Source organism: Ursus americanus, chromosome 9 (assembly GCF_024610735.1).
Source record: "Ursus americanus isolate L20-20 chromosome 9, mUrsAme1.1.p, whole genome shotgun sequence".
Lineage (NCBI taxonomy): Eukaryota > Metazoa > Chordata > Mammalia > Carnivora > Ursidae > Ursus > Ursus americanus.
The window spans coordinates 8,691,877-9,224,836 of NC_142135.1; the positions used below are offsets into that span (position 1 = coordinate 8,691,877).

General features: G+C 48.1%; 6 protein-coding genes across 22 annotated transcripts; 3 read left to right on the forward strand and 3 right to left on the reverse strand.

The window, feature by feature from the left end:
* Nucleotides 1-611: 611 nt before the first annotated feature.
* NDRG1 (N-myc downstream regulated 1) lies at nt 612-55,813 on the forward strand. The gene is made up of 16 exons (XM_045812248.2): nt 612-768; nt 13,948-14,028; nt 16,828-16,863; nt 28,017-28,122; nt 30,061-30,181; nt 33,693-33,755; nt 34,516-34,576; nt 36,093-36,179; nt 38,366-38,422; nt 41,302-41,405; nt 42,843-42,899; nt 43,667-43,718; nt 44,805-44,852; nt 46,902-46,937; nt 50,627-50,678; nt 53,900-55,813. The coding sequence occupies exons 2-16, from the start codon at nt 13,966-13,968 to the stop codon at nt 54,109-54,111; spliced, it is 1,155 nt and encodes a 384-aa protein (XP_045668204.1). The 5' UTR covers nt 612-768; nt 13,948-13,965; the 3' UTR covers nt 54,112-55,813.
* A 5,223-nt stretch (nt 55,814-61,036) lies between these two features.
* Nucleotides 61,037-99,112, reverse strand: CCN4 (cellular communication network factor 4). 2 transcript variants are annotated; one of them, XM_045812210.2, is made up of 5 exons: nt 98,832-99,112; nt 77,693-77,949; nt 70,801-70,967; nt 66,869-67,053; nt 61,037-65,192 (listed from the first exon to the last, which is right to left on the reverse strand). In XM_045812210.2, exons 1-5 carry the CDS (start codon nt 98,898-98,900, stop codon nt 64,893-64,895), a joined length of 978 nt encoding a protein of 325 aa, XP_045668166.1. In that variant the 5' UTR covers nt 98,901-99,112; the 3' UTR covers nt 61,037-64,892. The 2 variants fall into 2 exon arrangements, with proteins under 2 accessions (XP_045668166.1, XP_045668165.1); XM_045812209.2 differs by having other exon boundaries at nt 70,707-70,967; nt 77,670-77,949.
* Nucleotides 99,113-150,429: 51,317 nt separating this feature from the next.
* On the reverse strand, nt 150,430-394,690 carry TG (thyroglobulin). 2 transcript variants are annotated; one of them, XM_045812195.2, is made up of 49 exons: nt 394,624-394,690; nt 393,587-393,695; nt 392,148-392,245; nt 390,902-391,105; nt 390,375-390,534; nt 382,653-382,759; nt 381,805-381,948; nt 381,417-381,602; nt 376,868-377,962; nt 375,847-376,434; nt 370,869-371,108; nt 367,772-367,909; nt 367,316-367,393; nt 366,603-366,715; nt 364,524-364,626; nt 363,294-363,494; nt 359,018-359,230; nt 357,353-357,507; nt 355,042-355,198; nt 353,358-353,582; nt 346,448-346,597; nt 341,413-341,583; nt 336,325-336,441; nt 335,553-335,668; nt 332,069-332,177; nt 327,155-327,346; nt 323,052-323,220; nt 322,343-322,350; nt 314,073-314,129; nt 312,126-312,206; nt 306,793-306,930; nt 305,673-305,849; nt 304,245-304,356; nt 302,070-302,149; nt 301,221-301,364; nt 294,519-294,581; nt 267,495-267,629; nt 265,475-265,639; nt 261,164-261,383; nt 259,325-259,418; nt 256,749-256,908; nt 249,171-249,373; nt 185,945-186,109; nt 184,768-184,935; nt 170,576-170,757; nt 168,682-168,789; nt 153,202-153,336; nt 151,458-151,665; nt 150,430-150,617 (listed from the first exon to the last, which is right to left on the reverse strand). In XM_045812195.2, exons 1-49 carry the CDS (start codon nt 394,688-394,690, stop codon nt 150,534-150,536), a joined length of 8,292 nt encoding a protein of 2,763 aa, XP_045668151.2. In that variant the 3' UTR covers nt 150,430-150,533. The 2 variants fall into 2 exon arrangements, with proteins under 2 accessions (XP_045668151.2, XP_087720726.1); XM_087864600.1 differs by lacking the exons at nt 322,343-322,350; nt 359,018-359,230 and adding an exon at nt 321,645-321,649 and having other exon boundaries at nt 150,430-150,634; nt 151,472-151,665.
* On the forward strand, nt 157,955-239,625 carry SLA (Src like adaptor). Of its 2 annotated transcripts, XM_045812197.2 has the most exons (9): nt 157,955-158,122; nt 205,554-205,819; nt 217,989-218,086; nt 226,311-226,410; nt 227,109-227,195; nt 230,613-230,716; nt 232,979-233,110; nt 236,788-236,920; nt 237,515-239,625. In XM_045812197.2, exons 3-9 carry the CDS (start codon nt 218,026-218,028, stop codon nt 237,726-237,728), a joined length of 831 nt encoding a protein of 276 aa, XP_045668153.1. In that variant the 5' UTR covers nt 157,955-158,122; nt 205,554-205,819; nt 217,989-218,025; the 3' UTR covers nt 237,729-239,625. The 2 variants fall into 2 exon arrangements, with proteins under 2 accessions (XP_045668153.1, XP_045668152.1); XM_045812196.2 differs by lacking the exons at nt 157,955-158,122; nt 205,554-205,819 and having other exon boundaries at nt 217,835-218,086.
* A 6,820-nt stretch (nt 394,691-401,510) lies between the features above and the next one.
* PHF20L1 (PHD finger protein 20 like 1) lies at nt 401,511-485,625 on the reverse strand. 11 transcript variants are annotated; one of them, XM_087864602.1, is made up of 21 exons: nt 485,350-485,625; nt 483,143-483,258; nt 465,121-465,292; nt 464,897-464,981; nt 461,352-461,440; nt 461,039-461,128; nt 456,240-456,453; nt 455,535-455,663; nt 450,084-450,166; nt 446,310-446,562; nt 444,017-444,205; nt 443,559-443,765; nt 437,776-437,832; nt 436,497-436,604; nt 421,158-421,322; nt 417,448-417,629; nt 416,370-416,469; nt 414,886-415,081; nt 411,083-411,449; nt 409,692-409,857; nt 401,511-408,343 (listed from the first exon to the last, which is right to left on the reverse strand). In XM_087864602.1, exons 2-21 carry the CDS (start codon nt 483,223-483,225, stop codon nt 408,201-408,203), a joined length of 3,078 nt encoding a protein of 1,025 aa, XP_087720728.1. In that variant the 5' UTR covers nt 483,226-483,258; nt 485,350-485,625; the 3' UTR covers nt 401,511-408,200. The 11 variants fall into 11 exon arrangements, with proteins under 11 accessions (XP_087720728.1, XP_045668199.1, XP_087720732.1 ...); XM_045812243.2 differs by having other exon boundaries at nt 409,692-409,854; nt 455,535-455,660; nt 461,039-461,116; nt 483,143-483,262; XM_087864606.1 differs by having other exon boundaries at nt 461,039-461,116; nt 483,143-483,262.
* Nucleotides 485,626-496,022: 10,397 nt separating this feature from the next.
* Nucleotides 496,023-525,967, forward strand: TMEM71 (transmembrane protein 71). Of its 4 annotated transcripts, none has more exons than XM_087864612.1 (10): nt 496,023-496,373; nt 497,721-497,796; nt 499,019-499,079; nt 500,849-501,061; nt 502,557-502,729; nt 515,526-515,699; nt 519,608-519,683; nt 522,623-522,684; nt 522,786-522,846; nt 525,812-525,967. In XM_087864612.1, the coding sequence occupies exons 2-10, from the start codon at nt 497,757-497,759 to the stop codon at nt 525,825-525,827; spliced, it is 876 nt and encodes a 291-aa protein (XP_087720738.1). In that variant the 5' UTR covers nt 496,023-496,373; nt 497,721-497,756; the 3' UTR covers nt 525,828-525,967. The 4 variants fall into 4 exon arrangements, with proteins under 4 accessions (XP_087720738.1, XP_045668186.1, XP_045668187.1 ...); XM_045812230.2 differs by having other exon boundaries at nt 496,024-496,373; nt 497,721-497,802; XM_045812231.2 differs by having other exon boundaries at nt 496,024-496,310; nt 497,721-497,802.
* The last annotated feature ends 6,993 nt before the right edge of the window (nt 525,968-532,960 follow it).

A 532,960-nucleotide genomic window follows, 5' to 3' on the forward strand; every position in this document is an offset into this window, starting at 1 on the left:
CAAGGATTTCAGCGGAGAGATGATGCAACAAGGAAGGGGCATGGGGTAAGAATGGCTGGTAGCTGCTCGCGGGGAAGCCAAGGACGCAGCCGCGGGAAGGCAGTTAAACGGGGCTCCGGAGCTAAGATCTTGAGACTTGGAGGAAGTAGGGAGTCGCCCACAAGGGATGTCAGGGCGTGGCGCGATGGGACTCCAGAAACTCTGAGACCGAGATGGGGCTCTTCGGTCACACAGAGACACACAGCACATGCACACACGCGAGCGCGCACATGCCCACGCGCGAGCACACAGACGCACCTCCAGGGCACACGCGCCCACCGCACACTAGGAGGCTTTGGCCTTGCGAGCGACGGAGGCGACAGCCCAGTCGAACCGCAGCGGGAGCCGGGAGGCCCCTCCCCGCCGCGCCCCTACAAAGGCTTGCGCAACAGGCGGCGGCTCCGGCGGGCGCCCGCCGCGCTCTGCTTCGGCCCGGCCCGGCCCGGCCCGGCGCACTGGCGGGAGCGGGAAGAGCGCCGGGGAGGAGGGAGCGGCAAGGGGTGTGTCCCCGCCGTGTGCGGGTTCCGGAAGGCCGGGGCGGGGCGAGCGCGGGGCGGGGCCGCGGCGTCTATAAAGTCGCCCGCCGCCCGGGCATAAACAAACCTCGCCTGGCTCCGAGCTCCGACTACGGAACGCACGCCCATCCTCGCCACTCTCCTCCGCGCCCGCTGGCAGCCGAGCCTCCAGCCAAGCTCCGGGGCTGCTTTTGCCTTTCTCTCTATAGCTTAGGTAAGCCCGACACCCTCCTCGTGCCGGGCAGGGAGGGATCGATCGCCCGTGGGTGCTGCTGCAGCTTCTGGACCGCCCTTTGTGGCCCCCGGAGCTGCAAGTGCGTGGCGACCCTGTGGCGCGGGCGCAAGGAGGGGCTTTGGGGCGCGGCCGCCGCTGGAATGGGGGGGGGGGGTTCGATTAGCGAAGAGGAGGAAAAAAGACAGGTCTCCGCTCACCTTTCCCCAGCTGGGAAAGTGGGATCTTGGGTTTCGGGCGGTGTGGCGAGCCGCAGGGGGAACACCTTCATCGCGCTTCCCAGCGCCACCCGGAGTCACAGCTGGGGCCGCAGGCCTGAGAGCGCACTGGAAGTGGGAGCAGGGGAAGGGCTTGGGAGAGAGAGAGAGGGAGAGAGAGCGCGAGCGAGCGCATGTACGTGTGTGTGTGTATGTATGTGTATGTGTGTGCGCGCGCGCGTTTGTGTTGGGGAGGGGTGTATCCTCGGAGTGGGGTGTCTGGGGAAGGAGGGTTTGCGCGCGCGTGTGTAGAAAGGAGGTGGGTAGGGGAGAGCGGCGAGCCGGGGCTGGAGAAAGGGGCGTGGGTGTGTCTGGTTTCCAGACTGAGCCCTGAGCCTATATGCATCTGAGGGGCGGGGGCCAATTCAGCCTCGAAGCCAGGGTGGGGTGTGTGTGTATGTGTGTGTGTTGGGGGGGAGGGTCCGAGTGTGTCACAGTGCGTGCCAAACGCGCGGGAGCGAGTGTCCGCCAGCGCCGCCGGGCAGGGTGCGTCCCCCGAGGTGGCCCGGGGTGGGCGCTGTGGCGGCTCCGAAGAGGTGGCCTAGTCCAGAGGGGTCTTGTGGGCAAGTGACGGCCCAGCGCTGGCCAGGGCTGCAGTGGCGTCATTTTCGCCTCCGCCCACCTCCCCGCTCCCCCGGTCTCCCGGAGGGACCCGCCTCTCTTGCCCTCCTGGGGGAAGAACAGCTGGAATTGCTCTGAGGTTCCTGGGAGATCCGAGGTCTCTGATTCAGCCTGGGGCAGGGAGGGCAGGGCATGTGGAGAGTGGTGGGCTTGGGGGAGGGGGGGAACGCGCTGTCACCACCTCTGTCACTTTAGTGGCTGAAGCTGGGATTTAGTGGATGTTTTCCGTCACCGCCCCAGCCCCCAGCCACCCTCTCCCGTCTGTTGCCTCTGCTGTCAGATGTCCCTGTGGGTCAGGGGCAGCACCCCTCTCTGGCTGGGAAGGGGGAGGTGCCTGGCAGCCAGTGGGGGAGGAAATCTGGTTGGGGAAGGTTCAGGCTCAGGTCTTCTTCACAGACGCCCTGGGCTCTTCAGTTCCTTTGCTTCCTTTAAATTACTGGGAAAAGATTGAAGATTCAGAGTTCAGCCCGTGGCCACACAGGAGAGCTTTATTCTCTTCATAATGTCCATCGGCCATACTTAATGTTCTCAGCCACCTCAAAGGAACCAAGTATCCAAATACAAACTGTGCTCTTGCTAGGAAAATGCAGTTTGAAGGCAAGCCCACCAGCCCCACCACCTGTACCGAAAGTTGAGTCTTCACTGACTTTCACAAATGTGAGTTGAAATAAGCAAGATACAGAGAGTGCGAACCCCTGCCCCTGCCTTCAAGGTGCTCACCCATTCAGGGGGAGAAATGCAGGTGAAGGGGGTAAGTGCTGGTGTGGCCCAGGGGTGGGGGTCAGAGGGTAGGGGGAGATAGAGGTGATCAGGAATTGATGGGCAGCTGTCAGAGGGACAGTACCCTGGTGTAAGCAGTGAGATCTGGTGTGTCCCCTGACCTGTGACCTCTTAGTTTTGTGGGACCTCGTTCCCCACAAGAGGGTGAGAAGGGAGGCTTTGCCTGCCTCACCCAGTAGCCTGGTACCTGGCCCAGGGCTGGCACTTGGGAGAAGTTCAATTACATGCGTTGAATGAATTGAATGGCTCCTTCCCTCCGCCCCGTTCCCCTATAATCTCTTGGGTGCAGTCCCGAGCAGGGAGTTGACCATTGGGGTGGCGGTGTTTGATTTGGCTTTCCAGGGAGATCTTCCAGCACCTATTGGGGTCTTCCATCCCCAGAGGGGATCTTCTGGAGCAACAAGCAAATCCAGGATCACTAACAGTTGGTTTGATAATTTGGGATGGAATTAAAAACTCACACACGTTCCTGATCTAGCGTCTTCCCATTTGACAGATGGAAACTGAGGCTCAGAGACAGGGTATGAGTGGCCAAGGCTGAGCCAGAGCTGGAACTTGGCCCTCCAGACCCCTCTGTTGGGACTGTGGCAAACGGGGTTCTTGGTCTTGATTGTTGGCCTTCTGCTACGAGAGGGGCAAACACACATTGGATCTTCACTGGGTTTCTTGGTAAGGAAACTTTCCAGGCGGAATGTGGTGATGATTTATTTAGTGTCAATCAGGTGTTCTTGAGAACTTAGCAGAATCAGCCCGGTCAGCAAGGGCTGAGGCCCTGCTGAGGGGTGGTGGACTGGATTCTGGCTGCCCCCTCCAGGTTGGACCTTAGATCCGAACAGAGCTGGGGGCTCCCCACCAGGCTCACCGAAACCTCCTGGCCTGAGCTTGCCTTGGCATGGATGGGGAAGAAAGATCGCCTTGTGGTTTTTTTTGGTGGCCTGAAGCTGCAGTTCTTCCATGGGACCCAACTCCAGAGAATCTCATCCAAGGCGTGACTCAAAGTCCCTGTGCCTCAGAAAGGAAGCCAGGATGATGAGTCAGCATCTAAGACTCTGGCGGGGAGGAGGCCTGACTCAGGCTGGGAGGGGGCAGGGAGGGGCAGGACACTCTCCCTCCTAGTCAGCTGCTGCTCCACCCCTCCTCCTGTCACGCTGGCCAGAGCTCTGCCTGAGCTGTATTGGCTCCATTGAGTAGATGGGAAAAATGAGGCTGAGAAAGTTTAAGAGACTTGCTCTTGGCCACATGGCTAAAGGTGGGAGAGCCAGGCTTTGAACCCAGAGAGCCAGACACCCAAGCCTTTGTTTCTTCTTACGACAGCATGTTGGGGTGACTGGAAAAAGCTAGAAGTCCAGAGATGTGATTAGGAGCTCCGTGCTTCAGTTTCCTCTCTGATAGAATGGGAATAACAGACATTATCCCATGGGGACATGCAAATATTAACTGAATTCATCCATTGAAAGGGCAGAGAACAGTGCCTGGCATGTGGGAACACTATGTCGGTGTTTGCTGTCAATGATTCCTATGAATTACATTTCTCGAGGCATTTCCTTGGTAATCAGTGTCAGGCACTTTTGTCCTAAGCTTACCCATGCCAGTCAAAGTGCCTGCAGGTGCTGAACTCGTGTTTTACTTCTTGAAGTTCTTCCAGAAAAGCTGAGCTTATGCAGAGTGCATAAAAATGTAATGAGAACCTTGTCTGAAATGCTGATTCCCAGGCCCAGTAAGTCTGGGAGGGGCCAGGAAGCTGCACCATTTCGAAGCTCCCTGGGCTGGATTAGGGGTAGGGTGTACCGAAGGCAGGCGGAGTTGAAGACCTCTGCTCCAGAATGATGGGGAGAGGGAAAGGAAAGGAGAGGCCAGAGTATCTCATAACTCCTGTTACCAGGCCCTGGTGCTCTGGAAGCAGCTCTTACCTGGCTAAGGTGCTATATAGTTTTCAGCGCATCACCTCATGCAATGAAGATGGGAGACATTCTTGCCATTTCTCAGGTCAGCAAACTGAGGCATGGACAGGTGACTTGCTTGTCTAGAATCAAGTGAGTGGGGTCCTGTTCTAGGTGGGCCACCCTGTATATTTCCCTCCAGTGTTGACCTTCAAGGCCCCCCAGATCCTTCTGGACCTGTCTTTGAAGCATGAATTTGGTTTCCTGGATTCATTTCATGCCACCCTTCCTACCTCCCTGATCCCAGTCTAGTCCCAGGCTTGCCTTTCTGCTGCTTCTTTCTCCTTCCATTTGGAGACGAGATGGACGGAAGGCAGCGTGTGCTGCGGAGGTGGAGGTGAGTTCTCTGATACCCTCTTGGCCTCTGCCGCGCCAGCTCACGCTTGTTGGAGGTGGGTGTCCTGAGAGATGAGATGCGCTCCCCTCCAGGAAATTCTGTGCAGGCTCTCCGTCTAGGCTTTTCCAGTCCAACGGTGTTCCTCCAACTGAGGTGGGAGGAGATGGGACTTGTTAGCATCTGGGAGCCTCGAATGGCCTGTTCAGGAGTTCATCTTTCATTTTATAGTTTTTCTTCTCTTAAATCCATGGAAACCTCAGTACAAGTGTGAAGTACAAGTGTGAATTTTACACCCATGTGCAGCTCTGCTCGAAGGGGTGGATGGGGACCAGAGCTCCATCCTGCTCCCTGTCTCAACCCCAGCTCCACTCCCTTGGCTTTGAGCAGATTCTGTGCTGCTCTCTGGGCACCACCCAGATGTGGGTATGAACTCCAGAGGTGTGCAATTCTGAGGACTCCCAGCTGGGAACCCTGGCCTCCTCTCCTCTCTCCTTTCCAAGCATTGAACTGGCTGCCTTTCTCCAGGAAGCCCTCCCTGGGTTTCCCCTCCGGGCTGGCATGCGGGGGTTTGTGCCCTCCTTGGATCATTCTGGGCTGAGTCTCTGTTTATCCTTTTCCTGTAGACCTGAGGGCCTGGCACTTAGTAGGCACTCAGTTAATGTTGGTCAGAAGAAACCTTCCGTTTATGAAGGAAATAACTTGGGCCATCTTGTGTAGGAAAGAGTGAAAGACCATTCAGAGTGTGGAAACAGCAAGACCATTTCGGTCAAGGATCCTGTCAGTGTGGCAGTCATCCCATCTTTGGGACAAAGGGTTTTGTAGGAAGACTCTATTTCCATATCCTATGCTAACACTGGCTCTGTTTGTGGGCTTTCAGCCAATTATCTCACAGACTATCCAGGGCAGCCCATGCTTGTCCTGCGGATTTGCAGAAAAATCCTTGAAACCCACCAATGTCCTCCTTTGGACTTCCCATTATTCTACTTGTCCCCTCAGACGGTCATCACTCTGCCAGACAAATGGATTGGGCTGCCAAGACTCCACTGAGAACCTTCAGGAAGATCCCCTGGTGGTGCTGCAGAGAAGGGATGGGCGGTGATGGATTGGGACTGGACCCCCTGGCTAGTTCTGTGCTCTCACTGAACACAGGCGGTCCCATTTCAGCTCTGGCCTTGTATCCAGGGAATGAGTATAGCTGGGGTTCGCCTTGTTTTGGAAGACTCGTTTTTCATTCTTTTGGCATCAAGCAATTGCTTGAATGCTGCTGACGTTCAGGCTCCATGCAAAGCAGGAAGGGGGCCCTCCAGAAATTTCTAGTCTGGTTGTCCCCTTTGCATGGCATTTGTACCATTTTATTGACTTGGAGAGCCTTGTTCTCGACTACTGTTCCCCTAAAGCAGGGAACTTTCTTGATGATCCAGTAGCTTCATCCATGTTGTTTAGTAGCTTGATTATGTAAGAAAAACATGAAGAGTTAAGACCACCACTCCTTCACTCTCCCCAGAGCCTTGAGTTTCAAAGGGTCTAGAACACAGCCAGAGAACCCATGAACTGCCTTGTAACTTGATGTCATGATCTCCTTGGCAAAAGAGGGAAAAGAGCATCTATCCACAGGAAGGCTGGGTTATCCAAGGCGTATCACAAGGCTGCTTTCCTTGAGGTTCATGCAAACATGAGGCTGTTCTGGAACCTTCGGGGATTGCAGTATCCGGGAAGGATGCTATGCCAAACAGCAGCAGCACGCATTGATTTCCACCCCCCGCCCTCCTCCCCTTTTCAATTCTATCTATAAAGAGCCCAGTGTGCTGGAAAGAACACCACTTTGATGTGGCTTTGAAACCGGGTGTGTTATGGAGGGGACAAAATGTGGGCCAGTTGCTGCTGACAGTCACGATCGATGCAGGCTCATCAGCAATGCCTCCTGGTGTCCCCATCCACCTCTTCCTCCTCCTGGTTGGGGGAGGCTGCCATCGGCCCACCCCTGCTCTCCACACTTGTACCACATCACAGGCCTGGGACTTGGCCTTTCGGAGGTCTAGTGGGCCTTTGCTTTTGAGCCTCAGGTTACCCATCTGTAAGCTGGGGTGATAATATCTCCCTTCTGCCAGGGATGTCCGTGAGGAACAAATGGAACAAGACAGTGAACACTTTTCAAAGTATCGAAACTGCTGTATCAGGAAGGCACCTTGGGGGGCGCCTGGGTGGCTCAGTTAAGTGTCTGACTCTTGATCTCAGCTCAGGTCTTGATCTCAGGGTGGTGAGTTCGAGGCCTGCACTGGGTGCTGTGCTGGGCTCAGAGCCTATTAAAAAAAAAAAGAAGAAAAGGAAGGTGCCTTGGGGGAGAGCTAAAAACGAGGCCTTTCTGGGCAGTATGAGGGAGAGTAGGAAAGTCTGGGATGTGGGCGCTGTCCAGAGCCTGGGCCTATTCCTGGGGGCTCTGTGGGACTGTGCGAGGTGGAGGAGAAGCACGTGACTCCCTCTGCTGACCCACACAGGAAAAGCCTCCTGGTCACAAGGGGCTCATCCTTAGAACGTCCTACCTGGACAAAGGGTGGGCACACAGTACGTGCTTATATGTAGACCGAGCTGATTTCACGGTCATCGTTCTCCTTTAAGGTTGCTTGAACCTGGGCTAGCTGCTGCTTCTTTTTTTTTTTTTTTTAAGGATTTTATTTATTTGACAGAGACACGGCGAGAGAGGGGACACAAGCAGGGGGAGTGGGAGAGGGAGAAGCAGGCTTTCCGCTGAGCAGGGAGCCCTATGCGGGGCTCGATCCCAGCACCCTGGGATCATGACCTGAGCCGAAGGCAGATGCTTAACGACTGAGCCACCCAGGCGCCCCCCTGGGCTAGCTTCTTGCTTGGTGACTTGGGGCACATTGCTTCACCCCTCGGTGCCTCAGTTTCCTTGTCTGTCACATGGTGAACACGATGGTGCCTACTCTGGGTCCCGAGATGCTCAGAGGAAGTATGGAATTCAGATTCCAGGAAACACTGAAGACATCATTCCTGTGCTATTGTCTGCCGTGTCTGTGGCCACTTGTGCTGGGCTGGGTGCATCCGGGTGCTCCCAGAATACATCGTGGATGTTTCAGTGCTGGACACCCACTCCGGCTGCCCCCCCTCGTGGGAGTTCTAGGGGCCCAGGAGAACTCGTTCACTAGCGTGTGTAGATGGGTCCCCCGGGCAGAGAGTCGGAGCTGGAGGGAGGCTCCCGGTCTTCCAGACAGGGAGAGGTCTGTGGCCGGGAGCACAGGGACTTTCAGGTTCCCCGGGAGGATCCAGGCAGGACTGAGATGGGCAGGACCCTTTCGTCTTTGGGTATAGCATGTTTCCACCTGGGCTCCCATCGGCCCCACATTTCTGATGGACCATGTGATGTCCGTAGGGCACCTGCAGCCTGTTGTACAGGTGGGGATGCCGAGACCCCCAGAGAGGGGTTGAATGACTTGGCTGGAGTCACGTGGCAGCGGAGCAGCAGGTGTTCCGTGCCCTGACTCCTGGGCCGGGGTTGCTCCTGCTCCATCAAGGCTTCTGAGAGTCACAGGCTCTGAGTGTCCCTTCCCTGTCCCTGTGACTGGTTAATAATTTTCTGGAGGCCTCACATTGCCCAGCATACCTCTGCCCACTGCCCTCCCAGATCCCCGGGGTCATGGTCTTCCCTTCTATGGGCAAATAACAGTCTTGGCTTCCCTTGGAACCCAGGAGGTCCAAGTAATTGCTGACTGTCTCCTGGGTCTACTGAACCAGAAAGGTATTTGCCCAGTGCCCCTTGGGCCCTCGTGACTCATTGACCGACGTTGCTAGTGGAAGGAAGACCCACATGGTGGTGCATTGGGTCTGATCGCTGGAAACCCACGTAGCACTTGCTGAACTTCTGTGAGCTCCCCCTGCTTGCTGGGCCGACTCTGGGGCTCCCAGTGTATAAGACACAGGCCGTGTCCTCACAGATGTCCCTGGGTCTCCGAGGCCACCAGGAAAGGAGAATGCAGTGATTGCTTAAGCAGCTACCCCGTTAGCCACGGTTTCTGCTCCCCGTGGTCAACCAAGGTCCAGAAGCAGATGACACTCCCTCTGACATGTCATCAGAAGGTCGACAGTAGCCTGCTGCCAGGACACGTGCGTGCACATTCCCCTCCATCTGGTCACGTGGGCACGTCACCTCACACCCTCCCAAGAAGGGAGAGCCCAGCACAGTAAAAATCTTTGAGAGCAAGGGAGACCACGGTCACGTAGCGTTTGTTACAGTATATTGTTAGAATTGCTCTGTTTTGTTATGAGTTATTGTTGTTCAACTCTTACTATGCCTTGATCGCAGGTATGTGTATATAGGAGAAAACAGTATATATAGTGTTCGGTACTATCTCAGTTCCAGGTGTCCACTGGGCATTTTAGGATGTGTCCTCGGTGGGTAAGGCAGGCGGACTATGCTATGTGCCAGATTCTGTGTTCCGGTCTTTCATTTAAGCCGTGCTGCTGCTTGCTGGGAGCAGGAGTTGAACCCGTTTCACCGATGAGCAAACCGAGGCTGTGAGACTGGAGGACTTGGTAGGGATTGCAGAGCTAGTAAATGATGGCGCCCAGTCCCCCCCAGCTCCTGGTGACCTTCCATATTTCGGCCATGGGTTTCCTCTGAATTCCTTCTCGGGAGAGCAGTTGGGAAAGAGGAAGTGGTGCTGTGAACCGGTCTGACAGCTGGTGTGGTGACCCGGAGCCCGGTTTTTGGCCCTGATTGGGGTCTTAGCCAGAGCCCTGTCCTGACCTAATTCCATGTCTGGAGGAACTTCCGTCTGTGCTTCTTGGAGACATGGTGGTCAGATATCGCACACCCATCGTCATGCTAGGTGGGCCAGAAGGTTGGGGGTCGGACACCTGGGCTCCCACCACTGTGCCCTGTGTGTCTTTGCCCAGTCACCCTGTCCACTAAAAGATCACCTTGGCCCTTTGCAATCTGATGTTCTGTGTTGGGACTTTCCAGGAGGTGGTGGAGAGGGACAGGGACTGATGTCTAGCGCTCAGCCTCAAGCCCAGGGAGAGGACCTGCCGAGCCAAGCAGGATCTCAGGTAGCCTGAGAGGAGTGCCCCACTGAGTGTGGGCCCCGAGAGGCCAGTGGTGCCTGGCACGGCGTGGTTGGGAGCAGGGGCACCAGGCCAAACCAGGTCACCCCCCACCCGCGCCTCCTTCCTGGCAAGGAAATCAGAGTTGCCTACAAAGCAGTGTGAGCTGCTGACCTGCTTCCCTGAGTGGACCGTACGGTCTTGCTGCTGGGGATTTGAAACCTGTAGGAAAAAAAAAAAATTTCTTTTTTTGCTTTTATTTATTGTCTTTATTTTCTGTATGTAAATTAAAAAATGTTTTAAGGAAAAGTGTGGTAAAGAAGTAATTGTGAGCATCAGAGGCTCCCCATCCTTGGCTGGCTCTGTGCCATTTCAGGCCAGTCCCCCCAGCTCTGGGGCTGCTGCTGCTTCCCCCTTAAAGTGATGGTGGTGGCAGTGGTGGGGGGGTGGTGCGTGGGACCCTGTGAGTCCAGGAGAGCGTGGCCTCGTGGGGAGACAGGGAAGCCATGACTGGGCCTACTGGGTGAGCAGGACCGCGAGCTTGGTGGGGCAGAGCTCCGTCTGTTCGTGACCGTGCCCTGGACTCGTCACATAGTAGGGCCTTGTCAGCGAAACTGTTAGAGGGACTGTCACACGTTGCTTGGTGCTGGGCACACGAGAACCTAGTATGGGAAGCAATCTCGGAATGAATTACTGTTTCAAACCCTGCTATCCTGGGACTCAGAAGGTGTTTGAGGGTTGGCATGGAGGCATGGGGCGGTAGGGGCCCGGGGTGTGGTGGGTTGGGGTGGGGGAGGCCAGGGGGAGTTGCTGCTGGTGGGTGTTGGGCCCATACCCTGGCATCCTCCAAAGCATGCCAGCGTTTTTTTGTGTTTTTTTTTGTAAACCTGTTTTCTATATTGAGCTTCCTTAATAAGATTTCTTGTAGACAAACAGGTTTTAAAATACAAGTTTGCAGGGTTTTCTGATTCAGGCAAAGGAGAACAGGGCGAGGGCTGGCTGGTCAGCAGAATTGGGTTGGAAGCAGTCAGCCGTCTTCCTGCCCCTGGCAGGCTGACCACCAGCGGTCGGTTCAGTGAGGGGTGCTCAAGGTGCAGAGAGCTCCTTGGCAGCCCAGGTTTGGGCAGCTTTGGTTAGTGCAGGGCAGTGATCCACGTGGAGGTCCTGGCGGAGCCCTCCCTGCTGGGAAGTTTGCATCTATTAACCACGGGCTGCCCTGGACCCACAGCACCCCCACTCTCCCTAGGGACAAATAGTACAGAAGCTTCTTCTGCTTTATCACATCTCCCTGCAGACCTCAGAGTCCCCAGGGTGCTTATGGATGCTTCTTGGTCTAGACCAGGGTGTCTCAGCCTCGATGCTATTAACAGCTGGGGCTGGATAATTGTGCTGCACCGGCCAGGCTGTGCGTGTAGGACGATGAGCAGTGGACCTGACCCCCACCCACAAGATACCAGCAGCACCTCCCAGTCATGACCATTAGAAACACTCCAGACATGGCTACGTGTCCTCTGGGGGACGGAAGCACCTGTCTGGAGAATCACTGTGATGGTTCTCGGTGGCCTCACTGAGCCTCCCCATGGCCCCCAAGGGCTCTAAAAAAAGCAGCAATTCTCAAGTATTTGATATTTAAGAGAGACTGGCCAGTTTTCGACCTGCTGCCTCATGTGGGTTGGGAAGCTGAGTTGTAGGAAGGAAAAGGAGGGATGGGGTAAAGAGGCGTCCCCGGGAGCACGTTTAGGAACCCATCAAGGCTGGGCTCAACCTCTTTTCTGTTCTGAAGACAGTGAGGGAGCCGGTGGAAGCTGAGATACTAATGTGATCCCGGCATCGGGAAGCCACGAGCCCCACCAGGCTGGACTCTGGCATGCTCTTGAGTGCATGTGCATGCAGACTTATTTCAAGTGCTTTCACTCTTGGGGCGTAGTGATGATTTAAAAGTGAATTTAAACACAAACATTGCTCCTAATTTGCATCAAACCTGTTCATGTATTCAGCACGCGAGTGTGGTCCAACTTTGGGAACAAGATAGGTGTTCCCAAAACGCGGGTGGGGCTGCCCCGCGTGTAGGAGCCCATGGAATGGGAAGCCCTTACACTCAGCATGAAGGGTGGCGTTGCCAGAGCCCTGGGCTTCTGGAAGGCTCCTTTGGCTGTGTAGGCGAGGTGTCCCACGGGCCAGGGTCTTGGGACCATGAACACGCTGAATTAGCAAGGCCGACAGACCTCTGCTTTTCATGCCTCCTGCCTCCGAGCTGGCCGCTGCCCAGGAATGCTCACAGATATAAAACCGACTTTGTTTTCAGAATGTTCTCGAGCATAGACTCCAAAGGCTGCATAAAGGCATTCTTGTGGGGCTGGTTATCTACTGGGGAAAATCGTGCTGGGGCCCCAGACCAGAGCATCCCAGGGCATCTGCCCACGGAATGCCACGTGTTGGTACAGGGTGGGTGCAGGGGTGGCCCCAGCTCTTTGCCGGCTGACCTCTGAGAGGTGCTTCATGGTGAGGATTCTCGAGGGTTCTAAGAGCTGGGTCTTCAGAGGAGCCCCAGAGCTGGCATTTTAATAGGCCTGCGCTATCTGGCCCTTGTATCTCCGGAGTGGTGGGCAGCTCGGGGCCAGGGTCCCACCCTGGAAAGTAGTGTGAGGAGTTCAGTCAGGCTGTTTTTCACCAAATTTCCTGATTCCAAAGGTCTGCATCTGTGACCTGGGGGTCCCGGGACTCCCCTCTGTCACTTACTCCTTGTCCCACCTTCTTCCACCCTCTCCCACCTCTGCCTGCAGCACTTAACCCCTATTCTGGTGTCACCGCCCCGAGCTTGCTCCCTAGGGAGCTGATGGTGTCCAGAACTCTGCTCCTGCCAGCTCTGCAGGCGTCACCCCCTGATCCTTCTGCCCCTGCCTCTGTTAGAGCCAAGCAGGACCTTCTCTGGCCCATTCTGCTCGCCCATTCCTGCTCCCCATCCTGCTTCCCACTTCCCTGTTCTCACCCTCCTTCCCCTGTGCCCCACCCTGCACCTGCTCTCCCAACCCCTGCTTCCCGTCCTGCTTCCCTGTCACTGCTCTCACCCTCATCCCCCTCACACCCCTGCTCCCCATCCTTGCTCTCACCCCCTCCCCCTTATCCCCTCACCCCACACCTGGTCTCCCCCACCTGCCCCCCATCCTGCTGCCCCATCCCCACTCTCACCTTCCATCCCCTCACCCTCTGCCTCCACGACCTTGCGCTCTCACACCCTCTTGCCCATCCCCTGCTGCCTTGAAAGCCCCTTTTCTTTCCAAATCCTCTGAATGTTGAGTCCTGTAGACCCCTTGGGCTTGAGGTATTGCCTGGCCTGGCCCCGTCCTCGCCAGCACGTAGCAGAGAGCCCTGCATCCCGGTGGGCGAGGTGGGGTCTGCGTGGTCCAGCCCCTGTTAGGGCCAGTCCGAGGATGAAGGGGGGTGAAGCTCGAGCCCAGCCCGCATACGGGGAGCCGTGTGTGACTCTCCGTCCCCTTTTGGTTGTCAGCCTGGGGCTGCCTGACTTCAGGATCAGTGATGTGGGTCTCCTAAAATGCGGCAAGATGTAGCCCTATTTGTTTTGCTTTTGTTGCCCTTGCCTGAGGAGACAGCCCAAAATATCGCTGAGACCAACATCAAAGAGCTTTACCGTCTACATTCTCGATAGCAACAGAGGCAGTAGAGTCAACCGTACTGTCCTCACGTCGTACGGTGGCGAGACCTGCCGTGGTGATCATTTCATAAGGTATAAAAATATCCGGTCACTCTCCTGAAATGAGTGTCAACTGAAATGAATGTCAAATTGCATGCCAATTATAATTTAATAATAATAATTAAAAAAAAAAACTTGTGAGAACCCTCCTGCGTGGGGCGGTTGGGCCTGGGGACTGCATGTGAGGACCTGGCTTCGAATGTCAATCCATCCGTGTCATCAGAAAGGTAGTTGTGGCCGTGAGCCTTGGTTTCCTGTGCCAGGACATCTCCCCCCTCGCCCCCAAGGCAGGAGTGGCATGGGGCGGGTGGGTTGGACAGTCTTGCCACTGTATTGTGCTGTGTGGGAGGTAAGAGCTGCAGGGCTGAGTGGGGCTCATTCCCTGGCCTCGGATTTGCGTCCTTGAGCCACATCTCTCAGCAGGAAGTGCTGACCCATGGCCTTTGTTCTTTGCAGGCAGGTGACAGCGGGGACATGTCTCGGGAACTGCAGGACGTGGACCTCGCCGAGGTGAAGCCTTTGGTGGAGAAAGGGGAGGTGAGTGGAGACACTCCTGGCTACCTCCCCTCACATGCACACTCGTCCATGGGCGTTGTGGGTGTATAATACAAACACACGTGTGTGCACGCGTGCACGCATGTATATGCACTTGCACATGTCCACTGCGTCCTAGTGTCCAAGACTGCAGACGGATGAGAGGTACCTTGTCCTTGTGGTCAAACATGTCATGTCAAGGAGGCCTCCCTGTTGGAAACAGAAGCCTGTGTCCTCCAGCTTGGGCTGGGATGGTCCATCCTGGGCTGGAAAAGCCTTTACGTCTGCACAGTTGGCGTTGCGTTCTAAACTACATTCCCCTCCCGGTTCTTACTGAGCTCTGTAACTGCCTGTGATGATACATCTTTTTAAAAATACAAGGCGCAGGCTCAGAAGTGAAGTTATGCTAAGGCCAATGAAAGGCCTTCAAAAATAATAATTAACATGCACGAAGCACGTCTTGCACGCCTGCCGCGGGGCTGTATTTCATGGCTGTTTCGGGCTAACCGACAGGATAAGACTGTGACTGGTTAGATGCTAGGTTCTATGATCATTCCCATTTTACAGAGGGGGAAAGGGGAGTCTCGGGAAGTTCATTTTTCCTCCGTCACATAGTTACTAAGCGTGAGGCATGGAGCCAAACCCAGGCCAACTGCCTTTGGTGAATGGCCTGTTCTCTTGGTTCTGCATGTGCCTGCTGTGTCTTAGGTCCATTATTTCGTGGACTTTTCATGACGAATGTGTGAGGCCATCTCCTCTCTCCCAATCATGCAGATGAAGACAGTGGCCTGTGATGGGAAGGGAATCACCCAAGATCATTCAGAACGAGGATTAGAAGCCAGGCCCAGGGGAAGCTGCAGACTGCTTGTTACCATTCTGCCCCGGGGGTCTGCAGATGTTTTCTGTAAAGAGCCAAACAGTAAATATCTCAGGCTTTGCATGCCATTCAGTCTGTTGCAACCACTCAGCTCTACCATTCTAGCATGAAAGCGGCCATAGACAGTATGTGAGCAAACGGGCTTGTTGTGTTCCAATAAAACTTTATTTATAAAAATAGGGGAGGGCCCTCATTTGCTGATCCCTACTGTTCACTGCACATGTCCCAAATCCATTTCCTCTTGCTTTTGGGGTTTGTGACAGAGTCTTATAAAGCAAACAAAGAAGCAAACCCTGGGTCATACAAATATATATCAACATGGTCTCATTTCTCCCTTTTAAAAAGCCATATGACAGGGCTCGTGGGTGGCTCAGTTGGTGAAGCGTCTGTCTTCGGCTCAGGTCATGATCTCAGGGTCCTCGGATCGAGTCCCGCATTGGACTCCTTGCTCAGCGGGGAGCCTGCTTCTCCCTCTGCCTGCCGCTCCCCCTGCTTGTGCGTGCACTCTATCAAATGAATAAATAAAATCTTTTAAAAAAAGCCATATGAAATCGTATAGCATGCTTTGCTTTACCCATGTAACGACCTATCTTGGAGACCTTTCCAGCGACAGTCCACAGAACGCTTTTTCCTTCCAGCTTCACAGCATCCCCCAGAGTTTATTTGACCAGTGGCTTGTCTGTGGACATGTGGGTCTTTCCAGCCCTTTGTTGTTCCCACAGTGCTGCGGGGTATTTGCATCATTTGGACCTTGGATGTCCGTCACTTGTATGTGTGCAGGTGCAGCGGCAGGACAGATTCTCAGGAGTGGCATCCCTGGGTCCAAGGCTAACTGCATTTTTAAACACAATATTTATACTTTTCAGGCAGCCTCCTGGTATCTTGGGAAAATTTTATTTTCGAAACCAACATCCAAGAGGTTATCAATGGCAGGTGGCGTATCTATCTCAAAGTGAATATTTGCATTTTCTTCCAAGGTTTCGATGGAAGTAAAACTTCCAGTTCCTTACACTGGCTCAGCAGAGTGTTTTTCATTAAACTCGTTTTGGGAAGTTCTTCCTGATGTCTCTTCTTGATCTGGATGGCCGTTGCACTCTTGTTGACACTTTGAAGACTGGGGTTGTAGGAATGGCTTTTCTGTTCCCTCCTCCTACCAACACACTTGTACACGGAGCGGGCGCCAGGCAGCTTTGCTTCTACCTGAATTTACCAAACTCCCGGATGTTCTTAACCCAGGCCAGGGTGTGTGAAGCCGTTTTAATCTCCAGCAGCAGGGCGTCTGTTACAATCTGGTCTTCCAGCCCTGGCTGTCCCAAGGGGTTTCCCTGTGTAGTTCCTTCCCTTTGTTTGATTTTGCTCTGCTGAGCTGTCTTCCTTCCTGGTGCTTGATGATGGGGTCTGGCTGGGGCTTCGTTTTCAGAGGGCTTTGGACTCCCATCTCTAGGCCAGAAAGAAAACATGCCAGCAACATCTCTTGGGAATGTTGCAGTCCCTTCTCAGAGCCACATTCTCACTGTTCCCCAGGGGACTGGGACCCCCGATGATGGGCAACCATGGAAGAAATTTAAGGACAGTGACATGGTCAAGTTTGAGTTTAAAAGTATAACACATGGGTGGAGGCAGGGTAACTAGTTCATAGGCAATTACATTCCTGTATCTCTCAAGCTTGTGGCCAGCTTAGACCTTCAGATCCTTTTTTCACTGGGGCTATTGTTAAAAAGGAATCTGGCTAATGTCTGCGTTTCTGCTGGGCTACTATTCTTTGAGATGAAAAGAAAAGTTTCTCTTTGTAAGAAATTGGAGAGACCCCACAGAGGAGGGAGGGTAGGTATAGACCCAGGGCTTGGAGAGACACGGGTGTCCCAACATTATTTTTTTTCCCCAGAAAACTGACAGAACTGACCATCTCTCTTGTCTCTCCACAGACCATCACCGGCCTCCTGCAAGAGTTTGATGTTCAGGCAAGTAGAGGGAGTGGCTCCCCTTCCCCCTTCCCTGCTCTGTCTTCTCTCTTTCCTTCTTCTTTCCATTGGTTGAAGATCCGTTGTTCGGACACTGGGGGCAAGTGGAGGGAAGGAAGTTGCGTCAGCTGCTTCTCCACACTCAGCTGCTTCTCCCCGGAAAGAAGCTGGTTTGAGTTCTGGCCAAGGAAGCAAGAGCCTGTCACTCCCTGTGAAGGCAGGAAGGAGATGCTGAGTTGTGGGGCATGTGCGGGAGGGAGATGGGGGAGAAGTTGGGTGGGCTTGGGACCCGGTGTTGGGAGGAAGCTGAGCAAAGGCTTGATGTTCTTGGCTCTGCTTGGAAAAGTGAACCCAGCCTTCTCTGTGGTTTCCTGGCTCCATCCCTGCTCAGGGTTGGCGAGGGCGAGGGGGGTGTGTCTGGAGCTTTGTCCAAGAACAAGTTTTCAGGAGAGCAGGCTGGCTGGTCTTGGCAGAGGGGAGGGTCAGAACCTCAGGAACTGTAAGCCCTGGACTCGTTATCTCAAAGCTGGCATGGGTCCCATGCTGGGGGGACCCTGATGTGATGTGTCCTAAGCAGTGTTGGGTCAATAGCACACCCTGTCTGCTAACTCTGTTGTGAGTTTTTTCCCCAATTTTTTTTTTTTGGGGGGGGTGGTGAAATACACATGAAATTGACCACACTAACCAATTTTAAGTGTAGCTTCAGTGGCACTAAGTACATTCAAATGTTGTGCAACCATCACCACTGTCCAGCTCCAGAGCTCTTCATCTTGCAAAACTGAAACTGTGCCCCCAGTAAACACACATTCCCCACTGTCTGCTCCCCACAGCCCCTGGCCACCAGCATTCTGCTTCCTGTCTCCGAATCTGACTACTCTCTGCAGCTCGTATAAGTGATATCCTGCAGCGTTTAGTCTTGTTGTCAATAGCTTATTTCACTTAACGCCATGTCCTCAGGGTTCATCTGTGCTTAGCGGGTGTCAGAAGTCCCTTTTCTTCTAAGGCTGACTACTATCCCATTGTAGGTATTATGGACCACATTTTGTTTATTCGTTCATCTGGCAGTGGGTGCTCGGGCTGTTTCCACATTTTGGCGATTGTGCGTAATGCTGCTGGGCGCATGGGCGTGCAAATACCTATTCAGGAGCCCTGCTTTCCATTCTTTGGGGTACACCCCCAGAAGGAGAATTGTTGGATCATATGGTTATTGTAGATTTTGAACACCTTGGTTATGGCTTTGGAGAAGCCTTGAAAGCGTCGTTTATCTGTTTCCTGTGAAGCTAATTCTTCGTGTTTGTATCACTCTTGGTAGTTTGCGAAGCCCTGTGAGGTGCTTCGATCCCCAGGCACCAGTAGCTGGTGGAGCAGAGAACTGGACGTCCGGTCCCACCTGCCAGCCCAGGCTACCACTTGGCCTTGAAGTTGCCTGGGCTGGGGTGGGCGGGGCGCTCCACCCTCAGGACATCAGCAAAGTGGTGGGCCCAGAGGAAAGCCCAGCGAGGGGCTGGGAGAGACAGGGTGAGGTTCCTGCACCAGGCCTGCTGGGCCCTCGTGCTTAATCCCAGAGCTATCCTGTGAGGTGGGAGTATTTTTCTGTTATGATACGTTAGTCATCATTAGTTTTTGATGTAGTGTTCCATGATTCATTGTTTGCGTATAACACCCAGTGCTCCATGCAATACGTGCCCTCCTTAATACCCATCACCGGGCTAGCCCATCCCCCCACCCCCTCCCCTCTGAAACCCTCATTTTTCTGATTGTGCATCCCTATATTGCTTTCACAAATGCCTGCTTTGTGCCTGGCATTGTCTCAGGTGCTGGGGACACAGTAGGGAGCGTGACACACGGTGATCCTTCTTTTCAGGAACTTAAATTCCAAACTGATAGCTCAGCACTATGGAGCCCTGAACACATGCCAGGCATTGCTGGGAGTGCGGTGCTGCTTTTTCTCGGGGCGTGCTCACCACAGTCCCTTCCTCCACAGGGCAGAGGGAGAGCCCAAACACTTGCCTGAAGTCTCAGGGCTAGAAAGGGGTAGGGTGGGGGTTTTAACTCAACCAGTGCCTTTCCAGAGCGCAGGCTCGAAACCACTGCTTCTGACCCACTAGAAGTGGGGGGAAACCAATCAAACATGCCAATGTCAGCTCCTGGAGGGGCTTTGAGGACCATAGCCCCCCCCCCCCCTCGTGGTGGGGCACTGTCTTAGGCTGAGGGGTTTGGGAAGGCTGTTGGAGGAGGTGACATTGAACTGAGACCTGAATGATAGATGGAGCTAGTCATGTGACCAGGAGAAGCTTAGGGACCCATCATCCCAGCACAGGTAAAACCACACGCAGGGGTCCCTCTGGCTTGGATTCCAAGCCTCCCGAGGGTGAGCTGAGATCTTCTGTAAGCAAATAGGCTCGATCTTAATCAGTGAATCACAATATTGGAGTTGAATTGAGTGCTGAATGATAACTCCGTCAAGGTTGTGGGAAAAAATATTTCTTTCTATAAAACCATATTAATTTGGATTTGGCTCCTAGACCTAGTTGACTCATGATGTTAATGAAGGTTTCCCCCCGATTTCCAGCAGTCTCCAAAATTGTGGGTGTGGGTTGCTGGACGATGTTCCTTCAGAAGCGGCGGTGTCCTGAAGCGTTCCCGAGCACAGGGCCGGAGGCAGAGGAGGACAGAGCCGTGGTTGATGGTGGCCCCAGTGCAGGGACTCGCCAGCACACCCTGACCTCAGAATTCACACAGGGCTCTGGCAGAGTGTCTCCTGCCTGCTGCGGGCTTCATCGTCCTCTGTCGAGCCAGGCCAGGGCCCAGGCCTTCCTGGGCGCTCTTGCTGATTCTTCTGGGACTTGTCCCATCATCCCTCCCTGGCAGATTAGGAAACTGAGGCTTTCCTCTGGCCAGCAGCTTTTGAAGGGGCCCCAGCGAACCTGGTCTGACCCCCACCATTTCTCTCTTCCGCAATGTGTGACAGCAGTGATGAACTTGGAAGGGCCAATCAGGACTAGATGGCAGCGTATCTTTGCAACTCTGATGGAGAAACAGTCTGGCCGGGCAAATAATCGGAACAGTACTTTGGTGGGCGACCGTTTAACCCCCTGTGGGTGAGTGGATGCAGGACTCAAGAGCGGGTGTGCCTTCGTGGCAAACTGCTTTCATCTATTCATTTAGTTGGTTCCTTGCTGCTCATTGAAACGGGGCCCCCAGCTGGGCAGTTCCTTGGGGGTCAAGTTTAAGGAGCCCGAGCAGCCTTGCTGTGTGTATCCCAAAGCGGCCGATGTTATTTCTTGAAAACTATTTGGTGCTTCAGCATTTCCACCAACTCAAGCAGACTCTTTGTTCTTTTCCCAAAGTAGTCACGAATTTTTCTCCCCCCTGAATCAAAACACACACCGTAGCCCAGAGCTCAGCGGTAGAAAGCTGCTGGAGGGTCTGCTGCCCGAGCTGCTGGGCAGCCTGCCTTAGGAGACAGGTCAGCTGCCAGAGCAGATAGCATCGTGGCCTTACCTCTTCCTGGCTGACATCACCTTGGTCTGGGCGGTTTGTTTTGGCCTGGGTGATGTTTTGGGGCAAATCGATTGGTACCCAGGCATGGGAGGTTCTGTGATGTGCTCTCGGGACCCTTCTTTGCATGCCTTTCCTGGAGACCCTCTGGGGCCCTCAGAGCACAGGGCTGGGTGGGCTGCTTGGCTGAGGTGTCTTGGCTTCAGGATGGGTGCAGTTTGATCTGACTCTGCAGAGAAGGTTCTGGCATCAGGAACTAGGCAGTTGTGTTTGCAAATTCGATGAGTAGGGTAGGTGGGAATATTTTGGGTTCCAGCTTATTTTCTTTGGCTAGAATCCTAGAATCCAAGAATATCAGAGCTGGCAGATGCTTTATAATCTAGCTCTTCCCTTTCTGCTCCAGGTGGGGAGGCTTCCTGGAAGGCCACTAAGGGGAGGGGAGGGGGGAAGGGAGTGAATGCAAATTTGCATGCCCACTTATCGTCTCAGGCCTTCCGTGCCAGGGTAAGAATGTTACCCTCTTTTGCAGATGAGAAATCAGTCTGGAGATGTTAAGAAATTCACCTAAGGGTGCTTTCAAGATAATAGCCCTCAATTTTGGCCCATGTGACCCTGAGATAGTAATAATCATGGGGGTCATGATAGCTGACGTCCTGAGCACTATCTGTACCCCAGAAACTGCTGGCCTCTTCCACGTTATGTCCTTAAATCCTTACATGAGCCCTTTAGGAGAGGGGTGAGTGCCACCCTTGTTTTGTAGTTGAGACAAGGCCCAGAGAAGGTTTCAGGGATTTGCCCTGTGTCGCTCAGTGATGAGATAGATGGCCAAGCCTGACCCAGTCCCCAGGTCTGCAGCCAAAGTCAGAGGCCCTATAACCAGTGGTTGTGGGGCTGGCAGAGTTGTGACCACTGCCCCTGACTCCGCCCCTGAGGTGGGACATTGCTGTGGCCCCAAATGGCCTCTCCTGCTGGATTTGCTATTTCTAATTCCTTCCACCTGGATCTTCAGTTACTCAGATGGTTTGATTTGATTTGGTTTCCATGGGAATCTGTGTCTGTGTGCTCACCAGGGCTCCCTGGGCACGGAGCTGATGTCACCCACTGGGCCTCTGGGTGCGGGTGGCAGGGGCTGGGGCACAGGAGGTGGTGGGCAGCGTCTCTTGGGTCTGGCTCCCACTCTGGAGCCCAGTCTGAGCCTGGTGGAGGCTGAGGGTATGGGGAGAGGTGATTTTTTCCCCTTTTCTTGGAAGCAGATCAGCTTCTAGGGAAAATGGAAACAGTGACCTTTTACTAATTTCTTTCTTTTCCCACAGTTGCTTCTTGTTTTCATGCTCCCTGACTGAAGGTGGGCAGAACTCAGAGGCTTGGAAATCCTCAACCCACCATTTCCCATCCCTGCCTTCCCCCAGCCCCACCTCCCAGCAAGGCCACTGGGGCTTAGAGCCAAGCCCGAGCGACAGATGGCAGAAGCACTCATCTGGGTCGCGGAGAAGTGAGGCTTGCCTCCTCTGCTCTCCTCTGTGGGTTTCCTGGGAGTGCCCTCCTGGGGGGGTGGTGGGAGAGGGGTGCCTCACCCACCCACTGTCCCCGTGGTCGGGCTCTGCTCTCCCTGGGTCTGTCCAGCCCAGGCTGTCAGGCTGACCGAGTGTAGACACTCATCTCCTGGTGTCAAAGGGCGGGTGCAGTGGACAGAAGCGGGTTCTGATCAGCCCTGTCTTTGCCAACTGTGTGTCCTTGGCCGGTGGCCTGACCTCCCAGGGGCTTAGTCTTCTGATCTGTAATCTGGGGGAGTGTCACCACCCCCAGGGGGTGTTGTGAACGTGACAAACACAGCATGGGACGCAGCACGCAAGCCTCCCTCTTCTGGTCCCTGGGTGGATGGATGGCCGGTGCTCCTCCTTCTCTTTTCTCCGATCCGACAAAGACTTCCCTCCTAATTCTTTCTTCCTTGGAGAATTGCGGTCTTTGGTGTGGGCTCCAACTTCACTCTGTATTCCCAGGCTGACGCCCGTCTGCCCACAACAGCTGGTTTCCTGACTCTCTAGCTTTTCTTTTCCCTGATGTGATGACAGCGTTAAAGAAACCGAAGGAATGGGAGGAGCCCCAGGTTCAGCTTTTCGCGGGGGCCCACTCGGCCGGCCGTCAGGACAAGGGGGGCCCAAGGGCTTGTTCTGAATTTTGCCTCTGTTATCTGCAGGTGTGTATGCTGGGGTGCCCAGATGCTGGCTTTTTCCATCTGTGAAATGGCTGCTACAGTGCTTGCTCAGTAAACAGACGACTGTCCTTACATGCAAATAATCTATGTTTCTTGCACACATGCACCCCTTCCCAGCATCCTTCCCTCTTTACGTGCTTCTTACTTAATAGAAAGGAGGTCCGTGGGCTAGCCAGGTCTACCCCTTTCCCGCTGTGGGTACCGGAGATGAACCAGGAGGATGGGGGGGGGGTGTTACTTACAAAAAGATGGTGGTGGGGCAATCCCTTGCCATTTCTTCCTGAGCCTCTGTTGTCATGACTTGACTTTTTTGCCTGCACGAGGCTTGACTTCATGCTGTGTCTTGACTAACCCAGATCGGTTTTCTTTGCCTGTTGTTCCATCGAGTGCCTTCCGCCCTTGGCTGTGCCTTGACCACGGCTTGTTAGACTGCGGGGAGGGGCAGCCCGGTGCACCAGCTGACTTAGCATCTGGCTAAGTGTGCCATCCCTTAGAGTCCAGATCATTCCGTGTCTCCCCAGGGCCTGCTGGGAAGGAGGGGGTTATGGAGGGAGGTGGCGGCAACTGGTCTCAGAGCTCCCCTGGATCTCTCAACCAGTTGACTTAAGCCATTGGGACCCCCTTGTGGCTTCACACTGATTATCTGTGGGATAGGCGTCCATAACAAGCAGGATGGAGCCAAGTGCTGCCATTTGCAAAACCCTTCCCAGTGCATCCCACGGTTTTTGTCTTGGGAGCAGCCCTATGAGCAGATGGACTTCTTACTGCCTTCAGTTGACAGCTGAAGGGATTCCCAGTCTAGTCTGGTAACTTGGCCAAGGGCACATGGTGCACGTATCATTAGAATTAATATCCCTCAACAGACGCTGCTCTAAATAAGGAAATGTTTGCTATTCTACTGAATTGGAAGACCTATGAGTGTCACCCAGTCTCAGACTCCTTCAGCTTCCTGCTCTGTCTTCTTGAGCATAGAGTTTTTTCCTCATGTTCATAAGATGGCTGCCACACCTCCAAGCATCTCATTCATATTCCAGGGAGGAAGCAGGCGGAAGGGTGAGAAGGGAAAAAAAAAATTAAAAGGCCAAGTTTGACCCTTAAAAAAAAAAAAAAAACCCTCTCCTCAAAACTCCAGCAAGTTCTGATGACATCTCATGAGCCAGAAAAATGAGTCTCTGGACCTCCCTTGACTACAAGGAAGATGGGGGAAGGGAGAATTTTATCAGGCACATGGCTGAGAATTCGGTCATAAAGGAGGGAATAACAAATATTTGAGAGGCCAGCCCACATAGTCAGCCATAGTTTGTAAAGCTCCGAAGCCAGGATTGGCCGCCAAAATGAAATCTTTAAGGAAGATTTAGTGATAAGTGCTGTTTTCACCACCTGCCATCTTGCAAGCCCTGTAGACAGTAGGAATAGGATAGGTACCATTTCGCCACTTACCAGATTACAGGTGGTGTGGACTCTGTGAATCTCAGTGCCCTTTTGGGGCCAGACTTTGTCTGTGGCAGAGCCAGCCTCTCCCTCTGGGAATTGGCCGGCAGGTGGGAGGTGGTGATCAGACAGCTATTTGCCCCATGGTGGATGCTACAGCTGAAAGAACTGGTACGCGGTGAAGGGGCCAGCCCGGCGCAGTGATGTTTGTGCTGAAGCCCTTCCAAGTTGGACACCTGTCAGCTGTACTGCAGTGGGAAGGCAGGTGCACGTCCTGGGAAGGATGGGAGGAGCCAGTATTACTCCTCTGTTCCACATCCAGAGTACCCTAGCACCTGTCTGTGGATGGCGCGTCCCCGGAGATGCTGGGGAGATAGCACGCCATCCACAGTCACATCAGTGGGGTGGCTGACTTAGGGTCACGGTGCACGTTCTGTGTTAAAGGTTTGGTTTCTTCATGTACCATCTGGCACAGAGAGTAAAACAGGTGTCAGAGAGCACACCAGGCTTTAGACTTGGACTGCCTTGGGTTCCGTTCCAGCTGTGTGACCTCGGGTAGATGACTTGCCCTCTCTTGGCCTGTCTCCTCTTCTGTAAGAGAGGTGGAGTTGTGTGCATTCAGAGAACGTTTGTAAATAAATGCTCAGGGCGGGGCCTGAGTCCAATAGGAAGACTGACTTGATGATTATTGCCACTATATTGCCATCTCCTCTGTAGCCTGAGAGAGTGGCTTTCGAGGCTTTTCCAGAGGAGGTGAGAGGAAAAGCTGGGTATTTCTCTGTGGTATGCCTCTGGCTGGATCGGACCCCTATGTGCAGGGACTTCTGAGATCTGCCTCTGAACTGGGGAAGGAGGATGGAGAGCTGGCTGGTGGAGGAACCATGTGTGTGTGTTTCCAGCCACCATCATAGCCAGAGAGACGACCCTTGGCAAGCCCCAGAGCAGGGGACGTCCTCTCTCAGACAAGGGAACATGAAGTGCACTGGGCACTGGGTTTCTTGGTGCCCTCTCTTTGGGAGGATGTGGGGAATGTGAGGTAGGTTCCCTCCCTACAGGATACTGCATAGTGATTCATCCCCATGGAGACAGAAGGACAGAATGTTCCTTTGGGTCTAAAGAGGACAAAGGCATGTGTTTGTGTTTTAATTCCTCCATCCAGTCTCAGGTGCAGTCTTGGTTTCAGCCAGGGAGGAGAGAGCACCAGGGCTGGCTTAGAATTGTGTGTGTGTGTGTGGGTGTGCATGTGCATGCACGCAAATGTGTGTGGATATGTGTGCACATGTGTGCTATGCATGTGTGTATGCGTGCACAGTGTGCATGAGTGTGCGTACATGCGTATGCATGCGTGCATATATACATTACGTGTGTGTGTATGCATGCACACTTCTGTGACTTACAGAATGGGACTCGCACAAGAAAGATCACATTCGCCTTTTCTCCTGCTCCTACCCGTGCAGGCTGCTGGGCACAGACATCAGAGAGGCCTGCTGGGGGCCAGCACCCACATGAGGGCCCAGAGGACTCGGGGTCTGAAACTGGTTCTGTTACTACAAGCTGTGCGACCTCAATGTCTCCATCTGTGAAATGGGATAGACAGGCTTGCCTGTGGCCCCGGACGTTGGGCGCCCTGCCTGACTCTTGGTGGGCGCTTAGCAAATCTTGTCTCTCACCTAAGGTCCCCCAGACCTGGGAGACAGTGCGGTGCCTGAGCCCCTTCATTGTGTCGCTTCCCCTTTCTGAGACCGGATGTCTTATCCATCCAAACAAGGCGAACCATGGCGAATGTGTCTTCTGGCTGCATGGAAGCCCGGGCTAGTGGTGAGGTGGCGGGCCACGGCCACCACACTTGCGTGGTTCCTCTCGAGGGGGAAGCGTTAGCACTCAGTGGGGCTCCTCCAGTCCTCGGAGGTTTTGCAGCAGTCCTGGGAGAGTTCTTGCCAATCCTAGAGTTCTGTGAGAGGGAGCTTTCCAAGAAGCTCTTAGCCAATTAAGGGGCAGAGGGGAGCCTGAACCCAGAATAGTTAGTGGACTTTCTAGAGAAAGATCATTTATTCTCAGGTCTTTATGCAACAGTTCCAGAGCACCTCCTGTGTGCGCGGACTAGGTGCCAGGCCTGGGGACAGAACGGCAAGCCCCGCCCTTCTCGGACACATAGGTCCGGTTCCAGGGCTGTATGATTTGAAGGCCTCCACAGAGATGAGTCAGCATCAGTCACGCATCCCCACCCCTGCGGGCTGCCAGGGACATCCTTGGTGCCGGCCAGGGCTGGGCGTCCCATATCTGCCACCAACGTGGTACCCAGGCTCCGCATTGAAACCCGTTGCTACTGTGTACCAAGGACCCCCTTTCCTCCCGGTGCTGTGTTTCAGACCATAAGGGGACCTCCTCTCCTGAGGATCCTGGGGGGAGGTGGCTCACTTCTGTCGTCCGGATAGGGACCCAGGGCTCAGAGGGTTTGGGGAAGGGTAGAGCTGGGATTTGAACCCTGATTACCCCAGGCTGGCAGGGATGCTGCCTGGCCTGGCCTATTTTTAGAGGGCGCCATATGGGTCAGCTGGGGAGACAATGGAGAATGTGACCCTCTCAATGGGCCGTTGTTCCCGGTTGGCTTCAGGGCCAGGGCTGGACCCAGCAGATGACCGTGGCCCCCACTGGGGGCCAGGCTGTTGCTCCATCGTCTGGATTTTTCCAGTGTTTGTATAGGCAAGAGCCAAGTGTCGGGCACCAAGGGGAGGAGAGACGGTGTTCAGGGGACTCCCTTTGTTGGGGTGATGAGGCAGGTGGCTCAGCAGGACCCTTGTGATGGGGAGTGGGCCTGGGACCGACAGGGAGCAGGGGTCCCCTCCATGCCGTGGCCTGTTGGGGCCCATCTGCGTCACCTGGTAAGCACTCACACACCCTATGAGGTTCCAGGGTTCTCCCCATTTCACAGGTATGGTGGAGCCTGGGAAGGCCCCCTCTGGTACCCAGCATCCCACTTGCTTGTTTCAGGGTTCTTCTGAGCGAGGGCTGGAAGCGCCCGCATTGCTTGCTTGGGATGGGGAGGGAAGCGGCTTCTTGCTATACACGCAGAGACTGGAATTGGGGTTTACTTCTTTATTTGTGAGCCTGTGAGTTTCTCACAGGCCTCGGATTGGGGGGCTGCAGGCGCAGTCCCTCCTGCTGTGTCCCACGGGCCTCCTGGCATCCCCAGAGCTGCCAGGTCCTAGGCCTGTTCTCGTGGTATGGACTGGGGGAAGGGGCAGCTTGCCCAGCTCCACAAGGCTCCCATCTGGGGGGTCCGGCCCGTTTCTTCTTCTTGCCCATGTGGGCTGGACACTGACGTTCTCTCTCCCACCACTTGTCAGTGACCGATGTTTCACTTTCAGGTTGGTTTTGGGAGCAGGTTAGGGGGCATCTGGAGTGTTCCCTCCTTGGGAAATAAATGTCAAGGGCCAACCGAAGGTGGCATCCTGCAGCGTGGATGTGGTTTGACTCTTCAAGCTGCTCAGAGTATGAGGGCGTAAGAAGCCTGTGGGGAACCCTGAGTCTGACTTGGGGTGGGTCCTGAGTGTGACTCTGGGCAGCTGCCTTGGTTTCCCGGCGCCTGAGTGTCACCGTCGGCCAGCTCAGGGATGGACTGACGTGGACGTGGGAGCAGGTGGTCTAGGAAGCTCAGGCTTTGATGACCTCAGTTTCCCAGATGGAGAAGACAAGGGCCTGTGCAGAGAGGGGTTGGGGCTGGTGCCTTCCCCAAGTTTTGGGTGGTTGATGGCACAGTCTGAGCCAGGACTTTTTCCTCTGGCTCCCAGCTGAGTTCCCCTTCCCTCCCTGTGCTTGGAGTGGTTTCTCTGGCCTAGAGAGATCTGCGGCCCAGAGGCCAGGGCTCTGCCGACCAAATGACAAACCTACTTGGAGCTTCCTCAAAACACAGTTGGAAACTGGGTGCCTGCAGGCAAGAGTCCCAGCCACGCCAGTGCTGTGAAGCCCACATCACAGACCCCCTCTGTCTCCTGTCTTTCCTCAGGAGCAGGACATCGACACGGTGCATGGCTCCATTCACGTCACGCTGTGCGGGACCCCCAAGGGAAACCGGCCTGTCATCCTCACGTACCACGACATTGGCATGAACCGTAAGTCCCCGGGGGCCTCAGGTCCCGCTGGGGGTGGAGGAAGAGGGCAGCTGGGAAGGGCTGGTGTTGGGGAGTCCAGCTGTTTGTCTTTTACTGGCACTTCCTGGAGCGGTTGCGGGAAGAGAACTTGCCACAGACTGGAAGAGCCTGGAATGCACTACGCAGGGCACAGAGCTGTCTTTGTGCCTGGGTGTGCTGGGAACTCGGGGCCCCCCACTGTCGCCGTGCGACAGTGACTTATTTTGATCAGTGTGTACAGTTGGTTTTCTTATTTTCACCAAGTTGTACAACCATCCGCATAATCCATTTCAGAACATTTTTATCACTCTGAAAAATCTGTACCCCCAATCTCCCTTACCCCACCCCCCCAGCCACTGGTCTACTTTCTGTCTCTAAGGACATTTGTTGTAAACGGGATGCTACCATATGTGGTCTTCTGTGACTGGCTTCTTTCATAATCGTTTGGTTCATCCCCGTAGTCGCCCGTGTTACGTACTGCCTTCCCTGGGGCTGAATGATATTTAACCGCGTGCATAGACCACATTTGGTTTTTCCATTCTTCAGTTGAGGAACACTTGGACGGCTCTTGCATTTTGGCTGCTCTGAGTGACGCTGCCGTGAATGTTGACGTCATATTCTTGAGGTCCCCAGGAAGTGTGACCACACGTGGGTTCCCCATTTTTCACAGATGGTAAAGGAATAAGATCGACTGAATGCTTCAGTTGCACAGGGTAGAAGTGAATCTTTCTGTGGTGATTGGGAAGGCACTGGCGGCGCTCAGGTCCAGTCACTCTGCGATCCCGAGTATCCCAAGCCGGACGGTTGTTTTGTGATTGTTCGACAGCCTGCCTGGCTTGCTTGTTTTTCCTACAGCTTTATTAGTACCTTGAGGCACTGATGGCAGTCACTGAAAACCATTTTCTCCTCCATCTTCCCTTCTCTTTTATCCCTCTTTCTCCTCTGTGTGCCCCCGCCCCCCGTATCCATTAGGTACCAGCTCCCGTGCTAGGTATTGGGTATTTGTTACCTTGTTTTACCAGATGCTGGCGAGGAATGGAGTTGGTCTGGTGCTGTTATGCCCCTGTGGTAGAGGCTCACTGTTCTAGTAAGCCAACTGCAGAAACAAAAGCCCCCAAGACCTCTGTGGCTATACACAATATACCTTTATCTCTCCCTCCTGTAATACCTCTGTACATTCTGTGGGACACCTTTCGCATGGTGATTCCAGGACCTAGGCATCCCCTGGAGCCTCAGAGCCTTCTGCATCTGGCAGAGGACAGCAGAGAGAGAAACGTAGAAGAGTGGGTGGCAGGTGTGCACAGGAAACTGTGAGCTTCACGTGCTATTGGCCAGAACCTGGTCACATGGCTGCCTCTCATTGCAAGGGAGTCTGGGAAATGTAGTCCTGCTGTGTGCCCAGGAAGAAAAGGGGGGGTGGGTTGGTGACCAGCTGGCCGTCTTTGCCTCATGCACTCAGCAGTTGGGAGACTCATTGAAGGCCACATAAGAAGGGAGAGGGTTCATGCTTTATCTCCTGTGCCCCTCCTTGGTTGAGAATCATGTGCCCTGGCCATTACTTCTAGTGTGGGGGTTTAGGAGACCCAGACAGAAAGAAGGCATGCGTGGGCCATCGCAGCCGTGGCTGATGGGGGAAGACGCGGGAGCCAGGAAGGGAGTCTCCTCCCAGCACCGGCTGCAGGTTTGAGCTTCACTGCCAGCATATACGGCGGAGCTTAAGGACCGTTTCCACCTTCATGCCCGCTTGCCTTTTATCACCAGAGGGAAGCGGGAGGAGGCGAGAAGGTCGGCATTCTTCTCGTATGTTCAGTCCTCCGCTGCCAGGGAGTGAAACCAACAAAATGCATCACGTGCCCCCGAGGACCCAGATGTATTCTCTCCTTACTCCTTCCTCTTCTCTCTCCCCTGCCTGTTCTCCAGACAAAACCTGCTACAACCCCCTCTTCAACTCCGAAGACATGCAGGAGATCACGCAACACTTTGCCGTGTGCCACGTGGATGCTCCTGGCCAGCAGGACGGCGCAGCCTCCTTCCCCGTGGGGTAAGACCCGGAGCCTCGTGCCTCGGGAGGCTTGAGCAGGTGGGGCGGGGGCTGGGTTTTTCTTTTATTGCAGTAAGATATATATAAGCCAAGATTTACCACTGTAACCGTCATTGAGTGTAGAGTTGAGCAGCGTTAAGTGGGTTCACACTGTTGTGCAAGCGTCCTCACCGTCCATCTCCAGGACTTTTTCACCATCATCCTAAACTGAAATGCTGTCCCTGCTAAACACGAGCTCCTCGCTCCCTGCTACCACCATCCCCACCCAGGGAGCTAGCTTTTTAATAGGTGTGCATGACCTGCACAGGACTGAGTGGGAGAGGACTTTCTCAAGAAAAAATAGAGAGTTCTAGAAAGGTGGGAAGAAAAAGAGGGAACAATAGGAAGTAATACTGATGAAGTACTTCCTGTGGTCCAGGCTTAGTGTTTTGTTTTGTTTTGTTTTTAAAGATTTATTTATTTGAGAGAGAGAGAGTGCTCAAGTGCAGGGGGAGGGGGTGAGGGAGAGACAGTCCCAAGTAGACTCCCAGCCCAGCACAGAGCCGGACATGGGCCTTGATCCCATGACCCTGAAATTATGACCTGAGCCGAAATCAAGAGTCAGATGCTTAACCTACTGAGCCACCCGGGTGCCACCCCCCGCAACTTAGTTTTAATTCACACGGGTCATTTGCACTTAGTCCTACAGCTAGTATCTGTGCCCACTGTTATAGCTCCATTTCCTGGATGAAGAAACTGAGGAGTGGAAGGGCTAAGTACCTTGCTCAAGGTCACACAGCTAGTTTAACTGGCAGGGTGGGAGAGGCTGCTGACTCTAAGGATCATGTTCTCTTTAGCACATCAGGGTCCCTTGTCCCAGCTGTTCAGCTGCCTGCTCCTCCCCAGCGTGCAGCCGGCGCGGCCTTCCAGTGTCCGCTGCGAGGCTGAGACAGGCTTCCTGAGCGCGTTGGACCGTGAGTGTCCCGTGGAAGGAGGCAGACCTCTTTGGGGCACCTCCCCCCGAGGCTGTCATGAAACCAGGGTGTGCAGCAGGCTCGTGGCTCAAGTCTCCCAGAAGGGGACTTCTTGACATTCACAAATAGATTTCGTGTTTTTTTATTATTCATGTTCAGAATTATCCTTCATAATTAACCTTTATCAGAGACAGGAGAGGACACCCAGCCACAGGGGCCAGGACCAAAAATTAAAAGCTTCCTAGGACAGTGGGACGCCGGTATCTGTTCACTAGCAGAGTAAGCCGGAGGTCTGTCAGTAAACCCGTCTTTGGAGCAGCTGTTTGAAAGACTTGAGGTAACGCAGTGGCTCTTAGCTCCCCATAGGAAGATTGGAAAAAACATCCTGAGGTTTCCACCCCGTGGAATTTTCATTAAGTTGACCTGGAGGCAAAGGTGCGGGTATTTGCTCTGAGTTAGCAGGTGATTTCAGTGTGTGGCTGGTGGCAGCCACAGCCTGAACGGGCCCTGCCTTGTTTCTGCCTCCTGTCGTTGGGGGTCTCCTGGGCTCTCTAGGGTGTACTCCCTCTGTCCCGAGACTGAGGCAGCAAAGCAGGGATGGGGACCCCGGCCCTGGAGTCAGCTTCCTACATAGAGGGGGGCTTCTGGTAGAATCCTATGGCCTCCTGGCTCTGCATCCAAGCCCAGGAACAGTGAGGAAAGTTGCCACGGGGGGTAAGTGGTTTCCCCAGAATCACCGTTTGGGGGCTGCTGACTGTAAACTGAGCCACGGCCATTTCAGAAGGCAACTGGCTCCATTTATGTGTAGACTTACCAGCTAGGGTCTTCCTGGCTCTTTCCAGAGCTTTGGCCCATGCTGGGTCCCCCACCTAGAATATGTTTCCTATACTCTGTACTCACCTAACCCCCATGCCTCCTTCAGTGTCACCTCTTCCAAGAAGCCCTCTGTAACCACCTGATCAGACAGAACCGGGCTCCTTATTTCAGTCTCCCTCCTGAACACCCACACCTCCCTCACCGTCACCTTTGTCGTAACACTCCCTTGTTTCACCTGGCCCCTATGCTAGACCCTGGGGGTGGGGAGTGGGGGGCTGCTGTACTCACATGGTCTCCCCGAGGCTTCACCAGGAGCCCGGTGTGCGTGAGCACAAATAACTCATTTGTGGAAGGAGCTTCTTCATGTGTATCCTGAGTGCTCGTCCCCGAGGCCAGCCTTGCGGGATGCCTCCTAGTCAGGGTCCTGCCTGCTCCCCCCAACACTGTGGCCCATCCGCCGGTCTTGTGAGGCATTTTGCGGGCTCCCGCAGGGACCTGTCAAGAACCATGGGATGTCTGGAGGAGCTTGCCCCTAACGCGCCGTGCCGTGTGTCCCTGCTTCTGATAAAAAGGGCCAGGCTCTCTGATGGCACCCGAGGCCTTGGTGAAGGGGATGATTCTTGGCGTTCTTCCAGGGAAGTCAGGAAAGAAAACGTGCAGGAACTCTGGCTGGGGTTGTTGGCTCCTGGCGGGGCAGAGCTCCCTGGCCTTTCTGCAGATCCCAGGGAGGTGGGCGCACACTGTGTGAGGAGGCACAGGGGGCAGCATGTGCGAGGGCCAGGAAGAGAGCAGGCCTAGAAATGCTCCATGAGACACGGGGGGCAGGGTTGTTCCTGGCCAAGAGGAAGGAACCGGCCTGGGACGTGGCTCCTTATTGTACCAGCGGTTGGCATCCAGTACGCCCCTTGGAAAGGTGTGCACGGTGGCAACAAGGAGCCCTGTGCGGGCCCCGCTAAGGACTTGGTGATGGGAGATGGTGGTTCCCTGTACTCTGGGAAGGGGAAGACTCCGCCCTAATGTGTAGGCTCAGGGCAGCCTGCGGACTCCAGAGTCACCCAGAAGCCATGGTCCCAGAAGATGTGTGCATTGAGGCATCCCAGTGCCTTAAAATCCCCCTGGGTTATCTGTCTCCCAAAGCCCACTGTGTCCAGCTCATCAGAGGGGCCTGCTTCTCTGTACTCTCTCCAGGCTCCTTCCAGAGCCTCTCCCGGGGATAGGGGTGAGAGGGGCGGGGCTTCCCTGTGGCCAGGAATGTTCTGTGGGAGAGCTGCCGGCAGGCCTCCTCCCAGGAGGTGAGTGAGAAATCCCAGAGCCCACATGAGATGCCGCTGTAAGTGCGGGCCTGGCCATGAAGCCAAGTGGCTTATCCCAGCTTCACTGGTGTTTATAATCTGTATACTGGGAGACATCATGGGAACCTCACAGAGTTGTTGTAAGGATTAGATGAGCTTCTGAGGCTCCTCCGACACTTGGTGTGGGACCTGGGGCGTAGGAAGCAATCCATCAAGGGTCAGTTTACAAACAGGGGGAGGACTGGGGTGGGGCGTGGCCTTGCTCAGTGGAGCCCGCTGGTGCGAGCGGCCCAGTGTCAGGAAGGAGGGCTGTGGGGGACTTGGCAAGGGGTCTGGGCACACGGGCCAGGTTGTGCATGGGCCCTGCCCTTCAAGCGTGTTCCTGTTTGAATGATTCATTTCCTCCGGGGTCTGGCCCTCACTAATGGCCTCTGCCTGGCTTCTCCCAAGGTACATGTACCCCTCCATGGACCAGCTGGCCGAAATGCTTCCTGGAGTCCTCCACCAGTTTGGGTAAGAGTGAGGGGTCTGCTGCCCCACCAGCCTGCAGAGAAAGGTGGCTTCTAGCCTCGGCTTTGGCCTTGATCTGGCCTGACCGCTGAAATGTACGGTGAACGGTCAGGGAAGAAATTAGCTGTCATACCTCGAGAACTGTTGTCACTCTCTGGTCTGCTCTCGCCAGCTGGGCTTTTCTCCTCCATGAGTGAACATATACCTGAAAACAGCCACCCCGCCCATCCTTTCCCTGCCCCCTCTTCTTTCATTACTCTTCCTTATCCATGAAACATTCTGGAAGAGGGTGGCCTGAGCCCTCCATGCCCTATTTCTCCAGCACTCATTTCCTTCTTTCTTGAGCCTCTTGTGTGAAGATCATACCTCAGAGTTCTTGCCCAATTTATTTTCATTCCCAGTTTTAGATAAGTGTAAAATAAAGCTTAAGAGCGGGAAGAAGGGGTGCCGTAATGGGCCTTCCCATAAATGTCAGACAGTCTCTGTGAGCTCGGGCTGCAGTCAGGAGAGAAGGAAGGAAAAAGGATGAGTCTGTCCAAGGTCACAGTCTCCTGTCAAGCTGTGAAGCGTGATGCATTTCAGGTCCTCGAGGCGGCGTGTTCCCACTCTGTCTAGCTTGCCAGCCACGCTCAGCGGCGAGCGGGCCAGATGCTGGGGGAGGCGGCGTTCCTTAGGGACCAGGAGTGGGGGAGGTTTTAAGAGGGTCAGTAGGGCTCCCGTTGCTCGTTCCTTCTGTGACATGAGTTTTTATTTCTGCTTCCAGGCTGAAAAGCGTTATCGGCATGGGAACCGGAGCAGGCGCCTATATCCTCACTCGCTTCGCTGTGAGTTCTTGGGCGTTTCTTTAAAAATTACGTTTTCAATAAAGTTAAGTTGAGATTAAGGAAGACAACTGGAAAAGCATCAAAAATCCCGAAACAAAGAGAGAAATGACCCATTATTTCATTTCCGAAGGAAGAACCACCGTTCACGTGCTGGTGTGTGGTCCAGAGTTCTGTGTGTGTGTGTGTGTGTGTGTGCGTGCGTGTGCGCGCGTGCGTGTCTGTGCGTGTGTGTGCGTGTGCGCGCGCATGTGTGTGTGCGTGCGTGTGTGTGTGTGTGTGCGCGCTCTCACATACGGCCTTTCCTTTCCTTCGGGCGACACACTCTTTTGTCATTGGTTTTGTTCCCTCCTCAGCTGACTGTGGGCGGGTCCTCATGTCATTCCACCGCCTGCTTCTTTGCGATAACCCCACGGCTTTTGGCTCCTGACTGATTCTGAGCTAGAATCAGAGACACACATGGGAACGTGACCGTGGGCCCAAGCCAGGTGCTGCTGGAGCCTTTGCGTCTGTACCAAGCTGTTTAAAAATGCAGCAATGCTCATTTGATGCATACAGTTGTATGTGTGCTTTTTTTTCAATTTTATCAATGTTTTATACTTATCTACTTACTTATGTCACCATACAGTACATCATTAGTTTTTGCTGTAGTGTTCCATGATTCATTCTTTGCGTATAACACCCAGTGCTCCATGCAACACGTGCCCTCCTTAATACCCATCACCAGTCTATCTCATTCCCCCGTCCCCTCCCCTCTGAAGCCCTCGGTTTGTTTCCCAGAGTCCACAGTCTCTCCTGGTTCATTCCCCCTTCTGTTTACCCCCCCTTCATTCTTCCCTTCCTTCTCCTACCGATCTCCCTGCTATTCCTTATGTTCCATAAATGAGTGAAACCATATGATAATTGTCTGTCTCTGCTTGACTTATTTCACTTAGCATAATCTCCTCCAGTTCTCTTTTATACTTTTTGGATACAGGTCTTCCACTTCCTTGGTTAAGTTTGTTCCTAGGTATGTATTCTGACTGCCCGTCATTTGCTGGACGTTGTCAGAACTTAGAAATGCTGGGATGAATAAAAAAAACTGCCTGACTGTCCAGTCTCTGAGCAGAGAAGGGAAGGTCCAAATTAGCTCTGAGACGGACACAGATGTATCTTCGCGGAGTAGTTGTTAAAGGGCATTGACGTGCCCTGCGTGACCTTGAAGCTGGTGGTCTGATATACCCGTTGGGCAGCTGGGGAAGAGGAGGTGCGGGGAGGGGAAGTGACTTGCCCAAGGCGGGTCCGCCAGGCATGCGGCTTTGGCTTCTCCTGCTTCCTCTCCCCACTCAGCGGCTCAGTCCTGCTGACCTGGAGCCCCCGTTTTGCCTGGGGGTGGGGTGAAGTCTCTAGAGGGCAGCGGCCTGCTCTGGTGGCGCACACAATCCTTTTCTGGTACTTTTCTCAATCTTCTGTTTGACCTTTGAGGGTCACAGTATCTGAGATTGCGGGATTGCTGCTCACCTTCTGTCTTGAATTACAGCTGGACAACCCTGAGATGGTGGAGGGACTCGTCCTCATCAATGTGAATCCTTGTGCAGAAGGCTGGATGGATTGGGCCGCGTCCAAGGTAAGGCTGGGGGTCAGGGTCAGGGGCCAGGGTCGGGACTGGGGTCAGGGTCAGGCGGGTGGAACAGGTGTGCTCACCCAAACCCCTCCTACCTTCCTACTCCCCACCCCTTCAGAGAAAGCAGTTTTCCTTTGCTTGGAATAGTAAACATGACCTCAGCCATTTGCCATTCAGAAGATTTCAGTAGGACACTGTGGTCTAAACCAGGCATCCCATGGGGACGTGGGTCCTCGAGCCAGCTTTGATAAGCATAGCTTGGGTTAAGAAGTGTTTGCTGAGGACCTAACATGTACTGGGCTTTGCTTGAGACACTGGAAATAAAAAGAGGAACATGACAAGGCCTCTAATTCAGGAGCCCACGTATTATTGATGCAAAAGAAGGGCGTGTCTAGGACCAACACTGCCACTTAGTTTGATGACAACAGTAGTTAGCTCAGCTGACCTGAGTATTTACTAGGAGCTGTTCATACTCTGTGACACCACTTTTAATCCTCACAGTGACTCCAGAGGGTAGGGATTATTAAAACCAGGTTCCAGAAGAGGAAACTGAGGCTCAGAGTGGTGAAGGAAGCTGTCCAAGGTCCCACAAAGCTAGGGAGTGGGAGAACTGGGGCTGAATGTGGATCCCGTGGCTCTGTGGTCCTTGGGCCCCACTTCCGGCCTCCCTCCCTGGTCTCATCCAGCAGCTGTGGAATGGCCCCTGACCCAAGCACTGCAGGTCTGGGAATACAGAGGGGGCAGGACACACGCCTGCCTGGAGGAGAGGGACCCATGCTGTCTCAGGAAGCTCTGCTCTGGCTGGTGTCCTAGCGTTCCTTGTTTATCTTTTAAAAATGATTATTGTGTTTTTTCATAAAGGCGCAAGTATTTTCCAAGGAAAGGGGATAGCTGTTCCAATTGAAACAGGACAGAACCTTTCAAGCTGGGGTGATCCTGGCTTTTCATTTTAAAAGTATGTTTTTGCCAAGTGTTGGGTGGCTGTTGCAGACTGAGGTTTGAAGGGGTTGTGCCCCTCCCTGCTACCTCCCACCCCTGTCTTGGGCACTCTGATCCTGCATTTCTTTCTGGAACCTTCTGCCAAAATGCAGGAGCCCATCCCTCCCATCTGCGTGATATTCAGGAGCAGAGCACACTCCCTGTTTTTTATTTTATTTTCCAGGAAAGGAAGTGATACTCCCATCAGCCAGTTTGGCTCCTGGGTAACTGTTCTGAGCCAGACGTGGAGGGCTGGGGACATTGACCATTGGCTAAAGTGGAGCCTGAGGAATGTCCGTGTGGCTTTAGTATCTGCACCATATCCTTCCTTTCCAACCCCAAGAGAAAAAGACTTATGTCAAGAGTAGTCTATTATGTGTCCGGCACTAGCGTCAGATCCTGTGACACGTGTGGTTACCTCATGTTGTCCTCACCTTGGCCTTGTGACTTTGAAGCTCCTGGCACGGCTGCTTATAGACAAGAGGCTTGAGCTTCAGAGGTTCTGCAGCCTGCCCACGACCATACAACAGGGGTGTGGCAGGACCCCCAATCTAGAGAACCCCCAGGTCTAGAGCTTCTCTATCCTGCCGGTCCTTGCCTGACACTGATGTTGGGCAGCACACATTCGTGGAGCTCCTGCTGTATGCCCAACATTTATGGAGTGCCTGTTGTATGCTGAGCATTTATGGAGCGCCTGCTGTATGCCGACCATTGTGCTGGGGAGAGGGAGAAAGGAGAAAGTAGGCAGGGTCTTCAGTAACCTCAATATCTTCCAAGAGAGAATACTGGCTGGAAGGGGGACATTCAGAGGATGATACAGGAAGGCTAGTTCAAGGTAAGCAGATCCTGGGGTATAGACTGGCAGATCTCAGTGTGTTTAGAAGAGATGGATGGGGGTCCTCCTTGTGAGAACCTAGCGTGTTATGGCACAGGGGAAGCTAGAAGCAGATTGGGTCTCTAGCACGTGTTTGCTGTGCACCTCCCACGCGTGGGTCTGTGAGAATAAGCGATTGATGGAGACTCAGGCCCTGCCTTCAGGGGAGGGCCCAGGTCCCTTAGGCAACAGGTAACCAAGTTCCCATGAAGGGGCTGTCTTCAGACCTAGGTACTGGGAGCCCAGCATTGCCAGTCTGCCCTTCCAGGCAGGGAGGCTTTGCTGACCCAGCCCCGCGAGCACCTGTTCTGATCACATCTGGTTTTGCCCTCCCCAGATCTCCGGGTGGACCCAAGCCCTTCCAGACATGGTGGTGTCCCACCTCTTTGGGAAGGTGAGTAGCATGGCCTGGCGTTCTGTCATTCACACCGAGTGGCTGCGTGCTGCTTGTGCGCCGGGCCCAGAGATGAGCCAGCACAAGCCAGCAGGGCCTCCTGCTGATGCCCACCTCGTCCCTAGCGCGACGTGACTGATTTCCAATCAGGTCCCTGCTCACTGTCTTTTTAACATAAAGCTTTTGAAACGAGCCTCATTGAAGTACGCCAAACTGCCCGTATTGGAAGTACGAAATTTAACAAATGTTGACACGTGCGTACAGCCGTAAAACCACACTGAAATTTGAGATAGTGACCATATCCATCACCCCCCAAAGCCCTCTGTGCCCCTTGCTAATCCTTCCCTCTCTGCTCTTCAGACAGCCTCTGATCTGCTTACTGTCACTAGAGATGAGTGTATTTCCTAGATTTTTATATAAATGGCATCATACAGTCTGTACCCTCGTCTCACTCGGCGCAGTTATTTTGAGATCCATCCCTGTCGTTGGGTTTATCAGCAGTTCGCTCCTTTCCAGTGCTGGCCAGTGTTGTGTGTTCTGTTTTTCCATTCACCTGTTGATGGGCATTTGGGTTCTTTCCAGTGTGGGACTATTACCGGTAGGACCTACAACAAACACACCCATGGCGTTTGCTATGTGCCCTGCTCGGTCCTAAGGATTTTACAAATACTAACCCGTGGACTCCGTTGAGAATGGTAGGAGCCATGTGAAAAGTACTCATTTTAGTCCCAGTGTATGGATGAGACCAGAGAGGTTGATTGACTCGTGTCGGGTTGCACAGCCAGGGCGAGGCAGGGCTGGAATTGGAAGCTGTGTGTCTGTTTCCGGAGCGTGTTCCCGCATCCAGAGCAGGACCCTGGCCATCTGTGCTTCTGCTATTTCTCAGTCACCCAGCCAGGCCCCTGTCGTCCTCTGGCTGGCCAGCATGGCCCCTGACTCTGGCCCACAGCCCACGGGGGGGATGTGCAGGGGACTGAGCAAGTCCAGATGCTGCCCGGCTCGAGACGATTTGCTCTGTGTACTGTGTAGCCTGCTCGAGAACGTGGCCATCTGAGAGGTGACCAGATGCTCCCCTTTGGGCTTGGCCAGGTGCGCCTGCTGCATTTGGTCCTCACCCTGTTTTCTCGGGGCTGCTGTAACGAGCACCCCATACTGGGCGGCTACGAACGACAGAAACGGGACTCTGTCTCGGTTCTGGAGGCCAGAACTCTGCAACGGAGTGTCGGTGGGGCCACACAATCTCCAGTGGCCCTGGACGGGGGGAGGGCGGATCCTTGTTTGCTTTTCCAGCTTCTGGTAGCTTCGGAATCCCCTGGCTTGTGGCTGAGCCTTCCAGACTCTGGCTCTGTCTTCAATGGCCTCTCCGTGTCTGTTTCAAGTCTCCCACTGGGGGTACCTCAGTTGAGCGTCTGGCTCTTGATTTCGGCTCAGGTCATGATCGCAGGGTTGTGAGATGGAGCCCGTGTCAGGCTCCACGCTCAGCATGGAGTCTGCTTGTCCCTCCCACTCTGCTCCTCCCCCCAACTCATTCATTCTCTCTCTCTCTCAAATAAATAAAATCTTAAAAAAAAAATTTCCTTCTGCCTTTCTCTTATAAGGACACTTGCCATTAGTTTTAGGACCTGCTGGGATAATCTAGAATGATCTCATCTCAGGATCCTTCACTTAATGACATCTGCAAAGACTTGTTTTCCGAATAAGTTAGCATTCATGGTGCCCGGGGTTTTGAGGTGGACACGGCCTTTGGGGCCAGCCTGCAGCCCACAGTGACCTTCTTCCCCTTCTCTGTGCTCCATTCAGTTTGTGATACGTTTTCTCCACCCCTGAGTTTATAATCTGAACCTGAGAGGAATACGGAACGAATTAAAGCCAGTTTCTGTATTTCCCTGCAGGAAGGGGTGCAAGTATAGGCTGAGAGTCTGGCCTGCTTGTACCCCACATTACTTGAGGGATCTGTTGGAGCCCCCAGATGGCTATAGTTTGTGTGTTTGTTGGTTTTTTGTTTGTTTTTTTGATCTGAAACCCCAGCACAATTAATTCCTCAGTTGGTGTTTTCCCTGATCTTCTGTCTAACAGCATGTTGGCCTCTTTGTTGCTTCAGTGATCGTGGGCTGTTTAGACAGTAGCTCGGGCTGGACGTGAGGCCCCCTTTGCTCCCTCCCTGTCCTGCTCTGGTCGCCACTGATCACATCAGGCCATTTTGTGGGACATACACGTCTGCTTTGTACAAATGAGAAACAGAGCAAGCTCGTAACTTGTTTGTTTGTCCCAAATCACATTCAGAAGGGAACCGGGGAGAGGGAAGGCTGAGGCTTCTGCACGCCTCTGGCTGGCCCCGCTGGGAATTGAGATGGGTTTCCAGAAACTTCCCGGGAGTTGCGTGAGTTGGTTTTGTGTTTCCAGCATGAAAAACTTCTCAATTCCCCCTTAAAAACAGCAGTTGCCAACAGCTGCCTCAATTTTTACGATGTGCAAAGGGCTTTTGTGTGCATAGCCTCAGTTAAATCCCACAGCCTGATGATGTAGGTAATAGTCACCCCCCTTTATTTTTGAGGGGACTAAGGCTCTGAGAGGTTAAGACACTTGCCCCCAAGAAAGGGCAAGCTCCAGATTCAGGAGGACTGACTTCAAATAGAAACTCCCGCAGAAGTCAGGAACCCAGAAGGGCATGCTTTGCCCTTTGGGGGTTTGCATTCCTTCCTGTTATCAGCTGATGGGGACAATCAGACTGCATTTCCCGTGGTTTGCTCAGGCCCCCTGGCAGTCAAGTGCCTCAGGCCTTATTATGTCTGTACCTCTATACCCTGACATGGGGGTACTTGGGAGTGGCCCAGGGCCGCGGTGCCAGCGAAGGGTATCTCGCCCCTGTCTGCATGCAGGAGGAAATGCAGAATAACGTGGAGGTGGTCCACACGTACCGCCAGCACATCGTGAATGACCTGAACCCCGGCAACCTGCACCTGTTCATCAACGCCTACAACAGGTACGGGGCCATCGATCGAGTTCCTTTGGTTGGTCTGGAACGTGGGGCGAGGCAGAGGGGGCTTAGGGAAGGAGTAGAAGATGCAGCCCCTGAATTTGAGCAGATAGATTGTGGGACAGGGAGTCAGGTCGTGGAGTTCTAGTGCTTTGCCAAGAGCTGAGCTGCCCTCTGGACCAGGGGCGCTCGAGCACGAGGGACACACAGTCACGCCCTCACAGGGTTTGGAGTAAATGCCTGTGTCCCCCCCCCCCCCCCCCGCCGACTGTCAGGAGAGGTCAGGTGTGAGGAGAGCGAAGAGAGCAGGCAGCGGAGCACTGGGGGGAGGAGGGGGAGGGAGGAGTCCAGAGAGGCTGCTGGGAGGTAAGTCCTGCCAAGGACGAGGAACACATCCCTCCGGCCTTTGGCAAGGGGGTACCCCTCTTCGTGATAACGAGGGGCTGGTCCGGACCTCAGGGGAGGGGACAGCTCGGGAACACTGGTGTCAGCCAGGGTTTCTGAAAACTCCAGTGAATGCATTCTGCCAGGCCAGCGCTGCCAGCCGCGCTCCCGCGAAGGGGACAGGAAGGAGCCTCATGGGCTGTCTCTCCTGTGCTCATTAGCTTACTTGATGAAGGGGATTAACGTCTGTCACAAAATTCCGTGCCTGTCTCCTCTTACCATCCTCCCAGCGTCCCGCCTCTCAGTGCAGGAGGGGAGAGGTCATGTCCCCAATTGGTAACTGGAGACGTGGGACTCAGCAGAACATTTCTCCAGCAAACACTTCCCAGGAGCTGGAGCAGTCAAGGCAGTGGGCACGCAGAGACCAGAGCAACCCCCCATCCCCACCCCCCAAGCCCCACACATTGCCTTGCCCTCATGATGCCCATAGGAATCAAGTGATTCCTCTTAGAAATCCTGGGATGCTGTTACCATCATCATTTCCTGCTGAGGAAGCATAGGCACAGAGAGGTTCAGCATTCTGCCCGAAGTCACACAGTGAGGAAGGGGAGGGGTGTGATTTGAATTCAGCCGGTCTGGCTCCAGGTCATATGCTGGGAGAAGGTGTCTGGTGGTAGCCGCCAGCAGGCGAAAGGCTGGGTGGAAGTCTGTGGGGTGAGCCATGGGGCTGGCCGGGCCCACGCTGGCCGTGACGCAGCCCAGTGGGAAACCGAGGGAGGGTTTGAAATGAGGGAGTGAAAGGGTCAGGTCTGAGATCTCAAAGAGATTGCCTAGAGGACTCGGGCTTGGGGACAGGGAGGTGGGCTCCACAGGAAATGTATGAGTCCCGCTGTCCCTGGCACCATTTATATGGACCCCAAGAGGCTGTGATGTGCCAAGAGCCATGTGGGCTGGGACACAAGAGTTTTGCCAGAACGGCCAATGGCAGGACCTCCCAGGATGGGCGAGATGGGAGGAGCTGCCCACGGAACGATGTAACTGTGTATTCATTGTCCGCAGCCGGCGGGACCTGGAGATTGAGCGGCCGATGCCCGGAGCCCACACAGTCACCCTGCAGTGAGTGACCTTTCTCCCCCTCACCGTCTGTGTCACATTGCTCAGCCACTGGCAGGGCCTTCTTTCTGTGTTTGGCAGGAGTGGTGCTCTGTGCCAGGACATCGTAATCAGCAAGCCCTGGGTCAGGCACGACCCAGCCCCGCTCTCCTACGCCTTGTGCAGGGAGGGGTTCAGTTCCTGGACGTGTCCCTGAGACCTGGGTGGGAGCCTTGAATCTCAGAGAAGCAGCCGAATATACGCTGGATAGAATTTATTAAGCACCTGCTCTGTGTTGAATACTGCATTAGGCTTTGCTTTCACAGAGCCTGGAGACCCTAAAGTGCCCTGTAAGGCTAGAAGGAAAAGACAGTCGTGGGTACAACTAACTGCATTCTACCAGTATTGTCTATCTTTTGTAGTTCTGTAAGTGAACCATATTATTTGACACCTGAACTTGGCCATTGCCAGGCCTGCCCTCTTGGTCTCTGGCTTGATTGCTGACAAAGCCCTACTCTTCCTTCCTTGAGGAGAGAATGCTTGAAACTAAAACCATCAGGGCCCAGAAATTTCTCTGGCTGAAATTCATACTAAGGTATAAATGACTACAGTCCCAGTGTATCCTAAGAACAAAGCAGAGGATGAAAGGAGAAGAAAGTAAAAAGAGCAAAGGGTACTGGGGAAACCAAAATAAATGTTTTTAGAACTCTGGTCCCAGCTTGGCAGGCCTGAGAGCATGCGAATCTTTAAATAAACTTCGTGTTAACTCCCCCTTCTCTCCCTGCCCCCAGGTGTCCTGCTTTGTTGGTGGTTGGGGACAGTTCTCCTGCTGTGGATGCTGTGGTACGTAGGAACCATCCACTTGTTTCTGTGCTTAATTCAACCGTCCAAATGTGGTTGGCCTTTGGGCAGATGGCCCAGACACGAGCCTCTCCCTGGTTACTGCCAGCTCTGTTTGCTTGGTACCAGGTCCTCTGTCTTTTCTCCCAGGCCCCAGCACCTGCCAGTCTACCTCCCATTGGTGTGTTTAGATGGGCATGTTTGCCTCTTGGCCTCCTGGCCAACAGACTCTCCTCTTATTTGGGAATCAGGAGTGTTCAGACCTGGTTGGTGCCTGATTGTCTGGCAAGGCAGAGAGGTCCCTGGGGAGAGGGGCTTAGACAAGGCTTTCTGGGTCATTTCATCCCTTAATTCCCACCTGTGATGTTGTGAAGGCAAAACACGGACTCGGCCCTTCCAACATCCCCGTAGCTGGAGACCCGGAAACTTAGGGGTTATCGAGCGGAGGCCTTGAGTGGTGACATGCCCTGTGCAGTGGGCTACAGAGTGGGATTTGCAAAGGAACTGTGAGTTCCCTGTGATCTAACTCCCTGGGCATAATCATAGGATGAATCAATAGAGATATATTGTTCACGTGAAGGGAGGTGATAGTTCTACTATAGGCACTTTGAACATCACGGGTTACATGTGGGTATTTTGCCCGATTTTGGATGCACTTCTAAGATGGTCATTGACAAAGCTTAGTGTATGTCATTTCGTCTGAAGATAGTTGCCAGGACTAGAGATGTTGAACTTGCAGAATCTCTGGCAACAGCTGATTAAATAAGTCCATTTAGCGGCTATTTCCTGGGGCATCTACTAGATTTTAACTCATCTTCGTAACAACCCTTTGAAAAAAGATTTTATCCCCGTTTTATGAATAAGGAAACTGGGGCTCAAAGAAATGAAGTAACTTGTCCCAGGTCAGTCAGCTGGTCCTGGCAGGGCTAGAATTTACAGCCACATTGCTTCGTCTGGAAGCCCGCATTCTTCCCTCCATGCTGGTGGGAACACTGGCGTTGCTGATGGTGGTGGCGGCGAAGGGGGGAGGCTGATGACTTTGGCTGCAGATGGAAAATTAGCGAATCTCTTCTCCCTTTCCTTGAACAGGTGGAGTGCAACTCGAAATTGGATCCAACAAAGACTACTCTCCTCAAGGTACGGGCAAAGTGATGCGAGTTTGCCTCTGCTCTTTCTCAGAAACCCCGAGTTCGCTGCAGAATGGAGTCGTGCCTGGTGGAGGCACAGCTGGAGGTCGGAGACCATAGAAGCGATGATTTAACGTGCGCGTTCACGAACGTCGGTCTGTTGGTGGGCCCCGGCCGGACACCCTAGGCTGCAGAGACGAAGGGAACCCTCTCTGGGACCCCGAGAGTCTCTGGGCTGCTGGCCGTCGTGCTTTGACGAGGGATGGCTCGGGAGTTGTGCAAGCAGGGGCTCTCCCAAGGGTGGGGCTGGACATTCCTCCGAGAGGGGCTCTGCCATGGGAGGGCAGGACTCTGTCCGGCAGGTTCATCTGGACATTCGAGGCGCTGGGTGTCCCTGGGCTGGGTTGAGGGTCTGTGCCCTCCCCGACTGCGCAGTTCAGCTGCCCTGGTGTGTTCGTGGCAGCCTTGCCCAAAGGTGCCACGCAAAGTGAGGACCCTCTCGGGTTGTACGCCTGGGAGGGCAGGTGACCCAGGAAGGGCCTGCGTGAAATGAGGGGGTAAGAAAAGCTGAGCGTCTGTGGGTCGCTGTGCCCTCAATGGCCCTTTGAATGGCACTGGGGGTGTCAGATACTGAGGAGGGGGCCCTGGTCCCTGGACCTAGCTCTTCACATGCATTTTCTATCAAGATTCCCTCACAAGGAAATTGCAAGGCTGGAAGATGCTGGGCTTTGGGCCCCAGGGGGCTGCTGATGGGCTAACCTGGGAGCCCTTTGTCTTAATTGTCCCAACACATCTGTGTCTGGACTCTGGCAGCATCCAGGCCTCTGTCCTAGGAGAAGGACGGACAGGCCACGGTTACTGCTGATAGGGAGAGGAGGAAGGAGCATTCGAAAGGGGGAGTTAGTGTCCTCGTCTCCATTACAAGCGCCCCAAGCTGGGGGCTGAAAGGCACAAGAGTCTCTGTTCTCTCACCGTCTAGAGGCTGTCAGTCCAAAGTCCAAAGCCTGGCAGGGCCAGGCTCCCTCTGAAGGCTCCAGAGAGGCGCCTTCCGTATTCTTCTGCTTCTGGCCGTTGCCAGCAGGCCTGAGTTCCCCTGAGGCTTGTGGCCGCATCCCTCCCGTCTCTGCCTCTAAGCCGCCCACCCTTCCCTCTGGGTGTCCCTGTGTCCAAATCTCCCTCTAGTTTTAAGGACTCCCCCAGTCATTGGATGTTGGGTCCACCCTAATCCAGTGTGACCTCACCTCAGCTCATTACATCTGCAGAGAGGAGGTGACGACCTACGATCAGTGGCCTGTTTGACGGTGATGTGTGGCCTGTGGAATGAATTCTGGCCTTCCATCACCGCATTGCCAGACCCAGGGTGCCCCAGTTAGCGTGGTCCTGAAGCGAGACTCTGGGCCTTGGCCTGGCCCGGCGCCAGCCACTGTCACTCCCCCACCGGCCGGTCCCATGTCTCCCTGTCCCACCCTGCTGCCCGGGTCTCTTGAGCCCTGGGTCTGGACCATAGTCCCACGTACCTGCAGCGGCCTTGATGAAAACATGGTGGCTTGAAGTTGGGTGACTCAGCAGGCACTTTGGAAGCTATTGTATTTATGCCAGTGGGGCCAGTGAAGAGACCCTGAGGCCTGAAGTCTCAGATCGAGCAGTTTCTGTCTGAGGGAATGTTTCAAGAGAGTGTGTGTTTACAGGGCCTCACGCGCTGAAGGCTCTGGGGCCACACGGACCCTGGAAGGACCTTGCAGGTTCTTCGAGCTCTCCCAGCCCAGCGTGAGCCTCCACAGGGGGACATGCGCACCTTCTGGTTCTCGAACTGAGGGAAATTCCTTCTGGGGCCTAGCAGAGCACCTAGCGACTCGGTTGTAAGAAGACACAGGTCAGGGCTGAGATGGATGGTAACAAGAGCAGCCCTGCTAGGTGGGGATGGGTGTTTCCCCACCCGTTAGGTGCCCAGTGCCCCCCGAACGAGGCCGAACGGGGGCAGGGCACGGCAGGTGGGCCCCCCGGGGGAGGGCCGCCTGTGCTGGTGGTGTTGGCACTAACTGGCTTCCCTCTCTCCCAGATGGCGGATTGTGGTGGCCTCCCGCAGATCTCCCAGGTGAGTCCCACCTGTCACCACTCCCCAGCTGGAGGGCGGGTGCCTCTGTGTCCTCTTAGCACCAATCCCCCCCCCCACTGTCTGCTTGTCCCCCGCCTCACTGTGACACCTGACGGCACTGCGGACACGTGACTGTTCACGAAAGGTGCTTGGACATCAGGACTTGATCGCCTAGGAGCCCCAGTGGGGTAGATGACATTGGGGTTCACAGGGATGAGGGGTTTGATGCATGGACACAGCCTGACGCCTGTGGACCCGAGCCTAGGTGTGTCTGGTGTATGATCTCAGAGACACATGCCCACCAGACTGTGGGAAAGGATGGAATGATGCCTTTTCTTTCTTCCGTTTCTCCCTCCCTTCCTGAAAGGGACTTCAGAGTTTCTGTAATCCAGTGCTTTCTTGATGAACGATTGAATCTGAGTCTTTTTCTAGGTATATGTACCCTTCTTCCCCCTGTGCCCCCACCCCCACCCCGAGCTCCCTGGGGAACCTCCCCTGTAGCAGTGAGCATGCATTTGGGGTCTGTCTCTCCTGCCAGGGTGTTGAGAGAGACCAGGGTGAGGGTACCAGGCACCAGAGGCTAAAGACCGTCTCCCCACTGGCTCTCCCCAGCAGGTGCATTCAGGCCCTGGGCTCAGGCGTGCCCTGGCTGAGGGGCTTCTTATCCATGAGCCTGTCATCTGGGCAATGACCCCAGGCTGGGGAGATCAGACAAACAAAATTTTGATTCTCAGAGGGGAGAACGGCTGTGTGCCCTCTTCAGTAATAGACCAGGACCTGAAATGTACAAGTTTGGGTTTTTTAAAAATCAGTGTTATTTATTACTTCTAATTTTCTAGTTACAAAGCAATACATGTTCATCAATAAAAATTTAAAAATGTAGATGAATAAAAGAATAAATACATCCATAGTGCCCTGACTACAGGTTACTATTGTTACAAACTTGAAAGTATTTACTTCTAGTCTCTTTTTCAATATAGTTCATACATTTTTTTTTGTTACTTTAAGGAAAATTAGGATTCTATTGCGTATATATTTTTCACCTGCCCCCATAACTTGACATCTCAGTGCTCTCTTTCTTTGATTAAGAAATGCTCTGTATCTTGTTTTTAATGGCAGGACAAAATGCCATCGCACAGATACACTGTAATTGGTGTTCCTGACGCCCCATTGCTGGCTGTTGATAGGTCGTTTCTGGTTTCTCAGTGTTCCATGCAGCGCTACAGAGAGTTGCTCGGTGTGGGAGGGACCAGTTCTGTGATTAATTTCGTGGCCCTGCCAGTTTCAAGGACTGTGTGATGGAAAAGGAAGAGTCTTGGCTCTGAGTCCTCCAGGGAGTGGGCGATGGCTGAGAGGTTCGTCTGGGTGCAGGATACAATTCGTAGCATCTGGAGCTGTCCCAAGAGAGAAGTGTCTTCTGTTTGGGGTAGTGAGGTATTTCACTGGGGCGTCTGGAGAAGAGACCCCCAAGAAGCACATTTCTGCACTGAGTGGATCCTGGACTTGGCTCATGGCCCTGGATCTCATCTTACTGCAGCTTCTCCCTCTGGAACTCTGTACAGAAGTGTCGGCACACGTGGCCATTGGTGGCTCTGCTGGCTTCTCTGTGGTGGCTCCCTCTGCTCCCACTAGAAGAGGACAAAATCCTTTCAGTGTTCGATCTGCTGCTGTGTTATGCCTGTTTGACAGCTGCGGGAAACCAGAGGAGGATGGGATGTCCCTGCCTCCAGAGGGAACAGATGGGCTCCCCGTAGAGCCCTGCTTAGACAGAAGCTGCGTTAATACCTGCCTGCGAGTGGGGGAGACTTTATCCATCCAGCTCGCTCCTGGTGGCTCCTGCTGAGACAGCACTACTCCAGGGCCCTCCTTAGACTGGCTGGGGAGAAGGGACGCCAGTGTTCCTTCCGTCTGCCCTCCCTCCCTCCCTCCCTCCCTCCTTTGCCTTCTTCCTTCTCTGTTTGGAAATGAGAACAGATCCAGCTCTGACCATAGTGAAAACACATTGCAGATGCATGGCGGTGGCTGAACCAGCCCAGGCTTCCAGGAGACCCGTCCAGGGAGGCCCGTTATGGTGTCAGTCCTCCTCCTCCTGCCCTCCTGAGTTGGGTGTCTGTTTACAGAGGGCGTTCCCATCCCTCATTCCATTTGCAAGGGCAGCAGTCTCTAGAGATGAGAAAAGTGTTTATCCAGTGTCACGGGAGGGGAAAGGAGGCTGAAGGATTGTTCTGCCACCATGCCGGGCCCAGATCCCTGTGGCTCTCCGCAGCCCTGAGGGCAACTCTTGTCACTTTCTTACTGTTGCCACACGAGCCCCGGGGGCAACTCGAGCACAGCCTCTCCTTTATTTATTTATTTTTATTATTTTTTATTTGAGAGAGAGTGAAAGCAAGAGAGATCACAGAGGCAGAGGGAGAAGCAGGGTCCCCACTGAGCAGGGAGCCCAATGCGGGGCTTGATCCCAGGACCCTGAGATCATGATCTGAGCTGAAGGCCAGTGATTCACCGACCAAGCCACCAGGCACCCCACAGCCTCTCCTTTAAATGCCATGTGGCTCTTTGTAGAATAGTGGCAGGAGTGGGTAGGGGTGGGAAGGAACCCTGCATCTCCTGGTGACTTCTCACCAGGGCAGAAAGAGTGTGAGGAGCAGAGACCCGGGGCATTGCTTTTGAGAGTTACAGTTAATGAAACTGTGGATATGGCCTTTACTTGGGAGCATTCACCTCCCAGATAAGACTGATTTAATTTGGGGGGAGTAATTGATGGCACTGGGTGTGTTCTCAGCATTCCCAACTCATTTCAGTTCACGTAGCCCCTTTGATGTGGTTAATTGGCTTATCCATCCATCCATCCATCCATCCATCCATCCATCCATCTATCCATCCATACATCTGTCCATCCATTCATCCATCCATCCATCCATCCATCCATCTATCCATCCATACATCTGTCCATCCATTCATCCATCTATCCTTCTTTTTCTGTTTCTTTCCATCCATCCTTTCTTTTCATACATCTGTCCATCCTCCTACTTCTATCCATCCATCTTTATCGATCCACCATCCCTTCTTCCATCCATCCATCCGTCCATCCATCCTTTCTGCTCTTGAGGCTGAGAGTGAACTGCCTTGAATACAGAGTTTGGAAAGCCCTGGATTCATCTGTAGGACCCCCCCGCCCCCCGTGAATTAACTGTATGACCGTGGATGGATTATTTACCTCTCCGTGACTCTTCAGCAATGGAATGTATGTGGAAATGGCGGCAACCTCACAAGGTTGTTGTCAGGAGAAAATGAGACAACGCTGCAAAGTTGTGGGCACGATGGGTGGCCTGGGATGTCGGTGCCGTTACATTCTAGATACTGAGTTGGACACATCACTCTGTCAGTGTGGTCCTCTTTACAGAAACCCTCAGATCTGAGTGTGGCTCTCTGTCCATGTTTCACAGGGGAGGTCATACAACTTGACCAAACTCCCGCAGTTGTGAAGTGATTTTGAAATTTCTCTCCCTAGCCAAAGTGCACTTCGCTCCCCGCGATTACCCCGTAGTCTTTCCTTTACTTTTGTGCATTGTCCAGGCAACATGTGGTGACCTTCTCTTCAGTGAAGGTGACCATGGGCACAGCTCCATGGGGACATTCAGGATCGGGACCTCCGGCCACTGACCATACTTCCCCTTTTGCTCTTGCAGCCAGCCAAGCTTGCCGAGGCCTTCAAGTACTTCGTGCAGGGCATGGGATACAGTAAGTGTGGGCTTCCCAGGCAGGGGTGGGGTGAGGGGCAGGCGTGCGAGTTGAAAACGCAGTGGCCTGAACCGGGCTTCAGTGAGTGTTCTGTATCACCTTGGCCAAGCTCAGCTTTTTGCAAACTAGGAAGGTCAGGGGAAGAAATATTTCAGTATGTGGAAGATGGGCGGCCATGCAGGGGTTCTAATACCTTCTTTATACCACGGGGGCTTCATCTCCCTCCACGGATGAACAGGCGTGGTTTCATAGCAGGGAATTTTCTTTAGATTTAGGTGAGGACTGACTCTTTAAGCACCAAAAAGAGAACCGTGAAACCGTGAAAATCTTTTACATTTTGGTTACATGCTTGCTTTCTTTTCTTTTTTTAAGTTCAACTTAATTAACGTATAGTGTCTTATTAGTTTCAGAGGTAAAATTTAGTGATTCATCAGTTGCACGTATATGATCACGTGCTTTCTAAAGAGACTTCCGGTTGTCGTGGTGATCATGGTGGTGGTGATGGTAGTGATGAAAGATGATTAGTAAATCCATTTTTTCTCATTTAACCATCACAGTGATCCTACATGATACTGTCTCTCTCTCTCTCTTTTTTTTTAGAGAGAGAGAGTACACGTGCACATGAGTGGGGCAAGGGGCAGGGGGAGGCGGGAGAGAATCTTAGGCAGGGTCCACACTTGGTGCGGAGCCCAGTGAGGGACTCAGTCTAACGACCCTGAGATCATGAGCTGAGCCAAAATCAAGAGTTGGACGCTAAAACCAACTGAGCCACACAGGCGCCCCATCCTGGGAGATCCTCTTACCCTCCCTCATCTTACAAATGGTGGAGCTGAGGTTTGGAGAGACAAAGCAAGGAGCGCAGTGGGGATCTCTGAAAGTTCTTTCAAAACCGTAAAGCTCTATGTAAGCGGGTGATAAAGTGGCTTATATTCAAGACAGTGCATCTCTTCCAAATCCTTGGATTTGGTAATTGAAGGGTAAATAGAAGCATAATTCAAGAACCTGCTGTTTCTTGCGTGACGGTTATAGTTGATTCATTAGACACGTCCAGCCCTTTTGCAGAAACGCAGTCCTGTGAGCAGGACAGAGAATGCCAAGTGTAAGCCCTCGGTTGGGTAGCGGCCACAGATGGTGCCACTGGAGGTGTGAGCCGTGACGTGGCTCTTTTGGCTCTTTCTGCCGACTGCTTAGAATTAGAATTTATGTGCCCATCTTAACAAGGAAGTCTGAATGTCTAATGTCTTCCGTTTTTTTCTCCCCCCCCCCCGAGACTTAAACTATTCGTTCATTTAAAATAGTAATGGTATATTTGGTAAGCTGACCGCAGTCTTAAGATTGGCCACCGCCGTGTTTGGTTTCTAGAGAGGCCAGGAGCCGGTGAGCCTGGTTTACATGCTGCGGGCCGAGTCCATGTCCCTGGGTGCCCTGTTCCAACAGAGAACATCTGTCTGCGGGTCTGCTGCCTTCCGCTGGGCGGACTCGATTTCCCTGGCAGGACGTACATCGTGACTCGTTTGCCTTGGACCTGCCCTGGGTTTGGATTTCTGCCTCGAAAGTGTATTCTGGGGGAAAGGAAGTGAAGGCAGGGCTTGTTCCCTCCAACACACACACACACACACACCAGCTTCTATTTTCAGAAAGCTGAAGCATCCGGCAGGTTACAGGGGAAGAGTGCAGGACGAGCTTTTGTCCCAGAGGCATGAACCACAGAGAAAGCCAGTAGTCATCTACGGGAGCGCCTGTTCAAGCTGGGCCAGGCATGACTCGCTCTTTGTATCCATGACACCCTTCTGTGGTCACCCTCGAGCCCTGCGAGGTCAGGAAGACTCAATTTAGGGGTTGAGAAATAGGGGCTCAGGAAACAATTCGTGAGCTACAGATGTGGGAGCGATCCCGAGCTCTCTGGATTTAAACACTAGCTCTTGGAGAAGGGAATTCAGCACAGCAAGGAGATTAGTTTGTTTGTGGGTATGTGTCCCAGCAAGCCAACCCTGTGCCCACTGAGTGACGGAACCCCTGCATGTGTGCGTATTTATCGGTTGCCTCTGATGGTGACGTCGGTTGTTCAATGCGGCCTTCACGGTGATGCTTTCTTTGGGAGGTGTACTGGTTTCCTGTCGCTGCTGGAACAAGTCTCCACAAACTGGATGGCTTAAAAAACTCAGAAATGTGTTCTTCCACAATACTACAGTTCTAGAAGCTGGAAGTCCAAAATCAAGATGTACGCAGGGTCAGCTCCTCTCGGAGGTTCTCGAGAGATCTTTCCTTGTCTCATCTCAACTACTGGAGGGAGCTGCCCGCCCTTGCTGTTCCTTGGCTTGTAGCCACATGACTCCCATCTCTGCTCTGTGTTCACGTGGCCTTCTTCCGTGTGCACACGTGTGTGTGTGTGTGTGTGTGTGTGTGTGTGTGTGTGTGTAGGGGTGTTCTGTCTCCTCTTATGAGCAGCCAGCCTAATCCAGTATGACCCCATCTTAACAAAATGTATTGGCAAGGACCGTATTTCCATTCTTAGATTCTGGTGGCTATGAATTTGGGGCTGGTGGCTCTGAGTTTGTCGGGGGGGGGGTGTGTGTCAAGAGCAGGATTCAGCTCAGTGCAGGTGGGGGGGATCGCTTTGTCTTCATTTCACTTTCTCAGCTATCTGCTCTGTGCAAGGGTATTTTAAGTCTTGAAGGATGGACGGTGTCATTGATAGTTCCTGGGAGCTCACAGGCTTCTCTGGAAGAGATGACAGTGACCGCTGGGCCGCAGATTTGCTGGGTGGCCTCGGTTTCCCCACCTGGGGCGTGGAGGGATTAGCCCAGCTGATGCCCTCCAGAGATTGTAGACAGGAGGGAGTTGTGGCATGCGGGCACACACAGAGGTGCCGATACTGGGTGATCGGTATTCCCATTTTACTGATGGGGATGGAGGGCTCAGAGAGGGACACTTCCAGAGTCACACAGCTGTAAGCAAGTGGCAGACTTGGCCTTCAGACCCTCCTCTAGGCTCAGGCCACCATGTGATTGCAAGTCCTTACCACCACCGGGCCCTTGCTCTTCGTCTCTGTGAGTGGATACAGAGAGGATGGGGAGCCCGGTGGCTGGATGGCCGCAGGGACAGACAGGTCAGGCAGGAGGAGGCCCCAAGGCAGGAGGAGGGCCCATTGCTGGCATGCGGGTGCCCCTGGCGTTCTCTAACTGGGTCCCTAACCGGGTGCCTCTTCTCTCTCTCCCCAGTGCCCTCGGCCAGTATGACTCGCCTGATGCGCTCCCGCACGGCCTCTGGCTCCAGCGTCACGTCCCTGGAGGGCGCCCGCAGCCGCTCCCACACCAGCGAGGGCGCCCGCAGCCGCTCCCACACCAGCGAGGGTGCTCGCCTGGACATCACCCCCAACTCCGGGGCCACAGGCAACAACGCCGGGCCCAAGTCCATGGAGGTGTCCTGCTAGGCGGCCTATAGCACGGCCACCCCTGGACTCTGGGCTCGCGCAGCTGCCCTTCCTACAGCCCTTCCCGCCCCCGCCTGCCACACCACACGTAACTCGTATTAACCCAAAGCTTATGGCGTAAGAGAGCTCTGGGGGGACACAGTTAGACTGGGCTTGTCAAGGGCGCCTTTCCCAGCAGCGGCAGGGTGGGCGGACCAAAGGGAAGAAGCATCTCCGTGTCCTGTGCTCATTGACGGGTGGCCTGGTGGCCACCCTCCTACGCTCCCTCAGAGACGCCAAACTGCCAAAAACAAGACACGCCGCCCTAAACACTTCCTCAGTCCAGGCCTAGGCTGACCCGGGCATCCTGGTCCTCAAGGGCATTTCGTCGGAAGCCCAGCCCCTCTATTTCCTGTTTCCTCTCCAACTAAAGACAAACTGACCCAGTTTCTGGAAACAGAACCCTGTTCTGATTTGGGGAGGGGGAGAGCAGCAGATTGTGGTTCGCTCTTTTTTAACTCAACAAAACAGGAAGCGGGGGAGAAGTGGAATTTACGTGGAGGCTAGAATGCTTAGAAAAACAAATTACGCAGTTGATGTGAAGACACAGATTTTTAAAGTTTGTGTGTATATCCACTTTTTAATGCTGAAACATACAAGCCTGTTCTTCTGGCATCCTTTCAATGGACAATGAAAGTGGGCAGCAAATTCTCTGGGCTTTCCAAAGAAATGGTCTTGGTAAACATTGGTATCATTGAATTCGGGCCTTTGGCTCTGCCCTCTGCCTCCTTCTCCATGGCCCCGACTTCCCACCCCAAATACGTGAGTGATGATTTCGTTCATGGGGAAGACGACTTAGGTTTGTGCTTGCTTTCTTTGCTATGGAGGGAAACATTCCAAACAGCTGTATTTGGCTGTGATGAGTCTCCATGCAGTGGGGGGAGGGGCGGGGGCATTGGGGTTCAGGGTGGGGGGCATTTGGGTTATTAGATGTATAAGGGATTTTCTGTGGTTGTGATGGGATCCATTGCAGTCATGATTTCAGTCGATCCCACCCTGGTTCCCAGGAATCTTGTGTGATTGAGTTAAATCCAGCTTCTGATCTCTGACAAACGGGGTTGAATCTGAACTTGACAGTGGAACGTTTCTGACCTGGGAACATCATTGGATCTCCGGGTAGAACCGTTCGCTCTTGCAGGGGGTGGGGATTCACACGGGGAATGTTGGCTGAGAAGATGAAAGGATTCTGGAATACTCCACGGGATTTCCTTCCCTCTCCTGCCTTCCCCTCTTCCCTGCCCCTCTAACCTTTTGCTGAATGGGGCGGCACCACTGACATTTCTGGGCAACGTCAGCGTCGCTGTCAAGTTCCTGTACTACTGGCTTTTGATTTTCATTTTGGCTAACCATGGATCTTCTTAGAGGAAGTTGGATCTGAGTGGGAGGAATCATCGTGCGAATCAGCCGCTGGGGCCTGGTGCTTTCCAGGACCCTAGAGTTGGTAGAAGGAAGTAGTCAAGGCTTCTAGGTAGCTGGAGGGGCAGGGACTCAGTTTCCTGCCCCTGCCACCCGGAGGCTTCCCTGGACCTGTGCAGAAAGGTTAGGGGTCAGGGCAGGAGTGGCTGACTCGAGACAGGAAACTGTTGTGTACAAGTCTTTCCAGAGGAGTTTCTTAATGAGATATTTGTATTTATTTCCAGACCAATAAATTTGTAACTTTGCAGTGGCTTGTGTCTTTTTCCTCTGAGAGATCGTGCGTGCTGCCCCACGGTCGCGAGAGGGTCCTTCCTTACCTGGCTCTCCTGACACCTGCCTTAGGGCATCACTGTCCCCTGAGAATATAATGTGAGCCACCGATGTAAGTTTACGTTTTCTAACAGCTGTATTTTAGATAGAAAGAAGCAAGTGAAATTAATTTTAATCCCGTATTTCCCTTAACCCAGCATATCCGATATATGACCATTTCAATATAGAATCAATATGACAGTGACGAAGCTGACGGACCTGCTTTAGGCTAAGAAAACCAGTGAGTATTCCACACCCCAGCACCTCTTAATTCAGACCAGCCCTGTTTCAGGGGCTCAGTAGCTCAGGCAGGACCGCAACAAAGGGTTAAAGCTTTTCAACCTATATTTAGAAGGAAACGTCTTTTTTTTTTACATTTTATTTTCATTACAGGAAAACATGTGATAAAACCACTCCTGTTCTCACACCCAGCGACAACGACTATAATGCTTGTTTCTGCTGTACTGAAAAAAAATGTAAACACAGGTTTTAGGATGATGTCCCATCTTTATTTAGGCTTCTTACGATTAGTTTAAAATTCACAGAGCAATTGCGAAGATGATGCAGAGTTCCTCTGTACCCCCACACCGAGTTTCCCTGTTGGTAATACCTCCCATCCGTATGGTGCACTGGTCACAACTAAGAAATCAACATTGACATATTACTAGTAACTAAGCTCCATACTTGATGGGAATGTCACGAGTTTGTCCCTGTTGTCCTTTTTCTGGCTCTGGATCCCACCCAGGATGTCACAGTATATGTGGTCCTCATGTTGCAAGTTCCTTCGGCCTGTAATGGTGTCTCTACTTTCCTTGCTTTTGATGACCTTGACAAGTTTTGAGAAGCACTAGTCAGGCATTTTGTAGAATGTCCCTCATTGAAGGTTTCTATCTATGGTAGCTGTTCTCGTGCCTCCACTGGGGTGATGGGTTTTTGGAAGAAAGACCACAGAGGTGAAGTGCCATACCAATGGCATGATGGGTCACCAGGAGTCCTCCCCCGCCTCCGCCATGCCGTTGACCTTGATCACCTGGCTGAGGCCATGTCAGCCAGGGTTCTCCACTACCCTGTTACTTTTTCCGCTTTCCCACACTTGTTGTTTGGAAGGAAGTCACTAAATCAGCCCCCACTCGAGTCCGCTTTCCCTTTTAAATAGCTATCCTGCTGTTATTTATACTGGATTTTCTTCCCTTACATGGAAGAGTTTCTTCGAATGTGTGATCGCTATAAAACTTGACGTCTGCATTATGGTACAGGGAGTGGATATGCTGTAGTTTCAGAAATAGATTTGGAGTGGCAAGGAGGAGTTAGGTAAGAAGGCATTCCTAGCCACGGGGCCCGTGTGGACTCCTGTGTGGAGGAGGGAAGATGTGTGCCCTTGTAAGGAGCTCATAGTGTAGTCCGGGGCAGGTGACAACGAGTGCTGGGCGCAGCAAGCAGTGAGGCAGGAAGTTTTATATGTGGAAAAATAGATATGATCACAAAAGAAACTACTTAAGAGTGACATGTGATTATCCCCATGTCACAACTAATAGCTTGTGCGTCTACTAAGTTAAATAGTAGCATCGAGGCCGATCTCAGCATAATTTCAAGGTAGTGATAAGCGGAAGATGTGGAGATAGCCGCCACAATGTGATTTCAGCTGGTGATATTGGGGTGTGCTGCCTCCGCTTACACAGGGTATGCTGAACAGCAATTAGAGACCAGTCAACCCAAAGACGCAGTTTACTGTCATCCCAGTCCACGCCCCCTGAATTCTAAATACTGACCGCTGGTTGGAGGACCCCAGGTTGGGGAGACTGACTTTAGACACAGGAGTAGGAGCTTTTCCCACACTCAATAGTAAGCACCTTTTCTGTGTTGGGTGCTGTGCAGAGTCAGAACAGAGAAAGGGTGGGGGATGGAAGACCTGGGAAGCAAGCACCGTAGCAGGGGGTGCCTATGCCAGCTGTGGGAGTCGGGCTGTGGTGCAGCGGCGGCTGGACCTGCCACGCTCAGTGGCTCGGGGCTCGGGCTTCCACCGAGGGAAGGAACTTACAGGTGTTTGCCTGCACTGGATGCTGTGAGAGCGTGTACTCAGAGGATTTTTGCCAGCTGGGAATCTATTTCTGTTCTAGCTGCTTGTTTTGGTTTCTGTGCCCTAACCCTTGGGTTTCAGTAGTAGCCAGGAGAGCAAGTGTGCACTGAGATGAGCCATGTGTGGAATCTGAAGGGACAGTGGGGGCCCTTCACCTGCCACCTTCTTCATTGTCCCTTCTCAGACACAACCTCACTGTTTGTCATTGGATTGGTCCCTTGATGTAGCCCCACTCCATCTGGTTACATACTTGTCTTGGGCTACTTAGGCTGCATGGAAATCCTTCGGTTGTGTCCCACGTGGAATCCAAGGGCAGAAGGCAAAACCTGGACATGTGAGGTTGGAGACCAGATGAGGGAGGGGACCTGGAGAGCAGCACATCAGCCTCGTTCTCTGTTTTCCCAAGTTCAGATTTCTTTGTATCTCCAAAGCATAAAACGCTAGTCCTAACCCAAAGGCTATCACCTTCAGGTTCTTGGAGATGGAACCAATCAGGTTGTTGTGTCTCCTCAGGGAAAGAAAATCATTGATTCAGCTTGACTTAGGTGTCCACTTGCTGGCCAATCAACTATTACTGGGTTCACCCCCCACACATAAATGCATTGGGATTCTAAGCAATTGATGTAGTTGTAACAGGTGAATTGTCGTGTTCTCTGCATGGTTAAATTCATTGACAGCCAAACTCACTGTTGGAAGACAGAGCCTTCCTCACCCCTGCTCTGGGAAGTGTTTTCTTAATGCCCTGCCCTCTGCAGGAAGCACCTGCCACGTGACTAGGGGGCCCTGCAGAGCAGGACCCAGTAACCCAGTAGTCCGTGTGCTATTTGTAATATGGATTACCTTAGGCATCCTTTTCTCCAACACCAGCATTTCTTTTGTATCTCCAGGGCCAGCAGAGATGCCCAGCACATAACAGGAGGTTTTTGTTAAATAGATAAACACTTCCTCTAATAAGAGTAATATTTAGCAAGTATTATTTTTCTGTATTATTTTTTTTTCTTTTTATTCTTTATCTGTGAGGATGAGTTATCCTTGTTTCACAGATAAGAAAGCCAAGGCTCAGGGAGATTAAATGGTTTGTCCAGTCATTTCTAAAATAGACCACGTCCCTCTCTGCCTTGTAAAACAGTCACTGAGCGCATGACAAACACAACCACCTACTGATGTCTTGGGATTGCAGAACCTCAGTTAGCTCCCCGGGCTGAAACTACAGATGCCCTGAAGGCTCTTATTGCTTGTGGAGATGTTTGTCTCTCTGTTAAATAGTCCCACCCAGGCTCGGGTGACCTGTGTCTTACCGTATCTTCTACCTGGTTCTTAATTCTCCCTGTCTCCTCTGCTGGCAGGCTGACATTTTCTCACTGCTATCAATAAGCCTGCTTTAAGCAGCTTCCTTTCCCTTTATATGGGATGGACTGAGAAATCCACTTTGTTAGTATTGTGTGAAAGACAAGAGCAGTCCGGTTTAGCATGGAAATCTGGAAACTTTTAGAATGTAATATATGAAAACATATGTGGGTACGATGCCAGCTTTCCATCTCCTTAGAAGTCATTTTTGCTCAGTTCTATGTTGGGAAAGAACCCAGATTTGCTGAAGCTTGAATTTCTTGATGTGTAGGATGCTTTAGCATTTTCATTTCATCAGGGAGGGGATCGAGAACACTGGCATCTCTGCCATATGCTTTTTTACCTTCACAATAAAATGCTCTGGCCATTTCCCCCAAATCCCATGTTCCCAAAACTTCACCCACCTGATAAACCATCAAGAATTTCTCCCCAAATCTGCACATTTACCTTAATCTGGGGCATTTATAGGACTCCATGATCTAACGTCCAATTTCGAGAAAGGTATGCTGCAGAATAGAAGTGTTCTTGGAAATAATTCATGCGGCAATTATCCTTGTATTGGAATTGATTCTCCCCCACCTTTATTATAATAGCATAAAGTGTTTTGGAGGTAGTGGAGGAGGGGGATTTGACCAGAAGGCATCAAACATGTCTTTCACCCCATGTACTCAGCCATGTATGCACATCTGTTCACACAGCAGAACACATGTCATGCGCAGCGCTGGGTTTGGGAGACAGACAAGTATGGCACCTTTCCTGCCTTAAAGGAGCAGGGTGTTTAATCAAATCATAGCATCTAATGAAGACATCAAATAAAAAAGTTAAGGGATCAAGAAGCATTTGACTAAAGTAAATAAGGCACTCCACTGAACATTGGTGACACTTTTTCTTTATATTGCTTCTGTGAAATAACGATCCAAAAAAGTAAAATACACAGACACATGCACTGACTCCAATTTTTAGTCTAGTTTTGCTGATTATCCCCCATTCACGAGGACAAGGAAAATCAGCCAATAATAGCTGGTTTAGTGAAGCGCTTACGGTGCGCCAAGCTGTGTTCTCAAACTGCCCACGCTGTTTGCATTTATCTCATCACGTCGTCACCACCACGAGGCAGGTGCTTTCACTTTCTGCATTTCACAGCTGAGGAAACCGAGGCTCAGGTGGGTTCAGTGAGGAATCCCAGTAAGGAATAAAGTATAAAAAGATCCACTTGACTCCCAAAGTCAGAGCCGTTTCCATATAATCCCGCAACCTCCCTTACAGTTCTCTCTACTCCCACCGGTTCCTAAGGCAGCTGGCAATAAATACCCACCCTATCCATCTCTCCATGCGTCCAACCCCTGCTTACCCAGTCCCTGACACGTGCCACGCACTGTGCTAGTCCCAGAGGATGCAAAGTCCCTGACCTCAAGGTACCCCCAGCCTAGTTGGAGATGCAGAAAGGCATTGAATAAATGAGTCAGTGAATGAACGAACAAACGCATGAATGCTTAAGTTTCCTTTTTATATTTACGGGAGGTGTCTTCCAGCCTGGACCCATTTGTAGTGCCGATCTTTTGTGAATTCCAGAACTCATCCTTCTGAGCCCATCTCCAAACTTGTACTATTTTTATTACCATACATAAAATATCTGGGACCTACTTTGCACCATCTGCACATTTACTGAACGTACTCAACACTCTGTCGTTGCGCATCGTAACTGAACGTACAAGAAAATCCACCAAATCCAGGAAGTGATTTTGCTGATGATTTATTGCTTTAAGAAGAAAAGCATAAACGGGGAATTTGAGCAATGAAAATCCTTCACATTGAACAAACACATGCTATGCTACACAAATCATGAGAAAAATGAGGAATGTTGTAAAACGTGACAGATTGCCCAAGTGCTGCTTGTCCTCTATTGGGAAATTCCAAGACATTCCTTCTCTTGTATTTTTTAGTCACTTGCAAAAATGGCGAAAGGATACTTAAATATGAAGTCACAGTCTGAAAATAGATATAGAGACACGCACGCGCGCACACACACACACACGTGTATGTGCAGAAATACACAGGTGACCATTCTGACCGTTCATGAGTCCCAGCTGTGCAGGCTTACGGCAGTTACTTCGGGTCAAGATAAGTCTTTAAAAAAGCAGTGACCTAATTCAATATAATAGTCAGGGGCTACATTGCTTCCCCATTATCTCTAACACAGTACAATGTTAATGAGATTCTATCAGATGGTTCATATCATTTGACTCTACTTCCTTTACTCTCTGAATCACTTTGAAATTAACATTGCAATTACTGTCCAGCTGTCAGTAAAGCCTCTCTTGTAGCATTTGAATTGGGGGGCAGGCTAACTGGGCTGAGTGTCAGGAAAGACGGCTCGGGTGTGAGACCGACTCTGGGTTGCAATCCTGGTCCGCAGTTCACTAGCTGGTAAGACACTGAACAAATAACAACCTCTAGGAGCCCCAGTGTCTTATCTCTAAAACGGAGAAATGATTATAATGCCATATCTCATAGGTTTGCTATGAGGATTAAATAAGGTATGCAGTGAAGCACCTAGCCCCGGCCTGGCACTCAGGGGTGCTCCCCAAGTGCCGAGGATAGAGGTTTAGCAAGAACCAGTGGTTTGGTGAATGTAGGTTTCCTCTCTCTCATCACCTAAGCACGCCTGAGAAATTCCCTCTAAGCACTAATGTGAATTTCTTCAAAGGTTAACAAATTCTTAGCGTATCCTCCCCTCGGCCCGGAACGTGGCGTCACAAAGGGCCGGAGAGACCATCTATCTCATCTCCTGGATACCCTGCCAATGACACACTCTGCCGGGGGTCATCAGGCTCCGCCTGGAGGCCCCCCAGAGCAAGGCCCGGTTGACTAAGCAGGGATTTGGGCTCCTACTTGTTTTGGCTGACTTCTCAGCCTCTTTGAGTCTCAAAATTTTCATGTATAAAACAGGGACAAGAGGCTTACTCACAACTGTCGAGATCATTAGTAAGATAATTTAAAAGCTAGCAAAGGGGGTGGCACCTCGTAAGCTTTCAATAAAGGGACATTTTTGCATTGTGATTATTATTCCTAACTGTTATGAAAGTAGGTAGCACCAAGGCAGAGTGATTGTGGTTGCTAGAAAGATCTTCCTTACTTTGGTCCCAAACCTCCTTCCCCGTGACTTTAAAACATGGAGCAGAGGCTTTCCCTGCATAGGACAGGTTCCTTTCTCAAAACAAATACCAACTGGGGCCACTCTGGCCCACTCAGTCCCAGGGTAATCCCAGATTCCTCCAACCTGTCTTCCTAGGATCTTGGAAGCTTTGCTCATTTTCCCAAATTGGGATGCAGACGCATTAAGAACATAGCTCTTGGGTTTCTGCTGAATTTCAAATGTGGTTAGCTGTCATCCGGTCCTCATAATTTATAGATTTCACTCCGAGAAAATCCAACATAGATCCACACATGGGCTTACAGGAGAACCTATTCGTAGGGTGAATGCTCTTTGCACAAGAATTACTTTTTTTCAATAAAAATATACATTTCTTTAAATATTAAATGTCTCTTTCCCTATGGCACTTAAAATAAGATTTGGCTGATGAAAATTAGATTGGCACGTACCTTTGGAAGAAGAGAGCCTCTGAGTAAAAGTAGGGAAACATACATAGTTTCTTTTATTCATCAAATACATGATAAGCCCCACTGTATGGCTCGGACTGGGCCAAGCTCGTGGAAGGTCACATTCAGGAGGGCACCTTCCCAGTCCTTTTGTCCTCCCCCAGAATCCCTCTGCACACCACCCAGAATTCCCTCATCCTCAGCATTGGGTACACAGAATCATCTTTTAAATGCACGATGAGAGCTGCTTCTGATTCGGAGGGGGGGGGGGATCGGTAGGGGATCGTGGGTTTTTGTCTAGCCCATACATTTTTGGTTGCTCAGGCACCTACATTATCTGAAAGTCAGATACTCTTCTCTTGGGAAAGGAGCCAGAGACACAGTAGAAAGAGTGAAAAATGAGAGCGTGAAGTCAGTGATGCCGACATATTTTCCTGCTCGACACCTTTGGAAGCTCTAAGCGTAGGGGCAACAATGTGGGTTAGAAAGTCAGCCGGACTTGGGTTAGAATTCCCGGCCCTCCACTCACCAGCTGGGTGACCTTGGTCAAGGCTCCATACCTCTCTGACCTTCCATTTCATATTTGTAAGAACGGAAATGATAATGGGACTTTTCCGCATGATTACAAAGCTTCTGCACAAGCTAATGTGGATATAGCCCTGAGAACTAGGTCTGGTACACAAAAGGTACTAAATGAAAGAACTGTGACAGTAAATATTTATATTCTACTAATAAGATAAATAATAGCCTCGTTCTTTTTAAGCTCCCACCCCCTTTTTGGCTTTTAATCCCTGTAAAATGTATTTCTGTTTCTGAACAACTGGTAAGCCTCTGTCTTCACACCAGAACTGGGTTGTTTGGGTCAACAGACCCGAAGTCTCTGGAAGGGGTTACTATGGCAGAAAGAGAGGTATCCTGCGCCCAGGATGTGACCCGGCCCTGCTGCCCCAGGCTGATGCCAAGTAGATTCACTTCCTGGTTTGACCCACATACAGACTGGAACCGTGCCAGTTATTTCAAGTGGGTCTGGCCCGGATGTCAGCTGGGTCTCCCAGGGCTCCGCAAGAGCAGAAGAATGTTCCAGGATGCCACTCTCAGGGGTCACAGGGGTCATCACAGGGGCTCCTCCAACTCCCATGAGCCCCCAAGCAGGGACGGGGTCTGGACGCGCAGTGGACCTGGCCAGCTGCCCTGTGTCCTGTGGGTCAGCACCACGTTCAAGCCAGGGTCCGTCACTTCTTCTGAAAACTGGCTGACCCTGCTCTGACCCTGCAGTATTGACTGGAGCCTTTGCCCATGAATAAGAATGAAAGTTATCAAATTGCATTTCTGACCGAAATGGACCCAATTTGTACCTTTTACAGGGCAGGGATGAAGAGGGACTTAACCTCCACAAAGCCTGGGTTAACGAACACAATTTTCCATTAAAGATCAAAACCATTCACCTCACTTGGCAAATATTTGGTGACCTTAGGGTGTCCAAATCTTTGGAATCAGAGAAACTTGGGTGTGCTACGGTCAGAACTGTCTATTAGTGTGCCCCTTGGCAGGGCCCAGATGATAGACTGTTCCAGTGCCCTAAATCCCATCTGTCCTTCTGAATGGACCCAAAGAGTCTTGTGGCTTGGCATCGAGAACGGGAATGAGTGGTATTAAATGCCTCGCTGACTCTGCTCCTCAGGACTCCGGCAAGATCCAGCAAGACTTCTGGTGACTTGGACAAGCTTGGGTTTGGTCCAGAATCGGTGGAGAAGGGCACTTTCTCTGGAGTGTAGGCAGCATGCTGCCAAGGAGAGGGACTCATCGTCTGAGCCCGAGCAGCACCCTAGTGGGTCATTCGGGTGGCTGGAGACAGGAGGGGGGGCCAAGGTTCTGGATCAGGATAGTTAGAAGTCAGTGGGAGGTGGACAAAGAAGGCTCAACTGTGGGCCTCAGAGGGCTGGCTGCTTTGCAAACATGGGACCAGGCCCCAAGCCCCATGTTTTGTGCCTGCCTAATTGGCAATTTCTGAGAAGTCAGGGTAGGATTCTAAGTCAGCGAAGATATCATTGGGGTTCCTACAACTCAGGTTGCAGAAGCAAGCATTAATCCATAGGACCTGGCGGGAGAAGCCAGGCCCATCGGGACACTGGAAGGAGACGTCGATGGTCTTGGACTTGTAGGGGTTGCAGCACCTGCTGTCCGTGCAGACCCCGCAGTACTTCGGCCGATAGGAGCGCGTGCTGATGCAGCCCGCGAGAGTGAAGTTCATGGGTGCCTCTGGCTGGTACACGGCCAAACACTTCTTCCCTTCCTGCAGGAAAAGGAGGCTTCGGTTGGGGTGCTCAGAGGACGAACAGCCACGTTCCTCCCTCCAAGCTCTCAGTTCTCCCTCCACACTCACCGTGAGGGACCGCCCCACCTGTCCTTCCTGTTGGCGGCCTCTTCAAGCTGGGAAGACCCTCCCCAAGCACAGCAAGACCCAGCCACATGACGCAGGACTAGCTGCGGACCTCACCGGTGGTTCTTTACACCCCGCAATGTCCTCTTGTCTACCTTGCCTACCTTTCTGCCTCGCCAATGCCCAGGACTCCGTCACAGTTTTACCAACACAGAATGCCCGTGTCACTTCTTCAGTTCACCCAGCGTCCCAGCTCGTGAGTAGCAGAGCCGTCACGGGGCTCCATGATTGGGGGATGCCCTTTCCCCTAAGCTGTTCCTCCTCCATCTGCCCCCTCAGCCTCTCACACACACCCTCCTCACATACCCTGTTCGACCAGAGTGTGTTCCCTAGAACTCACTCTGTCTCTCCACTGGGTTGTGGGCCAGTCAAGAACAGGGCCCTTTCTGGGACCCTACAGTCCAAGTCTGTGTCTGGTACACAGTAGGCACTCACTAAGCGCATTGCAGGAGTGGCTCTACTATGTACGGCACCTCCCGGAACTGGGGGTAGAGCAGAGCCAGGCTCCGTGGGGCCTGAGGCTTACACAGTTCGAGGAGCCCTCCGAGGTTCATAATTACAAAGCCAAAGTTGGGTGGGAAGCATGAGCCAACAGCAAGGACTTAAGGTGGCTTTGGGGTAGACCCCCTTCTACCTCGAGTGTCCCGGCCATTCACCCAGCTTAGGACCTTTGCTCCTGTTTCTCCTGCTGCTGGTAGCTTTTCCATCCATGCTCTCAGCGAAGCCACATCCGCTGAGTACCTACTGCGCGCCGAGCACCAAGAATACGAAGGCCGGCATGGCCGAGGCCATGGATCAGAGAGGTTGAAGGAGAGAGAAGGGAAGAAGGAGAAGGACGAGGTGGCAGGATCCAGCCGGCTGGCGCAGAGATCATCGAAGTAGGGGCAGGGGACAGCAGGCGAGGGCTCGTGGGAAGCTGAGCTGCCTTGTTCACCGGGCACCCCTCTCCTCGGCAACCCCAAGAAATCATCTGCTCCAAAAATGGAGTGAGTGATGAGTTTCTCTTTTCTTTTCTTTTTTCTTTTCTGCGCAAGGCAGAAGACCAGTCCGAAGACAGAAGCAGGGAGGCCTTGAGAGACACAAGTCAGACCCATGTCTAACTGCCATGACCTCCTCTATCCTGGATCCTTTGTTTTAATGATCCTAGACTGTCCAAGCTGGAGATGTCCGAGGCCAACCCCGTGTTTTACCGATGAGGGGCCTGGGGTGTGGACAGCAGCCGCCGTCATGTGCGGTGAGCAGTAAACGGGTACTTGACCCCCGCTGTCCTGAGCCCTGTTTTGAGCTCCCCAGCTTCCCTGCGTGGCGACTGTCATGCCCGTGCTGGTGGCTGAGGGCTGGGACAGAAGCAGAAGGGGAGCTGTGGTCAGCGAGGGTCCCTCAGCATCACCACAGGAGACCCCTTCTTCCCATTTCACAAATGGCCCCCACGAGGGGGTTCAGGGGCCAGGCTTGAAGCAGGCTTGTCTGTCTGTCTGTAAGTCCAACACGCCTACCCCCCCTCCCCCCTCCCCGGAAGGTGGCCTGACCTTGATGTGCGGATGGATGTCCACGTCACAGGGCCGCAGGTTGCAGAGACGGCTCTCTTGCTCGGGCCAGCAGCGGCTGTTGACGTTGGAGATGCGAGTAGAGACCCCCAGGCCACAGGTGGTGGAGCAGGGGCTCCAGGGGCTAGTGTAGACAAGGCAGTTCCTGTGCCAGGGCTCGGCCTCACCTGTAGCCATTGAGGACAGGGACCAAACCCCTGTGAGTTTCCAGCCGCTGTCAGCCACTTTCCCTCACCATCAGCACAGAGGCAGGGACCCTAAAGCTCCAAGGGGAGGAGGGCAGACTGTCTCCCCTCTACCCCAAAACGGGCAAGTCGGCTTCTTACCAGCATGAGTCCCCAGGGAGAGGAGGACCTGTCCTGAGTTCCTATACTTCTCTGAAGGAAAGACCATCTTTACAGACAGGGGGACCAGACTGCAAATCCTACTCGACCACCTATAAGCTGTATGGTTCCAGATAATTCCCTCTGAGCCTCAGTGTCCTCACTGGAACAAAATATCTGCCTTCCACAGCTGGTGTGACCATGACAGGATCCATTTATTGAGTATGTATCAGGCATCTGCAAGGTGCTGGGATTTGAAGAATGAAAGATATTATCCCTGCCCTGGCACAGAGATCATCGGAGTAGGGGCAGGGGACAGCAAGCAAGGATTTGTGGGAAGCTGAGCTGAGGTCAAGTTTCTTTGGAGAAAATCAGAGGGAGTGTCTATGACCTAGTCTCTGGTATCTAATCTGGGTGACACCGAGGGCATAGTGGGTAAGGACACACACAGACTTCAGAGCCACATTGCTTGGTTCAACTCTGAGCACAACCGCTTAGTAGCTGGGCAACTTCTGATAGCCCCCGCCTCCATGCCTCAGTCTCCCCACCTGCAAGGGGGAGTTAACAATAGCCTCTCCTTTCCAGGGCTGTGGACTGAAAAGATGGGTTCACACATATGAAAGCCAGAAGCCATCCCTGGCTCAGTAACCGTGAGCTTGTGTGGTTTCTTGACTCTCAACTAAACACCAAGTCTTGGATGGCTCTGTTAACGTCCGCGTCCCAGCATCTTGAATGCGGTAAGCCCTCCAGTGTTCTCTGAGTGATGGAAACATGGGTGGAGCCAGAGGCAGAGGCAGGTAAAAAGCCAGGAAGACCCAGGAGAGATCCCACAGAAAGATGGCGCAGGATACACAAGAGGAGGGCGTGAAGAGGACGCCAGCCCAGCCCTGACACACATACACGCCACACGCACACAGGCAGGCGCGCACACAGGCAGGCGGGCACTCCCGGGAAGCAGAGAAAGGGACAGACAGAGGGGGAGATGAGGAGAGCCAGATGGTAGGGCAGAGGAGAGGGGGAGGGAGGGGGAAAGAAGGGGAGAGAGCGTGGTTTGGGGGGGAGAATGGGAGGGGGGAAGGAAAGGAATAAAAGAATGTGGGAGGGGCAGAGAGGGGGAAAGAGCAAAGCAGGAAAGAAGAGACACCTAATAGGGTCAGAAGGAAGGAGGAAGGGGAAGGGGCAGTGCTGGATACCCAGCTCCTCCAAGTTCACAGGTGTGCAGGGGACAGAGCTGGATGAAAGCAGGAATGCCTGTGTGTGAGAGAGGGGAGCTTTGAGAGAGGGAAGAAAACAAGGAGAAGCGTCTGAGGACAGAGGAGAGTGGGGCTGGGATGAGCCAGGGTGTGAGCACGGAGGAGGGAGACAGGCGGAGGGAGGGATTTGCCTAGGAGGATAAAAGGGCTTTGGTTTCTGGGTCACCCAGGAGTGGCCAGGGGCCCTGCTTGTACTGGGTCAGAACGAGGTCACTGGGCCACATACAATGGGCAGACAGCCACTGCCCCACCCCCTGTGACCCTTGTGTGGCTCTGCCAGTTGGGGGCTGTGGTGGGCCTGCTAGGGACAGAGTCTCCCCTGCCACCTCCTCCATGGACATGGGATGGCTTCTTCATGAGGATGGCTCAGCCCCTGGGAGCTACCCCAAGACCCTCCGGAGAAGCTGTGCACCCCTGAACAGCGGGGAGGGGCAGGACTGCCCTCTTCCCTGGTCCAGCCAGAGCCACTGGGGGCACACAGCCTGGGGGCGGTTCTCCATTGCCTGGGCTGGTTCCCTTGCATCCCCAGCTTTCCAGTGTGTTCTCTGAAACACCTTTACTTGGCTTCTGCAAAACCTCTTTCTTCTGTTTCTGTCCCACCTCTTGAATTCGTCTTTCTCAGCTTTTTTTTCTCCCTCCCTTAAATGGTGGTATTTCCAGGACCACAGTTGTGGTTCTCCTCCGGATGATTGGGTCCCGCAGGGTACAAATGGCAATGTCTGGACGTATTTGGGGTTGTTGCTACTTGGGGGACAGCTGCTCCTGGCATCTAGCGGATAGAAGCCAGGTGCCGCTAAACATCCCACCACGCACTGGGCAGCCCTCCCCACAAAGTCTTCTCTGGTTCGAGATGTTGTCTGTACCAAGGCTGAGAAACCCTGCTCTGCAGAGTCTCCCTGAGCAGTCTCACGCACTTATGATATTTTTTTAAATTTCCAGTACCCTTAGAACTCCTCTGGGCATTGCCAGCCTCAAACTCAAGCTGTTTCAAACAGTGCAGATCTCCTTCATCTTCAGTGTGCTCCTCTCATTTTCTCTCCAGGTCATGATGAGCTCTGAGAGTCGCTGTCTACCCCGCTCTCTCCTTCAGTCCATGCAATGGATTGATGCCATGGCCTCAGTCTTACTCTTCACGCAGTGCCTCTCACATCTGTCCCTTCCTTGCCACCTCTACTTCCACTGCCCTAGATCAGATCCTCAGTGGCCCATCCATCCACCCACCCATCCATCTGCCCACCCATCCATCCATCCATCCATCACCCACCTATCTGTCCATCCATCCATCCATCCATCCATCCATCCATCCATCCATCCACGTATCCATCCATCCATCCATCCATCCATCCATCCATCCATTCACCTATCTGCCCATCCATCCATCCATTCATCCATCACCCACCTATCTGTCCATCCATCCATCCATCCATCCATCCATCCATCCATCCATCCATTCACCTATCTGCCCATCCATCCATCCATCCATCCATCCATCCATCCATCCATCCATTCACCTATCTGCCATCCATCCATCCATCCATCCATCCATCCATCCATCCATCCATCCATTCACCTATCTGCCCATCCATCCATACATCCATCCATCCATCCATCCATCCATCCATCCATCCATCCATCCACCTATCTGTCCATCCATCCATCCCTCCATCCCTCCATCCCTCCATCCATCCATCCACCTATCCGTCCACCCATCCATCCATATGACGAGCATCGAGTTGGTACCTGCTAGTGGCTGGCACTGGGCTATCCAGTAAGCAGTGGTAAAACAAATGGGCCTGTCCCTGTCCTCCCTTTCCAGGGCTTCCTCTGGCCCGGTTTACCTGCAGCCTCACCTGTCCACCTATTCTCCATAGTGAAGAGAAGCCACTACTTCCTCTCCCGCCCTTACACCTTGTCTCCCTCCTTCTCCTCCTCAGGTGCCTGCACACCCACCCTTCCTACACCTCCACTCCCCAGTCTAATCTCTTAAATAGGATAACAATGAATCCCATGGATCTGACTTTGCTCTTTATAAATCTCTTCCTCATTTTATGTTGGGAGGACCTCATAGAACAGTTGGGACAGATGGAGAAATAGGGTCCCAGAAGACAGGGGGCTTGGCCAAGGTCACACAGCTAGTGGGTGGTAGTCTCGGGACTGGGACTCATTGCACCTGAGTGCCGATCACAGGAGGTCAGGGCCCTGCCCTCCTCTCCCCCGCCTCATCCCCCCATGCCCCGCACCCACCTAGGGTGCCAGTGTGGCGCTGCGCTGTCTTGCGCGGCCTCCTGGCGTCATGGTCGCACACCCACTGCTGACAGCAGCGGCCGGGGACGCTCACCCTCCGGGGACGACGGCACCAGAGGCGCGGGGGGCGCACGCGCAGGCACAGGGGTGTGCAGCCCACGGCGCCGTCCACGCAGGTGCAGTTGTACTTGCAGTTGGGCTGGAAGGACTGGCCGTTGGTGTAGCGCACCCCGTCCAGGACGCAGCCCACGCCGACCACCTCTGCAAACACAGCGTGCTCGGGTCAGGCCGGCTGGGCACCACGCCCCTGCGGGGACACCGCCGCCCTCTGGACCTGGCCCCGCCCCCAGGGAGCGCCCCCCGTGGGGGCCGGCGGTCCCGTAGGACCAAGCAGGGGCCATCCAGGCCCCCAGGAGTGTGGGGAGACTTGAGCAGAGGCAGTGAGGGAGCGTGGGGTGCAGCTCAGCCACCAGCCATCAAGGGACCTCGAGGGGCCAGGCTGGCGGTGGTGAGAAGATAGAGCCTGGTCGGGGTTGGAACCTATGCCACCCGTCCGGTCCCACCCCTGGCACATGGCATGGAGCCGAGGACTCACAAACACCTCTAGGACCATGGTTCTGAGGGGCCAAGTGTAAAACCAATCAGAACGCTTTGGAACAAAGATTCCACTCATTCAATGCATGTATTTATGGAAGGTTCTAGGCACTGGAAATTAAGTGAGCAAAGAGGACAAAACCATGCCTTCATTGAGCTTCCGGTGCAGTGGGTGTGCTGTAGGAAAGACAAACAGATCAGACAGACTGTTGAAGGGGACCCGCGCCAGGGAGAACAGCGAAGAGGAGGGGCGGCTCTGGGGGGGGGGGCAGTTGCTGATTAAGGCGGGCTCCTCACCGGGGTGATGTTGCTTCAGCAAAGGTGGAAGGAGGTAAGGAAGTTAGGGGCACTGGTATGGAGGGGGAGCAGGCCTGGGAGGTTGGGGGACAGCCGGAGATGAGGTGAGAGAGGGTTTCCTCGGTGGCTCAGAGGAAGACACAAAAGGGCTAGCACCTAACACACGGTGTGTGCTCCGTAAGTTAACTGTTGACCCGTGCTTCGCAAGAGCACAGGGGGTGCTGCACAGAACAAGGAGTAAGGACAGAGTCAGAAGGCCACCCCTGTGATCCAGGCGAGAAGTGGCCGCGTTTGCACCCTGGAGGGGCCGGGAGCCCTGAGGGGCGCTCAGCCTCTGGGTGAGTTTGGAAGCAACAGCTGCCAGATGAGACGTAAGGAGCCGAGGAGAGGAGTCAGGAGTGGACTCCCAGTCCTATGACGTGAGCCCTGGCTGGGGAGAGATGGATGCTCTGTCTTCAGAGCAGCTGGCTTTGGAGTGAGTGGCCTCAAGAGGTCTTCATTAGACATGAGATGGGGTTAAAGAAGCCTGGAGGGTGGGAAGGATCTGGGGCTGCTGGGCCCGTCAGCGCTGCCCCCTGGATGCCATGTCTTGCGTTGAGGACAGTGTCTGGAAACACAGGCAGAGGGCTCCCAGGCAGCAAGGGTGCCCACCGGAGGAGGGCTGGTTTGGAATCCACAGTCTGTCCATTGCTCCTGCCGATCACCCGAATTTGCCTGGCAAGTGGGCATTGATACTAATAATCCCAGTATCTAACAGGAATGAAGGGTTCCTAAGCACGGTCTTTGTTCTTGGTCACCGGACCTGCTCTATGCCAGACTCCCATGCATTGCTGACTTCATCCTATAAGGAAACACTACCCCATTTTCACATACAGCAAAACTGAGTCTCAGTGAAGTTAAGTCACATGCCAAAGGCCACACAGCTGGGCGCAGAGTCTCAGCCTATGGGATTGCTGGCGTGCCTGCTGTTTTCCTGGGAGGGGATGGGGCAGGGAGGAGGCACAGAAAGGAAAGGCGCTCCCGCTCACTGGCCATCTGATCTTGTGCCCGGCACTTTCTGATGTGTTATCTCATTCGGTTCTCCCAGTGACTTCACGACCAGAGTTTTCTTTTCCTCATTTGGCAGACAGGGAGGTCGAGTGATTCATCAGCTCAAGGTCACCCAGCTGGTGAAGGACAGAGCTGCACCTCCGTCCCTGGGGATCTGATTCCTCAGCCCATTTCCTTCCACCAGACACCAGTAAAGGAGGGAAGTTAGAAAAAAACCAACCAAACCAAAACAAAGCCGAGGAAGCACTGGGTGAATTACTCATCCTTTTGTTCTGAGTCACCCCCCACCACCACGCCCTTGCTCTGGGAAGGTGTGAGCACACGTGTGTGCGCGTGTGTGTGCACGCTGGTTGAGAGGGAGGGAGTGTGCTGGAGCCTGGTCTCTGCCCCCATGTGGGAATGTTGGATGGACAAGCAGGACTGGATGCTTGGGAGCCCCCAGCACAGTGGTACCACCTGGGGTCTTTCAAAAACTCTGATGGCCACACCGTGCCCCAGAATATGGAGGTGGACCCAGGACTTGGTATTTTTGTTATTTTTTTGGACTTTGATATATTTTTTAAGATTTTATTTATTTATTTATTTATCAGAGAGAGAGAGAGAGAGCACAAGCAGGGGGAGTGGCAGGCAGAGAGAGAAGCAGGCTCTCCTCTGAACAGGGAGCCGGATACGGGATTTGATCCCTGGACCCTGGGATCATGACCCAAGGCGAAGGCAGACTCTTAACTGACTGAGCCACCCAGGTGTCCCTGGTCTTTAATATATTTTTTTAAAGATTTTATTTTTATTTATTTGACAGAGAGAGAGACAGGCAGCGAGAGAGGGAACACAGGCAGGGGGAGTGGGAGAGGAAGAAGCAGGCTCCCAGTGGAGGAGCCTGATGGGGGCTCGATCCCAGGACTGTGCGATCACGCCCTGAACCAAATGCAGACGCTTAACGACTGAGCCACCCAGGCACCCCTGGCCTTTGCTATTTTTTAAAGCTCCCCAGGTGAATCCACTTTACTACCAAGATCGGGAACCACTGCTTCCAAAAGCTGCTCCCAGTTTGCTGGGAATTTGGGGCAGGTGGGGGACAGTGGTGGTGCTAGTGGCCCTGAGCAACTGCCCACTATCGGCTAGAGCTAGAGTAGGGTGCATGATATGTATGGTGGCTGGGCCCACAGCAGGCTCTAATGCCCCCTCCCCATTCACTTTTGAACTAATGAAAGGACCGACTCCTGGTGAAGCTCACCACCTCCTATCTAATCTCAGGCTTGCAAGTACAGGCATGGAGTGGTGAGCCTTTCTCTTACTGAAGGACCTGTAGAAGCTCAAATCCCTGTCTCCACCATCCAGACTTTCACTTCCCTCACCCTCCCCTAATGGACTGTCAGCTGCATGGGAGCAAGGACAGCAGGTACGCCTTGTTGTAAGCCAACTGTTGCATTATCACCCACCTATTCATAACTGGGTGAATGAGTCAGTGGATGGAGGGATGGATGGATGGATGGATGGATGGATGGATGGATGGAAGGGAGGTGGGGTGAGCCCTCATCTATATTGGGCTCCTATCACGTGTCAGGTTCTTGACATCCCAACCACCCAACTAAGTAGGTATTATGTGTCACATTTGTTTGATGATAAAACTGACACTTAAAAAGTTAAGTAGTTTGCCCAAGGTCACCATATTAGTGATGGCACTGGGATTCGAACTTAGATTGTCTATCACTAAGGACCATGCGTGAGCTGTCTACTCCTTCACTCTTTACACTGGGGAGTCTGAGCCTGGAAGGAGACCTGCTTTCTCCTCTGAGATTGACCGTGGACAAAGCTGCAATAATTTCTACAAGGGAAAGTTAAAACAAAGCAAGTAAAACAATGACCCAGAACAGCGGGTCCCATTTGAGGCTGTAATGCAGTCCCTTGTTTATTCTCAACAACTGCGTGAGGTGGGTTTGATCAAGCTCCTTATGTGATGTGCCCAAGGTCACGTAGCCGGCAAATGGCAGAGCCAGAATTCAAAACCCAGGTCTGTCTGCCTGTAAATTGCATGATCCTTCCAGCAAACCACACTGCTCCCAGGCCTAGCCCAGCTGTATTCAACGCAGAGTAATGTTTGTACAACCAAAATAGCCAAAGAGTGTAATTCAGAGGTCAGTCTTTGCCCGTAGAAGTGTTTAGTTTGGCCCACAAAATGTTTTGAAAAAAAATTTTTTGGAATGTATTGCCAACATTTATAAACCATACACAAATCTGGACTTTTGGATTCTCTTGAAAACTGAGCAGAATGGACAAGACCAAGCTCACTTTTCTGCCTGGTCATGGGTGGCTGGTGGCCAGGAGAAGTGACTTCTGGTAGCCAAAGCTTGCGTTCACTATTTGCCATAATTCCACCTTTCTCTAAGTTACATGTGTCGCTGTTGTGACTGCTCATTCTTATGACCTGTCTTGTCTCGGCCTAGTTACATGCACATCTCCAAGGACAGGTTTAACCTGTCTTGAGGACCATCCAATGGTTGAATTGACCATTTGCCACAAGATTGTCCATGGGACTCTTTTTTCTCTTTCCCCTCCTGGCCCCAAGGTTCCTTCCTCTCTATGGCCATCAGACCCTGGCTGCTCCTCTTTCTTGCCGTAGGGTCTCCTGAACTCAGACACCATGGCAGCATTTCTAGGAAGATGTGTTGTGGAACACTAGCGAGTTGTGTGTTTGTGTGTATGTGTGCACGCACACGTGCATGCGGTGTATCTGTGAGTGTGCATGTGTGTGTTGGGGTGGGTGAGTGGTAAAAATCTACCTGGACAAAACAATTCCTTGTGCAAATAAGTTTCAAAACCAAGGGCTTCTTGTATCTCCCATTTCGGAATTTTACAGTGGACATGAACATTTAAAACCTCTCAGAAATTCCTTATATTTATCTAACTTTGTTTATTCTAGTGTCTGCAAACCTATATGACTGGCAAGTGTAATACCTATTAAAATCTGTGGACCAGTTTTCTTTCCAGATAAAAGGACAGGAAATACACAGGGGCTTATGGTGAGGGGAAGCTAAGAGGCTGTAGTGAGTGAAAGCGGGACCCGAGACAGAAGGAGCTACGGGGTGTGGATGGATTGGGAAGGTGGTTTTCTTGGCCTCTGGTGGGGGAGGGCAGGCAGGAGATGCAGTTTCAGGGCCTGCACAATCTCCGGGTCTGTGAGAGAATGTCTATAAAGACGTGGTGCCAGGCACATAATAAGATGTCAGAACAGCTTTAGAGGTTAGTATGATCACAGTGAAGTGAGTTACCTTTTTAATGACCTTGAAGAACAGCTGTAAAGAGGGAAAGAAATGGTGAGACAGTCTCTTATAACAAAGGGATTCTGGTGTAGGAAGGCTCAGCCAGATTTCTTCACCTGGGGATGAGGGGAGACTCTATGACTTTCTATATATATATGTAAGCAGTCAATCTTAAACTTGGGTGTCAATGAGAATCACCTGGGAACCCTCTTAAAGGTGTAGGTGCCCACCTTTACTTCTAGAGAATTGTACTTGGTAAGTCTGGGGTGGGGCTCAAGGATAAGCTTTTCCACCAACATGTCAGATGGTTCTATGCTGGGGCTGCTGCAGGTTCTCTGTGAGCACATTGCTTTGTGGGACTAATAATGAGTCTGAATAAAAGGAGAAGTGTAAAGGTTGGGAGACTCAAGGGTGGTTACTTGGAAAGCTAAAGACAGATGACTTTGTATGAAAGTTGAAGCATGAATCAATGATAAAAGAGCAGAAAGTGCCTATAATTAACTGTGAGGCACAGGTAGGATTGTCTGACTAGAATTATGGTCATAATCCTCATCAACCACCCACCTCAGCAGATATAATAGGTTAGCTGAGGATGAGAGATGATGCTATGTGTGAACAAGTAATTGGGTGCCTATGGAGTCATAGTTATGGAGAAGTCTTGATTCAGCACTAAGGGAAGAAAGGCGTTCTTGAGTTTATGAGGCTCTGTGTGCTATTTCAGAAGGTAGGCTACTGTGTCATGATGCCTAGTTACCTCTCTTTATCATGCTGGGTCATGTATTTTGGATAAATGCTTGGACAATTCAAGCTAAGTGACTACCATTCTATATAGAAGCATGAGAACAGAAAGTCCCTGAAAGGAGGCCTCTGGGAACAAAAAAGGACATGATAGAGCACTTGAAGAGAAAACAAACAACAGTAACGGTTGTCCCCCCAGCATGAGGCTATTATAAAGAGCAAGAGTAAAGAAAAAGCAAAGGCAATTAGAACCCCAGGAAAAACAAAAAGCTTCATGAGAAAGAAAATTCAAACAAATACAGTATCTCATGCATCAGCGACATTATTTACATATTCATAATATTATAAATACTGATTATTGAATAACCAAAAATTATGAAAATAATACTGCAAAATAGGCGATGCATCAGGTGGTATTGAGGAGTTAAGTCACCAGTTGTCATATAGGAACATTGATAGATTATCCAAAATTGATATTTCAAGCCAATCAAGTTATAATAGAAGACATATATTATATAGTCATAATGCCAGAAGAAAGGGCTAAAAAGTTAAAAGTGACTGTAGTAACTGAAGGGACGTGGTTGTGTAGGAAGGGATGATTGCAGCCTGCTCGATTTTATTCTTTCAAGGTTACTGGATTAAAAAAAAAAACGTATTATTTAAATTTATAATATTTTAAAATATCTGGAGCTCTGATGGGTTTTGGTGCCCCTGAAAGGCAGAGGCATCCGGCAAAGGATCTACAACTAAGAGAATGAAGCCATGCTTAGGTCTTTCCTGATGGCCCCCTTTTCCTCAGTCAGCCATGGATGTGCCTCCAGGAACGAGAACAGAGCAGGAAGCTAGGCTCTGGAGGCAAGAGAAATGCAGGCATCCCTCCGTCTTCAGGAAGGGCCCAGCTTCTGACCTCTAATCATAGACTGGGGTAGGAGGGGAGCAGGAGACTGGCCAGGGGAAGGGCTATGGGTGAGGGCTAGAGCTGGGTGCTGGGGGCTGGCCAGAAGGTAGGGAGGGTCTCACTTACGTGCACACACTCCTATTGCGTACCTCGGGCGGTCCCCACTGTAATCGCAGTAGAGGCCCCGGTGGGGGTCACAGATGGCTGCCTCTGTGCAGTTGTCCCCGAGCTGCTGAGCACACATCTTACAGCATTCACAGCCGTCTGTGATGAGGCTGACCCCCAGTGGGCAGCGGGGTGGGGACGGCGGGCACTCACATGGCCACTTGCAGAATTGGGGGCGTGAAGATGTATCCTCCAGTGGCACTGGGGTGAAGGCCATGGCCGTGGGGGCTGGAGAGGAGGCCTGTGGGGGAACAGCAGAGATAAAGGGCTGCCAGGCAGGGGTGTCAAAGCCCAAAGGGCGGCAATCACTTTCTCACCTTCCTGGTGTTAAAAGGTTTACATAAAATTATGTTTTTCTACCATGTTTCAATAGCCAGACATCTTCTTTCTCTTCAATAAAACAAGTAGGAGTGAGAAGCCAGGAGGTCAGAGAAGTGAAGCCCATTTCCCCAGTCCCCCTACTGGAGGTGATGGGGTCCAGATTCTGTCAGAACTCTGGCCACACTAAGCCTCATGTGTGTTTCCTTCTGTCCTCAAGCATCCCACAACCTGGGAGGGCGCTGAGTAGGTCTCATTTCACAGATGTGGGAGCTGAGGCTTGAGTAGCAAATGCTTTCCAGATGCCTTATGCTGCCAGGTGTGACCTGTATCTCATTGCCTTCCTCCGGGTCCAAAGAGCCACCCTCTTCACTCCCTATGGGTCCCTCGGAACTTGCTGAGCCAGGTGACTCATACTTGACAGCAGGTTTTAGCCAGATGACCTATTATTATTATAATTAGTTGCCCTCTGAGCCCCAGGAAAGGCTGCAGTGGGGTGGTGGCAGGTGACCCCTTCAGAGCCCACTGTGGCTGGCCCTCCCTGCCCCTGTAGAGGGGAGTTAGGCCCCTGCTGCTAGTGCCAGGCCTGCAGACAGGAGTCCCCCAGCCCACGCGCCTCCCATAGCCCCATTCCCATCCCCCAGACCACCCGTTCATCGTCATCCTGAAAATACGATGGACGCAACACTGAGAAGCTGGGAAGAGGGGAGATCGGGCCAAAGAGCTGTCCCTGCACTGAAGACCTGGTAGATAGATTGGGAGGCTGTTCTGGGGTGTCTCTGAGTGTGGGAGTTTCAAGCCGCCTCTATTTCAGGGAGCCAGTCATCCTCCCACCCCCTCTGGCTGCCACTCTGAACCCCTATCTGGACCCTCGTTCTCTACACTGGAGGAAGCAGTGGCCCTGGGAGAAAGGGAATTGTCTAAGGACAGAGAATGTGCAGCCCGCTCCTGGCCATCGTCCCATCCCCAGGCCAGCGGGTCCCTGCTGGGGAGCATCCCACCCAGGGCTTCTCAACTGTGACTCTGGAATTCCAAGGTCAGCAGAGCTGGGAATCTGCAAGTGGCCCATGGTGGAGTCACCCCCTCCCTCTTGACCCCGAGAAGCCCTGCTCAGTGGAGCTTAGAGATCCGCATTTCAACCTTGGAACGACACATGCTGACATATTTAGATTCTGCTTCCCTTTTCCCGAGGAGGAAACTGAGACCCAGACAGGCAGAGGGACATGTCCAGGATGACACAGTATGTGTCAGGACACAGACACAAACGACTCTTGTAAGTCTCATTTCTACACCCTTCACCTTTGCCCTCTGGGTTCTTGTAGTTGTGTAACAAACATTTGCTGAGCCAGCTCATAGCCTCTCGAGAGTTCTAGGCATTTGAAGATGATATCTTCCTGAAGGTAAAATTCTCGGATTTTGGCGAACCCACAGCTTTTGGGAGAGACAGACATTAGAGGTGATTTATTACAGGGCAAAGCCGTCTGCAGAGTGCCAGGAGTCCCAGTGGAGCCCTGGGAGCTCCCTGGAAGTCAGGGCAGGAATCGCTCTGCCCCAGGGAAGTGAAGTCCACCCTCGCACACTTGGCCGGGAGGACCAGCGGCCGGGAAGGATAATCCAGGTGGGGGGGTTGCTGGATGTGTTGGGCTCTTGGTCAGGGGCTTCGCACGTAATCCTTTTCCCTGTAAATATCGATTGAATAAATGAAAGGCTTTTAAAAATCAAACAGGCAAACCTTGATTTGAGGCTTCTGTCACCTCTGGGTTTGGTTTCGGGGCTCAGTCGTGGCCACTCCTTTCCTACCACAGGATCTCTGCCTTTGCAGTTCCCAGTGACCAAAATGTCCTTCCCGCCTCCCTTCACCTGGGCACTGCCACTCAGCCCCACCTTTAAGGTTCTCTCTTGGAGCGCATGCTCCTGACCGGCCAACCCGACAGCACCTGGTCTGTCCTGCGGGCGCTCTGTGCACTTGGCCGTCACACTTGTGTGGGGCGGGGCGGGACCTCCACACCGGGCCCGGCCCACAGCAAAGCACCGCAGGGAGGCCTGGGGCTGTCTGCCACCCATTCCTCTGGATGCCATGGAACCTCTCCCCTCCTTCCCGCCTCACTGGGGCCTTCTCTGCTAGGCTAGAGCCAGAGACCCAGGAGGGCCAGGAGAATCGTGCCTGAGGCCACTTCCATCGTCTGTGAGTGACATGGCTGGATAAGGCCCTGCTGGCTGGGATCCTAGAACTCTAGGAGGTCAGCAGTGCTGGTCCCTGTTCACCTGGGGGAGTCAGTTTCCCTGCTCCTGCTTGCTTTTCCTCACAAAGACAATGTGACACAACAAAACCCCAACAACCCTCAATCAATAAACTAGCCAGATGCGTACACGGGTGCACACGCGTGCACACACACACACACACACACACACACACCTCTTTCTAACTCTGTGGAGAGAATTTTCCTCATCATTCTGTGACACTAGAAGGCTCAGAGCTTCATAAGCACCTATGAACTATCTCTGACCAGTCCCGAGGACCTCAGGATATATATATACATATACACACTCTTGGCAGAGGAAATTTAAAAAAGCCCTTTCCTCCAGGAAGCCTTCCATGCCTTCCCCAGGTCATGTTAGAGGGGCTCCCTCCCCACTAGACTGTGAACTGTAAAGACCTTACTGCTGGCTGTTTGCCTGAAACATGGCCCACGGCCCATGGCAGGACTGTGTAAGTGTTGCCTAGTGGAATGGCCGCACTGGGGATCGTTGACCACAAGGGGGTTTGGTGTCCCTTGCTACTCAGGACTTCTAGTCCTGGAACCTCTCCTCTCAGCTCGGATTACATTTGAGTGTCAACAAAAGAACATAGGACCTGAGACAGCCAACATTGTGTTCCTTCTGTGTGGCCTTGGACAAGCTTCCTAACCTTTCTGGGCCTGGACATCCCCATCTGTGATACGGCCACAATAATGTCCCCCTCCGGGAGCTATGGGGAGGGGAAGGGCCTCATGTATGCAGAAGCACTAGCAGGGCCTGGCACACGACAGGCACTCGAAAGCATGACTTCTCCCTTGCATTTCTTTGTTGGGGGTCCTCCTGCATAGGGCTCAGCACGGGGCTTGTGCGGTTGGGCCCTTTGAGCTGAGCTGGGATGGGCTGTCATCTGGCAGGTACCTCTCTCCACACAGTCACCCTCTATCCCGAGGTCTCCAAGTTAAAGCTCCCCAGAAGGAAGCCTCCTTTCCAGTGCCTGCCAGGAGCCCCAGAGCTCCCAGCTCCTTAAGGGAAGCCAGTTAGGGGAGCTGGAGCTGCGATCCATGGGCTCTGCGTGGTCAGCATAGCTCAGCCCTTGCTGTTGGCGCCATCTTCTGGTGAGAAGCCTCCTAGCCCGCAGTCTAGGGGAGAAGGTAGCGGGACTGCATGGGGGGCCCTGAGAACTCCTGGGTTTGATGTGAGACCCTTGAATCCTTGCTGCCTTGCCCAGCATTGACACCACAAGGGATGTGACTGTGGATTCTTCCTGACGATGAATTCAGTGTTTGTGCACACAGGGAAGCAGGGGGGTGCCATGTGCTTCTTGCCCTCAAGCGTGGACAGTTTAGTCGGGGAAATGTGCAGCAACTCTTTCATGCATTCTATGGACAGATGCTTAGTGAACACCTACCATGTGCCTGGCTTTGTGCAAGGCTTGAAGGAAGCAAGGGAAGCATGAGACACAATCCCTCGGCTCACTAGCTGACCCCCCCCCCATGAGGCCAAGAGACATGAGCTTGGTAATTGTAATTCAGTGTGATCAATGCTATAATGATGGCATCACACATTCAGGCACCCCCCCCCATTCATTGGGTCACACATTCAGGCACCCTCCCCTCCATTTACTGGGTCACTCAACACACCTCTAGTCTGCTCTCCCTTTGTGCCAAGTGCTTCGCTAGGTGCTGGGCAGACAGTGGGGGTTACGACGGGGAAATAAAGCTGACCTGCCTGCAGGAGCACACAGGAGGGTCGGCATGTCCGCTGGGACTGGAGACGGCTTCTCAGAGGGGTGGTGTGGGAAGAATAGCAGGTGTGTGAAGGCAAGCAGGGATAGAGCAGTGCAGAAGGGCACCATAGCAGATACAAGGCCATGCGCAGTGCATGTGTCTGGGGCATGGGGAGAATTGCAGTGAGCTGGTGTGGGGTGTAGACAAGAGGGACAAGGAGATGGAGGCTGGAATCGATCACAGTGAGGTCATCGGCAAATAGATCAAGGAGGGCCCTGAATGCCTGGCTAAGGTCTCGGGGCTTTGGGCTGGAGTCTGCTGCCATCATTCATTGAAGGATTTTAGCAGAATGATCAGGACGGATTTGTGTTTTAGAAACATCACTGTGTCAAGTCTAGTCTTTGCAATGTACTGTGCAAGTGACTCTGGGAGTTCACTTTCTGAGCCTTGGTTTTCTCTGCTGTGAAATGATGTCCCTACTACTAGATACCCCCACCCACCAAGGTTCTGGCAGCAAGCACCAAATGAGGTCACAGCTATGGCTTCTAAGGGGTCCTAGCCCGTCCATACCATTGCAGGCCGTAGCTCCAGTGACCACTAGGGGCCAGTCTTGAGCTAGATTTCAGTTTCTGTGGCTGATCTATTGTCTTCCCTACAGCGGTTGGTATCATGAGCTCCATTTTACAGGTCAACAAAGTGACTTGTTCGTGGTCAACATGTAGTAAGTGACAGAATTTGGACTTAAACTCAGATCTGCTGGGTTCATGCTTTACCCACTACTGTATAAGAAGGAGAATTTTCTAATGGAAGGAATCAGTTGTAAAGTAGTGAGCACACCATCAGTGGAGGTAATCAAGAAGTAGCTAGATCGTCATCTGGGCTGGGGACTGTAGAGGAGTGTCAGGGCTCACAAAGCCTGTCACATAGTAGGTGTCAATAACCATTTGTCAATAGAATGAATGAGTCAATGTACATTTTCCCCACGATACTGTCCTCCCTCGAGGGCAGAAACCATGTACCATCCATTTCCCTGTGCACTCACACAGGCCCTTACATCATAGCTAATATCTACTGGTGTTGGTAATATATGGAGAGCTTTTTTAAAAATTTTTTTTATTTATTTTTGAAAGAGTGAGCAAGTGGGGGGAGAGGCAGAGGGAGATTCAGAAAGAATCTCAAGCAGGTTCCACGCTCAGCACAGAGCCCTATGTGAGGCTCGATCCCATGACGCTGAGGTCATGACCAAAGCTGAAATCAAGAGTCGGACACTTGGGGTGCCTGGGTGGCTCAGTCGGTTAAGCATCTGCCTTTGGCTCAGGTCATGATCCCAGGGTCCTGGAATGGAGCCCAGTGTCAAGCTCCCTGCTCAGTGGGGAGCCTGCTTCTCCTTCTCCCTCTGTAGCTCCCACTGCTTGTGCTTTCTCTCTCTGTCAAATAAATAAATAAAAGCTTAAAAAAAAAAAAAGAGTGGGATGCTTAACCCACTGTATATGTAGAGCTTTTGATGCCCTATCTCATACAGTTCCCCCAACAAATCACAAGGCAAGCCTACTAATTTTCCCCAGCGCAGATGAAACAGGCTCAGAGAGGTTGAATGAAGGTACAAGGCCACACAGCTAGTCGCAGTTGGGGGCTGAGGGGGCACAGACGGAAAGGAACAAAGGTCTGCCTTGCTGGAATATCTTGAGCCCCTAACTCTTCTGTCATCTGTGGTCACCCACCCAGGAAAGACTGAGCTCCTGTGGTCCTTGGGCCCACGCTCCCATCACAACCAACCAAAGCAAATATCTGGAGGCTGGGAGCTCCAGGGGAGGCTGTGGGGATCCTTGTGTGAAGTGTCTGTCCCCTCAGGATGGCCTTCCGTGACAAGTGGAGACCTCAGGCGTTCGTGGCATTGCCAAACCGTGGCCCTGGGCCCTGTTTCTAAGTCCTGCTTCTTCCAGAAAGTGCAGCCTGAGCCACAGTCCTGGGGTTGAGCGTGCTGGTGAGAACAGGAGCGGTACCTGGTGCCGAGCAGGGAGTAGGGAAGGGTTTACCACCGGCCTGGTTCTGACGGGTCCAGTGTTCCAGCTGGAGGCATCTTAGATGTCCTCTCTGATCAACCTGCCCATTTGAAGCAGAACCTTCTGAAGCCCACGGTTTCCTTTCTGAGGAATATTTACTGAGCACCAGCAGCTGGGCAGGCCCTGGATGGGGTTGGAGCGGCGGGCCCAAAAGATTCACTGTCCTCCCTCACTCTCACTGTGCCGCCTTTCTGGGCTCCGAATTCCAAGAATTTTGATTTCCTTTCCAGGAGGAAATTCACCCAGGCAGGTGAATTTGATGACGAATGCCATGGAATGTGCTAGATACAGTGCTAAGGGCATTACATGCATTCAGTTAGTGAACCCTCATACCAACCCTTGGGGGAATAACTACCCACCCACTTAACCAGTGGGGAAACTGAGGCTCAGGGAGTCTAGGCAGCTGCCCGGATGCCCAGGCAGTGACTGGCAGAAGGACTGAGTATGCAGGGTCTGACTCCCAGCTCTGTGCTCGAAGCCTCGGGTTTCCCTTTAAATCATCACCACAGCCGCAATCACCCTCCTGCTCCATTCAAAGCCACCGCCAGAGGTGCACGGTGCTGATGACATCTTCTGCTGTGGCCCCTCCCCAGCCAGGGGACACTTGATGACATCAGCTTCTCGTAAGGTGGCCTGTCTACGAAACCCCAGGCAGCAGGTGGGACGTGGGGGTGGTGATGGTGACTTCCTAGGGGGCCCGGTTAGTCTTGGAGGCTCCATTCCAGTGTGTCCCCTGCACCTGTGCCTATCCAAGTGCAGCCTCCCGTGCGCCCAAGGGTCTGAGCCAGCCCACCCGTGGGTGTCTCCCTGGGGTTCCTCTTGGGTGCACCAGCTCCCTGAGATGCCAGACAAGGCTGTGTCCGTCTGTCTGTCTCACATGCATTTTTTCTCTTTCACACACACACACACACACACACACACACACACACACACGGAGTATCAGCCCCCTTGAATGTCCCGATTAGCATGACACGTCCACCCGCCCTTTGCCATGATGCATGGATCGCTGTCATAAAGATACAGGTTCTCTTTTTCCATCCAAAACATGAATGGGGGAAGTGCCTCAGCCAGAGAACAGAGGTAAGAGCTTCCCCCAGACCTTCTCTTCACTGGCTTCCTTGGGAAGTCAACCAAGTCCCAGGGCCCGGCCGCCTCGCCCTTCCCGTGACCGGGGACGAGCCATCCGCCCTGTAGCACCGTCCTCACTGTGGGGGGCTCGGGGCGCAGCGGAAGCTGATACTTGTGCTGAGCTTGGACGGATGGGCAGAGTACTGGAACCAGGGAGCTTGGGCCGCTCTGTCATGTGGGGCCCTTGTCTACATGGACAATGACCACAGGACGTTTGTGACGCTCTGTTTTTTAAACTAAAACCTTGTCTTTCTGTTTTTCAGTCCATTCCAAGCAGTAGGTGCTCGTGCAAAACCCACAGGGCACAGAGAGTAATTCAAGCAACTGGCCAAAGAGGAGGTTTGGAGGAAGTTCTGTGTAGCCCAGAGCAATAGACTAGGAGGCCAGTGTGTCTGCCCAGAGATCTCTCCAGGATCTCCAGAAGGGGACTTTCCTTCTGGGGCCGAGGCTCTCCCTGGAACTCCAGGACACTTGCTTGGCTGGGCCCTTGGGATGCCCTGAGGCTCTTACCAGGCTCCCACCTTCTTTTCGGATTTGGAGCCTCCCCTTGCATTCCCCAGCACAGACAGGAGCCGGCCCCAAGCGCTGCCCCCTCCCCCAGACTGCTCTGCTGCTGTCCTCCTACCCACCTTGAGCTATCCGAGCCAGGGTGGCTGGGCCCATTCTACAGATGGGCAAATTGATCTTTGCAAACTCACTACCGTATGGGGCCCACATCAGGTTTTCTAACATCAGAAGCCAAGAGGGGAAAACAAAACAATCTTTGTTTACTTCCCCAGGTGGGTGTCCAGTGCTCACTTGGTCACAGCCTGCTCCTGGCCGGGTCCACCTGCTCAGCCCCACGAGCTGCGCCCCGCCCCAGCCCCCTCTCCTGACACCCAGGGAAGCCATTACAAATAGAATCACTTCCCACAGTGGTTCCCAAACTTTGCTGCCCATCGGAACCACCTGGAGGCTTTAATAAACACTGATGTGTGGCCACTGTCCCCAGATATCCTTACTTAAAGGCTCCAGGCAGGGGCGTGGGCACTGGAAATTTCTAGGTGGCTCTGAGTATGGAAGAGGTGGGGAACAGCTGTGGCCTACGGACCTGTTAGAATACAGACTCCTGACCCCCACATCGAATATTCGGCTTCAGTTCCTCTAGGCCTGACAGGGAATCTGTATTCTAGTCTGCACCTCTGGTGATTCTCGTGGGAACGGAAACCCTATCTTCCAGTGTGGGCAGAGGAAGGAAAGGTGTGGGGGCTCCAGGCTGTCTTCCTCTTTGTATGACCGCTGTCTTCCTCTTTGAACACGTAACTTCTGTATGACCATACCTCTGTGCATTACCTGCAGACACCCGACAGGTCATGAGGTGAGCCCTTGTGAGTGGGGTTAGTGCCCTTCTGAAGGAGACCCCAGAGAGCCCCCTCGCCCCTTCCTCCGTGTGAGGACACAGTGACAAGACACCAGCTATGACCCAGGAAGAGGGTCCTCATCAGAACATGACCACGCGGGCACCTTGATCTCCGTCTTCCAGAAGACCGAGAAACACACTTCTGTTGTTCATAAGCCCCCCGGTCCGTGGTGTTTTGTTACGGCTGCTGGATGAGTTAAGACAGTGCCAGACCCTTAGCCCTCTGGACAAGGAGGGCGATTGTGAGGCAGAGTAAAAGAAATGAACTGATCCCTTCAATGGAACTTACCGGACAAACTTAAGCAAATGGAAATTGGGGGGAAAAAATTAAAGCCCCTGCAGGAAATGCTGCACGTGAAGGGTGGTGATGCTGTGTAACGGTGAGCGGGAACTACGGACTTGACAGCGTTTGCCAGCCTCTGACAACGGACACGGGACAAGTGAGTCTACAGTTTGACTCGGATTATCAGGTTTCCAGGAACGCACGGCAGCAGGCAAGGGAGCGGAAAGCAGGAAGCTGGCCGGGGTGGGGTGGGGCACCCACGGAACTGAAATGTTCTGCTTGATGATAAAGAGGGACCCCATCCTCTTCTGAGCGTGTGTGCGGGTCATCGGGGACAGGGGCACTCGCGGGAGAGGAAAGGGCACAGCGTTAAGACCTCCCCTGCCCCCTCCCCCCCCCCGCCCCCCCCCCCCCCCCCCCGCCCCCGGCCGCCGGGGTGATGAGGATTGTAATGGGGCTGAGCCCGAGCCGCCAAGGATCCCAGGAGAGGAGATGGTAAGCTTTCGTGGGGGTTTTCAGGGAAGGGCTGTCTTTCCCCCCTCCTCAGTGCCCAGCACAGCCCCTGCCCCTGGGGGGCAAGGGCTCAGTGACTGGTGGGTATGGTCCTGGAAGCCTGGCTTGCCTGCATTTGGAAGGCCGCACCGAGACCCTCCACAAGAGGGCAGTCTTGAGATAGAAATGGTCTGAGCAGACCCCCAACTCTGCTTTGGGGGCTTCAGGAAAGGGCTGCCCTGCCAGGAAGCAGTTTCTGTTCACCCCTTTAGAGTGTGACCCCCTCAGGCTTGGGCTCAGAGCTGTGGGACCCCCATTGCCCACCTGCCTTCTCTACCACTTTGTTCTCACATCTGCTACAAGGGACGGGCAGTCACAGTGTAAGCAGGTGGACCCCTATTTCCCGAGCTCCTCGTAGGAAAGCACCCCTAGGGATCTGTACCCGTGTTCCTGGTGGGGGCTGGCTTTCGGTGGGCCCTGTCTCGGAAAGGTCTTAGTCCCCACCCCTAAAGTCACCAGGCCTGAGTGCGGGGAGGACCCAGCACTGCCCAGACCCTTCCATGACCGGCTCTGGCTCCCAGGGCAGGAACTGACGGCCCCGCAGCTGACGCAGGATTGGCCAGGCTGCAGGTCACGGGGTGTGTAGGTCACGGGGTGTGGAAGAGTTTTGGGGATTTTTCTGCTAATTGGTTTTATAAACAGGCAGTCTTGTGAGTTTCTGGCAGGGGTGAGGGACTCGACTTTATAGGACAGGGCCGAAGGCTCAGGAAGCCAGATTTCTTTCCAAAAAACGAGCCCTTGTGTGTCTGATCGTCCGTTCATTCATTCATTCATTCATTCATCCATCAAGCATATGAAGCATCTCCTAAGTTCTCAGTACAAAGCCTCAGGGAGCACCCCTCCTCCTGAGCAGACAGGACTATAAAAGGGGTAACTGCGTCTAGAACAGGAATTGGCCATTGCAGCCCATCAACCACACCTGGCCCATTGCATTCTGTAAGGGGAAAGAATGGATTTCCCATTTTTAAAAAGTTGCGATGAACAACAAAAACAAAGAAGAATATTCCACGGAGACCTTCTTGCCCACAACGCCTAGACTATTTACCATTCGATCTTTTATAGGCTGTTTATTCTTTGTTAGAGACAGGCGTGAACTTTCACCACAGTCGGGAGAGTAACACAGCCTCTCGCACTTTCCACCAGCTTCAGAGATTATCAGCCCCGTGTTGATCTTGCATGTCTGTTACCCGCCCACTCGCAGACGTTCCTTCCCTGAGGATTTCAAAGCGAATTCCAGAGACCACGTGATTTTACCTGAGATTCCTGAGGGTGCTCGAAAGTATGAGAAAGTTTTTAAAAATGTAACCCTGATACAATGATCACACCAATAAGATCAGTTACAATGTGGTGAGTTTCTCTCGTTAGTACCCAGGTCTTAGTCCTTATTCAAATTTCACGGATTGTCTCCAAGATTTTTTTTTTTTAATCGGATGGTTTCTCTGAATCTCGCAAGGTCTACGTGTGGTTCTGCCTTTTGTGCCTCTTTTACTCGTCTTCATTCTACACGAATCATGAAATCCTTGTGATAACCCTAAGAGGCATGCAGCTTTTACAATCATCTTTCCCAATGTACAGAGGGGTAAACTGACCCCCAGAAAAGTCAGGTAATTTGCCCAAGGCCACTAGCAAATGTCAGAGGTGGGATTTGAACCCAATGACCACACTGCACAGCATCTCAGCAGAATCTAAATAAGAGTTTTGAGAGCAAGATAAGAAGGCAAGGGGCAGGAGCATAGGAGCAGGGAGTGCTTCTTGGAGGAGGCGTCATGGGCACTGTGTCCTGAAGGATGACTGAGAATTGACCAGAAGGGCAGAAAGAGCATAGACACTGGGGAAAAGCAGGAACAGGGCATGCAGGCAGCAGCTAGGCACAGGAATGACCAGTGGTCCAGGTTGGGGCTTAGGGTTCAGGGATATGGAGATGGTAGGTAGGCTGGGGCCATGGTCAGAGGACCGTAAGGGCCACGCCTGGGATGCATTTTCCCCTGGGGGAAATAGGGGTCTTTTCTGACTTAGCCAATACACTGTGCCGGGTGATGATTAAACCTACCCTGTGAGGTCAGCCCTCATGGTCTCAATTTCACAGATGGGGAAACTGAGACCCACAGAGGCTACGCACTCTGCTCTTCTGCCTCTGGATCTCATAATCCCCCAGTGACCCCTAAGGGGCCCTTCTCTTGCCTAATTTCCAGTTCCTGCGATTTACCAAAAGGAATTGGGAACCTTCCATATCCCAGGCCTGGAGGTGGCGGTGGTCATGGGGTGACCAGGGACAGGGCCAGCCCTGGAGCAAGAGCCAATACAGACAAGGGTGGGAAAAACTGCCATCTGTTGAGCTTAGGCCTGTTCTTCATACAGGGGACGAGGGAACAGCCGCCTGATGGAGCCGAGAAAAGCATCTTTAGCATCTAGGCCCCTACCTGGAGGTGGGAGGCCCTGGGCGCCAGCCCCCAGGCTGAGACTCGTGGCCTCGGGCCAGCCACTTGCTTCCCCACAGGGCAGGCTGGGATGAAGCAATCCTCTGGCACCTTCCAACACGGCTGGCTGCCTGAGCTGGGCCTCTGATAAGGTGGTTCCTCCCTCCAGCGTCCGGAGCCCGACCTCAGTTCCCTTCCCCCCCATCCTGGATCAGGTCCCACTTAGGCTGGGAGGACAGACATGGGCAAAGCGCTGGCCCACGGGGACACCCCCGGGAGCAGGTCCCACCAGCCCTGCCTGGGGAACAAAGTAGAGATTTTGAAGCTTCGATGGCCTGGGGGATCAGAGTAAAACTCAGCCTCGGTTTCCTCCTCTGTGGGGTGGGGGTGATAACAGCTCCTGCCCACCGATCCCTCCTGCGGACTAAGTGAGGTGTGTGCGGCCCAGCTCACAGTGAGGGTCCGACAGGGGGTGATGCTTGCGGGGGTTGAAGAACAGAAGTCTGCCTGGGTCAGGACGCGGCTCCTTGGGGTACAGGACCCAAAGCTGCTGTTAGAGAAGTCAGGTGGTACGTGCATGTGCACGTGAGTGTGTCTGTGTGTATGTTCATACTCGTGTATGCCTGTGTCTGTGTGTGTATGCCTGTGCGTGTACATGCATGTGTATGTGTGTATGTGTGTGCATGTATGTCTGTGCCTCTGTGTGTGTGTGTGTGTGTGTGTGTGTGCACGCACATGTAGGAGGCGGGCTCAAAGGGCAGCGGCGATAAGGACAGATGGGCAGCCATAGCCCCCAGTCCATGCGGCCCCGTCCACCAGCTTTGCTGTTCCAGAACTCTCGCCAGGGCCTTGAAGACAACCCCCGCTAATGCCAGAGCACCTTGATACTCACGCCCCCGATTGCGGCTCCCCCAGCCTTCTGCTCCACACGTGCTCAGCACCTAGCTTGCCTTCTCTCTCCAGGTCACAGGGGCTCTGCGAGCCAGGCTTTTAAAGTCCATTTTACAGATGAAAGGCTGAGGCCCCGCTGGGAAGTGACAGAGCTAGCTCTCACCCCGGCCTGGGTGTTGCCACCTGCCCTCAACCAGCCCACCACCCAGCACAGGCAGCCCGGTTTCTGGTCTGCATCTCAGATGGAGAAACCGGGGCTCAGAGACTAACTCAGAGCCTGACTAGGACCGTGCCTTCGGGCCCCTGGTTCTGGGCTCAGCAAGTCAGTTCTTAAGTTCCCGCTCACCGTTCAGCCCTCCTAGCAATCAGGCCCAGGCGTTGTCAGATGCCCTGTTCCCTTCCCTAGCACAAAGCCTCTACTAGAAAGGTCAGTGTCATGCCTTCCCTCCCTCCCCGTCCCTTCTATACCCATCCTGCCCAGCCTTTCTGGTTTTGTTTATTCAATCATTCATTCATTCATTCATTCATGCATTTATTCATTCATTCTTTCATTCATTCAACCAACGAGTACGTGTTGGGCTCTAAACTGTGCAGCCACAGTGACAGCCACTGGAAAGTGTCAGGTCCGGAAGGGGAAAAGCATGAGCAAGGCCGGGGGTGCATCCTTGCAGGAGGTAGAAGTGTGAGGGACGGTGGTTCATGCATGGGCTGGGGTCAGCAGAGAGCTCCTGCACAGTGACACGTTCCCTTCTATCTGGGCAAGAACAAGGACCCGTGGGTGCCCACCGGCTGCTCCACCTGGGTGGAAGCCAAAGGAAGCTTCCTGGAGGGTACCAGTTCCAACAACATCAATTTCATCAACAGAGAAGAGGGGGAAAGGCATTTCAGGCAGAAGGAGGGAGGACAGGACAGGAGGGAGGACACTTGAGTATTTGGGACAAAGACCCTTGAAATAGGGAAGAATATGAACGAAGGCCATCCCAAAGGATGAGGGTGGAAGACAGGCTTGGCCAGACTCAGAGCAGGGAGTACAGCAATGTTCAGGGCATGCCCAACTGCCCTGGCCTCTGTGTTCTACACAGCTCATCCCCTGGCTCAGTGACATTCAGGAGTAGATCCCTGGGTCACAGGACACTGTGACTCAAAAAGGTTAAGTGAGGTGCTCAAAATGAGCCCTTTTCTAAACTCAAACTCCGTGATTTACTCCCTGTCATCTTGTTTGCAAAGTTCACATCACTCTCTTCCCTCCAAGCTCCATGTGTGGACTTGAGCCTCTAGGTCGGAGGAAACCCCTGGAGGCCTGGAAGGAAGGCCCAGCTGAAGGTCACAGTGCTCCCACTGGCAGCTGGGAGGAGTGAGGAGCTGGAGACAAGGGCGGATGATGGTCACAGGTTTCTGACAATGGCAGATGGAGCCATCCCACGGAGATGGGGAGGCAGTCAGGGACAGAAGTCCTCCAAGGGCACTGTTACCCTCCAGGGTGCTTCCCAAACTTGCAAAGCCTCAAGGTTCATCTGTGGTAAGAAGTGTTAAAACTCTGGAGTCCTGGATCCCTGCACAGGCTGACTCAGTAGGCCTTGGGGAGCCTAGGATTGCTCTTTGTAGGTAGTACTTGTAAGCCTGACTGGGGAACCCCTGACATGGGGGGACCCCATGGAGATTAAGCTGGGGGTGTGCTTTCCAGCTTTATGAGACCAGTGATCCACTCTGAGAGTTGAAAGAAGAGATGTAGGCAAACAGGAAATCATCTCTGGACACCTTAAGGGGAGGACGCATGTCTGGAGGGTCATCCCAGAACGTGGGACACCCCTTTTGGTGCCAAAGTCAGTGATGCCTGTCCAAGAGCAATAGCATGAGAAACACAGCCCATGAGCCCTGCTGCTGGTGCGATGGTGGGCCGCCCAGTGAATGAGTGAATGGACCCTAGGACTCTGGTGGCTTCAGCTGGAAGCAAGCTTAGGGGTCAAGTTCAACTTCCTCATTTTTAAAACCAGATAACAAGCACTGAGAAGGCAAGCATCGAGGCCAGCCCACCATCTGCCCCAAGGACAGGGTGACACATCCTTGCTCTCTCAGAATATTCCTCCAACCTTCACCCCCAGACACATCCTGCCCTGGGCAGGCTCATAGCACATGCCTCTTCTCTCACCTCCAACTCAATGCAGGACTCCTGGAAGGGCAGGGCTGGACCCCTCCCTTCCTCTTCTTTGGGCCCCGGACTCTCATTTCCTCTCACTCCTCCCACTCTCCCCTACCAGGACTTAGCAGATCCATAGTTGACGTCCCAAGCCTGGACTTGTCTCCAAAGTGAGGGCCTTGTGGGGGGAGGGCACAGATGATATCACAGCCCCTGGAATGTCCATTATTCATGTTTTGAGAGACACAGTTCTTCTCCTCTGATTCTGTCTCCCTTCCCCCCTCCGCCTCCCCCTTTCATAGAGAAGAACAGGAGGACAGTTGGCAGACGAGCAACATGTCAAGGCTGGAGGAGAGACAGGAGTGATTTTTGAATTTAGGTGTGTGTTAAGAATCACCAAGGTGCCAGGTAATGTGCACGTACCTGGTTGCTCTCCCCAGGAATTCAGGCTCAGAACCCTGAAATAGGTATTTTTCTCCTGAAGCCCTCAGAGCTTCCTTTTGGGTTCCTCCACGTGCTCCTCTCTGCTAGTGTAGAAATCTACCTCCAGCACATGAACCATTCTTGACAGTGGGACAGAGTTGAGCATTTATCACCGTATCTCTAGAAATAGGAAGGGGCTGGGTGCACAGCAAGGCTGTCAGCATCCATGGAACGAGTAAGTGGATAGGCTACGAAACTGTGCACAGCATCAAGGGACCCAGGGTGGTAAGACTCAACTATAAGCAACATCATCACCACCACTGTTGTCTTTACCACCTTCGCCACCACCACCACATCACCATCATCTCCATCTTCATCACCATTACCACCATCACCATCTTCATCACCGTCACCTCCACCATCAGCAGCGTCATCACCAGCACCATCATCCTCACCATCACCATCACCGTCACCACCATCAGCAGCAGCAGCATCACCATCATCACCACCATCACCATCACCACCACCATCATCCTCATCATCACCTCCACCATCATCCTCATCATCACCATCACCATCACCATCATTAGCAGCAACATCGTCACGATCATCAGCAGCATTGTCACCATCATCACCAACATCACCACCACAATCACCACTATCACCATCACCACTAGCACCATCGTTATCACCACCTTCATCATGATCACCTTCATCACAGCACCACCATCACTACCACCACCACCATCATCATCACCTTCGTCCTCACCACCATCCATCAGCACCATCATCGTCATCACAGCCACCATTAGTATTTCTCTCCTATATAATAATCCAAACATGTTCATAGACTCCCTCGAAATGCGCTGGGAAGCTGGCCAGGATGTAGAAAGCTTGGGAGCTTCCGGAGACAAACTCAGCCCTGAGCCCAGCACAGCCCATGGGTAAGTCTGCCCCTCCTCTCACCCACCTGGTGCTGAGTCTGGGGTCTTTATGAACCCCTGCTCATTTGTTCAGACCTGGCACTTGTCTGTGGCCAGTGCTTCCACTCGAGCTGGGATGCCCCCACCCCTGCTATTGGAGTGAAGTGAATCGTGTCCCCACCTCCCCTTGGGTGTGCTGGGGATTCATGGGCTTTATCTCTGTTTCATTTCTTAATCTTGTCAATAACCCAAGGTAGCAAGTGCTAATATTATGTCTTTTCACAGATGAAAAAAGTTGCTCAGTGAAGGAGCTGGGATTAGACCCCTCACTATCTTTCCCTCTCCACCTATTAAAATCCATCTGCGTACATTTGTGTCTTCCCAGGCCAACACTGTCTAATAAAACACAATGTGAGTCATATATGGAATTCTATATTTTCTAGCAGCCACACTGAAAACCAATAAGAAACCAGTGAAAGTTTGTTAAATATTCTATTTGTTTAACCCAATACATTAAAAATATTCTTGTTTCAACATGGTGTCAATAGAAAAATCACAGTGAGCAGGTGATGTTCTTGTGCACATACTGAATCTTTGAAATCTGGTGTGTGTTCAACATCTCACTTGGGATGAGCCACATTTCCGGCGCTTGGTGGCCTCATGCGGCAAGTGGCCACCTTGGACGGTGCCGGGATAAGGATGCTGCCTGTTTCATTGGTGTGGTTTTCAAGTGAGCCGATATACGCAGTGCTTAGGACACCGTGAGCACTTCAGCAGTGTTTGCTTTCACGATCGTCAGTGGTACTGAGACCTGGGGAGCTCCAGAGGTGTCGAAGGAATGTATGATGTGCCGAAGCCTTGCTCTTAGACATTCGCAGTATTCAGCAGTTCTTGCTCAAAACTTCCTTCCTTGCTTTGCTTCCCTGGCTGTGGTAGGCAAGCCTCCCAGCCCCTCCTGGGACCTCAGCCTGGACCATTGCTGTCTTACTTTCCTTGCTCCCATAGGGAACCCACAGTGTGTGTAACGGCCCCTCCCTGCTGCCCAGAGAGATGGCCAAGGTTCCTGGGAGGAAACCCAGGCACAAATCCTTGTACAAAGCCAAAGGCAGCCTCCTGGCATTTGGCTGCTTTGCTGGCATGGGGCAGGGGCCTTTTCTAAACCCTGGGGGAGGTGAGTCCACTGACGGGCCGGAGGTACTGCCCCGCCTGTGGTCAGGGTCTGGTTTTCCAAGGAGCACGGCTCCCATGGCCATTCCAGAGGGTGAGGCTTTGCCAAACGCTGTGCCAGGTGGAAAATGCCTGTCCGTGCCGCACTCACGCCAGCATCCTGGACAAGCGGTGAGTGGGAGGGGCCGCAGCTGTGAGCAGAGCCTCTAAGCTGCAGGAAGAGGCTCTGAGCAGGGGCCTGGGGTGGGGTTTGAAATGCTGGCTCGGATCCAAAGCTATGGACTGGGGATGTAAAGAAGGCGTATCATTTATGTTCTCACATTTTTAAAAGGGATATGCTGCGTCCTGGGCCACACTGCTCTGCGGTTGGTCCTAGGAGCAGAGAATGAACTTGTATTCCATACCCTACACGTGCATCCATGTGCATTCATAACACCATGGCGATTTGCACACTCAGACGAGCCACGATCTCAGGCACACATGCGCGCGCACACCTGTGCCCATCCTTACGTACATTTATACAGGAGAAGGGGCATGGGTCTCGCCTGCACACGGACTACCCAGACCTAATGTGTGCCCAGGAATTTGCTGGCACATGATTTGTTTACCCAGTCACAGGCTTCTGAGACGCTTCCCTGACGCAGCCCTGCGGTCACTCCCCAGCAGCATCAGGGAGCTGGGTAGGGCTGAGGCTGTGAGCCCTGATTAACGGGAGAAGACAGGGAGGCCCAGAGTAGTTAAGGGTCCTGCTGAAGCCGGCACTGTCAGCTCGTCCCAAGTGAGCTTGCACCCAGCCTCTCTCTCCTGGATGACTCCACCCCTGCCTCCTTGCTTCCCCATGCGCGGCCGGCTGTCACCCATCTCCAGCCCGTACGCTGTGTGGGGGCAGAAACTGTGTGCCTCTCATTTCTCTGCAAGTACACGGACCAGGGGGCAGCAGGCGGTATGGCCAAGCGCGGGAGCAAGGTTCAAAATCAACTCTGCTGATTACCAGCTGTGTGACCTTGGGCAAGTTACTGAACCTCTCCGACCTTTAGTTTCAGAGGGATCATCACACCTGCTTCAGAATATTGCAATGAGGATTTCAGGAGGTGCTCAATAAATACTAGTGAATGTCTGTTGGGTGATCCGAGGAAGGTCTTAGCCACATACGTATAGAGCACTTGGCATGGGACATGATAGCACCCACAAATGCAGTCCCTTTCTTCTGGCGCAGGGTGGGTTCTGTCCACTTAGAAGGGAGAAAAGAACAAAGAGATGGAAAAACCAGTCTTATCCGTAGTCACCTTTATCACAGATCACGTTCCCAAGTCGACTCGGCTGAGTTCCTGAGCTCACTGCCCTGTCCTCCTCAATTTATCTCCTCCTGCTTGGCATCTTGCTCTCCAATGACAGAACTTTTAGATAATATTTCGCTATCCAAGAGGGCAAGTCTTCCCTCAGAATGCTACTTCCTCAAAGTTTTCTTGGCAATTCTCACAAACCTTTTCTTCCATATGAACATCTATAATCATTTTTCCATTAAAATCCCACTGGGCCCCTGAAGGAACTTGCGTTCCTATTATACATTAGTGAGCAGAGGACGGCCATGTATGGAGTTTGGCTAGAAAGCAAAGCCCTGGCCGCCATCTGTCTCACAGCCCTCGCTGGGGGTGTCAGGATGCTGCGAGAGCTCTCCTGCTGGGCTTTGTCTGGGAGCGCCTGAATCTGGACACCAGTGTGGGCCGGGTCGTGTTGGGTGCCCAGAGAAGGTCCCCAGGCGGGGGGCTGCACAGAGGAGAGGTGCCCGACCTCCTCCCAGGAGCCTCCCCTCCAGCCTGCTGCCTGGGGCTGTCTGGACTCTTGGCTCCCGTGCTGCATGGCCCCGTGGCCAAGCCCGTGGATCTGGACCCCTTTATCCCCAGCACCACCTGCTCTGGGAGGTAATGGGCTCCAGTGCACTTGGCCCTGCCTGAGCTTCTTTCCTTCTCCTCACTCAGACTCCTGCTACCTTCCACCTCTTACCTCTCCTCCATCCACCCCTTGTCCTCCCAGCCATAGCAACCTCCAGGAAAGGCTGCTTGGGCTCCTCGTGGCTGCTCCAGTCTGTAGGGAAATGCTCCATTTCCCCTAAGCTAGGAAAGCTCTAGAAGAAAGAGCAGGATTTGGCAGGGGAAGATCTAAATTAGAGCCCTGGCCATTAACTCAAAGTGAGACCCTGGGCAAGTCCCTTGCTTGCCCTGAGCTACCGTTTCTTTGTTCTGTAAAATGACGTCAGTATCTCTTTTTGTACCACGGCATGGCACTCACTGTGGGCAGGCACCATGCAAGGTCCAAAGGATTTCACAACGAATCACACAGATATGCTCCTGCCCTCCTTAAACCCACTAGGGCGCTTAGAGGAACCTTCATCCCCCAGCTCCAGAGGCAGCTGGGCTGTGGTCGGCCGCCAGTTCTCAGCCTCAGGTCCGGTTGAATAAGAACCCGTGTCTTTAAGCCCGTGGGCGAGTCGTTTTACCCCCGAGCCTCAGCTCCCTCTTCCACAAATGGGGCGCATTGATCCCAAAGGAAGCTGTCATTGGGAGTGGGTAATGAAACCCTTCTTGCCGCCTTCCTTTACGTCTGGCAGCAGGCACTGGCCGGGGCTGTGGGGTCTTGAATTCAGTTCCTCCCAGCTGCCCACCTCCTGCCCACCTTGGGCTTGTCTCTATACCCACAGCCAGCAGGCTGGCTGTGTGCTGCCACACGTCTTGCTCCCCTGGCTTCTTGGAGGTGCAGTCCCTTCCCCCTTCCCTTTGGAGTGCCTTGGGATAGTGAGAGGAGGGAGAGAACCCTTGGGATCCCCTGAAACCGCAGGTGTCATGTGCAGGGTCCCAACGAGCGCGCTTCAGAAGCTGTAGAGGGCTGTGCCAGCCCAAAGCCTCAGCGGTTGGGGGCGGAAATCACCCCAAGCAATGTTTGCTCAAGAGAGGCGCTTTTGTTGAAAGCTGGCATTTTCCTTTCCAGCTTCTCTGGGTGTTTTTTGACTCCTCTCTGGGTAGTATCTCCAGCACTCGGAGACTCATGTTCCAAACCCAAGACTTTAGAAGTCTCCTGCCAACGTCTTTGCTTAGCACTGCTCGGGGAGGAGTGACTGGCCCAAAGTCACACAGCCAGCCTGGGCAGAGCTGGGACTGGAGCCCCGGCACCCGACTCCCCGCTCCAACAAGTGCCCCTTTCTGCTGAGTTTCAGGTGGGAAAATAGGTCATGGACCACCTGTTTGCTTCGTACTCTCCGGCGGCTGCCCCTTCCCCCCCACACCAGGATCAGCTGACCCCACAAGCCCCCCTCCTCCCCCTGGGCTTCGCCCTGGCCCCTATGTGGGCACCCACTTGCCCCCACACTTCCAGCCCCTCTTGATCTGCCCACCCATGTAGCGGAACGCGCTGGAGAAAGGGATCTGGGTCCCCTCGTTAAGCCCCTGCAAGCAGGACTCACCGTGGCCAGGGCGCCGCCCGCGGCGGCTGCTGTCACTGCTGCCAGCGTCCAGGGCAGGAACCACCTCATGCCTGGAAGTCAGGGGCAAAGGCATCGACCGAGCAGCCCAGAGGATCCAGTCGCCTCTCCGGGGAGCTGGGCCGAGAGACTGGCCTGGCCCATCAGGAGCAGCAGATATGCCTCTTCCCACAGCCCTGGGGGGGGGGTTTTATTAAAGCACGATCTGACGTCAGAGTTAAGGACAAACCCTGCATTTTCCTCTGAAAAAACTTTTCCTGCCTCTCTCCCTCTTTTTTTTTTTTTTTCCCTTTCTTCCCTCTGTCCCCACCTCCAGCCCAAGCTTGGCCAGCCTCTTCGGCTCTGACAGCTCTTAAAGGGAAAGTTACAGGGCTATGATTTCACACTGGGGCAGTAAATTCTCACAGAAGGAGCTGGGGTCATCCTGCGGAGGTATTTCACAAAGGTGGGGAGGGGGAAATCGAGGGAGGGCGCAAGGTGGAGGCGGGGATACAGTTACCCCAGGACGGGCGGGGGGGCTTTGAACATGCTCCCAGCGCAGGGAAATAAACTCCCTCCCATGTCTTCAAACTGCTCCTACTTCTGGTTTTCATTTGCCATCATTCACTCTTCTCTCCCTGGCTGTAAGCGAAGGAGGACGGCTTCGAGAGCGGCCATCTAGAAATGATAGGAATTTACAAATGAACTCAGCTCTGGGGCTCAGCTTCTCATCAGCCCTCCACGACAAATTAAAGCCATGGAGGCCAATTTACACACATTCCCTTTCCCTATCATCAGCCCGAGAGGCCCTTCTGGAGCTGCCGCTGTCTCCCCGCAGCTGGACGCTTGTTATCACTGGTGGGTTTGGGTGTCTCGCCTGGCCCCTGCTGGACACTGCCACACAGGTAAGGGGTCTCCTCTGGGGCCCCATCTACCTTTGTCCAGCCCCTTCTTCCCCGTGGGGATCTCAGCAACCGCCCTCTGACTGGGCCCCAGCCTCCCCTCCTGACACCCATCTGCTATGTCCTCTACGGCTTCCCAGGGCCAGTAGAGTGAACCTTGGAAAACTGAACCAATCTCTCCTGGCTTCAGCCTCCCCGAGCCCACCCACTGACTTATGTGCAATCCCCAGTCCTGGCGAGGCGTCCAAGACCTCCCCACACACTTCTCTGTCCACTCTCCCTCTGCTACACTTGACCAGGCTGGCCGCCTTGCTGTTCCTCTCACACCCCAGCAAGGTCCCATCCCTGTGGTTCCCATAGCAGTCAGTCCCTCTCTTCTCCTTTCCTGCAGCCTCTACAAGGGCTTGTGGAGCGTGCATGGCTTTTCGGTGTGGTGTAGGATTGTGACCATAGATGTGACCCCACAAGAGATGACTCTGACAGTCTCTCCATTTATTATTTTTTTTTAAGATTTTATTTATTTATTCGACAGAGATAGAGACATCCAGCGAGAGAGGGAACACAAGCAGGGGGAGTGGGAGAGGAAGAAGCAGGCTCATAGCGGAGGAGCCTGACGTGGGGCTCCATCCCATAACGCCAGGATCACGCCCTGAGCCGAAGGCAGACGCTTAACCGTGTGCCACCCAGGCGCCCCTCTCCATTTATTGACCTAGGGCTGGGCCTCTCACCTGATTCTGGCCAGTGAGACATAAAGAGAGATCTGCTGGAGACTCCTAGAAAAGACTGAATCCCTTGGAAGGAGACAATTCTCTACTCATTCTTTTTACTCTGTGTGCAGAATTGATGGCTGGAGCTTCAGCAGTCATGTTGGGTCCATGAGGCACAAGCTTGGGGATGAAAAGTCGTTGTGCTGAGGATGGTAGAGCAGCAAGAGGAAAAGAGCCTGGGGCTTTGGGGTTTTACGGTGTTACTGAACCAAACCTGGAAGAGCTACCTCCAGACTTTCTGTTTTATGAGCTAATTCAGTGACCTACTGTGTAAGCAGTGCTTAGGTATTTTATTCCTTGGCGCCAAATGCCTCCTAACTGCTATATGGGACTTTAAAAAAATCATGCATGTCAAGTGGCCAAGGAGGGGGGGGTGTATGGTACATGGAGACTGCTCCGTAAATGTGAATCCTTGCTTCCTTCTTATGCACTTACTTGCTGCTCTTCAAAGTTAAGTCCCACGAAGCCAGTACTATGAGCAGGTGTCATTAAAGGAGTCACGCAAGGTGTTAGGTGCTAATCCGGGTTCAGTGACCCTTTGATGAACACCAGGTACAGGCTGGTCCCGTGCTATGAAATATCTGATGACCATAAGGGACACAGAGTGGAAACTCAGAGTTGCTAGCTGATTTCAGGACATATGCTAAGTCAGAGGCAGACCTGGGGCTGGAACTCAAGACTCAGAACACTGACTGACAAAGGCAGAGTCAGGATCCGACACTTCCAAGCAAGTGAGCTTGACCTAGGAAAGCCTCTCAAGGGGTTCCTGGGGGGCTCAGCTGGGGCTCCTGGGTGGCTCAGTCGTTAAGCGTCTGCCTTTGGCTCAGGGCGTGATCCCAGTGTCCTGGGATCGAGCCCCGCATTGGGCTCCCTGCTCTGCTGGAAGCCTGCTTCGTCCTCTCCCACTCTCCCTGCTTGTGTTCCCTTTCTCGCTGGCTGTCTCTTTCTCTGTGTCAAATAAATAAATAAAATCTTAAAAAAAAAAAAAGCAAAAAAAAAAAAAAAAGGTCCTCGATATTTCTGATAGGAGCAAAGCAGAACCCAGAGAATGCCGGGTCGTCTTGGGAAATCTGATGGTGAGGAGCAACTGGAACAGATACCCCAAAGCACGATACAGGGCTGACCGCCTGCACCTGCTGGGGAAGCCTCTGACGACCCAGCTGCTCCCACTGGAGCCACCATCCTTCAGCACCAATGACACCTGGAGAGAGGTGACATGGTGACTCAGGCAGAGCGGTGCCACTTACTGGAGGGCCTTGGACAACCAACAGTCTCTCTGTACTTCAGTTTCCTTTGTGTAAAGAAACAGGATTTTGTTAGTGCACGAGACAGGTAAGGTGTGCCCCAGCATTTGTGAATGGTGGCGTTGGAACGGGTCAGTATGACCTGGTTGCCCTATGACCACCCTGGTTCGGGGGTTTGGCGTCTTGAAAGAGCTCATGGTGCAGGCTGCGTGTGTGGCTGGGGTCCGCCTTGGTGGGTGGGGGCCCAGGGCCAGGCACTTTCCACACACGAGCTGGACAATCTCTAAGCCACTGGCTGGCGGTGACTGGGACTCTAGCTGTCATTAATGGGCCATTCAGCACGTTCCAGCAACACTCGCTGTCCTACTGAATCCTCCTCTCAGTTCCCGCTCACAGCATGCCTCTCTCTGGCACCACCCCCACCCCCATCCCCACCCTGCAGCTGAGGGAGCCAGGCCTGGGGAGATCCGCTGGGGCGCTGCAGAGCCATGATCCGAACTTGGACCCCAGCGACTTCAAGACAAGACTTTCTTCCAGGAGACCAAGTGTGGAACAAATAAATGAGTAGATGCAGGAATGAATGAACACAGTAGATGGACAGACGGATGGGCAGATGGAGGAATGCGTGCGGGGATGGGTCCACTGTCTGGAATGTTCCAGTTCCCAGGCCTTCCCAGGCTGGGCTCCACATCTTTGTTTTCTGCATCCATGTCTCCTTTCCCTGACTGCTCTGCCAACACAGGCCCTGGTGGGTCTCACTGATGGGGAGGTGCAACGGTGAGACCAGCCCCACATCTTCCTCTTGGCGCCGAATCCCCCGTAGCCGCACAGAACCTGGCACAGCGCGTGCCCGAGACACACGGTGAGCGAGCGGCCAGGAGAATGACGGGAGCAGCCGAGGAGGTGCTGAGGGCATGTATGGACTATGAGGGAAGGAAGGGAAGCAGGAAGGAAGGAAGGAGGGAAGAGGGATGGAGGGAGGGAAGGAGGGAGAGAAGGAGGGAGAGAAGAAGGGAGAGAAGGTGGGAGAGAGGAAAGGAAGGAGGGAAGGGGGAAGGAGGGAGGGAAGGAAGGAGAGAAAGAGGGAAGGAAGGAAGGAGGGAAAGGGAAGGAGGGAAGGAGGGAGGGAAGACAGGAGAGAGGGAAGACAGGAGGGAAGGGGGAGGGAAGACGGAAGGGAAGGGGGAAGGGGGAGGGAAGGAAGGAAGGAGGGGCGGAGGGAGGGCCCCACAGGGCCCCATCTGCATGTAGCATTGTCTCCTCACTCTCACTTCCCCTGCTCTCCCCATGTCTCCCCACCCCCCACCCTCAACAGCAAGCTCCTGCATCCTTGAACTGCTGCCGTCAGGATGTATCTTTGTAAAATACTTAGGGAGGGTTTTGATTTAATAATCTCATATGAAGCATGAACTATGTGCTAAGCTCTGCTCTGAGTACCCCACAGGGAGGGAGGTACTGATTTCATCTCTCTATATATCTGGGGAGGTTGAGGCACAGAGAGCTGAAGGGTCAGCAAGTAAGTCACAATATAGAGTCAAGAGAAGAGCGTGGGCTCTGCATCTGGGGCACTTGTGAGCTCTCCCTGCAGATGAAGGAGGGACGCAGCCCCCTACAGCCTCCTTCCAGCTATGGTTTTCTGATCCCTTCACTCCTTCTTTCTGGTGTGTGGCTTCTGCCGTTCCTCAGTTTCCCCGGGGTGCAATCCTCAGGTTCCGCCCCATCCCATCACCCTCATGAGGGGCCATCACGTGACCTCCAGCTCCGGCCTAGCAGGCCCAGACACGTCCCCTTACAGGCCAGTGGGAGGGCTTTTGTGCGATTCGGGCCTCACCATTGGTTGTCACTGTAGCTGATGCCGTTCCTGTGTGGCTAACACACAGGCCTGGGTGGGATCCTGCCTCCTGCCATTCACCTGCTGTGTGTGACTTCTCTGGTTTGTGTGCGGGTTTCTTTGCCTCTAACACGGGGATGAGGGAGGTGCTGATGGCTCTGAACTGTTTCCGGCCCGGAGTCAGTGCTGCGTGAGCGTGTGTTCCACCAGCTGAGAACATCGTCAGGGCGCCACAGCACCCCTCGTCTGTCATGGATGTTACCACTTGGCCTCCGCTGGGAGCACAGAGCAGGGTCTGGACAAGGTCAGCGCTGTGACCTGCACCCAGCCCGGACCTGCAGCAGGCACTGCAGACGTGTGTGGCGAAGGACAGGGGAGGCGGCGCGGGGCAGCTTTTGGCTAGATAGAGCCTCATTACCAGAAGCCTCCGCTTCCGCCTCTCCCAGGGTCCCTGTCTCCAGCTGTCTCCCTCTCTTAGCCTGAACACAGCTTCTAGGAGCTTCCTCTAGCAGACCTCCCAGAGCTGTAAATAAATTCCAAAGAGGGGCTGGAGGAGGGGGTTCAAGAACAGAGGCCATTTGAGAGCATTCCTATGCCAAACAGTAAGGCCGCCTTGACCGGAACCAGATGCACAGAAGATTCTAGAGACGCTCAGGACCAGGCTCCCAGGAAGCCCCAGATCTGCTCACAGACTCTTTATCATTTGTTTGCCCCATGGATGAGCACCGAGCCCATGTTGTGCAGGCAGCACGAGGCCAGCTCCTGGGGCCCCTCAGACCCATGCAGCACACCCCGGCCTGGGAGACAGAGGCTAGTTCTCCTGAACCAAGCTGGCTGCTTCAGAAGGCAGACGGGGTGGAGGCGGGTCTGCTCCACCTCCCTGCCGTGCTTGCTCAGGGGCCCGGGGAGGAAGGGGGGCTCTGCTAGCCTCTTGGGCCCCAAGCGAGAATGGAAGAACCCCTGAAGGGTTGACACTGGACTCCAGGACTGCCTAGATTCTAAGGGGTCAAGGTAACGCTCCCTCGCACTCAGCCAGAACATCTAGGTCTGCTCCAGGAGGCCGGGGTCACAGGCAGCCCCTGGGTGGCTCCCCTGCTTCCTCCTTGGTTCTAGAGCAACGACTGACTTGGGCAGGAGAACGCCTCTAGTGTCAGCCTTGGCCATAGGTGGGGATCCCCAGGACCCCTTTTGTCTCACCTGGGAAGGTAGAGGGGAAAAGCAAGGGCGCTGGAGTCAGGTGGGTCTACACCAAACTCTCCTTTTGTTATGTATCAGATGGCAGATCCTGGGGAAGCCAATTCTAGTGCCTGAGCCTCAGTTTTCCTGTCTGTAAAATGGGGGTAAAGATCATATCTACCTCCTCGGGCCGTGACGGAGACTAAATCAGTGCCCAGTTTGTGGTGGATGCTGACTACACGGTTGTGACTAACATGCTTTTGCTCTTTATCACGGAGACTCTGCCTGTGTCCCTGCCTGGGTCACCCTGAGTGTCCCCTGAGTCTCCTCTCCTCAGCATGGCTGGGGGTTGGGACCCAGTATCCCCAGGTCTTCTCTGTCCCTGCCTCCTTCAGTAAAATCCCATAGTCCTCCCTGTCCTCAGGGCTTGGGAGTCTGCCGGACTCTTTGACGAAAATGAGCAGGGGTGGGGGCAGGTACAAATGCGGAAAGACAAACAGAAACAGCAGGACAGGGACAGCAGTGCCACCTAGGCTGACTGGCTCCTGACTCCCTGGCGGCATTTCAGGGCTTTCTCCTAAAGGGGTGGCAGGGTCCTCTCTGCTGAGACCCCTTGAACGCAAATGCAAATGTACCCTGAACTTGTCCACCCCGAGACCCCTTCCTGCCCCCTGCCACAGGGTCTCTGGGGGCCCTTGGCCCGGAGCATCAGGGCCGCTCCCACCTGGGGTTCCCAGCTGGCAGGGAGGCAGCTGCTGTGGGGGGCAGCAGGGACGCTCTCCCAGGACCACACCGCACCTTCCCATCTCTGCCCCTCTGAGCTGACCCTGCGCCTTGCAGCCAACAGTGACTCCAGAGATGGTGGTTATACAAACAGACCTCCTTCACCCTCTTCCAAAAGGACAGTGTTCTCTCCCTCATGGAATTCTAGTGAGTCTTACGTCAAAGCAAACGTGCGCCTCTCTGTGTCTCAGATCCCTGGGAGAGGCGGCAGCATGGGCTACTTCTCTGTGCTGGCGGCTCGCCGAAGCCCTCCCCGTGGTTTTTGTTTGTTTGTATTTTGGTTTTTTTGTTTTGTTTTGTTTTAAGGCTTTCGTTTCTTAGTTTAAGGTTTGAAATGAAGTTGAAAGGTACAGAGATTTCCCATAGGCTAACTGCCCACACAGACACAGCCTCCCCACTCTCCCCGTCACCCACCAAAATGGCACATTTTCTACCAGGTATGAACCAACACTGACTCACGATCATCGCCCGAAGTCCACAGGCACTTTAGGGCTCACTCTTGTTGTACACGCCATAGGTGTGGACAGACGTACAATGACATGCGTCCGTTAACATAGCCCAGAGCATTTTCCCCGCCCTAAAAATCCTCTGTGCTCCGTGCGTGCACCACCTCTCACGCCAACCCCCGGCAACCACCCATCTTCTTACTGTGTCCACAGTTTTGCCCTTTTTCAGAGAACGTTATAGAATTGGAATCATGCAGGATCTAGCCAGCCAGCCCTTCCAGATGGACTTCTTCCACGTGGAGATATGTTCTGAAAATGCCTGCGTGTCTCTTTGTGCCTTGATCGCTGTCTCTTTCGCGCTAAGAACATTCTATGTTCTGTATACACCACAGGCTACTTATCCATTCGCCTACTGAAGGGCGGCTTGGTTACTTCAAAGTGCGGCAGCTACGAGTCAAGCTGCAGTAAACATCTGCGTGTGGGTTTTTGTGTGGACGTCAGCTCTCAGCTCCTTTCGGTAAATAGCAAGGGGCGCAATTGTTGGCTTTGTAGTAAGAGTATGTTTCTTTTTGTAAGACACCACCGAAGGGTCTTCCAAAGTGGCCGCTCCATTCTGCATCCCCACCCTCAGTGAATGAGAGTTCCCATTGCTCCATATTCTCCCCTGCATTTGGTGTTGTCAGTGCTCTGTCTGGATCTGGCCCGTTCTAATCGCTGTGTAGCAGTTCCTCGCTGTTGTTTTACTCTTCCCATGTTTTATGAATTCATTACTTCAGAGCGACTGGAGGAAGCAGGTGCTGACATCATCCCCATTTTACCGAAGCAGAAACTGAGGCTCAAAGAGGTGCGTAAAGGGGTCAAAGTCACGAGACGGGTGGAGCTAGGGCTTGGACCCCAGACCCCAGGGCCCCTTACCCACGTGTATGCCTCTCTGAGCGAGGGCCATGCCAAGCTCCAGGGCTCATGCATGGTCGAGGAAGAAAGGAGAGTGGTCTGGAGCCCTGGGGGTGGAGCTTGGTGGAAAAGGTGGGTGCATATTCTGTGCTGGAGGCTACGCTGGGTGTGGGTGGCAGTCAGCAGGAAGAGTGCTGGGTTCCAGGCTCAGAAGCAGTGAGCAGCCTGGTTGTGGAAAGGGGCATAATGTCACTCTCATCCTTGGCACAGGCTTTTCAAAAGCCCCATGAAGGGAACTTCAGAGAAGCGGGTTCAAAGCCAGGCTGCAGGAGACATCCCGGCCTCTGTGCTGTGCGGGGCGCTAGGTTGGGCCAGTGATGGGCCTGTCTGGCTTCTTTCTTGAGCTCCTGGGCATCTGGCCAGCCTTAGATGCAGCCCAGTGTGGCCTGGACATTCTCAAAAGTAATTGTGCACGGAGTTCACTTTTAAAATGTACGAATTCCCAGGACTGCGACCCAGAAGTTCTGAGTCAGTGTGTCTGGGAAAGGCTGCAAATTTGCTTTTAAACAAACACTTCCTGGTAAGTCTGAGTGAGGGCTCTGAAAAACAGGGCAGAGTAAGCAAGCATGTGCTCTGTGGGTGCAGACAGGCCCGAATTGGCTTCAGTTCCTGCCAGCATTTCATCTTGGACGAGCTGTTTACATTCTCTGAACCTCTTATTTCTCATCCGTAAAATGGGCTGATGATGTGTTCTGTTGGGGGTTATGAAGTTGCCATGGAGCAATTGTGTTAGCGTGCTAGGGCTGCCCCCCAAATGACCGTAGCCTGGGTAGCTGAAATCAGCAGGCACTTATCCTCTCATAGTTCTGGAGGTCAGAAACCAGAAACCAAGGAGTTGGCCAGCCTGTGGTCCCCCTGGAGTTTCTAGTGGAGAATCCTCCCAGGCCTCTTCTGGCTTCTGGTGGTCCCAGGCATCCCTTGACTTGTGGCTGCATAGCCTCAATGTGTGCTTTGACACTCACATGGCTTCTCCTCTGTCCATGTGTCTGCCCTCTGTGTGTCTCTGTGGGGACACATGTCATTGGATTCAAGGCCTATCCAAAGAGTCCACGCTGATCTCATCTCAAGATCTTTCACTTATTTCCATTTGTAAAGACCCCTTTCCCAAATAGGGTTATATCCCCAGGCTCCGGAAGTTAGGACATGGACATAGCTTCTTGGTCATTCAACCTAGCACAGTGCACTTATGAAAACTAGGCGTGATGCCTGGGACATAACAGGGGCTCCAAAAGCATGGATCTCCTCCTCCCACTCTTTCTTGTCTCTCTCTTGATAAATCCTCTCATCTCCACCTTCCAGACATTGTGCAACCTGACTTCTCACCACCACCACAGCCACTGCGCAGGTTCTGTGACATGGGCTCACCAGGGGCAATGTCATCTTGGGAGAGCAGCCATCCTGAGAAGCGCTGACTTCTCAGGGCAGATACACAGGGCAGAGCAGAGGCCTTGTTGGAAGTCAGGGCCTCCCCAGCTACAGCGGTGGGGCGGGGGTGCCCTAGCTGGCCCTCAGGAACGCTGGGGCTTCCAGAGTCAACCCAGCTGCTCAACATTTCCTGCGGGGTGGTGGGCAGACCAACTCCCTATCCAGCCCCATCCAGGAGGCCTCCTGTCTGCAAGTTCAAGGCCCCATGGCTCTGTATCCAAACGCCCATCTCTGCTGTACAAGCTGTGTTTGTTCAGAGGGAAGGGAGATTATCAAGGCCCCAGTAGAAAGTGGGGTTTTCTAGCTGTGAAAGACCAATGTCCTTTACCTTGTGCCCAGGACTGCCCCTGACTACCGTCCAACCTCATCTCGCACCACACACCCTCCCCTTCCCTCAGCTTGGGTCAGGCTGGAAATAATGGGTTCCATTGATTGCACATGGGACTCTTTTAAATGGAATTTCAGGCATTAGAGCTTACATACAGGAGTACTGAATGGGGCCGTGCAGATTTGGGAGGAAGGAGGTAGCAGGTTTTTGAGCATTGTCCCTGCTACGTCCACCAGGTTTTGATTTTGCCCCTGATGCCCGTTATGACAACCATGCCACCTGAGGTATTCATCATCCTCGCTGCGTTCAGAGAGCCCGTTGGCTGGAGCTGCTTCCACTGTCAGCAGCGGCCTGCCAAAGATGTCCGCATCAGCGTCTTTCCCATCACCAGTGCATTTCCAAAGGCTTGGAGATGTGGACATGCCCGGGACCCTCCTGGGGGTATAACTCAGGGCATGTGAGCAGATGGACTAAAAAAAAAAAAAAAAATCCATCCCAGTAACCCAGTCTCCCTAAGTCCATTATGAAACACCAAGAAAGTGCTGGTATGCCAACTTCATTCCATATTGGCCATCTTTGGGTCTGGGTTTCAGTGTCTCCACCAAACGGACTGTGAGAACCACTCCCAGCCATTTGAACTGACATGCTGGACCCCGGTCTCTGGATCATGAGCTCATGTCAATAAATAAGGCTTGATCCAATATCATGTTTCTTTCACTCTGGTCCAACATCCTTATGAATCACATAAACGCACGTGATTCAAGTGCCTGTTGATATAAATTGGCAAAACTTGGTAGGTGACGACCGTATCCCCTAGGGCTGCTGGAAACTGCACACGGCTATCAACCTGGAGGCCATGAGAGGTGGTGGGAGTGGGTCTTGGGAAGGACCAGCCCTTCCTGACATGCAGGATATTTCCTAGTGGGCTCTCCAGAGCGGGAAGGATGATCCTCTTAGATGGGGAGGGAGCGTTGCTCCACCCGGAAAAGGAAGCTTTCAGAATCAGGGAGTCCATGGTCCTCAGCTTCACTGAAAACGCCCACCTGTCCCCATCTCAATATTGAGGGTACCACTCTCTCCATGCTTCCTTCCTTGTAAGGCTATGAATTCAGTTTGCATTATCACTCAGTCCCTCCAGGATTCGGTGTTGGGTTTGGCTTTCAGAAATCTCAACCTTTTGACTACGAAAGACAAGGATTTCTTTCAGAACCAGAATAGAAACACACGCACACACACACACACACACACACACTGGTTCACACATTCTGGCTGTTGGGAGAAAAACATTCTAGACGCACCGTATCCGCTATAGTCTCAGTCCTTCTAAGCTCCGGCTAGGTAAGGGGGTGTCTGCATGATGGTCTTGTCTGTCAGCTGCGGATGCTTGGGACCAAGGGCTGGGAGTCATTGCCTCCTGAAAGCACATCCACGCACTACCCCTGCTTCCTGAAGATGATCCACGGGAGAGGAAGCCTGCATGGCCACGCACCCCTCCCAGTGTAGACTGGGGCAGCTGTTCAGCAGAGCAATCTAACACTGCTTAATAAAACCACCTGAAACAATGTCCTATGGCCCAGCACTCCCTCTCCTGTGTATGCGCCTTGAGACATTTCACTGGGGACCACACATGGGACCTTTGGGAGGACACTCATCCAGGTTTTGCTTGTGGTGATAAGAAGCTGGAGGCAAACTTCCTCCCACCTTGGGGAAGTGGAGTAAACTGTTGACAATGCAGGCCAGAGGGTCCCGTGTGGCAGTTAGAGATGACAGATGACAGATACAGAGCCACAGGCAGAGAACTTACACCCCACGTTGGAGGAAGAACGTGAGATGGGAAGGAGGCCTCCAGCCAGCGCTACTGACGTGAACCCAAGTCAGAGGCAGGTGACCGCACTCCCTTCCTACAAGTGTACGTACGCGTTCAAGGCTCACGCTGGAGATGCTGCCCGTGGCTGTGAGGGCAAGGACGGCGGGTAGGGCTTCGAGAAAGGGGAAAGAAATGGACCAAGAGAGGAATCTTGAAAGCACTGATGATAGCGGGCCAAGGATGGGGCAAGGCAGCTGGCTTCCCCCGTCGGCACCCAGACAACCAAACACATTAAGAGAAATTGAAAAACCAAGGAGGAGGCAAACAGAAGGAGAAGGGAAAGAAGAGGGAGAGGAGGGAGAGAAAGAGACAGGGGCGGGAGGAGGGGGATGATGGGAGAGGAAGGAAAACGTATGTTTGCACAAAAGTCTGTGCAAGGGTTGCTCACAGAGCCTTTATTTGTAACAGCCCAAACTGGAAACGACCAAAATGCCCTTCCCCGGGTGAGTGTCTAGACTGACCAGGGTGACGGTACTGTGGAATGCTACTATGCAGTAAAAAAGAACAAAGGAAATTGGTCCCAGAAAGGACAGGGAGGGGAAGGAGGATCTGGGGGGAATCTCCCATGGTCCAGGCACTTCAAAGTTCAAGCCTCACTCTATTCTCATGGTAACCTTAGGACGCCAGGGAGAACACCCACTTCACAGCTGCGGGCAGGGGGGCTCGGGGGATCACAGAGTGTACTGGGCTGCCATTGAGAAGTACCACAGCCCAGGCGGCCTGAAGAACAGAAAGTTATTTTCTCATGTTTCTGGAGGCAGAAGTCGAGAATGGGGTGTGAGCAGGGCTGGTTTCTTTGAGGTCTGTCTCCTGGGCCCGAAGACAGCCAGCTTCTCCGTGTCTTCACATTGTTTTCCCTCTGGGCATGTCTGTGCCCCGATCTCCTCTTCTTATAAGGACACCAGTCATATTGGATTAGTGCCCACGCTAGGGACCTCCTTTTCCCCGAATCATCTCTTTCAAGACCCCATCTCCAAATGCAGCCACAGCCTGCAGTTCTGGGGGGAAGGACTTCAACATAGGGATTTTGGGTGAGACACCATTCAGTCCGTAATACGCTGCTGGTAATCAACAGAGGTGGACTTGAAGCCAGACCTTCAGGGTGGTTCAGCCCTTTCTCCACCCACAGAGGGCCCTGGTCGAAAGCACACACAGCAAGATGCTCTGCCTGGCCTCACAGCCTCGTAAATCTGTCTGTTTTGACCATGTCTGTGTGGTGGCCGGGCTGGGCCCCGGCTCCCTGCGTGTGCCCTGGCCAAAACTCTTGAATCAATCATCAGTACAAATTCTCCAGGGGAGGGCGAGTGGACTTGGTGAGAGGCAGGGCCCAGGCCACCACGCTGTGACTCAGCCGAGTAGACTGTGGGCCGAGGTTATGGGAAGCCAGCGGCTACTGGGTTTATTCTCCCTTCGCAGAGCATGGAGACGAACAGCTGGGGTGTGGAGGGAATGGGGCAGTCACTCTCTCCCCTGGGCACGACACTCATCTTACTTCAGCAGAAGCCCAACCAGTTGGAATATGACCCTATTCCCTGGAGTTCTGAACACTTGGGAGATTCTAGAAGTCAGACAGTATCCCCGGCTTAGCGCCTTTTCCTGCCAAGACCGTCTGGAACGTTTGGAGACGGCCGTGGTTTCTTGCCTCTGCAAAGTAATGTCACTCTCTGAGCGCTGTTGAGTGCTAGATGGTCTCAAAGTTCTTCCTGGTTCTGTGTCCAGCTTCCAAGTCACAGATGGAGACACAGTGATGTGATGGCCCCTTGCACTCTGCACCAGCCCAGCTGTTCCACCTGCTAGGACGATTCTTTCATTAGAGTCTTTGTAAAGTGAGTCAAGTGTCTGCAGACCCAACTGTGAGCCAGGCTTACACTCATGGGGGGTACTCCAAGGTGAGCAAGGGGACAAGCCGAGGTCCTGGCCACTGCAGGGCCATGAGGGGTCATGGCGGGTCTGCATGCAGCTTCCCCATGAGGCAGATTCCGGTCATCTGCACTAGGGACAAGGAGAGCAAACCTGGGAAAGGCACTGGGCAGGTCCTAAAGGGCACACTGAAGGTGTGGAGCAGTCTGGTCACTAGGTAGGAGGGTGGAGGAGGGACTCAAATTTCAGGTGGAGGAAGGAATGCACACCTTCACGATGCAATCTAACATTTACTGAGATCTCTGAGCCGTTTAGAGCACTTAACACATATCCACTCAGTAATCTTCACCACAAAACAAACAGCTGTCCTTCTTTCAGCTCTATTTTATATGTGAGTAAACAGAGGTGTGGGTACATTAAATCACATGCTCCAAATTTCATGGCTAGTAAGTGGCAGGAATGGGGTTGGAACCCAGAGCGTGGCTCTTGCTTAACACTGTTGCAGTCTTGCTGTCTATTGCACTGATCGTGGTTTTCCCAGTGCCAGACACTGGAAGGAGCTAGGGTTACGGCAGTCAACACAGCTGCGGCCCCAAACACAATATACAAGAAAATAGTTAAGTTCAATACCATGCAATAAGATCACAATGGAGGCAAACACAAGGAATTATGGAAATACCAAGGAGATGGGTCACTCAGCCTCTGAGGGTGTGGGATGTGGGGCCAGAGGTGGGTGGGAGGAAGCTGAGACGGGAAAGGTAGATTTCAATGAGGTGGAGCAAGGAAACATGGCTTTCGGGGCAGAAGGAAGAGCAGGTGGCCCAGGGGTGGGAAAGACCCTTGCATGTTTGTGGGTCTGTGAGCTCAGCCTGCAGGAGACTCTGGGGGCAAGTGGTTGGGAGACCTGCAGAGCGGCCAGATCCTTGTGGCCTACATGTCCTTTAAAGGGCTGTGGGAGCCACTTAAAAAAGTATTCTAGGACAGATGTGGTCAGATCTTCTAGAATGTTGCCTATGATTGCTATTAGGCAGGAGCATGGCAGAGAGAGTGTTGGAGGCAAGGAGTCCAGTTAGGAGCCTGTGGGGCTATTGTAGCAGAAGAAGCTGGGCTCAGGCTACATGAGGTAAAGACATAGAAGAGAGCTTGATGCTGAATGAAGAGCATGTCGAGATGGAAGTGACTTCACCCTCCAGGTAAAGGGAGCTCCCAGGGCTGCTGAGCAGGGCTGACATGAGGAGGAATGGGTGAATGGACAAAGGAAGAAAAGAAAAGCTGGAGGGGTGGGCAGTGGTGTGGAGAAAGGTGTGAGGCCTTTGCCACACCCACATTCCTGGGGCACTAGGGACCGACTCTAGAATCTTAGTTCCCAGCACACGCTGGCTCCATTTCTGGGAGAAAAACAGGTGTGAGTGGAGGGGACAGGAAAGGTGAATGGCTCATTCAACCATCCAGCAGCATGCTGGGCACTGGGCAGTTTGGGACAAGCCTGCTGTAGTTCATGTCCCTGCAGAGTGCACAGTATGTGAAGCAATGACAGAGGGCAAGGAGTCTACACTGGAATCAGAGACAGAGTTGCAGACCAGATGATGGCTCTTTAGCCACCATTCCTGCTGCTTGGAATGCTGTTAGGGCTTCCCACTTCAGATGTCCCCCCCTTGCAGATTTCCCTGCACCCTCAACCAGAGGTTTCAATCTCTCTCTTTTTCTCTCTCTCCCCCTCCCCTGCTCATTCTTGTAACATTTTGTTTCTCCCTGTACAGTTAAAATGACAGTTATCAATTTTACACATAAAATACACATGCCCTACATGTAGTATTATTTGGATATACTTTGAACTCTCTCAAGAGATTCTGAAATGTTTGGGGGGCAGAAGTGGGTCTTCATTTAGCTGTGTATGCCCTAGTATTTGAGCTGTGTTCAGTTAAGGGTTTACAAGAAGGAAGGGAGGAAGGGAAAGAGAAAGAGAGGGAGCAAAGAGAAAAAGAGGAAAAGGAAAAGAAAGCATAAAAAGTGAAAACAATAGACAAAAAGATGACTGAATTGGGAAAATGAATATATGGATGGATGGACAGATGGATGGATGGATGGATGGACAGAAGGATGAATGGGTGGAAGAGCAGAAGGATGAATGGAAATATGGAGGGAAGAATGGATGGAAGGATGGATGGATGCATGAAATGATGGATAGACAGGTGGATAGACGGGTGGATGGGTTAAAGAATGGATGGATGGATGGATGGATGGATGGATGGATGGATGGATGGACGGATGGAAGAATAGAAGAATGGTTGGAAAGGATGGATATATGGATGATGGATAGACATGAATGGATGGATTAAATGGATGATTAAATGAGTGAAGAAACAGGAATGCTGGAGGACTAAAGATCAATTTGATTTTTTGCAAACCATTGGGATAGCAGGGCCAGCCCTACAGCCTACAGCCTGAAGGTCTCAGAGAATGGAAGTCTCTGGGCTGGTTGTTGGAGGAACAGGGCCTAAAGACCTGACCCCCAGCTCTGAATTTAGGGATGTTTCTACTTATGAACCCGTGTGTGTATAAGCAGTAGGGGAGACCGCAACTATTCCTGCTTAGGTGATGTCAAGGCAAGTTGGTTAATCACTCGGCATTCAGTTTCCCCTTCTGTTAAGTGGGTATATGGTGCTTATCACTTTAGTGTGTGGACTCCATGCAGCAGTGAGATTGTGTACTTTGCCCACTGCTGCCCTGTGACTGGTGCAGAGTTAGCATACCTTCCCTTTGGGTCCAGGTGTGGGGCGTTGGCTTCTGCAGCACACTCAGGCACTACCTCACTGTAAGTCCCTGGGCTGGTCCTTCTCCTCTCTGCACCTCAGTTTCTCATTCTATAAAATGAAGGATTGGACTGACCATCTGAGGGAAACCCCTACCTCTGACTCTTCTTGAGTTACCCAGAGAACCTCAGGACCTTCCTCAGGTTGAGGGGAATTGAGGACAGCCCCCTTGCCTGGCTGGCTGGCAGTCCCTGGCTGGGATGGCACCCAATTCATTTACCTTGCAGACTACAGGGACATCTCTGGCTCTGCGTGGGCAGCGTTGCCCCGCGGGCGCCTGGTCTCCATTGTCCCCAGCCTACGTGCCTTGCCCGGGCACAATGCTGCCTGTCTTCTCTCTTCGAGATCTGGGTTAGATAAACCATCTGCTTTCTTCTTTCTCCTTATTTTCTATGAGTCTCAGCAAATTCTGCCCCAAAGAAAGCTGCCAGATCAGTGGGAACCTGGTGTTTGTCAAAAGTGAGCTCAACGTGATCTTCCACAGGAAAAACAGCCCAGACTGGTTTCCAAAACAGCTCACCCCAACCCCAGATGAAGCAGGTTTCTGGGGTGCAGGGAGGGCACTGAGGCTCAGGGTTCCCTGGAGAAGAATCAGTGTGAAACCAGACTTTGCAGCTCATTTGCGAGGTATCTTTAAACAAGCTACTTAACCTTCCAATTTATTCTTCTGCAAGTGAAAATTACTAATAATTGACCAGAAAGGCTTTTATGAGAATTAGAATAGAACCTTTAAAAAGAATAGGGCCAATGTCTGGCACGTGGAGAAATGGTGGCTATTTTTAATACCAATATTTCTCTGTGTGTATCCCTGTGTGTGTATGTAATTTATATATTTTTTAAAATAACATTTGTTTATCAAATAGACTTTTAAAGAAGAAAGTCAAAATGCACATAGAGATTCACTCCCAGAGTGAAGCTACCATTTTGGGTGACTTTCAGATTTTTTTTTATACGTATGTATATATTACATACATATTTAGAAAACCAAAGTCATGCTACTTTTATTTATTTACTTTTTATTTGATATTTAAAGCTAAATATTTTTTGTGCCTTTGGATCCTGTGAAGGCCTGGTCTGAAGAGGCTGCATGACATCCCGTATAGGGACCCACTGTGATTTATGCGAGCAATCCCCTGTCATTGGACACTTAGCTTGTTTTCAGCTTTGTAGCACCCTAGCCATGCAGGCTCAGGATTTGAACCCAAGTCTGCCCGAGACCAAAGCCCAGGAGGATTGCTTGACCCATGAGGCTTCCTAGGGGCTGAGGCTGCAATGCCTGCCAACCTCTGAAGTTTCAAACTCCACCTCTGCCCAACTTGTCCTCCCCCTGGCTCCTCCCTGGACCTCCCTCCAGAAACCCAGTAGACTGGTTGCCACCCACATCTCACTAAGGAGCTACAGATGTGCTCTTGTAGAACTTGTCCCCGTTCCCTTCCCTTGTGGCCTGCCTGGTGGGAAGGTGGGGGGACTAGGAGATTTAGAGGGAAGAGAGGTGAGGAGACATGCTGAATAAACATGGGCAGGAAGGGTGGAATTTGCTGAGAATGGTTTTGTTATTTGTTTTGGGTTTTTTTGTTTTTTTGTGGGTTTTTTTGTTTTGTTTTGTTTTGTTTTTTGGTCTTTTAGGGCTTGGCCCAAAGCTTCAAAGCCCAACTTCAGAAGTTTCTCTTGTAAATCTGTTTTTGTTTTCCTAAGTGCAAGAAACACAGCACCATGTGTTTCTGGTCCTATTTACTCCACATTAAGACAACACTGCGAGGGCCTGGGAAGGGTGCAAGGGTCTAGACAGCAGTGCGTGCGGGATGCAGCCCCTGGTTCCTGTTATGCATGCACGTATTCCTAAAACACAGCTCAGGAGTAGAGGTGGCCCATAGAGGTCAGAGGATCCAACCTTCCACTTTGCAGCACACTCCTCTCAGATCTCCCTGCAGCTGTCTTCCCCCACCTCCTCCTCTCCCATCTGCCAGAGCCACTGGCCTTAAAAAGAAACCTGACCATTGCATTCTATTTCCTTAAGTCCATAATGTTGTGTTTTTGCTCTCAAGGTAAGAACAAACTTCATAAGCCTGGGACCCCGACTCCTCTGAGATGCATCCTCTACTGACCCTCCACCCCCATGCCTTCCCACACTCTGAACCCGACCCAAGCAGGCACTAGAGTCTTTCAGACTCTCTCTCTCTTCTGTTCTGGACCTTGTTCATTCTGTTCTCTTGGCCAGGAAGACACATCTTTGATCTTACCTTCTTTCATAAAGCCCTTCACTTGGCCAGCCCCTAAGGGGAGATCTCAATAGGATAGGTTTTAGGTCAGGCAGTCTGGGTTTTAATCCTGGTTCTGCCCTGTGTGGTATTTGGTAAGCGACTGAACCTCTCTGAGCCCCACTTTTTACAAATTAAAAGAGGGCTAATAATTCTACCTCCTCAGAGGGTCAGGATGAAGATTCAGGGGGTTGTTACATATGCAGTGCTCGGCACAGGGCCTGCCATGTAGTATGGGTTCAAGAAATGTTAGTGTACCCTTGAGCTCAGGCATCACTTCTTTTGGAAGATTACAAATGGCTGGGCATTCTTTGATAAACTTTTAATGGAAGATAGAGTCAATCTCTACTCCCCTTGAGTCTAGACTGGTTTCATCACTATTTTGACTAATGAAGTACAGCAGAATCACTCAGTTTGGGGCTTAAACTTTGAAAAGATAGGAAACCTTCCCCATGGTTTCTTGCAGCCTAGCAGAGAGGCCCAGAAACCACAGGAGAAGCAGAGGTGCCCACCCACGCCCAGCCTTCCAGCTGCTTCCCTGCCAAGCAGCCATCTTGGAAGTGGGTGCTCCAGCCCCAGCTGACACCAGGTGGATCAGAGACGAACCACCTAGCTGAGTCCTTCTGGTGTTCCTAAAGCATAAGTTTGTGAGCAAAATATAATGGTTGTTTGAAGACACTGAGTCAGGGGTATTTTGTTATGTAGTAGTAGATAATTGAAATGTTTCTCTAGGAAGCTTCCTGGAATTTCCAAGTTTGGGATTTGCAGGTCTTCTGTGTGCTGGGTCCACTCACATCCACAGAACTCAGTCTATATGCTTCACACCTATGTTAACAATTACCGACATTTAGCTGAGTGAGTCATTCTATCTGATTCTGGGGGTGGAATTATCCACGGACTCTACACTGAGAGACATGGGCTCAGATGAGCGGAGAAGGGTACATGCTCCCAGAGGAAGAGGGCAAGAGCCCACTGATCCTTCTCACCAGGTGGGATGTGCGAAGGGGCAGAGAGAACAGAGCGCAATATGCTGGCAGAACTCCTTCTGCCTGGGAGGCAGTCAGGAGCTCAGAAAGACTGCTCTTCCGCCAGAGAGATCCACCAGAGAGCATCACCTCTGGCTGTCACCACCTCCTGACACCTCTGTAGTTTCGTTCCCCATTCTGCAGCTGGTTCTTTTTTTTTTTTTTAATAATGATTTTTTATTATATTATGTTAGTCACCATACAGTACATCCCCGGTTTTCGATGTAAGGCTCGATGATTCATTAGTTGTGTATAACACCCAGTGCACCATGCAATATGTGCCCTCCTTACTACCCATCACCGGTCTATCCCATTCCCCCACCCCCCTCCCCTCTGTAGCCCTCAGTTTGTTTCTCATAGTCCATAGTCTCTCATGTTTCATTCCCCCTTCTGATTACCCCCCCTTTCTTTATCCCTTTCTTCCCCTACTGATCATTCTAGTTCTTATGTTCCATAGATGAGAGAAATCATATGATAGTTGTCTTTCTCTGCTTGACTTATTTCATTAAGCATTATCTCCTCCAGTGCCGTCCATGTTGTAGCAAATGTTGAGAACTCATTCTTTCTGATTGCTGAGTAATATTCCATTGTATATATGGACCACAACTTCTTAATCCAGTCATCTGTTGCAGGGCATCTCCGCTCCTTCCACGATTTAGCTATTGTGGACATTGCTGCTATGAACATTGGGGTGCATATGGCCCTTCTCTTCACTACGTCTGTATCTTTGGGGTAAACACCCAGTAGTGCAATGGCTGGATCATAGGGTAGCTCAATTTTTAACTTTTTAAGGGACCTCCACACGGTTTTCCAGAGTGGCTGTACCAACTTGCATTCCCACCAACAATGTAGGAGGGATCCCCTTTCTCCACATCCTCTCCAACAATTGTTGTTTCTTGCCTTGTCTATTTTTGCCATTCTAACTGGCGTAAGGTGGTATCTCAGTGTGGTTTTGATTTGAATTTCCTTGATGGCTAATGATTTTGAACATTTTTTCATGTGTCTGTTAGCCATTTGTATGTCTTCATTGGAAAATTGTCTGTTCATATCTTCTGCCCATTTTTTGATTTGTTTATTTGTTTCTCGTGTATTGAGTTTGAGAAGTTCTTTGTAGATCTTGGATACCAGTCCTTTATCTGTAGTGTCATTTGCAAATATATTCTCCCATTCCGTGGGCTGCCTCTTAGTTTTTCTGACTGTTTCCTTGGATGTGCAGAAACTTTTAATCTTGATGAAGTCCCATAAATTCATTTTATCTTTTGTTTCTTTTGCCTTTGGGGATGTGTCATGAAAAAGGTTGCTTTGGCCAATGTCGTAGAGGTTGCTGCCTATGTTCTCTGCTAGAATTTTGATGGATTCCTGTCTCACATCGAGGTCTTTCATCCATTTGGAGTTTATTTTTGTGTATGGTGTGAGATAGTGGTCAAGTTTCATTCTTTTGCATGTAGCTGTCCAATTTTCCCAGCACCATTTATTGAAGAGACTGTCTTTTTCCCACCGGATGTTTTTTCCTGCTTTATCAAATATTAGTTGCCCAAAGAGCTGAGGGTCCATTTCTGGGCTCTCTATTCTGTTCCATTGGTCTATGTGTCTGTTTTTGTGCCAGTACCATGCTGTCTTTGTGATCACAGCTTTGTAGTACAGCTCGAAATCCGGCATTGTGATGCCCCCAGCTTTGTTTTTCCTTTTCAACAGTTCCTTGGAGATTCGGGGTCTTTTCTGGTTCCATACAAATTTAAGGACTATTTGTTCCAGTTCTGGAAGCCTTTCCCTTAAGATCAGGAACACGACAAGGATGCCCACTCTCGCCACTATTATTCAACATAGTACTAGAAGTCCTTGCAACAGCAATCAGACAACAAAAAGGGATCAAAGGTATTCAAATCGGCAAAGAAGAAGTCAAAATGTCTCTCTTCGCAGACGACATGATACTCTATATGGAAAACCCAAAAGAAGCCACTCCCAAACTATTAGAAGTTATAGAGCAATTCAGTAACGTGGCGGGATACAAAATCAATGCTCAGAAATCAGTTGCATTTCTGTACATGAATAACGAGAACGAAGAAAGAGAAATCAGGGAATCCATCCCATTTACAATAGCACCAAAAACCATACGTTACCTTGGAATTAACTTAACCAGAGACGTAAAGGACCTTTATTCTAGAAACTATAAATCACTCTTAAAAGACATTGAGGAAGACATAAAAAGATGGAAAGATATTCCATGCTCATGGATCGGAAGAATTAACATAGTTAAAATGTCCATGCTACCCAGAGCAATCTACACTTTCAATGCTATCCCGATCAAAATACCGAGAACGTTTTTCAAAGAACTGCAGCTGGTTCTGGCATGGACGTAGACTCAGACTCAGCTCTTGTCCTCTCTCTCTCTCTCACACACACACATGCACGCACACACACAGGGCATTTGTCTATAACAGACTTACCAGAAAGCTCAAGGACATGCAGGGACATTTATTCACTGTAATGCTAAAATGAACTAGAACTACACCCATCTTTCATCTTACTGGGTCACAAGCTTCTCTGCCGTATGGCTTGGCCTCTCTCTTCTCTTTTCTCCCCACCCCTCAACCCGGAATTCATCTTTATTTCTAATACTTCCTGGTTTCTTGTCTCTTACTCATTTATGCCCATGGGGTCCCCAAACCAATCTCAAGTTGCTGATCAAAGTCACCCCCTGAACAAACATCTATACTAAAATGTCACCTTCTGAGAGAGACTCCTGACCCATCTTATTGAAAATGGCCAAGACTCCTCCTGTACCACTTTACCCATCTTGACCTTATTCAAAGCAGCCACCCCTACCTAACACTCTACGTACTGTGTACGTTCGTTAGTCTCTCTCCCATCAGAGTGTAAATTCAAGGGGGCCAGAGACTTTGTTATCTTTACTGTTGAATCCATTCAGTCCAAAAGAATGTAGGCACAGCACTGGGGCTCCATAAATATTTTTTGCAAGTATGAGTATGAGTAAATGAATGAAGGGACTCCGGTGCCAACTATTAGTAACGTCGGTTTTTTATTTTTATTATTATTATTTTTTTTATTTTTTAAGTAGGTTCCACGCCCAGCATGGACCCTAACATAGGGCTTGAACCCACAATCCTGAGATCCAGAACTGAGCTGAGATCAAGAGTCGGACGCATAACTGACTGAGCCACCAGGCGCCCCCCCCCACTATTAGTATCTTTAAAAACATCACTCTGCTGCATAATTAATGATCTGGCGCCTATCATTGTTAGAAACTGGGTGCCCACAGATTGGGTCTGAAAAATCAATCGGAATTGGCAAGATCTGGCCTGGGCAAGGAACTCGAGTGAGGAGCAGAGCAGCCGTGACACCCACTCTCCCCTCAACCCTTTCCCACCGCTACTCCAATCCCGTGACGAGACTCCCTTTTCTCCCCTCTCGCTGCCTTCCCTGTTTTCGACCTAACCATGGCCAGGCCTGAGGTTTGGCTGATAATGCTTCACAGCTAACATTCTTCAGGGTTTGGCATCTTTATAGCAAACCCGTGGTCTAAGGCCATTCCACAGCTTTGAAAGAGGGAAGTTCTCTCTCATGGCTGGACAACGTGCTGGAGTAATCTGAGCCAATCCCGTGGGTCCCCCACTGCTCAGCCGCCATGAGCTCACTCGTGAGCCATGCCAGTGCCATAAATGCTGGTTGAGACAAGGCTGCCTTGAGCTTGGGGTAGATCTGTGGTTGGTTAGAGGCACCCAAAGCCAGCATTCGACCTCAGACTTAAATCTCCCAACAACCTCACATACTAGAGTAGTTGGTTTTGTTTCCTTGTCATGAGTAACTCTGGAAGAACAACCAATCACTCCAGGAATGGCGTGAGAACCAGTAACATCCCCATGAGTCCTCACAGGTCACGGGCAACGTCTAGACCATTGACTTATTTCAAAGATGGGGAAACTAAGGCCAAGAGAAGTTAAAATCGAACTAACTCGGAAAGCTGGCTTAGGTGCTCGGTCCCTCAGGCCGCATATAAGATTGAGGCAAGGTGAAGTTGAGGCCCGAGTGCTGTTGTTAGCACTAGTTGGGTACAGAGTCATGTCCTGCTCTGCCACTTCCTGTATGTGACCTCCAGTCAGTCAGTCAGCAGCTTTGAGCTTCAGCCTTCTGTAAAATGGAACAAAAACACTTACCGCATAGTTAGTAGCTGTTGGAAAGATGAAATGAGAGAATAGGCAGCATTCAAAAAGCTGTTGACCTTCTCAAGTGACCTTTCCATCCTCTCCACCTAGAAGGAAGGGCTGCTGTTACCCTATGTTGCTCAGAGAGGTTAAGCAGCCTGGGCAAACCACACTGCTAGCAGGGTCTGAAATTCTTGCAAAAATTTGAATTATTGCAAAAATTTGAATTATTGCAAAAATACCATATTTTCCATCCATGTGAGTAGTTATTAAATCATAGCTCTCATCTTGCTGTTAGTAACCAGTGAACAAAGTTTTATTAAGTGTATCCTATGTGCCAGGTGCTCTTCATACTCAGGATACAGAAGTGTCAGAGGCAGACAGAGTCCTAAGGCAGGTAATGAATATCTATCCAAGTAAATAAGAAAGTGTCAGATACTGCTAAGTTCTGCGATGGAGAAGAAATCAGGGAATCTGGAAAAGAGTGGTTTGGAAGCATCAAATTCCTTGGACAAGTTCAGGGAAGACAAGAGAGCAGTTGTCACTTGAGTTGTGACCAGAATGATGAGAAAGAGGCAGAGATGTGACAATCTGGGGGAAGAGTGCTCTGGGCAGAGGGAACAGAGAATACGAAGACCTCAAGAGGAGTGTGGGATGTTTGAGGCCACAAGGGAGGTGGGTGTGGAGAAGCACAGTGAAGCGAGGGAGCGTGGAGGGAGAAGACAATGGAAAGGTAGCCGGGAGCTGACCGCCGAGGGTCTTTCTGGCCCTAGAGCTTGGGTGTAAAGTTAGGTCCCATAATGTCCCACTAAATGGGAGCAGTGTGACCAACTTCCTATTTGGCAAGATGACTCTGGCTGCTGCATGGAAGATGGGCTATAGAAGGGGGACATATTGAAATCAGGGAAATCAGTTAGTGGCTTGGTGCAGGGCTAAATGGCACTGGTGGTGAGACATGGTGAACTTGGGGTATATTTTGAAGACAGTGTTGTTGGCATGTGGGATAAGAGAGAATGAGAAAGTCATAGATGAGTCCTTGGATTTGGGTCTGATCAGCTGTTGGAGGAAGAGGAGGCTTGGGGTCAAGGGTATGCTAAGTTTGAGATGGTTTTGAATACTAAAGAAAAGATGTTAAGTAAGAAAGAATGCCTGGTCTACAAATAACATGAGATGTCCTCAGGTTTGGAAGGCATTTGAAGCCACGAAACTGGGTGAGATCATGAGGAGACAGTGTTGATGGAGGGGAGAAGATAGGCGAGGTCCAAACCCTGTGGACTCTTCGTAAACAACTATTACAATGGTGGCTCTTGGTCAACCACAGTCCCTTGTCCTCATGCCTCTGTACCTCTCCATCACATTGACTCTGTGCTTAGCCATGTGACTAACTGTGGCTAATGGGATATTAGCAAGCAGGGTGCAAGTGAAGGCTTTTTTTGTGTTTGCACTTTGTCGTTTACTCTCTTGGAACCTTCACTCTTGGAACCTAGCTGCCATGCTGTGAGGAAACCCAAGGAGCCACACAGAGACTCCCTAGCTGGCAGTCAGCACCAACTGCCAGCCATGGAAGTGAGGCCATTCTGGATCTTTCAAGTGTCCCAGCACCCCCAGGAGACACCACAGGAAGCAGAAGAATATCTTGATCAACCAGAGAACTCTAAGATATAACAAATATTTGTTTGGGGCCGCCAAGTTTGGCGGTGGTTTTTATGTAGGAATAGATAACCAATATATTCACCTCAACATTTATAGGTGTAAGCGGAAGGAGAAGAAGAAGTAATGTGCCTGAGAAGGAGACACCAGTGAAGTAGGAGGAGAACCAGGTGAGAAGCATTGCAGAAGCTTCAAGAAGAAACAGAAGTGTTGAGAGGCTGATTGAGATAAGAGTAGCAGGTGTCACTGGTGACCTTGTTCAGAGCTGACTCATGAGACAATGAGGATAGATGCCCTACAGGAAGAGAGAATGGAGGGACAATGAGTACATAGAATTATATAATCCTCTTTTGGAATTTTGATGTCATGGAGAGGAGAAAAATGGAGCACTAGTAAAGGATAACCCAAAGTTAAGGAAGTGAGTTTAAAGTTTAAATGCTGATGGGAATTTTGTTGCTGTTCCTCCTTATTCTAGTTGCCTCTTCTCCCTGCTCACTCCCAATCTCCTTTTTTTGTTCAACTTATTTTTTTTAACATCATAGAACCTCTCACATCGTAAAATTGCCTATAATTAGCTTATTTATTAATCTGATTATTTATTATTGTCTCCCTCGCATTAGACTGGGATATGGCTTTTTTGTTACCTGATGTATTCTAAGCACCTAGAACTGTGCCTGGCATAGAGTGGGTGCTTTGTACATATTGAATGAATGAATGAATGAATGAATGAATGAATGAATAAGTGAATATAACTCTGTGATTATGAGAAGGGAAATATCATGGAGGAAAAGTTTCAAAAGATGGCTAGAAACAAAACAAAGAGAATTGACATAATCTTCCTCTTGAGCCACTGACCTGAAGATTCTAGACTCTGAGTCCTGACTCCCCATTTTTCACATTAACCCCAAGAGGGCAGAAGGACCAGATGGGGTTTTGCAGGAGTTTTCCTCTGGCTGTCCTAGTCATTTCAGATTCTCTGGAATTCTCTGACTTTTCTACTGGAGTCCAGGGACCCTTCAGTGGTGGCTTGTTCTGCTTGGCCAAGTGTGCAGTCAGTGTACTATGCTCTTCAGGTGTATCAGGCAAGATCCAGAGGCTGGTACCCTGATTGGAGAGGTGCACATTTAGTGGAAACTGAATGCTGCATTTTGAGACCATTTGGAGGCACAGGTGGTCTGCTCTTTCTTCAGGGTAAGTGTATGGTGGGTTAGGGAGGTCACCATCCTGGCCTTAGTGGTCTTAGGAAATAAGAGAAATTAATTAATGAATTAACAAATTAATCAACCAACATTTCTCAACAGCAGGACTGATTTTCAATTCTGGAGAGCTAGTGATGAACAATACATGATTTATTAAGAAGCCTACAATGCCATGAGGAGGACAGACCAGGAAACCAACAGGAATGACCTGAGCCTCCTGGTTTCCAACAGCTCGTCCTATAGCTCTCTCCAGGTGGCCCATCTTCATGGACTTGGCTCTCACTCCATCCCAGGAAAACTGTGTCCTCTACCAGCCCCTCTAGCAAATGTGTGGTAATAATGTCTGCTACTGCATGGTCCCTGGTACCTCAACATCCCTCCTTTACAAATCAACCAATTGATTCTCCAGTGATGTCAGCTTCGAGTCCACTATGGATGTATTTTCTATGTCCTGCAGGGAGCTAGACTGATGTGCATGTGAAGATGTATATCGATCATCCATTCTCTTGGTTGGTAAGCATTTGTTGATGCCTCATCTGTGGCAGGCACTGTGGCAGGTCCTGTGGCGGGCACTGGAAGCACAAAGTCCACTAAGCTCTGGCTTCCATCTTCACAGAGCATGCAGACAGGTCAGGAAGGCAGCTAATAGACTTGAGGAACACGGCATAGCGCTGAGTGACAAAACAGCATAATAATAGGACCTCAAAGGAAGGGGTGTCTCAGTCAGATGAGGTGAAGAAGGTGCAGGAGAAAGTCAGGGAAGGATGAGAAAGATGTAGCTGGGGGGACAGGCATAACGCAAGAGGAACAGCACACAGGTGGAAGTGGAGGCACAGGACGGCAGTGAGCATTAGGGGAGCTACATGTACTTCAATAAGATTGAGGCAAAAGGTGTGAGAGAAAATTAGGGGAGGTAGATGAGGATGGTAGGCAGTGGCCATGCCATTGAGACCTTTGGATAGGTAAGGACCTTGGAAATCATCCTGAGGGAATAGGAGGACCCTGGCAGGGTTTTATGTTAGAGAACAAGAATGAGATTTGTGGATTAGATGGGGTATCGTTCAGAAGAGAGATTATGGTGGTTGGGGGAGAATTAAGGTGGTGAGCCTCCTGGCAAGGAGACTCAAGCAAGGATTGCTGGAGTGGATGTGGAGAGGACAGAAGACCCATGAGCAACACCTCAGGGAGGCAGAGTCCACAAAATTCAGAGACTCATTGAATGTGGGCAATGCGGAAAGGGACAGAATCTTGGTTGATTGTTTATCTTTATCTTTTGGGTCAAGCGCTTTGATGAATAATGACATCATTAACAGAAACTACCAAGACTTAATGAGGGTCTTCTTTGGAGAAAAAAAGCATCAGGGATTTTGTTTTGGGTATAGTAAGTGAGAAGCCTATGACACAACCTGCGTGGAAATATCAAGCAGGCAGTTGGCGAGGCAGGGGGAGGTGTCTGTTCTGGACACAAACTCGAATGTGAAAGCAAGGCAGAAAGGGCACTGGTTTTCTGCAACCATGCTCTACCTGAGAAAGAGAATCACACCCCTTTCCTCCCTCTGCAGCAACCTCTGCCTGCCCTGATACCGGAGCCATCCTGAATTCTAGGTCCGCCTCGCTGGACCCATTCATTCTGGTGCTGAGGCTTTCCCCAGACTGAATCCTACAGACCTGGCTTTCTCATATCCGTTCTAGACATGTGTGACTAATCTTAACTGAAGCTGTAGCATATGAGAAAGAAGGCAAAACCTTGTTGTAAACTCCTTATAACTTTTCCAGAACTCTGAGACCAAAGTCCCATTATCTTGGAGCACAGAGGGAGTAGAAGGAGGGGGAGAGGGAGGAAGTGGGATCACAGGGCCTGGCACGGGGACCACTGGAGGACACACGCTTTCCAAGTGGGCTTTGCACCGCGTGGGCCAGCCAAGGATCAGGGCCAGCAACATCAATCCCGCAGCCAAAGATGACTAGTGGAACCAAGGGCCATGGAGGAAATCCTTCCAAGTATCATTTATTCTAAAAAACTTCAAGGATATGGGTATTTTGTTTGGAAATAACTGAGTTGGTTTTTGAATTTTTTAAGGACCTCTTCTCTGTTTCCCTGGTGATGTCATCCATTCCAGTGCCTTGAAGTGCCAACTGTATGCCAACAACCCCCGGATGTACACCTCCAGCCACATCTTCTCCTCAGGACCCTAGACTCAAATGTCCAATGGCTATGTCATAGACATCCCAAGGGCAGCATGTCCTGAACCTCAAAATGTTCCTCCCACACTCTTTCCATGTTGGTCAAAGTCACCACCAGCCACTCATTCGCTAATGTCGGAAAAATGAGGATGTTTCCTTAACTAGCCTCTTAATAAATCCTCTTGACTTTACGTCTTCAATGGATCTTGAATCTAGGGACTTCTCCCCTACCCATTGCCACTGCTCTGGTCCAAGCTTCCTGCTCATGTTCCTGGATGGTGGGAGCAGCCTGCTAACTGATTGTCAGAAGGAGGGACAGAGTAGAATCAGCACTAGAGAATTTACTGGGACTTGGTTAGAAGGATAGGAAGCTCCTTTGAAGTTTATTTTGACCAAGGATACACTTGATATATGGAATTACATATCTGTTAATGTCAAGTGAGTCTCTAAATATATATATATTTGAATGATGAATTTTGCAATTCCAGAATATTGGGGAAATGGAATATTCTAGTCACTTGAAAATGCTGGTTAGTTAAGAGGTGTAGCATTCATCATCTCTTCTTCATGATCTATCTCACTCTTTCTCTTTAAGAAACTAGAAAATCAATGTTAAAAATTTAAGCAAAAAAAAAATGTAGACTACAGTTTATTTATGTCACATGATCTCAACTACAGAGAAAAGCCTAGAAAAAGAAACACATTCTAGTTAACAGATGCCAGATAGTTGATGGAATCACGGCTCGGTTTTTTCATTCAATTTTTTATTTCAAAAATTTCTATAATAAGCTTCTATTTCTTTTATAGTCACAAAATAAAACAATTTAAAAATTATTTTATAAAATCATAGAACAGACTGAGCATTCAAACACCCTGGAGCATTCTGCACCCTAAGGATTTTGGGAGGATGCTTCTGAATATGGATTCGCACTGGCCATTCCTTGGCTGTGGTCATAGAAGGTGGAGGAGTTGAACCAGATGCAGCTTCTGGAATCAGTTCTATAAAATACCCTATCTATCAAAACCACAATGAGATACTACCTCACATCAGTCAGAATGGCTAAAATTAACAACTCAGGAAACAACAGATGTTGGCGAGGATGCAGAGAAAGGAAAACCCTCCTGCACTGTTGGTGGGAATGGAGGCTGGTGCAGCCACTCTGGAGAACAGTATGGAGGGTCCTCAAAAAGTTGAAAATAGAACTGCCCTACGACCCAGCAATTGCACTACTGGCTATTTACCCCAAAGATACAAACGTAGTGATCAAAGGGGCATCTGCACCCCAATGTTTATAGCAGCAATGTCCACAACAGCCAAACTATGGAAAGAGCCCAGTTGTCCATCAACAGATGAATGGATAAAGAAGATGTGGTGTATAAGATAAGGAGGGCATGTATTGCATGGTGCACTGGGTGTTATACACAAGTAATGAATCATGGAACTTTACATCAAAAACTAGGGATGTACTGTATGGTGACTAACTTAATATAATGAAAAAATATTATTATTAAAAAAACATGCATATGGAAAAAAATTAAAAAAATAAAAGTGCAAAAAAAAAAAATATATATATATATATATATATATATGGCATATTACTCAGTCATCAAAAAGAATGAAATCTTGTCATTTGCAATGATGCGGATGGAACTAGAGGGTATTACGCTAAGTGAAATAAGTCAGTCAGAGAAAGACAATTATCATATGATCTCACTGATATGTGGAATTTAAAAAACAGAACAGAGGATCATAGGGAAAGAGAGGAAGAAATGAAACAAGACAAAACCAGAGAGGGAGACAAACCATAAGAGACTCATAGTCATGGGAAACAGACAGGGTTGCTGGAGGGGACGGGGTGGAGGGATGGGGTAACTGGGTGATGGACTTTAAGGTGGGCATATGGTGTAATGAGCACTGGGTATTATATAAGACTGGTGAATCACAGACCTGTACCTCTGAAACCAATAATACATTATATGTTAATTAAAAACATTTTTTTAATGCAGGGGGGAAAAAAGAAGATACCCTATTTGCTATTACTATCAAGGCAAGTCTTCATTTTTCATTTATTCTCTCTCTTGTGTGTTGCTCTGTCCACTTAGTAACACATTAATTTATTTTTAAAAAATCATCAGGGCCATGAGTTCACAGGGAAATAAAAATCCAAAGAGCATAGGAAGCTCACACACTGGTAATGACTATCTTTGACATCTTTGCTCACAGTTCCTATGGTAAGCAATTCCATAACATTAGGTAACATGCCTGTACTTCATATTTATAAATGGCAAAACATTGTAACATCTCCTCCCATCTCATCTTTCCCTTCTCTCATTCTACTCTTATCACACTGCCTTCTCGTTGATTCTGGAACATTCTGGGCTTTCCGGACTCAGGGCCCATGCACGTGCTGGCTCCCCTCTGCCCGGACTGCTTTCCTCCCAGGTATTTGCATTGAGTGTGGCCTGACCTCACTCAGCCCCTGCCCACTGTCACCTCCCAAGGAGACTTCCTCACATGTTCCATGACAGCTGCTCGCCCGGCACACTTCCCCCACGCCATCCTTCGCCCTAATCACCATGCAGCTTTCTCACTCACGGGTTTGTCATTTGTCTGTCTCCTTCACAACAATGGAAGCGCTACAGATTTGTTCTTTTGTTTTTTGTTTTAATTCTGTATTTTCCATCCCAGAATAATGCCTGGCACATGGCAGGTGCCAAATAAATACTGACTGGGTGAATTGATGAGACCACTACTTCCTAACTGCCACTCCCCTTCCTCTCCCACCCTTACTTTTTTATTGGTTATATTTTGCTTCTTAATTATTTCTGATCTGTTACATTTCCATGGGGTCTATTCATTTTCTACTGTTTAGGATGAGAAAACCAGCACCCTTGAACTCCCTATACTTTCCTCCATTCCTCTCCTGCCTCTGGCTTCTCACAGCTTCTACTGACCATTCCACTACACAAAAGGTGTCCCCCTTCTGTGATGCCGATGACACCCCTTGTGTCATTTCCCCCATGACCTGCTCCGCAGTGACCCTGGGACTCGCCACTCCAGGTCAGGTGCACGCCAGGCACGTTTTCTTTGCATCGGCTCCCCCTTCGTGGGGACCGTCTTCTCTGTAAGCCACTGAGAGCTCAAGTCCCACTCACTAGTGTTCTCACTCTAGTTATTACTTTCATTTACTCAACAATGTACAGGTCCTTCCATGAAGTCAGTAGGTTATAGAGCTAATGGAATCTTTCATTTTTCCCGACCCTCTTAATGTATTTAGACATGCGCACGTACACAGCGTAAATTGCACACGCTTTTGTTCTCACCGCCCTGCTCTTTCTTCTTTTCCCTTCTGCCTTCCTCACCCTCCTCTTTACCCCGTGACCCGCCCCCCACCAACCCTGAGCAATCGGATGTCAGTCTGGCACGCACACCTCCACGTTCGTTGGCATCCACGTAGAGGCTTTTTAATTTTAATCATTGTCGGCTTTACCAAAATGACATAATATAATACAAATACACCTCTTTGTCTCTTACTTTCATCACTTGATAATATCTCCTAGGTTCAACTGATACAATTTACATACAAGCTTTAAATAATCCCACGAGGTGCCAAGGTGCATTGTAGCATTATTTACGTAGCATTCACGTAACTCTGTGTGTGTATGTGCGTGTGCGATGATGCTTTCATTTCTATGAAGCTGGATCCTAAATGTGGGATAAGTAGATTAAAGAATATGTGGTTTAAAGTTTGAGTAGATGTTGCCTTGTTGCTTTGTCAAATTGCTACGGCAATTTGCATTTCCACCAGCAATGTGTGCGAGCCCTGTTTCCAGGGCATTCCCCCCAGCAAGAGGTATTACTATTTTGAGATATGCCAATCAGATGGACGTAGATGTAACATCTCATCGTTAGGTTAACTTTTATTTCCCTGACAGCTAGTAAATTTAAGGATCTTTTAATATATTTGTCGTTCATTTGTATTGCTTTATTTTATGATTTTACCCATTTCTAAATTGGGTGGTTTGTGGTTTTCTTATCAACGTATAGTAGAGATCTCTGTATATTATAGATAGTCATCTCCTGCCTGTCATCTTTACTCTTGCTGTAGTAAAGTTGTGTGAATTGGATTAAAATAATACTCTAATGAGTTCTGCATTGGTTAATCCAAAGAAAAATTCTCTGAGTCTCAAACCTCTATTTCCTTTCCACCTGTCTCCCTGCACTGGCTTTATCTTCTCTCATTCTCCAGGAAGTAGCTGGATAGGGAGAAAGGAGGACATGGACATTGAGAAGCATATATTCTACATGCTTTATGTAGGCTACATAATTTGTATGTTACCTTATTTAATTGAATAAGATTTTTAAAAATATAATCCCCATTTTACTGATAAAGAAACAGAGGGTCACAGAAGTTCATTTACTTCTCGGTGTCATAGAAATGACAGAGTCAGGATTTGAACCTCTTATCTGTCTGGTTCTAAAACCTGTTCTTTTGAATGCTCTCCACTGACTCCTGGACTCCTTTGAGGCTCACAGCCATTCTGTGGGGTTGTGGGGCAGGATCTATTGTCCTCTTTCTTAGACTCAAAGGAGGTGGTTTTCCGTCATCAAGTCTAGAACCGCTTCAACTATGGTGCCTGCCCACCGTTTTCTCTGGAGCTGGGAGCCCTGGGGCAGGATGGCAGGGGCAGCCATTGGGTGATCTAGTGCCTTTCAGGGAGTTCTCCACTCTCCAGAGGAGAGAAATGCCACCTGCTTTGCCAAGGTTACAAGAACCCCCTCTCCTCACTAGATCTCCCCCCCCCCCAACCCCAGAGCCTTGGGTGGGCGGGAGGGAGAGGAGAGACATGCATAAAGGGAGAGACCCTGAAATCCCCAGGACAAAAATAACTTCATTTTCCCCCACCTCCACTCCCATTCTCCATCCAAGGGGAGGAACGGCAAAGTTTCAGAAACTCTGAAATGACTAGAAGCAAAAGAAAAGTATTCTGGTTGCCCAATATTTACATAAGAAGCTGCTTACATTTTCCTTTCCTGTTTTTAACTTATGAGGTGGCCCACAGACATGGACACCCACCCACATATACACGGGGATGTGTGCCCAGATACACGTGTCTCACACATGCAGGCTCGATGTGCATGGGAACCCATCCCCACACACCACGGACAGCAGTGCCACTGGGATGCATCTATTTCCCTTCCCAGGCCTGGGTCTTTGTTCTTCATACAAAGGAGTCTACATTTGGGTTTCTTCAGAAGAACCCTGAGATAAGAATTCAAGTGCAAGGGATTTATTGGGGGGGGGTGATTTGGAAAATACCACTATGAAAATGGTCAAGGGAGGCAGAGACTGTAAGGAACGTTGTCAACCCACAGTGATGACTGTGGTCGACGGGGACCCAGCTCCCCTGAGGAGTGCTGGGGGAGACTGTAGAACCTGAGAATTATCTCTGAATTATCTCACCCCAGAGGGGAGGACGCTGGAATCTGTATCCCAAATCAACTCCCTTTCTGTCATGGTTATGGCTGATGGAGAAGGAGAAATGCCAGCTTCCATATTGGCGTGTCCAACGTGCAGGTGCAGGACACAGCCAGGCCAAGAAACGTGCCCATCCATCATCCAGAAAAAGGCTCCAATGTCAGCTCTCTTCTTCCTTATTCGATCCCTGGAAGAATTCCTTCCTTCTCTCTGAGCCTCAGTTTCCCTCAGCTGTAACATGGCTTCCCACAAGATTGGTGTGGGGATTCTGGCACTGACAACCTTCTGCATGGCCTCCCAAAAGAGATGGGTTTTCTGTCTCACCACCTGAACTCTTGGTCCCTTTCCAACCTCTGCTTGTCAGAGTGGCCCAAGGCTTACTTTCTGGGTCTCCCTCTTCTCTAGGGCACAGCCTCTGGGTGATCCTGTCTAACCTGCAAACCTTAAATAGCATCTAGGGGGACACTCAGGACTCCCCTACTCTTGTGTCCTCTCTGCCTCCTTCAGAACAGATCTGGAATCTGGCACTTTTCACCTGGCCTCCTGTTATCCTGGTCCTACTTCCCCACTATCTTCTGTTTGGATCTTCAGATTAGCTTCTTATCGCTGCTTTTTGGTTATTATCCCTCTTCCCTCTAAAGTCTTTTCTCCGCATGAAATCAGAGACATTCTTTTATGATGTGAGCTGGATTATGTCAGTCTGCTCAGTCTTCCAAGGACTTCCCATCCTGTCTAAAGGAAAACTCAGAGTCTTTAGATTGGCCTCTAAGAGGGACTGGACCCCTGGCCTCAAGTCAAAAATCTCACCTCCTCCTCTTCTCTCTCTTCCCTCGGCTGCCCCTCCCCCATCTTATCCTCCACCATCCCAGCACCCTCTCATTTCAGGGACTTTGCACATGCTGTTTCCTCTGCCTGGGTGTTCTCTCCCAGAGATCCATCCTGGCCCTCTCCTTCACCTCCTTCAAGACTTTGCTCAAGGGGTGCCTGGGTAGCGCAGTCGTTAAGCGTCTGCCTTCCGCTCAGGGCGTGATCCCGGCGTTCCGGGATCGAGTCCCACATCGGGCTCCTCCGCTGGGAGCCTGCTTCTTCCTCTCCCACTTCCCTGCTGTGTCTGGGAAGTGCTGGCTGTCTCTCTGTCACATAAATAAATAAAATCTTTAAAAAAAAAAAAGACTTTGCTCAAATATCACCTTACAGTGAGGTCTACCCTAAGCACCCCATTTCATATCGCGATGCTATCCTGTCTTAACTCTCCTCCCTTCTGCTTTGCTGCTCTTCACAGCACTTGCCACCATTTAGTACACTGTAAAATGCTTGGATTCATTTTATTTGTTTCCATTTTCAACCCACTGACCCCCAGTACAATGTGTACATGAAGACTTTCCTTTTCGCCTGTTGTGATCACTGAAATTGATCAGATTGGTTGAGAGAGCTCATGGTATCATGGTAGGTGTAAGAAAACAAAACACACCGCGAAAAAAGGATTCAAAGTACATGTAAAGAATTAGCGTAAGTACGTAACTCTACATACACCACTCAGGAGACAAAAGGCCAGAAGGAAATACCTAAAATCTTTATAACGGTTATTTCTGGGATTCCTGGAGAGATTATGGGTGACTTTCAATTTTTTTTTAGCTTATACAATTTTTTTACATTTATGTAAAATAAAAACCAAAGTTTCCATAATGAATCTGTGTAATGTGTACAACTAAAAAAGCCATGAACATTTTAAAAATAAAAAATGAAAAAAATTGGGCCCTCAGTGAAATGTGGCTGTTTTCTCAAGCTGACTCTTTTCAACCCTGATTCATTATCTCAAGCAAGAATGTGTCTTTCTTTCGTTCTTTTTTTTTTAAGATTTAGTTATTTTAGAGAAACAGAGAGTTCGAGCAGGGGGTGGGGGTGGGTGGAAGGAGGAGCAGAGAGAGAGAGAAAGAGACAGAGAGAGGCAGACTCCCCACTGAGTGCAGAGCCCCACACAGGACTTGATCCCAGGACTCAGAGATCAGGATCTGAGCCAAAATCAAGAGTCAGATGCTTAACTGACTGAGCCACCCAGGCACCCCTCAGGCAAAAATGTTTCTTGATCACATTTAAATTTTGGTGTCCGAGAGTTCACACTCTTACGTGCAAATGCACAACCGTCCTGTCTTCTCCAAAGCTGACATTCCCATTACGTATAAGGTAGCAGCTTCTATGATATTTCAGTAACTTCCTATAAATTGCCTCTAATACCATTGGGGGTAAAATGTAGAGCAGCCAAAAATAACATGTAGGATGTACTTCAAATCGCTTTCTTTTCTCGTAACAGCCAAAAAGGACAGTGGGTTCGGCCAGGGAGCTCTGTCTCACGTCTTGAGCAAAACTCACCCAGCCACTGTTTTTCTGAGACCCCAACACCCAAAGACCAAGTCCTGGAAGAGAACATGTACATCAAGTGTGTGTCATGAGAGGACAGATGGGGACGTGAACCAGATATGCAGTCCCCATCAATGCCCCGAGACTCCAGATTTCAGATGTCACCTGAGAGAAGAGGCGGAAGTGTCACCTGACCGTGCACCCCAAAGAGATGGCACGTGGACTCGCAGTGACTCAGTTTGTTAAGAAAGGGCTACACTGTGTTTTCCGTTCCCTGGCAAAAACGGGGGCTCAAAATCAACGTCGAAGTGAGTTTTTGTTCATCCGCTTTGGTGACAGTGCATCCCATCATCCACTGCGTTAATAATCAGAGGTCTCTTCGGGTGGTAATGAGCTTCCCATCTGCGCGGTTTTTGAGCAAGGGGGACATTGCGGGAAAGCAGTCACATCTGTGTTCTCTGGGCCCAGCTCTGCTTTCATGAGGCAGCGCCTTCCTAGGGGGTGTGGAGATCCATGCATATTGCTCTGGTCATTCCAAGGGGCGTCTTTAAACCCAGCGGCAAAGGGGCGTCACGCAAAAATCAAGGACAGATAAGGGAAGGAGAGATTAGCTAGTAGAAGAACAGGGAAGCTAGGAGCGGGGATTTAGAAAGACAGAGGGAGGACTGTGCTGTTTCCCTTTGGCTCTGCTCACGGTCTCCTGATTCCTAGGACCAGGGGGCCACAGGCAGAAACAGACAACGTAGCTCACCCAGGAGAAGTGGCTAGTCTGGGGGCGGGTGCTCGTTGGGTGTCTTAATGGCAGGGAGTGTAGGCAGGTGTGGGTGTGTGGTGGGTGGGAGGGAATCCCCCCAGGGGAGAATATTTAACAACAGGCAGGGCAAGAGCTCTGACCAGGGAGCGGATGCAGCCTCCTGGCTTGCTTGCCCTTGTAAAGACCCAGCCCTGAGCTTTCCCTGCGTTCCAGCCGCCTTCCAGATGCGCCCAGACGGCTGGCTGTGAATGTACCAGAGCTGCCTGCCCTGCTGGTGAACGGGCTCCACAAATATTCCTAGGCTCGGCCCCTGCCCACCCAGCCGGAGTCTTCACGCAGGGTGGGGGAAGGTTCTGGAAGCGGGGGAGGTGCCTGGGGCATGCATCTGTGGTATGAAAAAGCAACGTTTTTATGGTTTCTGTTGGACATGGTCTTGGTGCCCCATCTCAGCAGACGGGATGTTGAGTCACGTGTATGTGGCTCTGGGATGGCAGGTCCCCACAGGGAGTGCCAGTGGCAGAGGAAGAAAGGGATAGCAGAGCAGATATGGCCACTGGGACCCCGGACTGGGAAGAGCCTCCGGGACTTGCTGGGAAGAGTAGGGCAGCTGTGGTTGGGGAGACGTTGAATCCAGGCTGCGGAAACAGCAGAGTGGTTTCCTTTAAGGAAGAGGACCGGCAGGAGGGGCAGAGTGAGGTGACAGGATAAGGGCTTTCTGCAGACCCTCCAAGCTCTTGGGAAGGAGCATGGTCCTCAGAGGCCCCACCTGAAGGCAGGGGTGAGTGGGTCGGCCGGAGCGCAAGGCTCTGGTTGTCAGTGAGCAGGGAGCCCGCAGGCTTTCAGAATGAGTCAGGGATTGGCTGTCGACAGCAATATTTTCCACCCCAGACCATATGGGCTGGTTCTGAGCCTCAGAGGAAACCACTTGGCAAGAAGTGGCCTGAGAAATCTCAAATCATATACAAATTTCTCCCTGTCCCACACCCCACCCGACCTCCAGCTCTAGCATATGCAAGCACCACACCCCACCTCCAGGCCCCGCATAGGCATGCTCACACGTGCCCGCGCGCGCACACACACACACACACAGCCTTCCACTCCATCATATTATACACTCTCCCCCCACACATTAAGAGAGCGTTTACCGACTCGTTCACACTGTGCTAGCGTAGAAGGACGAAGTCACCCACCCCATAGCCCGCGGGGGACCCCACTGGACGACAGAGCTTGCATTCACAGTACGGCTGGGAGACGCAGGGTGTGAACCCCCCCATGTGCTTGCTAAGGAATTCCTATAACCGCGAAGTGTCCGAAATGTCTTCACGTAGCTAAAGATAGGAAAGACAGAAAGGATGGGGTCGCTAAAGAAGGCGGGTGGCTCTTGGCTTAGCAAAATGCCGCAGGGGGACTAAGAAAGCAAGCTTTCCCTCCCCCCACCTTCTCAGGACAGGCACACGGAGAGGCTCTGGATGGAGAGAACTTAGCTGGCAACGGAGGAGGGGTTTCAGACGTTTTCTGATGGACAGAGAGAGAGTCCAGAGTCTGGAAACGAAGAGGAGATGGGAAGCCTCACGAGACCCGCTGCTCACCCCCGAGCAGGAGCCAGGCATGGCACAGGTCGCAAGCCAGCGTTCTAGAGAGAAATCAGCAGACAGTGAGGTTCTGAGGGAAAGGAGAGGACAGAGTCCCCACTGCCTGGGAGGGGGAGGGGGTAAGGGAAGGCGGGCTTCGCAGGGAGGGGCTGGGGAGGCCAGTAGAGGGGAGAAGGGGCTTACTGTTGAGAAGACAAGAGAACATTCCAGGCCGAGGAGGACAGGCTGGGAGGCGTGGCCCTGCCCTTGGTTTGTCTAGTGGCCCGCTGTCCCCGCTGTCTTCTCCCGTGTTCCTGGCAGGCCTGAGGAGGGGGTTCCTAGGCTGGGAGAAATTCTGACCTTTAAAACTTGGACAAGGGATTAAGGAGGAAAACTGACTTCCACAAATACACGCCCAGCCAAGGGGTTGGGGATCTGCAGTCATGAGGAGAGAAGAGGGTTGAGCAGCAGGGGCAAGCCTGCTGTGTCTAGCGGAGGAAGTGGGGTCCTGGATGACAGCATCGGCTTGGGTCCCGTCGGGCACAGCAGAGCGGCGGGAACCCACCTCTTGTCTGTCCCCAACCATAAACGGACGGAAATGCTCTATATGGACCCGCACAGCTCCCAGGAACCCTGGCCTGGAGTGAGGAGCTCTGGGTTTCAATCCCACCATGGCTGCTAGTAGCTTCTTCCCCAAGCACTTCCAGAGAACCGGTTCTCTTCCCTGCGGTCTCATGAAACCTGACATGACACGGTTGTTCCGAGGAAGGGCACCGTGATGAGGAATGCCCTGGAACTGGGAGTCAGAAAAAGGACCCACCGGAGACCCCCGGGGACCGGCTTTGTGACTGTTCATCTTTTCCGAGCCTGAGTTTCTCCTGTGAAATGCAGGTGACGATCTGCGGCCTGGCCTCCTGGCTGGATTGGTAAGGATCAGACAAGTTACACACACGTGTGCACGGTGAACACTCATGACGCGACAGTATTAAATCAAAGAGTCGGGAGTGGAAGTCTGGAACCCACTGGGCCACTGACAGAGCCTGTGCCAAGCTACTTGGTAAAGCCATTTACATGGTCCCCAGGTCCCCACCAGCCCTGCCGGGAGGCTCTGGTAGCATGTGGCCCAGCCACGGTTGACTCGCTGGGGTCCCTTCCTCACTCCAAGCCTCAGCTTCCATCCAGAAAATGGCACACCGACACAGGATGATTCCAAATGTCCCTTCCAGCTCTGACACTCCACAGGCCTGTGGTTCCTGTGATTGGGTCTCTGTGGCACGGCTGTTTGGGACTCTCAGAATCCCAGGGAGGAGGTCAAAATGGGGCTGAGGAACGTCCATCAAAGTAGAATACGGTGAAATGTCATCCTGGCTGCATTAGCTTGTAAATATTTAAGTTTACGTATGGACTGTCATGGTATGGCGAACATACAGAAATTTTAAAAATCACGTATCTACACATGGAAGCCATCTACTTCTCCTTTGGGATCAACCCAAGAAATAGAGACTTGCTCGCCCATCAGAGAAAATGTTGACCATCCGACTTGCTAGGGCCCACTCTATACCAAACCCTCCCTTCTGGCCATCACTGGAGATTTTGACTGTGCGTGATTTTTACTCAAGTTATCAGAGCTTAACGTCCCTCCAACAGTGCAAGATTCAGTACTGGAGTAATATTAGTACTAGTCCCAGAACTAGATTCAGTACTAGCGTAATATGCCAGGATTGAAAATTACTTAGAATCGGGGGGCTTCGGTGGCTCAATCGGTTTAGCATCTGCCTTTGGCTCAGGTCACGATCCTGGGGTCCTGGGATCCAGTCCCCTGTCAGGCTCCTTGCGCAGCGGGGAGTCTGCTTGTCCATCTAGTCTTCTGTCCCTCCCCCACACTCAGGCTCACGCTCTCACTCTCTCTCTCTCATAAACAAATAAAAATCTTTAAAAAAATTACTTAGGGGGCGCCTGGGTAGCGCAGTCGTTAAGCGTCTGCCTTCGGCTCAGGGCGTGATCCCGGCGTTATGGGATCGAGCCCCACATCAGGCTCCTCCGCTATGAGCCTGCTTCTTCCTCTCCCACTCCCCCTGCTTGTGTTCCCTCTCTCGCTGCCTGTCTCTCTCTCTGTCAAATAAACAAATAAAATCTTTAAAAAAAAATTACTTAGAAAACTAATGATGTACTGTATGGTGACTAACATAACATAATAAAAACTACTTAGAATAGCTAATGACACACTAAGTGGTCACATTTGATTAAAATGTTTGATTTTTTAAAGTAGGCTCAAAACCGTATATAGTATATGGGCCTTTTTCGTGTATATATGCATATGATACAGGAGTATGTTTCTAGAAACATGAAGTGGAAGGATGTAGTCTGAATGTGACAAGGAACTGTCTGGGTACTGGGGTTTGGGGTGTGATTTCATTTCTCTCCTTTTTGCTGGTCTGCTTTGAGTAATGATTTTCATGCTTCTGTAATCAGTCTCCAATTGATCCAAGAAGCAGCTGGGGAAGAATCCCCAGAGGGATTCCAGAAGAATGGCGGAGGCTGGCAGGGGAGGCCCATGTGACCGTGTTCTCTCGCTGCTAACAAATGTTGGGGCTATTTGGGGCCTGTGATGTCACCTGGCAGGCCAGACCATGGCTGCGGTTATGATGTCAACTGCTGTCTGGCTGGGAGGCTCTGTGGCCAGTGAAGTCACTGGGGATGCGCAGTCCCTGGAGGCCCCCTTGTCCCCTGCCCAGGGAGCCCATGTCCTCTGGACTCAGCCCACAGGAATGTGCCCAGATAGCCCAAGGAGGGCTGGGCCGGCAGAAGGGGCAGCTGGCTGGGCCTGGACGCATGCGGGGGTGTTTTTGGCCTGAAGCTTCTGCCCTCCTGAAGGTCAGAGCGCCCAGCCTCACCCCCGGTCCTGCCTAGCCTGTGCGCCTCCTACCCCTGCACCACTGAGAGCGCCCTTAGCATAACTTCACCTGCTGGACTTTGCAGGAGATTCTCAAGATCAGTTTGGACTCTTTGCTACCACCCCTGGCACGCGGACCCCTAACTTGGCCTCATGACGGACCCTCTGCCTGACGGCAGCTCCCCACTGCCCCTGCGTGGTTCAACATCGACCCACCCTTCAAGGAGCTGGCCTGCCAGCCTCCCCTTGCTGGGATCGTGCAGAGGCAGCACGATAGGACACCTGCGGCAGGGCTCCCACGTCAGACTTCTAGGTTCAGATCCCTACTACAGGCTGTGGCCCTGGACAAGATTTCTCAGGCCTCTAGATTTGGGTGGAAGGGATTTTTCACTCCTCATGGCATGTGAGAAGGGATGGAGGAATTCTTGGAGCAGCACAGGATGACGCCTGACGTGGTCGGCCTCTGTCAGGGTTATTGTTTACTGCCATACGTGATGAAGAACCTTCCCCGCCCTTGTGTCTCACAGCAGAGTCTCCTTCCAGACAGTTCTGAATACCTGGACACTCACATAAATTCTGCCAATTTCACTTTCCCATCACTAAAAGGAGGGTAGTAAGAATTCTTCAATCGGGACAGATCTCTAATATGAAAACTGGAAATGACCTCAGAAGGAAACGTTCAGCTGGTCTCCCTTCGCACCCAGACACCCTGGAGATCTTTAAAGAGGAAGTCACTGACCCAGCTGACTGAGTTTACTAAGTCTCTGTCTAAACCATCATGAGCCCAGATCTTTGACCCAGTCTCAGCCCCTGCGAGCAAGCAAAGAGGCGAGGAAGGAGAATGGCAGCTTTTATGTTTATGGCATGGATTTTCACCCCCGTGCACGGGCATGACAACTCGAGATATCACAGTTCATGCTCTCTCTCCAGTAAAGTTTTCTCCACCTGCTCCCTAGCCCCACCGCTCCTCCCATGACCCTCAGATAGACGTGAGGCTTCGCACAGTTGTGAGGAGATGCCGTCAGTGGGAAGGAACATAGGACATTAGTGAAAACATAGGGCTTATGGAATTTGGAGGGAAAACCTTCACTTTGGAATATTATTAGATTCCCATTGCATAGGATATGTTTAGCCCCAGTGGAATTCCCCCAAGATTTTCCCAGCTAAAATGTTTCAGTTTTATTTACCCCATCTGGCACCCTACGGTCCAAGGCCTAATGGGCCATGGGCCTGGGTAGCCATACAATAAGAGATCTCGAAGGGTGGTGTGATGCTTAGGGAAGAGCAGAATGTGGGAGCCACTAGCATGGTACCTGGTGCTCAGGAGACGCCCACAAACAGTGGTAATGGCGACACTTCCGGGATGCCTGGTAAATGTATGTATTAGCCAAGGGGCTTGGCTGTTCAGACTTCATAATCTAAAGGTTCTGCATGTTGGTTGTCTCTGGTTGGCGTAACAAATTGGCTGAAAACAATACAAATGTGTTCTATCACAGTTTCTGTGGGTCAGGACTGAGGTCCCATGTCCTTAGCTCCTAGAGGCTTCTGTCTGGTCTTTGTAAGTAGACCCCCACACCTCGGAGGCAGCAATAGCATGATGGATCCTTCTTCTGCTTGGAATCTCTGTGCCCTGCCCTTTAACCACATCTCTTCTGCCTCTCGCCAGACAAGGTTATCTGTTTTTAAGGGACCATGTGATTAGATTCGGTCCCCTGGAAAACACTCCAGAAATCTTCCTATATTAAGGCCCCTGACCTTAATCTTACCTGCAAAGTCCGTCTTGTCATGTAACGACCTATCCATAGGTTCCAGGCAGGTATCAGGGCAGCAACTTCTTTTTAGGGCCATTATACCATCTAGCACATTCCACAGTGAATCCTGTCCCATGATGAAAACGGTGTTGATAGTTCTTTTTTTTTTTTGAAGATTTTATTTATTGTCAGAGAGAGAGGGTGGGGGGGGATCGCACAAGCATGGGGAGCAGCAGGCAGAGGGAGAAACAGGCTCCCCACTGAGCAGGGAGCCCCATGCGTGGCTCGATCCCCGGACCCTGGGATCATGACCTGAGCTGACGGCAGATGCTTAACCAACTGAGCCACCCAAGCATCCCATGGTGTTGATAACTCTGAGAGACTCCAAGCTGGAGAAATCTGAGCTCGCCTCCCTTCTATAAAACAGCATTCCTTGAGCGTTTATAGTGTGCCAAGACATGTCCTAAGAACTTGGGATCCATAATGGAAATAATGCCACGAAGAGGAAGGAGAAAGAGGAGGAAGAGAAAGAGAAGCTACTTTTGCTGCATGTCTACTGTGTCAAGTGTACTTCCTGTGTCTTCTCCAATGTTCAAGGGCACCCCACTATACAGATGAGACAAGTGGGGGTCAGGGGTTTGATAACTTGCCCAAGGTCACCCAGCTCATCCACTACACAGTCGAGACCTACACCCTCTTTCCCTTGCCCCTCCTGGTTTGAGACACTCAGGGCGCCTCTAGTCCACAGAGGAGAACAGAACACCTTTGGACACCAAGCCACCAGGGGTCACTTCCGTCTTTCCCCAGGGGGTGAGGGTCCCTGGGGGGTTTCCCGAGGCAGCTGGACAGGGAGCTGGCTGACCTGAGGTCCCCGACCCGGATGCCCAGAGTTCTTCTGCGGAAGCTGGGGAGGACAGTGATGATGGGGCAAGGGAGGGGCTCTAGAAGTCTCCTCTGGCCGAATTTACATGTTCTTGGTTGTCCAGGTGCACTCCTTCCTCTTTTTAATGACCTAGTGTATTTATAACTCATCCCCAAAGGGTAATGAGCCGTAGGCTTCAGTCTGCAGACTTGTAGAGAACTGGGAAGAAATTACGTGGTTAATACAGGCTGTTGAGCAAAGTGAGAAGGGCCATGACAGAGAGCCAGAAACATCTAAGTAAAACATGCAGCATCCCAAGAGAAATTCACCTCCAGTACTAACATTACTCTTACTCATGACAATTCACCGGCTGAAGAGCGACCGTGTGCCAGCTGCTTTCCTGTGCCACGGACAGATGTTCATTTCTTACTCCTCACAGCACTCTGGAGAGGTGTCGACAGAGGCATTTTATCACTAACTCAAGAGGTGCTCAGAGATGTGAAGTAACTTGCTCTAGGACGCAACGCTGGCCAGTCTAGATTCAAAGGCAGGTGTGGCCTCTACCAGCTCACAGTCAAGATCCTCCCACTGGCCCCACAGAGAGGCCAGCAATGCCTCTGAGTCCAGCCGTGATTTTATTGTAACTCTGCAATGGGGTATTTTCTTCTTTTTGACAGATAAACAAGCCAAGCTTCAGAGAAGCCGAGGCCCACAGTTAGGAGGGGCACTGGAAAGAGGAAAGGTTGATGGCTTTGGAACCTCAGGCTGAGCTCTGGCATTTCCACGCTGTGTCATCTTGCTCTGGGACCACATGGATCCAGACACCTGCACTGGTGTGTGAGGTCACACAACTTGCCACCTAATGGAACATGTCTGGGCCTCCCAGGTCTTCCCTCTGCCCGTAATGTGTGGGGGAGCAGTTTCTCCTTATTTGTCCTTGTTTGCTATTTCTTCTACCCAGAGCCCCACTCCCCAGCTCCTCCATGGCCATCTCCAGCTGATCAGCCAGAGACACACAAATGTCATCTCCTCCTGAGAGGTACCGCAGTGCTCCTTTCCCTCACCTATGGGCTGGCACACACCTGGGCTCAAGGATGTTCATGACAGCTGGGTGAGGGCAGAGGAGGAAGGTGGCAAGTCTCATTCAGAGGGAGGGAAGACCTAATGAGCCCCAGTTTAAATAAGAAGGGGAAAAGAGGATGAGGGGATTCCAGGGTCACTGTGGAAAGGACCAGCAAAGGCTTTAGGGAGACACTGGGCCTCATCTCCCCTTACAAAGCAGACCCTCTCCCAGGTCAGCCAGCACTTTGGTAGAGATGCCTCTGGTCATGGCCCCAAGTCTGCTGGTCCGCTCCCTTATCTATTTCCTCATTGTGACCATCACTCAATTTCCAACATGGAAAGGCCCAGAACGTTTGTCTCCCATGGACACCATTGGGATGGGGTGCCTGGGGCACAGTAGTAGACTCGGCAGTCTTGCTCTGGGGACAGAAAGCTGAGCACCTGGTTGGGTGGAGGCAGGTCCATCGAAAGAGAGGTGGGTGGGCAGGGTCCCAGGAGCCCTGGAAGGACAGGGAACTCAGAAGGGACCCAGGGCTCTCCCCGGCAAGTGGGGGTGGTCTGGGCATGACCAAGCAGCTTCTGAACATGTGGAGGCTTTCCAGGTGTTGTCAGACCCTCAAGCTCTGTAAGTTTGCTCGTGCAGCGGGGGTACCTAGAACACCATCCCTACCCACCTAAGCTTTCCATGCCTTGCTTAGCTTTGTCTGTTCTTTGTACTCCCCTTGGGGTCACCTTCTGGAGAACGTTCCCTGGCTTGACCTAGGTGCCCCTCTTCCAGCTCCCGAAACAACTGGTTTACCCCAGCTGCTGCTCATATGCCACTGTACTGTGACCACCTGCTTACTTGTCCAAGAGGAACTACTCATCTTTGTACTTGAGCCCCAAGCCAAGGGCCTAGCATGAAGTGGGGAATGAGCTGGACGAAATCAATGGCAAAGAAAAGATCTTCTAATTATTGCTCACCAATTTCTAATTATGCAGGACATTCATTTCTCTTGCCCCATAGGAACCTCCCAGCAAAGCTAAGGGAGTGATGAGTTGAACGGATTTTCCAGTTGAGGCTAATGCCCTGATTGGTGAAGGGGTTTGTTCTGGGTCATTCAGTTGGTGAGTGGCTGAGTCAGAATTCAAACTTCTGTCTGATTCCATACACCAAATACTTTCCCTCTGTCTTGGAAACCGTAAGATTGTGATTCCCAGACCTGAGATTCACTAAGGGTGGTGTAAGAACACACACATTCCTTGAAGATAGGGTGATAGCATAGAATTCAAGGCGGAAAGAGGGAGAGAAGGAAGGCAGGGAGAAAGAAAGCAATTATAAATGCTGGATGCAACAAGAAGCTTGACCATAATATTACAGTCTGAACAGAAATTGCTCCAAAAATAACATGATCTTAAGCAACCAGTAAAGTATCATACAAGAGAATCTATTTGATCTTGAGGCTAGATGCATGGCTGTGGAAATGGCCTGGGGTTACATCGTGAACCAAGAGAACAGGGAGCGTGACTCAAGCACACTGCTTGGCCTGTGACATATAAATAAAGTCTTAATAGGGTAAATGAAGTTAACAGGTTTTCAAGGGTCAGCATTACCCTAGAGAACAAAGCATGGCAGGTGCAGATGAGGTCGCAGGACAATGGAAACCCAAGGACAAGGACAGCAAAAACAAAAAGGAAAAGAAGAGGAGATTTAAGGGTGCCAACAGGCTCATCATTTAAGTTGCCAGCTAGGGATTATTGGAACATTGATGGAATAAGAAAAATATATTCAGAATTATGAAAGTAGGGGCGCCTGGGTGGCTCAGTTGGTCAAGCCTCCGACCCTTGATTTGGCTCAGGTCATGATCTCAGGGTCGTGAGATCGAGCCCCGCGTCGGGCTCATGCTAGGCATGGAGCCTGCTTTAGATTCTCTTCCGCCTCTCTCTCCCTCTGGCCCTCCCCCCACCCTTTCAAAAAAAAAAAAAAAAAACCTACAAAAGTAACCAAAAGAGGAAATAAGAATTATACCGTCATCCTGCTTTTGGAGAAATGTGTGGAGTCTGAGGGGAATGAGGTGGGCAAATCCTCCTCTGGCTCAGCTGGGAATCCACAGGTCCGGCATAAAGTTGATAAATCACAGAAACAGGTAAAGTCACAGTGTCGTGAGTCATAGGGGTGACCAGACAGAGAGGGGAGCTCTGAAAAGAAGGAGCTGTTGCAGAGGGGATGACGGCAGGTGGGGGCCGTGGGAGGTGGTTCCTGAGGTACAGGTGTTGTGTATTGGAAAGTATAGATTCAGAACCCTGCCCTAGACGATTCATTCTGAAGATTGGAATCTCTGATTCCAAAAACAGGGATCTCTGATTTTCACGTGCTCACTCCTGTCCTGTCTTGGAACTGCTGCCTGAGGGTCTTGGATGATCTGGGAGGCCTTGTCCTTGTCTTCCAGCTCCAGTGAGAACCATGGGAGACCCGGAGCTCTGGCCACCCAGCTGCCTCTGTGCGGGCCTCGGGAGGCGGAGGCCCTTGTGGGCTGATGTTACAACTCCCCTTTGAGAAAGTCACTGGCCTCCTTCTCCTGTCCTTCAGGTCCACTTCCAGCTCAAGAGGAAGCTGATTCAGACGAATGACTGAGCTTACAGAGAATTTCTTCACTTCCTTTCTTGATTCCTGTTTTAGCTAATTCTTAAGGTCATTCGGGTTCCCAGTGTGAGATGCTGTTCTGTTCACCTCCTGACTTCTCAGTGACCCTGGCCTTGGCTCTGGGTGTCCTGTGGCCTTCCTGACCTTAGTCAAGGGGAAAAGAGTTTGTATTGTCTTATGGCTGCCCTGGCACCCATGGGGCTGGCCCATCCCATCTGGACGTGGACAAGGACTTCCAGAGGAATCTCTGCGGTGCAGGAGAAAGTGCTAGAGTGGGAGCCTGAGGGCGCCCTTCTGAAACCAGCCCTGACAGGGCTGGTGGTGGGAGCCCGGGAGGCACAAGTTCTCTCTAGCTCTCATTTCTTCATCAGGAAATGGGCTCAGGCCCCCTTCAGCTCACACTGCCTAACTATAGTGTGTTGCCTCTTTGGTCACTCTTTTCTGCGAGCTGTTCCAGGCAGGGGCCCAGATGGCCTGGCCTTTGGATCCCTTGGGCCTCCCATCAATAGCTTTCTCATGGACTAGTTTATAGTGGGTGCCTTGAATAGACTGTTAACTCTAAGGGCTTGTGAACACCACTCACTGTTTTTGTTCATACACATTAGCGCCCTTAATCAGCAGGGCAGGTGTGCAAAGCAGGCATTATTATTATAACAGGATGTTAAAATGGGATGTTTTCTAGCTCAGTTTTCAAAAGCTGAGAGCAAATAGCAGGTGGTATCCGGTACTAGACGTTAGTGCAGGGCTGACAAAGGGGGTGGTCCAATCTGGTTCCACCACCATGAGACCATCACCCACTCCAGTCACGTTAAAGAATGTGACTGACCCATTTCCAGGACTACTGGTGGAGGATTTGCGGTTTTGATATGGGTCTGGAGTGGACTTTTTATTATCAGGAAAGTGGTGAGCGATGCCTGAGGTTTGGTCCAAGGGCAGGATAAACTATACCTCTGAGTAGGGATAACAATATTTTAGTTTTCTATGGATGCTGGAACAAATTATCACCAATTTATGGGTTTAAAGCAATATAAATTTATTGTCTCACAGGTCTATAGACCAGCAATCCAACATAAAGCTCAGCGGGCTAAAATCAAGGGGCTGGCAGGCTGCATTCCTTTTTAGAGGTTCAGGGGGGAATGCATTTCTTCTCTTTTTTCAGCTTCTAGAGGTCACTCAATCCCTTCCTCCATCTCTAGCACCAGCGATGTTGGGCCAGGTCCTTCCCACACTGCCATCCCTCTGGTCCCTTCTCCTGTACCCCTCTTCTACTTTTGAGGACCCACCTTGTAATTGTTATTACATTGTGGTTCATTGGACCCGTGGGGGAATCACAGATATTTTCCTATCTTAAGGTCAGCTGATCAGCAACCTTAACTCCATCTTTGACCTAATGCCCTCTTAGAGTTTAGCCTTAGTTATTCAGTTTCTAGGAATTGATTTATCATCTTTGGGGAGGGGCATTATTCTGCCTACCACAAATGGATACTAGGCTGAAATAAAAATGTTTCCAGCATATCCCTTGTGAAGCATTGCTCACCCAGTAAACTTTATGGAATCCATTCTACAAGTAAGGAAAATAAATATCAGAGAAGTTAAGAGTGGGATCCATTCTTAACATGCATTGGAATTCCCTGATGCCTGGTCCCCACCTACCCCCTTCAGGATTCCGATCTAATTGATCTGGGATGTGGCATTGGTACTGAGATGTCGTAAAAGGACTCCAGTGATTCTACCTGATAGCCAAGGCTGAGAACCACTGTGCTAAAGGAATTACTCCAAGTCATTCCACTACCATGAACACCTGGCCCAGATCTAGCTTATTTCAAAGCCCCCACTAAGGTGTTGGTGGATGAGGAAACTCCTATGTTTCTACCCCATAAGTGACACCCCGTTCATCGCTGCTAACTGCATTCCAGCTTTGTGGGGACAGCAATATGTCTAGGGAATATCCTCTAAGGAATAAGTCATGTTTGTCTAATCAGATCACAGTAAGCCCATTCCCTACTGTCGGTAATTGGTCTTAAAATAGGGACACAACACCATTAGTCCAATGAGACGTAAAGGGAATTTTGCTGGGAATTTTTGGGAAAGACATTTTTCCAAGAGAAGAAAGAGACGCTTGAAGGGAAGGTCCTTCCTACCATGTCTCGCTTGCTTCCAGCACAGATGCCATCAGGAGCAAATGTGATGTCTGGAACTGTGGCAGCCATAGTGTGTCAGTGAAATGAAGCATTATCCATGAACTGAAGACAGCAAAGTGGAAGGCCAATCCTAGGACCATCCCCATCCTGGAGTATCCTTCGGTTAAGGCACTTTAGCTGGGTGTTTGGTACTTGCACTGAACTATCCTGATTGATCGTCTAAGCCGGTGAGAGGTTACTGGGGTTTTCAATGCTTTCAACAGGTTCTGCACAACACACAATGTGGCTGTAGACCTATCCAAAGTCTAGGGAGTGCAAGGAAATAGAGAAATCAGAAGACCTGAGTTGAATTCTGATTCTCCACCTCCCCCCTGTGTGAATTCAGGCATTGCACAAGCTTTTCTGAGACTCGCCTTCCACATCTGCAAAATGGGGGTGATGGTCCCAACATATGGACCATTACTGAGTTTGGTCTATGCTTAAATGAGGTGACGTGTGTCAACACATCTTCTGACATACCTTATAAATGACAGAGACCGTTAACCGGCTCCACCTGCTTTGACTTTGGGTTAATTCTTTCTGTGTGTGTGTGTGTGTGTGTGTGTGTGTGTGTGTGTGTGTGTGTGTGTGATTGAGAGAAAGAGAGTCTTAGGTCTGCCTTCATAAGTATGTCCCTTATGGGGGTAAATGATCAAATCTCTTGTTCATCTGGGAACCCAAAGCAACCATAATTGGGGTAATAATTCTATCTCCTTGCCCCAAATCCCTCTCACGTTCAATTAAGTCCTATCAATTCTACTTCCTAAAGAGTTCTCAGATCTCTGCCTTTCCCCACCTCTACCGTCGCTACCTGGATTCAGACCTCATTGTCTCTCGCTTGGAATATTGCACCAGCCTAGCTGGTCTCCCACCCCCATTCTGGAACCTTCACATCCTTTCTAACACACAGGTGGGACTGCATCACTCTGGGGCCCGCCCTCTATGCATCCCCATTTCCTGTGTTACCGTTCACACCCGTTCACCTGCCTTTTTCTCTGTCTAGAGTGCAGCGTCTCTGCCTCCCTGGCAATCAGCCCAGGGCCTGGTATACACAGGATGCTCCAGAAATTTTGGTTGGAAGGAAACGGCAGCCTGGGATTCAAGCCTTAGGAAGCTCATTAAGACATAGTTTGGTGTCTCCCAAGGACGGTCTTGAACGAACAAGTCTGAGTCACCAATGCTTCATGGCACGTAGACACTTTATTGAAAGTTAGTGGCTCTTTTAGAGAATAAGACACCCTTGGTGGCAGCCTGAGGTGGGGTCGGCAGGCTGGACAGGAGGGCCTTGGCAGATGGTCACCTGCTGTAGCTCTTGGAGCCTGGCTCTCCTAACAGCCCAGTGTCAGCCAGCCCGTCCTCCTCTTCACTCTCTGCTGACAACTCCTGCTTGGCTTCATCTGAAATAGAAGGGGCAAGGCTGGTCCAATCACATTGGGACTCCTCCCTCGTCTCTTCCCCCCTTGGCCCTAAGTGACCCCAGCCTCTGATGGGCCTTCCCTACGAATGCTCAACAGAGGGGCACTTCCAGGGGTCGGGCGCTAGAGTCATCACCAGGGTCTCGGGTCATGCTAAGGGCCACTTGGCCTCGGAGGCTAAATGCAGCATTGAGGGTCTAAAGCATGGTGGGCCAGGTCACATACTTGCTGGATGTTGCACCCCCACCTTTTGCCACATGAAGAAATCATGTCATTCTTAACACCTTCAGCCCACCCCCCCACCATCCGCCTCCCTGGGAAGCCTTCTCAGATCCTCCCTCCACGGGGCTCCCACTGGCCTGGGCACAGACTTCCATCGCAGGGCAGGGACAGCTGAGGGCCATTTGCTGGGGTTATGTCACTCACTTCCCCCTCTCCTGGAAGCTTCTCAAGGCTACTGCATTTATTCTGTATTCCCAGTGCCCTTGTTATGATTCAGTTTCACTCCTTCATGCCTGCTCAGCCGGAAGTGCTCTTCCACGGTAAGAGACGATAATACCCACTTCTTCCCTGGTTAGAAATCCCACCCCCAGGCCCTGGCGTCCTGGCCCTGTGCCTGTCTCTCTGACTTCTCCCATCAGAACAGGAGGCCCCCCAGGCTGGGAGCTCCTCAGGGAGAAGGGCCGTGTAGATGGCACTCCATGACTCAGTGGCCCCATGCACTCAACCCAGGTCTGCCGCACAGCGAACTCGGCGGGTGCTGGGGATGAACCGCCCGGCCGCCCTCTGCCCTGCCCCTGCCAGCTCCGGCTTCCCCACCTGCCGCCGCCGCCTTCAGAGACCGGATGTACTTGGACCAGAAGGAGCAGTCAGCGCTTTTGAGGCCCTGTCGATTGGGGAGCAGGACGCTGAGCTCCTTGTAGCTCTCCCCGCCGGCCCGCGGGACGAAGTCAGGCCACGGGGCTGCAAACTCAGGGGCTTTCCTGGAGAACTCATGCGGGTAGTTGGGGTTTCTGGGAAAATGACAAGGAAGAAACATCCATGAGGGAAATGTGGCTTTTCTTTTATCAATTGGGATTCCTTTCCACTTGCACTTGGTGTCCAAGGACCGAGTCCTGCATCTTTCAGTGTCAAAGCAGGGTTTGGACCTGCCCGATCCGATTTCCAGGGCTGTGCTTGACCTACCACATTACAAATGTGGAAAGGCCCATTTCTAGAATGCTCACAAGGTCCCCGTGTCCCCTTCTACCCTGGTGTCCTTCTATCTGGACACCACAGCCAGTCGCTGGAGTGGCTCCATTTGTCCAAGGCCAGGGCAGGAGGGTGGGCCCCAAGCCAGGCCAACGCGGCCCCCTGTAAGCCATCTTCCCTCTAAAGGGGCGGTCTTGCCCCGTCACACTCAGATGCCTCTCCACACCTGCCACCAGGCCTGTCTCGCAGCCCCATCTGACCTCCTGACATTCACCAAAAGAGGTGTGTTTCTCGTCCCTTCCACCCGAGGGTGACTTTGCTTGTACGCTCCTCTCCTGGGCGCCTTCTACGGGCTGGCAGCTTGTGTCTGAATATCCTATTGTTTTCAAGGCCCAGCTTCCATGCCACTTCCCCAGCGAAACGTTTTCTAAATCTGAGTTCAAAGAAATGTCTTTCCGGGGCGCCTGGGTGGCTCAGTAGCTAAGCGTCTGCCTTCGGCTCAGGGCGTGATCCCAGCGTTCTGGGTTCGAGCCCCACATCAGGCTCCTCCACTGGAAGCCTGCTTCTTCCTCTCCCACTCCCCCTGCTTGTGTTCCCTCTCTCGCTGGCTGTCTCTATCTCTGTCGAATAAATAAAAACTCTAAAAAAGAAAAAAAAAAAAGTCTTTCCGCTTATCTCCTCCAATGAACTAGACAAAGTTCTACTTTGCCCGCTTTTCATTGGGTTGGGTTTTAGGTTTCTGACTGTCAGTAGGTTATGGGTGAAACATGACTATTTTTTTTTTTTTACCTTCTACCTTTCCAGGGGCCTGAGAACCAAGCTAAGTAACCAGCGAATGTAAAGGGGGAACCAAGCTTGGAAGTGGGGACAGTGATTACGCCACTTGGGCTAGAATAACGGTATGCAGGGGTCTAGGGTAGAGAAGGAAGGGTCTGGAACATGTTCACTGAATTAGATCACCTGGGACTGTGGTTCTCAGCTTGGGGTGACTGTGCCCCCCAGGGGACATCTGGCACCATCTGAGACAGTTTGGGGTGAGGTGCTACCAGCCTCTAGTGGGTGGAGACCAGAGAAGTTGCTAAACAGCCCGGGCTGCACAGGACGCCCTCAACCACAAGGACGTACCTGCCCCCACGTGAGCAGGGCTGGGGTTCAGAACCCGATCCAGAGCCATCCCACGTGGCTCAACAAGGAAGAGTGCGGCGGGAGCGTCCCTTCACTGAGATGAATCTACACAGAGGTAGTTGTGGCTAGCAGAGGGGGGCTGAGACAGGGAGACGGGTGACGGCAACGTCTGGGGGGAGGACAGGGAGGGAGGCAAGCGAGATGGCAGCTGCGGGCACACGTGGTCCACTCACCCCGATCGGATGAAGTTCGAAAAGAACTGCATGATCTTCAGGGACAGGCTTTTCTCCTCCAGAGTAAACTGCCCCTCGTAGGCGGGGTAGAAAGGAAGCCCAAAGGCAGACCGAACATCCGCCAGCAAATCCAGGCTGAGAAGACGCACGGAAATAAGAAGAAGCCAAAGTTAAAGGACTAATAAACTTCTGGAAAAGCCAAAGGAGCCAAAGACCAGTATTCCTCCCCAAATGGGGGACTTTCTTTCTTTAGGTTTAAGATTCTGGTTTAGGGCTTACTTTGTGTAGCTGAGATCTGGTGGGGCCTTTAATCCAATGGCCCCCCGGGGCAGATCCAGGACTCCTCTATTGGCTGAAGTACAGCTGGGCTCTTACCTCTCCCGAAACATGCCTGGAAAGAACTTTCCAAGAGAATGCTCTTTTGACCATATTCTGACCCTGATATTTGCAGTGTCCATAGGACATTTGTCTGTTCAAAAGAGCCTGTATTTTGAGCCCTTCTCTGTGTCAGCCCTTGTTCGTATGACTTACACTCTCACATCTGTTCGAGGATGGCATTCATGCACAAAGCCACCCCAGTGCCCGGCACACCCTTGCTGGTCAGCTGATATACCCTAGGAGTGACCCGAATATCTAATAAACAGCAGGCAGGAAGGAATAAGGATTTAGAAGCCAGGTGAGGGGCTGGAGTGGACTGGGCTGGAGCTGGCACTGGGGAGACCAGCCCAGGGGTACCTGGGGCCGTGGGGGTGAATGCTGGGAGTATCAGAGTAGAAAAGCAGCAAGGGACTTTGTAGCTGTGTAGTAAAGAATTTGACTTGTCCCAAAGAGAAGTCTGGCCTTTGCCCCCTGTGGTCATAACTTTGTTTAGGGCAGAGGCTCACCACATTGGATTTTCCATAAATGTTGTCACACTCGACAGCCTTAGGGTGGGGGCTGGTCATGCCCCAGGTGACTTAGGGTGACACGGTATCAGCGGACTTGGAGATGGAGATTAACCATGGGCAATCAACCAACCAGTCCATCGCACCTACGTAACAGAGCTCTAACAAAGCCTCTGAAGGCCAAGTCTGGGTGAGCCTCCCTGGTTGGGGTTACCCCATGTCCACTGTCACACATCAGTGCCAACAGAGTAGCCCCTTCTGACTCCACAGGGAGGGGACTGTGGGGCTCTGCGCTTGGAACCCTCCTGGTCTCTACGCTGTGCCACTCTTCCTTCGTCTGGTCTGAATCCACACCCTTTCCCTGTTATCACCTTAATGACGAGTATAGCTGCTTTCAGGGAGGTCTGTCTCTCTAGAGAATTATCAAGCCTGAGGGTGGTTTGGAGAAGCCCCTGAATTTGCACTTGGTGTCAGAAGTGAGCAGGGTCTTGCGTGGAGACCTCCCTCTCCACCCTTGTAGTTGGCCCCAACTTATCGCAAGAGCCAACTCTAATTCTACAGACGACGGAAACTAAGTCCAGAGAGGCTTCCTGACTTACCCAGAGACATGCAGCGAGGTGAACAGCGGAGTGGGATCAGGAGTGTGGCTGGGGTAGGAGCTAATGGAAGACACCCGGTCCAGGGGCCCCATCCCAGGTCTTAGGCCTCCCCACTTCCAAGCTGGTGACCTCTGGCAAGTTATGTGGCCTCCCCAATTCCCTGCTTCATCATCTCTGGAGCAGGCACATAATTAAACACTGGCTTCATGGGGTTGTCGTGAAGATCAGAATAAGATGGTCAATGTAGCAGGAACTCAAAAGGTAAGGCGAGTGTTCTTTCTTGTCTATCCTTCTACTTGCCGTGTAATCGGCTGTCATCAGGCTAACAGCAGCGTCTCAGGCCAGGACTCTCCAGGGGTTCACGTCTGTGCCGGTATGACGGGCAGAGACAGCCACTGCACGCGTGTGCTGGGAAAGGGCTCAGGCTGGCTGGACCTCTGAGGGGCTCTGAGGCTGGACCTCCTCCTGGGACCGTAAGCATGAGCTCCGGGGGCACATATGACTGTTGACAGGTCATAGAGGGAACGGCCTGGGACCGAGTCACTCAGCTGAGTCAGCTTGGTCCCTTACTGCCCGTGTAACCCTGGGTGAGTCACATGACTTAGGTCTTAGTCCGCTCATTATGAAATGCCGGGCCGAACCAGCCATGGCCGGTGCAAGCTAGTGACAAGTGCTCTCCCAAGCCCCAGCTAGCATTATGACCATGGTTACTGTGTGTCAACACCGGGCTCCATGCTGGGGAAGGTGTCATAGAAGGGACGGGAGACAGCGTGAGATAAACAGGACCGACAGCTTGAGGTTAGTGGGGAATTTCAATCACAGACCGTGTCGTCCCCTTGCAACCAGTGTCAGGCATCCTGCACCCATTTAGGGAAGGTCTAAACTCACAAAGGGGAGCGGAAAGTAGCAGTGGCATCAAAACGTATACCTCCTGGCCCCCAAGGAGCGAAGTCCCTTGTCCGGTGCCTGGAGTATCTGAGGTCAAGCGCACACAAGAGTCCAGAGTCCGCGCTGGCCAAGGTGGCCTGCTGGGAGCCAGCTCCACTCAGTCCCTGTCTCCACTTGCCATTTCCTGAGCAGGCACGCTGTGCCACATACCGGGCTAGGCCTCAGACCACCAACACTCCGGACCCGCCACAGACAGAAATGGCATCATCCGTGTCCTTCCCAGGTGATGACCCCAGGCTCAGAAAGAGGCTGCCACAGGCCTCCAACCCGGGAGAGCCAGGATCCGGAGCTGAGTCCCCCAGACCCCAAATCCTGCTCTCTGTCTCCCTGTGGGCGGGGGCTGAGGATCGGTAAAAAGTACTAATGACCCGGCTTCTCAATGATGTTGTAAGACTCAGAGGGAAAAGGAACACAGAGCGAAAAAAGCCAGGAAGATAGAAGTTGTAAAGGCAATAGAAATCAGCCTTCATGCACCCCCTCTCTGTAGCTGAGCCCCCTTCACCCCGATATCTCCAGGGCCCTGAGAGTAGACACTCTTGGAGTACTGGAGGAAAGGAGGCTCAGAGAGCCCATTTTCTTGCCAAGACCCCACACTGGGAAGCGGCGATGCCGGACCCACGCGGGGTCTGTCATTCCAAGGCCGGCGGAGCCCCTGGTCTCCCCACACACCCTCGGGGGCTCCCCGCTCTGTGTGAGCTGCAGAGGAACCGGGGCAGCCTGGCCTCAAAAGGGGATGCCCTGGGCCCTCCGCTGCCCCACCAGGCCTGGCTCCTTCCCCTGCGGTGTGGACGACGGAAGCGGCCTGCTTCTCAGAGGCCCTTCAGGGAAAGTGGCCGGATGAGTTTTCCACCGTTGCCCGAAGAAATAACCACAAAATGGCTCAGATCAACACACATGTGCTATCTCACAGTTTCCGGAGTTTGCAGGTCCGGCACGGGTCTCGCTGCGCCAAAATCGAGGCGTCAGCAGGCCTTGTTCCTTCTGGAGGCTCTGACGGAGAAGCCGCTTCCTACACACGAGTGGTGACAGAATTCGGTTCCTTGAGGCGGAGGACCCAGGTTCCTGTTTTCTCCCTGGCTGTGAGCTGAAGGCCACTCCCGGCTCCGGGAGGCCACCGTCGATGGCTCCCTTCCTCGGCCCTCAAAGCCAGCACGCCGTGTCTCACACACTCCTCTCCCTCCCTCTGCTGCTTTGATGGACTCACGTCCTTACGTTGGGCCCACCTGGATAGCCCTGAATAATCCCCCATCTTGAGAGCCTTAACCACACCTGCCAAGTCCCCTTGCCACGTAAGGTACCACAGTCACAGGTGTTGGGGATTAGGGCCCCGGCATATCAAGGGGCCACTGTTCTGTCTACCACAGATGCCTTGTCCGCCGTTTCTTCCAAAGAAAGAAATGGTGTGGTGAACAGGGTCCAAACCCTAGCTCAATCACCTAGTATCTGTGAAGTCTCGGACAAGACGCACAACCTTGCTGGGCCTCAGTGTTCTCGTCTGTAACGCGGTGACACAATCATGCTTCCAAACAACGAGTGGGGGAGCTATAAAATATTTCAAATCTTTTGCTCAGTTTCTGGCTCATACACTCATTCCTTTTTCCTCTTTACCTGTGAGACACACCTGAAAACGGATGAAAGGGGGTCTTTATTCTGAGAGTCCCATTGTAGAGTTCCAGGGGGCCATGACTTACATGGGAAACAGTGTGGCACTGAATGTCAATGCTTTCTTGGGAGAGCCTTCGTAGCTCTTCTCACATTCTCAGAGGATCTGTGCCAACGGTGTGCTGTCTAATGACATCATTCTAGGCCACCGGGGTGGCTCAGGAGGTTAAGCATCTGACTCTTGATTTTAGCCCAGGTCATGATCTCGGAGTCATGAGATCGAGTCCCACACTGGGCTCCACACTGGGCAGGGAGTCTGCTTGAGATTCTCTCTCTCTCCCTCTGCTCCTACTCTTCCTCAAAGAAAAAAAAAAAAAAAGAATAAAAAATTGCCTTTTGCCAATTTCTATGGTGTAAGTACTCCAGCCACAGAGAATTTTGCACTACCAAGGTGACGTCACGGAGCTTGAGGGTTGGGGAAAGATGGCTCTTGTGAATGGGTGCAGGCCACCTTCCTCCAGCTGTCACAGAGACCCCAGCAGGTCTGTCTGAGACCCCAGCACATCCTGGAGCACTGCTTTTGGGAAAAGACCTGGCCTTCCAGCCCATCCGATCTGTTTAATTTGAGAGGCTGTTGTGTATGAAGACTTCTGCTTTGTTTTTTCCTTAGCAGGGCTGATCTTTATCAGGATGCTAGAGTTATTTCGAGCAGTTTAAGGCAGACATCTGGAGGAAAGGCAGCTACTGGAAGCTGTGGAAGTGGGCATTTGGGATCAGAGGACCCTGGGCCCTGGCTGAGAGTCCCCGGACTCTCTGGAGAGAGAAGAGGGCATCCGGATTCCGTGTCAGCGGAGGGAGACGAGGAAGGACACTCCAGGGACGTACAAGGTAAAAGGAGAAAGTTGTTAGCTGATTGGCCATGGTGCTGGCAGGGTGGGGGCTGACAGTTCACGCTTCATCGATTTGGCTTGTTTTGTGCTGGGTGTGCTCACAGATACCCGCCGTGGTCAAGCTGGTGTTACTTAGCTTTCAGTTGTCTTGCTGTCTTTGGTAAGAATACTCCGGTCAACCTTTCCCTCATCTGACTGTTACCTGTCCCAGGCTCAGGCCAGGTCTGGATCTCCTCATTGTCACTTGTGGGTGCGGGGACGAAAGGAGCTCCCTGCCTGAGCTGCCTGAGCCGGGCTCCAGCCCCACTTCCGCCGCCGACTCTCTGAGCCTTGGTTTTCCTGTCTGTACACTGGGTCTGGTCATCTCTGTTCAGCCTTCTATAGAGTATCCCTGGATGCTTCTAGACTGTAGTGGATGGAAATCCCTCTGAAAATGACAAATTGCCATCCAAGGAAGAGCTGTGGTTGCTGATGTTGGCAATGCGACGTTGAGCCAGAGTATGGGAGGAACTAACCAACCACACGTCCCAGGGATGGCTCTGTGTGTGTGTGTGTGTGTGTGTGTGTGTGTGCGCATGTGTGTGTGTGTGTGTGTGAGGTTGGGGGCACAATACCAGACGTCAGAACAAGACCTTACTCGGGCCCATTAGCCCCCTGCCTGCTGCGAGTGGTGCTCTGAATAGGGGCTGGGGAGAAAAGAGGCCTAAGTCAGCCATCTGGCACAGCTCATGGTCTCACAGGAAACGCAGGGAAGCTGACATTTTTAAAAGATGTTGTGAGATGGAGAATAGATCGATATCAAATGCTGAGATTATTTACAAGGCCTCACAAGAAGAGGGAGAGAAGCGATGGCGCTTGTCTCCGGCAAGGGCATTGAGAGGAGCTGGTGGAAAGTCAGAGAGAGGAAATCCTCTCCAGGTCAACTTGTGCCCTGAAAGACAAGTAGGGGCTTAGTAAGGGGACTAGGCGGGGAAGGGCCTTGTGAGCGGGCATGCGGCTGCAACAGGTGGCAGACTCCCCGAATCTCTGGGTGGTCCCCTCTATCATACCGAGAAGTACATGGCGCCCAAAAGAGAAACTGGGCTTTTTCCTGGCCTAGGTAAACCGAAAGTCTGGGAACGACTACCCTGCCCGCTGCTCACTAAGGTCCTTCAGGCTCTGGTTCTGTGAAAGGTGTGAGAACAGAGGCCAGGGGAACTGAAGGCCGCACCTTCAAGGAAATGGGGGGACATGACCGGCTTCTAAGCAAGCAGGGTGCAAGCTGTGTTTCTTCTAGAATCTTTCCTGGTGCGGTGTGGGGAGAAAGGCTTGAATTGAGAAACCACGGGGATGCTGCGTTTGTCCAGGAGAGAGACAGAAGGCTGGTTCTGCTTGCATCGCCCTCCCCAACCTTCCCATCGGGCCACTGTCACATCTTAAATCCCCGCCGGTGCGCACTGCGGGAGGCCAGGCCTGCACTCTGGCCAGCCTCATACCACCTCTCAGAGATTAGTCACGCCCCAAGCTCCGGACTTCAGCTTGGCTGCCCACACATCCTTCAGGGCCCTTTGGGGCTGATTAGGGAGCACAACGACCTAGGCAGTGTCCCCAGAGGGAATGACCTCAGCAGGGCTCCCCTCCAGGTGAGGAGAGTGAGTGGGGAGGTCGTTCTTACACTATGGGTTGAAGAGGCTTGTGCAGTGGAGAAGCTCCCTGCTCTAGCCCATCTGATCAACTGACTTGAGAGCCTGTTGTTCCAGAGATTTCTATCCCTGTTGTTCTGTCTGCAGGAGGAAGTTTGGTTGACCTCATCCCCATAAAATATACTCCCTTTCTTATCTCTAGCTGGTATCTCTGAATAACTTCCTCCAACGGAAATTCGGGAACAAGGAGGAATGGAAATCCTTCTGCTTCCCAGGCTTTTTGGGGGGGAGGGGGGCGGTGAGGCAGTGTTAACTCACTTAGAAATAGAAGCCTGTGAGTGGGCTTCTCTTTGGGCAAATTTCATATGCAAAAGTCAGATTCTGCCTAGGAATTATCAGGAGGCAATTACACGCTTTACAAATGGCTTTTGTTTTGCAAAGAGATTCACTGCAATCCTTTCAAAACCCAGCTCCCCAATTTACTTCCAATGATACAACCCCACCCTCAGCCCCAAATGAAATACCTGCATATTTTCACAGTCTCAAAAGCCCAGCAAAGCTGGGTGACACACTGGTTTGTGGGATGGGCGAAGCTTTTGGCGGACCTGGTGCATTAACCTGGACATTTTATTTGCTTTAATTTTTTTAAAATAAACTCTACACCCAACACGGGGCTCACACAACCCCGAGATCAAGAGTCCCATGCTTTACTGACTGAGCCAGGCAGGCGCCCCATAACCTGGACATTTGATTCCCCACAGAACGCATAACAACCACTGCTCAGAAAAAGCTGAATTTTCCTGGCCGGGTGCGCCCATTCCCAACAGGAAGCGACGTGTTTACCAAGAGCCAACTGTGTTTGTCTCAAACCTGTTGATGTCAGCTGTATTTGTCACTGTAATTATAGAACTTAATTAAATTAATTAAATATCACGTGGATAGCCCACTTGCAAGAAACTAAAGCTGGGAATCATAGGCCATGCATTTTGTTCATGGTTTTGCAAGAATTTCAAAGGGAGCACTTTCCGACTCGAGCCTCTGACCCTGCAGTGACAGACTCACAGAGGAAGGCACGTTTCTGCACCCACAGAGACGAGAACAAGCTGAAGGTAAATAGACCTACCTTATTCATTTCTCACGAGTTCCCATCTCAACTGACTCTTCTGAGGGACCAACTGATCATCACACTGGATAACAGGATTTCTATTCTACATCCCGTTAAAAAACCCACCTGGCTTTCAGCGAGCTGGGTTTTGAGTGGGGAAAGAAAAGACCCAGGTGCATTCTCTATCACGTCTTCTTAAAAATCCCCAATGCTTTTCCATCACACTCAAAAAGTACTATCTCTTTGCCTGCCACAGCCTGCAAACTCCTATGTGAACTACAGGACCTTATTTTTCCCCCACATCTCCAATCACCCTCCCCCTCTTCAACAGACTCCAGATCCCTGGCCTCCTTCTTCACCCTCAAACATGTCAAGGCTTTTCCCTTTCTCCTTCATAGGGCAGTCTTCTGAACTTCCTCTGAACTTCTGTTCTTTGCACCCTATCCCCAGATGTTTGCCAATTCCACCCCCTAACGTAATGTTAATCCCAAGAAGACAGCCTCTCTCTGTCCAGCGCTAGGATCTGGGGCATAGAAGGTAGCAGGTAAATACTTCCTGAATCCACGTTGGAAAGGACGCAAGGCACATGCCCTTGGGTATTACCGGGTTAGAGCGGTCAGTTTTAGAAAATGATTCACCGCCATCTTTACTGGTAAATAATCTTGTTAATCACACAGGATGGAGCCAGGCCGATGGACCCAACTCAAGAATCCAACCGCTTAATATTTTCTTTGGTTTGCTAATTCCAACAAACTCCACGAGACAGTCAACTAAAAAGATAATATTTTGAATCTGGAATGTTAAAGGCCCCTGGAATGCACCCACACGTCTAGAATGCAAACGTAGTGGTGCACAAAATGTCTTGAGCCTAGAATTTATGGCTTTGTTTTCTGGGGTTGGGACAACTTATAAAGGAAGAACATTACTGCCTCTGAAGTCATTTGGAATTTTTTTTTCTTCTCAGAGCCTTATTTTTCCAGAAGCAAAAGTCACCTTAATAGTGAACATCTAGAATATGCCAGGTTTTTAACTTACATTGACTTGAATCTTCATACGATGAGGTAGATGTAGCTATACCCATTTTATAGGTGGGTAAACTGAGAAAAATCTTGCTCAAATGCAGGCAGTTAATGAATGGAGGAGATGGAATTAAAACCCCAGTTGATTTAACTTCAAAGGGTGATCTCTTCCATTATATTGAGCAGCTTCTCCCCAAATCAAAGAAGGATGTGGTATCCCAAGAGCCCTAGAAGGATGTGGTATCCCAAGAGCCCTACACCACCCCCATTCAAAGGGAGGTCAAGACCCATCTCTCTGAACTGTCTTCTGCCCTGTTGAAATGTGGGACTGAAATCTCAGGACTCTGGGACCAAGGACTTTGAAGTAAGGCCCTGACAGCAGCACACGGTTCAAGCCCAACAGCCTCCACACAGCCCCACAGTGAATTTCCATGAAACTCTGAACTGGCACCAGGAAGCTGACGATGAAGGGCCCCCACATGCCCTCTGAAGTGGCCACAGCTCCTCTTTCAGTGGCTGGTACCCAGATACCACCTCCTTTGTGGCTGTCTTCTTGGGCCCTGTTCCTCCGCATTGTGGATTCTTCCAGCAAACCCATGAAGCAGGGTTGGAGGTCACCTCATGAGCGTCAGCTTTACGCCGGGCAGTTAGCTGGGCAGTCTGCATGCACTGCCTTATTTAATGCTGACACGCTCCTAAAGTTGTGTTATTCTCAGCTCCATCACACAAATGAGGAAGCGGAAGCTTCCAGAGGTTGTCACCTGCCCAGAGGCACGCATAAGTGGTGCACCTAGGTAGAGGCGTCTAAGGACAGGCAAGGTCAGAGGGTAAATCAGTGTCCCCTCCCACACTTGCTGGGACCTGACTCCCAGGACAGGGCTGGCCACAGGGGCTGGGAGTCCTTTGACCATGGGCTGCAGAGAACGGAGAGAGGGCTCCTCCTGAGAAGCCACTGGGACCAGTGTGTCTTTCAGAAGGGGCTGGTTCAAGAGAAGGACATCAACTGAGAATCCACAGGATGGCAAAGCAGGTGGCTGGCATGGAGGGAGGAATCCTAGCTGCGTTCGGCTGGGAAGCCATCCTGGAGAGTCCCCTTGGCCTTCAACTTGGGAGGCGATAGCAGGCCACGGCCCTGCCGGTGTGAACACGGGAGAGAGGCTCGTCAGCCTTCCAGGCCAGCTCGGTAACAGAAGCACCGGCCACGCTCCGTTCCCGTGGTGCATTCGTGGTCTGTCTGAATGGGCTCCCGTGGGGCCAGGGGCAGTGTCTGTGGGCGGAAGGGTCCTGCACTGATCAAGGACGAGCCTGGGAAAGGGGCTGCCTCTTCCCTTCAGGTGCTGTCAGTTATAACCCCCGTTTCAGTGGAGTCCACCAGTGGTTCTCGACAGAGGGCGATTTTGCCCCCCGGGGGGACACCGGCCATGTCTGGAGACATTTTTGTTGTTCCAACAATGGAGGTGCATTTGGTATTGAGTGACGGAGGCCAGGGGTGCTGCTAACACCAGACACGACGCACAGGACGGCCTGTCACAGCGAACAATTAGCCGGCCTAAAATGTCAGTAGTGCCAGGTTGAGAAGGCCTGGGTTATAGTCATCAGCGAAAATCCCTCCTCCTGAAACAGAGGGCTGCAGAGAGTAAGCATGGAGGAAACCGGCCCCCAATCTCCCCAGTGAGCAGAGCGGAGCAAAAGAAAGCTGCTAAGTTTTACCCTCACGTTAGTGGCCTTAGAAACCAAAGATGCCAGGTATTCCAGGCTCACATACATACAACCACATACACACACACACACACACACACACACACACATCCCAGATGCAGGCACTGTTCCCGTAAATCCTTCTAGCCACACTGTGGGACAGGAACTGGGACTTTCCCTGTGTATAGGTGAAGATGCATTGAGGCTCAGAGGCTCAGAGAGGTTAAGCAACTTGCCCAAGGTCACACAGCTAGTCAGTGGACTTAGCCATGGCAGACAGTCAAGAGGCTTTGGGTCGAAGTGTACAATTGAAAAAAAAAAAAAAAAACTGGACCAAGAGCAAGCGACAGGGTTTGGGTCTAGACTGCCAGTGACTGGCTCTTTACCTCTGGCTTAAATGAAAGAGTCAGATGAAATCGAATCCCATAGTCTGTGATTCTTTGAATCTAACTCTTAAAATGGAACCTTCTTCTCCGACTGTAGGTTTTAGTTTCTTTGTTTCCTCCCCCAGCCACTACGCCTATTCCTTCCTCACAGAGGCTGGCCCTCAAGTTCAGGGATGAAATCTCACGTATAATCCAGGAGCAGTTTCAGAACCACGCTATGCTGCGATCAATTAACGGGAGGCTTAAGAAAGTGGTAACGTATTGTGTTTTGTGCACTCGCTCTGCCAGGGAAGCTAATATATGCTCACAGAAATGGAGGTATGGGACAGATGGCTGAAACCGTACGGCAGGCACATATATTTTAAGTCCGTAGGTTTGAGCCAGAAATAAATGAGAGGTGTGACAGCTCCCGGGCAGAGTGAGAGAGATGTCTTTTCAGGCGGAAAGGAGACACTTGCCAGCGATTAAATGGGCTAGTTTCCGTGATCATTCATTGATTTCAGCATCTACTATGTGGACGGCACCATCCCATGACCGTGGTCGGGGGAGAGGACATAGACACAGAGGGTCGTCAAGAACGCTCTCCGAGGGTCCAGAGGACTAGGACGACCTCCTCGCTTACTGTTTGCCAGACCTCACTCCACGTGCAAGTCCGTTATCAGGATGACGCTCTGAAGCAAGGCCCATTAGCATGGTGGGTGAAGAAATGGAGTCGCTGGGGAGGTTAAGTGACTTGTGGTGGGTTTCTAACCAAGTCACTTGGCCCAGAGAGCCTGCTGTCACCAGGATACTTTCTGCCTCCATACACCTAGCAACAGCTCTGCCAGAGAAATGTATGCATGCCTCTGAGTGTCTCTGTCTTTCCAAATGGTAGAAGCGACAGGGGGATGTCACTTACGGGTGATTGAGCTCTCTAACCTGCATAAACTCGACACTTTACTCGGAGCTCAGGCTCCAAGGTATAGAGAATGCTGCTCTCCTCCTGCCCGGGGCCAGGGCACCACAGAGCCCAGTGAGGAATCCGTGTTCCTGACCTCTCCCCCGTTCCTGTTCCCATTGGGCAGATGACAAAACTGCCTCCAAGGAGCCTATAAACCAGAATAGAAGGATTCATTCCTCACCTGTCAAATGAGGTGGTTGGATCGGCTTCAATATGACTTCCGAGCACCTACTACTCTGTGCCAGGAGCGTCCCCAGGCCCTGAGGCACGGTGATTGTGAGGACCCAGGAGGCACTTTTGTGAGGGTCTGGCTCATGAGCGTGGCTTCCGTGCAGGGCAGGGGGGGGTGCCCTGGATCAGCACAGTGGAGCCCTGTCTGGGGAGCCCCTGAGGGCTCTGAGGATGCTCTTCAGCAGCACAGAAACCCAAACCAGCCATGAGAGAATGAGGATGTGGTTCGGAGGCTGTTGGAGGAGCCCACCTCTGTGGACCACCTCATTTCTAGGTCTGAAACAGACACCGCCCCCCCCGGGCCCTCGCCACTCAGGAGTCTCACCAGCGAGGCTGTTACTTTAGAGAGAAGGGCGATGCTATGGGTTGAAGTGTGTCTCCTTAAAAACAATATGCTGGAGCCCTAACCTTGGGACGTCAGAATATGGCCTTCTTTAAAACTGGGGTCTTTGCAGAGATAACTAAGTCAAAACAAGGACATAGGGTGGGCCTCAATCCAATATGACTGGTGTTGTGATAAAAAGGGGGACATTTGGACCCAGACACACAGTGGGAAGACGGCCAACTATAAGCCAAGAAATGCCTCAGGCTACCAGAAGCTAGGAGAATGGTCTGGAATAGATCCTTCCCTGGAGCCTCCGGAGGGAGTATGACCCTGATGATGCCTTGATTTTAGACTTCCGGTCCCCGGGACTGTGAGACCATCCATTCCCGTTGTTATAAACCACCTGCGTGGGGGATGTCATCAAGGGAGCCCCAGGAAACTAATACGGGTGGGGATAGAAGCATTATCGATTCTGGCTGGAATTGCAAGGATCCTCCCGTCGTGCTTTGCTTTGATCGTTCTCGTCCTTGGGAGCAGGTGCCTCTCTGGGTCTGCGCTGCCCATTTCGGAGCCCAGTGGCATTTTAAGGCTTTGATGGATTTGCTGCAAGAGCATCAGACCTTCTGTTGTATTCTGTGCCTTAACAGGGAGGGAGGCAGAGAACCAGACTCCTGTACTGGGCGTGAACCCCGGGAGCCCCGGCATTTGGGAGACATGGCCGAAGCTTGTTCTACAAACCGCTTCCCACGCCGGGCCTCCCGGCCATGGGTGTCCACTGGGTGACGAAGGCGCCTCTCATCCCCACCCAAACCATCGCTCTCTTCGTCATCCCTTCTCTCCAAATGCCTTCTTACCAGAACCTTCACCTGCCATTTATTTTCCTTCCTACAACATGGGGGCTGTTGCTTGAATCTAGGAAGTGGATCGGGGTGGAATTATAAAGTTTTTTGTTTTGTTTTGTTTTGTTTAAGATTTTATTTATTTATTTATTGGAGAGAGACAGCCAGCGAGAGAAGGAACACAAGCAGGGGGACTGGGAGAGGAAGAAGCAGGCTCCCAGCGGAGGAGCCTGATGCGGGGCTCGATCCCAGAACGCTGGGATCACGCCCTGAGCTGAAGGCAGATGCTTAATGACTAAGCCACCCAGGCGCCCCTGGAATTATAAAGTTTAAAGCAGAGAGACAGAAAGACTGCGGGGTGTAGTGGAAAGAGAGTTCAGGGGGTTCAGGGAAGGTATGAGTAAGTCACTGCTCTCCAACGAACTGCTGCTCGTCCTTGGGGGAAATCACATAGAACTCCTTGAACCTCAGACTCTTCATATGTAAAATAGCAATGACCATGTCAACCCTGCCAACCTCATACCCTCGCTAGGATTCTGGATGTTTTTGTGAAGTGTGATATACACTGACTACTCTACCGGGGGAAGAAGGTAAACAGTGGGTGCTTAGGGAAACTAGAACGTCTTCAGGACTGTATTAGTTCTCTAGGTCTGCCGTACAAACTTCCACAAACGCTGTGGCTTAAAACAACAGATATTTACTGGCTCACAGTTCTGGGGGCCAGAAGCCCCACATCAGCATCGCGAAGCCAAAATCAAGGTGTCCACAGAGCCATGCTTCCTCTGGAGGCTCTAGGGGAGAAGGCAGTTCTTGCTCCTGCAGCTTCTGTGGATTCTCGCCTGGAATCTGGTGGAACTGGGTGAATTCCTGGCTGGTGTTTCTCGGCTCATGGGTGCACCACTCCCAATTTCTGCCTCCCTGGTCACACTGCCTCCCCCTCTTCTACGTCCCTTCTCCAGCCTCTGTCTCGTAGAAACACTTGTGACCGCATTTAGGACCCAGCAGGATAATGTAGGATAATTTTCTCAGGTCAAGGTCTTTAACTTAATCACATCTGCAAAGGCCCCTTTTCCTTATAAATTTGGGACCTGGGATCTCTCGGTGGCCATATTCAGCCCAATGTAGGGACGTTGCCAATTATAATGGGAAGTTAGGTGTGTTGGTAAGAGTTCCCTTGATGTCATTGCAAAGTGACGGAGGTGGAAGCCCTGTGGTGGCCACGTAATTTCTGTGCCAGATATTATTAATGCCAAGCCTGCAAGGGGAAACCATTAGATGAGGATACTGAGGGTCAGAGAGGCAAAGGAACCTGCCCAGCTCTGCACAGCTGGCAGGCGGTGGGGCTGGATCTTTAGCTCTAAAGTTGATGTTCTTATGCCCCATCTCCCTGACCCCTGACCTTCTGTTATCTGAGAATGCTTAACCCGGAGGGCTGACCATCAGGGCGGCACATCATCTTCTGCCCTTGGTGGGGCATGAGCTCTTCCCCAAGAAGCTCCAAGGAGAAGTGGCTCATCGGGTGTGATTTATGGCAATCACACCAGACTATGTGCGAAGTTGCTGGCCCAGCTGGGACGAGGCCTGGGGTTTTCTGACACAGGTGAATGGCTCAGGACTGCAAGGTCATGACGAAGTAGGACAGGTGACCCCACAGTCCTCCTCCAACGCCCTGGGCATCCCTATGCCCGTAACCCTCCTGGCACTGCTCTCCAACTGGCAGACGTCAGATGTGCCCCTGCCACCCAGCCTCTCTGCTCCCATTGTTCTTTATTTCTTACTCTTGTCCTTGGCTTCTGGAACATGCAGGGCTACACTCTTGGCTGACCCTTTGCTTATCCTGGGCTTTCTTTCACTTGCTTATTATTTCTCGTTTCCATTATGATTGTGTTTTTGCACCTGAGACTTTTACTGTAAAGTATATTGAACGTATTTTGGAAGTAGGGATGGCATAGAGATAAGATGTAAACCAAACTTTCCTTTTGTTGCAAAAAAAACAAAACAAAACCAAAACAAAACAGCCTTGTAGACTTCAGAAAGCCATTTTCTTAAGTGAAGCTAAGTACTCGAGGAGGAGGCGTAAATATGTAGGATTAATAAAGAAGCCCCTCCCCCAAGCCAGGTCAACCCATTAAGAGCTAACATTGGAATTCCAAAGTCCCTCGTCTACCTGCTCTTTTGCCCGCCCTTCCAACAATACCGTGGGAGAAAGTGGCGATTACTATTACACCCATTTTTCAGACACGAAATGACAAGTCCGATGTCACTGAGCCAGGACTTGAACCTCAGTCCTGCCCTCTGCCCTCTGCTTCCGTGAGGGTCACAGAATCAACCCGGAGCCCTGCCACACTCCCTTCACTTGCCAACACCCGCTGTGGCCACACGGTCACCTTACCTGCTGTGGCCATAGCTTTCGGGAGCGTGGTACATGAAGACGTTTCCTCGGGCCCTCCTCGCCCAGTGGCTGGCCATGTCGATTACAGGACAGGTGATAAAGTAGTCCCTGGTCAAATGAGGACAGAGGAGGGGCTTTAGTTATGCTCCATTCTACAGACAGCTGTGCTGGGGAAATGCTTCTCCCGGGCCAGGGTCCCCCGGACCACCAGACACCCCCGCAGAGGCCTGCGGAGAACACACACTGTCCTCGAGCTGCCTAGTGGGCCTCTCGCCACAGCTGGTTTCACTGCTGACACAGGGTCCAGTCTGGTGTATGGCTGGCAAGGTCACATAAGGTCATGCAAGGTCACACAAGGAACCCGTGGAGCAGGCATCTTCCCAAAACATCAATTTTAAAGACCCGGGAGCAAAACACTCCATGCTAAAATAAATACAATATGCTATGGAGCAGAACACAAAATGTGCATTTTGAAAGAAGGCAGAAGTTAGAATGCATATGATACCTTTAGACCAGTGGCTCTCAGCTGGGGACACCCTCACCCCCCAGGGGACACTGGACAATGTTTGGGGGACATTTCTGGTCATCACAGCTGGAGATGGAAAGGTTCTTACTGGCATCTAGGGGGCAGGGGCCGGGAATGCGTCTGAACATCCTACGATGGTCCATCCTGGGATGGACCCCTCGGCAAGGAATTATCCACCCGAAACGTGATAGCGAGGAGGTCGAGAACCCTGTTCTAGATTCCCAAAGCTTCACATTCGCTCCCCCTCTGGGGTGATGGGAACATGTTTCAGATGCTCCAGCTTGCAGCGGTGGGGTGGGCATGGGCTGGTGCCCAAGCTGTGGGCTGTAAGAGGCGCCCGGCCCAGTCAGAGGCACACAGCTCTCGGGCGGCCTGGAGCCCACCAGCTTCTGAATCCCAGTCAGCAGTCCCTGCCTCTCCTTGACCCTCCCTCTCCTCACCTGAGAAATGGGGCCCATGCCAGCAGGATTTTGTAACAACTGAGGCTGGTAAGAGCCATGAGAGTCTCTCAGTGCAGAGAGGGTCTGTCTGCCCCTGCTTTCTGGCTGTTGAGATGAACTCCTTTGCTGAGTCTGGAGGGCAGCTGGAGTGTTTTTGGAAAGGCTCTATAGCGGGGTGGGGCCAGCCACCGGGGTCTGGAAGGGCACATAAGGCAGCCATGCTCCAGCTCATGAAGAAGAGGGATGTGAGCAGGACCGGGCTGGAATCAGACCTATGGGTAAGAGTCATACCCAGCAGCCAGGTGGAAGGGTGCTGCCAAGGAGAGGCAGGGAGGCCACTGTCTCAGCCTCGCCGGGAGGCAATGAGGGCCTGAGCTAAGGGGGAGCTGGAGTCCTCCTCCTCAGTGAAGCCTTCCTTGGTTACCTGCCCTCCCTCACACTTCAGTGCCTGCCCCCCAGGGCACAGATGTCTTCAAAGCCAGTTAAAGGCAACATTGGGGCAAGAATGTAGGTTTCTGAACTTTCGGCCTGAGCTCTTTCAATAACCCAGACCTGAGCCAGTCGTGACAGGGCGATGAGCATCTCAGGGCCCAGAACTTGGACATCTGTGAGCTCTTAGAGTCCAGTCTGGGGCCAGACCTCTAGGAACAGCTGTTGGCTGCATGGTTGAACACAGCTTTCCAGTAGAGGGAAAATTAAAGCCTTTCTGGTCCCCAAGGTCCCAGGGGGAGGGACCGAGTTTTATTCTGAGCTAGTGACTCTGTGATTGGAAACCACAGACTCCTGGGTGGGGAGACCACACCGGGCAGGGGGCCTCAACACTCTTCAAGCCGTCCCTTCCCAGCACACTGCAGGACCCATCTGTGACTGAGCCGCACCCTGGCCAGCACCCGTGGGACAGCAGGAGCCCACGCCCTCTCCCGCTCACCGGGTGGCGTTCTCCAGGGCCCGGGAGAAGGAGGCGTAGTCATCGGTGGAATGTTCCAGGGAGTAGTACCAAGTAGCAGCCGCCCGGACACCGGTGTCTGCGTCCTCACCGCCCAGCGAATTCTGCAGCGCCTGGTAAAAGGCTGTCTTGCTACTGGTCCGGCCTTGACTTTCCTCAAATTGCTTTAAAAAAAGACATGGAAATGCCCGGTCAGTTTCTGAAAGGCTGGAGTCAGTCTCCCTCAAACCCTTGCTCTAGAAGTTTCTCCCGGGGAAGTGGTGGGACACGGTGTGACACGCAGGGGCACTGGAACCAGGCTGCCCAGGTTCGAATCCCAGCTCGACTTGTCCTTGCTGTGGGACCTTCAACGGGTCTTCTCCACGTCTCCCTCTCCCTGCCTGAAAACAGATACAACGCCCTCCACGTCGGGTCACAGTGAGGACCAAAAGGGTTAACGCATGAAGTACTTCAAGTGGCCTGGTACTCAGTAAGCGCTCAATAAATGCGAGCCATTATGGCAAGCCGGTACAGGTCAGCCTGTGCTTGACCCCTTTGCTCCCTCAGCCGGCTGTCATCTGGTTCCGTCCGGAGAGCTAACTCCAGTTTCATCCCGAGACTCGAGTCATCAACAGACGAATGTTTCCTGCACACGTTTGCACTGACCAACATCCTCCTCGACCGAAGCCAGCTCGTGCCGGGCCTAGGCGACAGCCGGGGGCAGGCTGACGAAGCTCCCTGCTCTCACGGCCTCACGCTCTGCTGGGCGGAGGTGGGAAGGAGGCAAATAATTGTACAGTTTACCAGGGCACCCGTGCTACGAAGAGAAACAGAGCAGGCTGACAGGGGTAGGGCGGGGACTAGGTTTTACAGAGTGGTCAGGGAAGGCTCTCGACTCTCTGGGGATGTGTGTCCACGTGGTGCTAGTTAGCTTGCTTTCTTTCCCTTTGTCTCTCTGTCTCGTCCCTCCCTCCTTCCTCCCTTCTTTCCTTCACCACCCCTCTTCTTCCTTCCTCCCTCCCTCCCTCCCTCCCTCCCTTCCTTCCTCCCTTCCCTGTCGGGACAGTCCTGCTCTCTGCACTGGGGCAGTCTGGGAGGACCATCTGCCTGCCCCCAGGACTCCGTTTCCTCATTTCTGAAGACAAGGGGCAGCAGAAGGTCAGAGATGCAGCTCTCAAGTGTGAGGCCCAGACCCCAGGGCCCTTGCTCAGTCCTATGATGGGTGTTTACATATTTATAGGCTCTTATGTCAACAGCGTAATATGCTTATCAAGACCTCCTGGCATGTTTAAATTGTTTTTCTAAACATTTCCAAGCATACAGGACCTGTGATTAGAATTCAAGGTGTGGGTAGGACCAGGAAGCAACCCTTCCTGTCTGAGACCTTCTTTCAGCCACTGCAGGTAGGGTTGACCTCAGCCTGGCTCGCCCAGGGGAGGCCGGGTCAGTTGGTGGTATAACTGATCCAAGCCACGTCCGCCGGCTCCGGAGAGGTGAGGGGAGGCGAGCAGAGAGGAAGGCAAGGACAGCATCAATTTAATTCTATCTATAAGGTGTATTTCTTGGAAAAAGATCTGAAGCAATTATGACAAAACTCTAATATCTGTTAAAAATGAAGAGTAAATACAACAGTAGTCATTATATCAATGACTTTCAAGTATTTTTGACCATGATCTAGAGTCAGAAAGACATTTTATAGATCGGAACACACGCACACACAGAGGCCTGGAATAATGTTCGTGAAGGACATCCACGCTCATGGCTCCTCCCATATATGCCAGAGCTGAGTGTTTCCATGCTACCCTCTTCTAGTCTAACCTGTTCAAAATGCTTGCCTGCAATCACTTGAGCTGATTTCACAACCTCCTAGGGGCTCAGGGGAGAAAGTGCATCATGCTATTCTCTGTCCTTTTCTGAGTATTCGGGATATTTTAGAACAGAATACGAGTAATCATGCACACATCTCCAATTATTGCCAAACATGGAACATGCCTGTTTCACTGACGTATCAACATCACACATGAATTGGGAAATTGCATAGAATCAGTGCCAAATTCCAACACAACACACAACGGAAGGGCTGAGCGCAGTTCTGGGCACACGGGCAAGAGGTGTGAGGATTATTAAGCGGCTCCCAGGCCAGGGCGGGGGGCCCGGCACACACTCGGGATGCTGTGCTCACTCCCCATGTGCTGTTGGTGTTTGCTTGTCTACTGCTCCAGAACGACCGTGCAGCCAAAGGGGCGCATGGGGCTCAGTACGGCGCCAGGCACCTAGTCACAGGTGGTGCTCAGCGAACGTGTCGGACAGATGATTAGTGGAGACACTGCCTTTGTAGAAAAGATACAGGCTCGAGGCTGCAAGGAGACTCCAGAGTCGAACCTCGTGGGCTCAGACCCCAGAGTTGGGGAGACCTGGGCTTGGATGCTAGCTTTGCCCCTTATTAGCTGAATGACCTTGGGCAAGTTACAGAATCTGCCCATGCCTTTGTTTCCTCCTCCGTAAAATGGGCACAGGAATATTACCCTCTCCATAAAACTGTCATGGGGCTAAATGAAAGGATACCTACTGATTTCTCAGCCTGTGTGTTACCGTTGCTTGATATTTGTAGACTCAATCTTGTGCCCAGCCCAGATGGGTCAGGGAAGCCCGTCTTAGAGGCCTCATCGATGTTGGTCCCATCGGTCGTGGGTCCAAACCCTGGGAATCCCTCTTTTCTACCCCTGCTGCAAAATGACCAGCCCCACATAAAGAGTAGAGCCCCTGCATGAGTTCCTTGGAAACTATTTTCATGATGAGGCGGCTTTTAAGAGTGGCAGGGCACCGAGCCCAGGCACGGCTAGAAGTGCTTCTACCATATAATAGTCTAAACAGTTCCACAGCTAGGGAGCCAGAGGGAAGGGCCCGGTTTGGGCTCCCATGAGACTGTGATTGCTTTCACATTTCCAGGGGATCTGAGCCGGCTGCGACTAGCCGGGGCGCGGCCTCGTTGGCTGGTCAACTTTCTAGAGACGGCTGGCGTGTGGTCCCCGGCCCCAGAGAGCACGTGGGAATGCGAAGGGGGCCCGTTTCCAGCAAGAGCCACATCTCTTCATTCTTGGCCAGGACCGAAGCACAGATGCTGTTGCTAGTTTAATTAGAGAGTCAGCAGGAGGGATGGGGGCCACCACGTGACGCCGAGCTCCGACTTCCACAAGCTGTAATTACAGGCGCGATCCGCCGAGGAAGCGGGGTGGCTACAGCCTGGGCTTTGTTAAGGGCCGTCAAGAACTGGCATGTCGTCTGTGCGTGGGTTTAAAGGACTGCCACGAATATGTCCTACAGAACAGTTAGAGCCCATGGAGGGCTTGACCGCGGTCTGGAATGCCTCGTGGCCTAGTGCACAGAGCATGGGCTTTGTGTTTAAGAGATGCAGGTTTGAACCCGGCTCTGGTGTGTGACCTCAGAAGGCTCGTTGCCATCAATAAATTTGCTCAGGGAATATTCCTCTCTGCGCCTGGGGTTGACTTTAGAATGAAGTGAATTAATGATTCACAGTGGTTGACGCACAGGTTACCATACACATTCCTTCTCTCTTTCCCCTAGCCAATAAATTATTGAAAATAAATGCCCTTATGTTCCCTGCAGAATTGACAGGCATGCTGGAAAACGCTTTGCTGGAGGGCCTTTACCTTCCATTCACGACTCATACAACAAATTTCTATCGAGTGCTTCCACCTGCCAGGAGCAAGTGGAGGCATTTGGGATGCATCGGGGAACAATGCAAGTTCAATTCTCTGCCCTTTGGGGACTTCCAGTGGAGCTGAGAGCCTGATGGATACAGGACAAATTTTGGTGGTGATAAGGATGTGACCCAGACAAGGCCAGCAGGGCAGGAAAGAGGACTGGGGGTGCTGGTCAGTGAGGGTTCAAATTGTAAATGGGATCATCAGGGTGGGCCTTGTGGGGGACAGCTGAGCCAGGACTGGGGAAGTGAGTGGTAGGGTGTGGGCAGGTGGGCGAGGAGTGGAGGCCAGGGTGGCCAGTGCCGTGGATGAGGACAGAGGAGCCAGAGATGAGGCAAGGGAACGGAGGCTGAGCAGCTGGTGTGGCCCCACCCCGCTTTTGCTCAGGAGGGGCCGGGAGAAGGGGCCTGCATTGTGGTCTGCAGGTGCCACCTGCCAGAGATGGGGTGCGGGTGGGGGAGGGGCCAAACAGCCATCTGCCAGGTGTCCTTGAGTTGGTACCCCCTGTTCTGGGGCCCCAGTAAGGAGCCCACGAGCCACTGCTGCCTATTGGTTCCTTCTCCTGCCACTCCAATCTTATGATGTGGCTTCAAAGCCCATGGTGATCCTCAGAGCTCTCCCCACACCTACACGGTTGGCCCTCTTATTCTTTGGGAAATGCCCAACTGGAGCCCTTCCCGAATTCCCTCCTTCTTCTTGGACTGAGGGACCCCCCCCTCTTTCCCCTGAAACTGAGGCCTCCCTGCCCAGGGCTCTGGGACCGTCCCCTGTACTTCTTCAGCGTCGTCACTGGGCAAATCCTCTACTCTAGGACCTTCAATGTGCCGCTCTCCGTGACTCAGCCCCCACCGAGAGCTCAAGGCCGACGGGTGTCCCCACCCAGGATGGTCCTGCCTGTCTGCCTCACCTCAGTGTTGCTGGCTCTGCGGTGCACACACAGCAAGCGTATCCCCACGCTGGTGCCGTCCACCCTTCCCGTCCTGGCACTCCTCCCCCACTCAACTCGATAACCCTCCCATCCCCTTTTCCCTCACCTGCTCTGCTTCAGGCTCGTTTCTGGAACCCTTCTGCTGTCTTGCCCACTTTCAAATGCTGAGGTCCCCCAGCACGCATCCCTGCCCCCTTCTCTTTCCCTTCCATCCAGACATGCTGAGAGGTGGTACCGTTTCTTCCCTTTGCGTTGATAATGGCCAGTAGGTTAATGAATCCTAAATCTCTCTCCAGCCTGAACCTCAGACCCGCATATCCAAATATCTCCCAGCTCCTGGGAACCCCTCCGGTCCCTCAAACTCAACATGAGCACAATTTAACATCATCGTCTACACGTGTTCTTCCCCAGGTCCAGAAACTTCCTCTGCTATTTTCCTATCCTCGATCACTAAATAGGTAGCCAGTCACCTGATTAAAAAAGACGTTTGCTGACCCGTCCTACTCCCCCACCTTCCCCAACACTGTACCCCAATCCTGAGGATTCTCCTCCTAATACATCCTAACCACTGTCCTATCGACTCCTCCTGCCCTATCCTTGCTCACGCTCTCTTCAGCTTCTAACCCGTCCTGGGGCAGAAACACCAACATTATCTCTGGGAGAAGTGTACACAAAAGATCCTTAAGTGATTTTTGTTCATTGGTTACTCTTGAAGTTATGTAGAATGGCTATGACATCATAGGTTTGAGACCAAGAGACCCAGAGGAGAATCCCCAAAGGAAAAAATAGGCAGCCTTTCAGAGTTCACCCAATTCTTGCAAGTCTACATGGATAGATGCATGAATGAACGAACGCCCCCAGAATTCTCTAGAGCTCTGAGATAGACAAAAACAAACACTCATGTGTTCATTGAATGAACATAAATTAAAGGCCTCCGAGGCCAGCAACTGGGAATCCAAAGTGAACACGACATGGTTCTTGCTGTGCCACAGAGCTGGTAAAGTCAGAGAGGCAACTCATCAGCGAGCACACTGCCCCACGGAAACCGGCTGAGGGTTTGCATCTGGTGGAGCTGATGGTGCAGAGGCTTCGGGAAACACAGTGGCCACTTTCTCAATCCCCACGCTGCCCACCCCATCAGCCTTCCCTTCCCTGCACTCCACTGAGATGGCCCTCGTCATCACCCATGTCCTGTCAGGTCCAGTGGCCCCACCTCTGCCCTCTGCTCATGCCACTCTCAATGACATCCAACAGTTGACCTCTGCTTCCCTTCAGAAATACGCTTTTCTGACATCAGATTTTCCTGGTTTTCTTCCAAATCCGTATCTATAGCTCTGACCTTTCTTCTGAACTCCCACCGTGTATACCCAACTGCCATTCCAAGGTTGATTGATCCCAAATCTGGTTATTTCTGACCATTACCATGCCTACAATCCTTATTTAACTCATCAGCTTGCTCCCTGGACCGCCCAACACAGGGCAATCTGGTCTCTACTTCCTTTGTTCCCTCTCCATCACCAACTCTATGTTGCTAGAATGCTCTTTTTAAAAAAGACAAATCAGTACGATCACCCCCTAGTGTAAAACATTCCAGAGACTCCCCATTGCAAGTAGAACAGAATCACTCTCCTAATGCCGATGAGATCTCATCAAATGGGTCACCTCCAATGCACCCCACTTCTTCTGCTACCCCTCCCTCCATTATCCATAGCGTTTCCCAGTCCTCTGGCCTTCTTGTCCCCCCAAGTAAGTTCTGCCACAGGACCTTTGAACGAGCTTGTGACCCAGATCTCCCCAGAGCTGGCCCACCTCATCATTCAGGTCTCAGTCCTCCCTGCCAAGGTGCCTTGGATTCATGTTTCCATTTTTTTTTAAGATTTTATTTATTTGAGAGAGAGAGGGAGAGTGAGAGGGAGAAGCAGACTCCCCGCTGAGCAGGGAGCCCAAAGTGGGACTTGATCCCAGGACCCCAGGATCATGACCTGAGCCGAAGGCAGATGCTTAACTGACTGAGCCACCCATGCGCCCCCATGTTTCTATTTTCTTCAGCACTTTTCAAGATCTGAAAAATGTTCTAAAGATTTATTTTGAAGAGAGAGCATGTGACCACGTGAAAGAGGGCAGGGGGGAGGGGCAGAGGGAGAGGGAGAGAGAGAATCTCAAGCTAAAAATGCACTGAGCACAGAGCCCAACACGGAGCTCGATCCCAGGACCTTGAGATCATGACCTGAGCTGAAACCAAGAGTCAGACGCTTAACCGACTGAGCCACCTGGGCCCCCCTCATGATCTGAAATTCTCAGTGTATTTGCTCACACATCATTGTCTATGTCCTCTCACTAGAACGTGACCTCCACAGGCCAGGAGCTTCACCTATTGGGTTTACGACTTTCCCCAGAGCCTAGAGGAGAGCCCCTCAGTAAGTACACGTTGGGCATGTGCGTGGACCGCTCCTGCCTCTCCCACTTATTCTGATGTTAAGGGGCCGACTTCTCCATCCGGCACAGCAGGCCCAGGGCCTAGGGCCCCCCATAACGTTAGGGCCCATGATATAAATGTTTCTTTCCATTTCTTTTAAGACCAGAAGAAAAAATAAGTGTGATCATAATGAATTTGTAAGCGTGAATCCAGCATGGCTCACATTCATCTTTCCCAGTGCAGTCATAAAATATTCTTACTATGTTGGGGGATAAGCCAACCCCGCCGACCTCCAGCTTTCTCTGAACGGAGCATGATAATCCCACCTGGCGGGGCCATGGGACACATAGGCGAAGGGCCCTGTGTGAGCCAGAGAGCTACAATGCTGGAGTGGAGGACTTGCAGTGTTGCAGGGCGGCCCAGAGCCAAGGACCCGATGGGGCTCCCTGGTGTTGGGACCTGTCTCCTTTGTCTAGACGCCTCCCAATCACACCGTAGGAGACAGGTAGGGCTGGTCTCACTGTGCCCACCCAAGGATAAAGAAGCTGCAGCTCAGACTAGTTAAGCAACTTGCCTGAACCGTGTGGCTGAAGCCAGGAATTGAGACCCATTTTTCTGATTCCAGGTCGTGGGCTCTCCACAGGGCCCCACCATGCCTGGCTCAGGTCCAGACCCTGACACCCACCCACTCAAGTGCCTCTTTCCAGGAAATGGTGTGCACTCGTCGCGACTTCTGCATGCCCCTCTGTGATAATCTGCCACCAAAGGCTTGATTTTCCTGTGCTGGGGCTGGTGCCAGCGCCTCGGGCTGCCAGGTGCTGCTTCCAACTCTCAGACGGGCTGCCTTCCCCTCCCCTCCCCGCTCCCCGAAGGGCCCCCACTCCACCTGCTCCTGGACGGGGCCAGCTCCTGCCCGTGCTCGGGGCACGGTGGTGGCGCTGTTTCTGATTTTTTTCTCGCCTTCCTTGGAGATGCTTGTGCTTGGAGGGGAAGGCAGAACAGTGCATCTTGGAACAAATCTGCTTTTGATCATGCAAATTAATGCCCGGTTAATGTAGGCAGACTGTCAATTTCACCAGTTAGAAAGAGAGAGAGAGGAGGGAGAGAGAAAAGAGGGGAAAAATCCCTACCACAGCGACTGATGAATTTCAACAGAAAGCTGCTACTTCAGAAAATAAGATCATTCTCCGAGAGCGGAGGTTTTCCAGGCATCTCAGGCAGCCGTGATGCTCCACGGGTATGTGGTTAACTTTGCTGATGTCATTAGGACTCTCTGTGTGGGCCATAGCTGGCCTGGGGTGGGAGGTGGGTGGGGGTCTTCATACAGACTTGTTAGAAGCCTTGCCCGCCCACCCCCCTTGGTCTGTGGGATTTGGTGGGTGTCTGCTCAAGTGATGGGTGGGTCCAGGGGCTCACTTGGGGCAGGAGGGATGCCTACCGCTCCTGTGACTTCCCCTGGGAAGCGGACGGTGTGTGTTTGTGGGTTGGGCTCTGGATGGTATGAACGCAGGGTTGGCACAAGGAAAAAGCATGAGTGTGCATCTGCCATGATTTGGAAAACTGGCTCGGGTCAGGCGAGGTGATTCAGTGGTTGTCTGTCCTTTGTATTCCTGCTTTCTCTAGAGAATTCTATGGATCAGGGACAATAGCTTTGGACACTAATCCTAATAATACCCTGAAGAACTAGGTGAGAAACTAATATTTATTGAGCACGTACTATCTGCCAGGCACGGCTACATGTATGATTTCATTCAACATCTTAATAAGTGTAGGGACTAGTAATTTCCCCATTTTGCAGATAAGGAAACTAAGGCTCAGGTTCCGGGGAACCCAAATGCTCCTGCTGGCTTGGGGGATGGGGTCAGTTCCTTCATCACTGTGACCCTCCTGCTGGCGAGGCCACTGTGGCACCAGCAGTCCCCTCCTCCCCAAGTGCCTCTTGAGGCCCTGCACTAGGATGTCCGTCTCTCCATCTAGTGTCTATCACACTGTATTTGAGCTATTTACTTCTGCTCATTTCCTCTCTCCCTGCCTGACTGTGAGCTCCATGAGGGCAGGGACTGAATGTGTACCTATACTCCAAACACCCAGCACGGCCTCTGGCACACAGGAAGTGGCCACACTGAGTGTTGCATGACTAAACACACAGGGCTCAGTGTTGGGAACACATGCGTGACACCTGATCTAGGCTGTGGTGGTTTTCTGCGAGGTCCTGCTTCTCAGCGCAGGTGGGCGGGAGGAGCTGGGCTGACATGGAAGGATTCAGAAGAAGGAATTGCTGTGATTGAGGCCCTCGGGAATGTGCCATCCTGGGGTTCCCCTCAGCTAATGGTAGCTGGACAGGAACTATGGCATATTCTGGGGGGAAATGGAGAAACCCACAAACCCAAGTCTGAATGAGGGTCAGGAGCAGGCTGAGGCAAGGGAAGGCAACCCAGGGGCATCCATAAGCAAGGTGTTTCAAGATAAAATAGTAACTTCGATACTGTGTGTAGAGGGCAGCTGGTAGCCGGGTTCCCATTTGTGTGTCCCTACTATGTGTTACAGTCTTGTGTTGGCCAGGATTCTGAGGATTCCTCTGGGCTACGATTGTGACTGGGAGGGGATGGGTGGTGCTGGTGCATTCGCCATCCCTGTCCTAAGGTTTAGCATACATGGGGTTAGGAGTAAAGCTCCCCATTTGGACCCAAAGGGTCTGTAGTTGGCTTTACAAGTGACCAGTTTGATGACCTCGGGACAAACATGAAACCTCTGGAAGACTTCTTCCTCAGTAAAATGGTGTTAAATACCAGTTCATGGGCCTCTACCTCCCAGGGTCATGGTTGAGCTACAGTGAGAATGGAGGTGGGGTTGTGAGGGCCTTCACACACAGCAGCCCTCATTCTAGCTGTGCTTCTGACCACACGAGTACCCACCACATTCGTTGGTGGGTAGAGAGCTCTTGGAGGGAGGATCTGGCTCTTCCCAGAGGGCTATGGCAGGAAAAGGATGCCTTTGGACTTAGATCCCGGAGTTCGATTTGTATTTGAATTCTGCTCTCTCTCTGAACTGCTTTCCTGTCTGAATAGATCATAGATCATAGATCACAGATCATAGATCATAGGGTTGTTTGGGATGAATTATTTCCTTGAAGACTCCTAGGTCAGATTCATGCACATAGTCAGGTCCCCCAAATTTCATTCTTTCAATCTAATGAAGAGTCATTGAGCCCTTACTGTATACCAGACACTTCCCTAGCACTGAAGATAAAGCAGAAAGCAAAACTGATAAAACAGTGCTCAAGGACCTCACATTCTAGTTGGGGAAGAAATATAATAGACAAAAAAAGGCATAGTATTTCAAGAGGTGTAAGTGCTGAGAATGGGGAGCAGGAGGAGGGGGAGAGAGAACGCTGGGGATATGGCTGCCTTCTCCATCTGGGGGGTCAAGCAAGTACTCTGAAGAAGCAGACCCTGAAGAAGTGAGGCAGTTAGTTATCTGGAGAACGTTCTAGAAGAGGGAACAGCATGTGTCAAGACGCTAAGATGGGAGAATGCTCGGCATACTTGAGGAACACCAAAGCGATCAGTTGGGATTAAGGGCAGTGAGCAAGGGGAGAGGGTAGCAGGAGGTGGGGTCAGAGAGCGGACGGGGCTGCATGGAGTAGTGGTCATTGTTGGGACTACGGCTTTCCCTCTGCGGGACCTGAGGCCACAGGAGGACTCTGAGTAGGGGGGTGACAAGATCTCGTAATGTAGAGGGATGGTTCTGGCCACTGTGGTCCTCATAGATCACAGGGGGTGCAGAAAGCGAGCTGAGAGCTAATCCTGGAGAAAGATGACGGCATGGCTCAGGGTGATGGCAGAAGAGGTGGTGAGGCCGGCTGGACCATGGGTGCACTTGGAAGATAGAGCCAGCCGGTTTGCTGACGCAATGCTGGTGGGGTGGAGGGGAGCAGAGTCACGATGACCGTTAGCCTGCAGCCCTGCATGCAGACGGAGGAGTCGCTGTTTCCTGAGATGAATTCAGCAGGAGAACAGGCTGGTTGGGGCGGGGCACAGGGGAATCAGCAGTCCCTTCTGGATGTTAATGAGCGGGAAGCTTGAGACATCTAACCGAAGATAGCAACTAGACTGTAGGCCGAACCAATCTAGAGTCCAAGGGCAAAGCCCGGGCTGGAGGTATAAAACCGGGCTGGACGGACCTGTTCAGGAGACATCAGCACGTAAGGGCATCAGAGTCCTGGCTCTGGCTTCACATTCGCCCATCACTATTCCCCGCTCCCTCTCCGTTCCCCACAGCAGCGCCCAGGTGAGTTCTGGGCAGGACGCAGGCTCACAAAACCATGCAGGGGCCGGACTAGCGCAAGTTCAGAAGAGAACGAGCAGAGACAGGAAGCAAGAGAGGAAGGTTCTAACCAGGAGTACGTAGGCCCAGGGGGCCTCTGCCCCAGGACTGGGGTTTGGATAACAACCATGGAATAGGGCTGCCTGCTGCTCCGCCGAGCCCTCCCGGCGCCTTCCCTACACTGGTGCCCGGACTGAGGCCACACTTTCCCAGCCCCGCCCTGGTGTGGGCTGTGAGCTCCTTTGCAGGACACCATCTTTCTTCGCAAGTGCACCAAGGAAACATCTCCTTGACAACCTCCAAGGGAAAGTCAATGAGAGGAATGAAAACACATTGCTAAGAAGGAATCCTAGTCCTCTGGATCCAGACTCCTGGCTGGGGGGCTCAGAGATTCAGGACAGAGATGAGAGACTTCCAAACGCGCTGCAGAAGGGGAGGAGGGAAGAGCAAGGCGGCCGCATGGCCACACAGCCCCTCTTACAATGGGCTGGCATAATCAGATAATATAGACTGAGGCCAGCACAGCCCCCAAATCCGCCAGTAAGAGACCCCCCCCACAACCCCCAGACCTGCAGGTCGAGGGATATGGGAACGAGCTGCCAGGGCCTGCACCCTTCCACCCGTTCAGGATGATTCCCAGGCTCCTGGGAGTGGAAAAGTAGCTCTTCCTCTCTCTAAAGTCGGAGGTGGCTGGGATAAATTGTCGGCACACCGTCCAAAGAGTCAGAGTTGTGAGGATATAGTCTCTTCTGCACAAAGATCCCCACATCCCCAGAGGGCAACATAAGATGAGATATTGCGTGGGAAAGGGTCCATGGCGAGCGGCTGTTTCCTTCCATGCTGCCCATGCCACAGGCCATCGTCTCCAGCACACAGCGTGTAGAGGGGGCAGCATACATCTCAAAACGTTCTTTTCTTTCTCCTGCTTTAAATTTGTTACGTTTTCATGAATCTTTCATAGCAATTCAGCTATGTCTATGTCTATGCCTATGCCTTTCATAGCAATTCAGCTATGTCTATGTCTATGCCTATGCCTTTCATAGCAATTCAGCTATGTCTATGATTCATGCCTAAATTATGAAGGGGCTAGATCAAAAGCCATTCAAAGACCCACTAGCTTAGAGAAGAAAGGCCCAGGGCTAGTGGTGGGGAAGGGGCATCTTTTCAGGGCTTCCTGAGTGTCAGTCCGGTTCAGTAATTAAGTTACAGCCCCTTGAAGTAAGGGCTGTGTTATATGCAGGTGCTCAGCTGGAAGACACAGGGATGGATCAGATGCAAACGTTCTTTCCCAGCTGGACAGGAGCTAATAATGACTAAGTTCTGCTCTACACCAAGGCCCCCAACACACATGCATACAAACCACCCCAACACACACACACACACACACACACACACACACACACACACACACTCTCTCTATGTATCTGTACACATATATACACACACATGCATGTTATATGTAGCATATGTGCATTACGCATATATGTATATGTAGTATTATTAGTAATATTAAATTCATAATATCCTCTTTCACACTGTTACACTCCTGAGATAGCCAATGTTAATGCCTGCTGTATAATGTATAATGCCTGCTTCCCACACTATAACCCGTTCACAAAGAAACATAAAATTATGCACACTTACATATTTACAGATGGATACAGGCTGTTTTTTATAAAAAATATGGATGCCACCTTAATTTTACAATTCGTCTGCATTCTTGTTGTTTGTTTTCCATTTAACAACCTGTCATAGGCATCCCTCAAGCCAGTAGAGACGAATCGGATTCACCCCTTTCACCATCTGCATTAATATTTAATAGTTTGCATGTAGCCTAACTTCGTCCACCATCGATCCGTTAACGCACACTTGGGTTGCGTCCAACATTTTGCCACAATAATTCACGTTGTGATAAATACTACTGTATATATATATATATCATGAAAAGTGCTGTTTTCACTGCTGTGAGCCAGACTCCCCGAAGTGAGACATATTACCGGAGGGAACAGGGCAACGCAAGGCGACGCAGGATCCTGGGAGGCTGTTTTCTATTCCAGCTGCACTGCCTTAGATTCAACAGGGCCCGACAGAGCCCCACGCTTGGGTGGGTGTCCTCTCCCTGGGTTTCACGTGCCATGGCCACCATCCCAGGCCTGACGCCTTAAAGGATCTGTTAAGAGCAGCCTGACAAGGGGGGGGGGCAGGCCAGAGGAGAGCGTGCTCGGCCTCTTCCAGGGTGAGCCACATCCTGAGGCGTGAGGGCATGTGGTCAGAGCAGGAAGTGAGTGTTAAAACAGACAGCAGACCTTACAACTTTCTCCCACTTTGTTGTGTCTCTAAGCGGCCACACGAAGTCGCCTTTGCTGGGTGCAGGGTACAGCCCCTGCCCAGGTTTCCCGGGGAAGAAAACCAGCATGGGAGCTGGGTGTCCCGGCCTCAGTGGGGCAAGCGTCCTTCAGGGGGCAGGGGTATCCAGCGCCTGGAGCCCCGAAGGTCACAGAGCTCCTTGGTCAGGCTCTGCGCCTTGCTTCCCATGGTGATTCACCCACAGACGGGGTTTGTGGATGTGGGGGTGAAGGTGTCGGTGTTGCTCACAGCCCTGCTTGTGTCTCACATCTGAAACAGCTCCCCCCATTGCTGTCTCCCAAGCTCCTTACAGAGCCTTTGCTCATAGTAGTGTTTTACAGATTATTTTGTAAATGAGCGAGTAAGTCAGTGACTCTGGACCAAGGTCAGACTTTGAGGTCCTGAGCCACTGGGGCACAGCCAACAGGGGACTCTGAGGCTCTTCTCTGCCTACCTTCACGGCTTTCGCTCTGTTGATGAGCCCGTCATCTTGAGAACTCCCAATCAGCAGATCGACCTTCACCCGCGGTGTCCTCTGAAGAGCTCTTGCTGGAGCCTCTCGGAGGTACTGGCCATCAACCACAGGACCCCAGTAGTGGAAAGGGCCACTCACGGCCAGGAGCTACATTGGGCGCAAAGGGATGCTGTTATGTGTACGGATTTTATCCTTCTTTTAAAAAATGGTTCTAGAAGAATCAGTTGCATTGCTTCACTTAATCAGGTTTTAACCGTAATGAACACCAATGCTGGTTATCCATCTGGGCTGTACTGGGAAATCAGAGTAAAATGACATGAACAACAGGTGGGAAGGACACCAGGCCAGGGACTGGAAGGCAAGTCTCTCTCTGAGCAATGGGTGGTCCCCAGAGCCCCACCCCCCACCCCGAGGTGACAAAAGAGCCCCAGGGAGGCTATAGGCCTGAGCTCCTAGGTGTGTAAGTGAGCGGGTGTAGATGTTGACTGAGGAGTAGGTAGGTGGTGGCCAAAGGCAGGCTCCGATAGAGAAATTCACCAGCTCTAGCCACTCTCCCAGTAGCTCACACCTAGGGGAGTTGAGGGTCAGACCTGCTCCAGGCCTGTGAATCCAGGCCCTGGGCTGAAGGCATCAAGCCCTTGGCTCTGATGACAATAGTTCCTCCTGCTAGTGTCCCCTTCATCAATGTCAGGGACAGCCAGGGACCACAGGCTGTGAGCAGGATCTTTTCAGGTGGAGAAGGGAGCACAGAGCTGTCCTATCTAAGAGGATGGGGTGGCCCAAATCCACACAGGTATGACCATCATGCTCCATCTGTGTGGCTGTGACCGGCTGGAGTGCGACCACCGTCCTGGCACAGTCAAGACCCTGGATCTGTGTCACTTCATTTTATCCTCCTACTCTATAAAGCCCACATTATATTTTACAGATAAAATCCAATGTGCAGAGAGACCTGTTCACCTTCAGTACCCGTGCTTGGTCCATCATGAGCTGGGCCCACGCACGGTGCTGGGGGTCAGGGAGGGCACATTCTAGCCGTGGCTGGTCATCCACCCCCTGTGCAGCGTTGGGTGGGTCAGGTCTCCTTTTTAGGCCTAGTTTTCCATTTGGAAAAGATCAGAGAGTGTCCGTCCCCAACTCACACTCAAGTGCCCACCTTGGTCTGGGCGTCATTGAGGACACTGGCAGGCTTCTGGCGGAGACAGGACACCATTTCTTGCATGGACGAGGTGGGGCAGCTGATCTCCTCCGCCAAAGCGGCTGCCTGCTGCTGAGCCCTCCCCTGGCTGATGACAGCAGCTGGGGAGAACGCGGAGCCACCCTGGAAGAGAATGCAGACTCAGGAAGAACAGTCTAGATCGTCTCCTCCCCTGCCGCCCCCTGCTCAGCCCAGAGACCTCGGGGCCACATCAGGGCTCGGCATCGTTCATCCACACTTGGAAGTCCCAGGACCCTTCCCAGAGATGCCCACAGGCATTTGGGAGGTCAGGACTGATCGATATCATATCGACACCATTTGTGATCTTGAACGAGTGTCTCACGAGGCCTCTGTTTCCTTACCTGGGAAGGGCGGGCCCTGGGCAGAGTGATCACTGACTAAAGCTGTATATTGAGACCCAGAGCTGATGGTGGTTGAAGAGGGACAAGGACCAGAATTGTCCTTGTCCACATCCTCCACCCCTACCTCCCGGGTCTCCTGGAATAGCAAGTTTCCTGGCTCAGTTAAGACAGAGTTGGACTTTCAAATAGATGCCCGTCTAGAAGGTGATGGAAGCATAGTCATTGTGCAAGTAAATTTTTCAGCAGAGTCAATGCAAATCTCTGTCAAACGCTGGCTGGCTGGGAGTCTTTCCCCTCTAGGAACGCAGGTGGTGGCAATGCCAGGAGGTCTGTCCCCAGGCCTGGACTGTTGGTGGGATTGGTCTCTGCCCAAGATGGAAGAGGTGGGCTGAGCGCCTTGGCTAGGGTGCAACTGCAGGGCCTTCCGTCTGCGGACCACCCCCAGTTCAGACGCTGCTGAACACTATGACATCAGGGACAACAGGATGGGGGGGTTGCAGTGGGCCTACCAGCACCAGAACTATTACCGGGACCACTGCCACTGGAAAGACACAGCAAGGGCAATCGATTGATGACTTCGATTGTTTTTTGTTTGTTTATTTTTAAGATTTATTTATTTATTTCAGAGAGAGAGAGAGAGAGAATGAGCGCTGGGGAGGGGCAGAGGGAGAGAGAGGGAAAGAGAGAGAAACAGACACCACGCTGAGCAGGGAGCATGATGTAGGGCTCAGTCCCAGGACCCTGAGATCATGACCTGAGCCAAAGGCAGACACTTAACCGACTGAGCCACCCAGGCAACTCGAGGACGTCGACTGTTAACTCAGGAGCTTCCCCCACTTTAGCCCTTTCATCCTCACCAACGCTGTGTAAGTTAGCTGCTGTCCTTGTCCCCATTTTCACAGGAATGAAAATAAAGAGATGGAGAAGTTCCGTAACTTGACCAAAGCCACAAATGCTGTCAGGGTCTGGGCCAGCTTAGGGGTGCAGGCAGCTGGGCTCCAGAATTTGCTGTGCTCCAGGACCCTGGGTGGGGCATGGGAGGTTCTAGTTCTCTGAGCAAGCTCTGTACTAAGAGGCCTGGGCTGGAGAGTCCTCTGTACTGCCCGCCTACAAACACCTGCCACATTCTCACCCTCCCAGGAACTTTGTGTCTCCTGCAATGTCTGCAACGTACTAGGAGACAGGTACGTCTGCTGTCCCCATTTTGCAGACAAGCAAACTGAGGCTCCAAGACAAAAGGGAAATTCTCGTTTATTGAGTATCTAATAGGTACCAGGACCTAGGATCTTGGGAACAACAAAAACTAATAATGATAATTAACATTTACTGAGTAATTGCTAAGTTTTGGGTATAGTTGTAAGCATTTCACACATAGTAACTCATTAAATCCTCTCCACAACTCTCAGAGGTAAATGTTATTTACCCCTTTCTCTTAGAGAGGACGAAATTAAGGCACAGAAAGGTCCAGGACCTTGGCCAACATCACACAGTGGGTGACTGGCAGAGCCAGGACCCCAGCCCAAGCAGCCCGCCTGGGCCACGCTCTCAACCACATGTGTTTTTATAGGCTGAACAAGACTCTGTGTTCTTGAGCCGAACTGCACGCTCTTACTCCAATGTAAAGAGAGCATTGATCTGGCCGACTCCAGAGAACATGTTTCCATTTTAGACCCTATGCTGAGCTAAAACATCCAAAACTGGCAAAAACACCGCAAATGCAGCAAAGGGTATATCAGACGGCGCCACTCTCACTGGGTCTTTGAGAGGATCGTTGAAGAATAGCATTGGAAAGCATTCCGGAAACTGTAAAGGGAGGTGCCTATGGGCACCTGAGTCAGCAGCCCGGCTACCCACTGTGTAAAACAGACAATAGATGCCCAGAGGGGAGGAGACCCATCCTCTCGAGATCCCAGCTGGACAGATTTCCTGAAGTCGGAGAGCACATTCCAGCACTGCTTCCAGAAAGTTCCAGTGGTCTCTATGCCCCCCAGTCAGGACTGAGGGCCATGGGCAAAGCACAGGCATTGCAATGAGGACAGGCTGCCCTGCAGGTAGGGCTGAGAGGTGGGGTGGGGAGAGGGCCAGGGGCCGGGGCTGGTTCTGGCTGCAAGTAGGGCTGAGGCTCCGAATCTCAGCGGCTAAATGCAGCCCGATGCCGCTGCACACAGCCCTCAACCTGGCTCCGACTCCACATGGTGACTTCACAAATGACCCAGCACCCTTCCCCCCTTAGTCCCATGGACACAGTGATGCCAGCTCCCCACGCTTCCCCCCAGGGTGAAATGCCTAAGGATCAAAAGAGAGAACCTCGGTGGAGTGTTCCTCGTGTGTCCTCAGCATTTTACAGATAATACCTCATGCCTCACGACCATCACATGAGGCAGATGATATTATCGTCCCGTTTTATAGATAAGGGGCTCACGACACAGAGAGGCAAATGACCTGCTTAGGATCAGAGGACTGGGTAGAGGCCAAACCGCAGCGTGACCATCGGTGACCAGGCTCCAAGGCCAAGCCCTTGGCCACCAGGTCAGCCTTCCACATGCACTGGGCAGGTTCTCAATGAAAGGTGGTGGCATTATTACCATCTTATCTCGACTTAGTCCTTAGGACCAAGGAGGAACCTTGCGGCCAGAGTCAGAGGTGAGGCCAGTGGTAACCCAAGCCCAGACAGAGCAGAGCACATAGGGTGTGGATCCTCACAGCAGCAATGTCATCCTGGGGTCTGGGAGCCGTTTCTGACAGCTCTGAGCCACGCAGAATGGGGGGTGGGGTCGTCTATATTGGTTTTCTGTCCTCAACCCATTTAGGTAAGCTCAGAGTCTCCTGTTGTCGGTGGGGTTTGCTACAAAATGCACAAGGCAAGGTCCCTGCGCCGTTGAGCTCCGGCATCTGTAACACACAGGGTCCTAACGCCTGAGCTCAGGGTGAGAAGCAGCAGCTGTGAAAGTAAATACCCAGCCAGCCCAGAGCCAGGAATTCAACCGCGGTGGCAACACACAGGGGCGAGATGATTCCACCCGCGGGTTTCTCTCCGACGACGAGGGGTGGACCACTGGATCTGCTTGGTCTTAAGAGAACACACAAACGTGTGCAGTCAAGGTAGTCAAGGTCAAAGCCCCAGGGTCTAAATTGCAAAGCGAGCTGGCAAACTGCAGGCCCCGGGGTGGGGCTGCTGAGCCCCCCTTGGCTGCAGGTAGGCCGCGGGGATGCGGACGTCGGGTAGGGGCCCTCTAATGTTTTCAGCACTGTGTGTGGCTATAAAAAGCCCGAGCTCCCGATACCGTGAGGAAGTGGTTAAAGGCGTGGGTTACAGCGATACTGCACGATGGCTTAGAGAACTTTCCTCTCCCTCAAGTATGTTGTTTTAATCGATCTTGCTGAAGGAAATGTCTTTCTTCACGGAAAATCGGTGGTTAAACAAGTCAACGGCCGGCTGAGCCCTCCCTTTAAAACACTTGGATGGTGAGCAAAGGATGGGGCCGGAGCAGGGTGAGCCATGCAGAGCTTTACAAAGTGCAGGGGCTTCGGGGACAGAACAGGGTTCGCAGCCGCGGCCTGTCTCGAGTCCGTAGACCAGGCTGTCAGCCCTGTCTGAAGCCAGCAGAAGGACCAGCTTCACACTCCAGCCCTGTCACTCGCTGACGGAGGGATTCAGGGCAAGTGACTGACATCTGGGGGCTTTGGCTACTCCTATGAATGGGAATGACACACAGTGCTTTAAGAGTCATCATAAGGACATGCACAAGATGGTGGGGGTCCTGTGCATGGCGGGGGGTGTATTCACATTGTGGTTAGCACCGTGGGGGCTGACAGGACCCCTGCAGGGTGTGGAGGCAGGGGGGTCTTCAGCCTGCCTGGTCACACAGCAGTCTCACTGCCAGCCCTAGGCCTGTGCTTATCTAAATCTGACTTAGCTACTAAAGGGCAATGAGTTTCCACTTGTTGTGTGTGTTTTTTTAACTTCAGAAACAGTGCAAGGCAAAACCACAATTGCTGACCACTGCTTTTTCTCCCTGGAGCCTCTGAACATTGTAAGGGGCCTTGATCTCCATGAGCCACTGTAGTCACCTCAGAACCAGGACCTGTCCCCATCCAAGCACACGTATGGGCACAAACAGTCACAGACAGAAAGATACACTCACAATATAGTCACACACAGAGACACACACGCTCAGGAACACGCAGTTGCAGGCAGACACACACAGACATACGATAACACACACATACACACCAGAACTTCTTGACATGGACAGCCACTCCCGGGGAGGGGGGGGTGGGAGGGATGGCAGATAGGTTCAGGGGACTGATTACCCACATGAGCTAGCAAGGAAAGAAACTGGGTCCCAAGTATCCCAGCAACCCCAGAACAGGGCCTGGGACTCAGAAAGGTAGGTTTTGAGTGAGTGAGCCAGCGACTGTGTGAGTAAGGGCAAGGATGGATGGATGGATGGATGGATGGATGGATGGATGGATGGACAAATGGATGGAAGGATGGATGATGGATAAATGAATGATGGATGCATGGATAAATGGATGGATAATGGATGGAAGGATGGATGGATGGACAGAAGGACAGATGGACGGATGGATGGATGGATAGATGGATGGATAGATGGACAGATGGATGGATGGATGGATGGATGGATGGATGGATGGATAAATGGATGGATGATGGATGGATGGATAAATGAATGATGGATGGATGGATAAATGGATGGATAATGGATGGAAGGATGGACAGATGGATGGATGGACGGATGGACGGATGGATGGATAGATGGACAGATGGATGGATGGATGGATGATGGATGGATGGATGGATGGATAGTTGGGTCTATCTATTCTCCTGAGTGAAAAGGGGCATGTGCATGAAGGGATGGTGAGAAATAAAGTTGAGAGGACTTGGAATCCAGCCTAAGCAAGAGATGAAATTCAGAGGGTGGTAAACCATAGCACACAGGATAGCGATGGGGAGTGAGGAAAGGCTTTTGACCAGGGTGTTGCAGAGAGCATTTTAGGAATGTCATTGGTCATTTGTCCTTGCATCCTTGGCACTGAAAACAGTGCGTGGCACTCAGTAGGATCTCAGTAAGCGACTGGCCCCTGAAAACTTCTGACGATGTATTTCTGATGGCAGAGATTGGGATGGTTACTCCTTTATCCCCAGAGCCTCGCACAGAATGTGTGCACCAGAGGCCTTCACTAAACATGGATCCAGCAGAATGGGACTGGAACAAGTGGCTGGATGGTCAGCTGTCAGGTTGAGCGGGATGAGTGGGAGAGAGCGGTGCTGAAGTGGGGAGCCCAGCAAAAGCTTGCAGGGTCTGAGGAGAAAGGATGAGGTGTGAACCAGGTGTCATGTGCAGTGCTCTACACCAGCTCCTCTCCTGGGAAGGGGCCTGACCCAGAGGCTGCCACCAAATATCGTAGACATTTGAACCGGGCAATATTACTGAGCTTCCCAGACAGCTCAGAGAGAATTCTGGAAGCTAAGGCAGACAGAATTTTTTTAAAGCTGTCACACATCCACATTAATGTTAGTATTGTCTTGAATATTTTCTACACTGAAATCATCTTCCTGATCCCCAAAAGCATGAGTTTAACTCTAATTTGTAGCACTTCAGTTTTGGCAAAACCATAGTCACAGGGATGATAATTAACAGAACTTCGATCTTGAAATGCTTGTCTCTGGGCCTAAGAGCACATTTCTCCCTCCTCTTCCTCCTCTTTAGGAATCAGCACAACTTGGCTTTACTGGGTGAAAGCACAGAGAATTTCAACAAGAAAAACAAGGGTATAACTTAGCCCTTGCTAAAGCCCTTCCAATATCATCGATATTATCGCGTTGCTCTTGCCTTGAAGGGCCTTGACACCAGGTCCTGGTACAAACTCCAGCCTGGAAGAGCTGTGGCTTTCCCGTGACGCTGGGCTGCCTCAATAGATGACTGATGTCATAAGAAATTCTTGGGCATCCGTTGCCCCTCCCCATTGCGTATGGCCCCACCAGCTTCTTGGGATAGTCCAACTTTATCAATTCCCAGAGTCCCCTATTAATTCAGGGCGAGGGAGTGATGGATGAGTTTTATTGGCTTTTTGTACTTTCCAGAGTATTCTAAATTTTTTCCAATAAATTTATATTAAATTATAATTAGAAAAAATTAAAAGTACATTTAGAAGATCAATTCTATAATAAAATGTAACTGAGTCTTGTTAAGAAGAGAGCACTCGTTATCATTTATCATGTAAGCTGATCATTGGCTAGTGGAGTGGCCAAGGCAATGAGACGTGGGACAGAAGGAGGACCCCTGAGGGAGAAGGGAGGTGATCCTGACTGTGAGGGTTCGTCCCAACGACCAGCCTGGCTGTCATCACAGTCTTGTGAAAATGCCAGTCCCCTTCACACCCTAGAAAAAAGTTGGCCTGTATTGTCCTACATCCATTGGTGTCACCTTAGTTTATTTAAAGGTTAAACAGAACAACTTTTGGAATTTGTGGAGCAAAAATAGCGGCACAAAGATCCATGATAGAAAATCTAGGTGAGCAAAACAAAGAAAATCAAAATTACACATAATCCTCCCAACAAAGGAACACCACTGTCAAATACTGTTAGCGTGTGTGTGTGCCTATAGATGTATGTGTATCTACTTATATTTACATATTTATATGTAGGAAATAAGTGAGATCATATTGGTTCTAAACCTGTCTTTTTCACCTGACAGTCAATTGTGAATATCATGCTGTGCTGTTGCCTATTCAGTTACGAGACTGTTTCTAAAGCCATTGTGCAATCGGGTACTGAGGCTGCTAGGGAGAGTCATTGAGAGGGTAGGAGCACCTGCAGGCCGGGGAATGTGACAGACTCGGATGCAAATCCCAGCTCTGCTTTGTCAGTGTTTGATTGGAGACTCTTTCTTCAACTGTCAGAAGGGCGATAATGATACTGAGAGTTTCCCCATAGGATTGTCGTGGGGAAGAAATGAGACGATTTTCATGTAATGGTAAGTATGCAATAAATGATAGCTACTATTGCTTTCCGTTTTATGATGTTCTAGACAATCCTGCAATGTACATACACCTTTATAGAGAAATTTATCCACATACCCATGACAATTTCCTCATACAAAGGCATTCCTAGGTCAGAGAGTATCCTTTTCTTCTGACAGATGATAAACGATTTATTGCATGAACTGCTTGCATAGCATTTTAGTGGTTTCTTACTAAAGAGATACCATGTGAAAATATGAAAAGAAAATATTTTTGTATCATATATGCATGATGAAGACTTACATAGGTTTGAAAGCTATGTTTCTTGGCATCTAGAGCTAACTTGGGAAAATGGTTTTATTGAGATGTAACTCATGTATCGAATAGTTCGTTCATTTAAAGCGTACAGTTCGACGGTTTTTAGTTATATTCACAGTCATGCCACCATCACCATGATCCAATTTTAGAACATTGTCAGCGTCCCACAAAGAAACCATGAACCCATTAGCAGTCATTTCCCAGTCCCAACCCCACGCCCAGCCCCAGGCAACCACTAATCTACTTTCTGTCTCTGCAGATTTGCCTGTTCTGAACATTTCATATAAATGGAATCATGCAATATGGGGGCTTTTGTGTCTAGATCCTTCCACTTCATCCATGTAGCTGTACCCTGTTCCGTTTAATTGCTGACTCATATTCTATTGTCTAGATACACTATATTTAGCTTATCTACTCATCGGCTGGTGGACATTTGGGTTCTTTCCACTTTTGGGTGATTGTAAATAATGCTGCTGTTCAGTTGTGTGTGCGTGCGTGTGTGTGTTTTCAACTCTGTCAGTTGTGTACGTAGGAGTGGGATTACACAGTTATGTGCTTACTCTGTGTTTAGCCTCCTGAGAGGCTGCCAAAACGTTCCCTCAAGCATATGCACCGTTTTATATTCCCACAAGCAATGTTTGAATGCTCCGATTTCTCTACATGCTCACCAATTCTTGCCGTCTCTTTAAAAAATTATTAGGAGCATAGCAATCCTAGTGGGTATAAAGTGGTATCTCGCGGTGGTGTTGATTTTCACTTCCCTGGCATCTAAGGATGTTGCGCACCTTTCCGTTTGCTCATGGACCATTTCCAGATCTTCTTTGGAGAAATACCTACTCAGATCTTTTGCCCATTTTTAAATGGGGTTATTTGTCTTTCTGGTCTTTTGTTAGAAGCGTTCTTCATATATTCCAGATACAAGTCCCTTATCAAATATACAATTTGCACATTTTCCCCCATTCTGTCTCTTTCACTTTCCTGATGGTAGCTTTTGCAGCTCCATATTTTTAACACTGAGGAAGTCCCGCGTATCTGTTTTTCTCTGCTGCTGATGCTTTTGGAGTCATAGCTAAGAAACCATCACTTTACCCCTGCATTCTACATGGAAGTATTTTTAAGACCTTTTTCTTTTGTTCACAATGTGCTGCCAAAGTGCCCTCCAGGGAGACTGTGCCTTGGTGCATTTTGTTTGCAAACTTAAATTACCCACCGGCTGTGTCTGCACATGGAGGAGAATGAAGAAAGGTAGCGGCAGGTAGTAGGAGCCCGCTGTGTTCCTTGCCCTTTACAAACTGTTCTCAGTGTGTGCTTACTAAACCTCTGATCCGAGCAGGGAGGACTTCTGCCCCATTTATGAAAGAATGGCAGAGGCTCAGAGAGGATAAATGACCTGACCCCAGTCACCCTCTGCTTGGGAGCTGGATTCAGGCTGTCTCCAAAGCCACTGCTCCACCCAGCCTCCATGTGCCAAAGGGAACAGGGATGGAGGCAAATTTCTGTACTCTTCCTTCCTTCTCCAGATACCTTGGCAAACCCTGTTCTCCACGTGGCTCAGCCACACAACTGTCCCCTTTACCTATGGAGATACAGTGTGGAGGTCTCATCTGCGCATTTGGGGGAAGCTCTCCAAGGGGGTGGGGGGACCTCCCAGGCACTTCAGCTTGGGGGAGGGGAGAGGAGCCAAGCCTTGGCTCTGCCCTTTAGAATGGAGCTAGCTCTCCTGTCATGGTTTTCCTCCAGGTTCCTGCGGACTTCACAAAATGCCGTTTTCCATCTGTCACAAACATTACATCTAATTGTCTCCTTCACCTTCTGGCTGTCAGAAACCATTTAAATGCTTGCCACTGAAAAAGTACTGATTTCGCAGGCAAAGCGATCACCTGTTAAAAGTGACACTGAGTGATGACTGACACAAGGACAGGCCCCTTATTTCAAAGGGATTTTATAAAGAGTTTTTCCCTCCGTTCTCGGTCAGTGATTCCTATTGGTATAGGTTGCCTTTTAAAAATAATTCCATAATTAGAGCTTGCAAAAGTACCCAGATGTTTCTTTCCAGTCACTTAGGCCTGTAGCTTTGTTTCAGGGACCAGCTGGCCCAGAAAAAGGACCAGGGCACCTTTAGAGAAGAGAAGGAATGCACTGGCCCTTGAGGATTATAGCCTGGGGTTGAACTGTGGCTTTGCCATCTTCTTTTTCTTCGGCTTCGAACGAATTACATCTCTACGCCTCAGTCCCTCCACTCTAAGGCACTTGCCTCACAGACTTGTTGCCAGAGGTGCAAGAAATGTGTTGTGAGGAGCTCTGCAGGCTGCCTGGCTTCTAATACTTCTGCCAGTCTTGGTTCTGTTGCTATGACCAGCAGGACACCTGCACGCCTGTACATCATTGACCAATTCCACCTAGTCCCTCTTTTAAAACCTTGCAAACAAAACCCCTGTAGAAAAGCGATAAGAACGTGAATTTAGAAATCAGACGCATTCGAACCTCTATTATGTTGCTTGGCGGCATTGTCATTTTCGGGGAAATCAACTAACGTCACCAAATCTGTTTTGCAAGGGTGGGATTTTATCGGTACCTCTGGGGTGTGTTGTGCAGATTGGTGAAGTTGACACATGCAAGGCACGCATGGGCAGCCCTTGTCCAGCACCGTGTCCTTGTACCTCATTTCACGGTGGAAAAATGGAAGTGGAGAGAGGTCCTCCCACAGGTGCCCCCCCCCAACACCAGGAGAAAGAATGGAAGCCTTGCCGCCTCAATTCTACTCCACAGGAGAGATCGAGCCACTTGTGTTCCCTGCAAGTTTTGACTCTTGCAGTCAGCCATGGTGTATGAAGAACTGCCCCAAGAAATAAGAGGGTCTGGAATATTGTCAAAGCTAGCGAAGACTTCTAGAAGTGAGAAAGCCATGTCCAATTACTATTTTCCTCCCAGTCATCTCTGGACTGCCTCCCTCTCTCCATTTCTCCCCTCCTTTACGTTCCTCCTCCCTCCTTCTTTCAGCAAATGCCACGGCCAGCTCCGAACCAGAAGAAAGGGCTCACCACACCTGCCCTAGAGAAGCATGGTGTGTGCACACGGTCTGAGGTTCTGGTGGGTATGTGTGGCCTCGAGAGTGCAGGAGAGGAACTGGCCAACTCCTGTGCCTGAGGGAGGTCAGGGTGGCCGCTCAGAGGACAGTGCACAAAGGCCGCGACTTGGGCTGCCTGGGTGTGATCAGAGCACAGTCCTGGGGCCTGAGCCTCACACACCAACCCTCCCCAGCAAGGCCTGGTGTGTTCACACGGGCCCAGTGTTAGCCACTGCGGCGGCTCCTTCCTTAGCTTGTGTTAGCCCCAGCGGGGCGAGAGGTGTGAGCCCAGCCCCCACCCGGTACAGAGGACAGCCCTGACAGCCCCTGGCCCGTAATTCAAGGAGACTGTCTCCCCAAACTTTCCGACACAGACACTCCCAGGGGATGCTTACTAAGGTGCCAGTGACTCTCTATGAACTAAATAGTTATGAGTCATTTCCAACACCCTCCCCTTTAAATGTGTCAGGTGGAAGCAGATATTAATTATTATAGTCGTAGAGAAAATGGACAGAGCATGGGCACCGGGATTGGAGAAATCTTACTCAATCTTGCATTGACAACTTGGTAAGTGGCTTTACTCTCAGGGTCTCGGTTTCCCCATCTATAAAATGGGCCTATTATGTCTCAAGGTATGGCATCAAGAGCATGGGCTATGGGGCCCATCAGTCCAGGTTCAAGTCCAGGAATCCTTTCTACCTGCTGTGCGTCCTTAGAAAAGTGATTTAAGTTCCCTGTGCCTCAGTGTCCTTGATGTAAGACGAGGATAAGAAGAATCTTCACCTTGTTTATTTGTTGAGGTGAATTCAGGAGACAACAGGGAAAGTGCATGTATGTGTTAGGTTTCTAATAAGTAAAAGCAATCACTAAAAGCATAATCGTTACTTCACAGAGTTCTTCCCCAAATAAACTCAACGAAAGCACCAGGCAGAGCGCAGTGGTTACTATTTATAATGTTATTGCTACTCAAACTAAAATAAGAAATAGTGAAATAATCCTCCAGTTGAAAGAAGGCTTGCAGGGTTGAATTTTGTTCCGGCCAAGGATATTTTAAGCCACTGAGCTTGTTTGTCCCTCCCCGTCCCCCTCGGCTGCCACCCGTCGCTGCTGTAATTAGCTGTTGCTCAGTGGGCGACGGGGTAGACGCCGACCAGCAATTTCACACCCGTCCTGCCACTTATGAATGCCTGACACCATTTCAAAATCACATCACAGCCGGTTCCAAGCTTGCTCTCCTTAGGTACCAGCAGCAGGACCTCGTCGTGAGTACGAAAGCTCATCTCCCAGAAGCTAGGGCATCCCAGAATGAAAGCTCGGGAGGGGACGCCAGTGAAAGCCATCATTGTTCAGTCACAGATCTTAACCCTGTTTTGTGCTATTAAAGCATGTTTAGAGGTAGCTGGGCCTGTGTCTTTGATATGTTTTAGGAGATGAAAGTGCCAGGGCAGAGCGCTCGGTAGACCTGACTCCGTTCACGATGAGAAGCTGATCACAGAGGCCTTATCGCTCTGTGTCCAGCCAGCTGTGTCGGCTGTCCCCCCCACGCTGTCCCCGGGCTGTCCCTGGGACACAGCCTCTGCTCTGCTGCGGTGAGCAAGGCTATTATCAGGACAGTTCCATGTCCGTCTTGGAGCACTTTGATACGGCAGCTGCCGCAGGGGATCAGAAAGCGATGAAGGCCTTGAGGAAGTCTGTGATCTACAGGGAGGGGAGGGTTTTGTTTTTTTCAATTTTTTCTTAAACCTGCTCCCTCTGTCCTTCCCTCCCATTCTCCCTCCCTTCTTCCCTTCCTTCCTTCCAGTAACACATGATGCTCCCTTGGGCTGTGAGAGGGGCTAGTGCTGGGTGTGTCAGTCACTGACAAAAAGCTGGGCTCCCTGATTTCATGGAGCTTACAGCTTTTGGAAGTCAGACCAGCAGAGAGATGGGAAAACGAAGGTGTTAATGAGAGACCCTTGAACAAATTATCTTCCTGGAGCCTGATGCCACCCAGCGCCACCATGCACCGACTCTCACTCTGGTCTTTGTTCTTAAGTGGAGTTCACAAGGACCTCTGTGCCCTTCCCAGAAGCTGGACTATATATTTGCCCCGGGACAGATAACATGTAGCCTTTCAAAATTCTTTCTAAGATCCCTCTTTGTTTAACCATGATGCCTGTCTCCTTTGTTACTGTTAGAGTCTTGGTCTTCCAAAGGAAGTGTCCAAGATAATCCATGGGAACACAAAAAGAAAATTCTAGAATGTAGTATTTAATGAGTCTTATGCTTTAAAAATATTTTTATATTTATAATGTATATCTTTGCAGAGTCATCTGCATATATAATTAATGACAAAATGTGCATATATGGGGTACTTCCTCAAAACTCTTACTGTCTGGGTGCATAATTGAAAGTTTGGAGATGATTATACCAGACAACAGGAGGAGACCTTTTTCTTGGTGAGCTGAAGAAAGGAGAGTCCAGCTGGGACATCCCTGTAGGCCTACAGTGTCTGCTCTGTTCATAGGAATAAAAATGATCAGCAAATGTTTTGCTTCTGGGACAGCTGCAAGCCATTCTGGCAAGGCTCGGTGGCAGACAGATGGCCCCATATCTGCCATCCCTCTTGCCCACCAATGCCACATGGCAGGAGCCAGTCTCGGGCACCAGCCATTTGGATCATTGAAGAACTGCACCACTGGGCAGAGGACAAGAGCAGGGGGAGACATGGCGTGGCCTCACCTTTTGTAGGGAGTGAAGGGAACATGAGCCCTGTGATGAGACTCTGACTCAGTAAGATGAAAGTTCATCAAAGCTCTGGCTGGCCCCAACAGGAGACTCATCCCTGATTCTGGCAGATTCTAAGATGAGGGGAAAGCCATTCTAGGTCACTGGAACAACAGGAGTAAATTCAGAGGCAAAAGCCAGCAGAGCCTGTCCAGGAGACAGGAGAAAGGGGAAGGTGACTGGGCAGGCAAGTTGGGGCAGTGAGTTTCAGATGAGAATCTGTACAAGGCCAAGGATGACGGGGGGCCATGGAAGGCTGGGGCAGAACAGCACTGAGACTGAAACGATTTGAGGAGGGGCTACTGGTCAGCCTGTGCCAGATGCATTTGAGAGGGGCCAGGGGACCGCAGGAGGCAGGATGACGGATGAGTGGCAGATGCTAAAGTCACTTCCGCCTCCAGACAAGATGCAACTGAAGTCATCCCATCATGAAAAACAAAACGAGAAGGCACAAAATGAACATCCCGGCTGGCCCTGTCAAATGTCTCGTTTTGATGGACAACTCTCATGTTCAAGGTTGAGCTCAAAGTCACCCCTCCATCAAGCCTTGGCTCCCCTGCAAGCACCAGCCATTTCGTCTGGTTTCCGTCATCTCTGGAGCCTCCACCATGCTGCCCTGCCATTGTGGTTCATCCCTGACCCCTGTTTGACTCACACTGAGCTCCTGGGTGGCAGGGCACATGTCACCATCACCCCTGTCCCCCTAGAGCTTAGCCTCATGGCTGGCCTGAGGTTAATATTCATTTAATATAACCCTCATTTGAATAAATGAGTGGCTCATTTAGATCTAGGAAAGAGGTTGTATATTGGGACATGAGAGGAAGTTTGTCAGGCAAGCAAAGTTACAAAGACTGAACTTGAGATCCACTCAGAGAACTTTCTGAGCTCTGAGAAACCCGGTGACCTCTTTATCAACCCTCACAAAGCTGGGAAGAGGTAAGGTCTCCCCCCGAAGTGGGGTTCGTGGGTTAGGTTGAGCAATGACCAAAGACAACAACTCCAGTGAATCAACACGTTTGTGCAACCCATTGCAGCAGAGCACCACGGCAAGCAAGCTTTCACTTTTCTCTCTCCTGAGAACACTGCCATGTCAAGAGGCCTCTCAAAGAAACACACAGAATCGCATGACATGTGGCTCCCATGCCTGCTGGAGAATTCAGTCCATCCAGGTGGACCACTTATCCATCTTTGGAGATGGTTCCAGAAATAGAAACAACTGCCATCGCTAGAGAAACAAGAGGGTCTGATCTCTCCTGGATGATGACCATGGTTAGCTTACTGTCTTCCCCAGAGGTGAATAAGTCAGTATTCACAACCTACGTGCTTTTTTTCAGAAGGCAGATGCAGGACCTTCATTTATTCATTTAATTAGTGGATAATGATGGGTCATTTCTTTTGGGATAGGCTCAGGGTAAGGACCTGCACCTGCCTTCCCAAGCGCATGCTCCACTTTGAAGGGCAAGGGAGACATTCATCTATGTGCCTTGCACTGTGCTAGGTAGTCTGTATACATGGTGGCGCAGACCCTCAGTCCTGGGAAGGCAGTGGGATTAGTAATACCTGTGCAAGGTCTCACAACTCCCAAATATCTTGAACTCCTTCTCTTGCTCTTGATTTCAAATCCATGTGTCCTATTCCCGTGAGCAGTTAATACTATAAGGAATGTTCCGAGGAGGGAGCAATCACCTTTGGTTGGGGGAGGTCTGGAAATATGTAAGAACAAGGTGAGCTCTGGGTTGGGTCTTGCACGAGGGAAGACATCCCCCACAGGTGGGGGAAAGGCCAGCAGCAAAGTTCATGACTTTGGCAGATAGGCAAAGGCCTATCTGACGTGCAGAGGGCCACATAAAGTTCTTGTAGTTCAAGGCCACAACAAGGCCTTGAACGGTGATATTGCCATGGGAGGGGGGTGGAGAACAAATGTGACAAGCACTGAATGCCAGGAAAAGGGATGATGTTGGTCCTGTGGGAAATAGGAGTCTTCAGCAGATGCTCGAGGAGGGCACAAGGCTAGAAAGGTGTGAGGGAAGCACTGGGACGTGGGAAGCCCCTCTGGGAGGCGGCATAATAGTGACAATGGGCGACTCACCTCCAGAGGCTATTGAGCAGGACCTGGGTGGTGTCCCTCATCAGCTGGTTAACGTAGACCCAGCAAGCTAAACTCTAGGAACCTCGGTCTCTTCAGGTGAGGTCCAGACATACAGACTACTTAGGAAGAATAAATAGGTACCGTAAAGAAGAGCCAAGTCTCTTTCGTGGCACTCCCCAAATATCAGTTCCCTTCTGGTCCCTGAACACTGCAAGCATTCCCTGCCCTGTGATTTCCTAATTTTCACATCAGTGTCATTCTGGGCTCATTTCAAAATTCTCTTCCCAGGCGGGACTTCCCCTTCTTATCCCCATTCCCTCAGGTGCTTTCTACGTCATTAACTGTTCACATCGCTAACTCAGCCCCTAGAGCGGCACCTAACACACAAAAGGTGCTCAACAAATATTTGTTGAATAAATGGTTGAATGAATGAATGAGTCACTTACCCAGCTCTGGGAGGGACATAAACTTGGCTCTCAAACAACTTCTAGTTTGCATGGGATCTTGAAGGTCATATGGTTTCACCCTTTTAAACATGAGAATCCCCTTGACAGTCTTATGACACTGAGCATCTGCTCATGCAACTTCCCTCCTAAGTGCACTGGCCTACACTTGACCGTCTCCACTGAGAGGGAGCTTATCAATTCCCGAGGTTGCCTTTCTCATCTTTGAACCTTTCATTTATGGGGAAAAAAGGCAAAATATGTTTGAGTAGAACCAGGAGTCTGCTAATACTGGACCAAGTTGTAAACCATGGGGCTTACACATCCCACTTCTGCCACAAGATCCTGAGTCGCCTTAACTTTCCAGAACCTAGAGCCCCTCTGCAACCCAAAGCTGGAGAAATGGGCTTCTTAGTGCTTGGGCTAGGAGGCCTTCCAGTCCCCCAAATGGGGAATGTAACACCTGGCTCCTGACAATGTGAAGAACATGGTGGAACATTCCATTCTAGTAAGGTGATGACTGCATCCTCATACTTAATCGAGGCATCATCAGCCTGTGAAGGCATCTTCTGGGGCCATTAGCCTGGGACCTAATAGCTAATTAACTGGCAAACCTTCCAGACGTCGGGTGCTTTCTACACAGATGGGCTTGAGCATCTTTCGGAGCCCTCAAATGTGGCATCGTGACACACTGTCACCGGGCTGGAGCTGACCCTATACTTTCACTTGAGGTCCTTGGTGGGGGCATCCCCTGCCAAGTGTTTCTATGTCTTTGTTTCTTGTACTGACTCAGAACATCAGTGACCTTGAACACCGACAATCTAATCTGGTCCCACCAAGCCTTACTGCCAGGTGACCATCTGGAACCAGGAGTCCCCGCCTCTCCGGGCTCCCTCCCTATTGGCATCTTTCTTATACTCCCTTGGGGTTTTGACAGTGTGTCTCTTTCCTCCACTAGATCAGAAATTCCTTAAGGGCAAGGAGGGATGGAGCCTCACTCGTCCGCATCTGAGTATTCCCTCCCTGTCTGTGTTCCCAGGTCAGGTTGGACACATCAGAACTTCCCAACTGCCATAAGTTCACTAAACTGAGCAGCATTTGCAATCCATGAGACGCTCAGGTTGATTTAGTCAATGCTCCCATACCTCTGTGGGACAGCTGTAATGCAGTGGTTCTCAGTCATGGGGCACTTTTGCTCCCTAGGGCACATCTGATGATGCCTGGGACATTCTGGTGGTCACGACTTAGCAGGGGTCAGGGCTACAGGCATTAGGTAAATAGAGGCCAGATGCTATTGAATATCTGATAGTGCACAGCACAGCTCCCCTCGCCCTCCGCCCCCTGTCCCCCACCCTCTGCCACTAACACACACAGCAAAGAACGGTCTGGCCAGAATGTCCATAGGGCCAAGGTTGAGAACCTGTTGGGAAATTGGAAACAAAGGTCTAAAGTTGGAGGTCACTTGCAGAGACGGGCACATAGGCACTTGGCTGCCCTGGCTTCACCCCTGCTCTTGCTGATAGTGGCCTAGGGCTCCCACCTTCACACCCACTGGTTAAGCCACAGCTCAGCTCCCATGCGACAGAGTTGGTGGTTTTAGGAACATTTTCTCAATCTCCCTCTGTTTCCTGGCAGTTACCCCCAAAGTGAGAAGGAGATAAAGAAACAGCAAAGCCAGGGGAAGTTAGTGGCACCCGCCCCATCACCCCCGCCTCCCCCCCCACGCAATTACCCACTAGAAACAGGCGGAGCAAATACTGCAATCCTGGTCGCCAGGGGCTGCAAATTCTGAGCTTCTCCTTCTGCAGCAGCTTCTCCTGTTCATGGGCTGTGTTCTCTCATGGAGACCCCTCTGTGGCCCCTTGTCTGTCTGTCTTCTGCCTCTGCCATCAGACTTGGAGCTTCCCCAAACCCTACAGCCTGTGCCAAGCCGCAAGTTCCTCCTGCTTCTCTTGACCTGGCTTGTCCCAGGCCAGGTCCGAGTTAATGGCACCTCCACAGACAGGTCATCCCCCTACCACTGGCCACTTGTGGGAAGTAGCTCCCCTCCCAAACCTCTTTTACTCCTCTCTGTGAATTTGGGGGGAAAACTCCACTTTGGTGTATTTCTGCCCCTCTGTTCTTCCCCATCTGGATCTTTCTCAACATTTCCTTTGTGCCTTCCTGGGCTGCCTTGAAGACAGTGGGTATTTTCACAAGTTGCCTAAGAAGCAACTATCTAGTACTGAGTTCTTTTCAAGTTTAGAAGTGGCCCTGATGTTTCAACAGATTTGACAAGTGCACTGAGCGAGGTGTCTAAATGACTGTCCCCGGGTGGCCTTGTCGATCCTGCTGGGCTGGGGCAGCGTGTCACCAGCCTTGGACACTGGCCCTGGCTCTGCGTTGGGACCGGCTGTGGGATTCTGGGAAAGCCACTGGATGTTCTGTTCTGTCATCTCTGTGAAGTCGGGGGTCAGTCGGGGCTCTTGGAGGGTTGTCCCAGCCCTGGCAGGTAAATCACAGGCAGTCCTGCCACCAACAAGCCTTTAGCCCCGTTGTGCCTGCGCTTTCCCACACACCACAGAAAGACACATATACTATGAATGGGGACACATGTACTATGAATGGGGAGCTATATATTATTTTTTTAAAAAATGTCAAACCCATCAGAAAGTTAAAATATACAAGACACACATGCTCTTCACCTGGATTTAGCAAATGTTAGCATTTTGCCACATTTGCTTTCTGCCTCTCTCATTGTCTTTTTCTTGACTTATATTTCTTTATATTTTATAGTTCTTTTTCTTTTAGCACACCATTTGAAAGTTGCAGACATCATGACATTTGGCCTCCAAACACATCAGTGTGTATCTCCTCGAGAACCAGTACATTTTTCCGCATAACTGCAGTGTCATTATCACGCCCCAGAAAGTTAACATTGACACAATATTATCAACAATGCAGTAGCTATGTGAATACTCCCCACCTTCATCCCAAGAATGTTCTTTCTAGGTCTTTTTCCTTGATCCAGGAGCCAGGCAAGCATCACACACTGCATCCAGTCGCCATGTTTTCTTAGTCAATTTTAATCTAGAAACTGCGGGGAAGCTGACTACATTTCATATCCTTTCTAGCTTCTTCTGGTTGTAGCACAGCAGAGGGGTTGCTTGCCTTGCCCCAGAAGGCTGGTGGGCAGCTTCTTTCTGTATGGGTTTGATGCCTACTGTTTCACACCTCTGCCAATTAAACACTGTCTGTGGAAGAGCCCGGGCATAGGTTCTGCTCCAGGGCCCCTCTGCAGGGACATAAAAAAGCAGTAATGACCAGGAAACTGAGAAAAGACAAGCTGCGGGCCTGAGCCCCAGCCTCCTTGGACCCAGTGAGCTCTGGGGATGTGTGAGAGCAGCCTCTCAGCCTTCCCTGCCTTTTAATTACAGAAGAAGTTCCCAGCCTCCAAAAGCCTGAGCATGGCCCAGGCATTTAGAATCAAGCTGCACATATTCCCAAGCGCTTTGTAAAAAAATTAATAATGCCACGGTCTTCCCTATCCTTACAGAGAGAAGCCTGCTCAGAGTGGTTACTAAAAACAGGAACCTGCCCTTCTGCAAATCCCGCGCGCCTTCCTCATTTCGAGCAGAGGAAGTGTGTGGCCGGTTTAGCAACCGCTGTTCTTCTTGATAGCCTGAGTTTCTCTACACCCGTGGAGGCCTGGCCTCCTGCTCACTGCGCTGGAGACGCAGCAGCTGATGGAGAGACGGTGACGGTGCTCCTGGCAGGCCCTCTGCAGCTACTCCCAGGGGAGACCATGCCCAGCTTTTGAAGGTATCACAGGGGACACGGTAGGGGCTGGGTGGGGGGAAACCTCAAACTCCTAGACCCACAACTAGCAGAGCATTGACTTTCTGGGGACAGAAAAGCACTCTGTGAGATCAGGCAGGATGATATCTCGAGTGAGGCCAACACCAAACTCAGCACCCAACACATGGCAGCCATTCAGTAAATATTTGATGCAGAATTACATGTGGCAAGACGGGCTGGGGACCTTGGGCCAGGGACACTCCTGCCAGAGGAGATTTTCTAGCTAAGGAGCAAGAGCCTGGCACATAGTAGGCTTTGTACTAAGGGCAACTCACGCTTGCTCTCAGTCTTCCTAGCTGTATGAGCTTGGGCAAGACATTTAAACCTCTCCAGGCCTTCATTTTCTCCCCTATAAAGTGAGAATAAAGGGACCCAGTTCAATAGGTATTGAGCAGATTAAATGAGCTAACAAACACACAGTACCCAGGCCAGTTTCAGACACATAGTAGGTGTTCAATAAATGCTATCCACAGGGAGTCATGACATCTAAAAGGTGCATGGAGCCCAGGTAGGCTGACTGATCACAAAAGTGCTTCCAGGAGTTTGGGTGTGCGGATCTTTGGGAAGATGCCAATGAAAACCAATAGTAATAAGCAAGAAGCAGAGTAGGAGGCATGTATATGGGGGTGGGGCTGGGATTAAAGGAAAGGCAAAGAGGTGAGGTATACAAATTCTGAAAACACAGAAGGTTAGCATTAGAAGAGATTTTGAAGAGCTAGAATTCCCTAAGGAATGTGGTATACTCCGCATTCTTTTAGGTGCCAACATATCCAGAGAACCTAATGCCAGCAAGATGACCTGGGCTTGGGCCTCAGAGCATCCTAAATTGGGGCCATGCTTGTGGGTGCAAAGGGATGGTGTCTGCCATGCTGAGCAGCCAGGCAGGGGCGCCATGTGAAGAGTTATTTTCCCGCAGTCCTCAGAACAATCCTGCAAGGTTATGAGTATTACGTGCTTTAGACAAATGAGAAAACGAGGCTCGGAGAGGTTGAGTAATTTGTGGAAGTCACACAGCTGGTGAGAGGCTCTAAGGGCTCCGAGGGCTGAGGTGGGGGAGGGGAGAGTCTCAGCTACAGCAACCGCATGAAGGACCAAATTGTGTACTAAAGCCGTGCTCTTTATTTTAAGAGAAATATATCCCATACTCTGCAAATTGTCAATCTGTGGTTTGCTATGAGAGGCTGAGCTGCAAACCTATGAGCTGGGCTATCATCCTTTTAAAACTGGGGAGATAAGCCCTAATCAAAGTTCTGGCAAAATCCTTTGCAAATGATTTTCTCCAGTTAGAAGAACGCTATTCAAGAGTGTTTGATGTGTCCTAAAAAGTATAATAATAATAATAATAATAATAATAATAATAATAATAATAATAATTTTTTAAAAACTTGCGAAATAGACGGAAATCTATTTAGACTTCTGTGTCTTAAACAGATCTTAGAGTCAGGGCAGCAAGATGGCTTCATGGAAAGTCACTGATGTCATCAGCTACACCTGCGCCAACATTCTGGGTCAGCCGCCAAGGAGCTATGTGACTCTGAACACGTCCCTTTGCCTCTCTGAGTCTTATTTTCCTCCTCATAAGAAGAAGACCTTGCATGTTTGGAAGAAGTTTAAATTATATACCATATATAGGAGATGTTAAATATTAAGCCGCGCTGGTGGCAGCATTCCCAACCCAGACAATGAGAGGCCGTCAGGCTCCCCGGGCATCCCCAGGTAACAGACGGGTGACGGGCAGTGTTCCGTACAATGAATCAAACCGTCCAGCTGCGGAGCAGGACACTCCTTGATTGTTCTGAATGCTTATTTCCGCTTGTTTCTCTGTGTGATGTAACTGAAACAGACACGGCTAGGTTTGATTTGTAGCAAACCGGCATCATTTTCCTAAAACAGAAAAAAGTTTCCCCATTCTTGAGGTTTGGAAGTCGCAATGTCTTTCCAAGGGGAGGGTGTCTTTTTAAAGACTTATAAGTCTCCATCGTGTTAAACCCTCATCAGCTTCGTGCGTTCACAGGCGGTGCTGGTTTTTTTCAGTTTTCATTCGACATTCAGCAGGAATTTATTTCGCCCAGCTCTGACAGAGGCTAGAGCTTAAAATTCTCATTAAGGCTTTCCAGCATGTCAGGCCAGACCATTTGGTTCTTGTCAGCGCGCTGAGTGAGGGGCTGTGAGTACATCCATCCATCCCTCCATCCCTCCCTTCCCTTAATAAATATGCATTGAGGCCAGACCATGTGACCCACTTCCTCCCTCTCAGCTCCCCAGGCGTTCCGAAGGAAATAAGTACCCTGAGTCCAAACCACTTCCTCCCATCTGAGAACCACCAAGGGAGGGGGCTTACTTCATTACGGTAACTGAGCTACAGACAGAAACCCTGGGGCCTCGAAGGTTCAGCGGCTCACTTTTGTTGTCAAACAGCTTTGCAAAGTCATACTTTCCTCCATGGCACTGTCCAGGCAGCAGGGACCGTGGCTGGAGGCCTTGGGGTGTGGCCGGCGGGGCAGGTGGAAAGGCATCAGAAGAAAGAGGGAAAAGCACAGCCCAGCCCCCCTGGGCTGTGCCAGGCACTTTGAAGACAATACCTTCAGCCACTCAACCAAATGAAGTGAGCGCTTACTACAAGCCAGACCCCTGCTATGTAACGTTTTTTTTCATTGAGGAATATACCAGATAGGCACTGTGTTCTCAGGAAGTTTACAGCTGGGGTAGGGGTGGGTAAGGCACACTTAAAGAAACAAATGTGTTATGGTGTGTGCCATGAAGGGAACAAACAGGGCCCAGGACAGAGAGCAGGGGGACCCGTTTGCTAGTGAAGCTCATTCAGTGTAATTCTCACATTACCCTGGGCAGTAACGGTGCCCCTTCCCAATTTGCAGACTTGCCAGCTCCCCCACTCCTCCCCCACGCCCAACCAAGGCCTCCAAGTCACACAGACGATCATTCATTGTTTACACCCTCCGAACACGAACTCCAAGCACCCGGAGTGTCAGACTCACTTCTTGCTCTAGGCTCTATCCGTACACCTCTGGGTCCATCTGTGGGACACCTACTACGAATACGACCCCCTATAGTAGCACCATAAACTTCTCATCAAAAAGGGTGAGTTCAGCTTTATACAACCCTCCGCCCGTTCCCTGATGCCGAGGAGGACACAGTTAAGAGCCTTGCTCTGGATCCAGGTGTCTGGATTCAAATCCCACCCCCACCTCTTACCAGCTGGGTGACCTCTACCAGGTTCTAGAGATGCCCTGGCTTTCGTCTCCCCAGTTATACAAACGGCATAATGATAGTGATGTGCCCTACGTAGATTTGCCGTGGGGATCAAAAGGAGAGTACCTATAAAACACTTCGTCAACACACATGAAGCTCCTGTTTCTCTCCTGTTGCTGTATCCTCAGCCTCATGGGGAGCTGGCATGGCTCTGTGATGAACCCAGGGAGCCCTCCATCTGGTCTACCTGCTATTTAGAGGGGAGCAAACTGAGACCCAAAGAAGGAAAGTGGCTTGCCCTAAGTCTCCGAGAAGTTAGCGGGCCCACTATGGGTTCTAAAGATATAATGTATGAGAAGTAAAAATTAGGAAAAACTGGCGGGGGCGGGGGATGGGTTAACTCTCCCTCTTCCCAGGGCTGCAGTCACCCATTCAAATGATTTTATGACCCAAAGTTGACAGCTTACCCTCAGTACCTCCGGGCTCAGAGCAGAGGGACAGGAGTGTGAGGGAAGAGCTGGACAGCTGGCTCTTTGGCCGGCCACTATCCGTGAGCAGCAGTGGCTTCACCACGGTCAGAAGCAAGGGGGCTTGAGGACCTGGGCAGCACGCAGATTCCCAGGCTCATGTGCCTTCTCTGGCTTCCCCAGCAATCTTAGCTCTCAGAGAGTTTGTTAAAAGATTTAAAACATTATTGTGCTGGGATGAAGGTAGTGGAAGGAATCAGGGTTGGTAGTAAAAAGAATCAGGGTTTGAAAGCTGGCCCCACCACTGAATGAGCTGTGTGACCCTGAGCAAGTTACTTAACCTCTCTGAGAATCCGTTTCCTCGTCTACAAAATGGCAGCCTCTCTGGGCCATCAGATGAGCCAGTGTAATTCAAATACCTAATTTAAACCTTCCACATAGTGGATGCTCATCGAGATTAGGGTCTCTTCTCCTTTGAAAACAATGGGGACGTCTCCAGGCCTCTGTTCCAAATAAGGGTAACAGTCAGAAGAAAGTCTCTTCCTGCCACTGGTGCCTGGAACCGCGCATACTGGCTTCTAAGAGCCGCTTGTACACATCTCTTCCTAACTCCACATTTGGTGATGTCACAATGTAAGCTTGAAATCAGCATGGTGGGAATATTTACACCACAGAAGTGAGCAAACACTACAAATTAGACTCTTCCTCCCTCCCCCCATCACTGTTTGTTACAATTTACTAGGACACCACTAATCCACTCTCTCCCAGGCACAATGTTTTTCCACTTTCCACCTATCCCGTTTTGTTTCCCTCGTGGAATAGCTTCTGTGTTCCAGCCGCGAGTAAAAGCAGATCTGACCACTGTCTCTACTTACAGCCATTCCTCGAACAATCACACAAATAACTGTTCCAATTATAATTCACCTAAAGGGCAATGCAGGGTTCCTAGGGAGGTGAAAACAACAAAACAAAACAAAACAAAACAAAAAGCTTGTAGCTCAGTGTTTCACCCCTGACAGCACATGCAAACATCCCAGGGTCTTTCTAGAAAGACCAGTGCCCAAGCCCCACTAGGGGCACCGTCTGAGCACTCCGGTGTAGGACCCTCATGTCTGGGTTGTGAGGAGTGAGCCACAGTGAGGGGCGAGGATGCTGGACGAGTATGCAAATGATGTTATTAGCGAGCTATCGATTTCCATCTTGCTTGATGAGGTTACGAGCCACACGGTTGATTCATGTGTGTGAATAAAGAGCAAAACTAAGTCTTGCTATGAAATGTGATATAGGAAGCAAGTCACTAACTTGACATCCCTGGGCCCACGTGTCCAGGCGACCTTTCGGGTCTGCACGCAAATCTGCCTCAAACTCCTTCTGATGAAACCTGCGTTTCCCGATTATCCGTATTTGGAAGGAAAAGAAAAAGCCTATCCGTATTTATTGTTTTCCTGTTCCGTGTAACTGTGTATCTGTGCAATCTGATATCAAAATAATTGTTTTTACCACTGCTTTTTTCGCTGCCCGTGTTTATGATGTCAGTTTATAGGTTATATATACTTACACCAACCTCTGTGCCTAAAAAGCTGATCTAGAAAAGAAACAAATGGAGAGGGGGCTTTCTTTTTTTCACTCAATGAAATAATAAAGCCAAGCTGGGATTGACTTTGGGCCCACCTCGCCATGCGGGACGCCACATCACACAGACGGCCACCAGGTCCGGGCCCAGAGGCCCTTACTTACTTGTGGAATATTCACTGTCGGCAGAGAAGCGGGCCACACGGACCCCATGGTGTGCACGTCCTGTAATACCCCCTCTCCCCAGTCCTTACTTGTGAAACCCCAGCAGGGCAGATGCGGCTATGCTCACGTTTGAAACAAAAACAAACAAATGATGGTAGGAGGCTTAGTGAGGTAATAAGGGGTGAGATTGAAATTTGCTTCAGCACCAACTGGCCCCAAATCTGGCCTCTTCCCGTGACATCCTAAAATGACCATAAAATGTTTTCTAGGACACATCCATCCTAGTCTTAGGGTAAAACTGAGTCTCCCTGTCAGCCTGAGAGTCTATGAGATTCCTTTCCAGGCACACAGGAGCAGAAGGTGCCAGAACAGAGCCTCACGGACACAGGGGTCAGGCAGAATGGTGGACAGAGTGCTGGACAGGGAGTCATGGCCCTCGTCCAAGCTTCCTGAGTGACCTTGAGCAGGCTGCTTGCCCTCTCCAAGACTTTTCTTTGTAATATGAAGGCACTGAACTGTTATTTTTTATTTGGTGCTTTATGATGTCCTAGGATTGGGTTGTCCCATCAGGAGGAGTAGAAGGGCAGGAGCACTGAACCCCGAGTCCCCCACCAGCAGTTTGCTTTAATGGATTTTTACCTATTAAGTTTCTGGGCAAACTCTTAAAACAGGTTTCAACCAATAGGTTTGGAAGATCCTGGATGAGAGGATACCAAGATCTCCTCCAAGTGGCAATTTAAAACCTCTGATTCTGAGTCAGGCAGGAGGAGGGAGTGGAAGGATGCACGTACTTTTCTGAGCTGGCTGAGGGCCCTGGCCAGTGCCCCAGGAGCCATGCAGGAAAGGAGAACAAGGTGGGGTTGGGGAGCTGGGGGGGGGGGCAGGCTGTGGCTGCACCTGCCCATAGAGGAGAGCAGGGAACAATGTGGGTCACAGGGCAGATGTGCCTGTTGCGTGAGGTCAGGATGTGGTGGGGTGCCCCCCGGAAATCCTGCGAGATCCTTGGCAGGGAAACCAGCCCACACTGAGCTCCTGTTCCAGACCGCAGGCAGTACCAAGCAAGTCCCAAGTCCACTGGGCGGGTCCCCGGCACCAGTCACTGCGGACGGGTAATTGAGGCAAAAGGGCCATGACCCATCGTCCGTCCCAACTCTTTTCCCATTGTATTTGAGAACCCTGAGATCCCAAGAAGGCGAACAGACTTGCTCAAGTTTGCATTACTTAGCTAGCTGCCCAGCAGCACCAAGAGATCCACCTTGGAGACGTTTTTAGCTGCTTGATTTTACCAAACCTATCTCTGCTTCAGATAGGACCCATAATTAAATCCTCAAAACAACTCCGCAGGGCATGTATTCATATCCCAAATGCATGGATTTAAAAATCAAGGCTCAGAGAAGTGCAGTAACTTGCCTAAGGACACACAGCCAGGAGCTGTGTTGGGAGCTGGAATCTGAACTCAGGCTTGCCTGCCTTAAAAAGCCTTCCAAGGCTTCCTTATTCTGTCCAAGTCCAGCTTCGAGTTTAAAAGCAATTCACGCATAAGGGAAAACATCTGGAGATTTTAGGAAGGTGTAAATAAGAAATCGATCCATTTACCTTATAAAATCACTCCCCAAAGAGAGCCCTTGGAAACATTTTGGAAATAATTTCCCTTCATATCTTTCTATACATATTTGCATATGCATGTTAATTTTTTACAAAATTGGGATAGTATAAGCTGTGTTTCTTGTTTCTCCCCCCCGCCCCCGCCCCTGTAGCATGTATCAGTTCTTTCACGCTGTGGAAGGGTGGAAAACACTCTGCACGATTCACTCCGGCTCTTTTGGCCACAGCAAGCCACCTAAGAGCTGAGGCCTGGGCGCACCTTCCCGGCCCCTCTCTCTCTCCTGCCCCTTCTGCTTCCCTGCAGCCAGATCCCCAGACATGGGTTCCCAACATGGCCACCTGACCTCCCAGAGACCCTTCCAGACCTCCCTGTCCCTTATATTAAAGTCTCCCCCAAAGGTTTCTGGTCCCAGAAGTTTACTTTGATAACTTTAAAAAAAAATCATTTTTCTGTGAACCAGAGGGCAGGAAAGCAAGGCGGCATTTCATGGAGGCTGAGAGCACAGCTTCTGGAATCTGACAGAGCTGCTTTGGAGCCCAGGCTTTCCTCTTACTGGTCATATAACCTTGGACAAGTGACAGAATTTATCTCACTTCTGAAAGGGAGGTGTTGTGAGCGACAAGGATATGATGGCTAGAAAATGCTTCGCCCAGTGCCAGGCACGGAGTAAGAGCTGATCAGCCACGGTGGTGGTGGTGGTGGTGGTGGCTCTGGGGACTACTGCCGCCGTTGGGGTCCGGGTATGTCGGACGGATGAGGTTCCCCACTGGGGACATCACGCTTCCACACCTTAGAAGCCGGTCACGTAAGTGGACGTGCAGCCACTCTTTGTGGAGGGACTTTCTAAGGCCAAAGGGAAGGCTACATCCCTAAGTAGATTTTTATATTAATTAAACCTTGTCATCAAGGTTTTCCAACTGTTCCTGGTTTTATTCAAGTCCAGATTCGCCTTCTCTTGGCTATGTAGGGGTTCAGGCTACTCGCCCTTCAGACAGCGAGGCCGGGCATTAGAAGGGTAAAGTGGATAAAGTACACAGAACGGTCCCGGGATGCCATCCCGGAGTGGAAGGTTCCAGAAGCCTGCCCCCTCTATTTATAAGATAATGCAGAACTCACAATGAAAGGATCCCTGATCTGGTCACACAGAGACCTAGCCAGAGACAGGCCGCGGGCAGGCACCTCCCACACCCCCTGTGGTAACTCCCTGCGGCCGTGGGACCTCTCCCTGCCATGCATCTGCACAGCCCAGAGGTTCTTGGAGATCTTCCCTCCTCCCTGGAGAGAGGCAGCCGCAGGGCCCCCGGGGAAAGGACAAGGGACATCGGTGCTGAAATCAGGAGAGGTAGGTGTAGATCCGGCAGCCCTGCCCTGCACCTTTCCAGCTCTCTGCGTGGACAGGTGAGCTCAGCAGCTGACCCCCACACCGAGAAGGTGGAGGAGGAAGTCGACCTCCTAGGGAAGCTGGGTGGGTTAAAGGCAATTGCCCACCAGAAGGTCGAGCACACAGGAACGACCTTCCCTTGACCTTGAAGAACAAGAACTCGGGGTTTGGATTCTGTAATGGAACTTGATAAGAAAAGTGATGACGGTTCTTCTATTAATTGTTTTCAAAAACTCACTAAGTGCTAGGGTGCCTGGGTGGCACAGCGGTTAAGCGTCTGCCTTCGGCTCAGGGCGTGATCCCGGCGTTATGGGATCGAGCCCCACATCAGGCTCCTCCGCTATGAGCCTGCTTCTTCCTCTCCCACTCCCCCTGCTTGTGTTCCCTCTCTCGCTGGCTGTCTCTATCTCTGTCAAATAAATAAATAAAATCTTTAAAAAAAAAAAAAAACTCACTAAGTCTTGATTCCTAGAACTAAAAGGGGCTAAGTGGCTCTGTCTTCGGAGACCATCTTTTTCACTCCTCTCATTTATCAGAAGAGTCAACTGTGGCCCAAGTTCATGCAAAGAAAACAGCACTGGTCCCAAGATTAGGGGGGAGCTAAGAGGCAAACGCTAGCTCTGATCCTTGACATCACAAAGGAAAGGGAGAAAGAAACCAAATGTTCAGAGCTAATGTTAATTAACTCATTTCTCTTTTGCCCTTTCTTTATTGTTCCTAGAAGCAATTATGTGTCTCCTACCCTCTCTCCCACCTCCAGCCCCTGCATAAAACTGTCACAGATTAAATCAGATTGCTCAGCCTTTTCATTAGGGAGACCCTGGCTCTTGGTCTCTGGGGGCATTTTCACTCTGCTCAAATGAAAGCCTCTCGCAGAGAAGTTAACTCCTTCCTAGAGAAACAGGAAGCCAGTGAACAGACCACTTGGGGCTGTTGAGACCTTTCTCTGAACAGCGCGGGATATGGTGGGCTGGTGCTTGAGTGCCGACCAGAGACGGAAGAGACCAGAGTGCGAGAAGCAGGGCTCAGGGAGTGTGTCAGACCTCTGGGACCTACCCGACCTTTGGCGTGTCACCACCCTGGGTATGTTTCCTTTCTTGGATGGACCTCAGTTTTCCCACCTGAAAAATGCAAGTCTCGAGCCTTTCTTTTTCCTGTTCCCGATCGCACGAATCCCCCCAAATCACACACCTATGCTTGAGAAGAATTACAAAGTTGACGGGAGGGAGTGAAGTCAGAATTCGCTTTGATAGACAACAAAGTCTTTTCTTCCCCATGACTTTTCTGGAATGGTAGTGTGGAGGAAGGGAAGAGGGGGGCATGAAGGCGGGAGGCTGTTGTCCAGAAGGGGCTCCGAGGGGGAAGATGGAGTGGGAGGGCCAGGTCACTGGTACGTCTGCGGGATGGGAGTTGACACCCAGTGTGGGGCCGGGGTCAAGGCACAATCCCTGGTGTTTAACTGATGCTACGTGCAAGGGTCAGGGAACAGAGCAGCATTGCTAGGGGAGTCAAGCGACGGCGTGGTGCATTGTGGTGTGGGGACACGTGGGAGAGGAAGAGGGACGAGACCAGCATGCATGTTTCAGAGTTCTCCCCAGACAGGAGGTCTGCCAAGACCTCTGCCCAGCCTGTCCTGAGAGCTTTCCCCAGGCCTTGGAAATGACAGGGAATCTGAAGGTCTGGGGTGACTGGTAGGCTCCAGGAAAGCATGGGGAGCAGGACGGAGGTGGCAGAGGGCCCTGGGGACATCTCTGCAGCACACAGGGGGGCACAGCTCTGTGGGGGACATTGGCTCCTCATAGTCAGAGGCTACATTCTTTGCTCCTTCCCCAGGGACTCAGAATGGGCACGCATTCCCCTTCGGGTGGGTGGGACCACAGGGGCCTGCCTTTTTCAGGGTGCTGGCTCAGGGCCCAGGACCGAGCTGCAGGGAGTGAGGCTCCCAGCCACTCCACTGGCATGGCTTTTCAACTAGGAGCTGGGGACACTGTCTCTGCCTCCTGGAGCCAGCGTGATGCTGTTAAAACCTGCCTGGCTTGCAAGAAGGGTCCTGCCAAGGTCAAAGGTGTTGTTTGGCTTTATGGGGCCAGGGCAGGGGGTGGTAAGATGGGGAAAGGAAGGGCTTACATCAGAGGGGCCACACCCTAGAACTATCTCTGTTGTTTGCAGTCAACAGGATCAGAAGATGGGGTTCTTAACTTTGTGCGAGCCATTCCAGCCACACTTTCTGTGGTGCGTTATGGGCTTAGAGTTCTTGCAAGCTTGCGATTATCTTAGGAAGAGTACGATTATACTATGAACTATTTGAGTTACGACTGATGAACTATTCATGTAAATATTTCAAATATATTAACTTTCAAAAAAACTAATTTCTTGTTTCCCAGTGCACTAAGTACCCCATCTTCCCACCTTCTCTTCACTAAATTAGGAAGCGATACAGACCTCCCTCAATCTCTGGAAGGCCTTGCTGAGAGCATAGATCTTTCCAGAATCTGCTTATGCAGTGCATAGAGGAAGGATTCAAGGCCAGGGTGGGGGTTGGGTTGGCCGACTTCTGGACCCTTTCAAGCTACTCAGTTCTCCACCCTAAACTGCAGACAAAGAAAGGGGTGGAGTGTAAATTTGCAGTTGGGTGGGACACCAGCTGGGGGACCCTGCCCTTCCATTCTCCTCTTTACCCCCAGGAGACAAGGAGGGCTCTATGGGTGGGGCCCTCTTCTCCGTGCTTCAAGGATCCCAGGAAGACACATTTTCTGTAATCACCTAAGCTCCCTTCTAAAATGTTCCTTTGAGGGCCCAGAATTTGAATGTTTTTATCATTATGGACAATCGGAAAATACACTATAAATTGCAATCATTAACAGGGATTTTAGGCCAGGCCATGTTCTCAGTGCTTCTCGTGCTTTATCTGTTAATTTTGCAGCCACGACCGAATGTTGTTTCATTATTGTCCCCTGCAACAGGCAGGCAGAGGTCAATAACTTGTCCAAGGTCACCACGCTTGGACGTGCAGAGCCGGAATGTGAACGAATATGGAACAAACTGGAGGCCCAGCCGCAGCCATTCAAACCCGTGACCTTAGATACATTCTTACCCTCCCGGGGACTCAGTTGCCTTCACCGAGAAATGGGGTGAGGGATGCAGGGACTTGGCAATAATCAGAAGTCACAGCGGATGTGCGAGTGGGGCACGCTGCAAGCACGCAGTGCTGGGATGGAGTTTCCCTTCTTTACTGTGGGTGAGAGCATGCGGAGGAACGCACGCACACAGGAGAAAGTCTTGCAGAAAGTAGCCTCTGCTCCCCCACCCCCTTGTCAAGCTGCTGCCTCCTGGGGTTTCAGGTGCTCCCAATTCCCCATGCATGGGGGTTGGGGCGGGGTCCTGAGTAGGGGGGAGGGGCTGCAGCCCCTCCTAAACGCCCCTCACCTTGCACACAAGGCGCCACGGGCTGCTTTCCGCCAGCCAGGGTGCAGAGGAATGGAAACTTCTGCCACCAACAGCATTTGCTCGCAACTTCCCTCTCTGTGGTTTTCTCTGTCATTCCCTTGATAAAAGACGCGGAGCTGAGCAAATGTAACCAACATTCACGAATCTCAACTTCACATGAAAACACCCGCCCCTCAAGAAGCGAGCTGCTGAAGAATGATGCACGATGTACTCTAAACTGGGTCATTCTTCACCCAGAGGGCTCGGTGCGTGGCTGACTTGCTGTGTGTATCCCCTGTGCTGTAGGCTTCGAGCATCTTCGACAGCCCAGGGAGACAGAGCGATGGGAAACAGTATGCGATCCACCCCAGCACCTCCCGAGAGACCTGTGCCCAACCCAGATGGTAAGTCTGGCTTCTTGGGTCTTGGGTGTGATGCTTAGCTCCATTGCTCGAGAGCCGGGGGCCAAGACTGAGCGACAGGGGTGCTGACAGTTTTTGAAACAGGGCACGGGGTGCAGAGGCGCTCCTGGTGCCCGTCTCTCTCGCCTTCTCCTGGTTAGCAGTTCAAAAGATTGAGTAGTGCTGCCCTGAGTGGCTCCTGGGCTGCTGGCGTTGTGCGGTGGACCACTGAGAATAGCTCGTTCCACCTGTATTTGACAGGTGGGGAAACTGAGGCTCACTAAGGAAATGTAATCCGCTATGGGAAGAGTCAGATTTCCAACCCAGGCCAGTCTGATTCTGAAACCTAGGCTCTTGCTTACCCACCCTGCCCGCCAGCCGCGACATAATATCGTGGGTTTAATATAATCACAGCTCTGCAAAAGCTTTTGATGAAGCTAGACACCAGCTCGAGGAAATCTTCCTGAAAAGAAAGGAATCCTGGGTCCCACTGGTAGGATCACAGGGCTAGCCATTCTAGGGGGAGAGCACAAGAACACAGGTTAGGCGACGATGACAGAGGTCAGCTTCCCGCGGCGCTGCCAGGTCAAGGCAGACTCCTGAAGCGAGGAGCCCTCCAGAGACTGGCCAGAGAGCCCTAACAGGACATCAGCTAGCAAAAGGCAAAGACTGAGAGTAAAGCCCCTTTTTCCCTGGGTCGGGTGGTGGTGTGTGGGTCCTTGAGGGGCTTGGGAAGGGAATGGTCAGGAGCTCAGGTGATCCATCCGTGCCCCCAGGGTGAGTCCCCTTGGGACATTTCCACCTCCTATCTGATGTCACGGCACTGGTGCTCAGTCTCCCTCTGCTAATGCCCTGCGTCCCCGCGCCCCCCACAGCCCTGCACCCTGCAAAGTTCCCACACACAGATGTGCCTGCTGAGAGCAGACAGTGCCAGGCATCCTGCCTCTACTGCTCATTCCACGACGTCTGTGGCCCTTTCAGAAAGGTGACAGGCGCCTTCTCATTGCTTCCACAACGGAGACATCAAGTTGTACATGGTCTCATGACCCCTCGGATGCTCCCAAGGGAGCGAGCAGAGACCCTGCCGCCCAGCCCTTCACTCCAATCAGATGCTGGGCAACTCTAGTGGTTGTCTGTTCCAATGCCCCTCCTTAAACCTAAGGGGGAGAGGACCAAAAGAACGTTCTCTGGGACAGAGGGGATGGAACCTTGTGATGAGGCAGGGCAGCCGATGCATACTCTGGGCCCCTCGGCCTCCCATGCAAAGCTCAGAACTGTGTTCCGGCCGTGCCCGCTGCTGCCAGGGGAGAGCCTGGGCCCTTCTCCCACCTTCTCCAAACCACCTCAAGTCACAGCTTCCCCTTCTGGTCACGGCTACTTGTAGAAAACACCCCGGGGCCCACGCCGGCGCGGGAGAAACACACCCACCCACCAAGGCCATTTTGTACTGTGGCCTCTTGCCCCAGGGCAGGGGGGGGGCATGCTTGAGCAAACCCCATGAAAACACGGGTCTCCAAGGGCTCGCTCATTTGCCTTTAGTTTTTGAATGCAAATTCTCATGAAATAAGTTTCTCTTTTTCCACTGTGTGGGTGGTGGGAGGTCACCTCGAAAAAGGAGGTAGAGGGGTCTCCCCAGCCCTCCACCCCCTGGTGAAGAGAATTCCCCAGGTCGGACCCAGTGTGTGATCCAGGCAACCACATCAAGCATGAGCAGCTGCCTTTTCCATCCCCCACCCCTGAAAAGTTTCCTTTGTGATCAGTCCTAACTTGATTTCCTCTTTTTTTCTTTCTTTTCTGACATCCACTCAAAGAAGGGAGAGGAAAGTGGTTGCAGTGGATGCTGCGTTAATTAGTTTCTCGCCAATGCATGCGGAGGGTTCGGGTTTTCATGGAACAGGCACTCGTGCTTACTCCTGTGGTCAGGCTCCAACACCCAGGCGGTAGTGCCGGGAGCTGAGTGCTTTAGGCCAGCACACAAGTGGAGCTTCCTCTGACATTAGCCTGAATGGTGGAGAATTAAAATCACCAAAAGCCCCAGGCCCTACACAGGGATCAGCGGGGGGCCTACCTGTAAACTGCTAGACAGACACATTTTCTGAGCTTGTAGGAGCATATTCTTTTCTGGAGCCAGGACGGTGAATGCCTTGGAATGTGGCTTTGTCCATCTGTTTGCTCCCAAACTAAGCTTTCCAGAACATTCCTGATTACTCTAGTTCCTGGAGACTAGTATCACAAAACCCACAGAGGTAGGAGGGCTTGATGGAAATGGGGCAGGCCTCAGAGAAAATGACCTTACAGAGCTTCCAGTACTGCCCCTGGAAGTCATTTGACCTTGAGTGAGTCACTTAGCCTTCCAGAAGAAGGGCAGGGCTCAGCTTTCAAATGGAGAGCAGGACAAACCTCTTCTCACAGCAATGACAGCACAAAGTAGCTACCTGAAAAATGTGGGGGGAATCTCTTTTTTAAACTCAATGGGGGTCACCTGATTGCACTAGGTGATGTCTAAATGCTCATCCCCCCAAAAAAAAGTTTTAAAGCAGTCGAATTGGGGGTTCCATGACCTGCTTGCCAAACACCCCAAATAACTCATTTTCTCTACAATTCTATCCTTATTTCAGACTCTGGCTCTGTCCCAGACACAGTACAGAATTGAGTAAGACCTAGGGAACGCCCATGTAGCTGGGAAATGACATATTTCTACCTTAAAGACAATCTGAAGGTACAATTTTCCCCCCACCTTACCTTTTTTTTTCCCCCTCCTCACCTTTTATCACCCTGACTTAAAGTAAGATCTCACTGACAGAGGTCATAATGCAAACCCACACACTGCTGAGACCCCCTCTGTGCAAGCATGGAAATCACGCTAAGCAGGGCATTTACATAGCATCTAGGGTGCTTCCCCATGGAAAGAAGACATGGGAGGGGCTCTGAGGAGGAAGAAGGGGGCAGGGAGGTCTCTGACCCCGCCTGGCACTTCTCAGTGAACGATTCTCAGGCCACCTGCATCAGAGCCTCTGGAAAGTTGTCAAAAATGCAGATTGCTGGGCCCCACCCCAGATCTGCTCATAAGAATTCGATGATGGTGGACGGAAACAACCCATGGTATTTCTTACAAGCCCCCTGGCTTCGGCCAGAAGCTTGCATCCCTAGACCCAACTTTTAGTCCTGCCCCTACTCTTCACACACAAGGAGAGATGAGAACAGTCCGTTTGTCTCCGTAGGGTCCTTCTGGTCTGACTTGTAAAACGACAGGATGACAGGAGTGACGCTGCTTATAATGTGTCAGACATGGTTCCAAGTGCTTTCCACGCATCCGCTCTCCCTCCTCACAGCAGCCGCAGGAAGTGGTCGCTATCACAGACAGGCCAGTGCGTGGAAGGGAACCCGCATCAGATGTTTGACTAGATGCACCTTTCCCACCTGGGTCTTACTCATGCCACTTCTGGCCCATAAGATTATGGTCTAGGTGGAACGTGACCGTTCACCTGTTCACACTGAACGTACATCTCTGCCCTTGCCATGGAGACCATACAAAATACACCTCGTCCACCAAACCAAGACCTCGCGGTGCTTGGAATGGGGCTAAAGATTTTTTTTAAAGCAAATTAACATAAAGAAAGACACCGCTAAGTAAACAGTAGTGGTCTTCAGTAGCACCAGGAGAGCAGGTGGCCAGGGGCAGGGTCTGTGCCCTTTGCTGCGAGGTGACTGGGTTTTGAGACCAGGCACTCAGCTTGCTGCCGTGTGCTCCTGAGCCAGTCTCCACCTCGCTGTGCTGTCTGAGAGCCTCGGGGTCTGCTTGTTCCTGATGTGCCCCGTCTCAGAATGGGGCAGCCAAGGCGTGGGACAGAAAAGAACTCGTGGACCATTGTGTCTCACTTTTCAACCCACAATACACAACCCACAGGTACAACCTGTGGTTCGTGGTGACCTCCTATCAGGCCAGTCTGCTCAGCCCTGTCTGATTGGTTCGTGGTGTGTGTATATTTCCTATAAAAGACGCTCAAAGCGAGGCTTGCTTTGACCCTCGGGAGGCTATGGATTTGGGCAGGCTTCAAGGGAGTGTGAAACCAGAAGCTGAAAGCGTTGGGCTGTTTAGTTCCTTGCCAGCCAACTGCACCCAGCTGCTGGTGCCAACGTGGGGGCCTCATTTGGAGTCAGCCTTTGTCCCAGCCTGTCAAGGAGCGAGTGCTAACTGGGGAGAGCCTGGTAATTACACGCCAAGGAGAGCTCTGTGGCCTAGGGACACGGCCAGGAGCTTAACAGCCCTCATGCTCTCACTGCACTTCTAAAAACTCTCCCAGCCTTTGTTTCTTCATTTTTTAAATAAGAATGTACACTCCCTAGGGTTGTATGGAGCATTGGGAGTCCTGAAAGGCTGGTTTTGCTGGAATTATAAATGGAATCTACTGAAAGGTTTTTAGCATTTAAAAAGAAATGGTAATGATTCTAGGAAGAATAATAAATGCTAAAAAAAAAAAAAAGGCCTGTCCTCCTTTGACCAAGTAATATCTGAGACTAGTAAGTTCTGCTTGGGTCTCCTTCCTTTTTTGGATTCGTTTCCCATTTTATATTTTTGTACAGTTCGTTCAAAATGACGCATTTTCAAGTTAAGCCATCAGTAAATATTTGGTCTTCCAGATTTCATCTTCTGTTCTGCATCAAATGGAGTCTGTTTTTAGAAGAATAGAATATTTTCAAATTTACACATTCAGAGGTTTTTCAAAATTCAGGACACCATTGGCTGAAGTTGGTCTTGGACTACGTAATGCTAATCCCACCCATCCCATAAGCATGATATTAGCACCCGCCACCCCGGCCCCCTGTGGAGGCGGGTTCTGTGCATATGTTGAATCATGAATCCAACCCCAATCGTACAGGGTAGATTTCAATATTTCCCATTTTTATATATGAAGAAATCAAGCTCAGATGGATTAAAAATACATCTCTCCCCAAATCACAGAACAATTAAGTGGCAGAGGTGGGATTTAAGCCAGGTCTGATTGATTCCAAAGCCCAGTCTCTCTTCTGAAAATCCTCTCTGGATTTCTCACCTATGCGCGGCACACTTCTTCACTTGCTTTGTTTCCTTATGTTAAATCTGCGATAATCCCCTCCGTGCCTCTCCTCGAACCAATCACTTATCTGATTTAATGCCAGGCCTCAGCCCTCCCCAAATCCTGGGGCTCCAGGAGGACCTAACAGTGCGTTTGCGCTCTATGAGTGACGTTGACTTTCCGACTCTGTATGTACTCTACCACGGGGGACTGGTGAGACAGGTGGCAGGGATGGGCCTGAAATCCCTTGCAAAGGACCACACCAAGGCCATCAGTTTTAAGCAAAAGCCCCACTGTGAGGCTTTCTCAGCGACGTGGAAGTGTTACAGCTATAAAAACATCGCTATGACGGAAATTCCACAGGAAGCCCCATGCTGTTATTGTGAAATTGAAACTCTCCAGCCCCTGAAGCCTCTTTCCACAATTGAGACAATTGTTTTGATAATGGGATCTTGTTTTTGTTTCTGTTTTTAAAGCAAGGAAAGGCGGTTGTTCTGTTTCACAGTCTTCATGGTGAATCAGACACCAAAGCCCCAGCCCCGCAGAGACGCAGGGTCTATCTATTTCAAGGTTCTGTGATGGTCGCAGATAGCAAACCCTGTGCCTCTCCTTCCAGCCTTGTTTTTCACTAGGGGCTGGTTCTGTGATGACTGCCCACCACGCTGGTGCCACAAATCAGGTTTCCTTCCCTTGGACGGCTTTAGGCAGCACGACGGCAGCGTTTAAGAGCCCAGTAGCACGGGGATGTCTCCTTGTCTTCATTCCACAAAGCTGCCGTGAGAATCTGAGATGGGACAGCAGGTGCTAGACGGGAGCTGCAGGACAGCTGCTCGTGGAGTTCACACTCACTCCCCCAGCGTCCTACAAACTCCAGAATACAACCTGGGTAATCCCTTCAAAGGAAAAGCCTAGAACCCCGGGTGGGGGGTAAAGCAGGAACACCAGGCAAACCTCCTGGGGGTGGGAGGGATGAGAAAGGGGAGAGCAGGTGTTTTCCTGGCAGAGGAAGCAGCCTGTCCGCGGGCTCTGAGGACAGGGCATCCCGGCAAATTGAGAAGAACACGACGGCCCGTCACACTGCTCCTGAGCAGTGGACACCATGTTAATAAGCGGCAGTTTCATATTTGAGGCCATTAGCCCAGATTTCTGTCACGAAAATGTCTCTCAACCCCTCGTTTTCCAGACCAACGCAGGCCCCAGAGGGGAAGGGTGCAGCCACACAGAGTGCAAGGTCAGCCTCGGGATGGGGACTGCTTTACTGGGAATCTGACCAAATCCTCTGTGTTAGGCCCCCCTTCACTGGCACCGCAGCTTCCTAGGGACTGTACCCGGTTTTGTATTTGCAATTTCTTTTCTGTTCTTTTTCTTAAAGAGGATTTCCAAATTTGCATGAGCTTCATGCCTCACAAAATCTGGATCCACCCTTTATCAGAACTCGGGACTTCTGGCTTCAAGCCCAAGAGCTGTGCTGCCTCCCACTACTGAGCTGGGGGTCCCGGCTACACGAGGAAAAACTTCTTTTCTTTTTAATCCAGCAAAGCAGAATGGGAGGGAGGTGTCCCCGCAGGCTCTGGGGAGGCTCCGATGTTTCAACCATTCCCTGGCCAGGCCCTGCTCCTTCTCGTGGGGCCTGACTCCTTTCAGTGACTACAGCCAGCAGGAATCACTTTTGGTTTCCATTTCACGCCTAAAAATGCTTGTTTTATCTGCTTTATTGCCTGTGGCTCAGCTTCCCCAAAGAACAGTACATCTAAATGTGCTATTCCATGGTGATAACCAGCTTCTGATTCACTCTCACACATGCTACTGCTGACGCTGTCTTTGGGTTACTCTGTCCGGGCGCTGGTGAGCCGCAGAGTCCCGGACATAGGAGTTGCAAGGGGCAGGGTCTACAAGTCCCCGCATGGGGGTGTCTGGATCCCAGAAAGTGGCCAGTTTGGGCTACCAAGCCTGCCATGCCCAGGGCTGGGATTTCTCCAGGTTTTCCGGGGGGGGGGGGGCAGGTGATGACCCTTCCCACAACAATGTATGCATTTTCTAGAATGTGAGCTCCGTTTGAGCAGGGAGACTTGGCTTGCTTTGTTTGCTGTGTCTGGCGCAGGGTAAGTGCTTAGTGAACAATTGCTTAGTGAATGAATACATGGTAAGGTACCCAGAATTTTGAGTTCAGATGCCCAGCCAGCAGATGGAGAGATAAACCCAACGTCATAGCAAACAGGTGCTGAATCAGCCCATTTGTAAGGTAGATTATTTCCCAACAACTGTACCCCAGTATTACCGTGCATCTAATGCGCCCAAATTCCAGCAAACCGCTAGGGCTGTGTAAAACAGGACTTTGCTTAGTGCCAAAAAGTGAATCATATGTTACCACTCCTTCTCTAGCTGACGGTAAGCCGCACTCACAGGAACCAGACAGCAAGCTTTCCTGTTCAAAATGTCACCAGAATTAACTTGCAAAGTACACATGATGAAAAGTAGTTATTTTCTCCCAACCCCACCCCAAAGTCCCGCTTAAATTGACCCCCAGCATGGTGCCTTATATCCTACAAGGAAGGAGTGCTTTGCGGAGTTCAGAGTTAGAGTCTTTGAGTCCCGGTGGGTCCTCAGAACTCATGCAGCCCAACCATGACACACCCTATCCCAGTATGTGATGCATGGGGACCCACAAGCCCCAGGGAGGGTGAAATAAAAGATGCTTTTCTGGCTCCTTATCATTCATGGGGCGCTGCTGCATACTTTCACCTCATCTCATATGGACCCTGGAGTGAGGTAGTATTAGCCCCACTTTAAAGATGGGGAAATCGAGGCTAGTAGGCACCTGGGGACTTGCCCAAGATCACAGGGATCAGCAGACACAGCGGCAAACCCTGAAGCCAGATCTCATGACTTCAGCTCAAGGGCCTCAGGATCCCCACTTCTCAGAGGAGAATGTCAGGGCCAAGGTGGGCTTGCTAATGGGAGGAGGTTACTGAACTTGGGGTTCCTCTGAGCTCCCTGTGCCACCATCCCTGCAGAGAGGAGGGCCTGCTAAAAACTGTTGTTCCGAAGCAAGTCATGGATCTCTGGCTGAGAAGTCCAAGGGAGGGACTCATCTTGGCCCTCCCCTCCCTGGGGTCGGTGGCCTTTCGGTTCCCTATGAAGGAGAACCCACCTTGCCTTTGTTTCCCCAGGACTGGACAGCGACTTCCTGGCCGTGTTGAGTGATTACCCATCTCCTGACATCAGCCCCCCCATATTCCGCCGAGGGGAGAAACTACGAGTGATTTCTGAGTGAGTTGGCTTTCCAAATGTTTCACAATCCCTTAAAAAGGGTGAACTCGACTTGAGTGGGAATCATTAGATTTTAGCTATAGTTGTCCAACTCCACTCAGGCCCTGGTCCTATTGTGAGGTGAGATATTTGGCCCACAGAGCGGATCCTAGCGCTTAATCCCTAATACTGCCAGTGCTCTAAAACCTTCAGTGGCTGCCCATTGTCTGGTGGGTTAAATTTAAATTCCTTACTTGGCTTTTGAGATCCTTTACGGTCCAACCACTGCTTCTTACATTGGTCTCATCTTCCACCCGGGCAGTGCTGATATTATAGACCAGCGCCGTGGGGGCTCAGGCAGGAGGACCCGGGGGTCTGAGAAAGTCTGATGATACTGCCTTCCAACCTGCTGTCCTTCCATGACTCAAATGGGCTACAGAACAAATAGGGGGCTCTAAGCTCCTTTTATTTAGATTCTCACTGACACAGACAAACTATCTTGGTTATACTGCAGGGTGTGATTCTGCATAGTAAACATTTGTTTTTAAAAGGCCCCCAATTCTGGCACATCTGCTGTGGATCCCCAAGAGATGGCTAGTGCCAGCTACACGGGAAGGGTTCCTGCCCTACGTGCCCCAGATAAAATCTGATTCCTCTGTTCCTGCATTCGCTTTGCCACTCACACATCCACCCTCTCCCGTCTGTCCTTGTTCTTCCAGCGAAGGGGGCTGGTGGAAAGCCATTTCCCTCAGCACTGGTCGAGAGAGTTACATTCCCGGAATATGTGTGGCCAGAGTTTACCACGGGTGAGTACATTTCTGAAAGACATTGATAAAGCGTGATATTGATGCTAGCTATGCGTGAGCCCTCACAGAGAGATTGCACCGTGGAAAGGAAGTTTCGGGAAGGTCACTCTTACTCTTGCTCAGTCCATAAGGAAGGGTGTCACCTTGGCGAACCCCTTGCTCTATCTGAGACTCAGTTTCCCCATCAGTAAGACAAAGGAGCTGGATCTTTCGGGTCCAATGCTGCGTTCCTGGCAAGTAACGATAAACAGCAATTGTGATCAAAGAAGCACAGCTGCTAAAAGTCAGCCTGTCTGTCTACTACTGGGTATTTACCCCAAAGATGCAGACGTAGTGAAGAGCAGGCCACGTGCACCCCAATGTTCACAGCATTGCCCTTCAACAGACAAATGGATAAAGAAGATGTGGTCCATATATACAATGGAATATTACTCAGCCATCAGAAAGAACGATTACCCAATATTTGCAGCAACATGGACGGGTCTGGAGGAGATTATGCTAAGTGAAATAAGTCAAGCAGAGACAGACAATTATCATATGGTTTCACTCATTTATGGAACATAAGGAATAGCAGGGAGATCGGTAGGAGAAGGAAGGGAAGAATGAAGGGGGGGTAAACAGAAGGGGGAATGAACCACGAGAGACTGTGGACTCTGGGAAACAAACTGAGGGCTTCAGAGGGGAGGAGGTGGGGGACTGGGATAGGCCGGTGATGGGTATTAAGGAGGGCACATATTGCATGGTGCACTGGGCGTTATACGCAAACAGTGAATCATGGAACACTACATTAAACGCTATTGATGTACTGTATGGTGACTAACATAACATAATAAAAAATTTTTTTAAAAAGTCAGCCTGTCTGGGTTGCAGTCCTGCCGCTGTCCCCCACAGGCCGTGCGACAGTGGGCAAGCTACTCCACAGCTCCTGTCTCAGCTTCCTTTCTCCAACGTCAGACAGATCCCAATACAGAATGACAGGAACGATAATAGATAGTAAGACCAAAGTACAGGGCTGTGAGGATGATGAGATGGGTAATACGTGGATAGTTCTTGCAACAACGCCCAGCATCACAGTAAGCACTTGGCACATCTTAGCTAGATTCTCATCAAATCCAGAACACAGAGAACACTTAGTGCCCCAAACGCTTATGTAGCCAACTTGACAAATGGAGAAGTCAGGCAGAAAAGGAGACATTCGAAAGAATCAGGCACGGCAGAGGAGCAGACAAGCACACTGTCTTCCCCTGCGGGTGTGCAGACTGGGGGCTCTGGAGGCCAGCACCCCTGGGCTGGAATACGCATAGCTCGGTTCCCTGGCTTCCACGGCAGGAGCCCCCCACATGCGCCAGGGGAAAGTTACTTCACCTTCTAGACCCCCAGTCTCCTCATCTGGCAAGCTACGGAGGCCAGACCTCGGCATACAGGAAGGAAGAACGAAAAGCATCATTTTTTTATTTGGAAGAATCCAGAAATAACCGCTTTTACACGCTCACACTTGGCGAAGCAGAGATAACTGCCTGCGTATTTTGCAGAATGTAAATCCGTGCATTTCATTGCAATGTCACGGGTTGTGATTATGAATACCAAAAGCCATTTCTGAGCCGAGGATGATGAAGGGGAGCAGAGGTGGGACAAGAGCGGCCATGACAGCCATGTTCTGAAAGCGATGTCAGTCACGTAACTCTTCCACATCAGCTGCGTGTCCCTGACCCATCTGCTCATCTAGCAAACATGCATCAACGCTTTCCTGTTGAAGGTGTGCTGCTGTGTGCTGGCGGGGCTCGGGTGGCGGGGAGCCTGGAGGAGTAAGATGTAATCACAGCCCACTGGAGCTTCCACACTCATAGATGCAATAAATGTCTTTAAACTATCGACTTAGGAAGAGAGGTGGTGCAGGAGAATGGCTATGGAATTCGAGGTCCAAGGAAAATGCATTGAAGTCTAGCTTACCAGTTGCTGCCATACAGTTACTTGGACACATTACTTACTCACTCTGACCCTCAGTATCTTCATCAGTGAAAGGGAGACAAGACTACCTGTCTTAGGGGGTGTATGTGAGGATCAGATTTCAATTTGCACGATGCCCATAATTAGTATTCACACATGGTTGTCATTACTGTTTTTCTCGTATTCGTTTTTATGAGTGGAATTTCCTGGAAGGACTGGGGAGGATGAATGTTTGTCTCAGACACTAAGATAATTAATATGCATACATTGTGCAGAACTAAGGGGGTAGTTAAAATATTAGGCTAAATCATGATCTTAACAGCAAAAGCACTCTTGGAGGCTAGTCCATAAATAAGCAGTATCCGATTATACATCTACGGTCTTATAACAGTCTCACAGCCACGGGGCTAAAAGGACTCGCTGGCGTCCTTGGTGATGCCAAAGGATGCGATGCGGCGCAGCATTAATGTTTGCCACTGCATGCACTAGTTCAGACTGGGGATTAAAAGCCAGGGTTCAGTCCCTGAAATAGGAAACTGTTAAAAAGGAGGTATAATTGCTTCTGAGTACAACCCCAGCCAAGTGCTAACAAAGCATTTCTTCCACACTGGGATCTGGCTGGGGCTGCTCTGAAAAAAGGAGGAAGCCCCCACTTCCTTAGAACATAGATTCCTTTGTGCACGGAGCTGCTTTTTTGAAAGCATTTTCAAGAGTGTTGGCTGCCGTATGGAAGGTGAACATTCTGTTGGAAAGCTGGACCACAGTATTACAACTGCTTTTTTTTTTTTTAACTGTTAAGTGGGGGAAAAAAACCCAAGAAACACATGTCAATGCATCGCGCAATGACAACTTTGTTTAAAATACATTGAACAAGAGAAGACAGGAGGGAAATATAATGAATGCAAAGTGAGGCTTGTTAAGTTGGTGGAATTATGCACCACCATGTCTTCCTTGTGCCCATTTATTCATTCAGAAATACACACCGAGCTCGATACCGTGGACACAAAGACGGAACCCAAACAGACAGACATAGTCGCTGCCCTCGTGGGGTGGTCAGGGAGCGGTGGGGCGGCGAGAATACAAGGCAGAGACCTTAAACTAAATGCCACATAGGTTCCTTTTTGCGGTTTGGAATTCTTCTATGTCATGTAAAACAGAACGGGCACGGACCAGCTGGCATTTGAGAACAAGATGAGAAGGATATTTTATTCATCTTTGTGGCCTCCTTGTCTGATGTAATACCTGGCATGCAGTGGGCACTCAGGAATTTTATCTGAAAGATTAAAAGAAGGAAGGAAGGAAGGAAGGAAGGAAGGAAGGAAGGAAGGAAGGAAGGAAGGAAGGAAGGAAGGGCCAACTGCCCACCTCTTTTTAATCCCAACAGTTTTATACGAACTGGACCTTGGTCTGAGTTCCGCACTGCCTGCCTGTTGGGGGTCAGGACACTCATGCCTCCCTTCTACTTCCCAGCTGGCTGTTTGAAGGGCTGGGCAGAGACAAGGCGGAAGAGCTGCTCCAGCTGCCAGACACGAAGATGGGCTCCTTCATGATCCGAGAGAGTGAGACGAAGAAAGGTGAGTGGCCCCTGACTCCCCTTTCCCTGCTACGGCTGAGACGAGCAGGTTTTGTTCGGGGCTGACTCATGACACGGCTCATTTTGCCTCCTCCCACAACACATGCAAAGCCATCTGGTCTGGTGAGCTCCCTGCAGCCCACACAGCCCCGGAAAGGCCAGTATGAAAGCTAGGGGCCTAGACAGGGAGCAGAGACCTGGAAGGGCGAGGCCACGGCCAGACTCAGTGAGCCCCACAGGCTCCCACTGGGAAACGTCCCATCAACTGGGAAGCAAAGCAAACAGCAGGTGTAGGCAACACTGGGCCCCGGCGAGCAGGCTGGGACTAGGCCTGGCCCACGCGCTCAAGCTCTGTGCCATGGGCACATTGAGTTCTCCGAGGCAGTGCCATTCAAACATAACTGTGTTTATAGTGCTATTGCTACACAGGAGGCCTTCGACATTGGTTTCCACTGTGCCCTACAATGAATTCGGACCGCGTAGAGAATCAGGTCGGGTAGATGTATACTCTTACACACTCACCATGATCGCCATCGTTACAACTTCCTTATGTCTTACACATTAAGTAATTCAGTGAAAACAAGTAGCAGGGCCCCTTGTCACAGTTCAGAGCAAGGGCTCTCCATTCTAGTTTTGGCTAGGCATTACTGAGAAGGCGCCTGTCTCACTAAGCCTGGGTACCCTTTCCTAGAGCATGGGATTGACACTAGGAAGGTGCTTTGCACAGTATCTGGGATGTAGGGAGCACTTTAACTCACAGGAGCGAGACACTCACCAGCTAGGGCTTTCCCAGACTAACTAAGAATGACACCATTTCAAAAACAGAAGGTACGTTCAGGTTCTTAGCCTGCTTCTTGTCTCTTCAATATCGAAGAAGAGAAGATGCGATATCTGAGAATATTTCCCACGTGACCTACTAAGGGCCGGTGCAGCGTGGTGCTGGAGCCCTTCACCAAAATGGGCATCAGCCTTACTGTGGAGAAGCAGGGACCATCTATCTATGGTAAAAAAATTGAAGAACAACTTTTCTCTCAAACACTCCAATGTGCTAGGGGAAAACAAGAGCAAAGCAGAGACCACATTTCCCGCGCATGCCCTGGCAGTCCCCAGAGGTGGGAGACCCAGACTCAGAGAGAACTTCTAAGCTGGCATGGCCAAGCGAGGGAAGAACCCAGCTGGAGGTGCCAGAGCTGATCTAAAAATAAGGACGCTCTCAGGCAAATCTGCAGCCGAGCCGGGGCTGGGGCCGGGCTGGCGGCGGGGGGTGGCAGGCTCTGCTCCCTTGGGTATGCAAAGTTCTAATAATTTTCCACCTGCCACTTTTGACCTGCTCACCCTACTTCCAGTTCCTGTCAGTGTTACAGGAAGACACATGTTGGACTTCAGAGGGCAGGCCTGGGGCAAAGGTAGGAATGCCCCTCAGGATGAGGGTCAGACCCCAAATCTGCCATTTCCAAGCTGCGTGCCTCTGGCCATGGCACTCAGGCGCTCTGAGCCTCGTTTCTGCATCTATAGCATATCTGGGGACAACACCTGGAAATAGCTTAGCCCCTGAGCAGCCTGTAGAGACAGCAGAGACCCAGTAAATGCAAATGTCCTCCTCCTCTCCCCATCTACTGAGTGTTTTCACTCCTGGGACCCAAAGGACAGAGCAGAAGGGATCTAGGTCCCAGTCTCCCACTTTTCACTTGGGGAAATCAAGGCTAGGAAAAGGGAAGGTGCTTGCCCAAAGTTCTGCTCTTCCTAGCCCGCACTACCCCACTACCTTTATGGCACTTAAGGAGAAATGGCATGTTTGACACGTTTCTTAGGGATACCCAGAAAAAGTCTTAGCTGCCAGTTTTTCCAAATTTCTGAGAAAACCAAGCATAAGGTATAACCAAGAGGGAGGAAGGACCGGGAAGTGGTATGACATGGTGGCTTTCCGGAAAAGGATGTAGGAGCTCCCGCAATGGTAGGTTCACAGAGCTGAGAGTAAGCAGGTGCACCTGAAAATCTGTATGGCTGATGCAGTTACAGTGACTAGCGCAGCGGGGCCGCTAAAGGAGCGCGCGGCTGTGGTCTCTGCAGAGTGACAGCAGTCCCCGAAGACGGGGTCCTAGCCACTGATCCTCCAAGTGCAGGAGGGCATGTCTACCGGGTATTCTTGCTGCATTCCCAAGCCTGAGGAAGTCTCTCCATCGCCGTGCTGGGGGGGCTCTCCAGCCGGCCGCCCTCGGGGGGCCACGCAGGATGCCTCTGACACGCCCTCCATCTCCCGCAGGGTTTTATTCCCTCTCCGTGAGACACAGGCAGGTGAAGCATTACCGAATTTTCCGCCTGCCGAACAACTGGTATTATATCTCCCCGAGGCTCACCTTCCAGTGCCTGGAGGACCTGGTGAATCACTATTCTGGTAAGAAACACCCCACAGGGACGGATCAATGAAGCCCCTCTTGGCTAACTGCCCCACGGTGCCTGTGTCTAGGATGGGCACGGGTCCCTGACACATGCCAGGTGACTGACTTGGCTCTCACCCTGTTCCCTTAATCCACTCTTTTCTTGTTAATGCAGACTGTAGATTTTGAGCCAAAACAGGCTGCCTGTGAAGGCTGTGTAAGCAGCTAATCTTGACCTCGCCCTCTTTTTACCTGCAGATGGAAAGAAATAGGATGCCCCAATATTTGCAACCACAAACAGCTGGCACTTCCTTAAGTGGACCCCTGAGGCTTTGTTCTAAAATGCCACTCATTTCCCTCTCTGCCTGGCAAAATCCTCCTCAGTTTTCGAAACAACAGGAAGCCACCTCCTTGATATGCCTTAGGAGTCAGAATTGACTGCCTGTCTTCTCAGCTCCCGTGTACACTGGCCCTTCCCTCGAATGGGGTCCCTCTGCCTCGTGACCCAGTGGCCTGTGTCCTAGTCTGGCTTTTCTGGCAAGCTCCTAAGACCGGGGCTGCACTTTGTTCAGGGATATGCTTCCCCGGGCCCAGGAGGGAGGTCTCAGGGTTCCACACAGGCCAGGATGGGGAGTGCCCTCCAAGACGGCAACAGCCGAGTGAGTTTTGATGAAGGTGACGGGGAAGAGTGGAGTCAGAAGAGATCAGAGTTAGACTGCGACAGGCGCGAACACCAGGTCAGGACGTGATATTTTACCCCATGGAAAAGGGAGAAATAGTAAAAAGTTGGCTCTGGAACCTCTCTGTTCACATCCCAGATCTTCTGGGCAACCCCGGGCTGGTTGGTCGCCTTCGTGCCTTGGGGTATCGTGAGGAACCCTTGGAGTAGTGCAGGGAAAGCACTGAGGGGGGGCCTGACACATAAAAGTGGGCTCCTGCTCACATTGGCCTCTGTCCCTCTGACCAGCACACCTCCTTCCTCCTCCCTTCCCCAGCCTATTGGAGGGAGGAGGGTTGCTCTCACTTTGCATGTGTCTTCCCACTTCCCGTTCCAGAACTCGCACCCCTGGGTATCTCTGCTAGCGTTCTATAGGGTGTGGGGTCTTGAAGGGCGTTTTAAGGTGAAAGGAGCCCAGGGGGCCTGGGTTATCACACCTGACCAGTGAGAACAAGGGCAGGGCATGGAGGAGGAATGGCCTCTTGGGAGACACGGGCCCAAGCTCAGATCCGGGCTCTGTGAGACATTGGGAAGAGACCCCCACCTCTCAGAGCCACAGCGCCCTGTTCACAGAGGTGGATAGCCACAAACCCTGGCGTGGTTGCCATGACTAGACTGTTCACGTAACATGTGCCCTAATGTAATGTAATTACGGAATGGGGCAGATGCATAGTAAGTGATACCAAATGTTACTTCGTTGATACCTGGAAACCTAGCAGCTTAGCTAAGAATGAAAGAGGAAGGGAGTCCTGGAGATAGGCAACTTTTACTGATTATGAGTAAAGGTTGGTTGTGGTATTTGGCTTTTAATAACAATCATCGGAGAGGTGGGGAGACCGTAAGTTTTGCATAGACAAAAGCAAACACGAACAGGATACTGCCCCAGCAAAGACTGTACAGATTGGGAGACCCACAAGGTGTCCAGGCCAAGAGCACCCAAACAGCTTGCCCCAGTGCAGGAGCAGTGCCTTCCAGAAATGCGTCCCTGGACCGTGTCAGTGGCCTCCTGTGCCCCTGGGGACCCCCAAGTGGAAACCACGTGGCCAATTTTACCTCCCTCCAGATTCTACCTAGAGACCCAGAATCAGAAAAAATGTGCACTAAGGGGTCTGAACAGATGTCTTCGTGTTCCAGGTGGCTTATATTTGTTACCTGGTGCCTTGGGAAAATTCATAAACATCTTGGAGCCTCAGTTTCTTTATCTCTAAAATGGGGACTTTAGTCCCCATGCCTCTTACGAGACTGTTGTTAGGACCAAACACAAAACCATAAGTGTAAAGATCTGGCCCCTAAAGGATCCCGTGCATGGTGGTGACTGAGAGGACAAGAGGGAGTAGGGCACAGGTCCCCAAATATGGCCAAAAAGCAAAGGGCTGAAAAGGGGGACCCCTGAATGTACAGTGGTTGGGAACCCAGGCATGTGAGAGGATTGAGCATTCTGGAAAATTCTACAGAGTGGAGAGACTGAAGGGAGTGTGTCCAGACTCGAGAGACGGATAGGACCTCTCTCTCCCCCATTTCAGAGGTAATGTGTTGCCTTCGTAACAAGTGTCTGGTTCCGAGTCACCGAGGCAGGTTTGGACCACATCTCTGCAACCTTGAGCAAGTGACTTGACCCCAGGCTTCCTCCTTCTCCAAGTGGCTGTAACGACACTGGCTGCTCAGAGCTGCCGGGGCCTCGCTGAGATGAAGTGTGGGGGCTCGCTCAGCACTGTGCTCAGGGGGGCTGCTGGAAGTCTGGTTCTTTTACTCTTTGTGGGGATTCCAGCTTGCCCGCAGGGTTAACCGCTCACAACCCCCCCTGCCCTGCCCGCCTGTGCCGTCTCTTGGCGACGGTCCCTGCAGTCTCTCTCTGGCTCCGTCTCCCTCACCCCTAACCCAGGAGGTCGTTTCAATTTCCAGCCCGTAACAGAACATTATTTCAGATGCACATCTGATTAAGCTCCCCTAACCTCAGGGTCTAATCTCGCATTTCTCGGGCCAGTGTGGGTGGACATTCGAGTTCACGGTGAAAGTCAGACGGCGCACCAAGAAACAAGGGGTTATTGGCTGCCACACTCTGCTAGCCTCGGTTTGCTGCCTCAGCTACAACCTCCTTTTGTTCCTTGGCAAGAACACCCAGAGCTCCTTAAATAAGGTGGGAGGCGGAGACGGTCCAGAGGTGCAATGTGTTCCCTAAAACCTGGTGATGGATCAGCTCCAGGCCAGAGGGCTCTGTCCTTGCTGCAAGCCAGCAATGTCTCATGTCCTCAGCCATTGAAGGTCCCCTGCACCGGGGCCTGCAGCCTGAACAAGGCCATAAGGAGTTCCCCCACCTATAAGAACATCAGAGGGGCACCTGGGTGGCTCAGTCAGTTGGGTGTCTGCCTTCGGCTCAGGTCATGATCCCGGAGTCCCAGGATGGAGCTCTGTATCTGGCTTTCTGTTCAGTGGGGAGTCTGCTTCTCCCTCTAACCCTCCCCCCTCTCCTGCTCTCTCATTCTCACTCTCTCTCAAATAAATAAATAAAATCTTAAAAAAAAAAAAAAAAGAACATCTGAGCACAGCCACAACCAAGGCTTTCCCACAGCCATGGGAGGCAGAGGCTAGACCCTGATACTCCTGGAGAGATGAGTGACCCTCGGCGGAGGGGGGGGAGGGAAGGGGGCAGAACAATGGATTATTTTTCATTCTCTTTGTGCTGTGTTTTGATTCACTATGGGGGGGGGGGGCGTCACTGAAATCCAAACCCAAGTATAGTTGATTCTGGATCCAACCTTACTACCCCACCTGCTCCGAGCTAAGCCCACCGCGTATTCAGGACACATTAACACTGCTTAAACAGCTCTCTGCCCTGCCACACCTCTTTCCTATCTTGGCCTCAGTTTCCCCATATGAACAACCAGGGAGCTGTCCTGGATGGTGCCTGAGGCCCCTCACCCCTCGCTGGCTGGGGCATCCCAGGGTCACTCACCAGTTGTCTGCTTCCCTCCTTAGAAGTGGCTGATGGTCTCTGCTGTGTGCTGACCACACCCTGCCTCACTCAGAGCTCCGCCACCCCGGCGGTGAGGGCCCCTGACTCGCCCGTCACCTTGCGCCAGAAGACCTTCGACTGGAAGAGGGTGCCCAGGTGGGGTGTGCTCTGTGTGTGTGTGTGTGTCCTGCATGAATGTATGACCCCCCCGCCCCCAAACCAGTGTGGGAGCCTGACAGCTAAAAATCTGGCAGGCTACAGCCCACCCCGTGGAAAGCCGAGCCGGGCACTCTGCAACCCTCGGAATCCCACTGGTCCCTGGGAGGCAGACCCAGCTTCAGGCCTCACCGTCATTGCATTTCATAGGATATCTGTAGTTGGGCGTTACTGAGTTATCTTAATCAAACACTGATCCAGACATTCCATTAGCAAATTCAAAGAAAATCAGAGATCAGATTTGCCTGGGAGATGAAGAAAACTGCTCTTCCTTATAAATGTCATAAAGAAATATTCATTCAAATTTGCAGTTGGAAGTTTTAGCCATTCGAGGAAATGATGGTTCCAAGAGGTTAAGTGATTTCTCCAAGATCACACAGCCACCAATGTAAGAAGCAGAAACAGAACAGTAAGTTAGAGAAATATTAACCAGGCTTTTTTCTTCTTTTTTTCCTTCTCTGATTTTCTTGTTCTCCCTCTCCTTATGTCCCTATCTTCTTTCCCTTCCTCTGTCCCCATTCTTCCTACTCACAGACTGCAAGAGGACCCCGAGGGAGCCAGGAACCCACTTGGTGTGGATGAGTCCCTTTTCAGCTACGGCCTTCGGGAAAGCATCGCTTCCTACCTGTCCCTGACCAGCGATGACAACACCTCCTTTGATCGAAAGAAGAAAAGCATGTCCTTGATATACAGCGGGAGCAAGAGAAAGAGCTCCTTCTTCTCCTCACCACCATATTTTGAAGACTAGCCTGAGAACAGACACCATGGTGTGTACCCAAAATAACAGAGGTTGGAACTATCACCTGGGATCTGGCAGGGAGGCACGGTTCCCTGGTCCCTGGGGAACCGCATATCTTCCAGAAGCCAAGAGAAGGCACATGGCGACTCGAACTCACATCTTCTCTGTCCACATCACGACAAAGGGAACCCCTCCCCGGTGGCTGACCAGTACTGAGACATCGCGAAACGTTGAATCACGATGTGATCGGGCAACATTTCCGAAGAGCCCCGTGTATGTGAGTGTGCTCGTTGTGTTTGTGGGAAAGATAAAGACATTATCTCACAAGAAAGCGCACAAGACTGTTCAACAAACCGTCCAGATGGTCACACTCTGAGCTCATCAGAGATAACTTCTGAACGAGAAAAGCCTGAGAAGAGGACGAGCCAAAAGTTGGGGCCTGGCCAGTCTAGCTTTGCAAACGGGTGCCCCGCAATGAACTTTCCTAACCAATCCACAAAGAGACCTTTGGGATGCAGCTCCTCTCTTTTCAAGGGAACTCAGTGACACTAAATGTTCATTCCCTTATCATCCCTGAATCAGGAGATCCCGCTGGCCTGCTGGTGGTAGGGCTACATGCACAGGAATCAGACAGCCTCCCTCCCTCTGCAGAGGACAAGGCAAAGGAGAGAGAGGGAGGCTGCTTGTGGGAAAATGGGAGGGTAGCCTTGGAGCCTTGCAAGCTTTCCTGGTGTCCCCAGTCATGGCTTCGAGGCACAGACAGAGCTTCTCTGACAGGTTGAGACACCTGCCAATACTAATGTGTCAGTTGTTCACCCATGATTGCCTGAAGAGCTAACTGTGTTAAGTACCATGTCAGGTAGAAAGAGGAAAGAAAAAAAAGAAAAGAAAAGAAAAGAAAAGAAAAGAAAAGAAAAGAAAAGAAAAGATCAGCAGAGGCACTCACAGTATAGACAGGGAGAAAAGTCTAGAGACAAAGATCATGAAAGTGGGTCGTAGAAGGAGAAATCAGCTCATGGCTCCGGGGGGACTGGGTCAGGTACGGGTGGCCCATGAGCTCACATCTCAGCTGCAAACTTCGCAGAGGGTAAGTGCAGCTGGATTGAGTAGACGAGAATGGTCGGCTTTTCTGAAAACTGCAAATGGATTAAATTCTAAAGAATTAATTCTAATTCTAAAGGATTAATTCATTTACGTGATTTTTTCTGTGTCATCAGTATTTTATTCTAAGAAGGGCCTGGAAGCCACATGAAGAAAACTGCTGAGCTCCGGGAAAGAAGGGAGGCAGAGTGGCTTTAATTCTGTCCCACTAATTTTAAGAGATGAGAGAGAAAGCACAGCAAAGTTCTAGAAAAGGCGAAGTATTTATCTCGAGGCCGCCCATCCGGATCTTGTTAGGAAGGGGGCTGCAGATGCTCCCATGACTCATTTTCCCCTGTTGCAAAGGGATTCAGGGCGGGGGGAGGGGTGCCTGTGGAACCCCTCGCTGCCTGATAGGCAATGTCTGTCTGTTCACCACGCACATTCCGTAGATCTGAGACCACTGTGCGGGTGGTATGTGTAATATGCATTTACGTGATTTTCTGTATCATCAGACTCTGGCGTGTTTATACAAGAAGACATTTATGGTTTCCCCCAAGAATCCCTAAAGGCCGTTTCAAGGGGCCAGCCGACGTGTGGGAAATGAATATAACACTGTGGACGCTGATTTCCACCGCAAGGCAGGGTTTTCCTCGCAAACGCCAGATGTTTGTACGGTGTCATATGCATTGTTTTCCGTTGTAACTAGTGTGCTGGGAACTTTTGGGGAGCACTCAGAGGCATTTCTAAGTGGGAAGCATTACACTTTGCTAAATCATGTATTTATTTCTGATTAAAATATACCTAATAAATATTTAACCCTTGGCATGTGGGGAGAGCTTTCTGGGTGAGATGGGTGGGTGGCTCATTCAGAAGCTTCTTTGGGTCTTGAATTTTCAGACCAACTTGCCTCTGGAGAGAGATGACAGCAAGGAACAACAAGAAGAACCGCGCTCAGCTTCCTCTTGAAGTGCAGCCTTAAGAAAACTGGATTTTGTCACTTTGGAGGGTGTCTCATCAAACTTGAAGGTGGACACAGGGGGTTGGGGGAGAGAACAACTTAGCGATTGCAATGAACATTCTGCCTCACCTAGATAACTTCTGTGGACCACATGTGATACCTCTGCTTTCTGTATTTCCAAGAATTTATTTCTACCCATGTTTTTTTGGATGCCTACTAAATGCCAGAGATGACTCCAGGCGCCAGGGCTGTAGCAGTGAAAACCAGATGAGGTCTCCGATTTTACAGAGTTTGAGATCATAAATAAACAAGAAACTTTGTCATGGTGGGGAATGTAGTGCAGAAAGTAACCTGGGCTGCTGGACCCGAGTGTGATGGGGCAAGGAGTCGTTTAACTGGACGCCTGCTTAGGAAAGGCCTCCCTGCCAGTGGACACGTCTGAACTCCCATTTGAGCCGAGGCCAGAAAGTTGAGCAACAACCAGCCAGGCAAATCTAGAGGAAAACCGGAGGCAGTAGAGTTAAACGAGGCGATTCCTGTGGGCAGGAGCAAGGCTGCCTGTGGAAGGAACTGGAAGAAGAGCCAGGGTGGCTGGGCTGAGTGAGCTGGAGCCAGGGGCGGAGTGCTGCCAGGAGGGAGGCAGGTTCCCGCAGGGTTCTGGATGGGAGTGTCAAGAGTTTAGGGTCTATTCTAGGAGAAAGGCAAAGCCAATGGAAGGATCTAATTAGGGGAAGGATATCACCTCATCCACATGTTTTAAAGAGCACACTGGTTGCTGTGAAGAGAACAGATTTTTAAAATTCTGGTGTTGTGTTATCTACTCCACGCATAGTAAAAATTTGTAAGCTCTAGGACCAAAAGAAGGCAGGATTTCAAAATAAAGGGTTAGAAAAATTTTCATGCAAAAACAAAGGGCAAGTGTTGAATTTTGAGGCAAAACGGAACTGAAGGGAAAAGTTAATTGTCTAAGGGCTAAGAGAGATGTTACAAAAGGAATGAGCCATTAAGAAGATATAATGACCGAACCTGTATTAATCTAACAATAAAGTTTCAAAATATATTAAGCAACTTTACTGAAATGAATTCTACCCTGTTCCATGTGTGTTTAAAAGTATGCTTCTGGATTGATGTTGCTAATGTTTTATTTAATATTTTAACATCTACAGCCACATGTGACATAACTTATGGTTTTCTTCTCCTAAGTGATACTTAAAAATGTTATTGAGTTATATAGCAGGCTCACAAACTGAAAAAAGGTACTTTCCCCTGTTTTCTGGCATATCCTAGGGAGTGACAATTTGAAGGTTTACCATTAACCTAACCTTCAAAACTCTCTCAACCTCGTGTTTCGTTTTGTATTTGAGGATAGCTTTTAATGTATTCATCTTGCTCACATTCATTTCAGTAAAGCAAGAGTGGCTTAATAGGACAAAAATCTATTATTGAAATACTGCACAGTAAATAATAAAGGGTAAACTCTCAGCACATGTAACAAAGCATTTGAAATGTTCTACACCTATTATGGTTTTAAAAAAAAAAATCGTACACCTAGGAATAAACCTAACCAAAGAGGTGAAAGACCTGTATTCTGAAAACTATAAAACATTGATGAAGATAATTGAAGATGACACAAAGAAATGGAAAGACATTCTATGCTCATGGACTGGAGGAACAAACATTGCTAAAATGTCTATACTACCCAAAGCAGTCTACACATTTAATGCAATTCCTATCAAAATACCAGCAGCATTTTTCATGGAGCTACAACAAGCAATCCTAAAATTTGTATGGAACCACAAAAGATCCTCAATAGCCCAAGCACCCTTGAAAAAGAAAAGCAAAAGCATCACAATTCTGGACATCAAGATATGCTACAAGGCTATCGTAATCAAAATAGCATGGCACCGACACAAAAATAGGCCCACAGATCAATAGAACAGAATAAAAACCCAGAAGGGAACCCACAACTATATGGTCAATTAATCTTTGACAAAGCAGGAAAGAACATCCAATGGGGAAAAAGGCTGTCTCCTCAACAAATGGTGCCGGGAAAACTGGACAGCTGCATGCAAAAGAATGAAACTGGACCACTTTCTCACACCATACACAAAAATAAATTTAAAATGGATGAAGGACCTAAATGTGAGATCTGAAACTATAAAAATCCTAGAAGAGAACACAAGCAGTAACTCATTCGATATTAGCTGTAGCAACTTCTCTACTAGACGTGTCTCCTGAGGCAAGGGAAACAAAACCAAAAAAAAAAAAAAAAAAAAAAAAACTACTGGAATTTCATCAAAATAAAAAGCCTCTGCAAAGCAAAAGAAACCGTCAACTAAAAGGCAACCTATGAAATGGGAGAAGATATTTGCAAATGACATATCATTCAAAATATATAAAGAACTTTCAAACTCAACACTCAAAAAACAAACAATCCCCCCAAAATTGGGAGAAGACATGAATAGGCATGATTTTTTCCAAAGAAAACATACAGATGGCCAAGAGATACATGAAAAGATGCTCAACATCACTCATTTTCAGGGAAATACAACTCAAAACTACAATGAAATATCACCTCACATCAGTGAGAATGGCTAAAAATCAAAAACAGGAAATAGGTGCTGGCGAAGATGTGAAGAAAGAGTAACCTTCTTGCACTGTTGGTGGGAATGTAAAATGGTATAGGCCTTCTGGAAAATAGAATGGAGGTTCCTCAGAAAGTAATTAATAGAACTACCCTATGATCCAGCAATTATACTACTAGGTATTTTCCCAAAGAATATAAAAATACTAATTTGAAGACATACATGCACCCTAATGTTTTTAGCAGCATTATCTACAGTGACCAAATTATGGAAACAGCCCAAGTGTCCATCAATTGATGAATGGATAAAGATGTGGTATATACACACAATGGAATATTACTCAGCCATAAAAAAGAATGAAATCTTGCCATTTGCAATGACAATGGATGGAGCTAAAGAGTATTATGCTAAGCAAAATAAGTCAGTCAGACAAAGACAAATACCCTATGATTTCACTCATATGTGGAATTTAAGAAACAAAACAAACGAGCAAAGAGGGGGAAAAAGAGGAGGGGGCAAACCAAGAAACAGACTCTTAACTATGGAAAACTGATGGTTACCAGAGGGGAGGTAGGTGGGAACAGGGGCCATATAGGTGAAGGGGTTCAGGAGGACACTTGGAAGTATGACACACTCTATCGTACACCTGAAACTAATATTACACTGTATGTTAACTAACTGGAATTTAATTAAAAACTTTAAAAATATATATATTAAGCAACTATTGTAGGGAGAAATAGATAAACAGATCATTTTATTTGGAGATTTGAACACACAATTCTCAGAAACAGATAGATGGAGCAAGGATAAGTAGACAGGTAGTTAGAGGATATCAAAGGTACAACTTTTCTGCCAACCAATGAAGAAAACATTAGGTCACAGAGGAAGTCCTAATAAATTTCAGAGTCAGCCTTCTCCAAGTCAGCCTCCATGATAATAATGAAATAAAATTAGAAATCAATTTGCCAAAGGATGGGTTAAAATCCTATGAATCTAAAAGCTTTTAAAAGAAAAAAAAGGACACATCCCCTGTGGTTAAGAAGAACATAATACAAGAAATAATCAAAGGCATAGAAATAGAGGACATGTCGCTACTTCTCCAAATGTCCAGGGCGTAGCTGATACAACAGTAAAAAGGACATTTACTGCTCGGAATCCATTGACCAGAAAACAAAGGATGACAAGTGATGAGCTCAGATTTCAACTCAAGAAGCTCAAAGAACAACCGATTGTCAAAGAGGCAAGGAGAAAGTAAAAGATGACAAAGGTAAACACCAATGAAAAAAGAGCTTTAAAAATACAATCGTAAAGAACATTCAGAAAGTAAGACATAGTTTAAATTGGAAGATTGATACGATGAAGAAAAACAGGAGCAAGAATGACCATGTCAAAGGAAAAGAAAGGCCAATGAGCTGCAGGGCCGCATATAAGGAGGGGACCTCTTCAAGCGAGGGTACCCTTCCCTCCCTCAGTCAGCAGGGTTGGTCCCTCTCCCTCTGTCCCTTCCCTGCTGTCCAAGCTGCCCAGACTCTGCCCTACGGAACAAGGCCCTCAGATGGCAGAGAAACACCTAGAAAGAACCCATGCTTCTGGAGATCATGAGACACTTTGGGAAATGTCATGATAAAGAGGAAAAAAAGAAAAAAGAGAGAGAAAAAAAGAAACATATTTACTATTTAAGCTCCTTGAGTATTGGATCTCTTTGCTAGAGCAACTAAGCATTTTTGTCCAAAGGGTATAGAAATCAACCTGCCAAAATTTACAGATAATGAAATAACGTCAGAAATTCCAGTGGAGCCAACAGACCAAGTATTGGAAGTGGTAAGAAGGTTCAGCAAATTTGGAGCTGACTTAACTCCCCTATGCCAGTACTGACCAGCTGGAAAGTTCAATAAAAAAATATGACATCATTCATAATGCCAACCGAACTAGGACACAGAGAGGGACTTGCCTACAGTGATTTCACAAAAATTTTGTGGAGAGAATTTCCAAACTCTATGAAAAATCCCAAGGAGACAAAAATTCTGTTTGTGGTTATGGTGTCAACCAGATTCACAGATGTGAGATTTCACATCATGAAAACATAGATACTTTTTTGCAATTAATTGAAAAATTCCATGAAGATACACTCAAATTCCCAATGGGACTATTTAAAGACAATCAATACATGCACCTTAAAATATAGATGAGAGCACTGGAGCCCATGAGTAGCTCAGTCAATTTTGATTAAGAGACACGGAGAAGAAAGTGCTCGAACTATGAGGTTTGTGTGAAAACAGGAGAAAACAGTGCTTGGGTCTCTCCGAGTTTAATGGAACTCAGGATGGGCTTTGGTGCCCTCTTCCACCCAGGGCTGTGCTAAGAATTCAGAGAATTCTAAGATGAAAAGCCCATGTGCCTGTCAAGCTCTCAGTCGTAATAGAATTGGAATAAATGTGCTAGAAAAACAGCCAGTGTGTAAGACAAGGCAGGATTCCTAAAAATTGCCAAATAGAAGTCTCTTTACCAAGGTGAGACTCATTCTAAGAGATGGAGAAAGGCTTAGAGGGTGTCATTTCAGCCGAGCCCTGAAGGAGGGAGTGACTTTCCAGGGGGAGAAATAGACATGCCGACCACAGCACAGCAATGGAAAGATGTGGCAGAAGGCATGGCATTTTCTAGGAATGTTGATACTAGTGAGCCCAGAGTGCAGGGTTCCTGCAGGCATGGAGCAGGAAAGGAGACAGGAAAACGTAGCTTGAGGCCAATTCATGAGGCCTGGCACTCCCTCTGAGGAATGCAGAATCGGGGAAATGGTGTAGGAGGGCAATGGAAATCTCTTCTGGGTCTTATGAATCATACCACAGAGGACACGACCTCCTCTGCCTTCTCTTAAAACTGGCCAGGACATCAGAGCCACAGAGTACATGCTCATGACATGTCGCCCCCTCTTCCTTCTTCAACCCGGGCCCCAGGGACAGGTGCAAGCTCCCCAGACCTGCTTTGGTTTGGAGATGCCCTAGCTTAGCAAGGCAAGGGGGAATCTGGATTTCTTGAGTTCCTACGGTGCACGGGACACTCTACAATCCTTATATGATGACAAATCTTGAGCCCTTGGAAGACAGAATTAATCATACCAATTTTATCCATGAAGAATGCAAGAGTGGAGGGTTTTTGCCCAAGGCTGGGATCTTAAGGCAGGCTTGCCTGATCCTAGGCCTGAGCTGTTTCTCTTAGGCCTTAAGTCCCTGGAAGAGTCCCAGGCTTCTGGAGAAGCAGCTTCATAGGGTGGGGAAAACACAGAGTAGGGCTTTAGGTTCTAGCCCCTGATGTGGCTCCGTCTTTAGCAAGTCACAAGACCTGTCTAAGCCTCAGACTCCCTATCTCCAGATTGCAAATAATATAAAGACCCCTTGCCAATCAGTGCGAGCAATCTATGAGATAATATATTGGAAGTGCCTTATGGGCCCCAAATAATCTAAATAAAGTTATTAATTATCACAGGAGCCTGTCGTGCCTGGTGTCTCAACAGCTCTGGCCTCAAGATTTGCAGAAAGACTTAAGATCTTATCCAAGAATATATCACCAACTCACATCCGTGCCCCCAAACATCTGTCGGTAAAGAACATGTTTAAGAACCGCTAATGTATTGAAGTATTTTCGTTCTCTCGATTCCAAATACCAAATAATTTCACATGCATCCCAAAGACTGCTGGGAGCAGTTGTAAAAGCTGCTTCTAAATGACTAAAACAGATGGAGAGTTTATTTTTACATACACTGCCATTTGCTCAAACAGATTAGTTTCTGAAATCCCCCGAACACCTCAAGTCTCCAGAATTTTCAAAAAGAGAACTCTGCCTTCTGGGCCGACTGGAAGCCATTTTTGGTGTCTTCCAGGTTCCACTGAATGTCTGGTCTCTGAGAGGCCTCGGGGGAAACCCCTTCAGGAGCATTCAAAGTCGGGAAGTTCTATTTTCAATACCAGGAATTGAGAGATGTTCGGGCTCAGGCCTCCTGCCAGGAAGATGAGCCCACTAGAAAGGCAGAGACTGAAGAAAATCTGATCGAAGGACAAGAAACACAAGACAGTGGTGGTGGGGAGGGAAGTGGACCCGCCTGGGGGGCCCTGGGCATAGTCCCCCAGTCCTCTGCTCATTCGCTGCTCGGACATTAACTACGTGGCATCTTCTCTAGCACAGCTGTGTTGGGTGCTTGGGGACCCATGAGAACAAGGCACAGCGGCCTCCTGCTCTCCCAGGGCTCACGGTCTCGGGTGGGAGAGACTGCGCTCCAGCCAGAAGAATTCTTCACTGGTGGGAAATCATGATAAATGCTGTGCAGAGAAGTAGAGGCAGCATAAGCCGTGTAAAGGGGCTCTGGTTCTGGGCTAAAAAGTCTGGAAGGATTCCCCGAAGGACAGATAGAGCAGGCAGAAAGGAAGATAGGATAAAAGCGTTCACGCAGAGGGAGCTTTCTGTATGAAGCAGAATAGAGCACGGACCCTTCAAGGAACGTTGGAAGGCTTCTATGGCCAATGAGAGAGGCAAACTGGCAGGCAGTACTGCTTCCTGTTGGGAATGGTGACGATGTTGATCCAGCATCATACTTGCCCAAACAATGTCAGTCCTGTCCTCCTCCTGACAGTCAAGGGTTCAGATCCCAGGAAGGTCAGACAATGCTGGAATGTGGTTATACGACCTTAGAATTGCTAGCGGGTCCGTGGCATTGGTCTCGACGGTGCTCTATCTTTCCCTAATTTGGTTACTTCATAGTCTCATCGTGGCTTTCTCTGCTTCCAGGATTGTCCCTCTCAAACGCATCCTCCACTCAGCTTTAATACAAGTCTTCCTAAAGGGAAGCAAGTTTCTTACTTGCCTAAAAACCGTTTGATAGCGCACCGATGTTCATTGCAGCACTATTCACAATAAGGTAGAAATAACCGCAGTGTCTATCAACAAACGAACGCATGAACAAAATGTGGTCTATGCGTGCAATGGGATATTATTCAGCCTAGAAAGGAAGGAAATTCTGATATAAGCTACAAGATGGATGAGCCTTTATGAACACATTATGCTAAGTGAAATAAACCAGACACACACACACACACACACACACACACACACACACACACGCATACATTTTGTATGATTCTACTGCTCTGAGGTCCCTAGACTGGGCAAATTCATAGAGACAGAAGGTAGAATACTGGTTATCAGAGGTTGGGGGGCAAGGAGGATGGGGAATTATTGTTTAATAGGTAGAGTTTCTGTTTGGGATGATGGAAAGTTCTGGAAATAATTAGTGGTGATGATTGCACCACATTGTGAAAGTATTTAATGCCACTGAACTGTAGGCCTAAAAATGGTTAAAATGGGAAACCAAACCAAACCAAACCAAACATAATGCTTCAAAGGCTCCCATCACTGAAGATGAAAGTCAAGGTGTTCAGTGCAACCCGGCTGCTCCCTGCCTGCCAGTCTCCATCACTGCTGCCCCTGATGATCCCCCGCCACATCACAGGACAGGCAGATCTCCGTGAGGAGGCAAGCTGTCCCTTCATGTCAGAACTCTGCCCCCAGTGAAATGCCTGCACAGCCTTCAACATCTCGCTCAGACATGCCTTCTCCTGGGAAGTGTTCCTGGACACTCCCTCTCCCCTTGTGCTTAGTTGGGGGCTTCTCTCTGAACTGCCCTAAGACCCTCTTTTAAATATCTGCTTTCAGCGTTTGTCCCCCACCCCTCAGTAAACTCTAAGTCTCCCAAGAACTAGGACATGAATTATTTAGCATGACATTTCCAGCACCCAACATGGCACCTGGCACAAACTGGGCGTGGCATAAAGTTAGAAGTGAATCAGTGACAATACCATCAGGGCTTGTGCTGTGATCAACAGGTTATTTCTTCTACAATAGTTATTGTCATGATCAAAATCATTATATCACCATCATCATCAGTATGATATCATCATCATCATCATCATCATCATCATCATCTAGCAGGAACTTCAGACCATCCAGTAGAATCATGAGTGCTGAGTTCTATTCTTCGCCTTCATTCAACAGTCAATGACTCAGTTGGCCAAACCTTGGGAGCTCCATGCCTCACCCCGTGGCTACTGACTCAGCCACCTACCACTCCTCGATCAGACACGTGGGCAAGTTCTGGGGTCCCCGCCGGCCCTCCCACCTCAGGCAAAGGAAACAGCAATGAGGTGGAAGGGATCAGAGAGAGGAGTGAGTCACCCAATAGTGCTCCACGAAGAAATGCCACCAGAACTGAATTGCAGCCAGGAGATGGAGCATGGGCTACTGAAGAAACCAGCCAGCATAAGGGAAGGTTTTAAGTTCAGACCCTGAGAAGGTCAGCAAAGCAACGCTGGAAAGCAGATGAGAGTTCTCTTGCTCTGCTCCTCTCCTGCTGTGGGCAGTAATGCCCCGGTGTAGTTAGCATTGTAGTGGCTAAACTGTGCCCTCATCGTTAGCTTTCCTTCCACCAGAAAACTGTTCATCCTACACGCCATCGCCTTGTGTTTGTCTATTGACAAGAGAGGTCTTCAAGAGTTCATACCATTAAATCCCAGTGGGGCAATCTCCCAAAATGGAAACACTTCCCCATCTAGAAGTTTCGTCACTTTAGAATCATTGACAGTAGTCAGAGGAGCCCCTCAGCATCCTGGCATCACCTGACCATGGAAAGATGGCCATGAGCAAGACACACACCAGAACAAAGGATAAAGGAAACCAAGCAATCGAAGCCAACTGGTCTTAAGAGGTAAGTGAGCACCCCCCCTCGCCGCGACGTCACCAGTGTCCAACACAAGGCTGAAAGCAGAACAGGTGACTCACCATCAGCATGACCCTCCGGAAGAGTCTGGAGTCAGCGGCCCTGGTGATTAGAAGGTGGATGCTGGCCACGTCGGCACCGCCACGATCTGCTGCCAGGGTCACGCGCCGAGGGTCCCCACCGAACACTCCGATGTGGGTCTGCACCCAGGTCAGAGCCGCCCACTGGTCCAGCAGCCCCCAGTTGCCACTCACCTCGCCAGAACCTGCAGAAAGAAGAAAGTTTTAACCCTTTGTGATCTTACAACCTGGAGTCTACCCTCCCCCCCACAGTGCTTTCTGGGGTGCCTCCGGGGGACCTGGGCTCTTGTCTGTACAGGTCGGGCCAGTGGGAACAGCTTGCTTCAGAACCAGACCTATCCAGCCTTTGCTGGGTAGGAGCCCGTGCCGTGTCATTCCATTTCTCCGGGCCACAGTTTTCCCACCACAGGCGAGGGCACTTGGTAGGGCAGCGGCTCACATCAGAGGCGGTGCACGTTCAGACCAGCCCCTGGCTTGGCCCGTCAGCGGGGACGCCTCACGTGCTGGCCCGCCGTGGTGGCTCTCCGCGCCTCTTCCTCCCTGGCCAGGACCAGGCGTGGCTGAGGCTCTCCAACAGTTCCCACTGCCTCTTCTCCCATGACCTTCAGTAGCATTCAGCTGAGCTGATCTATTCTTTTTTCATAGAATCCAGTACATTTTTATTGAAAGCTCAGCAGTACTTTTTTAACGAAGTGATTCACACACACACACACACACACACACACACACACACACACACACACACACACAAATGTATATATAGTATAGCAAAAATATGCTCTCGTCGGTGTTTGGGACACGATGTACCCATGCTCTCTGGCCATCCTCTGAATCCAGGGGATCCTCCTTGTCCATCTACACGGCTAACCACCCTGAAATACCCGGCTTGTTCTGGCTCAAGCTGAGACTCACCCACTGAGCCCTAGGAAGCCCCAGCAGCTCCCATGCCTTCACCACCACCCACGTGCTGCTGACCCGGAGCGTCAGGGGCACACAGCGTTCTCTCAGTGCCAGCCCCTCGTGTCTCCAGGAGGCTACCTCGCTGAAGGCACCTCTAGAGCATTGAGTCCCAAAGGGAATCGATTCCAAGTCCCCTGTACACACAGCCAGCAGCCTTTGAAGAATTTCTTATCTTCTCCTCCTAGTGCAGCACCACCCATCCGATCTGCTCCTGCACAGCCTGGGAGTCCTCCCCGAGACCGCTGTGTTGCCTCCCCAGCCCTTCTCATCCCCAGGTGCTCCGGGCTCTCTCCCTGCCGAGCTCCTCGGTGCTTCTCACTGGCCGCCTGTATCCACACTTCTCTCCCTCCGATGAATTCCCCATGCCACATCTTGAGTGGTCTTTTATTTATTTTTTTTTTAAGGGAGGGCTGAAAGGCCTTTTTATTTATTTATTTTTATTTTCCTTTTAAAGATTTTATTTATTTATTTGAAAGACAGCGAGCGAGCACAAGCAGAGGGAGGAGCAGAGGGAGAGGGAGATGCAGACTCCCCGCTGAGCAGGGAGCCCTATGTGCTCCATCCCAGGACCCCGGGATCCTGACCTGAGCCGAAGGCAGATGCTTAGCCCACTGAGCCACCCAGGTGCCCCCTGAGTGGTCTTATAAATGCATCATTTTGATTGTGTGTCCCTTATACACACACAGCCCGACACACACACACCCTGCCCTATCCTATCTAAAATCTCCCATCCATCCCATTAGGACATGATCTCAGTTCTCCCAGTATATTCAAGGCCCCATGGGACCAGGGTGGCTGTCTCTTGGGCCCTATTTCCCTTCGTCCCCTCCTTGTCCCCGTGCCGCAGCCACCTGGCTTCTCTTCAGTAGCTCAAACACACCGGTCCGTCCTCTTCCAGGCCTCTGCTTGGCACGTGTGATTTCCTCTGCCCAGAGCCCTCCACCTCGCCCTGGCCTTCCTCCTCTTCCCCCTCTGGCCCAGCAGTCCTTCACGTTTTGGCTCTGGGTTAATTCAAAGGCAGCCCTCAGGTAAGCAAGGTTCCCCTTCAGGTCTTTTTCACTCTGGGTCTCGCCTTCCGTGCGCGCCCACGAGCCCCCACTAAAACCAGGGGCACACAGCAGGTCCTTAGTCAATGTCAGGTGAATGAATGACCATAGTTACGATTAACAGGATTCGGTATCTAGTGAGAACTATCAACGAGACTCCACATTCCCAAACAGAAAAATAGGAAAACCTTGCGTCCCAATTCCCCAGCCTGGAGTGCACCAAGCTGACCAGGACGCCCGCTCAGAGGGCATAACAGTACAAATTACTCTTCCAGCCGGTGAGACTCTCGGAATTTCTTCAAATGCATTTTGTGTTCTGGGTTTGGTGAAGGCAATTAGCACAGTCCTCACCGCGGACATTTCTGGATTGCGCTTGTGTTCTGCCTCTCAGGATGAATGCGTGGTTTCTGAGGTCTTGGGCAGGGCAGGAAAGGTGGGTGCCAACTGAGTGGGACATCTGCAGCCTGCATTTCCAGTGACAATACAGGAGGGTTGGGGGCGGCCGTCCCTGCCTCTGACTCCGCATAGATCCGCTTCCCAAGCACAGTGCTGACGTGGCGGGGTCTACAGAGCCCAGGAAGTCAGAGGTGAGGGCCCTTCAAGGGCTGCTCTTCAGACAAGTCTGGATGGGGCTTTGCCTGGTGCCAGGCGTTATGCTTGGTTCCATGGAGAGCAAGACAGGCACGGCGCTGGCCCTCGGGACACACAGCCTCAGCCATGCGCACAGGGGCAGCGAGCCAGCTGCTCTCGGGGAGTCTGCTCCAACCCCTTCCTTCACTGAGGAGGAACCTGACACTCGAGAGGAAACGTTTGTTTCAGCACAAGAAGCAAATGTAAGAGAAAGTCGGGACTTAGATTCCAATGCACACTCGGAACTCTCTGTCCTAATACTCAATCCAATTCAACACTTGTTGGAAAATCTGTGATGTGCAAGGCATTGTGTTATTTTCATTAAAAAAAAAATCTAAGTGTTCCATTTATGGAACTTTTTGTGCTCAAAAGCTCTCCTAACTCCCCCATTCCTACCGAGAGTCAAGTCTAAATGTCTTCCTGGCTTTTGCGATCCTCTAGGAATGGCCTCGGCTCAGCCAAGCAGCCTGGGTTCCCTTCATTTTCCAAACCCAGCCCTTGCCCAGCCACCATGGCCACATTCATCCTCCTGCTATCTGGCTGTGGCCGAGCCCCCAGGCCACCTGGGCGTCCTTCTGGCTCCGTCCTGCCACACATGTGGGCTCTGCCGTGCCCCTGGGGCCCGACACTGGAGAGGGGCTCCCTGCCAGCCGCATATAGAGTCCAGTAGGGAGACAGATATGAGCTGGTGTCCACCCTGTCCACCCACCCCAGCTGCCCTGCTCTGCCCTACCACCTCCCCTGGTCGGAACCACCCCAGCCATATCCAACTGTTCCCTCATCCCCTAACTGGTTCTCGCTTGCTCATGTGCTGTCTTCAACTCTCCCTCTAAAGCTCTTTGGTGTATTCTGGGCTCACAGTGGGCCCCCACTGGTCTCGTTGATGGCCGTCAATAAGAGGCAGCAGGTGAGGTGGCCAAGCACACGAATTATGGAGCCAGACCAGCTGGGCACAGCCCCGGCCGTATCACCTGCTGGAACTGTGAGGCCTGGACAAGTCACATAGTGCGACTTGATTCTCCCTATCGATAAAATGGAAATAATAACCGTACTTATCTCTTCGGGTTGTTAGCATGATTGAATTGGTTAATAATTATAAAGGAAACTGAACAGTGCCTGGCATAAACCACTATGGAAATTGTCTAATTTTTCTTGAATAAAATGAAACAGATTGAGGTCCCAGCAGTATCTCTCAGATGCTCTCTGCGGAGCACGCCCTGGCTTTTGTGGTGGAAACTACACTTGGGGGGGCAGCCACTGAGACAGGGCTCTGTGCCTGTTCTTCTGGCTGGAGGGGAGCGCACCCTCTCGGGAGGCCCCAGGGACGATGAGGTAATGGTAATGGTACCATGCCCGGCCTTCTGTCTGATTCCCTGGCCAAAGCACACCTCCTCTGTCCCACACCCTATAGCGGGCCCACGGGCCGACCCACCCACTCCTCTGAGCCTGCCCCCCCGCCTGCCCCTGTTCCCCTCACTGCACTGCTTTGTCAGAACGAGGATAGTCACTGTGCCCTGCGCCCCCGGGATCTGGCCCCCGGCAGGACCCAGGCTGGGGAAATGACCTCCCCCAGCCCACCACCAACCCCTCACTTCCTTTCCAACCACTCGGTTCACCAGGAACCAGGGCCCCCTTGAAACACTCTTGGGTTTGGCCCCCCTCTTCTCACAGAGAACATGAGCTTGTCTCGTCAGCCACAGGCCTGGCATGAGCTTCTGTTTTCATCCTCCCCCTATTCCCTTGGAAAAGTGCCTTCCAGAGTCTGGAGCTCTCGGAGGACCACGTTCACTGTGGGCCACGACAGCAGATGCCACACACGCTGATCATGGGAGTACATGGGCAGAGACCACTCGGCTGGACATAGTCCATGCCAGGAGCCGTGGCTGCTGCAGTCCAAGGGCAGCTCTGTGCCAGCTGCTGGCCACACGCAGGGCCGGGGCATGACCACCACCCAGCCCTGCCTGGAAGGAGCCCCGTCCAGGGAAAGAAAAGGGGCATTAACCCTAGTGAGCCCCTGCGGGGTGCCGGGCAAGGTTCCAGTGTCTGCCTTCTACACGCGTTACCCCCCACGTTCCCCCTTATGTCTTAGCGTCATCTGAGAGATGGGCAGCGTGGGAGTGGAGGCAGAGGGAAGGGGCTGCCCAGAGCCCCTCGGCCCACAGCTGCTCTCAGGCCCTGTTCTGTGCGGATGCAAAGCCTGTGTGCCTGCAGGACCCTGGGCTCCGGCCAGCACTCAAAGTAGCCCGTCTCTTTCCAGACCCGTGTTCAGAAGTGCAGCGTCCAACTATTTAAAATGGGAAAGGGGAAAGATGAACAGGGGTGGTGAAACTATTCTGTGTGACCTGTAATGGTGGTCACGTGTCATTAGACACTTATCGAAACCATAGAGAGTGCGACACAAAGAGTGAGCCCTACTGTACTGTGGACTTTAGTCAATACTAACCTATCCGTGTTGTGTCATCAATCATAACAGAGGAGCCACACCAACGCATAGTGTCGATAGTAGGGGAAACTGAGGCAGGGGCGGCGTCTATGGGAACTCTTTGTACTTTCTGCTCAGTTATTCTATAAACTTAAAGCCACTCTAAATGGTAAAATCTATTGACTATTTTTTAAGTGATAAAGAAGAAGATGAGCTTGTGTCACAAATTTACTGGGGGTTTCGCAGACCCACACAACCCGTTCCCTCCCCCTTCCTGAGCATCCCCCAGGGCCACGGGCATCCAAGGGCTCCACCCAGGAGCTGCTTCTCGGCAGAGCCTTGTGGGGGGACACACTGCAGCAGGCGGTGGGGTGTCTGCGGTCAGGAAGGCTGCGTTTGCATCCTAGCGCTTCTGTGTTTCAGTTTCTCTACGGACACATCGCTCCCCTCCCCTGGCGAAACTGCAGGGAGGCTCAGTTAGGGCAGGCAAAGGCCCAGGAACGTGGGGGAAGCTAGGACGTCTAGTAAATAAAGCAAAGAAAACTCGTCTGTGGCTCAAAGGACGTAAAAGACGCATCCTGCTCTGACACAGAACAGGGAACCCAAAGGACATTTCTAAACATCCGAGGCAAATCACAAGATACTTCTCCTTGATGTTTGACCAGTAGGATTTAACGCCCCGAGTGCACTCCTAACTGTGGGGCATGGAGTTCCCCGACCTCCCTGAGCTTCGCTGCGCCATCTGAGAAACGACCACTCGGTACTGGCCTCACAGAGCTGCCGTGAGAATGAAATGAGGTGACCCAGGAGAAATGTCTGGTGGAGGCTGGCACTGCCGAGTGTAACTTTCTTCCCATCTCGCTGACAGTTTTGCTTTAAGCACAATGAACAGGCAGCATTCCAGGTCAGGAATGAGAAGGGCTGGGTGTTCTGGAAATTTCCTTTGCCTCCCCTGACACTGCCTCCACCAGCAGCGGGAATGAGTTTGCCTTCCCAGAAGCACACAAATTCTCAATAGGTTTACACACTGTGAAACCAGTACCCCCCACCCCTCAGGCACGGGTAACATATGGAAATTCGCTTTCCTCTGTCTGGAAAGGCTCAGAGCCAAGGAGTCGGCCATGTCTGTGGAAAGCTCCACCTGACCACATTCAACAGCATGAGTTCTGAATTCCACCCGCCTCTTCAGAGATGGGAGCTACGGACGTATTAAATCATCGCCAGTCATGGGTTTGAAAAGAGGAAAGAAAGCCCAGGCAGAGTCTTTAGTGCTCCAGCAGCTGACCCTGTTCCCTCTGAAGGGAAATCTGAAATCTGTCGGCCATCCACATTTCTGTCATTGGCATCTGGTCGTATTTTGCCTTAACTTGGTGCCCTCTTCGTGGTTGTTGTGCGGGCCTCAAATCTTCTTCATGGCACTCCAGGCCTCATGCCACGTGGTGCACCCAGCCCTCGTTCCCCAGCACTCCGGAGTTTCTGCCCATGCTGAATGCCACATTCTAGATGACTCCATCATTCTCACCATGCTACCTTCCACCCGCCCATCCTGACTTAGCAGGTAAGGCATCTGGATCTTAAATGAGATCCTTGGAGAACAGAGAGGAAGGTCAGTGCCTACCTGGAGGGCCCACTACAGTATCTAAGGCCCTTTCACATGTACAACGTCACTGGAGCCTTACGTAACTGTGGACGTTGGAGAAAATTATTCCCATTTTACAGAGGAGAAAACTAAGACTCAGAAATGAAGGGTTTTAGCCCAGGTCACACCGACAATGAATGGCAGAGCTGGCCCTTGGCTCTTCAGCTCCCCAACCTATGTGTCTACCCTGGCCACGGCTGTTTGACAAGTGCCCCGCCCCTGGGGGGCCTGAATATGGAGGAAAAGATGCACAGGCAGGATGACGGGGCTGTCCAGGCCTCAACTCTGCCCTGGGTGCTGGTGGGGAAAGTGGAAGATGGAACCAGGGTGACAAACAGTTCTGTGACTGGGTAGGGGACAGACCAATGCTCACAGTGAGGCTGGTGTTAAAGAGGAACCGGCAGCATGACTTTACGCGGAGTCAGATGGCGTCCCTGTGGGTCCAGGTCTCTAATCCATTCCTATGCTTCTCTAGAGCAAGGTAACCCCGGTGGTGAATCCTGGCTCTGCTCTTTCCTGACTGTTGATGTTAGCAGGTGTCTACCTTCTGGGGATTCAAAACACACACACACACACACACACACACACACACACACACACACACACGATGCAACGCGTAATGCACTTGGAATAGCTTCAGTACACAGGAAGATCAGCCAATGGCTACTATTACTCTCAAGTGTGGGTGTCAGCATCGCTGGAGGGTCTCATGGGCGTGCGGGACACTCCACCGAGAGCTCAGATGGGCTGCAGCAGGGCCGGGGGGCCTGAAGGGATGGGGCTTTGGGAAGAAGGGGTTGAACACACACAGAGTGGCCCTCAGCTCAAGGGGTCAGCAATCCCCAGGCAAGCCAGCAGCTTACCGGAACTCAAGAAGCCGAAGACCCCCACTCGGTAGCCAGCAGTGACAACAATGAGGTTGCCAATAGCAGCCAGGAAGGAGCCATCGATGGCCAGCTGTCCTCCAGCCCCCTTCCCCTCCATGGTGTTGTGGAAGAAGACCAGCACAGACGCGTTGGGGGCCTGTGGAGAGGGGAGAAATCTGAGGCTATAGGTTGGCCCATTCTCACCCATCAGAGCTTACTGAGGGCACCTTTCCCAAGAAGGTGCGAGATTCTGAGTCTACCCATGACTCTTCCTGTCAACTCTGCCACATAGGCACACTGAGTCCCATGTCACAGGCTGAACTGCGTCCCTCTAAAATTCACGGGTTGAATCCCTGACTCTACGACCTCGGAATGTGACTGTATTTGGAGGGGTCCAATAAGGAGGTGATTAAGCCCGTGGGCCCTAATCCCATACGACTGGTATACTCAGAAGAAGGGGAAATTTGGATGGAGACACACACAGAGGGGATACCATGTGGAGACAGAGGGAGAAGGAGATGACCATCCAGGGGCCACGGACAGCAGCCTGAGAAGGAACCAACCCCACTCACATCTGGATCTTAGACCTCTGGCCTTCAGAATGTTGAAAAAAATATCTTTCTGTTGTTTACGCCTCCCGGTCAGTGGTGATCTATCACAGTAGCCCTAGCACGGTCATAAGCCTGATGTCACAGACAAGGAAGCCGAGGGTCATGAAAAGTGGATGCTTTGCTCCCATTGCAAAGTGAGCAGGTGGCAGAAAGGGCGGCCCACTGCAGACCGGGAGCCCATTGCTTGGAGCCTTGCAGTCTTCCAACACCCCAGTTCCACCCCATAGGTAGACGCTCTAATGGCTCTAAGCACTTCTGTTCTACAGGTGTGAACATAGAGGCTCAGAGTGGTGAAGTGACTTCTTAAAACAGGTACAGAGAGGAAGGGGCCGACCCAGCATTCCAACCTCAGCCGCCCTCCCAGCACACTGCCCTGGGCTCTGCCGTCTGTGACCCTGTGTCCTTTAGGTGAGTGAGGAATAGCTCTGTATCACCTGCATGGGTTTCAGGCACCGTGGCCCAACAGAAAGGACTCACCAGGGAGGACCCAGAGAGTGTTCCAGAATAAAGTAGGGGCCAGAACTGGCGTGGTGGAAGACTGCATCGCTCTAAGCAATGGGCTCCAGGTCTGCAGTCACTTCCAGGTGGAGTGACCCTTGTACCTTTAGGTGCGGTCTCTGTCCCACTCACGGTCATCTCCAGTGCCCCCCATCAGCCACCTAGTGACTCATTAGTCTCCCACCAGTGTATTATTTAACTCTTGCAAGAACTTTATGAGCCAGATGCTATCTGTCTCCCGCTTTCAGAACCAGTAACCAGAGCACATAGAACACGATTACCTTCTCTAGACCAGTGAGACAGGGATCAGTGGCAGACGAGTTGGGAGCCAGACCTTAGCCCAGCAGCGCAAGTATGGGGTGACCAGCGCCGGGCAGGGGGGACCCCTCATCTCCCTCACTCTGGGCTCCATGCTCATAGTAGCGCCATCTATAACGGCTTTTACGTCTAGGGGGCCTCGTGACAAAGCTCACTCAGACCAGCTTGCCGAGGTCAGATGTCCAAAGTTCAGTGGCCTCTCGCTGCCAGTAGGCCAGGGGACCAGGAAGCTGTGGCATGGTCTGGGGTACCACGGCATCTATCAACACCGGCTTGACGTCCCCAGGAACTCGTGTTTCCTAAAACTCATCAGTGCCTTTTTCTCTTGTGCCCTCTGACCCCTCCCCCCAAACAGGAAACTCAACCATGGAGCGTCAGCCTCATGGCTGCTACTTAGGCCGATCCCAACTCCAAAACACGGCATAACCCTGTCTGGGTCACAGCCCCAAACTCATCCTCCAGCACTGCCCCAAACAAGAGTCCCCATGGGAACGCCCTCAGGGGTCGCTCCTCGGGTCTTCCAAGGACAGCTGTTGGCTGGTTTCCTCATCGGCAGATGAGCCACAGTCAGGCTCCGTCCTCCCCAGCTTTCAGAGACCCTGCGTCGCGGACCCTTACCCACCACCTGGCTCCCATCTCCCTCCCCCCCCACCCCGCTCAAGCGGCACCCCCTGAGCCCCACCCGTCACTGTGTCCCCTCCTCTGCGTTTCTCTGAGTCTCATCAACACCACCGTTGTTTAATACTCACTTGCGTATCTGTCTCTGCCCTGCCCACTAACACGTAACATCTGAGGGCAACGACTGTTCTAGTCACCTCTCTGTCCCACCAGGGGCAGTGCCCCCCAGCACAGGCCCTTTATGACTATTTCTCGGAGAACTGAACCAGGGCAATCGTGCCCCATTTCCATGGGGGTGGCCTGAGGACGTGGGGAGGATCGGGTGAGGCTGGGTAGGAACCAGGAGGACCTTCTGCTTCCTCTTGGCCTCACAGGCTTTCACGAAGCCAAGAACCAGTGAGGACAGCGCTGGGGGAGCAGAGCCTGAGCAGACCGCGGAGGAGAGGAGGGAATGTTCTGGCAGCTCTGGGACAGGGGGTGTCTAACGGGGCAGTTTTCAGGGCAGACAATCACGGCTTCAGAACTCACCACGTTCTGAGGGACAAACACGTTAAGATACAAGCAGTCTTCGCTGACTCCGGGCGACGCGGGCGCTCTGGTGCCTGGCTGCCAGCAGCTGGCCCTGGGGATACGGACTGTATGACTTCCAGGTAAACAGTCACAGACGTGTGCCTCATCTTCCCGTCTCGCCCACCACCATTGGCCAGAGCCCACCGCCCCGTCCGAAGGCCCGATGGCCCACGGGCTCTGCGGCAATTAGGCACTTGGGGAAATGGGAAAGAGAGCAGCAAGCACAGGGAAGAAACGGCAGGATGCCCGGCACTCTCTCTGGCACGGGCCGCGGAGGAACACCTCCAGGGACAAGTGCCGATTCAGAAGAAGGACGCCTGAGACAGAGACGGGGAACGTGGGTGTTGCTCAGGACATCGGTCCTTCCTTGCTGCAGGCGTGCAGACCTGATGCTGGATGGGGAGTCTGAGCTGCTTTCTGCATCAGGACAGGGTCCACGTGTGCCAGGTGAGCAGCCCCGGGCACAAGAGCTGAGACCACGTCCGGGACACGCCCAAACGCAGCCTGATGGGACCCGGCCCAGAGGCGATTTCACGTGTCCCCCAACCTCGTTTGTGCGGGACGCTGAGAAGGCAAGCTCTCCAACTACTCTCCACTCAGAGCCTCCCCTAACATGGTCAAGTACTCTGATTAGTGCGAGTTTCTTCCTTTTGTGTCTCCGCGGTGGCGACTCACCACGGCTTTCTGCAATTTCCCGCCCCTGCCCGAGTTCGAGCCCTGAATGCCCCCTGCCTGGAGCATTCAGGAGCTCCCAGCCTTTCACTCTGTCTGGCCCTGGCCTGTGGACCTGCCCACCAGCCATTCCTGAGTGACAAGGGACAGTGCAGGTGCAGCTGCCTCGGGACAGAGCTAGGGCCGTCTGCGGGAAGGTGGGGAAGGGAGACAGGAGGACAGGGCTCTTTCATGGGTACTCTGAACACACACTGGTGAGAAAAATGACAACATCTCCAATGTGTCAACTGTTTAACGTGGTGTATGTATGGGAGGGGACAGGTGAGACTGAACACAGCTGATGAGGGAGGATGAATTTTTTTCCTTTTTTAAAACTCCTTTTAATATTGTTCCCATTGGGGAAAAAGGTCCTCTTAAAAAATGTTTTTCAGGGGCACCTGGGTGGCTCAGTAGGTGAAGCGTTTGACTTCAGCTCAGGTCCTGATCTCAGGGTCCTGGGATCGAGTCCTGCATCCAGCTCTCTGCTCAGTGGGAGCCTGCTTCTCCCTCTGCCTCTGCTGCTCCCCCTGCTCATAGCCTCTCCCTCACTCGCTCGCTCTCTCAAATAAGTAAATACAATCTTTTAAACAATAAATAAATAAAATGTTTTGCATGAGCTCATGTGCTTCTCCCTCCCTGCTGGATTTCTCAGCGCCCCCCCCCCCCCCGCCGATCTCAGCTGCAGCCAGGAGGCTGACTTCCAGCTCCCGCCAAACTGGTCATGGACGCTCCCCAGTGCCCTGCGGCCCTGGCCCATGGAACTCTCCCAAGTAGACCCTTCCAAAGCCTCTCTTCCCTGGACGCAAAGTCAAGGAATGTTCATGCTGAGGAAGGCAGAGCCTCCATAGCCTGGGTCCCCGGATCTCTGCGGGGAGCAGAACACGCCGGCCCCTCGGGCACCAAATGCACTTTGCAGGAGCAGGACAATGACATTTGCAGGCTTATCTGTAAGACCGCTTAATGCCCACCCCCATTCACCACTCGAACTGGAAAGCACTGCTCGGCCACCAAGTCTCACTCCGATGGATTTGAATGGGAGAGGAATCCCCTGGACATGCACCAAAACGTATTCCACTAGGTCCTCACCGTGGCTTGGTGGCATCCCAGGACCCTGTCCAGTTCAAGGGCCCCGGTGCCTGGAAGCGGCTCTCTGCCAGGGGCGGGGCGGCGTACGGAACTCCCAGGAACTGATCCACTTGCCTCCACGAACCGCCCACCTGGACGGCCTGGGACCTGCCCAGCAGCCGGCCGTAGGGGGCGATGGTCACAGAAGGTGCAGGTGTCCCAGAGCTGAGCAGAGGGATGTCTGCGGGGGAGGAGACAACAGCGGGTGCTCTAGTTAAACAAAACACTGCTTTTCACGCTTTAAAAATGTCAGTAGTTCATTCAGGCGCCAGCAGCTCGAGTCTAGCCAGGTTACATTTCAATGTGAAGAAAGAAAACGAAGAGCAAATACAGCTGATGTTTACCAGGCACCGAATGTCCGCAGAGCGTGGCACTGGCCCCTTCTCTACAGGTGCTGCCTCTCTGACTCTTCCCACCCAGAGGCTAGGCAGAGCCTAACCTGGGCCCAGAGCCCCCTACCCAGCACGCGGGGACCAGGCGCAAGCTGTCATTCAGAGGTACTTGGATTTTTAAAAGAACAGAGGGACACAGAAAGTGCGATGCTCAGGCGATCTCCCCTGGAGGAGTCTGGAGTCAGGCTCGCACCCTCAAACACATCAGTGACTTCTGGGGTGCAAGCTATAAACCACTCATACTAACAGGGATGAATGAAGAGTATGATTCCTTCCATCACTTGAGGTCAGATATTGCCACCAAAAAAGTTTGCCGCAAACCCACAAAAAAATTTTTTTCTAATTTTTAGAACTTTGGGATTTCAGAATTGCCGGGGAGGAACTGTGGACCCTTATTTGCATTTCACTGGTAAGAAAACAGAGCTGGGGGCCAAGGGTGGGTAGCTGCCAGCACTTGAAGGTATAGGATTCAAAGGGTTTCTGGACCCCGACCGGGACCACGGTCCATTCCCATGGGTCAAGGGCCAGCTCAGGGCCCCTCTCCCGGGCACTGCCCCTGCCTGCAACGTCCTGCCTCCCCTCCTTCCATCTGGCCTGTCAGGCCAAAGCTTGTGCCACCTGCCAGCCTGCCCTTGCTGGCTCTGCCTCCAAAGCCTCCGCCCCCGCCTTGTAATGCTAATCACCACAGGCCCCTCAGCCTCTCTCCCTGTGGATTCTTATCTCCTCTACCACATTCTCTCCCATTCAGTGATTGAGTCAATCAACTTTTGTTGCGACCCTGGCTCCAGACCAAACACCATTTTCAGATTTTCAGGGACTTGGAACCTGCCTGTGTCTGATTCCCCACAGGGCTCAGAGCCTGGCACAAAGGAAGTACTGAAAGCTGGTGAAGAAATGTTCTCTCTCTTTCTCAAGCTCCCTCTCTCTCTCTCCTTGCCTGTGTGTGTGTGAGAAAGAGAGAGAGAGAGAAAGGGAGGGAAATCACTCATTATTGCCGCGGGTGTTTGGTTTGCGCGGCTCTGCTGCTGGCTGGGAACTTCACCGCTAGTCCGCAGGTCCGTCTACACCGTCCTCTCTATGCGAGGACAAACGAGGAGCACAGGAGGAGGCAGGCAGGCAGAAGTCTATCCATTCCTCAAGCTGGGTGCAACGAAGTGGCTCCACTGGTGGTTTTGTCCCCAGGGGACAGTTGGTAACGTCCAGAGACAGGTGGGGTTGTCAGCGGGGTCTGTGAGAGATGCTGGGTGCTGACATTTCGGCAGTAGAGGCCAGGATGCTGCTAAACACCCTGCAATAACAGGCCAGCCCCCACGGCAAAGAACCATTTGGCCCCGGCTGTCAACGGTGTGAGGCTTGGGAGCCCCTGGGATGGCACGTGTTCATGACTCCCGGGCCACTGACGAGCATCGTGGGGAGGAACTGAGGCATGGTCCCGGGAGGCAAGCAGACCTATGTTTTAGGTTATATGCACCAGTTACTTTGGGGAAACTTCCTAATTCTTCTGATGCTCAATTCTCCCCATGAAACCAGGATGACAGCAGCCCCTACAACACAAGGGTGTTGGGGATAGATAGATGGTGCCTGCGGTGCTCTGAGCCCAGTGCCTGTGAGGGGCAGGGGCTCCACACGCTGGAGACTGGGTGGACTGGGGGGAGGGGAGGGAGGGAGAGAGGGAGGGAGGAAGGAAAGAAGAGAGAGGAAAGAAAGAAAGAAAGAAAGAAAGAGAGAGAGAGAGAGAGAGAAAGAAAGAAAGAAAGAAAGAAAGAAAGAAAGAAAGAAAGAAAGGAAGAAAGAGAAAGAAAGAAAGAAAAGGAAGGAGGAAGGAAGGAAAGGGGGAAGGGAAGGAAGGAAGGAGAGGGAGGGAGGGGGAGGGAGGGAGGAAGGAGGGAGGGAAGGGAGGTTGGAAACAGTGATGAAACTCTCTCTGTTGCACAAACCCCTGCAGTGTTAGTTTGAGCCCCGCATGGAAAGAAAGGGTTGCACGTTCTAATCTGGTCTCAGGAGCCACGGCTGGTCTCAGCCCACAGCTCCTTCTCAGGAGCTTTCCAGCTTCAGTGGGAAATCTCAGGAGCTCAAGCGAGCATCCAGGACTGCGGTGCTGGCATAGCCGAACCTTCAGACTTCGTCCCTCCGCTCCACAGAGAAACAGCCACATTTCATAAACGTGGCACCCCCGAAGGAGGGAGCAAAGACGCAAAATACAAAAGCTAAAGAATTTCGAGGGAACGCAAGCCTGCTTTCCCACGGGCAGTGGCGGTCAGCCCTCCCTGCAGAGGCTGCTCAATGAATCCCAGACTGAACGAGACCCAACATGGGGAAAATGTTAGATGTGCAGCTCTCTCTTTTGAACTAGTTTCCAGAAAATGACGGATTCTTTCTAGTCTTGCTAGAATACCCCGTACGGAGGCCACAGGACTCCTTAGGTGAAGAAAATTACCCGGGGCCGCATGTGTGCACAAGGCGCAGACCGTGTCTGTGTACATACAGATGGGCACCGTCTTCAGCTGGAGGTGAGCCTTTCACGTTGAACTTGAGTCACACAGAATTAATACAGAGACGGTCTAATTTATAGAACCTAAACCCCAAAGCGAGGCATCTCTCCTCAGCAGGACTACCATGCAGATTAGCTACCCTGGGGGTGAAATACACTACTGAAATCTAACTCCACTGAACGCCATGAACATCTAGGGAGAAGACAAGACTCAAGGTTGCAGGCCCGAGACCACAGCACACAGGAATCGAAACCCTCCCAGGCCTGGGGAGCACTCTCAGGGTCTAAAGGCTGAGGTGGAGGAGGGGACGGAAGGGGAGGATACCACTGGATCAAGACAGGCCTGCGGACCACGTGCTCTAAGACAGGTGGGACCAAATCTGGCCCCTGCCTGGTTTTGTAAATAAAGTTTTATGGGCACACTACCACACCCACTGATTTTCGTATTTTCTGTGGCTGCTTTCTTGCTAAAGTGGCAGAGCTGAGTAGTCATAACACACGCATAGAGCCTAAAATATTTATCCGGCCCTTCACAGAGAAAGTCGGCCAACCTCTGCTCGAGGAGATAAGAAGGCAGAAATAGGCAACATTTTAAAAGGTCATTCATTTCGTCCCATGAGCATGTCTAATAGGGGAGGGGGCTTCGGCCCGGCCTCCAGCTCCCATGTCTCCCATCATACAGGTCTTACCTACTTCACTTAGTGATGGATTTTTATGATTTCTTAGATTTCTATGTTCTCCCCTTGCTGGCTTCCTCCCTGTATCCCAGCACCTAACACAACGTCTGACATGTAACAACACCTTATTGAATGTTTGCAAATGAAACCGAGCCACGAGCAGCTGCCCTCTCCACGGTGATCGTGATATGGTCATTAGATGATGTGGTTTTGTGCGAGCAGATTGCATCTAGAGAGAGGAGACCTGGCTCCAAGCTCCCATTCTTGCCATCACGAGCTGCACAAAATCAGAGAAGTAATTTCTCTGGGCCAGAGTCTCTTGATCTCTAAGATGGGGGTAAAACCCTTATCTTGCCATCTCACGGGATTGATGTGAGGACCAATGGAGATAAGGCATGTGACAGAACTTTCCAAACTATAAAATGGTAACAAAAAATGGCCTATTTAATTATTTTACTGCGAAACTCCAAGGCCAAAGCTTCCATAACTCAAATAAATAAAGGTGGTGCAGAGAATCCCTAGCTTAGACGTAAAGTTTTCACCTTCGTTCAGTCCCTCCCAAATGAACGCCACCTAGCCCAAGATAACTTTGGCCACTTTTCCTCAAGAGCCTCAAAAGCCACTGCCCACAAGTCACCACACACTTGGACAGCCCCTCCCGGGTACATCCGGACTCTCCGGGAGAGCCGCAAAGGCCCAGGCTGGGACTCACTCAGCTTCCGGTAGATGTAGGTGGCCTCCTCCCGGAGCAGAAGTTGGCAGTGCTGGGCCTGCAGGCTATGTGTGCAGATCTGGGTGTCAGCATAGAATACACACCTCACAGCACCAGGTCGGGTCTGCAGAGTGGTGACGAGGCAGGCCTGGTGACGGGAACATTCTACAGAATAAGAGGAGAGTGAGACTTGGGCTTCAGAGATGGCCCCTCAGCCATGCATCCATCCTATCATGCATTCCTTGAAGCCATGCCTCATCTATTCGTCCACCTGTCCATCCGTTCATTCAGTTGTGTGTCTATGAGTCCATGCACCTATCAATCTATCCATCTAATCATGTATCAACACATCTATCCAACTATGTGTCCTTCCATCTGTCCACCCGTGAATCTGGGCATCCATGTCTCCATCCACCTATCCATCCATCCATCCATCCATCCATCCATCCATCCATCCATCCATCCATTTATCCATCTACACATTTATCCATCCATCCATCCATCCATCCATCCATCCATCCATCCATCCATCCATTTATCCATCTACACATTTATCCATCCATCCATCCATCCATCCATCCATCCATCCATCCATCCATCCATCCATTTCTCCATCTACACATTTATCCATCCATCCATCCATCCATCCATCCATCCATCCATCCATCCATCCATCTATCCATCCATACATACATACATCCACGCATCCATCTACCCAAACGTGCATCCGTCTATTCACCCATACAACCATCTATCCATGCATGCACCCATCCATCCATGTAATCACTTACTTATTCACTGGAGCACCTCCTATACACCCCTGGCAATGTGCCAGGGGCTGGGACTAGAATTGTGGTTGGGGGAAACCTAAGTCTCCCATCAATCTATTTTCCACACAAAAATCAGGTTTTTGGTATTTTTTTTTTTAATTTACAAATATGCTCTGGTCATTCTGTTGTTGGAAGTAACTCTATGGCTCCCCATTGTCCTCAGGATTAAGTCATACCAGAGAAGACTCTCCATGCTCCAGCCCTTGCCTTCTTCTTCAGCCACATCTCCCTTTCCAGCTCCCCCATCATACCCACTATTTTCCACCAGGGATTATGTACTTTTCCATGTGTACCAGGTCCTGCACTAGATAATTTAAATTATTTATGGCATTCAGGATTTTCAGCCCTAAGAATGGCTGCGAAGATGGTGTTGACTCATTCACTTGGCAAGCTGTAAACTGTGTAAAGGCCTTATTCATAGCCCAGTCTGTGCTATGGCAGCACCCAGAGTTGTGCAGTGCACAACCTGTACATCCATACATGACGTTTCTGTAAGATGTGCATATTGTTATCCAACCTTGTAGGTGAGGTGATTCATGGAATCAAAGAATTGGAGGAGTATGAATGTTATCCAATCTCAGACTCTTACAGAAGTTAAAATCTTTGTAGAACATCTCTATCAAGTTGTTATCTAACTTTTATTTAAATTCCAGTGACCGGAAACCCTCTAAAAGAAGTATGCACCTGCGGACAGCTTTGCCTATTAGAAGCTTCTTTATATTGCACTGAAAAAATGTCTCTTGAAATTTGAGTTTTACCCATAGGTCTTAGCTTTGCCCCAAGAGCAAAGCCAGCCAGGACGACTATATTTCTTCCTTGCCACGATGGCCCTCCTCTAATCTGAGGACAGCTGTCGCAACTTCTGCTCACCTCCTCTGTCTCAGACTAGCTCCCTAGATCCTTCCTCTCATTGTCTTCTGACCTGGCTCAACCTTGCTCACTTTCTAGCATGCTTCTCCCCTTGGAGACCTTGACTATGAGTTGCCCCTGTAGGAGGTTGAGGAGATGGCAGAGGAGGGCCCACCCAGAGTCTTGTCCCCAGGTTCACCCCTTCCTTTCCCGGCACTCCGGGTCATCTTGGGGTCTCCCACATGTTTCTGAGATCAGGAGATTGAGCAGTACTCTGTGAGGCCCCATCTCAATCAACCACCCTACCTGGGGGTGGGGGAGTGATGGGAAACTCTGCTTACCCAACAAACAGAAGTTTCTGGCATCAGAGAAGTCGCTGGTGGTGGCAGTGCTGATGTGAGCAACATCGAAGTTCCGGATGGACGGGTCAACAACTACCGCAGAGGGGGCCAGGGACTGCCATGAGCCCAGAGCAACTAGGAGAGAGAGAGCAGGGGACATCAGTCGCACACGGCTTTCCCCTGTTGTGATGATGAAGACAATGGGGTGCCACCTGGTGCCCTGAAAGAGCAGCCCCAGGCCATCCTCCTTGCTGCCCCCATTCTCCTGGGACCCCGTTCCTTGATCCATACTCCCATTCTCCAGCGATTTAGTCAGAGTGCTTTATGAGCCAAGTTCTGAGCTCAAGCCTACGGATACAAAGTTTAAAAAAAAAAAAAGCATGGCTATTTCTATTCAGCAGCTCACAGCAGAATGGGAGAGAAGTAAACAAGAGAAGGCGAGCATCGTAATGCAGGTGTTAAATGCAATCATCAAAAGGAAGCTAAGTGACAGTGATAGTTGTAGACATATCCCTGTGGTCGTGTGGTGCTGTGTGTGGGGCTTCCCAGACACGTCATTGAATCCTCCCCCAGAACTTGGATGGAGAAAAGACCATCGCCCTCCATAGTGGATGCTGTGGTGTGCTGTCCAGGCCGCCTTTCAGGACCCAGCCTCTCAATTCCCCAGTGTTGGGAAGTTGGTGTCTGGAGGCTCCTAGCTAAGTCCGTTCCAGAAACTGCCTGCGCTCGCAGCGAGCTGCCTCCCCTCCCAGGGTTAGCGTGTCCAAACACTAGTGCATGTGGGTGTGCAAAGGCCCAGCCGTATGCCTCCAGACAGGACAACCCTGCAGGGCTAGCCCAGCTCCAGAGCACCCCACAGGGCCGTGGGGTTTGGTTGGTGTGGAAGTTCTGCTTCTCCCCCCACCCCCACCCCGCTCATTCCCGCCCCCTCACTTCCTTACAGGAGCCCCGCGCCTGAAACTTCCTGCATGCAAATCTCCACCACTGAGTTTGTTTCCTGGAAAACAGCAGCTAAGACATCCTCTTTAAAGAGGAACGAAATGAAGCTTGCCCTGGAGAGTGCCATTCTGCAGGGGCGGAGCAGGAGTGAAACTGGGTCTTTGCATGCGCAGAGCCCGGGCCTCCTGGCTCCGTGGGGCTGCCTCCCAGATCTGTACACCTGGTCCACCCACAGGGAGGGCTGTCCGGGTGCGACCCTCGGACAGATGGCTTGGCGCAGGCACAGAGTACTGCCAGAGCCCCTGTGTCCCCATGAGGACAGAGGGGACCCTGAACGCAGACCTTGAGCTTGCACTCTGAGGGAGGCCTGCGGGTCTGGGTGGATGAGTGCATTATTCTGTCCACAAAGAGCACGGAGGCCAGCTGCCTCCCGACACAGACTCTCCTGATGCTAGCGCTCTCAAGGTCCATTCGGGGGGAGCGGCACTGAGAGTTCGCGGAGATAAATCTAGTCATTTATTTCCTTTTCCTTTCTGTTTTTGATTTTTTTTTCCAGAAGACCACAGCAGTGAATCATTATAATAAATACGTGTGAGCACTTCCTTTGTGCTGGCAGAGCAGCACGGCAAACGTAGGTGTGGACGTAGCACTTCGCGGTTTACAGACGGCTCCTTCTACCAGCGAGGCCGGGGAAGGGTGTCACCGCACTGCCTCGGGTCCTCATCTGCAAACCGTCCTTACAGCTGATCCCCACGGGGGAGCTCCGAGCTCCAAGCTCCAGATGAGTGGTGGGGTAGGGACGGTGAGGCCTCCTTCACAAATGAGGGGTCAGAAGCTAGGAGAGGTTACATGGCTTTCCAAGAACACAGAGCTGACCGTGACCAAGCCAGAGACAGAACCAGGCCTCTTGGCTCTGAGCCAGTGCTCCTTCCATCCCCTCCGAGCTTCCTCCTAAATAGCTGAGCTGCCTTTCAGGAAAATTCTCGCCAGGTAGGAAAAGGTTTTTGTCTTGGACAGTACCATGCTCTTAGCTATATGGGGAAGGCTGTCATTTTTATCTCAAACCTGCCTTTGACGCCCAGAGCACTAAAATTAGACTGGTAAATAAAGCAGCAAAACAAACTAGCACCGCGCCTTTTTCTTCTTAATTAAAAAAAAAAGAAGAAGAAAGAAAGAAAGGGGCATCTGGGTGGCTCAGTCAGTTAAGCATGTGCCTTTGGCTCAGGTCATGAACCGCGGTCCTGGGATGGAGCCCCATGTCAGGTTCCCTGCTTAGTGGAGGGCCTGCTTCTCCCTCTCGCTCTGCCCTTCCCCCTGCTCATGCTCTTTCTCTCTCTCTGTCAAATAAATAAATAAAATCTTTAAAAAATAAAAAAAAATATATACTAAAAAAATAAAAAAACAAGAAAGAAAAAAAAGGATTTAATCCAAAGAAGGTGCAAGATAATGTTGCCAGATTTCTGATGGACTCAGCTAAAGGAGAACCCCCATACTTGTCCTGGAACTGTGGGGTCATCCTTAAAATCCGGAGCCACGTCTTTCTGACCTCGGGACCTGACTTCCTTGCAACAGACCCTGGGCTTTCATTATCTTAAGCATCCTCCACGCATTACTATGTTCATGGTCAGTTCAAGTGGCATTTCTGCAGCATGACCAAACTGAGCTGCATATTTTTAGATGGTGGGGACACTGCAATTCACAGAAGACGTATGATGGGGTTTTAGGACCAAAGTTGCCAATTACGGTCTTAAAATGGAAGCCTTGGCCGCACTCCGTACTCAGCCTGATGTCTGGGGGAGAGCGCTATAATTGAAGGGTGCATCTCCTCTCCAAAGTGAGAGTCAGCTCGTCTGTCGCCATCCCAGGGCCTAGAGCCAGGTGTCTGCTACACCCTCGCCCTGTCCCTTCCCCCAGCTGGCAGGGACCCAGGGACGAGCCATGGCTGTGGTGCAGAATCCAACATCTGGGGTTCATGCATCTCATGCAAATTCCGAGAACAAGTTCTTTGTGAATGTAAACCTCTCCTGAAGCATGAAAGCCAGGGGATCTTGGTAGCATTTCGTGGGAGGTTACGATTTGCCAAGAACCGGGCAACACATTGAACATTCATGGGATCCAGGAACAAGCCCAAAGGGCTTAGCTGATACCAGGCAGTGCCTTGGCTTGAGCTCCGCTCCTTGCAGTTCAGAAACCACGCTTTACTGGAGGGGAGTTAAGATGGCGAGGAATAGGGGACCCCTTTTTCAGCTGGTCCCCTGAGTCGAGCTGGATAGGTACCAGACCAGCCTAAACAACCATGGAATCAGCCTGAGACGCAGGAAGATGCATCTGGATCTCTACAAATGAATATCTCCAGCGCTGAGTATTGAGGTACGAAGTGGGGAGCCGTGAAACTGCGCACAGATATCGGAAGATAAATGGAAGGGGGAGGGAGCCGCTGCGTTCGGGCGCCGGGAAGTGGTAGCCACCTGCACGGGGGAGCGGGAGGACTCACAGACGGCACCCACGAGAGAGCGGACTGAGACAGGTGAGCCGGCAGCTCGCGCCACCAGGCATCTCCCGGAACACCGGAATCCCGGTGCGCTCACGGGATCCAGACTGACACCGGGAGATCCGGGAGCGCGCGCGGGGCGGCTGGCGGCTGGCGGCGTTAGAAACACAAAGGACAGAGACGCGCCGGCCCTGGAAGTGAGGGCTGGGACGCCGGGTGTGGGGCGCACATCCCGGGACGCTGCAGGGTTGAGCAGCACCAACAGTAACAGAGTTAAAGTGGCCAGAACATCAGTGGAGAACGGTCCGCAATCCCTCTGTTCTGGGACAGAGGCTGAAACTCGGCCGCTGCTGCTCTGACTCTCAGAAGAGGCACAGCAAACCACCAGGGAAAGCCGCCAGAGAACAAAAGCCTGGAAATACCGGCTCAGGGAGTGCCCATCCCCATCCCCCCTCGCAGGGGACACGGAGACTCTACCCAAACAGGGCTGCCTGAGTATCGGCGCGGCAGGCCTCTCCCCCAGAACACAGAAGGCAGGCGGAAAAATCAAGAAGCCCACATCCCTAAGACCCCTATAAAACAAGGGCGCACGGCCTGGGTCCCGGTCAATAATTTGGGCTCTGGACAACCCTGCAACCTCTTCTCATCAGAATGACGAGAAGGAGAAATCCCCCCTAGCAAAGAAAAGACAATGAGTCTGTGGCCTGTGCCACAAAACTAATGGATATGGATATAACCAAATTAATAGAAATGGAATTCAAAGTAACAATGGTCGGGGCGCCTGGGTGGCACAACAGTTAAGCGTCTGCCTTCGGCTCAGGGCGTGATCCCGGCGTTACGGGATCGAGCCCCACATCAGGCTCCTCCGCTATGAGCCTGCTTCTTCCTCTCCCACTCCCCCTGCTTGTGTTCCCCCTCTCACTGACTGTCTCTATCTCTGTCGAATAAATAAATAAAATCTTTAAAAAAACAAAACAAACAAACAAAAAAACAAAGTAACAATGGTCAAGATGATGTGTAGACTTGAAAAAAGTATTAACGAAAATGTTAATGAGAATATAGAATCTCTAAGGGCGGAAATGAGAGTGAATCTGGCAGAAATTAAAAATTCTACGAGCCAAATGCAATCAAAACTAGAGGCTCTGATGGCCAGGGTGAATGAGGCAGAAGAACGTATCAGCAAATTGGAGGATGGGTTAGTAGAAGAAAAAGCTAAAATAGAATCTGGACTCAAAAAAATCCACGCTCAGGAATGTAGGTTACAGGAGATTACTGACTCAATGAAACATTCCAATGCCAGAATCATCAGCATCCCCGAGGGGGTGGAGAAAAACAGAGGTCTAGAAGAGATATTTGAACAAATTGTAGCTGAAAACTTCCCTAATCTAGCAAGGGAAACAAACATTTGTGTCCAAGAGGCAGAGAGGACCCCTCCCAAGCTCAACCACGACAAACCTACGCCACGTCACGTCATAGTACATTTCACAAAGATTAGATCCAAGGATACAGTATTGAAAGCGGGCAGGGCAAAGAAATTTCTCACGTACCAAGGCAAAGGTATCAGAATTACGTCAGGCCTGTCTACACCGACCTGGAATGAGAGAAAGGGTGGGGGGAGCATTTTTAAAGCTCTTTCAGAGAAAAACATGCAGCCAAGGATCCTCTATCCAGCAAGGCTGTCATTCAGAATTGTTGGAGAAATAAAGACCTCCCAGAATCGCCAGTCATTGACCAATTTCGTAACCACAAAACCAGCCCTACAGGAGATATTAAGGGGGGTTCTATAAAGGTAAAAAGGCCCAAGAGTGATACAGAACAGAAAGTCACAATCTATAGAAACAAAGACTTTACTGGCAACATGGCATCGTTAAAATCATATCTCTCGATATTCAGTCTCAATGTAAATGGCCTAAATGCTCCCATAAATGCCACAGGGTTGCAGATTGGATACAAAGAAATGACCCATCCATTTGCTGTCTACAAGAGACTCATTCTGAACCTAAAGATACATTCAAACTGAAAGTAAAGGGATGGAATACCATCTTTCATGCCAATGGACCTCAAAAGAAAGATGGGGTAGCAATTCTCATATCAGACAGATTGGATTTTAAACTAAAGACTATAGTTAGAGACACAGAAGGGCACTATATTATTCTTAAAGGATGTATCAAACAAGTGGATATAACAATTATAAATGTATATGCCCCCAACAGGGGAGCAGCAAGATACACAAGCCAACTCTTAACCAGAATAAAGAGACATATAGGTAAAAATACGTTAAATAGTAGGGGACCTCAACACTCCACTATCAGAAATAGACAGAACACCCATGCAAAAAATCGACAAAGAAACAAGGGCTTTGGATGCCATACTCGACGAGTTGGACCTCATAGATATATATAGAACACTACACCCCAGAACCAAAGAATACTCATTCTATTCTAATGCCCATGGAACATTCTCAAGAATAGACCATGTTCTGGGACACAAAACAGGTCTCGACCGATACCAAAAGACTGAAATTATTCCCTGCATATTCTCAGACCACAACGCTTTGAAATTGGAACTCAACCACACGGAAAAATTTGGAAGAAACTCAAACACCTGGAGACTAAGAACCATCCTGCTCAGGAATGATTCGATAAACCAGGGAATCAAAAATCAATTTAAACAATTTATGAAGACCAATGAGAATGAAACACAATGGTCTAAAACCTATGGGATACTGCAAAGGCAGTCCTAAGGGGGAAATACATAGCCATCCAAGCCTCACTCAAAAGAATAGAAAAATCTAAAATGTAGTTTTTATATTCTCACCTCAAGAAGCTGGAACAGCAACAGAGGGACAGGCCTAATCCACGCACGAGGAAGCAATTGACCAAGATTAGAGCAGAAATCAATGAATTAGAAACCAGGAGTACAGTAGAGCAGATCAACAGGACTAGAAGCTGGTTCTTTGAGAGAATTAATAAAATTGACAGATAACTGGCAAGACATATCCAAAAGAATAGAGAAAGGACCCAAATTAATAAAATTATGAATGAAAAAGGAGAGGTCACAACCAACATCAATGAAATTGGAAGGATTATTAGAAACTTTTATCAACAGCTTTATGCCAATAAATTAAGCAATCTGGAAGAGATGGAGGCTTTCCTGGAAACCTATAAACTACCAAGACTGAAACAGGAAGAAATTGATTTTTCAAACAGGCCAATTAATTATGAGGAGATTGAGTCAGTGTTAAACAACCTTCCAAATAACAAAACTCCAGGCCCGGACGGTTTTCCTGGGGAATTCTACCAAACATTCAAAGAAGAAATAATACCTATTCTCCTAAAGCTATTTCGAAAAATAGAAACAGAAGGAAAGCAACCAAACTCATTCTATGAGGCCAATATTACCTTGATCCCCAAACCAGGCAAAGACCCCATCAAAAAGGAGAATTACAGACTGATTTCCCTAATGAATATGGACGCCAAAATCCTCAACAAGATACTTGCTAATAGAATCCAACAGTACATTAAAAGGATTATCCATCATGACCACGTGGGATTCATCCCTGGGATGCAAGGGTGGTTCAACATTCACAAATTGATCGGGGTCTTAGATTTTATCCAGAAAGAAAAATTCAGAAATCATATGATTTTCTCAATAGATGCAGAAAAAACATTGGACAAAATACAGCATCCTTTCCTGATTAAAACCCTTCAGAGTGTAGGGATAGACGGTACATTCCTCAATCTCATAAAAACCATCTATGAAAAGCCTACAGCAAATATTATTGTCAACGGGGAAAAGCTGGAAGCCTTTCCCTTAAGATCAGGAACACGACAAGAATGCCCACTCTCGCCACTGTTATTCAACATAGTACTAGAAGTCCTTGCAACAGCAATCAGACAACAAAAAAAGGATAAAAGGTATCCAAATCGGCGAAGAAGAAGTCAAAATGTCTCTCTTCGCAGATGACATGATACTCTGTATGGAAAACCCAAAAGAAGCCACTCCCAAACTATTAGAAGTTATAGAGCAATTCAGTAATGTGGCGGGATACAAAATCAATGCTCAGAAATCAGTTGCATTTCTATACACGAATAATGAGACTGAAGAAAGAGAAATTAGGGAATCAATCCCATTTACAATAGCACCAAAAACCATACGTTACCTTGGAATTAACTTAACCAGAGACGTAAAGGACCTATATTCTAGAAACTATAAATCACTCTTGAAAGAAATTGAAGAAGACACAAAAAGATGGAAAAATATTCCATGCTCATGGATCGGAAGAATTAACATAGTTAAAATGTCCATGCTACCCAGAGCAATCTACACTTTCAATGCTATCCCAATCAAAATACCGAGGACATTTTTCAAAGAACTGAAACAAATAGTCCTCAAATTTGTATGGAAGCAGAAAAGGCCCCAAATCGCCGAGGAACTGTTGAAAAGGAAAAACAAAGCTAGGGGCATCACAATGCCGGATTTCAAGCTGTACTACAAAGCTGTGATCACAAAGACAGCATGGTACTGGCACAAAAACAGACACATAGACCAATGGAACAGAATAGAGAGCCCAGAAATGGACCCTTGGCTCTTTGGTCAACTAATCTTTGATAAAGCAGGAAAAAACATCCAGTGGAAAAAAGACAGTCTCTTCAACAAATGGTGCTGGGAAAATTGGACAGCTACATGCAAAAGAATGAAACTTGACCACTCTCTCACACCATACACAAAGATAAACTCCAAATGGATGAAAGACCTCGATGTGAGACAGGAATCCATCAAAATCCTAGAGGAGAACATAGGCAGCAACCTCTACGACATTGGCCAAAGCAACCTTTTTCATGACACATCTCAAAAGGCAAGAGAAACAAAAGATAAAATGAACTTGTGGGACTTCATCAAGAGAAAGAGCTTCTGCACAGCCAAGGAAACAGTCAAAAAAAACTAAGAGGCAGCCCACGGAATGGGGGAATATATTTGCAAATGATGCTACAGATAAAAGACTGGTATCCAAGATCTACAAAGAACTTCTCAAACTCAATACACAAGAAACAAACAAATCATAAAATGGGCAGAAGATATGAACAGACACTTTTCCAATGAGGACATACAAATGGCTAACAGACACATGAAAAAATGTTCAAAATCATTTGCCATCAGGGAAATTCAAATCAAAACCACACTGAGATACCACCTTACGCCAGTTAGAATGGCAAAAATTGACAAGGCAAGAGACAACAATTGCTGAAGAGGATGTGGAGAAAGGGGATCCCTCCTACATTGTTGGTGGGAATGCAAGTTGGTACAGCCACTCTGGAAAACAGTGTGGAGGTCCCTTAAAACGTTAAAAATTGAGCTACCCTATGACCCAGCCATTGCACTACTGGGTATTTACCCCAAAGATACAACGTAGTGAAGAGAAGGGCCATATGCACCCCAATGTTCATAGCAGCTTTGTCCACAATAGCTAAATTGTGGAAGGAACCGAGATGCCCTTCAACAGATGGCTGGATTAAGAAGCTGTGGTCCATATATATAATGGAATATTACTCAGCTATCAGAAAGCACGAGTTCTCAACATTTGCTGCAACATGGACGGCACTAGAGGAGATAATGCTAAGTGAAATAACTCAAGCAGAGAAAGACAATTATCATATGATTTCTTTCATCTATGGAACATAAGAACTAGGAAGGTTGGTAGGGGAAGAAAGGGATAAAAAAAGGGGGGGTAATCAGAAAGGGGAATGAACCATGAGAGACTATGGACTCTGAGAATTAAACTAAGGGCTTCAGAGGGGAGGGGGTGGGGGAATGGGATAGGCTAGTGATGGGTAGTAAGGGGGGCACATATTGCATGGTGCACTGGGTGTTATATGCAACTAATGAATCATCGAACTTTACATCAGAAACCAGGGATGTACTGAATGGTGACTAACATAATATAATAATAAAAAAAAAAAGAAACCACGCTTTACTACAAGGCCAGCCTTCCTTTCCAGATGAGCACAGTGGGAGCAGCCTTCAGGCCCACCCAGCAGGTGCCCTCTGAGCCATAAACATTCGTGTTCATTTTGTTTCCTTTGTTTAAAATATACTTTATAGATTGCAATGCCAGCATCACTTACTTAAAAAAAAATCATCTCCCCTTGAATTTGAAATGCCATGTTTATCATATATTAAGTACTTATATAAATATACATATATTTATATATAATATATAAAGAAAAATATAAATATATAAAGAAAAAAACCTTACATTTTTCTCTTTTTCTTTTTTTTTTTTTAAGGTTTTATTTATTTATTTGACAGAGAGAGAGAGTGAGAAAGCACAAGCAGGGGGAAGAGCAGAGGGAGAGGGAGAAGCAGGCTCTTCGCTGAGCAGGGAGCCCAACTCGGGGCTGGATCCCAGGACCCCGGGCATCATGACCTGAGCCAAAGGCGGACGCTTAACCAACTGAGCCACTCAGGCGCCCCAACCTTTGTTTTTCCTTCATTTCTTTGTAAATTGTAGCTCGACCCTCACACTGCTTAAACTAGTCACTGTGTAATACATTTTACCAGCAAATGGTAAAACTCTTCCCATGTTACTTCTCTTTATAAAATATTCCTTAGCTATTTTTTGTTATTTATTCTACCAGATGAAATTCAAAGCCATCTTATCAAGTTTCATAAAATCTTTGGGATATTAATTGGAATGTCCTCGAAGTTAAAAACTAACTTGAGAAAAAGATTTTAGATTTTATTATGTTTCATGTTTGCTGTCATGAAGAATGGAATGGAATTTCTTTCCCCGTTATATTTTTAAAAGAGTTGTTGTTGGCGTAAAGGAAAGCCATGTATTTGGGTGTGTTTATTTTCTAACAGGATCCTGAACCGACTCGATGTAACTCGCAGACGTGGTCGAAAGGCAGGCTCCTCTCTGTGTGGCCTCTTTAGAAACGGGGCCCAATCTAGATGGCAGATATCAGTGACCTGCCTCTAGGGTTCTGGCCAGGCAGTCCTCTGTAGCAACCAATTAAGTTCTGTATTTGCCCATTTACTCAACAACTCCTTCTACATTCCAGGTACTATACTTGAGAGAAAAAAAAAAAAAAAGGCGGAAGCCTGAAAAAATACGCTAATTAGCTAACAAGTTTAGGATCCTTCCTATTTCCCATGAGTAATTCTCAACCTTTGGTGAATATCAGAGTCACTCAAAGAATTTGGTACAAATTCCAGAGCCTAGGCACTGTCCCCATGTCAACAAGCCAAAGCTTCTGTGCTCCTTATTCCCTTTCTAGGTGACTCGGACACACAACCCAGGGGAGAACAGTCTCTGACAGTCTCTGAAACAGTCCTTTCAGTTTCTTTCGATTTGGCCATGAGTGGTGGAGAAAGCTTGGGCTCGTGAAAAGAGACAGTTCTGGATTCAGACCTCATTCAGCCTGATGCTGTGTGTCCTTGGGCAAGTTCCTTAACTACTCAGAGAAACTTGATTCTTTAAAAAATCGTGTCTTTGTGTTAAACGTTGCCCTCATTCTGCATCTCTAATAAACACAATGCCTCCCAGTGAATGACACGTGACTCCTGAAACCATGGTGTAAATGAGCTCATCAGGCCCTTTACTCTGAGCCCCTTTGAGTCAGGCCTCAGGAAACTAGTCCTTTCCTCCAGAGCAGGGAGAAAGGAGAGCATGAGCGGAAGTGACCAGAGGAGAAGGGGATGGTTGGCCCCTCTAAAATGACTGTCTAGCCTGGAAAGAACGGACGCCTCCCGGGGTACCCAGGACTTCGCGGCCCTGCAGCACCAGGGCATGCTGTCGAGCTGTGCTAGACCCCGCAGCCCCCAGGGAAACTCCCCAGAAGCCACTACGGGGTAGGGGAGCATGCAGGGAGTCGTGGGCCTGCCCCCCAAATTGCCAGAAACCAGAGGATGAGTGAACACATCAGGCATCTCTAAGGAATGGTTGGCTCTGCGCATAGGTCATACATGACACATACATGGTGAAGCAGCTGGCTTCCTTGAGTTTATCCCAGCTCCCCGTCCCATAGCCGGTGACTCCTTCTCTCTGAGCCGCCGATTCCTCATCAGCAAAGTAGGCTATCATGAGATGCTCCCCCTGGTGTGGTAGTGGTCCGGGACTGGGTGGGGACGGGGGCGGGAATCTTAGTGAATGGAGACCCTGGGACAGCCTCTGGGTCAAGCTATGGCTTCTCGCTGCATTTCGGTCACTGTCTTCTCAGAACTACAGAGGCGTGAGCCTGACTCAAGTACAGGGAGGGAGGGGTCCCTAAGCGGTATAGGAGCCGGTGATGCTCTGACTCCTGCCGGATCCCTGCTTCCCCTCGCCCCACCCCAGCCTGGTCCCTGGGCACCTTGCTGCCTGCCCATATGCCCCTCATCCTCTGCCCTCTGGCCCCGATTCCTCGGTCTGGTAGTGGGCACAGTGGAACCGGGCAGTGCACCTGCCTGACTAGTCGCTGGGCCTCAGTTTCCAGAGCAGACCTGCTGCTGAATAGAGCGACAAGGTTTTATGAGCTCAACACAACCCAAAATGAAACCCTCATGGCCCCTGATCCTACTGTTTATCCCCACACCATGTTCTTTCTCCTCAGGATATGCCCCCCCAACCACGTCCCACCCAGAAGTCCTACCATCCTATGGCCTCACCTTGTCCTGTCCCATTCGCTGACTCGGCCCCTCTGAGAATTGCCCCTTTTCCATCCAGATCTGGCCTCGCCAATTCCACTCCACCTACCAACGCTCCAGTAACTGAGACCCAAACGGGCCTCCCTCCGGCCAGTCTCGCCGCTCTCAGGCCACAGTCACACTGGGGCCGGGTTCCCTCCCAAACTGATTGCAGCACTACTCACCTCCTGCCGTCCTCAGGAGACAGGCAAACCTGGGGCGGGGGGAGGAGGCAGGGCACCTCCACGGAGGTATCCAGATGCATCGCACCCCCCACTTTTATAGGGTGGGCCTGAGTGCTCCCCAGTCTCACCCAGACACCAAACACATCAGATAGGGACACAGAGCCACAGGGAAGAAAGGTCACAGAAGCATTCCCCAAGGTCACAGGGCATTCCTCACAGTCAAGGGGAGCAGGGTCAGGGGCTGTGCTGACCCCCTCTACTTCATGATAGCCTGAGACCTCCTCGGTGAGGTAGTGACGGACAGATCAGCCCTCCTTCCCAGTGACAAATGTGCTCTGTCCCAACCTCTTGACCCACACCCTGCACCGTGATGGGGACGAGTCTGGGCAACTCTTTCTTATAAAGATGACCTGAGTCTGAGACAGCTTACCGCGAGTCTGAAGGCCTTCCCCCTGAAGGTGAGTGACCCCACTAGTTAGCACAGGGGACATGGGGGCCTGAAAGGCATGTCACGCAGCCTCTGTCCTCCACGATGGTATAGACCAGCCACAAGTATGACCACCTCGTGGGCAGGCACACATGCTTGGAAAGTCTAAGATGATCTCATTCCGTCTTACAATACTTCACTGAGATGAGCAACATTATCCCTATTTTATAGAAGAGAAAAGTGAGTCTCAGAGAAGGCAATGGCGTGCCCAAGGCCTCACAGCTCAAGGCGGCAAGTGAACAATTGACCCCAGGTCAGCCCTAGGCCTTGTATTCCACCGCGCCCCGCAGAGCTGCTGAGGGTGGGAGACGGCAGAGCGGAGCGAGGGCGGAGGGCACAGAGAAGCAGGTGGTGGGACAGCAGCAGGTGGGCCCGTCCGTGACTCTGGGGCAGCATGGGCTATGACCTTAGCATGGGTCGGCCTCCAGGAACATCGAGGTACTTCTGCTCCCTTCTGGAAAGCACCGTATTCCCTCTTAACGTAGACTAAGTAAAACCAAAATCATTAGACCAGAGTATTTTCAAATACATGGAAAACTCATGTTTCATCCTTTTTCTTTTTCCTTCCTTCCTTCCTCCCTCCCTCCCTCCCTCCCTCCCTCCCTCCCTTCCTTCCCATCTTCCTTCCTGCCTTCCTGCCTTCCTTTCCAGATACTACTTAAAGGAGGAAATGTTGGTTTGATATCAAGGCTCAGAGATGTTTCAGCCATTAAAAATAGCTTTAACCCCAGCCTGACCCCCAGGCTGAGACAAACACACACACACACTTACACTCACACACACTCACACACACGCACACTCACACGCGCACACACTCACACACACGCACATACACTCACACGCACGCACACTCACACACATACACTCACACGCACGCACGCTCACACACACACACACACACTCACACACACTCACACGCACACGTTCACGCACACGGCTGCAGATCCACGCACTACAGAAGGGACAGGTGTGCTGCCTCCTGGCTGGGTATCTGGATGGAAGTTCCCTCTCTGGCCCTCGTTTTCCTCACCTGAAAACCGAGGCAGCGCTCCCTGGTGTTTGTGAAGCACTTCGAAGTGCAGAAATGTCAAACCAGTAATAAATGCCTCTCCAACATTCAAACAGCCAAGGACCCTTTTTTTTTTTTTTTTAATGAAAAGACCTTATAATTTTCTTAAGAATCACCAAGAATAAAGCTAATAATGAGTGCAAGCTGTAAAGCGTCCCAAAGCCCACAGGATTCTTCCTATTCTTGCAGTCAGAACCAAAAAGAACTCCTTTCGGCTCCTCCGCACTTATCAAAGTGCTGGGTGCGGGACTCAGAGAGAGCGGGAGGAACTTCGAAGGTGCTTTCCATGCACAGGCTGGCTGGCTGGGGCAAAGCATCCACGTTGGAAGCCTTTTGAGCACCTGCTCAAAGAGTGTTCTAGGCACCGGCAAGCCTCCTTGACCTTGAACATGAGAAGAATATAATAGACTCCCTGATCCTGTTTCCACAGCTTCACAGTCACAAGAACTCGCCGATGGGCAGAACCCCGTGTGCTGTCGTTATGGGACAGGATTAACAGTCAGACATCCTGATTTCTCATCAGACACTGTCTTTTAAATGAGAACCACGTCATACTGGGCTGTTCTGCCCTGTTAGAACCCACAGAAAAACCCCAGATGTTCTTTTGATAACAGGGAGAGGGAGAGAGAGAGACATCTTTCTTATCTTGTGATCATTTCAAAGATGAAAATGGGACCAGAGCTGTCTGGTGGTCTAGCATTTCTTCAGCGAGAGATGCCTTACACTTCCAGCAGACCCTACCAGGTGTCTTTTGGCATTTTTAATGCTAGAAAAATACCTAGAGACGTATTTACTCCTGTTCAGCCTCCAAATACCCATTTCTTAGCGCTCCAGCAAGCACGACTTCCTCTTTCCCTTTACATCTCCAGAGCTTACTAGACAGATGACAGAGTCCTGTGGGTTGAAATGTGTCCCCTCAAGATTCATACTTTGAAGTCCTAACCCCCAGGAGTACAGGATGTGACCTTATTTGGAGATAGGGTCTTTGCAGAGGTAATCAAGTTCAAGTGAGATCATTAGAACGGCTCCTAATCCAAAACGACTGGCATCCTGACGAAAAGGGGGAAAATTGGACACAGAGTGGCCCATACAAGGAAGACAACGTGAAGACACAGGGAGAGCATGGCTGTCTACAAGCCAAGGAGATGGTTCTGGAACATAGGCATCCCTCGTGGCCTCCAAGGGAAGCCCCTGCCAGCGCCTTGATCTTGGACTTCCCAGTTCCTGGCATTTTGCTGAGGCGGCCCTAACAGACATACAGTGAGCGAAGAGTCAGTAAAGACACCCTTGCCCTGATTTGCTGACAGTCTGCTGCGCCTCCCTCTTGCGCTCTGCCCAGGAAATGCCGATCCTGATGGTAATTCTTACCACGTAAAGCCATACGTATTCCAATGGCTACTATGAATATCAAGCATTTCCTGTTTACTAGACACACCGCAATGTGCTAATGTGTTGTTCTATTTCGTCCACGGACAGCCATGTTCGCGAAGATGAACCAGAGAGGTGTCCCTGCGTGCTTTAAAGAGGGGGCATTTGGGAGGCGCTCTGCCTGGCTGGCTCTCGCTTCTGCCTACCGCCAGCTCTGGCTTCAGGGAAATTACACTCTAAGGTGGTTTTTTTTAAAGATTTTATTTATTTATTTTAGAGAGTGAACAAGAGAGAAAGAGAGAGAGAGAGCATGCGGGGAGGGACAGAGGGAGAAGGAGAAGCAGACTCCCCGCTGAGCAGGGAGCTTGACATGGGGCTCGATCCCAGGACCCTGGAATCATGAACTGAGCCGATGGCAGACGCTTAACCCACTGAGCCCCCCAGGCACCCCTCATTTGTTCTCTGTTGCACATTCTTCTATACGTATTTTTATACAATCCTTTAAAAATGTCTGAGGTCCTTCTCAGCTCATAGGTCATACAACAACGGGCTATGGCTTGCCAACACTGGTCTGGAAGGCTCGTGGGTTCCAGTTGTATGTGGCATGATGGATTGGAGTGGGGGGGGCGGGGGTCTACATTCTGGGAACCGAAACTGTAACAGGCTACTTGATAGGGAGTTTTGTGCTTTTTCCAGAGATGAGGACTACTCTGGAGATGCCTTCTGGAGGCAAAATAGTCTGCTTTTTTGATATGTTGACATGGTGCTTCCTAACTTGGCATGTTAAAGTCCTTTTACACAATGATGATGATTCATTTGCTTTGTTTTCTAAAACTTGTTCTTATTTGGTAGAATGAAAAATTGGCAAACATGAGCTGTCCAAGCGTACAATGTAAGCTTCCAATCAGAGAGTACAATGTAAGCCCCACTGTCTTCTCCACACCCACGTGGCCTTATCCTACTCAAAACCCAGCCTCCTGCAGCTCCCAGATCCCTGAGATTATGTCACTGCTATCACAGCTGACCCTTGACCCTGCCTCTCCCCTCCCCAATACCATGTCCTAGAAACAAGGGCCCTTACCATGGCTGTAATATCCCCTTTCCCTGCTTTTGGTCACAACCTCCTGACTATGGAAACTTCTAGTCTTTCTTGCTAATTACCCTCAACTGGGGATGCCTGGTCATCCTCCCACATTCTTCAAAGTCTTTTCTATAATTTTCAGCTCACAATTTTCATCTCCACCCCCAACCCTTGCTAAAAATCTTGGGTGACCTTATCATCTACGGGTACAGCCGATGGTCCACTCACTACTCTGGTCTCAGCTTCCTGACCTCTTCAGTCCCGAGACATTTATGTCCACTCACTCCAGCCAAGAACCTCCACAACCACATCCCAATCCTGCCATGGCATTGAACGCCAAAGCCATTTGAGTCTTGGTTTTTCACACTCGATCCCCCCTAAACCAGCTCCTGACTTTCCTGGGGATTCCACTCTCTTCCCCCCTCCACATTATCCCTCTTCATTGGTCTATTGTAAGTCGGGGGCGCATTGGTCCATTGTGTCAACTTCCCTTTTGCCAGTGCCCTCAGCACTCTTTCCTCCCAGCTGGATTAATCCAAGGGGCTGCTTTCTCTGCAGCTTGCCTTGGTCAGCTGGGCAGGACTAGAGACACTTCCACAGACGGGCACCTTCGCAACGTCTGGATCTCTAGCCTCACCCAAACGCTCAGTACCCTGGCAATTTAGTCCTTGCCCCCTTCTGGTCTCTACAACCACCACCCCCAATGCTTGCTGCTCCCTCCGGGCCCAGCATCGTCATGGCCCCTGCGTGCTCAGCAGGTGCCTGACCTCTTGCCTCCCAGAGAAAAGAGGGACCATCATCAGCATCAGCCTCGACTCTCTGTCCCCCTCCCTGCTCCCTATGAGACGCCCCATCTTTCCCTCTCTCTTTCTCCTAAATGGAAGAAGGATGAGTGTTGGAGCCAGTTCCCCCACCTGTGCTCTAAAGCTCGTTCTTTGTCACTCCCTCAAAGGCATCAGCAACCAATAACACCCCAGCCCAGCCTTGCTCCCACCCCTCCTCTGCCTTCAGCCTGTCCCTGAACACTGACACTTTACTCTTCGCATAGAAACATACTCAAATGCCCCCTGAGAACAACATGTTACTCTAACCCGAGGTTTCTTAACTCGGGGCGTGGATTTCAGGGGCTGGTTTCTCTGCAAATACAGGCAAAAATCTGGTATGAATGGAGGGGGATTCTGTTTGGCTACATCATCGGGGTGACTCATGACCTAAAAACAGATGGCTACCACCAAATGCGCCATCCTCTTTTCTAGTTGTCAATTTCATTCTCTCTTTTTCTTCAGAGCCAACATTCTTGGGAAAAGTTTGTAGTTTCCACTTTCTCAAATCACTGCTCTACAGTTTTTTCCCCTCATTATCCCACTAGGTTTGCAAAGTGCTTTCCCTGACTAATCCAATGAATGTCTGCAGTCTGTCCCATCTTCCTTGAAATTGCTGGTCACATCTCCCTCCCCTGGTCTCCATGACACCCCGCATTGCCAGCACCCCAATCCCTTTCTACTGCTCCTCTGGCTTCACTTCTGCCTCTCCCTTCAATGCTGCTGTTCCTCAGGGGTCTGTCCTTGACCTTTACTATTTACATCCAACATACTCTCCACAGGTGATCTCACTCTCCCCATGACCGAAAGTACTGACACACTGATGATAATCAGATTGTCTCTAGTCCAGAAGCTTCGCCCAAGCCCCGTGCTGAGACAGGCCATGCTTACTGGACCCCTCGAAGCTGATATTCCCGAGGCATCCCAAACTCAGCATGTTGGAAGCTGAAGGCTTACTCTTACTTCCATCTCACCCACATTCTTCAACTGGTTCCTTTCTTACATTTTCTGTCTCAGGAACTGGCACCACTATCCATGGGACTGCCCAACCTGAAATGTTAAACGTTGTCTGCGACTGGTGTGCACATAAACCAAATGTCCATCTAGAAAGGACACCATAGAAGGAAAGTTAAAATAAATGTTCTTTCAAGTCTAAATTTCAGATTCTACCATTATAAGTGGATACTATTCCTGCGGTAACACATCCCATCTGCACTTCTACCAAAAACATGGCCTCCAAGCTTCCTCCCGATCTGTCTGTTGCCTTCCTTGCCTTCCTCCTCAGCCACATCTCTCATCCACCACTCCCTACCACCCCAAACTCACGTCTGGCAGTCTAGCAAATCACTCTATGTTCACTACTCCTTTCATTCAACATACGCTTACGAAATGTAGTCAGCGTAGTCATATAATGAACTCGTATCATCCTTCAAGACACAATGCGGATGTCACTTCCTATGCAAACCCTTCTAAGGCTCCTACCTCCACCAACACGACCCGTCCCACTGGTATGTCTACTCTTCTACAAACACACGACATTGCAATTTCCTTGTTTTCTATCTCTGTTAAATTATGAGCTCCTGGAGATCAAAAACTCTGCCTCCGTTTTCATTGCTTCTCTAAGACCTATCATAATAGTATACAAAACTACTAACAATAGACGTAGTCATATAGCTGTGGGTGGCATTTATTAATGGTTCCATGTGCTAAACAGGAATAGTAATATCACTATTTTGCATGAACTGCTCAATTCATAAATGTGCATTTAATGAGTTAATAAAGCAGAAATCGGATACTGATTCTTTTTTTATCTGTATAAAGATTAATACTATAATTACTCACAAACACAAAGCCTCAATAAATAATTATCGAACGAGTAGATAAGTGGATCAATTCATCACCTAGGGAACAAACAATGGTCCACCCGTTTAATATCGCACTTGTAGGTGGTACATGCCAGTTTATGGAACATTTCATTTACACTGTAAGATTTAATCACTTTGTGCATCAATTATGTTACTATTACTATTTTTCGAGAGACTGAACTGAAGCTCGGAGGTGGTAAATGACATGGCCACAGTCACGGCTCATGGCTGGCAAACCAAAGACTTGATCCAGACTGCCCCCTCCCAGGCCCCACCTCCCCACAACTACCCCTTTCTCCTCATGACTCAACTTCGAACCTACAGCGGTTCCCTTTAGTGAAATGCACTTCGCCCGCAGAGATGTCCAGAGACATCTAAAATGGTCCAGCATCTGTTGAGGTTATGACCTGCGGGTTGGTGAGTAATCATCTTTTACACCACTGACTTCAAAGACACTGCTGGAGAGAATTTCTAAGGAAAAGACACACACATGAAACCAGACTGGGAGCAAGACTCCCCCCATGTCCTCCTAACAAATGACTATGTTCATCACAAGCAAAATTCCTGCTGCAAATGTGAAAGTTCAAAGGCTCACATTACATCTTATTTCTCTCTAAGAAGTCTGACTCATATCAATTGGGCCCCTTCAAATCCTCCCCTCCTACAGAGGTGATCTGGAAGATAGTATGATAATACGTTTTTCTGAGAGCATGTGAACTCCTCTCTCTTGAGGTCATTCTGTGTGATCCTGGGTGCTGGGTCCCACTGCAGAAATTCCGGGGCACAAATGCCTGTGGAGAACCAATGGGAACCGAGCAAAGTAATTGCAATCGTGCAGAGGTCCCTCTCGGGATGCTGAACAAGGGCATCGGGCAGAGGCTAGCCTGAGCTCTCAGTGGACTGTGGGTAACTCGCCCCAGGTCACGCAGACTCCTGAGAATGCACTCAGACCCTCCCCCCACCCGCCCGCAGGCGCTGTGGCAGTAAGGGCAGCTGTGACCGTCCCCGTTATCAGTTACATCGTGTGTGTGCCAGGCACCGTGCGGAGCACTTCCCTCCGTGACTTCATCCGAATCTCCCAGCCACCGGTGGATGTAGGGCTCTTAAGAAATCTGCCTTCGTGACACTCAGGCTCAGAGCAGTGACGTGACTCGCCCTGGGTCATACAGACTAAGAACAGAACTAGAATTGAAACCCAGATTCACCCAAAGCCGAAGTCTCTCTGCCTCACTGCTTCTACTTCTACAAACACCTGCCAAGCCCCTGCTGGCCTGTGCGTAAGTGATCACAAAAACAGAAAAACAAAAGCCACACCTTAGTAGCATAACTGAGCCAATCATTAGAATCACAAAAATAGAAAACTCAAGGGGAAACTTAGAGGTCATCGAAGCCACCTCCTCACGCAGCAAGGGCATCTCCAGCACGGCTGGTACTCCAGTGGCGGGGAGCTCATCACCTCAATCTCCATCACAGCAAGACCACGTTCTCCTTCCATCCTCTGACCCCATCTGCTTCTCAGCCGCTGGGGGTCCCCCATGATGCCAGACGCCCTATCCATACTGAGGCCTCCCCGCGGTCCCTCCCGAGCTGGGCCCTCTCGCCTCCTAGACTTTGCACACGTGGGAGGGAAGGCGACAGCTTCCATTATAAATCAAACCCAGTTCCTCCAAGGAGCTCAGGGAATTCAGCAGAGACTCAACAGAGGAGAAGAATAAACGAGGAATGACCGAAGGATCATTAAAATGAAACAAAACTTCATAGAGCATCAGCCACTTATAACACAGTATGACTATTTTTAATCAACAGTCAGTATTATTATAATCCATGAAACTGAAAGAAATCTACCACTGTCGATGGATTGCATTCAGGGATGGTTTAATTTATTGTCAGCTACATAGAATGACTTGAGGGGCTCTAGGAAAGTCAACCTGTCTAAAATATTTCCTCCAAATACTTACTTGTCAAATGGTCTGAGAAATAGAAGTTTTCTGGCTTATCCACTTGTTAAAATGGGAAAACTCTTGTAGAAAATATCATATTGAAATAATATCAGTCATTATCACCTTAGTTTGAATTATTTTGTGAACTCCATTAGGTTGACAAGAGCTCTCTAGCAGAGCACTAGGAAATGGAGCAGTAAATAAGCAAGGTGCTTCGACTCCATGACAGTTAGCTACTCAAGGCTGATTTGGGGGTGGGCCCTGCCTTGGGATGGAAGTGCAGAGGGGAGGCATGGTGCTGAGGAGCATGAAGTTATGAGTTTCCCAGAGTGGGCTGAATGCCAGGAATAGGAAGGGGAAAAATATCAGGTGGAACCAAAAGTCAGTTCCCTCCACCTCACAGTTTCCACTGGGGTCACTTTTTATTATGTGGTGTCTGATTGATTCCAGGCTAAAAAAATACTTCCTATAGCTAAGCAAGAGACCTGAAAGAAATCTTTAAAGCTAAAGCCAAAACGACCAAACCCAAAAGGTAGTTCCCAGTTGGCATATTTTCTTCTTGGCTCTATCTACCTTAAATTTGATTGAGTGAATCCTTGATGGGCCAGGTACAAAACTGGCTGTATCTGAGGAGGAAGTTTCTGAAGAAAATCCTAAGCCTTCTCTATCCCCTAAGATCTAACAAGGGTTCAAGACCCAAACATTCAGCAAACATGAATCAAGTGCCTCCCAGGCTCACTATGGACAGCTGCACAGGTTGTACACCGTACAATCGCAGGGGCGGGATTCATAAATATTACCTGTGAAAGGGATCCCTTCGAACTGGCAATACTTGACCTAATTTAGCTATTCCAACAAAGCCAACCTTCAGCAGACAGTGGATGAAGCAATTCCACGTATAATATCTCTTTCAAGCTTAATAACAGCTCTTTGAAGTAGGCATCCTCATCTCCATTCTACAGGTGAGGCAGCTGAGGCTCAAAGATTCTTTAAATTGGTCAAAATCATACATCTAAGGAGAGGCAAAGGAAGGGCTCCCATCTCCTGGTGGCTTCCAATACTCCACCACCCTTTATTCATTTATTCTTTCCTCCAAGAAACATTAATTGAATCACTATGAGCTTTAAATAGGTGCTGGAAGCTGGGCAGGGCCCCCCAGAAGGAGGTATGTTTCTCAGCACCCCCTTGCACCCTCCCAGCCGCAGGGCCATCACAGCCCTCCCGCACTGGCTGCTCCCAGGGCGCGCACGCTCGAGGGCTGGAGCATTTTCTAAGGGGCATTTTGAAGTGTCTCAGGTGAAATGGACTTAGAATGCAGATACAGATCCCCGAAGCCTCATATTCTGTGTTTTCCTCTGGATTGCGATCCAGAGACTCCATGTTTAGGCAAGCAGGAGAGGGGGAGAGAGTGGCCATCCTACGGCAGACACCAACATCTGACCAGACAATTCCTGCCAACCCCGAGCACCCTCTCTGGATTGGTTGTTGTGGGTCTTTTAAAAACGACGGACATGTTCTCTTAGATAGAAATGACATCTTTACTGTTTCACTTGTTATAAAAAATGTACGAATTTTTCCCCAAAGAGTAAAATGTACTCTATACACAGATGACACGACTGTCTCCATCTTCTCAAAATCGAGCTCGTCCATCTGCCAGTGCATCCCGCTCACAGCCCCAGAGGAGAGCCTTCGAATGGTTTTAAAGCTCACTGTGCAACTGTGTAAAGCCCTTCAGGGATGTGTGGGATCCGAAGCACTCTACTTCTTGGCCCCTGTCCCCCATCCAGCCTCTCCCTGCCCCTTGCTGGCCCCGGGATCCTGAAGGACTTGTATTTCCCTGAATATGTCAGGCCAGTGCACACCCCGGCCTTCTCTTCGTGCAGCCCCCTCACCCAGGATGCTTGCTATTCCCACCTTGGCATCTGACAAATGCTCGCTTCTTCTTTATGACCCAGCATGGCCGTGATGCACCGTGGTGTCTGTCCTGCCTGTCTGCAGTGAACTGGGGGATGCTTCCTGAGGCCCCCACTGTGGTAAGTGGTCTATCTCCTCCAATTCTGACTTCCTGTGCCTTTCTCCTGACCGGAAGGCAGGCTCCTATCTTTGCAGTCAAGACCTCCAAATCCCAGCACGGCACCTTTTCTGGAAGGTAAGTGAAAATTCAGAATCCATTACCCAAAAAGAGGCTGGCATACACACAGTCACTGAATTGAACCACAGTGAGTGAAAGATGAGCTGTTTTGCCCTAACACATTTCTCTAACTTTCCCGCCCTAGGGTTTGCTGCCACTTTCCTCCTCTCCCACCCCTAAGAGATCCAACCAGGGTCAAGTGCCAAACCCAATACAAAGCCTCCTGCCAGCTCCACATTCAGGCACAAGCTTTCCTGTACCACTCATCTGTCTCACCTCACTGATGGCCCTACACCCACCACATGGAAACAGCTCCAATGTCTGAATGCCGCAGGCTGTTTCGTGCCCCAGGGCCTTTGCACACACAAACCACTCTCTTTGAAGGAAAGGCTTTCAAAAACTTGGCCAGTTGACAAACTCCTGCCATTTTCAAACCGGCTAGTGTGTTCAAAACCTCCCTGGGACAACATAAACCAAGCGCGTTAGCACACGGTAGGTACCCCAGAGCGATGTACGTGTGAGAGTTCAGAAGTCACCTTCACCTTCACACCATCCCCACTGACCAATCAGGGTCTCAGAACCCCCTCTTCGAAGAGGCTTTGACTGGTGGCTTACACAAGAAACAAGGCTAAGCATTAGATGTCTAGATAAGTCTAGGATTAGACGTCTATCCCTGTCACCCTTTCCAGAAACTCAAACCAACCAGATACTCTTATGTAACTCAGAGGGGGGTCAGACGCATGGGGGTTCAAATCCCCAAGTGTTCATTTAAGCTCTCGGACCCTTATTTGAAAGACAGACCTTGCTACCATCTAAATTTCTTAGGAGGGGTAAATGATCTGTAAAATGTTTGGTGTTTAATACACATTTTCTCCCTGAATAGAAAGTTCATAAAGATGAGTATTTACACATACATGGTGTGTACACGCACGTGTGCACTCACACACACTCACAATGCATGTCAGAATCACGTTGACATAGCACTACCGTGGAGGCGGAACTGTGCCCTCCCCCGGATTCCCACCAAAGGAACACACCCAGACTCCCAATTCCAATCTGGGAACTCTAAGCACAGATGGAATGCCAGCTCTGACATCCCTCCTGCTTCCAAATCGCACTTGTCAAAATCACACTTGTTTAAAAATACTGTGACATGTCATTCTGCCTTACAAAGCTCCACTCAGATCCACAGCCTGCATGTGTGAAGGGGGGAGCCAAATTCTACACCCCTTCCTTTCTTGTGTTGGTCATTCAAGTCCCAGGAATACAAATTATCACAAAACCAGAGGGGAAGCCCTCTCATCACCTGAAGGTGGTCGTGCTCTGATTTATTCATATCACACTGTATGCATTTGACATTCAGAGAGGGAAACGAACTCACTGCTGGCGAGGAAGCCACTAGGAACAACGGTTAGAGACAAATCTGGCAACACAAACCTGGAGTCTTAAAATACAAAGTTGTCAAACCCAGTAATTCTGTTTTGGAGAATGTGCCCCGGGGAAGTAACCTAGATGTTGGAAAGAGCTTTCTGTACTCTGCGATTCACTGTGGTATTTCCATAATGGTGAAGAGTCATAAACAATCAAATGTCCAAAAATAGCGGAACGAGTTTGTGGAGGGCAGTGTGTCTACCTGGTGACACAGTATAGAAACCATTGCTGATAACACTGACCTGCCGTTACCTGCTTCCTCCTCACCAGACTGGGAGCATCGTGACAGTAGGAATGTGGACAGAGGAATGAATGAATCAATGAATCAATGAATCAATGAACGAACGAATATAGACATGCATGAACAAAAATACACATGCAAGAAGGCATGATTTAGAGAGATCTATAACAATTTGGAAATAGACACAATGCTCTCTATTAGATAAAAACAAAAGAGTAACATTGTAGAGAGATTATAACTACTTCAGACCACAGAATAAGCCTAAAGAGATTAGAAGCAAATAAAGCAATGTTTGAACTGACATGACTTCTAAGTAACTCTGTGATTTTTTTCGTCTGTATTTCTGCATTGTTTGAATTTTCTACAACTAACCGATACTAAAAGAGGACCCATCTCCTGAGATTTGTGTGAAGGTCAAATGCTTCGCGCAGTGCTGAGGACAAAATGGAGTCTTCCCTAAATGCTGAAAAGTTCCAAAAAAGACTATATTCTCGCATTTAATTAAATGCAGCATGTTTCTCTTCTCTCCCTCCTACAAAATGAAGTAGAGGCATTTAAGACGGCTAAACCCCACAAAAGATAACACACAAAAACAAGAATGAGCAAACAGCAGATAAGGGAATTCAAATTTTTCAGCGGGGAGAAGCGGGGGGTGTGTTGATGGACATGTCAGCAAGGAGGAGCCAATACTCCAAGTGCCTACAGAGCAGAGTATGGACCCGACCAGTCTATGCCAGGTGCCCTGGCAAGCCCAAGAAGCACAAGGTATCATGGAAGGCAGGGGTGGAACATGGGCTGAACCAGAAGGGTCAGCTGCCCACACACAGTGACCAGTAATGGTAATAGCAGATTGCTCTTGCTCTTTGGGGCTCCCTGGTCAGCCATATGTACATGGAAGGAACAAGTATTACTCTTGTTTCGACCCTAAGTCTTACTACATGTTGCAGATGAAGGGGGGACATTGGAAAGGGCGATAAAAGAGGCGGAGAGGCCAGAATGAGAAAAAATGGTTACAAGAGTTAAATGTGGTAGCCTCTGGAAGCAGAAATGGCAGGCGGCAGAGGTGAGGCAAGGAACCAGTTGGGTTTTTTTAAACCATAAATCTTTGGGGACAATTCGAGTATTTCAATTGCTTTTACATTATCTTGATAAAAGTCAATATCAACCTTGGCCAAAGTCTGGCTGGGATATGCATTCCCCGCTTGGCCTTGGCTGTGTTAACCAACCCCAAGCGCCCCGTCCACCATCCATGACTTGGCAAATGGCGACTCCTACCTCCCAGCACTTCAGAAGGCTGCCACCAGACCGTACACGTATGATGCTTGCACCCAAAGTCCTAGACATAAAGTCTTCAGGTGTTTAGACACAGATATAATTCTGTATAGAATGTGCAGGAAAAAACATCCATGTGTGCTTACGATCTCCAAAGTTAGCTCTCTGAACCGGGGGGAAGAAACTCACAACCTGGGTTGTTGAGGACATCTGTACTTTTAGCCACAGCCTTGGCTACCTGATTCCCTCCTACACAAGCTATATTCTGTCTCTTCCGCCAGGACTGTAATGACAGACGTCTGGAGCTCCTCAGACATCATGTCACGGGACAGGAATTAACGTCGCTTGGGCCCTTGCAGTCATTTCCTGACTTAGGGAAGGCAGAATAAGGATGTGCGTCGAGGCCCACGCTCGCCTGCCCTGCATCCAGCTCACCCCCGTCCAGAACAGACCCACTGCGCCCACCTTCCCACACTTCCTGCTGCCTCGTGACCAGACAGGACATGCGGTGGTGGGGCCGTGTACCATGTGCACGACAGGGTGGCAGCTTCAGCCCGGGCCATGTTCTGGGCATGGTGCCCTGCCTCAGATGTCCCCGTGCCACCCAGCGGGCCGAGGGCTGGAAGGCCGCGCTCCTCTGCACTGAGAAATAGCTAGTTCTTCCCTTTGGGGCCATAAGTACCACCATTCTTGACATTGCCCCAGGACAGTCCAGGTCTAGTCATTCTCGGACGGGGTCAAAACAATCCTTGGAATGAAAAGTGCAGGAACCGGGCTAAACTCTCCTCTGCTTCCAATGGATTGCACTATTCAGCCCAGGCATTTATGCTCTGGGAGCTGGGTTCCTCATCTGTGAAATGGGCATGGTGTGAGCATTGCCCTAGCTATGCTTTGTGCAGTGGACGGGAGCTTGAATTAACGAAGGCGAGAGGGCCGTGCGAACTATCCACCACTGGGCAAAACTGAGGGGAAGAGGAGAAGAAGGGAGAGTGAGGTGGATCTCCCATCAGAGAGGTGGAAAAGACCATGCGCTTACCTTTCTCCGGGAGGGAAGGCAGAACCACGGAGGGGCAAAAACTGGGAGCATCATTCTGAGCAACTGAAAAGAAGAAGAGGTAGCCTTTTATCTCCCTGCCCCCTCAAAGGCATTAACAGAGGTTCATGGTGGTGATGGCGAAATTGAACCTGGAAGGCAGGCGGGCTGTGTTCAGCTCCCGGGGACACCCTGAATCGGTCAGGATGGGCTAGGTTGGGGCACAGTGACAATCATCTCAGCGGCTTAAAACCACCATGGAGGAGGGTCTGTCCCTCACACCCTGTGTCCACTGCAGGTGGGCTGGGGCTTGGCTCTGTGTCATCCCCCCCGGACCCCAGGTGGAGGAGGGCTCCACCGTGCCCCTGGCTTCCACAACACTGCAGCAGGGAAAGAGAACACAGCAAGCCTCTCTCTTGCTCTATGGCTTCTGCCTACAAGGGACACAGCTCATCTGCACACAGGTCACTGACCAAAGCCAGCGGTGAGGCTGGCGGTGAGGAGGCAGTCTGTCATGTTCCAGGGACCGGTGGGGGACAGCACACGTGCTGACGGCCATCACTTTCTGACTCTGTGCCCTTGGGCGAGGCACTTAACCCCTCTGAGCCTATTTCCGCACGTGCACGATGAGGATGATACAATCTAGCTTGAGAATGACCATGAGGACGGCAGGAGATAATGGAGTGGCACAGGAAATGGCAAGTGTCCGTGGCACACAGCATGGCCACGGGGACAGAGCGTGGACTTGGGGCACAGACAGACCGGGACCTCCATCTCCGTGTGCCACTTGGAAACAGTGTGAAGGGAGGAGTTATCTGACCTTTCTAGCCCTAGTTTCAGCGTTGATAAAATGAGGATGTTGTAAAAAATTAAATGAGAAACCAGGCATACTGAGTACATGATCCATAAGGGCTATCTTCCTCCCCTTGCTCTCCCTGTACTGAACAGGTCTAAAGCTCCATCACTATTTTCTCCCAGGGGCCCAAACTAAGGAGTGCACACAGCATCTCCTCGCTCACCCAGCTGCAGGGGGGTGCCCAGCAGTCAAGGGCGGGGCTCCGGGCTCAGCTGCCTAGAGCAACATGAGCTTGGATGCTTCCGTCTGTGATCTTGACAAGTTATCTCACCTCCCTGTTCTCAGGGTCCTTGTCTATAAAATAGGGGTCACAACACTACCTATCTCAGGCCTGTAAGGTTTAGATGAATTGGTATATGTAAAGCTTTGGGCATACAGTAGGCACTCAATAAATGCTGGCCGTTATTTGCTTTTAAACATTGCCCTTCTACAATGACACTCTTTGCCACTATCCGTTGTCCTCATCTGCCTCCAAGAAAAGCCTCAGAATAGAGTCATGCTCTGTTCTGGTGCCTACAGTGCCGCCCCTCCCCTGCCTTCTTCACTTTGGTCCCAGCCTTTCTTGGTTCTAGAACCTCCACTTGTACTGTATCTTTTTATTTATTTATTTATTTATTTATTTGCATGGGGTCACCTGCCTGGAAACACCTGCTCCCTCCCAGGCACCATTCGAAGGCCCGGTTTCCCAGGCTTGGTAACAACACTGAGCCAGCCCCTCCCCCACAGTGTCTGATTCAGCAGGTCCTGGGTGGGGTCTGTAATCTGGCATTTCTAACAAGTTCTCAGGCGATGCTGGTCCAAGGGCACCGTGGAGAGGGTTTAGCTGGGCTAAACTTTGGGGCCCACTGAGCTCTGGTTTCGGTCATCCAACATTCTGTGAGCTCCTCAGGTGACATTCAGAACTATATTAGCCACCGTCATGCCCCACTACACCCAGCGGGCCAGCTTGGTTTGTTTGTTGAAATATCTGTCTTTCCTGGAAGAGAGCGGTTCTCAGAGCAAAGGTCCTGAGAGTTAGTGCAATCTTCAGAGAACAATTAGACCATCTGTATCAAGGGCATTCAAACGTTCTCACCCTTGGACTCAGTAACTCTGCTTCGGGAAATGCATCTTGAAATTCAAAGTCAGGGCAGCCGGCAAAGGAAGCATTTATGCTAGTGTGTCGTATTATATTGTGGTGTGTTGCGTCACGTTGTATTATAAAGAATGCATATGGTATACACAGAGTACACAGTGTATTTCTGCATAACGGATCACTGGAACCTCTATAAACGTCTGACAGTACAGAAGCATTAGGTGAGCCAGAGCACATTCTGGGGGGCCCCACCGTGCAGCTTGTCTCAGCAGAGCACAGATCACGTGGCTCTCCTGCTGTTGCTTTCCTTACCTTTCCTCACCTCCCGGCAGTATTCCTTACTGGGGCTGTGCCTTTGGGATAAGACAGAGAGCAAGCTGGTAGCCTACACCGGCCGTGGTGGGGACACTGACACCACGGCAAGTGGCAACCGCCACAAATCAGGGCTTCCCCTCACTAACCTTGCCAGCTATGAAACACTGGCCAGCACAGCACAGAACGTGGGTGACAACAGGCCCTACGTCGTTGGGTTGCTTGGGGACTAAAGAAGATGTTGCTGCAAAATGCCAGCCTGGTGCTCGGACCAGCTCGGTGCTGAGTACCTGGCAGGAGCTGGCAGCAGGACGCGAGTGAGGATGAAGAGTGGACCGTTCCGTACCCCGACCTACAGGTGGCTGTTTCGACGAGGACTGCACGGAGGCATGATTAGAAGGGCTTTTCGTTTCCTTCCCAGGTTACGTTCCTGTCCAAGCGCATTTGCTTAGCAGAGGGCAGGAACCATGTGGCTTCGATTGCTTTTTTTTTTTTAGAAGCCACATTTGACTTTATAAACAAACCAGAGACCCTGCCCCACTTGCAGGCCAGGCACAGCTGCAGAGAGAATGGGCCGCCCTAGTTCTCTTCAAAGAGCAAAAGGAAGGTACCAATGCCCCAGAGACCCGCCCCTTCCAGAAAACCCTGGGCTCCAGGGGCACTGCCTGACCACAGAGCAGCGCCTGTGACTCCCACCCTGGATGCTAAGAATGCTTGCTCTCCGCGTCCTACTGCCTGGAAAGGGCTGCAAACCACCTCATCTGCATAAGCTGTTGCTCAGCGGGAGCCCTAGCTCGGAGCCCACGCATGGAACTTTCTGTCCACTGTGGACAGCAAAGTCAGATAGCACATTGCCAGGGCTCTCTGGAGTCCCCTCTTGATGCTCCCTGCTCCCAGATCCCAGGAGGCTAAGCTCTGGCCTTTGTTCTGCAAACAGCCTGGTATGAGGTTTTTTGATTGCCCCATTGTTGCCCTATGCAGCTCTCTGAGGGCCTGAGGGCTATGAGGGCCAGCCCATGGCGCACCCCACCTGCAGGGCCTGCTGCCTGTCCCCACACAGTGGCCTCTGCTCCCTTTGGCCCACTCTCCTTCATCTACATCCAGACTTTTCCTGGAGCCACTTTTGCATAGTGCTTTCCATGCTCCAGAAGCCTTCTGTGGATTCTGTGGATCCTGCCACAAGAACACCGACCACATCCCTGAGTAGCTCTATGATTACACAGAGAAAAAGCATCTCCTCACGAGGGGAGAGAAATAGAGCCGGCTTCACAGGGCAGTAGTAAATTAATACAGGGGGATAAGAGCTCTGGAGTTATTTGTCAGGGCTTAGGGGATGTTCCGTTTCTCCCATAGCCGCCTCCTCAGCCCAGCTAACCCCTCTGTGGGCAGAACCTTCCGCCTCTCGTGCTCCCACGGCGTTTGACGTGCAGTAGGAACTCAGTGTGTATCACTTCCTTTCTCCTTTCTCGGGCTAGTTCTTCGGAAACGGGACCTGTGTCATGCTTCTTGTCTCTGGCTCTCAGCTTGGAGCCTCATCGGGGCCCAGTGGTAAACGCTCAGTATAGATGTCAATACGCTAATGGCCAAGCCATGGATCTGAATCAAGGGCAAAGTCTATTATGGAAAATTTTGGAAGACTTTTTATGTAAAAACTAATGCTTCCTGTGCCAGAACTGAGGGAGAGGAGATCGGGGTCCTATGTACCTTTCAAGGCGCAGGCAGGCAAATGACAGAGCCAGAGTTCAGACCTAGTTCTTTCTGACTGATTCAATCATTATGTATATGGTTGGGTGAGGAAGACACAACTCCTGTGTGACCTGGGGCAGGTGACTTAACCTCCCCGGACCTCCCTTTCCTCCTTAAACAGTGGTTGTGAGAATTAGACGAGCTAATGCTTATAAATGCTGTATCCAGCCAGCCACACCGGAAGAGTGCAATGAATACAGGCTGGATTAGTCACACCGGAGGCCCTGGGCACAGTCCAGTTTCAGTCAGTGTCTGCAGAAAGAGAGCACCCCTGGGGATTCTTAATCCCCTGGCCTGGAGTCTCTGGACAGAACTCTAAGTCCCCAGCCTGACCCCACAAAATACATATTGGAAAAAGCTAGGCGCTGTGCCATCAGATGAAATAGAACAGGCGGAACGAGTCGGGACAATGAGCACCTTGGGTTCTTTGCTTTGCCAACTCCTGCCATGATGTAACGCTCTGGTCTGATTCCCATGATCTTTCTAAACGAATGACTTATTTCTTAAGTTTCTTTTTACCCAAATCTTCCCTGAGCAATACGAAGATGGAAAATGACATTTTTCAGTCTTTGGTGGGGTGAGGAGGTGGGAAGAGTGAAGGGAGGTGAGGTGGGCAGGGAGGTTTTGGAGGGTAGGAGCTCTGTTTCGAAGCCCCCTCAATACCTACAGCTGGCCGCGGGTCTCCTATGGGGCCACGGTACTCAGCAGGCTCACTTCTCCCCTGTCCCTGTGAGTTAGTGAAAGCCTATATGGAACATTCTTCTCTAAATAGAAACCCAGTGAAGCTCTTTCATCATTCAACCCTGATGTTTTTCCCAAAATAAATCAAGATGTTAAAATAAAATTAAAAGCGTAACCCTAACCTTGAGTGAATTCAGACCAAGGACGGGTGACAGGATGTTCAAGGTAGACATTGGCAGGGAAGATTCCATTCAGCCAGCTAATAATTAACTCAAAATAAATCTGAACTGAAGCCAAGGAAGGCCTCAGGGATTAGTAGGCTCATGTACAAGGGAGTCCCATCCCTGGCCCCTCAAGTTGGAGATGGTTCTAGAACCAGAGGCCAAACCACTGACTGCTTTGGCTTGTTAGCTTATTAGTCAGTTTTATTTTATTTTTTTCAATGTATTAGTCAATTGCTTATTAGTAAATTGAGTTAGGAGAAAACCAGTCAGACAAAGGGTCTGGACATTTTCCCATCTGATCGCTCATGGGATATCGAAGACCCACCAGGCAACATGGAAACGGAGGAGGGTGAAGTTTGGGATCGTGAGCTCTGGGCTTGCAACCTGACTGTGTGGTTTGGCTGAATAGCTTCAACTCTCTTCATCTCAAAATGGACGAAATAATGCCTACTCCACAGGGTGTCATGCTTAGTAATTATACACCCGTGCAGAGGCCCCAGCAAGAGCAGGGACACATCACACGTGCGGACACACAGCCGACCCATGAGTAATATCGGTTCCCCTCTCCTTCCCTCCTTTGGGCAATGTGTTGTGTTGGGTGATGTGAAGAGTGCAGATATCAAAGTTATGGATCTCTAAGATTCCTCCAAGCCAGATATCCTCTGACTCTCCTGTCCAGGGCAGGTGCCCCAGCAGGGCCAGCATCTGTCCTATAATCACTCTGAAACCAAGGAGGAAGCCACTAGTAGGAGAGATTGGAGATAATGAACCTCAGCTCAGTCTCTCCATTGAATACCTACCCAGAGGGGGTTTTCAATCTTTTTTGTATCTGAGACATCTTTATGAATTTGCTTCTGGGACTCAGGGGGAGGCTGTCCAGTCTCCATGCAGCTGCCCACTGTTCCCCGAGTGTATCCACACCCACACACACTCGGACGGTAGGAGCAAGCACCAGAGTGAGTCTCACTCATTGTTTTACCAATGGGGAAGTGGAGGAAAAGGAAGACTTTTCCAAAGACAAACCTACAGTAGATGTCAGGGTGGGGAAGACACTAATATCTCTTCATCTGAGTACAGGAGCTTCTCCATCACACCCTGCAGACTATTCATTCATTCATTCATTCATTCATTCATTCATTCATTCACCAATCTCAAGTTGAGCTCTTGAAATGTGCTGACATATAATCAGCACATGTGTGTGTTGTGCCCACACTGACGCAACACTGCCTTGACCATGAAATGCCAACTCCACGTACACATCGGTGCCCCGTCTTTCTCTCCCCAAGACTGCCACGTGTTCCCATTGCCCTGATTAACTGATAAGTTTCAAAAAACAAGGGACCTTGGCAGAGGGCGCATCTGTTGGTTTCCCCTGGCCAGCAAGAGCACCTTAACTATACTTTGGGGGTCCTCCTCTTCCTCAGTGCCTCCAGTCTTGCTGGGACTGTCCCTCAACCCTCCCCACCCTCCCCCTGGCAGTGGGAGGATGCATAGCCCAAGCTGGGCCAAATTCTCTCCCTTGAATTTAAAGTTTGACAATAACCACAGAAACCTGGTGATAGAGAGGTGTCCATCCCTTCCTGCTGAGGACCTCATGTCGCTGAGACCTAGCAAGTCATCTTTCCTTTGAGTCTATCAACAGACTTCTAGTAAATTCCTCTCCTGCTTATGCTGAATAGAATCAGTTTCTGGCACTTGTACCCAATGAATCCAGGCTAATCCACGTCCCAGTCCAAGGACGTCATCCTAATATATGGTTGGGAAACGGTCAACTAGAGACGCCACACAGCTGTTTGGGATGGGTCACTCACCAGGTTTCTGGTACCATCCAAAGGGATAGGTGCGGACCTCTGTGTCAGGAGAGCCACAGTCCAAAATGCGCCAGGCTCCTCTGTTTTCCTCAGTGCACGTCTGAAGTCCCAGGCTGTTTAGAGTTAGGCATGTCACCTCTCCTCCTGGAGCAAAGAGGAAGCAGGACCAGGAAAACGATCGTGATGGAAGATTCCATCTGGATGAGAGAACTCATGAGTTCTGCAAACTCATGCTCCAGCAGATATTTGGGGCACTCTACTGCATTTCGGGCGGGATCTTAGCCACTGATGAAAACCGTGGTACTGCAAGGAGCTTCTGGTCTAAGAGCACAGGGACGGAGGTAGCTAACCCTCACGGGGCACCTGTCACATGGCCAGGCCTGTGCTAGGGCTCTGTTTGCATCAGAGCACTTGACCTTCAAGCAAGAGCCTGAGGGGGTCGCATTTATCCCTATTTGCAGATGAGGGATGTGGAGGCTCCAGGATTAAGTGGCTTTTCCAGGATCTCACCCCTAGGAAGTGACTGAATCAAGTTTTCAATTCAGGTCATATTAATCGATCCAGAATTCATCCCAACCAGCTGCCTGAGCTGAGTCTTAGATGAGAAGGGAGTATGGAAGGAGGTCATTTCAGCTGGGCAGAAGTGCTGTGTAAAGGTGCCCAGCCCGTGGGCCTGGAGCTATCCCCGCGATCCCAGTAATTAGCCACCTTCCCTCTCCCTGCTCCCGCTTCCCATCTGCAAACAAGGATCACACCTCCCCAACCAGCCCAAGAAGACCAGAGGTGGGCGCATGCTCTCTGGGCTGCGAAGAGCTGCATGCAGGCAGGCAGAGCTAATATTATTACTACCTTTCAACTGGGAAACATTGAGAAAGCCAAAGCCGGTGCAGCACGGGTCCGCGTCACATAGCCGTTCACATTCGAAGAAGCTGGTGTGAGAATAGAAAGGGAGGGCAAGAGGGTTTATGTGGGCAGCCCAGGACCTACTGAGTTACAGTCATTCTTACTTCTGGGGGCTCCTTTCTTCATGACTCCCTAAAGTGGGGGGTGCTTTGGCCAGTATGCATGAGTGGATTCCTAGCTTTGAGGTTCCTTTTGAAAACAGAATTCAACTCTTTTCTCCTTCATTCATCGGCTCGTTCATTCATCAAACATTTATTCTCTGCCCGTTACGTGCCAGGCTCTAAGCCAAGCTCACCCAGCTTCCTGAATGTGTCCCTACCATCCTTTCAGACTGGGAGAAAGTCCAGCTTTGGGCTCTGGGAAAAGGAAGAGATGGTAGGGAAGATGTCTTCAGAAATGGGCGACTCCGTGGGCCTACGGTTGGAGTGGCCCAACCAGGGGCCTGTCGCCAAAGACCTGCACTTGTCCCCTGACCCAGCTTCCCTCCATATCCACTCTGCAATGCAGGCTAATCACACTCCACGATCGTGCCCCTGTTTGCTGGGTCAGTGCATCCAGGCCCCAACCCAGGACCTACTTTGCCTAATAACTCAGTGTGGCTGCTAGACCCCACCCTCAGCTTCTGGGCCCAGTCCTGGAGAAACTTAGTGGTTCCAAGCCAGTGCTCCTGGGCTCAGTTCTAATTTCTCTCACCCTGACCACGTGTCCCAGTTCTGATCACTCATTCCTGACTCCTGAGAGCTCGCTCAACCCCTCAGCTCCTTTTCAAGGTGGGGACCCTGCCTCATTCTTGCCATTCTCCTGCCCTGTCTTAGGAGCCCCTGAACCCAAGTCACAACCCGGTGGATAAAGCCTCCATGTCTTGGGCAGTTTTTCCAGTGCTGACTGCGTCTCGGCCCTGATGCCTATGGACCACTTGCCCCATGGTTCCCTCTCCCAGAGTCCTGTCCATCCGCCCACCAGCCCACCCATCACTTTGTTCTCCTTCCTAGGAAGCCCAGTGTTAAGCTCCAGCCTCGATGAGGTGTTTTCCCACGGAACCACCCTTCTCTGAGTCCCCAGCGCTGGGATCAGGCTCGTCCCTGGTTCCACCCCTCCTTCTCTAACCCTGTCCCAGCATCACAGGCAGCACCGTCTCAGGACCGTCTACCCTGTAGCATCTTTCTACGTCCCTTTTCAGAAGCAGATCTTCAACACCAGCAGCATGACACAGTTTCATAAATCAACAACACTTCCTAGACCAACAGATCACAGACCACTGACTCCTGAATTCTAAAGTAGAAAAGAATCACCAGGAGGAGAATCTTCCTGAAAATCCACATTCTTTTTTTATTTTTATTTTTTATTTATTTTTTTATTTATTTTTAAAGATTTTATTTATTTATTCGACAGAGATAGAGACAGCCAGCGAGAGGGAACACAAGCAGGGGGAGTGGGAGAGGAAGAAGCAGGCTCATAGCAGAAGAGCCTGATGTGGGGCTCGATCCCAGATCGCTGGGATCACGCCCTGAGCCGAAGGCAGACGCTCAACTGCTGTGCCACCCAGGCGCCCCTGAAAATCCACATTCTTGAACCCCATCCCAGGAAATGCTGATTCAGTAGGTCCAGGGAAGGACCCACATATGTGGTTTGTAAAAAGTCCTCTTGGTGATTCTGATGGGTGAGAGCCATAGACTGGGCTGACAAAAATGTCACCTTCAATTAAAAAAGGAAATCTCAGCGCTAAATTTTGGGTTCCGGATCAGTAACTTAGCTACGGTTTTCGGGTATGGTTACCTCCTCATTACCTTTTCACTCTTCACTTCAGGTTTGCAACTTTTTATGTGTACACCTTTAACTGATATTAAATCACCGTCTTTATGGATGTAGAAAAGTCTTAATAATAAATACTTGAGGGGGGGGCGCCTGGGTAGCGCAGTCGTTAAAGCGTCTGCCTTCGGCTCAGGGCGTGATCTCGGCGTGCCGGGATCGAGTCCCACATCGGGCTCCTCTGCTGTGAGCCTGCTTCTTCCTCTCCCACTCCCCCTGCTGTGTTCCCTCTCTCGCTGGCTGTCTCTCTGTCACATAAATAAATAAAATCTTTAAAAAAAAAAAATACTTGAGGGGACAGAAGTAGCTTACCCACTGGAAATGGATTTTTCAGACATGGGCACTTTGTTTCTAACGGAAATCCCCGTCAATGTTTGGAATGGCAGGCGAGTGTAAAAGTGCTTCACTTTATCTCTCAGTATAACTACACAGGGGAAGAAAAAAATTATATTATTTAGGGAGAGATCTGTTGTATCCATGGAAATATGAAGATGAGGATGTACACACCGATCGAGAGCTTCCAATTAAAGATGGCGTATTAAACTCACACACTTACTCTCTGCTCTCCTTCCAAATCTCAAGGAAAAAACAGTAAGGGGATTCTTGTAAAGTTTCATACCCACAAGGATACAGAGAACAGAAGAGGGGATGGAGCAACAAAGCTCTGGAATCTAGAAAGCACACAGAGGAGTACAAAGTTGACTTTGGAGACCTAAGAAAGCTGAATCCTCAACTTTTCTGTGGGAAGAACAAGAAATGACCCTATCCACCTTCTGGAATCCCCAAAAGTTTAAGTATGGGCATCACTGGGAAGAAGGTGGACTAAACCAGGGTAGGCTGGAAATCTCCTTAAGAAGTAATTTGGTCTCCAGATGGCTTCCTCTCTTTTGCACAGGAGACGAGTGTCCTCACCCCACCACAGAAGAAGGTGGAAGGTTTATTCTCTGGAGAGGACAAAAAAGATAGGATCTCTTGGGTGCACCAGGTGGGGTTCATGGTGGCAGTCCCACACTGAAGCTAGGGGATTCTTTCAAGTTCATCCACATGGTGAAGGTTGAGACTCTCATCTTCCAATCTTATTTGGCATCCAAACCAATAGCAGCCAGGCTCATGGCTCCAGGCCAGATACTACAAGATTCCTGCACGGGAAGGACCTAAAATAATGACCTGAGGGATTCCCCAAAGGGTGGCCCAATGAGATTATCCTACAGGGAGACTTCAAGTCAGTGAGCTCTCACCACATACTCCAAGCTGCCCAATCAGCTTCTGGGTCCCCCTGTTATAGGTGAGGGTAAAACCAAGGGTCACCAGATATCTGAGAACAACTTCCAGCACAGATAGAACAGTAAAGGAAGCATGATAACATCTTAGGAGAAATGGAGACTGCACGGGGTGGTGGGGAACACTCAAAAAAAAAAAAATAGTGTCATTAGTGTCCTCAGAGGAAACAAATCAGCTGCTATCTTGTGAAGGCACTGTTGGCATTTTCGGTAATATACAGCGAAATGGAATTTTAACTGATACGTGCATTAATGGTGGCTTTTTCTGAAGAATGGGAGTGTAGAACAGGATTATTCTCTATTGTCAGCTTCAGGTGTTTCTAAATGACTTCCCTTGGCTCCCAGGAGCATGAATAACTTTAATTTTAAAAAGGAGAATAAGTTATTCTGGATATTTCTAAAACCACAGAGCCAGTAGCGCCCTGGAAATGCAGTTGTGCAGATCCCACCAAGCACTCACCTTTCTTCCGGAATAGGGTCTTTGGCCTGTGGGGCAGGATCAGTCTGCAGCCCTTGGGATTGGACTCCATGACATCGTCACACACCTGGGCCTCTGGGTAGAGGGCACAGGTGAAATACAAGGGTGCGTTGTCTGTTATCTCCACCAGCTGACAGAAAGAGGGCTCCTGCACACAGCCTACAGGCAAGACAGCGATGGGTTTTAGTCCCTGGGAGGCCTGCAGGAAAGGAACCTCTACAGGTCTACCGGGAGGAAATGCCTGGTAGGGATTCTTCCTGGGAGGACAGAGGCCCAGGACAGTCAAGACTACCGAGTCTGGAAGGTCCAAGAAAAAGTGCTGGGGTTCTGCTAGCTGGGAAGATGATTGTGCACCAAACAGGGGGTCCATATTGCTCTGAATAAAAGCAGAGTCTAGGAAGGTGAAGAGTGAGCTGGACACACAGGAATACAGGAGAAGACAGGGCAAAATTCCATTGGATCTACCCAGGACCATCTCAGAGGCAGCTGGGATCTTCAGACCAGAGGCCACAGGACTGTAAAAACTTCATGAACTCTGTGAATGCTCTCGCCTGCTCCTACTCCCATGTCAGACGTTTCCACTGACATATGGTAGCTTCCTCACAGGGTGGGGTCATAGTTAATTCACCTTCTTTTGTTTTCTCTATCCCCATGGTCAAACACAAGGATTAGAACACAGCACGTGCTAAACACAGCGCATGCCTGTTGGGTAAAGGAAGGAAGGAAGGAAGGAAGGAAGGAAGGAAGGAAGGAAGGAAGGAAGGAAGGAAGGAAGGAAGGAAGGGAGGGAAGAAGGGAGGGAGGGAGGGAGGAAGAAAGGAAGAAAGGAAGGAAGGAAGGATGGATGATGGATGGATGGATAGATGGATGGGTGGATGACAGTTCTGAGAGCAGAGTAGATAGCATCTGTACTATAAACTTCTTGAAGATATTGGTTATGTCCTGTCGCTCTTCGGTATTACTGATGGTACGAACACTGAAGTGATCCTTGAGTTATGCAGTTGAGTGTCATCATATCTATTTCTCAAGAGTTGTTAAACTGGGTCTGTGGTGCCTGACCAGAGGATCTAGAAGAGGAAGAGTGAGGTCTGAGGATACTTACGAGACAGGCACCACAGGTTTGCCTGCTGAGGTGAAAACAGGTGTTTGAAAAGCCAGTGCTGCTGGCTGGGCAGAGATCGGCTTCCGTTGACAATAATCTGGTTAAGATCCACAGGGGAGAAAAGTTCTGTCGTCAAATCTAAAAAAGAAGGAGAGAGTCAACTTCCTTTGCTTTATCTCCACAATGAGTCTCTCTCTCTGTGTCCCCCACTCCCTACCCCCATTGTGTGTGTGTGTGTGTGTGTGTGAGAGAGAGAGAGAGAGAGACAGACACACAGACACAGACACAGACACAGACACAGACACAGACACACACACACACACACACACACACACATTTTTTTAAGGCTATGTAAAGCCAGGGCAGGTCTGGAGGGCTGGGAGTCTAGCCAGGCAGGAAGGGTTCAGACGGTTTCAGAAAGTCCTAAAAATTATAGAGTTGCAAAATCTTATAATCTTAGTTTGGAAGAAACCTTGGGAGCCGTCTGGTTCAACTTTTCACCCAAGGCAGGACTTTTCCCCCACGGTATTTCTGGCCAGTGCCCCCGCAGCCCTGCATGACATGTCTAGGCTGACCACAGCACCCCATTCCACCATTAGAAAGTTGTGGAGTCAAATCCATCACTTTGAACCCCTGGTGCGCCTATCTTTTGAAGCCACACAGAAGTCCTATCTGTCTCCCACATGGCAGCCTTCATCTGTGCAGAACAGCTTTCAGCTCAGCTCTGCCCCCCTGAGAGCTCCAGCTTCACTATCCCTTAGTCTCTCCCTGTATCTTCATGTGCCATGATCACTGGCTGAAGGCTCTTTCTGGGTGCCCTGCCGCCCACAGGAGAGAAATCCAAGCTTTCTTCTCAGTCCAGGCTCTACCTGTATTTTAAGCTTTATCTCTACTTGCCTCAACGCCCACACCAGAAGCCTTGCCACACTGCTTGCTGCCCCAGGACCATTGTCTGTGCTCACCCCTCCTCCTCACCTACCTAGTCCTCCTGTGCTTCAAGGCCAATGCTGTTTCCTCCTGCTCTGATGTTCTGTAGCCCTATAAAGAGGCTCTCCAGTGCTGCAGGACCCAGGTCCCAGGTCCCAGGGTGGGGCCCGATTTCTACCCTTCATGACAGCTCTGAGTTTATAGAGGTGCCTACACTGGGGGCATGAAGCAGTTCATGGAGTTGAGCTGGGACCCGCTTACAATGTCCCTTAGCTCAGGGCTCTGGCATAAGGGGCATTACATGCCATATGGACCCCCATTTGGCGTGGGCTTGCGCATCCTCCCGGGAGCCCACGTTCCATGCTCCGCAGAGCAGCCTCCTGAAGACTGAACTTTTTCACCAACAAAAACCGCCAAAGGAGATAAAAGCTTTACTGCCATCTGTCAAGGCCAGAAGTTAAGCCCTGTCAGAGCCCCTGGAGACCATGTTGCTGCCCCTCTTCCGGCCACCCCAGCCCCTTGGGTTCTCGCACTTCACACGACTGTCCAGGGCACAGTTTGCACGCCTGCTGCATGATGCCTGGCACAAGCTAGGAAAGCACAGATCACCTGTTAAGATAGCAGAGTAAGAAAGCAAAAAAAAGAAAAAGAAAGAGAGAAAGAAAGAGAGAAAGAGAGAAAGAAACAGGAAAGAAAAGAAAAGAAAAGAAAAGAAAAGAAAAGAAAAGAAAAGAAAAGAAAAAAGGAAAAGAAAAGAAAACACAAGAGGCCTAAAGGCAAACTTGAAGTTCCTTCAATCGGACTCTGTCCTCGAAGACTTTGCACAAGCTGTTCCCCTTAACTGGAACACCACCCTCATGTTCCCTGGAAATGGCTGGCAGATCCTTCCAGACTCCTCTGTGAAGCCTTTCTGCCTCCTTCGGGGCACCTAGCGTCATCCCTCCCCTGCGTCCTCATGGCACTTGACACCTGCCCCATTAGAGCCCTTGCCACATAGTCACACAGCAGCTGGCATCCAGGAATTCTCACTCATCTGCGAATGTCCGAGGACACAGCGTTTGTGGTCAAAAACTATCTGTCTGGTGGATAATACAATGAATACATAGCCACTCGATTTGTACCCGGTTTCCGGGCCATATTAGGAAGACTTCATCGTCCTCTTGTTCTCTCCAAACTTTGTCCTCCCCCTGAAGGCCAGGAGGCAGATACAGGCCTTGCCAAATAGGAGGCTGCTCTCGCTGGCCTCCCTGTGTGTGTCTCAAACACTCCGACTAATTGAAGTGACCTGGAGTGGAAAGGGGACAATTCCTCACTGTGCTCTGAACCGCGGAGGCCATTCGGGGGGACACCAAGGAGCACAGGCCAGGTAAACAAGGAGGGGAAGTGGCCCTGGGCCCAGCCAGCCTTACAGGAGTGGACCAAAGGTGTCTTTCCTGCAGGGGCCTTATCTTCCTCAGCCCAGGAATGTAATCAGCTGGGAAAGGGAAAACCGAGCTGAGCTGAGTCTATTCACCCTGATTCGCTCCGAGGTTTCGGGCGGGGGGCCCAGCTCCCTTTCTGGGGGGGGAGTGAGGCGGGGTCCTTCCTGCGGGAGTCCTGGGATGGTTCTGTGGATGTGGACTGATACAGGGTATGATGATGGAGTTTACAGACTGTCCAGAAACGCCCCAACGTCCTTCACCTATACATCGCCACAAGCTGTCTGGCTATCCCCCGCGGCACTGCTAAGGTGGGGGAACCCCAGACACGAGTGCCCCAGGAGAGGCAGGGGCCAGCAGGAGTGCCTGGTGCTAGGCAGGGACTGGGGCCAACGGGAGAGCCAGGCCCCTGACGACAAGGGCAGCTCGACTCAGCTCAGACGACAGTCGCCAGGAGGACATTTGAAGCCAATGTTGCCAGAGCTTTTCCTCTGTTTTTCTCTAGAGAAGCTTGAAATCTCAATTTTTACATAAAATCTCCCGTTAAAAATATTGGCTCAGTTAAAAAAAAGAACAAAAAACACTGCTCTGCAAATCAAACAAAACCCGTCTGTTCCATCCGCCGGGGGCCGCCAGGACTCAGCTCTGGAGCCCACACTGTACCAAGGAGTGGCTGCGGTTCTAGAAGAACCCAGGCTTCGGAGACAGCTGACCCCACCTTGAATCCTGGGGCTGCTTAGTTAGTGATGGACTGGCTGAAACAGGGGATACAGGGGCACCTGAGGCCTCGCGTGTCTCATTGATAAATGGGAACAATGACACGCCCTACCCGTTTCGAGGTGCTGCATCTGAAGGACCAGATGCAGGGCCTGCCTCCAGGGGGCTCAAGAAGGGGGCTTGCTCTCTTCTGCTCCCCTCCCCAGTGAGTGCTGAACTCACCGTTGCTTCGGCAGGAAAACAATGACTGGCGGCAGATAAACTTGAACACCAGACACGTGTTCGGGAGACTCCCGAGGCAAAACAAATCTGCCAATTTGCTTGGGCAGAGATCGGAAAGGTGAGGGTCCGGGTCACTGTGCAGAAGAAACCCGGCCACATGCTTGCTTATGAGAGCAAAGGAGGGGCAGCCTTCTGCGCAGGTGCCCAGCCACCCACTGCCACCACCCTGCTGGCAATATTCAAGCTTCCCCCGGAAGACCTCCGAAAGTACAGAGGACACCACTGCGAAGAGCACTGGACAGGAGTATGTACTCTGACCCTAGTTTCCGCGCCAAATGGGGACCTGCTGTCTGATGCGCAACACAGAAAGAGAGAGGACTGGGGATAGAACTTTACAGAAGGCTTGCTATGAGCCTGGCTCGGTGCTAGGATCATCACCACCAATACCACGGCCACCCCATAATAACAGCCATCAGTTTTTGAGCACCTGCTCTGTGCCCCTGTAATTTTCACCATCACCTACTCTAATTCCCACAACTGCCCTGGCTTATGGGGACTGCTCTCTCCCTCTCTCTCTCTCTCTCTCTCATTTACCGGGGGAGAAACTGAGGCTCAGGGTTGCACAGGCAGAAAGGGGCAGAGCCAGGGTTTGATGTCTTCTCTCCTGGCCTGAGAACCTGTATTCTAAACCAGGGCACAACCCTCAGGCCCTGCAACTCTACGAATGCAGAATGAATCCCTAACTGCCCAACTACTATGGGATGAGCCCCATTTGGTGTGGGTTTTGTGCCTTATCTCATTTGAGCTGGACAGAAGCCCTGGAAAGGAGAAGAAGCTGCGATGGTGGGTGGCATCTGTTAACTACCAGGCAATGTTTCAGGCGCTTCACCTGGCACATACAATAATCGGATTAGTGGAGGTGAGATACCTTCTACACATGATGAAGCAAGGCTCTTAGAAGGTGAGCAAAGTACCCACGGCTGTGCAGTTTGCCTAAGTGGCAAGAAGTGGCTCAAGCCCTAATGTACCTGCTTTGCAATGTGGTGTTCCTCCCATGGTGCCGTGTTGTCTCCCCTGTGCTGGCAGACGGGCCTGCCTCCCCTCTCCCTTCCCCCGTCTACCCTTCCCTGCCCTTCCCTGCCCTTCTCTGCCCTTCCCTGCCCTTCTCTGCCCTTCTCCTGTCTACCCTTCCCTGCCCTTCCCTGCTCTTCCCTGCCCTTCCCCTGTCTACCCTTCCCTGCTCTTCCCTGCCCTTCTCTGCCCTTCCCCTGTCTACCCTTCCCTGCCCTTCCCTGCTCTTCCCTGCCCTTCCCCTGTCTACCCTTCCCTGCCCTTCCCTGCTCTTCCCTGCCCTTCTCTGCCCTTCCCCTGTCTACCCTTCCCTGCCCTTCCCTGCTCTTCTCTGCCCTTCCCCTGTCTACCCTTCCCTGCCCTTCCCTGCTCTTCCCTGCCCTTCCCTGCCCTTCTCTGCCCTTCCCCTGTCTACCCTTCCCTGCTCTTCCTCCTCCTCCTCCTCCTTCCTCTCCCTCTCCCCCCCTCCTCCCTGCTCTCACCCTGAGTTTTAGCTCCCCCTAAGAAATACCAGTTGCAGATGCTAGGGACAGAGTGTCTCAGCACATACGTTCTGTCCCTACTCGTGTATGGATTCATATCTTCCACTGAGTAGAAGGATCCTTTCTCAAAAGACCCGAGAAATCTCACTCAGTAAACAATATCAGAGCCCGTACGTTGTGTTTCCACTCACTGACCACAGTCAGCTGAGGCTTTTGCTCGTTAACAGTTTTTGCTGGGTTCTGTTGTTATGGTTGTTTTCTTTTCCAGGAGCAGTGATGCTTCTTCAATGATTTCACTTTTCTTTCTGAGCCAGTCGCCCCTCTGAGGAGCTGTCTGTATTTGTGAGATGAATGATTGGGTTAAGAGCTTGGAGGGAAGTCCCTGGCTCCAGGGTGCAGATACTAACGGGCCCATCCACGGATCGGACGCTTGGCATCACTGTTTTGTCTCCACGCCCAGGCTCCCAAGTATAGAAAAGGGCTTGGGGGTTGGTACCTGTTTCTGTTGGAGAGGCTGCCCTTGGTTCTACGTCTCTTCTACATCCCAGGGACTCAGGTCGAGACCCCATGTCAGAATCTAGGAGGGGAAAAAAAAAAAGATTGTTGCTCTTATGCTGAGGTGAGAAAGGGGAGGGATTCCTCTCGTCAACAAAAGGGCAATGTGAGAAATCCTCAGTCTGCCGCCAGGTGCCCGAGACAGGATCAAATCCAGGGGCACAGCCTTGCACGCTTCGGCCTTTTACAGAACACCAGCCAACCTCTCATTAACAGAATCATTATTGTCCTCCATGTTGAAATGATTCATCGCTCATAAATTCTGCTCTTTACGATAACCCGTGAAGGTAAGGAGTAAGACTGCCGTTTACTTTTGAGAAAACAGGCGTAGAGATGAAGTAACTTATCCCAGAATATGCAGGTGGAAAGTAGATGAATTAGAATTTGAAAAAATTAAATAAAATCTCCAAGTTGGGAGCTTGCTTTCCTTGAAAGCAGAGTGAGCCTACGTGGAGAACAGGGCATCAGATAAGCCTTTGGGTGCTTCTACTCAGGGGGGCGAGTATCCCAGGGAGAAGCAAGTCCTTAATTCTCCGCCAGCGAGCAGCTTATTTGTCAGAAGTGTTTGAGAAGTAGGAAGCCCTGAACTTGCAGCCAGAGTCTGGGTACCAGCCCAGGAGCCCTGGGGGCATTTCACCAAACCTCTCCACGCCTGGTTGTTCTTTCTGCAAAATGGATAAAACGCCATCCCCTTTCATAGCACCTTATGGGGACGGCTAAATGGGAAAAGAAGTGTATAATCTCATTAAATCATTTTAAAATGAGAATACGGTGGGCACCCTCCTTTTCTTTTTCTCCTGTCCCTCCTTTTCTTCCTCCTTCTTCCCTGTGTCCTCCATCCATCCTCGCCACCACGGGCATGAGTCAGCAGCTAGGATGCCCCAGGCTTTGCTCCGAGCCCACCACCCCGCCACCTTGCCCAAGCTCATGCAGCTCTGTGCGGCGAGCGCTCTTATTGTCTTGCTGCCCCTGAGGAAACGGGGCTGGGAGGGGGTAACTGCTGTGCAAAGTGGTGAGTAATGCAACCAAAAAACACACCCAGTGACCCTGCCCATGTTCTGTGCTCCTTCCCACCATCTCCCTTCACAGGCACAGAAACAGATCACCAGTCCTGTCTCTAAGGGGACCTGACAAGGGCGAGGAGGGATCCCTGGAAGAGGACGGAAGTGATCTGGGGCGGGATCTGTCCGTATCCTCCCACTAGCCCATGGCCCCGCTTGTATGGGCTTGTGTGGGTCTGCTGCACCTGCTGCCTCCCAAGGCTGGAGCCCCCTACGGGTGAAGGCTGTGCCTCGCGCATCTCTCTCATCCCAACTATTCAGACTCAACCCAAATGCCTTGCACTGTCCCTGCTCTGAGTAGACACTTGATCAATGCTCTGTAAATTTGGAGGACAAACAAAGCGGAAAGGAGATGCCAAATGTGGGCTTCACCTGGAGCCCCGGCCTGTTCCTCGCACCCGCAGGACCACTACCTCTAAGCAGGGGTCATGGCATCACCACGGGGGGGATCCGTCCCCTCACCCTGACCTCAAGGGGAGCGGCACCTGTGGCCGAGGCCCCTGGAGAAATGTCTCCCTGAACTGCAGTGGCCTCGGAGCTCCCGCCCTGTAACAAGGGCAGCCCGGGGTCAGTGAACTTGATCTCACAGGAAGCCATGCTTCCTTCCCCCATCACTTCTCGGGCTTCTACACAGTTCGTGTTTCTTCTAGGGTTTGGTATCTTATCTGATGAGAGTCAGGCCCTTCTATGCCACACAGAGCACTTATTTGGAAAGCAAATCTCTACAGTTTTCTCTCTGGGGAGCAGAGTGCCCCAAGAATGAGAGGTGGGGCCAGGCAGTCGGGAGTAATCCGCGTCCCGCTCACCCCCTCCACCCCACAGCTCACCTTTCCAGAGATAAACCTGTTGGAAGCTGGTAATGGTGTCCGGAGATCCTTCCATGGCTGCGGGAACTGCAAAGAGAGATGTTTCTTTTTATGAGCTTGAGTGTGCTCGTTCTCACAGGGGACCGACCACAGCCACGCTGACCCACCTCTCCCACATGGGCCCCTCCCAGCCTGACAACTCTATTTCCTATCCAGGTGCACCCCCAGAAAAGAGAGCATCATGGAGCTGTCTTCCAGATCCCTGGTACAAAACCAGAGCTGATCAGGCCCCAGGTGTCTCTCTCAGGGCGCCCAAGAGATTATCGTGGGGGAGGGGGCCAGGAAACTGTGAGAGAGTCACTGAAGGAATGGGGACTGGCCAAAAGAGAACCAAGCCCATAGAGACTCGGGTGCTGTTACTTGTCCATGTCATGTAAGCCCTCTGAGACTCTTGCCTCGTGGGCAAATAGGGGTGGTAATTGTGAGGGTGGGAATACGGTGAACCATCGTCTGTAGCCCCCAACATTTGATAAGGACTCTGATGGTAGTTGCCATTATTTGATTCATTACTAATATTATTCAGTTTTTCTTTCTGCCAAACCGCACTCCTCCGGAATCACCCAGATGAGACTGGTTTTGCCACACCATTCCTTGATGGTCGAGTTTGCCTCTCTTGCCTCTGCTCAGCCCTAAGAGGCTGCCTGTCCCCCTGCATTATGAAAGGCTGGGAAAAGAGCTTAGAAAGCTCAGATTCTGGAGGCAAAGGAACTCACACATGGCAGAAAACACCTGGCTCACAACCTGAGACCTCAAGAAGTAATCATGTTGTGTTAATTATCATTAAGAACCATGTATTGTTACGGTCAATTATTATTAAGAGTCATTGCCACTGGCCCAACACTGTGATGAGCACCTTCCAGATATTGCTTCGTCTCAACCTCATAGGCTGGCACTTTTGTCCCTAATTTCCAGGTGTAGATCAAAACCCAGAGAGGTCAATGCCAGAATTAAAATCCCTCCTGCTCGGCTCCATACCCCAAGCTCTTCATCACCTGGCTAAAGAGAGGATTACATATTTTAGAATTCTGTCCATCCAAAACAGCAAACATCTATGCAGGTTCTTGTGTTTAGAGAGGTGTTTAAGGAGGTTTAAAGAGGTTTAATTAAACAGTGAACAATTTGGAAAACTCAGCTATTAAAGTCATGAGCCCCTCCTCCCCAAGAATGACCATGCTCTATGCTGGGGGGGGGGTGGAGCGGGGAGAGGTAAGCCAAAAATATTGAGTTTCACTTCCATTTGGTTTTGCTTCTAAAATGGGAATAAACAACAATTCTAGAATGTCTCACAGTGCCCAATATCAGGATTACACATTTCCTTAAAAGACCTACTCAGAAGTCTCTTCTCGCCCTCTTCAGAGGGCGGATGCCACTTATAAAAATTTAGGGAAGTTAAAACCTATGATGTCTGGGAGATCTAGACTTGGATCTCTGAAAATGTGAAATTCATTCAACACACTACAGAGGAGTCCACCGTGTACTCTTCCGGCACCAACACGGAGCAGGGGACCATCTGCTCAATGGGCTTGGCTTCCGCCATCTTTCCCGATCATATCCACTTATGATGAAGGGCAGGGGAGGGGACTCTGGACCTTGCCCCAAGGGAAATTAGAGAATTTGTTTCTTAAATCTTTTTATACCCAAATCTATTTGGTATACTGACTCTTCAAAAGGATGGGTGGATAGATAGATAGATGGGTGGATAGATAGATAGATAGATAGATAGATAGATAGATAGATAGATGTAGGTAGATAGATAGATATAGATATCCTTTTGGTAACATAGATGTAAATCTAATAAATAAAGTAAAATTTGCCAAATAGTTTAGGCCATGCATTAGGATTCTTATTTATCTTGTAAACGTAGGAGAAGCAACATCTTATCTCTAGGCTGCTTTATTGCTTTCAAAACTAAGGCTGAATCCAAGGACCACTTTATGGAGTAGTTTGCCACGGAATTCTGCTGAGCATTTAGACCACGGACCCTTCATCAGTATTAGTACACAGCCCCATTGCTGCCCCTTCTCAAGAGCAATAATCCCTCAAGGATTTCTTCGCCACTAGGCAGTTCCCATTTCTGACTTGGGGCAGTCAGTGAGCTGCTCACATTGTCCAGAACATCTCGATGTGGTGTGGGAGATGTGTCCTGCTTTTCATGGAGTGCCGAGGACAATTACAGGCACCCTCCATCGTCCAGAGAAGAACAAGTGCTCTGCACAGGTGCACACAGGTCTCATGCTGTATTTTTGGGCCAGAATGCACTGAACTGTGGTGAGAACGGGACCTTCTTTCCCACTTTTTGTCCATCTCGAGGCACTAGAGCCCTGTAGCTTCTAGCCTGGAAAATATGGTGAGCCTTAACCTCATCCTTGGTTTTGGCTCATTCCAACACCATTCAATCCAGTGGAATTCAGTTAAATTCTGCATGTGAAAAGTCGATCACTTGGTAGACCCAGAAAGCCACGTGACTGACATCTACAGACTGACGTGGAGATGCTTGTAAATCACCACAAAGTGATAATGCCCTGGGGTTTTTAACTACTGAAATGATTGCCAGGTCTCCACAGGCGTGCACAGACGGCACAGGGGTGAAGGGCATGGCCTTGCCCTCTCTCTTGTCTTCCCATCCCCCACTCCATTTCTACATCCACACTCACCTCCTCCTACTTTCCAGGTGGGTCAAGGGCACCCTCTCCTTCCCGGTCACCCTCTCAGAGCCATCCTCCTCCCCTGCATCAACTTCAACATTCACCCAGGCTGTTTCCCAAACTGGTCTCAAGTTCACCCCCACCGCGGGACCCTCCCTCTTGGCTCAGGCCTCATCACAGACTTTCATGGGTTCCCTTGACTCCCTCCCACCCCCCAGCCACACAGCACCAGGGTATCCTTCCCCAAAGGCAATCCTACCTCCAGTCTCGTGATAGCTACTGCATATTTCAGAAGTCACTTCCCTGGGACCTGGTTCTTGGCAGTGTGAGCGGCCACGTGACGTCTCCAAGGGGCCCATCTTTCCAGTCCCACCTAATGCTTGCTTCCAGGCTTCTGCCTCACTGCACAGGTGTCTCCCCTCTGCCTTGAGAACTCTTATCCCCTTTCACCTGGTTAACCTCTATTCACGCTTTAAGAACCGGGGCCAACGACACCTCCTTCTAGAAGGCCCCCATGAGCCCTCTGGCTGGGTTATATGCCCTTCCTCTCGATTGGCACAGCACTCAATGAATACTTCTATCTTTAATCTCACATTTGACTGTAACTGTCCATTGAATGTACTAGAGCTTTCGGAGGTCAGGAACGGGGACTCAGTGTTCTTTGTATCACCCACACCTGGCACAATCCCTGCTGCAGAACCGGTGTTCAGCACATTAATGAACTCAAGGAGGAATGAATGAGGAAAACAGTAATCAGTGATATTCAGAGCCCACCAAGCAAACACAGAGCATTACCTTCCCAAGCACAGGAAGGCTGGCAACCAAATTAGCTTTCCTAATGCAGACTTCCAACGCTTCCCTCCATTCCCCAAAACTTCCCCGGCTCAATAGTGTTGATTGTGAGGTGGCGCATAGAACAGAAACAAACATGATTCCGCCTCTTCCCTGCTAAGCAATATCTTAAGGAAAAACAGTTTTGACTGTCCAGACATTTGTTCCATTCCTTCCGTGACAGCTGAGTTAGAATATCCCTGTGACACAAACAGGCCTCCACGCTCTGACTCATCACCTCTCTCTCCATAATCAAGGCAGCAGGAACACAAGACACATTGAAAGTTTTGGGGTTTGGCACACAGCCTGATTCCTGAGGACTGGTGGGTGTTGTGTGGTCTTAACTTACTTCAGAACACTTCTGCAGAGGTCATGTGCTGTGTCTGGGGTGCTTAGTTTGAATCCACAGCCTGGGAGTGGGCAGCATCCTAAACTAGAAAGCCCAGGTTTCAGAGTCCACTTTCTATTTCTTGCCCTTCCTAAATAAACTGCATTCCTGAATCCTTGTCTCAGGCTCTGCTTAGTGAGAAGCACATGACAGCTATTGTAAGTAACTATAATAGGGTCATCCTATTTGTAGGTGCCCTACGTCTACTCCAAATGCATTTGGAGACAGTAAGCATCCCAGAAGCATTGTAAGCTTCTCCCCTTTGCCCCCAGCACCCCAGACAATGGCACTGATACAAAGCAGACTCCTTCAAAGAGGACGCCAGCCATCAGCCTAAACCTCACCACTGCCCAAAGCATGAAGCCTTTGGGATTCAGAATTAAACCCAGGAGTGTTCCGCCAAGGCCTGTTTTTCCTGTCAAATGTTAAGTCCCTATGGGCAGTAAGGGACATTTAATCTGCCTATTTTTCATTCATTTGCACTTCAAGACATTGTGAGAAGGAAGCCATAAGCAGTTCCAGAGCTTTCTAAGCCTTTTCCCTTAGAAATGGGAAGATGGGTCTAGCCAGCACCAAATAGTTGAAACACCCAGAGATGCCCATTGGCGATTTGGGAGACACAGACTCTGGGTGGATTCCTCTCTTGAGAGTAATGTTTAAATAGGAATCTGACGACAGGAAGGAGAAACCTCACAATCAGGAAAAGCACTGGGCCTTCATATGGGATAAAATGGCCCCCAGGGGATTTGTAGGGTTGTTTGTTTGTGGGTGTATTTGTTTGTTGTGAACTGGTATTTGGTTGGCTTAACAAATCAGGAAAAATGCACAAAAAGGGAATTCTGAGTTCTAGGAACCTTCCTCAGTCCACTAAGACAGGCAAACAGGGCCCACTTACGTCAATAATCTCCCTGACACCCCAACTAACCTTTGAGCTCCTTCTTACACGGAGACCACCCCGCCCTGTCTGTACCCCAGTCCTTGGCCACACGCACATTCAGCAAGCTCTCAGGCTGAGTGACGGACAAGCAAGCCCAGCAACTCCCCCCTCTATGGCTGTTCATGCCCACCCAGCTCACCTCGCAGCCCACCCGACCCTCCTGCTTTCCCAGGGCCTTCTGTCCCTTTCTCCCACAGCCCTCGAAAATCCTTGAAGTAGAACATGCAGGTTGCTGACATTAATGACCCGATATCTGGAGCGGAGTGAGCCCAGAGAGACGTCCGTTACTGGACTCCTTAATTTGCTGGGACAACACAAGGTATACAAGCACCATGGAGTGGCATGAGGGAGAGCTTCCACTGGCATCCCTGGTCTCCAAAGCCTAAGGGTTAGGTCCCAGCCATGGCACTTCATGCAAAGACAGTTTCTTTAAGTATGACGGGTCGCAGCTCAGAACTGCTCCCTCCCGGGTGAAACTCTGATGCAACCAGCCGCCTCACTCAAGTAGCAAAAGGATCGGTGAGCCCGAGGGGGTGAAAGTGCTTCGTAAAATGCAACATGGATTCTGACGCACTTCCTGTTTGAATTTAGTGTATTCCGTTGGGTTGCAATATTCTACAAATGGCAATCAGTTCACTGACGCTTTGTATGTAAATGCTAATTGTCCATTAACCGGGCCACCTGTTGGACCAGACTCTCAGAGTACCAGTGAGCTAATATGAGAGCGATGTCCAGACCGGAAGTCCTACAGGGTGCCTCTGTGGGATGTGCCGTCAGGGGAGCAGGGACTTGACGTTCAGAAATCATGCCTTAGGGGCGCCTGGGTGGCACAGCGGTTAAGCGTCTGCCTTCGGCTCAGGGCGTGATCCCGGCGTTATGGGATCGAGCCCCACATCAGGCTCCTCTGCTATGAGCCTGCTTCTTCCTCTCCCACTCCCCCTGCTTGTGTTCCCTCTCTCGCTGGCTGTCTCTATCTCTGTCAAATAAATAAATAAAATCTTTAAAAAAAAAGAAAAGAAATCGTGCCTTAAACTACAGCCCATAGAGCATGTTAGCACTTCATTCTCTAATATGTAAAAAGTATGCCCCCATTTTGCAGATGGAGACCGTGAGGCTCAGTGAGGTGAAGTGTTCGAGCAAGGCCACAGAGCTGGAGGAGAAAAGCAGAAATCATCTCCAGAATTTTCAAGGCAGGCCATTGCTCCATAACCTCTAGTATCTACGGAGTGTCCTCCTTGCTCCGGGCACCACTCCCAACGCCTCACCACACATTCTTCCTTCAATCCTTCCAACGTCCCAAGGATCCAAAGTCATCATTATCTGCATTTGATAACTGGGAAGGCCAAGGCCCAGAAAGGTCATACAAGAAGCAAGCATTCACACTGGGATTTGAATTCTGGGATCTGATTCCAGAGTCTGTATTTTAATGAGCCTCTAACCAATGGCTTAATGGGAAGGCAGCGGGTGTGACAGACGGAGTTCATCCTTATTGTCCATATAGGTCCTTCTCATGTGCTTTCAATCCATTCTGTGGCCCCCTGCAGCTTGTCTGGATCCGTGGAATCCTTACTCCTCCTTCCCTCTATCAATATGTATTGTTAGAAAAGGGAATCTATCAACTATTCACATTTTAGTAAGAATTTACTAAATTTACTAAAGAATTTCTTTTCCCAGGGATGCATTGTACTTACAGAGTGACCTATTACTATGGCAGAAACATCTGTGCCTTATTGTTCTCAGTTGGAGAGGGCCTCCTGGTCAGTCTGTGTATAAGGCGACCCCCGATTTGGGACATCATGGATATACTTCAAGGTGCCTGAAATCCCCACCAAAGAGTACCCTTCTTAAAGCTTTGTCCACCCCCTAAAATACACACATACACACAGGGCATTGAAAAAAAAAAAAAAACCCAAAACTTCAAAAGTCGTTTGGTAATCACTCCTTCTCAGGGAGGCCAGACAAGGACACATTCTTTATTTTTGGGTACATACCAAGCACATGCTCCCTGTGAAGCAATTCACTCTGGATTTACTGCCCATGAATATATCATACGTCCTTCTGCAAACGCTTGTTTTCATCCTGGGCTACCTCTCAGAATAATGGATACCATATGCTTACTATCCACCATGTAAATTGGCGATTTGATTTTATTTACCCCCAGAAAAACTAAGCCTCATGGAATTCCACCCACAATTAGGCAATGTTTTTGTCCAGGCTTAGGTAAATATTCATTCCACAGATATTATATATATTCTCCAGGTTTTAGAGTGGATGGTGTGAATCCAGATATTAATAAGACACGGGTCCAGTTCTTAAAAATAACAAAAGACTCTGACAAATTTAAAAAATGATAACAATATTATGTAACATTAATACTATGTGTCAGACCCCTCACGAAGTTCCTCTCCAACAGACATATTATCTGTCAGTGCCTATAGAGAGGAGTGCGTAAGAATGCCAGCTTTGGAGCCATATTGCCTGGTTTCGGGTCCCAGGCCTTCTCCTTGGAAGCTCTGAGCCCTTAAGAAGACTTCATTTTCAGTGTACCTCAGTTTCTTCAGCTGTAAAATGGGGAGAATTGAAAACAGTGCCTCCCTCCAAGCACTGTGTTGGGGGTACGTGGGTGAGCCACGGCCGGGGCCTTAGAGCAGTGGCTGGCTCACAGCAAGCGCGATGGGAGACACGTTGATGATCATCGCCTCTCCTCCCACCTCAGCACAGCCCCGGGGGACGGGTCCTCCCGCTACCCCATTTTGTAGACAAGCAATGAGGCCTGAAGAGATTTCCTGACCTGCTTCAGGTCACACAGTCGGTGTCCAAAACTGGGATCCGACAGCACAGGCGTGCTTCCAGCTGGCAAGTGAGGACAGGAGACAGGCAAAGGCACGCTTTCAGGGCCCTGACCGCCACGCTGCCCACCCCACTGGAGGAATTCACAGAACACATGTGAAGCTCTATAATGGAGAAAGCACTGGACTCGGCAGGCTAGTCAGGGAGGGCCCTGGGAGGAGGTGACATTGAGCTCTCTGCCATTAGAACCCTGAGAGCTGCCTTACACTGAGAAGTAGGTCTTGAAACTTCTCCCAGAGGCAGGAGAGAGTGGCTGCCAGCTTCTGAAGGACCAATGTCTCCTAGAGACAGGAAGCCTCCAAAGGCTCTTTGACACCAGCCTCCCCCCCCCCCCCGCCTTAGTCCTCTTCCCTGCCCTGTCTGCTGACACCTGCACAGCTCTTGCCCGGCCCAACGCAGAGGGTGGATTAAAACCACATGCTGGCAGAAAAGCAGAGAGGAGGCAGGATGGAGCTGGGCTTCAGCCAGCTTCCCAGAGGAACCAGGAGTGAGTGATTCCCTGGACCTGGTTCTCACCATAAACTCCCACTTTTCAGGTTGGAAAGAAACACCCAGGTCACCTAGTCCGTGCTTCTAGAACGTCTCAGACTCAGCAGGCATAGCACTCCCCAGACAGCTGGTGAGAACGGATTCCTGGGGCCACGCTGTGGGTCTGGGGTGGGAGCTGAGAATCCATATCCCTAATGAGCTTGCGGGGATGCTGAGCCTGCCGGTCCTGACCACACGGAGCTGTGCTGGTGTGGTCAGTCCCCAGCTCAGGGCTCTTCCCTGACGGATACCTGCCGAGGGGACGGGGCTGGGGAGGCAGACAGGGGATCTGACTGGCCACCGTGGGGTCTCAGGCGCTCATGCTCACCCCATAAAATGAGGGGGTGGGCAGATGATCTCAGAGTAACTTCTAGATCTTATGCTTATACATTTGTGGAAAATGTTGGAAGAGCTTCTGAAAGAAAGAGGAGGCTGAAGCAAGCTGAATGGCTATTTCTGTCAATGGAGCCCGTATGGTGGGGCACACAGCCCCTTGCACCCCCTGTAATTAGGAGGGGCAGTGCCACCGGTAACACCTGCAACAGCGTGGCCGCCTGGCTGAGCCAGCCTCCCCCCAGCCAATCTGCGGCCTTGGGAGAGCTGCCGAGAGGCTCCAGTTGGGTTTTCTGCAGCATCTTTGGTACAGATTCTTTTCAGAAGTATTGCTTTCTCGAGGTACAAAAAGGGCTCCTAGGGGAGGCGCGGCAGAGCTTGCTGGTGAGGAAAATGCATTTTAAAGAAGTCAAGCAGAAGGCAGAGACTTACTCTGGAACTCCTGGCCTCCCAGACGCAACGTCACCTGGCGGCTCCCCTGGTCGTATGTCACACCAGGACATGTGGCATTGGCCTGGGCTTCAGCGGGGTCCCTCCAGTCCTTGACATTGCAAAGTAGGACATCGGGGGAGCTCAGCAACCCACAGATGATGGGACCTGCAGAGTCACAAGAGAGAGGAGAGGTTGATGTGACGAAGAAGAAGGAGGGCCCTTTAGGGACTCACATCTGTGCCCTGAGAGGCTTGGAGGATGGGGACAGATAACGATGCCTTGGGAACACACAGGGACCGACACTGGGACTCAGGGGCCTGGCTTTCAGTTGGGTTCCTCTTCCCTGATAATCCTGCACTTGTCCTAGTGGCAAATTCCCAAAGGGAGGGCCACCCCCATGCCTGTCCTGTTGAACCTTTCCTCCTCCATTAGAGCCCTTCCTCACGGGTCAGCAGCAACGACGTCTTCAGTACCACCGGGGGTCGTAGTGCTAGAGACCTCTGTCCTCATTCTCTACCCCCTACCCCAGAGAGCGATCTTTTTGAGGATTCAAGCAAATAAACAGCAGCTCTGTCTCTTCTCTCTCCCTCTCTCTCTTTCTCTCTCTCTCTCTCTCTCACACACACACACACACAGGCACACACACGCACATCAACTTTGAAGGGACTCAGAAAGGAGTACTCAGATTCCAAGTAAGGAACTATGAAAAACCATGAGCCCTGCACCAATGACACAAGCTTCCCTATTAGGAACTGAGCTCCTTGTCTCTGGATGCATTCAAGTAGAGGCCTTGTGCCGCCATGCCTGGGATGTGCAGAGAGAAATCTGTAATGAGGGGAGGCACTAGACTACTTTGTTTAATTTTTTATTACACCAATTTTTTATAAAGCCTAATTTTTAAAAAGATCTATTTATTTATTTGACAGAGAGAGAAAGAGCGTCCACTCAGGGAAGAGGGGCAGAGGGTGAGGGAGAGAATCTCCAGCAGACTCCTGCTCAGCACAGAGCCTGTTGTGGGGCTCAATCTCATGACCCTGAGATCATGCCCTGAGCCGAAACCAAGAGTCGGTTGCTTAACCAACTGAGCCACCCAGGTGCCCTTATATATCCTAATTTTGAATACGTATCCTAATTTTTAAAAAGCTTTCCTGACATTATGCCTTTATTTAGTATCGGGAAGACTGATTCCGAGCTAAGTGCATTCGACAGCAGTTTTAGTGAGGAAAGGTAGGTAATAACTCCAATGCGTCGATGTCTGTGCTCTGCCAGTCACTGTGGTGGTAAAGTGCTTTAAATACGTCAATCCCCTTAACCCTTACCAACATTATTATTGCCATTTTACCGGTGAGGAAACTTAGTCTCATGTAAGTTAATTACCCAAATTTCCTGAAATCTAGAAATTAGATAAACTATATCATTTCGATAAATAATTCTTTTAGGTCGTACAGTCTTCAGATTCTCCTGAAAAAAATAGGAAACCTGTCACCCCACAACCCCATTCCCTTCCTTATCCTAATTTATGCCCAGATCCAGATAGAGTTTCAAACTCATCTCCCACCCAAATTTCCCCAAAGTAGATGACTCAGATGCCTGGCTTATGTATCTGACCTTTTGTCCTTCTCCCTCCCACTGGCCACTTTTAACCTGCAGGTGATAAGAAATCAGCAGCGGTTTCCCTGTAAAAAATCACCTTACAGCTCCTCTGACAGCTGGTTCTCAAACCAGGGCCTTGGGCTGATTCTATCAACAACACGGGGAGCGCTGTGGAAATGCCTGTTTCTGACTCTAGGTCGTAGGGGTGGGAGGTGGTGACCTTCAGGACAGCATGTGTCAACAGCACCACAGATGGTTCTGGTGCACAGCTGGATTCTAGAATCCCTGACCTTCATTTCACCGATGAGGAAGCAGAGGTACAGAAAAGGAGAAAGGTGTTCCTAGCTGAGAACCGGAGGAATGACCAGCAGGCAGCGAGGGCCTCAGGGGGGCCCCCAGGCTGAGCCTCTCAGCACCCCAGATCGCAGGGGTGCATAAGAGCCCGCTGAGAGCCCAGAAGAAGTCTGAGCCCCAAGGCTGTCCTCTCCCAAGCCAGGAAACAGAATCATGGAATTAAACAAGAGGCGGGTGTATTTTTCCTTCTGCTCTCAGACCTTGGAAGGGAAACCCACGTAGCTTTGTTCTTTCGTGCTAAAGTGTCAACGAGAACTCCGAGTGTCTGAGAGACGGGTGCCAGCTAGAGATTCGGGTCACTTTATGGATCACATCCTGCCAGTTTCAGTTACACTCCTGGGAACCTGGGAACCACACGAGTCCCTCGGAACCCCACTGCAATGTAGGTACGGGAGCCTCATGAATTGTCCTTAATGATCAGTGGAAACAAAGCCACTTAGGAATTGAAGGTTGGAGGCGGCAGGAGCAGGGAGGGGAAGGAGGAATCTAGCAGAAAGTTAAATGACTTTCCAGACAGCTGGTAAAAGGACGGAGTGGGAGTCTGTTCCCGGTCACCGGCAGATCAGGCCAAAGCTTTATAATTCAAAGCTCCGGATCTGCCCATCAGACAAGCCTGGGAAAAACATCTGCCTGGTGTTTTACGTGCGTCTCCGAGAGAGCTTAACTTGCAGCGTGGTGAGGTGGTCATTCAGCTCAACATAATTCACGGATCACAGGTCCCACTTGGAGGGAAAAGTAAGCGAGCTGTGAGCCAGAAATGTCATGGACAAAAGGATTTTGCGGGCTTACTGTTCCATGGAACAAACTAATTCTTCCATATATGATTCTAAGGAAAACAACCTTCCAACTTGCAAAACCATATGGTTTGGTGAGTAATAGGGCATTTGGAGAAATCGTTGTGTCCTTAGAGAAGAAGGCAGAAGGCATCATGGATTCGAACTGCAATGTTTCACATACATACACGTGCTTATATGGACGTGCATGTGTACGTATGTGCGTGTATAGTATCTATCTCTCTCTATACTTTCACTTATCTAGACACTAACACGAGTGCACATCATATAAGCACAGAGCATTAAACCTCAAAGGGGTTTTAGAATTCAACTCGGTCCAGCCCAGGCTCCTGCCCTACCCCTCCAACAGCATGCTCTCATCCAGCCCCACGGACAGTGGTGAGCTAAACTCAGCATTTTTAGTAAACACCTTGTTTGAACTCAGAGCAGCATTCAAATCTGTGGACATCCTTCCTTCATCTTCCCCCCCTCTCCCCCGGTTTCCATATGTACACCCTCCTGGGGCTCCTCTCAGCCGTCTGGACTCTAATTCTCCAGCTTCTTCGAAGGTCCTCCCTATTATGCAGGTGTTCACCAGGGATCAGCCCCCTCCTTCTCTACCTTCTCACCCTGTACCCTCTTCCTAGAAAATCCCACCTGCAGCTCTGATACCTCAATGCTGGGAATTCATGCATCTTTATCTCCCACCTGGACTCGCCCTCTGAGCTCTGGACCTTTGTACCTAAAAGCTTAGTCCGCATCTTGTGAATGTCTTAAAGGCATAGCAAACCTGGCACACTATAAATGGGCTCATGACTTTCCCAATTCCCCCTCTCCCATCACCAAACCTAGCATCTGGTATCTTCCATTATTCGCTATACTAACAAGCTATCCAACCAGACGAACAAGTTGGATGGCCAAGAAAAGTCTTTGACACCTTCCCCTTCTTTGGTCCTCTGGTTTTGCCTGCTAAGGATACCCTTGAATCTGACCCTTTTCCTCCATCTGCACTGCTATCACCCCAGCCCCTGCCACCCCCCCCCACCTGGACTGCAGGAGTAGCTCCTAACCGAATCCCACATTGGCTCCAATGCCCCATCCGTTACCTTCTGCATACTCTAGCCAAAGCTTCAAAATTCAAATCTGATCATGGCATTCCTTCACTTAAAATTTTCAATACCTTCCCAGTGATTCTTAGGATAAAAACCACCTTTAATGCTACCCACAGGGCCACATAAGCTAAGTGGTCACCTCATGCCTGCACCTTGCCATGCAGTCCGCACATTGCATATCCTGGCTTTGGTGACCCTGCTTCTTCCTAGGTCAGACCACGGGTCCTGGGACTGGACGGCCCCAGTCCTCACGGTCACATTAATTACCTCCTTGGACCTGGGCAAGGATGAAGCCGTCACAGCACGAATCACGGTCACACGCCAGAAGACAGAAGAGATGAGCCCCTGTCAGATCAGCTCCAGAGGCTGGGAACACAACGGGCCCGTACATTCCAGAGAGTGTGTTCTGGAAACCCGTTTGCTCAAAGCTCTTCTGACTCGTTGTGTTGAACTCGTGGCCTGGGGGAAAAGCAGAGAAATTTTTTTAAAGATCTGAAAACCTTTCAGAGTTGACCACAGCTTACTGTCCTATGACAGTGGGCCCTCTGGTTGCGCTAGGGGCAGTGCGAAGTCCAAGATGAGACACTCTCTGCACCACGAACCTTCTGGATCGCCCGTGCATGGAGAGCATGGAGCTTCCCAGGGCCCTGGCCCCAAACCAGCAGACCTGGACAGACGCCCACCACACCAATGAAGCGCTAAAGAGGGTGTGTGGAGAAGTGACATTTATTATTATTTTCATGATTGCCAGCAAACATTTATCGAGCTCTAACTGTATACACAGACACGGTGACACGCGCTTTGCCTACGTGACCTCATTTTGTTTTCACCACCCCGTGAGTTAGGTTCAGGCCGCTCTGCTACCGCGTGCATTTCTGTGGTTCAGACTGAAGCCACATCGGTTGATCTACGGTTTTCCCAGCATGTCACTGCCTTGTGCCAGCAAACAACAGGTGAAGGCAGCCCACACTAACACAGCGGAGGGCGGCAAGCTGCAAGACACGCGGGCTCTACACCATGCCTGTCGCCCGCGTTCTCCTCCTGGCCTCAGACTGGCCGCCTTCTCCGTCTTCAAAGTGACAACTGCAATTTTCCCTGCCTAACTCGGCAGACTCCACCCTTCCCGACTCCCTCCCACATCGAGCTCTGTGATTCTTCTCCAGTCACTGTAACATTTCTTTAAGATGGATTCAATATGTCTTTTTAAAACTTCTGCTAGCATTTTAAATAGGACTGTGATCGCTGTTGTCAGTCCTCTGGTTAAAAATGGCACAGTTTGGGCTTCGCCTGTGCCTAACTCTAGTTTTCCCATAAGCCCTGTTATTTTTAGAGCATCATTTTGCAAAGAGGAGATTTTTCCAGGGAGATATATATCGATAGACAGATAGATAGATAGATAGATAGATAGATAGATAGACATATATAGATACATAGATCTACAGCCAAAATGTCTATCCTAATACTATGTCCGTTTCCCATGTGAGGAAAGAGAGTGAAGAGTCGTGCCTAAGTTGACATAGCTGGTGGGTGGCAGGAGGGACACAGAGTCTGTGCTCTTCGCCACCTTAACCTCCCCTCGACCCAGCTGTTCACCAGGGCTTAACCGACTCATGCACCTGGAAGTCGTGGAGAGGCTTACAGTGTGGAACCCAAGAAGACGACCTTCAGAATGAGACAGACTGGAGTGCAAATCCCTACAGCACTTCAGAAGCTCAACTTCTCCATCTGTTCAATGGGGACGACAGTATGTAATCTTCATGGACGTTGAGTAGGTGAAGAGCTAGACCATACGTAAAAAGGCTGAGCCACGAGCCTGGTGCTTAGCTGATGCTCAGCTTATCATACAGGTCTCCAGAAAGCCGCATCTTCTCCTCCTAACATTGGATCCCTCCGCCCCTCCTGCCTGACTGCCCTGTCACTCACTGTGCCTACAAAGCCTCAGCTCATCCTTCACCAAAACCCAGCTTAAATTCAGGGGTCCATCTCCCCAATTTTTACAGTTAGAATTCATTTCTCTCTCCCTAGATCTCAAGGCTCTATCATCCTTCAGAACCCTGTCTTTAAGCTACTTGAGACGGTGTCCGCTTTCCCCACCAGCATGCGATGCCCCGGAGCCATCCCTGCCGGCCAGCGCTGTGGTCACCGGCCATATGTGACTATTTCAGTATCTGTCTCAGTTCACTGAAGTTCATGTTGCAGGAGCCACATTCCAAGTGCTGGTGGCCACGTGTGGCCCCTGGGTATCATTTTGGACAGCCAAGGTTTATAGAACATTCCCATCACTGCAGAACGTTCCCTGGACAGCCCTGGAGTGTAGGGCTCTCTCTCGGCAGCCCCCGGCAGCCCCCACCTCGCCCGGCATGGAGGACCTCCTGCCCTGAGGCGTTTGGTGGTAGGGTCCTCCTCTTCCTTCGCTCTCAGTTCCAACGTCCTCTCCTCTTCTTCAATGAATGTTCATCTTTGTTTTCCTTTTCAAATTGTGATAAAATATATGCAACATAAGAATTACCATTTTAACCACTGTACATTCACATTGCTGTGTGGCCATCCCTACCATGCATCCCCAGGACTTTTGCTTCATCCCAAAATGAACCTCTGCACCCATCAAACACAAACCGCCCCGCCCCTCCCCCCACCACCCCTCGTAACCACTGTTCTACTGCCTGTCTCTGTGCATCTGACTGTTCCAGGAAGCCCATGTCTGTCTTTATTCCATGGTCCTGTTTCATTTTCCTCAAAGCACTTGTAACCCCCTGGAAATGATCTTATTGCTGGACCAATTCCTTTATCAGTCGGTGGTTCTGTCTGTTTTGTTCACAGCCGTGTCCACAGTGCCCGCCAAGTGCATATCACACGGCAGGTGCTCGGGAAATATGTAGGAGAAGTGCCAGTGCTGAGCACACAACGGTCAAGTCGTAGATGCTAGAGCTGGCCCGGGGGACATTTCAGAGCTGGGGGAGGTTGTGCCCTGAAGTCCCCGGTTCCACCTCGATGGAGCGGCAACCCCTCTTTCTAGACCTCATCTGTGAAACCAGGGGGTTGGACAAATCCCTACAGCATTTGGAAGGAACCTTCCAGCACTGTCTTCCTTTGAGTCCGAAAAATCCCATGGCTGCTCCTCCATGTTCCAGGCCACAGATTTTAAGTGGGTGTAGACAGGATGGTCCTGGAAGATGGATCAAGGTGTCCTGTCTTCCAGGTCACTTAAGGTCAGGTGTGTGAATGCATGGGCCTGCCTGCTGCTACCAAGAGCCACTGACACGGGAGGCTTTCAAACACTGTGTCTCGTCCTCCTCGCCGGTGACATCTGATCCCCGTCCTACACCACATGAACTAAAGAAGGGGTTCCTTAGCAGAGATGGGGCGAGGAGGTGGGGAGGCAGAGAATCTCTCTTCTCTGTTTGCTCTCTTAGGATGCAGAATGGCTGTGTCTGTGCATTTTCTGCTAAAAAAAAGCAAAACAAAACAAAAAAAGCAAAAACCCCCCAAAAAAACCGTTCTGCCCTGATTTAGTTTGGCAGCAAGGAGGCTTCTCAAGTTCCCGTGCAATCTCCCCCAAGTATAAACTTTCAGGAGACGAGAACAAATAAGAACAATCACTTCGAAAGAAACAGAATTGTCTTCTTTTCAAATGTGATAAAAGGCCAAGAACTGGTTTTAAAAAACATCTGGGGGAGGGGTTCCTTGTTTGCTTTTGGTTTTCCTTTTTAGAAAAAAAAGTCTCTATGCTCTGTTATTATTTTTAAATGGATAAAATGTAATGATAACTGGAATAAATGCCAGGGCAGGAATTCTGGTGACCCTGGCTGCAGATGAGAGAAATCCTAGCTCTGCCAGACTCCACTCTCCCAGGGGAGCCCTCCCCTCGGACAGGACGGACGCCGTAGGTGATGGAAGGGCCAGAGACAAAAAGCCACGGGCACTTGTCTCTGCCGTGGGCTGCCAACCGCTCCCGAGGCTCGGTGCCTGGGCCATGGCACCGTCCCCACGTGCCGCCAGCTCTTCGCTGCGGTCTGAAGTTGCCGGGAGCCAGGCCACCTGAGCTATGGACCGGGAGCATGCCTGCCTCCCCCCATGCCAACCCCTAGACCCTCGGTCTGGCCCCCTGGGCTGCCATCTGGTCTGCGGCCTTACCTCGGGTCATCAGGAAACATGTCAGCTAGAAGGAAAACCATCTCAGAAACCTCCGGCCCTTGCTATTTACCCGATTCCGTGCACTGTTCTAAGAGCACAGGTAACCCCACTCCAAACCTCCCAATCCCCTCAGTTCACCTGTGACTCCTATTTTACTGGTAAGGAAGTGGAAGCCTAGAGAGTGTCAAGGACCTTGGCCATGGCTAGTGTGTGGCAGAGTGGGTCAGCCCAGGAGGGCCGGCTCTGGCACGCTCACCCTGAACTGAGGGAAGGAGGGCCCAGAGAGCAGGGCCCAGCAAAGTGTCCCAACTCATGGGGAGCCTAGCTGAGGCCAAGGGCACACACCCTGCACTGATGGCCCCTCTCTTGGGCCTGATGGAGAGAAGGCAGGAGGCGAGCAGGACAGGGCAAAAGAGGACAGGCTTCCCAGTCCCTGCTCTGTGAAGCCATGCAGGGGAATTCAGATACACTTAGGTTCAAACCTACCTCCCCAGTTTATTCACAGCATGACCTTCTAATCTCTCTGAGCCTCAGTTTCCTTATCTGTAGAACAGGGGTATGAACCCTTTCTTGCCTTCCTCTGAGAATTCTGTGACGGTGGATGAAGGCTGTTTGGGGAAGTGAGCTGTAAACTGGGGGATACGATACACAATTGTTACTCAAAATGTGGGCCTGGGACCAGCAGCTTTGGCATCCCGGAGAGGTTATCCAAAAGGCAGAATCTGGCCCAACCCCGATGTATTGACTCAGCGTCCGCATTTTTACAAGCCCCCCAGGTAACAGGCATGCACGGTGCAGCACATTATGCAGGAGACCTTGAGCAAGGCTGGGGGGGGGGACGGCTTGGAGGTTTGGACCTTTGTGAGAAGGTCTGGTAACTTTCAGGGCGGGCAGAGACCAAAGGAAGGGGAATGCGAAGCTTCGTGAGTGGGCAGGCCTGAGAGGGGCAGCCGCCGGGAGCTCAAAGCCCATGCCCCTGCTGGGGGTCCAAACACCGGTCAGGTTAAGCCGCTGAGGCCCCCGAGCCATCCAGCTCAACCAACTTACCCTTTTTCAGATACACAGACGGGGGATCTTGAGCCCCGCTCCTCACCGTCACCTGGCACCTAAGACTTCCAGAGCCGGTGGCCTTTGAGTTCCCCAGTGTGTCTTGATGCTGGAGATGGAAAGAGGTTGCATTATTACCCCAATTCAACAAACATTTATCCAACTCTAACTGTGGCTAGGCACCGGGGCTACAAAGATGAAAAAGAGGAGATTCCTGCCCGTTAGTTTCTCCCAGGCTTTGGGAGCACACAGACATGTAAGCAGTAAATTCCAGCCCAGCGTGTTAGCTGCAAAGACACATGGAATTCCAGAGGAGGACATTGTAGAAGAGAGAATGATTAATTCTACTGAGAAGGGCAAGCTAGGAAAGTTTCCCAGAAAAAGCGAATCTGAGTGGGGTGCTGACGTATGAGTAAGAGTTCGTCAGTTGGAAATAAAAGAAGGGGGATTTTAAGCAAAGGAAACAGCAGAAATGAAGCTAAAGAATTCTGTGGTGTTTCGAGGACTAGAGCCCGTGGTTCTCAGAGAGGAGAGGGAGGCAGGAGCCAGCTCGTGGAAGGCCTTATAGGTGCGGCTCGTATCCGGGGAGGATCAAGGGAAGCTTCCTAAGCTTGGAAATGAGGTCAGACTTCCAAAGCCCTTGCCTTCCTCACTAATCTCCAGTCTCTCTTTCTGACTCTTTCCAGCACTCCCGCTGTGTGGGGGTGGTGGGATAAATCTGTTTTTATCAATTTGTGTTTGGTTCCCAGTGTTCTGCCCTCCCCTCAAAGTTGCCTAACTGAGTTTCCTGGCCGTGGGAATCTTCAAAGGGCAGGGGCTAAAGTGAAGTTATTTGAAGGCAACTGCTCTTCTTCCTTTTTAGAAGACCTGAGCTCAGTGAAAGGGTGATGGCCTGGGGAGGGGAGAAGGGCATCTGAGAGGGGGAGAGTCCTGCACTTCTGAGAAGGGCGTGGGTGGTGGGTCCCAGACTACAGGGCCCTCCCATGCCCCCACCCCGTGTGTGGTCAGGCCTGGAGGGGATGGGACGAGTGTCAGGAGGACTGTACACCTGCAGCCTAGACCCAAAGCACGGGCTTCCTGCCTTGGTAAAGAGTCCCTTCCACACCCCAAACCTAGCCCGGACACACGGTACGGGGGAGCCTGAGGGCAGCGCCTGGCACCGTGGCCTCAGCACTGGGTGGCGCGGACCGGTCACGTTACTCACGATCTATGATCGATACCTGACCCCCCTGCCTCAGGATAGGAGAGGGGCCCTGTGAGAGCTGAGACGGGATTTGTGCCAGCCTGTTAGCAATACTGACAGCAATGGTGACAACTATCATAATGGTCACTGGGCTCTTTCTCTGAGGCAGAAACCGTCCTGTAAGCTTTTTCATGTATGACTTAACTCAGTCCTCACAAGAATCGGGAGATACAGGTGCCGCTCGCTACCCCACATCATAGATGAAGATTCTGAGGAGCCAAGGGACAAAGAGCCACGAGCAAGCAGTGGGGCTGGGACCCGAACCTGGGACAGCCTGGCTCCAGAGTCACCTCCTTAACACGCCCTCTGACAGACTCTCTCCCTGGCTGAGAAGTTGGAGGGAGAGTTCATTCCCTTTTGTTTAATGAAGAAGCATTTATTTTATTTCTTGTAGAGTAAAATCCATACTTACACTAAGCAAACAGGGTCAGGGCATTAGAGGCCCAAATGACCAATAATCCAACACTTTTGCTCAGAGAAATGCCAGGTGCTAATATGTGCTCAGTAAATGTCAGCTGTTTTTGTTACTAATAATTCTATAAGCTGGATCTGATCCCTTAGTGAAAAAAAGGGGTAGAATTTCCTTAGGTCAGAGATTCCCAGTGACTTGGCAGCTGCCCAGGGAGCAGAGTCACTGACCGGGACCTCAGACCCCTTGACCACAAAGTATCTATGTGGGGTGTCCCATTAGCAGAACCACACTGACACAGACCAGCCAAGGCGAGGGGACAGCACCTGGAAACCCCAGATAACAAGTAAATCCAGCCAGTCTGTGTTGTCCAAAGGCATTAATGCTCGTGGGTCCTGACTGTCACCAGCCTGTGAGCCTATCCTCCCTCCCCACCCACAGGCTCTCTCTCCCCCTGATAGATCTTAAGACAGGCCTCAGTCATGATAGCAAGAAAAAATAAAGACACAGTCATCCTCCCCAACCGTTTTAACCTTAAGCTCAAAGGAGCTAACGTTGCCTCGATGACGACTGTGTGTCTTGTGACCTCACCAGAAGCCTGCAAGCTCAAGCCTGCATGTTACAGACGAGGAGTCTGAGGTCAGGAAGCTGCACGTGGTCTAACAGCCCCAAACTGACAGCTTGGGATTCAGTCCAAGACCCCTCCCTGCCTCTTCTCTGGCTCCTACAGCTACAGACCCTGGCTCGAGTCCTAAAATTCAGGGGTCCACCTTCCATGCCCTTCCTGGGATGTCATTTATCAACACACACTCACACTCCTTGCACAGGTGTGTGTGCAAAGGACATGGGATTCACCAGTGTTGGTGGTGCTGCAAAACTGCTAACACAGGTACACGTCCTTTAAAAATGTGACATAAAGGGGCGCCTGGGTGGCTCAGTCAGTTGAGTGTCAGACTCTTGCTTTTGGCTCAGGTCATAATCTTAGGGTCATGAGTCTGAGCCCCGTGTTGGGCTCTGTGCTCAGGAGGGTGTCTGCTTGAGATTCTCTCTCTCTCCCTCTCCCTCTGCCCCTCCTCCTGCTCACATGCTCCCTCTCTTTAAATAAATAATATCTTTTATAAAATGTGAAATAAATTATGTACATCCATAGAATGGATTGGTATTCTGCCATTAAAAAGAATGAGGTTCATTTTAAAGGTACAGAAAGTTAAGCATATGTGAGAAAATCAAGGTAGACAAGAACATGTACTACAAGATATTAACATTTAAACAAACCCCAAAAGATGCTTCTAAACACATACAAGTTTTCTGGAAGTTTCCATGAGAAACTGGAAGAGTAAAAATGGAGATTTGCATATGGTTAGGAGCTGGGAAGTTAGGACAACTGCTTCCCACTGCATCCTCTTCTGTCCTAATTCACGGTAACAATGAAATTGCCAGCTTTGACCTCCAGACGCCGCTATTTTATGTGGTTCAAACTAATATTTAACATTTTTAAGCTATAATCATATTTTACTTGTACACTGGAAAGGAATGCTGGGGTCCAGGACTCAGAGAGAAAGCCGGTATTTAGGGCTCTGGACAAGGTCCCCTCATGCCCAGTGCCCACGCGGCCCAGTGAGATAAGCTGGCAGGTACCAGAAGGGAGCGCTCATCGTTGACATTCCCTTCTGACTCTTGTCACGAAGCGATTCTGCTCAGACGGATGCTGCTTCGGACAGCTGCATCCTGAGCCATCACCAGTCCACTGCCGTCTCCATTTCCCAAAGCCTGATGTCCGTCCAGTCAGAGCATGTCTGACACAGAACCCCCACACGGTGGCTATGACTCACCTGAGCCGAAGTCACGCAGGCGATGTTGTCGCTGCTCCAAGCATAAAAATCACACGAGACCTCTGATCCCGCCGAGGACACCGTGAGGAAGCTGCAGGCCGTGTCCAAAGCACAGTCTGCGGGCAGCACAGGCCAGTCAGCACCTGTTGCTCTCAGGTGATGCTAAGGACAGACGGACACATGCCCCCACCCCCAACGCAGCCAGACGCACACTCGTCTGTAACACGGACACCAGTGACTTTCCTAGACTGTAAGGTTATGATCCCATACCAATCCTTGTAAGCTTACACACCCAATAAATGAGAGTTGTTATTACCCCTCTCTGGCCTGGCTGTTGCTACGACAGACAGCTCTCCCGACTGGGACGAGTCAGTGTACAAGGAATCCACATCCTTCATTTCTGCTCCCCTATGTTCGGCATTGTTCTTGGTACATAATAGATGCATTATAAACTCGGAGGTGAAGTTACAAGTTGGATGTACATTTTGGGAATCAACTGATTTACCAAGTGGCTTTTTTGGTTTTTTTTATGTAAATTCAATTAGCAAGCATATAATACATCATTAGTTTTTGACACAATGTTCAATGATTCATTTGTTGAGTATAACACCCAGTGCTCATGACATCATGTATCCATCCTCCTTACTGCCCATCACCCAGTGTTCTGATAAACTGTAAATTTCATTAGGGTTTCAATGGTTTTATTCGATTTGTCTTGCCAAGGTCAGCAGAGCCTATTTCCGCATGCGCCCATCTCCCCACCACCCCTTACCTGTCAAGCACTGCATCAGGGGGGACTCAGAGCCAGGAACTTTGGACCTGCCCACTGCAGTGACATTGGCACCGAAGATCACCTGAGATTCTAGAGCCTTCTCAAATTTCCGCATCACTGAAAGGAAAGCAGAATGATCAGATTTGACCCTAAAGGGCAGAGGGCCTCTACAGAGAAGCCAGAAGTGCCAGATCAAGAAATCCCTTCCCATTCACAGCTCTTGGTCTCACAAGAGAGGAATTCCCCAGGAATGTCCCCAGGAGAGGAATTCCCTTTGACAATAGTCCCAGCGCACTGCTTCATATCTGACGCAGAGAGCCATGTGTTACCATGTCTCCTTCTGCTCCCTCATTGTCAGGAGGGAAGAAGAAAATTTAATATTATGTTAGTCCTTACAACTCATTTTTTTCTCATCAGTATGGATTTTTTATCCAAATGTATATTTTCTTATCCTGATCGTTGAGTGCTAATTATCTTATAATTATTTTGTTGAAAATGGAAAATTTTCTTTCCATCAAACAATTTTTACTTCCTTCTGGGAAGAGGTAAGTTATCTTCTAAAAGACAAATAAAACAGGCACATGTGTCTTCACGTCATTCTGAGTACGTGTGCCGTGGCTCAGGCATTTTCATGATAGTGTTTGTTGAAGTGACATATCAGCGTCTGTTTCTCTAGCTACCATCAACACGCCTGAGTTCTTCTCTGGTGGGAATGACAGAGACACACGCTCATGGAACTAAACAGGGGGGAAGAAATAAATACAAGTTCTCAAGACAGTAGGACTCGGAACTCATTCTTCACCAAGCAAAAAGTACAGGGTAACTCTCAAGGAAGGAGACTCATTTTTAAACCAAAAAAAAAAATGCCCAGGGGTGCCAATGGTTTGCAAATAACTATCAAAAACCAGGCCCCGACGTACACCAGTATTAGTTTGCAGACAGAATTGTTACACGGGCGCATATCAGCACCCATTCTCCTACACCTCTACTGCTTTATAAAACAGACTTGGGTCTAGATTGGTTTTTATCCCGTCAATACGTTCAAGACCACCCAAAGCCACCTCGTCTCCGTTTTCATAATAAGTGCAGGAAAAAAGTATATTCCTTCCGGGATAAAGCTGGGAGAGAGGATGAATGCGAGAGAAATAGCATGCGGTAAGCCTTCACAAATTCTGATCTAGAAAAAAATTTTTAATTTTTATATAAGGGATTCCTTCCATATTGATCACTGAGATTGCCAAGTTCATGTGCTCAGCCCACACTCAACTCTTCTGTTCTTATTTCTCTCTCTTTTTTTAATTTTTTTTTATTTTTATGCCCCTTGCTATCTTCTTTGTAGAGACTGCAGGCTCCGGTCCAGCAAACCCCAAGCTATATTCAGCCCTTCGTCCCTCAGTTTGAATAGATATAGGCAGGTGCTCACAACCTTGTAGCCGACTACACAAAATTGGACAGCTCTTTCGGTTTCCAACAGAAGTCTTTCCAGGGGCTGAAAGTGCAGTCAGTTTAGCACTTCAGTTAGACAATCTGCTGGTTTTTGCAAAAGGGACACCTTGGTGACGAAGACGTTTATGTTACAGCATTCTGTGAGGAAGCTCATTGCCAAACAGAACAGAAACAATTCAGGCACTAGATTGCCGATAATTCCATAGAATATTGCATTAGCTGACAGATTTCTATAGGCTAGTGGTACAATTTCCCACATGGCACATTTCAACTTAGCAGGTATTTGCAAATGTCTTGGGGACGCGTAGAGGGCGCACATGAGAGCACAATCATATTTGATCATGGTTATGTATATGCTTGTCTCTTTCCAAGGCCAGGACAGTGCCCGGAGCGTATTTAACACCCGCTAGCTGGCACAGTGACAGAGACACTACTTTCCCATGTACTGGATGGATGCACTGAAGAATGAATGAATGAATGCCGAGATCACTGCAGCCCCAGAAGGCCTGGGAACATTACGAAGATCCCAGCATAGACCTCTGGGCACCTGACATGCTGTATGAAGTCTTGGGCATGGGTCAGCAAAAAGCAGAATTATAAAACTGGATCTAGAATTAAAGGAAGATGAGTTTACAATATTTCCAGTGTCCAAGGTCAGCAAGTAACGACTCTCTGTGGGTAAAGGTTTGTTACAGGTGATATAGAGAAGATGGGGAGGACTGCCACAAAGGGACACAGCGGGCAGAAAGGGAAGAGCACCAGCTCTCGAGTCCTGCCACCACCCCCCCTCACCGGCTCTGTGTCCTGGAGCACATTTCGATCTCTGAGAGCCCCAATTTTGTGGTTGGGAGGATTAAACCAAAGAGCACGGGAAACTCAGTACATGATAGCAATCCGGTAAGTGCCGAGTGCCTTGGTCCCCTGCGAGGGCACCTGCCTCGTTGTCAGGGCCCGTAAAACTGGCTGCAGGAATTCGGGTGGTGGGAGACTCTCCGTCCCTGATGGCCTTTAGGAAATAACTTCGAAGAGACCCAGATAATTACATTAACTCATTCATTCTGCCGACAAGCACCAATGACTGTTGGATAGAACAAAAAGTAAGACAGGATCCCAGCCCCAAAGTGCGATATGACCTAAGGAGGCTAGAACCCAGAGAGGAGAGTGAGGTACGTGATTTTACTTTATCCCGAGAGCAGTGCAGGACCACTAAAGAGTGGTAAGGGGCATTGCATAAACAGAACTGCCTTGTAGAATAATTGTTCTGAAGCATCGTAGAAAAATCGTTGAGGGGCCCACACTAGAGCAGAAGGACCAGGGAGGACTACAGCAGTAATACCCGTGGGGGAAAACCCAGGCCTGGCCACAGCCGGTAGAAAAGAGGCAAATCTCCACCCCCAGCCCCACCCCGTGAGATAAAGCTGACCTCTACACCCTGGGCTTTCTCTGGATGACAAAGGCCTCAAAAATAGGACCGCAGTCCCACTCCCGAAGAGGGAGCTCCTCTCAAAGGCTGAGTTGACTGGATTCCAAGAAGGGGCTATTGACATCCCAGTGGGGACCCAGCTTCTTAACACAGAAATCCTCTTGAATATCCAGAGAGGGAAACCAGAAACTCAGAGCTTTGCGTAAGAAGCCAGAGACTGTGAGGTCCAATCCAGAGGCTGTTTATCAGCCAGAGCCTCGGGGAGGCATTCCCGGAGTTGACAAGGCAGGGCTGCTGCTCACAAGTGCTTCTGGGACCACTGATGGAGCTGTCCTTTCCGCTCTGGATGAGCACAGGGCTGACCCAAGCCTGAAGCGCTTTGCCAAGTACACATCACAACTCGGGGCGCCGAGGCATGCACAGGGAAACAGAGAGGAGTGCAGTTAAGAGGCAAGCATGACGTGATGAGCCCAGAACAGCCAGGAGTCCCAGGGCCTCGCAAACTGCTCCCCGCTGTGGCCGGCCTCCCCCTCACTTGGGAAGGGCGGCTAAGGGCGGCCAAGGGCAGCCTGCCCGCTGTTCTACAGCGCCTTCAGGCTTTAACACCCCTGCTTGCGGTTTCTGCCCAAGAAGAGGAATACTGGAAAAAAGAATTAGACTTTCCTTGGATTTGCAGTTTATCCACGGGGAAATGAGTGTACACACACACACACACACACACACACACACACACACCCTTGAGATTCGTTAGCTCTTTGCAGAAGAAGGAAGTTATTGTTCTGAGCGTTACAAAATGAAAATGCCTCACTTGGATTTTCTCAGGTGTCGTATGTAATTAGCTGCCCCCACTTCCCTAGAGAGCAGGTAGGCTACGTGTGCGTGTGTGTGTGTTACGTGTGTGTACAAGGGCATGTGTACGTGTGCGGGTGTGTGCTTCATAAGGAAGCAGATAAATCTAAGCAGAAGCAGATTCGTGTCATGGAAAGAACGGGCTTGGGGTGGGATATACACCAGTTCTGATTCTAGGTGTGCTATGTCCTGATTAGTGAGGAAGGTAAGTCACCCAGACATTCTCTGCCTCAGTTTCTTCAGCGAAATAATTGGGGATAATATCTACCCCTGAGAACCGCTGTGCAGCTCACCCATGACTGCCCGGCACATACATCAGGCCCTCTGCTTACACAGAAATCTGAGGGACTCAGACAGCCATGTTGGCTCTGCCGGGTCAGGCGTGCAAAGGGTCAGCCAGACCTCAGGCAGGAAGGTGACTCTGTGGAATAGGTCGGGCCAAGTCCTGAAGACTTGCAGCGGTCAGAATTGGAGGAACTTACAGACTGCCTCTGCCTGCTCCTTGATTCACCGAGGAGGAAACAGGCAGCTACGATTACTGCTGCTTCTCATTGTTCTGACACATTGATCACCTCTTTCAGTCATGCCATTGCTAACACACTCCACTCCCCAGCAAGGCAGCCACGAACAGCCCTGTTCGGCAGGCGAGGAAACTCTTAAAGGTCAGTGGCTTGCTCAGACTACAGAGCTGCTGAAGGGCACCACTGAGATCACACTAGTTCTGACCCCACTCCCACCACACCTACTATTGTAGGTCAACTCTGTTTACCCAGGACTTTCCCACCCACCATGTCATTGAAGAGCTGTGCCCAGCCCAGGGTGGCGCTCAATGAACACTCGCTGTCCTCATAGGATGGGATTGGCCCCTACAGGGTCAGGAGGCTGCTGGGGTGACTGAGGATCAGAGAAGTTGAGCGATAGGCTCCGGGTCGCCCAGCAAGTAAGTTATGGAACCAGGACCGGCATTCACGTCTTCCCACAATATCCAACTGAGAGAGAAAAGCTGGCCAGCTTCTCAGAGGCGGGCTGCCCATAAGACAGGGAGACGCAGCTCGTTCGTTATTTTTAAATTCATGTCTCATCCACACTGAAGTATTTGGGGGTGAAGATTTATGATATCTGAAATTTACTTTCCAGTGATCAAAAATGAAAGAGAGAGAGAAAGAAAAAGAAAGAGGAAAATGCCAACAATTTTTGGATCTAGGTGTCAGGTTACTTGTTCATCCGACTTTCAACTCCTACATAGATTAAAATTTTCCAAAATAAAAAGTCGGAGCAGATGCAGCTCACAGGTCTCTCCCCTGCTAGAACGGCCTTGACAACATGTGCCCTCTCCCCAGTCGCATGGCTGATTTCACCCCAGCACATACTCAGACACTGGGAGTCAGAGAGCAGGCCGTCTGTTTCCGACCACGGCAGCCTCTGCCCCTCGCCGTCCACGCAGAAGGCCTTCCGACTGTCCCGGTCTCTCTGGCTGGCTTGGTACTGGCCGTCCTGGTCACACTGCAGCCCAGCCTCGCTCCTCTGACAGTCAGTGACACCTGGAATGGAGACACAGATGCACCATCACCGATGTGCTTCTGGGACCCCTGCCCTCGGGGCTCGCAGGCTGCCTCTCGTTGACGTCCGATGTGCAAGTCACAGGTCTCACCCAGATACTGTCCAGCTTCAAACTCACCAGCGTTCCTGCCCTTTGGTCAAAGGATGATGTCCAGGGCCCCTGTGGGGCCACTAAACCCTGAGACCCGGCTGCACCCATCTAATTGCACGTACGGTCCCTGCGCTTCCACCATCCGCACGGCATTCAGTGCTCCTTCTTCTCGGATGCACCGAATCTCAAACACAGGCTCTGTTCCTGTGGTTCCACCTCCCGGTGCTCGTTCTCCTCCGTCTTCAATGAGTTAACCCTTCACCGTTCATTAGCCCTCGATGTAATTCCCGCTTCCTCGGGGAAGCCCTGGGACACCGACGTCTGACCATCACACACTCCCATCCATCCACACCTCTCCTTGTTGGTGCAGCACGGTTTTCATATCGATTTGTCTGTGTGAATGAATGGTTTGACAGCTGCCCCCTCCCCCTCCAGAGAAGCTCCCAGCTGAAAGGGACCTGATCTAGTTTTGCTCTCTAATGCATCCCAGGATCTCGCTCAGTGTCTGTCACATGATACAAGCTCCCCCACTGTGATACTGCGATTTATAATAAGAAATATATATTTGGTCTTCCTTTCATTTCTGGCACCCAGCGCCTGAAAACTCCTGGCATTTCCTAAGTGGTGAAAGCCATGAAGGTGTCTTTTGTCACATTACAGAGGTTACTTTGGAACTGCTCTTAAGGATGGGGGCTGGTTTCCAGGATGACCAACCATGTGATCAGAGCACTGAAACGTTCAGTCCTCTCCCTGACCTCCAACTACCAATGGCCAGTGATTCAATCAAGCTTGCCCATGTAACGAAACATCCATAAGACCCCAAAAGGATGGGGTTCTGAGCTTCTGGGTTGGTAAACACGTGAAGATGTGGGGACAGCAATGCGCCTCGAGAGGCAGGGAAGCCCTGCGCCTCTTCCCCAGGCCACGCCCTGTGCTTCTCTTACCCGCTGTTCCTGAGTTCTACCCTGTTATCATAAACTGGTGATCTATCGAGTAAGACATTCCTGTGAGTTCTGCGAGCCGCTCCGGCAAAATAATCACACCCGAGGAGGACATCGTGGGAACCTCTGCTTTATAGCCAGTTGGTCAGAAATACAGGTAATAATCCAGACTTATGACGGGTGCCTGAGTGGGAGGGGGTTGGTGGAGCTTTCCAGCACGCAGCTTATCCATCAGAAACATAGGTAGTAGCCCGGGCTTTCAACTGGGCACAGATAGGGGCAGTGGGGTTGGTCTTATAGGACTGAGCCCTTAACCTGTGGGATCTGGTACAATCTCTGAAAGGATAGTGTCCAAATTGCTTGTGGTTGGTTTGGGGGAACCCCCCTACACACACACACACACACACACACACACACACACACACACACGCGCGAACACTGGAATTGGGTCCAGAAATACCTCTTCCCTCCCAAAAAACCCAATCAACAAATACCAGCTGAGTCCATGGATAAATACCTCTATTCCTGTGCCTAAGCTATCTCACCTGCACAGCAGCCTCTTCTCCACCTGCCCCGTGGTCCCCACTTGTCCTTCGAGAGCTGGTGTCAGCTGCTGCACCAGCACGTAACAATCATCTCCACTATGCTAGTAATGACACATATTCTGTGTACTTACGTGTCTTCTTTTCGTAGCAGACTCTAAGCTCCCTGAGGACAGGGAATTTTCTCTACTTGTTTCATACCTCCAATACAAATTTAGCATAAAAAAAGGTGCTTAATACATTTTCGATGAATGATATCAAAAGAGAACCTTGACTTGGCTCTCCAGGGCTGGGAAGCAGGTGGAAAATGTTCTTTCATTCAGCCCAGGACTTGAGAACATCTAGTTTTCTCTCTTTTAAGACTCTTAGTCATATGACTAACTATTGATTAATTACAACTATTTGGTGGAGAGATTACAAGAGCTACTTTTTAAATAGAATGTTTTGCACGTCAGGCATGCTATATATGAATTAAAGCATCAATAAACAAACAAATAAGCAAATAAAGAGCTACTCGGTTATCAACAGAGCCTTCAAAATCATCCAGTAGACTTGCAAGGTTAGGAAACAGAGGAGGGAAGTATCTGTGGGTGAGAACAGTAATATAGGTGTCAGCTATGTAGAGGAGTTGAGATTCTAAGAACTAGCCTAACACCAAAAAGAAACCAAGGAAATCCTGTAATCACTCGAGGTCACTAAACACTTGGCAGACCCTCCTGCCTCGTGCTTCTCTTTCACATGATTCCATCTGAAAACACAGATCAGGCAAGACACCAGGCAGAATGGTTAGTGAGTCATGGAGATGTCCTTGGATACAAACATACCCAGAGTGTGGAGACTCATGACCCTGACCCTGGAGACTCATCCACTGAAATCTGTTCTGTTACTCAGGGAAGATACCCGGGAGCGTGGTAATGATATGACAGCCCTGCACGGAGATGCAATCAAAGCTCACCCCCAAAGCAGGATGGGGATGATACTTACGGTTCACCTTAAATATTTTAATGGATTCCACTTCGTTGTGTGTCTGAATGTTGGTGTCCCCCCAGATTCAGATGTTGAAGCCTTAACCCTCAATGTGATGATATTTGGAGGTAGCACCTTGATGACTAGGTTTAGAAGAGGTCATAAAGGGTGGGGTCCCCGTGATGAGATCAGTGCCATTATGAAAAGAAGAGGCCACAGGAGACCCCTCACTCTGTATGCACGCACCAAGGAAAAGGCCATGTGAGGACATAGCCAGGAAGAGGGCCCTCATGAACCTGACCATACCAGCGCCCTGATCTTGGACTTCCTGCCTCCAGAACCATGAGAAATACACATCTGTCACTGAAGCCACCCGGGCTGGGGTACTTTACATGTAGCAGCCCAAACCGACTAAAGACATGCTCAGAACCATTCTATGAGTGAGGTATCGCTGGCCCCATCTAACAGATAAGGAAGCTGACATTCAGAGAAAGAACGAGGTATGGCCTCAGTCACGGTGTCAGTATGAAGGAGGGGGAACAACCTGGGTCTGGCTGGTGCCAAGCCTCAGGCTCCTCCTCTGGTCCCCGCCATTACTGTAGCCCCCCACACGGCCACCCCATAGACAAGGATCAGTACATTGCATTGATTCCTTTTCAAGAAAACATTCCTCTCGGGGTGCCTGGGTGGTTCAGTCGGTTAAGTGTCTGACTTCGGCTCATCAGGTCATGATCTCAGGGTCCTGAGATCGAGCCCCTCATCGGGCTCCCCACTCAGTGGGGAGTCTGCTTCTCCCTCTCCCCCTTCCCCTCCCCCTGCTCATGTTTCTCTCTCTTTCTCAAATAAATAAATAAAATCTTAGAGAAAAAAAAAAAGCATTCCTCCAGCAGTGTGATGACACTTTGAGTCATCTCAAACCCGTGACTGAATCAACGTGTGCAAGCTGAGAGTGGTGTCCGGATATCAGGGACACTCTCCATTCCCGGTGAAGAGTTTCATCTCCAGGCGGAGTATCAGATTCCTGGCCTATAAAATCCCTTTGGTTTTCTTAGAATTATCACACTATTACCACTGTTCTCCTAAGGAAACTTACCAAAGAAGGTGACTTGATCTCTTTGGATGAATTATTTTAAAATTCTAAAATCGATTCAGATTTAAAGCATTAATGGTTTGCTTCACGTTAACAGGATTCCAGACTAACACGAAAAGATGCATACCACAAGGCAAGTGGTGGGTCCTTGCTAGGAAAAACCCAGCAATACCCAGGTGACTGTCAAGTAAGTAGGCCAAGTGAAATCACATGACATATGGGAAGGCCACACGAATGCTTGGGCCTAACAAATTTATAGAGGCAGAAAGGGAATATGAGTTACATACTTGTAATGACTGTGGGTGGAAAATATCTTCCATTTCTCAATCTGATAAGGTTGACTTACAAAAATCAGAAGTTTCGGAATCAGCCAATGCGAAGATCAAACAAAGACCAGCTACGTCACCTGCTAGTTGAGTGACTTTGGTTAAATTGCTTCTCTGAGCCTTCTTATCTGTAAAAGCTTCTTATCTGTGGGGAGCCTGATGAGGGGCTCGATCCCAGCACCCTGAGATCATGACCTGATGAGCCGAAGTCAGACACTTAACCGACTGAACCACCCAGGCACCCCCAGAGGAATGTTTTCTTGAAAAAGAATCAATGCAATGTACTGATCCTTGTCTATGGGGTGGCCGTGGGGGCGGGGCTACAGTAATGGCGGGGACCAGAGGAGGAGCCTGAGGCTTGGCACCAGCCAGACCCAGGTTGTTCCCCCTCCTTCGTACCGACACCGTGACTGAGGCCATACCTCGTTCTTTCTCTGAATGTCAGCTTCCTTATCTACTAGATGGGGCTAGTGAAAAAGCTGATAATATTGACACAGAAGAGGGTTTGATAGGATTTAATGAGATAACACAGGTAAAACGTCTGGCCTAGATCCTGGCAGAGTACAGGCATTCAGGGGTGGGGCCCCTCTGCTTATTATACTCTCTACCCAGTGGTTCTCCATGGTGGGCAACTGTGTGCCCAACCAAAAGACACTCAGCAACGTCGGAGACAAATTTGATTGTTACAACTTGAGGGGAGGGTGTACTACTGACACGTAATAGGTAAGGGTCAGTGATGTCCCTAAATAAATATTCTGTCATGCATGAGGCAGTCCCCAAGAGGAATGTTCTGTCCCCAAATTTCAGTAGTGCCAAGGCTGAGCCACTCTGCTGTGTCCCCATTGCATTGTAGGGTTTCTCTTTCACACCGGGACCCTGCAGAACTTACAGTGCATGGGGCTGAAAGCTCCAGGGGAAATGGTCGTTCTGCCCATGGGACATCGGATGCAGGCCACGCTCCCTGCCCGTTCTTGGTAGAATCCAACAGGACAGGGAATACAAATCTCCTTCTGAAAATAGCTTCCTTCAGGACACTTAACTAGAAAAGATACACAGAGAAATGATGTTAAAGAGAAGACTCTTGCTTTGTAGCTGTAACCTCAGAACACACAGGGTATGTGAAATCCCACCAGCAGCACAAGGGCTCATTCATCTAACAAGGGCCCGTTGAGACTGCTATGCGCCAGGTTCCCACATTCAAGGCTAAGCTGTGGGAATGGTAGACAAGGTTCCTGCTTTCCAGGAGCTGACAAGAGTAGGATAAGGGGTGTCGGACAAGAACTTCAGATATGGGTAAAGTGAGGCAGGAGAGGAGCGCATCTTAGGGAGGAAACCCGCTGAAAGGTGACACTTGACACCAAATGATGGGGAGGACCGTAGGCAAAGAGCGAGGCGGGGAGAATTCCAAGCAAAGGGAACCACAAGGGCAAAAGTCCTGAGGTAGGAATGAGTTTGGATTATTCAAGGAATGGAAAGAAGAAGCCAGACAAAGCCAGCTACGAAGCTAGAGCTTAGCAGACAAAGGGAAGAATGGCATGAAACGAGGTTGAAGAAGGACTTGAAAGATGAGGGTCCAATCCCAAAGTCAGCATGGGATCACCGCCTTCAGGGAAGAGCATGGCGGAGCGCAGCCAAGGGGACAAACTCTGGAGTCATCCAGATTGGCTCAAATCTCTCTCCCCGCTATCCTACATGACTTTGGATTTCTTGGAGGCTCCATTTTCTCCTCTGTGAAGTATTAATAATACCATCCCATGGGAACGCAGTGATACGTACCGAAGACACAGATCATCATGCCGGACTCTTATGCGTGCTCAGCAAATGGTCATGACTTTTATAAGTTTTTGTTTTAATTCCAGTTAACTCACATTCAGCGTTATATTCATTTCAGATATACAGTATCCTGATCCAGCAAATTCACGCATCGCCCGGAGCTCATCGCGACGCATGCACTCACTCCTTAATCCCCATCACTATTTCACCCAGCCTCCCACCCACATCATTTTTATACTTGAGGGAGTCCCTCCTTGGAGCCAGCCTCAGTACCCATTCCTTCCGAATGGGGCAACAGCAACAATTCAGCACCATCATCTTTGACTCGGGTGGCCTCTCCCTGTTGATTGGTTGGTCATCAACGGCGTTGCTCAGATCTGGGACCACAATGAGGTGAGATCCCAGGGCGCAGGATTTACAGAGGCCCTCACTGTTGGGTTGTTGGGTTTCTGATTTACTCTGAAATACCACGTGTGACCCTGAGGGTGAAGCCTCCGTGCATCTGGCCCCCCAGAGGCCTCACTGGCCTCGTCTTCCCCTCCCAGTGCTACCTTGTTCATCCACAGATTCTCAGAGCTTTCTGTCCCTCTGGCGCCCAGTCTTTCTTAATTTGCTTCCTCTCATATGACATGGGCTCAGAAACCAGAAACTCCAGCTGGAGAGACGCATATCTCATAAGAGTTCTAAGTTAGGGTCCAGGAGCTCTGCTCTGAGGAAAGTACATGAACTTGGCCACACTGATTCTAAGGGCTCAGAGAAGAGGTGGGAAAAGGAGGTTCCTTCTGTTTTCTTTCTTAGTTCTGGGTTGTGTTCCCAAGAGATTGCCAAACGACTTCCAGAAGAAGTGAGCTGTTCCCCAGTGAAGGTGGGGGCTGGAACTTCGTCCACTCCTTGGACACGTTCTCTGGGCCTGGCACTCTGCTGTGTGCTTCATGGACGTGACCACGGCACGCCCGTGAGTTAGTATTTTAGCCTCATTTCTTTTTTTTCTTTTAAGATCTTATTTATTTATTTGACAGAGAGAAACAGCCAGCGAGAGAGGGAACACAAGCAGGGGGAGTGGGAGAGGAAGAAGCAGGCTCCCAGCGGAGGAGCCTAATGTGGGGCTCGATCCCAGAACGCCGGGATCACGCCCTGAGCCGAAGGTAGACGCTTAACGACTGCGCCAGTTTTAACCGCATTTAGCCGCATTTCTCAGATGAGGATGCTGAGGCTTGGGACATTCCTGCATGACTCCCTAGTACGCTTTTCTGCAAAGGGCAGGGGGGAAGTAAAATTAGAGGCTATGCCAAGCCTGGGGTCAGACTGTTTCAATGTGTTACCCCAAGGTCCTATGAGAAAGGCCCCACCCTCTTCCTAGACTGGAGACAGCTGGAGCTCAAAGTCAAAGCAGACCAGGAGGTAAGAGGGGAAAGAGGTGGGAGCTAAGCCCCATTCCCTGCAAACCAAAGCCTTCTCTCCATCCACTGGTGCAACCACCTTCCCTCGACCAAGAAGCAAGCCCGGGCATGTGGGACGTGGGGCCAGTGTCAGCTTCACCACCGCTCCCTCCAGAGTGCACACGCACTCGGCACGTCTGAGTAAATCAGAAACTCGAGACACAGCTTGGAAACTGAGCAATGTGTTTTCCGGTCTACCCTGAGCAATTAATACCCTCCCTCAAAGAGCGGGGTTTCATTACTCCAATGAGTCAGGTCGCTGATCGTCTCAAGTATTGTAACCTCAGGACTGTGACTGTGTTTTCAGGTAGTCTCCAAAGTCATTGCTGAAAGAAAACAAAGCCTTTTCCACCAGCTCGAGGGGTCCTGCTTCCAAACCCAATGGCAGGGTGCAGTGGACGGACCGAAGAAAAGAGCAGGGACTAACTTTTGTCGCAAGCTCAGTAACACATAGGCCTCGGGACTGCGCACCGGGAACCTGCGTGCTGTTTCTCTCCGCCTGTGTCGTCAAAGCCTTTCCACCCACAGGAACACTGTGTAAGTCAGCGTGAGGCAGAGGCTCGAGCTCCCCCCCTCCCCCAGTAGGTGTGGGCTCTCAAAGTCCCCCTCCATCCACAGCAACAGGCTGGCGCTTATCCATCAATCAACTCCCTCCACGAACTCATCAGAAACCCCTCTGGTCTCCGTTCCCTCCGTCACAAAATGAGACAATATGGCCTATTTGAGTTTGAGAGCTTCACAAAACTTCCGGGCCACACTAGCCCTCCTGCCAACCTGTTGCCATGGGCCCCCAACAATGACAGACAGGTCTCTGCTGAAGAAAGACATCTGCGAGGAAGTGTAAGAGTCCTTCGCTGCTTGGCCTGCTCTGCTCAACCCCATACCTGGCTCAGTCACTCTCCAACCCGAAATCCTCCCCCGGAACCCCCAGCAGGCCGCCCCTGGCCAGCGCCAGGCCCCTCCCACCCTGGCTCCTGCCTATCTCTCTGGACCCCACACACCACACTCTCCAGCCATATAAGCCACCTGCACTGTGCCCCTACAGCAATAGCTCTGCGACTCCCTGCACCAGTCTCCACTTCCGGAATGCCCTTGAGCACCCTCAGCACGGGAGCACATGTGCACACACACAGGCACACGCAGGCATCCGCACCAACGGGCACACACATCCCCCCTCGTCTTGTCTGTTCTTACCTGAGCAGCGATTCCCACGCGGCTTTCAAGATTGTGCGCGGACCCTGCGACCCCAGCACGCCCTCCCTGACCACCCTGACGGCGATGTCAAAAATATTTCTCATTGATATCTAGCTGGCTTCTCCTTTACCTCTTCCCCAAACAGACTGTGAGTTCTTTGAAAGCGGAGCTATGACCTTGGCCTGCCGGAGTATGTAACCTGGTGTTTAACACCTGATGACGCTTTGACAGAGATAGAGACAGCCAGGGAGAGAGGAAACACAAGCAGGGGGAGTGGGAGAGGAAGAAGCAGGCTCATAGCAGAGGAGCCTGATGTGGGGCTCGATCCCAGAACGCCGGGATCACGCCCTGAGCCGAAGGCAGACGCTTAACCGCTGTGCCACCCAGGCGCCCCCTGATGACGCTTTGAAAGCTTGGATGGATGGACACACGCACTGACGGCAAGAAGGAAGGAAGAGGGAGGATGGAAGGAGGGAGGCGACAAGATGGAACGTACTACTTTAAAAAAAAAACATAGAAAGCTAGCTCTGTTATAAGAACTTGTAGTGAATGAGTCAAAGTTAATGCTGTCTAGAAAGGAAAATGGAAAATCCAGACAATTTCTCTGAGACTCTCCTTAATGGACAGAACTGGTATGAAGGCTACCAGCAGGTCATTCTGAAGGGAAGCCACATGGTTGGCCTTGAGGCCAGAGGGTGAGCATAACTGACCCTATCAAAGCTGCAAGCAAAGCCCTTAGCTCCCTGCGGTGTCCGTTCCCAGGTACAAGCTGCCATGGCCACATGACTCACGGGAGGTGGACATTCCCACTCACCCCCGAGTTACTGCCCTCCAGGGGAATCACACAGATTAGCCCCCCTGAGATGACACACAGACACCCTGCTTCATCTCCCCAGGACAATGCTCTGCTTGTAGCCTCGCAGCTGCGTTCCAGATGTGCCTGAGAAGGAGAAAGAGCCAACAAGAATAGATCCAAGAATCCACGGGCATGATTTCACTAGGAACCCCCTTGTTGAGCAGAGCAATGTGTGATGCAGGGGACAAAGCATCTGGAAGCAGTAGAGAGCTCAGTTTGGATCCCAGCATGGCCAATCAACAAGGCCGTTTGTGGAGAGCTCACCACGTGTGAAGGGATACACTTGTATTGATGACATGATGTTGCAAACCACGACCCCCACGGAATAGGTATTATTATCCCTAGTTTTCAGATTACGCCAAGTGAGGATAAGCAGTGTCTCAAGAAGCCACACTGAGAAGGTGCTGGAGTCAGGACCTGAACCCACTTGGCTTCCAAGAGCAATTTCCTAATATTCTTAACTCTATGTCCCTGGCTCCCTCATCCATACTATGGGATTAATAATACCTGAGCCTCTGGACCAGAGAAACGCTAGGAAGGCCCAGCTCATATTAGAAACTCAGTAACAAATAGATACTATCACTGACGCTGGAGAAAATCCAGAGCTTTCGGTGCTGCTTTTGTGACTTCCATTCCAGACCTTTCTAGCTATTTGGAATAAAGAGGTAGGGCTCAGTGGCATGATCAATGATTCCTCTGAGTCAATAAAAAGCTACGGCAGGTGAAAAACAGAATGTAGGTCTATCTGGAGCCAGGATTGGCAAATTCCAGCCCATGGGCCAAATGCAGCACCTTCTGCTTGTAGATTCTTGCTGCTGCTCCTCCAAATGGACCCCCCAACACACTACCCCTCCCCCCGACACACACACACACACACACACACACACACACTTGGCAGGAGGGCCCAGGGCTCTTCCTGGTAAATCTAAGAACACAGGCGTGGGTGTTCTGAGCACCTCCGTCACTCTGACCCTGTTTCACCCACCCTGACAGGTGGCACCTTCCACTCCTGCTTCTGCTTCTTATCCTCTTCGTCTGGGCAGCTCTGTGAGGTAGAAAGAGCATGAGCTCTGGTCCCAGAGGACCTTGGGTTACGCACCCACAGATGATTGGTTTCATGAACCTGAGTCCCTCCTTTAAGTCAGCCCTGCTCTGGGCATGACGGACCCATTATCTCATTTCATCTGAGCCTCAACCTTTTCATCTGTCAAATGGGCCAATGATGTGCCACCAGGGCCCATCGTGAGCGGTAAATATTTGTGAAAGTGCATGCTAAACTGCAAAATTCTCTATAAATATTAGCAGGAAGTGGGGGCGGTGGGTGCACTTCTGGGTTTCTGTGTTAAGATTCAGCTGCGTCTTAAATCCAACGTGGAGTTTAGAACTTGGCCTGGATTTCACAAGAGGAAAGGCCATGTAGTTCTTGTGTTGCAACCAATATAAATAATGGAAAAATAAATAACCAAGAAACATCTTCCCTTTCTGCAGCTCAGCAACAATATTCCTCTGTCTCATGCCACGGGAGGTGGGGGGCGTTGGGTAGGCTTCCCACCTCAAGCCCTTGGAAGTAGGAGGCAGAAAAGTCGGCCACATCCTGATCCACGGGAGCTACAAACACGGTAGGTTACACAGCAAACAGAAACTGGGTCTAACCAGCTGACCCAAAGATAGGGACAGCACCCTGCATTGCCCAGCTATGTGTGACCACCAGGGTCCCGAGAAGGGAAAGATAGGGTCCCAAGGAGCTGTGACCATGGAAGTGTCCAGAGAGCTACAGCACCACAGCTTCAAAGATGAGGGACGGAAGTCATAAGCCAAGGCATGTGGGCAACATCTAGACCCTGGACAACTCAAGAAAATAGATTCCCTCCAGTAGGAACGTAGCCCAGCTGACACCATGGTGTTAGCCCTGTAAGACCCGACTCAGAATTCAAACCTACAGAGCTGGACGATGTTAAATGTGGATTGTCTTAGGGCACCGAGTTTGTGGCGACTCGTGACGGTGGCCAAGGAGACTCATGCAACTGCCCTTCAAGAAATCTGCAGCTGTGCTCTTGGGGAAAAAAAAACTGCCTCCAAAGCTGCATAGGGGAAGGACGAGGAAGGACAACCCCAGTGAGCCCTTGCCAGGAATCACCTCCCCCAAGTGGCGAAGCCCTGGGCTGCTCAATGGTCATTTGGACGTGGTGGTGAGTAACACGTGGCCATAACCAGACTAAGAAATGCCGGTGGGCATGCAGGGCAGATGCCAGCCTTCTCCACAAAGACAGCACAGCCCAGACCCCAAGGTCCAAGGCTGGCAAGAAGTAAGAAGAAGGATCACTTCTGTGATGTCACCTCTGGTTTCAGCCACTACCTGATGGGGTGATGACCACATGCCCACGCACAGCGGATGATAGAGAGGCTTCAGCCAAACAACGAAACGAGTGATTCCCCACTCTGTATGTGCAGAGTGACCTGTGTCCGGCACTCTGGTGGCCTTTTCCACAGCCACACATATCTGAAAACAGCAGTCCCAGGGGAGGGGGTGGACCTACCGCACCCCAGTGGGTCCTGAGTGGCATTGCTGGTAGCCAAGACTTGGCGAAATCCTTCCAAGCACCCAAACCATGTCCTGGGAGAGGTGCCAAGGCGGTCTCCTTGAAGGAAATAGATGGAGGTGTCTGCTGGGAATGTCTTGGAATCTAGATGAAGCTGGAACCCTCCACTCTGGATCAGATCTGTGAAGCGTCCAATGAGATCCTTGCCGACTAAGGCTTCCTCTGTAAGACACGGGATGAGGCAGGAGTGTCACCACTGTTCTCTGCAAGGGCCAAGGGGGACCAAGGGGCAGAGCCACCCAGAATGTCCACATGGAAATGAGATATAAGCGTTACCTGATTTTTCATTTTATAGAGGGAGAAACTGAGGCCCATAGGAGGGGACAGATTAGCCCAAGCTTATATCAGAGTCAGAAGCAGGACTGGGACTTTAACCCAGGTCTCTGGACCCTGTCATTTCTGTGGCATCAATATGATCCCCATTGGTGCAAGATATTGTGTCTTGAGTCACTAATGTAAGGTGTCCCAACCTTTGGCAAGCCACGATCTCTGAGCCTCCGTCTCCCCATCTGCAAAATGGGGCTGGCAATGCCTCTCTTGCAGGTGGTGAAGAGTAAAAGAGCAAACGTGTAGGCGGGGACCACTCAAAGAGCAGGCCTAGCCTCCAGGCAACGCAGCCTTCTGTCTCAGTGCTTGGTCAAACACGGAAGAGGCCTCCAGCTGTTGATCTGTAAGTATTTCCCAGGAAGGAAGCTGAGGAGCGTCACATCCGGAGCTGGGACAGATTCCCGCACGCAATGAGCGTTCACGCAACAGCAGGCTCTGTAAAGCCAGCCCAAGGCCTGAAAGCACAATCGTCAGCAGGCATGCCAGAAAGAAACACCTCCTCCTTTTTCAGCTTCACACATATCTGAACCTTCCAAGCTCTTTCCAGAGGAAGAAGACAAGGACCCGATTCCTAATGCTGTTTGGGGCCTATTATTGCCACGAGGAGTGCAGAATAACAGAGATCCAGTCTGCATCGCCCCCCCAGGTCACACTCTGGCCGCATTTTCCAGAAGCTCCCCCTCGTAGAACACAGGTCACGCTGCAGCCAGTGCTGACCCTGGGTATTTGGTCACTGGACGGTAGGAGCGCAAAGGGGGCTCCCCACCCCCTGGTCAGCAATACGGACTCCATCTACACTGGCTCACAGCACCGTCACACAGTCCACTCTGCTCCTCCTTCGTGAAGCCTTCTACTCTCTCAATGCATCCGCACACCTGCCCCACTTGACACGGTGTAACTAACAAGGGGTTTAAATAGCGGAAATGGTCCGAGATGTTTTATAATCAAGTGTGCAGAACGTAAATTATAAACCAATTCAGATCTGCCACCCCCTAATTCTCCCCTTCTTCACACCTGTCTTCCCATCTGTGCCCAGGAAATCAAGAGAAGAATTAGAAACTATCCACAGAAGTGCAATTGTGTGCTATTATTTGACTCTAGTAAGCTACTAGCAGGACACTATTGATTTTTATATGCTTTTTAATAATTGGCTCTTCCAAGGGCCAGGGCATGATTCTCTCCTTAGATCCTCATGGGAAGGCATTATAGGCGCCACTGGCTCCATCTGACAGATGGAGAAACTGAGCCTCAGAGAAGCTTCATAATGTCAAGGCCACAGCACAGCCAAACATACCAATGTCATGCAAATCAGGAAGAGAGGCCGGTGGGACGTCCTTCAGCTGCAACTTCCACGTGACGTTCACTCCTAAACGCTCCCCGGCCAGACAGTCCACCCGCACCGTGGATCCGTCACAGACAGGAATGGAAACAGGGGTCCCAAATGTCTTCGCCTATGTGGAGACAGACGCCTTCAGTTCAAGAACATAGAGTCGCTGGGGCGCTTGGGTGGCTTAGCCTGTTAAGTGTCCGACTTTTGATTTTGGCTCAGGTCATGATCTCAGGGTCGTGAGATCAAGCCCCAAGTTGGGCTCCACACTGCGCGTGGAGCCTGCTAAAGATTCCTTCTCTCCCTTTGCCCTCCCCGTTCACACTCTCTCACTCTCAAAATATATATATATATATATATATATGTATATATTTTTATTTTATAATGAGAGAGAGCGTGAGAGAAAGAGCAAGCACAAGCAGAGGGTAGGGGCAGAGGGAAAGGGAGAAACAGACTCCCTGCTGAGCAGGGAGCCTGATGCGGGACTCGATCCTAGGACTGCAGGATCACAACCTGAGCCGAAGGCAGACGCTTAACAGACTGAGCCACCCGGGTGCAATCCTCACCAAAAAAATAAAAAATAAAAAAATTAAAATTAAAAAAAAATTAAAAATTAAAAATAAAAAGAAAAGAACACAGAGTCAGGAACCAACTTTGCTGAGCCTATACCAGGTGCCAGAAAGTGCTATATGTTTCTTCCTTCCACCCTCCTTTCAACCCTACCCCATGGGGCAATGCACTACTAACCCCTCTCCCCTCAGTCACCCGGCACAAATCAAAGCTGAGTCCCGTTCACGCTGGACTCCTTTTCCCTATTGCATTAGTATACCACTGACGAAAATCTGTCCTGGCTTTGTGTTATCTCCGACAGTCCTCAGTGGGGAAACGCGCCTAGCCTGTACCAGGCGCGCAAACATTGGTTAAATGGGAGAAGGAAGAAAGGAAGGAAAGAACAAACGAGCTTGGTGTAATGGAAGAGTCTAAACGGACCTGGACTTAGCTCTGTGAAATCTTGGGCAGCTTACTCAGCCTCCGTGGGCTTTAGTGAACACACCTGGAACTCAAGGGTTACTGATGCTCGCTGAGCGGGGTGCTGTAACAACCAGAGAGAAGGAATGCAGAGCTCCTAGCTCTGCCCCAGGAGCACAGCCCGGGCTCAGTAATTAATACATATTACTGCTTGTGTCGTCAAGGACGTTTCTTTGGATAAAAGGGGGCAATCTACGTTTCTACTTGTCTTAGAATCGCGACTCTCTGTATTTGGTTTTATGAAAATGTACGTTCTCCAAAATTCTTAGCATACGGGGCTAAACCTGAGCTGCTCTCTGAGTTAACAAGCTTCGAGCAGAACAAGAACTGATTTCATTGAGTGACTTTCATTTTTTAAGATTTATTTATTTAAGACAGAGAGAGAATACACACGAGCAGGGGGAGGGGCAGAGGGAGAGGAGGGAATCCTCAAGCAGACTCCCCGCCGAGTGCAGAGCCTGGCACGAGGCTCGATCCCAGGACCCTGAGATCATGACCTGAGCGAAGTCAAGAGACAGACGCTTAACTGACTGAGCCACCTAGGTGCCCCGAATTGCGGGACTTCTAAAGACTCCCTCTGTGAAGACTTGTGACTTCAAATCACAGAAGCCTTTGCCCATTACACAGCTAAAAACTCTGATCTTCGTTATCCGTAGTCCTAGGTCTGTCTTCTGGCATGCAGTATCTTCGTTCCAGGGAGGATCCATAATGTCTTCTAGCGGGTTTGTTAAAGACAGGACTGGCACGGTGGTTCAGGGAGTGCATCCTGATATTTCAGTCTCCCTGCAGCCTCTCCTCCATAGGCGGCGGTAGTAATCCATGGGCGTTCACAGCTTGACCCCACGTCATCTGCCTGGCTCTACCACCCCCAGCTGTGTAACTCTGGACAATTATGTTAACCCTTTAGGCTTCATGCCCCTCACCCGCAAAACAGGACTAATAATAGTGTCCCCACAAGGATCGCAAATCCACGCCAACAGCGCGCCACGCTTGGCACATCGTGAGCGCTCAGCCCACGTCTGGTTTGACATCTTTATGCAGAAAGAATGGCCAGTGATGAGGAGGGATTCCACCCCCGCCACTATGTGACTAGCCTTGGCCAAGGACTTTCTCGTTCTGAACCTCACTTTGCCTCTTGGTAAAATAAGTGAGAGTTGAACCCTAGGTTCATTTGAGCCCTGAGGTCCTCTGCCACCGTGACCCTGAGCCCAGCCCAAGCCCCCACTCGTGCGGAAGGTCAGGCACATACCTGGATCTCACAGAAGCCCCGGGCCATGAGCTCGTCTAATATGAACACCTGGAAGGCCAGCAGCAAGCCCGCATAGTCAGCGCTGCACATCTTGCCTGGCGGGAGCCGGAGCTGGAACTGCCCTTGGGTCTGGAGGGTCTGCCAGAGCTGGGGCCCTGCATGCAAGCACCGGAGGTCAGCAGACACAGGCAGCAGACCGCTGGGATTCTTTCCTTTCTTTGGTTTTTCCTCCGTAAAAATCAGCCTTCTTCATTTAGCTTAGAACACACCAGCACTACCATCTTGCACGGCCGTCCTCAGAGCCTGAACACTTCCTAGCATGATGGCTTGTCTCTGAAATGACTTAGCACCCTCATGGAAAGCTCAGTCCTGCCTCAGCTTCTAAACCAGGCTAGCAGACATTTGGGGGTCCTGGACATTCTTCTTGCAAAATCTTCCATATTATCTTTCACTCGCACAGGACCAGTACACATGATTTTGCCAGTTAAGAGGAGACACCATAGACTATATGAAAGACAGAGTATTCTCTAAGATTGCTCAGTGCACAACCTACACTGTCATACACAACGGCCCTGTCCACAACGTTACGAGCTCAAGACCCATTCCCCTCTTCCCCCAAGTGCCTTGCTCCAGATCCAGTCTTGACTAGCCTGGTCTTAACTTCAGCTTAGGCCACTTTGTCACTGTCAGGGGGACAGACCATGTATTTGTCCAAATCAGATTGACCTTTTTCTGGATCACATTTTTTAGGGGGGAGAGAGGCAAAGGGGAGAATCCTAAGCAGACTCCACACCCAGTGCAGAGCCCAAAGTGGGGCTTGATCCCACCACCCCGAGATCGTGACCTGAGCCAAAATCAAGAACCAGACACTTAACTGACTGAGCCACCCAGGTGCCCTTCTGGAAACATTTTTTTCAATCCCAGAAAGCTTTGCCACAAATACTGTTTTCTGACAGCCACCAGAGCCTTGTGACAGGCCCAGGATCTGGGCCTCTCTCTCAGACACCCCTCCCAGTGCCCTGGGTGGACCCAGCACCAGGTCCCAGCATCCGCCCCTGCCCTGCCAGGCAGTGAGTAACCGTGGCCAGCCTCAGCCAAGGCAGATGTGGTCAGAGCTCAGTGTTGCCTCACAGCCACGTGGGCGTGCAAACAGGCTCAGTAGGAGAGCAGGAGAGAGGAACTCTGCTGATATTCAGAGGGCCCGGCCCCACAGCGATCAGAACCGATGCCCCCCTGGACGGTCCAGCCCCAGCTCTGCCAGGCATTAGCCGTGGAGCCCCAGACGGACCCCAGAGAGAGGCTGGTGAGTCAGCGTCGCTCTCAGAGGCCAAACAGCTCTGAGCTTGTCGACACCACAGTAACCAATATGGCCATCGGAACACCTACCTCCTGATTACACTCCTGTATCCAAGATATCCCAGGAGAGCCCGAAATGCTGGCAGTCCTCCCAAGGAGCAGACTGCTCCAGAGAAGCCCCAACCAAAGCTTAACCCTAGGAGTCTGTGAAGCACATCTGCTCCTTCTAAAAGAACATGCTTCTTTGGACCCTCTCTCCTGCTCCTGATGCCACCTGGCTTACTGTGGAAATGCTACATTTGGGCGGGGAAAATGCAGGTGCTCAGCCCTGAGCCCCGAGAGAAAGCAGGGTGCTGGGCAGACACTCACGCTGGCAGGCCTGGGGCTGGGGCGGTTGGGACTCCCAGCGTCCCTTCTCGAGGCTGCACACCAGCAGCCCCGGCGGAAAGGCGCTCCGGTAGTCCCGGTGGCACCGCAGCTGGCACCGCTGGATGGGGGCCCCTCCCGCGCCCGAGGCTCGCTCACACAGGATCACTCCACCAGCCACATCCGACGTGTTGAAGGGCAGCGGGCACTGGGGGCCTGGAAGGAAAGAGGAGGCACCATGGGCGCAAGCCATACAAGGGGGCTCTGACTTCTCCCCTTCCCCGGCCCGCTCCCCTCCCTCTCCGCCCTCTTCTTGGGCGAGTGCATCCTCTCTGCTTGAACAGACTCCGAGCAGGAACCGCTCCCAGATCTTCGTCCCCAGCTCGGATCCTCAGAGCTCCTTCCCACCTGTAAATCCAATTGCCAACTGGTCTTCTCCACATCGGAGCCAGCGCACCAGACCTCCTCGCTTGCGGCGGCCGGGTCTGCTCCCCCGTCAGTGTCCCAAGCTCAACATGCACCCCGGCCCCCAGGTGTCCCAAGCCAACATGTGGCAGCCCCCTAGACGGTCCCAACCCCTTGTCCAGAACTAGGGAGGGCTACAGATGACCCCTTTCTGACTTTCCATCCCCACTGCACTCCTTTCATTTAGGTGTTAGCCACCTGTTCCCAAACGGCTATCCCCAGAAGCTTCCACACCTGGCTCCTTGCCTTTCTGCTCCTACATCCAATCCAGGCACCCCTGACAGTGGAGAAGCCACAGAGAAGCTGGACACGGGCTCTCAATTGCCCTGAGGACCCACTGACCCGCACTTCCCTCTCCTCTCTCGCCCCCTCCAGCCCCTCTGCCTCCACCGGGCTGTCCATCCCTGAATACAGCTTGCTTGAACGCCCCGCCCATGCCCTTCCCTCTGCCTGCCCAGCTACCTAGAGGATTTCTTTTTTGACCCTGCATTATCAGCTCAACATCTCCCGCTTTCTAACACCCTCTGTGGCTCTCCCAGGCGGACGTAGCGAGCTCTCAGGCCTCCTGGGGTGGACCTCCACGTTGTCAATCATCCAAGACTTACCATCTGCACGCTGGTCTCCCTGCTGCACGGAGCCAGGGCAGGAAAGGGGGTGCCTCTCCTCTGTTCCCCCAGAACACAAGCTCCAGGAATATATGTTAAGTAAGTGAGCAAACGAGTAAATGAAAGAACAGACACACTCAGTGGGACACTTCCATACCTGACCAGAGTTTTAATTATCTGATTCTCGGGCACAGCCTTGCTGCGTGCATGGGTCTGGTTTTGACATCTGCAATCCGCGTGTGACTCGAGAGTACTTGGGGGCCTCAAAGATAGAGAATGACCCATTCTGACCCCCAGGGTACAGCCCAGGCTTCTTTCTAATACCAACACTGGCGTCTGACCGAGGTTGTGCAATAATTAGCGGTGGGCTTCGTGAGTTGGTTCTCACCAAGTGCCATGTGTCCGTGGGGATGGGGAGAGTCAGCCTGTGGGTTCAGGGGGCAGCCTGCCAGGTTTTGAATCCTGGCTCAGTCACTTCCTAGCTGATCACCCTCAGCATGTTAATTAACTTCTCTGTGACTCAGTTTCCTCCCCCGTAAAATGGCGAGAACAGCAATGACCCCCACCTCCTAGGGATGGTGAGAATCCAAAAGAATTAAGGCACATAAAGAGCTCAAAGAAATTACTGGCACATAAGAAATGGTCACTAATGCTAGTCGTTATTAGGAATAACCGCAAGAAGACTACATTACTGCCTGCTTTGGAAATTGTAGGATGTGAATTAATCCTTTCAGAACAAAGAAGGAGCATCTGGTGCCCTACAAGGGTAAGCTTCCCCTCGCCATCATATCTGATAGTTACCACGAGTTTTAGAGTTTGTGAAACTCTGTCATAATCACTATTTAACTGCACCTTACTCAAAATAGCCCATGAGGTAGGCCGCCCGGTATTATCATCCTCCCTTCACAGATGAAGAAAGTGAATTTTGAGGATTCGGAGGGACAGAGCCAGCAGTTGGGCACAAGTCCTTTGAATCTAACCACTACCCCAGCAGATAAGGGCCACACTTCCCCTTACCCGGTGCTGCTCAGAAATGGGAAAGGACCACCCCCCCACTGCTGTCCCCTCCTCTGTGCTCCCTGGCCACCAGTATATCCTCTTCGGAGCCCTCCACACTGTCTGTTATAATCACCTGCTGATATCTCCAAGGGCCCGGCTCTATCCTGACTCAGGCAGGGGTCATCTCAGAGATGGGGAAAGTGGAGGCTCAGAGGGGCTAAGTGACTTGCCCAGGGACACACAGCTCGGTGACTGTGGGCCGGGGCTGTCCTGAGTGTCTCCCCCAAACTGATTTCATCTTCAAAGCAACTCTGTGAGGGAGGACTGTTATCACCCTCGGCCCACAGGTGAGGACACTGAAGCACGGGGAGGTTAACCTCTCTGCTTTAAGTCCTAGGGCAGCCGGGAGGGAACCAGGCATGACCCCCGAGGCTGTGCTCTGAGCCACCAGGCTGGGAAGTTGACAGAGACTATTTGAATGAATCCTAACAATGACTCAAGATATGGTAACAGTACTCCCTGTCCATTTCACAGACTGGGAAACTGAGGTCCAGAGAGGTTAAGGAACCAGCCCAAGGTCACCCAGCAAGGGAGTGGAAGAGTTGACATTCAAGTCTGCCTGGCCCCCACGTCTGAGTTTTCTCCTCCCCCGCTCGGCAGAAACGTCAGGAAGAATAGCCTCTCTCGTTGAGGCTGGCTGTCCCACTTGCTAGCTGTGTGACTCTGGACGTGCTAATGAACATCGGTGAGCCTCTGTGAGTTCTGCCCTCCATAATATGGGGAGATGGGACCATTCTATTTATCTGCATTGTTGGGGAGCCAAACTGAACTAAGAGATGTGAAAAGCACCTTTAAGCGGGTAAATCTCTGCACACATGAACTACTATCCTGGAATCGGGCAAGGCCATGTCACCTAGGGTCTTCCCCAACCTCATAGGAGCTGTGCTCCCACACCTGTTCCTGGAGGAGACACGTCGGTCTGCGTCCTCAGTCCCAGACAGTGAGTGAGGGCCACTCTTAGATGCTGAGGAAGCCGGATGCTGTTTCCACCCTAAGGCGGGCACTGCACCTCTGTGGGAAGCACACAGCAAGGAGTTCTGCCCATAAATACCCACAGGGCACCGCCTACGTTTCCTGCCAGGGGACAGCTGCTCAAGGCGCCAGAGATGAGCATGACAGCGTCCTGCCTCGTCCAGGCCCTGGACAGAAGCGTACACCAGAGCTCGGGAGGAAAGGCATGGGGGGAAAGGCGTGGGCGCACCGCAGGAGGGGGAAGAGACAAAAGGGAAGGAGTCCCATAAAGGAGGGGGCAGCTGTTCCTTCCACCCTGCTTTTGCAGCCTCCCCCGTCTCCTTCCAAATATAAATATACATTAACAAATCCACGGCGATTCTTTTTATGCATGTAATCCACTAGGCCTAACGAAATGTCTCCGCGGTTCCAGAATGTTGCTGACAGACTATGAAATCTTAAAATAAAGCAATAAGCCAATAACGACAGCTAAGGAAAGGCAACTGCAATGAAATCAGAATCACAGAGCAGTATTCCTCGATCCCACCAGACTCAACGCAATAATTTGTAATAAATATTCTGCAGCATCTTCCTTTACTGTCCTGAGACAGAATTCACAGAGTCTAACCTACCTGCTCATATAAATTTCAAAAGGACTATAATGTCTTATGACTTGAGTACACAGGAGAAATAAAAGGTAAGTAATTGAGAATCAAGTAACAGATTTTCATCTGTAATCACGTGCTTCAATATTCTAATATATAGTTATCTGATAGATAGTTCAATATTTGATACCAAAACAATTTTTTGAACTAAAACTAAAAATAAATCGATACCTCCACAAATTTCTGAAGCCTCCCAGTTGGGATGGACCCATCCCCACTGAGCTCCTGCTATCAGACCCCCTTCCCCACTCGAGGATGGGGAGAACAAGACCCAGAACCCCCAGCAGGCCAGCAGCCGAGCTTCTGAGCTGCCGGCTCTGGGGATCCCTGTACGGACCCCCTTGACTTCAGCTCCAGTGCTGAGCACTTTTAGGAAGTAGACACAGGTTTTGGCATCATGAGAACCGACTGCAACCATCCCCCTCCCACCCCCACTCTTCTGTGCCTTGGGAGTCCTCCCCAGCCTGAGTAAAGGAAGAGACGAGCAGCAACCCCCCACCAGCCCAGGGAGCGCCTCCAGGGGTCACGGCTTACTCTCACAGGCCAGCTGGCTCCCGGCCACACGGGTCCCAGGCACCTCCTCTCCACTGTCCAGGACACACCAGCAGCTGCCCTGGGCTGGATCACACTGCACGGGGGAAAATCCTCCGTCTTCTGCCCTGCAGGCTGGGGTATAGACTGAGCTGGCTCTCTTGGACAGGACCCCACTCGGGAGTACTTCACAGAGGCTTGGGCCTGGACACAAAGACAGGCCAAATGGGCCCCATGGCCCACACGGCTGCCACCACCCACTGCTCCCAACTGCCACCCACGGCCACCTGCCGCCACCCACCTGCTGGGCCCTCCAGGGTCTGGGGCTGTCTTCCCACTGTGGTGTGGGCTAGGACAGGGCAAAGACTGGGCCTTGGTCAGATCCCTACTCCCCCTCCACACACACACACACACACATGCACACACACGCACTGCTCTCAAGGAACGTAGAGTCTTTAAGGAGATTTAACAAGTGCGGAAGGAATTTTAGTGGAGAGAAGGGAACCATGGACGATGTGCAGGGTAGTCTGGGAGCCTGCAGACATCACTGCGCTCGGCTCTGGAAAGGAGGGCACGAAGACATCCGGAAGGACTGATGCATGGTCTGGGTAGGAACTAGGTGGGGAGGGCATGAGTAGTGCAGGTGGCCGAACCAAAACACGTGAAGGCCGGGGGGAAGGGGGCGGGGGGAGAGCACCCTCCTTCTTGAAAAGTGTGACTACAGTTTATAATCCCCAGATCCTGAGAACAAGAGATGGGAGAAAGAGGAGAAGCAAAGGAAGGTGCAGGGGCCAGACATCGCCGGGCCGATGAGCCACGGTGAGGCGCTGGGGCCGAGGACCCCGGCGACACGGAGGAGGAACATCTGCATCTTTGCACTTTAGGGACATCATCTGGACTTCACCGTGGAAAGCAGACCACAGGGCCAGGCTGGAGGCTGAGGGACCAGGCGGGGGCTGGTGTGGCATCCGTGATGTACAGCTAGTGTCCCCGAGAAAGCCCCAGTGCCGCTTCAGCTGGGACCGTGCTGGTCTGAGCTTCTTGCTTACACAGCACAGCCCACCCCCTGCCGAAGCTCCCACTGGGGTGAGGGAATCCTGCCCCTACTTCACGGACGAGGAACCTGAGGCTTAGTGAGGGGAGAGGCTTCCACAGCCCGGGAAGCAGCGGAGCTGGGATGGGGAGCCAGTGTTCACAGCAGGGGTTGGGGCAGGGGGAGAGACGACCACTCACATGGGGTGCTGCTGTTCGTGCCGGGTGGCATGCCGGCCCCCGAGGCCGGGTCCACACACCAGCTGCCGGCCTCCGACTCCTGCAGCCTGGCAAACTCTCCTGTCTGAGACAAAGCCGAGGGCAAGTCACCCCAGGGAAGATGCTGTTGCAGCCCACAGGTCAGTGGGCACATGTCCAGAATGTTCCTTTCAAAACTACTGGTGAAGGTTTCTCCAAAAAGAGAGGAAGACGCTATTCTGCTCCCAACCCTTGACATACGTTCTTTGAATTGATGGTTATAACCACCCCATGAGGCCAGGTCCACAGTTATCTCCTTCTAAGGTGGGGGAAACTAAGCCTCAGAGTGGGGACGCATCAGAGCAACATCCCATAGCTGGAGAACAGCAGAGCCAGGCGGGTTCTAAACCCACCCAGCCCCAAAGCCCAGCCACTGTCCCGCACCAAGCTCCCCCCAGTTCCAGAAATGATTTTCCACAAGCATCCTTAGGAGAAAGGGGTCTGTAACATCTGTGACAGAGAATAAAGAAATCAGTAGAAGGCAGCTGCCCAGACCATATCTGTCTGGGCCCTTCTCTCCCAGACTGTCCTGGGACCAGCCGGGGAACACTGAGCAAAGCCCTTCAATCCACTGGGCCTCAGTTTCCCCACTAAAAGGAAAAGGAGGTAGGACTAGATTGATGCTTGCATGCACTCCTTCTAGGAGTTCTTGATGGCAGAAAATGTCATGTCTCCCGTGTCTGGAACAGAAAACTGTAAGAACCAGCAGGTGCGCTGAGGAAACCAGCTGCCTGCCAGCTTCCTGTCTGTCACTGAGTGCTTCCCTGAGCTTCTGCTGGGCAACTCTCATTTCATACTCTGCTGTGCCTTGTTCACAGGCAAGAAATGACAGTAATAGCACCCGACATTCACAGGAGGACCACTCCGTGCCAATCCCCCCAAGTGCAAAGTGTCACTCAGCCCCTAGAAGGCAGGGACCCTACTGTCCCCTTTCTACGCAGAGAGGCCCAGAGAGATCAGGTGTACGCCCCTGTTTACATGGCTTGGCAGCTATACGGGTAAGATTCAAAGCCAAGCAAAGGTTTGAGAACATTTTACAGGATAAAGGCTTAAAATAAGAAGACTATAGTCACTAATTGAACTTCTCCTAGGGGGGTGGGTCAAAGGCACAGCTGTCCTGTTGGGGCAGTAGAGACTTGGGTCCTGTCCCTGGCACTGGGGCCTCCCCGGGAGGCAGACTGAGAATCCGCCTGCTTAGGGCCTGCTCAGAATCGCTTCTCCCTGCGACAGAAGCTGTGGCTTCCACTGCTCCTTCTCCGTGGGCTGACGCGGGTACCCAGGACGGTGGAAGAGACTTCCGTTCCAGCAGGAGGGGGTTGTTAGCCAAGATGAAAAGCTAAAGAGGCTCATTCCTCTGTAAACTCGGTAGTAGCTGGGATCCATGTCCACAGTGCCAAACAGCAACAATAATAAATAATAGTAATAAGGACCATTTTGCTCGGTGATTTGTAACTTCTACAGGGATGATTTCTTCTGGCTTCCAGAAACTGCCAGGGGCTGAGCAGGAGACTGCTGTCACTCGGCAAGTAAGCGGTTAAGACTCCCCAAGAATCCTTTCTTTGGGGGTTTTGCATCCGTTCCTGCGATCATCTGGCGATCTGAGCAGGGTAATATTATATTGTCTTCCCTTTCTATTAAGACACAGATATGACGGGCATAGAAATGTGGCCAAGATGACTTTAGGAAAAGCAGAGCCGCAAGTATGTAAGTGCCGATTGTTTTGCAAAGACTTTTCTGGGAAGGTATTTCCTTGGGGCCTCAAGACAACCCTCGCACTAGGTAGGATAAAAATGCGGCCCAATCTTGGGATCGAATACAGCACACTGGAGCCCAGAGAAGGTAAGTAAATAGCCCAAGGTCCCACAGCCAGGGTCTGGCAGGGTGAAGACAAAAGCCCGGCCTAGAACTACCTGTGAGTTTTTAACTAAAACAGGTTTATTGAAAACTAGAAAAATCATCCTCAGCGTATGGGAAAAAGCGCTGGCTCCCATCTCAAACCTTCCTGGGCCTTTGGAGCCTTACCTCCAGGCAGGTTGGGATGAACAGGTCTTTTGGAGATGGGTTTCCCTGGGATGCAGCCTGTTTCCAACTGGAAAGCAGCCCACTGGCTCGAGATGTCTCACAGGAGGTGGGGCCTGAGAGAGAGAGAGAGAGAGAAGCTCTTAACTGACTGGCCATGGGTGTCCGGGGAGAGTGGGGAGCCCAGGCAGGCCCGGCATCAGGGTAGATGGAGGTGCCCTGAACACACAGCTGAACCTCAGAGGAGAAGCAGGCCATGCTTCAGGGACAGAGACCCAAGGAGGAGGGGTGGTGTATCATCCTTGAGATGTGACGTGGGCCTTGATGACATGGGTCCAAGCCCCAGGAGGGAGTCTGGCCTCTAGGGCAGCTGTGGGATGGTTGGCAGGCTGTTAGACTACAGAAGTGGATGAATGTGCCCTGGGAGGAGGTGGGAGGAAGGGGACTCCGGGCTCTTTCTCCACGGTCGGTAACTCTCTCCACCAAGGAAGCTAGGTGTCCAGATCAGGCAGGGCCAAGATCACGAAAGTCTTCCAGGCTTGGAGAAGTGGGAAAATGTGGCCTGCTTGCCCTCGGGGGCTGGTCTGAGGGTCCTCGGGGGCTGACCCATGGGCATCCCTAAGTTGTGTAATAACAGCTGTCACCATGGGCCTAGAGTGCCCACCACCGTGGTCGGGGCGGGGGCGGGAGGGGGAGAGCCCCTTGGCTTCACTTACACTGGGGGATCTGTGGGGAGCGGGCAGTCAGCGAGGCAGGAACGTACTCTCCCTTCCCGTCCACACACCAGCAGTACCCTAGGAAAGAGCCAGGGCTCAGAAGTTTAGGAGGTGCCCGGGGGGACAGGCCCCCAAATAACTGTCCTTCTGTGCATTCATAGCAGTACCAGCAAGTCCCACATCTACTCCTCCCTGCCCACCCCTGTCCACAGTCACCCCCAATCCCTCCCGCAATGACTCACTGGATCTTCAGGCTAATGGGTCACAACTCCCATGGTACAGCTGGGAAAACCAAAGTCCGGAGACACTAAGGGATTTGCCACCAGCTGCCAAGGAGGGGCCTAGAGTCCAGCTCACTGATCCCAGCACAAAGCCCTTTGCTCTCAATGAGAAAGGGGGGTGTCACTACACCACATACACACACACCCCCGCCCCAGGGTGCCCATCCCCGCTCACCAGTCCCGGCATGGCACTGCACGGGCTCCCAGCCTCCCCACGCATCGCACTGGGGCACGTAGGGGCCGGGCCGCGGAAGGGCGGATGCGCGTGTGGAATCCCCCAGGAGAAAGCCACGTCTTTGATAGAAGTCAAGGGCTGCAGGGGGGACAGAGGAGAGCAGCCATGTGAGCCTCCAACCTGGAAGGGCCTCGGCAGTGTGGGCTCTGTTGCTGACAACCACGCGTGTCCTTGTGCCAACACAAGGCCTTCTTATGGACGTGACAAACATTGCCACCCAAAGTATGACAGAGGCACCTTCAAAGCAGATTGGCGCTCGCCAGGTTGTCCTTTAAAAATAAAAATGCAGAGCTGCAGTTTGAAGGGATCACTGCTGTTCTTCGAATCACCTCCATAGGGTGCAGATTAGGTCAGTGACGTGTCCTCAGGCACGTGAGACGGTGGTAACCACAGGTGGCATTTCTGTAACATTCATTACGTGCCAAGCACAATCTAAATATGTTTTAGCTAACGGGAGCCTCACAGCAACCCTCTACGAGGGGTGACATCACCCCATCTGACAGTGGTAAACTGAGGCACAGGTGATGCAGCTTACCCCAGGCTCACGGTGAGAAGTGGAGGGACTGGTCCTGAACACAAGAAGCCACTGTGTGACAACCTGCCTCTTGCCTTCCCTGCCAAGCCCTTCAATCCAGTGCTTTAGCGCCTTCCCCACAAAATCGGATCTGGTCTTCACAACAGCCCAGGCAGTCTGTGCTGTCATCCCGAGGCGTGGGAAGTGCTCAGTGGGGCAGGCTAAGTGACGCACAGAGGGTCATCCTGTGTTCAGATGGCACCGTCCTCAGCACTCGGCATCCCCTGCCCTGCCTGGCTTTCTCCCGCTGCGCTCCCCACTATTGACAGACTAGATATCGTACGTATTACTGGGGCTCACAGTTCTCCCACCCAAGTCTGACTTGCTCCCAGCACCATCTTCCTCCTAAGTAGCCAGGAACTGTCCCCCCAGATCCTTTCTCAAGTCCTACCCCCTCAACGACCTCTCCACTCCTGCTGGCGCTTGGGGCGGGCTTATGGGGTGGGAAGGGGTGCAGCCACAGGGTCACATCTGGGGCAGCCCAGCGAGCAGTGGCCGGCCTCACATTGGAGCACTTCTCCCGACTTGCTTCTCTCAGAGATGGGCTGGCGGCTCCCAAGACACCACCAGCCCACGGTCAGAACCCCTCGAGGAGACCAGGACCCCAGAAAGCGGTCTGGCATGCAGGACAGGACTCATGAGTCTGACAAGCTCTACCCGAATCCTGGCACACCACCTCTTGGTTATCATGAGTGATCTTAGCGGTCATGAGCTAGTTGCCTAATTTCTCTGAGCCACAGTTTCCCCATCAAAGAAATGGCTCTAATACTTACCCAACAGGGTAAGTGTGACATTTATATCAAAAGATCATCAAACTCATGCCAAGCGCAGCCGAGTTCAAGGACTCCCACACCCCTCCTTCACCCTCCTTAAGCCCAAGGACACTGTGACCATATGTTGTTGGCCAAAGACACTCGTGACCCTTCATCTCTTTTGCCCCTGGGCTCTCAATCCCCAGACTCTGCAGGACCTGGAGGCCGACACACAAAGAGCTTCCTCTCCTCTGCAAGGTTAGAGACACCTCCTCTCATCTTGAGGGATTCAAGAGAAATGAGCAATCCAGGTCCTTCTCTATGGACCCTTCCTCTTTTCACTACCGCCTTAGACATGCAAAGTCAGAGCGTGTTGCTAGGTAGAGAGGAACTTCCCTAACTTGACTTCTGAAGAAAATGCCATTGTGCCATTCAGTGACTAGGTCTCTACGGCACCAAGAAGTACTTCTCCCCTTCTGCTCACGTCCCCTCCCTGACCAGTGCTCACATCTGCAGGAGCATCAATCCCACGGATCCCTCTGATGACATCAAATCTTGTCCAGGGACAAAATGGAACACAACTGGTGTCTTGCCAAAAGCAGAAATCCCCAAGTCTCTGAGGAAGAGAAAGAAAGCAGGGACAAAAGAAGCAAGGAGGATGGTTTAGCAACATTTACCAGCTTCCCACTCTCTGTCAGTCACTGTGCCGGGCCCCGTGATATAAAGATGAACAAGACGTGGTGTCTCGTGCTCCAAGAGAGACAACTGGCATGGCAGCAAGGCGGAAAACAAAGATGGCACTTGGGAGAGTCTCACTGGGGTTTGGAGAGCAAAGACACCTGAGTCCCCATCCCCAGGCGGTAGCAGCAGACATCCATGGGGGAGAAATCAGGGAGGCTCTGGCCTGCAGGAGTGGGGGGCTCTCGTCCTGGCACAGATGTTGTCAGGGGGAGCACCGCTTTGCTGTTGTGGGACCCAAGCCCAGAAAACCCCAGACAGGGAATCCACTGAGATCGTCTGACAAGGAGTGGGGAACTCAGGATGCTTGCAGTAGAGGAAATGTTTGTCCCTGCCCAGCTGGTGTGGGGACAATAAGAGACCCGGGAGAGAGGTCAGACCTCCTGCCTCAGAGGCTGCGGGTGGTGGAGGACGAGCAGGGGCTTTGGGATGAGACAGCCCCAGACTCTGGGCACCAGGGGTCAGCTAAGCAGGGGACACAGGCTTGGGGCCAGAACCATCCAGGCTCCACCAGCTATTCATTGGGTTAACTCGGGCATGTGACTGAACCCCAGTCTCTGCATCTGAGAAGAATCACGGATGGTGAGTGTGGGCACCGTTCTCGCGCAACTCCTTTTTCCAATGGAAGTAGAGGGAAGCTTCAGAACAGACCATGAGCATTTCGGGCTGGGAACCCCTCACATTCTAGCAAGAATGTCTGGCTGTGTGGTGGGCCGTGGGCACCATCTGCGTGATGAAATGTAGAGACCTGCCCCCAAGTGGCCATGCTGGTGGATTCGGGAACATCCTGGAGAGGTGTGGATCCTTCCAGCTTTGGCAGATACACAAAACCACCTTGTCTTTTCTTCCCCGGGGACCCACCGGCCTGGGAAAACCAGGGCCACAAAGTCTTGAGGAGGACTGAAGAGCAACTAACCCAAGCCCCTGCCTCCCCGACGAGCTGGAACAAGAAGTCAAAGAGCGTGACACTCACTAGACTGAGCCGCCAGACGAATGGCATAATCGCCCCCACTCAGAAACTTCTCTGAGAAAGACTCCCGGGATGGAGAGAGTGGAGGAAGGGAGAGTTCCTCATCGGTCAGCCGGATTCCTTTGGCCGCTAGGAAACTCTCTCCCAGAGGGAACCAAGAACTGTTGGAAGCCAAGACGATCTCTTCTGTTTCCTTAATGAACTGCAGGACACGAAGCTTCACCTTCTCACAAGAGCCAGGACCTGGGGGAATAAAAACATCATGGCTGGACACCTCGCCCCCTCTGAGACATGCACACATGTCTGCCACAGCTATTTCCTTCACCCAGATCTTTTTACAGCCTGGAATGTTCCTTCGGTTTCATCTCCACAACTTCAGTCACTCACCATTGACAGAGGACCTGCTGTGTAAGAAGTCGAGCACTAGCTAATGTCTACTCCACGCTGGATGTTACACTAACACATTTACACAGACAAGCTAATTTAAGCTATACAACAGCCCAATAAGATAGTATTCTTATCGGTGTGTTACAGACGAGAAACTGAGGCATGGAGAAGCCATACAACTTAAAGTCATGTAGGCTCCATCCTAGCTAGCAAGTAGTTGACTCAGAGTTCTAGTCTACTCAGTAGGACTCTAGAACCAGAGATCTTGACCAGCTGCCTCCAATGGAAGAATAGACAGATATGAATGCATGGATGGATAGATGGATGGATGGATGGATGGATGGATGGATGGATGGATGGATGGCTAGATGGATGGGAGAGTAGATAAACGGATGGATGGAGGGATGGATGGATGGATGGATGGATGGATGGATGGATGGATGGAAGAGTAGATAAACGGATAGATGGATGGATGGATGGATGGATGGATGGATGGATGGATGGATGGATGGATAGATGGATGGGAGAGTAGATAAATGGATGGATGGATGGATGGATGGATGGATGGATGGATGGATGGATGGAAGAGTAGATAAACGGCTGGATGGATGGATGGATGGATGGATGGATGGATGGATGGATGGATGGATGGCTAGATGGATGGGAGAGTAGATAAACGGATAGATGGATGGATGGGTGGATGGATGAGTGGATAAACGGGTGGATGGATGGATGAATGGATGGTTTGGAGAGTAGATAAACGGATAGATGGATGGATGGGTGGATGGATGAGTGGATAAACGGGTGGATGGATGGATGAATGGATGGATGGATTAGTGGATAAACGGGTGGATGGATGGACACCAAAAGTTGAAGGGAAGCACTGTAGGTTAGTAGAGAATTATTCTTGCAAAGAGAAAAGAGCATGGCTCTCCGAGCGTGGATTCAAACATCAGTGTCCTCACTTACTAGCTGTGTAATTTTGGATAATGTGCTTAACTCTTCTGAGCTTCAGTCTGGTGATCTGTGAAGTGGGGATGACTGGGACATCTTTTCATAATTATTCTATGAGGTATTGCAGCTGAAGAACATGGCACAGTGTCTGGCACATCTTGTCTTCGAAATTGTCACTATGAACAAAAGTCACACTGGCCATATTTACTCACAGCCAATCCCTTTGTGAACTCAACAGTGAATGTGTTCAGCGGGTTCTTTTGACAGCACGGAATCAGCAGAAACCCTCGACTTCGGAATCTGAAGACATTATTGCTTTCTGTGGATGTTCTTGATCAAATCATCTACTCTACCAATCCCAGGGGTCAGGAATCCCTGAAGCGAAAACTGCCATCTAGAAACCTATGCTTGCTATCCATTTCTTCCAGAAAAGAATGAAAATGCTGTAACTGGACACGTAAGATGTTTTTGACACATAAGACCTTTTAAAATCTGGCCCAGATTTACTTTTACCTTCTTCTTCCACCACTCCCTCCCAAGTGCCCTCCCTTCCTACCACACTGAGCTTTTCCCCACCCCATTCCCAAGAAAGCAGACCCTTTTTCAGCTGCCCTGACCTGGCACATACCATTTCCTCTATCAGGAAGGGCCTGCTACCCATTTTTGGCTGGGCAAACATCCTTCACAATCTAGAAGCTGATGCAGTGCAAACCTTTACCTAATTCCTCAACCAGTGAGTTGCCCCAGTCTCTGGACTTATCCTCCACTGGTTTTCTGTGCTCATACTTCTAGCATTTCTGTTTATTATTTACATGATGACATGTCAGTTTCCCCCACCGGTCTCTGAGCTCCTGAGAGCAGACACCACACCTTTCTTAGGACTCTCGTCCCATCATACAGCACTGTGTATACAGTAATTGTCCATAATTACATATTAAATAAAGAAAGCAAAATTTCAAACAGGCTGGAGATTATGATATGGACTGGAGCTGACCTCATGCCGCCAGAGGCAGGAGCCATCCGCCCTGCTTACAGGCAGGAAAGTCACCGGTCAGTCTATTACTTACTGTCATTTGCATGAATACAGCCATTTAGGAAGGACTTTCTATGCACCAGACCTGGCACTTTACAACGATTACCTTTCACAAGGCTCACAACAACCTTTGAGGGAGTTGTTCATCCTAACCAGACCTTACTGACTAAACCAAGGTTGTGACTCTGGCCACAGAGGAGTAGGTGGTAGAAACAGGGCTGAAGACCCTAGTAGAAGCAGCACTGTGTCCCCTAGGCCAGCCCTTCTCGAGCTTTCTGGAGCTTCAGAGCCTCCTGGGCCACCTGGAGCGATGCAGGTGTTGATTCAGCAGGTGGGGTCCAAGCTTCTAAATTTCTAACAGCTTCCCAAAATGACACTAACGCTGTAGTGTCAAGGCTCCGAACCCCTGGCCATCAAACCCTCTGGATCCTATGCCCCAGCAACAAAAGAGTTTGAACGTGTGCCCCCAGACCATGCGTCTTTCTTTATCTGTAAAGCAAATACACGTTTGACTATAATAAATGAGTAGGTCTAGTTCCCTCAGCTGGTGCAGCTGTTAAAAACAGGTCACTGCACAACTAATGAATCATCGAACTTTACATCAAAAACCAGGGATGTACTGTATGGTGACTAACATAATATAATAAAAAATAAATAAATAAAGTCTAAAAAAAAATAGGTCACTGCAAAACTAAAAGCAGAACCTTAGAAGGAAAGGGAAAACACTACCTACAGGTAGAAGCCCTAATGCTTGCTTCCCGGCGGATTATCTTGTACACCCCGGTGATCTCCTCTCCATGGGGCCTTGGTATTCATGGGAAAGGCCCGCAGATTCTGAGCCCGGTTCGAATGCTTTGCCCGGCACTCAGGCCAAGGCGGGAAACCTAGCGACTACAGTTGTGAAGTGCTTTTGGTCTCAGCAACTCGGGCCTCAAAAATCGGATCCAAAGAGGACCAAATTCACTGTTAAAGTATCTGAAATTATGGTAAGGTTCTCGTGTGGGTACTCGTGACCGTTGGCATAGAGAACTTCAAAAAAAATGAAGGAGACTTTTTATGGAACAGGCACGCTGGCGTCGATGCATTCACTTGGGGGTCAGCCCATTGCTGGGACTCGGCTCTTCAGTGGAGAACCCTAGTTGGGGGTCTCCAGGCATTCAATATGTTCTCACCGCATGTTCCTATGTCCCAACATTCTAAAAACCCACTTGCTGCTGAAGCCTAAATTTTGGGGTGCCTGAGGGGCTCAGCTGGTTAAGCGTCTGCCTTCAGCCAGGTCATGATCCCGGAGTCCTGGGATCGAGTTCTGCATCGGGCTCCCCACTCCGTGGGGAGTCTGCTTCTCCCTCTGCCCTTCACCCTGCTTGTGCTCTATCTCAAATAAATAAATAAAATCTTTAAAAACAAATTAAGCCTAAACTTTGGCTAATGTCCAAATCGTCTGACTGATGTTAACAGGATCCGGAAAGGTGTGGACAATGTTGAACATTGCAAAGACTGGATTGAGAGATTTCTTTGGCCTTGGAGAGCTGAAATAGCACCTGTAATCTCAGCTACTGCTGGTTAGAGGGCTTCTCATTGGATAGTAAGTGTCGACTCCGTCTCGTTATCCTTTCAAGCTTCTGGCAGGGCCACTTGGTAATAAGACGTTTTAATTGAAGACAGAGTCAGCCTCATTCTGCTTATGCCTCTGAGACCACAGCTTTCCTATAAGTCCAGCTGCCACAGAGTTGAACTTACAGACCTCTTCAGCTGCTCTCCAATCAGTCGTGCAATTAAACTCCTCAAATAAATTAAAGACACTTTGAAGGCAGGAGCCCTTCCTGAGGCCCAGAGCGCCTAGCCCGTCCTTGTGAGTACAGTCCCAACGTGTGTTGGTGAATCAGACGCTGCCCCTGATTGGTGCAAGATTACAGAGGGGCAAGAGCCAGGTGACACCCACCTGACAGACTTTGTCGGTCCTAAGATCATGCTTTGCACACAGACGACATCCGGCTCAAATGTGAGGCCTTGATTTAAATAATCGATCACACGAACATTTAAAAATGAACTACGCTAACTTTGCCACTGCCCACTGCCGGCGTGTAGGGAAATCACTTCCTTTCTAGGAGCCTTGGTGCCGTGGTCTGAATGTTTGTCCCCCCAGAATTTAGGCATTGGAGCCCTACCCCCTAAGGTGATGGTACCCAGAGGTGGGACCTTTGGGAGGTGATTAGGGTTAGAAGAGGCCACGGAGGGTGGGGTCCTCTCGATGGGATTAGTGTCTTTATAAAACCATGAAGCTACCAGAGCTCTTTCTCTCTGCCCTGTGAACACACAGCGAGAAGGTGGTCTTCCGCAAGCCAGAAGACGGCTCTCACCAGGAACGGAACCTGCCAACGCCTTGATCTTGGACTTGCACCCTCCAGAGCTATAAGAAACGTCTCCTGGTGAAGCCACCCAGTCTGTGGTATCTGTTACAGCAGCCAGAGCCGGCTAATGCTTCTGGGGCTCCAGCCACGGCCATACCCGAACTCCATGCCAGCTCTGACATTCAACACCTCCCCCCCCCACTAGACACCCTGTTGGTACAAACACAGATTCAGCTTTCCACATGGCTTAACTCACATGCTGGGGCCTTGCTCGGCTCTGTCCGGGTGCCTTCCAGTTCTTGACCAGCTTCATCCACGCACCAGCAGCTCCGAAGGTCCAAGTGCGCCAGAGGAGTGCTGAAGTCTGAGTAGGACCCTGGGTACCGGCTGAGCTGGCCATTCAGGATCTGCCAGAAGACGTAGGGTTCCAGAAGGATGTTCCCACCAGGCTGGGTCAGGTTGCCTTCCATCACCGCCAGCGGGATGTCTTGGAAAGAAGGGTATCTCGCCAGCCCTGGGAAGATGCCCTGTTGGCCAGCCTCATACAGACTTTGAATAAAGAGTTGGAAGCTTCCGGAAGCTGCTTCTCGATAGCTCATGATCTTCCCTAGCAGCTCAGCAGGGGTCAGCTCCTGGCCACTGTTGTTCTGGGCCCCCCATCGCTCGTACCACTCGAAGGCCTGCTCGGGGGGCCCGTCGCACTGCACGGGCCTCCACTGCCCGCTGGTGCTGCACTGCGGGACGTAGCTGCTGGAGAAGGAGGGCGGCATGCTGGAACCGGAGCCCAGCGCTCGCGCGACCCCAAGGAAGGCTTTCTCGGCCTGTAACTGACAGGGGGTGGGGCCTGCGAGGAACAAGGAGAAGGTATGTCAGGTGAAAAAGTTCCATGAGCCCAAGAAAGATCAAGATGAAAACCCCTGACTGTCCAAACCCTTTCTAAAACCTTACGCAGCCACAGAAATCCCATCAACCATAAATCTGGAAATAGCATCTAGACAGAGAGCATCCCCATCACCCCATGGGCACTATTGTGACTGGCTGTTGTCAGTACTACGGGAAGCTTTGAGCTCTTGAAGGCCAAACGAGTCTCCCTATTCACTCACCAGAATGATTAACAGTATCAACCCTTTTCTGGACCATTTTTACATGAACTGGCAAATTGTGCCATTCTAGCAGCTGGGACGTAAGCTACAACGGAATCCATTTTTTCTGTAATGCACTGTGTCAGGGCCCAAGAGAGAATCGGGATCTGTGGTTTGGCTACTCCAGAGACTTACATGGCTTGGGGTCTCCAGGCACGCTTCGAGTTCCAGGAATAGCCTGACCCTCGGCGTCCACGCAGTAGCACTCTGAGTTGAAGCACTGGACGGGTAGGAAATGCCCCTCGCTGCTACAAGAAGGGACAAACAAGCTGGCCCCAGCGGGCAGGCTGCCCGAGAGGATTCGCATGAGAGCCCTTTGCTTCTCACACTCTGTGGGGCACCTGGGCCGTGCACCCCTAACCCTGGAGCCAGCAAGTTCTTTGCCCCGGGAATCCACACACCAGCACTCCCCGGCAAAGCACTGGACATCCTCGTAGCTTCCTTCTGCCGAGCACCGTGGGACGAAAAGACTGCCAGGCGTCTGCTCACAGCCCTGGGAGCTGAGCACAATTTCCATCACGTCACCCAGATCCCTCGCTATGTCTTCTGGCACCGAAAGAGCCTGCTGCAGGAAGAGAAGGAATTCTGGAAGCTCCAGGAGAGAGGAAAGGAATGTCAGGGCATTTTGGTTCTCTTGCAAGTTGATCTCAAAGCCAAAGCTGCCCACAATCGGCCTATTCGTAGCAGCTCCCTTCTTAGAGGCTTCAGGGGGTTCTGTGGCAGGATCTGCATCAAATCCCAAGGAGAGGGGCTTGGATAGATTGGTCCCTCCATTCCGGAAGCCTGGGAGACCAAACTGCTGGAAAAATTGACTGAAGTTAAATGTGCCTTTTGTGCCAAGGGCTCCAGACAGGTTGAACTGGCCAACATTCACCAAAAATTTCCCTCCAAAGAGGTTTTGCTGGAGGCGCTTTGGGTCGGTGGTAAACTGAAGGGCAAGACGAGCCAGCTCTCGGGAAGGAAAAATCGCTCCAATGGCTTCTCTGAGGAGAGTTTCTGAGGCAGAAAACTGTTGGTCCTGCCCTTCTACCATTGGGTGGAGAATCCCAGAGTCCACAAAGAGCTCCTTGATCAGGGGTGGGCAGGATGTGACAAATCTGGCTACTCTCGGAGACACCTGTCTTCCCTCAGGAGCCAAGAACAACCTGTGCTGGCTGAAGTAGCCTGAGGGCCCGAAGTGTAGTCTAGACAGGGCCTGCCTCCTCTCTGAGGCACAGAATTGGTCTTCAGCTGCACAAGACAGAGCAAACAGGAGAAATGGTGTTAACGTCAACAAGTAATCCTGAGACAACCCCAGAGATCCTTCTGGTAGTAAGATGTCCAAAATATCAGTGAAGAACATCGACATTTTTATCTCTCCCTTCTCTCTCTTCTTATCTCTTTATTTTTCTCTATGCCCCCCACCCCCAGCAGGATCTGTGGTGGCCATTTGGGGGAGGGAGTGTTCCAGTTGACCTGACTCCCTCTCCTACCTTTCACTGGAGGGTGACCCCTTTCTAAGGCAAGGCTCATGGGCACCAGCCCCCTTTCTGAAAACCTGATCACACACAGGCACCAAAAGTCCTCCCTGTCTCCTCAGCCCAGGATTCCTATCCACCCACAACTTCAGCACGTGACGTCATTTGCAAGTAAGGTCTTTGCAGATGTAATTAGTTGAAATGAGGTCACACTGGATTCGGGTGAGCCCTAAATCCAATGATGGAGGTCCTCCTCAGGCCATGTGAAGACCCAGACACACAGGGAAAAGGGTCATGTGAAGATGGGGGCAGAATGTGGCTACAAGCCCAAGAAGGCCAAGGATTGCTCCAGCCGCCGGAAGCTGGACAGGCCAAGGATGGACTCCTCCCTAAAGCCGTCAGAGGGAGCTCAGCCCTGCTAACACCTCGACTGCACATTCCTGGCCTCCGGATTGGGAGGAAATAAATTTCTGTTGTTTTAAGCCACCCAGTTTGTGGTAATCTGTTACGGCAGCCCTAGGAAACTAGTACACCAACAAATGCCTATTTGTTTTTAATGAAATGTTTGGGGTTTTTTTCCCCCCAGCATTCTCTTGTTGGAATTTTTAATGGACTTTAATGCTTCATTATATGCTCTTCGTGTGGCTGCCTAATCCCTCCTTGTGGGCAGGCTTGTCTAGGCTAACTAGTTTATAGTCTCTTGGAGCAAGAGAACCATACTTTAAATGCTATTAGTATTTCCTATAATAAAAAAATATTTTCCTATGTTGTAATATATAATATATTACAGGATATAGGGTATTTCCTATAATATAATACAATAATGCCCAATGCAGCAAACACACTTAGCACATTTTTCTAAGCTTCCTGACCTTTCCCTGAAGTTATTAATTAAACAGTGATCAGCTCAGTCAACTCCATGCATGGTCAGGTCATTCTATCTGAATATTCTAGGTTGACTGCAATCACTTTAAGAAAAAAGACTTCAAATTCCAATTCCAAGCGTCTCCATCACACAGGTGGAAGCAAGTAAGCTCCATGCTTCTCCATCAAACCGTAAATCTGAGAGGTCCTTTTCAGCTACCCACCCACCCACTCCCAACTTTTTAAAAATAATTCTTTCCCTTCGGTTCACACGGATGCCAAAAAGGAAGTCAGCCAATTTCCCTCTGTAACCAGGCAACAGAGAAAGAACTGGAACATGTGGTCAGAGAGAGAAAACAGACTGGCAACATCCGAACCCCTAACACATCCCTCTACCAGGCCATGGCTGCCTTGAATGGAAGGTATTACAGGAAGGTAGGGAAGAAATAAATTTCACTGCTTTGCTTATTCTCTTTCCAAATTAAGGGCATATCCCTTCCATTCGTTTGTTATGTAGTGTCACCAAGGCAAAAACAGTCGGACGTTGATTCCACGTGGCATCTGTTTGCATGGAAATAGGATGGATGCCCCAGAGAGGAGAGTGTAAAAATATATGATCGCTGCATTTGATAGCATTCTGGTTTTAATTTGGAAACCACAGTTCTCCATTTCCACCTGCAAAGTGGAGGGCACAAAATTCTCTCGGTTTTAAGAGAATGACAGCGCGATCATAAATGCCTTCAAGGCAGAGCTTCAAAATGCTCTTCTGCGTTCTCACGCTTGGCAGATAGAGTACCAGCAAACACCATGCACAACGCTCAGAATGTGAAGTTGGAGACATCAATGAACATGAGCACTGATCTCTTTTGAGGCTATAAAAAGACTTGCCTGCCTCCTTTTTTCACTGTTTGCGATCTTGTGGAATCTGTCCAGCTTCTGGATTCCTCCCTCGCCGTCACCCCTAACTTCCTTTGGGATCTTACAGGTAAGATGCAATAGAATCTTACTGGAGTGTCCTGCGACACTTCTCATGTCCACACCCCTCTCCCCAGACCGCCACTTCTTTCGTGTTGGTCCCTGTGCTGGGTTGATTATGTCTTCTCAAAATTCACATCCTTCTTGGAACCTCAGAATGTGACCTTATTTAGAAATAGGGTCATTGTCGACGCAGATAGTTAAGACGAGGTCATACTAGGGTCGAGTGGGCTCTTAACTTTATATTACCGGCGTCCTTACGAGAAGAGAGGAAGAGACACAGAAGCAGACACAGAGGGAAGGCAGCCAGCAGATGACGAAGCAGGGTTGGAGGCCACGTTGCCACAAACCAAGGAATGCCAGAGACTGTCGGCAACTATCACAAGCCAGGAAAAAGGCGAGGAAGAGTCTCCCCGGAAGCCTTCAGAGGGAGCACGGAGCTGACACTTTGACTTTGGACTTCTGGGCTGCAGAACTGTGAGAGAATACACTTCTGTTGTTCTAAGTCCCTGAATTTGTGGGCATTTGTTGCAGTGACCCAGGAAAGTAATATAGTCCCCTCCTCGTCCTTCAGGACCTTGCAATGACCTTCACACTGGCTTCATGGCCTGCAGTCGAATCCTGCTAACCTCTCCTTGAAGCAGGATGCTTGGGTGGTCTTTCTTATACACAAAACCCATCACAGAACTCTCCAGGTTCAAACCCCTCAACGTCTTCACCTGACCTCCAGGATGAAGTGCCCCAGCCTTTGCTTTGGTAGGAAAGACCGCTCTGTCTCAGCCCGACCATCCCCCCAGGCTTAAAGTGCAGAGCCCCACCCTGCTCAGACGCCAACAATTTGTTTCTATGGCCTCCGTCCAGATTCAGTGACCAGTAGCATGTCAACGCCTATTATTTATGTCCTTACAATTTGACTGTCCCGCTCTACAGACAGAGAACGCCTCTCCTTATTTTCCTCCTTCAGGAACCATCTTTACTGGAGAAGACTCTAATCAAGCCTGACCTCTTCCATGACGCCTTCCTGAACGTCTCCTCTTCACACACTGTGCAAGATAGAAGTGACCCTACCCTGCTTGGCGCTGCTTTAGTTACTGGGACCCACTTCTCTCGTGCCGCAAGTAAACATAATTCCCTTGTGTTTCTTCACCTAGGAGGCCCCCAGTATTCTCTGAGCTCACCGAGGAAGCACCTATGTCTAACACAGAAGGAGGAAGATGTTGGAAGTTAATGACGATAAATGGGTTTTCCATCACGTTGCTCGAAGGGCCTCGGGGATGCACTCAGGAGGCCCTGGAACGAACGGGTTGTGGAGCGCTTGGTCTGGACAAACAGGCAAAGTCACATGACTGGACGAGAACAAAAGAGAAGGCCCCAGAGAGGCAACCCACCACAGGACGGTCGTTCGCCTTGCCGCTGTGTTCCATGGATCTCCTTCCCTTGGGCGTCCGCACACCAGCACGGCCCTCCCCGCTGGCACTGCACCGCCTGGTAGCCCCCGTTGCGGCGGCAGCTCGGAATGTAGGGGTGACCAAAGCTGCTCGCTGTGAACCGCTCCACTTCACATTTTGTGGGGCCTAGGGGAGAGGCGGGAGGTAAAGGGGAGGACAGCGTGGAAGCAAAGCTCCCGCGTGGACAGCACGCGTTCTCTTTGCTTTGACAGCGTCGTAAACCCTCACGCCCGCTTCGGGGGGACAGTCATGGTGGCTGCGGCGACGCTAAAACCCAAGTGGTCTCCTCCAAGCAGAGACGCGCACGTGTCGTCGACTCGGTACTTACATCGGAATCGGCCAGAGACGACGAGCTGAACGGCTAGGAACCGTCTCTGCAATATCCGCACCAGGGTGCTTTCGGCGAACGTGGAAGCGAGGTCCAGGCCGGCAAAGATGGTGTCGTAAATTTCATCAAGTAACAGCTCCAAACCTGAGTGAGGACAGAAGCGTGTGGAGGGCCGGGTGCATTTGGAAGGGAAGTTCTGACCTGGCCAATCAAACAGACATTAGGGGGCTGGCGCCTAGGCGGGCATCACTATGCATCAGGTCTGATCAAGATTTTAATGGTTTCGGGGGCGCCTGGATGGCTCAGTCGGTGAAGTGTCTGACTCTTGATTTTGGCTCAAGTCATGATTTCAGGGTCGTGACATCGAGCCCCACGTTGGGCTCTGTGCTCAGCAGGGAGTCTGCTGCAGATTCTCTCTACCTCCCCCCACCCTCTCAATGGATTAAATCTTAAAAAAAAAAAAAAAAAAAGAAAGAAAAAATATTTTAATGGTTTCCAAAGTCAGGGCTGCCATGTGCAGTTGTGCAGGTTGTTCACAGCACAAAGGAGCACTGCTCATGAGAGCAGATTAAAACGCATCCTGTGTTCAATTCTCCAGGCTCAGAGCTGCATCTGCCCCAGAGCGGGACGCCTCTTTCCAGTGCGCACAAAGGCTCCATATGTACCAGCAGCTGCGTGCAAAGCACCATAGCTGAACATTTGCAAACTGTGGTCTCTTCAATACCCCAGGCAGCCTAGCAAAGGAGCAGGCAGACACTGCTCTTTCTGCTTGGCAGGCAATGATACTTAGGCTTTCGGGTTTGGGGAATGCCTCTCTCTCCCCCTTCACTTATCTGAGGTGCACTTACCTGTCTCAGCCAGCTCCCGCCCTTGACTGTCCGCACAGTGACAATACCCAGACACCTCGGGGAACTTTTTCCGGAAGGCACTGAAGGTCACGAAGGCATCTGGAAACCTAAGACACAATGAGATTTATGGTCACTGTTTCCTAAAGCACGAGGCTTCACAAGCTCTTCTTGCAGAAATAAGTAAATGTGGCCTCATCCCATCTGGGGAGAAGGAATGTCTGCTTTTTCTTCTTCTTTTTTTTAATCTCATGCCATGTGCTCCATGTTTCTTGCAGTAAATGCATTTCTTTCCTAAGCTGGTTTTACCTGGCCAGAGCCGGGCTGGACGAGGGACAGTGAAACTGTGCTCAGCTGTCACCTACTAATTAGTCGTCTCCCTCCCTCGTGGCACTTCACCAGTTCCTACCCAAGTGTGTGCCTCCTAGGATCAGGTGGAAAACAGGTGACGAACCTCACATTACTGGAGTACAACTTTACTAGACTATAACTCCAGGGACTGAAGGCCAAGTCTGCTTGACAAACATATGGTTCATTGTAGATGATCTCATGTGGGGAGATCAAAGGACTGCAGAGCCCTTGACAACTTTTCCAGAACTTGAAAAGAAGCCAGATTCCACCATAGGAAATTCTTAAGGACATTTCACAGTTCCATAGTTGAAAACACACGAGATCAACATGACACCACTAGAAGGGCTACACATCCCGTCCCACAAGGGCAGAGAAAGGGTGCCCAAGCCATGTCCGACCTGGCAACTCCTTCGGGAGCTAATCGGCTGGGTTCCGGATCCTGGAAGTAAGATGAAGCTAGGTGATGTGAAACTGTACCGAAGAGTTCTCCCCATGCGCAAGGATTTAGCAACCAGAGAGGAATGTTTCATCTTTAGGCAACATCGAGAGATTTGTTTTTATGCCCTGGAGGGCTAGTGCGTGAGAACCAAGCATAATGTGTTTCTACCTATGTCTGGAAAGATATCCCCAAACAAGTTAGCAGAAGCAGCAGCTCTCTGCACAAAGAGACCCACCGCCGCACCATCTACCCCGCAAAACATTGAAAACAACCTTAGTGTCCAACAATAGGAAAATTAAGAAGTAAATGATAGTAAATTTCCTACACGGATGCATGCATAACATTAGATAACAAGGGTAGACTACAACACGGCCTGTGTAGACACTGCAATGAGCACAGTGCAAACGAACCACCATCAGAAGGCCACAGATAACACAGGAGCTGCTCAGAGCCTGAAAGGGGGCTGCAACAAGTATTAGCTAATTTGCATGGGAATGAATACGCAACACAAAGCCTACAAAAGCACTACACCATTATGGATTTTTTCCCATATTGTTGGTCTTTTATTGTGTACCTGTGAGTTAAATCGAAAGGAGTGTAACAGTGAGTTATGCCTAACAGAAACTAAAAAATCACTTTGCCCAGTTGCCATGGATTAGAGAGTATATAATAAAAATTCATGAATTGAAACCTGGGATAATTCAATTCTAAAAGCACTAATCCTGGCGTAATAATCACTTGCATTACTTGAGCACTACCCTGTAAGAGACAACGTGTCAAACGTTTGATACACGTTGACCTATTTAACACACTTACACTCCTAAAAGGCAGGTGGTATGTTCTCGTACCCATTTTAGAGGTGAAGAAGGTATGTCGGCCATCAATCTTGAAACAGCAGTGGGAGACAGAGTTTAAACCCAGGTCTTACCCACCACGTGCTGCCTACGTCTGCCAGTGGTGTTATTCCGTGTATGCTGGCTGCGCCTGGTTCCTGTCCCACATTCTGAAAGGCACGTGACTCTGTTTTGTTCGGAGACTCTCCTCTGCTTTTTCCCGGGTATCTAACAGATGTGGAAGACACGTGCACCAAAGAACGCATGGATGGGGCACCTGGCTGACCCCAGGCCCTGAAACCCATTCGAGCACGACGCACAGAAAGTTTCAATCACTCTAGACCCATGTGCTGCTGATTCGACCCAAAGGCCCACTTCAGGGTCATGTCCCAGGACCCGGGCAAGCAGCAGGACTTTGGAATCATCTTCCTCCCACCACGTCAGGGTCAGAGTCCTCTCTGGGTTTACGGTCTTAATAGCTACCCAGTACCTGGGCCTCCATGTGCTTTTTGCATGGACCTCACTCCCGATATCCCTCCTCCTTGCATACGGGAGATCACGGTGGCTTCAGCTGGAAGGGGGTCCTCCCGACCCCCCAGGAAGACGACCTGAAGGCAGCTACTGCCACCTGGACTCTCGAGGGCTGTCCTCCGCTGGCCTCGGGGGCAGACCCCCTGCGCTGACAGTGCTGTGTGCACGGAAAAGAGCTCGGGTCTGGAGCCAGACGTGTCAGAGCTCCGGCCCTGGCCTAGCCACACGGGGTCCTTGCTGATCATTACTACTCCAGAAAATAACAGAGGGCGTGCTCTGGACGATCAGACACTGCACCAAGCACCCTCTAATCTCACTGAATCCTCACAACAACCCTTCAAAAGCTGCATTTCACCTGAGAACCCTGGGATTCAGAGTGGTGAGCTCGCCCAGCCCAGACCCGGGGCCAGGCATCCTGAGTCCGTCACACCTGGTCGCTCTTCAGCAGCAGCTGGTGGGATGGGGGGCTGCCTCGGAGACAGAGCCTGTTCCTCAGAGCACCCCGCCATCAATAAGAAGTTCAAACTCTGAACTTCCTCGATTTCCTTTGTTTCCCAAGTCAGATTTGATACAATCTGGTTTTGGTAGCTGATTTCTGGAACGGTATCACCACTATGAATTCTAGAATCTTCCTCCAGCATAGCCATGGGCACTGGGATGGCTTAGTCACTGCTTCTCTACTGTCATCAGTGCTTTCCTGTAGGCCAGGGTGGGAGGGCCTCTGCCATGCTTCCAACCTCCTGCTTATTAGATCCCCACCCTTCTCTGCCCCCCAACAAAAGTCCAACTACTGACACTGAACCTCAGGTCCAGAGGAAAGAGGGGGAAGGCTCCATCCTAATACTTGGGCCAGCCAGGTTTGGAACCTGGTGCACAGCCAAAGAATGCTCCCAGAGGAAGTGAGTCTGGAGTGGGATTCTGAAACTAAGAACAAGGATTTGGCAAGGAGAGAATGGAGAACGTGTCTAGAAGGATCATCAGCATGTCCCCAAGTTCAAAAGCAGGGGTGGAGGACAAGAGTGTGGGCAAAAGAAACTGAGAGGCTGGTCATCACTGGGGGAAGCACAAGTCTGGTGGAGAATGTCGGGACGCAAGCATCTCTACCATGAACACACTGTTCCTGAAAGCTCCATGCCCACTCTCCTTCTAGACAAGGGTCTTAGGAAACAGACTGGCTTGCTAGCAGCAGGGCATAGTCAAGTCATAGAGGACCCTATGGCAAAGGGCATCGTCCCTTTTATGAAGATCGGAGGAACAAAGATTTTTCCATCTTCAATAGAAGAAAAAATTGTGTTTTTCTGAAAAACAGGTTTACTTTTATCTGGTGGAAACCAAAACTGAGAGTGTTTTCTCTTCCTCTGGTTATAAGGTGCTCGGAGACAAATATGCAACCCTTTCACTTGTGATATGGAAGGGATGGGTTAAATAGATGATGCGGATTAAGGAGTGCTCTGTTATGATGAGCACTGGGTGTTTTATGTAAGTACTGAATCGCGAAATTATACACCTGACACTACTACTCCACTGTATGTTAAATAACTGGAATTTAAATAAAACCTTTTTAAAAGAAAAAAAAAGAAAACTTCATAGAATGAGTGGTACGTAGCCACCTTTGCCTTGTGTTATTCTTATTTTCTACCCTTATTTTGCCTCCCCTGTGATCTCTATTTCCCATTTCTATCCTGTTTGGGGTGTGTCAGAAGAAAGGAGGAAGAGAAAATCAGCACAAAACCTTAAAAATAAAAAATGATGTATTTCATCTAGTGGAAACAACGTATTTCCCTTCGGTCAAATTAAAGCCAAACCTCAGGAGGATCGTAAGAACGTTCTCAAGAAAGAAAATCATAGTGCAGGGGAAAGGTGGCAGTCCTGAGTTGATGCTCAGCTTAGGGCCAACCCAGAGTCAGAGAAATCACAGCTCAGGCTCAGTTGGAACATGAAACGTCAGACCCCACCAGGCACGTGGTCCTGGTCGCGTGCAGAACAGCATCCGTGCCCTGGGCTCAGGCAGCGGACACCGCTACTCAGTCAGATTCTCCACTCTACCCACAGACTGTCCCTCCAGAAATCTAACCATCAATTAATAAATTAGCAATCTAGGTGCCAGAAGCGCGCTCCTTCAAATAGGAGCCGTGACCTGGCATGGATGTCTCCCATGAGGGCAAGCGACGATCAGTCTACGAAGATTTCTCCCCATGTTCTGTAATGATGTCTCTTTGCCACACATTAAGATGCATCTGATCCTTCTCATGGGGTTATCTGATTGGCATGGGTGGCCAAGGATCTGCAGGAAGACCGGTTGCTAAGGAAGTCTGAGGTTGCTTAGTCACTAAGCACAAGAGCTGATAAACCAATTAACCGACTTTTAGTTTGGACCACTAAGGCCTGGCAATGGCATCAGCTCTTCAAACCTTGACCTACAGTCTGCTTGGCCAGAATGCGTTCTCCAGTGAGTGGTGGGTGAAGGCAGTGGGGAAGCAGGGTAGAGTCAGAAGAACCAGCAACGCTTACTCCACACCACGACATGGTTTTCAAAGTCACCAGCCAAACAGGTGTCCTCAGCCATGGCCTTCAGGAGGCCAAAGGACCTGCTTCAAATGGGCAAACACTACGGCCACGTTCAAGGGCAAATCGTCACCGAGCACATGAAGAACCCACAGCAGGTTGGCCGATGAGCTCGCCGTAGGCTTCCGGCCTCCCCTACTGGCCGTGTGCAAATAAGTCAGCTGCATCATCATCTCCACTTAAATGTCCCAAAGAAAGCCTCTCAGATTCAGTATTGCAAAATCAAACTTGTGACTTTCCTTTTCCAAACTCATCCCGTCCCATGCGCCCAGAAACCAGACCTGGGTGTCGCTCTTCCTCTCCGTCACCCTCCACCTTCACCAATGTTTCTCAGCAATGTTTCTCCAGCCCTCCCGTCTCCTCACTGTGCTCTCCATCATGAGCTCTCGGTCTGCGCCAACATGGCCTCTCGCCTGGACCTGTGCAGCAGCCTCCAGACCCACAGAGCTGCCTCCCCGCACCCCTTCTGCTCTTCCCTGGCCAGTCCATTCTTTCCTAAATTCAGAATATACCCAATCTCCCCCCACGGGCTCAAAATTCTTGACGCAATCTTGGGGACACACTAATCCTAAAAAATTACCCCTTGCTTATCTGAAATTCAAATGTAACTGGCCATCCTGTATTTTATCTGCAACCTTAGGGAGGGAATTTAGACTCTCTACGTGGCCTCTGTGGCTCCTACCACCATGCCCTGTGGAGCAGCTGGGCCTGGCACCGCCCGGGTCGGCTTATCAAGAAACCCCTGAATACGGCTGGGCTTCCAGTAACCAACCACCCAACCCTTCCCATGACCTTTCTAAATCGGAACTCCCCCCTGAGACATGCTTGCTAACATAAAGGAAAGGATCCCATTTCAGGAGTAAATGTTGTTGTTTGTCTCTCTTAAACAATGGATGCTTAGTCTTGAACTTTTGTATTTAACTTGACTGCCCTCTCGTGGAAGAAGCTGGGAACTGCGCCTCAAGCTGGCGCCCGCAAAGACGCTCTTGAATGCACTGGTGGTAAGCGTAGACTGCAGGCCTGCTGTGCACAAGGCTTTATGCTGGGTGCTGCAGGCAAAGAGAGCTGAATCGAGGGTGTGTGGGATAGTAAGCGGAGCCAAACAGCTCCAGCACCCACTGACTGTGCTTCCCAGGGTGAGCTCCTTAGCCCCTGTGTTTCAGATTCCTCATCTGTCTGCTGGAGAACATAATTATTTCTGTAAGTATTAAAGGAGGCAGAAGGATGTCAAACTGTCTGCATAGAGTAAGGACTCAGTTGAACTTGAACTGAGCGCACACTGGTTTGCACCAAGGAATATCAGTAAATCGGGCTTTTGGGAAATTCTTATGTGCACACAGGCAGGCCATTCTCTACGCCTGGGAGGGGAAAAAAAACTTAATTTACATTTGTTGCAGCTCGGTGATACAGGAGGAATCCCTACAGATGCATAATAATTTGCATTTGTCTCAGTGGTTTCATAGACGAGGCCTCATCAGATCCTCACCAGGACCTAGTGGGCAGGGAGCTGTCTCCATATTTCAGATGGGGAAACTGAGGCACAGGGACACAGAGAGGGTAAATGAACAGGTCACATTGCCAAGTAGTGGCCAAGTTCGAATGACGGTCACAGAGGCAAATGCTATGGGGCCAGGCAGGTAACATGGACGGAAGGAGAAGGCAAAGGGACACAGAGGGACACAGAGCGCTGGACTGCTGGACCGTGTGTGATCAGTCTAAAAAGAACAGTTCAAGGCCAGCTTCCTGGTGCCATGGGGGAATTCAGAGTTCAGAATTTTGTGTATTAAATTAAACATAAGAAATTGCTGATGTTCAACTCTTTTTACCTACACAAACAGAAATTTCATGGAGTTAACTCGAAATGCTCGCATTTTAAAAATATATATAGCTCAAGTAAGGCTTGTCTATGGAACCGCTCCTATGGCCCATGATCCTGCGACCCCTCCCGGCACAGCCCATGGGAATTCTGTCTCGGAGAGGGAAAGAAACGGGTGGCTTTGGAAGGCAGCCACACCGAGGCTCAGGTTCTCCCAGAGAATTCCCATCAGTATTCACAGACTAATACTCTTACTGATTTCGCTCAGGGCTTTTCAATCATGTCTGAAGTCTGTGCTGGCCCTTGACAACGATGAAGTGCCCAGCTTGAATAACCAGAGCAATCTGATTATTTGGGCCAAGATCTACCATGCATTTCCCTTTGTACGGTTGTTACTTCAGTCTTTACGCTTATTTATAGGTGCATACATACACCAATTTACAAAAACGCATAAATATGGTCAGGCCCATGCTTGCAAGAGTGCCATCTTTTCTCCTTCTCCGCTGCTTCCCTTCTCCCTACCCCTGCTTCTCCACAGCAACGTGACCCTGCCGATGGCCGTGATCGCCACCCCGTGTACACTCATGCATCCGATCCCCTGCGCTCACCTCGTCCGGCACAGACACAAGCAGAACTGCATCACTGTCCACGCACATAAAAGGATGTGTGCTCACTTGTTTTGTACAAAGTAAACCATACAAGTGCTTTGTATCTTGTATCAAATTATAACATATGCTGCAGCTCCCTCTCCAAATCCACTGGTAGAGCTCCAGTGCGCTTCTGTTTAACGGCTGCATAACTATTTACGGTGGCGGCCCGTTTATCCAGCCATCCACCTTGGGTTTCTCAGTCACTTTGTTCTCCGTTTTCTGCTACAGTGAGAAGCAATGCCGTAGACATCCTAATACGTGTGTCTTCGCTTTCTGGTCTTTTTATTTCTGTGGCCCGCCTGGCCCTTGGGTGGGGTTCACGTATTTTTAATTCAGATGGCTGTTGCCAGCTTGTTTTGTTAAAAATGCTGTTATCCTTCAGATGTCCAGCAGCTTATGAGAGTGAGGCCTCTCTCGACTCCCACCAGCCTGTGCCTCCAACACCCTAAGCCCCCAGCCCCAGTGTGAGGATGAGCTTTGGCGGGGGGTAGCAAGAGATGGCCCAGCATTGCGCATACCCCAGAGGCCAGCTCCCCTTACCTGTTGTAGCTCTGAACCAGGTCAAAAATCATCATGTCTGTGGTGTTGACAAACTTGCACTGGACAGGCAGGAAGCCCCCATCTGGAGAACACTGGGGAGGTGACTTGTCTCCCACCCCGTGGAGGAGACGGCGGTTTCTTATCTCACAGCTCCTGGGACCTGAGCATTTCCAAGGAAAAATCTTCAATGCTTAGGTACGAGTAGGGGCGTGCACTTCTGCAGTCCGGAGGGGGACGTGCCTCCAAGACATATGACCTAGACCACACAGAGACCGAGTCCTGTGCGGGGGCCTTGCCAGTGCGCGCTGACCTCCATGCCTATGCTTCTAACCACCAGCCAGCAAATCCCAATCGTGCAGCACGTGGCAGCTTTAGAAGTGATAAAACCTTCCTAAAATGCTCTCATTTTCTGTACTGAGGGCCAGGCCCTCTTCCTTTGGTCAGGGAGACCTGAGAAGGTCTCGGTTACATGTGGGAAGCTGCGCACACTGGGGGACATGCGGGCCGCCGGGGCTCCAGAGACTTACACCGTGTCGGCCTCCCTCGCTGGCGTGTCCCGTACACCTCCATCCCTTCTGTGTCCACACACCAGCACTGCTCCCGCCCCAGGTCACACTGCACGGGCGCGTAATCCCCCGAATCCTGACACTGGGGGAGGTAGGCTGTGGCCGTGCCGTTAAGGTAGCCGCTCAGCAAGATCCGCTGCTTCTGCAGTTGGCAGAAAGATGGACCTAAGGGTGCAAGGAGCAGTGTCAGAGCGGGCTGCAGGGAGAGTGCCGGGCTCCCTCCCTGGAGATTGAGAGGGAAGGACAGGCCCACAACCCAGGGATCCTCAGAGCTGGCGGAGAGCTCAGGGCCAGCGCTCCTACTGGCTTTATCCCAGGGAAGGGCCGACTCCAAGTGCCCATCGGTCCACCGGACCCCCCACAGTCCCGGCGCTGCAGAGCTTGTGGAACCGCATTCCCGTGCCCCTGCCCACACCCTCCCTGTGGAACCCTCCCTGCACCACTCTGGGCCTCCCTCCTTATCCGTAGGGTTGGAACACAACCGCCTTCCTCGGTCCGTTAGATTAGTGACCTTGACAATCACTGCCCCTGCTGAATACCTACTGTGTGCCCAGGGTTCGATCTGTGCCTTAAATCCTGTGAGGTGGATCCTACGTTCGTGTAACAGATGAGGGTGTGGGACCGGGCTGGGGTCATTCAGCCAGAGCGCGCTGGGAGCCAGTCTGCTCCCCAGGCTAGCCAGGCTGGCCGCGAATGACCCTGTGCCCCAAACAGAGCTTTTCTCCTTAAAGGAGATCTTTGGCTCCAGGCTCAATATCACCATTTAAAGATGACCAACTTCCAGGGACCTTTGTTTTAGGCTTAGCTTTGACATGCTTTACAGGGGGCTGTGTTTCTTTGGCTACACATGATAATCATTATTTTTAACAGGGAAATTTTCACCTAAGTCTCAGCTTGTAGAAACATCTGAGGCGAGAAAGCACTAGATGTGTCCGCGGCCTAATTCTGCTTCCAGAGGCCTTGGATGTCCGGCCCTGGGGCCTCCTCAGTGCCAGGCTGGTAGCTGGCAAGCGGGCCAGCTCAGCACCTGTTTGCTGAACAAATGACTTGTTGGACCCACTGGATTTTCAGAGTCCTGCAGGAGGGAGGGCCTTGTGTGTGGAACTGTTATCCTAACTGGAAGAGGAATGTCCAGCAGCCCAGAGGGAGACCTGCCGGGTCACAGGGACCCTCCTTCCCTCCCACAAGGACCCGTTATTGCACTCACAGGCCGCGGGCCGAGCAGGCCGCCTGCTGCCGGGCACCTCCCTGCCGTCGGCATCCACGCACCAGCAGGAGCCCCCGTCATTCCGGCACTGGACGGTCCTACGGGCAGGAAAGACACACACACGGACAGCATAACTGGGGCCCTGAGCTGCAACCCAGCTTAGTTTTCCTCTTCCTTTCCGGTCTTCCGAGTTTTAATTCATTTAAATTAGGGAGACATGGAGTGGAGAGGGGTGGGCGACCTAGCGCCAAAGCAGGACTTTTCCTATCTTGCTCATCCCCGAGACATCTCAGCCATCCACCCTCCAGCCATCCTGTCTACAAGTGGGTAAAGGCAGTGCCCTTGTTAAGTGGCCCAGGGGCGGGCAAAACATCAGTGATGTCCGGGCCGGCGGAGAGAGGAGCCCTGGGCGTGGGTTACACAGGGAGCCCCGTTCATGGGTTGCCCGCGGCAAGTGGTGGCTGCAATGAGGCCCGCAGAATGATCAGGTGTCCTCCTAGGGGCAGAAGGAGGTCCAAGGTGCTCTGGGTGAAGAGAAAAGCATAGGCAAGCCTCCTGAGGAGGACCGGGGGTGGGGGGGGCTTGGAACTGCAAGGGACGGGGAACGGCGACATAAATAAGGCTTCAAAGGCCAGCCGCCCCCCGCCTCCTGGGCTGCTCCAGATGTTCCAGAAGCCCAAATGCAGGGGCCAGACCACAGGGTCTCTGCACTCTCGGGAGTGTGTCGGGTGCTGCGGGGCACATTAAGAGCGCATAGAAAACAAAGGTAGGCAGGGATGACTTACAGGGGTTTCCTGGAATGCAGTCCGTGGACGGGGTTCCCCTCATCCAACGTGACTACAATTGCACGGGAATGTCAAACTCCAGGCCCACACAAAGGAGCCCTATACGTTCTGCCGGGCAGTTATTTAGATTATCGCTCCGTTCTACACGGACAGTCCCGGATGCACATTCACGTTAGGGCAGCCAAACCCCCTTCCGGAAAGGAGCTCACTGTGGGGAGACAGAAGCGCCTTGCCCAGATCACAGGCCTCGGCAGGGCTGAGGTCCAGGCGGCTTGTACGTCCGTCCAGGTGGCTTGTACGTCCCCCCTACCTGACTTCTCAAGAGCACCCACGGGGGGGAGGTGGGGGCAGCACATCAATCCCCCACCCCTTTCATTAAAGCAATTACGCTGCAAGATTTGGCAGGAAAAGAAGGGAAGTCCTCGGTCCTGGCTGGGATGAAGCAGGGCCTGGGGCGCTCTGGTCAGATTATCCAGTGTCCATCAGCCTGAGGAACAGACCCGAGAGGCGGGCACCCCCCAAGTGACAGTGGCCGCATGTCATGGGCACGGGCGGGGGAGAGTGAGGGCACCTCGCAGGGTCGGGGGGAGGGGATGAGATAAGATTGAAGTTTTCTTAGGGCCCCGGGAGTCCACGGGGCTGAGGAAGCCTTACTGGTAGCTGCCGTCTTCTGTGCACTGGGGAACGTGGTCTGCTCCCTTCAGAAAGGCCTCCTCCCTCTGCAGCTCGCAAGGACGCAGGGGCTGGGCGTCCACCTGGTACTCTGGGGAGAGGGAAGCCGCTCATCAGGGAAGCGTACGCATGGGAGTCCGGTAGCAAAGACACAGACGCTCTCCTGGGTTGTATTTCTGGCATCATGATCAACAATCACATCCTAACTCACAATCTGACCATTATGCACGCGTTTCTAAGTATGCCATTGGCTCGTTTAACCCTCAGCCTCTCCTGGGAAGTGATGTCTGCATTTCACCCTTGTGTCACTAAGACAGCGACAGGCATGTGGTCAAGGTCACAACCACTGGCAAGAGCAGGATTCAAAGTCCAAACTCAGACCTCATGTTCCCCTGAGCCTCGGTGGGGTTAGGTCTGAACACCAGAAAGAAGGTGCTTTTGGGTTTATCAAACCATCCCTGGGGGCAGGACACCTTCTTGGCACAGGTCAGGAATGCAAACTAATTAGTAACTCTCACAAGTCGTCATCTCCCTTGAGAAGGCAGGTGACACGTAGGCACTTACTGGGAAGTCACAACCACATCTGGAGGTGTCACTGGCTTACTTTTCCAATGAGAAAACTGAAGCTTAGACTTACCCAAAGTCACCAAAGCAAGAGGCTGAGCCTCTGTTCGAACTTATGTCTATTTGGGTGGATTTGGGGTTTTGCTACCTGTGGACTGGACTACTCTCCAAATGCCTCACATGGATGGCCTCAGCTAGCTAAGGGAATTAAAGAAAAAAAATTGCCAGTGCAAAGATTCACTTAAAGGATGGGGTGGGGTGAGCTAAAATGACCTCAAGGCAATTCAGTCCACCTCTCTGAACCTCTGTCTCTTCATCTGAAAACCCTCCTCAGGACACTGTGAGGATTGAATGAGATCGCAAATGTTCCGAGGCACTGGGGCAGAGTCTGGCTGCCAGGAGCCTGAGAGCTCCTTCCAGACCCTCTGCTCCATGGCCTTGGGCTCATAACTCACCGAAGATGTTGGCCGACACCAAGCAGGCTGAGCCCAGCAGACTGAAGACCCACAAGGCCAGGCCCATTTTGTGGGCCCTTCTGGGGATGAAGGATTAGAAGCCCCTGCTCACCCTTGGCTCTGGCCAGGGAGCCTTTATAGCGCTGCCGTGAGCAGCTCCCCCGCCCACGGGCACTCAGTGACGCAGTGCCTGCCCTGTTTTCTCTGCTGGTCACAAGGGGTCCTCCACCTGCGTCTGTTCTCCCTCTGAGGACACTCGTGTGGCCAGTGGGGGACGAGAATCCTGTTGAGGCTCTGTGGAGCAGAACAGGGCTGGGGAGGCTTTGAAATTCATCTTTACAAGTGAAGTGAATTCATCTTTACAAGCTCTGCAAGTCTGCGGGCCAAAAGGCTCAGCGCTCCTGGGAGAACAGCATTTCTGCCCTCCCTTCCGCCCTCCCTTCCTCCTTCCTTCCTTTCTCCCTTCTTCTCTCCTTCCTTTCTTCTTCTCTTCCTTCCTTCCTTCTTTCCTTCTTTCCTTCCTTCCTTCCTTCCTTCCTTCCTTCCTTCCTTCCATCCATCCATCAATATTTTTGAGAGCCCCCCACTGGCGGACACTATTCCAGGCCATGAGAATATGGCAGGGAACAGGCAAAGTCGTTAGTACAGAATATAAGAATTTTAGTGAGGAAAGAAAAATACACACACACATTCCTAATCATACTTACTCTCCTCTCCCCTCCACCCAGGACTTCAGAATCCCCACCCCAAAGGCCGCAGGGACTGTACCTTCTGCATAGAGACCCTAAAGCAGTGTGTTTTCTCTTAGCAAAGCCAGGCTCCTTCCTTTACTCATCTCGCTGCGTGACTACGGGAATCTCACCTCATCCTCTTGAGCCCCTGCCTCCGTCTCTAGAAAACAGACGGAAGAGGAAAATAATAACGTGCACCTCCTCGCTAGGGAATAAACGGACATTGAAGTGTGCGTGTGCAAGAGAAGCTAGCAGTTCCTATTACCGATTTTCTCCTTTTGCAAATGACACGGTGCCAGGGGGTCACAGATCCGCAGAACCCCCTGCAGGGGGAGGGCCTGGTGACAGGCAGGGGCAGGGGCGGTGGGCCGGCAGGGAGGACCTGGCACCTGAGTGGAAGGGAGGGCTGGTGAGAGTCTGGAGGGATGCTATCCCGCGGCAGGGGAAGGGCAGGACGGGCTGGCAGGGGGAGCGCGCTCCACACCCAGGATGAAAAGGAAGGATGTTAACTGCACATCAGCCGACCATACTACCCAGCAGAGGTGCCATGAATGTTGCCAGAGTTAACGTATGCGAAGTGCTTAAAACAGCCCCTGCATGTAACTACCCAACGTTGGTTACCCTCATCATTATTATATTCATGATACAAAGTCTGGAAAGTAAAACTCAACAGTTATTTTAACTGGCAGGGAGTGGGATTAAAAATGGGTAAGAAATCCTGTTCTGTACATCCTTTCTGGGGAATCACACCGGGTCGAGGCTCCAACATCCCGTAGTCCAGCAGTAGCTCTAGCTTAGCCCAGCTCCAGCTCCATTCCCAGCCCCAGCCCCAGGCCCAGCACCAGCTCCAGCTCCATTCCCAGCCCCAGCCCCAGGCCCAGCACCAGCTCCAGCTCCATTCCCAGCCCCAGCCCCAGGCCCAGCACCAGCTCCAGCTCCATTCCCAGCCCCAGCTCCAGGCCCAGCACCAGCTCCAGCTCCATTCCCAGCCCCAGCCCCAGGCCCAGCACCAGCTCCAGCTCCATTCCCAGCCCCAGCCCCAGCCCCAGTCCCAGGTCCAGCACCAGCACCAGCACCAGCTCTATTCCCAGCCCCAGCTCCAGGCCCAGCACCAGCACCAGCACCAGCTCCATTCCCAGCCCCAGCACCAGGCCCAGCACCAGCTCCAACTGCATTCCCAGGCCCAGCTCCATTCCCAGCACCAGCTCCAGCTCCATTCCCAGCACCAGCTCCAGCTCCATTCCCAGCACCAGCCCCAGCCCCAGCACCAGTTCCAGCTCCAGCCTCAGCACCAGCACCAGCACCAGCTCCATTCCCAGCCCCAGCCCCAGGCCCAGCACCAGCACCAGCTCCATTCCCAGCCCCAGCCCCAGGCCCAGCACCAGCACCAGCTCCATTCCCAGCTCCAGGCCCAGCACCAGCACCAGCACCAGCACCAGCCCCAGCTCCAGGCCCAGCACCAGCACCAGCTCCATTCCCAGCCCCAGCTCCAGGCCCCGCACCAGCACCAGCTCCATTCCCAGCCCCAGCCCCAGGCCCAGCACCAGCTCCAGCTCCAGGTCCAGCACCAACACCAGCTCCATTCCCAGGCCCAGGCCCAGCCTCAGCTCCAGCTCCAGCCCTACTCCCAGTGCCAGCCAGAATTGGTGGTTAAGTTTCAAGTCCTGGGTGCTCCACAGACATTTCAAATTCAGCAGGTCCCCAAACAAGCTCCTCGACACTTTTTCCAACACCGTACTCATCGTGCCTTGCTCTCTCTCGAATGGCAAAGCTGAATGCCATCCTAACCTCTCTACTCACTTCTCAGCAGCCTCCAAATTCTACCAGCAAAACCTCATTCCCAGGCCTCGGGCCTGACTCCTCCTCACTGTCTCCCCCTCCTTGGGCCCGCAGCTCTGGACTAACCACTGACACGGCCTCCCACCCTGGTCCTCACCAGGCTGCTTCTCCAGCTGCAGGAGTGGGGGATGGACAGTCACTGCACAGGGGTTCTGAAGGTGAAGACCATGGGCAGCTCCTGAAGACCACCTAGCCATGGGGGTAAAGGAAGTGGGAGGGGATAACTAATAACGAGGCTTAGATTTCAGGCAAAGATGATGTGAGAAGGTGTGTTGGCATTTACTGGAAAAGGAGACACGACAGGAAGAACTCCCCCCCCGCCCCGCCCCCCGACACAGGCCAAGTGACACCCCTCACTATGCGGAGCCAGCAGCCCCTCCTCCTTATCCCCAGGGATCCGTTCCAAGACCCCCAGGGGATGGCTGAACGTGCAGACAGCACCAAACCCTATATACACTGCGTTTCCCCCATATTTACACACCTGTGAGAAAGCTTAGTTTCCAAATTAGGCCCAGGAAAAGATCAACAACTAGCAATAAAACAGAATGGTCACAGCAATAGCCTGTAATAAGAAAGTGTGAATGTGGTCTGTCTCTCAAAGTATCTAACTGTGCTGTGCTCACCCTGCTCGTGAGGACGTGGGTGACAAATGCCTATATGATGGGACGAGTGAGGGGATGGCATAGCACTGCAACGCACTGTGACCCAGTGTTAGGCTGCTACTGCCCTTCTGACATTGGTCGGGAGGAGGATGGTGTCTTCTGGAAGCACGGCTGACCTGCCCGCGGGAACTGAACCCCGAGAGTGAAGGGTGGGTGAGGCGCGAGGCCGAGGCCCAGCCCCGGGCCATGCTGAGTCACCGCCGCTGGCCGGGCCACTGCCCCGCTCCACTGGGTCTGGCGCTGGGGGAGCAGCGGCTGGGCCCTGGAACCCTGGAATGTGGGGGGCCGTGAGGGCGCCCCCCACCCGGGGCTTCAGGGGTGTGCACAGGGAGCACAGGAGAGGTGCTTCTCTCCAGCGGGCAGCAGAGCGCGGAGCTGGGGCCGGCGCCAGGCTCCTCGCCCTTCTCACCGTGACTCAGCTGCCCCCACTGTGCCCGCCACAAGCTGGGGGACACGCGGGGACAAGCCTGGAAACGCAGACCTCTGGGGTGACACCCGCTCAGCTCCTCTCCAACCCGCCTGGGCCTGGCTCACAACTGGGACACTCAGACAGACCCCAAATGTGACCACAGAACCCTCTTTGCGGCTCCTTCCTGCCCTGAATACAAGGGTGCTTACTGAAGATGTGGGGGAACAGAAATAGCTGGAAAGCCAGCATCCTCTTCAGCTGGACCCCGAGACCTGGCCTTTACTGCCCATCTACCTGCTTGTACCCACCGATCTTTGTCCCACGTTTTTCTTAGGCTCTTCTTTCCAGCTTCTCTCTCATCTCAGGCAGAAGGACCCAAGATAGGAACAGAAACTACCCCTGGAGCAATAAGGACTGTGCAGACCATCCAGGCCAGCTTGAGCTCAACCCCCCTCCTGGCGCCTGCGCAGAAGGACCCTGGAGTGACCCTGGAGTGACCTATAGTTACCACTGCCTCATTACAAGGCTAAAATCCCCCCAGGCCAAGGAGGAGCACAAGCCTCGTTAAGGTAACACACAATGTCTGTGCAGGCTTGCTTCCTTAAGGCGCATGCGCAACCTTATGCCCGCCCCTACATGCAATGACAAGGCTCCGCTGGCTAAAAGATTATCCTAACCCTAAATAAAAGGACCCCATCCACCCTTGCTGGGGAGTCACAGTTTGGGATTATTTCCCCCATGATCTCCTTATTTGCAGGAAACAGTTTCCTTTGTGAACAACTCCACCTGGTGTCTTCTCACCTGTAATTCACACCAAGGAGCAAACTCACATTAGTTCAGTGACAACGTCAGACGTCCCTGTTTCTGACGTCCATCAGCTGCCGCCCACCACAGAGAATCGCTTCCCAGCCCCCTCTCCAAGCCAGCCTGCCACCATGTAGCTGGGTACCATGCCACTGCCTTGGACAGCTTCTCCCTGCCTCCCCCAACCCAGTGACTCAGTCACTTCCTTCCTCCTGGGTTGCCAGAGAAATATCAGAATTCCTGAAAAACTTTTTCACAGTAATAACTCTATTCCAGCAAACCACGCGGAAAAAAACAAAAGCAAAAACCTGTGGCTCTACCTCCATCCATGCTAGCAAAGGCCAGCTGGGGGACCCTAGAATTCCATCTTTGCCAAACTGTAAGGAGGATGGCCAAGCCCCCTGCCAGGATGGGGACAGAACGGTCAGTGGTTCTGTACTGATGCTTCTGGTCCGGTCTTCTCACATGTGTCTAGATTCTCTGTAAGCATATCCTATACAGTGGCCCATTCAAGCGAAGCTTCTCCCTCACTCTTACGATGGGGTCTCCATTTGTGGCTCTAAGATGGAACTTGTTATAGTCTCGTGATCCTAGTCATGTCTCTCTCTGGAGAAATCCAACAAGAGCGCCAAGATCTGAGCGCAGCCTGGTCCAGTCTTTTCAAGTCTGTTCTGATTTGGTAACAGTTAAGATCCTTTGCTTTCTCTAGTGCCTCTTTTCAAAGCAATTGAATCACTCATGCGGCTCCACTTCCTGCCCCATCAGTCTGCCCCGGCCTTCAAAGCCCCATTGTCCATTTGAAATCAGGCCAGTCCGCTTCTAAGAGCTCAGCCTTTCTCCCACACCATATTCTCACGTTCTACTATCTTCTAAAGTTTGTTTTCAATCCCCCAACGCTCCTGTGCTGATTTGATCGAAGCATACTTTTTTAATGACTGCATTTCCTCCTTGATTTCCTGGGCAAGCCTGACTCCTAGAGACAGAGTATTTCAAGGATGGAACTTTAAATTGCCTGTGGGTCTAACAATTTCACTGAATTCTTTTCTTTCTCAAACTACAAAGATAGCGTATTATAATTATCTTCTCACATTCTTTTCTCGTCAACTTTTTAAAATTATAACAGGCCTTACAATTTTAGATTTACATAAAAACTGAGCACAAAGTTCCCATATGCCTTCCTTCATACAGGTTCCCCTGTTACTAACATCTTGCATTACTGTGGTGCATTTGTTACAATTATTGGAGCAATATTTATACATTAAGTCGATAGTTTGCATTAAGTTTCATTCTTTGTGTCTTAACGTGGTTTTTTTTTTTTATTTTGAAATAATTTTTCAACTGATCCAGAGTTTGAAATAGTGGTACAGTTCCCTCTTTAATCAATTTCACTGAACGTAACATCTTACACAATCATATTGCAATTACCAAACCAAGAAACTGCCATCGATATACTACACTAACTACAGACTTCGGTGTATTTCACCAGCTTTTCATAAATATCCTTTTTTTGTTCCAGGATCCAATGCAGGATCTTACATTCCATGTACCTATAAAGTCTCCTTAGTCTCCTCCTCAGAAAATATTAAGGAATATACAAAATTCTAGGACAAATAAGTGCGTTGAACAATGTCACGAAGATACTAAAAAATCAATTTTATTTATATACTAGTAATTAAATATCTGAAAATGAAATTGAAAAAAATTCCATTTACAATATTAAGAATTAAATATTTAGAAATAAATTCAACAAAAAGTACAAAATCTACACACTGAAAACTACAAAACATCGTTGAGAAAACAGTACAGAAATCCTGAACCAAAGGAGGAACACACCATGCTCTTGGATCAAAAGACTAAATTGTTAAGACAGTAATTGATCTGCAGATTCGGTGCAATGCCTGTCAAACTCCCGGCATGTTTTTAAAAGTTGAAAACCTGATCCTAAAATTTTTATCAAGAATCAACAAACCCAGGAATGTCAAGAACAGTTAAGAAAGAACACAATTAGAGGAATTGCACTGCCTGATTCCAAACCTTCCTATGAAGTTGTAGTCATCAAGACCGTTTGATGTTGCTTGAAGATACACAGATCTCTTCCCAGAGTATAGAGTACAGGTATAAATGTCCATGATTATGGTCAATTGATTTTTGTCAAAGACAGCTAGGTAATTCAAGGGAAAATAATATTTTCAACAAATGGTGCTGGAGCAGTTGGACACCTACATGCAAATTAAAACGAGAGAGCACTGTCCACCACTTAGAATGGCTAAAATACCAAACACTGGCAACACCAAATGCTCTCATCCATTCAACTGCCCATAACTTCTTAGGTCTATTTCTGGATTCTCTGTTCTGTACCATCAATCTGTATCTCTCTTTGCCATCTCTACACCATCTCAATGACTGTAGCTTTATAATAAACCCCCTAATCAGAAATTGTGCTTCTTTGTTTTTTTTTTTTTTTCCAAATTTGCTTAGGCTATGCTAGGTCCTTTGAATTTCCCTGTGAATTTTAAGTTCTAGAATCATCTTGCTAATTGCTGTTTCAAAAAGTCTGTGGGGATTTTACTTGGAATTGCATTAGATCTACTGGTCCGTTCTGAGAAAACTCACACTGAACGATATTGCATCTCCCAATCCAGGATCTTGGTGTATTTTTCTATTCGTTATCTCATCTTTATTCTAGGCATCGTTTTGTACTTTTCTGTGTACAAGCTCTGCATATATGTTTTCAGATTTACCCCTAAGTATTCACATTTTTGATGCTGATGAAAATGGTATTTTTTTTTTTAAAAATCCAATTTCCAATAGTTTGTTGCTAATGCTTAGAAATATTAGTTCTGGTAGCATTTTGGTAGATTCCTTAGACTTTTTCATATACATGTCACTTGGAAATGTTTCTTTCTTCCAAGTAGTATGCCTTTTATTTTTCTTCCCTTATTGCTCAGTGACATATTGCACTAGCAGGACCTCAAGAACAGTGTTGGATAGAAGTGGTAAGAGTGGACATTCTGGCCTTCTTATCTTAGGGAGGAAAGTATTCATTTATCATTACAACATTAAGGTAAGTTCCTCAGTTGATGCCTTTTACAGTAATGCAAATGTCTGTCCGTTCCTTTTCTGAGGTTTTAATCATGAATAAATTCTGAAACTTACAAAATGCTTTTTCTCATTGAGATGGACATATTTTTATTTTGATGACATATTACATTGATTTTTTAATATTAAACCAAATTCGTATTCCTGTGGAACACTCAACTTGATCTAAACATATTACCCTTACAATGGATCACCAGATTCACATTGCTAATATTTTGTTGCAGACTTCTGTGTCTATTCAAGAGGACCATGTATTGGTCTGTAATGTCCTTTCCTTATGGTGTCTTTTCCTGGTCTGGTATGAGGTCAAAGTTGGGTCTCCAAAAGTTAAGTGCTCTTTTCTTCTCCATTTTCTCTCAGTGCTGGTGCAATATTGAGATTTCTTCCTTAAATGTTTCATAGAATTCACATTCAGGGAACATTTTTAATTACAAATTTGATTTAATTTCTTTTTGAGTCACTTTTGGTAATTTGTCTTTTGAGGAATTCTTCCACTTCATGTAAGCTGTCTAATTTATGGGCATATAATTTTTCACAATATTTTTAAAAATTGTTTGTTGGACACACAGTAATTTCCCTTTTCCAGTCTAATTTTTGAACAGTCTATGTAGGAGTTAACCAATTTCATTGGTTTGCTCAGAGAATTTTGGTTTATATGGTTTCCCTATTGTTTGCGCCTTTAGTAGGTCATTGATTTCAGCACATATTTCCTTCCTTTTCTATTTTAGTTTAATATGCTTGTTTTTCTAGTTTTTAAATCTTAGATCAATGATTTTGTACCATTCTTAATTTCCAGTTTTTTAAATTGAGGTATAATTGACAAATATTAGTTGTAGATATACATAATTTGATATTTGTATATATTGTGAAATGATCACAATTAGTTACAATCTGTGCACCTAATACAAGCATTTCAATCTATAAATTTCCCTCTAATATTGCTTCAGCTGCAGCCCACAAATGTTAGCATGTTGTGTTTATTTTCATTCATTTAAAAACGTCTTCTGATTTTACTTGTAACTTTTCTCTTTGACTCATGGTTATTTACAAATATATTGATAATTTCCAATCATTTGGGGGGGGTGATTTCCAGATAACCAATATGGATTTCCAGTTTAATTCCACTGTCATCAGAGAATATATTATTTCAATTATTTCGAATGTAATGAGACCTGTTTTATAGCCTAGTATACTGTCCATCTTTCCGAGTAGTCCATATGCACCTGAAAAGGAAATTTCTGTTCTCATGTTGGGTGGAATGTTGTGTGTCAATTAGGTCAAACTGAGTGTTCACGTTTGTTTGTGTCCTATGTCTTTTCTATTTGTTCTACCAATTAAAGGAGGGTTGAAATCCTGAATTCTAATTGTAGATTTTCCCATTTTCTATTCACTAATATTAGTGTTTGCTACATGTATTTTGATATTCTAGTAAGAAGCCTATAAATACATTTAATTGTAATTTACGATTTAATTTTTTTGTGGACAAAAGGCAGGATGATAAAGACCTGTAAGTATAAAGGCAGGCAACATTCCATTGGGAGGTGAAATGGAAAGGCAAAAAAGAAAATTAAAAACATGTAAGAGTTCCCAATGTCAAGAAAGAGCTTACTCGTGTATCTTGAAAATAGATGTTGGTAAGTAGCAAAACGATTGATTCTATTACATACATTTAAAAATAGGAGGTTGATTTTAATATGCCAATATTTACAAACTGGAAATCACACCCTTTGCAAGCGTTTAAATTTATGATGAATAGTTTCCAATGGCAGAATCAAAGCTCCACTGCCGACAGCAGTGTCCTCAATTGTGCGTACCAATATTGGCTCTTTCCTCCCATCCCCCACACTCTTCTGTCTTCATCACTCCAGCTTCCTCGGCTGACCTCTTAAACACAATACTTAAGTTTTGTCTTCAGATCCACTTGTAGGGGTACCCAACGATACAGGTACCTGGAGATTATAGGTTTCCAAAATTCCTATACAGAGGTCAAAAAACATTCGAAGACCATTTTTTAGTTAATGTACATATTCCAGTTCCACCAAACCATTCCACCTAGCAATCTCTATTCTTTTGCCTCTCTGGCTCCTTGTACTCTCTGATATCACCCATCTCTGAGAAATAGATTTTTTACGTTTCTATTAGCCTGTAGACTATGACCTGAGTAGTTCTATATCCAGCCACATAACCTGATGGCTGACACAAGGATGACACTCAATGCGACTATGGCATTTAATTTTCAACTTCACCATTTAACAAGAGCTTCTAGGTGCTTTATTTGCTTCATTTAACTCTCAACACAGTTCTCCTAGGTATCGATAGATACCTATTCGATAGATAAGGAAACCCAAGCTCAGAGAGATCCCTGCTAATAAACTGCCAGACTGAACACGTGAGCAGCGCAACTGCACAGCTCACGCCTGCCCCACCAAGAGCCAGGCGCGGCGCTCACTGGTGCCGCTCCCCCGCAGCACGCACCACGCAGGGTACGAGAGGAGGCCTTGGATAAGGAAGAGCAACTGAAGCTTGAGTAACTGCCCAGGTCTGTAGAGGCAAACAAAGGAGAATCTTCCAGAAGAGGGAAATGTTAAGGAGGCAAGACATGGAAACAAGCACAGCCTACCTAGCGGTGAGGCTGTACTTAAATGAACTTGAGGTCTGGATGACACAGAACTGATTTGAAATAGGGAGTCACTAGCAGTTTCAGAGAAGACAACTGAACTGACAAAATCAGTTGAAACGCAGCTCTGTTAGGAGAAGACCATGAGCTTGAACAGCACAGGGCTTGCATCTTGAACCTGTCACTTAAGTCTTACTGAGGACATGTTTCTAAACGTCTCTACACTTCAGCTTCCCCATCTTGAAAATGATCTTGTTTGACCAACTATTTACACCAAGCATTAAACGAGATTCTGCAGGTAATGTCCAACGCTGGCACAAAGCAGGCACTCAGGAAGTATGAATCCTCTAGCCTGGAAGTGACTATTCTCATGATCTACAACGAAGGCAAAGTTACAATTTCAGGAGGCCAATATTAACACCTCCACAACGTGATGTGATAAAAAACTAGAAATGGCAAAGGAGGCAAAGAGCATCTGTTTCGAGCCGCCAGCACAGGTGGTGGTGGGATGGATACGGGCAGACAGTGAGTGTCAAGCTGGGGCTCTCAGAGTAATGTCACATCAGCGAGTGAAGGTGAAGGTCCAGTTGCCTGGAGGGGAAATGGGGTGCTTTGTTTCAAACATGTGGAATATGTGAGAGGAAGTAAGTCAGTGAAAATAAGAAGAGTGCTAGGAAATTATGAGAATGACTGATTTCCTTTCAGGAAAGACTGTGTTGTCTTTAAGTTTGAGAACAGTAAGTAGGACCACACAGAGGTATGAGGAAGTACAAACGACATTTATCAGTACAAGGATTCCCTCCCCAGTGCTCATTTGGTTCTCTCTGGGTAGCAATGAAAAGTTATCTTTTCAAGAAACACCCTCTCTAGTTTATTACTTATACTCAAAGACATATGTTTCATAAGACTAAGTGGAAAGAAATCTCGTCCGAAACCTCTCACAGTGGACTTACTTCTCAAAAACCAATCCACATTCTTAACCAGGGAAAGGCTCAGTTTACTAGTTACTAAGACATCAACCAAGTGTTGATATACTCTAAATTAAATGGATATGTGCATAGAAGTAATCTGACATAGATTTACTTTAAAAATCTAAATTAAAAAATTCAGACTTTCAATTCATAGACATAAAAGCAGAGCAAAAATTTAGTAATCTAAGTCTTAATGGAACTTTTCATTTGCTGGCCACTAACAAAGAAACTGATGTGATTAAAAGGTACGACAAGAACAATGCACATCAATCTAACTCTGGTCACCAGGGACTGAGAGATGAGCGGTACTAGGTACAAAGGCTCTTCCGTGTGTGTGACAAGAATCTAGGCAACTCCACTATTCATAGGTTAAGGATGCTATTTGCTCCACTCTGGAAAAAAAAAAAAAAAGATACAAATTCAATGTCTGGAATTTAACCACAACAGGGACAAGATGAGAGCCATTATTTTTAACACAAATGAAAGATAATACAGACATTAGGAAGTTTACGCCACACATGGAATATAGGCACTATTTTTTTTTACTTTAATATACAAATTTAAGCAAGTATCCCAATCACCTCTACTAAAGCTTTTCATTTCCCAATAATATCTCTGATAAAGTTAATATATAACAAGTAAGTACACAGGACTGTATCTTATGTCTGTTGATCTTTGGCACATTTGTCAAGTTGGAAAATGTCAAAAGGCAATACAAATTCCTAATGACAGTTCTGCACTTTCTTTTAATCGTCTTCACATCAAAATATAAGGCCGCAAAAAGGCAAGCTGAAATTCTAGGATATGTGGAATAGTTTTAATAAAGAGTTTTACATACAGTACCTTACATATAGAACAGTGTGTTTGCAAATTTAAATAATATCTGAATGTACAGTGGCATGTATTCTTATCAAAGATAAATTCAAGTTTACTGTGTATCAGTTCTAAAATGCATTTACACAGATCGCTAGAACTGATAAACAGAATGAGGCATAAAATATTCAAGTGTTATATCATCAAATAGCCTCCTCTGAACAGTCTTTTCCCCCTTTTTAAAAAAGTTTCAAAACCTGTACATACATTTTTAATTTTTAAAAACAGTCTGTTAAAAGGTAACATTTCATGTTAACCACCAACTCTTATAGTCTATAGTAATAAAACTAGATATGTGCAGATATAAATATGTGTAGGATATGTACATATGTACGTTGAGTGTTTGTTTCAAACAAGCACACACGCTTACGCATACCTGCGTATGGAGCATGGAGCCGGCACGCAACTCACAAGAGCACTGGCAGACAGGAGGACCTGGGCCCGAAATCCAGCAAGAGCTAACTCAGCAACTTAGTTGCCTTTGGTTTCAGAAATTTGTCCATTTGTGATCAAAGCTAAAAGTTTTGAGTGCGCATGTATTTTTTAAAAATAAAATTCATCTTCAGAAATGAAGCTTTTCCAGTATTCCACTACCAGCAGTTAAAAAATCCACAGCCACAAATTATTTTGATATTTTTGTCACTCCTCATCCCAGCTGAGGTTATTTACAATTTTTATCTGAAGGCAAACACCAAGCATACTCAGGATCAAACTGTACGCTGATGCCTGAGTCCTGAATTCAACTATATATAGGACATATATAGTCTACATGACATCTATGTTTCTGATGGGCTGATGGCATACGCAAGACCTGGGAGTGGAACTCCCACAACATTTAACATTCTCTCTCCAGCGGTGTCATCGTCATTTGGCACACTGACCCTTCTGCAAGCCATTCTGTTTATAATGAGCATAATGCCTGCAAGAAATTCCAATTATTTGGCATTTTTAAATATATAATCATAATGAAGTCAGAATTCCACAACTGTTTTCCCCAGAAGTGAGGCTCCACTGTCAGTTTTCTGATTAAGGACATTCATCACCTAAGAAACAGCTCATGATCCCATAAAAGTTTAAATATTCTAAACTTCAGTGCAGCTGGATCAACTGCAGAGAAGACAGTTCGTATAGCAACCTTATAGACCTCTCCAGAATTTCCTTGCCTCTACAGTTTTGCTTTTGGCCAAATGCTGGTTTATTACACGGATCTTTCTACTAAAAATTATATGAACACACCATATTTCTTTCTACACATATCTCAAGCTTCATGTAAAGCAACTACTGAAAAATCCTGCCAGCTCGATTTCCTTGGTATAAATTATATTCAACTTCATTGATCCCTGGCATATGACACATTATCATGTAGCTTGCTCATAAGCTTTTTCTAATAGTAGCTTCCTTGATAAAGGTTGTTCTTCATTTTCCTTTCCAAGGCACCATCCTTTTGATGTCACAAATCAGTAAATGACCAAACATCACTACGCTTTTTAACTATCCACTTAGCAGTCATGTGGATAATAAAAACTATCGACTGAAGAGACCCACGTTCTTTTCATTAGGTTTTCACTGTTGTCATACAGAGCAAAGAGTTGCTATTTGTTGTACTTTGCCCATGTCAATTAGGAGCTGTTTGATATGGCGCTTAAGTTGGGGCAGTCTTGCGAGAGGGTCAGGTGGCTCCAACTCCCCTGTGAAATCAAGCCAGCTTTCCAGAACTAAAAGAGAGAACAGAACAAACAAATTTAAATGGCAAATGGAAGAAGTCACAAAATGGTATAATTGGAAGGCTGGAAAAGGATGGAGGCAGAATTCACGTTCCTTTCTCTAGAAGGCCACAGATACACTCAAGCCATTTCTGAGTGGCTTTAGCATCCTTTATATTATATCTTATCCCACAAGAGCTTTAAACTTTTCTTATTTTAGGTAATTGTTCCCTTTATAGGCTTAAAGTAAGTTCATTTTGAGTATCTCCATCTACTCTCTTCTGGAATAGGAAACAGCTTCCTGTGCCTGCTGAGGCTGCCTCTTACTTTAGACTTAAAACATCTCTACTTCATTTTAAATGAAATTTAGCTATTCTAACCTTTTTTTTTTTTTAAATCAGGAACTTCTTTTTAACAAAAGAAAGGAGGTGGCAATTTCTCAGTGTTCTTTTCAGTCCCACTATTTTATCATTACTTAAAAAAAAATGCAAGCATATTAGAAGTCTAGGCAGAATGCAATTACTTATTCCACACTTTTTATTAATAATAAGGGATAGTGTCAAATTGCATTTCTACTCAAACATTCAAATCTACTCAAAACATTAAAGTAACAAAAAACTAGCTTAAACCAAATAGAAGATGCTTTTGGAATGGGTTTCCATTTCCTCTTTTCTCAGGGAAAAACAAAGCAGTAGGAGCTCTAACTTACTATGGGGTGAAATTAAAAAAAAAAAAAAAAAGGAATCTTATGTATGAGGTTAGGAAAAAAAACACACTGGATTAGGAATCAGGTAATCTTACTCTATTTTCTCAACTATGAAATGGGGATAATAATCTTTCCTCAGCCCCCCTGTGTGATAAAATTAAAAATACCAAAGGAAACCATTTGAAAATGTGTGTGCAAACTAAAGGTTGACCTACTTGAGTTTGGGGGGAGTTTCTTGTTGTTAATTTCACTTCCTACTGACCACAGTGAGAGCAAAGATACAAAATGTCTTCCCCCATATTTTAAATATGTTTATGCCCCTTACACTGACTTCCAAAGAAAACACAGTTCAATGAAACTAATACGTATTCCTTATTTGCTCTATATTGTACCCGGCAGATGGGAAGTATTTAATAAATATCCACCTTTAAAAAAAAATGACATACTATCCAGTCATATTGTTTCCAGCCTAAAAGACCCCAAACACCAGCTGTGTTTAAATGCGATGTGAAGGAGCAAGATGTTCTATCAGTATGGACAGCACCTGCAGCTCTCATCCCGTAATTTAAAACACTTCATATAATGTCTTTATAACAACAACAAACACATTTTACATACTGTAGCCACTGTACTTTAGTTCTTTCTTAAAATTACCATCAACTTCTTTTTCTATTAGGTCCATCCTGCTGGTAACTTCATTCTGCACATTCTCTATGTGGGTAAGGAGATTGAGCTGCCACTGAAGATGTGAGTCTCCTGGGTCTTCACTGCCCTTTTTATCATTATAAATAAATACCGTATTCCTCTCAGCTGGATTCTTCTCCAAAGAACCATTGGAAAAAAACAAAATTGGGAGAACTGTAATGTCATAACAGGAAAGATACACGAAATACCTCATTACCACAATGATCAGTGAACTCCAATCTGACTATTTATGCTAGCACATAAATTATGTCTGATGGTCCTTACAAGGGCAGATGTGCTTGCCATGTCTCTCCACAAAGCGTAGCATGGGTCTCCACAAGGTGGGGAGCATTCAACAAGACATGCTAAAGAAATAAGTTGTTAATTATACTTGGTAACGAGAAAGCCCAGCTCATTTGGACCAACCCGTTCCTCAATGAATCTAAACTAATGACATAAGTGGAGTGAAGGCAGAAAGCAGTGACGGAAAAATTACGGAAGTTGACAAAGGCCAGTTTAAAGTCTAACTGCAGACTGTAATTAACTCTGGCAGTTAAATCAGTGAGGCAAGAGAAAGATAAAAATCTCTTAAAACCTTAAAAAGTGCAAACTGCTTAAAATATACACAAGAAACCTGAACTCAGACTCACCAGAAAGAATTCATTTCATTAAAGGGATATTAATTTGACAAAATCATTTGCTGCAAATATCATGAACTATAGGCTTCCCAAATTTATTTATTTATAGTGATTTCTTGATAAAACAGGCCAGAAAAATAAACAGCTAATTTTGAAGCGGCATTGCTAGTTGAAAATCCATGAAAAATGAAGAAACAATATTTCTAAAACAATCCCTATGAACAGGAAAAAAACTTGTAGAAAGTCAATGTACATAGAGCTGTAAGAATTCAGTGTATCGCATAATGGAATTGATATGCATAAACAAGTATGCTAAAATTTTTAAAAGAAAGATCAGAATGCCACCTTTTATCTGAAACACGCATTGTATTAATATATACATACCCACACACACTTACACATTCTCACACACGGACATCTTCATTTGGAAAAAAAAAACGTGGCTTATGGTTTTTTGAGGTATCTAAGTGTGCTTATAAAACTGAAACTTTGATGGGGCAAAAGTTTACTAAATTACTACAACTCTGAACTAGGGGATAATTCAATGTTCAAATGGTCAGTGTTTTCTAATAGAGAAAGCAAAAAATGTCTTTACCCTAACAAGACATTTGTGAACTTGGGAATATAAGAATAATTTTACTGGGAATTCAGCATGTTTTATTTTATAAAATTTTCCTATGGCCTATCAGATTTTCCAAGCCAAAACAAATGAACTAGTTATACCTTTTCAGGCATTCCATCTTCTTTCACTGAGTACTGTGAACGGTTTTTATCTTTTGTGTGGAATTCTTGTTCTTCTTCAAAACTACTAACATCGTCATCATCTGAACTCCCAGGGTCTGCGAGAGATTTGCAGTCTTGACCAAAATTTTGTGGCTTTTGGTAACTGTGCTCACTTGTTATGTAAGTTCCTTCCGTTTTTAGGGGCAAACGAGGTGGTTCTTTATGGTTCTGTACGTGGTATTTCTTTTCCTCTACGTTAACTGTGTCTTGCACTGTAACTTTTTTCTCTACCCCAGCAATTCCTTGATCTTGGTCTTTTCGCTTCCCAGAACAAGCCCAGAGATGAAGGTCAGGATGATGTTTATTCCTTAAAGCAAAGATGGAGAAAGAGCAGTTCGGGGGGGGGGGGGGGACAACAAAAAACAAAAACAAGTTTAGTGCTATAATAAATTCCAGAAGGTAAAATGATACAGATAACCCTTGGTTGTCCGTGCTTTTGTACAGTGAGCGTGCTGACTCAGACAGACTGGTCCCCACTTCTCTGCTCTAGACCTAGACTCACCAAGGGAACCAAGCTAGGAGGAGGGCAGGGGCTCAAGACAAAAGCAGAGGTATTCTTTAGGGTAATTTAATCCAAAGTTTGAATTCTCACAATTTTATAGAAATAATACTTGGGTAGAAAAGCAATGATGGGGGTCCCTGGGTGGCTCAGTGGGGCAAGCATCTGCCTTCAGCTCAGGTCGTGATGTCAGGGTCCTGCTCAGCAGGGGAGTCTATTTTTCTCTCTCCCTCAGCAACCCCCACCCCAGCTCCTGCTCTCTCTCTCTCTCTCTGTTAAATAAATAAAATCTTTAAAAAAGGCAATGATAAGTGTAATTATGTTGATAGTTCACATCATCATTCGATAGATGCACTTCCTTTCCTACTGATTGTACAACACAAAAAACTTCTCTATGTGCGTATTTTAAAATCTTCATTCAGTTAAAAAGTGATACTTGCTAATGACAAAAAATTCAGGCAATAAAGCATACAAGGTAAAAACCTCCCTACCATGGCAATCATAAAAAACTGAGGTATAATCTTTCAGGCATTTTCTACACATATAAAATTATTTTTTAAATGGATAAGCATATACTTTCTCTTTTTATACAAATGGGGCTCTCAGTTTGCCTTCTTCATAGATAACATACATGGGCATCCTGCTCGCTCGGTACGCAGACACTTCCCTCACTCTCACTCTGGTAGCCGAACAGTATTCAGGCTCCACAGTCCAGGCTCACCAGCCCATTCCCACCTATAGACGTGTGTGCGTGTGCGTGTGATCTCTGCACACAAGTGGGGATATTTCAGTCAGACACAGAGCTGGATAATGGGTACACATTGTAAATGTGATAGGTACTGTCCAAGCGGCCTCCAAAGAGGCCTCCCTGATTACGCCCCACCCACAGCCTAGGACAATGCCCTTCTATCGCCATCGTCGCCAACTCTGCGAGTGTGATACTGCAGCTAATTGTAGTCATTAACATTCTGCAGTGAGTGAAACCGGAATTCTTTCATCAGCATTGATTAGAAAGGGAAATACTCAGGAGGCATAAACCTTTCAGAGAGCTCAATAATGTTCATGAATTAACTATTTCCAGGTTAGATAAACACCCAAGGGTCAAATTACTTTTCTTCTAATTCCCAAGTATTGTTCTGAAATTATACATTTTATCTTTTGGACCTCTAATAATTTAATATCAGAAAACACTAAAATTCGTTCACAGTAAAGGCACAACAGAAAGCTAGTTTTGCAGTCTGTCCAATGGACCGAGTCCTGCTCTGTCACTGAGCTTGCACAAGTACCTCCATCTTTGACTATCCATCTGTCAAATGAGAGGAGGCCTATTTCTTAGGCTTATTTTAAGGATTAAATGAAATCTCATATTAAAGCACTAATTTTTGGCATGAAGTAGACTTTCTTTTTAATAAGTTAGCTCTTCCCTCAAGTTTTGGCATTTGCATGCCCTTTTTATGAAGAAATCCATATTCAGATTTATGACATACCACAGAAGCAAATTACATCGAACAGTCACTAAGGACTTATCCCTACTCTAGGCACTGGGAACAAAATGATGAGTAAGACAAAAGCTGTACCTTAAAGGAATCCATGGTTTAGTTAGGGGAGACGGACATGAGAAAACAAAGTGCACCGAAATGCCAACATCAGTAAGCAAGGAGTCTGCCGAGAAGGGTATGTGATCAGCCCTGGTCAGGCAGGTATCGTGAAAAGGCATCTGCCAAAAAGACTAGTGGTAGAAGGTTGTTCTAAGTGTGAGTAAAGGCTTGTAACTATGATAAAGCAGGCTTCACTCAGGGATTATGGTTTGGTAGAGTTGTGATGTTTGGAGAGAACAACGGGGAGAGGGAAGACATGGCAACAGAACAACAGGATACATATCAGGGAAGGACTCAGAGCACGTGCTGGAGAGCCAGGAAGACACCGTGGGGTATGAAGCTGAAAAAGAGACAAACTCCTATTTATCTTTTTAAAAAGATTTTATTTATTTGAGAGAGAGAGAGCACGCACACAAGCAGGGGGGAGGGGCAGAGGGAGAGGGAGAAGCAGACTCCCGGCGGAGAAGGGAGCCAGACATGGGGACTGATCCCAGGACCCCAAGATCATGACCCGAACCAAAGGCAGACACTTAACCGAGCTTCCCAGGTGCCCCAAGCTCCTGTTTATCTTTTACTAAGATCACACTGGCAACAGTAAGAAGGATAAACTCAAAGAGTGTAAGACCAGAGCCGCAGAGAACTAAAAAGGTGTGGCAATGGTTCATGTGAAAAGAACAGCCTGGGCTGGGACAGTGTGAAGAAGAGAGACAGGAACGCACAGGACAATGTGAAGGAATTACAGTGGATAGGTGCCCTTGGCACACCAGGCTGAGGTGAAAGGTACTTGGACGAGGACAGAATGAGGGGAAACGGCAAGTTTCTGGCCCAGGCAAGTGAGTCAAAATGAAGACAATCTTGTGAAGAACCAATGAATCATCCTGTTTTTATATAAAATATTTTTTTAAAAGAAGAATTCTGACCAGGAGTTAGGAAGAACTGAAAACAAGGGCTTCAAGAACACACGGACATGTTACTTAGGGAGGCTCAGGTTTGGGTTTGTTTGTTTGTTTGTTTGTTTGAAGGGAAAAGAGTCTAGGGTGACTAAAACCCGTTCAGCGCACAACAGAGGCATGGATTATATACCTGCTCCCTTCAAAGTCCATCTTTAGGTAATTAAAAAATACACTCTTAAATCTACTTCATCTTGACACCATTCTTGAAGCAGGACACAAAATACCGGGTTCACCAAGCAGCTGCACTTAATTCTGTGCATATGTCAAGCACACAACACAGCCGGGCAGGGACTAACACTGATTGGAACAGCAGAGGTGGTAGTGACCTTCAACCACGCTTATTCATTCCAGCACAACAGGCAGGAAGCAAAATGTTTATTAATCGTGTCTATTTTCAAAAGTTAAAATGTATTCATTGGGCAGTAAGGAGGGCACGTACTGCATGGCGCACTGGGTGTTACACACAACTAATGAATCATCGAACTTTACATCAGAAACCAGGGATGTGCTGTATGGTGACTAACATAATATAATAAAAAAATATTAAAAATAAATAAATAAATAATAAATAAATAAATAAAATGTATTCAAATCTCTCTTCCGTCTTTCAAACTGCTCACGTGAACCTCCAAAAGGCCGCCCGATCACTGGGAACTCAAACACAGGCCACCCGTGCCCGCGGCGCCTACTTACTTCAGGATGCCGATCTTCAGCTGGAGCCCGTGCAGGACTTCCGTGACACCATAGACGTCAGCAAGCAGGTGGTGTGTGGAAACTATCTTTTTGGCATTGAGATGAGAGTAATTTTCTTTTAAGAATGATAACCCACACATTCTCCCATTATCCAACCAGTCCTTATCATACCGGTATTTTGCACTCCACCTCTGACCTGGGGAGGAAGGAGACATTAAAATGACAAAGGATTCCACTTAAGATTTCCTTCCACTGCCATCTTACTAACACTACTCAGTAAGCAAGAAAAGCTCTGGTACTAAGAATAAATTCAGAAGAAGAGCAAAACAGAGTTCTGAGGAGCTGGCATTGTGAGAGTTCCTCTGACCCCAGGGCCTCCCGCCCACTACGGAGAACACACTCCATGAACGGTGTGCTCGGAGGCAGAGGACACCTGCGGAGGAACCTGGAGTGTAAGGCTTTCCATTTTTGATGTGTCTGTCCTCCGTCCTGTAGAAAGGCTGAGAGGGCTGGACAGAAACGAGACGGGGTACTCTAACATTTGTTTTGAACTGGATGAAATACAGAGTTCTACTTAAGTGAATAAGGACTCCTCTTCAAGATCTTACAGGGTCCTGTATAATCCTACATCTTCAATGTCAATACTATGTCTATTAAATGAGTTGCTTACGTGTCTGTGACCCCTACTATGAGACAGCGGAAGGCACGCTTACAATCAATCATCTTACCTCTTACCAGCATTTGGCAAATAGGCATCCAATAAAGGCTGCTGAATGAATAAACAGATGTCTACATTCGTATGGGTCTGAATCATTCTCCTGCTTCCTAATGTTACTTTTTTTTTTTTTTTGGATATCTAGTTTTTTTCTGCCTGGGCAGCTGAAAGTGTATGCAATATGCAAAACCTTGCTATTCACAGAGCCTCTGGCATGGGAGGAAGGCACTGGACAAGGAGTCAAAAAGGACAGGTTTTCATCTCAGTTCTGCCATGTCTAGTATTATCCTTGTGCACAAGGCATGCGACTCTCTGTGCCCCAGTTGTCTCATCGGTAAAATAAAGGGTCAGACCGCGATCATCGGAGATTCCATCTACCTACAATGAGCTGGATATGCAGCAATCAGGAACTTTCTTAAAACCACATCCCGAGGAGTTACATTCAGAATACAGTTCCATATAAACCTATTTAGAAATCGATACACAGGGACGCACTACAGGGCTACTTCTTCTCCAGGAAAAAGACGTATGTAACTCTGTCCTTCCAGTAATGTAGTAGTTACGGTAATGAAACAAGGCTAATGTTCTGGTCTAGATAATTAACATGGAAAATAAAACTGTAACAAACAATGAAAAATATTTTAAAACTTCAACATGGAAACAGACTTTAACTGATGCAGAAGTAACAGTATCTTGTACAGCGGGTACGCTACGGAACCGGTAACCAGATCTGGAGGCGCCCTGCCGCCGGCATGGGGAGGAGGCTTACCGGGAGGGTCCCTGCAGATGTAGCAGATGTACTGCTCGGGGATGCTCTCCTCCAGCAGCCCCATGCACACGCTGTGCTGCCAGCAGAGGCACTCTTCACACTGCCAGAAAACACAGGAGCGCTTACAATCACTGGTCTGCTCACTACAAAGACAGACAAATCCCCTTCCTTTCACTTAGCCGTGGCCCGTCTCTGGCTGCGCCCACAGCTCAACTCTTACTCCACACAATGATGCAAGGGCCGATATATGATGAATTTTATATTTGAAAGTCGGCTACTTCAAGAACTTCCTCTTGTTGCAGCAACTAAAATGTGCCTTGATAGATGAATCACACACACACACGCACGCGCGAAACTATTGCTCTCACTTATTTCCCACTAACTTTTAGGCAAATACATCCTTAAAATACCTTATTAAAGTGTGGACTTCTTTTTTTTTTAAAGACAAGTTCATAGGAGTGCCTGTAGCAGTGACTTCTTAAAAGTACTACCTGTGTGGTGACCCTATAAATTTGTAGTTCCCTTATTTGAGAAAACCTCTGAAGAGGGAGAAAAAACATTACTCTTTCTTCATTCCTGTAACTAACATTTCCAAATCTTCCAAATGTCATCACAGAACACGGGTAATGCTTCTTTTTTCTTAAAGATACCCCTTTCTGCAGGGAGAGGTAGTTTGTAATGCTTAATCCTTGCAACAATTTTTGACAGTAGTGGAAACGTTTATTTCCGAATCTGCCTGTTGAAGGGCTACAAGCAACAGGGATCCAGGCAAGAAAAGGGCTGCTACACTCTACCCTTCAATGTGGACGCTCACCCACCCTGCTGATTTCAAAGAATGGCTTCCGGAATTTCAGCTTGAAGACCTCAAACTGAATACTCTCGTAAAGGGAGGGTGATCCTTAGGTGAGAGAGCAGTCCACTTCATTAGAGATTTTCCCATCACTACTGGGATTTTAAACGTGATAAGCGAGAGACCTGCCCTTCAATAGGACCATGAGTGAGGAAAGAACATGGAAACCCCGTTGTGCTTGCTGAGCACCTGAAATAATTATTCGCTCCAACAGGGAAGACTGGTTACCTGGATCATGAAGCCGTTCTCCTCATCCAGTTCACAAACGCACCGCACAATCTCATTAACAGCATCGTCTTCATCCTGAGATTCCTCAAAATTGGTTGAATCAAAGTCCTGATTGTACTCATCCCCACTGAGAAGCAAACTCTCTGTTGAAGAATCATCTAGGAATTCCACATCTGATAAGTCTAGAATATACACAGAAGTATACTCAGCATATATTTTCCTATGTTTGTGTCATTTTTCCAGATAGAAAGGAGCTAAAGGGAGTGATTATAAGCTATTAAGAAAGAAAGGCCAAACAAATGGAATTAGAGTATTTGTCTCTAAACAAAGAAACAAATGACTTTTGAAGCTTCGCTAGTTATGACCGACTTTACATCTTAACATCTACACTATTACAAGTAACTTGGAAAGTATCCTGTAGTCTTGCTGCTTATCGAGGTTATGGCTAAGGTTGACAGCAATTCAAATTTGCGTAGTTTTCGAACACCTTCACAAATGTTAGTGCTCTTCATCTTCCCCAGAATCAGGGGTTGTAAAAAGAATGGATTTTGTTCTATGTACCATAGTCAAGACACTTGAGCAAAGGGAAGGAGACTGCCTGGAAGTCTAGTATCAGTATTACTATTCTTAGTGGTGTGGGCACCCTCAGCCACCACTGCACTTCCCATGCAGCAGGACTATACTGAACACTTTGAACAGAAGATCCTTTCCTCACTTGAGCAGTGAGGCCAGCTAACGGTGAAGCTGACTGCATAGCAGGATTACCTGACTCCAGAGCCTACGTTCTCAATGACGTCACCAGTATTCCTTAAACTGGGACCAGGGCTTCCCTAAGGAATTTACAAATTTTCAGAATTTCCCTTGGATTAAAATCTTTTAAAAATAAGTACGTATATTCTAGAAACTAGATTGTATGGATGACCACTACATAATGCCAGGTTTTAGGTTTGTATTTGTACCAGTGTTGATGTCAAAGAGGACAATTTAGCCCAGGCCACTGAGAAAAAAAAAAAAATGGAGGTAAACACAAGGAAGTATTTATTTATGACAAAGGAGAAAAAATGATGACAGGCCACTAAAGGTTTGCCGGGAGTGTGGATGGAGCAATGCGGAAGACGCGTGGTCGAAGACCTGCCCACTGCTGTGAGGCCCCTGGAGGCCAGTCAGTGCAGTGCCTCGGCCACAGAGGTGGCTCCTCCTGCCTCAGTGTTGCAGCCTCTAGCCGTGGTCTGCGCCATTCCTTCACCTGCTCCTCACTCGCCTCCCTCCGTAGGGTATCAACAGGCCGCAGCAGCAAGGGCTCGGCACTGCAAAAGCTCCACGTGCAGTGCTTACAGTCAGCCTGCCGTACACAGTAAGCCGCTCCAGACTGCTTCTGGAAGAGCTAAGGAGGGAGTCCGTTGCCACAGAAAATTCTCTTTTCAGACGATCAGACCAGAAAGAAGTTGGCCGAATTTGAACTGAAAAAATTCATGCTGTTTGTATTTTAAATACTTCATGACTTAGTGCTTCTTTTACCAGCTTCTAATCTGATTTTTTCCTGTTTTTGAATGTTTTATTTTTGACTTATCAAAAGTTAATGTTTTACAGAAAAATTAACATTTTCTTTTCTTTAGAGTCTTAGGACATCTTAGAGAAAGTGAGGTCAGTAGAAATGATAGTAGAGAAATAAAGGAAAATTTTCAAGGAGTAAATCAATGAGGCATCATAAATTCCTTCTCATAACAATAAGAGTAGTCTTGAGAACCTAGAGGGGAAATTTCATTCATTCTTCATCTTACTATCTTAAATCCAAAATTAGTATTTTCTAACTTGGGCCTTCCGGAATGCAAGTTCATGTTTCAAAACGGCAGACCAGAACACGAATAAACAGTTTCGAACATGGTGGCAGCATATGTGTGGCGTTATACGGATGGCAATCGTAATAGAATAAATACATTTAAAACTATTATCGTTGAAGGGAATTAGCGTGTGTCTCACATATGCTTTCATGGCCAAAATAACCAGGTTTTCTGGTGTTAGAATGCAAATTTAACATACTGGCCAGAAAACCTAGTTTGAATAACTAATTCCCAAGCATCAAGCAAATGCTTGGCTGAATTCTAGGGGCTGAGTAAATGCGTCCAGGGGTTCAAAGTTAAAAAGAAAACCAAATAGGGGCGCCTGGGTGGCACAGCGGTTAAGCGTCTGCCTTCAGCTCAGGGCGTGATCCCGGCGTTATGGGATCAAGCCCCACATCAGCCTCCTCTGCTATGAGCCTGCTTCTTCCTCTCCCACTCCCCCTGCTTGTGTTCCCTCTCTCGCTGGCTGGCTCTATCTCTGTCGAATAAATAAATAAAATCTTTAAAAAAAAAAAAAAGAAAACCAAATAAAAGTTCCCTCTCCCACTGAAATACCATGTGGACAACAGCTCCAAGCGGCCACAGGAACACCATTCTCTTCCAACTGCTACTCCTTTAACTATCATGGCTATTTTCTCAGACACATTCACTAAGTGTGGATTCCAGATCAGCATCACCTGGGAACTCATTAGGCATCAGACATTCTGAGGAGGAGGCCCAAAAAGGTGTTTTACCAAGCTTTCCAGGTGGTTCTGACGCATGCTAACACTTGAAAACTTCTGGCCAAAGACCTGCGCCCTGTATCAACACCCGTCCTTTCTCCCAGCTCAGTGCTTGGTCACACATGGGCAGGATGGGGGGGGGGGCACACCTGTGACACTCCTGCCACCCCCTCTCACACATCTAGCTCCAGCAGCACTGCCAGCCAGATATTCCCTCCGTTCTCCAGCACTCTGTGTAAAGCGATTACTTTCCAACCTTGATGGCTCCAACACGAGTGTCCTTATGTGATTGTCAACCCAAAGAATCACTCAGAAACTCCATCTACCCTCCCGGAAATCTCCTTCGTGCCCTGCAGTGCGTCTCTGGATTGGTCGTTTCAAAGCATCACAGCGACAGCTGTCACGGACATCTGGGGTGAAGAGCCACTGGCCCAGAAGGGAACAGGGGAATTGTGCTTGTTAGAAAAGGAAGAGGGACTTTTTTCTCCCTCCCTTCAATGTTCGAAAATGATAAATCTCAAAAGCCGTGTGCTTATTTTAGGAGAAAGGAAAGATGACGCTTTTTTCCACAGTAGGCTAGACAGGAGTTAGGCCTAGAAGAAAGGAAGTGGTAACCATGCAAACGAAAACACATGACCTAGGACCTACCATATCGGGCCCTCAGAAGAAAGAAGGCCGGAAGTGAGCTCAGACGTCAGTATCCCTGGGGTTTTACATAAGATGAAGACCCCATCCCTTATTCTAGTCTCCAGCCAATGCCATCAGGGTCTACGTGGGAGAGTCTCCCTCCTACTGCTCAGAGCCCCTGAAGGCGAGCATGTTCAACCCCCCCCAGCCGCCAGGACAGCTTGCAGAGCAACCCGACAGATTCCAAATCTGCATGTAAAATACCCATAACCAGTACGTAGCAGACACTAGGAGCTCCCTCACCATCTGTCCTACAATTAATGATAAAAGCCAATTTTACTTTATAGAAGTTAAAAAAAAAGTAGCTCAACTTTCTCATGTTGAGATTTTCATATTAGTTTCTGGGATAACTTCTTAAATGGTGTGCCCTGCTCAGATAAGCCCTCAATGAAGTATGTTTCCATCAGTTCCCCATTTAAGAATCTTAAGACTTATTTAAGCATTACATGATTACACATACTTTCACCACTAAGATCAACTGACAAAATTGCCCTTGGGTACTGATATGTTGTATTTTTCTCCGTAAACATGCTTCGCAGAGCCAGAGAACTCCCAGAAGATCGAGTTAGTGGAGAAGAGCACCTTTCCAGAAATTCTAGAGAACTGTCTTCATAGTCTGAATAGTCTGTAACATAAGATACATAAAGAAATATTAATAAAGTGTCAGGTCATCAGGAAGAGTCACTATAAAAATTAACAAGAAAGTAATGTTTTACAAGATATAAAATAACCATGCCACCTCTTTCCTTATCCACAAACAGCTAGGTCATGGTTTATCTGATAAAGTGGGCTGGGCAAGAGCACCTGGGAACTGTACCCCAGGCAGTACACACACACCAATGTTCTAGCTGGTACCAAAAACTCGTGTTAGCCAGTCGAGAAGTGAAAAAGGATTATTTTTACAGTTTTTCTCCATTATAATCACAGCTATGTTTACAGTAAGATGTGCAAGATGGAAATTAATTTTTTGTTTTTGCAATTTGTAAAAAGGTGCTCATAATGTGTAGCATGTCAACTATTACACCGACAATTCATTTGATACATTTTTTAGCAAAAAATGTCTGAATGAAATTGAGTGGTCCTGAAAGAAACTATTGATTCAAGCCCTGTCTTCCTCAGCTCAGCATGAGTCATGCAGACAGAGGACAGGGAGCAGCCTGCTGCAGCCTCCAGGAGAGTAGGGTGTGATGAGAGGGACAGACAGGAGAGGGCAGGATTCAGGGCCCTGGGAAGGCTCTGGAGCAGAAGAGAGCCTGGCGCATCTGACAATCTGAGACTGTGGCTACAGCACAGTGAGGGAGAGACAGAAGAAACGAGCCTAGGGTGGCAGCAGCAGGTCCAGTTTAAGACGTTCTTATTTTTGAGTTTTATCCTAAATGCAGCAAAAAAAATGCGTGACCCAAGCCTGATTCTGGTTTTCAAAGCACACTGGAGCTATGGAATGAGGAAGGGTGCAGGGAGGCGCAGGCAGGAGGAGCCATGGCCTGGCCTGGGCGGAGGGCAGCTGGCATGAAGACTGACAGGCAGATGCAGGGACCTGCAGATCTGTAGACTGCGGGTGCGGGGCTGGCCTGGCGTCAGAAGGGCGGTTTCCAGGCTTCTGCTTGACCTACCGAGAGGCGGAAAGAGGGGCTCTGAGAGGGAGCTAAAGAGTAAGAGGGAGGAGGAGAAACCAGAGAAGGAATGTGAGTCCGGAGGAGGATGTTTACTTATTTATTATTTTAAAGATTTTATTTTAGAGAGAGAGAAAGAGAGAGAGAGAGAGAGCACAGTGAGGGGAGGCGCACAGGAGTTGGGAAAGGAAGAGGCAGAGTCCCCACTGAGTGCGGGGCCCCACTCGGGGCTCAATCCCAGGACCCTGAGATCATGACCTGATCTGAAACCAACAGCAGGACACTTAACGGACTGAGCCACATAGGCGCCCCCAGACAAAGGCTTTTTAAAGATGGGAGATCCTACGCATCGTCTACAAAAATCTAAAGATGAGGGGAGGTGGGGTGACAAGTGCCAGGATTTTAAGAACAGAAAGACAGACAACTGCCTCCATTATTACAGAGGCAAAGCAGCAGAAGATGGATCTACATAGCTAAGCACACAGCTGTGGACAGATGAGCAAGTTCTCATCTGGTGGCTTCTATTTCCTCAACTGAGTATGAGACAAAGGATGCCTGAGGCAGGTTAGGGAACAGAAAGAGGTGGAACAGACTGGAAGAGGTGAGGAAAAGAGTACGAAAGCAAGTTTCCAGGAGAAGAGCAGTACCAATGCTGGTATGCACTGAGTATCCATCTAAAGTCAGTAGTTGTGGTGGACAAAACAATGGTCCCCAAAGGTGTCCACATCCTAATCCTCAGAACCTGTGAACGCGTTAGGTTCTGTAGCAAAGGGGAATTAAGATTGCTAATCAGTTGACCTCAATATTATCCTGGATTATCTGGGTGGGCCTGATGTACTCACAAGAGTCCCTAAAGGGGCAAAAGAAAAGCAGAAGAGTCAGTATTGGAGCAATGTGAAGTGAGAAAGACTTGAGTGGCCATTGCTGGCTTTGAAGACGGTTAGGAGGACAAGAGCCTAGACTCGCAAAAGCCTCTAGAAGCTGGGAAAGGCAAGAAAATGGATTCTCCCCTAGAGCCTCCCAAAAGGAACGCAGTCCTGCTGACACCTTCGTTTCAGCCCACCGAGACCCATTTTTGACTTGTGACTTTCAGAACCTCAAGATAGTAAAAATAGTCACTGATATGTAGTATTCTGTGACAGCAGCAGCTGGACGCTAACGTAGCACTCACCGTACATAAGCACAGCCACATTTATTGGGTACCCCCTGTGTGCCAAACACGATTCTAAGTGCTTTATGTGTACTAACTCTCAATCCTCACAGTTAATACAATCAGGAAGCTACAACTGCTGTGCCCTTTTACAAGGAAGAACAGACAGAAAAGGTTACATTGCCCAAGAAGACATAGCTATCTTTGCAAAGCCAGCCTTCAAACCCAGAAGAGCCTGACTACAGAGCCTTACTCTTAACCAAAAAGTGTTACCAGCAGATTTCAATGTTTAATGTATACGCAAATGGGAACGCTTGTTAAAGCAGATTCCTGGGCCTCGGCACCAGCAGGTCAGGAGCAGGGACCCTCCCAGATGCTGCAGATGCTGTGACACTGCAGAGCGATCCTGGAGGAGCATGGGGCCACTGTGCCTCTCCTGGCCCCACAGTCTCTACACAGCTTGCCCAGGCCCTGTTACTTGGGCATAGGAGAGGAAAGGGCATTTGCTGAATGCTAGCTGGCACTGTGCTAAGTACTTTACAACAATTACCTGACTGAATCCCAAAAATAAAGCTACATAGCAGAAACTATTATTACCATTTCAGACGCGAGGAAACTGATATTTATATAATTTAAATAACTCACCGAAGGACACCCAAGCTATAAGCTTTGCAGTGAAGATTTTTTTTTTTTTAAGATGTTATTTATTTGACAGAGAGAGAGAGAGAGCCAGCGAGAGAGGGAACACAAGCAGGGGGAGTGGGAGAGGAAGAAGCAGGCTCTCAGCGAGGAGCCTGATGCGGGGCTCGACCCCAGAACGCCAGGATCACACCCAGGCGCCCCTGCAGTGAAGATTTGAACCCAACGCTCAGCTTTGAATGCTGCCCTTTTATCGATGACATGTTATATTGCCCTCTCAGCAAAGTAAATGCAGAAGTACAGCCTGAGTGTAAGAATAATGGCAGAAATCTCAGTTTGGTGTTACAAATTAAACAGGCTGATACATAATCTCTCTATGTGGTATTAGTGACTAAACAGAACTTCTTAGCACTCTACACCACACCTGCATTCCCCATGCCAGCCCCCTCTGGCTACTGTGAATAAAGGTCCACTGCTGGCTTCAGGGTTAGATCAGCTGTAATCTTCCATATAAAGCCCCTGTCCTTGATCACTCCAGCTTCTCTAGACTATAGACAGAACTTATTTTCTATCACCAGTATCTTACCAGTAGGTATCTGCGCATGCTTCTTATCGCTCTTACAATATGCTGATAAGGCTTGCCTACAAGCTCCCGGAAGGGAGTCTCTGTTTTCACAGCACAATGTTCTAGATTCTCCTTGCATTTCTCACTCTAGTTCTTTTAAATCTCTGCATGACTTCGGTTTTTTCATATTTACAGATACAGGAAAGACGAGATGAAGCGACTGGCTCAAAGTGACAAAGGTAAAAACTGGCAAGATGTCACTCTTAAATCCCAACATGGCGATTTCTCGTATCAACAACCCTAAGAACTTACTACGCCAGCAAAGACAAGTAAAACCTGCTAGAGGGAAGAATGCACAGTCTAGCAAACACTCTCTAAGGCCCAGGAAGTAACAAACAACATAGCATGATGGTTAAAGTTAAAATTAAGACTGAAGCCAAACTGCCTGGGTTTGAATCTGCTTTTCACCACTCAATAGCCACACAAGCTTGGACAACTCTATTTCAGTTCATGGTTTCTAAAATGGGTATAAGAGGCTCTACTGTAAAGCATTAGTTAATGTGAGGATGAAATAAACCACTGTATATAAAATGCCTACAGCATGTCTGGTACATAATAAGCACCAGCAGGATATGCAAAATAACATTCAGTGTTAAGAATGAATTTTTAAAACTCTCTGGTGGTAGTAACTGTAGAATAAAATGCATATTATATTAGGAACCTCAAGTAGGAATAATGTGAATGTTTTAAAATTAAAATGTCTTTAAAATTTTAAAGTTATTTAAAACCCCCTATTTCCAGCTTAAAGACCCCTCTTCTAATTTAACCTGGAGAAGAGTGTCACTTCCAAAATGAATGTAAATAACCCAGAATAAATTCTCAAATGTAATAATTAATTGCAAAGATGTCTGTGATTACCCAGCTCCACACCTGCTGTGTATAAAAAGCAATGCTTCTGTGCATCTTTAAGTATTTGCTAGGATTCTATTTACAAAGTTAAGATTTTCATTTATAGGTCTGATTTTAAAATGTAAACAACATATAAAGTTCTTTTCAATTAAAAAATAAAAATATATTGACATGTTTTAAAGGATCAACGGCTCTTTACAAGTAGGGTTAGCGTAACTCCGTAACTGCGGAACACAACTCTGAGGCGCCAGTTTTCTTTGCAACTTTTTTTCTCAGTCTTGCTAATGCAGATCACCCTCTTTCTTCCAAGTCACCACCAGCTCCTGCATTCTCCTCAAGGCTCTCTCACCGTGCCACCAAGTGTGGCCTGCTCCTCATTTGTTCTTGGGCAGCCCCTCCCTGTTATACCCCCTCCCCCCCCCCCCCACTGCTTTCAACGGATCTTAGCACGCTTCGATTCTGTGTCTACCGGTGAGTCCCGGAATAGACCTACTTGCTGATGGGGCCTTGAACAGCCCGCCCTTCCTGCCCCCAGTCCTAGCTATCCCCGCTGCAGTACAAAGTCCACTGAATCCCCTCGGCCTCTGGTCACTTGGGAGTTCACCTGGCAGTTTTACCAGCTGTTAGAAGCTTCTCAAGTCTGCATTACGATACACCCTCACAGGAGGGTGTTCACAAATCAAATGCATTTGTGATTAATGGTTTTTTGTTTACGACGTTCCAGAATTTCCTGACTTTAGGTTCTTTGGAGTCTGGGTCCCACGGGGCTGTATGTGAAGGGAAGGGGTGAGGGGAGAACGGAAGAGGGGCAGTGCAGGCACAGGAGTGCACAGATATGTTCAAGACACTCTCTGGAAAGTAGTTTTAAGCTTTTCAATCCCGTCTGACCCCACATCTTCAAATGTACTCTGGCAGCTTTAGAGAGAGAGAATGGAGAAACAATCAGATATGATTTGGGGCCGAGCTAGAGAGTTAAAAATCTGAAGAATTTACCATCAATTACTGACTCTGAAATTTCCCAGTTGGCTTTATAGTTTTTAAAACTGATTTTTAGGGATGCTTGGGTGGCTCAGTCGGTTAAGCGTCTGCCTTCGGCTCAGGTCATGATCCCAGGGTGCTGGGATGGAGCCCTGCATCAGGGTCCTGGGATCAAGTCTTGCACCAAGCTCCCAGATCAGCAGGGAGTCTGCTTCTCCCTCTGCCTGCCTCTTCCCTTGCTTGTGCGCTCTAACAAATAAAATCTTTTTAAAATAAAAAAAAATAATAAAACTGTTTTTTAAAAGCATGTAATGAATATGAAAAAAACCCAGGTATGCCATAAAGCATATCAATCGATACCACAAAATACTTAGGTGCCTGTCACGTAGTTTAAGAGAACACTGTCATCACTTTCGAAGGTCCCATTGTACCATTTTCCAATTTGAAATGATAAATTCCCCACCTCAGAAGTTACCACTGTCCTGAATTTCTGCTCACCATCCTCTTGCTGTTCTTTATGCTTTTGCTACTTTTTGCTACTTTATGCTGTTGCTGTGTTCCCATAGTTTCATATTACAACTTTTTGATCTTTACATATATAAAATCATATTACATGTTTTCTTCAGTGATTTTTAGCTTGTCATTTTGTTCCTGAGATTCCTGTGGCTATAGTTCATTTATTTACATAGTGATACGGATTCCATGGAATGGATGTGTGACTTCTGATGGACATCCGGGCTGCTGCCAGTGCTGCCATGGGCATTCACGTAAATGCCTCCTGATAGGTCATGAAAGCTTAGTTAGGAATTTTAAGTCACATGGTGGGCACAACTTGCCAGTGGCTGTTTTCCACAGTAGTCGATACCGTGTCTCCACCGCCTCAGCAACATCTGATACCATCCACCTTATAACTTTTGAGCAGCCCGCAGCTAGGAAATAGATCCCACTAGGTCTTAAAAATTACATTAATGCTGCTTCTCATAAGAATGGACATCATGTCCAATTCATCCTATCACTTTAAGATTTCCAATGCTGTGAAATACCTGTTAAAATATTTTGCCCATTTTCATATTAGGATATTTTTCTTTCAATTTTTGACTTGTAAGTTCAAACAGATTCTGAATACTAGTCCTTTGTCAGGAACAAGTGTTGCAGTATTTTCTGATGGTTTGTGCTGTCTTTTCACCCTCTTTATAACGTTTTCTTTTTTTTTTTTCCTTGTAAGGGAATTTCTTTTTTTTTAATTTTTTTTCTTTTTGTCTTTTGCTCCTCTTCACCCACTTCTCCTACCCCAACCCCCTGCTTTTGGCAACCAATATTCTGTTCTCTTTATCTATGAGCTGCTTCTTTTTTTCCTTAATTTTCCACATATAACTGAGATGATATGGTATTTGTCTTTCTCTGACTTATTTCACATAGCATGATGCCCTCCAGGTCCATCCCCGTTGTCACAAATGGCAAGATTTCATTCTTTATTGTGACGAACACTCCACTGTGTGTGTGTGCGTGTCTGTGTACACACAATCCCTTTATCCATTCATCCATCAGTGGACACTTAAGTTATTTCCCTATCTTGGTTATTGTGAATAACACTACAATGAATATGGGGGTGAATTATCTCTTCAAATTAGTCTTTTTGTTTTCTTTGGACAAATATCACATGGTAGAATTGCTGGATATGGTATTTCCATTTTTAATGTTTTGAGGAACCTCCATATCATTTTCCACAGTGGCTGCACCAACCTGCATTTCCACCAAGTGCAGAATGGTTCCGTTTTCTCCACATCCTCACCAGCACTGGCTGTCTTTTGACAACAGCCATTCTAATGGGTATGAGCTGATCTCTTATTGGGGTCTTGATCTGCATCTTTCTGATGATGATGTCAAGCATCTTTTTATGTACCTTTTGGCCATCTAAATGTCTTTTCCAGAGAAATGTCTATTTTGATCTTCTGCCTGTTTTTTAATCAAGTTGTGTTTTTGCTATTGAGTTGTAGGAGTTTTTTATATATTTTGGATATTAGCTCCTTATCAAATGATTTACAAATATTTTCTCCCATTCAGTAGGCTACCTTTTCATTTTTTTGATGGTGCAGTGCAGAAACTTTTCAATATGATGTATTTCTGCTTATTTATTTTTGTTTTGTTGTTTTTGGTATCAGATTTTAAAAATCATCACCAAGACATGGCAAGGAGATTATCAACTATGTTTTCTTCTAGGAGTTGTATGGTTTGGGGTCTTCTGTTCAAGTCTTTAATGTACTTTAATTTTTGTTTGGTATAAGACAGTGTTCAAGTTTCAGCTCCTACATATGGCTATCTAGTCTGCAGCACTACTTACTGAAGAGACTCCCCTTTCCCCATTGTATATTCTTGGCTCCACTGTCATAAATTAATTCACCATATATATGAGAGTTTATTTCTGGGCTATTATCTTCCTTTGATCTATGTATCTGTTTTTATGCTAATACCATAATATGCTTAATTATTGTAGGTTTATAGTATAGTATTGAAACCAGAAAGTGCAATGCCTCCAGTTTTGTTCCTCCCAAGGTTGTTTTGGCTACTTGGGGTTTTTTGTGATTCCATACAAATTTTAGGAATATTTATTCCATTTCTTTGAAAAATGTCTTGGAATTTTGATTGGAATCGCAATGAATCTGTAGATTGTTTGGGGTAGTAAGGGCATTTTAACAATACTGATTCTCCCAGGCCATGAGCATAGAATATCTTTTCATTTATTTGCATCTTCTTCGATTTCTTTAACATCTCATAGTTTTTTAAAATAAAGGTCTTTCACTTCCTTGGTTAAGTTTATTCCTAGGTATTTTATTCTTTTTGATACAATCGTACATGGGATTGTTTTTTTGACTTCTCTTTCCGGTAGTTTTTTATTTAGTGTATAGAAATGCAAGATTTTTCTGTATTGATTTTGTATCCTGCAACTTCACTGAATTTATTTACAAGTTCTAATAGTTTTTTGATAGAGTCCTTAGAGTTTTCTGTACATAATATCATGTTATCTGCAAATAGTGACAGTTTTATTTCTTCCTTTCCAATTTGGAGACCTTTTTTTTTTCTCCCTTGCCTAATTGCTCTGGTTAGGACTTCCAAAACTATGTTGAATAAAAGTGGCAAGAGTGGGCATCTTTTTCTTGTGCCTGATGTTAGAGCAGAGGCTTTCATCTTCCCACCACTGAATATGATGTAAGCTGCAGGTTTGTCTTATACGGACCTTTATTATGTTAACTCACATTCTCTCTTACCTGCTTTGCTCAGAGTTTTTATCATAAATAAATGTTAAATTCTGTCAAATGCTTTTTCTGCATCTATTGAGATGATATGATTTTTATCCTTTATTTTGTTAATCGTAGTATAACACACTGACTTACTTGCAGATGTTGAACCATCTTTGTATCCCCAGGAATAAATCCCACTTCATCATGGTATATGATCCTTTCAGTATATTACTGAGTTTGGTTTGCTAATATTTAGTTGAGGATTTTTTTTTTTAAAGATTTTATTCATTCATTCAACAGAGAGAGAGACAGACAGCCAGCGAGAGAGGGAACACAAGCAGGGGGAGTGGGAGAGGAAGAAGCAGGCTCATAGCGGAGAAGCCTGACGTGGGGCTCGATCCCAGAACGCCGGGATCACGCCCTGAGCCGAAGGCAGACGCTTAACGACTGAGCCACCCAGGCACCCCTAGTTGAGGATTTTTGCCATCAATGTTCATCAGGGATAGCAGCCTATAATTTTCTTTTCTTACAGTGCCCTCGTCCAGTTTGGTATTATCAGGGTAATGCTGGCCTCATAAAATGAATTTGGAAGAGTTTCTTCCTCTTCTGTTTTTTGGAAGAGTATAAGAGTTTGCAAGAGTTTGAGAGAAGTGTGTGGTATTAATTCTTCTTTGAATATCTCATAGAATTCACCAGTGAGGCTGTCTGGTCCTGGAATTTTCTTTGTTGGGAGATTTCTGATTACTGATTCAATCTCCTTACTAGCAATTAGTAAGTTTAGATTTTCTACTTATTTAACTCTATTTTCATGATTTAGCTTTGGTAGTTTGTATGTTTCTAGAAATTCATCCATTCCTTCTAGATTGTCCAATTTGTTGGCATATAACTGCTCATAGTGGTGCCTTTGGATTCTTTGCATTTCTGTGATATCAGCTGTAACATCTCCTGTCTCATTCTATTTATTTTTTTTTCTTGGTAAGTCTAGCTAAAGGCTTATCAATTTTTTTTTTGTTATCATCTTTCTTTTATTAAGTAATTCCAAAATCCCTAAAAAGATACCCCCACAAAAAAACAATATTTTAGCTGAACATATACTAACTTCCCTAACATAAAATAGAAACACATGTAATGACTTTTCTATTTATCCAATCCACTTTTACAAGGCTTATAAATTTTGTTCACTTTTTCAAAGAATCAGTTCTTAGTTTCATTGATCTTCTCTACTGTCTTTTTAAGCTCTATTTCATTTATTTCTGCTCTAATCTTTATTATTTCCTTCCTTCTACTAACTTTGGGCTTTGTTTGTTCTCCTATTTCTATTTCCTTGAGATGAACAGTTGAGACTTTTCTTGTTTCTTGAGGTAGGCATTTATACCTAGGAACTCCTCTCTTACAACTGCTTTTGCTGCATCCCACAAATTCTGGCATATTTCCATTTTTGTTTGTCTCAAGGCATTTTGTTTCTCTTGACTTCTTTGACCCACTGATTATTCAGTAGCATGCGGTTTAATCTCCACATACTCATAAAGTTCCCAGTTTTCGCCACGTAATTTCTGGTTTCATATTATTTATTGTGGTCATAAAAGAGATTCAAGAGGATTTCAATCCCCTTAAATTTATTAAGATTTGTTTTGTGGCCTAACATGATCTAACATGGAAAATGTTCTATGTACACTTGACAAGAATGGATATTCTTCTCCTTTAGGATGGAATGTTCTAATATATCTGTTAAGCCCATCTGGTCTAACATGTTAAGTTGGTTTCCTTGTTGATTTTCTGGCTGGATGGTCTACTCATTGATGTAAGTGGGATGTTAAAATCCCCTACTATTATTGTATTGATGGGTACATCTCCCTTTAGATCAGGCAACATTTGCTTTTTATATTTGGCACATATTTATATATATAAATATATATGTATATGTATATATAGATATACATATATATATGCTTTTTATATTTAGGTGCATATATATATATATATGGTGCACAGATATTTATGAATGTTATATCCTTTTGTTGGAATGACCCCTTTATCACTATGTGGCACCTAACTTTGCTTCTTATTACTGTCTGTTTTAAAGTCTATTTTGTGATAGAAATATAGCTACTCCAAGGGCGCCTCGGTGGCTCAGTCGTTAAGCATCTGCCTTCGGCTCAGGGTGTGATCCCGGCGTTCTGGGATCGAGTCCCGCATCAGGCTCCTCGCTGTGAGCCTGCTTCTTCCTCTCCCACTCCCCCTGCTTGTGTTCCCTCTCTCGCTGGCTGTCTCTCTGTCAAATGAATAAATAAAATCTTAAAAAAAAAAAAAAAAAGAAATCCTTCCCTCACCCAAGATCATAAAGATGTTTTCCTATATTGTCTTTCAAAGTTTCACAGTTTTTGTCTTTCACACATTTCATCATTAATCAACCTGGAATTGATGATGGCATATGGTGTAAAGCAGGAATCCAATTTCATTTTTTTTCTTCACCACATGGATTATAAATTTCTTATACTAATTACTAAAAGGTTTATCCTTTATCTGCTAATCAAAGAATGCCAGCTGTGTATAAACCAAGTTCTGATATATGTATATGCTTTGGACTATCCTGTCCTCCACCAATACGTCTATTCTCCAAATGTCTCACTGCCTTATAGCTGAATAGTAATTCTCTTTATTCTTTAAGTTTGCATTATTTTTGGCTTCTTCTCTTCCACTGTAAGTTGTAGAATCAGCATTGAATCTACATATTTACTTAGCATGAAGTGGCATCTTTTTAATACTGACTCTACTAACAAGTGAACATGAATTATCTCCCATGCTTTAATCCTTCTTTAATGTTTCTAAATAAGGTTTTACAATCAGCTAGTCATAATGTTTTTTTTTTCTAAACGTAAGGAAATATGGATGTATCAAATGGTTTTTGTACATATATAAAGATAGTAATGTTTACTGTCCTTCATCTGTTACTGTGGTGAGTTTCACTGAATTTTCAAAATTTTAAAAAACATTTTTTTAATTAAGAAAACTCTACCCTTGGGGCGCCTGGGTGGCACAGCGGTTAAGCGTCTACCTTCGGCTCAGGGCGTGATCCCGGCGTTATGGGATCGAGCCCCGCATCAGGCTCCTCCGCTATGAGCCTGCTTCTTCCTCTCCCACTCCCCCTGCTTGTGTTCCCTCTCTCGCTGGCTGTCTCTAACACTGTTGAATAAATAAATAAAATCTTTAAAAAAAAAGAAAAAGAAAAAGAAAACTCTACCCTCAACGTGGGGCTCAAACTCAAGATCAAGAGTTGCCTGCTCTCCTGACTGAGCCAGCCAGGGACCCCTGATTTTCTGATGTCAAACCAAGTTTGCATTCCAACCCTGCTGGATTTAATTCCATAACACTTATTTATGGGTTCTATATCGATACCCATAAATGAGAAAAGCCTATGACTGTCCTTTCCCATACTGTTCTCTTCTGATTTTGAGCAAAGTTATTTAAATAATCTGAAAGGACTCGAGTTGCACTCGCTTCCTAGGGCTGCCCCAACAAATCACACACAGCTGGTGGATGAGAACGACAGGAGTTTACTCCCTCATAGTTCTGAAGGCCACAAGTACAAAGTTAGGCGTCAACAGGGCAAGTCTCAAGAGGCAAATCCTTCCTTGCCTTTTGCAGTGTCTGGTGGCATGAGTGCCTTGGCTTGGAATGCAGCACTCCAATCACTGCCAGGGCCCCCCACACGGCGTTCTCCCCTGTGGGTTCCAAATCACCCTCTCCCTTCCAAGCTACCAGCCGTCGGCCTTAGGGTCCACTCTAAATCCCAGATGATCTCATTTTTAATCACATCGGCAACGATCCCACTTCTATATAGTCACATTTACAAGTACAAGGGTTGCAAATTGGACATATATTTTTGAGGGACACCATTCTTCCCACTCAGGAGTGTTCTCTCTTTTTCTAAATTCTGAAATACTTTATGTAAGTTTGGCATAATCTACTCCTTTCAAGTGTTTGGTAAAATTTGGCAGCAAAAACTTTTTGGGGCAGGCCTTTTTCTTTGTGGCAAGATTTTAAAATACTAATTAAATTTCCTTTCAGGTTTGAAGACTATTCAGGTTTGTACCTTCTTCCTGAATAAGTCTGGTGTCTAGCAATTGTCCATATGTCCATCTAACCTCTCAAGTTCATTGGCATAAAGTTGTCTGTATTTTTCTTCTTCTTATATCTGGAACATCTGTAGTTATATTCTCTTCAGTTCCTAATACTGTTTATTTGTGCATTTTGTCTTTTTTCCTTAACCAGTGTTCCAGACGTTTGCTGATTTATTAGTTTTCTAAAGAAATAATTTTGGCATTTTTTATTTCTTCCCAGTATTTTTTTAGCTCAGTAGTTTCTACTCATATGTTTATTATTTACTTCTACTTTTTTTGAGCTTCCTCATTTTTTTTTTTTTAAAGATTTTATTTATTTACTTGACAGAGAGAGAGACAGACAGTGAGAGAAGGAACACAAGCAGGGGGAGTGGGAGAGGAAAAAGCAGGCTCACAGCAGAGGAGCCCGATGTGGGGCTCGATCCCAGAACTCCAGGATCACACCCTGAGCCGAAGGCAGACGCTTAATGACTGAGCCACCCAGGCGCCCCTGAGCTTCCTCATTTCTAACTTCTTAAGCTGAGGCTTAGCTGGTTTTCAGCCTTCTTTTCTAATATAAATATGTATGGCAATACATATTCTTCTCATAAAAGTGGTATTTTAACTACATTCTCAAGTTTTGATATGCATTTTCATCATCTCATATGTTCTTAACATCTTATTTACCTTCCCTCTGGTACTGGTTCAATTGGTTAAGCATCCGACTCTTGGTGTCGGCTCAGGTCATGATCTCAGGGTTACGAGATCGAGCCCAGCCATTGAGCTCTGCACTGGGTGTGGAGTCTGTTTGAGATTCTCTCTCCCTCTCCCTCTGCCCCTTCCTCCTGGCTCACGTGTGCACACTCTCTTTCTCTCTCTCTCAAATCAATCAATCTTTACCTTCCCTTTGGTACTGTTCTTTGATCTATGAATTACTTAAAAATGTGTGGCCTGATTTCCAAACATAGGGGTTTTTCTATTTATCATTTTAATACTGATTTAACTATACTGTAGTTAGAAACTATAATCTGCATTATCCCAATCTTTACAATGTGTTGAGATTTGCTTAGGGCTGCATTGTGCAATTTTAACACATTTGCATCTGAGAAAACGGTCTGCTCTGCAGCTGCTGGGTTCAGTGTCCTTGAGAGGTCTGTGAGATCACCTGTGCTGCTGCCACCTTTCTTATCCTTACAGAATATTTTTGAGTTTTGTTAATTTACTAATAACTAAGAAAGATACAGTGAATTTATTCAGTTATAACATTTAAGGGGTGCCTGGGTGGCTCAGTCAGTTAAGCATACAACTCTTGATTTCAGCTCAGGTCATGATCTCAGGGTCATGACATGGAGCTCCACAGGGAGCCTGCTTAGGATTCTTTCTCTCCATCTCTTCCCTCCCCCGCTCATACACATTCTCTCAAAAAAAATTTTTTTTTAAATTTTGTATCTAGGAACTTATAAAGTGAATTGACCCTTTATCATTATATAGTAGCCTATCTCTGAATGATTATTCCCCTAATGACTATTTTATTTGATATAAATGTATCTACTCCAACTTTCCTTTTGGTTTGTATTTGCTCAAATTTTTTCCCATGCTTTTCTTTTCAACATTGCTCTGTCCTCTCCATCCTTATATTTAGATTTATCTCTTGAAAATAACCTATAACTGGATTTTTAAAATCAATTATGATAATCTCTTACTATAATTACAGATATATTTGGATTTATTTCTACCATCTAATTTTTTAATTTGTATTTTTCTACTTTTCTATGTTTTTCTCTTTGTATCGCCTTCTTTTGGATGCTTTTTCATTACATTTTCTTACTGTCTACTTTGGAAGTTATACCCCAAGCTTCCATTCTTTTAGTATTCATGTTAGAAATTCTACAATGCAGATTTAGCTTGTTAGAGCCTAAAAGCAATGCATTTCTTTTGCTCTTAAACAACAATACAAGATCTGAAAAACACTGAAATACAAGCATGCCTCTCCCAATTTACAAGCTATTATTACTGTCAAATATTTTTATTCTCCGCCATTTTGTTTTTCCCCACAAATCAAAATGATTTATATAATCAGTGTTCAGACTTATCCACATATTTACATTTTCTTTGCTCATCCTTTCTTCTGGCATCTCAAACCTTCCTTTGTCATCATTCTCCTTCAGCCTTCAAGTACAGGATTAGGATATCCTTTAGATAGGGTATTGATGGAAAAATCTTTTTTTTTTCAAGTTCTTCTAAAAATATCTTTATTTCAACCTCATTTTTGAAAGCTACTTCAAGGGACTGTAATTCTAGACTGAAAAGAATTCCTTCAGTAGCTGAAGCACACCTGACAAGGGGTATCCAATCCACCACAATGCTGGAAATGAAAGTCTCTAATCGGCTGCAACAATTAGTGTACAGATGGATTAATTTACAGACTATAGTAAAGAAAGTTGCATATTTTCTAAATCAGCAAGATAAGGAAAAGCTACAAGCACTTCTCAAGCTCTCAACAACATGGGGATCTTGCCCCATCTTCACTTTGGTAGAAGGACACAGAAAAATTGAAAGAATCTGAGAATTTTAAAAAACAGGAATCACCACTTTAGCATACTTACCATGCTGCTTGGATTTCTTTTTCTTTTTCTTTTTTTTCTTCTGTTTTGGTTTGTAGTGATCTTTGTCTTTCTTCTCTTTTCTTTCCTTATCCTTCTCTTTTCTCTTACCTAAATGACACAAGTGACAAAGTTAGCAATCACGACTGATCCTGAGTTGTTGTTCTGTGGTTAACCTAAAAGCAGCATTTATGTTTTAATCAGCTATTCCAGTCACCTGCCCAGTGGATGGATTCAATTAAACTGTTCCTGTCATGAGTCTGGAACTCCTGATTAGCTTATTGGGCTCTAAGAGGGGGTCTTCATTAGCAGTGTTGAGAAATCCCAACTCCTGACACCTTGAAGTTAACACAGACAGTAGTTAAAATCTTAAATGAGTAATATACTCAGTTCCCTGATGTGGCAAGAAATACACTCCATAATTTAAGAAAGACCTGACTGAGAAGACTCAGTATTTCCACATAGAATTTAATGAGAAAATATATAAGATTTAAAAAAAGAATGCAATGAAATTTTTTCCTTAGGAAAAATAGAATCAATCCATAAATAATTCCTTCGGTCTTCCAATACTTCCCAGTGTGTACAACAATGAAGGCTAAGAACACAAAGCAAAAAACTTATTAAACTGATTTTTTCCCCCAAATTTTAAAATACCCTTTTTTCTCCCAATCATATGTACTTTAAGGAAATGAAGGGATGTTAAAGCAGTGTCGTGTCCCAGGGTACTTTATTTCAAACTGGTTCATCACATACACTCAGCTACTGCTCCAATTCAGAATTATGTAATCTACACTTTATCAAACATATTTAAACAAGCTCCAGTGAGCTAATGTACAGAATATTGAGCTTTCAATTATTACAAAACTCTTCATCCTTATAGAACAGAAGACAGAAAAAAAAAGCATAAAACTTAGTAACTTTTTTATAAAGTTGGTTAAAGAAGAAAGTCTGAAAAAAAAAAAAAGGACTATTTTAATTCATCATCCATTCCCTAAGTCTCAACAATATTAAATGGTGGCTTATTTTTAAACAGCCACAACTGTAAAGATGTTCAAAACCACAAAATTCTCAGAGAAAGCCTTAGACTCCCTTGACAAAAAAATACACATAAGACATGTGTTTAAGAAATCATGTATCTGGAGCTGAATAACACTAGTAAATACTAAGCCAGATGATCACTTACACCTAAACGAGCACTAACAGGTAAAAAGTAAGGGACAGACTATGTCCTCCCACTGCCAAGCCAATAGTCTTTTGCTTAAAGATTACTTTCTGTTCATACCAAATGCTGTTGAGCTTTTTTCTTCCAATTTCACTTTTTTTTCTGTTTTCGATATTCCTGCAGGTTTAGGGGGAAAATAGGTAAGTTTAGTCAGAAAAGGTTTAAAATATGGGACAATGTTTTACATTACAAGTCCTCACAAAACCCTACTTAAGACTCTTTTCTCCTAAAGGTCTACATTATTTTATTTTCTGAACTAGTGCCAAAAAAGTGGGATTTCTTACTTCAAAAGACTGATAAATTAAGGATGATATTTGTTCTTCCAGACTACCCCCACTAAAATCCTGGTTCCACTGTTTATTAGCTATTTGGCCTTGAGCAAATCATTTAATCTCTCTATGTTTCAGTTTCTTTATCCTCCTAATAGGAATGACTCTCTACCTCACGTTATTAGTATTATGTGAGTCAAAATACATAAAATGTTTAGACCAGTGTCGGAGTGTTGTCTTGTTTTGTTTTGTTTTTTTCACTTTCTCCTCTGTGGTGTGGTAATAATTGAAGACTACACCATTTCTAGAAATAGCATAAATACAGGTCCAAACATTTAAAAAGTTAGATAAATGCACTGGGCAATCCGTAAAGATCTATTCTGACGTCATAGCTCTTGGCAATCCAGATGCTGAAATGCACCCTAATGTAGGTCCAATGTAATGTGTCCACTTCTGTGACAACATGAACGCTATTCAGGTCATCCATATGAAACATTAAATTTCATATTAAAGTATACTGGTTTTCAACAATGTGCATACAATTTTTAAACTAATTTTTAATTTCTGTTGCCTAAAATAGGCTTGTACCTTTGAACTCCATCATGAATGTGTTGTTAGGTAATGATAAAAACCAAAATATAATTATTTTACAAATCATTTGGGTCTTTATCTAATTGTATCTAATACAAAAACTTATTTACACATTAAAAATATTCAACCTTCATGACATTTGGGTACTATTAATAGTCCAAAATATATTTTTAAACCAGTACACCTCAGTAACGGTGTAGCTGACAAACACACATTTAACCAAGCTTCTCAACTCTTATTCAACCGTTTTCAATATTAATATCTTACGTGTATCTAAGGTTAATCTAAGAGAAGTATTACAGTGCATTTAAAATACAATTTCAGTCTATTATGCTTTAATATCACCATTCGCAAGGTTTGTTGATTTTTAAGTCACTCCAATACAGAATCAAAAAGCTAGCATTTTATTTACCTTACTTCAAATAGTTTATATAATTTAAGCTTAATAAAAATACAAAAATACAACTCAACTTGAATTATATGTTAATAAAGCTCTAACAAGTTTCAAATTTAAGTAAGAATACGGATAGTCTCCTTGACAAAAAAATCTCTCACAATAAAAAAATGGAAGGAACATCAGCACAAAGAGAAATACAATTAAATTTCCATATTATCAAGACTAATATTAAACAAATGCAACACTTCCTTTATTTTTTTATTTCTATTTTTTTTAAAGATTTTATTTATTTATTTGAGAGAAAGAGAGAGAGAGCACGCGCGAGCACAGAAGCAGCAGGCGGAGAGAGGGAGAAACAGACTTCCTGCTGAGCAGGGAGTCTGACATGGGGCTTGATCCCAGAACCCTGGGATCATACCTGAGCCAAAGACAGACGCTTAACCTACTGAGCCACCCAGGCACCCCGCAACACCTCCTTTAATAATTACCATTTATTAACTATTAATTGCCATACCATGAAAATTCTACATATTTGATGAGTTTCTCCTGAAAATAATGAGGCAGTTACAAGACAAACAATGAGAAAGGAGCTTCTGAGTCTTCAGTGGTAGCAGACATGCTCAGAAGCAGCCCTTGATTGTGATTATTGCCTTGCAGGTCTCCAACCCTCTGGAGCACTGAATCCAAGGTGATTCAAATGAAAACTGCCTTACTGGGCTGCCTTCACTCACTGGACCATGTGGGATCCCTCAGGTACTTGGAGGACAAATAAAACGTCTATGAACCGCTCGCTGCTCCAGAACACAGGTCAGCACAGCAGAACAGAGATAATCACTTCCAGAGTGCTTTCAGGAAGGACTAAGTCTAGATACAGTTTTCACATGTTCCAGTGGGTCCCAAACCTTTAGATTTCTTAATTGATTAATTTCAGAAGTAAAACTGAGGGACAAAGGGTTGTCAACATTTTAGAGAAGGATATTAAAATAAATATTCATCTCTGCAATAATGGCAGGACTTCTAAAAACACACCTAAATAGAAAAATACAATAGACCTATTTGAGAATTTAACACGAGAAAAAATTTAGTTTTATGAGAAGTTCACTACCTTATGCTCATTTGACCATGTGCTAGAATTTGGGAACCAAAGAATGAGGATATCAATTTATTGAATAGCGATTTTTAAACTAAATTTTATCAACAGAACATTTTCTTCAAACAAAATATTACTGGATAGTCTGAGACATAATGCAAAAACCAAAAAAATGAACAATAAAAACAAATGGAGCAATGTAAAGAGAGACAGATCTCTGAAAGGCATCTGCTCGCACACAACGTAAAACCCAGCAATGCAGGGGACTTCTCAAGCCCCTTCCAATAAGCTAACTCTCTATAATTCCCCTGGCTAAAAATGAGGCTAGCCCTGAGACTCTCCATGGAAACCCCAGGCTCTGTAAGAGCCATGAACATTTGGTGTGGGGGTGGAAGTAGATTATGGAGTCCCTAGTTGTAGTTTTGTTTTGGACAATTCCGGAAGAAAAAAAAAATGAAAAGCACTTAAAAACAAGCCTTTTAAAAAGTAAATGCAAAGTTGAGGTAAGACATTGGACTAAAACTCACCTATTTAAAGGGCTAGCACAGTGCCGCAGCCCAGGCCAGCAGTCCACAAGTCAGAGCTTCTGTGATTATTACTGGCTCACCCTTTCCTACACTGAGCTTCCTTATCTTTTTAATTCCATAAAGAGGTAAGATCAATTCAGTGTTTGTTACACAGATATTCAGCAGACAAATGAGAAAAGAAGCTAACATTTCCAGATAGTACCAAAACTAATGTTCTATCCTCACCTAAAACTGTTTGGCTCTGTTAGATAAAGCACTCTAACAATAAAATGAAAACAAAGGCATCAATTTTTACAAGGGTACCAATGATTTCTTTGGGGAACGGGGGCAGCAATATTCTTCACCTCGATTACCATCATGTTGGCATGCTTCCCAGTAAAAGGATGCAGAAGGATTAGTGCAAGCTCGTTATCTCTACAATTAGAAATAAAATTTTAACCTGTTAAAGAACAGGTGTATATGATAATTTGCATCATCTCATCAATCCTTTACCACATTTTTTAAACTCATCAATGTTCACATCTCTTCGACACATAAAAAATAAAAATCTAAGTCTGTTAAACTATTTCACAGCTCATGACTAACATCCTCATCATTCTCAATACCCCAAGAGTTTCAATTTGATAAAAATACCCCAGAAAATGTCTTTGATACAAGTTCGGGGGGTAAATAACACTTTCTACACATGTTTTAAAATTCAAAGGTAACAAAATTTACTTTTATAATGAAGACTGAAATCAACCAACCAGCCAAGCAAACAGGCATATATTATAGGAAGAAAAAAAAAAAAGGAAGAAACAAAAACGCCTAGTACTTTGTACATGGAAGACTCCTTGGGAAGCAGACAGAAGTCCAACAAAGAAGTCAAAGCAGTTGAGAAAAGGTAGATAACAAAAATGGTAGGAGAAAAAAGCAGGCAAACCACTCATAATTTCAATGTAAGTCAGACAGGCTCACACAGTTTTGTTTTTTTTTTTTTTAAAAAAAAGGTGTCCAATTAGAATATGACCTAAATTCCATTGCTTTCTCCAAAAATAAAAAAATTAAAAGGGGTAATAGAAATAAATTAGCATCCCCATCACACCACATTCAAACTCTGTGACTATGTTCAACCCTCTAATAAATGGACTTTCAGTAATTAACATTTAAACCATGCATTTCCTTGATTTAAGCAATTAGTTGCCAGCCCTCCTCACACACAGAGGATCCTCAAATTCATCGTCTTACAAATCTGAACTACTCTACCATTCACTTTTCCAGAAAACTGTCTTACTACTTTGACTTCATCAAAGTTATTTCCAAGACTTAAAGGGGAAAGAATATTGTGCCTTCCCTCTCCCCAAAAACATTTAAACTATTAGAAGAACCAAGAACCACACCACAGTCATAATAGCAGTATGTCCACAAATATGCTAGAATTCTGAAAAAAGACTACGCTAATACTCTGATTAGAAGCAAAATCATCACTACTTCGACATTTCAGGATATATAATCTAACACCACTCTTAGTTATTATATAGCTGCTTATATTGGTCTATGTTTCAGTCACATTACTATTAGAATATACACACAGCTATATATAGAGAGAGAGAATACAATATTTTCTTTACAATATACAAAATACAATATAAAGAAATATACAGTATATTTAAAGAAATACAAATATTTTCAAATGCACATCTAAAAATAATTTCCCCAAAAGATGTAAATTATTGTAACTTTAACATATTTCTCATATATCCAGTACCACAAACAAACGACAGATTATTAAAGAACTGGAGAAGACCTTCATCAGGAAAATATCTCAAAAAGTCAATGGTGATTCAGAAGTTTTATGGGGAAAGGGAAAAGAAAAATTAACTACCCTATGGATAGAAGGGGCTTGGAAAAAGAGTCAAAAGGCAATGGATCAGATTTGGAAAATGACAAATGTTTCAAAACCTATATATCTTCAGATATGGGCACTTGACTTTTTTAAACAAATACAGAAACAAAGTAACTTCAATCTTTAATGGTAAAATCAAACTGTAGAAAACTGCATTTAATATTACATTTTTTACTTTGAAAGAAGATAAAGGCAGTAATCTAAAAAGTAAGTTACTTCAATCATTTTATTTTAGTATGTGCCACTACCAGAAAAGAGCAAGCTCTATTTCACACTTCATCTGATGAGTTGGTAGATACAGTGACTCTAGGGAAGGTGCTATTAAAACAATAGCTTCTAATGCTCTCCGCTGCAGATCAAGAAGCAGTCTTACATTTTTCTTCATTTCTGGCTCAAGTCAGACTTCTCTCATCCATCTAACTCCAAATTAGTAATTTACTAGAAGAATTTAAAATTAGTATTCACCTTTTTTAAAATCATGTATACTCTTTGGTTGAGGTTAAAATTCTATAAAACTTCCAAATAAAACAATGTAACCATATCATATGTTACAGTATCATAAAATCGTCCACTAGCCAAATGTATCATTGGCTGATTTTACACATTAGACTCCCAAAATAACATTATAACAAATGACATTTAAATTTGGGAGATACTGGCCACAAATATGGGAGTACATTTAAGGTATACAGTTAAAGTTAAGCCATGTGTTTCTTAAATATTACATTCTATTAAATCCTTAAACCTAAGTTCTGATCCCACGAAGTATTCTCTGGCTTCGAAACCAAGAACTCCTGTAATTATTTTTAGCTCTAACAATTCCTATTTTTAGTAGAAATAGGATATAAGAGAGAAGCAAGGAGAAGGAAGTCGATTACAGTGACAAAACAGCAAGTCAGTCCAGGGTAGGTGATGGTAAATGGTCTCCCAAAAGAACTTTTGACAGAGACACCCTATCTCCTATAGCGGTTGCATAAAAGTATCTATAAAGAGGAATTGCATATTAAAATAATGTAATGAAACATCAAAATGTCTATACCCTCTAACTGTAAGCCTAGCTACTTGTAAAATGAATCTTTTTTACCTGATGCTGTTGGAGCTCCTCTCCCCTCAGCTATTGCTTTGGAAGAAGGATTTGTAAGCATCTGTGTGTCTTCCTTTTCTGCCCTGGGACATTCATTATGGTAAGCGGGATCTGGGGCTAGCGGTGCTGAAACTTCTGAACCACGACTTAAGTCAAGAGGGAGACAGGGTCCCAGCTTCTCAAGTGACAAATGTGCAACATCAGGCACTATACAAAATAAAGAATGTAACAGAGTATTAACACAGATAAACTGACTCCGTTCATATCAATGTGGATTAAAATGTTATTTAAGTTAAACAGTGCCGGGCACAACAGAAGGCACTCAATAAACAGCTGTAGAGTAAATGAAGTGCTTGTAAGTCCAAAAGATGTAAGAAGGAAAAAGAAGAAACTTCTTAATGTTTTCATAATCTTTATCTTTTTTATGTTTGGTTCTATAGGAAATCAATATACATTACCCTCTGGTACTGAAGACTCTTGCTGAGTTTGAGAACTGATGGAGAATACTTTCCCATCAGTGGCTGGAGAGGGAGGAGAAACCTTTTCTACGGAATCATCAGGCATGGGCAAGGTGGCTAAGCGCTGAGATCTTCTTCTCCGCTCACTATGCTTGAAAGGTCTAGGGGGGTTCACAGGCTGTGGAGAACCTAGAAAAAGATCTTCAATGTTCACGAAGCAGACACATGCCAGGATCATCTTATAATATTTAAGGAATAAATGGGAAAAATGATTCAAATTCTGCCCTCTGATGTTGTAAGGTATCCACAAGGAACGGCACGTTCCAAAAGTAATCAAAGGCAAAAACTGCGCCCTCATTCACAAAAAGTTAATCAAAACTTCTAAAATCTAAAGCCTACTAGAACCAAAAGAAAATAACATGGAACATTGATTTCAGGTAGTTTCCCAAGTGACAGACTACAGTTAATTCTCTAATTGCAGATCATTGTGTTAGTTGTCATTCTTCCTTTGGGAAAATAGTCTCTGTATAGCTGAGATTTAAAAAAAAAAAAAATATATATATATATATATATATATTCCTTTTGCTACATTACACATCTAGAAACTCGGAGGGAAAAAAAGGCAGGGGGCATAGGTGACAAAAATCTGACATGCATTGTAGAGTTAGTGCTTCACTTGCCAAAATAAAACTAACGTAAATAAGTTTATCCCACCCTCCTTCCCACAAATGGATTTTTATAAACATAAGCTTGGGCCTGATTCATTAAAAAAAATTGAACACAAACAACTTTAAGTACTTATTATAGGCAAATAATGAGGACTTTAAAAGAACAGAACACTGTTCTTGCCCTCATGTATTTTTTTTTTTTAATAACTAACTTGGTGGGTCGATTAAACATCTTCTAGCTATATAACACAAAAGTTTGGAAATTTCTGTTTTAACTTTTAGTTTTCTTCTTTCTATGTGGCATGTCAACATGTTGGAAGAATTTAGAATAGGCAGGATTACACAGGCCAATAAACTCATGTTAACTGAACTTAGAAGGAAGACGTAAGAGTGGTCTAAAGAGGTTGATGCTGTGCGTATTTAAAAGTAATTTTACAAAAATCAAAATAAAAAAAAGACATGGTGATAATTGAAAAAAAATGAAAGAATAAAATTCAACTGCTGTAACATTGTGGCTCTAATACCAAATACAAAACAATTTCAAAATAAAATACTTCTCAATGTCACATGACATTGTAGTGACTACTAATGACATCATTTCAAGATAAATGCCAAAATGAAATGAAGCTTTATGAGGAAACAACTGAGTGTTTCTGTTCCCATTCTTTCTACCCATTTATTAAAAAGAATAAAACCAAACCAAAAAAGTACCAAGGCCTGCTCAAAAATTCAAAAATGTGGTTTGGAGGAAAACATGGCAACTGAATGGAAGCGGAGGCAACTATATTTGACTGATAAAAGTCTTCTCAATGCCAACATTCTTCATTGTGGAAGATAGGATATGGAAGAGCTCATAAGAAAATGTGTTCCATTCACTTACTAATCAGGATACTAATTCACTTGCATAAATTGCCAAAGGGAAGTATCTCTTTATCCAGCTCCTTCCCACCTAACAGTTTTTCATGTGTCTAACTTAGAATAGTATACTAACAGGAGAAACACAGGGTCATCTTCTTTTACATATCCAGACCCATGTTGGAAGGCTATTTTTAAAAAGACTAGTAAGTTAACCACCCTGAGATTAGAGGTATTGAAACAGTAAAATCTTTAAAAATAAGATCAAGGAAGTATTCATCTTCCCTCATTAGTAAAAATAAATTGAAATTTGTACTCCAAATCCCAGAACAAGAATGAATAAAATGTACTGCAGGGGGATACAGACAACTGGGGACAATAACTAGATCCATCCATAAGAACAGTCTTAGGAGTTGAGGAAAAAAATACCCCATGTGAGTCTATCTTTGTTTTGTTTTGGTTTGGTTTTTTGTAATGAATCAGGCCTCTCATTGTGCTTGGATTATTATTAATTGAGGACAGTCAAACTACAGTAAGAATCTGCGTTATTAAATGGTAAGGTTTCTCAACCAGTACAGTCTCTGTACAATAAATCAGTCAGAAATGTATATGCTTTTTGCCCCTGAAATAGTTTTAAGCCCTCCCTATCATATCCACTTAAGTTTGAATTTGTAAAAAGCAACTTCATAAAAATACAATATAACTACAATCAAACTGTTTTTAATGTATCTTATAGGATAAGTAACTATTTTTTAAAAATCTGTGCTCACTAGTTTTATTTATCACTGAAGAAGAAAGCTGAGATACAAGCGTCAAATCCTCGACTTGTATTAATTCTGGGGAAAGTGGTGATTTAGGGGGTTTTATACACCCAGAAGAATCTCCAGATTCATGTTTGCATTTCTTGCTGCGAGCCTTCCCTGAAGACAAAGTTGAGGATAACAGTGCAGGTTTCTGAGTGTTGGCAGAACTGCTAATGTCAGCTTCATTTTTTTTCTGACTTTGAGGTTTAGGTGAAATCGCCTGAATAAATAATAAAAAATTGATATTTTTATTTTGGTTTCTTCATTTTTGTTCTTGTATTCTATTTTGATTGTTAAGCAACTTTAGTATCCAAAAACATTGTTAAGCAACATATAACATTTCTATTACAAATGAAAAACCAAAAAGAACCCCACAAATTATTAACTAAAAGTTGAATAGGCTATCTTTAAAGGGATGCTGTCAACTTTTAGTCTAAGTTTGACATTTTAAAAATATATTATTCATAATATTCTCAGAATATAAAATGTTATCTTGATGGACAAAGATCTTCACAGTATTACACTGAAATATACCTCATGTGAAACCGAAATGACCAACTATCTTAATAACAATTAGGTAAACAAACAGCATTTTCATTTTGGGGGGGAGTAGAAGAATACATTTAAGCTTCTGACTTCTAGATGTTTTCTTACAAAACAATCTCCTTTATCAGGTTGAATGCAGAGGTCTAAGTAGACAGTTTCCCTTTAAAGAAAGATCTCAACAGGAAAACAATGACCAAATTAACGAAACATTATCTTTAACTCATTTTAGTGCTGAAAGCTAGAGTTTCATAAGCATAGTGCATCATGAAATCAAAGCCACCAGCAATACAGAGTTAAAAGACTAAAAAACAATACAAAACAAGCAACAACAAAAAAAAAAACCAAGGAGTAAAACCAAGTGTAAGTTAAAAACATTGGATTTAAAAACAAAATACGTCGCATTCTTAGATGGGAATTTTTACCTTCCTCCTGCCAACTGATACTTTTAAAAAAAAATTAGAACTTTGTCAGTTCTTTCATAAAGAATATCTTTATTCATTTGGCAGTAAAATTTCCTACCTATGTAGAAATAGATGTGAATGTGTCCAAAGACAACAGAGAATAGCCACATTGGATGGATTTACAATCTACAGTGTGGGAATGCCTATGCTGTATCTCTTTCTGACACACATATCTGAGAGCAAAATAGGAGATACACTTTTTTAAAAATCCATACTAAGATAGGCCTCTATAAAATAGAACCAAATTGCTAGCACTATGAACAACATGCTTGTCCCCAGGAAACCTTTTTACTTCCTGATCTTTTGTGAGGGATGACCATCAGGTCAGCAGTCTGCAGTTCTCTGAAATATGAAAGATCATGGTCTGGGGACCAAACAGCCTTCTGCTCCCACTAAAATACAAGGCACTCAAATTCTGGTGTACAGTTGGTATTAAGTAGGGCACCTTTGGATGCCCTACAGATGGCATGTCGGACATACCACATAAAAGGGCTGGTGTCAAGTGTCCCATTCATTCAGTAGTCATCATTTCTATTCTTGAATTTACTCATTACACATGTGTATAAGTGCAGATTAATCATTTGAAAAAGTACTACATAAATGGAAAGGATTCCTAGACTTATCATAAAAGGTGTTGCCAGAAAAGTAATTAGAGCCATTACTTGTAAATAAACAATTTTATTGTTCATCTTCACATATGTGAGAGACATCACTACAGCATCCAGTACTCTCGAGTTACAAAGTTATAAAACAAGATTTGAAAACTTAAATTAGTATCTTGATAAGGTGCTTAACTTCTAAACAAGGACAAATTAACATTTTTAAAAACTTACTGAATTATGCATCTAATGCAGGTTTATCCAAAAGTAAATATAACATGACAATTCCCTAATACAATTAAATAATCTATAATTAATATCTGAGAATTGGGGTTCAAAACCACAGTTTGAATTTTTTAAAAGTGTAAATAAAAGGAAATCCATTAGCACAGTAAGTTCTGGCTATAGGCCTGTTATCAATCTATGTCATGAGTGACATTATTTTACTCATTAAGACAACAGAGGTTAGTGACAATAAATACCTCTCATTTAAGCCTAGAGTTGATACCAATACTCGTAATTGAGAGTTTTATAACTCGGCTTTTTAACTTTGAAGCAGGGCAAACAGCATAAAAATGAAAAGTTTGGTTACAAAACATTTTCACAATGATATCAATCTGAATGACAAAAAATGAGGGAACAGCACTTACGTTCCTTAAAAATCTAAAATAATTTACAAAGTTTTCAATAATGATTATTGGTCTCTTTGTTACAAAACTGGCAAGGACTCTCAAAAATGTCTTATGCAAATAGAAACAGCCGAGTTACTCAATTTTTCTTCCTTTTTTTAAACTCAATTTCAGAATGTTGTTGTCTACACTTATCTCTGAAATGGGCACTGCCCTTTATGCTAACTTCCACATGTAATAAGTAATTTTCACAATCACATTCACCGCAGCAGGATTGTGCATAATGAAAGATTGACATTGTAATGAATTTTCCAGAAACATTTTATTACCCAAGTCCCTGATTTATTGCATTCTAAGAATACCATAAACAGTGGTGAAAATACAAAATATTGTTATTATCTGGGACGTTGAATATAGTAATACAGAGTAAAAAAAGATCACTTAAAATTTGGTTGATATACTGACAGTAATGGCAAAGACTTAACCGCTTGATGATCACAGAAAATCAGAAGGTATGATTCGCTGACATATTAATCAATTTAAAAGACCATTGGTTTAATACAACATTAATGGAGGCACCAAAACAATGCACTGTTATCAAATCAGGCCTAAAATAACCCTGAAAAACTCAATACAATATCAATTAAATTTGGATTATTTTTTAAAACGCATATAGAGAAGAGCAAAAGATACTCATTTTAAAGTCTTCTTTATTAGGCTACTAATAAAGAAAATTAAATTAATACAAAAAGGATATATTAAAACTACATTAAGGCTCAGATTTTAAAACAGGAGAACCAAGGAAATCCAGTTATGGCTATTACTGTGTTCTTATAGTCTTACAGTGCCCAAGAAGTTAAGCCCTTAGAGAATGTAAAAGCATGCACAGTTCATTATGTACAGGTACTGTGGGAATCTGAAGGTAGCCAAGGCAAAATCTAGCAACTGCAACCTTCGCTTTTAAATCCCTCTATTAGGTGGTTTAAAGACAGACCCTTCATAGTTTTTTAAAATTCTTTTTTTTTGTAGTTATTAAAATATACATCCTAGCAAAAATGTATGGCTCATTGATCAATTCATAAAACACATAGTCAGTCTAACAACACCAACTGTTACAATATAAAAGAAACTTCTTACAAAAGAAGCTTTATTAGATGTCAAAAACCCTGTTTTAACTCACAAATGAAAAGTATTTGTGTAAGGGTCTTTTTTGTAAGCTAGTTAAAGGTGGTCCAGCTGGAAGCTTATACCCTGGGATGCCTGTCTCCAGGCCTTCAAATGTTGGAGACCGAGGCTTTAATGCCAGTCTACTGAAAACAAACACTAACGAAGTCTGTAGTTTATCTGTATACCTGGGAGAAGGCAGAGTTAAAAATATATCATCCATGAATTAGCTTCCTAGTCCCATATCTGATCACAAGGGCCATTTCAATTACGTGGATACTATAGCTCCGTGACCATTCCAGTTGGGAACCTTGAAAACAATCAAATGCTACCGTTTCATACCTGCTCCAGCATTGGAGCTGTTTCAGTGCAGTCTTCCTTTCTGTCAGCACCATCCACCCCAACAGCTTTGGATGCCAACAAACCTTGAGAAAAATTGTACAGAAATTGCTTATTAGAAAAATTAGTGACTTTCACTCTAACTTCCCCCAAATTTTAGAAGCTGAAATCCCCCATCCTTCTTACTATATAGGAAGCAAACATTCTCAAAAGTTTACTTGTCAAAACTACAAACACCCTTAAGACTAAACTGGAACTTGAGAGATAACTTATACAATTAGTTTTCTGTAAAAATATTACTCCTAGAGATATCCTTAAAAAACACATACACATACACACTTAGTCTGTAAAAATTTTAAATTCTATGGCTTAATGTCTAGAAACCTAAGATTGCTTAGATTAATACGCATAATATGGGCTTTGTCTATACAACTGAAATATAGTTAATATTAAGATCTGAGAAATCCTTCCAAACATCTAGAATGTAAGATTTTGTTGTTGTTATTATTAGCTAAAAAAAAAAAAAAAAAAAATACTCCTGATTTTTAATTCCACTTGGATCCTTTGACCTAAGCTTTATGGGTTTATCCCTATACCTCACTGTACCGTATCTTCTTACAAAAGTGCCAAAAACACTGATGGGTCTGTTTTATGTTAACAGGAACAAAGTGTGGACCTTTCCTACATTTGAGCTTAATATTATAGCCTCATTCTACAAATGAGGAAATAATTTAGGAATTCCAGTTTTCTCCAATGTTTATCACTAATTCTAAATTTTAGAAGACAAAATATTTCATCTGGAGTATATGCAATAACTTTGCAAGACATTAAAACTCTGCCTTAATTTATAAATTGAAGGCATTTACTTGGTCAAGATTCTCTGCAAAGCACCTGACAGGTACCCTCAATGAAGCCAAGTTTATAACACTTGTATAACAAGCATGTCTTTGCTGAGGACCACTGGAGCATAAAAGGTCACCGAAAATCACTTCTGTCATTTCGAAGTTGGTTACACAAAGCCTCTTCTTCAAAGGAAGTTAATTTTAACAATCGATGTCATAATAGTGAACTTACTACCGCAATTATACCACCAATACTACACTGAAGCAGTCTATAGCATACTTAATAGGAGGAAAAAAGTGCCCACAAATGCCACGTTAGTAACATCAAGCTATCCATGTGGCAACATCTCTTGACTTTTTCAGATAACAATCTCATAGATGTTAAGTAATCTAAGTATGAATTCAAATATTAAAATCATACCCTTAAAGTAGTACTAGAACCAACTGTTAAATTAGGCAAAAAGCACCTTTGCTTTACTGGGAAATTGAATATCCAGCACCCAGAAATGTAATTTAAGATAGAAAAGCTTGAGTGTACAACAATCACTTTGATACATTCCTGGTATTAAAAAGGATATTTGGTCTAGTTGATGTAACAATCTATATAGTTTGCTCACACAATATTAAGTATAGATTTAAATGGGGGGAAAAACCCAATATAGAAATAATTTTACAAAAGCCTATAGGCCATAAATTCAATCCTAATTATATTAATATCACTTCTGAACATATTTTTAGACGACTGAAAGAGATATAGCATGGGGTATTTCCTTAACATTTAAAACCACATTCACTAGGTTTTTCGTCTCTAGTTAATATTTTAGAGAATCAATACTACTGAAATAAAAAGGGAAATAGGGAATCAAGTTCTTTTGCGGGAAACTGAGTAGAGGTTCCACTTCTAAGGTTTACTCAAACAGGACAAATATTTTGCTATTCAGTCTATTAAATATATCTTCCTTTTGCTTCCTTTTATATAGGTGATAGAAATACTTTTTAAATCCTGTCAATGCACAGAAGAGATCTCAAATTACAAAATTAAAAATAAGGTATCACAAATTTAAAATAAACAAAATAATTCAGACACACTCGTGAATTTAAATTAGGATATTATAGACCCAATTAATTGAAAGCAATTCCCACCTACTGGTTTGTGAATGAAAACTAAAGCTTTGTAATGTTCTTATAAAAGTAATGGGGAATTTAATAAAATACTCAAAATTCTATCAGAATTCAAATGCGTCCAATACGATCGATAAAAGCTTTTCATACTTTATATACATGCTATCTTACAGAAGAGATACCAGATACAAACAACAAAAGGGGACAAGAATAAAAGTCTTTGACAAGTCTCTGATTACTGCTGCCTTAAGAAACTGTCCAAAATCTGTTTTCTTGGCCAGCAAACATGCTGGGGAGAAATGCAATATCCTTAGAAAATGAGAAGAGTTAGGTGAAAGGAAAGAGATACAAATGAATTTTAGTTATCTGTAAATACTTATTATCAATATATCACTAACAGGTCCTCCTCCAGAAGAATGTATCTGTAATTATCTTATTAGAATGCATTATTCAGTTTCAAGATTATTAGTAAATATCAGGTAAAAGTAGATATCAAATATTCATGAGTCACACCCACAAAGTCACAATTTCTCAATACTGTACTTCAGCTACAAAACACATAGTTGTCACTCTCTGCTAATGAATACAACAGAGGCCAGAGTACCCTGGAATACCAAAGGGGAAGAAAGAAAAAGTAGTTAAATTTGTGCTCTGCTTTTCAACCAGGGATTCCAAAACACAACATTCTTGTTGGGAATAAGAATCAAATACTCTTGAAATTATCATCAGTAACACGTACTGACCCATCCAAACCTCTCGTTTTTTTTTAATTATTTTTAAAATTCCTTAAGCTGCACATGCATATCTAAGCAGGTTGAAATTCTAGGAACTCCTAGAACTAGTAGAAACACACAATGCACCAATTACTGATGCTGCTTCTTTTGCTCCCTTGACAATTTGTATTTTAAAATCTACTCAAATTCGCTTGATTTGCTTGCAACTTTGTCCCAAAGTATGGACTCTTGAATCTCTCTGTAAAATTATCAGTTCTAAATCAGTACGCATAAAGTATGTAACTATTAATAAGGTACATTACATAATGATAAATAAGTCTCTGGAAGAATATATATATGCTGTGCAACTATCATTTCAATAGGTACTTATTCGCAAACTTCAAAAAAGCCATCTTATACCATTCCCTAAAGAGAACTCAGGTTTAGAATCTCTATAGGGTGTGTATATGGGGGGGGGGGGGGACAGAAGGAGAGTGAATATATCGATTAAATTTATCCAGTGGCTGGTCCACATATTTTCAGCTAGAATGATTTCAAAAATAAATAAAATGGAGTGTGGGGGAATATGCTGCCATGATCACAGCCCTATTCCTCTCAGTAAAGGGGAACAAAGACACGTGTAAGGGAACCTGATAAATTTAAAATACACCATAACAAAATCACTATTCCATAACAAATCACTATTTTATAGTAGTTCTCATCTCTTTGTACGGTCTACAAATGAAATTTACTGCATAGAAACAAGCCTGAGTTTCAACCAGTGAAGACAATCTTGTAAGATCTATTATCTTCTTGCATGATATAGCTGCAAGGTGAACACGAAATAAATGCAGAAAGATGAACTATTAAAAGGATTATCATACATTCAAATCTTCTGAGTAAATAAAGGGGAAAATCATAATGGCTTCACATCCATAGAATCTTCCATTTTTTTACTGCTGCCAAGCTATCACTTATTCTTTTGAGACTCCCAAGGGGAAGTGAGGACAGAGCCCCTCCACACAAGGTACAGGGTGTTACTAAGCAACCAGTATTAGAACTTCCTTGAGGCACATGGTAAAATGGTTTTCCCCACTATTGTCTTTTCAAGGCCACATGTAAATAATACATTGCTGTGCACTGAGCTGTTTTCTTCTTTTATTTCTTTAAATGTTGGACTTGAACTTCTTAGTAAGGCACCTGTGAGAACAGACTGCCTGAAACTAAAAGCAGATTATCCAGACTGCAGAAAACCCTTGAGGCTGGTAAGCGCTGGCAGTCACACCGTGTCAGCGTCACGTCCATCTCCCTTGATCTTGGCCCCTCCGGTAGCGCTCTTTCAGTCTTGGTCTCACAGGAGCTGGAAGTGCTCTTCCTCTTCTGCCACAGTATGCAACCCTAGTTTCCATTCCGCTAGGGCCAAACGGAAGTCTTTAAGCTGCCATCTTAACAATCACCCAGATAACATTTTGACTTTCTCCAAAGCTAACAGTTTCTAAGGAAAAGGTGGAATGGGTGAATTCATTTGAAATATTTCCTGTCCTGGGGCCAAAAATATCCTTTATCAGAAAAAGGCACAAAAATAGTATTAACAAATGGAAAGACTAAATATTCTCACCTGTTGAAACCAACTATAATCACTCAAGATGAACACTATGATAAAACAGTGGTTCTAAAGAACCTTCCAGCTACAGAGTCATTTTTCACCGGGCTTCTATTCTTCAGAAAATGGTCATGTCTAATTTCCATTTATTCTCTGATCTGACAATGAAACCAAAGCTGCTTCATATTATTTAAAAGAATGCCAACAAAGGTTTATAACGCTTTATTAGGCACTAAAAACCACTTTGTCCTTAAAATAAGAACATATGACTAAATACTTAAAGTATTTTAATTCCTCTTTTAACAAATACTCAAAAAAATTGAGTAGGTTTACAATTTTTTGAAAGACTAGAATCATTCGGCTGAACAGATCTTGGAAGTGATAGGCCGCGTATGACTGGCCCTGCTTCAGATACTTAAATCTCTTCTCCTGTGAACACTAACCAAGCTAGGATTTCCAGAGTTTTCATTATCCTAACACCCTACTTCCTAAATTACAACAAAGCACAGAAAAATAAGATGAGCTTCTAATGACCAACCTGAAGGTAAGAAATTTGAGAAACTTACAAAAGTACTTTTACTTTGGGAATTAACATATTCAGGAACTAAATTTAATTCATCATTCATCTTTCCAACCATATTTGCTACCATCTTTTTTTTTTTAAGATTTTATTTTTTCAGGTAAGGTCTACACCCAATGTGGGGCTTGAACCCACAACCCTGAGATCAAGAGTTGCATTCTCCACCCATTTAGCCAGCCAGCCAGCAAATAAGGGTATTTGCTACCAGCTTTAATGAGACCGGGCAAGAGTAAGAATGTTTTTATAATATTTAGAACCGCAGAGATTTTGTCGCCACAGGTTGACGAAATTTATAGAAACTACTCCTACCAGGTGATTTTAAAACTATGGAATTTTATCATATTTGATCCTATCAATCCTCACAACATCCCTGTGAGGTAGGTAGAAAATATGTGATAGTTTTCACATTTCACAACAGAAAAAGCTGACAGTGTTGGAGGATGTTGACCTTGAAGAACCATAAAATAACTGTCTTGTCAACCAGCTTGTTACACTAAACCACACGATGAATTTTACTTTATTAAAAACAGACTACTCTAAAATCAAACCCTCCAATCCTTCCCCCACCACCCCAAAAGAATCATTGTAGTTTACCAGTAATCTTGTTAAGTCGAGCTCTCTTTGCCTGAAATGAGTTGCCTTGATTATTTTTCCTCTTGTTTGATAATGTGCTCTCTGGCTGTGGAAAGACCATCTTTGGAACGTTCTCTACATGAAGTCCTACTTTTAATAGAATACATATATGAGAGTTTATCTAGAATCCAAAGTTAAAACATATGATTTTTTTAAAATAGCAAAATAGTAAAAATGCTTTGCACTTAATTTTTTTTAACCTGGTGCTTACTATAGAAATTTAAAAAACACAAATTTCTCCAGACTGATATATTAGAAATAAAGAACTATTAAGCAGTTATTCTTTAGAAGAGAAAAGCAGGAAGAAAATAACTCACTGCTTTTTCCATATGACATATTAAAATACATGCAGAAGCACTTAAAAAATTGAAGGAAAAAAACCCAAAACAAAACAAAACAAAACCCCAAAGCCTACTAACAAGAACTTAAAAGTCAAAATCTGAACTCATTTCTATTCAACAATACTGAGGTCACCCCTTATCCAATACCCATATTAGACCAGTGATCTTCAGCTCTATAACCTGCTACAGAAGTTAACCACTCATGCGAGGGAAGAGCCCAATCATTCGACCATACCCTCAAATTGCAGGTAGCCAAGGGGTCTGGCCTACTCTCTAAGTGAGTTTACCCTGCCACAAAGAATGAACGTAGGAACATATTTTGTACCAAATGTTTCACTAGATGTGGGCAGATCTTCCTTCTTCTCAACTTCTGCAGAAGCTATAGAAGTTGAAGTCTCTTCCTTCTTTGAAGGTACTTTAAACCATTTCCTCTCATCTTTCTCTTTCTCTTTATTGCTGTTGGCGCTGGTGCGAGGCTTGCTCCCTGTTTTATTCTTGGCTGCGGCTGCAGCAGCTGCTTTGACTAAAGCTATCCAATCCTCCAAAGGAAAAACACAGAACATGTGAAGTATTAAAAATTAATCAAAATTTAATTACGCTAATGAATAAAAACATGTCTCACATTTTCAAAGTTACCCCCACACGCACACAAATATAAAAATCAAATTAATTATATTTACAAGATAAATCAACATGGTGATTATCAAATTTAATGATCTAATGGGTTAGCTGGATTGTATAACCTTACATAAAATCAGAAAACATTCAGTAACAAATATTCCTTTGATGTATTTTCACAGGAATAAAATCTAAAATAACAGAGGCAACACTTTAACAAATACAGAACATTAAATGATACTCTTAGTACTTTAGATTCAAGTGGCAATCTGCATTTCTTTTCTGAATGCAACAAACCTTAAAAGAAGTAACAGAAAAATGCTTTCGTTGCAATTCTGTAAAGATTAAAAGAAATATATTTCCACTGAACAAATTACTATTCCTTGTTAGGAAGAATGTACCACTCACATTATGGTCAATTTCATAGAATTCAGGTATGATTTCATTAATTTTTAAAGCTTTGAAAGTTTGGACACCAATTTACCACAACACCTTAATATTACCAGTGAACGAAAGAGAGCCACTTGATTTGACCAAGGTGAAATACATGTAGTCAGGCTCCAGATTAATTTCCCTCCCTCTTCAACTTCCTAGGATTTGTGTTGATTACCATTCTTCTGAGATGTGAATATTTACTCTTCCTGTATTTATATTTTCAGTTTGTTGCTAAATAATTTTTACTCTTACTATTTTATTTTTAACTAAAAATGCTTATTGTAAAACATACGAAAAGATATTAAAAAGTGGTGCTAATATTTCAATTTTCACAATCAAAAAGATTTTTTTAACAAGTATTTGTAATATCTCTACAGTTAATCTTCCACTGAGACCACTAAGCTTCAAGGAGAGCAACTCAAATTCAACCAAAAAGGGTAATACATTAAATTCTTAGTCCACATAACTAAAAACTACTTCACAATATCAAATGCATTTACTTCACAGGTTACATTAACAAAAGTCAGTCATTAGGTGATATAGGTTGATGGCTGCTCAGTCTTGAGAATATACGTTGAAAACAATAAGCCATTAAAAATAAACCAACAAACAAAATCTGTCTCGTTCTCTCCCCCACGATTAAAATGAACCGAAACTGTCATGTGATTGCACCTAACACATTCATTCACCAATTTTCTATTGAATATCTTGCTACACGTGCCAAGAAGCATGCTAAGCATTCATGAGACAACTTATAAGAGATACTGCCTGAAGGGCCCCAAAAACACATAGCCCTGGAGCGACCACACCTTTGCTCCCACCTGGAAGATGACCACTATCTAGCTTTCTCAGTATTTAAACTGTGTCCCCAGTACGTGTCTTATTAGAAAGTGAATTAAGACACAAGGTGCCTGGGTAGCTCAGTTGGTTAAGTGTCTGCCTTCAGCTCAGGTCATGATCGCAGGGTCTTGGGTTCGAGCCCCACGCATCCTGGGATCGAGCCCCGTGCATCCTGGAATCGAGCCCCTCATCAGGCTCCCGGCTCAGCAGGGAGTCTGCTTCTCCCTCTACCCCTCCCCCCTGCTCATGCTCTCTCTCACTCTCTCACACCCTCAAATAAATTTTTAAAAAATCTTAAAAAAAAAGACACAGTTGTGAAATATAGATTTATGTCTCTAGTTTGTAAAAAAACAAAAAAACAAAACAAAACAAAAAAAACAAACCAGATAAACCAGTATTGTCCAATCCCAGGTTTACTTAGAGCCATGTTTTTTGGTGTTACCTATAAGGAACTGAAAGGCAAATAAAATTAACTATAAGACAGTGTGATATGAGAGGCAGTGGAGGAATAAACACAATACCATGAAAGAAAACAGAAGAGTAATCTTGACTTAAGAGAAAGGCTACTGGAAGGCTTCAGGGAACCTGACAGATGAGGTGAGTCCTACAGCAGGAATCTTCGAGGCAAAGGGCAGAAGGAAAGGAGTCAATGGGCACCACCAGGGAGAGGAAAACCATTAGACAAAGCCATGGCGATCAGAGTGTATGTACGCAAACGGGCACAAGGGGCAAGGGGAGGTCTGAGTAAGTCAAAGGGCTACAGCTAAGTTGAGCCTTGAGACTGACAAGTATTAGAGAAAAAAAGCACCACTGATGAAACAGACAGAGAGTAATCAACAAAGCAGAAAGAGAAACAAAAGTACAGCCCGACTAGCGAAGTGCCAAATTCAGCAGAGATCATACCTGTATGGCCTTATGAAGAGCAGAGTGCTTAATTCTCTGTTCCATATTGTGAGGAAATTTTTAAGTTGTTAGAGAAATGCTGAAAAATGCCAGGGGTAAATTCCATCCCCACCTCTTTTTTCTCTCCAATGAACAGAAAACTGGGAGAGATACATATTGTAGCTCTTAAAAGTGCAATCAGATATTTTTTTTTTAAAGTTCCTGATCATATGACTTGCTAATCATGGAAACACTGCAGTTGTGTCATTCAAGAATTCTCCCATTATTTTGCCCTTCTATTTTTAAACAGGTAAGATTCACTGTTAGAAATAACTGGTTTGATCCTCCCATGAATTAGAACTAATGATCTGCTTCAAAGCTCCCTGTAAACAACACAGCAGTACACAATAAAGAAATCAGATTGAGTTCAGTCACTCTGTGCATTCCGGTTATGCGAAATTCTAAGTCAGTCACTCGATTCTCTAAGTTCTGAATTCCTCAACTGTGAAATAGAAGTATCAGTCATAGTTATGTCAAAGGATTTGCTATGAGAACCCAATTAAATAATGTATGCAAAAAAAAGTTTTATAAATAGTAAAGGACCGTAAGAGCAAATCTTTAACATTAGTGAGTTTTATATCAGCACACCTGCAAAAAGAAAAAATAGGATAGAAAAAGCTACAGAAAGTTTAGAGAAGAATATATTTCCGTACTGCATCTATTTATCCTTTGCTAATTTAGTAAAAGAAATTTACTGTATATCTTTACAAAGGAATTCTCAAAGTACTCAAAATTTTTAAGATACATGCAAAGTTGGACTCTCTCAGCACTGCCCACACAACACCTGACTTAGTGTATTTCCTACATGAAAACAAGTCAAAAACTTTTTGGGAAAAGAAGACACTTATAAAATGAGGCCATTTTATAAAAAACAATTCTACAAATATTTTAGTGTGCTAATAATTAAAAATTATGAAGAAAAATGTAAATTAAAAGATATAATACTGTTATTCAGGGCACCTGAGTGGCTTAGTTGGTTAAGCTTCCAACTCCTGATTTCAGCTCAGGTCATGATCTCAGTGCTGTGAGATCGAACCCTGCACAGCACTGCTTAAGATTCTCTCTCTCCTCTCCCTCTGCCCCTCCCCAACCTGGCTTGTACACACTCTCAAGCTTGCTCTCAAAAAAGAAAGAAAGAAAAAAAGCGTTACTCCTATTTTCTTTCAGTAGTTTGTATTCTGGCATTGATTTTAATGTTTACATACATCATAATATAACTATTTACTAAAAGTAAACACCCAATACATCCCATATATTAATTTTTGTAACTTGTAATTTTACCAAAATTGGCTCAGTATCTCACTTTGGAAAAAAATGAAGTTTTAGGGTTAGTGCCATCTCACAAACTTTGAATAACCAGAATAATAAAATAATAGCTTTAAAGCAAAAAAAGAGAGAGAGAGAGAATTTTGTTTAAACAAATATATATTAAACTAAGTTCCCAATGTTTTAATTAATCTTTCTATGCAGTAACCAAGAAATCACACCACTGAATGCTCATAGGAACATTTTATTTATACGTACAAGTAGGAAGACACAAAGCAATTTCCTGATCAAAAGCACTTCTACTTTAAATTGCATTTCCCTATTAACTGGGGAAAAAATTCTGCTAGCTGATGACTGTAAAACTAACTGTTTGAAAACCAGGTGATTTAAAACAATCACACTTCTCAGAAGAGATCAGGAATCATTTTTTTTTTAATACGGTGATACACATTTCTAGATTACTAAATTTATACATTTGGCTGGAGCTGACCAGATGATTTCAACACATTTCAGAATGATACTTTTCACTGCACAGTATGGAACAAATATGTAGCATATTTCCATATTAGACATTTTTATAGATTACTTTCAATTCTTAAAATTAATTGTAGGTCCAGGTGCTGAAAATCCCAAATAACAGCAGAACATAAAAGAAAATATTTTAAATTTCTACTGGCACCTTTTCTTTCCAGTCTTTCAGGAAACATATTCAACCCATGGAATCATGGTTTTATTAACTTCATCCCAGATTCTCCTTTAAATGCTTACCGTTCTTTCATGCTTTGAGAAGTGACAAAGCATGTAACTGACTGCTTACGTCCCATGACTCAGAGAGCCCTACCTGAAACAGCCTACAGAGTGTCAGGTAAGCGCCTTTTAAAAGAAGATTAATGACTATGATTTATAAAAGGAAAGAAGAAGATAAGAAACTCAATATAAAATTTTATATTAAAAATTAACTTTCTAAATGATACTATATACCAGGAAAAACAAAATGAAATTAAAAAAAAAAAAGGCACTTACCTCACTTCCCATAGACTGGTTACACGATCCAGCTGGGTCGATAGGACAACACCAGCTTAGTGGATGCTGGGATTTCACCTGGAACAGAAACTAGTGACCTATAACTTTAGCAGGTCTAAAGCCAAAGAAGCAAAAATCAAGTGTATAATTTATCTTACATTCTAAGCTTCTTTTTCTTGCTGCTATTTGGGGCTATCAGCACATAATCCTACAATTAGTTCACTTTAAAATATACACATAAATTTTTTTTTTTGATTGATCACCATTCAAGAAGACATCCCTTTGGGTAGCTAGGAATGCTGAACACCCTTACCTGCCCCTTAGCATCCTCAGGCATGGCCTTAATGTGCATTCTTTTTAAACAACGAATTACTCCATCATAAAACTGAACTGTGAATGTTCCTGAAACAGGAGCAAGTCAGAATCATTAGAAAATACAACTGAATTTTAGAGCAACACTTGAAATCTAACAAGTAATGCCCTGACAGAAGCAAATACACTGTAACTGCAATAACTGCAAACGCACCGATTAAGAACTCCATCAAGTTGGTTGAAGTTTACTTTCTCTTTCCCTCTGATAACACCATTATTTACAAACATAAATAATATTTCTATAGGAATTATCCTTTGCTCTCTCTGAAAGTTTCTTTTCAGAGATAAAGAACTGATACAGAGACAAAAAAACCATTTACTCAAGGCAAGAGTATTCTGTTCACAGTTTTAATGAACTGGCAAGTAAGAATCAGATCCACAGGCTTCTAAGCTAGAGAATACTTTAAAGACCATCTAGATGAAACTGTTGCAATGAAGATCAGAACACTGAATTCCAAGGAGGCTGAAGGCTCCATCCACAGCAGTCTGCTAAGCAGCGGCACACCCATAACTACACTCCCATCCCTGTGCCTTCCCCACACATCATTCTGCTTTTAGGGCTTGAGACCCTGTTTGCATGACAATCACAAAGTATATTCCCTTTTGGTTACAGAGGCCATGCTTTCAAGTCAACAAAAGTCAGTACTACCACAAAGCATATAAATTACATAGATCTTATACTTAAGAAATTTCAGTATTTTTCTATCATTTCCTGTACAAATGAGGGCTGAGAGCCACTTTAAGTAAACAGATACCTGACCTTTACAAAAGAAGTATAAATAATAAGTGTGGTAATTATTCTGATTGGCTTAGAAGCTGGCATCAAAGCGAGATATACATGTACAAAGATTTTCCTTAATTTTGTAATTTTAATATCATTTGATTTCATCTTTTCTATAATCAGCATAATTCACAATATTGCAGATATAAAGATCTAGACCCAAGTTACTGAAAAAAACTGATCCGTTTAAGTACCCAGGATATAAAAACACTGGGAAAATTCTGAGAATACCAAACCATGCATACACCTTACACCACCATCATTCCTGCAACTGTCCTCTTCCTTCTTCAGTGATGGCCTTCCAGAGGATAGCAGGCTGTCCACTACACCAACTGGGCATTCACCCCTCCCCACTGTTAATCACACTGTGTCTGCTCTTGTGATCCTTTCTCCTTTTCTCTCTCCAACCTACTCTTCGAGGAACATCTCTTCAAATCCCACCCATAATATGAACACGTCCCTGTTAACAGCCTCCAGTTTACAGATTTGTCCCTCCTCTTCAACTTCTCTAAGATATATTTCAAACACCTAAATGTTCATTTTTTGTTAGCTCTGTTTAGATTCTACAGTGAACAGAAGGCTTCTTGAAGGCTTCCTCTGCCTTGTTTTTCTTTGGGGGAATGGGCATGGTGGACAGGCTAATCCACCACGTGGGACATACAGAAATCACAAAACAAATACCTTCAATGGAGATTTTTAAAAAGAAATTACATCTGCCAATATTTCACTAAGGGCTCACTTAAACTCCTCCTAAAATGGCAGAGACTCCAACATTGTCTTCACTCTTCCACTAACGTAAGTTTAATTTTCTGTATTCTATGCCCATGGACAAATGCAATAGGATGAAATATGGGGGCTTTGCTTCTGAGGGCACTGCATGCGTGTGTACACATGAACTTGTATATGCTATATTCCAAAGGAGCCTGAAGCACGGAAGCAAGGTCTCAAAGCTCTCAACTCTCAAAGGAACTGCTCTTCCTTCAAATAGAGAATGCTGTTTAACTGTGCTTCTTTTATTTTGGGTGGATCCATTTACTATCCAACAGAATTGATGCACTACCTCCGCCTCTCCTTCCGCAAACTGTTACTGACTGCCTACATGCTAGGCTCTGGACTAGAAGCTGGGGAGTGCCTGTGTGTAAGACACAGGAATACGAGCTCTCAAGAAGTGTAAGTGCACAGTGAGACAAAGGTCATTCCAGAAAAGAAAAAGTAACCTGCAAACCTAACAACAGAGATGCCCCTCAATTCTTCTGGAGGAAGGTGCCTAGTGGTAGATAGTAAATCATAGCCATATTTGTTATTTCAATTCCTTAAAACAATAAACTGGAATAGGCCTGTGTAAAGTTATATCATAATTTCCAGCCAAACAATGATTTACTTTTCCATACCTAACATTCTTTAATGTATCTCTTCTTAATGTTTCCCCTTTTACCTCCTCTTACCTCCCATTTCTTCTCAAGTTTGTTACTTTAAATTTCCGCAGCTTAAATCCCTTTCACGGTTCCTTCCCATCACCTCCAAATAAAATTTAAATTCTTTAACAAGACATTGCATACACAGATCCTTGCTTCTCTCTCCCACCTCTTTTGATATTCTATCCCTTTAAAGGACTCCTTCACTCCAGTCACACCAAAGTCTTGCAATTCCTAAAAAGTGACAGGCCTCTCTTCTGTTCTTCTGCAACATACCGTTTCTGCTGTCTGAAAAAGCCTTTCATTCCTTATCTAGCTGGCTTGTTTGTCTTTCAGGCTTAAAGGAAGCATCCCCTTACTTAGATTAAATGCTCCTCTTGCAAAGAAGCTGTCACTCAATCAATGTGTGTTTCTTCAGTGAAAAGAATGAATAAGTGGTCAAGTTTAAGAAATAATTGTTATAGAAAACTAATGTATTACTGACTTGAAAAATACACTTGTAAACTATTTTACAACTTTTTAAAGTGAAATTTTAAATAACTTTTAAAAATAAAATCTTTATAGTCCTAATACCAATTTAAATACTAATTCTCAAGCCTTTCCAAATTAATCAGTCTAGAAGTTCTGGGGTTTTTTTTCTAATACATTACCTGCCCGATAGATCTATTTGTCTTTGGCCCTACTAACATACCTGACTTCTGTGTTATTGTCAACATTTCTGATCAGTTCAGTAATTTTTGCTCAATATCAATATTAGATACCAAAAAGGCTATTAGGAAACTTTCAATTTTATCTATAGAAATGAAGAAAACAGGGACAGGGGGAAAATGCAATAAAGGAAATCCTCAAATTGATAAATTTTCACGCTCTTTTCCTCAGAAAACACTGTACTGTATTTCACTTCCAAGTTGATCTGATTTGAATTTCCTTGTATCTTTAACCTGCCCTCACACTCTGGTTGAGCTGCTCATAAAAATAACTTAGAAACAGAGAAGAAATAAAATGCACATAATGTAAGCCTGTGAAATGAATGCTGCACAATTTTAACCAACTACCTACCTCTCCTAATTTAAAGTTTATTTAGGCAGCAAGTAGATCAGGTGTCACGTTATTCTATATATTACAAATAAAATACTCCCAAAAAAGAATATTAGCAGGAAATTTATTAAGTCCGAAACAAAGAGAAGTAACAACCATATGTAACAATTACACACATTAATTAAAATTAGAAATCCAGTTACATTTTACTATTACTCCCATTGTAAATCTCAGGTCACCTCAAATACATACCTTCTTTGTTAATTGCTTCAATCTTGGCAGGGTAATAGCGACAGTCTGTCCAGCGAGCCAGAACTTCTTCTCCAGCTTTAAAATCCTATTTTAAACAACTTTTAAGATCAATACCATGTATAATAAATAAGCATTTCCTTTATAAAAATAAGCTTTCGTAATATTTAACAGAATTCCTTCTGAAGCGTTACATAGTTAGCAAATAGAAAAAGCTTGCTACTCACAAAGAAATCTTCCTCATCTTTTAGCCCTTCTTTTCTTAATGCAGGTCTCTCCAGTGGTCGCAACCTATTGCTATCCCAGTAAATCCATTCATCGTAACGATGACTCCAACGCTCAAAATGGACCAACATCTTGCCCTCCTCATAGTCGATTTTTTCAATTCGTGATGGATACCTCCAAAATAAGAAGGAGCTTCATATCAAGAGAAAATTCTTACATTTGTTTACACAAGGTATTAAAAAGGATACTTTAACTGAAATATTGCTTACCATTAAAACCATAAACAAAACAATATGGGTCCCGATTTTTAAACTACTGAACCCAACAAAGTTTGCTTTGTTATTTTTGTCTTTTTTTTTTTTTAATGATTGATCTCAATACCTAGTGAAATAAATACTTCAATACACTCCCAGTGGAAACGTAAATTACTTGCATTGTTTTGGTAAGTAATTTGAAAACATGCTTCAAGAGCCTTAAAACATTCCTACTTTTTGACTCAATCATTACAATTCTGGAACCATATATACAAAATATTTATAATAACAAAGAAAATAGAAACCAGCTAAAAATATAGTTAGAAAAATTGAAGACTGTCTACTGCTATACAAACAATGGTATATCCATTGAATGGTATGTTATATAGTCTTTAAATGTGGTATTTATAAAAAATTTACATAGGAAAATGTAAAATTAGCAGCACTGTGTTCAGCAGAATTATAAGTATGTAAAACAAATTTGTCTAGCAAAAAATACCAACACATACATTTGTCTCTTTATGGCACAAAACCATTTTGTTTTTTCTATTCCTCTATACTTTTCAATATTTTATAATGCACATCAATGATAGTAGGGAAAGCTCAGTTTCCCTTTAAATTCTAAAATATAAAAATAACATCACATTGCTCTGTCTTTATGTGTGATGATTCTCCTATAATACATTCCAAAATAGAAATTAGTTAACTTGAAGCTTTCAACATGGAAAATTGCCTCATTGTTCCTAATGTACTGTATTAAGTGTTCACAGATGACTCAAAAATTTTTAAAAAGTATCATTAAATAATCTTAAGAATTCAATAGCAGCACATGATAGATGATTCAGCCATAATAGTTTCATATTTTTGCTAGTTTTTGATACATCTGGAAATTTTCTTCTCCGTACAGAAAATTGGCTTTCACTATAAAGCACGACAGACCTTACATAACTTCGAAATTTAGGAACTGATTACTACAGGCTTTATACATCACTCATGCTATTCAAGGCTTCTCAAACATTTCAAGGGCCCTGAATTCTCTGGTATAGCTTCTTTCCCCACTTTGGTTTAATGATACTGAACTACTCGGGACTTCCTGAAAAACACTGAGGTCTGTCAAACATTTGTGCATTTGTACACTCTGTTCTTTCTGCCTAGCCCTAAGCTGCCTACCTCCCCCCTTCCTTTTCTACTCCTCATCCCAGGCTTGGTTTAATGTGTAATCCCCTGTGTAAAGAGCTCCCAGCTCCCTGCCCCAGCTGCTCTCACTGCACCCACCTGACCAATAACCACCTCAGTGCAGCTTTCTGAACTGTGTGCTGCAGAGCATTTATAGCCCTTTCAACATTCCTACCCATGACCCACAAAAGGGTCTGGTGGTTAAATAGTGTGGGAAAATACTGGGTAACAAGTACATTGTTTTCTTTATTGAAAGGCTTCTTGGTCCTGTGAACATGGAGATGAAACATTTACTATTACCAAAGTAAAAGAATCAGGTCATCCTTTTATCACAAAACTTTTATCGTAATAGCAGAGATCTAAGGGACATGAATTTAGAAGCTACCCTCTGGCCTGTGAGCTTCAAGGAATAATAGAGTCATGTCCATCCTTGCATCCCCCAACATCTAGTCCAATGACAGACACCCCCCGGCCACTCAGGCATTGGTCCGACGAGCAAGAAGTGCTGTTAAAGACAATCCGCACATTTCTCCAGAACTAAGAAGGCTGTCAACGTTAGAACCTTAAGTTAGAGCTTACTCTTCTTAGTCTTTTTTGGAGAGTGGGTATGGATGAAGAAATATTGTGTTAAAGGAAAGCATAAACACAAGAAAACCTAGGGAATTAACATACTCCCCCCCAGGTAAACATGCCGACCCCACCCACTGAGAATCAATGCTTTAATGATTATCTTTTGCAATGTTGCTCTAATTGGATGTTTTTGCTCCTCCGGTTCTTAAAACATAAAAACTGTCACTAGCACTGAGGGAAGCCTAGAGGTAAAAATGTCCTTCAGTTTATTTTCCAGCATTCACTGGCCACTTCACCAATATAAAGAGATTTTCTATCAATTATAAAAATGGATAAATTTCTAATTCTACATGTTTATCATCACACCTTTCTATTTTTGAACAAAACATTAGGCATTTATTCTCTAGGCTCCTTCAAATTCTAAATGTAAACAACTCCACATATTTAAAACATTTCTCCAAGTGAGAATGGTCCACAGTAAAAGAGTTAGACACATCTTTATTTTCATAACTTGACTGAATTCGGCAAAGAGTCAGAATCCAAGTAAGTTCAAATCATTTAAATCTGGATTGCATTTTTAAGTAACTTAGAGTTTTCCTAAAATATTTCAAATTCCGCTCACTGACAGGATGCCTGATGTAACAACCAGACTAAAAATTATATTTTGGGGAACTGCTTCAGGATAATTTATAGCATGCTATATACTCTTTACATAAATATCTAGAGATTGACAGGTAAACTTCGGATGAAGGAATTAAGAAGTTAGTAACACAAGAATTAAGTAACACAAATACCCAAGATTATCTCTTTTAATTCTTATAACATTTACTAATCAAATTTTGAATCTTAAAAGTGCCATAAATATTACCATTATCAAGAATGACTAAGTTTCTGTTCATTCATTCCATATATATTTGGGCATCTAATAAGATTAAGGCACTTGCTTGGCACTGTTGGTACAGAAAAAGGAAACATAATTAACTCCTACCTTCAAGGAGCTTAGCTTAGAGTCAGATAAGGAGAGAAAAGAATCCGAATATTTACATGTATGTTAGGCTCTCTGTTCTTTCCTTACTGAGTGTCAACTGCTCTTTATATACCTTATCTCCTTGGATCCTGGTAACCATCCAAGGTATAGATAACACAGTCCAAGAACACACATGGTAGAGTATTCACAGCCAAAACCAATTGGCACAAAAGCCTATAGGAGAAATGGGATAAGGCCTATATCAAAGTAATTATCATATATGGTAAACTGTTAAGTATATACAAAAATTTTACATAAGAAGCTATTAATAATAGTTCAGAGAAAATTGGGGAATTCACTGTTCTTGGGAGACATTATCTATGTTGGTCTTTACCAAGACCAACTAGGGACTTCTAGGGACTTCTATGATTTAGACTTAATGAACAAGGTACAAAAAAAAGTAAAGTATACACACTTTCGATTATTCAATCAATGTTCATTTACTTAAAACCAAGGTTAGGCAATGAGCCAGATAATGAGGATTCAGAGACAAGCAGAATGAGGTTTCTGTCCTCAAGAACCTCTTGATGAAATATTGGAGGAGCAGTTCAAGGAAACCGTTCCCTTTGGCTAGACTATACAACGAGCAATAGGGTGAATAATGAAGAGTGGGACATCAGACTGGACTCATTAGCTACGTTCAAACTGAAGAGCTTTGCAACAGCAAACTAATGAAATGCCCCATCATTCTACAAACAATGGGAAATCCCTTATTTTGGTCATCACTGACACCTCAGGGAAAAAGACCCTAATGTCAAAATCTTTGCTATATGTATAAAATGCACAAAATGGCAACTTAACATATAGTCCTATATAGTGAAATGATTTCCCTGTTCTAGCAAATGGCCCATAGTAATAATGCGTTGATACACACAGTGAATGAAAAATACTGTTGAATAAATGTATTCACAAATGCCTATCTTGACCTACAGCAACACTATTTTGATGCACAATTTGTTTTATTATAATTGGGTATGAATGTAACCTAAAATTTTTCTTACTGAATTTGGAAGATGTAGTGATAATGTTTTTGTTTTGTCATCTTTTTAAAAGCTAAATCATGGAAAACTGTTAAAGTAAAGAACAGTGATTATGCTGAGTCCCAGACATTTATGACTGATTTGGGAAAAGATCTGAGAAGTGGGAGACTGGGGTTTCAGAGTTAAAACAATGAGGGATAAGAAGAAAAGGAAACACCGTGCTTGGCATTTCTTAAGGGTTCAAAAGAAAGAGATGGAAGTATGATTCCTCAGGGTGAGAATTCTACACAGAGCTCTCTTACCCCTTATCATCTGCTACTGCAAAATATCGTAAAATGTTCACTATCAACCTTCCCTACTACAATCCCGGTCTGAAGAGCATGCACTGCTTAACTGATATTTACTTGTGTGGAAAACAAGGGATTGCCTTCATTGCTCTAAGTCTGCCTAGGTCTAGTGTCTTTTACACTTGATTCCGAGCAAGTGTAACAAGCAAACTTAACAAGAAATATGATCCACCCTAAAACTGGTTATTAGGCTTAATGGCAACAAATAGCATTCAGAAATATTGAGAAGATTTTACAATGATCTTTGCTGAATTTCACGGAATTTTCATACTTGCAATTCTACTATCATCATCTGCCAACTGACTGCTCAGGAGCCTTTCTGAATTAGTGTGGTCGAAGTCCTGCAATGGTCAGGTTAAACTGTGGCTGAGTAGAACAAGTCCACGACCAAAAACAAAAATTATTTTCATCCTCTCTGAACTCTTATAATGCTTTATTGCCTCATCTGAGAATACCAACATTTTAACACTGTTACTGGTTATCTCCCACTTGTACAAGACTGTTCAGGGTAGCAATATCTATGGATTCTGGACCAAATACTGACCAAACAGGTTGGTTATACACTGAATATACTGCATCAGTTCCCTATGGTATCAACCCTTGAGTGTGGTCAAAACACAAAGAGAATATGAGAAATCTAAGGTGGGAATCACCATTACAGGTGAGTTGCTACACTAGCTCCCCTGTTTTACACGGGCAGGTCCTGATTCACTCACTACATCACGAGACCACAATGACCTGTGGCTGTATGCAAAATGCTATGTTTCATGTACATGTGAACCAGTATTCTCTTGAAGTAGGAGTTCCCAATTTTAATCAAATTTTCAAAGGGGTCCATGATTAAAAACAAAAATCTTTCTGGAAGGCAAGATTAGCTATTAACACTCATAATATAGATGCTCCATTATCCTTGGAAGGAAAAAGAAATAATGGGCATGCAGCTATTTTAAAAAATTATATTCAATATACTAACAGAAAAAAAATTAAACATTATTTGAACTCATTCTCATTTGTCATCTAGTTTGATATATCCAGATCTTAACCTGTATTGATAAAGTAAACCATGAGGAAATGACAAGAGAAATTCCTTGACACACTTATGGCCTAGGACCTCCTGCAATTAAGCCACCAGACTTACTACCACTACCACACACTACCTACTCATTGATAGGTAACAATCCACTGCACAAGGCCAGACAACATTATTAACGTCCTAAAGACCATCAGAATTCACTCTGAGAAATAAGTGCCACATTAATCAAAAAGGCAAAGTATCTTATTTTTTTTTTAAGATTTATTTATTTATTTGAGAGAGAGAGAAAACAAGCAGGCATGGGGAGGGTAAAGGGAGAGAGAGAGAGAATATTGAAGCAGACTCTCCGCTGAGCACAGAGCCTGACACAGGGCTCAATCTCATGACCCTGACATCATGACCTAAGTCGAAATCAAGAGTTCAATGTTTAACCAACTGAGCCACCCCGGTACCCCCCACCCCAACAAAAAGGCAAAATATTTTAAAAACTTGTCTCAATAGTTACTCAAATTATGTATCTTAAATAATAGTCATTTGTTTATATTGATAGGATAATAAAATTTCTAAGATACATAAATTTAAAAATTGACAGTTCCTCATCCGCTTCATTCAACCCAATAAACAGTGAGTCTCTAATTCACTGTGTGCCAAACACTGAAGTAGGAATAAAGCTAGAAATAAAAATATTATTCCAATCAATACATTAAATATCAGGAAGGAGGGGAGAAAAAAAGAGAACCAAATAAGTGAACACAATTACAATACAATGTTATAGCTCAAACAGTAAAGATATATTATAGTAGTACACAGAATGAATACCTGAATTAGATGTTCTCCTAGATAAAATACGTCTCTAATTTGTAAAAAGTGAAACATACTTGAAATCTGACTTACACATAATCTAAATGTTAGAGAAATTTAGGGAGTTAGGATTAATAACTCAAAACAGTTCTGTGGATAAGGACTTCATAAGCAAGAAACTCTGTGTGTCATAAAAAATGACTAAAACACATTAGAAGAACTAGAAATATAGAGGTAAGAACTCCCTCACATACAAATGTCGGAGGAGGATTATTTGCCAAATAATAAAAATTAATGTAGAATGTAATCCAAAACAAACATAATATTCTTATAACATATTAACCTTTTAAAATTTTAGCTTCCTGTAAGTACTTTCAATTCATACTATGCTTTGTAATTTTCAAAAGCATTCTCTCACCTGTTCAACTCACTGATTAAACTACAAGAACAATGTCACCTAGTAGTAGTATATATTTTTAGAGGAAGTGCTTTTAGGTACCGCATGTTAATTTCTTTCACACTTGAAGAGCAACATACTGAAAACGAAACTCTGGATTAATTCAAACTTGACATTCCAAAATGAAGTACAAAAGAATCTAGACTTTCCATAGCTTATATGTCAAAATCACATCTTCTCCAACACTGAATTCTAAGCATCCCATGACATCATCCCTCAGGTCCTCTTTTCAGAGGCATCCACCCCCAGGACACATGTCCAGTACAAGCTGCCAGACCACCCTACTGCCTATCTGTCCACAACCTTTGCAGCAAAGAACAGGTAAGATCTGAGTTAGCCATGTGTTTTCCTTTAGAACCTTGATGCCGCCATATTTCAAATTAAGGTTTCATTTCAGATCCCTGGATTCAAACTCCTACTGCTGTCTACCTCCCTCGCACCTCAATCTCCTGCCATGCCTACATTTATTCGAAGTCAGTTTCAACCAATCAAAGTGCTTATACCTACCTTTCTACTCATTACTATCTCCCACTGTAAGACTCAATTAGACTATCAAGAATTCCTATCCTACTCTATCTAAAAAACGCCACCAGTATTGTACCAGAAGTTTGTGTATTTCATAAACTTTGTTCAAACCAACATGACCAAATTCCTCGTTACTTAATTTTGTCACAAACTCAAAACTCTAGCAGGCTGAAACCCACTTAGTTTCTATTAATATTTAGCACTTAGAAAACTATTTTACTACTACAGGTAGTTATAAGTGTTTATACACCTACCGATTCAAGTTTTAAGGATTTACATTGACTCCTCTCCCAAATAGACTCTTCTCTACTTAGAATAACCAATATTCATGCTGTTATTTTAATTAAAGTTAACATTTACTAAGTGCCTTTGATGTGGCAAAAACCATGATAAGCTTTTAGTAAGCATCATCTTGCTTAATCTTCGAAGAACCTTTCTGAGTTAGGTACTATTATTGCTCCCAGTTATTAAAGAGAGGTCACAGAGGCTCTGAACGATTAAGTAACCTGATCAAGTAAAAATAGGTATTTAAGCAGATCTCTGAACTGAGGTTTGTCTGTCCTTAAAGACTGTGCTTACATCCAATATATATTCTGCATCTTGCCAACTGATGATTTTCAGCTCCTATCACATTTACTGCTGTGTTTCAAATATAGGGTGCTCTAACCAAGAGGCACTGAAAACAAAAATAAGATGAGAGTCAGATTATATTATGTTTATTTTTTCTTGAAAATTCAATTTTATGTAAGTGCTTTTGATACGAAATGCCTAAAGCTGGTTTTTGTTAGCCCAAAAAGTACAGAAAACAGATTTTATTATACAGAACAAAATAAACATCACCCTATGCATAAAAAGGCTCTTGCTTTATTATTAAAATTTCTCAAAACAAAAGGTGTTTTGTTTTGTATATCTCAACCATGCCTAAGTATGAAACATCACATTAAAATGAAAAAGTCTGAGAAAACAAAGTAGCTTAACTTTTAGGGCGTTTCAAAATTGTTATACTATAAATTTAAAAATTAAGACAGGAATCCAGGGGCGCCGGGGTGGCTCAGTTGGTTAGGCATCCAACTCTCGGTTTTGGCTCAGGTCAAGATCTTGCAGTCGTGAGATCAAGCCCTGCGTGGGGCTCCATGCTGAGAGTGGAACCTGCTTAAGATTCTCTCTCTCCTCTCCCTCTGCCCTTTCCAACCCCCAAATATAGGAATCTAGAGTATGATTTGCTATAGAACTAAGAAAAACACTAAGTGACTTTAAAAATAATATTTACTAATCTAGTCTGACAAATATAATCCTATACTTAGTTTTTGCCTCATAAGTCACAATTCATTTGCCAAAATTTTCTGGAATAGCAACCACATCTCATGATATCCCCAAAATTTTGGGTTCATTCTTTACTAACCTGCCAAAATTCAGTAAGCTTTGCTGGGTATCTGTAGAAATAAAATCATTCCATGTAAGCAGCTTATACTTTGTTACCTTACTTAACCATGATGTACTACAACAGATTCATTTTTAATTAAAGAGGGTCAGCTTTTCGGCAATGAAAAAATAGACTGTTAAGACACATCGAATATTAAATATCCAAATTGTCTTCAAATTCATTGCAACAATTCTCTCAAAGTTGAGTTAATTATAGTTACTGAAATAACATAATACTGGCATATCAATTTCCACTTTAATAAAAAGAAAAGTTCTATTTGCTGACTAATGATCTATGGGAGGTGACAGTAGGGTAGTCAATAGTTCTTCAAAATAAAAAGTCACATAAAAATACTAAAAACTGGGGCGCCTGGATGGCTCAGACGTTAAGCGTCTGCCTTTGGCTCAGGGCGTGATCCCAGGGTCCTGGGATTGAGCCCCGCATCAGGCTCCCTGCTCTGCTGGGAGCCTGCTTCTTCCTCTCCCACTCCTCCTGCTTGTGTTCCCTCTCTCACTGGCAGTCTCTCTCTCTGTCAAATAAATAAATAAAATCTTTAAAAAAAAAATACTAAAAACTGGGAACCTTAAGAAGAAAAGCAAAACTAAGCTGTCTTTTCAATATCAAGTTAATTTCTTTTAAAAATATTATACTACTGATACAGTATTTTCTTCCTCACTTAAAATATCAATTAAAAACAAAATTAAAAACTTTTCAGCATCGGTAAATACCAGTTCTGTCTACTCAGCAAAATTAGAATTGCTAAACATTTTTTTAGTAGAGTTGATTACCACCACAGATAAATTATTTCCCAACTAGTGGCTCTGATCAACTCCCCATCACAAAATAAAGCATCGTCTACTTTGATGTGGCAAGTGTAAAATCTCACAATACACTGTAATAAAATTCAGCAGCAACGATGTCATGAAAAGAGCTGGATGCATGTGATATACAACCGCTAACCTTCAACCAAATGTCAGATAAGCAAATAAAACCACCTTCTCTTTCAGTCCAACCCCTGCCATTATAGGAGCATGTGTGCCCGCGTGTGCGCAGGTACACACACACACACACACACACACACACACACACACAAGTTCCTGGACTTTACACTACGATACATTTGTGAAGGAGGCTAGGAAAAGATCAGCTTGAAGGCTTGATTCAAAGGTGAGCTTGAGAAGGAGAGTTTCTAGGACAAACAGGCCAGAAATTAACCTGCCTTACAAAAGCTAATTCCAAGGAACAAGAATGACAAAATTTTCATGGGCATGCCGGACTCTGAGGGCCGTTCTAAACACCAGATTGATACATATCACTAGAGAAAGTCAGGAATTAAAACAGCCTATGAACACTGAGTCCATTTACTTCCTGAAGCTGAAGCTCAAACTTCAGGGTGTCCATATATGAGGCAATAGGTTATAGTAACGAGATCAACAGGCTTAGAGTCAAAAGAACCTGGCTACAAGATGACTTTTCTGACTTTTACTCCAGATGAACTGGAATAAAACAGTTAATATCTCCAAACCTCTGATCTCTCATTTCTAAACTGGTAAAGATCATCCCATACATGATGGGCTTCTTAAAAAGTTCAAGTGACACACTGAATATTTCCTATATATCCTGAATCATTATAGAAGTTACAATCTCACAATAGCAATCCATAATTAACTATAACTAGGGATAGTCTTTTCCCCGCCCTTAGCAACAAGGATCTAAATCCCAACTATCCAGCCATGTAGTGGTGACTACAGAAACTGGAAGAGCAAGAAAACTGAAGCACACCAAAGTACATGTAGATCGGTATGCTCTATTTTACTGAAAAACAGGAGAAAAAAAAAGATTTTTGAATCATGCATCACTTTGCCAAGTATTTACATTTTACTTCTTCCAACTAACATATGTAAAAACAGACTATAAATTCAAAAATAACCCTGGATATTTCCATTGCTATCCAACTCAAAAACTGTTTATCTTTGGGTTAATAATTCTGTATACCCTAGACCAGTGGTTTTCGTATGCAGTCCCCAGACCAGCAGCATCAGCATCACCCAGAAACTTTTTAGGAAGGCAAATTACTGGGCCCCACTTCACACCTACTGAATGAGAAGTTCTGGATGTTGGCCCAGTGACCTATGTTTAACAACCCCTTTAGGTGTCATCTGTGAAGAGAGGCAGTTTGACTTCTTTGCCGATTTGGATACCTTTTATCCCTTTTTGTTGTCTGATTGCTGTTGCAAGGACTTCTAGTACTATGTTGAATAATAATGGCGAGAATGGGCATCCTTGTCGTGTTCCTGATCTTAAAGGAAAGGCTTCCAGCTTTTCCCCATTGAGAATGATATTTGCTGTAGGCTTTTCATAGATGGTTTTTATGAGATTGAGGAATGTACCCTCTATCCCTACACTCTGAAGGGTTTTAATCAGGAAAGGATGCTGTATTTTGTCAAATGCTTTTTCTGCATCTATTGAGAGGATCATATGATTTTTGGCTTTTTTCTTGTTGATAAAATCTATTACACTGATAGATTTGCAAATGTTGAACCACCCTTGCATCCCAGGGATGAATCCCACTTGGTCATGATGGATAATCCTTTTAATGTACTGTTGGATTCTATTAGCAAGGATCTTGTTGAGAATTTTGGCGTCCATACTCATTAGGGAAATCGGTCTGTAATTCTCCTTTTTGATGGGGTCTTTGCCTGGTTTGGGGATCAAGGTAATATTGGCCTCATAGAACGAGTTTAGTAGCTTTCCTTCTGTTTCTATTTTTTGAAATAGCTTTAGGAAATAGGTATTATTTCTTCTTTGAATGTTTGGTAGAATGAATCCCAGGAAGCTAAAGTTTGAGAATCACTCTTCCAGACTTCACCTGAATCACTTTCAAAACTACAGCATCAATGAGCTTTGTAAAAGAATCCATTAGTTAATTGCTACCACATGGAAAGTCAGGGAGTTAAAGCATCCTACTGGTTAAACGTACTTTTCTAAGCCAATATATTGATTCAAAGTAATTTCAAAATTAAACAATGAAAGTATTTAAATGCATGGGAGAGCAGGTTGGAGAAAGGATAACAATGTGCCCAATACCACTATACTCCAACCTTCAAAACTATTTTTCTTCCAAACTAGATTCACCTTTCTCTATTTTTTCAACTCATTTTTTCTCAAAGTTCCTTCAGTGACCAGCAGTTTTGAGCAAAGTATGTATGACTCCTACTTTTTGTCCATCTTACTTCTGCCTCAAGTATGTGTTATTTACCCATTCAAAAGTGAGATTTAAAAAAAAAAAAAATCTATCCTCCCTGAATACGTGGAAAGCAGATAAAAGAAATCTGAGTTTCTAATTCAAGGGACCTGAAAGATTAGCTAATATGTCACACCCTCATTTTAAGGACATTAAAACAAAGAACTAACTCTCCAAAGTCACAGTTCACAGCAGAACAGCGTCTAGAACCCGTATCTTCTGACTTCCGGTTAAATTTACTTTTTTCAATATTCCCTTTCTCTCACCTTCCAAGAAAACTAGGATAAGCAAAAAACGTGAGCAGAGAAGAAAAAGCTCTATAGAAAATGAATCAATTTAACAAAAGGAAGAACAGAGTAAGAACAAGAACTAGGTGTGTTATATAATAAACACACGTACTATGACCCATTCAGAGTCTAACCTTGCTTTCAACATTTTTTGAGGGGAGAGGAGGGAGAAAGAGATCTTTACGGTTAAAAGTTTATAGGGCTCTTATTGGTGAAAATTTTAAAAATTAAGTAACTACAGTGCGCACTGACGCGGAGCTGCTTGATGATTAAACGGAGCTCATTTAGATCTTAAGATTCAAAATTTGTGACTTTCTGAATGTAAAAATCTCAGATTTAAAAAAAAAAAAAACACATCACAGAGATTTCAATTTGAAATTCTCTGCTAGAAAAGTCCTTAATCTGGAGTCTGTGGATAAGTTTTCTATGACCACCCATAATATATAATTCAATATTTTTGGTATATAAATGTGATTGTACATTTTTCTGATTCTACAGCTCTAATTAGGTTTTCAAAGGTAGGTAGTGACTCAAAGTAAGAATCAATCTTTTTCAAATATAGTTAGGAAAATCCAATATACAAAAATTTTATTCATATCAGCAAAAGATTTCTTATTTTAAAAGTGTTCGCCTAAAGTTTCTATAAATTTCAAACTCACCTAATGTAATTTAAAAATGAGACTGGTTTTTAAATTTGATCCACATACTACTTTTCAGTACTCTTTTACTCCAAATATAGATAACACAACTTATTTCTATTAATGTTTGCCTTTGAATACCTAAATTCAATTAGAAAAAAGCAACCCTTTTTATTCAGAAAATAATGTACTTTTACTCAAATTAGAAAGCACTGTACTTGCTACAATCTCCTCAATTTTCCCACGCTATTAAAATTCTGGTCATGAACATTTTAAAAACACATTTGAAAACGTTCCATACAGTTCAAAAAACTCCCAATGTGTGGAAACAGCATTTGCCAATTCAAATGTACACTGTTCTATCAAACTCTGATACTTGGAGACATCTCCACATTCTTTTTTTTTTTTTTTTTTTCGTTTTTCTTTCCTTTAGATCTAGAAGAGAATTAAATAGGAATATTCCCAAAAAAGGTCAGAAGAACATAACTCATCTGAATGTTTTAAATTAACTCTATATTTGGGGGCGCCTGGGTGGCACAGTGGTTAAGCGTCTGCCTTCGGCTCAGGGCGTGATCCCGGCGTTATGGGATCGAGCCCCACATCAGGCTCCTCGGCTGGGAGCCTGCTTCTTCCTCTCCCACTCCCCCTGCTTGTGTTCCCTCTCTCACTGGCTGTCTCTATCTCTGTCGAATAAATAAATAAAATCTTTAAAAAAATAAAATAAAATAAATAAATTAACTCTATATTTAAATTTCAAAATACTTGATTTGTTTTGTTTTCATAACTAAGTCACTTGCTATACAGTATTTGAATTTCATTAAAAAGACAGAAGTTAAATCAGTAGTCCAAACCAGTCTGATTTGATCACTTTTCTCACTGAACGGTATTCAGAGTGTTTATCTGCAAAGGTGCTTTGTAAACTATAAAGATCTGCAGAAACAAAAAGATTTTACAATCACCTCAAAAAGATGCTTTATAGCAGGTTGCAATGACATGATTTTCCTTCTACATTCCAGGCCAGTCTCATGTCAATACTAAAGCTACATTTAAAACCTTCAGCTCCTCAAAGATTTCTTTTTCACCTCTCCCTCTTCCCTTGCATTTACCTCAGTGCTTTATAATTATGTATTATTTCATAGAATCTGAAGCAAGTTTAAATACATTACTTGATCCTTAATATAATCCTTTAAGTAAAAGCCAGTAACACTGCTTCCATTTTATTGATAAGCCAACTGAGGTTGAGAGGTTGCCCATATTCATAGGACCAGCAAGTGACAGTCTGACTTTGAACCTGCCTCTTGTGTCTTTAGAATCCACTTACAGTATCTCCAGTAGAACTTCAACTCTAAACTTTCTCTTTCCCCAAATACACTCCTGTATCAACAATCTGTATTCTTTTTTCAATCTTATGATGTCAGTGCATTCAAGAGATTATAAATCTGATATGTCGGGGTGCCTGGGTGGCTCAGTTGTTAAGCGTTTGCCGTTGGCTCAGGGTGTGATCCCAGGGTCCTGGGCTCGAGCCCCACATCAGGCTTCCTGCTCCGCTGGGAGCCTGCTTCCTCCTTTCCCACTCCCCCCGCTTGTGTTCCCTCTCTCGCTGGCTGTCTCTTTGTCAAATAAATAAATAAAATCTTTAAAAAATAAAAAATAAAAATAAATCTGATATGTCATCATTTGAATGTCAGGGGTGTGATAGAAAATATGATGGAGGTAAGATCAAAGATGGTTGATTATATTATCTGAAAACATTAGCATATTAAAAGTCTTTTGAGAAAGAAATTAACCAGTATGTTATAAGCAAAACTACATTTTTAAAAATTAAGCAACCCCCCCAAATAAATAAAAAATTAAAAAAAGAAAAGAAAAATTAAGAAACCTACACTACTCAGCAGGAGTTAGGTTTAGACAGTATAGGAAATCCAAAAACCACATACTGGACCTGGAGATGACTGGCCACTTAGTAGCTTCTTAGGGCCTGCATTCATTAATTATTGGTAAATAATCAAACCATCAGTGAATTTTCTGACATAGCTTTAAAGTGATTTTGAAAACAAAAAGTAATAAATCACTATGTTAAAAAATGCAGAGTGTATTTTCAAGATGAAGTATCTTTCTGAACTTTGAAGAATATGTGATATGGTTTGCTCAAGCAGTAATAATGTCCCTTCCATAAGAAAAATAGATTGCACCTTCCTATTAAATCAAATCTACCCCAAACCCACAAGTGGAAGCTTAATGTCAGTTTATTTCTGCCCACTTAATTTAGAGTTTACCCTTTTCTTTCCAGGGCACACAGTAAAAATTATTTTCATTTTTTATATAGGAAACATCTTTTATATATAGGACAAGTTGACATTTTGGGTTCTCTACTATCATAACTTTCCCTCTGCCCTTCTCTGTAAAAGGTAACATAACAACAGGTGATATTGTTTCCTTCATAACAGATACATGGCTTACTGGAAGTGTCTTGCATGGAGGGCCAGTAAGCACTATCTGCACTCCTGCTTGTCCCCCCCTGCTTATTGCCTGTAATAGTTCAAAAGACATTCATGTCAAATAAGAACTCAATACTTTTCCAACTATACTGAATAAATGTGGAAGGTTAAGCATTCTTTATGGACGCAACAGAAGAGAATAGGAAAGAAAATAGGGAGGGAGGGTTAGAAGACAGAGGGGAATCATTTCAGTATATTTTCAGCGATTAACTATTTTGCTCCTCACAAAAATAGTGAAGTTTCTCAACACTTGAATAACCCTTCTACACTTTTACCTGATATTAAAGCAAAAATCTGCAGCATTTACGTGAAATACAGAATGGCCTGTAACAAATGTAATGATATGAAGAATAAACTTTATTATCTTATTTAAAAATAAAACCTGTTAAGAGTACAGTGTCTCACAGAACTTCTCTTGTGCCCATATAAAACGAAATAAATCGTAGTAATTAGTTGTTCTATAGTAAAGTACTTTAATACTAAATGAAAGGGATTGCCCAAGACTAACTAGTTCTTGAAACTACCAACATTAATAAAGTCACAATAAAAAAATTATTTAACTACCTAGAATATGTATTTACAATACTCTTAATTCCTTAATTCCAACTGTAGCAGAATGTTAAAATCTTCATATAAATGAGCTCATAAAAATCAAGTTGCTGACAAGTTTCAGTGATTTCCATATGTGATTATTTTGGCCAATGTTTACTTACTTTAAGGAGACCATACTACTAGGGTCATTAAAATGAAAGCTAAACTTCATTAATGAGTACAGATGCTTGTTACCACCCTACCTAAGCACTTAGAAATTTCCTCGGTGTGAAGTGTAAGACAATGAAAAAACTTCAGCTACAACTATATTTTTTTCTCTCAAATTCCAAATACTCTAAAAGCACATTCAAGCTTGATTTTTAAAGCAGTTCTCTTTTATAATCTTTTTATTTTAACCACTGGATCATCAGTTTGACAGCTGCTGAATCAGAAAACATTTCACCACCGAAAGCAAATTTCTTACTAATACCGAAATTATGTTAATTTCCCTGAAAACCTCTAAGAAAACTAATAAACCGTGTGCTCCTCCAACACTAGAAGCTTTTTCAGTTGCAACTTTGTCAGTTTGGAAGCCTAGGAAAATATGTTAAAATGAATTAACTAGTGATTCAAAAGCCAGTAATTAAAAAAAAAATTAATTAAGATTAGCATCAAAGAAGCAGCATCATTTCTCATACCACACGGAGGTTTAACAGTGTGCCTTCTGAGTGAAAAGCTTCTTTTGGTCAAATGAGAATCAAAGATAGCCAATTACTGACTAAACTGGCATCTTTTGTTGTATGGTCTAACGCAGCGCTTCTCAATCAGGAGCACGTGTGCTCTCCCAGTGAACACTCCGCCACGTCTGGAAATAATTTTTAGCTTCAGGACTATGAGATGCTACTGCCTGGTCCCAGGTGCTTCCCAAGCCCCACCTGAAGTACTATGAACACGCTCCACCTGATGAGATTAACAGTTAGGTCCCCTAAAAAGAACTACCCTCTGAGATGCATCTTATAGGCATGAGGCCAAACAACTGCCTTCCCAAGTCAAACTGTAGTTTCAAAATGTCCCAGAGCAGCGCCCAAGACAGAGCCCATTAACCTGGGTATCAGAGACATGTGCAGAATTCTAAAGCCACTTACTAAGAGACAAAAACCCCAGACCGGTCTAAAGTCAAATATCATGACTAAACAAGATTTCTCCGCCTGCCATTGCCAACTCAGGAAGTTGACTTAATGCAAATCAATCAAGAGCAAATTTGCAAAATACCCACTGTGTTTTTAAGGGAGTTGTAGTGAGAGAAAATGTCAAAAAGTCTGGTGAATGAAGTCCTGGAGTTGCTAAGCCACCAGATCCCTCATCAAAATAAATGGGCTTCAAGACAGCCAAGACAACCCCACTCCCCAAAGAGGAACTCTCAAATGCCCCTCTCAGGTAGAGAGCTGAGAATGGCAACAAGAGACTTCCTCCCAGGGACAAGAAATAGAGGGCAGCAAAGGGGAATAAGGAAAGCATTCCCTAGGAGAAAGAGGGAGTCCTTGTCATTCCTACTGTGGCCTAGTGACCCGTGTGTGCTGTTTCTTCTACTCTCTTTTCCGGATGGTGGTTTTATCCCTATACCACTTATTAGGGGTATATTAGGAGCTTAAATTCACTACTTATCACACATGACCAAAACAGAAGAAATTAAAAAAAGGTCTAAAAATACTGCCCATTTACTATGGGACAGTAACAACCTGCCTTTAGTCCACTATTCCCTGGGGAAAGAGGCAAACTAGTTTTTGATTTTAGATGGGATAGTGAACAGTGACTGTGCTAACCATCAACAAACTCTTTGTTCTAAAAGATCACCTCTAACACAGGCGAAGAAAACAAATTTATATCAAGTCTCATCCAAATATTGGGAAGCTGGTTATCTAAATTAACTCCCTCCTTCCCACCACCACTCTAGCTCATATTAAGTACACAAGTACTGACCCTCTCTATACCTCATAGTCTACATAATTATTTTCAGTTCTCAAACACCTTAAAATGATTCTGAAAATATAGCTTTGAAATGCTAAACCTACACGGTCTGCTGAAGAGGAAGAAAATTAAAAAACAACGTCTATGTGTATTCAAAATGTGAATACATTAATGCTTCTGCCACAGTCAAAAGAACAGCGACTGACCAACATGTGTAAGTCTACCAATGTCGTGCTTTTGGTCAAGAGCTCCGTATTCTCCATACCATTTTTGTAAGTAGTCCAGTGCCTCCAAACGAGCACCGATCTCAAAAGTGATTCCAGGACGATTTGGGGGCTTTTTACTCATCTTGAGATCCTATTCTTCAGTATTTTCTTTTCACTACCTCAAGAGGGAAAAAAAAAAAAAAAAAAGTTAGATTCTAATGCATAAATGCATAGGGAATAAAACAGAATTTTAAAAGCATTACATGAAAAGTTAAAATAACTGCCAAATTTTAAAGAAATTTGAATGATGATTACCAGTATCTGTAGGTAAAGTACAATATACCTTGCAAGCAGTCTTGATCATGAATCAAGGAAAAGGACATAAAAAAGAACTACTTAAAAAGAAGAACAGATGGGCATTAAAACTTGCTAATGGCTAAAATGCTTGAAATTTTAACTTGAAAATATCCAAGAAAATTCTCCACACCAGCTGAAAACAGTTTTCTGTCTCTGAAAAATCAAGACACCTGAGTGTTCTGGAATATGACCACTGAAATTCTTAAGAGTACAAATTAAGGAAGATTTTCAACCAACTGAGTGCCTCATAGTATACAACAATTGATAAGACACTAAAGAGCATATAAAGGGGCAGCAGACACTTCTCTGCCAGTGACAACATCAATAATAATTCTTGTGGGTAGGATTTTTCATTAGCTATGATTTCCTACTTTGGTAGCAAATGATTCAATAATTTTAACATATAAAGTTGCAACAGAAATTTCTTCCTTATACTTCATATTCAATAAGCAATAATGATGAGGATTTTTTTAACTGCGAATTTATTTCTACTCTTATTTCAATATAGTCAGTGCCCACATTGACAAATAAAAGTGGTCATAGTACTCAAACAAACAGAAAACTACAAAGGAGTATCTATTCGAATCTCTCTACATCATTGACATGCACACTCTTTACTCTCCTTTTGGCCACACTGGACACCCAGAACACCTGAGGTAGCCTTTTTCACTGACTGTAGTTGAGGAGTATGAATGCACTTTGAGACAGGCTAAATCAAAACGTAACAGGTAATCAAGAATGCACACCTACTGTTACGGGGCGGGGCGGGGGGGGGGGGAAGAGAGATCCCTAAAACCTTTTTGATATTTAGAATTACTAATAGGACTATGCTCTTTCCCAGGTTAAAAAAGAAAATACACAACTACGGCATTTTTTTAATGGTTTGCTCACAATTCAAAAGGGACAAGACATAACAGGAAAAGTAAAAATCAACTGTCCTTCCCTCTTCGAAAGAATCTAATAGGTAAGGGGTAAAAATAACACCAATACTTGCCATAAAAATATATAAAATCAAACCTAAATACTCATGGGGGGGGAGCCTATCCTCTGGCCATGTCAAGAACAAAGATTAGTTCATTAAAGTTAACAGGAAGCTAGGTCAGAGGATATTTATTTTTTTTAAAAGTCTGGTCAGCGTGTAACATATAAAGCAGTTATTTAAATATTTGTGTAGAAATCTAACCAAACTTTTCTACTGTTCTTCATAAGAAGAACTTAGTAAGAGGTGTTTACCAGTTACACTATTTTCTATAATTAAACATCTAACCCATAAATGTGGAGTTAAGACATACAAACTTCCAGTGATACTTTGGGATGAGGCACCATTTCCTTTTCACCGAGTGGAGAAAGGAGAAAGAACTGGAATTTGAATTTAGGAAAAGGCAAAGTACGACAATCTATTGGGCGGGGGGGGGGGGGAGACTTGAAGCAAAAAGAGAAAAGGGGACAGAGAGAACGCGGAGGAAGATAAACAGAAAAGAACGCAAACAAGAATGGCAAAAACATATCTGGATGGTTAACGTTGCAAGAGATGACAACTGGGAGGGAAAAGAAAATTAGCAACACCGAGAAAGTGAAGAAGCAAAGGTCAGAGAATGGTCTCGGGGCCAAAGAAGGTAGGGGACTGATGCGGGGCGGGAGGGGTTGGCAGAGACAGACAGGAAGGGCTCAGACCAGGCTGGCAGGGAGCAGGAGAAGCCTCCAGGTTTGACAGCAGTCCGGCCCTCAGCAGGGGGGAAGGAAGGGAGGAGGAGAGGGAGCGGCGGCGCCCAGACAATAGGGGCGGCGAATTAAGGGGAGGGACGCGAGAGGGGAGCGGGCCACAGAGAGACACCAGCGCGGGGGCGTCCCGGGCGGCCAGACGGGATCCAGGCGGCCTCCAGGCCCCGCCACCGCCGCCGCCTCTTACCGACTCGGCCTCCTCTCCGCACAGCAGCCGGACCGTCCGGGGCCAAGCCGGGGCACGAGCAGAGCGGCCAGCCCGGGCCTCCGCCTCCGCCTCCGCCCAGGCAGCGGCCGGGGAGGAAGCAGGAGGGGAGCGAGCTGGGGCCGCAGCGCCGGGTCGGGCCGAGGTCGCGCGGGAGGTAGCAGGTCCGAGCCCTCAAGCCCGCTCAGTGTCCGCTGCCATCGCCTCCGCCGCCGCCGCCGCCACCGCCGGCCAGCCCTGATGCGACGCGGGGCCCAGCGACGTCAGCCGCCCGCGACGCGCCGGAAGCGGGACTGGCGCATCACGTGACTCTTGAGGGTTGGGCCCCGGCTGCGCAGCCGATTGGAGAGCCGCCCCGGGAGGCGGGGCTTTGCGGCAGTTGGCTGACGGCTAGCGGGAGGGGCCGTGATTAGCAAAAGAGAGAAAGCTTCAGAAGCCCATTAGTAGTTGTGAAGTGTTTGACCTTTGACAGTTGAGGACAGAGCCTACTGAATATTATTATCGTCGATTTGATAGGAAACAGGTTCCCAAACTCCTCAACCTCAGCACCTTGGGCAAACTTTTGTAAATGCACTACACTCTTTCTTAGATATCCACCTCATTCCACAATAAAAATAGAGCAAATGGTTATTGACATAGTCAACAAACAGCTATTGAGTGGACACTGCGTGGAAGTTACTGTGTTGTTAGTACATTACATGACAACCGCATTCGCACAATTGTATTGCTCTCTATCATATGAGGTTCTTATAGTACAAAAGGCACATATTACTAAGGTGTATGCGTGTGTGTGTTGTGCAGCTGAGGAACCTATGGGTAAATGGATGTGACTTCCCCAAGACCACCCAGCTAAGGATAGCAGAGCTACTTTTGTTGTATATCTACCACTACCAAACTCTGTACTAGGCACAGGAGAAAGTGTCCCCACTGTAGGGGAAACTGACAAGTGAAGACATTCAAAGCAATGTTGAGATGAAACTCTTTTTTCTCTCTCTTTCCAATGTACCACTCTGGATCTCAAGCTTTCTAAATGCAACATTGCATACAAATAACACTTATATTTATCATGCTTTACAGTGTGGAGTTAAAATAGAAAAGTATCTCTCTTTAAGCTTTAATTATAGTGAGATTTGGTAATTTAAACAACTATATTCATATCCTTTTATTCCAGAGACATTCATTCAGCACTTACTATATTACTAATAGCTACTGAGCTAGACTGAGCATAGCGATATATAGAAAAGATATAAATAAGACAGTCTCTACTGGACATTTGTCTTGTATTGGAGTTGCCCAGCATCTGAACTCCCTTTCTATGTTTGGAAAATTTACCATCATGGTTGTCATTAGGGTAGTACACCATATATTTCCAGGATCTTCTGGACACATGGCAGGATTATACTTTCTGCTTTCCTTGGAATTATGTGTGGCCATTTGATTTGCATTGGCTAGCAAAATGAAATTGGAAGTGAGCTTTGTCATGGACAGCTAGTAGTTTTAAAAGGGAATTCACCCAGATTTCTGTCTCTGGCACAGTGATAAGCAATATTTGAGATGGCAGCTGCTCTAGTCACCCAGATTCTAGACAGATCATGATGAGCACAGAACTCACTGCTAATCTACAACTGACATGTAGTATAAGGAGAAAAATAAATATTCACTCTTTTAAGCTTTTGAGAGTTTGGAAGTTGTTTGTTACACAGCATAACCTAACACAAACTGATTGATACACCCCCCTTATGAGTCTTGGAGGCAGAGTCAACCTCCTACTAAATATAAGATGAAAATGTCAGAAGCTCCATTCCCTGTCTCCCTTCCAGGGAAAATGCTCTTCTCACCATTTGTTAAGAATTCACCAATCTTTTTTTTATAATATTTTTTATTATGTTATGTTAGTCACCATACAGTACATCCTTAGTTTTTGATGTAATGTTCCATGATTCATTATTTGCATATAACACTCAGTGCACCATGCAATGTGTGCCCTCCTTAATACCCATCACTGGCCTATCCCAGTCCCCCACCCAAGAATTCACCAATCTACCCTGAAACATGGTCCTCCCATTTTAATTGGACTTAATAAGGGACGCCTCCAATAATACAACTTGAAAGAAAAAAATGGAAATGAGGTCTTATGTAAATGATTCCTGGCTTGTGAATTGTACAGCTGAGTATTTTCAGTGGACTTAATACTGGCCGCCAGAGGACACTTTGGAAATGGGGAGGGGAATAGTTTTAGTTGTCACATGATTGGGGTAGGGCACTGCTGCAATTTGGTGGGACAGAGGAGGGCTGCTAGACATCCTAAGGCATACAGTGCAGTCCCATATCTTGAAGAATTGCCCCAGGTCATGCATGACTTTGAATGTCCCTCCAAACATTCATGTAGGTCAACACCTTTTTCATAATTTTCTAACTCTAGAACTCAGTTTTGCACCAAAGCACAAAGTATTCTGCAAGGTTTTAATACACACTCAAATTTTCCAGGAATGAAGCAACCATGTAATATGAGGGAAGATTGTTCATCTCTACAAACACGTCCAAGAGTTTATCCCGTTTTTAAAAATAGTGTCATGATTGGCAAAGCTACTCATAGTATTTGAGGCACTGATAGAATGTACCTGTATCACTCTGCATCCGTATCTGTTACATTCAAGGTAAATCTAAATTTTGATTCAAGCACTTGATGACTACATTATGTCTCTTTCTGAGTCATGGCTGAACACTTAAGCATTGAAATACATGTTATTTTTATTATAAATTATTTCCATAAAGTTTGCTCTTATGTTATTGTTATGCCATTATATTGATTTTTTAAATGTGTGTAGTTTGATTATACCTCCTATGAAGTCCAGAGGATATTAAATAATATTAACTCACAAAGGGGGCATTAAGTCTGATAAAACTGAAGAAAACTCATATAGGCTATCTTTGCCTCTTTTGACTATGTAGAGTCAAAGGTCAGGATTGGGGCCAGGATATAAGATATAGCAAAGTCTAGAGATGACTCCCCGGCCATGCAGTGAAGCTATGCATTGCTATGTCCCCTCCCCTCTCTCCCACCCAACACACCCCTCATCCAGATGGTTAATGTTAGCCATCAGTCACTTCATCACCAAATATAGAAAGAAAGAACTTACAGCTGTGTTTGAGTGGAACCAAACAAGCAGTGAGCAAATTATCTTGAAACAACGGTCCTTAGGCAGAAATCACTGAACTAAATTCCTCCAACATTAAAAATATAAATATGGAACCATTCTATCTCCTGGAATATTTCACAATTCTATACACCTATTTTAGGGGAGGAAAAAGTTACTACTAAATATCACATATTCTTTGTAACATACGAGACACAACAAAGCCATTTTTGTGTGTTTTTCTCTAATCTTGTAATCAGCACCAAAGAAGAAAATCAAAGCAATTTAAAGTTGTTGTTGTTGCTGTTGTTTAATACACTAGTTGAATAGAGACCTGAACTGTTGGAATAGGCACCTACGGCAACTTTCTATTCCAGGTGCTTACAAGTAAGTCTTTGAAAATGGCACTAACCTCACTTCCTTCCCCTGCCAATGAACCTGCTTGTCTTGTCTGTCACTATGTCCCTTTTTCAACTGACCAGTAGTGATAATTGTTCCAGAATCAATCTCTAGGCCATGTATGAACAGAATGGAGAGATACAATCTCTCCTGTATGTCCACACAGCACGCTGCTCACATTTCTAATGTAATTCCCATTGTGACGTAGGAGTTTATATGCTGCTTTCTTAGAACGAGTCAACCTTAAAGATGATCAGACATTAGAAACCACTTTGTTTTATCAATTTACTTTTACTGGGAGCTCGTATGCTACTCAGAAGCTATCTGGCTTTCTGAGATTTTTAAGAATTTTTGACTTGGCAGTAGTGATTTTGAAATATCTGTCTGCTAGTAAAGGTCATACAATAGAAAAAAATTATGTTTCATTCGGCTAAAGCTTAAAAATGCAGCAAGAGATCTAAATGGTAAAGAAGTCCTTTTTGTGCAGACTGTCCTGAAACAATGGGATGACCATGAATTCGTCATCTAAGCCTGGACACTTATGAGAGTTAAAAACAAAAAAGAAAAGAAAAGAAAGAAGTGCTCTTATAATTATACCAGAATAACAAGTAGATTCCTGGGCAGTCCCAGACAAATTGAGACATACCATCATGCTCCCTAAAGCAAGAAGGAATAATAAAGTGAAATAAAGTAAAGATACCCTACCTGCAAAACCACTGAAGATGGAATCAACCCTTGATTCCTCGGTGAATTCCCTCCTTTGCAATACCAGGACAGAGGATGGGCTTTTCTTTAACTTTCAGCTTCTATGTTGATTCTTTGTACCTCCTCCAATTTTTGTTGTTATTTGTTGTTAACACTTCCATTAACCAAGCAGTATTTTTGAGTGTTGCTCCATCAATCACCTGCATTAGACCCACTTGGGCTCTTTGTTAAAATGCAAGTCCCTGGGCCCTAACCTGTGTCTTAGATTTGGGGATTAGGAATCTGCACTTTATAAGCCATCCTAAATGATTCTTAACGTACACGAAGTTTCAGAACTGTGGTATGTTAGAATTCACTTGGTTGCATGTGACACAAAATATAATGCAAACAGGTATAAGCATAAAGGGAATTTCTGCTTGGGTAATCAAGAAGGGATAAGTCTGCCTTCTGGGGCAGTTGGAGTCAGGGATCAAATTGTCACATCCTTTACTCTGCTTCCTGTGGGTTGTCTTGACTCTCAGAATCCACATCTAGGCCCCCAACAGCCTCAGCCTTGTCGTCACAACATCTTGATGAACGAAAAACAAGTCCTTGAAGTCATTCTTTCATTGGCCAAATTAAGTCAGGTGACTGCCTATGAAACAAGCATGATGGCCATGGGGGTGATTTGGACTGATGTGACATGGATCTGGGTCCCATCCCCCATCAGGCAAGTGGGAGTAGAGATTGGCCCAAACCTCATAGACTGAGAGATGGGAATGAGTGTGTCCTCTAAAGAAAATTGGGATGCTGTTCCTTGAAAGAAAGAGAACAGAAGCTGGACGACAAAGCAACTAATATTCATTGCAACTGGCTTCTACTGACTGTAACTCCAAATTATAACTTACAACCATGCAACAAAACTGAGAACATTCTTCCTGGTTTGCAAAACTAGAAAAGCAAGTCAAAGGAGAGGCAAATCTAGTGAGAGATTGACATAACATTCATGTTCCTGATTCCTTAGGTGTTTGCTATTAGAGGCGGTCTGAACACCATAGAAACACGTTGCTGGGGATTGTTAAAACTGGGGGAGAGGGCACTTGGGTGGTTCAGTGGGTTAAGCTACCTACTCTTGGTTTCAGCTCAGGTCATGATCTCAGGGTTGTGATCACAGCGTCCCAAAATCGTACCGTGCTTAGGGCTCCATGCTCAGAGCAGTCTGCTTGAGATTCTTTCCCCTACCTCTTCTTCGCCTGATGTCCCCCGCTTCTCTCTCTCTCTCTCTCAAATAAATAAATAAATAAAATCTTAAAAAAAAAAACCTGAGGGAGGAGACGGTGGGCAACAGAACATACCAAGTATACAGAATAATAGTGACCAAACAGCAAACACTTTCAACCTCTTCCTGATCATTATTTTCCTTGAGAATGGAGCTAGCCACAATTCATTGGTATCCTCAGATAAGGCAGACAGCGTGCATGCATTCTTTCATCATTCATTGGCTTGTTTAATCACTCAACAGATTTTTATAGAAATTCTCCCGAGTGCTAGAAACTGGGAAATGGAGGGCGAGAGAACAGGAAGAAAAATAAAACTAGGTATCCAACTCTAAGGTGACTTGCCATGATGCGGAGATGGATACAGAAACAACCAGGCACAATAGCAATATTAATATTCAATTAAATATTAATCCTTTTGAAATAGACATATATTCCTGTATGTATTCTGACTCAGCAAATCAAGGAAGACTGCATAGAGGAAGTGGCATTTGAAAAATGCTTTGAGGATGATGAGTAAGCTTCAAACAAGGGTTCTATGCAGATTCTAAAATTATTATTGCCCTATAGTTCTTTATAGGTTTGATTCAAGCTTTGGCAGATAAAGAATATCATTCTACTTCTCTTTCCTTCCCACAAGCATTTATTGAACATCTGCAATGTGCCAAGGACAGTGCTGGGCCCAAGGAGCATAGTGATAAATGAGCCTAATTCCTGATCTTGAGGTATTTAACGGGGTGGTCAAGTAGACCAACACACACAAAGGTGCTTTGAGTACAATGTCCGTGTCAGTATACACGGATGTGTATCAGAATATGTGCTCTAACTAGTCACTTGCAATTGGTCTAAGTGTCTGTCCTCTTGGTTGGGACCAGAACAATACCAACATCTCCAAAGTAACTGCCTGACATCCCGATGAAAAGGTGCCCCTCTGGGGGAGGGAATGGTGGTGGGGAGGGGTAGAGAACTTGCCTGCACAAGCATTGCCATAGTTCCTTGTTTTGCTTCAGTACAAAATATTGCAGCAACACAACTTTGTGGTCAGGGGTTGGATTACTTCCTCTTTTGTATTTTTCTCAAACTCTGAAGATCATAGAAGGCTATACATTTAAAGGAAATCAATGCATTAACTAGTTTCTTGCTATTTTTTAAAATAGCAACTCCGGGGTACCTGAGTGGCTCAGATGGTTAAGCATCTGCCTTTGGCTCGGGTCATGATCCCAGGGTCCAAACTCCCTGCTCAGCAGAGGGTCTGTTTCTCCCCATCCCCCTGCTTGTGCTCTCTCTCTTGCTATCTTTCTCTCTCTCAAATAAAGAAATAAAATCTTCTAAAAAATAATTAATTAATTTAATTAAATAAATAGCAACTTAAAATAATGAAGAGCTAGGGGTTTGGAATAAGACCAGGAGTTGTAAATTAAACCTAACACTATTACCAGAATGCTTGGGGACTAGGCACATCTCTGATTCTCCTTTCCTCATATAGAAATGGAAATACGAAATCTACTTCCCAGGGTTATAATGAGGATTAAACTCAATAGAACAAGTCTTACATGTTTTGCCAATTATACTTGATATAAAAATGTCAGGTGTTTCCTGATGTTTCTTTCTCACCAGTCGCAGGGACACACATTTTTAGTCATTGTCATCTCTGAGGGTGGTCTCAGTTTCACTCGCTGTGATTCCATGAAAACACACATCTGGGAACTTACGTTGCCTCAGCCCAGTATCTGCTGCTGGAGATTACGGAGACAAACAGAACACTGCTCTTGCCACCAAGAATTAGCATGCTCCTACTTAGACTTTATGATAGGGTTTTCACGAGCTAATCGGTCTCTTTCCATCCCCTCCTCTGCCTGGCCCCCTACATCTCGTTCTGTCTCTCTCCATTTCAATCTTTTTAAAAAAATTATTATCACTGTCATTCAAATATGAACCCTAAGCAAACAGTAAGGACATATCTAGAGCATTTTTGAGACAGGAATTCTAGCTGCAAGAAATCTTACATAAATCCTAAAAAAAAACCACACATTACTGAATTCATTTATGAGTTCTAACAGTTTTTTTAAGAATCTTTAGGGTTTTCTATATATAAGATCATGTCATCTGCAAATGGATAATTTTACTTCTTCCCTTCTGATTTGAATACCTTTTATTTATTTGTCTTGCTAGTTGCTCTGGGTAGGACTTCCAGTGGTGAGAGTGGCTTAAATTTACTGCTCATCCTTTCCCTTTTTGCACACATAACCTCCATTAATAGTGGAGGATGGGGCCTTCCGTGGAACATCCTTTTAAAAACACTGATTTCTAGCATGCAGAATAAAGGTGCTAAAGTCAGGTCTACCTAGATTTTAATCCAATTATTCATTGATTCTACAGATATTAATGGATAACCTATTATAGGACAGGCGGTATTCTTGCTACTGGGTCTACAGAGAAAAGTGACAAAATTCTCTGCCTTCCTAAAGCTTACAGTCTAGCTGAGGAATATATTTATCACTACAAAAAATAAATGTTGTGTGGTATGTGACATCGTGAGAAGTACTAAGGAGAAGAGTAAAGCAGGAGAAGAATAAGGAGATTTTGTGGAGGGCAATTTACTGAGTGACCGAAGTAGTTGAGTCAAGAGCTAAGGGAGGTAAGGACGGACACTCTGTGACTATCAGGGGGATATTCTAGGCAGAGAGAAGAGTGAACACAAAGATCCTGGAGCAGACGCAAGTCTGGCATTTAAGGAATAGCAAGGAAACAAGTGGGTCTGAGGATAAGGGAGCAAAGGGGAAGCTGCAGGGCTGGAATTCTGGCTCTGACGCTTCGTAGTATTGAGACAATTATGTAAACTCCCTAACCCTCAATCCTGCATGTGGATAATATTTCCCAGGGCTGTGCGAGGTTCAAACAAGATTGCATACATATAGTGTTTAGTACAGTGCCTGGTTCACAGGGAATGCTCGAACATGTTTGAGGTAATCGTTATTGCTTACAGGTTAAGAATCCACGCTTAGAATCTTAGCCCTACCAGCTCACCGTTGACTGGCTGTGTGACTTTAGGCAAAGTATTGAACTCTCTGTGCCTCAGTGTTCTCATCTGTAAAATGAGGATAATAACAGAGCCTCCCTCAGGGAATGGATATGAGGATTAAATGTGCTAATATATGTAAAGGAAGTAGAACAGTGCCTGGTGAATAGTAAGGGCTCCATAAAGTGAGAATGATTATGATCATTAATGAGGTCCCAATATGTTCCAGATCAGTAAAGGAATAGACCAAAAAGTAAGGTCTTTTTGATGTCAGTCTTCTGGAAAAGGGGATTTGTGAACATAGCTAGAGCACAGGGTCTTAAAGAAGTCAGGAGAATTTTTTTTTTCTACCTCCTCCAGAAAACATGAGCCAGGGCTAGAAAGAGGAGGATGAAAATAGAAAGAATAGAGATGAGAAGGAGAAGAGCTCTGGATTACAAGAAAGAGGGTACCAGACTCTCAGAACAGCTGTAGAGCAGAATGGTTATCTGGTAAATGTAGGCAGATGTGACCAGATGCAGTCTGGAATAAATGTGCCTACATTCTGAGGACAGCAAGAGACCCTAACCAAATCGACTGCAACAACCAATGGCCCAGAAACTAACATGTGTTAGGACTATGTATTAGTTATCTCTTGTTGTGTCAAGAGTTACCCCAAAACTTGGTGCCTTAAAACACCATTTATTATCATATAGTTTTTATGGGTCAGAAATATGGACAAGGCTGAGCTGACTTCTCTGCTTGCGGGTGTTCAGAGGCTGCAATCAAAGAGTTAGCTGGAGTTATGGTCATCTCAAGGCTCAACTGGAGAAAGACCCACTTCTGAGTTCACTCATGGGGCTGTTGGCTGGATTCCCAGCGATTGGACTAAGGGCTTCAGTCTTGCCCTGGCATTTGAGACAACGCTTCACATTCTTGTTTATGTGCTTTTCCAACATGGCCGCTTGCTTCATCGAATTGTGTAAGCCTAGAAGGCAATAGAGAGGCCAACAAGACAGAAGCCATAGCCTTTTGTAACCTAATCGTGGGAGGGACAACCCATCTCTTGTGTCTCATCTATGCAGGAGAAGCAAGTTATTCGCTTCCGCCTACACTGAAGGGGAGGGGATCACACAAGGATCGTTGAGGGCCATCTTTGCAAGCTATCTACCACAGACTAGATGCACTCTCCCCCGACAGCTTCTGCTGCTAGGGGCATGTTCTACAGAAGATCCTACCTTTGGCATAACTTCAGGGAGAAAGGGAACCTCAAGAAAGAATGAGATGAACTTTTCTGCCAGGTTGACCAACTGGGTGGGGGGCGGGGCGGCTTCAGAAGAAAAACTGTTTTACAGAAAACAAACAAGGACTGCATCTTGTACATCTGAGCTGATGATTCGTTTATCTCTCACTTCTTTTATCTTATTTCATTCCCCAAGGCATTCTGCAAAATGTATATTGTTACTCATAATTGAAAGAATTGCAGCTCAAAGAGGTTAAGTCTCAAATCCAAGGTTTCGCAGCTGGTAGGCAGACTGAGTTGAAACTCAGTCTGTGTAACTCCAAACTTCACACCTTTTCCATACCCAACGCACCTTAGTGTTGCTAGAACGTATTTTCTCTTTGTCATTTACAGTAGCAGAGATTTTTAGGAGCCCACCGACAGCAGGAAATTCTTTGAGCTCAGCTAAAACACAAACGTAACATGTAAAATGCCACCCATAGAGTTTCCTGTAAAACTCAACGTTTGGTGAACCAACATATTGCCACTACAGACAGTTTCACAAAATCCAGTTCCTGGTGTTGAATAGTATTCTGAATTTAACAGCATCAGTGCATTATCACCATTAAACTTAATTGATTCGGACAGAGCACAGCTATGCACTACTATACCGAAAAGGACCAGAGGATGACAAGAAAGAAGCGTTGGCTTCTCCGGAAGTTCTTCTTATGTTCTCACAGTGGGGGTGAGGAGATAGCTCAGAAAAGCGTCCCTCAAGTGACCATGATGTATCCAGCTGGCCCGATTTGTGGGCTGCACGTCCCCTGCTGCTGGTCCAGGAAACTATTTTGAGTCTTCACCATACTCCTGGGTGTGAATGCCACTGATGAGAGCCCAACAGGAAGTGTGACCTCATCCTGCCTCTCAGTCTCTGGTTGCGCAGGCTGTTTTTGAAAGAAAACAAGAGCAGTCATAAAGCGGACTTTCTCAAGAACTACATGCCCTTTTATTCTAGGAAACGGCCAAAAGAACAGGAGGCCACTGAAGACCAAACTTCTCTGCAAACTCCCGCACACGGTGATGTGTGCAGGCATCTGTTAGAAGGAGGGAATGGGATTTCCCTTTATTACAAGACTTCTCTGTACCTGTTGACACTCTGACTTTATTTTCAGCTGAAGAACCGCTAAGTCCTGGATTTCTCCACTGTTGACCAGAGGAAACTGCACGTCAGTAATTCTTCTATTTATCAATAGGAAGAGGAAACTGGGACCTCCCTCTGGAAAGAACATGTACGGACAGGTTATTCTGCAGAACAGATGTGTTACTTTGATGGAACTGGTAGACGGAATGTGTTTCTTGAGAAGATTTAGAGCTGTTACTGAAGGCTTTTTAAGTGTTACTAACACTCGATTAACTGTTAGTATCCTGCCTGTAGCTTGATACAAATATTTGTAAGATATAGCGGTAAAACCTTGCTTTCTGCCACAGGACCTGTGGGTTTAAAATTAAACTTAACGCTCGGGGAAAGCTAACAGGGTCTAATGTGGGCTGCACACTTCAGATGATATTCATCAGAAATCAAAAGGACCGTGGTGAACTATTATATTATGGTGCAAACAATATTATTTTATATTCCAAATGAAAATCGATGAATGTGTGCTTTGAATTAGAGATCTTCCAAGGAATGCCAGACAGTTCTCCTGAGTTCTCTAAAGGTCTCTATAAGCTAGGATCTATATTTTCTAAAAGGTGTGGCATCTGATATATTGAAAGTATCAATTTGGAGCTGTAGGATTATCCTGGTTTGATTTAATGTATGACAACTGCAAAAACAATTCATTACTAGTTATCACATTTTATAAATGTGGATTGAAGTGGTAAGTCAGAAAAGAATTTCGTCCTACCTCGCAAGGCTATTAGGATAGCGATGCGTAGAAAGTGTCAGGTCGATCTATGTGGTGAGTTTATATGATCAAAGTCTACATAATTAACATGCTTGGACATGTTTTAAATTTGTAATTGGGAAAGTCAATTTATATGTTCATGAGAATTGCATTTTGAAATCTGCCTGGTGGTAGGCTATTTTTAGTGCAACACTGCTTGTGCTGCTTGGGAATGTCCAGGCTGTCAGCCTCTACTAAAGACCGCCAGCCCTCGCTATGACTACCTGTCAATCGTTCGAGGTGTTGCACAGAAGACTGACACCAATCCCCAAGCATTGCTTGAAACTTGATAATGAGGGCGACGTGTGTTGGACGACGAAACTACAAATACACTTATTTGGAGGGCTCTACAACCCAATCTTTTTTCTGAGTTCTTAATCAAATAATTCACTTGGTTTATTTATTTTGATGACAAATCAACCACGTAAATCTAGCTTTCCCAAATAAAATGTTGTTCTTATTTCCAGAACAAGATTATTGGGATGCACTCAGCCAGACAATGGGAAATAATGCAAAATCACAGACACAGACACAACCTCAGTGGTCACTCGTTCCAGTCTCCTCCTTCAGTCCTAAATCTCTGTGTCATCCAGTAAACAAGTCTGACTGGTGCAATTAGTAGATGCCATCTGTTTTGGCATCATTTTTCTATTTTTAATATATAATCCACCTTTTTTTTCATGGCTCTTTCAGAAAATCTGTGAAGTTTGAACAAGCAGCCTTCCCAAGATGTACCGAATATCTCAACTGATGTCAACACCAGTGGCAAGTAAATGTAGGAGAACTGCTATGCGCAATTATCTTTTGAACGATTAGACTTCTTTTAGCAATTTCCTTGCTTTGATTTTGCTGATACTCATACCATTAACCATCTGTCAGTAGCTTGTGCTTCTTAAGTGCCAGTGTTCACTTTGGCAATGATTTTGACTTCATTTCTTTCCTTGAGAGAAATGTGGTATTTGTCTTTTTAGTAGAAAAAAAAAATCACTGGTTTTTTAGATGCCTGTGCATAAATATGAAAGGAGATTGTTTATCAGCTACTATTAAGATGCAAAACTGTCTATAAAAAAATACTGAATGATTTTGATAGCTACTTGCAGGAAGTAAGGGCGTTGTTAAAGTGGTAGTGGTTTCAAGTTTCTTCCTTCCTCTTGTCATTTTCTCCCCAAACCCTGCTTCTAACCCCTCCCCCCGACGCACACACCTACAATTTATGCCTTTCAAATCAACCAGCCCTATCTGAAAGCCTAAACTTTGTCTTCGATATTAATCATCCACAGTGGAATCAAGTTTCACTGAGCCTATTAGAAGTGTTCACGCGTTACTGTGTAAAATCCTGCTTTAGAGTTTAGAATATTAATTAACTGTACTTTCCCCACCTGAAATCTGTTGCTATGCCTTTGGTTAAAGTGGATTGAATGAATGGATGATTTTTTGTCATTAAGAATATTCACAGGCTTCATACGTTGGAAAATCATTTATAGAAAACAAAACAAAACTTAATTTTTTTTTCTCCACTAATGTCTTCTGCTCGTTATTTTACAATAGAAGTGCCTTAAAATGCCCTAATGAGAGACGGTCTAAGCAGATGATTGAATTCCTCAAATTACTGAGTAAGCTAAAATAAGTAGCACATTGGGTCATTGATTTTGGTTTTCTACGGCTTCGCACAAGATGCTTTCTTCCTCTTTTTCATGATGAGTCAGTTTGATGCTAATGGTTTATTATTGTCTCATCCTCCACTAAGAAACCTCTAAAGGAATGTTGACTGAGAGAAGAAAAAGAAGATAGAAGCCCTTAGATTATTTCTGGCTCCCCATAAAGGCCTGGTGACAAGTTATGTTAGTCCTGATTCACTGGATGGCCGCACCAGTTGGAATCTCTGCGGAGCCTGGAGCTATTCATACCTCCTTTGACGCCTCCATTATTTGCAGTCGTGCATGTTGGGGAGGTGGGATAAATTTGGGCTTCTCTCCTGTTTGCTGATGCAGGTTCTTCTAGCTCTGAGAGAAGATACCCTGGAGAACTGTCTCCCACATGTGTTTTCCCAAGGTATTCCATGCGACTTTTCTCAAGACAAATCAATCATGTTTCTTCCTGTGTGTCTTACTTCGTTTTATTCCTGGTTTAAAAATACTAGTTTTAGCTATCATCCAGTTTTGGTATGGGCATAAATCTTTAGTCCCATGTACATACAAAATGAAAACTTGCCTAACCTATAATGGAATTGGAGGGGGTGGCTGTGAGTGTGGGAGCAAATGTGAATTGTTTGGAGAGTGGAGAAACTGCTGAACGCTGATGAATAGTTACTTTTTCTCAAGTTGATGTTCTTCTAAATATGCTTTACTATCTCTCTTCATAAGAGCAACACGATTCTACACCAATGCCCAAGGTGGCCAAATTCCATTCTCCGCAAAAACATGTAGGGTCTACCATTTTATTCCAGTTCTACAATGAAGTCTCTTCTTTCCCTTCCTTCCTTTTCTTCCTGTGTCTTCTCTCTTATTCCTTACGCAGTCTCATTGATGTTTTCGCTAGCATTTTGTAAAATGTGCCAATGGTATAAAGGAATCATGCATTGGTGTTAGAACGTGCCCTTCTTTGTAAATTCTAGGCCTCTTGCTACTGCCAAATGAATCAGCCAAGGATAAACAAGAAGGCCATGTGGAACGAGCACATGCTTTAGAGTCAGACAGACCGGGGCTCGAATCCTAGCTCTGTCACTCACCAGCTATTATAAAATGTCCAAGTTATTTGTCCTTCTGCATCTCATGTGGGTTTTTTTTTTTCCCTACAGTATGATGAAGATTACAATACTTAGCTTTTGGGGAGGTTTGTGAAAAGTAGATAAAGGAGGAAGTATGAGCCAGGCCCATAGTAAGTTTTCAATAAATAATATCCATTCAGAATAGTATTTTACTAACTTCAGTGCATGTATTAATTGTGGACAGCTTTCTACATTTAAAACTTCATCAGAAGGCTCAGTTGGTTAAGGGTCTGCCTTCGGCTCAGGTCATGATCCCGGGCTCCTTGCTTAGTGAGGAGTCTGCTGATCCCTCTCCTTCTGGCTGTCTCCCCCTCGTTTGTGCTCTCTCTCTCTCTCTCATGCTCTCTCTCACAAATAAATAAATAAAATCTTAAAAGAATAAAAATTGAATAAAACTTCATCATAAATTCAGTAGAGCTTGTGGCATGAGGTAGCCTTTCAATCACACAGGCGTATGATGGCTTCTCAAACCTAAGACACTTGGAGATTTTCCCAACTGAGTAGGAGACTTCCCTGGATACCGAAACACAAACTGCATGATCATTTGTGCGGCTGACCTAGAGGGAAATTGGCAAAGGCCAAAAAGATCTCTGCGTGTTCACCCTGTAACTCATCTGTGTCTGGTGGCTGCATAGTTGTAATTTATCAATCACAGGGAAAGGGTAAAGATACTGCAATTGGAGGGCTATTCAAAGAAAGGGGGTGGAGACTATAAGCTTCCAACATCCCAGATAGGCTGCTTTGCAATTTTTCCATCCAAGAAAATGGATTAATGTCAAGGGTGTAGTTGCATCATATGGTGAAAAGACTGATTAGCCAGAATGTTTTCATCAACATGTTTAAAACAGAAAGAGGCACGAAATGCCCTGTCGTTTAATGCTCTCACTCATGAGGAGATGAGGCCCAGAGTAAGAGTAACATTCTTAGGGTGGCAGAAGTAACTGGTAGCCATGAATGCAAAGAGGTATTTTCCTTCACAGTGGCTTTTTGTGGTTTTGGTGGGACTGGATGCAGTGGATAGAGGTGTAAAGGGTGTTCCTTCTTCCCTCTTTAGTTTTGCCCGTGATTTCCTGGATGGTGACACTTCCTTCGAATGCTGCTCCGTAGATCTCCTGACAGCTTCCCACTTCGCCTGTCGCCGAAGTCCCAGACTCCTCTCCAATGGCTACTACACTTGGACAGAAGACAGTTTCCTCTGTGACAAAGATGGCAACATAACTCTGAGCCCACCCCAGACCAGTGTTCTTTACAAGGAGAATTTAGTTAGGTAAGTAGAGGATATTATATAAAAGATCTGAAGTCCAATCCACCCACTAGTTATTCATTCATTCATTTGTTCATTTAGCAATGATTTCTAAGATCCCATTACGCTCCAGACTGTGGAAGCACAAAGACTAATACGGGGCAAGGACAGCTGACATGAAAACAAACAAATGAGATGAAGCAATGTGGGTGTGGGGGTAGAGGTCTGAACAGAATGCAGAGGAGGAGAAGAGGAAAGGAGGCCAATTTCATTTGGGGAAACAGGTTAAAACAAGATTCCTAGAGATAATGAAGATTGATTTGAGTCTTGACAGATGTAGGATGTTAGCTAAAATAAAAGTAGCAAAGGAGACTTCCAGAGAGGGCTGGAAGACCCTGCACATTTGGGAAATGTCAGGTGGTTTGGCAGGGATACAACTAGGAGTGGAAGGGACAGGAGAGAAGACTGAGCAGACACAGAGGCTGAACGGAGAAGCTTCCAGTCCAGCTGAGGGCATTGGTTTTTGTTCTGAAGGTAGAGAGGAGCCATTGACAAATGACAAATGACCAGATTTATCCTTCGCACGTTAGCACTCATCACAATGTAGAGGATGGGCTGCTGGGAGTGTGGATGGGTGAGTAGTCAAAATCTTTCAGAAACGCAAACCAAATTATGTCATCACCATGCCCCTCCCTTGACATACCCAGTGGTTCATCTTTGCTCTAACATCAAATTCCAACTCTTCACGTAACGTTACAACAATGGAGAACCATTCAAGATTCTCCATTCCCTGCCTTAGTTTTACCTCTCCAGCCTCATTTCCTAGCGTGGCCCAACATGAGACTGATTTGTTCTTCAATGAATAGGTCAGATCATCCTCTGCAGCTCAGTAGTCTCCTCTCCTCAGAAGCCTCCCTTGACTCCTGATCAGCAATGTCCTTCCTGGTGCTGTCAGAGCAGCCTCCAGTTAATTCCATCAGAGCACACATCCCCTACCTAGCATGGTAATGCAGAGCAGAGACGATGGAGCCAGGCTGCCTGGGTTTGCATCCCACTTATGACACTTACCAGATGTATGGCCTCAGTCAAGTTGCTTAACCTCTTGTGCCTCAGTGTCCTGATCTGAAAAATGGGGTCACAATGTATTTCCATCACAGGGCTGTTCCAATGGTAATTTATGTGAACCAGGAAGAAAGACGTCTGGTGCGAGATAAGCTCTATGAAGTCGCTAGCTTCATCTGCATAGTTCTTGTCTCTCTCCTGTACTGGACTGTGAACTTTCTGTACCGAAGGCTTTATTTTGTATCTCAGTATCTTTGATATTGATCCAGGCACCCGGAACACACAGAAATTTAAGAAACTTCTGTGGGATTAACAGAAGGAACAAATAAAATGAGCTTTGCAGATCTGAGTTACAGAGACGGGTTCTATGCACCAAATCTCTTTCACTAAATTCTTGATTTTGAACCAAAGGTGGCTGCTATGCTTTATGCTTCATGCTACTTTCATTCCTCTCCAGAATATTTAGAAAGAAAAAGAGAATCCGCCGCACCTTTTCTAATCTCTTCAACCTCGGTGCCTCTAAATCCTGGCTGCATGGAAACATCTTTAGTGATGTTGACTCTTCCCTAAGTGAGGACACCTGGCTGGAGGGGGTCAAGATGCTGGACACGCACCACTGCAATGAAATTGGTGAGTTGGAATCTCCTTTCCACAGTGAAATATCATTTGCAAATGGGCGGTATCAACCATGTGATCCTGGACCAATATAAATTCCAGAGATGACCATCGTTGCGTAGAAAGGATGGGCCACATTTTTAAAAATCACCTAAAGTTCTCTCCACACTACTTCTATGATGCAATTACATATGGGTTCATGTCATGTGTTATGCAAAATAGCCTAATTTAAATGTGTAAATTATTAAGCTGATAATACCCGAAAAATGTATTTGTACATCTTCAATATACTTTCTCTACATGGGATATAGATGGAGAAAAGACACTGAAGTTGGGGTCCAAGCCCCTGGTATCGTGTAAACATACTATGTAATACACATAATACAATATTAATATATGTACATTAGTATATTATACATTAATATGTGTAGACACATTAATACATGTATAGATACACCTGTATGTATATAAACACAATGATGTGAACTCAAAGTATATCTTAAAGATTAAATGGGACAATGAATGTCAAACCTAGTTCAATAGTTCAATCCCTGGTACTCAGTGATTTGTAGTCACAGTTATTTCTATTATTAGAATGGAAACAATGGATATTTAATGGGTACCTGCCATCTGCCAGGCAGTGTGCTAGGTCTGGAGACACAAGAGTAAATACAGATAACATAACCCCAGCCTCTAGTTTGCTGGGGCGGGGGCATGAGTTTCAGATCTTTGTCAAAAAAATTGCACAAACAAATATAAAATAATTATGGTAAATGCCATGGAGAAACAGTATACGATGTAATGGGAGATTTGACCCAATCAGAAACTCAGGAAAGTCATCCCCATGGAAGTGGGATTTGGGCTGTTTTCTAGAAAATAGGAGGGGCTTCTCTGGGGGAAGGGGGAAGGTGAAAGTATTCTGGACTCAGGAGACAAAACAGCTAGGGCGGAGGAGTCTAGGGAGTAGGTTTGCTGGGTGAGGGAAGACCACACGCGTGTTTAAGTTCCTTAGGGACGTAAGGGGCAAGTCAATCTGGAGCTTCAAAGGGCAGTGTGAGTTAAAGCTACACATCCCGGAGTCGCCTCACTCTAGGTGGCCCCTGAAGCCGTGGAATGAGTGAGAGCGATTAGGAAGAGGGTAGAGTTGGCCAAGAGGGAGTCTAGAAGGGAGCATTTGAATGGGTGAATAGGACAGGATTAGCCAGCAAAAAGGATTGAGGGGGGCATCCAGAGAGGTGAGAGGACAGCTAAGTGCTGTGAAATGATAATCAAAGGAAAATAGCGCTTCAAGAGGGAGGGGGCAGTCATCAGCGGCAGATCATGCCCAGGGATTAAACAGGATGACAACCAGGTTCGCTGATCTGGAAGTTATTGGTGGTGGAGGGACGGAGGCAGAAGAGAACCAGGAGGAGGGCGAAGAGTGTGGGAGGTAAGGAAATGGAGGCATGGGGTTTTGAGCACCCTTCAAGATGTCTTCTAGAAAGGAAAGGGAAAGACTTGGTCCCTCACACACACACATTCCACTCTGGTCACACTCATCCACTCTCAGTTTCCTGAAAGAACCATGTTCTTCCACACTTCTGTGGCTGTGCTCATGTTGTTCACTCTGCTGGAATTCATTCATTCATTCATAAGATTTTATTGAGGGCCAGCTATGTACCGGGCACCATTTTACACACTGCAACATAGTGGCAAGCAAACTTGTTCTCATGGAACGTGCATCCCTATGGGGGGAGACAGACAATACATGAGTTACATAGCATGTTAAAAGTGGGAAGCGGTGGGTATTGCAGGTTTAAGTAGGGTGGTTAAGATGGCTGCATGTGAATGACTTCTGAGCATTGACTTAGAAGTGGGAGGGAAGCATCTAGGAGAGGAACCATCCAAGCAAAGGAAATGCCAGCACAGAGTCTGGACTAGGAGCATCCCAGGGCTGAATGTGAGAGGGGAGGAGAGAGGATAGGATTGCAGAAGTACGTGGCTGGGTGCAAGTGAGGAAAGACAGGGACAATGGGAGGCCAGTTCAAAAGCTTTGCCTTCTACTCTGGGTAAAAGAACCCATTGGAGGATTTTGATCAGAGGAATAACATGATTCCATCTACACATCGACAAGATATCTCTGGCTGCTGTGTTCAGATTAAATGTAAGGTAGTTATTGGGGCAGAAGCAAGGAAACCAGTTAAGACGCTGTTGGAGTGACTCAGTGGGGAGATAATAGTGGCTTGAACTAAGCAGGTAGAGGTGAGAAGCAGTAGGATTCTGGATACATTTGAAAGATAGTGCCAACAGGGATTTAAAAAAAAAAAAAGAGCCAACGGGATTTGCTGATATGGCCTTAGAGAAAGAAGTCAAGCGTGTTTATTTATAAGCTAAGTACTTTACATTCTGTCTTGTTGATTACCTTGTTTATATACATTATCTTGTTTAAATATCCCCAAACCCTCTAGGAAGTAGGTCATACGATCATAATTTTTATAATTATGGTGAAAGTGAGGTTCAGGGTTAAGTGACTTGCCCAAGTTCATTTAGTTTATAAACAGCAGAACTGGAATCCAATGTGGGTCTGTCTGGTTCAAAAACCCAGTCTTTGCTTTAGTGCCAGTAAGGATGTTGCTTCTCTTTCCAAGATGACATCCAGCATACACCCCATAGCCCAGGCTCAAAGAGCAAGCAAGAGGAGTCACATAATATAACAATACAATAATTTAAAGGTATAGTACTTGCATGTCTTATTATTTTTCTCATTCTACTTCCTGGGCAGAAAACACAATGCTACATTCATTTTTTAAAAAATTTTTAAGTTGTGGGAATTACAGATTCATGAAAAGTTGCTAAAAATAGTACAGAGAAGGCCTGCATACACTTCATCCAGATTCCCTTGCTGGTTACCACTTACTCAACTATACACAGTCATTATCAAAACCAGGAAATTAACATTGACACAATATGATTATGATTTCACCAGTTTTTAAATGTGTGGGTGAGAGTGTATTACTAGATCAATTTAAAAACAGAGTAAGTACTTGTTAAATGAAGACATAATTCTTATACAAACAAAAGATTAATTAAATGGAGTGTATCCTAGTTCCCACAATAACAAGGATGTATAAACAGGACAAAGAGAAGAGAAAGAGGCAGGGAGGTGGGGGATGAGCCTGGAAAGATAGATTGAAGATATATTTGGAGAACCTTCTGTGCCGTGTTGAGGAGCTTGGATTTTATCCTACTCAATCAAAAGAATCTTAGAAGGCTCTTGAGCAGGGCGATAACATAATCAGATTTGAATTTTTAAAGATTACCTTGACAGTAACATGAAGGGAAGATTGGATGAAGGGTACCAAGTGGGAGCTCAGGGCAATTAAAACCAATAGGCAGACAAAGGAACATGGATCTGACAAAGGAAGAGATTTAACGAATGTCCTTCAAGGCAGAGAATGGACAGGTTGGTGAATGACTGAATAGAGTGTTGAGACGTGGGAAGAATCAAAGAACACTGGGGGTTGGCAGGAAAAGTTCAGCCATCACGAAGGCCTAGAAGACCGTAGTAGTGAAGTGATAAGGAGAATGGGCGTTTGAGATGAATGGGCTTGAATTCGAGTTCTGAAACTATCTTTTCCAACCTGAGTGTTCTTGGGCAAGTTAATTAACCCTCCTGACCTCCATTTTTTTCACATATAAAAGAGGAAAACACTAGCACATAGAGTTATTGTGAAAATGATATGCATTAATTCATGAAACGTACATATTAGTGGAGGGGCTGGTATTCTGCTCAGGACTTATTCGTTCTAAAGAGTCAAAAAAAAAAAAGAACAGATATGAGTCAAGAAACAAGACAACAAATTGTATTTCACATGAACTGAATTTGAGGCACCAATGGGAAGTGGAAAGATAGCCAGGCGAGGTTTGGAAACATAATAAGGGCATTGCAGCACAAGAAAGGACCTTAAGATACTGCTTTGGAAACCAATAGGAGGAGTTGTAGAGGTCTCTGGAATAAAGGGGTTTATCTACTGATAATGTAAATGAGCAGAAAGGGGAGTTAAGAAAGGAACTGAGGAGGTCGAGTAGAAGCTCCCATCATAATTTCCCCTAACAATAATGAGGGTCATGGGCCAGAGTTATTCCAACCAATCCATATATTTTTTAAAGATTTTATTTTTTTATTTGAGAGAGAGAGAGAGAGAGCACAAATTGGGAAAGGGGCAGAGGGAGAGGGAGACTCCCCACTGAGCAGGGAGCCCCACATGGGACTCAATTTCTGGACCCCAAGATCATGACCCAAGCCAAAGGCAGATGCTTAACTGACTGAGCCATCCAGGTGTCCCCCAACCAAAGCATATTATGTACACCCCTCTCTCCAGTGTCTGTGAAGGAGCATTATTCGTGTGTGTGTGTGTGTGTGTGTGTGTGTGTGTGTGTGTGTTAAGAACACGCAACATAAAACCTACCCTCTTAGCAAACTGTTGTCCACAACACAGCATTAGTAACTGTAGGTCCTGTGCTATGCATTAGATCAGCTCAGTAGGATTTATTCATCTTGTACAGCTGAAACATGGACTGCGGAAACCATGTAGTATTTCTCCTTCTGTGTCTGAATTATTTCATTTAGCATAATGTCCTTTAGGCACATCCATGTTGATGAGGATGTGGAGAAAAGGGAACCCTTGTGCACTGTTGGTGGGACCGTAAATTGGTCCAGCCACTATGTAGAGGTTTCACACAAAAAATTTAAAAATAGAACTACCATATGATCCAGCAATCTCACTTCTAGGCGTGTACTCAAAGGAACTGAAATCAAAATCTCAAGGAGATATCCTCACTCCCAGGTTCATCGCAGCATTATATATGCAGTATATTTACAAATACAATGAAGGGGGGTAAACAGAAGGGAGCGAACCACGAGAGACTGTGGACTCTGGGAAACAAACTGAGGGCTTCAGAGAGGAGAGGGTAGGGGATTGGGATAGGCCGGTGATGGGTAGTAAGGAGGGCACGTATTGCATGGTACACTGGGTGTTATACGCGAAGAATGAACCACGGAACATTGCATCAAAAACTGGGGATGTACTGTATGGTGACTAATACAACAAAATTAAAATTATTAAGAAAATACAATGATGAATGGGGAAAGAACATGATATATACATATAATGGAATATTAATCAGCATTATTAAAAAGGAAATCCTATCATTTGCAACAACACAGAGAGAATATTATTGTTATCTCTATTTTATAGAGAAGGAAGCTAAGGCAGATTAGATACTTTGTCTGGGGTCACACAACTAGTAAGTAGCATAGCCCAGGTCCCAACCCAAGAGTCTGGAGCATACGCTAACTACGCTATACCCAGGAAAGGTTCTCTGGGGAAAATTTCTCAGGCAGGGAACCAGAAGAGCATGTCACAGAAGAGGAGAATATAAAGAAACAGCTAATGGTGTACAGCTTAAAAAAGAAGTCAATTCGAGTGTCCCATAGCCTTGAAAAAGTTTCTGATAAATAAGTTATATAAGGAATCTTTAATCAGAAGGCAACATAGAGGTCATTTTATCTACTCCTGGCATCCCTGGCAGATGGGCACAAATGCCTACAGTAATAAAGAGCACGAATTACCTCTTAATTGAGATATAGTTCTCATACCATTAAATCTACCATTTTAATGTGTGCAATTCAGTGATCCTTAAAAATATATTCACAAGATTGTTTGTGCAACCATGATCACTTTTTTTTAAAAAGATTTTATTTATTTATTTGACAGAGATAGAGACAGCCAGCGAGAGAGGGAACACAAGCAGGGGGAGTGGGAGAGGAAGAAGCAGCCTTATAGTGGAGGAGCCTGATGTGGGGCTCGATCCCAGAACGCCGGGATCACACCCTGAGCCGAAGGCAGACGCTTAACGACTGCGCCACCCAGGCGCCCCAACCATGATCACTTTTTTAAATTTTATTTTAATTCCAGTATAGTTGATATACAGTGTTAAATTAGTTTCAGGTGAAGAATACAGTGGCTCAACAATTCTCTGCATTACTCAGCACTCATCATGATAAGTGTACTCTTAACTCCTTCATCTGTTTCACCCATCCCCCCACCACCTCCCCTCTGATCACTATCTGTTTGTTCTCTATAGTTAAGAGTCTGTTTCTTGGCTTGTCACTTCTGCTGTTGTTATTCATTTGTTTTGTTTCTTAAAATCTGCATATGAGTAGGGGCGCCTGGGTGGCACAGCGGTTAAGCGTCTGCCTTCGGCTCAGGGCGTGATCCTGGCGTTACGGGATCGAGTCCCACATCAGGCTCCTCCGCTATGAGCCTGCTTCTTCCTCTCCCACTCCCCCTGCTTGTGTTTCCTCTCTCGCTGGCTGTCTCTCTCTGTCAAATAAATAAATAAATAAAACCTTTAAAAAAAAAAAAATTATTAAAAAAAAAAAAAAAAAAAAATCTGCATATGAGTAAAATCATATGGTATTTGTCTTTCTCTACTGATCTCACCTAGCCTTATACCCTCTAAATCATGTTGTTGCAAATAACAAGATTTCATTCTTTTTGATGGCTGAGTAATATACCAGTGTGTGTGTGTGTGTGTGTGTGTGTGTGTGTGTGTGTGTGTGTTTCCCACATCTTCTTTATCCATTCATGCACTGATGGACACCTGGGCTGCTTCCATATCTTGGCTATTGTAAATAATGCTGCAATAAACATAGAGGTCCATGTGTCTCTTCAAATTAATGTTTTTGTGTTCTTTGGGTAAATACCCAGTGAAGTGATTACTGGATCATAGGGTAGCTCCATTTTTAATTTTTTGAGGAACCTCCATACTGTCTTCCACAGTGACTGTACCAGACAACCATGACCCCTTTCTAATTCTGGAACATTTTCATCACCCCAAAGGGAAACCCCACACTCATTACCAGTCACTCCCTACTCCCCATCTCTCCTTCCCACCCCAGCCCTTACAACCATTAGTCTGCTTGCTGTCTCCATGCACTTGCCCATTTTGGACTGCCATGACTTTTTAAGGCTGCCTCTTCCTCTCACTGGTAATGCTGTTGCAACAGTGGCTTGCCTATGTTGACCCATTGGGTGCTTTTTGAAAGTTTCCATCCCTTGGTTCTAGGCTGGCTTTCCCGAGTACATGAGCAAATGTCTTCTCAGTTCTAAAGCAACATTTCCCAAAGTGTGGGCTTGGTTGGCAGACACCTTTAGGACACAGAAGTCTTGAACACTGGGGCCCCTGGGTGGCTCAGTTGGTTAAGCATCTGCCTTCATCTAGGGTCATGATCTCAGGGTCCTGGGATCGAGCCCCATGTAGGGCTCCCTGCTCAGTGGAGAGTCTTCTTCTCCCTCTTCCTCTGCTCCTCCCTGACCCCGCTTGTGCTCTCTCTCTCAAAATGAATAATAAATCCTAAAAAAAAAAAGGTCATGAACACTGGATCTCACAGTGACAGAGAAGCTGTGGTCCCTTTTCCAATTCTCTCAGTCCTTCCAGCATAACCAAGGAGAAAGGCTCATTTTAGAATCTTGGTAGCTTTAAGATTCAAACTCTTGCTAGTCTTTTGTTTTCACCAAGTTCTTTTAACAAAGAACAGGCTCAGAGCTTTCTGGTACAACTGTATTTAGGGCAAATTAAATAAAGTCTCATTTTCATTGTACTCAGTTTTACATTTACTTTCTCTTTATGGCATTTAAGTGATTGACATAAAGTTTCCTTCAAGGTAAAAGATTTAATGAAACAATTTAAAGAAAATATTAAAATTGGCTAAGAGTAGGCAGGCTCTGGGATACGGCAAAAATCAGGAAAATGATGCTTGGATCCTGGAAGTCTGGGATTCGGTGTTCTAAAGGCAATGTTTCACGTATTCAGAAATTAACGTCTAGTTTTCCCATAGTTGCCTCCTGGAAACATGTCCAAACAATTGTAAAGCAATTGGACCACAGCAGTGCTGCACGAGTATGAAATATCTTGCTAAAATTCGCATGGTTTCCAAATATCTTCTAAATATAACAAATCAAACCACCCCCCCCTCCAAAATCAGTAATTAGGCAAACCGGGTGCACACAGGACTTTGAAATCCCTCATCTCTGCTGTCAACTGTAATCAAATCTTCCCCAGACTTCTTGTTTTCCGGATTTACCCAAGGCCCCGTGACTTTTATCAGCAATTTATTTTTCTCTGGAAATGTTGCCTCGTTAGAAGACTCAAGAAGAATTCAAAATTAAATTGTTCTGCTGTTTTCTCTCTGGGCAAGGGATGCAATCAAAACTTACTTCCCCTGACTTTCTCGTGCCTCATTTTTCAGACTAAAAAGGATTTTTATTGGTTGCCTATTTTATCCTTAGCTCACCCCTTCTGCAGCTGTGTCTAGACACCTTCCTCATCAGCTGCAATTCATTTTTTAGCCATGGCATTTTGCAGCTCCCCAGACCCCGAGACTGCAGTTCGGGAGACATTCCCAGGGCCTATGAGTCATACTGAAAGAAGATAAAGCATTCTTGCAGGGAGGACTGATCAGGACTGTCCGCTCCACTTCTGCCAGTCTGAGGAAAGAAAGGCAGGACAACCTCAGGCAAGGCTTCCCAGCTTGAGGTCTGTGGTTTTCTCCAGAGCTAATGCCTCTCCCATAAATACCTTTGATGGCAACATCTGTATATGGCTTTGTGTTTCCCTCCACGGCAAACAATAATGCCCATTCTATATGCAAGGATATGGAAATACGCTCCGAAGAAACAGACCCTTTTAAAACAGAAGTGAGCTAGATTGAATTTAAATAAACCGGGAGAAACAGAATAGAACTAATATCTTCAAATATGATACAAAAGAGCTGTTTGCTGAAATGTTATCTGCATTAGGATCCTCTCGTTTATTGTTAAGGTTGGAGACAAAGTTAAATGTCATTTAAGGAAAGTGTACATTGGGGGCAAACCATGCCTTCCCACAGATGAAAAGGCCTTGATCATTCTTTAATGTTAAGATTTTTTTTGGTAGTTTCCTTCTTTAATGCCATCTCTTCTAGAAAATTCTGCATAATATTCCAGTACTCCATCTAGGACACATTTTAGTTCATCCAGCTCTCAACGCAAAGCTCTAAGTTCAACAAGGACATTTTGTCTGCTCTCACCTGTCTCCCATCCACAGCTCTGCGGATTCTATTTCAGCGTCATTCTTCAAGAAATAATCAGCCATGAAAGTTCTCAGTTCTTTCTCACTCCCATGTGAATTTGACCAGATAGGTTTCTCTCTTTTTTTAAAAAAACAGCTTTATTGAGATATAACAGATTTACAAAGAACTGTACATATTTAATGTGTAAATTCGATGAGTTTGAAAAGGTGTGAACACCTGTGGCACCATCACCACAATCAAGGTATTAGGAATATCCAACCACTCCACAGTTTCCCTGTGTCCCTGTGTGTGTGTGTGTGTGTGTGTGATTAACCTGAAATTAACACATTTCAATTAACATGAAATCTATCCTCTTAATAAATGTTGCAGAGTATGGTGCAGTTGCTAAGTATAGCTACTATGTTATTTCTTGGATCTCTAGAACCTATTCATCTAGTGTTACTGAAACTCTATACCCATTGAACAGCAATCCCCCGTTCCCCACCCCCACCCCAGGCCCTGGAAACCACCATTCTATTCTCTGCCTCTATGACTGACGGTTTTAGGTACCTCATGTAAGTGGAGTCATGCGTTTTTGTCCCTCTAGGTCTGGCTTATTTCACTTAGCATAATGTCCCCCAGGTTCATCCAAGGCATTGCAAATGGCAGGATTTTCTTATTTCATTCATCTATCGAGGAGTGCCTGGGTTGTTTGGGGAGCGTGGCCATTGTGAATAGTGCTGCCATGCACACGGTCCGGCACCTCCTCTGCAGCGTGGTCATTATTGGCTGATCCCTACATTTCACTTTCTGCTGTTTCCTTTCTCTATGGCAACCAGCAGGGATGCTTCTGCAGACTGGCTTGTCAAGCGGCCGCAGGTTGTGGGTGGGATGGTGGGAGGGAGACTGCAAGGTTGGCAGAAATTCCCGGGTCCAAAAGCACCAGCTCTTTTTCTCAGTATCCAGGCTGAGTGGGAGGGGAGCGCCACATGCAGAGTCAGCCCACCAGCCTGGGCAAGGAGGCCGCTCTCCCTGCTTAAAGCCTCAAACTCAAATTAGCTTTAGCCTCCATGAAGGTGAGCACGGACCCCCTGTCTCTATGGCTGCTGTGACCCTGTTACAGTGGCCCAAGTTGTTATATTGGCTTCACATGCCTCATCCTCCCTGCGCGCCTACCAGAACTCTCTATTTATTAACGTATCTTAATGAGTGCTAACAATAGGCTCCGCGTTATTGCTGGTGTCTGGGGCTGGGATTGGTGAAGTGGCCTTTTTCTCATGGTGCTTTTAGTCTAGTAAGGGAGGCAGATATTAAACAAAAATCACACAGTTTATGTATTATATAGTATGTGTTTATATAATAATTATGACATCATAAATTATGATTTGCCCTATGAAGGCGGAAAGCAGGGTGTTTTGACAAGAGTAAGGGCAATCAGGAAGATATAGAAAATGTAGGAAAATACAGATGTTCTCCACTTGGAAGAGCTTACCAGAGTTGCTGAAAGAGCATTAATGATCTAGATTCTTCCACACTTGGGTCTGCTCCCTCTGTGACAGGGTTTCACAACCTCAGCAGTACAGACACTTGGGACTGGACAGTCCTTCATTGTGAGGCCTGCCCTGTGCATTACAGGATGCTAACAGCATCCCTGGGCTCTATTCACTAGATGACAGTAGCAACTCCCCCCCCCACACACACACCAATTTGTGACAGCCAAAAATGTCTTCAGACATTGCCAAATGTCCTGGGGGCAGAAATCTCCTCCAGTTAAGAAGCACTATTATATGAGCACCCCATGTATTTTTGGGGGGTTCCACAATCACTCCTGGAACGGGGCTGGGAGTCTCTCATTGCTGAGGGAGTACACAGAGCAGTCCTCACTTTACACTCATGCTTCAAATTACCTGGGAATATATCTTAGCAACAGAGGGTGACCCATGAGGCCCTTCATGATTGGACCCCTGCTTAGCAGTCCAGCCAAGATCACCTTTCAGGAATGCCCACACTCACATGCTTCCCTATCTAGGCTCCTAGGAGAATTCACTCTTCGGGGAACACCCTTCCCCACGTTCTCTCATGGGTTAATGTCTTTTCTTCTTTTCCTCCTCTGCTCTCCCTTTTCCTCTTGCCCCTTCCCCTCCTCCCCTCCTGTTCATTCTGTCTCTGCCCTTCCCTCTTCCTGCTGTGTCCCTGGAAGAACTTCTATTCATCAAGTTATCACTTATACCATCTCATCTGTGAAGCCTGCCTGGATTCCCCCTGATGGACTCAGCCACTCCTTCCTAGACTCTCACTGGATGCTTTCTGCTGGCCTTCATGGTAGCAATGACCCCCCTGCATCCTAATTGTTGGTGTGTATGTCTGTCCCTCCCCAGACCACAGCCTACTTGAATGAACAAAAAAAAGCGAAGATGTTTGTAATATTTTTATCCAGCATTTCAAGGTATTTTACAAAGGGAGAACATCCCTCACAGCTCTTCTCTCTCTCCCCCACCAGGGCATAAGCCACACGAGGGCAGAGACATCGTCTTCACCACGGTACCCTAGCAGCTAGGTCAGATCCTCATTTGAATCACATCCAGTAAATGTTTGCGAATGAATGAATGAATGAATGAATGAGAAATAGAGTTGGGGGCGCCTGGGTGGCACAGCGGTTAAGCGTCTGCCTTCGGCTCAGGGCGTGATCCCGGCGTTATGGGATCAAGCCCCACATCAGGCTCCTCCGCTATGAGCCTGCTTCTTCTTCTCCCACTCCCCCTGCTGGTGTTCCCTCTCTCGCTGGCTGTCTCTCTCTCTGTCGAATAAATAAATAAAATCTTAAAAAAAAAAAAAAAGAAAGAAAACAGAAATAGAGTTGGATCTGCTATAGTTTGGTGCAAGAAAGAGGAGAGGCTGGGGTGCCTGAGTGGATCAGTCAACTGATTTGTCAGACTCTTGATTTCAGCTCAGGTCATGACCTCAGGGTCCAGAGATCAAGCCCGAGTCATGTTCCTCGCTCTGCAGGGTGTCTGCTTGAGATTCTCTCTCTCTCTCTCCCTCTGCCCCTGCCCCCGCCTAAAATAAATAAATAAATAAATAAATAAATAAATAAATAAATAAATAAATCTTTAAAAAAGAGAGGCTCATATGCGCATCACACCTCTCTCAAATCCATCTATACAACCCCCAATGCACTCTGGGACTCAGGGCGAGATATTCTGTCTTCTTCTCTACATGAGTCTTAGGCTACTAGCTCATGATTTCTTGCAAGGCCACCTGGGTTTTACCATATACCAAAAACACATCTTACTTTACCTGAAAATGCTGCAGAAGTGCGCATGTCCAGTGGCGCCCTCAGTCAGAGCCACTCCAGCACTCAGCTGCCTGCAGAGAAAATTCCGGACCCCTCCACTGGGAAGTCAATGCCTCCTGTGACCCGCCCTCAGTCTCGCTTTCCAGCCTCGTGTCCCAACGGGTCCCTTTGCTCTAATCACATTGGAATGGGCCTCCTTCACCACACTTTCATGCCTCTGGCCTTTGCTCCTCTCTGCACTGAAGAGCCTTTGCCTCTGGGGCCTTCAAAGATGAGGACAAATTGAAATGCCACCCGCCCCCGAGACCCATCTCCCGGCCGACTCCCAAAGCGTTGCTAGGGGGATGGCCTTCGGCTACTGCGCCTGGAAAGTCACTGACCGCACACCCGCACCCGCACACTGAGCCCTACTCCTTTTCCAGGAGGGGATTCTGACTGTTCCCTCACTGATGCCTGGGAGTCCGAGCAGCCGAACGCAGCCTCCTCCTCCGGCCACGCCGCGTCTCAGACTCCGCGACAAAACTCCCGCCACCGGGCTCTTCGGTCTCATGTGATGGCTTCTGAACATTTCCCGGAGAACATTTTGGATCATGCAAGTGAGTCGTTTTTTGTTTCTTGTTTTTGAAATCTTTGCCACACCCAAAGAATGCTTCCTTTCAGGGCCAAAGAATGAGTTAGAGATGACTGTGGTGCACTTGGGAACCGGATCGGCCAGTGGGAGTAGGGGAGACCCGGGGCGCTGCGGCGGCGGGGGACGCATGCGCAGAAGAGGCGCCTGCTTTCGGGGTGTCATCCTACAGGCACCAGAAGGACTGGATTTGCAGCGTCTTCTTTCTTTTTTCAAAAACCCTGAAGACATTTGGCAAAATGTTAGGCTTTGCTAAAGCTGGGTGATACGTACGCAGGTGTCTGTGATTTCATGTTTCCTACTTAGCTGTGTAGGTGACGTAGTCTGTAAGAAGAAAAAGAAAGGAAGGAAGACAGGAAACGCCCTGTAATGCGATGCCTCTGGCAAGGAAAAGTCAAAAGATATAAAGGTATTGGTGTTTCCTGTCAGGAGTAAATCTGAAAGAAATTCAACGAGCCTGTGCTTCGACCTCCAGTTTGCCAACAGCGGATTCATCATGTTCGCGCACAGCGCGGCACCAAGGCTCTGTCCCCAGCGGGCCAAGGTTCGAAGCCCAGCCCCCCTCGTTAGCTGTAACTCAGAAGCGGTTCCCCGAACTCTCTGAACCAGCATTTTCATCTGTAAATGGAGATATCATAGTTCCTACCTTGTCATGACTAAAATAATTCGTGGAAAGCGCTTAGCATCACGTGTCCTGTCTCCTCGGTACTCAAAAATGTATGTGAGATTATGATTACATAAGACTGAGGCGAAACAGAAAAAAAATATCTCCTCTTTACTTGTCTTCACAAAACCAAGAATAGGCGCCTCGCTGACCATCCTTCCTTTCCCGAAGGCCACTATGCCCCCACTTCATTTCGTTCCCAGGTCAGCCACTGGGTAAGCGTTCAAGGCTTTTGTAGCTCCCTTCCAGGTGCTGGGATGACAGAGAGAGCAACTTTAATCGTTAGGCAGTTTCCAGATGATCCACAGCCACCTCCTCCAGGGATCCCACCCTGTTTTCTGGGAAGGGGGTGGTTTAAGTGACCCTTCTTTGTGCTCCTCTAGTTTTCAAGGTTTCCCTCTCCCATGCCCTTTTCCTGCACTGCTCTTGCATATTTATTTCTGTGTCGTGTCCACCAGGCTGTGAGCTGCTTGAGGACGGGCAGTGTGTCGCCATCATCTGTGGATTCCAACCTGCCCACGTAGCACCTGGTACAGAGCAGGTGTTCCAAAATTGGTGGACCCATTCGGTGTGCTCTCTCCATTTTACAGATAAGAATACTCAAGTTTAGACAGGTCAAGAAAGCCTTTGTACATGTGCTTTGCTGTGTCGTGTCCGGATTGTGTCTCCAGCCTCCTGTACCTGGATGACCCCTACTCCTTCAAGGCCCAAATCAAAGAACACGGCTGTGGGGTCTTGTCTGCCCCCTTCTGGCTGGTAGAGGTAACACTTCCCTCTGGTTCCCCAGCGCTCTGAATGTATCTCTATTGAAAAGATTTTCCTCTTCTTTTCTTTGCTATGAAGCCCCGTGGGGGATAAGGTCTCCATCCATTTCTATTTGATCTCCTTCGCATGTAGGTTATGAGTACGCAGTCCAAGTGGTGTTCTACGTACGAAGGATATAGGCATGCCCGACATCATCTGTCAGTCAGGATATTTTGAGTCCACTGGATGGAAACCCAACTCAAGATGGATTAATCAGTAATGGAATTTATTGGTTCGTTAATGACAATTCCAGGCATGGGTTTCAGATTTCTGTCAGTCTCTACTTCTGCTGTCTCTTGTCCTCTGTGTCAGCTTAACTCTTTAAAAAGACTGTTGATTACTCTATGTTGGTTCTTGATGGCTTTGTGCCTGCAACTTCCCAGATTTCAGTCCAGCAGAGAGAGATTATAGCCTTCTTGAGTTATGATAAGAGGCTCAGTTTCACTGGTTCTGGAAGGGTCTCATTTACATGGCAAAACCAATCACCTTGTCTGTGTGAAGCTCCAAATGGCTGAAGTGGATCAAACGATGGGAGGGAACTCAGTCTCCAAGTGAACCATGCACAAAGAGAAGGGAGAGGTGGCTTCCCAGGGGCACCACCCCGGTGCCACCAAAGAACAGCAGATAGATGCGGACTATTCTCAGCGAGCTTGCAAGCTGGTGAAGAAAGCTCTAGCTTTCTCTACCAAAGCTCTAGCAAACAGCAATTATAATTCAGTGTGTTAAGATTGCTGATGGAAATGCATGAGGGGAAACGGGGGTACAGAGAAGGAGCCGCAGAGGGCCACAGGGGAGTTGAAGGAATCAAGGAGGTCTTCTTGAAAGAAGTGACAGTTGAACTAAGCCAAACTAGATACTAAGTAAATGGCCACTGATGCAATGAACTAGTGAATACCTTATATCAAATCACACAATCGTATCTTTGTAGAATTTGAATTTAAACGAGTCTCTGTTCACTGTTCAAGTCTAACGATTTTAGCAGTTTGTCAAGCTGGACTTGTTTCTGTAAGGAAATGTTTTCCAAATTCCACATCAAATCAGAGTCAGCTAAGAATACAAACACACTGTCGAAGGATGGTTGAATGTTCCGCTGAACCCACAATAACTTATTGAGTTCACAGTATACATGAAATACTGTACAGCCGCAGTGACATCACTCACAACTGCTATATTTTGCACTGCCAATCTTCAGTACTCCACCCACATGATGGACTAAGTAGGTTTTGTTAGCTGACTCAATCTTCATTCATAGCAGAAATAGCAGAAATAAATACATTCACAGCACAGAGCCATTCCAAGTTTTAAACAACTGTTGTAAAATTGAGCTTTTGAAGCATTTGGCAGAAATTAAGTTGAGGTCTGTTCATCCTTTCCTTTAGATCTTTGTGTGATCATCCTTAAGCCAGCTCTGATTTCTTCTAGGTGACTTGAGTAATATTCAGGTTCACGATAGGTTTAACTCCTATGAATACAATTGCCAGAGGGTTTCCTGTCATTTCTCCTGTGGCTGTATAGCACTGAAATATTTTCCCATAGCAGAGTTTTGCAAGGACAAATAGTTCATAATATATGCTCTCTTTTTTGCCCTCTAGAGAATCCCAGTATGAAAAGTTGCAATTCTCTCTCCCTCCCCCATTTCAGGCAAAACATTGTGTTCTGGGGGCGCCTGGGTGGCGCAGTCGTTAAGCGTCTGCCTTCAGCTCAGGGCGTGATCTCGGCGTTCTGGGATCGAGCCCCACATCGGGCTCCTCCTCTGGGAGCCTGCTTCTTCCTCTCCCACTCCCCCTGCTGTGTTCCCTCTCTCACTGGCTGTCTCTCTCTCCATCAAACAAATAAATATTAAAAAAAAAAAAAAGCATTGTGTTCTGGCTAGACATGGTTTTTAAATCTTGGCTCTGACACCTCAGAGCTGTGCGACCTTGGGCAAATGTCATCATCTGTCAGTCTTGGTCATCTCATGTGCAGAGCGATGACAGTGGTTCCTACCTCACAGTTTGTTCTTTGATTCAATGAGGTATGAAAACTCTTTGTGAATTATAAGCACTCTACAAATTTCAGGCATAATCATCATCATCATCAGAATGAGCTTTCTGACATTAGCATATATTCCACAAAATGTTTCCTCAGCATTACAGTAAAAGGCAAGCCCCAAACTGTTTATGTAGCATAAGCATTTCTTAAAGACAGAAAAATTTATTATATGCTAAAATTATCTAATGAATGAATCCGTACGACATTTGATAATTTTATCTTGTTACTTATGGCAAATTGCTTGAGCTGACACACATTTGAAAATGTGTTTCGTGGGGTTTTTTTGGTTGTATAAAAAAGACATTTTGTTACAATTTTGTTGTTCCAAGATTATCATCAATGGTTTCTAATTCATTTATTTTTATTTTTCCTATTAGAAACCAGTGTGTGGCGAGAGGTCTCCTTTCCAGCAATTCTGCTGGCTGTGTGCTTTGTCATCTGTGCGTGTGCAAGGTAATTCAGATTTTATTTTCATGCAGGAGTGTGTCATAACTAATAAAGCTGTAATTGATTGATAATTTCCTCACCTGATTTCCAATGCATTTTCAGTAGCTCCATGGTTAAGATTGGTTCATTTGCTGTGCCCCTTAAGTGCCCCTTAAGTACCCTTTTTTCTATCACTTCTCCCCCCCTCACTATCTCACAAACTGTACAAAAGCCAATGGATCTTGCTAGAAATTAGATTTTATTATTTGTTGAAGTGCTCAGTGACCCCCTACTACAGATAAAACCTGAGTAACCCCGCTTGGAATTCAAGAGCACTTGAAGTCCCAGTAAGGCCACTTGGAGTCCCGACTGGAACTCCATCTTTCTCATTATATTTTTATATCCTGACATAAAGTATCTGTTCCAGGGAAGCCCACTCAGCATCTCAGATCTCATAGTGCTCTTGCCTGGTTACGGGCATATTTCTGTTCTACCCTCTGTCCAGCATGCCATTCTTATTCTTTTCTTGCCCAAGCCTCTGGGGCAGTGGTCAGGTCCCTTCTATGCGAAGTGCACTCATGCCTCAGGGCCTTTGCACTTGCTCTTTATTCTGCCTAGTACAGTGTTCTCTAGAAAAACTCATAACATGTGTCCTTACTTCTTTCTGGAATCTGTTCAAATGTCACATCATCAGAGAGACCTTCCCTGACAGCCCTATATAAATAGCATACCACGCTACCACACACGCCTCTCTTTACTTTTCTTCAGAGCACTTATCACCGTCTGACCTATTACATGTTCACCTGTTTAAATGTTAATGGTCTGCCTCTCCCTGCAAGAATGTGAGCTCATGAGAGCAGAGACATTGTGTGTCTCCTTCACTTCTGTGTCCCCAGTGCCAGGGGCTCATCACTATTTGTTGAATCAATGAAACAAGGATAAATGGTCCAGACCTGGGGTCTTTGGGGTGCTTGTGCTCTGGTAAGCAAGTGTTGCTTGCTCTCAAATCCCACCTCTTGAGGGTCAAATACCTTACATCACTAGGAGAGTTGTGTTTTTAAATACAAAGTCCTGGATCCCAACCCTTGAGATGCTAATTTAGATCTGGTGAAAATCTGTATTTTTAAAAAAGTGTCCCAGATAATGAAGAGGTTTAAGTGGTATTAAGTATTTTTAGATCACAATGGGACTAAAAGAACAAAAAGGGGGGGAGGTCCTATGGTTAAAAATAAGTTTGCAAAATTCTGCATTGTATATCCCAAGTCGGAGAATCATACCTGCATTAGCATAATATAGACCCAGTGAAATAACATAGCGAAGAGACATGATTAACTTTATTTAACTTAGTGTTTCCCAACTGTAGTTGATCACGGAAACTTTTATTTCATGGGACTATTAATGAAATATTCCTCTTCCATTAGATACTATAGCCCCACCCTTAAGAAGGGAGCTTAACTCGCCATCCATTGAGTGTGAACTGCATTTAGAAACTTGCTTCCACGGGGCGCCTGGGTGGCTCAGTTGTTAAGTGTCTGCCTTCGGCTCAGGGCGTGATCCCGGAGTCCTGGGATCGAGCCCCACATCGGGGCTTTAATGAACTTAATGAATCCCTTATTATAACTAGAAGAATAGTGGTTAATGGGGTGCCTGAGTGGCTCAGTTGGTTAAGCATCTGATTTCTTGATTTCGGCTCAAGTTATGACCTCGGGGTTGTGAGATTGAGCCCCACGTGAGGCGCCGCTCTGGGCATGGAGCCTACTTAAGATTCTGTCTCTCCCTCTTCCTCTGCCCCTCCTAACCCTCTCTCCCTCTCTTAAAAGAAAGAAAGAAAGAAAGAAAGAAAGAAAGAAAGAAAGAAAGAAAGAAAGAAAGAAAGAAAGAAAGAATAGTGGTTAATTCTGGGGAAAAGAGCAGGAAGGATGGTGAAGGAAATGTTAGAGACTGCTGGAAATATTCTATATCTTGATCTGGGTAATGAACACAGGAGTTTAGGTTTAAAAAAAAAACAAACCAAGATGTGCACTTGAAATGCTTTGCTGTACATTTGTTAAGTCTCAATTAAAAAAATTAAACACATACAAAGAGATGTCTAAAGGGGTATTCAACAACATTTATTAATGGCTGCTTTAGGTCAATAGAGTTTTTTTGGTGATATTTTCCTTTCCCTTCTGTATTTATTCATAATTTCTTTCGGTGATTCATGTTTTGAAAATAAAAACAATAAGGAAATTATTTTTTTAAAAAGATCCACCCTGTGGACACCTGGGTGGCTCAGTTGGTTAAGCATCTGCCTTTGGCTCAGGTCATGATCCCAGGGCCCTGGGATTGAGTCCCTGCATCAGGCTTCTTGCTCAGCAGGGAGCCTGCTTCTCCCTCTGCCTGCTGCTCCCCCTGCTTGTGTGTGCTCTCTCAAGCTCTCTGACAAATAAATAAATAAAATCCTTTTTAAAAATTCCACCCTGTGAAACAATACCCATCAGATTGGTAAAAACCCAAACTTTTAGCACACTTTTTGGGCAAGCTTGTAAAGCAGTTGGCGTGTGGATTTTCTCCTTTGTTTCTTCTAGACATTTGATACTTTTGTGGTTGCATTTCAGACTCTGACTCATTTTGATTACATAGTTAGATGTTGTGTTGAGGTGTGATATATATGTGGATATTCATTCTTTTGCACGTGGACATACAATTGTCTCAACACCATTGCTGAGAAGGCTATTCTTCTCCATCAAACTGCTTTTGCTCCTCTGATAAGACTCAGTTAACTGTATCTATATGGGTTCACTTCTGGTCTCTCCATTCTCTGCCATTGACCTCCATATCTATCTTTTGGCCAATACCACACTATCTTTATTACTGCAGTTACAGTAATTCTTAAAGCAAATCATAAGCCTTTAATTAGTCTAAAAGAACATCTCATGTGTTGGAAATGCATAGTTTGCTAAACCTGAGAAATCCTGTTGTTTCAGATGGTTTCTGGGAGGAATATTAGCCAGTGTCTTCACATGCTCATTGATGGTAACTATTGCCTGTAAGTAACCATTTCTCAAATTATCCCTCGGATCCCTGTATTTTATTCCAGTTCTGGTCATTTAAAAATTATTATTAAATGTTTTCTCTTTCTTATCCAAGATATTGTCAAGTCCTTGTTTCTCGGCCTTTCCAACCATGTCAAAGCCACCACTTGTGCTCAGTAAGTATTGACTTGTGTTATCACCGTCTGGACAGAGATGACTATAATCTGCTGTCTGAGAATGATTTTTGCTGAGTAATAGATGACGATGACTACATACAGAAAAGGTCCTGATCATTTATCCTGAAGAATACTTCCTGTTCATGCTAAAATCAAATAGCATTATCATCCTGTCTCTTAAATTCTTACAAATACCTCAAAATAAAGAAGTAAGCTTTAAGGCAGTAGGGCTTAATAAATAACATGAATTTAAGATTTTTAAATCATTTATAGATTCATAGCAGTGCCTTTTATATGCCTCCTATGGAGAGGCCTTTATCTTACAGTTTCCCAGGTAGCTGGCAAACTGCCCATGAAATGGTCTCAGTTACAAAGTGTGGTTTCTCTGCTCACTTAACGATCCCCCTGTGTGCTGACTGCTATAGCTCATCCTATTTCAAAGGGTTACTGGGGTCTGGGTGAGACGCTCACAGAATTGCAAACAGTCTGCAAAACACCATCCCATCACAAGATGGATTGTGTTAATTACTTTCTCCTCAATATGGCTGCCAGAGGCCAGCCCCCATAGCCTGGAGATGGATGGACGTCTGTAATTCAAATTAGTTTACTGGCCTTTGCTCTTGACACGGTGTTGCCCTATCTATGAAATCATTGGGTTAATTCTGAAATCACAATGGGACTTAGTGAAGATTTATTTTGTTTAGGACTCTAGCCAATATTGATTTCCTGACACTCTGAGTGATGTTTCCCTTTATTTCCTGGCATTCCAAGTTTCTGGGGGGCAGGCATTGATATAGCTAAGATTTGTTTAACCTCATAGTTAGAAAAGTGGGTCCTGAGGTCACCCAAGAAATTCTGATTCTTTAGCCCTTGTGTGTTAACGACATAAACTCCTCTAAGATACTCACTTCCTTCCCTCTGGCTGCAGGTCACTCTCTAGGTCTGCAGAGACTTACGAGGGCACGTCGCCCAGCATGAATGACAGATTCACATGCACACTCAGCTTTCTGGGCTGGGATGTCACATATTTGGGACTGGACATATTTTCACACAAAGCCATTTTGTAACTCAACTTTCAGAAGTAAAAACATTCTCATTGCTTCTCAGATGGTGTGAATTGTTTAAATCACTTCTCTTTGGGTTTTAAGACGAACCTGTAGCATTAATTGGAAAGACAGGTATCATCTTGTTAAGAACTCTCGAATGAGAGAAGAGTCTCTCAACACATTGCATGGGGACATCTGCTCTAGAACCAACTGGAGAGCTTCTTCCTGATTCTAGCTTTTCTGAATCCAAATTTCCAAGGAGCCTTCATTTTTAACATCCTCTCTAAGTAATTCTTTGCACAATAACTGTGAGAACCTTGGGAAGACGGTTTGTAAAATCTTTACCCCTTGATTTCTAAAGTGGCATCACTTAACCTACTAAATCTTTGTAGAGAACTTATGATACATTCTGTGCTATACTGAATGTCCAGGGCTGCTCAGCAGACATTTATGGAGTCTCTCCTAACGGTCAGACACTGCCTCCAGGTGCCAAGGTTGCCATGCCAAGGCCTTGAGATTTCAGAGTCTAAAGAGACATGAAAAGGGCAAGGAGAAGTTGCATTTAATATGGGAAGTGCAAGTACAGAGCTAGCACAGAGGCTGGGGGAACACCAGGAGAGATGTTTTGCCAGACTGGGAGGGATGGGCAGGGAAGGTTTCTTGGAATACCAATATCCAACCTGTAGGGGATAGCGTCACCTGTTGCTTTCAGAGAACTTCTCCCTGTTCTTGTTTTTTCTCTCCTAAAAGAAATTAGATCAGGATGAGGATGATATTTCTATCCTACACACTCTCATCTACAGCCTCAATAAGATCCCTCCTTTAATTATTCGTGTCCGTATTTACCTCCTTCTTCTCTTGTTCCCTATTGTTGTCCCATTTGCTGCCCCCTCCCCAGCCTCTTGTACACACACCGGTGCATTTAAGACCTGAGAAAACAAGGACTATTGACTTCCTTCTTGTATCCATCTCAGCGTCTTGAGAATAGTAGCTACGCCATGAATATTCACTAATTTGAATGTATTTGCTGCATCATTTCTTAAAATACTTCCTTTATAGCCAAGAGCTCTGTGTCTGTATATTAAAGATTTTGCAGCCCTCTCGCTCACACATAAACATATCCAGAAGCTAATAAACCAAAGACATGGTTATTAATATCAAGAGGCAAGGATGACTCATCAGGCTCCTCCAGCAATCAAGGATGAAAATCTAAGGGGATGGAGCGCAAGCACTTAACTCAGCTCAACAAACGTCAGTGGAGCAGCCGTCCCACACCTGTCCTGCACGGCGCATAGTAGATTAGATTAGGGGCCTATTCTTTCACACTTGATACTTCTCAAGTTCATCTCTTTTCATCCCTTAATGCGATTTTCACTCAACCATCTTCTTTGTTAACATTTAAAGCCTGTGAGTTTGGGGACTGTTTCTACGGCTCACCATTGGCCCAAGTGTCCCTTTCAAATGAAGGTCATCACACGTATCCCATGTTACCCAGTACGTGTTAGCATCAGTAGGATGCATTTTGCACATTCATGACTTCACAGTAACGAGATGGGTAACATCTGTTCCCTCTACTCTTACATGTTGGCATTGTGTCTCTACAATTGGCGAATGAATGAATAAACTTTAGGGAGTAGAAATATGGGGAAAACCCTGTAAGGATTTCTGTTCTAGACGAAGTGGTGCAGGTGGGGAAAGAACACAATATAAAATGGTAGTCAACTAAGTACCAAGCTGGGATAAAAATAAAATTACTCCAAGTTGAGGCCCCACTCTTCCTAGTTATGATTACTCAAGCTAGTGTGCGTGTGTGTGTGTGTGTGTGTGCGCGCACGCACACACAGAGATTGCAGTAGTTATCACGATTCCTGTCTGTGTAGATGAATCATGCATTTCTTTTCTCTTATCTCTGGATCTAGGTTTGCCAAAATTTGACAACCATTTAGGAGTGTCTCTGATGAATGCCTTCCATCTGAATATCCAGAAATTGTCTGATTTGCAGTCTGCTTGGAATCAACTGCTTTATGGGAGGAGAGTGAGGAACTGGATAATCGAGAAAAAACAATTTAATTTGGTTATGTGTTTTTTTTAATCTCATTTTTACCCTCGTAATTGTAATATGCTCATGAAAATAATATTAATTTGTCTTTCCTTTGCAAACACTAGCAGTTGAAAGGGAACAGACTAGGAACTGTGATAGAGAACCAACCACCTGGGTAGACGTTCCTCTCTTATTCCCTGAGGCATGGTTTTCAAACATTAATTTTCATTTAGAAAATTCTATGAGGTGCTTATAACAATGCAGATTCCTGGGCCTGCCTGCAAACACCTCTCCCTAGCTGAACTGCTTTAATTGAATAATGTAAGCAAGTTTCTATAATCAATACCAGCTCAAAAGTAAATAAATCGCAGTTTGCATGTAAAATACAATGTAGAAAAAATTAATCATTCTCCGTAAGTGGCTGGATGGGGGTTGGTTCAGCAGATGCAGGTTAGTGAAGAATGGGCAGGAGAGAGACTTTCTTTGGGAAAGCACATTCTTCTTTTGAACCATTTTCTTTACAAAGTTTTCAGCCTTCTTGGGGCTCATGATTACCTTCCACTTAAGTGCAATTAAAATAAAGATATAAGAGAAAAAAATCTTTAAGGGCCAAAAAAAAAAAAAAAAAAGAAAAGAAAAGAAAAAGAAAAAAGAAAAAAAGAAAAAGAAAAACACCAGAATGCCTTGAAATGCATAAAAATGGTGCAGTCGCCCAGCTGGCTGAAGGGTTATAGAAGATGCTCCCTTGGAATAAGTTCTTGAAGCAAACGTAGCCTGCAATTCAAAGATGTTCTGTATGATATCCTCTGGCTAGACACCTGTGTGGAGAAAACTGTCTTTGCTTAAAATGGTAATATAAAAATATCACTCTTTATATTATTTGTATTTAGTGAACTTGGTTTGAAAAAAATACTATACTAGTAAATAAATGAGGTCATCAGCAAATTATATCTATGTACCTGTCTATCTATCTATCTATCTATCTATCTATCTATCTATCTATCTATCTTTCATAAGAGCAATCATGGCAGTAAGTCATTAATTGGACACTGTATCAGTTTGCTATCACTGCCGTAACAAATTACCACAAATCGGTGGCTTACAATGACACAGATTTATTGTTTTATGTCTCTGGACTTTATAATCGAGGTGTTGGCAGCGCTGTTTTCCTCCTGGGGGCTTCAGGGAAGAATCTGTCTCCTTGCCAGTTTCAGCTTCTGCCGACAAGGGGGTTTCTTCCTCCAGCTTCAAGGCACACAACTTGCTTCCAGCATCACATCACCTTCTCTTCTGCAGTGAAATCTCCTTCCACCCCTCTCTCAAAGGACACGTGTGTTCGTCTATAAGCGTGATTTCCCCTGGAACATCAAAGACTACATGCATAGAATAGGGCACACGGGAAGAGCAGGGAGGACTGGAGTGTCAATTACCCTTAGGACCAGAAACGACTGGAGGATTACTGGCAAGTTAATTAGTGTTCTGAAAAGAGCAAATCAGGGTATCCCAGAGGATCTTGTGGCAATGGCCAAGAGATACAAGGCAAATAAACTGAAAAAAGAAAAAAAAATTGGGGAAAACCCAAGAAATCATATCATTAATGTTTATGTTGAAAAGTGGTAACAGTCTACTTTCAGGAGATTCCAAGATATTTAGAGATATATCATTTAGGATATGCGGAAGTATCGGAAACATGCTGGCAATATGAAGAGACTTGACTGATTCTCAAAGTAATACTGATTGAAAATGTATAACTCAATATTTTGTGCTTTCTTTAATAAAATCAAAAGTATTTACATTTAAGTTCCACTCCGATCATCCAGGGTAATCTCCCCATCCCAAAAGCCTTAACATAATCCTGGCTGCACATCCCTCTTGCTCTAGAAGATAATATTCACAGGTTCCTGCGATTAGGACCCAGATGTCTTCAGGGACCATTAGTCAACCTGTCACCGTCTTCAGCTTGGGATAGATTTGCACAATGATTTAGTAGGTCTGGGATGTGTCCCACACATTTGTCTTTTTAACAAGTGGGCAAACTGATCAGAAGGTGGTCTCAAACCACATTCATGGCGTGCTTTGAAGAGGGATTTAATGGGGGAGCTAATCGCATAGAGAGCCTTTCACTTTGATGCTCTGTCAGGAGGGGACGCCTTGAGAATTGCTTAAGTTTCCCATGTCCCTGTGTTGTGCACGCATTTACTCAGGGTCACTGGATTTACATGATTTCAAAGTTACATGCAGAAATAAAAATAATTAGGGCGCCTGGGTGGCTCAGTCAGTGAAGCATCTGCCTTTGGCTCAGGTCATGATCTCGGGATCCTGGGATCCAGCCCTGTGTTGGGCTCCCTGCACAGCAGGGTGTCTGCTTGTCCTTCTCCCTCTGCCCCTCCTCATCCCTCACCCCACTTGTGTTCTTTCTCTCACTCTCTCTCTCTCTCAAATGGGTAATGAAAAATAAAATCTTTTTTAAAAAAGAAATAAAAATAATCGTTTATAATTATGTCATATTGTATTGTGTCCAGGACCTTTCTTCTCCAGTTATGTAAGATTCCTATCACTGCTGTAACAAATTGCCACAGACTTGATGATTTAAAACAAAATAAATGTATTCTCTTACAGTTCTGAAGGTCCGATACCCCAAAATGAGTTGTAAGAGTCTACAGTCAAGATGTCAGCAGGCTGTGTTCCTTCTGCAGGCTCCAGAGAAGCCCCCCTTTCCTTGCTCTTCCAAATTCTGGAGGCTGCCTACATCTCTTGGCCCTCGGGCCCTTCCTCCTCCTTCAAAACACATCCTTGTGCTGCTGCTGATACATCCCTTTCCTGACTTTGGCCTTCCTGCCTCTTTCTTATGAGGATTTTTGTGATTATATTGAGACCACCCAGATAATCCAGGATAATCTCTCCATTTTAAGATCCTTAATTTAATCACATATGTACATTTCCTCCACCACGAAGGTAGCGTTAACAGGTTCGAAGCACAGTTGCTACTGAATGCATATTGCTTCTTCATTGTAAAGTCAAAAAAATCCTAAGACAAACCATTGTAAGTCAGCCGGTCTGTATATATATCAATAAATATCTAGATATATGTCTAGATCCATCTAGATCTGCATCTCTCTCTCTCTCTCTATCAGTCATACATCCTATTGGTTCTATCCCTATCTATCTATCATCATCTCTCATACATCCTATTGGTTTAATAGCAGGTATTAAAACCAACATTTTACAGCTAAGCTTAGAGAGGTTTGATAACTTCCCCAAGCACAAAGAGGGCAAAATAGGAGGTCTAGGTATCACACCCAGGTCTGTGTGACCCCTCAGTCCTTGTTCTCTTCACTTTTGATTACTGCTGGAAAGACAACGAGAGAAGGGCATGGCACCGTGAAGATCAAATATTATCCCAGTCACTCTCTTCAGAAATACTAACTCCAGAAAAAACTTTCCATGAGGCAAGAGTTTAAATGAAAAGAGCCAAATGGAGACCTTGACCTTCTTTCTTGTACCTCGGGGTTCTCAAATCTAGTCTGTCAGAGATTTGACATGAACGCAATGCCACAGGAGAGAGAAATCACACTGCGCTGTCTGGTCTGCACGAGGACCTCTGCTTGTAGGGGCTTTTATAGCTGGACCCAGCTCTTGGGAAGACCCGCCACTGTGACAGAGCATCTACTCTGTGCCAAATGTTGTATCTGCCTTCTCTATAATCCCCCACGGTCCTGCCAAGGATTACTTCATATCGTAGCTGCCGTACCAGGCAAAGCCACGTAGTGCTTGCTGCGGACCCGGCAGCTCTCTATTATCTTTTATTTATTTATTTTTATTTATAATAATATTTTTTTATTATATTATGTTAGTCACCATACAGTACATCCCTGGTTTCTGATGTAAAGTTCGATGTTATACGCAACTAATGAATCATCCATTATCTTTTAACCATGCCATTGGCCATCAGGCTTTCCCACTTAATTGCCTCGGGCTGGGGAGTGACCTGTCCCTTCCCTCACACTCCACAAATAAGGGTTAGGGTCACACAACTCTGGGCCAAAAGCCGGGGAATGTAGGGGAGCACGGGGTTGTTTGGTGAGCTCTAGCAGACTCCGACACAGTCACATTTTAAAGAGGAGGAACGGCGGATCTCAGAATGCATGCCTCATGCTGTCGCGAAGCCTGGATTCTACTCAGGTCATTAAAACTCCAGTGCCGTTTCCCCTCAGTGCTTCCCCCAAGTAAAATCTACTGTAGTTCCTTCAAAACAACTCAGATGCAAAATGATCTGCCTGTGCCGCAAGGGGTGCCAACCACCCCCCCCCCTGTTCTCCCCAAAAGGAATCCCACTATTGCTCATGCGATACAGCAAAGCAGACACCTGCTAACTTGGCATACTTCGCATCAACGCCACATTTCCCTACCAGGCCTTGATGGAGGTCTGATCGTGTATTTTTAAAAAAATCTATCCCGCTGTGATGGCTGTATCCCCTCCATCTGTCCCATGCTGGGTGAAATGGGCTACAGCTGCAAGCAACACCTGCCACGGAGCCAGACAGGGTACCTAGGGGGTGGGCGGCAATTTAGCAGGTGGATACTAAAAGCTGGCAACCACTTTGCAAAAAATTTCTTATCCCTTTGTAGCCTTAAAAGAAATAAAAACAAAGAAAATGAAATGCAGGAGTGGAGGGGGGTGGTTGGTGGTTAGGACAAAGGCTGGTGCCTCAGGACTTTTATTTTCAATGCAAAATGTCCTTTTGCATTTGCATTGCGGAGAGAGAAGGTGACCCATCCTCCACCCCTGCCTAAATTGAGATGGCACGCTTGTGTGTGGGTGAAACTCAAGTTCATTCTGCAAGGGATCTGCTGTGGGCAAGGGGAGAGAGCTGAAGCTCGGTGCCAGCAGCTCCACTGCATCTTCTCCCCTTTCTCCTTCTCCTTATTAGTGAAAGGAAAAATCAAGAACCATATCCTAGAACCTTCCACCTTCCCAACTTCCTGGTTTCTTTGTCTGCAGAATTACATCCTTCGAATGCTAAATAGCGCTAACACAACGTGATATTTGGGCCGGAGGCAGACCAAAGCTGGGGCTGGGCTCTGTTGTGTCACTTTGGACAAGGTATTTCATCTTTCTAAGCCTTAATTTTTCCATCCATAAAATGGGATAAAATTATTACCTAATCACAGAATTTTTATGAGTATTAAATGAGTCTACACAAAGACAAAGTACGTAAGGCTTAACACAGTGCTAGATCTATAGCAAGCTCTTCCAAAGTGGAGCTGCCAATATTACCACTACTATTACTACTACTACTACTAGTAACATTAGTGGTAGCAAAAGTCATTTTTCTGACTTCCAGGACCCCGTGAGTTTTTCAGTGACTAGGTGAGGCAGAATGAAGAGACAGGCCCTGGTCTGAGGCTGCGCCAAGGCTGAGCCAGTCTAGCCGAATAAATACTCCTTCCCATGTTTCATGCCAGGCACAGCAGGGGAAAGACAACCTGAGTTTTGAAGTCAGACAGATAGAGTGTGACTTGGCTGCTCTACCATCTATAGCTTTGTGATATCGGGCCTGTCCCTCAGCCTCCCTGAAGCTTATCAATACAACAGGTCTGAATCCATGTCCTGCGGTCCTCTCTGAGGGGGAGGGGACTATCACTTGACTGTCATGGAGAAGACCGAGCAAGAGAAAGTGAGCTTAAGCAGCGGCATGAGAAGGAGTCACTTTCACGAAATGACTAACTTGATTTTTCTTTATTTTGAAAGTGATTCACCATCATTTTGTTTAAACAAAAATGAGAACATTCAAATAAACAAGAGAGAAAGTTACCCATAATCCCTCAACACAGAGACAGCCACTGCCAACATCTTGGTGTTTATCCAAGAGAACTGTCTTCGTTGCAAGGTTGATGACATATGAAAACAAGCCACCCAGTGAGAAGGACTTTGGGCATGGAAACAGCCACCATCTGGGGTCAAACGTGCGGCCGTTGTCCTGTTGGAAGCAGAGGGCTCTGGCAGATGACAGGCCCAGCCCCCTGCTATGATTTATTGAAAGGGCAGCCATCAGCTGTCAGCCTGTAGAAAAGTCACCTGACTCCCCAGCCCCAGTGTGGAGTTCATGATGGCCACACAAAAGTTAGTTTTAAAGACCCTTCGTCAAAAGGGAAGCAGGACATAAACTAAAATCTAGGGTATCTAGTATATCGGTGTGTCCTCCTTCCCTCCCTCCCTCCCTCTTCTTTTCCTTCCTCCCTCCATTCTGTCCCTCTCTCCCTCCCTCCTCCCTTTTTTCCTTCTTTCCTTTCTTTCTTCCTCCCTCCTTCCCTCCTTCTCTTCCTTCGTTCTTCCCTTCCTTCTTCTTCTTTTTTCTTTTTGTTAAACTCTCGGCCCCTGTGTTCTGAGCTCTGTGTAGCCCAGGGCTTATAGTCTAATGAGTGATGTAGGCAAAGAGGCAGTGACATCAGTGCGATGAGCAAGAAGACAGAGGAGACTCCGGGTAGCTGCAGAGACCTAAGGAGGGTGTGGTGCTCCCACCTCTGCCTGGATTACAGAGAGACAGAAGACTTCCCTGGTGTCCTCAGTGCTCCATTGCACAGCATTCTGCCCACTGGCAGAGGGCTGGTGACCATCTTTCCTCATGACAACAAGCTCCGGGAGGGCAGAGACCACTTCTATCCCCAGCGCCCAGGCAGTGCCAGCTGGAAAGATGACCCCCAAACATTGATCAGACAGATGCTGTTGAAAGAATGTAGGAGCTGAGGGGTGTTTGTGGTGACAGCTATTGTCTTATTCTGCCTCGTATCCCTTCTTCCCCTCTTTCAATGACCTCTCCTTCAATCTGTGGGTTTCGGAGGGGCTATGATCTCAAACCCAGACCACACAGCCTGGGGAGCGTGGAGGCATGGGGCACAGCTTGGCCAATCAGATTCTTTTCTCCCAGGGACAGAGATGAATAGAGGAGGGGCCGGAGTTAGCCTGGGGCCAGGGCTGCACTCCACCTGCCTCACAGCCTGGTTGTGCAGAGCTTTCTGGAAGTCT

Coding starts and splice junctions, on each gene's coding strand:
- NDRG1 (XM_045812248.2), top strand. CDS start 13,966: ATGTCTCGGGAACTGCAGGACGTGGACCTCGCCGAGGTGAAGCCTTTG. Junction 28,123..30,060: donor CCACGACATTGGCATGAACC/GTAAGTCCCCGG, acceptor CCTGTTCTCCAG/ACAAAACCTGCTACAACCCC. Junction 41,406..42,842: donor TTCATCAACGCCTACAACAG/GTACGGGGCCAT, acceptor CATTGTCCGCAG/CCGGCGGGACCTGGAGATTG.
- TG (XM_045812195.2), bottom strand. CDS start 394,690: ATGGGCCTGGCCTTGTGGGTCTTCAGTCTGCTGGGCTCAGCCTGCTTG. Junction 363,495..364,523: donor CACGAACAGCAGCACCCCAT/GTGAGTGGTCGT, acceptor CTTTGTGTCCAG/GCCCAAGCCTCTGTGAAGTA. Junction 249,374..256,748: donor CTTCGGCTTCTTGAGTTCCG/GTAAGCTGCTGG, acceptor TTCTTTCTGCAG/GTTCTGGCGAGGTGAGTGGC.
- PHF20L1 (XM_087864602.1), bottom strand. CDS start 483,225: ATGAGTAAAAAGCCCCCAAATCGTCCTGGAATCACTTTTGAGATCGGT. Junction 464,982..465,120: donor AAGATGAGGAAGATTTCTTT/GTGAGTAGCAAG, acceptor TGTTTAAAATAG/GATTTTAAAGCTGGAGAAGA. Junction 408,344..409,691: donor AATAGAAAAAGAAGTTGATG/GTAATTTTAAGA, acceptor TCTCTCTTTTAG/TTCTGGAAAGCTGGCTTGAT.
- CCN4 (XM_045812209.2), bottom strand. CDS start 98,900: ATGAGGTGGTTCCTGCCCTGGACGCTGGCAGCAGTGACAGCAGCCGCC. Junction 67,054..70,706: donor GCGCCACACTGGCACCCTAG/GTGGGTGCGGGG, acceptor CAATGGCTACAG/GTGAGGCCGAGCCCTGGCAC. Junction 65,193..66,868: donor ACATCCATCCGCACATCAAG/GTCAGGCCACCT, acceptor CTTTTCCTGCAG/GAAGGGAAGAAGTGTTTGGC.
- TMEM71 (XM_045812230.2), top strand. CDS start 497,757: ATGTACCGAATATCTCAACTGATGTCAACACCAGTGGCAAGTAAAT. Junction 502,730..515,525: donor GCACCACTGCAATGAAATTG/GTGAGTTGGAAT, acceptor CTCCTTTTCCAG/GAGGGGATTCTGACTGTTCC. Junction 519,684..522,622: donor GTCATCTGTGCGTGTGCAAG/GTAATTCAGATT, acceptor CTGTTGTTTCAG/ATGGTTTCTGGGAGGAATAT.
- SLA (XM_045812196.2), top strand. CDS start 217,909: ATGTACTCTAAACTGGGTCATTCTTCACCCAGAGGGCTCGGTGCGTGG. Junction 218,087..226,310: donor ACCTGTGCCCAACCCAGATG/GTAAGTCTGGCT, acceptor TTGTTTCCCCAG/GACTGGACAGCGACTTCCTG. Junction 226,411..227,108: donor AAACTACGAGTGATTTCTGA/GTGAGTTGGCTT, acceptor TTGTTCTTCCAG/CGAAGGGGGCTGGTGGAAAG.